Source organism: Chlorocebus sabaeus, chromosome 20 (genome assembly GCF_047675955.1).
Source record: "Chlorocebus sabaeus isolate Y175 chromosome 20, mChlSab1.0.hap1, whole genome shotgun sequence".
Lineage (NCBI taxonomy): Eukaryota > Metazoa > Chordata > Mammalia > Primates > Cercopithecidae > Chlorocebus > Chlorocebus sabaeus.
The window spans coordinates 71763498-72340213 of NC_132923.1; the positions used below are offsets into that span (position 1 = coordinate 71763498).

General features: G+C 41.1%; 3 protein-coding genes, 1 non-coding gene and 3 pseudogenes across 7 annotated transcripts in view; 4 read left to right on the forward strand and 3 right to left on the reverse strand.

The window, feature by feature from the left end:
- The first annotated feature begins 55000 nt into the window (after positions 1–55000).
- On the forward strand, positions 55001–56060 carry LOC119626208 (small ribosomal subunit protein bS21m-like; annotated as a pseudogene).
- Positions 56061–81414: 25354 nt separating this feature from the next.
- JAK1 (Janus kinase 1) lies at positions 81415–318512 on the forward strand. 2 transcript variants are annotated; one of them, XM_038000953.2, is made up of 25 exons: positions 81415–81558; positions 267525–267607; positions 270081–270279; positions 274433–274556; positions 278976–279129; positions 283026–283189; positions 285301–285643; positions 287530–287715; positions 291845–292002; positions 294320–294443; positions 296434–296623; positions 301250–301356; positions 304446–304589; positions 305382–305469; positions 306468–306595; positions 307214–307349; positions 307892–308043; positions 310503–310653; positions 310765–310859; positions 312312–312504; positions 313206–313330; positions 313701–313873; positions 315533–315650; positions 316237–316347; positions 317098–318512. In XM_038000953.2, exons 2-25 carry the CDS (start codon positions 267602–267604, stop codon positions 317191–317193), a joined length of 3465 nt encoding a protein of 1154 aa, XP_037856881.1. In that variant the 5' UTR covers positions 81415–81558; positions 267525–267601; the 3' UTR covers positions 317194–318512. The 2 variants fall into 2 exon arrangements, with proteins under 2 accessions (XP_037856881.1, XP_007976644.1); XM_007978453.3 differs by lacking the exon at positions 81415–81558 and adding an exon at positions 187002–187226.
- On the forward strand, positions 125333–125441 carry LOC119626298 (U6 spliceosomal RNA). The gene has a single exon (XR_005242489.2). It is a non-coding gene; the product is annotated as a U6 spliceosomal RNA (small nuclear RNA).
- On the forward strand, positions 166046–169229 carry LOC103224677 (solute carrier family 2, facilitated glucose transporter member 3 pseudogene; annotated as a pseudogene).
- Positions 317830–406807, reverse strand: RAVER2 (ribonucleoprotein, PTB binding 2). 3 transcript variants are annotated; one of them, XR_494255.3, is made up of 13 exons: positions 406034–406807; positions 383918–383984; positions 374511–374980; positions 370702–370893; positions 360364–360490; positions 347367–347452; positions 345571–345675; positions 345304–345418; positions 342992–343260; positions 337582–337693; positions 335613–335749; positions 326141–326295; positions 320705–320807 (listed from the first exon to the last, which is right to left on the reverse strand). XR_494255.3 is itself a non-coding variant. In XM_007978450.3 (12 exons), the coding sequence occupies exons 1-12, from the start codon at positions 406286–406288 to the stop codon at positions 320661–320663; spliced, it is 2082 nt and encodes a 693-aa protein (XP_007976641.1). In that variant the 5' UTR covers positions 406289–406799; the 3' UTR covers positions 317830–320660. The 3 variants fall into 3 exon arrangements, 2 of the variants coding, with proteins under 2 accessions (XP_007976641.1, XP_007976642.1); XM_007978450.3 differs by lacking the exon at positions 326141–326295 and having other exon boundaries at positions 317830–320807; positions 406034–406799; XM_007978451.3 differs by lacking the exon at positions 326141–326295 and having other exon boundaries at positions 317830–320807; positions 345571–345636; positions 406034–406796.
- Positions 347459–359193, reverse strand: LOC140709232 (small ribosomal subunit protein eS26 pseudogene; annotated as a pseudogene).
- Positions 406808–457971: 51164 nt separating the features above from the next.
- CACHD1 (cache domain containing 1) overlaps positions 457972–576716 on the reverse strand; it is a 225505-nt gene continuing 106760 nt past the window's right edge. Inside the window, exons 3-27 of the mRNA XM_007978455.3 lie at positions 570515–570663; positions 549855–549961; positions 521865–521991; positions 518552–518696; positions 517031–517247; positions 509353–509502; positions 503264–503497; positions 498983–499132; positions 497384–497507; positions 496461–496578; positions 491989–492157; positions 487021–487163; positions 486187–486368; positions 485011–485121; positions 479201–479323; positions 477675–477774; positions 477468–477584; positions 475369–475529; positions 474947–475033; positions 473929–474045; positions 472641–472792; positions 471196–471357; positions 469604–469681; positions 468825–468926; positions 457972–459699 (exon numbers count right to left, since the gene is read on the reverse strand). Of these exons, the coding sequence (XP_007976646.1) occupies positions 459461–459699; positions 468825–468926; positions 469604–469681; positions 471196–471357; positions 472641–472792; positions 473929–474045; positions 474947–475033; positions 475369–475529; positions 477468–477584; positions 477675–477774; positions 479201–479323; positions 485011–485121; positions 486187–486368; positions 487021–487163; positions 491989–492157; positions 496461–496578; positions 497384–497507; positions 498983–499132; positions 503264–503497; positions 509353–509502; positions 517031–517247; positions 518552–518696; positions 521865–521991; positions 549855–549961; positions 570515–570663 (3564 nt within the window). The 3' untranslated portion in view covers positions 457972–459460. The remainder of the gene's footprint in view (positions 459700–468824; positions 468927–469603; positions 469682–471195; positions 471358–472640; positions 472793–473928; positions 474046–474946; positions 475034–475368; positions 475530–477467; positions 477585–477674; positions 477775–479200; positions 479324–485010; positions 485122–486186; positions 486369–487020; positions 487164–491988; positions 492158–496460; positions 496579–497383; positions 497508–498982; positions 499133–503263; positions 503498–509352; positions 509503–517030; positions 517248–518551; positions 518697–521864; positions 521992–549854; positions 549962–570514; positions 570664–576716) is intronic.

Genomic DNA, 576716 nt, shown 5'->3' on the forward strand with positions numbered 1-576716 from the left:
GGCGTAAACCTGGGAGGCGGAGCTTGCAGTGAGCTGAGATCCGGCCACTGCACTCCAGCCCGGGCGACAGAGTGAGACTCCGCCTCAAAAAAAAAAAAAAAAAAAAAAAATTCCAGGAGACAGATCTTACGATCTTCAAATAAGACAATGGCAGGGGAAATGGAAAAGAAGAGATGAACACACGCTTTGCCTAGATACAGCATAAATTGGTTAGATGTAGAGGAATAGAGAGAAGCATGGATGGTGCTCAGGATTCTGGCTTTTAAGGGAAAACGGCCCCTCACACCGAGCTGGAATACGCAGGAAGGAGAGAAATAGGTGAGGGGATGATTTTTTCACATATACTGTATCAGGAGCCTTTGAACTTTTGTATCCTAATACTTCCCAAAATTATTTTGAAACATGTAACCCAGACACATTTTGACATTGACTGTTAAAATTGTACGTCATAAGTGTGAAATGTTTTAAGGGGTGAAATTTCCAGTCATCCTATAAATATCCACATTTTAAAATAAAACTTATATCACTCCTTTTAAAAATATTTATTTATTTGTTTTTATTTGACAGACAGGGTCTCACTCTGTCACCCAGGCTGGAGTTCAGTGACACAGTTTCAGATCACTGAAGACTCAGCCTCCCAGGTTCAAGCCATTCTCCCACCTAGGCCTCCTGGATCACTGAGACTACAGGCACGTGCCACCACACCTGGCTAATTTTCTTTACTTTTTGTAGAAACAAGGTCTCACTCTGTTGTCCAGGCTAGTCTTAACTCCTGAGCTCAAGCAATCCTCCTGCCTTGACCTCCCAAAGTATTGGGATTACAGGTCTAAACCACTGCGCCCGGCCACATCACTCCTTTAATGTGTGTAATGAAATCTAAATACCATATCAAATACCAAATCTAAATACCATATCAAATTGATAGCCATTAGCATCCTCTTGAAAATTACAAAGCCAGGCATGGTGGCTTATGCCTGGAATCCCAGCACTTTGGTAGACCAAGGCAGGAGGATTGCTTGAGGCCAGGCGTTTGAGACCAACCAGGGCAACATAACAAGGCTCTATCTCTACAAAAATCAATTAAAAAAATTAGCCAAGCATAGTGGCATGTGCCTGTAGTTCCAGCTACCTGGGAGGCCAAGGTGGGAGGATGGCTTGATCCCAGGAGTTCAATGCTGCAGTGACCTATGATTGTACCACGGCCACTGCTCTTCAGCCTAGTAGACAGAGTGAGACTGTCTCTAAAAAGAAAAACAGGAAATTACATGAACAAGCTCTTTTATGACAGCCAAATTTTTACATGAATTCTTTTTCACCTTGAACCAAAATTTCCACTCCACTTTCCCTCCATTTTACTGTGATATAACATAGATTTATTCTTAGAAGACTTTTCTTGATCACCCTAATATACTCAGCAAGAAAAATATGCATATAGATGGAAATTAATTTTGCTAATCTCCTGTGATCATAAGCTCTTCTTTTTTAGAACCCAAGTCTTCAGAATTAAGTTATCATTATAATTATTAGTAGTACACTAATGAGCAAAATGACCAATGCATTACTAATTTTGATCAAAATCATTAAATAAAAATTAATACTTTATAATAAATGCCTCTAAGATAAATTATAATTTTAAGAAATTAGTTCATATGCATATTACATGTGAATATAATTGCTCAGCTGAGATAGTATTCAACATTAATTCCACTCTATGTTCCATTTTCATAGATAAAAGTATTGAGAAATCTCATTTATGTAAGGCAGCGGATATGAATAGAAGATTTTTTACAGTAACGTCATTAAACTCTTTTAAGTCCTTCCAAATTGTATTCCAAAAATCGCAGAGTGATCTATCATTAAAATGCATTGTTTAGGCCGGCTGCAGTGGTTCACACCTGTAATCCCAGCACTTTGGGAGGCCGAGGTGGGCGTATCACCTGAGGCTGGGAGTTCGAGATCAGCCTGACCAACATGGAGAAACCCCTCTTCACTAAAAATACAAAATTAGCCAGGCATGGTGGAGCATGCCTGTAATCCCAGCTATTCGGGAGACTGAGGCAGGAGAATTGCTTGAACCAGGGAGGCAGAGGTTGTGGGCAGCTGAGATCGTGCCATTGCACTCCAGCCTGGGCAACAAGAGTCAAACTCCATCTCTAAATAAATAAATAAATAAACAAATGCATTGTTTAGTGATCTATTGGCTAAAACTTGATTCTTCCCAAAATTCTGTGGCAAGCAAAGAATTAGAAAGCACCTGACTTAGAAAAGGGTTCACTGTCCAGTCATAAGAGTCATTCACTTTCTCAGTTTCTGAAACATTTGCCAAAAAGACTCTCTCCAGAATTATCAAATGATTATTAAATTACACCTGTTTTTTTCTACCTAGAAACATTTTGACTAACCTGATATATTCAGAAAGGTTTAGGAAATGAAAATATTAATTTCTCTTTTTTTTTTTTTTTTTTTGGAGACCAAGTTTCACTCATGTTGCCCAGGCTGGAGTGCAGTGGCGCAATCTTGGCTCACTGCAACCTCTACCTCCCAGATACAAGCGATTCTTCTGCCTCAGCCCTCCTGAGTAGCTGGGATTATAGGCATGCGCCACCATGCCTGGCTAATTTTTTATATTTTTAATAGAGACAGGGTTTCTCCACGTTGGTCAGGCTGGTCTCGAACTCCCGACCTCAGATGATCCGCCTGCCTCGGCCTCCCAAAGTTCTGGGATTACAGGCATGAGCCACCGCGCCCGGCCAAAAATATTAATTTCAAAATACCTTGGGTAATAAAAATTTTGACAAAGCGTTTCTCTCTCATCATGTGATTTAAATATATTTTATTCAAAATCTCAGTGCTATATTTTTAGCTCATTTGATTTATGAAAAATGTCTACCTATTAACTAACTAGCAAAGTCAGCCTTCACTGTCAAACCAAGGGGCCAAGTAAAACTTTTTGGTCAGTAAAGATATGACTACATTTTTCTATTCAAATAAACAGATTAAGACACACCTCCGCCAAGCACAGTGACTCACACCTGTAATCCTAGTACTTTGGGAGGCTGAGGCAGGCAGATCATGTGAGATCAGGGTTCGAGACCAACCTGGTCAACATGGTGAAGTCCTGTTGCTACGAAAAATACAAAAATTAGCTGGAAATCGCTTGAACCCAGCAGGTGGAGGTTGCAGTAAGCTGAAATTGCACCACAGCACTCCAGCCTGAGTGACAGAGCGAGACTCTGTGTCAAAAAAAAAAAAAAGACACATCCCCATGACAACCATTTCACTTCTGAATTCAGAGAGAAAGAGAGAGAGAGAGAGGAGAGAGAGAGAGCCCCGCTAAGAATTTGCTCCTAAATAAAATTGTTACTCTCTTCAATATTTTTTACCTATCTTTCCCACTCCCCACACCCTTTTTGTTTTGTTTTGTTTTGCTTTGTTTTTGGCTATCAAAAAGCCCATCAGAAGAAGTGATAGATTCTTCGACAATCATCAGGGGATAGAAAGGCTGAGTTTGTTAAACAAAACTTGTCATCCTATCCCTAGCCCACTCTACAGTGTAACTGAATTTAGAACATTCCAACAGGGGCCAAAATAGGCCATTCCAGAGGCCATACTTCTTCCTTCCCAGGGCATGTGTTAAATCAGAAAAAAAAAAATGCCAACCCTGCTTTGAATGCATGTTGCCTGCATTCAAAGAGCTTTCACCTCTTCTAGTATCTTCAATAATCTCTTTGGAGCCCTGGAAGTTTTTGTTTGTTTGAGATGGAGTTTCACCGTTGCTGCCCAGGCTGGAGTGCAACGGCGCGATCTCAGCTCACCGCGACCTCTGCCTCCCGGGTTCAAGCGGTTCTCCTGCCTCAGCCTCCTGAGTAGCTGGGATTACAGGTATGTGCCACCATGCCTGGCTAATTTTGTATTTTTAGTAGAGACGAGGTTTCTCCATGTTGGAAAGGCCGGTCTCAAACTCCCAACCTCAGGTGATCTGCCCTCCTCAGCCTCCCAAAGTGCTGGGATTACAGGTGTGAGCCACTGCGCCCAGCCTGGAAGTTTTTACACCTAATGCAAGGTATCATAACAAGATAGGGACAAGCATGCCTTTTTATTGTACCAAATGGAGTATGAATGATTAGGAAAGGTGAGCAGAAAAGGACAACTGGCATAACACCTCAACACTCAGCATTTTCTCAGATTAATTCTTTCTAGCAGAATTACATATGGAAATGGAAATCCAGACACTGACTCCCTTCAAAACATCTGTGCCATCACATCTCTTGGGAAGTCCCTCTATCTGTCTTTGAAAACTGTTTGATATATCATTTGATCCTCACAACAGCTCTTTGAGTTTGGTACTTACAATGACGTTAATGTGACTCCTATTTAAGAGATGAAGAAACTAAGGTGCAGAGACATCAGTCCAATTATCCAAGGTCACTTGCACCCAGCTGAATCAGTATCTTGGCCTCTGTCAGCAGAGTCCTCCATTTCTGCTCTACCTAAGCAGAGCAACATAGAGCTCCCAGCACCACTGGCCTTTCTACCTGGTCTTTGCTTTAAGTTTTGAGGCTATGCCACGCTCCAGACACTTTCCTAAGTGATGAGGTTATCAGGTCAAATACAACAGTCTCTGCCTCTTTACAGTTAGTGCGGAGTTCCACACAGGAGACAAGAAACCTCAGCGTAATCCTAGACAGTGACAAGATGAGAAACCAGCAGGAGGAATCCTGAGAAGGAAGTTATTAACTTAGCTCCTTCTCTCTGCCTCCTTGTAGAGTGCTGGTCTAAATGACACTCCGGTTTCTACAATTTCTCATTTAGACTCAGTTAGTGTGTTTTATCCTTGGCTCAAGCTAATTTTTTTCCCCATTTTATTAGGAAACATTTCTGCCAGGCATGATAGTTGATACCTACAATTCCAATGCTTTGGGAGGCAGATGTGGGAGGATTACTTGAGGGCAGGATTTCAAGACCAGCAAGACCCCATTTCTACAAAAAAATTTTAAAAGTTAGCCAAGAGTGGTGGCAGGCTCCCGTTTCTACAGAAAATGTTTAGAAATTAGCCAAGAGTGGTGGCAGGCTCCCGTAGTCCCAGCTACTTGGGAGGCTGAGGTAGTAGGAGGGCTTGAGCCCGGGTACCATTGCACTCCAGCCTGGGCTACAGAGTGAGACCCTGTTTCAAAAATGAAAAGAAAAAGAAAAAATTTAAAAATATATCTCAGTTGAAAAGTATTTATATACTCAACTGTATACACATTAGCTAGATTTTACCATTAATATTTGACTATACTTACCAGATTTCTTTTTTGAGACGGGATCTTGCTCTGTTGCCCAGACTGGAGGGCAGTAGCATGATCATTGTTTACTGCAGCCTCATCCTCCCAGGTTCAAGCAGATCCTCCCACCTCAGCCTCCCAAGAAGCTGGGACCACAGGCATGCACGGCTATACCTGGCTAATATTTTTTGGTAGAGATGGGGGTGTCTTCATGTTGCCCAGGCTGGTCTCAAACTGCTTGTCTCAGGTGAGCCTCCTGCCTTGTCCTCCCAAAATGCTGGGATTAAAGACAAGAGCAAACAAATCCTTGGCAGTTTACATTCCCACCCCTAAGCTCCATAAAATAGGAAAATACCACATACCATCATCTGAGGTCTTTTCAAGGAGTAGGGCTTCTGATCCACAGAAAACTATAAAGAAAATTTCTCGGCCAGGCATGGTGGCTCTCACCTGTAATCACAGCACTTTGGGAGGCTAAGTCAGGCAGATCGCTTGAGCCCAGGCGTTTGAGACCATCCTGGGCAAATGGTGAAACCCCATCTCTACAAAAAAGAAATACAAAAATTAGCCAAATGTGGTGGCACACGCCTGTTATCTCAGCTATACAGGAGGCTAAGACAGGAGAATCACTTGAGACCTGAGGCCAAGGTTGCAGTGAGCTGAGATCGTACCACTGCACTCAGCCTGGGTGACACAACAAAACCCTGTCTCAAAAAAAATTTTTTTTTCTCAAATCCATGGGTTCAGGTGGTTCATTTAGTTCAGTGGTACCAAACCTGGAAGTACATCAGAATAACCCAGAGAGCTTTTAAAATATACCAGTACCACAGCCCTATCCCAGACCAACTGAGACAGAATCTCTGGGGGAAGAGGTAGGATTTTACCAATTAGCCAACAAGTAATTACTAAGTGTTAGCCAGGCACCATTTTAGGCATCCGGGTGAGTAAGGATCCCTGCCTTCATGGAGCTTCACCCTCTTGCCTCACCACAGTGTTCCCTCCCACCCAGAGTGTCTCAGACCCTCCTGCCTAGCTCTTTCCTTTTCAGACCTCCAGATATTTGTTCAGGCCCAGGATCCTCTTCTTCCTCTTCTCTGGTGATATGGTTTGGTTGTGTTCCTACCCAAATCTCATCCTTCTTTTTTTTTTTTTGAGACGGAGTTTTGCTCTTTTGCCCAGGATGGACTGAAGTGGCATGTTCTCGGCTCTCCGCAACCTCCACCCGCCGGGATCAAGCAATTCTGCCTCAGCCTCCTGAGTAGCTGGGATTACAGGCATCTGCCATCATACCCGGCTAATTTTTGTATTTTTAGTAGAGATGAGATTTCACAATGTTGGCCAGGCTGGTCTTGAACTCCTGACCTCAGGTGATCCACCCGCCTTGGCCTCCCAAAGTGCTAGGATTACAGGCGTGAGTCACCATGCCCAGCCCCAGATCTCATCTTGATTGGAGTTCCCATAATCCCCAAGTGTCACAGAAGGGACCCATGGGAGGTAATTTAATCATGGGGGTAGTTACTCCCATGTTGCTGTTGTTGTGATAGTGAATGTGTTCTCACAAGACCTGATGGTGAGATCTTTAGAAGGGGCTTTCCCCCGACTTCCCTCTGCACTTCTTTTTTTTTTTTTTTGCTTTTTTTTTTTTTTTTGAGACGGAGTCTCGCTCTGTCGCCCAGGCTGGGGTGCAGTGGCCAGATCTCAGCTCACTGCAAGCTCCACCTCCCGGGTTCACGCCATTCTCCTGCCTCAGCCTCCGAGTAGCTGGGACTACAGGCGCCCGCCACCTCACCCGGCTAGTTTTTTGTATTTTTTAGTAGAGACGGGGTTTCACCGTGCACCATGTTAGCCAGGATGGTCTCGATCTCCTGACCTCGTGATCCACCCGTGTCGGCCTCCCCAAGTGCTGGGATTACAGGCTTGAGCCACCACGCCCGGCCTCGCTCTGCACTTCTACTTGCTGCCGCCATGTGAAGAAGGAGGTGTTTGCTTCTCCTTCTGCCTGATTGTAAGTTTCCTGAGGCCTCCCTTGCCATGCTGAACTGTGAGTCAATTAAATCTCTTTCCTTTATAAATTACCCAGTCTCTGGTATGTGTTTATTAGCAGCATAAGAACGGACTAAAGAGGGCCTGCTCATCCCTCATGGTCCAGCTTACAGGCCACTCCTCTGAGGTCCCACCTGGCTTACAGCTAAGTTAATCCTTCCTTCTCAGGATTCCTCCTGCTGGTTTCTCATCTTGTCACTGTCTAGGATTACGCTGAGGTTTCTTGTCTCCTGTGTGGAACTCCGCACTAACTGTAAAGAGGCAGAGACTGTTGTATTTGACCTGATAACCTCATCACTTACGAAAGTGTCTGGAGCATGGCATAGCCTCAAAACTTAAAGCAAAGACCAGTTTATATTATATTGAATGTAAGGCAATCACCACCTGCATGCATTACATGTTTCCTGGGTCTAATTCTGAATTCTTCCAGATGACTTGTGACAATCTGACAGATGCTGTTTTACCCAAAAGGAAAGAAACTAGACTTTTCAGTGTACAGATCTGAGGTCATGAAGAGCTCTGGGGGCTTATAAATTGTGTTTTGGGATTTTTCTAAGTCCTCCATTGAAAACTTTTTTTTAAAAAACTCCTTCTCCCACCAGTAGAATGTTGCAATGGGAAATGTCCTCGAGAATAACTGTCGGCCGGGCGCGGTGGCTCACACATGTAATCCCAGCACTTTGGGAGGCCAAGACAGGTGGATGACCTGAGATCAGGAGTTCAAGAACAGCCTGGCCAGTGTGGTAAAACCCCGTCTCTACTAAAAGTACAAAAAAATTAGCCAGGTGTGGTGGCGGGCACCTGTAATCCCAGCTATTCAGGAGGCTGAGTCACAAGAATTGTCTGAACCCAAGCGGCAGAGGTTGCAGTGAGCCAAGATCATGCCACTGCACACCAACCTGGGCAATGGAGCGAGACTCCATCTCAATTTGAAAAAAAAGAGAGAGAAGAACTGTCATGAAATAGCCGGCTCAGCATGGCAGAAATAGTGCAGGCCATGAAGTCCGATGGGACAGAGGACAAAGTGTCACCTCCACCCTTCCTATTTATTTGACTTAGGAGGCAGTTTACTTTACCTCTCTGAACTTCAGTTTCTTTACAGGTAAGATGCAGACAAATATTCTCACCTCCTTCTCCCCACATCAGATGGAAGCTTCATGAAGAATAACGTGAATAGCTCACATGTACCGGGTGCATACCATGTGCCAGGCACGGTGCTGACTCCTTAACAACTCAACACACAAACTCTTCAAGGTGCTATTATTATCCCTGTCATACAGACCACAAAATTGAGACATGTTAAGTGAGCTGTCAATGATTATCCAGCTAGTAAAGAGGGGATTCCAGCCAGGCAATCTGGTTCCTTGTGCTCACTCTTTTTTTTTTTTTTTTTTTTTTTTTGAGATGGAGTCTTGCTCTGTCACCCAGGCTGGAGTACAGTGGCACTATCTTGGCTCACTGCAACCTCTGCCTCCCGGGTGCAAGCAATTCTCTGCCTTAGCCTCCCAAGCAGCTGGGATTACAGGTGACCACCACCATGCCTGGCTAATTTTTGTATTTTTAGTAGAGATGGGGTTTCACCATCTTGGCCAGGCTGGTCTTGAACTCCTGACCTCGTGATCCACCCACCTCAGCCTCCCAAAGTGCTGGGATTACAGACGTGAGCCACCTTGCCCAGCCCCATGTGCCCACTCTTATCCATCTTCCAGGGACCCTGCTTGCTTCATTCACCTTGAATCCCTCGCTCCTAGAATAGTGACTGACACATGGGTGCTAAAAATTACTGTTGGGTGGATGAATCAATACCTTCTTACTGTATTGTAAGGAGGGAGGAAGAAATATTTATTATCTACCATATTTCAGCCTCTTTTATGTGTATTATTTGGCTTAATCCTCCCCACTATTAAATCCATTTTAATAATAGCACAGAGGCTGCAACTGAAGAGGCAGAGTAACTTGCCCTAGGACACACAGCTAGGAAACAGGCTCTAAGCCTCCAAACTCCAAACCCTGTGTTCTTTCCCCTATGACTGTGGTCTTCATGTGTTTTTATTCACATACCCCTAAAATAATGTTGTATAATATACACCTCCTTGCACCTTTTTATGTTGATATCTCGAATTTAAATCATTATTTTAAGTAATTACAAAGGCTGTAGTTTCCAGAGTATTATAAATGTTGACCTTTTAAAACGATTGCATCAATTTTTTTTTTTTTTTTTTAAGCTTTAAATTCCTTGCTCTTTTTAGAGACAGGGTCTTGCTGCCCAGGACAAAGTGCAGTGGCTACTCACAGGTGTGACTCCACTACTAACCAGCATGAGAATTTTGACCTGCTCTGCTCTGTTTCCAACCTGGGCCAGTTTACCCCTCCTCAGTCAACTTGGCGGTCCTCTGCTCCCAATAAAATTATTTAATATTTTATTCCTGGTATCACTACCACAATTTACAGGGCAATATGCCTGATGCAATAAAAAGGGGCAAAAAATCTGCAATAGATAAAATACCTCAGCAATGTACATCTAATTGACACTAGACTGAATTTTTTTTTTTTTTTTTTTTAAACAGAGTCTCGTTCTGTCCCCCGGGCTGAAGTGCAGTGGCATGATCTCAGCTCACCGCAACCTCTGCCTCCCGGGTTCAAGCAATTCTCCTGCCTCAGCCTCCTGAGTAGCTGGGACTACAGGCATGCGCCACCACACCCTGCTAATTTTTGTGTTTTTAGTAGCAACAGGGTTTTAGTAGCAACAGGGTTTCACCATGTTGTCCAGGCTGGTCTTGAACTCCCGACCTCAAGTGATCTCCCTGCCTTGGCCTCCCAAAGTGCCCAGCTGGGAGCGTGAACCACTGCGCCCAGCTGTATTATTAACTGTACTCTTTGCAAACTGTGGCTATAACAGTCTTGAACAAGAAGGGTTTCCTGTTTAAGCTGCAGAAACTTTTCTAGCTATGGATGATCATTGTTCCTTTGTGGCAGATTTTTATAATTCTTCTATTACATTTAGGACAACTATCTCAAAATAATCTGCAGCTTTTCTGACAATTCCTCTTTTCTCTCCTGCTGAGAACCTTCTACTACCACATCTATCACTTATACCATCAGATCCATAGCCACACACTAGGGACTGCCCAAGCTTCTCCCACGGAAACAGTCCCCACTTCATGGTTCTATAATTTGATTGCTATTGTCCACTATAATTTCCAAAATTATTATAATTCCCACTGCCACTACTGTTAACAAGATTTTGTTAACTGTATTTAATTATATTTAATTTTTGAACATTTTAAATAAATGTTGTGCCAAAATTTTCTCCCTTGTTGTAACTATCATATCTTCCAACACTACAACCATATCCTCTACCTTGGTTTCTTTTTTTTTTTTTTCCTTTTTGATGGAGGCTCTCTCCATCACTCAGTCTCCAGGCTGGAGTGCAACAGTGTGATTTTGGCTCACTGCTACCTCCGCCTCCAGAGATCTAGCAATTCTGCCTCAGCCTACCCAGTAGCTGGGATTACAGGTGCCCACCACCATACCCAGCTAATTTTTGTATTTTTAGTAGAGATGGGGTTTCACCATGTTGGCCAGGCTGGTCTTGAACTCCTGACCTCAGATGATCCTCCTGCCTCGGCCTCCCAAAGTGCTGGGATTACAGGCATAAGCCACTGCACCTGGCCTCTGCCTTGGTTTCTATATCCCGGTTCACCATATCCTCTAATTCTATAACCAGCACCATATCTGCCACCGTTGTTACCACCATCTTCAAATCTATTATATCTACCATCATGTCCTTCATGATTACCTGTGCTGCCACCACCTCCACTACCATGGCCTCTTCTTTCACTGAATTTTCCACTGCAAGCAGAGTTCCCTCCACCACCTCCAGAGTTTCCTCCATGACCCATGGAAGTTGTCAGATCCACTGTGAAGTTCTCTTTGTGAGCCAGCAGGCTCTACCACTTGTTTTAAAACAGCCTTTTTCACTTCACAATTATGTCCAGTAAGAGTTTGTTATTTCTAGCTGGACGTGGTGACTCATGCCTGTAATCCCAGCAGTTTGAGAGATCGAGATAGGTGGATCAATTGAGGTCAGGAGTTCGAGACCAACCTGGCTAACATGGTGCGACCCCATCTCTACAAAAAATACAAAAACATTAGCCAGGCATGGTGGCATGCACCTGTAGTCCCAGCTACTTGAGAGGCTGAGATGGGAGGATTGCTTGAGCTCCAAAAGGTCAAGGCTGCAGTAAGCCATGATTGCACCAGTGCACCACTGTAGCCTGGGTGAGAGAGCAAGACCCTGTTAAAAAAAAAAAAAAAGAAGAAGAAGAAAAAGAAAAGAAAGAGAGAAAGAAACAAAAAGAAAGAAAGAAGAAAGAAAGAAAGAGAGAGAGAGAGAGGCAGGGAGGGAGGGAGAGAAAGGAAAGAAAGAGAAGAAAAAAATAGTTTATTGTTTCTTTATTTTATTTTATTTATGTATTTATTTTGAGACTGAATCTTGCTCTGTCATCCAGGCTGGAGTGCAGTGGTGCCATCTAGGCTCACTGCAACCTCTCCCTCCTGGGTTCAAGCGATTTTCCTGCCTCAGGCTCCTGAGTAGCTGGGATTACAGGCACACACCACCACACCCAGCTAATTTTTGTATTATCACTAGAGACGGGGTTTCAGGATGTTGGCCAGGCTGGTCTTGAAGTCTTGTGCTCAAGCGATCCTCACACCTCGGCCTCCCAAAGTGTTGGGATTACAGGCCTCAGTCACAGCGCCCAGCCGAGTTAAGAATTTCTGAGCACGGCCGGGCGCGGTGGCTCACGCCTGTAATCCCAGCACTTTGGGAGGCCGAGGCAGGCGGATCACGAGGTCAGGAGATCGAGACCATCCTGGCTACCACGGTAAAACCCCGTTTCTACTAAAAATACAAAAAATCATCCAGGTGTGGTGGCGGGTGCCTGTAGTCCCAGCTACTCAGGAGGCTGAGCCAGGAGAATGGCGTGAACCTGGGAGGCAGAGCTTGCAGTGAGCCGAGATCGTACCACTGTACTCCAGCCTGGGTGACAGAGCGAGACTCTGTCTAAAAAAAAAAAAGAATTTCTGAGCAATAGTTTTACCAACTGTACTAATATTCTGAACAATAGTTTTACCAACCATATCATAATAATCAAAATTACAAAATCAAATCCTCTCTTCTATTCTTCCTGTCTTCTATAACTTTTATAATTTCAGTCTTCCCATATTTTCAAAATAGTTTTTCAAATTATATTCTTAATACCACCATCCAAAATTTTTTTCTTTTTTTCTTTTTCTTTGAGACAGGGTCTCCCTCTGTTGCCCAGGCTGGGGTGCAGTGACACGATCTCTGCTCACTGCAACCTCCCCCTCCTAGGCTCAAGTGATCCTCCCACTTCCGCCTCCTGAGAAGCTGGGACTATAGGTGCACACCATCATGCCCAGCTAATTTTTGTATTTTTTGTAGAGACGGGATCTTACTCTGTTGCCCAGGCTGGTCTCCAACTACTGAACTCAAGTGATTCCCCTGCCTTGGCCTCCCAAAGTGCTAGGATTATAGGTGTGAGCCACCATGCACAGCCCCCCAAATTTTTTCACTATGAGATGAGCACCAGGCTTTAAGGAATCTCCTCTAGAAACAATTCTCTTTGGATCTATCTACTACACACCCATCAACTTTGTGTGGTGATCACGTGTTGCCGCATCTTCAACACAAGAGTAAGTCAGAAAATCAAAGTCCCTGGAACATTTTGTTTGGGAGAGCTCATCACCTTGCAATGTATGAGTATGCCCTATTTCTCCAAATGTTCGCTTAAACTATCATCTGCAGTTTTATTTTATTTTATTTTTTTGGAGATAGGGTCTCACTCTGTAGTCTAGGCTGGAGTGCAGTGGCTCATTCATGGTCACTGTAACCTTGAACTCCTGGGGTCAAGTGATCCTCCTACCTCAGCTGCCCTAGTAGCTGGAACTATAGGCATACACTACCATGCCCTGCTAATTTATAAACAATTTTTGTAGGGACAGGGCCTCACCGTGTTGCCCAGGCTGGTCTCAAACTCCTGGGCTCAAACAATCATCCCATCTTGGCCTCCCAAAGTAGTGGGATTATAGGCATGAGCCACTGCACCTGGCCCCACCTGCAGTTTGAAACCTCAAGCTACCAATAAACACTTTTCTCAACTGCTTTGATTCCTTTGGGTCCTGGTCCTCTGGCAGTAGCTGGTGTCAGGCTGGGCGTAACCAGGTAGTGGTTTTTACCTCCATTTTGAGACCATAGTCACCTCTTCCAACTTAGGTTCAATAAGAGACAGAAAGAAAGGGCCGCATCACTTTTCAAGATATATTCAAAGAAGTTTAAAACTTAAAGTGAACTGGGCATAGTTGCTCACACCTGTAATCCCAGCGTTTTGGGAAGCTGGGATGGGAGGATTTAGCTGGGCATGGTTGTGATGGTTAATACTGAGTGTCAACTTGATTGGATTGAAGGATGCAAAGTATTAATGCTGGGTGTATCTGTGAGGGTGTTGCCAAAGGAGATTAACATCTGAGTCAGTGGACTGGGGAAGGCAGACCCACCCTTAATCTGGATGTGTACCATCTAATCAGCTGCCATCGAATATAAAGCAGGCAGAAAGACATGAAAAGGCTAGACTGGCCTAGCCTCCCACCTACATCTTTCTCCCATTCTGGATGCTGCCTGCCCTCAAATATCGAACTCCAAGTTCTTCAGTTTTGGAACTTGGACTGACTCTCCTTGCTCCTTAGCCTGCAGATGGCCTACTGTGGGACCTTGTGATCGTGTCAGTTAATACTTAGTAATCTTCTGTGTGTGTGTGTGTGTGTGTGTGTGTGTATATGTAAATATATATATTCCTTTATATATATTTCTATATATATTCATATATATATATATATATATATCTCATATTAATTCTGTCCTTCTAGAGAACCTTGACTAATACAATGGTAGTGCATGTATTCCTAGCCACTCAGGAGGCTGAGGCAGGAGGATTGCTTGAGCCCAGGAGGTCGAGGCTGCAATGAGCTATGGTTGTGCCACTGCATTTCAGCCTGGGTGACAAAGTGTGACCCTGCCTCAGAAACAAACAAAAAAAGATACAAAACCAGAAAACAAAAAGTAAGTTTATATGCATATCATTCATTTAAAAAAAAAAAATACATGAACAGGTCTATAGTCCCCGAACATTTTCTTTTAATTTTTTGAGACATAGTCTCACTCTAGCGCCCAGGCTGCAGTGCAGTGGTGCAGTCTCGGCTCACTGCAACCTCCACCTTCTGGGTTCAAGAGATTCTCATGCCTCAGTCTTCTGGGATGACAGGTGTGCACCACCATGCCCAGTTGATTTTTATATTTTTAGAAGAGATGAGGTTTCACCATGTTGGCCAGGCTGGTCTCGAACTCCTGGCCTTAGATGATTTGCCTGCCTTACCCTCCCAAAGTACTGGGATTACAGGCATGAACCACGTGCCCCACCTGAACATTTTATATCATTCCCTTTTTTTCTTGGACTCATATTTCTCTATCACTTCTCCTTCAAAATTGTATTCTACCATGATTTATTTTATCCATGAGGTCATTCTTACATAACAGCTCTTTTAAATATATATATACGTATATATGTGTGTGTGTGTGTATATGTTAATAACTTGTTTTCACATATTAAAACAAATTTTGGGGCTGGACTTGGTGTCTCATGCCTGTAATCCCAGCACTTTGGGAGGCTGAGACCAGGATCACTTGAGCTCAGGAGTTTGAGACCAGCCTGGGCAAAGTGACAAAACCTCACTCTACAAGAAAATTTAAAAAATTAGCCAGGTGCAGTGGCACACTTCTATGGTTTCATCTACTCAGGGGGCTGAAGCGGAAGGATTGCTTGAGCCCTGGAGTTTGAGGTTACTGTGAGCTATGATTGTACCACTGCACTCCAGCCTGGGAGACAGAGCAAGACCCTGTCTCAAAAAAAAAAGCAAATTTTGTAGAAAATGCATCTTTCAATGAGCTGGTTTTTATTGTTGTTGTTTTCAACATATTCATGAATCTATGAGTTAATGTTAACTATTACTAGAATAGATTATAGTTCAATTCTATTCCTATGTTTTGTTTCTATGGATATTAACAGTCAAGAAAACTGTTCATATAAATAAGAAGATAGGAATAAAAGGAGTTTTATTATAGCAACATCACTCAGTTTTCTGAACTCCTGAGTTGTGTGTCAAGAATCACATAGTTGGTTTAAAATATGGGGTCCGTTCCAAGATGGTCAAATAGGAACAGCTCTGGTCTGCAGCTCCCAGCGTGATTGATGCAGAAGACAGGTGATTTCTGCATTTCCAACTGAGGTACCAGGTTCATTTCACTGGGACTGGTTGGACAGTGAGTGTAGCCCAATGAAGGGTGAGCCAAAGCAGGGCAGGGCATCACCTCAGCTGGGAAGCGCAAGGGGCCCAGGGATTTTCTAGCCAAGGGAAGCCGTGACAGACTGTAACAGGAAAATTGGGATACTGCCACCTAAATACTGTGCTTTTCCAATGGTCTTAGCAAACATCACACCAGAACATTATAACCTGCGCCTGGCTCAGCGGGTCCCACGCCCACGAAGCCTTGCTCACTGCTAGTGCAGTAGTCCAAGATCGAACTGCTAGGCAGCAGCTGGGCTCAGGGAGGGATGTCCAGCATTACTGAGGCTTGAGTAGGTAAACAAAGCAGCCTGGAAGCTCGAACTGGGTGGAGCCCACTGCAGCTCAATGAGGCCCACCTGCCTCTATAGACTCCACCTCTGGGGGCATGGCATAGCTGAACAAAAGGCAGCAAAAACTTCTGCAGACTTAAACATCCCTGTCTGACAGCTCTGAAGAGAGCAGTGGTTCTCCCAGCATGGTGTTTGAGCTCAGAGAATGGACAGACTGCCTAAAGTGGGTCCCTGGCCCCCATGTAGCCTAACTGGGAGACATCTCCCAGTAGGGGCTGACTGACACCTCATACAACCGGGTGCCACTCCGAGACGAAGTTTCCAGAGGAAGGGTCAGGCAGCAATATTTGCTGTTCTGCAATATTTGCTGCTCTGCAGCCTTTGCTGGTGATACCCCGGCAAACAGGATCTGTAATGGACCTCCAGCAAACCCCAACAGACCTGCAGCTGAGGGACCTGACTGTTAGGAGGAAAACTAACAAACAAAAAGGAATAGCATCAACCTCAACAAAAAGGACATCCACACCAAAACCCCATCTGTAGGTCACCATCATCAAAGACCTAAGGTAGATAAAACCACAAAGATGGGGAGAAACCAGAGCAGAAAAGCTGAAAATTCTAAAAATCAGAGCACCTCTTCTCCTCCAAAGGATCGCAGCTCCTCACCAGCAATGGAACAAAGCTGGACAGAGAATGACTTTGACGAGTTGGCAGAACTAGGCTTCAGAAGGTCATTAATAACAAACTTCTCTGAGCTAAAGGAGGATGTTCGAACCCATTGCAAGTAAGCTAAAAACCTTGAAAAAAGATTAGACAAATGACTAACCAGAATAAACAGCATAAAGAAGACGTTAAATGACCTGATGGAGCTGAAAACCAAAGCACGAGAACTATGTGATGCATGCACAAGCTTCAGTAGCCAATTCGATCAAGTGGAAGAAAGGGTGTCAGTGACTGAAGATCAAATGAATGAAATGAAGCGAGAAGAGAAATTTAGAGGAAAAAGAGTAAAAAGAAACAAACAAAGCCTCCAAGAAATATGGGACTATGTGTAAAGACCAAATCTACATTTGATTGGTGTACCTGAAAGTGATGGGGAGAATGGAACCAAGCTGGAAAACACTCTGCAGGACATTATCCAGGAAAACTTCCCCAACCTAGCAAGGCAGACCAGCATTCAAATTCAGGAAATACAGAGAACAGCACAAAGATACTCCTTGAGAAGAGCAACTCCAAGACACGTAATTTTCAGATTCACCACAGTTGAAATGAAGGAAAAAATGTTAAGGGCAGCCAGAGAGAAAGGTCGGGTTACCCACAAAGGGAAGCCCATCAGACTAACCGTGGGTCTCTCGGCAGAAACTCTACAAGATAGAAGAGAGTGGGGGCCAATATTCAACATTCTTAAAGAAAATAATTTTCAGTCCAGAATTTCAAATCCAGCCAAACTAAGCTTCATAAGTGAAGGAGAAATAAAATCTTTTACAGACAAGCAAATGCTGAAAGATTTTGTCACCACCAGGCCTCCCTTACAAGAGCTCCTGAAGAAAGCACTAAACATGGAAAGGAACAACTGGTACCAGCCACTGCAAAAACATGCCAAATTGTAAAGACCATTGATGCTAGGAAGAAACTTCATCAACTAACAGGCAAAATAACTAGCTAACATCAAAATGACAGGATCAAATTCACACGTACCAATATTAACCTTAAATGTAAATGGGCTAAATGCCCAATTAAAAGACACAGACTGGCAAATTGGATAAAGAGTCAAAACCCATCAGTGTGCTGTATTCAGGAGACCCATCTCATGTGCAGAGACACACATAGGCTCAAAATAAAGGGATGGAGGAAGATCTACCAAGCAAATGGAAAGCAAAAAAAGCAGGGAGTGCAATTCTAGTCTCTGATAAAACAGACTTTAAACCAACAAAGATCAAAAGAGACAAAGAAGGCCATTACACAATGGTTAAGGGATCAATTCAACAAGAAGATCTAACTATCCTAAATATATATGCACCCAATACAGGAGCAACCAGATTCATAATTATTAGACAGATCAATGATAATCAATGTCAATATTAGACAGATCAATGATACAGAAGGTTAACAAGGACATCCAGAATTCAGCTCTGCACCAAGTAGACCTAATAGACATCTACAGAACTCTCCATACCAAATCAACAGAATATATATTCTTCTCAGCACTACATCACACTTATTCCAAAACTGACCACATAGGAAGTAAAGCACTCCTCAGCAAATGTAAAAGAACAGAAATCACAACAAACTGTCTCTCAGACCATAGTGCAATCAAATCAGAACTCAGGATTAAGAAACTCACTCAAAACTGGACAACTACATGGAAACCAAACAACCTGTTCCTGAATGACAACTGGATAAATAACAAAATGGAGACAGAAACAAAGATGTTCTTTGAAACCAATGAGAACAAAGACACAACATACCAGAATCTCTGGGACACATTTAAAGCAGTGTGTAGAGGGAAATTTATAGCACTAAACGCCCACAAGAGAAAGCAGGAAAGATCTAAAATCAACACCCTAACATTACAATTAAAATAACTAGAGAAGCAAGAGCAAACAAATTCAAAAGCTAGCAGAAGACAAGAAATAACTAAGATCAAAAATGAAGGAGATAGAGACACAAAAATACCTTCAAAAAAATCAATGAATCCAGGAGCTGGTTTTTTGAAAAGATCAACAAAATTGGTAGACCCCTAGTAAGACTAATAAAGAAGAAAAGAGAGAATAATCAAATAGATGCAATAAAAAAATGATTAAGGGGATATCACCACCGATCCCACAGAAATACAAACTACCATCAGAGAATACTGTAAACACCTCTACACAAATAAACTAGAAAATCTAGAAGAAACGGATAAATTCCTGGACACATATACCCTCCCAAGACTAAACTAGGAAGAAGTTGAATTGCTGAATGGACCAATAACAGGCTCTGAAATGGAGGTAATAATTAATAGCCTACTAACCAAAAAAAGTCCAGGACCAGAGAGATTCACAGACAAATTCTACCAAAGGTACAAAGAGGAGCTGGTACCATTCCTTCTGAAACTATTCCAATCAATAGGAAAAAGAGGGAATCCTCCCTAACTCATTTTATGAGGCCAGTATCATCCTGATACCAAAGCCTGGCAGAGACACCACCAAAAAAGACAATTTTAGACCAATATCCCTGATGAACATTGATGCAAAAATCCTCAATAAAATACTGGCAAACTGAATCCAACAGCACATCAAAAAGCTTATCCACCAAAATCAAGTTGGCTTCATCCCTGGGATGCAAAGCTGGTTCAACATATGCAAATCAATAAATGTAATCCATCACATAAACAGAACCAAAGACAAAAACCACATAATTATCTCAATAGATGCAGAAAAGTCCTTAGACAAAATTCAACAGTCCTTCATATTAAAAACTCTCAATAAACTAGGTATTGATGGAATGTATCTCAAAATAATAAGAGCTATTTATGACAAACCCACAGCCGATATCATACTGAATGGACAAAAGCTGGAAGCATTCCCTTTGAAAACTGGCACAAGACAGGGATGCCCTTTCTCACCACTCCTATTCAACATAGTGTTGGAAGTTATGACCAGGGCAATCTGGCAAGAGAAAGAAATAAAGGGTGTTCAATTAGGAAAAGAGGAAGTCAAATTGTCCCTGTTTGCAGATGACATGGTTGTATTTTTAGAAAACCCCATTGTCTCAGCTCAAAATCTCCTTAAGCTGATAAGCAACTTCAGCAAAATCTCAGGATACAAAATCAATGTGCAAAAATCACAAGCATTCCTATATACCAATAACAGACAAACAAAGAGCCAAATGATGAGTGAACGCCCATTCACAATTGCTACAAAGAGAATAAAATACCTAGGAATCCAACTTATAAGGAATGCAAAGGACCTCTTCAAGGAGAACTACAAACCACTGCTCAATGAAATAAAAGAGGATACAAACAAATGGAAGAACATTCTATGTTCATGGGTAGGAAGAATCAATATCGTGAAAATGGCCATACTGCCCAAGGTAATTTATAGATTCAACGCCATCCCCATCAAGCTACCAACGACTTTCTTCACAGAATTGGAAAAAAAAACTACTTTAAAGTTCATATGGAACCAAAAAAGAGCCCACACAGCCAAGACAATCCTAAGCAAAAAGAACAAAGCTGGAGACATCACACTACCTGACTTCAAACTATACTATAAGGCTACAGTAACTAAAACAGCATGGTACTAGTACCAAAACAGAGATATAGACCAGTGGAACAGAGCAGAAGCCTCAGAAATAACACCACACATCTAAAACCATCTGATCTTTGACAAACCTGACAAAAACAATAAACAGGGAAAGGATTCCCTATTTAATAAATGGTGCTGGGAAAACTGGCTAGCCATATGTAGAAAGCTGAATCTGGATCCCTTCCTCATGCCTTATACAAAAATTAATTCCAGATGGATTAAAGTCTTAAATGTTAGACCAAAAACCATAAAAACCCTAGAAGAAAACCTAGGCAATACCATTCAGGACATACGCATGGGCAAGGACTTCACGACTAAAACACCAAAAGCAATGGCAACAAAAGCCAAAATTGACAAATGGGATCTAATTAAACAAAAGACTTTCCGCACAGCAAAATAAACTACCATCAGAACGGACAGGCAACATACAGAATGGGAGAAAATTTTTGCAATCTACCCATCTGACAAAGGGCTAATATCCAGAATCTACAAAGAATTTAAACAAATTTACAAGAAAAAATCAAACAACCCCATCAAAAAGTGGGCAAAGGATAAGGACAGATACTTCTCAAAAGAAGACATATGCAGCCAACAGACACCTGAAAAAAATGCTCATCATCACTGGCCATCAGATAAATGCAAATCAAAACCACAATGAGATACCATCTCACACCAGTTAGAATGGCGATCATTAAAAAGGAAACAACAGATGCTGGAGAGGATGTGGAGAAATGGGAACACTTTTACACTGTTGGTGGGAGTGTAAACTAGTTCAACCACTGTGGAAGACAGTGTGGCGATTCCTAAAGGATCTAGAACTAGAATTATGATTTGGCCCAATGATCCCATTACTGCGTATATCCCCAAAGGATTATAAATCATGCCACTATAAAGACACATGCACACATGTTTATTGTGGCACTATTCACAATAGCAAAGACTTGGAACCAACCCAAATGTCCATCACTGATAAACTGGATTAAGAAAATATGACACATATACACCATAGAATACTATGTAGCCATAAAAACGATGAGTTCATGTCCTTTGTAGGGACATAGATGAAGCTGGAAACCATCATTCTGAGCAAACTATCGCAAGCACAGAAAACCAAACACTACATGTTCTCACTCATAGGTGGGAATTGAACAATGAGAACACTCGGACACAGGGTGGGGAACATCACACATGGGGGCCTGTCATGGAGTGGGGGATTGGAGGAGGGATAGCATTAGGAGAAATATCTAATGTAAATATCAAGTTAATGGGTACAGCAAACCAACATGTATACATACGTAGCAAACCTGAACGTTGTGCACATATACCCTGGAACTTAAAGTATAATAAATAAATAAATAAAAGAATCACAGAGTTGGCCGCGCACAGTGGCTCAAGCCTGTAATCCCAGCACTTTGGGAGGCCGAGGTGGGGCGGATCACGAGGTCAAGAGATTGAGACCATCCTGGCCAACATGGTGAAACCCCATCTCTACTAAAAATACAAAAATTAGCTGGGCGTGGTGGCGGGCGCCTGTAATCCCAGCCACTCAGGAGGCTGAGGCAAGAGAATTGCTTGAACCCGGGAGGCGGAGGTTGCAGTGAGCTGAGATCGTGCCACTGCACTCCAGCCTGGGCGACAGAGTGAGGCTCGTCTACAAAAAAAAAAAAAAAGAATCACATAGTTATATGTCATCGAAAAATCATTTTCGATGATCTATCTACTGTCAACCTTAATTAGGATCTCCTTCGGTTTTGCTGAAAACAAAATATTAGAAACCATCTGACTTACAAAAAGGGATTGATACCCAGTTATTAGGGTTACTCAGTTCTCAACACCATCATCAATATTTCTAATTGCCTCTTTGTTTGGATATTTTTACCCCAGAGCAATGCACCAAAGTAAGCTTAAGACGGATGGAGTGCACATCTCTCTTTGTTTTAAGTAGTAGGTGAGTAGGAAGGTAGGAACAAAGGACTTGCGTCTCCCTCAGTCCACTTTCTCAGGCAGATCAATTTAGGACCAGCACATATGGAAGCTCAGGATCTGAAAACTGATTTCTTTAAACCTATTTGTCTTAGTCCATTAGGGCTGCTATAACAAAATACCATAGACTGGGCAGCTTATAAATAACAGAAATGTATTTCTCATAGTTCTGAAGTCTTGGAAGTCCAAGGTCACAGCTTGGCAGAATTGGTGTCTGTGAATGCCAGTTTCCTGGTTCATAGATAGCACCTTCTAAGTGTGTCTTCCTGTGGTGGAAGATGTAAACAAGCTTCCTCAGGCATCTTTTATAAGGGCACTAATCCTACTCAAAAGGGCTCTGCCCTCATAACCTAATCGCTTCCCAAAAGCCCCATCTCTTAATACCATCATCTAGGAAGTTAAGATTTCAATATATATACTTGAAGGGGGCATGAACATTCAGACCATAGTATTATCCATACCTGTATCCCTCTTGGAAGTCTTCCTGACTCAGAGGAGGGTGTACACATATCCCAGTTTGAAGGCCATTGTCTCTTTATATCTTATCTGGAGTTGTCAGGATTAGAAATAATAGGTGTTGGCCAGGCACGGTGGCTCACACCTGTAATCCCAGCACTCGGGCAGATCATGAGGTCAAGAGTTCGAGACCAGCCTGGCCAACATGGTGAAACCCTGTCTCTACTAAAAATACAAAAATTAGCCAGGCATGGTGGCAGATGCCTGTAATCCCAGCTACTCAGGAGACTGAGGCAGGAGTCGCTTGAACCCAGGAGGCAGAGGTTGCAGTGAGCCAAGATCGCACCATTACACTCCAGCCTGGGCAACAGAGCAAGACTCCGTCCACACCACCTCCCAAAAAAAGAAAAAAAGATAAATAATAGATGTTTAGTGCATAAAGCATATACATTATAACGTCTAGTTATCATGACTTTTAATTTTCTACTAACCTAGTTACTTAGAGTAGTAAGGAATCGGGAGCTGGGACTACAGCCATCCAGCAGGGATGACCAAGCCTTGTGGAATGACATAAATGGACATTCAGATAGAAGAAACTGGGTCTGGTCATCAAAACAGCGTCCCCAAGGACTGAAAATAAAGGACCGAGACAAGATAGGATCAGGCAAAATATCTCAGGACTGAGGCAGACATTCTACCAACCAGGTAAGAAGATAATAAAGAACAGAACTCAAAAGTGGTGGTAACCATCTATGGAGAGGTCTACCAAAAGGCACAGGGAAATACATAACTTCCGAATCAGAAGACTGCAGTTTGAGCTTCACCTGTGCAACCTACTTGTTGACTGCATGAATTGTTTAATTGTCTCCTCAGCCCAGTTTTTTTTTTTTTCGCTTTGTTTGTTTGTTTGTTTGTTTTGAGACGGAGTCCTCCTCTGTTGCCCAGGCTGGAGTACAGTGGTGCGATCTCGGATCACTGCAAACTCCGCCTCCCAGGTTCAAGTGATTCTTCTGCCTCAGGCTCCTGAGTAGCTGGGATTACATGTGCCCGCCACCATGCCCTGCTAATTTTTGTATTTTTTTTTTTTTTTTTTGAGACGGAGTCTCGCTCTGTCTCCCAGGCTGGAGTACAGTGGCCGGATCTCAGCTCACTGCAAGCTCCGCCTCCCGGGTTTATGCCATTCTCCTGCCTCAGCCTCCCGAGTAGCTGGGACTACAGGCGCCCGCCACCTCGCCCGGCTAATTTTTTGTATTTTTAGTAGAGACGAGGTTTCACCGTGTTCGCCAGGATGGTCTCGATCTCCTGACCTCGTGATCCACCCGTCTCGGCCTCCCAAAGTGCTGGGATTACAGGCTTGAGCCACCGCGCCCGGCCTAATTTTTGTATTTTTAGTGGAGACGAGGTTTCACCATGCTGGCCAGGTTGGTCTCAAACTCCTGGCCTCAGGTGATCCTCCCGCCTTGGCATCCCAAAGTGCTGGGATTACAGGAGTGAGCCACTGTGCCCGGCCAGCCCAGTTTTCTTGAAGGTCAAATGGTAGTCTTGCATGGTTGTAGTTTGGATTAAATATGATGGTGACATAGTGCCTGGCATGTAATGAGTACTCAGTAAGCGGTAGCCACTTAAATAGGAAACTACTGAACTACCCACGTCTCCCACACTTACCTACATCACAGTCCCTCTTATGCCATTCTTTCTCTTCTTGCTGGAAGAGAAGTCCCTGGTGGAGGACAAGAATGGGTCCACCACGCTTTGAATCCTCGCCTCTCAATTATGTCCTCTTATGTTTCTTCCACTTTTTCCTCTCTACTGCTTTCCCATTCTGATATACATGCCAGCTTGGTTCTCTCACATCTTGAGCTCTCTTGTCTTCTCTAACTCTTTCTCCTTCCATTCCAAAAAGAATTTTGTTGCCGGGCGCGGTGGCTCAAGCCTGTAATCCCAGCACTTTGGGAGGCCGAGACGGGCGGATCACGAGGTCAGGAGATCGAGACCATCCTGGCTAACACGGTGAAACCCCGTCTCTACTAAAAATACAAAAAACTAGCCGGGCGAGGTGGCGGGCGCCTGTAGTCCCAGCTACTCGGGAGGCTGAGGCAGGAGAATGGCGTGAACCCGGGAGGCGGAGCTTGCAGTGAGCTGAGATCCGGCCACTGCACTCCAGCCCGGGCTACAGAGCAAGACTCCGTCTCAAAAAAAAAAAAAAAAAAAAAAAAGAATTTTGTTCACTCTGTGTCTCCTCTCCCTTGTCGTTCATGCCTTGGCCTGGTGCATACGACTTCTGTCCTAACCATTCCATTGAAATTATTGTTACCAAGATGACCATTCCATCACTATTCTTTTAACCATATTTATTGAAGGCCTACTCTGTGTCAGGCTCTGGGAATACAGTCATAAGCAAAACAAATCCCTGCTCTTATGTGCTTTCCATTCTAGTAGGGGTTACAAACAATTATCTAATAAATAATAATTATAATGTCAAGTAGAGATAGGTACCATGATAAAAAGTTCATCTGGATAAGGGGCTGGCAAGTAAATAATGTTATTTTATATAAAATAGTCAAAGAAGGCCTCTTTGCAAAGGTGACATTTAGGCAGAGATCTCACCAAAGTTATGGTGTAAGACATGCAAATATCTAGAGAGTTGGGGTGAAGAGGAGTTTATAAAGGGAGAACAGAAAGCACAAGGATCTTGAGGCAAAGAGTCACATGAGAAGGGAGAATGGCCTTCTGTTTCTTGTTTCTTAAATCTAATAACAAGACCTTTGTCAATATAAACCTTGTTAGACTCTGCAACATTTACCAACTCTTGACTTCTCTCCCTCCACCTTGAAAGTCCTTTCTCTATTGGCTTCTGCCATACCATTCTCTAGTTTTCCTGCTTTTTCTCTGTCCATCCCATCTCACTTTTATCCTTGAGCTCCTCATCCTCAACCTAATTCTTTTTTTTTTTTTTTTTTTTTTTTTTGAGACAGTCTCACACTGTCGCCAAGGCTGGAGTCGCAGTTCGGCTCACTGCAACCTCCGCCTCCTGGGTTCAAGTGATTCTCCTGTCTCAGCCTCTGAAGTAGCTGGGATTATAGGCGTGTACCACCATGCCCAGCTAAGTTTTTGTATTTATTTTAATAGAGATGGGGTTTCACTATGTTGACAAGGCTAGTCTTGAACTCCTGACCTCATGATCTGCCTGCCTCAGCCTCCCAAAGTGCTGGGATTACAGGCGTGAGCCACTCTGCTAAGACTTTTTTTTTTTTTTTTTTTTTTGTGAGATGGAGTTTCGCTCTTGTTGCCCAGGCTGGAGTGTAATGGTGCAATCTCGGCTCACTGCAACCTCTGCCTCCCGGATTCATGCGATTCTCCTGCCTCAACCTCCCAAGTAGCTGGGATTACAGGTGGCTACCACCACACCTGGCTAATTTTTGTATTTTTAGTAGAGACAGGGTTTCACCATGTTGGCTAGGCTGGTCTCCAACTCCTGACCTCAGATGATTCTCCCGCTTTGGCCTTCCAAAGCACTGAGATTACAGGTGTGAGCCACCGCACCCGGACTTTTTTTTTTTTTTGAGACAACGTCTTGCTCTGTCACTCAGGCTGGAGGGCAGTGCTGTAATCATGGCTCATTGCAGCCTTGCGCTCTTGGGCTTGAACAATCCTCCCACCTCAGCCTCCTGAGTAGCTCTGACTACAGGTATGTGCCACCATGTCCAGCTAATTTTGTTTATTTTTTATAAAGATTGGGTCTCATTATGTTGCCCAGGCTGGAGTACAGTGGCCCAATCACAGCTCACTGCAATCTCAACCTCCTGGGCTCAAGCAATTTTCCCACCTCAGCCTCCCAGGTAGCTAGGACCCTAGGCATGCACCACCATACCCAGCTAATTTTTGTATATATTGTAGAGACAGTGTTTCACCATGTTTCCTAGGCTGGTCTTGAACTCCTGAGTTCAAGCAATCCACCTGCCTTAGCCTCCCAAAGTGCTGGGATTACAGGCATGTGCCACCATGCCCGGGCTTCTGATCTGCTTTTCTATCACTCTGTCTTCTCTTACTGAGTGATCTCAGCAGTGGTTTTGGCTTCAACTACCAATCACATGTTGATGAAGCCAAAGTTTACATTTCTAACCCACAGTTCTCTTCTGAACTCCACACTCACATATTTAATCATTTTGCACACCTCTACTTGGATATATCCTGGAAACTTCAAACTCAATATGTCTGAAGATAAGTTCATCATCTTTCCTCCTAAATCAACTTCTTGTATAATAGTCCATATTTAAATTGGTGGGACCACCTAGCTGACTAAGCCAGAAACCTAAATGTCCGTAAGATTCTTCCCACTTTCTTTTCCTCCATGTTGGAAGAGTCACAGGACCAGTTTATTTTATCTAGTATCTCAGTCTCTGTCCATTGCCACTGCCTCATGCAGATCCTTTCCTACCATTTCTTGCTATTTCTTGCCAGCTTGCCAGCTTCCCAACTGGTTTTCCAGCTTCCAGTTCTTACCCCTGACCTTACCTTCTGCACTAACCCTAGAATGACTTTTATGAAATGTATTTCTGATCGTGTCACTAATTTATTTATTTATTTATTTATTTATTTATTTATTTATTTATTTATCTTTCCTTCCTTCTTTCCTTCCTTCTTTCCTTTTTTCTTTCTTTCTTTCTTTCTTTCTTTCTTTCTTTCTCTCTCTCTCTCTTTCTCTCTCTCTTTTTCTCTCTCCCTTCCTTCCTTCTTTCCTTCTTTCTTTCTTTCTTTTTCTTTTTCCAGATGGGGTCTCACTATGTTGCCCAGGCTAGTCTCAAACTCCTGGCCTCAAGCAATCCTCCTGCCTCAGTCTCCCAGAGTGTTGGGATTACAGGCGTGAGCTGCCACAACTGGCCATCACTTTATACTTAAAATTATCTCTATTTCTGGCCAGGTGCAGTGGCTCATGCCTGTAATCCCAGCACTTTGGGAGGCTGAGGCAGGTGAATTGTTTGAGCCCAGGAGTTCAAGACCAGCCTGGGCATCATGGTGAAAAACTGTCTCTACTAAAAAATTAGGTGGACATGGTGGCACATGCTTGTAATACCAGTTACTCAGGAGGTTGAGGCATGAGAATCACTTGAACCAGGGAGGCGGAGGTTGGGGTGAGCCAAGATCGTGCCACTGCACTCCAACCTGGGAGACAGAGCAAGACTCCATCTCAAAAAAAAAAAAAAACAAAAAAAAAACAACTCAATTTCTATTAGGATAAAATGCAAACTTCTTAGCAAGGAACAGGTGGTCTTTTAAGATCTGGCCACTGCTGACTTCTCCAGCCTCACATTTCACTACTCCACACAGGCACCCTATTTCTGCTACTCCAAATACATCTAAAAATTTTTTAACTTTATTTTTAATTTTTTGTAGAGATGGGGTCTTGCTAATGTTGCCCAGGCTAGTCTCAAACTCTTGGGGTCAAGTGATCCTCCAGCCTTGACCTCCTAAGGTGCTGGGATTACAGGCCTCCAAATTAATTTCAATGAAAACTTTAATATGTCATGTCCTTACTGATGTCCGTGCCTCTGTTTGTGCTGTACCTTCTGAACATTCAGGGCTGGCAAAATTTTCTTCAATCTTAAAGTCACAACTTAATCTTTCTATCCCTGTCTCAGTACCCATACACCTAGGCTGTGTCTATGTTAGGGGCATCTCCTCTGTGGTCTGTTGCCTTAGGAGCAGTACATGCTCCTGTCATTTCCTTATAAATGTAAGTCTAGTTATTTTTCTTCCTCTCTCTCTCTCTCTCTCTCTCTCTATATATATATATATATATATATATATTTTTTTTTTTTTTTTTTCCTGAGACGGAGTCTCACTCTGTTACCCAGGCTGGAGTGCAATGGTGCAGTATCGACTTACTGCAACCTCCGCCTCCCAGGTTCGAGCGATTCTTCTGTCTCAGCCTCTCAAGTATCTGGGACTACAGTCATGTGTCACACCCGGCTAATTTTTGTATTTTTAGTAGAGAGGGGATTTCACTATGTTGGCCAGGATGGTCTTGAACTCATGACCTCGTGATCCGCCCTCCTCGGCCTCCCAAAGTGCTGGGATTACAGGCATGAGCCACTGTACCCAGCCTATTTATAAATTGTTTGAAGCCAGGGTCTGCTTCTTTCCTCCTTGTCCCAGGGCCTAGCTTAGTATATAGCTCATAGGAAGCACTCAATAAATGTTTTTTTGAAGGATGGAAGGAAATAAAGAAATAATCCAACACAACTGTGTTAAGGAGGTATGTAGAATCCAGGAAAAAGACAAGAGCAGACATAATGGGGAAACAGTCTGGATGACATCTGACCCCTTCCAACCTTCAGCTTCGATGAGTTCCTGGGGCAGGAAAACTCAAAATGAATAATGAAGGTGGACGTTTATTGTGATCTCATCTCTCATTTATCTGACTTCTTCTCTTCTCTGGTCTGCAAAGAAAGATATATTCATACCCTAAATGTGAGATAAGCTGATGATTTTGCAGATGCCATCATTTAATTATTTGCCTATTAAAGCCCAGCAATGTGCAACCCATCCTTTTTGCCTCCTCTTTCTTATTTTCTAGCTTTTCATGAAGGAAAAAATACAGCAACAAAAAACTTACTGGAGGAATATGTGGTTGTTTAATGTGGACTTCTCTTGTATCCTCTAACAATCAAGCAAACTGGTAATTCTTATTCTTTGCTGAATTACAAAGGATATATTATCCCTGCCCATTCTACTGCAGGAGAATAATGGTGTGTGGAAGGAAGAGAAAGGGACATTATAGAAAGGGACATTATTTTTCCAGGCCTCCTTCCCAAAAAAGAGGAAAAAGCTGTCGCCAAAGGCCTATGTGTTTTGCTAAGGCACTGAATCTTTCCCTCTGGTAAAATCTAAAATCCTCAGGTGAACCCAGAAGTTCTAGTTTTGGAAATCTCATCTACTAAACTAAAAGTATGAATAAATAACATAGATACATGAATATTTTATGCAATATTATTTCAAGCGGCAAAAGACAACATCAGAAACCACTTGAATATTTATTATAGAGGAATATAAAAATAAAATATGGGGGGACGGGCGCGGTGGCTCAAGCCTGTAATCCCAGCACTTTGGGAGGCCGAAACGGGTGGATCACGAGGTCAGGAGATCGAGACCATCCTGGCTAACACAGTGAAACCCTGTCTCTACTAAAAAAATACAAAAAAATAGCCGGGCGAGGTGGCGGGCACCTGTAGTCCCAGCTACTCGGGAGGCTGAGGCAGGAGAATGGCGTGAACCCGGGAGGCGGAGTTTGCAGTGAGCTGAGATCCGGCCACTGTACTCCAGCCTGGGCCACAGAGCGAGACTCCATCTCAAAAACATAAAATAAAATAAAAAATAAATAAAATAAAATATGGGATATCCAAACTATAGATATTATGAAATTGTTAAAAATAATAAGACCCAGCCGGGCTCGGTGGCTCAAGCCTGTAATCCCAGCACTTTGGGAGGCCGAGACGGGCGGATCACGAGGTCAGGAGATCGAGACCATCCTGGCTAACACGGTGAAACCCCGTCTCTACTAAAAAATACAAAAAAACTAGCCGGGCGAGGTGGCGGGCGCCTGTAGTCCCAGCTACTTGGGAGGCTGAGGCAGAAGAATGGCATAAACCCGGGAGGCGGAGCTTGCAGTGAGCTGAGATCCGGCCACTGCACTCCAGCCTGGGCGACAGAGCCAGACTCTGTCTCAAAAAAAAAAAATAAATAAAAAATAAAAAAATAATAATAATAAGACCCAGTGAGGTGGCTTACACCTGTAATCTCAGTGCTTTGGGAGGTTGATGGGGGAGGATTGCTTGAGGCCTGGAGCTCAAGACCAGCCTGGGGAACGTAGCAAGACCCTGTCTCTATAGATAATTTAAAAATGAAGTAAAAATTAGCCGGGTGTGATGGTACACACCAGTAGTCCTAACCAATCAGGAGCCTGAGGCAGGAGGATCCCTTGAGCCCAGGAGTTGGAGGGTGCAGTGAGTTAAGATTGCACTACTGCATTCTAGCCAGGGCAACAGAACAATGACCCTTTCTCTAACAAAAGAAATAATAATAATAATAACAAGTTAGATCTATGTGTATTAACCTGGAGGAATTTGAATGAAATATAGATGAAAAAAGCAAATTATTTTTAGAGGTTTATATAGTCCCATTTTTAAAAGATTACGTCAAAAATCTCTAGACATGTGAATGTATATATATAGATGTATGTGTGTGTGTATATATATACACACACAGACATACATAGGTATGAAAAGATACATATCAAAAGTTCACATTGGTTGTGGGGAGAAGGGAATTCAGCAGAAAGGGATATTGTTGACTGTTTTACACAATAGTATTGTTTGACTTGTTCCCTCAAGCTGGCATTGCTTTTGCACTTTGAAAGGAAACCCAAATTTTAAAAAAATCCCCCCAACACACACTTTTTGAAGATAAAAGCCCTCAACCAGTGCTTTAAGTCTAAAAATCATTCTAACAAGCAGGATTCCTTTGACTCCTCCTAAAGGATCCCCTGCTTAGCTTGCTATAATAGTACATCTGGAGAAAAATGGGCGTGGGGGGCGGGGGGTGGGAAAGGAAGCGAAAACTCTCTGGCTGGGCTGCAAAAATCTTTCTGACACTGACTAGCCTGCTGAGTGATAGCAGTGAGGCCATGGAAGCCCACGCTCTGGAATGGCCCATTGGACCTCTGTGTTCTCAGGAAGGAGAAAAGTAGAAAAAGGCAGCCTGATTGCCTCTTGGCTCTTAGCCAAAGTTGCTGCACATGGTGGGAGTGGAATTTTTCCATGGCAGAGGAAGAGGAAAAATCAGATCACATTTCCCACTGCCAGGGCCTATTTATTCAGAATGATCTAGGGGCCCTTGCTCTACATAACAGAAGTGTGTTTTACTGGGTCGTGCCTTAATTTTCACCATTAGAAATCTCTGTCTTTTCTTTTATTTTCTTTTTTTTTTGAGACAGAGTCCTCGCTTTGTTGCCCAGGCTGGAGTATAGTGGTGTGATCTCAGCTCACTGCAACCTTTACTTGCTGGGCTCAAGCAATCCTTCCCACCTCAGCCTCTTGTGTAGCTGGGACTACAGGTGTGTGCCACCACATTTGGCGAATTTTTTTTTTTTCTTTTTGAGATGGAGTCTCGCTCTGTCACCCAGTCTGGAGTGCAGTGGCACGATCTTGGCTCACTGCAACCTCCGCCTCCCGGGTTCAAGTGATTCTCCCGCCTCAGCCTCCTGAGTAGCTGGGATTACAGGCACCCGCCACCATGCCCAGCTAATTTTTGTATTTTTAGTAGAGACGGGGTTTCACCATGTTGGTCAGGCTGGTCTCAAACTCCTGACCTCGTGATCCACCCACCTCGGCCTCCTAAAGTGTTGAGATTACAGGCGTGAGCCACTCCACCTGGCCTCACTTGGCAAATGTTTAAAACTTTTTGTAGAGACAAGGTCTCACTTTGTTGCCCTGGCTGGTCTTGAACTCCTGGGCTCAAGAGATCCTTTTGTCTTAATCTACCGAAGTGCTGAAATTACAGGTGTTAGTCACCACACGTGGCCCTTTTTTTTTGTCTTTTTCCTTCTTTTTTGCCTTCATATTTGGATGTGTTTCTCCCTAAAATACAAACACCCTAGAGAAGTGCCATGCATGGCCATTATTAGATTAACTGCAAAAGGAAGTCAGGGCAAAACAAACGTGAACAACTATTGGTTCGGCAAGGAAAATCACATTTTCCAGAAGAACCAGACATTTCTCTCTTTTACCTTACAAAAACAATGACATCAGCAACTTTTGGGAAGACTTGAGAGCCCACAAGAGGAATCGTCTCTTCTTTACCCCTTCTTCTGCCCTCCCCCAACCAGGGTACTTAGATAGTAGTCATGGATATTCAGAAAGCATTTTTGTAAAAATTTCACTTGGGAGTGAAGAGGTTAAGTACAGAACTACCCAATCATGTACTTGGAAGAGACTTAATGGCCATCTGCTCCCACCTCTACCTAAATACTAATAATACTTGACCCCATTTTCTGAAGGCTGACTATGGGCTTTGCCATTGTGTACCAAAGTCACACAGATAATATTTATAGTGTCGAGTCAATTAATCCACAGATTCCATGATTTTTGCCTCAGGTACACTGCCTTTCTTTATGACGTCACTGAAAAGTTACCAGTCTCTGCTTGGACACTTCCAGTAATGGGGAGCTTACTATTTTTAGAGGCAATCTTTTCGTTACTTATGAGGAAATTCTTTTTTGACGCTGGCTGTGCAGAAAACAGCCAGCATAACCATTTGTCGTGTTTAGACTTTTACGTGCCAAAGATATCTCATCCCTCGGTCACCACTGTTGTCTGTTCTTAGTTCTTTCAACTGTTCCTTCCTCTGTTTTCACCATCCTGGTCCTACTTCTCAATACCGTCTTTAGTTTGTCCAGTAACATCCAAACTTAATTGTCACATCCAGGACTGAAAACAACAATTACACAAATGTAAACTCCACAATGGCAGAGAATGTATCTGTCTTCTTTATCTAGTTCTTAGCAGTTGCCCTGGCATAAAGTAGGCACTCAATATATTTGCTGAATGAATGAATAACTCTTCTAGATGTGGAAGCTTCAGTACAGAATAGAGCAGGACTCTCCCCTCCTCATTCTGGATGTTTTCTGGGTTGATGAAGGTATCTAGCTCACTGCTTGCCTAACTGGCAGCCCACCCTCACCCTGGCCAACACTGACAACTTACCCAGCTTATTATCACTCAAATTGCTAAGACTTTGTAAAAACTACCAGCACATAGCCAGGCAGGACTTTCCCTTCCTATTTTATGGTGGTGGTGGTGGTTGTTGTTGTTATTTTAACTTTGGGCCATACTTTATAGCGAGTGTGCTCTAGTGGAAAGAGCATACTCTTTGGCCATTGATATGGTTTGGATGTTTGTCCCCTGAGGTGGGGCCCAGTAGGAGGTGATTGGATCTTGGGGACAGATTCCTCATGAATGATTTAACACCACCCCCTTGGTAATGAGTGAGTTCTCACTCAGTTAATTCACATGATATCTGGTTGTTTAAGAGTCTGAGACCTCCCCCACCCCCTTGTTCCTGCTCTCACCATGTGACACACCTGCTCTTCCTTCACCTTCTGCCATGATTGGAAGCTTCCTGAGGTCCTCACCAGGAGCAGATGCTGGAGCCATGCTTGTACAGCCTGCAGAACCATAAGTCAATTACACCTCTTTTCTTTATAAATTACCCAGCCTCAGGTATGACTTTAGACCACTGAAAGGATGAACCAGCACAGAAAACTGGGACTGAGAAGTGGGGCATTGCTTTAAAGATAACCAAAGATGTGGAAGCAGCTTTGGAACTGGGTAAGGGGCAGAGGTTGGAAGAGTTTGGAGAGTTCAGAAGAAAACAGGAAGACGAAAGAAAGTTTGGAACTCCTTAGAGACTGGTTAATGGTTAAATGGTTGTGTAGCCCTGCTCAGCCTCAGGACACTGCTCCCCACATCCTAGCTGCTCCAGCTACAGCCAAGGCTCAATGGGCCCCAGGTATAGCTTGGGCCATGACTCTGGAGGGCACAAGCCATAAGACTTGGTGGCTTCCATGTGGTGTTAAGTTTGCAGGTGCACAGAATGCAAGAATGAAGGAGGCTTGGTAGCCTCTACCTAGATGTCAGAAGATGTATGGAAAATCTGGGTGCCCAGGCAGAAGTCTGCTGCAGTGGTGGAGTCCCCACAGAAATACTGTACTAGAGTAATGCCAAGGGGAAATGTGGAGTTGGAGCCCTCACACAGTTCTCACTGGGGCACTGCTTAGTGGAGCTATGGGAAGGGGGCCACTGCCCTCTAGACCCCTAAATGGTAGAACCACTGACAGCTTGCATCCTGAGCCTGGAAAAGCCACAAGCACTCAACTCCAACCCGTGAGAGCAGACAGGTAAGCCACGGAGGTGGGGCTGCCCAGAGCCTTGGGAGCCCACCTTTCACACCAGTGCGCCCAGGATGTGGGACATAGAATCAAGGCTTGGGTTGGAGCTTTAAGATTTAATGCCTGCCCTGCTGGATTTCAGATTTGCATGGGGTCTATTTCTCCTTTCTTTTGGCCAGTTTCTCTTTTTTGGAACAAGAATGTTACCTAACACCTAAACCACCATTGTATCTTGGAAGTAAATTATTTTTTATCTTATAGGCTCATTGGTGGAAGGAACTTATTTCCAAATGAGACATGGGACTTGGGACTTTTGAGTTAGTGTAGGAATGAGTTAAGACTCTGGGGGACTATTGCAAAGGCATGATTATATTTTGAAATGTGAGAAGGACATGAGATTCGGGGGCCAAGGGCAGAATTATATGGTTTGGATGTTTGTCCCCTCCAAATCTCATGTTGAAATATGATTCTCAGTGTTGGGGGTAGGGCCTGGTGGGAGGTGACTGGATCATAGGGGCAGATTCCTTAGCCCCATCTCCTGGGTGATAAGTGAGTTCTTGGTCAGTTAGTTCACATGAGATCTGGTTGTTTAAAGTCTGGGACCTTCCCCCACCATCACCTTCTTGCTTCTCCTCTCACCATGTGACATGCCTGCTCCCCCTTCACCTTTCACCACGATTGGAAGCATTCTGAGCCCTTCATCAGGAGTAGATGCTGGATCCATGCTTGCATAGCCTGCAGACCCTGAGCCAATTAAGCCTCTTTTCTTTTCTTTATTTTCTTTTTCTTTTTTTTGTTTCCTTCTGATTCAGTCCTCATAAACTGCTTTTCTTTATAAATTAGTCAACCTCAGGTATTTCTTTATAGCAACACAAAAGTGGCCTAACATAGCCACATATATACCTGGGTGAGAATCTTGGTTTTGCGTTCAATGGCTGCATAACCTTGGATCAATCATTTAGCCTCTCTGAGCCTCCATTTTCAGCATCTATAAAATGGGGTACTGGGCCGGGCACGGTGGCTCATGCCTGTAATCCCAGCACTTTGGGAGGCCCAGGCGGGCAGATCACAAGGTCAGGAGATTGAGACCGTCCTGGCTAACACTGTGAAACCCCATCTCTACTAAAAATACAAAAAATTAGCCCAGAGTGGCGGCATGTACCTGTAGTCTCAGCTACTCAGAAGGTGAGGCAGGAGAGTCATTTGAACCCGGGAATTGGAGGTTGCAGTGGGCTCAGACTGCATTACTGCACTCCAGCCTGGGCGACAGAGCAAGACTCCTTCTAAAAAAGAAAAAGGGCTGTCGGGGCGGGGGTGGGGGAGTACTATACAAAATATCTCACAGGGATATTTTGAGGATTAAAAGAGATAATGAATGTAAGGTACCTAACACATAAGAAGTGCTGAACAAATTGTTAATTTACCTAAATAAAAAGTTACTATTATCCTAAGTTCTTAGATGACATGTACAGCTTAAGCACTGAAGGACACTGTAGACAGTCTGACAAGCAGAGAGAAAGAAGAATGTATGAAACTCCCTGGTGCGTATATGAAGAAAACAAAATCTACAAGAACTGAAACAACTGGAAAAATAGAAGATCAAGGCTACTTTGCAAAAGACCACTCAGTCAGACATCTCCCTGGCATAGTGCCAAGCTCAGAACAAGCAATTGTTCTGCAGTTATGAAACATTCATGGCACAGAGCCATCGGGTAACCCAGGTACCATCCTATTCCTCGAGGCCAGGCTTCGCTGGCATCAGAAGTCAGGAAAGAATCAAGAGTTGAATCCATTCAATTATTCAATAAACAGCTGGGCTCAGTGGCTCATGCCTGTAATCCCACCTCTTTGGGAGGCCAAGACAGGTGGATTGCTTGAGTCCAGGAGTTCAAGACCAGCTTGGGCAACATGGCAAAACCCTGTCTCTACAAAAATTACAAAAAATTAGCCTAGCATATTGGCACGTTCTTGTAGTCCCAGCTACTCAGGGGGCTGAGGTGAGAAGATTACATGAGCCCAGGAGGTTGAGGCTATAGTGAGCTGTGATCGCACCACTGTATTCCAGCCTGGATGATAGAGTGAGATGCTGTCTCAAAACAAAACAAAAACAAAAACAAACAAACAAACAAAAACCACCCAAACTTCAATAAGCATATGGAGCACCTAGTATATTCCAGGTACTGTGCTTAGCTGCTGCCCATACAGAAAAGAAAAAGACACACAGTCGCTGCCCTCAAGCAGCTCACAGTCTAGTAGGGAAGAAAAGAATACACCTATTCACAAGGCAGTGGTATAAGTACACAAATGGTATGTGCGGAGTATAGCGAAGGCACAAAGGACTGGAGAATATATCAAAGAAATGATGCTCTTGTTTCTAAAATCTTACATTTTAACTTAAAAAGCAAGACTTGAGACTCTGGAGATGGGAATCCTCATCCCTTCCTGCTTCTTTCTGGTTTTACACAAATATTTTAACCTATTTGAGCATTGGTGTCCCCACTGAGCTATGTGTTTCTTAAGGTTTGGGCAGTGACTTCAGCTCTCTGTGCCTGAGATGCCTTCTCTGTATAATGAGGGTAGTAATAAAACCTACCTCACAGGATTAAGTGGCATCATGTTTGTAAAAGTACTCAGAATAATGCATGAATAATAATAATAACAATCCGCCTGTTAAATAAGATAAATGTAACTATCCTATTGTTTCTGTCACCAGGCTCCCATCATAAAGCCTGTGATTTGTTTATCCATATAGGGGATTCTTCCAGTATCCTGCTTTCTTTATTGTTCTCTGCCATAGGGAAATGCATGTACATGGATCATACTCTAAACCGTGTCATTTTCACCTTTTCTTTTTAGAGACAGTCTGTCACCCAGGCTGGAGTGCAGTAGCACAATCATAGCTTGCTTCGGCCTAGAAGCCACCTTCCAGTCTCAGCCTTCTGAGTAGCTGGGACTATAGACATGTGCCACCATACACAGCTGACATTTTGACTTTTAACAGAAGGCAATTTATTTTTATGTTTACTTAGGGAGTACCCCCCAATTCCTAGTTTGTACAAAGCTATTTGTAAAATATAAACTTGTAAATATGTCTTCAGTTTTTCTGATAAAGGAAATAAATGAGTCATAAAGTAGTGGGTTGGAATAACATGGCTAATTAGAAATTAAGTGAACTGATTTCATTCCTAAAACAAACATATTTTATTCAGATGTTTCTTAGTTAAAGTAGCAGTCCTTGGATATTAAACAGGTAGTCTCTATTTAACATTAAATAAATGGGTGGAGGTAGGGAAAGCCTTTGCATTGAGTAGCGTAAGAAAGAATCTGTGAGGCTGGGCACAGTGACTCATCCTGCAGTCTCAGTTCGGGAGGCTGAGGTGGGAGGATCCCTTGAGCCCAGGAGTTGGAGACCAGCCTGGGCAACATAACAATACCCCATCTCTACAAAAAAAATTTAAAATTAGCCAGGCATGGTGGTACGCGCCTGTAGTCCCAGCTACTCAGGATGCTTAGGCAGGAGCATTGCTTGAGCCCAGGAGGTCAAGGCTGCAGTGAGCCATGATTGCACCACTGCACCCCAGCTTCAGCAACAGAATGAGACCCTGTCTCTAAATAAATAAATAAGACTGTATGTTTCAAGAAGGTTATAATTATATTATGGCAGGAGAGAAAATCTCTTAAAATGTAAATAAGGCTTTGTCTTCATTTCTAGATTTTCCCATCCTTGTGTTTACCCAGTGAATAAAATATTCCTCTGCACTCTCTTCCTGTCTTCAATAGCCCTTCCATTTACCATCATGGAATTCTTCTCCGGGGTTTCACCATGGAGTCCTCTAGCCATCTTGACAGTGACAGCCCCTCTATCTTCAGCCTGAGTTTCGCTGGAGTATGGGAGTCTGGGATTGGGCTGCTCCCTGAATCTGTCAGGAGCCCTAGTCCCTTGCCATAGCCACCCTCAGATTCCAGCCTTCCAAAATCCTGATCTACCGACCCAGGCTCTGCAACTCTACGAGGGCTCCAAGTTTCCATTTATATTTGAATTGCCCACTGGACTAAAAGCTCCTCTCTGAATCTCCATCTACTTATTTGAGTCCTGACACCCTACTTAGTTCTTTTGTTCCTTTTTTTTTTTTTTTTTTTTTTGTAAGAAACGGGGTCTCGCTCTGCCTCCCAGGCTGGAGTGCAGTAGCATGAGCACTGCTTACTCTAACTTTGAACTCCCAGGCTTAAGCAATTCTCCCACCTTAGCCTCTGGAGTAGCTGAGACCACAGGCATACACCATCATGCTTGATTAATTTAAAAACAATTTTTTTTTTTTTGAGATAGGTTTCCTTCTGTTGCCAAGGCTGATCTTGAACTCCTGGCCTAAGGAAATCCTCTCTTCTCACCTCCCAAAGTGCTGGGATTATAGTCCCATTGAGCCCAGCTCCCACTTAGCTCTTGCTGGAATCCACCTCTTCCTAGTTGTGTGACTTGCAGCAACTAACCTAATCTTTCTGAATCTCCATTTTCTACTTCTTAGGCTGTTGCAAGGACAAATGAAGTGCCAAAGACAGACAGACATTGGTGTAGATACAGATAAGGATACGGATAGAGGTATGCAGATGTTCAAGAAACATTAGTTTTTCATCCCTATATTTACAAATCTCAGTTTCTGGTGCTATGTCCATTACTTCAGGCCTCCTTCACTTGCCATGAAGGCCTGAGTCTGCCGTTCCTTCACAGGTATTCTCCTATGTGTCCACCATTCCCATGCCATTCTTTCTCTTTTTCATTCGTAGCCTGTACCGCTGAGGTCCCTGAAAGCACTATGGCTGAGCCAGCACAGCTCACAACAGACCCATCTGCTTGGATCATCTTTCTTTCTCCCGTTCTTCATCCCTATCTCCACAGCACCCATACTTCCCAACCATCCTTGATACTCAAAGTTTGGTCTGAGGGCCAGCAGCAGTATCACCTGGGTGCATTAGAAATGCAGTATGTGATGCCCCACTCCAGACCTGGAATTCTGCACTTCGACAGGGTTAACATTCCTCCTTCAGGAATCTTTCCCTGATGTCCCTGTAGTAAGTTAGGGGCTACTATGCCATGCTCCATCCCACAGGAATCAGCCTGCCGTAGAACCAAAGAAACTCATTCCTGGCCTTGGGACCCACATGTGCAAAAGACTACAGGCTAAAAATATCCTAGAGCATGTGGTATATGGATTAATCTATCCCCTCCACTGCAATGATTTTTTTTTTTTTTTTTTTAGACAGAGTCTTACTCTGTCACTCAGGCTGGAGTGCAGTGGCGTGACCTCAGCTCACTGCAACCTCTACCTCCCCGGTTCAAGTGATTCTCCTGCCTCAGCCTCCTGAGTAGCTGGGATTACAGGCATGCACCAGCTGTGTGTGGCTAATTTTTGTATTTTTAGTAGCGATGGAGTTTTACCATGTTGACCAGGCTAGTCTCGAACTCTTGACCTAAGGTGATCCGCCTGCCTCAGCCTCCCAAAGTGCTGGGGCTACCAGTGTGAGGCACCACACCGAGCCTCCACTGCCATGATTTACGTACATATCTGTCTCCCTTACTCATCCATGAGTTCCTTAAAAGCAGGAACTGAGTCCTGTTGATCTTTGTATTTCCAATACCTGGCATAGTGTCAGGCATAGAGTAGGTGTCCAACAAGTACACAGATAGGACAGCAACAAGAAGATAGGCTGGGAGAGGGATTTCTTCTGGGCTTAGTTCATTGTCCATCAAACTGGTATCTTGAGCTTTCTTCTAGAGCAGTAGGATAAGACCACTAAGAAAAAAAAAGGTTTTTCAATTAAAGGAAGAAATTACAAATGATGGGTAGGTTTCTGGGTGCTCTGTAAGCTATACTTTTTAAAAATCCCTCAGAAATATATTTCACCGGTAACAGGAAAAAAGATGAGGAGGAAGAAGTTCAGAGGTGGCTGAATAGTGAAGAGTGAGCATATGTTTTTGGTTTTACTGCCGCTCCAGTTTCAACTCCAAAGGCATGCATTTATTTCCCTGGAGACGCATGTGACTTAGTTACAGCCCTTGTGCTACATTTCTTTTGTCTATAGCACAAGGGTGAATGCCTCTTATGTTCATTTCTGAGAAAGGAGCCCAAGTTCAGCTGGTTTGTCCTTGTTACATTAGCTAAAGTTGAGAGAGCCTTAACTCCCACCTCCTTTACAAAAATTCTGTAGAGATTATGAAATTTAGAATCAAACAGAGATTAAAAGTCCTCTAGTCTGCCAGTCTCCAACTTGCACCCCTTGGCTCTACTAGCATTATTGCAAAAAGTCCACAAATCTATGTAGGCATTTAGCATTGGGTTCAGGCTGAATAAAGGTTATGTCTTGCACAAATAGGTTCTATTTTTCAAGTCATAAGTGGCTTAGAACACTGACTCTAGAGCCATAAAGCCTGAGTTGAATCTCAGCTCCACCAGTACTAGTTGTGTGCCTTGAAGCAAGGCACTTTCTGTGCCTGTTTTCTCATCGGTAAAACAGGGATAACTATACTTATTTCACAGAATTACATGAGCTAACACTCGTATACTTTTTATCATAGCATCTGGACTATAATAAGCACTATATAAATGCTACCTAAACAAAACAAATAAAAAAATAAGCTAGGCATGGTGGTGCATACTTGTAGTCCTAGCTACTTGGGAGGCTGAGGTAGGAGAATCACTTGAGTCCAGGAATTTGAGGCCAGCCTGGGTGAGACCCCATCTCTAAAATAAATAAATAGACTTCAACTAGATCATCTAAGAGAGACTACTGAGATTCAACAGAGAAGTGATGAGAAGCATGGAAAGCAAGTAAGCAGATGGAAGCAAGACAGTCTGATTGGCTGGGATCAGCTGGGAGTCAGGAAAAGCCCCTTAATATGGGAAAAGGGTAAGAAAGAGCCCCAGGGCTCCACATTCCCACCACAGCCTTTTATAGTCTTAACTATAGGAGAACCCCACAACCCACATGGGCCTTGAGACTAACATAGGGAGCTGCCTAAACTCTGCACAGAGGCCGGGCGTGGTGGCTCACGTCTGTAATCCTAGCAGTTTGGCAGGTCGAGGTGGGTGGATCACCTGAGGCCAGGAGTTCAAGACCAGCCTGGCCAACATGGTAAAACCCCATCTCTACTAAAAATACAAAAATTAGCCAGGCACGGTGGTGGATGCCTGTAATCCCAGCTACTTGGAAGGCTGAGACGGAGAATTGCTTGAACCCAGGAGGCAGAGGTTGTAGTGAGCTGAGATTATGCCACTGCCTTCCACCCTGGGCAAAAGAGCAAAACTTAGTCTCAAAAAAAAAAAAAAGGCACAGAAGCATTGCTCCAGAGAGGGAACACACACAAAGTCCCACAGGCATCCATGTCCTAAGCAGCTGCAGCTTGGTGCTATTCTGAGAACCAAGCTCCCAGAGGTCTGCATCCTGCCCTGGGGTCTGGGCTGCTGCTGCCATCACTGGGCTAAGGTGGGAGAGGGGAGGCTGGGCAGTCCCATGCACCCCAAGGAAAATTCCCACTGCTGCTGCGGCAGAATACTGTGGGACCAAGGCGTGAGCAAATTACACTGCCCGCAGTTACCTGCCTTGGCCGCTCCAGCAGAGATGGGCTCCACCTTCAATGGTGGCAGGCCCACAGTGTAGTCACCACTGCCCACATCTGAGCCACGCTGCCCGTTCCTATTGCAGCCAGCACCTGAATGCACTACCAAGGGGGCCTGAGGACATGTCTATCAGCCTGGTCTCCTTCCACCAGTACTCAAGTATGTTACCCAGAGGTTGGGTCAACCCAACCTGCCAATACCACTACAGCTATCACCCAACTGCATGCATCACCAGAGGGCCAGGGGACTAGCCTGCGCTACCTGTCACAGCCACTACCAACACCACCATGGACCTCCTGGACTCCAGTGGGTTTGTTCCACCACTGCTACTGCCATGGCCCACAGCATACCAGCTGCCAAGGGGCCTGAGAATTTGCACATATGCCCAACACACTGCTTGGCCCACCACTACTGCCACTGGGGCTCAAACACTGGCCCACTTGGCACCCTAGTTCCAGCAAAACCTAACCACAGACTCTACCGATAACCACACCTAGAGCCACCAAAAAAGCATGGATGCCACTGATGCCATTTATAGCTGAAGAAACAGAGCCAGGCTGGGTGCGGTGGCTCACACCTGTAATCCCAGCACTTTGGGAGGCCAAGGTAGGTGGATCACCTGAGGTCAGGAGTTTGAGACCAGTCCGACCCATATGGTGAAACCTCGTCTCTACTAAAAATACAAAAATTAGCTGGGCATGGTGGTATGCGCCTGTAGTCCCAGCTCCTCAGGAGGCTGAGACAGCAGAATTGCTTGAACCCCTGGGAGGCAGAGGTTACAGTGAGACAAGATTGCACCACGGTACTCCAGCCTGGGTGACAGAGTGAGATTCCATCTCAAAAAAAAGAAATCACATAGCCCACATGCTATTGCATGCACCCCAAATCAAGACCAACCAACAACATACTATCTAACCAAAAACATATACACATCTTTAGGGAAAAGTCTTTCCCTACAAAGCAATTTCAAAAAATTAGAAGTGACAATTATACTAGATATGCAGATGTCAATGCAAGGACACAGGAAACATGAAAAAGCAAGGAAATATGACATCACTAAAGGAAAACAATAATTCTCCAATAAAAAAGAAATTCACAAAATACTGATTTTAAAGAATCTTAGTGAGTTACAAGAGAATTCTGAAAAAGAATACAGAGAAATCAGAAAAACAACTCAAGATATGAATGAGAAATTTACCAGAGGTATTTTTATAAAGAACCAAACACGTTTGGCGTGGTGGCTCACGCCTGTAATCCTGGCACTTTGGGAGGCTGAGGCGGGTGGATCACAAAGTCAGGAGATCAACACCATACTGGCTAACATGGTGAAACCCCATCTCTACTAAATAAACAAAAAATTAGCCGGGTGTGGTGGCGGGCACCTGTAGTCCCAGCTACTCAGGAGTCTGAGGCAGGAGAATGGCATGAACCCGGGAGGCAGTGCTTGCAGTGAGCAGAGATTGCACCACTGCACTCGAACCTGGGCGACAGAGGGAGACTCAGTTTCAAAAAAGAAACAAAAACAAAAAAACAAACAGAAAGCTTAGAACTGAAGAATTCATTTATTTAAGGAAATACAAAATACACTTGAAAGCTTCAACAATAGCTCATACCTGTAATCTTAGCAATTTGGGAGGTCAAGACAGGTGGATTGCCAGAGCTCAGGAGTTTGAGACCAGCCTGGTCAAAAATGGCAAAACTCTGTGTCTACTAAAGATGCAAACAATTAGCTGGGCATGGTGGCATGCACCTGTAATCCCAGCTAGGCAGGAAGCTGAGGCACAAGAATCGCTTGAACCCAGGAGGCGAAGGTTGCAGTTAGTGCAGATCATGCCACTGCAGCCTGGGTGACAGAATAAAACTGTGTGTCTCAAAAAAAAAAAAAAAAAAAAAAAGGGAAAGAAAAGAAAGCTTCAACAATAGACTAGATCGCCAGGTGTGGTGGCTCACGCCTGTTATCGTGAGGCCCAGGCAGGTGGATCACGAGGTCAAGAGATTGAGACCATCCTGTCCAACATGGTGAAACTCCATCTGTACTAAAAATACAAACATTAGCTGGGCGTGGTGGTGTGTACCTGTAATCCCAGCTACTCGGGAGGCTTAGGTAGGAGAATCACTTGAACCCAGGAGGTGGAGATTGCAGTGAGCCAAGATCGTGCCATTGCATTCCAGCCTGGGCAACAAGAGTGAAACTCCGTCTCAAAAAAAAAAAAAAAAAAAAAAGACTAGATCAAACAGAAGACAGAATTTTAGAACTTCGGGACAAGTCTTTTGAAACAATTTAGGCTGGGCGTGGTGGCTCACGCCTGTAATCCCAGCACTTTGGGAGGCCGAGGCGGGCGGATCACGAGGTCAGGAAATCGAGACCATCCTGGCTAACATGGTGAAACCCCATCGCTACTAAAAATACAAAAAAAAATTAGAAATACAAAAATTTAGCCAGGCATGGTGGCAGGCGCCTATAGTCCCAGCAACTCGGGAGGCTGAGGCAGGAGAATGGTGTGAACCTGGGAGGCGGAGCTTGCAGTGAGCTGAGATGTGCCACTGCACTCGAGCCTGGGCAACAGAGCGAGACTCCGCCTCAAAAAAAAAAAAAAAGGAAAAGAAAAAAAAGAAATAATTCAGTAAGATAAGAATAAGGAAAAAAAGAATGAGGCCAGCCACAGTGCTCAGGTCAGTAAACCCAACACTTTGGAAGGCCAAAGTAGAAAGATTGCTTGAGTTCAGGAGTTTGAGATCAGCCTGAGCAACATAGTAAGACCTCATCTTTACTACTAATAATTTTTTTAAAGTAGGCTGGCATGGCCAGGCATAGTGGCTCACTCCTGTAATCCCAGCACTTTGGGAGGCCAAGGTGGGCGTATCAGCTGAGGTTGGGAGTTTGAGACCAGCCTGACCAACATGGAGAAACCCCATCTCTTAAAAAAATACAAAATTTGCTGGGCACAGTGGCGCATGCCTGTAATCCCAGCTACTCAGGAGGCTGAGGCAGGAGAATTGCTTGAACCCGAGAGGTGGAGGTTGTGGTGAGCCAAGATTGCGCCATTGCACTCCAGCCTGGGCAACAAGAGCAAAACTCCATCTCAAAAACAAAAATAGGCTAGCATGATGACACACACCTGTAGTCCTACCTACTCAGGAGGCTGAAGTGGGAGGACTGCTTGAGCCTGGGATGTCAAGGCTGCAGTGAAGTATAATTGTGCCACTGCCCTGTAGCCTGGACAAGAGAAGAACAAGACCCTATCTTGGAAAAAAAAAGAAAAGAAAAGAAAAGAAAAAAGAATAAGCAAAGTATTCACGATATTTGAGACAACATAAAGCATCTGAATATTCTAATTATTGGTGTCCCTGAGGGCTAAGACAGAGTAAAAGAATTAGAAAACCTATTTAACTAAATAATAAATGAAAACTTCCCAAGTTTAGCAGGAAATTTAGACATCCAGGTACAAGAGGCTCAACAATCCCCAGGAAGATATAATGCAAAGATGTATTCTCCATGGCACATTATAGTCCAGACTGTCTACAATAAAAGACAAAGAGCAAATATTAAAAATGGCAAGAAAAAGGCATCTAGTCACCTACAAGGGAAGCTACATCAGACTAACAGTGGATTGCTTTCCTTTTTTTTTTTTTTTTTTTTTGAGACAGGGTGTCACTCTGTCACCCAGGCTGTAGTGCAGTGGCATGATCACTGCTTACTGCAGCCTTGGCCTGCCAGTCTCAAGCAATCCTCCCAAGTATCTAGAACTACAGGCATGTAGTTCTAGTTACTACATGTAATCCCACCAAAGTGCTGGGATTATGGGAGTGAGCCACCACACCTGGACATGCCAGCTTATTTTAAAAAAATTATTAGTAGTAAAGATGAGGTCTTACTATGTTGCTCAGGCTGGTCTCAAACTCCTGAACTCTGGCTTTTCACACCTGGCTAATTTCTTAATTTTTAGTAGAGATAGGTCTCAGTATGTTGCCCTGGCTGCTTAACAATAGGTTTCAGAGCAGAAACCTCATAGGCCAGAAGAGAATGAGGTGATATATTCAAAGTGCTGAAAGTAAAAAAAAATAACGCCTGTCAGCCGAGGATACTATATCCAGAAAAATTATTTTTCATTAATGAAGGAGAAATAAAGTCTTTCTCAGACAAAGAAATGCTGAGGGTTTTGGTTGGTTGTTTGAGACAGGGTCTCACTCTATTGCCCAGGTTGGAGTACAGTGGCATGATTATAGCTCACTGTAGCCTCAACCTCCCAGGCTCAAGTGATCCTTCTGCCTCAGCCTCTCAAGTAGCTGGGACCACAGATACACACCAACAAGTTCGGTTAACTTTTAAATGTTTTGTAGAGATGGGGTTTGGCTTTGTTGCCCAGGCTAGTCTCAAACTCCTGGGCTCAAGGGATCCTCCCACCTTGGCCTCTGAAAGTGTTGAGATTACAGGCATGAGCCACTGCACCTGGCCTAAGGATATTCTTTATTGATACACTGGCCCCATAAGAAATGCTCAAGGGAGTCCCAAACCTGAAAGTAAAAGGATGACATTTACCATCATGAAAACATACAAAAGTATAAAACTCACTGGTAAAGCAATCACACAAAGGAGGAAGAGAAAAAGCTCAAATGGTATCCGTACAGATATCCACCAAAGCACACAAGAAACAGTAAGAGAGAAAGAAAGGAACAAAGAATATATAAAATAGCCAGAAAACAATTAACAATATGACAAGAACAAAGCCTCATATATCAATAATAGCCTTAAACATAAATAGGTGAAATTCTCCACTTAAAAGATACAGAATAGCTAAATGGATTAAAATAATAATAGTAATAATACAGGATTTAACAATATGCTGCTTACAAGAAACTCACTTTGTAATCCCAGCACTTTGGAGGCCACGGTGGGTGGATCACCTGAGGTAAAGAGTTCAAGACTAGCCTGGCCAACTTGGCAAAACCCCGTATCCACTAAAAATACAAAAATTAGCCCAGCATGGTAGCATGCTCCTGTAATCCCATCTACTCAGGAGGCCAAGGCATGAGAATCACTTGAACCCAGGAGGCAGAGGTTGCAGTGAGCCAAGATCGCACCACTGCACTCCAACCTAAGTGACAGAGCAAGACTATATATTTAAAAAAAAAAAAAAAAAAAAAGAGACTCACTTTGTCAGTAAAGACACATACAGACTGAAAATAATGGGATGGAAAAATATATTCCATGCAAATGAAAACCAAAAGTAAGCAGGAGTAGCTACACTTACATGAGACAAAACAGACTTTAGGCCAGACACAGTGGCTCACACTTTTAACTCCAGCACTTTGGGAGGCCAAAGTGAGAGAATCACTTGAGCCCAGGAGTTCAAGACCAACCTAGACAACACAGTAAGACCTTGTCTCTACAAAAAAGTCAAAAATTACCCAGTCATGGTGGTGCACATCTGTAGTCCCAGCTATTTGGGAGACTTAGGTGGGAGGACTGTTTGAGCCCTAGAGATGGAGATTGTGCCAGAGTACTTTAGCCTGGGTGACAGGGTGAGACCCTGTCTCAAAAAACAAAAGAACAAAACAAAACAGACTAAGTCAAAAGTACTTAAAAAAAAAAAAAAAGAGACAAAGAAAGTCATTATATAATGATTAAGGGATCAATCCAGGAAGAGGAAATAACAATTCTAAATATATATGCTCCCAACTCTGGAGCACCAGAAAGCAAATAATACTAGATCTAAAAAGAGAGAGATAGACTGCAATACAATAATAGACAGGAACTTGAAGACCTCACTCTCAGCATTAGACAGATCATCTAGACAGAAAAGAAAGAAAGAAACATTGGATGTAAACTGGACTTTAGACCAAATGGACCTAACAGAAATTTACAGAACATTCTAGCAACTGCATAATATACATTATTAGTTTAGTTTAGTTTAGTTTTTTGAGAGAGTCTCACTTTGTCACCCAGCCTGGAGTGCAGTGACATGATCTTGGCCAACTGCAACCTCCAGCTCCTGGGTTCAAGCAATTCTCATGCTTCAGTCTCCCAAGTAGCTGGAATTACAGGTGCACACCATCACGCCCAGTTAATTTTTGTATTTTTTGTAGAGATGGGGCTTCACTATGTTGGCCATGCTGGTCTCGAACTCTTGACTTCAAGTGATCCACCTGCCCTGGCCTCCCAAAGTGCTGGATTAGAGGTATGAGCCACCATGCCTGGCCAGAATATACATTCTTTTCCTCAGTACATGGAAGATTCTCCAGGATAGACCATATGTTAGGCCACAAAACAAGTCTCAACCAATTTTCTTTTTCTTTTTTTTGAGATGGAGTCTCGCACTGTTGCCCGGGCTGGAGTGCAGTAGTGAATCTGGCTCACTGCAACCTCCATCTCCCGGGTTCAAGTGATTCTCCTGCCTCAGCCTCCCAAGTAGCTGGGACCACAGGTACGTGCTACCACACCCGGCTAATTTTTGTATTTTTAATAGAAATGGGGTTTCACTATGTTGGCCAGGCCGATCTCAAACTCCTCACCTCAGGTGATCTGCCTGCCTCAGCCTCCCAAATTGCTGGGATTACAGGCGTGAGCCACCACGCCTGGCCTCTCAACCAAATTTCTAAAAATCAAAATAATATCAAGCATCCTCTCAGACCACAATGGAATAAAATAAGAAATCAATACCAAGAGGAACTGTGAAAACTGTACAAAAACGTGGAGATTAAGCAATAAGCTCCTGAATGATGAATGGGTCGATGAAGAAATCAGGAAGGAAATAAAAAATTTCTTAAAATAAGTGAAAATGGAGTTACAACATACCAAAACCTGCAGGATACAGCAAAAGCAAAAGCTGCACTAAGAGGGGGCTTTTTTTTTCTTTTCTTTCTTTGTGTGTTTTTTTTTTTTTTTTTTTTTTTTTTTTTTGAGATAGAATCTTGCTCTGTCACCCAGGCTGAAGTACAGTGGCGAGATCTTGGCTCACTGCAACCTCTGCCTCCCCAGTTCAAGTGATTCTCCTTCCTCAGCCTCCCAAATAGTTGAGACTACAGGCACACACTATCATGCCTGGCAAATTTTTGTATTTTTAATAGAAATGGGGCTTCACCATGTTGGTCAGGCTGGTCTTGAACTCCTGGCCTCAAGTGATCCTCCTGTCTCGGTCTCCCAAAGTGCTGGGATTACAGGCATGAGCCACCACATCTGGCCAAAAAACAAAAATTACAAATTAACAATCTAACAAGGTACTTCAAGGAATTAGAAAAGCAAATACAAACCAAACCAAACATTATCAGAAGAAAATAAATAAGGTAGTCATGGTGGCATGTACCTGTAGTCCTAGCTACTCAGGAGGTTGAGGCAGAATGATCGTTTGATCCCAGGAGGTTGCAGTGACCATTGATCACTCCACTGCATTCCAGCCTGGGTGACAGAGTGAGACCCTGTCTCAAAAAAAAAAAAAAAGATAAACAAAACAAGAAGTTGGTTATTCAAAAAGATAAACAAAATTGATAAATCACTAGCTAGACTAACAGAGAAGAGAAGTCCTGAAAAACAAAATCAGAAATGAAAAAGGAGTTATTGCAACTGATGCCACGGAAATACAAAAGCTCTTCGGAGATTATTATGAACAAATAGACACTGACAAACTGGAAAACCTAGAGGAAATGGATAAATTCCTGGAAACATACAACCTACCAAGATTTAATCAGGAAGAAATAAAAACCTAGAAGAGACTGATGAGTAGAGAGATTGAATCTGTAATAAAAAGTCTCCCAACAAAGAACAGCCCAGGACCAGATGGATTCACAGGTGAATTCTACTGAATGTACAAAGAAGAGCTAATAACGATCTTCCTGAAACTATTCCAAAAAAATTAAGAATACTTTCTAAGTCATTCTTCAAGACCAGTATCGCCCTGATAACAAAACCAGGCAAGGACATCACAAAAGAAAACTGCAGACCAATATTCCTGATGATCATAGATATAAAAGTCTCCAAAAAAATACTAGGAAACCAAGTCCAACAACACATTACAAAGATAATACAGGAGGCCAAGGCAGGATTGCTTGGGCAACCAAGCAAGTCCCTGTCTCCACAAAAAATACAAAAATTAGGCAGGCATGGTGGTGTGAACCATCTGTAGTCTTAGCTACTCAGGAAGCCGAGGTAGGAGGATTACTTGAGCCCAGAAGGTCCTGGCTGCAGTGTACCAAGATCACACTACTGCTCCTCAGCCTGGGCAATGGAGCAAGACCCCGTGTTTTTTTAAAAAAAATCCATTAATTAATTTTTTAAATAGATAGTATAAAACAATTAGGTGAGATTTATACCAGGGATGCAATAACGGTTCAACACACACAAATCAATAAACATGGTACATCACATCAACTGGATGAAAGACAAAAAAACATATGATCATCTCAATAGATACAGAAAAAGCATTTGCTAAAATTCAACATCCCTTCATGATAAAAACTCTCAACAAACTAGGCATAGAAGGAACATATCTCCAAATAATGAAGGTCATATATGACAAAGCCACAGCTAACATTATACTGAGTGGGGAAAAATTGAAAGCCTTTCCTCTAAGAACCAAAACAAGACAAGGATGCCCACTTTTACCACTCTCATTCAATATAGTACTAGAAGTCCCAGCTAGAGCCATTAGGCAAGAGAAAGAAACAAAAGGTGTCCAGATTGGAAAAGAGGAATTCAAATGGTCCCTCTTTGCTGATGATATTATTTTATTTGTAGGAAAACCTAAAGACCCCACCAAAAACTCTTAGTTCTGATAAATAAATTCAGTAAAGTTGCAGGATGCAAAATTAATGTATACAAATTATGACCATTTCTATATACCAATAATGATCTAGCCAAAAAAGAAATCAAGAAGGCAATCCCATGTATAGTATAATAGCTATCAAAAAATTAAAATATCTAGGAATAAATTTAAACAAGGAGGTGAAAGATCTGTAAGGAAAACTGTAAAACACTGATGAAAGAAAGTAAAAAGGACACAAATAAATGGAAAACCATCCCATGCTTATGGATTGGAAGAGTTAATCTTGTTATAATATTCATATTGTCCAAAGCAATCTAAAGATTCAAATTAATCCCTAGAAAAATACCAACATTATTCTTTACAGAAGTAGAAAAAAAAATCCTAAAAATCACATGAAACCCAAAAAGAGCCCAAATAACCAAAGCAATCCTGTGCAAAAAGAACATGACTTAAAGTCACATTTTCTGATTTCAAAATATATTACAAGGCTCTAGTAACCAAAACAGCATGGTATGACTAAATATAGACACATAGACCAATGGGACAGAATACAGAATCCCAAAATAAAGCCACATACTTACAACCAACTGATCTTCAGCAGAGCTGACACAAACTTACAGTGGGGAAAGGATACCTGCTTCAATAAGTGGTGCTGAGATAATTGGATAGCCACATGCAAAAAAAAAAAAAAAAAAAAAACTGGACCCTTATCCTTCACCACCTAGAAAAAAAATCAAGTCAAAAATGGATTAAAAGGTTAAATTTTTAAGACTCAAAACTATAACAACACAAGAAAGAAAACCCAGGGAAAACTCTATTGTACTTTGGTCTGGGCAAAGAATTTATGACTAAGACTTCAAAAGCACAGGCAACAAAAACAAAAATACACAAATGGGACTTAATTAAATAAAAAGGCTTCTGCACAGCAAAATAAATAATCAACAGAGTGAAGAGACATCTTGTTGAATGGAAAAAAATATTTGCAAATTATTTATCTGACAGGAGAGTAACATCCAGAATAAACAAGGAATTCAAACAACAGGAAACAGCAACAACGACAATGAATAATTCTATTAAAAAGTGAGTAAAGGACATGAATAGACATTTCTCAAAAGAAGACATACTAATGGCCAACAGGTATATGAAAAAAATGTGAAACCTCACTAATTGATATGATTTGGCTCTGTGTCCTCACCCAAATCTCACCTTGAATTGTAAATTCCATTGTCCCCATGTGTCAAGGGCGGGATCAAGTGGAGTTAATTGGATCATAGGGGGCCGTTTCCCTCATGCTGTTCTCGTGATAATGAATGAGTCTTATGAGATCTGGTGGTTTTATAAGCAGCTGGTATTTCCCCTGCTTGCCCTCACTCTGTCCTTCTGCCCTGTGAAGAAGGTATCTACTTCTCCTTTGCCTTCTGCCATAATTATAAGTTTCTTGAGGCCTCCCCAGCAATGCAGAACTGTGAGTCAATTAAACCTCTTTCCTTTATAAATTACCCAGTCTTGGGTATTTCTTCGTAGCCATGTGAGAACGCACTAATACATTAATCATCAGAAAAATGAAAATCAAAACCATAATGAGATACCATCTTATCCCAGCCAGAATAACTGTTGTGAAAAGACAAAAATAACAGATGCTGGTGAGGATGCTGGTGCAGAGCAAAGAGAACTTATACACTGTTGATGGCAATATAAATTAGTATAACCACTATGGAAAACAGTACGAATATTTCTAGAAAAACTAGAAATAGAATTAGCATTTGACCTGGCAATTTCATTACTTTACTAAAAGAAAAGAAATAAAGGTATCAAAGGGATATCTGCACTCATACGTTTATTGCAGCACTTTTTTTTTTTTTTCTTTTTTTTGAGACAGAGTCTGGCTCTCTTGCCCAGGCTGGAGTGCAGTGGTGTGATCTCATGCAGTACTATTTACAATAGTAAAAATGTGCAATCAACTTGTGTCTATCAGTGGATAAATGGATACAGAGAATATGATATATATACACACAATTGAATACTATTTGGTCATTAAAAAAGGATGAAATCATGCCATTTGCAGCAACATGGATGGAACTGGAGGTTTCTTAAATGAAATAAGCCAGGCACAAAAAGACAAATATCACATATTCTCACTTATATGTGGAAGCTAAAAAATTTGATCACTGGGTGGTAGAGAGTAGAAAGACAGATAACAGAGACTGGGAAGTGTGAGTGGGGGCAGTGGGAGAGAATGAAAAGTGGATTAAAGGGTACAAACATAAGTTGGAGAGAAGGAATAAATCCTATGTTTAATAGCAGAATAGGGTGACTACAATTAACACAAATGTATTGTACTCAGGTGATGGATACTCTAAATACCTCCGACTGGATCACCACGCATTATATATATGTAACAAAATTTCACATGTACTTCATAAATTTGTACAAATAAAGTTTTTAATTAAAATAATAAAGTTCATAATAAATGTGGTTGTAGTATTTATTAAAACTCTAACGAATAATTATTTGTCCAAATATTTAGCATTGTATGTTTCCCCGTCGCCCGTAAGGACATAGGAGAGCCATGTCTGCCTTGTCCTCCGTGATTTCTGTGGTGCTAACAGAGTAGCTGGCACGTAGTGTTTGGTAGACACTACTATGTGGAGTAGGCTCTTCACATTTTTCCTCACCACATGCTCTTGCTCAGGAACCTACTATGGCTCCTTATTGCTTACTCTACTAAATTCAGTTTCTCTGTCTAACTATTAAGGCCTCAGTAACCTGGCCACATTTGGCCTCTCTAGTTCCCACATTCTCGACAGGGGTAATATCACGCCCAAGAGGGCAAATGTAGTTCTCAGGGGTTGGAAAAATATCTTACTTTTTAATAGATATAGCAGACAAACAAATCTATCTATACCACACAACAGAGATACAATGTATCTGTGGTATTAACATTTCATTAGAGGAAGTGATTAGGAAAAATGTCTAAAAAGGTTCCTGGACAGGCAGCAATAATGAAAAAGTTTAAGAAAGACGGATACTGCCTTATTTCCCTCAAGAGAAAAGCACTCACTGCACAAGGGGTCGACGAAATGATTTTGTCTTTGGTCCTCAGTTTTCCAGAAGTAAAATGAAGGGGAGTTACTTGTGGCCTCTAAGGCTCTTTTCTGTTCTGACAGTTGATCATCCAAGACTCAGGGGCCCCCCAAGAACACAGGTATGACTGTGCTCCTTTCTTTCTTTTTTTTTTTTTTTTGAGACGGAGTCTCGCTCTGTCGCCTGGGCTGGAGTGCAGTGGCCGGATCTCAGCTCACTGCAAACTCCGCCTCCCGGGTTCACGCCATTCTCCTGCCTCAGCCTCCCGGAGTAGCTGGGACTACAGGCGCCCGCCACCTCGCCCGGCTAGTTTTTTTGTACTTTTTAGTAGAGACGGGGTTTCACCGTGTTAGCCAGGATGGTCTTGATCTCCTGACCTGGTGATCTGCCCGTCTCGGCCTCCCAAAGTGCTGGGATTACAGGCTTGAGCCACCGAGCCCGGCCTGTGCTCCTTTCATTTGTGAATTTCATTCTCCCCACTGACCATTATTTCCTCTTGTCCATTTCCCTTCCACACATTCCCAGAACTTCTATTTTTTCCTCCTTTTTTCGGGGCCCCACCTTCTTCACATGAAGTCTCCTCTAATAACACTCCCATCTGCAATCCACAGAGATGGGGTTAGCCTATGTGAGCTAGGATTCAAGTGATGGGGGATTCCTCAAGGTCCTAAGAGATGGGGTTTCTAGCCAGTACCTAGCACAGTGCTTGGCATGAAATAGATGCTTAATAAGTATTTGCTGGGTGTAGAAAGTATGAATGAATAAATAAATTATTTTTCTGAATCTCCCCCCAGTTTTTCTCTCCAACCCCTTCCACAATGTTGAAAGCAGCATACAACTCAGGGAGGGGTCATCCTGGTTTGGGTTTCCCCAGAAGCAAACCATGAGACAAGCAACGGAGTGCAAGTTGTTTATTTGGGAAGTGATCCCAGGAAATGCTGGTAGAACAGTGGAGAAGTAAGGTAGGGAAGGAACAGATACCAGTAAAAATTGTGTTACCAAGCAAGTCATCACTAGAGGCAACCAGAGCTTAATTCTGCTGGAGAACTCCAGGAACCAGTGTAGTTACCCCCACAAAAGAGGAAAGAGGAGAAGCCTTCGGGTCAGCTAGGTACTGAACACACCAGGTCCTGCAGAGCAGAGAGTTAAATCCAAGGTCATGGCAAAACATCTGAAGTTCATTGCCAGGACTGTGACGGTATGGGAAAGGAACATGGAAGGTGCATACAGGACCCTAAGCAGAATCCTCACTATGGATAGGCTGATTGAGGGCACTAAGCCTCGGCAGTACTATGAGAAGCCATGCTGCCAGCGACAGGGGAAAGCTACAAAAGGTGCTGATGGATCTACGCATGGAAATGGCTCACAAGATCAACTTTTGATGCACAAGAATTGGGCAGACCCGTGCAGGGTTGCTGAGACCTGTGGATGCAACACCCAGTATGAAACCCTCATCCAGTTTTGTCTCTCTCTTCTTTCTACAATCCCATTTCCTATTACCGTTCTCCACAAAAAACTCAATCACATGTTTGCGAGAAGGCCTCCACATATAGAAACAATCCCATTGGTCAGCAGTGGACTGTCTTTTATTAAATGGAAGAAGAAACAGAGTCTGAAAGTAGTCTAGGAGTAGAATGGTGTTTGCCAGGGGCTGAGAAGGAGGCAATGAGGAGTTATTGTTTCACGGTACAGAGTTTCAGTTTGGGAAGATGAAAATGTTCAGGAGATGGATGATGGATGGTGGTGGTGGTTACACAAAAAGGTGAATGTACTTAATGCCACTGAACTGTACGTTTAAATGGTTAAGATGGTAGATTTTACATTTTACTACAAAAAATTATTCGAAAGTCTAAACAAACAAAAAGGAAGGAGCCAGGGTACTTATCTACCAAATCCCATTTGGCAATGATTGAGATCCACTGTCAGGGAGAGCTAGCCCCATGGTGCTTCCAGCCTGCAGCAGGCGAAGGCATAGTGATCACTGGCAACCAGAGAACACCCCTGGGCAAAGAGACCCAGGTGCTGGCAATTAGTATTCAGGCTGGCAACCATGGAAGCAGTTAAGGTCAAGGAATATGGGGGGCCCACCTGCAGCCCCTGCTACAGGGATAAAGGTGAGGAGTGAAGTATTGGTGTAAACGTAATTTCAGTTTTTGCCATTAAAGTAATTGCCAAAACTGCAATTACTTTTGCACCAACCTAGTAGAACTGCCTGAAACCGTTCCCTTTTCCTCTTCCCCAGCTCCTAAGTACAGCCCATTCCAAACAGATAAAAGTATTGTCTTGCATTTGTGAAACACCTGCACTTTAAAAACCTTTCTCTCACCTTTATAACCCTGACGTGATACCCCTGCAATGAGCACCAATGGCCATCCCTGAATGTTCAGGGCTCCCCAGAGTTATGAAATGTCCTTCCTGAGAGACAGGGAGGGCAGAAATGGTCTTGCTATTGTCTCTATTTGGCAAATGAAGACAATGGGGTACAGAGACAAGTAATGCCCTTTTATTAGAAACAGAATAGGGCCGGGCATAGTGGATCATGCTTGTAATCTCAACAGTTTGAGAAGCTGAGGTGGGAGGATCACTTGAGGCCAGGAGTTCAAGACCAGCCTTGGCAACATAGTGAGACCCTGTCTTTACAAAAAATTTAAAAACCTTAGCCAGAGGTACTGGTGCATACCTGTAGTCCCAGCTGCTTGGGAGGCTGAGGTGGGAGGATCACTTGAGCCCAGGAGTTCAAGGCTAGAGAGAGCTAGGATCATGCCACTGTACTCCAGCCTGGATGACAGAGCAAAACCCTGTCTCTAAAAATAAAATAAATACATAGAAACAGAATGAATTAGAAGATAAGCGCTTCCACAGAGGCCAGAACTCTTTTCACGGCTCCAGGAGGTGTTATGTCCTGGATAGATGTTGTGGTCTTGTCATGGGTCTCTAAAATTTAGCTCCTTCCTGTCTGGTAGAACCCCCTAAACTGAGACACTCCCGTCCCTAGGCGGCCCCTTGTGTGGTTCTGTGAGCACAGAGTTAGGGCAAAACACAGCTGATCTCACCAAGAGTCCTCTGACACTCCATCCCATTCTGAATTGGGAAGGAAAATCCCTGAGCTTTTGATTCAGCCTTGCCACTCACTTCCTGTAAGGCTATGCCCAAGGCATTTGACCTCCTGACCCTCATTTGCCTTATCTATGAAATGGTCAAACCCATAAGATAAGGTAGAGACTCTTTTGTCAGACTGTAAAGTGCTATAAAAAATGTAAGCTATTATCATTACTGGGGTTAAAAATGTCTCCTTTCGCTGAACTCCTAATGTACTTGTGTAAAAACCACACAATAGCAATAACATTTTCTCCCACCACTGTATTTCAAATGACTTGCCCTTCCTGCAGGTGCCATGTTTTTTCGTGTCTCCATGTCTAGGCAGGAGCTTTTCTCTCCGACTCTGCTTGGGTTTTCTCCAAGCTCATCTTTCAGGACTCTACTCGAGTGACACTTCCTGGAATTCTTTCCTGGTTACCTCCCTCTGCAGTCTAAGCAGAATGTCCCACCTCTGTGTACCCATGATTTCCTGGGCTCCCCTCTGTTCTTGTTGCTTTCCTTGTTTCCCCCATCAAAACCATAAACCCCTGCTAAGCAGGGGACCCTGCTTTGCTTTTCTTTCTTTATTTATTTTCTTTCTTTCTTCTTCTTCTTCTTATTTTTTTTGAGATAGGGTCTCCCTTTGTTGCCCAGCCTGGAGTGCAGTGGCGGAATCTCTGCTCACCACCACCTCTGCCTCCTGGGTTCAAGCAAGTCTCCTGCCTCGGTCTCCAGAATAGCTGGGATTACAGGCACTCACCACCATGCCCACCTAATTTTTGTATTTTTGGTAGAGATGGGTTTTCATCCTGTTGCCCAGGTTGGTCTTGAACTCCTGGGCTCAAGTGATCCTCCTGCCTCAGCCTCCCACAGGGCTGAGATTATAGGCGTAAGCCACTGCGCCCAGCAGCAAGGGGACTGTTAGGCCTCTGAGCCCAAGCTAATCCATCATATCCCCTGTGACCTGCACGTATACATCCAGATGGCCTGAAGCAACTAAACATCCACAAAATAAGTGAAAATAGCCTTAACTGATGACATTCCACCATTGTGATTTGTTTCTGCCCCACTCTAACTGATGTACTTTATAATCTTCCCCACCCTTAAGAAGATTCTTTGTAATTCTCCCCACCCTTGAGAATGTACTTGTGAGATCCACCCCCTGCCTGCAAAACATTGCTCCTAACTCCACCGCTTATCCCAAAACCTGTAAGAACTAACGATAATCCACCATCCTTTGCCGACTCTCTTTTCAGACTCAGCCTGCCTGCACCCAGGTGAAATAAATAGCCATGTTGCTCACACAAAGCCTGTTTGGTGGTCTCTTCACACGGACACATGAGACAGGGGCCTTGCTTTTTTTTTTTGAGATGGAGTTTTGCTCTTGTTGCCCAGGCTGGAGTGTAGTGGTACGATCTTGGCTCACTGCAACCTCTGCCTCCTGGGTTCAAACAATTCACCTGCCTCAGCCTCCCGAGTAGCTGGGATTACAGGCACCTGCCACCATGCCCAGCTAATTTTTTGTATTTTTAGTAGAGATGGGGTTTCACCATGTTGGCCAGGCTTGTCTCAAACTCTTGACCTCAGGGAATCCACTCACTTCGGCCTCCCAAATTGCTGGGATTACAGGCATGAGCCACTGTGCCCAGTGGGATCTTGCTTTTATGTCCCCATACACAACTCTGTGTTAACATATAGACAGTGCTTGATAAGTGCTTGTTGAGTGGATGAATGAATAAAGAACAGATAAGAGTTGTATGTTTCCTCAACCCAGGTATAAGCTACTTGAGGACAATGAAAGGACACTAGACTTGAAATTAGGGGACCTGGATTATTCTTCTCTGCTTCATGTTAGTATTGGAGGAGAGCCTTTTAGCAGCAGCATCAGAAGATGCCCCATGTTAGACCCAGATTAACTGGGTCTAACATGATTTAGGGCATTTATTTTCACCATTCCTAGAGCACTTGTCCCAGAGTTTGAGTCAAATTCCAGACTACAGAGTTCTACAATTTCAACTTGAGAAAATGTCATTTGCTCCTGAAAAATTGCTGACTTATTGTTGGCCTCCCTTTACCTGTTACATTCTCTGCCAGTGAGAAACTATATTTCCCTGCTGGATGAGTGCTTCTTTTGCAGCCACTTAGTAATCACTGGAAAACCTATTGTTTTTACTATTGTGGCTTGATTAGACATTAGCGTTTATTCAGCCTAAAATGTTCCAGGTACTGCACATGAATTACAGCATTTTGGAATTAGAAGGAGCCTTAGAAATTGTGGGTTTAGAGCTTGACACATGAGTTTGAATGCTGGCTTCCCGGACAAACCTTAGTTTTTTCATCTGTCAAATGAGGATAGTAATATTTCACAGTTTTTCTGAGTATTAAATAGTATAAACACCCTCTAATTAGGAACATCTTCAGTATACAGTGCCTTGGATATAAGAAAACTGAAGAATTGTTTTTCTTCCTCTCTTCATTTTACCAATCAGCAGCTTAAGGCCCAGAGAAGTAAAACGATCTAAACAATATCAAATTGCTAGTCTGGAAAACACCCAGAGTTTGAACCTGGTATCTTAATGTCAAGCCCCAAACTATTTCTTTTTCCCATGTGGTAAATTTATAAAATCTCTTAACTATCTACCTAAGAAGTAATTTTTCCTAGGCTACCAGTAGATATCTCAGTTGGCAGGCCAAGTAAAGAACAGAAAATTAATTTTTTAAATCTTTTCATTTTTATTTTTATTTTTTGGTCAGGGCCTTGCTCTGCTATTCAGGCTGGAGTGCAGCGGCAACTTCTTAGCTCACTGCAGCCTCCAACTCCTGGCTTCAAGCAATTCTCCTGCTTTGGCCTCCCATAGTACTGAGGTTACAGGCCTGGCCAAGAACAGCAAATATCTGAAAAAGAAACACACAGCTCTCTGTAAGAGACTGGTGTCCAACACTTAGGGATCTCCTGCACAAGCAAAGTCAGCTTCCCTCAAATGCTTTGTCACCAAGGCTAGCCTATGCCATGACGAAAGTTTAAATTCAGGTCAATGGGTAATATTGTGCAAAATGCCTTTCCTTCCCCAGGGTAAACCCCACTTTGCACCCCTGCCCTCAGCATACCCTCTGAATGTTTCAGGGCCTTTCGTCAAGGGATTGGTGACTCTACTGATGGCAGCAGCCTCCTTGTCAGATTTCCTACCCTCAGTCTCAGTATTAGTTTGTTTTCACGCTGCTGATAAAGACATACCCGAGACTGGGAAATTTATGAAAGAAAGACGTTTAATTGGACTTACAGTTCCATGTGGCTGGAGAAGCCTCACAATCATAGTGGAAGGCAAGGAGGAGCAAGTCATGTCCTACATGGATGGCAGCAGGCAAAGAGGGAAAGAGCTTGTGCAGGGGAACTCCTATTTTTAAAACCACCAGATCTCATGAGACTTATTCATTATCACAAGAACAACACAGGAAAGACTTGCCCTCATGATTCAATTACCTCCCACCAGATCCCTCCCACAACACATGGAAATTCAAGATGAGATTTGGGTGGGGACACAGCTAAACCATATCACCACCTTTCCAACTCATTCTCCTAGTTCACATCAGAATTCTCTTTCTAGAACACAGATCTGGTCCTGTCACTCCTTTGCTCAAAAACTATCTCAATGGTTCCTGATTTCTATAAGATGAGGTACAGACTTTTTAACACAGGGAAACCATGAGTACATTTTAAAATGCATGTACATATGCATTTTACTGGCAGGATCATATATCTATTAGTTTGCAAGGGCTGCCATAACAAAGTACCACCAACTAGTTGGCTTAAACTAAATTTATATTCTCACAGTTCTGGAGGCTAGAAGTCCAACATCAAAGTGTCAGCAGGATTGGTTTCTTTTGAAGAGATTTCATCTTGGCTTACAGATGGCCATCTTCTCCCTGTGTCCTCACATGATCCTTGCTCTGTGCACACACTCCACTGGTGTCTCTCTGTGTGTACAAATTTCCTCTTATAAAGTCAGTTTGGATTAGAGCTGACCCTAATGCTCTCATTTAACTTAATCACCTTTTTAAAGACCCTATCTCCAAATACAGTCACATTCTGCAGTACCAGGGATTAGGGCTTCAACATATGAATTTTGGGGGGGATGCAATATGTGTGCATTAAATACATTTTAAAACTATGAGCCTAGAGTTTATCAAAGAGTTATTAAAAATTAAATTAGTTGGTTAATTGTTATATTTCAGATGTAAATTCTCTTAGAAGGAAAGTCTAATAATTTGGTGTTACTAAATGCTTAACGGGCTTGAGATGGACACCGAGAACTGCTATAGTGGAACTCTCAGAATTAGTGATGCTGCTGGGTCTCAAACATCACTTCAGGGGCCTTCTCAACCAGACTGTGGCCTGACTGGAAGCAGAGATTCCATCTCATTAAATGTTATGGCCGGGCATGGTGGCTCATGTCTGTAATCACAGCACTTTGGGAGGCTAAGGTGGGCAGATCACTTGAGGTCAGGAGTTAGAGACCAGCCCAGCTAACATAGTGAAACTCCATCTCTACTAAAAATACAAAAATTAATTGCCATGCACTATAATCCCAGCTACTCAGGAGGCTGAGGTAGGAGAATCACTTGAACCTGGGAGGTAGAGGTTACAGTGAGCCAAGATCGCACCACTGCACTCCAGTCTCGGTGACAGAGCGAGACTCCATCTCAAAAACAAACAAACAAAACCAACAACAACAACAACAAAATACCCGTAGCCTAATACCTGAAAGGCATTCACCTGATATAGTGAAATCCATCACCCCAAAACCCTGCCCCTTCCATACCTGTTTTTTGGTTTCACTGAGCCTAATTCTCATCCCCAAGCCGCCTATCTCTCATTGTCTTGTGTCTTAGCTTCCTGTCATCCTTGAATGCCCTTTTCCCTTGAATGCCAACTTATTCATCATGTTCTGACTTATATGTTACAGTGTTTACTCCCTCGTCCCTCACAGTATCATACACATCTTGCTATTTAGCAAATAGCATGATGTATTTTATTTTTTAATTTTTAGAAAATTTTTGAGACAGGGTCTCACTCTGTCACCCAGGCTGGAGTGCAGTGGCACAATCACAGACCACTACAGCCTTGACCTCCTGGGCTCAAGCCATCCTCCCAACTTGTCCTCGCAAGTACCCGGGACCATAGTTATGGGTCACCACATCTGGCTAATTTTTAAAACTTTTTTGTAGAGATGGGGTCTTACTATGTTGCCCAGGCTGGTCTTGAACTCCTGTAATCAAATGATCCTCTCGCCTTTGCCTCCCGAAGTACTGGGATTACAGATGGGAGCCACCACATCCAAAGCATGATATATTTTAATCTTTTTAAATTAATTTTTAAAATAGAGACAGGGTTTCACCATGTTGCCCAGACTGGTCTCGGACTCCTGAACGCGAGTGATCGACCCGTCTTGGCCTCCTAAAGTGCTAGGATTACAGGCATGCACCACCACACCTGGCCACAGCATGATGTATTTTAAAGGTCAGTTTTCCTGTCTCTCTCACTAGACTTTAAACTTCTTGAGGGCAAGAAAAAATATTCTATTACACAATAAGGACTTAGTATTAACTAAAGGAGTCTGTCTGCAATTCTGCATGGTGGCTTGGGTGGTGGTCATACACACGGATGGGTACAGGGAATGGATTTGCCTTACCCCCAGGTTTTCCCACACCCAAGAACATCTACTTGCTCTGCCTGCCTCCAGGCCAAAAAGACAACAGAGGTCATTTCAACATGAGGCCCCAGGATGCTCAGATCTACCCTCAAAGAGTACCCAATCAAAAAAGAACTCTGGAAGGTGATTACTCTGTATCCCCCATCCACTCTTCTTCCTCTCAGCACTCTGCCATCTGACCCTAGCACTGCCAGCTTCTCAGTCCAGGCAGGCTGCAAGAATGGCCTGTCTTTGGAAAATGTATATGACATTAGATCACTGGAGGGAGGAGGGGGTATATTTTGTTATGAATGTGACTGGAAAACAAAATTGAGAATAATTGTTTCTGGGATGTGATATTATGAGTGACTTATTTTATTCTGCAGAATAAGTTGTACTGTCTACATTTTCTGCAAAGAGAATGTTTGACTTGTATAATTGAAAACAAAGGCCAGGGCATGGGGGCTTACGCCTGTAATCCTAGCACTTTGGGAGGCCGAGGTGGGCAGATCACTTGAGGTCAGGTTCAAGGCCAGCCTGATCAACATGTTGAAACCCTGTCTCTACCAAAAAATGCAAACATTACCTGGGCGTGCTGGCGTGCACCTGTAGTCCCAGCTGCTTGTGAGGCTGAGGCACAAGAAGTGCTTGAACACTGGAGGCAGAGATTGCAGTGAGCCAAGTTTGCACCACTGCACTCCAGCCTGGGCAACAGAGTGAGATGCCGTCCCCCCGCCCGAAAAAAAAAGAAAAGAAAGCCAGGCATGGTGGATCATGCCTGTAATCTCAGCATTTTGGGAGGTTGAGGCAAGTAGATCACCTGAGTGCAGGAATTCAAGACCAGCCTGTGCAACATGGCAACATTCTATCTCTATAAAATATACAAACATTAGCTGGGTGTGACGGTGTGTGCCTGTAGTCCTAGCTACTTGGGAAGCTGAGGTGTGAGGATCACCCAGGGAGCCATAATTGCCCCACTGCACTCCAGTCTGGGTGACAGAGACCCTGTCTCACAGAAAAGAAAGAAAGAAAGAAAAGAAATGTGGGGCCTTGATACTATGAGATTACTGAAACAACCAGGAAAAACCTGAGCAGCTGGCTGGGGAAGACTCGGGAGGGGAGTCAGTTGGTGCCATCCATCCCCTGGCTGTGGTTTAGCACTTCCTATTAGTGACTGTCCTCTCTACTTTAAATATTCATGAAAATGATTCTGGGAACTGTGGCTGGCTGGATTTTCCTTCTTTCTCCTTCCTTTCTTTCTTTCTTTCTTTCTTTCTTTCTTTCTTTCTTTCTTTCTTTCTTTCTTTCTTTCTTTCTTTTTCTTTCTCTTTCTTTCTTCTTTCATTCTTTTCTTTCTTTCTTTTCTTCCTCTCTCTCTCTTCTCTCGACCTTTCTCTTTTTCCTTCTCTCTTTCTCTCTTTCTCTCTTTCTTTCTTTCTTTCTCTTTCTTGTCTTGCTCTGTTGCCCAGGCTGGAGTGCAGTGGCACGATCTTGGCTCAAGGCAAGCTCCGCCTCCCGGGTTCATGCCATTCTCCAGCCTCAGCCTCCCAAGTAGCTGGGACTACAGGCGCCCACCACCACACACGGCTAATTTTTTGGTATTTTTAGTAAAGACGGGGTTTCACCGTGTTAGCCAGGATGGTCTCGAACTCCTGACCTCATGATCTGCCCACCTGGGCCTCCCAAAGTGCTGGGATTACAGGTGTGAGCCACCACACCCCTCCCTCCCTCCTTCCCTCCCTTCCTTCCATCCTTCCTTTTAGATGAGGTCTCGTTCTGTCACCCAGGCTGGAGTGCAGTGGTGCAATCATGGCTCACCACAGCCATGACCACCCAGGTTAAAACAATCCACCCACCTCAGCTTCCCAAGTAGCTGGGCCACAGGTGTGTATCACCACGTCTGGCTAATTTTAAAAATTATCTGTAGAGGTCTTGCTGTGTTACACAGACTGGTCTTGAACTCCTGGGCTCAAGCAATCCTTCTACCTCGGCCTCCCAAAGTGCTGGGATTACAGGCGTGAGCCACCACATCTGGCCCTGGCTGGGTTTCAACAGTAGCAATTCACCGAATCTTCCAGTTGGCTGATTCTCTTATTGTCAACCAAGTTTCCAGACCCTGGGGACTCAGTGAAATACAGCTCTCTGTCTTTGTCCACCCAAGACTTTCTGTTCATGCTTCCTCAGAGAAGAGGTGGGCAGACGTTTTTGGAAGTGGCAATCAGAGTCAATCACCTCATATCTGAATTTGTGTTATGAGGGAGGTTCATTATCTCAGGGCTTGTGGTAACCACAAAGGTGCATCACTCAGATCTTCCTTTAAGAAAGAAGTTGCTGCTCAGCTGCAAGCAGTGCAGTTAGCCAATAGCCTCCATTTGTTAGCATCTGCAGGATCTGTCTCAGCTATTGAGCTGAGGTCATGCTCTTCTTGGCCATCCCCCAGTCAATAACTAAGCATGGTAGGGATACTAGGGTCTGGCTATTTTTGCCTAATGTGGGGCTTTTCTAATGAGTTATCTTTGTTCCAGAACTTTCCAGAGGGTCAACCAAGACATTCTCAGATCCACATCGTGGTCTGAGGCTTTTCCTACACAATCCTGCTTCTTCCCCACTCTTATCTTTTATAGGCATAATTATCCCCAACAAACCTCTTGCAATCCTAACTCCAGCTCAGTGAATCCTACTGACAGAATTTTGCACCTGTGTGTCTGTGTGTGTGTGTGTGTGTGTTTGGTAAGAGATTCATGAATATGATTAACACCTAAGCCATCCACGCAGCACTGAAGGACCTACTAATTTAGCTAACATGTACAAAAACCTACTCTTACAGGAACTTTGTTCCTATTCTCAAAAAAGCCAAGTCTAATGAGGGAGACAGAGAAGAAAATAGATCAGCCAAATATATTGTGGTATCTTAGTGTATACATGCATGCTTCTAATTCTTTAAGTAAATGGAAACTTCTATGGGTTCTCAATGTTCTCATCCTACTGTTTTCTTTAGCAGGTTGAACATTCCTCCTGCAATCTTGTTTATTATTTGGCTTTGCAAAGTATTTTGCTACTCACATAACAAAGTTACACTCAAATGCGCATCCAGTTGGGAAATTCTAACAAATTCTAAATCGGAGATTTGAAATAATAAGTCCTTGAATAACAGAGTTGATTATATTGTCTTCAGTATTTCAGTTTCTGGTGCTTTTGTTATTTTTGGCCCTGAAATGACTGATGATCAGCAGGCCTGATAATGACAGTGATGACTTAAGTCCAGAAATAATAAGGCATAAGCCATAGTTACATTAAAGCCAATAATAATAATAAGCCTCATACCTTAAATCCTTAGTTCACTAATTGTACCTGTAACCTAAGAAACCACAGCAAGCAACTGTTGAGAGGAAATCTAAGAACAAAACAGAGGAGCCAATATTCTGTAGATCACAGTTGGATTTTCTCTGTTGTAAGAAACTCTAAAAGGATTTGTTGCCGCCTTTCAAGAGTTCACAGCAAGGTAGAAGTTGAGGCACATGTTAATTTTTTGAATCACTTATGAAAGGCCATGAATGGTATCTTTGACATAGAAGTACCCAAATCTACCAGGCTTTCAGCATCTTTTCTTTTAATATATATTTTGTAATGGACCATCAATGACAATGAAAAAGGAAGGAAACATTTATTGAGCACCTACCATGTGCCAGGTACTATGTTCTGTACTTTATATTTATCATTTAATCTTTTGTAATTATTATCTGCATTTTGAGGAAAAAAAGAAATAAAATTGATAGGTAATGCGCCCCAATTCTTTTTAACAGTGCACAGGATAGAAAATAAAATCCAAGTGGTTCCGACTTGCAACATTTTGTATTACCCACACACACAGATACTTTTAGAAAATTTGACATGTAGTACTTTGAAAAAACTACACCAAAAAATCAAGTCTTACTTCTTAGTTGCTATGAGGCATTAACTTCTGAATTGTTTTTTGGAAATCCTACCTTTCAGATTTGGGATGTCTTTTCCTAACACACAGGGAGTGTTGTGATTTGGCAAGCAGCAACTGCTTTCACCACAGTGAGTCCTAGATTCCATATCACAATTGATCACTGAGGGGCAGACTATTTTCTCATAGAAACAGCTCTGTCATTGGTGGTTGCATTCCTGAGCTACATTCTCAGCACCAAATAAATCAAAGGAAGAAGCAGTGATAAAATCAAACATATACCTTCATAATAACTTTGAATAATCAAACTGTGCCTCATAGCCTATAAAATGAACACAATTTTTCAAGGGCTGATCCCCAGAGTACTCTTATAAACACTACATATAGCATATACAACATACAAGTCTAGAGTCTCATAAAATGAACCCAAAATTAACATTCTGGCCGTTATATATTTGTATACATATATGTGTATATATATAAATTAAACAGTGAGCCAAGATCATGCCACTGTACTCCAGCCTGGGGGACAGAGCGAGACTCCGTTTCAAAAAAATAAAAATATAAATAAATAAATAAATAAATAAATAAATAAAACATTTAAATAAGAATTTTGCTTGCATTTTAGAATTTTAGAAGAATTTTAAAAGATGACTTAGCTGGGTGTGGTGGCTCACGCCTGTAGTCCCAGCACTTTGGGAGGCCATGATCTGTGGGTAGATCACGAGGTCAGGAGTTTGAGACCAGCCTGGTCAACATAGTGAAACCCCATCCTACTAAAAATACAAAAATTAGCTGGGCATGGTGGTGAGTACCTGTAATCCCAGCTGCTCAGGAGGCTGATGCAGAAGAATCACTTGAGCCCGGGAGGCGGAGGTTGCAGCGAGCCAAGATTGCGCCATTGCACTCCAGCCTGGGTGATAGAGTAAGACTCTGTCTCAAAAAAATAAAAATAAATAAATAAATAAATAAATAATGACTTAAATTAACCATAATACTCTAAACTGGCTACTAAGTTATCAAGTAGGTTGATCAGCGAAGTGCTATAAATGTAATGTGTCCAAATATCCTCAAGCTTTTGGAAATAATTTGACAGGAGGATTGCAGTGGAGGGGAGATAAAAATGTGTACAAATTGAATGTCAGTAATTATCATTGCAACAAATACTGATTGAGTGTCGTGCATGGTGTTACTCTATCTGCATTATTTCATTTAATTCTCACAAAAACCTTATGAATAAGGCACTGTTTTTACAATTATTTTAAGATGAAGAAACTGATAAGAGTTAAATAACTTGTCTAAGGATGCACGCTATTGACTGTAGAGTCTTTTCTTTCTTCCCCAAATAATAATGACTCACTTTCTTTCTTTTTTTTTAGAGATGAAGTCTCCCTATGTTGCCCAGGCTGGTCTTGAACTCCTGAGCTCAAGTGATCCTCCCACCTCGACCTCCCAAAGTGCTGAGATTACAGCCATGAGCCACAATGCCCAACATGACTCACTTTCTTGCGCACTTCTCTGTGGTAGGTACTACTGTGGCTTCATTACATATGTTTGGTCATCTAATCCTTACAACAGTCTTGTGAGGAGAGTACTATTATTATCCTCATTTTACAGTTGAAGAAAGGAAGCATAGGTAAGTTCATGTGTAATTAGCAGAGCAATCATTCCTAAAGAGTACTAATTGCTGATCAAAGGCAACCAGAGAGAAGGTCTCCAATGCCATGCCACAGTGGTCTGTCTCTGCTATAAGAATTTTGTTCAAAATTTACTTGGCTAAAGACTATGATTTACTGCCCAAATATGAGAAAGCATGAATTTTGTTGCAATAACTAATATGTTGAATGGCAGAATCAGGATCCAAAAATATCCCAGTGGTCAAGAGGTAACTATGAGAAAACTGTCTGAGATTTGAGCAAAGACAAAATTACTACAGACAGAAACTTACCTAAAACTTATCTAAAAGAGTATAGCCATCTGTAGGATGGTTGGTCAATGACTGAAGCAAAGATACACACAAGTCACAGGGGCAAAGGGGAAAATAATCCTAAGTGCATGAATGCATGGTTCTTGTGACATGTTTATCTTTGTACTAGAGATGGATGTAGCACACTTCCATACTAGAAGATCAACACTACTGTTGGTGGAACATTCCAATCTTTAGGAGAAATTTAAGGATACACAGCTCTATCCTTAGAAGAGAAGCATTCGGATATTTTTGGGCTATGGTCTTGGGTGCTAGATGGAGTGAGAGGGTTAATTGAGAGGCAGTGAGCAAAGAGTTTAAAAGCTATTGTGATTCTCAAGCAACATTATCTTGTATGTAAGAAATTGCAAAGAATCTACAAAAACGTATCAAAACTAGTAAGTCTGTTTAATGAGCATCAAAAGAATAAGATACTTAGGAATAAATTAGACAAGAGAAAGGCAAACTTGTACAAAACACTGCTAAGATAAATTTAAAAGGACTTACACAAAATGGGAGAGATATGATATCCATGAGTTGGAAGATTCAATATTGTTAAGATGACAATTTCCCAATATTGATGTGTAAATTCAGTGTAGGCTGAATGTGGTGGCTCAAGCCTGTAATCCCAACACTTTGGGAGGCCAAGGCTGGAGGTTGCTTGAGGCCAACCTGGGCAACATAGCGAGATACTGTCTCTACCAAAAAAAAAAAAAAAAAAAAAAAAATTAGCTGGGTATAGTGGCATGTGCCTGTAGTTCTAGCTACTGCAGAGGCTGAGGTGGGAGGATCCCATGAGCCCAGGAGTTTGAGGTAGCAGTGAGATATTATATGATCATGCCACTGCACTTCAGCCTGGGTGACAGAGCAAGACTCTGTCTCTCAAAAAAATATATATATAAATAAATAAAATAAATTCAATGTAGTATCTGTCAAAATCCTCATAGGCTATTTTTGTTGTTGTTGAGACAGAGTCTTGCTCTATGCAGTTGTGCAATCATGGCTCACTGCAGCCTCAACTTCCTGGACTCAAGCAATCCTCCCGCCTCAGCCCCTCAACTACCTGAGACTACAGTTGTGCACCACCCTGACTGGCTAATTAAAAAACATTTTTTTAACATAAGGGGTCTCACTATATTGTCCAGGCTGGTCTCAAACTCCTGAGCTCAAGCAATCCTCCCACCTCAGCTCCTCAACTACCTGAGACTACTGGTGTGCACCACCCTGACTGGCTAATTAAAAAACATTTTTTAAACATAAGGGGTCTCACTATATTGTCCAGGCTGGTCTCAAACTCCTGGGCTCAAGCAATCCTCCCACCTCAGCCCCTCAACTACCCGAGACTACAGGTGTGTACCAACATGACAGGCTAATTTAAAAAAAAAAAATTTTTTTTTGAGAAGGGGTCTCACTATATTGCCCAGGCTGGTCTCAAACTACCAGGCTCAAGCAATCCTCCCACTTCAGCGCACCCAAGTAGCTGAGACTACAGGTGTGCACCACCATGCCTGGCTAATTACAAAAAAAAAATTATTTTTAGAGAAGGGGTCTCACTATATTGCCCAGACTGGTCTTGAACTACTGGGCTCAAGCAATCCTCCTGCCTTGGCCTCTCAAAGAGCTGAGATTACAGGCATGAGCCACCACGTCCAGCCCTTTTTTCCTTAAATTGACAAGTTATTCCTAAAATTTATATGGAACTGGCTACCTGAGGATTGATCGCCATCATGAATGACACAGTAACTAACTGAACCAGGAACTTTATGACCAGTCAACTTCTTGAATGAACAAATGGTCATTGATGTCCTTCACCCCGGAAAGTTATCAGTATCCAAACACAGAAATTTGGGGAAAACTATCCAAAATGCACAAGACCACACTGGTCAGTTACTTGGCTGAGGCATGGGAATTGCTTGAACCTGGGAGGTGGAGGTTGCAGGGAGCCAAGATCACACCACCGCACTCCAGCCTGGGCGACAGAGTGAGACTCTGTCTCAAAATAAAAAAGACGCTGAACATCATAAGTCATCAGAAAAATGCAAATTAAAACCAAAATGAGATACCACTACACACTTACTAGAATGGCTAAAAGTGAACAAGTGTTGACCAGCATATGGAGAAACTCATATATTGCTGGTGGGAATATATTTGGATTCAGAACTCATTTTGGTGGTGGCAAGACAACTGGCTTTTTTTTTTTTTTTTTTTTTTGAGACGGAGTCTTGCTCTGTAGCCCGGGCTGGAGTGCAGTGGCCGGATCTCAGCTCACTGCAAGCTCCGCCTCCCGGGTTCACGCCATTCTCCTGCCTCAGCCTCCGGAGTAGCTGGGACTACAGGCGCCCACCACCTCGCCCGGCTAGTTTTTTGTATTTTTAGTAGAGACGGGGTTTCACCGTGTTAGCCAGGATGGTCTCGATCTCCTGACCTCGTGATCCGCCCGTCTCGGCCTCCCTAAGTGCTGGGATTACAGGCTTGAGCCACCGCGCCCGGCCGGACAACTGGCTTTGACATGATTTATGATTCCTTGGGTTATGCAAAGAAAAATGAAGCCAAACATAGACTTGCAAGATGTGGCTTAGATGAGAAGAAAAGACCTCAAAAAGAACACAAGAACAGAACAAAGAAACTCACCATTGCAAAGGCCAATGGTGGTGTTGGCAAAAGCCAAAGGAATAAAGATGCTTCAATGACATTATCTGCAGCCACTGTGTGGACTTTTCATAAGAAGATTAATAAGCTAATAACTTTCATGTGGTAAAAAAGTATATGAAAGTACAAAGAATCCAGAATAGTGAAACAATTTTGATAAAGAAAAAGTTGAAGGATTTACCTGATTCTAAATCTTACTACAATGCTAGCATAATCAAGAAAGCGTTATAAAGACAGAACAATAGATACTTAGATAAATGGAAGAATAGAAGGTCCAGTAGCAGACCTTCACACTTCTTTGTTGTTGTTGTTATTTTTCAGACAGAGTCTCACTCTCACCCAGGCTGGAGTGCAATGGCACAATCTTGGCTCACTGCAACCTCTGCCTCCCGGGTTCAAGCAATATTCCTGCCTCAGCCTCCTGAGTAGCTGGGATTGCAGATGCGTGCCACCACACCTGGCTAATTTTCATATTTTTTTAAGTAGAGATGGGGCTTCACCCTGTTGGCCATGCTGGTCTTGAACTCTGGACCTCTGGTGATCTGCCCTCCTTGCCCTCCCGAAGTGCTGGGATTACAGGCCTGAGCCATTGTGCGGCCCACACTTTGGTTCAATTGATTTTCAAGAAACGTGCCAAGTAATTCAGTGGGGAAAGAATAGTCTTTTCAACAGAAGGTGCTGGAACGGCTGAATAATCACATGCAAAAAGATGAAATTTGACCTTAACTTCACATTATATACAACAACTTGAATAAAACAGAGCAAAATCTTTGCAACCTTCCATTAGGCAGATTTCTCGCACATGACAGAAAAAAATTTTTTATAAAGTTAAAACTTTATAAAAATTAAAACTTCTGCTCTTCAAAAGACACCACTGAGAAATGAAAATATTTGCAAAACATACATCTGATGAAGGCCTTGCATTCATAATATATTAAAAAGTCTAAAATTCGGCAAGAAGAAAATAAACAACCCAGTAAGAAATTAGCAAAATAGACCATGCACAGTTGCTGATGCCTGTAATTCCAGCACTTTGGGAGGCCAAGGCTAGAGGACTGCTTGAGCCCAGGAATTCAAGACCAGCCTGGGTGACATAGTGGAACAAAATAATACAAACAAATACAAAAATTAGTTGAGTAGGGTGCCATGGGCCTGTAATCTCAGCTACTTGGGGGAATGAGGCGGGAGGATCACTTGTGCCCAGGAGGTTGAGGCTGCACTGAGCCGTGATTGTGCCACAGCACTCCAGCCTGGGTGACAAAGTGAGATCCTGTCTCAAAAAAAAAAAAAAAAAAAAGAAAATGCACAAAATATTTAAGAAAATGATTACTTAGCTATTACATATCTTCTCTCCAAAGAAGATATATAAATAGTAAATAAGCACATGAAAAGATGCTGAACATCGTAAGTTATCTGAAAAATGCAAATTAAAAGCAAAGTGAGATACCACTACACACCTACTAGAATGGCTAAAACAAAAAGATTGACTAAGTGTTGGCCAGGATATGGAGAAACTCATATATTGCTGGTGGGAATGTAAAATGGTGCAGCCACTTAAACTTATTTAACTTAGCAATTCAACTCTGAAGTATCTACCCAGCAGAAATAAAAAGTCTATGTCCACAGAAAAATGTGTATACAAATATTCATGGCAGTATATTCATAATTAGCCCTCAACCTGGAAACAATGTCCATCAACTGATGACTCAATAAACAAAATGTTGTGTATCTATAGTGTAAAATATTATTCACAATAAAAACATGATAAGAAATTGAAGGACTCAGACACAAAGGACTATATATTGTGTGAATCTGTTTATATGAAAATTTTAGAAAAGGCAAAACTGTAGAGACAGAAAGATCAGTGGTTTCCTAGGGCTGCTGGTGGGAGCAGAGACGGGCTGCAAACAGGCAGGTGAGAACTTTTTGTGGTGATGAAAGTATTCTACACTGGATGCGGTGGCTCAGTCCTGTAATCCCAGCACTTTAGGAGGCAGAGGCAGGTGGATTGCTTGAGCCCATGAGTTCAAGACTAGCTTGGTCAACATGACAAAACCCCATTACTACAAAAAAATACAAAAATTAGCCAGGCGTGGTAATGCATACCTGTAGTGCCAGCTACTTGGGAGGCTAAGGCAAGAGGATCACCTGAGCCCAGGAGGTGGAGGTTGAAGTGAGCAGAGATTGTACCACTGCACTCCAGCCTGGGAGACAAAGTGAGACCCTGTCTTAAAAAAAAAAAAAACAAATTCAAAACAAAACGGAAAGCAATTATGTCTTTATGGCACCTCCTTCCTCTTTGGCTGGCCTCTGAAACATCTGGTGCCTCAGTAACTCTGGGGTAAATTTCTCCTTGAGCTCTGGCCTACCCAGAGCTTTGGAAGGCCTTGTGGGAGACCTGGAGTGGATTGATTAGCAAGTAGCCCTAACCCTGGGGGAGCATCTTCTCTCTTGGTGGAGGTTAGAAAGAGAAAACTGACGAACAGGAGCACATGTAGAAGACCATGCGCAGGATGGCGAAGGCCTTATAATCATGTTCTAATCATTCTTCATTCTTCCGTTAAATACTTGTTGTCTTCACTCTGCCAAATAAGTCAAATAAGTGCTGTGGCTGTAAAACAATGAACATTACTGACAAGATGCTTGCTCTTATGGAGCTTATATTCTAATAATATAAAGCATAGCACAGATATGCGGGGTGGATAAATAAAAGAAAGTAATAAGAAAACAACTTAAGTCCTCTGCAGTTAAAAGGGTGAGATCACAGAATGACTGAACCACAAGAGGGAGCCAGTCATGCAAAGACCAGAGGGAGGCACATCTGAGGCACCATTTCTGTCTTAACTGCCATAGCCATAGCCATATGAAGCCCTCTGTTCCATCTTTAACCAGCTTAAATGTCAGAGTCGATCTGTATAACCACTCCCTGAACTCCCTGACCACCTTAATTCTGTCATGCTGGTGGGCGAAATTGCAACTCCAGTTAAATCCAACTTTCCACCCATACTGTTTCTGTACCCATGAGCTGGTCATAGATGGAAAACAGACAGACAGATAGACAAACACACCCACCCACCCACACACCATGCTGTTTGGTCTTACTTTAAACGTGTCACTAGGAACTTAAGTAGGCTCTTGCTATTTCCCAGCAAATGTCCTGTATTTCTCTGATCCTTTCACTCTCCTACTCTATTCATGGACATTTTCATCTCTGTTCTTCTCTTCTCCCCCATCCTCACTCTCAGCTGCTGACTGTGCTTCTTTCCTCACTGACAAAACTGAAGAATCAGAAGAGAACTTCCATTCACTCTTACCATGCCCACTTATCGATGCAGGGGTAAGGCTCTAGGCCCTGCCTTTCTCCCTGTCAATAAGGAAGCATTCTTGGTGCAGCCATGCAAAAGCCTCCACTTGTGCATCAGATCTCACCCCTCTCGCAGAATCAAGAACACTAGACCAGCAAATCCTCCCTGTCTACCCTACCATCAATTTTTCCTCTACTGGATCAGTATACAACCATGCTGTTGTGTCAACCATTTCAAAAACAAAAATCTCCTCTTGACTGCACTTCCCTTATTGGTTACCATCTTATTTCTCTGTAATCCTTGTAGCCAGTTGTCTATACTAGCTGTTTCTAATTCCTCTTCTCCTATTATTCTCTCTTAAATTCTCTCCAATCCAGCTTTTGTGCACCACTGAGCTGAAACTGATCTTTCCATGATCAACAAAACCAACAAAACTCTATCAGAAGGAAAAAAAGGAATGAGGCAGCTGTAAGTTAGGGAAGACATGTTAGGAGAAGGAGATGGGCAGAAGAGGACTGGATTGAGTACCTGTATCAAAGGAAGAATTCCTTACATGTTGTGTAGTCTTTCCATTCCATTTGGACCATACTTATATATACATATATGTATATACGTTTCCTTATTTTCTTTGGAATCTAGTGTTTCCCAGACTCTCAAAGCAGCCGATTAGAGTGAAATCTGAATATTAGACTAATCGGCTCACCATTTAGGGAACGGAGAGTAAAACAAAATCATAGCAGTGAGTAAGCTTTTATTTTATATTTTCTTATCTCTGAAATTGACGTGAAACCTCAGAAACCTAAAAGTCTCTTTAACCTAACCAGGAATGATTTAAACAGTCTAAGAAAGAGTTGCCTCCAAACAATATCCCTCTAAGATAAATGTAGTTGTGGTAATTTTGCAGCTATCCCTTTTTAAAAATGGCCCAGCCAGGAATTATATATATTAATCTCAGGTAGCTTTGAAAGTCTGGCTGCAGTACTGCACTTTCTGATCTTAGCAGTGGGAACAACTGTGACTTACCTCAGTGAGGTAGCCTCACTCCTTTAGTGGGCAGGGTGATTCCTATGGCCCTAGCACCAAATGAGGTAAACATTTAACAATTGCATTTAACAATTGTCCCAATCAGTTGGTTAATATAGGGAATCTCATTAGATAGTACATATCAGTGTCTGGGAAAATGCAGGTAACAATCCATTAGTGAGTTACAAAATTAATCTGATGGGTTGACCAATTTTTAAAAAAATGAAATAAAATAGAAAATAGAGTGCATTACACATACTTAGGATAAGACAGTTCGTGAGACTTTGGTTTCAGTTGTGAAAAGGTATGTCCTGGTTCATAAAATTACAATTTTTTTTTTTTTTTTTTTGAGACAGAGTCTCACTCAGCCGCCCAGGCTGAAGTGCAGTGGTGTGATGTCGGCTCACTGCAACCACTGTCTCCCGGGTTCAAGCAATTCTCCCGTCTCCATCCATAATGCAATAACCAGTGCGGCAGAATGTACTAATCAAAATTCAAGAACATTTGGACATTTTCCACATCATTTTCAGCATCATATATCACTAGGCATGAGCAGAAACAAGAGGAATCTGGGGCACTTTACAGTGGGGCTTTCACGTGCAATACCAGTAAGAGCTCGAACTTTCTCTGTAAGTTAAACCACCATAATGGAGATGTTACACTTTACAAACTACTTCACAAACTTGATTTCATTTGAGTTTCTTGTCCATCCTTTGTAGCAAGCAAGACAAAAAAGTAGCAGCATCTGTGGCAGGTTTCAATGATCCATCCTGTTTAGATCAGAAGCCTGCCCAGCAGCTGGGAGAAAGGCTCTTACCCACAGTCCCAGAGAGAGCGCTGGCAAGGGTGAAAAACTATATGTGGACTCCAGCCAAGTAAACTGGGGTTCAGGGCAGAACTCCAGTTCCAGGAGGGAGAATGGAAAGGGTGAACAGGAACTGGGGCAGAAGCCCAGATAGTAAACAAAGCACACAGGTGGCGAGGCCCGTCCTCAGGCACATTGGATTCCAAGCTCACACCCGCAGAGTTCCAGAACTCCATGCCTGGCTTTGAAGAAGTAGCAAAGAATATCATGTGGATAAGGGACATGGTGTAGAGGTTATCAGGCACTGCAAAGGCAAGAAGAGACTAGTAGGAATTGGAAAGTTAATCAATCAGCCTGGCATGAGTAGCGTTGCCAGATAAAATATAGGATGCCTACTGAAATTTGGATTTCAGATAAACAATGGAAATGTTTTAGTATAAGTATGTGTCATGCAATATTTGGGACATGTTTATGACAAAAATGTATTGTTTATCTGAAATTTATATTTAACTATGGATCTCACATTTTTATTTACTAAATCTGGCAACTCTTCCTGTGGGTGTGATGGAGGATGAGGCTGGAAGGCTTGGCAGAGCAAGATCACAAAGGGTCTTGTGTGCCATGCTTGGCAGATAATGGGGAGCCAGGAAAGTTTTTATAAGCAGGGGAACAGTATAACACGGTTTGTGTTTTAGAATCATTGTAATAGCCTGTGGGAAACAAAACAGAGTTCAGAAGGACAGGAACTGAGAGACCAGAAAGCTATTTCAATAGTTCAGATTTGAGGGAAATTGAAAATAACTTAACCCACTTCACAGTTCTGCCTAAAGCTAGCACGGCTCCCAGGTTCACTTGGGCTCTGGAGACCGAACTATTCTTTCAAGAGCTACTCTTCATTTTTGTTTTTGTTTTGTTTGAGACAGAGTCTTGCTCTGTCACCAGGCTGGACTGCAGTGGCGTGATCTCGGCTCACTGCAATCTCCACCTTCCGGGTTCAAGTGATTCTCCTGCCTCTCCTGCCTCAGCCTCCCGAGTAGCTGAAACTACAGGTGCATGCCACCATGCCCAGCTAATTTTTTTTTTTTTTTTTTTTTAGTAGAGACGGTGTCTCAATCTCCTGACCTTGTGATCTACCTGTCTCAGCCTCCCAAAGTGCTGGGATTATAGGCGTGAGCCACCACACCCAGCCTACTCTTTGTTTTAAGGAACAACAACAACAAAAAGCTCTGGTGGAGCATAGAATATATTTTTATACATATAATATAGTGTCTTGCCCAAATCCAGTGTCAATCACATACTTCTTGAGGAAGCTAGAAAGATATGTGTATATATCAATCTCTCAATAGACTAAGCTCAATATCTCTTTCCATATTGCATCCCCTGTAGGTTATCAATAAACATTTGATTCTTAGATTATGAGTTCCACAAGGGCAAAGTCTATATCTTCATCATCTTTGTTTCTTTAGCACCTGACCCAGGGCTGGGAATAAGTTTCTCAGAAAATAGTTCTTGATTAAAGTGGTCTAAGTAATTAACAACCAGAAGTGCTTCCTATTAACTACATTTCTCCAACATTACTTCAAAGGTACAACCTGGCATATTTTTCACATGAATGCAAAAGAAGCCTGCTTCTTATAATGGACCAGAAAATTGTTTTTTAAAGCTGAGGAATTATACTGACTAGATGGAGTTTTAAAGATAATATTCTTCATTTATGTGAAAATGTGAGTTTTTTTCTTGAATTTTCCTGCTTCCACAAGCTTTATCATTGTGTGGATATTAGTAAATCTTAAAAAAAAAAACCAATCTTAATTAAACACATACCAAGTAGATCATCATAAACTGGTACAAAGTGGTCTTCTCCTTCAGTTACCATTATCAGTCTAGTTTCTTGTATCTGTGTCTCTTTCAAAGCTGACGTGTGGATTCTTTGAGGGCAGGAACTATTCTGATTTATCTTCACAGTCACAGAACTTTCATTAATAGTAGGTTTATTGAATTCCAAGGTCAGGCAGCCAAAAGGGAAAGAATAATTCTGGGAAGTGCATGGGGTAAATAAAATGTAATTTAAAAATTATTATAATGACCCTTTATTGAAGATTATGTTCCAAGTATCATGCTAGGTGCTTTACATATGTCTTAATACATTCTAATTATACCTCAATTCTAAAAACTCTTCTCTGAGCTAGCTGTTATAATGCTCATGTTATGGGTAAAGAAACTAAGAATCGCAACTGATAAGTAACTTGCCCAGACTGACACAGTTAACAAATTGGCAGAGCTGAGATTAGTACCAGACTCCAAAGTCTATGCTCTCAACATGACTCCAGGAATTGTCATTTTCAAGTATATATTGGAGACAGGAAGATTGGTGAGGTGTTTATAAGAACTTTCTTTAATCAGTCACTACATGGTACCTCAGAAGACTAAAGTTTGATATTTTAAAAATGTGTGAGTGCACATGTGTGTAAGACAAGAGGTATGGAGGTATTTCTTAAAACTATATTTTGAGCCATGTTCTTTTTTTCTGTTCAGTTTTGTATTTAAAAGAACAAATGACTTTACGTATATAATTAGACTTCATCTTCACCTTGACTGCAAACTGATGATACACTTAAATTATTATCACACTATTATCCACCAGGAACATATGAGTTGTACATGTTACAATCATTCATACCAACTTCATTTACCCCATCCAGAGGAATACATGCAGATCATGTTCAGATATGCAATGCAACCTTAATAGTCTAGATGTATCATAACTTATCTGTGACAATCCAGATCCTCCTCTGAGCTGTAAATGTAATTGTATATGGCAGTTATTCTGTGTTTTGTTTTGTTGTTTGGTAAATGTGTACTTTTTGCCTGATGCTAACATCTTTTCAACAGCCCTCTTTTGCCTGCTCAACCGCCAACCTCCCAGTTCACTGATACCAGGAAGAATCAGAGTCTTGTCTGCCCATGATGATTTGCCTCCAGTCTGCACGGTTAAATCACAGCTTAAACTTTACCAAACTTTTGGAGTCTAAAAGCAAAAGCAACTCACAAAGTGCAAGGGTTGGCATAACTAATTTATTCATATGAATTAGAAAGAATTTAAAGAAGAGGAATCAAATATGGTAAAACGAGGGGCGGGGGGCGGGGGAAGCAGTTGATTTTAAAAATTGAGAAAAGCAAAACATATTTTGCCTGGCTTTGTGACTAAAGAAGCCTGCCAAAAATGGTCTGTAAAGGTGTAAGAATCAAAAAATATCTCCAGTGTTCTACCTTCACCAGAAACATGCAAGGAATTTCCTAGGATGGAATTATGGAAAAGATCCTCTTCAGGCCTTCATTTGTTCATTCATTGCTAGTCATGGTGCTAAATATGGGAGATATAAAATGAATATGGCATGGCCCTCTGGAGCTTAGCTTCAGAGGGAGACACAGCAACTGTGCTGTACGCTGATCTGTGAAAGGCACCAGGAAATAAATGTAAAAACCACACAGTGGGTGCACAAAGTGGGGAGTGGTCAACTCTGTGAGTCTAATAAAAATAATTCACAACAATCACATAGCGATGTTCTGTGAGTTCCATCCCCACCCTATCCTCTATTGCCAACCCCTAAGAGAAACGACAGGTGAGCAAGGCACAATCCAGGCTGGGCTCTAATTAAATGTGTGCCCTAGAGCAACTCCTAGCACTACTCAGAGCCTCTGTTTCTCTGCCTGTAAAAGCCAGGAACCCTGCTCAACTATAAAGTCCATTTCTGCTCCGAATTATGAAATCGAGGCAAAAAAAAAAAAAAAAAAAAAAAAAACCACACATACACACAACAAAAACAAAAAACAAAAAACCCAAAACCAGAAGGGAAATTCACGAGAAACAAAAGTGAAAGTTACAGAAGGGAACCCAGTAGTAAACACGAGTACAAAATTCTATATCTCACCGGAAAACGTGGCAGAGTTCCCAAATATTTTTTTTTCAGCAACCGTGAACTTCGGAAAGAATGAAATGTGTATCACGCCCTCTGAATGTGAATAAGATCAGTGTAACACGAATCCACCTTGCTCTATGCAACTGTCTTCTGAAACATTCCTCTCTGACTCTGAACAACCACTTATTTAAATAAGCGGTACTTAAATAAATCAATCCGTACTGAATGGTCCATCCCCACAAAACCAGTCCTCATTGAAGACCACACCTGGGTGTGTCCCACACTGGGAAAAGGGGGAAAACGGGGGTAGAGAAAGAGGGGAAGAATTGGAACCTACATTAGATTGTGCCTGGTGTTGCCACGCGGTTGTCATAAACGACAGCATCGAAGCAAACTGTTTTAAAACTTAGGAAATACGGCGGCCTTTAAACTCTATTATGTCCCTGCTCATGGCAATTGTGAGACTTCTCTGAACGTAGCCCACAACGGTACAGCCGCCCGAGAGGGAGAGCGAGCTCTGGGGCGGATGGGCGAGTGAAGGCAGCCAGAGGAGGGGAGCAGACTGACAGCTCCCCCAGCTTCTGCGGCGCGTGCGGGGCCGGGACAGGCGACCGCCACAGCCAGAGGGTGCGAGCTGGACCCACCGGGGTCACTGGTCTCCAGGGTGGGAGGATGGATGCTGCCTGTCCCCTGCCGGAGCCTCCCTTCGGGCAGCAGAGGAGGGAGGGTGCGCGCACGTACACACACTCTCACACACACACGCACGCACACACATCCTTCCCCTAGAGTTGTGTCTCGTCTCCCTTTTGTTTTTCTCCCTTCCCGGTCATGAGACCCGGAAGTTTTTTTTTTTTTTTTTTTAATCCAGTCTCTCTCCCTTTTCCAACCCCCCCGCCATCTATCACATGGCAGAGATAGAATAAAAACAGAAAAATGGCGACGGTCACGTTGTGGCGAGCCTTGCTGCGTCATTAGATAATCCTCATGCAAATAGCGGGAAGAACAAAGGAAGGGGGGCCCGGGACCCCCGGGGGCGCAGGTGGGTGTGGGGGCGGCGGCCGGGCGCGGGGGCGGCGGCGGGGCGCGCTGGGCCAAGCGCCCGCGGGAGGCGGGAGGCGTGAGGCGGGCGGCGGGCGGCGGGCGGCGGGCGGCGGGCGGCGTGGGGCGTGCGGCCGCGCGGGGCTCGGGGTGCGGAGTGTGGACGTCCGAGTGCGCGCCCGTGCGCCGCCGTGGAGCGCTGGCCGCTGAGCTCCCGGCCCCGTCTCACGGCGCGTCGGAGCCGGCCTGGGGGCGCGGGAAGCAGTGGGGCGCACAGAGCGGCTCCGGCGAGGCTGGCCGCGGCGCACACGCACACGCAACCTTGGGGCTCGGCCCGCTCGGCATCCGCACTGGGGTCTGGGGGCGGGCCAGGCGGCGCCGGGGGCCGAGGACGCGCCACTGCCGGGCGTCTAGCGCCTGCCTTCAGCCTCCTCCGGGGACCGCACGCAGTTCGTCACCTCGGGGTAGGCGGCGGGGCGCGGGGGCGGCGGCGCGGCCCGGGCCTCAGCACTCCCGGACCGACTCCGAGGGTGTTGCCGGGCTGGGTTTGTTGTTAGCGCGCGCGTGTTCTTCCCGAGGGGTAGCGAGGCGGCCTCGCCCATGGGCATTTCCGCGGTTTTGCGCGGCCCTCGTTGGGGTGTCAGTGGCGACGCGGGGAGCCCCGGGCGCCCGGCTCGGCCCCCCGGAGGGGAGCGGCGCGGAGGGGCGGGGTGTGTGTGTAAATGTTGCGCACTCGCTTTTCCCCCGCCCCCGCCCGCGTCCAGGGTGCTGGCGTGGGTCCTTCGCCGTCCGGCGGCGACTGTAAATAGAGCTTGGATGTTGTTTACATGAAGGATCCGGCGGGAGGAGTCTAAGAGGAGGCGGCGGCGGTGGAGGAGGAGGAGGAGGGAGGGAGGAGAGAGGAAGACCGGAGTCCCCGCGGCGGCGGCGGTCCGGAGAGAGGGCGAGCCCCGCGCGGCCCCGGGGACCGGGCGCTACCACGAGGCCGGGACGCTGGAGTCTGGGGTAGGAGGGAGAACGGGCACGGGGCGGGAAGAGGGGTCCGTCAGTGGTATTTTTAGCTTGCACCCTGCCACGCAGATTCTCCCTGGCCGGAGGGGAGGAGGGTGGAGGGAGGGCGGGGAAGCCTCGGTTTCTCTGCACGTTCGGGAACGCCTTCTACCCCTTCATTCTCCCATTCCCAGTCTTTTCCCGCTTCTCTCCGGGCTCACCTGTTTATTTCCGTCAGCTAGAGCTCGCGGTTTTTTATATAGGCATGAGAGTCTGTTTCTTTTATTAGAAACATTATTGGGGAGAGGGGTGCCTTGCTGTAATTTGTGCTGGTCCAGGTCGGTTTTCAGGAAGGGGGAGGGGACTTGGCGGAGACGCCGGCTCCTGGCCGCAGCTGACCCCAGGGCTTCTCCCTGCCTTCCTGTGCGAGGAATTCTTTCCCTCACTCTGCTATCCGCACTCCAGCTGCCACCTTCCTGGAGAAAGACCACACCTGTGCTTATCCCCGCTTTGGAGGAGAGGTGAGCTAAGAAACCAGGGAATTCTCTGCTCTCCAGGGTTCTTAGTTATTCCCCTCCCCAATCCCAGCATTGGCCAAAAATTGTTGCTTTCACCTGCTGATTTCATTTGGCATGTCTGTCCCCAGCCTCCCTTTCCCCCGGCAAGTTGTGGTCGGCAGATGTTTTGGGATTTTCTCTTCCCTCTGGACGTGTCCCCCACCAACCAGCAAATAGCTCCTGGGCCTAGGTTGAGGGAGAGAGAGAAGTGACCCCCTTCGGCCAGTGCGTTGTTTTTTATTCCCCTCTGGGTCTTCTAATAGAATCTGCTCTCATCCCATAGCCCCCTTTAGTTTCCCCCTAAGCTTAACCCAGAGCCAGGCCTAAGCAGCCTGTCTCTGGCTTGCTTTCCCCAGGCCCCACCCTGGCCCCTTTTGCTTTTCCAGCGCCAAAAAAACGCCTCCCAAGCAGAAGACACACCCAGCCCAAGTCTAACCATTCCAAAAGGGAGGAGAACACAGAGGAAGAGCAGGGACCCAAGGGTCTCCTTCTGTCCTCAATATTCCAACAGCGTCTCCCTCTGAAAGCCTCCTAGCTTTATAATCCCTTTATTCTTCTTACCAGTTGACCCTCCCCTCCTCTTTCCCCTTGTCCTATTACAGGTATTTGGGGAGACGGGTGGAGAAAGAGGTTGTCACCCTCTTTTCTTTACAGTGAGGCATTTTTCTTTTTCTTAGTCTTTTCGTTTATTAGATGTTTAGCATGTAAAATATGTGAATCTGTTTGCAGGCTTATTTGAACTTGTTTTCTTGCTGGTAAGGAATCGCTGATATTCTAAAGGGAAGGAGGGGGGAAAAGATCAAAAGTAACGCGCTCAGTTTTCCCCGTTTGAGCATCCGCAGAGTTGCCAGAGAAGACCCTCCTGTAAAAACCAACAGTCTCCCTTCCATGACATCACCACCTAAGCCCTTCCAACTTTAGCTTCAGAACAGGAAGAAGGCTCAAAATAGAACTACCTTAGGAATCCAGCTCCTTGAAAAGATCAACTTTTAAATCAGCTGCAGAACGAACACAGTGAACTTTGACATGGGGAGTGAGAAGGAATAGAAGACTGTGTAGTGTTCATAATTGGTTCCTTGAGGGGAGGGTTGAGGGATACTTTCCATGTATTTCAGAAAAACTTTCCTCTAGAGTTGGGTACCTAGACCACTGAATGATAAATAGGATAGCTCAAGATTCATTTATTATTCCTAAGTTTTGATGTGTGAACAATAACAAGCACTTTTCAGAATATGAAAGAGGGGCTCCTCTGCAGAATCTGCTCTAGATAGAGAATGTTGTTTCAGGAAGCGAGGAGGGCACTTCAGGAAGACAGAGAACCTAAAGGATGCAGTGACAGCTGTTGTGAGTATGTAAGTTGAGAGGCTCATAAACAATAATTGTATAGACAATAATTGTAACTTTTGTGGATGACTGATACCTTGGACAAAGAAGTAAGGATGTCAGGATTTCCAGCTTTACCTTGGAAATTAACTCCTTATCTTTGAATCACAGTGTCTCCATTCAGTCCCTGAATTGAGATATGCCTTCCTCTCTGAGCTAAAATAGTTACTCAGTCTTTTGGAAGGGCTGCCTAATAAATGATAATCACTGAAGTGTTGACAACTTAAGGATTGGAAGTGGAGCAGAAAATACTTGGTATAATTTGAGCACTTGGTGGGTGCTGTAAGATGACTTGCTGGTTGATGGGGTAACATCTTTTACTCTGGTTCAGGTTTTTAAAAGAATCCAGGTGACAGAGACAGGATACCTGCCCTAATATGGTAGCCACTAGCCACGTGGCTATTAACCACCTGAAATATGGCTAGGGTGAGGAAGAGCTCAATTTTAAATTTTACTTAATTTTAAAAATTGATAACTTGATTTAGTTATTGGAAAGCCTATTTATGTTTGGAAACATACTTGAGCTTACGCATCTACTTTTGAAACTAAGTGTTTTGAAATTCAAAGAAAAATTAAGTATTTTGATGAAGGTTTAGAATTGGGATATGTAAGTGGAAAGTACTCTTCAGATTTCAAAGACAGTGCAGAAAAAGACAGTAGAATAGCTCATTAATTTTATGTTGATTCCATGTTTAGATGATAATGTTTTAGATATATTGGGTTAAATGAATATGCTATTAATTCCACCTGTTTATTAATGTGGCTACTAGAGAATTAAAAATTACATGTGTAGCTTTTATTATACTTCATTGGACAGCTCAGGCCTGCATCACTCCTTTTCGTCTGTGGATTAATTTCTTTTTTTTCTTTTCTTTTCTTTTTTTTTTTTTTGAGGTAGAGTCTCTCTCCCTCTTTCAGTCTGTGCGGTGACACGATACCAGCTCACTGCAACCTCCACCTCCTAGGTTCAAGCGATTCTCCTGTCTCAGCCTCCAGAGTAGCTGGGACTACAGGTGTGCGCCACCATGCCTGGCAGATTTTTTGTATTTTTAGTAGAGATGGGGTTTCCCCACTTTGGCCAGACTGGTCTTGAACCCCTGAGCTCTGGCGATTCGCCCGCCTTGGCCTCCCAAAGTGCTGGGATTACAGGCATGAGCCACTGTGCCTAGCCCCATGGATTAATTTCAAAAGTGGTGACTGTATGAAATACTGTGATTTCATGTTTGTGTTTCTACTTTCCACTGCTGTGTTCCATGTGATGATTGGGGACCCCAAGTATTACATTATTACTATTACAATAGATCAGTGTAAAAGTCCCGGGTTCTAGAACGGCTAGTAGGGGTGTGATGGGAAAATTTGGATACCCACATACCTGGCTATTGCTGCTTTTGTAAAAAGACTGGGCATAGCAAAAGGTACAGTGTGTGGCAAAGTAACAATTGTGACACCTGGTGGCATTTTAGTGATTCTACTCATCTGTCACTCACTCCCATTTATTTTTTCTTTGCTTCATCTACTTTCTGCCCCCATCCCCACCAAATCACGGTTCCACTGGTGACTGGGCCCACAAGGTTGCTGACTCCTTTCCTCCAAAAAAAGTACAGTGCTAACATGAATAGAGGTAGTGCTGTCTTTGGATTTTGTCTAATGAGATTCAGAAATCGCACTGGAAGGAACTTAGGGGCTATTCAGTGCTATCCCTTTATTTTATAGATGACAAACTGCCAAACACCTCACCTAAGACCTTGTAGACAGACTGGAATTAAACATACTCTTGTTGATAACTGTTTAGAGGCTCCCTGAGAAATGGAGAAGTTCATCAATTAATCAGTATTTGTTGAGCTAGCATTTTGTGGAAATGACCACTAAGTGTTGTGAAGGGATGTGAGTAAAACAGTTTCTGACTTTAGAAAGAGTCCTCTTCACTTGAGGAAATAAGATATAAACAGCACCACATTAAATTGCAGTATACAACACAACAGTTAATGAGTGCAGTGCCACTGTGGCATGTGTTACTGGTAGAAATGCGTTCATTTTGTAGATGTGGGAATAGAAGCTTCGAGAAAGATGGAACCTGCAGGGACGTGGAGGGTAATTGTGTTCCTGGAGCAGCCCAAGGCTGTACAGTTGGAGGTCATTGCAAGTCTTTGGTATTGGCCCCTTTGGCTGTCCATTAAGGGAATTTGAAAATCCGAGACCCAGCATTTTCAAATGGTGGTGCTGCAGTAATAAGGAAATCATAGATTAATTGGAGACCATCAGGATTTTTAGAGATGTTTAGCCAGGGGTGGATCATTTTGAAGTTATCTAGCATATAAAACTGACTTGTGAGCAAACCATAAAATCTAAAATCTGAGGGGTGAGAGTGGTGAAATGTGATGTAGAGCAAAATCGGAAAGTAAATTAACTGTGGAGTATACAGTTGGACTAAAAATATTTGTGCTGGGTACATGTTTGAAGGGGAGAGGCCCATTTAATATAATAAGAGGGGCCAGTCATGTATTTATAAATTTTTAGTCTCTTGGAGCCTTTTTGGACTAAACTCTTGGTTAACATGAGGAAGAAAGCTCATTCTTCTCTGTGTTGCTGTGTCCATAGGGTTTTTTCTTTTTCGTCCACATGGACCTGCTAAAGTCATGTAGCACGAGATTAATTAGGGGCCAGTGCTCAAAGTCAGTAAAATGATGACACTCCTCTAATCACTCTCAGTTAATGCTCTTCTCTGAGAATTGGGGCTAACTTTGCATAGGGCAGTGGTCCTTGACTTTTTCTTGCCTTTCTGCCTATTTCTTTTTCCATCAAAGAGAAGAAAATTAACCTGCCACCTCCATGAATCTTTGGCACAAATTAGTTTTTAAAAACCCAGTATAGCAAAATTTTGCAATAAAATGCAAGTATACATTCTGTGTACTTGTGACAAAGCAGTAATTGACATTTGAGCAACTTTTGCTGACATATTTATAACATTTCAGTGTGGTCAAATTTGGCCATTTTATATCGTATCACTGAATTAGATGATGATTTTCAAATTGGAAAACAAATCGCACTTGTTAAAAGACCAGTGGATTTAAATATACTAAACTATAGTTTAAAAGTATTTTCAAATATTTTGCGTGGCCAACAACTTATGTTACCTTCAATTATTTAATATATAATCAGATACTTAAAGGTTTAAAACAGAATTTTCATTTTAGTTTATAAATAAGAGGGATGTAGTGTGTTTTTTGTGCTTATATTTTGTATTCCACGTTGATTGATTGCTTAAGAAAAGATCTTTGTCACCTAGGCTGGAGTGCTGTGGTGCAATCGTGGCAGCCTCAGCCTTTCATGTTCAAGCAATCCTCCGACCTCAGCCTCCGAAATAGCTGGGACTACAGGCCTGTGCCACCATACCCTGCTAATACTATTTTTTGTAGAGACAGGCTTCCACTATGTTGCCCAGGTTGGTCTTGAACTCCTAGACTCAAGCAATCCTCCCGCCTCAGCCTCCTAAGGGGCTGAGATTACAGGTGTGAGCCACCATGCCTGGCCTTGTAGTCCATATTATTTTAAAAGTTCTTTGGTATGCCAGTTTTTTATAAGTACCTGATTTTGTGATAATATTTGGTATATGTGTGATGAAGAAATTGTTCCTAGTTGTATCATTTTTAACATAGAAGAACTAGTTTAAAATCAGTTTGGGTCCTGGAAGAAAGCATTTTACTTCACTGTTTTCTGTCTTCCTCTCTCAGTATGCAGTTATTTTTTCTTACTGTAGCCGGAGTACCTGTAGTCACTTGTTTATAAGTTTAGACAGTTCAGTTCTTAGAAGAAACATGTTGAAAAAGAAATACTTCTGATGAATTTAAATTTTCAGAAACACACATTTATAAACATAATTTTCAAGAAAAAGCAAGACACATTTTTGAAGCATTTATTTTAAAAATACCATTTTGAAAACCCATATTTTTCTCCCTTGAAACTGCTTTAGAATCTGAGAGAATATTAATTTAAGTAACTATTCACAGAATAATGACAATTTGCTGCTTGTTATTATGGATGCTTGGCTTCTTTTTTTTTCTCATTTAGGTAGAAAGGAATCAAATGACAAAAAAGTAAGGAGAAAAAGGAAGTATCTTTTACTTATTGTACCAAAAATGTTTAGTTGTTGCATGGGTTTTGGTGACGGCTAATAGAGTGGATTTCAACTTTGCAGTACATTCGCTTCATATTTATATTTCATATTTAGACATTGAATCACACTAATTTTGGTGTGATTAATCACACTTATTTTGGTGAAGAACAGTCTAATAACTACTGAATATGTCAGGATTATTTATTTGTCTCCATAACTTACCCAACCTTCAGTATTTCAGGGTAAGTATTCATTTTTCCAAAGCTGACAGAATTTGTGGTCAAGAAATATTAGTTGGTAATCTTCTTAACCTTTTTAGTGGAATAGCTATCTAAAATTTTACTCTAAAGTCATCACAGTATCTTTGTTCACGCAGCAGATGTTTATAATTTGGGTAAAAATGTGCAACTATTTCCAAGAACCTTAGGTTATGGGATCCAACTGTGATTTTTTTTTTTTTTTTTTTTTAAATCTTCGTTGCCCTCTCGTGTTTCAACTCTGTATTACAGTTGGCTAAGACCTAGATGTTGACCTCCTTAATTTTTAGATATTTTTGCATTTTAGACAGTATTGCTTTAATTTGTGTGTAGGTGGATTGTTTCATTGGATATTACTTTTCTGAAGATAAGGTGATTTTCATAGTACATAAAGTTAATAGTTGAGTTAGATTCAGTGTACTCTTATTTTCTGACTTCCACTGATCTTTATAAAGAATTGATTCATCTATCTGACTTATTTGAAGTACAGTGCGAATATCTAATATGCATATAATGAGTCTTTGAAATTGAGCAAATGCCTAATGAAAACATAATTATTTTTCAAATATCTGTCAAGTTCCACTCATACTGAAATAACTTGAAACCTTATGACATGGAAAAAACCCAAGTGAATCATGGTTTTAATAAGTTGATATTCTGATGCCTGAATTCCAATTTCAGAATCCTTTGAACTTTTTATTAAAAGTAAGAAGCATCCCTAAAATGACTTCAGAGTACATCTCAAAGGTACAAATAATTTAAAAGCAAGTAATGTGTATATGTTATTACTTTTTAAAAAGGTATTCTGAAGGTTGTATCACCATAGGTATAGAATTGACGTATACTATAGTGAAAAATATCAATGTTACTAATTTGAGTGCATTCTTAGCACTCAGAGCAAGAGGATTGAAAGTCATTTTTTGCTAATGTGCATTTTTCTTCTTAATTATAAAACCCCACAAATTTCTGCTTCATGATCTCAGTTACTGAGAAAACTAAGCAAAAAGTAAATGTTTTTAGAAATCCTTTTGTTTGTGGAAATTGTGTAAACTGAATAGCCAGTTGATGGAGTTGGACAGCTAGGGTAGGGTAGAGAAAACAAAGCACTGGGTTCACTCATTTAGCGTGGATCTGGGCATGGGTTCACCAAAACTTAGCAATATATGATCTCTGGTAAATCACCTAACCTCTCTAAGTTGTAATTTTTTTTCTATCTATAAAATGGGGTAATATTTAATCTATTTCCAGAATCCTTTTTTGATGAATTAATGAATAATTCATTGCTAGCCCCTTTTTGAATGTTTGGCAGATGTGACGTATTATTGTCATGTTTGGTTATGAGCACTTTAAGACAGGAATCATGTCTTATTTATCTTTATTTCCTGAACATCTAGAAGAGGCCTTAGAACATAGTAGTTCCTCAGTATATATATAATCAATGATTGAGGTCAGGGAGGCACAGTCAGTGAATCCATGCATGGAAGAAATAGGGTGTGAAATATGCTGGAGGTTTACTGCATATTTGATGTATTATCAGAGTGAAAACCTAATCATGCAGTTTTCATCCTCATTAATATGTATAAGTCATGTGTTCATCTTTCATTCTAATATAATTCAACTGGGCCTTTTAATATTTCAGCCTCACCACTTGCTGGGCCCTGATCCTTCTTTTTCTTCTGCCTCCTCACGTCTCCAACCAGAAGGGGATCTTTTAGTCCTTCACTTCATGGGGAGCCTTCAGAGAGAGTAATGCAGCCACAAGAAAGGATGCCGTTGACCGACACAGTGACTGACAGGCTGCCCTGGCTCAGTTATCACAGTGCTGATGCTGTCCATTCTAAAGGTACAGTACTGTGATAACTGAAGGATGGCAGCCATCTTGCCTTCCATCAGAAGAGCCTCACCGTGCCCAGGAAGAAAGAAGGCAAACGAGGAATGTGAAACAGGTGGCCGGGACCCAGAAACCCCCTTACCCTGTACCTCTGTCGTACTTCTCCCGGGGCATAGGGAGAGTTGTCCTGCTTCTCTTTGCCTTGTTTTGTAACATGGGGTAGTTGTTGGGGCAGCAGTGTTGTGCTAAGTGAACATATATTAAGATCTTTGGAACCTTTAGGAGGCTGCAAATAGGTAAGTATGAGTTAGTATTTCTGGAATAGTAGTCAGAGAACTTTGTACCATTTTTATAAATGTGAAAGGTAACCTAATTAGAACAGCTTGGCATTTGTTGGTACACTGCTAGATTTCAAAATCAGATTCTACTCACAGAGAGAAAAAAAAAAGCCCAATATGTTGAACAGTATTGAAATTATTACATAAATAAAAGTCCATCATTGTAAACCGGCTTACTGAAGTGAGGAAAGAAAAAAGTGTATGTTTGTCTTGAAGGAGTAGATAGTGACATGTCGTATTTCTTTCAGGATATTTAGGATCTGGCCTAATTCAAAAGAATATTTACTGAATACCTATGTTATTGCTGCTGCTGTCACCTTTACATGAAAATAAAATGTAAGTTATTTTATTTCTATCAAATAAAGACTAGTCTGCAGTGATATCTGGCACAAATGGATTTCAGGAATATGAAACTGTAAACACCAAGCCAGCATCACATGTGCATGAAAGACTAGGAAATTTTTTTGTTGTTGTGGCCCACACTGGAGTGCAGTGGTGTGATCATAGCTCACTGCAGCCTTGATCTCCCAGGCTCAAGCAGTCCTCCCGCCTCAACCTCTCGAGTAGTCCCGAGTCGACTGTAGGCTCAGGCCACCTACCTGCAAATTTTTAGTAGAAACAGGAGTTCACTATGTTGCCAAGGCTGGTCTTGACCTCCTGAGCTTAATTGATTGTCCCACCTCAGCCTCCCAAAGCGATGGGATTACAGACATGAGCCACTACACCCAGCCATGATTAGGAAATTTAACAGAGCACACATCTTCAACCTCCATCTTACTCTAGACAGTACTGCTAGGGGTGAAAGGTGGTTATTGGAGAACCCAGGATTTCTCACATGCCCTCTGCCAATCATCCCTCTTCCCTCTAGACTCCTAAGGACACTGTACACATGTAACAATAGCAAACAAGAAACAAAGTGCATGACTTTGATTATGTGTTAGATCACAGTACTGTGCACGGCTCAGGTAATTTCATGGAATGTATTTTAGGCTCAGAGCCTAATTGGGTATGTTACCTCTTCCTAGGCTCATGTCTGTATCAGGGAGCCTGTGGGTGTCTGACTGGTGTGGGAACCCAAAGCAGTGACCGATATGCTTGAGCAAAGAGAATGGAGATGACCAAGGTCAGGCCCTAATTTGAACCTACCTACCACAGAGAGAAGAGGGGCCAGGGAGGGGAAAACCATATGTGAGTTTTGTTTGTTTGTTTATTTTAAAGACAGAGTCTCAGGCTGGAGTGCAGTGGCTCAAGTCTTGGCTCAGTGCAGCCTCTGCCTCCCGGGGTCAAGCAATCCTTGTGCCTCAGCCTGCCGAGTAGCTGGGATTACAGGTGTGCGCCACCATGCCCAGCTAATTTTGTATTTTTGGTAGAGATGGGGTTTCATCATGTTGGCCAAACTGGTTTCGAACTCCTGTCCTCAAGTGATTCTCCTACCTCAGCCTCCCAAAGTGCTGAGATTACAGGCATGAGCCACTGCACCCAGCCTCGTGTGACTTTTTAACATACTGTGAACCTTACCTACTATCAGCACTGCCAACTCCATGTCTTAGATATGGGCCAGGTGTATTATCAGGTCCTCCACTGGGACACAATGGGAAAGAAACAGAACTGGAAGGGAGTAGCCCTGGTACAGAGAGGTTCTGTCTTGTCCTTCATTGTGCCAGTAGTCAGACATCGATGGTTACTGTGTTGCTTTGCTGGCGATTGCAGTTCCTTTTAGTGTCTCTTCCCTCTTTACCCAAAGAGGAATCATTCTTAGTAGTGATCCCTTGAACCACACTTGGTTGGCCCAGAACTGTTATTTTTCAGATACATTGACCACATTATAGCCCAGTACCTTCACATGTCCTCATAGATCTACAATTTCTCTAAGCTGTGTAAGCTACACTATGTTTTTCATTAATTACAGACAGAGAGGGCTCTCCCCGGTTATTATGCTACCACTCCTGAAATTCCTTGGAGTTTTCTTATAAGGAATTTCTGACAGAAACTCTGGAAGAACTTTTAGGAAGGGAAAGTTATGAGATTGGTGAATCCTCAAGTAATTTGAAATACTCCTAATGTTTAGTGTTTTAGCAGGTGGAAAAAAGTGCTTCAAGAAGTAACGTGTTGTGCAAACATTGGCCTTGGTGAAGGTTTCACCACCTTCCCTGATCTTCCTGATTTCCCCGTTGCTAGTTTTATAAAAATTCATTGGGTTTTATACTTACCCAACCTTGACCTCAAAATCTACAGCCAGGCCTGTGGGGTGTTGTAGAACTGAGTGTTGGGTGTCATTTGCAGTCACCCCTGCGGATAAAGTTGTGTTGAGTCCCCTTTCCTCTAAACAAGAAGGCTGAGGCTCAGTCTGCAGCAGGAGCTCAGAAGCTTGCCTGGACCTGGAGGTCTTTGGCGTCTTCAAGGCATTTCTTAGATGTAAGGTGTTCCAACAGGTTAAGTGAGAAGTGATGCAAGACAGATCCGATGGGGTTTTTCCACTGCCTTGCTTAAAACACAATATGTGTTTGGTTGGTGTATTCATTGCATTTTTCAGTTTAGGTGAAGTATGTGACAATGGGAAGATTGCAGTTAAACCTAGAAATACCATATAATCCAGCAATTCCACTTCTGGATACATACCCAAAAGATGTGAAAGGCGACAGTCTGACAGATGTTGTACACCCATGTTTATAGCAACATGATTCACAATAGCTAAAAGGTAGGAGCAACCCAAGTGTCCATTGATGGATAAGTAGATAAATGAAATGTAGCGTATACCTACATTGGAATATGATTCAGCCTTAAAAGGAAGAAAATTCTGACATATGCTACAACATGGATGAACCTTGAAGATACCATGCTAAGTGAAGTAAGCCAAACACAAAAGGACATACACTGTATGATTCCACTCATATGAGGCCCCTAGAGTCGTTAAATTCATACAGCCAGGAAGCTGATGGTTGCCAGGAGCTGGGGGAGAGGGAGAAATGGAGAGTTAGTGTTTAATGAAGTTGTATTTGGGGAAGATGAAAAAATTCTGGAGATGGATGATGGTAGTTGCACAACAACATGAATGTACTTAATGCCACAATGTACACCTAAAAATGGAAAATTTTATGTGTATTTTACCACAGTAAAAGAGATTCAGGATAATAATCCTCTTCAAGCCAAAAACAGGATTTAGTTGATTTCTCTGCTCTCCTTTAGTTTTCAGTGTGAAGATAACTGCTGTTTCAAGTAAGCAAGTAAAATGTAACTGCCATATCTTTATGCATTTCACGTTCTCTAATCTGAAGTCCTTTACACATGTTTCAGGGTTTCCAACATAGCATAGCTTTAAAATTGTGTAAAATGTAAAGAAAACTAAATATAGTAGCAATGAGTATTAAAAACAATGAGAAAAAGGTGTGGACAAGAAGTTAGCTGATATAGCATCTCTTGTTGGCTTTATGTCTTTTCTGGTGAAACTGGGCAACTCACTGGTCCCCCCCTGTTCCAGCTGCCTCGACTGTGCACCTCTTTGGAGTTATGCTACCACTCCTGAAATTCTTTGGAGTTTTCTTAAACAGAAAAGGAATTTCTGACAAACTCTGCAAGAACTCATAAGAAGGGAAAGGTCTGGGATTGGTGAATCCTCAAGTAATTTGAAATACTCGTAATGTTAAAAATTTAGTGTTTCAAATTACTTGAAGATTCACCAATCTCAGACCTTTGCCTTCTTAGGGAAATCTCATATATAAATAATCATACATATAAGAGACTAAAGCAGCATTTAAATGTGGCATGTTATTTCTTAAAATATAAACATACAATATATGAAATAAAACAATAGCATTAGTATTAAGTATAGTTTTAAAAAGTATCCTAGTCTTAAAAGTCAAGTATTAGCAGCTTCATTAAAGGTGCATTCTACAACTTGCTGTCTGTCACGAATAGTTTTCGTATTTGTTATATGCTTAAATTTGATAATAAGAATACAACCATTGAGGCTGGAAATAGCAATAACCTTCCCTAAGGGATCACATATTTTATTAGCTGTGGGTAAAAAGCATTCATTTGTGGACCATATCTGTTTCATCACAAAGTCCTCACTTAGGGTCATGCTTTGGAAATCAGATTTTAGTTTTAGGAACATTGGACTACACCCACCAGGTCCTGCACAGTATTCTACCTTGATCATCCCACACAGAGCTGGAGCAGACAGCTAGCTCTTGTTCCTGTCTGCCACATTAATTTCAAATATTTTGCTATGCCTAGTACATTTCTAGCTTCTCTGAATAACCAACCAGTTGTAAGTGTGCCACAAACTTGCCTTATCCTGTTTTGGGGGGCCCAGGGGAGACAGGGTCTTCCATAGTCCAGGCTTAGAGTGCAGTGGTGCCATCTTGGCTCACTGCAGCCTCAGCCTCCTGATTAGCTGACACTATGGATGTGCACCACCATGCCCGGCTAATTTTTCAAAATTTTTTTTGTAGAGACAGGTTCTCACTGTATTCCTCAGGCTGATCTTGAACACCTGGGCTCAAGCAGTCCTCCTGCTTTGGCCTCCCGAAGTGCTGGGATTACAGACCTAAGCCACCATGTTGGCTTGTCTATCCCGTTCTTAAGTGAGTATCTTTCTTTCAGATCAGTTGCTTTTTGAGACAAGCCTCTTACGTTTTTACACTCGAGAGAATTTTTTTCCTTTAAAAATTGCTTCCTTAAAATCTGCACACATATTTACAAGTCTATTCATAGTTTGTCTTCACCATTACCAGTCACCATTTTTTGTTTTTGTTTTTTTGAGACGGAGTCTTGGTCTGTCGCCCAGTTGGAGTGCAGTGGCACAATGTTGCCTCATTGCAACCTCCACCTCCTGGGTCAAGTGATTTTCCTGCCTAAACCTCCCGAGTAGCTGGGACTACAGGCATGGACCACCATGCCTGGCTGATTTTTTAAATTGTTTTAGAGATGGGGTTTCGCCATGTTGACCAGGCTGGTCTCGAACTTCTGACGTCAGGTGATCTGCCTGCCTCAGCCTCCCAAAGTGCTGGGATTACACGTGTGAGCCACTGTGCCTGGCCCCTAGTCATCATTTTATTTATTTATTTTTTAGAGTCTTGCTCTGTCACCAGGCTGGAGTGCAATGGCGTGATCTCAGCTCACTACAACCTCTGCCGCCCGGGTTCAGGCAATTCTCCTGCCTCCGGTAGCTGGGATTACAGGAATGCGCCACAACGCTTGGCTAATTTTTTTTTTTTTTTTTTTTTTTTTTTGAGATGGAGACTTGCTCTGTCACCCAGGCTGGAGTGCAGTGGTGAGATCTCAGCTCACTGCAAGCTCTGCCTCCTGGGTTCATGCCATTCGCCTGCCTCAGCCTCCCAAGTAGCTGGGATTGCAGGCACCCGCCACCACACCCGGATAAGTTTTTTATATTTTTAGTAGAGATAGGATTTCATCGTGTTAGCCAGGATGGTCTTGATCTCCTGACCTCGTGATCCACCCACCTTAGCCTCCCAAAGTGCTAGGATTACAGGCGTGAGCCACCGCACCCGGCCTAGTCATCATTTTTAACCACAAGGATACTTCATCAAGCATAAACAAGTTAGGTAAGGGAGGCACCAAAAGTCCATTTTGTATTTTTCTTTCATATTTAAGACATGATAAGTGTAAGGATTCCCACTGGAGGTGATTGCCAAGTACAAGAACATGTGCCTGAGCTGGGCATGGTGGCTCACACCTGTGATTCCAGTACTCTGGGAGACCAAGGTGGTCAACACCAGCCTGAGTAACAAAGTGAGACTGTCTATCAAAAAAAAAAAAAAGTAGCCAAGCATGGTGGCGCATGCTTGTAGCCCCAGCTCTTTGGGAGGCTGAGGCAGGATCGCGTGAGCCCAGGAGTTCAATGTTGCAATGAGCTAGGATGGTGCCACTGCACTCCAGCCTGGGTAACAGCCAGACCTTGTCTCTTAATAAATAAGCAAGCAGGCATGGAATATTCTCAGCTGGGTTCTTTAAGCTGTCTGACAAGGTTTTGGGTTGTAATACATGCGTCTAATTATGTTAGAATTCACATAATTGAAGTGGAGTAAAGTAGGCTGATCATACCTTGCTTTGTACATTTGGACTATTACTGTATTTTATTTTCCATGAGATTATAAGGAGATTGATGATGTTAAAAAGTGAGAATAAATAGAGAACCATTTTGATTTAGTCTGTAGAAAATATATTTTCACTTTTTGGCTGCTATCTTTGTAAATGAAATTCCAGAAAAATTACTTAGACTCCCATTGTTGTTTTTTTCAGTTTGAAAATGAGTGTCTTCGAACCAGGAATATTTTGGGGTCCATTGGGGGGTAGCTGTCTAGGGCACTTTGCTGGGAAGACGTCTGAGACCACATCTGGGCTCTACAGGAAGGAGTGCTGTAACCACCTGTCTAGGTCTACCTGTGATCAACCCGGGTGTGCTGTGGACATCAGACTGAGGACATCAGACACTATATTTGCTGATACCTTAGTACAGCAATATTTGTAGTGTAGGAGCTTAGATCCTCTGGAATGGCAAAAATTCCTGGATTTCTGTGAAAACCGTGTCACTGGGAATATAGACACCTTTTTTTATGGAGAGGGAATTATGAATTGTTAATCTTAAAAGTCTACCATAGTGTAATATATAGTGTATATTGAGACATGAATCTTTCCACTTATCATTCACTAACATCTGTTAAAAAAAAAAAAAAAATGACATACCTATCAGGTCTCAAGCTATTCTAATAGCACTAGTCTAATAGCATAAAATTTGCTAAATTAAATGAATGTTTATCCCCTGCATAATTTACAGGTAGAATTTTAAGTAATTGGATCAAATAGCTAGAAGAGGCCTTCCTTTCTCCTTTTATTTTATTAATTGACAATTATTTGCTTGAGATGAGTCAATATTTGTTGAGCGCCAGTGTACCAAAGCACTCATTTCATCCTCATTGAAATCCTCAAAGAGTAGAAGAGTTCTCTACATTTCATAATTGAAGAACCTGAGGAGGCTCTCAGGCTCCCAGTGGGTCCCTAAGCCACACAGCTAGTCAGTGATGGAGCAGGGATTTGAGTCCAGAAACAATGTAAGAAGTTAATATTATATTGATTAGTAGGTGAGGGTTCGAAACAGACCCAGGATGTGTAAAATTGCTTTAAAATTTGCACTATACAGTGCTTCCCTTGTCCACTTTTGCCTTTTTCTGATGCCTTCTCCACTCTTCAGCTGGAGTTACCTCTGTAAAATGAAGGTTTCATCATGCCATCACTTAAAAACCCTCTGGGTTAAAACCCTCTGGTGGCTCCTCCTCTTCAGCTGCCCCATGAGGCCCTGGGCAGTGTGGTCTCACCTACTCCTCAGCTCCCATCTCTTGTATCCAGTTGACTGGCCTGGCCTTGGTCAGGGAATCAAGTCCTTTCTGTGTCAGGTGCATTTCCTTCTGTCTGGAACACACTTACCATTCAGTTCACCTTATCTCTTATCCTTCAGTTTCTGGCTAAGCACTGATTCCTCAGAGATGTTTTCCTGACATCCTGCCTAGGTCCGATCTCATGGCACTTTGTGCTTTTCTTTCAGAGCACTTGTCACAGTGGAATCACGTGTGTTGCGGGTGCGTATTTTTAATGTCTCGTTAGATGGTGAGTTCTATGAGAACAGGAACCATGGCTTTACCTACTGTTGTGTTTGCGGTGTCTGGCATAAGCCTGGCATGCAGTTCACAGTAGAAAACTAATGTAGTGTGAGATGTGAGTGGAATGTTTCCTGTTTGCTAAGTATGGGTGAGAAGAACCCGCAGCTAAAAACAAGGTGTTCAAGATCCCCACTTTCTGTGGTCAGAGATCTGCATCTCTGTGGCCAGTATTTTCCTGCAGAGCTTTTTCAAAAGGTGTCATTTCAGCAGAACCAATTCTCACATTGCCCCCACCCTTCACCCCAATAAAAAGATGACTGGAGGAGGGGGAGATGACACCTTTTGTGGGAATTTCTCTCAGCAAAGGGGAGCATGCAAATTTGACGTCACGATTTGTCTGAAAATTGGTGAGCCACTATTCCGGAAAGAGCTCCCCAAGCCCAGGGCTTGCAATGCTAAGAGGAGGAGGGAGGAGAGAGACAGGGAGCGACACTACATTTGGTGGGGTGAGGATATGAGGTTCCTTGGACATCATGGCCTCCAGTGAGTATGTGGACCATGGCTTGGGACTTAAGCTTTTTTGCTAGTGCCCCATGAAAGAGTACCCTCTGTAACCCATCTGTGGACCCCAGCAGTGCCTCTCAACAAACATGTACCCTAAAGAGCGAGTTAGAATATGGATGTTATCCCAAAGGAAGGACGCAGGGCCAGTCAGAAAGCTCATGCCCACCAAGGTGGGTGGTTCATCTAGGGACCAACCTCTTTTGAAGTTCATGAAGAAGTGAGTTTTTATGTAGTCTTTTTGTTGTTGTTTGGGTTGCGTTTTTTGTTGTTGTTATTTGTTTGTTTGAGACAGGATCTCACTCTGTCACCGAGGCTGGAGTGCAGGGCCACGATCATGGCTCACTGCAGCCTCAAACTTCTGGGCTCAAAGGATCCTCCTGCCTCAGCCTCCTGAGTATCTGGGACTACAGGTGTGCACTGTCGTGCCTGGCCAAGTTTTAAATTTTTCTGTGGAGACGGGATCTCTCATTGTTGCTCAGGCTGGTCACAAAACACCTGGCTTCAGGAGATATTCCCACCTTAGCCTCCCAAAGTGCTGGGATTACAGGCATGAGCCACCATGCCAGGCCCCCCCTTACTCCTTTTGAAGTCCAGATGGTTACAGCTGCCCCTGGAAGGGGCAGATTGTGGATACAAGCCCCCTAACAGCAGGAAAAGGTTATTTACAGTGAAAGAGGGACTTCCAATTCTAGAAATAGCTCCCCTTGTCTTAGGGGCGGGATAGTGTACAAGGTACTAACACCAATAAATGCCTCAAAGATTTCATTTGCTTTTGAAATTGCAGAAATGGGAGTGAAGTGATTTCTGATTTCTCCCCTGGGAAAGCAGAAAGAAACCCTTCCTCGTACAGCTGCCCCCATGAGAAAAAAGTTCAATAGAAAACATTGAATGCCCATTTCCCAAGACTCTCAGTCAGAGCGGTAAGAAGCAAAGGGACGATGCTACAGAGGTGTCTGGGAAACTCGGGCTGATTAAAGGTAGCCTGTGTATCTCCTCGGCTTGCAGGCTCTGTGAAGGGAAGCACACCTCATAAATCCTTTTGGACTGCTTTTTGGCTAAACCCTCAGATTTATACGAAGAACTATTTTAAGTGAATCAGTGTGTCTTTGTTTGCATCTTCTGGGATTCTGAAGACTGCAGCCAAGGAGCTAGTAAGGCTGAGAGATAGATTGAGCATTTAATCGGTTGAATACTTCCTTATGTTTTCCTTGTATGTTCTCATAACAAGTGACCTTAGTCCAACTCCTAGTAACGCATTATTGTGGAATGTGCCCTCCTGAGAAATAGTGCCTTATTTTTTCATCCTGAGTACACTGAAAATCTCTGAAAATTCAGATGAGTTTGTTTGGACAATGGTAATAATATATGCTAGCGATACCTGCCATATATCTGGTATTTTACATGTTACGACTGAGTGTCACAACAGCCCTGGTCAAATGCGGGGAAAACAAAGGCTTAGAAAAACTAGGTCACTTACCTGATGTTACTCAGGTCAAACCCAGGTTTCTGCATTTCTACATTTTCCACAGATTCTTACCAGCATCCTTGACTAATGCGTCTATGCTGGAACCCCCAAATCATGACATTTTCATTGTTTCCTTTCTTCCACCTGCAAACAACATCAGGATCCACTCTTTTTTGTTTGTTTGTTTGTTTTTCTTTGAACACACACTACCTATTTAATCGTTCAGAAGTGGGATGATGCACTTAACTGTAGGTCCGTGAGCTCAGAAGTCCCTGTGGTGGTAATAGCTAATACTGTTTGAGGACTTTCTATTGAACTGTCCATAACTGATTTTTTTACCTGTATTATCTCAATCCTTTCACAGAAGCCGCATCCCCCTCCCTGTCCCCTTTTCTGCCTTATTTGTTCATAGTATTAATACTTGCACACAGTACATCCACACTAACATACTTCAGCCTACTTACTGTGTTTAACGCTGCGTAACTCCACTATAATGTAAGCTCTGTGCGAGCTGTATGACTTTTTAGTTATAAGGTAAGTCCCTACCAAGTAGGACCAGGTTCAAATGTTTTTGCATTAAGGAACAATGTATATAGGTAAGTATCATCCCCATTTATAGATATGGAAACTGAGGTTCATGGGATTAAATAAGGTGTTTGAAAGTGGAAGTAATTTTTAACTTCAAAATCAGTTTTTAAATATTAACAGTAACAGTAGCTTCCTTTCCCCACTGTATTGTTAGAATAAAACAGAAAAATTTTTTAGAGACAGGGTTTTACCCAGGCTAGAGTTTAGTGGCATAATCATAGGTCACTGTTGACTCCAGCTCCTGGGCTCAGGCTATCCTCTTGCCTCAGCCTCCAAGTAACTAGGACTACAGGTATGTGCCAAGATGCCTAATTTTTATTTTTATTTTTATTTTTTTTCTGTAGAGATGGGTTCTCACTATGTTGCCTAGGCTGGTCTTGAACTCCAGGCCCCAAGTGATCCTCAGCCTCTTAAAGTGCTGGGATTATAGGTATGGGCCATTGTGCCTGACAGAAATGAAAAAGTTAACAACAACAACAAAAAGAGGTTGGGGCTGGATGAGGTGGCTCACTCCTGTAATCCCAGCACTTTGGGAGAAAGGCGAGTGGATCACTTGAGACCGGGAGTTCGAGACCAGCCTGACCAACATGCCGAAACTGCATCTGTACTAAAAAATACAAAAAAACAGAATTTCAGAGCTGTGAGAGACCTGGGAGCTATTTGAGCCAGCCTACCTACCCTCTTCAACCCTATCCCCAGTGCTAGATTCTGGGACTCAGGTCTCCTTCAACCGAATGGCCTATTCCACTGATGGACAGCTACACTGTCACTGAATGACTACATTGTTGGAAAATTCTTTGTATCGAGCTGAATTTTATCTCCAGGTAACTTCCACCATTGGTCTGAGTTCTCCCCTTTAGGAATGACAGAATAAGGGAAAATACAATCTTGGTTTACTTATACTTACGTGTGGGTGTCTCTTGTCCCAGTCCCTCAGACACTCCTTGTGTGGCATCTTTCCAACCATTTTCCATCCTGTTGGCTCTCTTTGGCATGGCCTCCAGCTTGTCTGTGTCTGACTTAAGTGCCTCATCTGGGACTGCAGGTGGGGTATTGGGAATACATCATACCACCCTGTTGCTCATTCACATCCCCCAAGTCCTTTAAAGTAAACTGTTGTTGAACTCTGGTGGGAAGAAAGTGCTGCACAGGTGGAACCAAGGTTTGCTGATGATTATGAAAAATAATAGTGATGTCTGTGGACACTCTGCCCTCTATTTCTCTGTGCACTCCCTCTGCCACACCCAAGACGGTTCTTAAAAGAATGACCACTTACTGAGTTCTGACTGTGTATAAGATACTGTCCTAGACACTTTACATGCACCACCCATTTAACTTTCTAAACAACCATATTCTTAGATATGATTTAGCTCTTGAGAAGACAGATTAGGAGAGATTAACTGATGTGTTTAAGATCACATAGCTTGTAATTGGTGGAGCTTGGATCTGAAGCTATGTTTGTCTGACTCCAAATCCCAAGCTTGATAAGATTTACTTCCAGGAGCTATAAAGAGGATAAGCTTAGCTATTTGAGGCTCTCATTTTCATTCTCTCTCAAAAACTTGCAAGAGAGATATTTTAGAGGAGTGATGACATCTTCTTCCTATCATTTGAAGAAGGGAAAGAGAAAGGAAAGGGCCCATATTATTGTGTTCCTGCTCGTGCCAGCTGTTCTGTATCTGTTGATCTCATTTCGTCCTCATGACAGTTCTCTGAGGAGGGCACTGTCATCATCACCATTGCACAGATGCAGAAACTGTGGCTCACAGAGGATAAAGCTAGGTCACTCACACAACCCCCGACTCCAGAGCCACCGTGATTTCATGCTTCCCACCACACAAATGCCACATCACAGAGAAGGTCTTTGAACTCTAACTGCCACTCTCCCAGAGGGTCTCTAGCTAGGCCCTTACCCACTGTGATAGTCTCTCTTAGAATGTCTGTCACTTCCAATCTTAGTAACTGAGCAAATTACCTAAGCAGAGGAGGAGGAGAAAAAAAGCCTTCACTAAATTAGATAAGCATTCATTCATTCATTAGACTTGCTATATGCTTGGCTTTGGGCCAGAGATCAGCCATGGAAGCAAAGTAAGAAGTCTGCTGAAGTTATTAGAGGTCTGATGTGGCCGTCATGCCTCCTTCCTCCCAAGTTGTATGACCCAATACAAGAACGCATGGTGAGTGCGGCAGGTGCTGCCAAGACCCGATCATTTAGCCATGCTGACCGAGGACCAGGGACCCACCAGTCTTCAGACTGAGTTGACTTACTTTCTAAAACATAGGTACAGAAATTATTTAGGGACCACTAGATTTGGAATCCTACCAAATCTCATTACTAATCTATAATCACACAGTATTTTTTACCTGCATCATTCCATTTGTTCCAACAACCTGGTAATGTAGGCTGGGCAACAGTTCATTGTTATGTTTCACAAACAGAGAATCAAATGGAGAGAAAAGACTTGCCCAGAGCATTGCAGTCTCCAAGGGTGAGAGCAGGACACAGCCTGCTGGAGCTGTGAATCTTGCTGTTGCACTCAGTTGTCCTCTTTCACTTCACTCCTCTCTTGTACTGCCCCCCCCAAACTGCATGTACAGCTCTCCCCTTGCCATTGGCCTATTGGCTACAAACAGCCACCAGCTCAGCAAAAACGACGAGACCAAATTGAAACTACTTTTTCAGGCTCCACTTCTCAAGTCATTTGGTCACCCCGACTTTCCACAACACAGGTGCAATGGTTTGCAGATTGTCATCAATCTTCACCTTCACTTAAAGGCCAAGTTGACTCTCTACAGCACCAAGCTGCCATAAGCATTCTTTTTCTACAGGCAAGTACCTAGGTATTAATCCTAATGTCACACTAACCCATTTGAAAAACTTGCAACTTCATTTACTTTCTCTAAGGTAGACAGTAATCTCAGAAATTGTCCTGAAATCCAAGGATTTCCTGTGTTGGGCTCACTGAAAAGCATCTGACCTAAAAAGCTCGCTCTGCACTTTGCCAAAAAGCAGAAGCAACCATCTCCACACCACCAGCTCAGAGTCCCAGTCTGCTAAGCCTCCAAACCCCGCCCCATCTGTATCTCTAACCGTTGCCAACCACTAGCCTATCCTTGCTTTCTAAAATTATGTCCTTTTAAAAATGTTATATAAATAGGGCTGGGCGCAGTGGTTCACACCTGTAATCCTAGCATTTTGGGAGGCTGAGGCAGGTGGATTACCTGGGGTAGGGAGTTTGAGATCAGCCTGGCCAACACCGTGAAACCTCATCTCTTAAAAAATACAAAAATTCAGCTGGGCGCGGTGACTCACATCTGTAATCTCAGCACTTTTGGAGGCTGAGGCAGGTGGATCACTTGAGGTCAGGAGTTCGAGACCAGCCTGGCCAACATGGTGAAACCCTGTCTTCACTAAAAATACAAAAATCAGCCAGGTGTGGTGGTGGGCCCCTATAATCCCAGCTACTTGAGGCAGGTGGATCACTTGAGGTCAGGAGTTCGAGACCAGCCTGGCCAACATGGTGAAACCCTGTCTTCACTAAAAATACAAAAATCAGCCAGGTGTGGTGGTGGGCCCCTATAATCCCAGCTACTTGGGAGGCTGAGGCAGGAGAATTGTTGACCCTAGGAGGTGGAGGTTGCAGTGAGCTGAGATTGTGCCACTGCACTCCAGCCTGGGCAACAGAGGGAGACTCCATCTAAAAAACAAACAAAAACACAAAAATTAGCCAGGCATAGTGGTGCATGCCTGTAGTCCCAGCTACTCAGGAGGCTGAGGTGGGAGAATCACTTGAGTCCGGGAGACAGAGGTTGCAGTGAACCAAGATTACGCCACTCCACTCCAGCCTGGGCAACAAGCAAGGCTTTGTCTCAAAAACAAACAAAAACAAAAACAATATACAAATATATAAAATCATATTGTATGTAATATTTTGGAATTGGCTTTTTTTCAATGTAGATGACTCCCTGGAGATTCTTCCAAATTGTGGTATAGGTTTTTGTTTTTATTATCTGAAGTCTATGCATTTAAAAAAAGTTTTTCTATTTAGTTTTTTTTTATTAATGAGAATCTGTAACTAAGGTTATTGAAGGTAGGTGCCACTTCCTAGCTAGGAGACCTTGTGGATTGCTTCATATCTCTGAGATTCCATCTCCTTACCTTTAGAATAGGCATAAAAATTAGGACTTTACAGCTACTCGGGAGGCTGAGGCAGGAGAATGGCGTGAACCCAGGAGGTGAAGCTTGCAGTGAGCTGAGATCGTGCTGCTGCACTCCAGCCTGAACAACAGAGCGAGACTCCATCTCAAAAAAAAAAAAAAAAAAAAAAAAAAATTAGGACTTTATATTATATTCCCCTTACTAATGGAGGCTAATTACAAAGATGCAATACCATGTTGTCTTTAGTCACAGAGTAACTCCAAGTCCTCATATTTCTGCAATTGGGATAAACAGCAGGTCTCATGCACTATTTTGAGTGAAAAACATTAGATTCCATCATCTACTTTTTCTGAGACCACCTGTCATTCATATTGTCCTGCAGAAAGGATCTGATTGGGTTGGTTTGTCATTTCCAACATATAGAACCTGTAATGGGCCCACACCAAACCCCTTGAAAGGTGTTTTTCTCTCTGTGGTTCTCTTGCAGAAGCACTAGGAGAATCTTTACGCTTCTCTGTCTGGCCATCAGTCAGAACCAACTGAAGATGGAGGTTGCCTTGGAGGTGATGCCCATGTCATAGAGGTGTTCTGGCTGAGACTGATGAACACCTAGCAGATAGGGAGTAAAAGCAGAAAAGCAGAGAGTTAAACTCATCCTCAGTTTAATTGGCTGTAGACAAAGAACAGAAGTGATTTTATCAAACGTAGTAAAACATGAAAAGTCCCCGTTCAGTCAGTGTTCTCAGAAGAGGACTCTGGATTTGACAGGTACCTAGTGCTTACTGGACCCCCATCAAAGACAGCTATTCCACAAGGTTGTCATAAGGAGCAAAATTCAATGGCCAGGACAACCTTCGGCCAACTCTAGAGCCCTATATAAAACACCAGTTATTTCACCAAGTTACCTGATTTAACATGAATTCAGTCTTCTCTACGCTTTTTGTGTACAAGCCACTTTAAAGGGAAATTTTTGGGGTGTGTTTGTGTACGTGTGTGTGTGTTTTAAATAAGAGTGCCTGGTTTTTCATAACTAGGGAGACTAAGAAAAGGAAAAGTATATACAGTTGTCTTTCAGTGTCTGAGGGAGATTGGTTCAGGATTCCCTCAGGGACCAAAATCTATGGAAGCTGAAGTTCCTGATAATAAATGGCATAGTATTTGCATTTACCCCACGCACATTCTCTCGTATACTTTAAATCATCTCTAGACTGCTTGTAATATCTAATACAATGTAAATGCTATGTAGATAGTTGTTATACTGTACTGCTTAAAAGTTTATGTTATTTTTTATTGTAACGTTTTCTGTTTTGAGGGGTTTTTTGTTTTGTTTTTCTTTTCCACATTTGTTTTGTTTTGAGACAGAGTTTTGCTTTTTTTGCTCAGGCTGGAGTGCAGTGGCGAGGTCTCGGCTCACTGCAACCTCCGCCTCCCAGGTTCAAGTGATTATCCTGCCTCAGCCTTCCAAGTAGTAGCTGGGATTACAGGCATCTGCCAACACACTTGGCTAATTTTTTGTATTTTTAGTAGAGACGGGATTTCACCATGTTGGCCAGACTGGTCTAGAACTCCTGAACTCAGGTGATCCACCCACCTCAGCCTTCCAAAGTGCTGGGATTATAGGCGTGAGCCACCGCACCTGGCCCAGATATTTTTGATCCATGGTTGGTTGAATCTTCAGATGGGAGGACCGACTGTGTTTATATATAGTATATGTATTTGCTTGTGTTTCTGAAAGGAGACAGTAGAGTTCAGTACAGAGCTGGAAATGAGTGCCCCATGGTTCCTGTGAAATGTCTGTGTCCAGGAACATACAGAATCAGATGATCGTGTCTTGTTTGCCATGATAAGGATTACATAGAGGCCATCAGGTAGGAGATGACACAGAGAGCATAAGTTGGAGCACTGGTGGGTCGCTAGGCATATCCAGGGTTCTGGGCTGATAGAGTATCTAAGACAGAAAACATCCAATGCTTACGGGGTACTGGCTCTTTCCTCAGACTCCATGTTTGAGATGCAGAGGAACTAAACTCCATCTTCGTGTATGTAGCAATTTGTCCCCTTTCAGCTTTGAAAATGAAAGTTTGTTTTAGGTCAGATTCAGCCTGGGGAAATGAGAAAATCACCTACTGGGATGAGCTCTTCCCCCTTCAACACTGTAAATAGCTTTTTCCACTTGGCAGGGGTCTCCTCACCACGGTGATAAGGAACTCTTGCTGGCTGCCCCGGCCAGTGCGACAGCCAGGCCTTCAGGAGGTCTGTGTGTCCCTGCACTTTGCGGTCTCTGAGCAGTCCAGCCCTGCCTGCCATCACTTCGGGCACTTGACATTTCAGGAAGTCCTGAGCGCAGATCGTGGGCCCTCTTTTTCCGTGATGATACCCACTACACTGAAATGGTGGATCTGTGATAGCAGTAGGAGCGATGATATACATCTTTGTATGTCCCTGCCCTCCCCAGACCCCAAGTCCTCAGTGCCCCTTCACTTCCTGGGCTTCCGTTACCCCATCCCAACATTTGCCATGTTTTCTTGTGTTTCATGATTTTTCTATCAGCTCCACTGAAATGTAAGGTCCTTCAAAGCAGGACTGTGTTTTTTTCCTTGGTATCTCTTGCTCCTTGCAAAATGCCTAGGACATAATAGGTGCTCTATAAAATGTTTGTTGAATGAATACAGAAAAACCAGAGTGCCACCATGGGTAGGCAAGTGAGACGCGGAAGGCTCTGAAATCAGAGCACAGGAGGAACTGGGCATGTGTGTGCATGTGAGGGCTGAGTAGGGAGATTGTTGTGGACAGAATAATGGTCCGTAGAATAAAGGTCCACATTCTGATCCCTGGAACCTGAGAACATGTTATGCTAAATGCAAGAGGGAATTATGGTTGCAGATGGAATGAAGGTTGCTCATCCCCTGATTGTGAGGTCGAGAGATTACTGTGGATTACCCAGGTGGATTACCCAGGCGGGTCAGGGTAATCACATCACAGGGTTCTTACAAGTGGGAAGCAGGAGAGTCAGAGAAGATGTGATGACTGAAGCACAGGCTGGAGTGAAGTGGCCTCGAGCCACAGAAGGATGGTGACCTCTAGAAGATGGAAAGGTCAAGGAACAGATTCTTTCCAGAGTCTCCAGAAGGAAAGCATCTGTGCCAGCACCTTGATGTTAGCCCTTTGAGACCCATTTCAGAGTTCTTTATTTTATTTATTTATTTTTTTTGAGACAAGGTCTCGCTCTAGTTGCCCAGGCTGGAGTGCAGTGGGGCAATCTTGGCTCATTACAACCTGTACCTCCTAATTTCAAGGGATTCTCCTGCCTCAGCCTCCAGAGTAGCTGGGATTACAGGTGCCCACCACCACACCTGGCTAATTTTTGTAATTTTTACAGAGACAGAGTTTTGCCATATTGGCCAGGCTGGTCTTGAACTCCTGAACTCAGGTGATTCACCTGCTGCAGCCTCCCAAAGTGCTGGGATTACAGATGTAAGCCACTGTGCCTCTTTGCATTTCAGACTTTTGACCTGCAGAACTATAAGATAATAAACTTGTGTTGTTTTTAAGACACTAAGTTTGGTAGTTTCTTACAGCAGCTATTGGAAACTAATACAGAGGCTAAACCTAGGGGAAGGGGGCAAATCCTCAGGAAGGAACCAAATAGAGCACATAACCCTAGAAAAGGCAATGGCTGTGTCGGAGGAACTCAGTCAGCATCCAAAAATACCTTCCCTGCTGAATCACCCTAGATCAAAAGTAATTGACAGTAAGATCACTGCAGGTACGTAGCTCAATGTGTGTTGCCTTTAGCCTCCCCAAATAGTGAATACCTCTAATAATTTGAGAGAAGCCATAGTAGAGCATAGTGTAAAAGAGTCAGTCAAACCTGGGTTTGAGTTTCTTTCTGCCTCCTATTGACTGTACGAGCTTACAAATGATGTAATCTCTCGAAGCCACAGTTTACTTATCTGTAAACTGGAGATAAATCTGTTTCTTAACTATAAAGATTGTGGTGAGGATTAAATGACACAAATAATGTGTTTAACATAATGTCTGCCATATAGTAAACACTGTATAAATATTATCTATTACTAAAAACTTATGTACTAGGAACTTTTATAACAAGAGTGTTTGAGTTATCTCTATACTCCACACTGACTCAATCATATCCAGAGTCTATAGTGAGTTGTGGGAACAAAGTCAGAGAACAACCAGGATGGTCAAAAGGATGTCTAGGTCGGCAATGGTGGCATGCCTAGCCTCCTTGCATTTTCATAGGACTTTTACTGTTCAAAACACTTTCCCATCTATTATCTCAAGCTATCAGATGAGGTTAATATGTATGTATGTGTGTGTGCTGGCTGGGTGTGGCCGCTCACACCGGTAATCCCAGCACTTTGGGAGGCAGAGGTGCGCAGATCCCTTGAGGCCAGGAGTTTGAGACCAGCGTGGCCAACATGGTGAAACCCCGTCTCTACTAAAAATACAAAAATTAGCTGGGCGTGGTGGTGGGCGCCTGTAGTCCCAGCTACTCAGGAGGCCGAGGCATGAGAATTGCTTGAACCTGGGAGGCGGAGGTTGCAGTGAGCCAAGATCACGCCAGTGCACTCCAGCCTGGGTGACAGAGCGAGACCCTGTCTGAAAACAAACACACAAACCAAAAATAAAAATAAAAATAAAAAAAAGATGTCTAAAGGAATGTGGAGTTTTGACATAAAAGTTATTTGAAATATTTTCAGGACTGGCTACATAATTTGTGGGACCCAATGCAAACTGAAAAAGTGGGTCCCCTTGTTCAAAAAGTATTAAGAATTTCAAAATGGAATGGCCGAGCACGGTGGCTCACGCCTGTAATCCCAGCACTTTGGGAGGCCAAGGTGGGCGGATCACCTGAGGTTGGGAGTTCCAGACCAGCCTGACCAACCTGGAGAAACCACTTCTCTACTAAAAACACAAAAATTACCTGGGCGTGGTGGCACATGCCTGTAATCCCAGCTACTTAGGAAGCTGAGGCATGAGAATCGCTTGAACCAGGGAGGCAGCGGTTGCGGTGAGCCGAGATGGCGCCACTGCACTCCAGCCTGGGCAACAAGAGCGAAATTCTGTCTCAAAAAAAAAAAAAAAAAGGATTTCAAAATGGCAACAAAAGAGCATTAAACCAAGCTTGGGACCCTTCTGGACACAGTGCCCTGTTGCACAAGTTGTGCATCCACAGGGCCCCAAACATTCCCATGTAAGAAGGGATAGACTTGACCTCAACAGAGAAAACTAGAGCTAAGGGGAAGAAACTACAAACGTAAGGCAGAACTTTGTAACAAGGCAATCAAAGAGAGGAGCAAGTTGGGCACTTCTGTCACCAAAGTTGTTCAAGCAGAGGGTGGGCAGCCACTTTATAGCTACTTTATTGATTTATTTGTTTTATTTATTATTTTCTTCTTCAGAAACAAGGTCTCGCACTGTTGCCCAGGCTGGAGTACAGTGGTGTCATCACAGCTCGCTGCAGCCTTGACCTCCTGAATAGCTGGGACTACAAGCATGTGCTACCACGCCCTGCTAATTATTAAATTTTTTGTAGAGATGGGGTCTTGCTATGTTAGCCAGGCTGTCTTGAACTCCTGGTCTCAAGTAATCCACCTGTGTCAGCCTCTCAAAGTGTTGGGATTATAGGCATGCAACAACACACCCAGCTTTTCTCAATCCTTATAAGCATGTATTTATTTTTTAAGACTATTGTAATTATTCTAGTTATGCACAGTTTTTATGTTCATGTACTGTAATGATTACATAATAGTCCATTGAATGGACATAGTACAATTTATTGTTCCCTAGTTATTGGGCAACTCCGTTCTTTCCAAAGTTTCATTATTATAAAGAGCAATGCCCTAGATATTTTTGCATACACAGCTCTTCTTTACTCTTGAAATACTTCGTAGAAGAATTAGAACTCATGTGGTTGCAAATTGCAAAGCTCATTGGAGTAGCCTAAGTGAAAGCAGTTATGTGAGTAAGCACATAGGCAGTCACGAAGATACAATGTGCAAGACACATAGAAACCGGAAAGTTGTCAGACAATCCCCCTCAATCTTCTCTGGTCTCTTATTTTCTTTAGACTTTTGCTGCCCATACCTTGCTCCTTGCTCCCTTATAACTTTGACCTGCTTGGGGACTTTATTATTATTGTTATTATTTTTTTTTATTTTAGAGATGGTGTCTTTCTCTGTTGCCCAGGCTGGAGTGCAATTGTGTGATCAGAGCTCACTGTAGCCCCAAATCCCTGGGCTCAAGCGATCCTCCCACCTCAGCCTCCTGAATAGCTGGGAATACAGTTGCACAGGGCTTTGACTTGCCTTGGAACCAGAGACCCCAGGTCTAAATCAAAAGTCCAGAGCCAACCACTATCTGACCAGAATTTTTTTATCTTTTATATCAGATTCTTGAGCAAGAGTGATTAGGGTCCCCTGCCTTTGGGGCCTCTGCCCTCTTCTTTCTAGCAGGCATAAGGAATGGCAGTGGGGGCCAGGCTGTGGGGTCTGCGTAAATTCAAATCGAACACTACCACTTAATAGGGATGTAGCCAGAGTTAGTTACCTAACTTCTCTGTGTTTCTATTTGCTTATTTGTAAAATGAGGATAATACTGAGACCTACTGCATAAGGTTATTAAGAAGATGAAATAAAATCATCCTTGTCAAGGATTATAAGAAGGGCACATAAGGAGTCTTTGATATCTATTAGCTCTCGGGGATTTTTTGTTTTGTTTTCATTTTTCTAAAAATTGTGGCAATATATATACAACATAAAATTTACAATTTTGACCATATTCTTCTCTCTCTCTCTCTCTCTTTTTTTTTTTTTTTTTGAGACAGGGTCTCACTCTGTTGTCCAGGCTGGAGTGCAGTGACTTTATCATAGTTCACTGCAGCCTCAAACGCCTGGGTTCGAGTGACTCTCCCACTTTAGCCTCTCAGTCAGCTAGGACTATAGACATGTACCACTATTCTTGGGTAATTTTTATTTTTAGTTTTTTTGTAGGGATGGAGTTTCACTACGTTGCCTAGGCTGGTCTCAAACTCCTGGACTCAAGCAATCTTCCCACCTTAATCAAGGTACACTACTTTCACGTGTACAATTCAGTGACATTAAATACATACACGTTGTTGTGCGACCATCACACTATCATCCCAATAACTTTTTCATCATGCCAAACTGCCGCTCTTTTCTTTTTTTTGAGACAGAGTCTCTGTCACCCAGGCTGGAGTACAGTGGCACAATCTCGGCTCACTGCAACCTCCACCTTCTGGGTTCAAGCAATTCTTCTGCCTCAGCCTCCTGAGTAGCTGGGACTACAGGCATGCGTAACCACACCTGGCTAATTTTTTGTGTTTTTAGTAGAGACAGGGTTTCACCATGTTGGCTAGGCTGGTCTCGAACTCCTGACCTCGTGATCCACCTGCCTCGGCCTCCCAAAGTGCTGGGATTACAGGCATGAGCCACTGCGCCTGGCCAGCTCTTTTATTTTAGTTATGATTGCTATGATTATTTCAGATGTAGCCTCCCGAGTAGCTGGGATTACAGGCATGCATCAGTATGCTCGGCTAATTGTTTGTATTTTTAGTAGAAACAGGGTTTCACCATGTTAGCCAGGGTGGTCTTGAACTCCTGACCTCAGGTGATCTGCCTGCTTCTGCTTCCCAAAGTGCTGGGATTATAGGCATGAGCCACCGTGCCCAGCCACTAGGATAATTTTTTAAATGAGATAGAGAAAAAAAGATAACATGAGAAACAAAATGGTGAATTTCAGCTGGTGTTTCATGGTTTGTATGGAGAAACATGTTTTGTCTGATTGGCTTGATTACTTTTTTTTAAGCGAAAAACACCTTTGCCATAATTATTCATTTTATAGCGAAACCACAGGAAGAAAGCTTGTGTGAACTCAAGCTACCCCATAGTACCTTTCTAACAACTAGATTAATGTTTGCCATTAGACAATCTTTCCATTAAATTAATGGCTACCTTTTTGGATTAGACACTCACCTTCCATTTGGCACTCAGAGTCATTTCCTTGTCACTTGTTCCATAGGAAAATCACTTAGGATAACTGAAGACCTTAGGGTAATGAGCTTTTATTATGTCTGTCCTGATCCTTCCTTTTGTACAAAATTTATGGATTCTCCTTGCTCTTCCATATCAAGTCATGTATATTCTCTTTGGCTTTCAGCCTGATCCCATACCCTCTGTGCCATCCTGATCTCACCCTATTTATATGACATCCCATTTTCCTGAACCCTTCAGTACCAGTTATGTTAATTTCCTTATAGTTATCAAATATGTTATATTCAGCCAATCCCTATGTCTCGACCCACGTTGTACTTGCCTTTCCTTTTATTCACGTAGAATACCTTTCCCCTTTATCCATCCTAAATATTTTCATCCTTCACTACCAACAAAATCCTACTTATTCTCGAAGCTTTTGATCCATATCAATTTCTTCTTTCTGTGAGTTTGCATAGCTTATAAATTACTACTATTGTTTATTAAGCACATATTGAGTGCCAGCCCATTATCTCTACTCCTTATTCCAATTACACAAGGTAATTATTATCATCTTCATTTAATGAAAAGGGAAACAGAAGTTCAGAAACATTATATAATTTGCCCAACATCACACACCCTAAATTGCTAAGCTGAAGAGTGAGCTACAGGAGTGATGGATTCTAAAGCTCTTACTCTATCTGCCTATACTTTCTCTTACACTACATACTATACAGAAGTGTTCCTTTTTTTTTTTTTGGTACTATGGGAGTCAATGGAAAATGTTTTCTAATTGTTTTGTGTGCATTAGTCTCTCCTAAATTTGTTAATGAAATCAGATACTATATAATTTAAGAGTTGCATTCAGTCACGAGTTCTGGAGATACAGGAGTTGATACCAGGTGTGGTGGCTCATACCTGTAATTCCAGCTCCTTGAGAGGCCAAGGTGGGAGGATTGCTTGAGGTTGGGAGTTTGAAACTATCCTGGGCAACATACAGACTGAGACTCCATTTCTACAAAAAAAAAAAATTTTAAATTTTATTATTTCATTATTACATTGGGCCCACACCTGTCATCCTAGCTCCTGGGAGGCTGAGCTGGGATGATCCCTTGACCCCAGGAGTTAGAGGCTGCAGTGAGCTATGGTTGCAACCACTATACTCCAGTCTAGGTGACAGAGGAAGAGTCTGTCTCTAAAATCCAAAAGCAGGAACATAACCTCTTTTTTCTGTTTCCTCTGCCATCCCCAGGGTGGGGGCCTTTTCCTTGTGTTAACGAGATGGCTGCTGGAAGTCCAGACCTCATATTTCTGTTCCAGGCAACGTGGAAAGGATTAAGGGTAAAGGGTAGGCCTCCCAGCCAAATTTTAAAGACTTTTTCTGGAAGTCTCGCTAATAGCTCATTGGCCACCAAATTTGCAAGGAAGGCTGGGAAATATTTTATAGCCAAGTACACTGACATACCCAACAATAAAGGTTTTTTGTTTCCAAGAAAGAATGGCTGTTAAATAGTGGTCTCAGCCACAGAGACCCATGTCTCAGTCTTTTATATTTTCACAGCACCTAGTAGATGCCTCAGAACACTGGTGGGCAGTCTAACGTAGAGAAATAGACAGAAGCCAAGGTAATTTAAAAAACGGATGCATGAAGACACTGAGAAGATGGCCATATGTAGTTTCTAATTTATAAGTACTTTATAAGAAAATAGACACCCACTGATTTCTCCCTAAACAATCCTACTGTCAATTCAGGCTTCATGTGTGGAAGGATTATAAAATTAATGTCAAGGTTAAGAAAATAAAGCCAGGTCATTTGAAATTGAGTGGATTCATTGTATTTCCTTTAGCCTTTTTTTCTTCTTTTTGCATATATTGTGTTTCCATTTACGAAATTGGCATTAGAAAATGTTCCATTTTGCAAAAGGCTCGCTGTAAACAACCACTTCAGACAGAATGACCAGTACTTAGGCAGTATCTGATGAGCACTTAGAACAAAGAGTAAATTACATTTCCAATAGAAATTAGCGCTGTAAATTCTGGAACTCTCCTGAGTTTCTTATTTTGATTTCCAAAATAATTCAAAGCTTTAAAGAAAAAATCTAGGCCGGGCGTGGTGGCTCACGCCTGTAATCCCAGCACTTTGGGAGGCCGAGGTGGGTGAATCACCTGAGGTCAAGAATTTGAGACCAGCCTGGCCAACATGGCAAAAACCCGTCTCTACTGAAAACACAAAAATTAGCTGATCATGGTGGTGTGCGCCTGTAGTCCCAGTGACTGGGGAAACTGAGGCAGGAGAATTGCTTGAACCCGGGAGGCAGAGGTTGCAGTGAGTTGAGATCGCGCCACTGCACTCAAGCCTGGGTAACAAAGCAAGACCCCATCTCACCAGAAAAAATAAAATAAAAATAAAAATCTGTGCTAATTATTTGAAATGTTTCTCCAGCCCCTAGATTAACATCAAGAGAGGGTCTTCGAGATACAAAGCACATTTCTTTAATTTTTAATTTTGATACAGTCTCATATTCTGTGTGCCCTTAACCCAGAATCATCAATTGTTTTAGCTTATTTGCTTCATCATTCTCTCTCTCTCTTTCTCTAGCATGTGTGTATAATTTTTTTCTGAAAAGTTTTAGAGTAAATTGGAGACAGGAGATGTTAGGAGACCCCTGAACACTTCAGATTATTTGCTGGAAAAAAGGACATTTTCTTATATAACCATAGCAAAATGATTAAAAGAAGAAATTTAACTTTGATACAATACTGTTATCTAATCCAGGGTCCGTGGACAAATTCCATTAATTGCCCTGATAATGTCTTTTTTTTTTTTTTTTTTTTTTTTTTTTTGAGACGGAGTCTCGCTCTGTCTCCCAGGCTGGAGTGCAGTGGTCGGATCTCCGCTCACTGCAAGCTCCGCCTCCCGGGTTTACGCCATTCTCCTGCCTCAGCCTCCCGAGTAGCTGGGACTACAGGCGCCCGCCACCTCGCCCGGCTAGTTTTTTGTATTTTTTAGTAGAGACGGGGTTTCACCGTGTTAGCCACGATGGTCTCGATCTCCTGACCTCGTGATCCGCCCGTCTCAGCCTCCCAAAGTGCTGGGATTACAGGCTTGAGCCACCGCGCCCGGCCGATAATGTCTTTCTGTAGTTGTTTGACTTTCCCAGGTCAAATCTAGCCTTAGACCATGCAATGCATTTGGTTGTCTCATCTCTGTAATCTTTAATCTGGAAGAGTTCTTCAGCTTTTCATTGACTTTCTCTTACTTGAAATTTTTAAAAAAGTATAGGGCAGTTATTTTGTAGAATGTTCTACAAAATAATTTCTAAAATGTTCTGACTTGCCTAATGATTACATTCAGGTTGTATATTTTGAGCAGAAATACCATAGAAGTAGTGTTTTTTTCCTTCTCAGCGCTTTATATGAGAAAGTAGGTGATGGTGGTTTATCTTAGAACATCATGTACTTTGATCTCTGGTTAAGGCAGTATCCACCGTATTTCCCCACTGTAAAGTTACTATTTTAACTTTTTTTTTTTTTTTTTTCTGAGACAAGGTCTCTCACTCTGTTGCCCAGGCTGGAGTGCAGTGACTCGATCTCGGATCACTTCAGTCTCAACCTCCCTGGCTCAACCGATCCTCCCACCTCATCCTATGGAGTAGCTGGGACTACATGTCAAGCTAATTAGCACGCCAAGCTAATTGTTGTATTTTTTGTAGTGATGGGGTGTTGCCATGTTGTCCAGGGTGATCTTAAACTCCTGGGCTTAAGCATTCCACCTACCTCTGCCCCCCAAAGTCCTGGGACCACATGCATGAGCCACTACACTGGCTACTGTTTTTCCTTTTGTAATTAAAAAAGCAATTGGTCATTGAGGCCAGGTGCAGTGGCTCACTCCTGTAATCCCAGCACTTTGGGAGGCAGAGGCGGGCAGATCACCTGAGGTCAGGAGTTCAAGACCAGCCTGGCCAACATGGTGAAACCTTGTCTCTACTAAAAATACAAAAATTAGCTGGGCGTGGTGTGTGCGCCTGTAATCCCAGCTAGTTGGGAGGCTGAGGCAGGAGAATTACTCGAACCTGGGACGTGGAGGTTGCAGTGAGCAGAGATTGCACCACTGCACTCCAGCCTGGGCGACAGGGTGACTCTGTCTCCAAAAAAAAAAAAAAAAAAAAAAAAAATTGTCAGGAGGTTTTGGGAACTATGTCAATATTCTGTTCCTCATCAAACACTCACCCACTAGTTTTAGCATTCACTGATGATTTCAAATTCCATCCTCCCATTTTTATTAACTGGCTTTTTACTGCAAGAATGAGAAACTTTCTCTTCTAAGGGATGATTTCCGATACTACATGTCTGTGAGTTTCTGAGACTTTGTTTCAGCTTTTTTGGGCTGCCATAACGAAGTATTGTAGACTAGGTGACTTAAACAACAGAAATTTATTTCTCACAATTCTGGAGGCTGGGAAATCCAAGATCAAGATGCCAGCTGGTTCACTTCCTTGTGAGAGCTCTCTTACTGGCTTGCAGATGGCTACCTTCTTGCTGTGCCCTCACATGTTGCAGAGAGAGTGCTGGTATCTCTTCCTCTTTTAATAAGGGCACTGATCCCACCATGGGCTCCATCCTCATTACCTCGCTAAACCTAATTACTTCCCCAAAGCCCCACCTCCTAATGCCATCATACTGGGGATTAGGGCTTCAAAATATGGATTTTGGTGTGGGAGAACACATGCAGTCCATAACAGACTTTTTTTGTTTTTTTTTTTTTTAACTTTTTAGCTTTTAAGTTCAGAAGTACATGTCAGGTTTCTTATGTAGGTAAACTTGTGTCGTGGGGTTTGTTGTACAGATTATTTCGTTACCCACTATTAAGCCTAGTACCCACTCGTTATTCTTCCTGATGCTCTTTCTCCACCCTCCAATAGGCCCCAGTGTCTGTTGTTCCCCTCTATGTGTCCATGCGTTCTCACCATTTACTTCACACTTATAAGTGACAACATGTGGTATTTGGTTTTTGGTTCCTGCGTTAGTTTGTTAAGAATAATGGCCTTGAGCTCCATGCATGTTTCTGCAAAGGACATGATCTCATTCTTTTTTATGGCTGCATAGTACTCCATGGTGTATATGTACCACATTTTCTTTTCAAATACCAATGATGGGCATTTAGGTTGATTCCAAGTATTTGCTATAGCAAGTAGTGCTGCAGTGAACATACATGTGAATGTATCTTTATGACAGTATGATTTATATTCCTTTGGGTATATACCCAGTAAGGGGATTGCTGGGTCAAATGGTATTTCTGCATAACAGACTTTTAAAAGGAAAAATAGGCTGGGTGTGTTGGCTCACGCCTGTAATCCCAGCACTTTAGGAGGCTGAGGCAGGCAGATTGCTTGAGCCAGGCACAGTGGCACATGTCTGTAGTCCCAACTACTTGGGAGGCTGAGATGGGAGTATCACCTGAGCCCTGGAGTTTGAGGCTGCAGTGAGCTATGATCATGCCATTGCCCTGTAGCCTGGGTGACAGAGTGAGACCCTGTCTCAGGATAAAAAAAAAAGGAAAACTAAATACCCCCTATTGTAAGTAGATGGTTACTTCATTGGATTGGGTAACTGATATTCAGCCTTGAACTCCTGCATAGTAAAAGTAATTCCTTCCTTTGTCTTTTGTAATGATTCTTTTACTTTGTTCATGTTTTTACTATCAAATTGTGATCTAATTTGGCTCCTCTCTTCTTCTTTTTTTTTTGAGATAGAGTCTTGCTCTGTCTCCCAGGCTGGAGTGCAGTGGTGTGATCTCGGCTCACTGCAAGCTCCACTTCCTGGGTTCACGCCATTCTCCTGCCTCGGCTTCCCGAGTAGCTAGGACTACAGGTGCCCACCACCACGCTTGGCTAATTTTTTTTGTATTTTTAGTAGAGACAGGGTTTCACCATGTTAGCCAGGATGGCCTCCATCTCCTGACCTCATGATCCGCCCGCCTCAGCCTCCCAAAGTGCTGGGATTACAGGCGTAAGCCACCACTCCCGGCCCAGCTCCTCTATTCTTATTTGGCACTGAAGTCTGTTTCTTATTTGTTGCTATCAGATAAATCTGAATTTAAATTCCATACTTCCAGTTGTGTGTGACATTGGCCATGTTATTTGGGCCTCAGCCTCCTTGCCCACAAAATAGGGATGATAACCCTTATCTCAGTGCTATTAGGAGGATTAAAGCAGATAATTTATGTAAAAACATGTAACATGGTATCTGATAAAAAGAATGCAATTAGTAAATAAGTTTTCTGTCTTTAACTTAAAGTTCCAATTCTTAGTGACACAGTTTTATAAGTTTCAGTGACTTCATTGCTCTCTTCAAGGGGTTAGATGATCTTCTTACATATGAGGTTTGCATCCGAATGAGAAAGGATTAGTGGTATCTATCAACTTTTACATGATTCGTGTGGTTATACCAGTCCCTCCCTCCCTCCTTCCTTCCTTCCATTGGCCACATAGTTAATGGCATTTGCTATATGCTAGTCACTATTCTGGGTGCTACAGATAGAACAGCAGACAAAATCTCCTGACTTGACATCCATTATATTCTAATCAAAGGAGACAGATGATGAATATAGAAATAAACTTTTTAAATTAGATAGTGTAAGTGCCATGGAGAAAAATAACACTGGGAAGGAGAATAAGAATTGTGAGGGGACTGCTATTTTAATTAGTCAGGGAAGGACTCACTGATGAGACAGCACATGAGCAGAGACCTCAAGGAGATGAGGCATTGAGTTACTAGGGTAGCTGAGGGAAAAGCATTCCAGGCAAAGGAAATATTTCAGACGAGAAACCTAAGGCATAGATTGACTTACTGAGGTTTCACCCAAAGGAATCATAAAAAGAGCTCAGGCAGTTCTGTGGAACACAACAGCACTCTACTTCCCTTCTGTGAGCTTGATTATAGGTAAGAGCAGAATAAGAGCAAAAAAGGCTGGACGGCTGTTGGGGCTGTGCCAGCTGTGGCAGTGTGCCATGCAGACCTCCCTTCCAGAAAGAACCTGCTGCAAGGAATGCAGAATGCTTGCTGACAACTGCCAGTCTGAATCTGCCCCAGCATCCAGGGTGCAGCACTTTCTCCCAGGCAGTCCTCTACCAATGACTGAGCATGGCAGGGGTACAAGGGCATGACCACTGCCATACAACGTGGGACTTTTTTGAGGGCAATCCTTGTGCCAGACTCCCTATTAGGCTGGCCAGGACATTTCCAGAGCTGCACCACAGTCTGAGACTTTATTCACCCACACAATCATTCTTCCTTACCCTTCTCCTTTTACGAGTCTCAGACCTGCAACATGGTTTTAAGGCTTTCCCTGCCCTCTCCAGCTCCCTTCTCCTTTTGCCTTTCACAGTTATTACACCCCAGTGCTTTCACTTATAAACCCATCCTGGTGTCTGTCTGCTTCCTAGAGGACCCAGATTGACAGGAAGCAGAGCAAAAATACATGTAAGGAGATTTTACTCTGCTGCTTCTGCCGGCATCAGTCAGAGATAGACCAAGGGAATTGGAGGAGGTCAGTTGGCAGTGATGTCAAGGATGATCAAAGTTTCCAGATAATTGGCTGGGTGCGGTGACTCACACCTGTAATCCCAGCACTTTGGGAGGCTGAGGTGGGTGAATCATTTGAGGTCAGGAGTTCAAGACCAGCCTGGCCAACATGGTGAAACCCCATCTCTACTAAAAGAAAAAAAAAATAGCCGGGTGTGGTGGTGTGTGCCTGTAGTCCCATTTACTCAAGAGACTGAGCCAGGAGAATAGCTTGAACCCAGGAGGCAGAGGTTGCAGTGAGTCGAGATCGCACCACCGCACTCCAGCCTAGGCGACAGAGTGAGACTCTGTCTAAAAAAAAAAAAAAGTTTCCAGATAGCCAGCCCTACCCAGGCCATCTCAAGTAGTATACAACCTGAATGAAACCTGCTTATTTAAAAAAAAAAAAAAAAATTTTTTTTTTGAGACAGCCTTACTCTGTTGCCCAGGATAGAGTACAGTGGCGCGATCTCAGCCCATTGCAGCCTCCACCTCCCAGGTTCAAACAATTCTCCTACCTCTCTGGCTCCGGAGGTGTACTCCGCCACGCCTGGCTAATTTTTGTATTTTTTAGTAGAGATGGGGTCTCACCATGTTGGCCAGGTTGGTCTTGAACTCCTGGCCTCAGGTGATCCGCCCACCTCTGCCTCCCAAAGTGCTGGGATTACAGGTGTAAATCACTGCGCCTGGCCAAACCTTCTTATTTAAAATGCAAACAATTTCAAAAGCAACTCCTCTAGAAACTCATAGCAGCCAGATGGCTGCCCCTAAGCTTTCCTTATGTAGAAATTCTGAGGCTACCAATGGAACAGTTCTAAACCCTTCCTTCCTTCTTTCCTGTTCTGGAGGAGGAAGGGATTAGTTAACACACTAGAATCCAGAGGGGCAGTGTGTTTGAGAGGGGAAGTTGGCACTCATTTCCACTCTTGGAAGCCAAACCATGGGATTCTGAGGTCTCCAGGGACATTTTCTAGATCTCCAACTGTGATGATCATCTCTGTCTTACACCCCAGGCTGTGTTCAAAGGACTGCCTGTGTCTGGCTCACCATGTTCCACTGACATTCCAGCCAGAAACCATTCTCAGTGTTGGTAGAACAATGCTCTAATCACATAGCTGAAATTACAGTTTGGGGCTCCGTAAGGTAATGGTTCAAAAGATTTTCTGTGGAAATCTCTGCAGTCCCATCCGGAAAGCAAACACTGGCTGGATAGGAAGCAGCCTTGGGGTGGATCACATGGAAAGCAGGTAGACAAAGTTATGACCCAGGATTTCAGAGTGAATATCCTCTCTGTGCCAGGCACTTTTACAAGTTTATATTTCTAAAACCAACCTATGATGCTGGAATTATACTTTGAGGGAATCGCTACTTTATGGCTTAGAAAAATGTGGTTTGGCTGGGTGTGATGGCTCATCCCTATAATCCCAGCATTATGGGAGGTCGAAGCAGGAGGATCACTTGAGTCCAGGAGTACAAGACTAGCCTGGGCAACATGGCAAAACCCCATCTCTACAAAAAATATAAACATTAAGCAGGCATGGTGGTATGCACCTGTAGTCACAGCTACTCAGGAGGCTGAGCTGGAAGGATTTCTTGAGCCTAGGAGGTTGAGGCTACAGTGAGCTATGATCATGCCAGTGCACTCTAGCCTGGGTGACAGAGTAAGACTGTGTCTCAAAAAAGGAAAGAAAAGAGAAAGAAAGAAAGAAAGAAATGTAATTGGAAGGTTAAGTGATTTTTTCCAAGGTCATAGTGCTAGCAAGTAGCAAGCCTAGGATTCGAGCCAGGTCTTCAGATGCTAAATTTAGTGACTTTTTAATGATTTTACTGCTGGCTAACTATTCTCTTGCCTTTATTCATATTCCTGTGTCAATAATAGTATTTTACTCTGTGGCCTCACCTCTTTGCTTAGTTGCTTAGATAAAAATCATGTTGATTTTTAATGAGGCCGTGGTTGGGAAGCACTGTAGTGGACATTTGCTAGTTTTTGATATCCCCGACATCCCTTTTCCTCCTCTTTTGGTAAATGTATTCTAATTTCTCTCTGGAGAACTCGCTTCTCCCCCACTTGGAATCCATGTGTTTCGGGTGGACTGTAACCCTTACTTTAGGAATGGGGTCTGTGAATCCCCCTAAATCAGTGTACCTATTCCTCTTGGCCACTGCAGTTCGGATTGGTCTGTAATCAGTCAGGTCCTGTAAGTCTTTTTGCCAGTGCTTCTGTGAGCAAGCACTCTTCTCCAGTTGGCCTGAACCTGGAAGAATGTGTGGCTGGAGATGCTGTAGCCATCTTGCTGTTCTAATTGGTGAGGCCTGTCCAAGAATGGGGCTCACACAGTGAAAACAGAGCTAAGAAGGGAGGAGGAAGAAATCTGGTCCTGGTGTCACTTTTTTTTTTTGAGACAGAGTTTTGCTCTTGTTGCCCAGGCTGGAGTGCAATGGCATGATCTTGGCTCACTGCAACCTCCGCCTCCTGGGTTCAAACGATTCTCGTGCCTCAGCCTCCTGAGTAGCTGAGATTACAGGTGCCTGCCACCACGCCCAGCTAATTTTTGTATTTTTAATAGAGACAGGGTTTCACCATGTTGTCCAGGCTGGTCTCAAACTCCTGACCTCATGTGATCTGCCCACCTTAGCCTCCCAAAGTGCTGGGATTACAGGTGTGAACCACCACCCCCAACCTTTTTTTTTTTTTTTTTGCTCTGGACCAGGACATTCTTGAAGCCAGAACTACCTCCAAGAACTTTCAGGTCTGTGATACAACAAATTCCATGAATGCTTAAATTAATAATGTAGGTTGGATTTCTGGTTACTTTCAACTGCAAGAGGCTAACCTGTTACAACAGACTTTCTCAGTTCAATTTCACTCAAGTTAAGAACCAATTAGGACTCAACAATAAAAAGACAAATTACCCAATTTAAAATGAACAAATGATATGAATAGACATTTCCCCAAAGAAGATGTACAAGTAGCCAATAAACTCTTGAAAAGATGTTCAACATCATTAATCATTAGGAAAATGCAAATCAAAACCACAATGAGATATAACTTTACACCCCCTAGGATGGCTGTAATAAAAAATATAAACAACAAGTGTTGGAAGGATATGGAGAAATTAGAACCCTTGTACCTTGCTGGTAGGAATGTAGGTGGTACAGCCACTTTGGAAAACAGTCTGACAGGTCCTCAAACAATTAAACATACAGTTACCAGCTATTCTACTCCCAGGTATATACCCCCCAAAAATGAAAATACATGTCCACAAAACGTTTTGTACAAGAATGCTCATAATACTTGTATTCATAACAGCCGAAAATGGAAAACAACTCAAATGTCCAGCAATAGGAGATTGGATAAACACATTGTGATATATTCATACAAAGGAATACTCCTCAGCAATAAAAGGAACGAGCCACTGATACATGCAAAAAAAAAAAAAAAAAAAAAAAAGGATGAATCTAGAACCATGGTGAGTGAAAGACACCAGACGCAAAATAATAAATGTGGTATGTACATTTATATGCGGTCCCAGAACAGGCAAACTAATCTATGGTGATAGGATCAGAAAGTGGTTCCCTCCACCAGGCGTGGTGACTCTTGCCTGTAATCCCAGCACTTTGGGAGGCTGAGACGGGTGGATCACGAGGTTAGGAGATCGAGACCATCCTGGCTAACACGGTAAAACCCCATCTCTACTAAAAATACAAAAAATTAGCCGGGCGTGGTGGCGGGCGCCTGTAGTCCCAGGGAGACTGAGGCAGGAGAATGGCGTGAACCCGGGAGGCGGAGCTTGCAGTGAGCTGAGATGGCGCCACTGCACTCCAGCCTGGGCAACAGGGTGAGACTCTGTCTCAAAAAAAAAAAAAAAAAAAAAAAAAAAAGAGGTTCCCTTAGTCAGAAGGAAAGGGATTTGACTAGAAAGGGACAAGAGGATGAGACAACTTTCTGAAACTTTAGATGGTAGTAACATGAATGTGTACAATTATCGAAATCCACTGGCCAAGCATGGTGGCTCAGGCTTGTAATCCCAGTGCTTCAGGAGGCCGAGGTGGGAGGATTGCTTGAGGCCAGGAATTCAAGACCAGCCTGGGCAACATAGCTGGTCTTAAAAAAAAAAAAAAAAAAAAAAATAGCCCAGTATGGCTATGTATGCCTGTGTCTCCAGATACTCGGGAGGCTGAGATGGGAGAATCACTTAAGCCCAGGGGCTTGAGGTTGAGGTTGCAGTGAGCCATGATTACCCCACTGTACTTCAGCCTGGGTGACAGAATGAGACTCTGCCTCTAAAATTTTTTTTAAAAGTCATTGAACTGAACCTTAAGATCAGCATATTAAATACTTCACTTAAAAATAATTAATACTTGGAATGATACAGAGAAGATTAGCATGGCCCCTGTGTAAGGATGACAGGAAAAAAAAAATACTGTGTTTTAAATGTTTACTGCTTCCTCACTTTTCATGAGGAAAAAAAGCATCCACTGAATTTATATGATCTAACAGGTGTGAAAAACTCCCTATCAAAAAATATCATTCCCCACCAACTTAAGAATAGACTGAATTTCCCCTGATTAGCTTCTCCTTTGATATACACATTGAAAGCCCTAAATAAAATGCTATATTAATTTCCCCAATGAATATTTTAGCATGACACTAATGTATGAAGTTGGTTCTCCTCCCTCTTAGCAAGGTACTGCAACCCAGTATTGACTATGTTAAAGTCTAAAAATAAATAAGATAATAAAAATGATAAAATGGTGATTACCTTCTTCAAGTTGCTTAGAAGTCTGAAGAGGCACCAACCCTTACAAACGAAATTTTCACTTTGGCTGACTCAGTCTCATTTGTTAATTTTTTCTTTACATCACCCCACCTCCCAGCTTTATGCCTCATCACTTACTACCTACTGATCAGTTTAATGGGCCTCAGAAAGGCTATGGAAATCCTAAAATGCAGAGTCATTTACAGACTTCCCTCACATGAGCCCTCAAATCCCTATGGGTGCACTGGAATATCCATTTTGTTGGTGATTTATGGGTTAGAAAGAGCCCTTAATTGCTTCACTAGCATGGACTTCTCTGTGACCAAGAAAAATAAAAAATAAAATAAATGGCAATGTGGGCTCCTTTAAGAGAAAGGAGAGAGGACATTACACAAGAAAAATGTTATTTTCCAATATCAAGAAAATTCATTAGCAAACACATTATAATGCACTCAAGTAGTCATCACCCTGAATTGTTTTGGAAAAGGCCCTGCTTTGGAAAAACACAGGGCAAAAACATTACTCCTGTAGCTTGGCACAATAAGATGGCAGGATGACAAATGTCTTATTCTCTACAGTGCCTTAATATTTACAGGACATCTGCTACTGTGTATTTCTCCCTCCCTTGAGTCACCTTTATCACAGTCTAACATTGTGTTATTGCTGTTTCCCATTCCACCTGTTATAGTGATAAGATACAGCTCTACTCCTCCAGTGTGTGTGAAGCAAATGAGTCTGAAAGTCAGGAGGCTGAGCTTCTAGTTCCATTGTTGTGCTAACTGTGCACTCTTAGGCAAATATTGCCTAAGATTATCTTGGTTTTAGTGTCCTCTTCTAAAAAAATGGGAAGTATAATAGACATGGTTCCAATGAAATGGAAGCTAAGACTTACCCCGAGCCATTAAGGGTTCCTCATAGAACCAATATATAGAAAAGGGGTGATATATCCTTAATAGCAGTAATTAGATTGCTGCTATCTAGTGGGGATAGACAGGGAGAGCTATGTTTAAAACTCAGGGATTCAATGACCAACTTCTTAGCATTCCTTGGCCCAGTGGTCTGCTCAATGGAAAAGTGCAGCCACCCAATAAAGACAAGATTATCAATGTCTCATATCCTACATGCAACAAAGTTTGCATCTCTCCAAATCTACTTTGGAAAATAGGCAAAAACATCTTTACTATGGGACAAGTAGCCTGGGACAAGGAAAGAGGTAAAACACATCCTGCTGAAGTGCTGATGGAAGGAAAGAGCAGAAGTGGGAGGTGGAAGAAGGTAGCCTTGAATACCAGTGTACGCCTTATCACCAGCTGCAGAAGCAGGGGTTATACCAGCTGTAATGTCAATCCCTTGGTCATTTCTTCTTCTCCCCAAACTTTGTATTTTAAAAGAAAAACACTGGAAGTGGCTACCATTTTAGATTCAGGTGGACATGTGAGCAACTTCTCATCACTCCGAATCTACTCTTTGCCCAGCTCCATTCTGCTGGGTTCCCTGGGTGGTTAACCTAAATGCATTACATCCACAGATTCTCTTGTGTTCTGGCTTCAAGTTGGGTTCAGCAACAAGGAGCACAGACAGAAGATTGGGAGACGGAAGGGAGAAGAGCAAGATCAGGGTATTTATCCCCTTTGTATGAGGTCACTGTTCTGTGAACTGGCTCTGTCTTTCCACTAGAGGTCACAGCTCAAGCTATGTCATGAGCAGCTCTCTCCGCATAGCTCTATCTCCTGGTTCTAATAAAGGCTTTCTTTCCTTGCCCCAGTGGGTGGGAAAGGCACCCCAAGTTACTAGTTCTAGAGTATTTTGTTACCACTTTTGAGTTCCTTAAACCTTGCCCACACCTTTGTAGATGATCCTTTTAAATTAAATTCTTCTCAAATTATCAAATTTGTACAAATAAATTTCTTTTCTAGTGGAACCCTAACTAATATGGACAAGTTTCTTATAGGAACCACAAGCGGTAATTGTAAAATCAGATAAGATTTATTGAAATATGTGTGAAGTTTCTTTGAAGAATATAATGACTTTGTAGAAGTTCAAATGAAACATATGCAATACATATAGAAAAATGCATAAAGCATATATGTGCAGTTTGAATAATTATAAAATGAACAGCTATATAACCAGTACTGTGATCCAGATATAAAATATTGCTGCCTCCCCAAAAGCACAGTGAATCATTTCCAGGTTCAAGCTACTCAGAACAATGAGGCTAAGAAAATTCTTGTACTTGTCTGTAGTACACATTGCAAGAGTTTCTCTAGGACGGTGGTTCACAGTCTTTTGGTGATAATGTGGAGTGGTGATGAGAGTTCTCAAGAGCTGTTGCTGAGAGTATAAATTAGCACAAGCACTTTGAAAGAACGTGGCATTGTCTAGCAAAACTAAAGTTATATGCACCTTCTTTTTTTTTTTTTTGAGATGGAGTTTTGCTCTTTTTGCCCAGGCTGGAGTGCAATGGCACGATCTCAGCTCACTGCAACCTCCGCCTCCTGGGTTCAAGCAATTCTCCTGCTTCAGCCTCCCATGTAGCTGGGATTACAGGCATGCACCACCACGCCTAGCTAATTCTGTATTTTTAGTAGCGATGGGGTTTCACCATGTTGGCCAGGCTGGTCTTGAACTGTTGACCTCAGATGATCCACCCGCCTCAGCCTCCCAAAGTTCTGGGATTATAGGCGTGAGCCACCATGCCCGGCCTTGTTTTTCTTCTTCTTTTTTTTTTTTTTTTTGACAGACTCTCGCCCTGTCACCTAGGCTAGAGTGCGGTGGTACGATCTCGGCTCACTGCAACCTCTGCTTCCCAGGTTCAAGCGATTCTCCTGCCTTAGCCTCCTGAGTAGATGGGATTACAGGCACCATGCTAATTTTTGAATTTTTAGTAGAGATGGGGTTTCATCACATTGGCCAGACTGGTCTTGCACTCCTGGCCTCAAGTGATCCACTCGCCTTGGCCTCCCAAAGTGTTAGGATTACAGGTGTGAGCCATGTGCCTGGCCTCGCATCTTCTGACATAGCAACTTCACTATTTTGCATGATGTTTGCTGTAAATTTTCTGTAGGTACCCTATTTGACTTAAAAATTTCCTTTTATTTCAAGTTTAGTGATTTTTAAAATTAAGAATACATATTGACTTTTTTTACCATTCACTTTTCCTAAATATGTTTGGGGGGTCATATGGGTTCTCTCCTTTATTCTATTAATATGACAAATTACATTGATTCATTTTCAAATATTAAACCAATTTTGTATTCCTAGAATACACTTAACTTGCTTTTCTCTATTATCTTTTTGTATTGCTGGATTCAGTTTGCTAATATATTGTTTCAGATTTTTTTCAACATATATCCATACGTCAAATTAGATTGTAATTTTATTTTGCCATAGTCTTCACATGAATTTTAGTGTCTTATGAGTTTGAGAATTGTTCCTTCTTGTATGTGTTTATGTGATATTAAAATACTTTGTTCGTTAAAAGATTGGTGGAACCCACATGAAAGGCTTCTAGTCCTGGAATTTTCTTCGTGGATTTTCTGTAAACGATTCAATTTATTTAATGATCATGGGATTGTTCAGGTTTTATTGTTATTATTATTATTATTATTATATTATTTTATTTTATTTTTGAGACAGAGTCTCTCTCTGTCGCCCAGGCTGGAGTGCAGTGGTGCAATCTCTGCTCACTGCAAGCTCCGCCCCCCGGGTTCATGCCATTCTCCTGCCTCAGCTTCCCTAGTAGCTGGGACTACAGGCACCCGTCACCACGCCTGGCTAATTTTTTTGTATTTTTAGTAGAGACGAGGTTTCACCGTGTTAGCCAGGATGATCTCAATCTCCATCTCTTGACCTTGTGATCCGCCCGCCTCAGCCTCCCATAGTGCTGGGTTTACAGGCGTGAGCCACCGTGCCCGGCCTGTATTATGTTTTTCAAATGCTCTCTTAGCAGAATCACGCTCGTGTTTTTTACATATGTTTATAAGGTTTGTTGATTTTTCCTCGAGGAAATTAGTCCATATAGTGTACTTTGTCAAATGGACTAACATTAAGTCATTCATTATATCCTCTTATTATCTTCCAGTGTGTACAACATCTGGAGTAATATCCCCTTTTTCACTCCTGATAGCGTGTGTGTGGTTGTGTGTGTGTTCTCTCTCACTCCCTGTGTGTGTGTGTATGTATGTCTCTCATTAGTCTCACCAAAGATTTTAGTCTTCTCAAAGAATCAATCAACTATTGGCTTTATTGTTCCTATTACATAGTTTTTCTATTTTATACATTTTTGTTCTTATTTGTTATCTCTTTCCTACTACTTTATTTCTGTTTATCTTGCAGTTTATTTCTAATATCCTGAGGTGGATGCTTGGTTCATTTACTTTTAGCCTTTTTTCTTTTCTAATATAAAATGTAAGGCTATAAATCAACTCTGTAAACAATTTTTAGCTCTTACTCTACAAGTTTTTGATATGAATTAATTTTTAAATAACTCACACATTTTAAAAAGGCACAGTTCATGGCCGGGCGTGGTGGCTCACACCTGTAATGCCAGCACTTTGGGAGGCCGAGGCAGGCGGATCACCCAAGGTCAGGAGTTCGAGACCAGACTGGCCAACATAGCAAAACCCTGTCTCTACTAAAAGTACAAAAATTAGTCGAGCGTGGTGGCGGGCATCTGTAATCCCAGCTACTCAGGAGGCTGAGGCAGGAGACTCTCTTGAACCTGGGAGGTGGAGGTTGCAGTGAGATCCCACCACTGCAATCCAGCCTAGGCGACAAGAGCAAGACTCTGTCAAAAAACAAAAAGGCACAGTTCACAATTAAAAATTTTTTCCACTATGATTTCTTCTTTGACCCATGAGTTATTTAGAAGCATGGCTTTAATTTTCCAAACATGGAGATGCTCTGTTTACCTTTTTATTATTGATTTGTAGTTAGATCACATTAGGTCAGAAAACATCTTCTGTATTAATCCTGTAAAATCTGTTGAGGCTTGCTTTAATGACTATGTATGAGTCCATTTTTGAAATATTCTGTGTGGACTTCAGAATTTTTTTCTGCAGTTGTTGAATGAAATATATATAATCTCTATTAGATCAATTTTATTAATCATTATTGTTTGAATCCTCTAATGATTTATTTTTATTTTTATTTTTTTTGAGACAGAGTCTCGCTCTGTCGCCCAGGTTGGAGTGCAGTGGCGCAATTTCAGCTCACTGTAACCTCTGCCCCCTGGGTTCAAGCCAGGGGCTTGTGCCTCCTTGTGCTTGTGCCTCAGCCTCCCGAGTAGCTGGGACTACAGGCTGTGCCACTACACCCAGCTAATTTTTATATTTTTAGTAGCGATGGAGTTCCGCCATGTTGGCCAGGCTGGTCTTGAACTCCTGAGCTCAGGTGATTCACCTGCCTTGGAGGCCTCCCAAAGTGCTGGGATTACAGGCATGAGCCATCACTCCCAGCCTATTTAATGATTTTTCTTCTTGTTCTATCAATTATTGAGAGATGTATTTTTTAATTTCCCATATAATTGTAGATTTGTACATTTCTCTGTATGGATCTTCTGATTTTTCTCTCATATAATTTGTGGCTGCACTACTACTTTACATTTCTACAAATTTTCCTATTTGAGCTATTTCATGTCAGTGTAGTTATACAATATTTGTCCTTTTGCATCTAGCTTATTTCACTTAGCATATGTCTTCAAGGTTTATCTATGTTGGGGCATATATTAGAACTTCACTCCCATTTATGTCTGAATAATATTCCATTGTATGTATATACCACATTTTATTCATACATGTGTTTGAAACATGGGTTATTTCCACCTTTTGACTATTGTAAATAATGCTACAATGAACATTGGTATACAAGTACCTGTTTGAATCCCTGCTTTCAATTCTTTGTGATATGTGTATAATACTTAGGAGTGGAATTGCTGGGCCAGATGGTAATGCTATTTTTAGCTTTTTGAGGAATTGCCAAATTGTTTTCAATAATGATTTTTGACTTAAAGTCTATTTTGTGTACTCAACATAAGAATGCCAGCTCTTTTGGAGTTATATTTGCAGGGTAGATCTATTTCCATTTTTATATTTCAACCTATTTGAATATTTATCCATTTTTATCCATTCTGAGAAGCTTTGTCTTTTAACTGAAGTATTTAATCCATTTATATTTTACTTATTTTAGTTAACTGATATTAGTAACTAATATTTTAAATCTATCACTTTACATTTTGCTTTCTCTTTGCTTTACTTTTATATACTTTTTTCTCTTCTTTTTTTTTGTATTATTTTTATTCCTTTTTTTAAACTCTAATAGTTTATAGGCTACATTTTGTCTTTTTTTTTTTTTTAGAGTTTAGCCTAACATGTTTATATGTATATATCACCTATTAAGTAAAAAGTTAGTCACTAATGTTATTCTTGTGCTCAATACCACAAAAACGAAACAGTAACTTCATTTACTCTCTTCTTAATTTGCATGCTTTTATTTTTGTGTATTTATCGTACTTTTTCATCTCATATTACATTGTTAAGGTTGTGTTATGCACAATTTTGCATTGTTTACATTTATTCATGTACTTACCACTCTCTTTACTCTTCATTCTTTCTTGTACCTCAGAGCATCCATCTAGGATCACATTCTTTCTTCCAGAATGACACCCTTCTGAATTCCTTTTAATAGCAAAGTCTCTGTGTTTCTATTTGGTTTTGGAAATGTATATATTTATACTATGCCCTCATTCTTGAAAGATTTTTTTCACTAAGAATAGAATAATAGATTATCAATTATTTTCTTTTAACCCATGGAGTATGTTAATGTATTGTCATTTGGCTTCCATTGCAGCTACTGAGAAGTCAGTGGTCTCTCTGCCATTCCTTTGATAATGATCTCCACACTTGTCCTGTCCTCAAATTTTTTCCTTTGGTGTTCACTTGAATCTGAGTATGAATTTTTCTTTCTTTTTCTCCTTTCTTTCCTTTCCTTTCCCTCCCTCCCATTCTCTCTTTCTTTCTTTTCTTTCTTCCTTCTTTCCTTTTCCTTCTTTTTTCCCTTTCCCTCCCTCTTTTCTTCTTTTTCTTCGTCTCCTTCTGCTCCTGCCCCCTTCCTTCCTGGGATTTGTTTGGTCTTTTGAGTGTGTGAATTAATTTCATTCATAGGTTCTGGAAAAGTTTAGGCCAGTATTCTGCAAATACTGTTTCTGCCATATAATCTCTCTTCTTCTAGTGCTCTAATTAAATATATGTTAGACTTTCTCACTCTATCTTCTATGAATTTTAATTTCTGTTTCATATATTGTATTTCTTTAAATTTCTGTGCTTCATTCTATAAAATTTTATGACCCAACCTTCTTGTTCTCTAATTCTCTTTTCAGTTGTATCTAATATGCTGTTAAGCTGCTGGTTTTGGTTTTGCTTTCAATCTCAGTAATGGTAAATTTTATTTCTAGAAGTTTAATTTTATTGTTCTTAAAATTTTGTTGGTCACTTTTTATAGGTTCCAGTATCTTGAAGATATTTTCAAGCTCATCTTTTATTTCTTTAACAATAGTAGGCATAATTTTATAATCTGTATCTGATAATTCCAGTGTCTGAAGTCTTTTTTTTTGAGACAGAGTCTCACTCTGGCACCCAGGCTGGAGTGCAGTGGCTGTCTGAAGTCTTGTTGACTCTGTTTCTACTCTTTCCTTTCTTCCAGCTCTCATCTGTGGTGCTTATTATGTATGCTTAGTTGTTTTTTACCAGTACTGCTTATTAACTTTGAAAAATCATTTGTTAAATTAAATACATTGAGACCCAGGATGAGGGTAACTTCTTAAAATGGATTTGTATTTGTTCCTTTGACTCCTAGGGACTTCACCAATATGGCGCCAAATTAAATGAAATTTGTGGCTTGAATTGCTTTGGACCACCCTGTGGTTATAACTTCAATAATGCCAGCAAGTGATTACAAATTTTCAAAGATGAAATTTTTATCTCATTGTACTGGTCAGCAGCAGTCCCTTTAGAGTAGAAATTTGGAGAAAATGTAGCCTTTGAATTCCAGTTCTATTGATGGATTTTCTTGTTTCTTTCAGTTTTTTTTTTTTTTTTTGAGACAGTCTCACTCTGTTGCCCAGGTTGGAGTGCAGTGGCATGATCTCGGCTCACTGCAACCTCCGCCTCCCAATTGGAGTGATTCTCCTGCCTCAGCCTTCCGAGTAACTGTGATTACAGGTGCACACCAGCACACCCAGCTAATTTTTTGTATTTTTAGTAGAGATGGAGTTTCACCGTGTTGGGCAGGCTGGTGTCAAACTCCTGACTTCAAGTGATCTGTCCACCTCAGCCTCCCAAAGTGCTGGGATTACAGGCGTGAGCCACCACACCAGCCTTTTTTTTTTTTTTTTTTTTGAGACGGAGTCTCGCTGTGTCGCCCAGGCTGGAGTGCAGTGGCACGATCTCAGCTCACTGCAAGCTCTACCTCCCAGCTTCACTCCATTCTCCTGCTTCAGTCTCTGGAGTAGCTAGGACTACAGGTGCCCGCCACCACACCCAGCTAAATTTTGTTGTATTTTTAGTAGAGACGGGGTTTTCACTGTGTTAACCAGGATGGTCTTGATCTCCTGACCTCGTGATCTGCCTACCTCGGCTTCCCAAAGTGCTGGGATTACAGGTGTGAGCCACTGCCCCCAGACTTTTATTTTTTTTTATTTTTAATTTTTTTTTTGAGACAGGGTCTTACTCCTGTCACTCAGGCTGGAGTGCAGTGGTGTGGCACAAACACGTGCAGCCTTGAACTCCTGAGCCGAAATGATATTCCTGCCTCGGCCTCTCCAGTAGCTGGGACCACAGGTGCAGCCCATCATGCCTAGCTAATTTGGTGAATTTTCTTTTGTACTTTCCTCCTTAGGAGTTAGAGGCTCAAATTGGCTGTATTGGCAAATGTCCTCAGGCAAAAGTGACTTCAGTATTCAGTATACCTTAGATTTTGTGCTGCTGATTCCTTACTGTCTTATGAGTACTTTGATGCTTCTAATTTTATTTCTAATAATTATTTTAATATTTGATACTTGATCTTCAATCTAACATTCTTAGTTGTCAGTTTCTGTAGTCAGGTGACTGAGGTGAGCTGCCCTAGGCTGGCTCCTGGACTGGTGGCCACTGAGGCCTCACAGGTGAGCTCTTTATCGTCTTCTGGTATCTTTACTCAGCAGCTGGGGTATTTCCTAGGATGGTCCTTTTTCTCTACTTGGTCAGGATCTTAGACCTCAGACCTCAGACGACTCAGACCACCATGGTTCTCACCAGCACTATAGGCCTGTTTGAGTCTCGGCCACAGCTTCTGTTCAACAACTTCCTCTCCACTTCTGCTGTGGGGTCACTTCAACCTCCCCATGACAGAGCCGTTATCTCTCAGCTGAGCTGGGTTCTATGTTCTCCACCAGAGATGCAGGAACATCTGAGTGCCTTTCACACCACACAGGAGCTAACAGGTGCCCACACTGGGCCCTCTTTTCCTGACTACTCTATTTTGCTCTCTTTCTGGGCCTACCCAATTGTACTGTTGACTCACCTTAACTAGTGATTTCCTTCTGGAATCCCAAATGGGAAATAGAAGAGAAACCCCTCAGGCCTTAGCCTTCTCCTCAATCAGTCTACCTTCCTTCCCTGGGATTTATTCCTGGAATCAAGAGAACTTTTTATTACCTAGTTTTCCTAACTCCACTTCCCTTCTTCTCCCTGCCATCCACTAGAACAGGAAGAGGTTCAGACATTCCACTTCCTCAACGTCTTATCCTTGCTCCACCCTGGGACAGTAAGCTCAATGGTCTAGTCATCACAGTGAAAAAATGTGTCTCCTTATACTATAAAAGAAACTATGATCTAGTTTACCAGGTGTAACCTTCGATATGTCAGTGGTAGTAAAAGGAATCTGGAAAATATATTTTCTTACCTTTCTTCTAGCTTTCTAAGTAACTATTTCAATGAAAAATCCTATTTTGGATATCAGAAGCTGGTTTTTTTGGTTTTTGTTGGTGGTTGGTTGTTTTTTGAGACAGGGTGTTGCTCTGCCACCCAGGCTGCTACAGCTTCAATCTCCCAGGCTCAAGTGATCCTCCTGCCTCAGCCTCCCAGGTAGCTGGGACTACTGGCATGCACCACCACACCCAGCTTATTTTTTGATTTTTTTGCAGAAATGAGGTCTCACAATGTGGCTCAGGTTGGTCTCAAACTCCTGAGCTCAATCAGTCCTCCTGCCTTGGCCAGCCAAAGTGCTGAGATTATAGGCGTAAGCCACTGTGTCCAGCCAGAAGCTGATTTTTAACTCTCCCTTTTAAAATTTTTGCTTTGACAGTTCTAATCCCACCCTCCACACACTGCCCCCAGGCAAATGAATGCTTTTGGTCTACTAAAGAAAAGATCATATACATGAAAATGAAAAAGATAAAAGCACATTAATATTTTTCATAAATATTCAAGTTGTGGATATAAACATATATATTATTACTATTATTTTAGAGACAGAGTCTGTCTCTGTTCCCCAGGCTTGAGTGCAGTGGTGCAATTGTAGCTTACTACGGCCTCAAAGTGGCTGGATGGCCTTGAAGTAGGAAAATAGCTTCCTCCCACCTCAACCTCCCAAGTAGCTAGGACTACAGGCATGCCACCATGGCTGGCTAGTTTATTTACTAATTTTTTTTAAGAGACAGGGTCTCACTTTATTGCCCAGCTGGTCTCAAACTGCTAACCTCAAGCAATTCCTCTGCTTTGGCCTCCCAGAATGTTCGGATTACAGGTGTGAGCCACCATGCCTGGCCATCTATTTTTTTTTTTAAATAAAGAATATTTGTATTGGTTATCTATTGCAGTGTAACAAATTGCCCCAATGTTTAGTGACTTCGAACAATGAACAGTTATTATTTTACAGTTTCTAAAGGTTACAAAATTGGTAGGAGCTTAACTGGACGATACAGTCCAGAGGAAAGCTGGGCTGCAGTCATCAGAAGGCATGACTGAGGCCGGAGGATCAACTTCCAAGCTCATCCACGTGGCTGTTAGCAGGAGGCCTTAGTTTCTTGCTGGCTGTTGGCTGGAGGCCTCAGTTTCTCACCACGTAGGCCTCTCCCCATGACGTGGCAACTGGTTGCCCTCAGAGCAAGCGCTCTGAGGGCAGGAGGACAATGGAGAAAGGGCGGGAGGGAGAGACAGAGAGAGAGAGAGAGAGAGAGAGAATGTGCATGCGAGAGAGAGCGCAAGCGCAAGAGAGAGCAGGAAGCCACAGTGCCTTGTATGTCCTAGTCTCTGAAGTCACACAATGTCACTTTTGCTTTATTCTATCCATTAGAAGCGAGTCACTAAATCCAGCCCATACCCAAGGAGAAGGCAATTAGATTCTACCTCTGAAAGAGAATGCCAAAAAATTTGTGGACAATTTAAACCACCACAGCATTCAAAATTGCCCACTTCCTGTGTGCCAAAGTATAAAACTAGGATATAGCAGCAACAAACTGGAGATTACTTGCACGATGGCGTCGCAAGTCTAGTGGGTACATGAGCATGAAAATAATCCATTGCAGTGTACTAAGATAGGGGTCCTAGTTTTCTCTCATGTGACATGGGGGACAGTAGGTTTGGGGGCACATGACTCAATATAAAAATGCTTTTGCATAAGTGTAATTTAGCAAAGGGGATCAAGAGCTGAGATGTAAGAGCCAGAATCCCAGCTCTGCCACTTACTGGCAATGTGACCATGGGCCAGTAACTTATCCTTTCTGTACCTCAGTTTCCTCTTCAGTAAGAGGGGAGAATGACAGTATTTATCTGATAGGGTCTTTGTGAGAATTAAATGAGTTAGCATATATAAAAGGCTAAACATGTGTCTGGATCGTAGCAGGTGTTAGTTATCAATTGTAAACTGCCAGCCACTTCAGAAATGGCAGGTATTATTATTCTAATTTTGAAACTAGGTACATGTCCTTTTCCCTCTCTTATTGAAAATGGAATTAACTTTCTTCCTAATTTAATTATTTTTCATTTCCAGTAAGTTTCCCAATGTAATTTAATTTTTAATGATACATTTGTACTTTTTTCTTTTTAAGCATTTAACAAATGTCATAAAATGTAAATGTCACTCTTTACCTCCACCCCCACCCGCTCATCAATTCCACTTCCTTCCCCAGAGGAAACCACTTTAACAGTTTCATGAATGTTCTTTTACATTTACAATTTAAACCACCACAGCTATGTGTTTTTGAAATATTTTAACATAAATGGAATCAAACTATGCATATCATCCTATGCAATTTTTTTCTGTAATTAACAGATCTTTTTATCTTAGTGATTATAGCTTTACATCATTCCTTTTAATGACTGTATTAAATTCTGCAGGATGGCTATAGCATAAATGCTTTAACCATTCTTCTATCGGTGGACATTCAGGTTGTTTCTAACATTTTATTATAAACAACTGTGTAGTGAGCATAAGCATTTAAATATATTTCCTAACCTTCAAAGATTTTGTGAATATGTTTTCAATTAAGACTTGTTACAAGGGGCCAGGTGCAGTGGCTCACGCCTGTAATCCCAGCACTTCTGGAGGCCAAGACGGAAGGTTTGCTTAAGCCCAGGAATTTGAGACCAGACTTGGCAACATAGGAAGACCCCTGTCTCTACAAAAGATTTAAAAATTAGCCAGGCACGTGGTATGCACCTGTAGCCCCAGCTACTTGAGAGGTTGAGCTGGGAGGGTCGCTTAAGCCCAGGGAGGCTGAGGCTGCAATAAGCTGTGATCATGCCACTGTACTCCAGCCAGGGCAACAGAGTGAGACCCTGCCACGAAAAAGGAAGAAGAAGGAGGAGGAGGAGGAGGAAGAGAAGGAGGAGGAAGAAGAAGAAGACAACGACGACGACTACTACTTATTTGAACCTGTACAGCTATAAGGAAATGTCAGCGGGGCATGCTGGCTCATGCCCGTAATTTCAACACTTTGGGAGGCCTTAGTGGGAGCATCACTTGAGGCCAGGATTTTGAGACCAGCCTGAGAAACATAATGAGACCCTGTCTCTTAAAAAAAAAAAAAAAAATGGGCCAGGCGCGGTGGCTCAAGCCTGTAATCCCAGCACTTTGGGAGGCCGAGACGGGCGGATCACGAGGTCAGGAGATCAAGACCATCCTGGCTAACACGGTGAAACCCCGTCTCTACTAAAAAATACAAAAAATTAGCCGGGCGAGGTGGCGGGCGCCTGTAGTCCTAGCTACTCGAGAGGCTGAGGCAGGAGAATGGTGTAAACCTGGGAGTGGAGCTTGCAGTGAGCTGAGATCCGGCCACTGCACTCCAGCCTGGGCAGCAGAGCGAGACTCCGTCTCAAAAAAAAAAGAAAAAAAAATGAACTTCATAGAAAATTTAAACCTTTTAGTTTGACATTCAGGAATTTCTCTAATGTGACCTCAAACTATTTCTCCAATTTAATCTCTTAGTACTTTTGCATAAACTCATATGTATCAAGCTGCAAATTGCCCTACTCAATGTTACTAGGATACACCATACACATATCTGTCTTCAGGCTTTTGCCTGGGCTTTTCTCCTTGGTTTCCTGCTCCCCTGGGCTTTTCTGTCCTACACTTCTGTAGTGGGTGATCATTAGGTGGTCTGTCCATCCCACAGGGGTGGCTTCCTGGATTCTCACCCTAATGACAGTTGGTTGGATCAGGGGTTGTCACCAAACCCAAGCTGTGCTAATCACAATCTAAATTTCCTGGGAACTTAGAAATAATAAATAAGAGGCCGGGCATGGTGGCTCACTCCTGTAATCCCAACACTTTGGGAGGCTGAGGCAGGTGGATCACCTGAGGTCAGGAGTTTGACACCAGCCTGGATAACATGGTGAAACTTGTTTCTACTAAAAATGCAAAAATTAGCCAAGCATGGTGGTGCACACCTGTAGCCCCAGCTACTCAGGAGGCTGAGGCAGGAGAATCACTTGAACCCAGGAGGCAGAGGTTGCAGTGAGCCAAGATCGTGCCATTGCACTTCAGCCTGGATGACAGAGGAAAACTCTGTCTCAAAAAGAAAAAAAAAATCATACCTGTAATCCCAGCACTTTGGGAGGCCGAGGTGGGCAGATCAGGAGTTCGAGACCAGCCTGACCAACATGGAGAAACCCCGTCTCTACTAAAAATACCAAAAATTAGCTGAGCGTGGTGGCATGCACCTGTAGTCCCAGTTACTTGGGAGGCCGAGGCAAGAGAATTGCTTGAACCTAGGAGGCGAAGGTTGTGATGAGCCGTGATTGCACCATTGCACTCCAGCCTGGGTGACAAGAGCAAAACTCCAACTCAAAAAAAAAAAAAAAAAAAAAAAAAAAAAAACAAGAAAGATAGAAATAAGAGTAGGGATCAGCCTCTCTCCAGGTGACCAGACCTGGGTCACCACAGGAGTGATGGTGTGGTTATCTGATCCATGGGATCCAGACACACAGGCAAAGTTGCCTGATAAAGAACAAGAATAAGACAGACCTACAGAGAGAAGATAAGAGACCAAGTCTGGATGTTTCTCCAGTACGGCACCCGGATCTTCTTCCTTTCTGGAACCCACCTACAGGCCTGCCTTGGGTTCTATCAAATACTGGGCTTCCTGAAGTTGTCTTTGTCCTATTTACATTCATAAAAGTGAGTCTGATTGTATCTTCCTTTAAGCGCTTATCCAGTTACTTTTGATCTGTGAAGCTTCCTTGACTACCCAAGCCCCAGGCTGAACTTGTGTGCTTGGCTATTAGGTCCACTCAGTTGGAACTTAAACTACTGATTTCCATCACTTTGTTTCAAAATCATGATTATCTGACATTACTGGGCAAACAGGAACTGTAGATAAGGAAGATAAGGATTAACATTTTTTTCCTTTTAAAAATGTTAATCATCTTAGATGGAACTTTCTAAGGTCAGATGACAAAACTTACTTAGCTTATTAAATTGAGTGCATTACTATTTAATAATTTCTCGATGGGTCAAGGTAAATATTATGAAGATCAAATACTATACATACAAGGCATAATTCAGTGAATCTACAGGTTAAGCTAATATGGCAAGTACCTGCTACTGAAACAACAAAATAAGGCCCCTGTTTGAGAAAGGGAAATATGAAATCAGATATATGAGTTCCCCTGTAAGAATGGAAACTGGGCTGGGTGTGGTGGTTTATTCCTATAATCCCAGTGCTTTGGGAGGCCAAGATGGGAGGATTATTTGGAGCCAGGTGTTCAAGATCAGCCTGGGCAAGACAGCAAGACCCCATCTCTACAAAAAATAAACAAATTAGCCATGCATTGTGGCAAGTACTTGTAGTCCCACCTACTCGGGAGGCTGAGGCAGGAGGATCCCTTAAGCACAGGAGCTCAAGGTTATAGTAAGCTATGAGAGTATCACTGCACTCCAGCCTGGGCAAAAGAGTAAGACCACATCTTTAAAAAATAAAAAAGAAGAAAGAATGGAAGCCATTTTAATTAAAGAAAAGCCATGAAGCGAATCACCTAGACCTGAAGATATTTTCCAATTCAGATACTGTCCTGTAAAATATTTCAGTCTGTGTGGATGGGAAAGCTAAGTTTATGACATAGTGAACTACTCAAAAAACCTTAAGAGATTCATCAATTAGTTTACCAAATACAATTTGAGTTTACCAAACTCAACTCTCCATTATAAAAAACAGATACTTCTCTATTATTTCTTCACACTTATGTGAAGAGGTAAAATCTCTCTTGCTTAGAAAGCCCATATTTATTGTTTACTTCTGTGTTAGTGAGGGCATCACGGTTAGTGAAACATTTAATTGTGAGATGTCCTAAAATGGGTGTGACTGGTGTGTGAGCATGACAGTTGACAAACTGTATTTACTGCTTAACTTACAATAATCTTATTTGGTTTGGTTTGGTTTAGAGCTAAGAGCTAAGACTCTTGTTCCCAACTATAAAACCTCTAGTATAATTTATTTCTGTGTTGTTTTTGTTTGTTTGTTTGTTTGTTTGTTTTGAGACAAGGTCTCACTCTGTTGCCCAGGCTGGAGTGCGGTGGCGCAATCTCAGCTCACTGCAGCCTGGACCACGCATCTCCCCCCGCCCCTCCCCCTGCCAGACTCAAGTGATCCTTCCACCTCAGCTTCCACAGTAGCACCCCCACACCTGGCTAACAGATGGGGTCTCATCATGTTGTCCAGGCTGGTCTCGAACTCCTGAGCTCAAGCATTCTGCCTGCTTGACCTCCCAAATTGTTGGGATTACAGACATGAGCCACCGTGCCTGGCCAATATTTGTTTTATTTCTAATTGAATAGATTTTTTTTTTAAGTCACCATACTCACATAACAACGTATAAGACAAAAATGTACATTTTAAAGAATAAAAATAAAGCAAGCATTCTGTTTAACCTCTTCCAGGTTAAGACGTATTTAGAATATAGTCCATGTTGCAGAAATTCCCTGTGTAGGCCTCCCCAGTTGCTCACCTCTCCCTACACCACTAAGATAATCAATGTTCTGATTTTTAGGATCATTATTCCCTTGATTGTTTTTAGCTTCAGCACCTGTGTGCATCCCTAAACAAAATAGTGTTTAGTTTTATTAATATTTAGTTTTAGTGCACTCCAGCCTGGGCCACTTAATATAAACAGAATCATAGTGTAGTTTTCTTTTTTTTTTTGAGACGGAGTCTCGCTCTCTGTCACCCAGGCTGGAGTGCAGTGGCGCAATCTCGGCTCACTGCAAGCTCCGCCTGCTGGGTTCACAACATTCTCCTGCCTCAGCCTCCTGAGTAGCTGGGACTACAGGCGCCCACCACCACACCCGGCTAATTTTCTGTATTTTAAATAGAGACAGGGTTTCACCGTGTTAGCCAGGATGGTCTCGATCTCCTGACCTCGTGATCTGCCCACCTCGGCCTCCCAAAGTGCTGGGATTACAGGCATGAGCCACCGCACCCAGCCCATAGTGTATGTTTTCTTCTGTGACTTGCTTCTCTCAACATTTTGTTCCTGTCGTCTATATTGATGTGCATAGATGTTAGTTCTTTTTTCTTTTTTTTTTTTTTTTGACAGGATCTCACTCACCCAGGCTGGAGTGTAGTGGCATGATCTCAGCTCACTGCAGCCTCCACCGCCTGGGCTCAATTGATCCTCCCATCTCAGCCTCCCAAGTAGCTGGGACTACAGGCATGTGCCACCACACCTGGATAATTTTTGTATTTTTTGTAGACAGGGGATTTTGGTATGTTGCCCAGGTTGATCTTGAACTCCTGAGCTCAAGTGATCTACCCGCCTCCACCTCTCAAAGTGCTGGGATTACAGCCATCAGCCACTGTGCCTGGTTAGTTCTTTATTTTCACTGCTGTGTAATAGTATGCCCTTTAATGAGTACATGAGACTATATATTGTATTTTTGTTGGACATTTGGATTGCTTCCAGTTTTTTATTATAACAATGCTGCTATGAACATTCAAGTACATGTTTCCTAGTGCAAAAATTCCTCTAGGGTATATAACTGGGGGCAGAATTGCAAAGTCATAGGATATATACATGTTCAATCTTTCTAGGTAATGCCAAACTGTTTTTCAGAGTACTTGTACAAATTTACAAGCTTACTAGCAGTGTATAAAATTCCCATCATTCCACAGCATTTTCCATATTTGAAATTGTCAGGCTTACTTGTATTTATGTGTTGGGTATGCAAAAATATTTCAATGTGGTTCTACTTGGCATTTTCCTTCTTACTCAGAAGGTTAAGCATCTTTTCATATGTTTATGATGATTTGAGTTTCCTCTTTTATAAGGTACCTGTTTTAATATTTTTCCCATTTTCCTACCTTGTGTTAGTCTGTCATTGACTCACAAATTTTTTGTTTTTTTGTTTGTTTGTTTGTTTTGTTTTGTTTGAGACGGAATCTCCCTCTGTCGCCCAGGCTGGAATGCAGTGGCATGATTTCAGCTCACTGCAAACTCCGCCTCCCGGGTTCAAGCAATTCTTCTGCCTCCACCTCCCCAGTAGCTGGGACTGCAGGAGATGTGCGCCACCATGCCTGCTAATTTTTGTATTTTTAGTAGAGACGGGGTTTCACCATATTCGCCAGGCTGGTTTTGAACCTTGTGATCCGCCCGCCTCAGCCTCCCAAAGTGCTGGGATTACAGACGTGAGCCCCGCAACCGGGCAATTATATATCTTTTTCCAATTGATGGTAGGTGTTACATTAAGAGTTTTGATGGCCGGGCGCGGTGGCTCAAGCCTGTAATCCCAGCACTTTGGGAGGCCGAGACGGGCGGATCACGAGGTCAGGAGTTCAAGACCATCCTGGCTAACATGGTGAAACGCCGTCTCTATTAAAAAATACAAAAAGCTAGCCGGGCGAGGTGGCTGGTGCCTGTAGTCCCAGCTACTCAGGAGGCTGAGGCAGGAGAATGGCGTAAACCCGGGAGGCGGAGCTTGCAGTGAGCTGAGATCCGGCCACAGCACTCTAGCTCGGGCGACAGAGCAAGACTCCGTCTCAAAAAAAAAAAAAAAGAGTTTTGATGAATAAATATTCTCAATTTTAATGTACTCCAGTTTACTGATCTTTTATTTTATGGCAGGTGTATTTTGTGTCTTATTTAGGAAAACTTTCCTACCTCAAGGTAACAAATATTTTCTCCCATATTATTTTCTAAGATTTTTACAATTTTGCCAGATTTTTAATTCACCTGGGAATTATTCCTAGGTATGGTATAAAGTAAGGGTCCAATTTCATTTTTGTGACTATGGATACCCAATCATCCCAGCACCATTTACTGAAAGTTTCTTTTATCTTTCTCCTTTATTCTTTAGTGCCTCCATTTATATATGAGTGATTTAAGTCTGGGTTCTCTCTTCAAATTCATTGATTTTTTTTTTATATCCCTGCACCAATACTTATTTATATCTTAATTATTATGACTTTTAAAATTTTAATATCTGGAATGGCAAGTCCCCTAACTTATTCTTCTGCAAGATCATCTTGGCTAATTTTGGCCTTCTGCACTTCCATATACATTTTATAATTAAGTTGTCAAGTTCCATCAAAAAGTCTGCTGGGATTTTAATTGGAATTGCAATCAAATCTATAGGTCAATTGGAGATAACTCACATATTTTTAAAGAATTAATTGATTTTCCCTTTTATTTCTAGTTGACATAGTACATATTTATTGGATACAATGATATTTCAGTACATGTGTACAATGTGCAATGATCAAATCTGGGTAATTAGCATATCCATCACCTTGAACATTTATCATTTCTTTATGTTGTGAACATTCAAAAGTCTCTCTTCTAGTTTTTTGGAAAAAATACATTAAATTATTGTTACCCATATGCACCCTATAGTGCTATAGAACACTAGAACTTATTCCTCTCATCCAGCTGTGAATTTGTATTTGTTATGTAACCTCTCATCATCTTCCCCTCCCACTACCCTTCCCGGCCTCTAATAACCACAGAGAATTCACTTTTTTTTTTTTAAGATGGCATTTTGCTCTTGTTGCCTAGGCTAGAGAGCAATGGCACGATCTTGGCTCACTTCAACCTCCGCCTCCTGGGTTTGCGTGATTCTTCTGCCGCAGCCTCCCCAGTAGCTGGGATTACAGGTGCGTGCCACCATGCCCTGCTAATTTTTGTATTTTTAGTAGAGATGGGGCTTCACTATGTTGGCCAGGCTAGTTTTGAACTCCTGACCTTAGGTGATCCACCTGCCTCAGCCTCCCAAAGTGCTGGGATTATAGGCATGAGCCACTGTGCCTGGCTCAAATTCACATTTTTAACTGTTATTTTCTGGCCAGATACAGCGACTCATGCCTGTAATCCCAGCATTTTGGGAGGCCAAGGCAGGAGAACTGCTTGAGCCCAGGAGTTTGATACCAGCTTGGGCAACATAGGGAGACCCTGTCTCTACAAAAAACGAAAATAAATTTGCCAGCCATGGTGGCTTGTGCCTATACTCCTACCTACTTAGGAGGCTGAGGTGAGAGGATCACTTGAGCCCAGAGATTGAGGCTGCATTGAACTGATCACACCACTGCACTCCAGCCCAGGTGACAGAGCAAGACCTGTCTCAAAAAATAAAAATAAAAATAAATAAATGTTGCCTTCCAATCCATAAACATGGATGATGACATTGATAGATATCATCTTATAGTTAAATTAATGTTGATAACAATTGAAATTGTCCTGAAATATTTTCTCAGCAAAAAAGTTTCAACATCAATTATGTAGTGGTGTTGAATGAAATATGTAGTATGTTAAAAAGCATTATTTGCATTCACATAGGTTGTTATTTTTAAAATCTGACTTGGAACAGATAGTTTTTTGGGTTTTAAAATTTTTTTTTAGACAAGATCTTACTCTGTGGCCCAGGCTGGAGTGCAGTGGTGCAATCATGGCTCACTGCACCCTTGACTTCCCAGGCCTAAGCAATATTCCCACCTCAGTGTCTTGAGTAGCAGGGACTACAGGTGAGTGCCACCATGCCTGAGTAATTTTTTGTAGAGATAAGGTCTCCCTATGTTGCCTAGGCTGGTCTTGAGCTCCTGAGCTCAAGCTCAAGTGATCCTCCCACCTCGGCCTCTCAAAGTACTGGGATTACAGTACTGAGCCAACATGCCTGGCATTGGAAAAGACAGTTTTCGTTTGATAAAATGCTTTTGGTTTGTTTGTTTCTTGAGTTCGGATTCAGTAGCCTGGTTTAATGACAAACTAGAAATCACAGTATGGAAAAAATATAGGAGATGATGCTTTGATATCAGGAATATTGTGGATTATCAAACTAAAATTAACAGATTCTATTTGGCCTCCTAGAATTTCAAAAATTTATGGACATTGGTATACATCCCTACCTTCATGATATCAGAAATGAAGGGTAGTGAAGACAGTAGAGTTAAAGATGAGAATTGTCTCCATTTCAGAACGTATTTAGCTGAAATGAGACATTTCACAATTTGGTCTTCTGGTCTGCTCATCACTGGAAGCCCCAGCTTCTTCCTGGATAAGAACTTGTACTTGGATTATATTATTATAACCACATTGTAATTATGGTGGAAACATCATGGACAACACATAAAAGAATTTTTACTCATGATCCCTACTTATAGTCTTGATTCCCTTTGATCGTCACATCTACTTGTTTTGCAATTTTGGTCCCTAAATCAGACATTTGGTATAGTTGGTCAGCCTAGAAACATCAAAGACAACAAGCTGTCTAGCTATTTGTAAGATTGTCATTGAAGTCCCTTGTGTTTGCACAGATTGCATCTGTCTATTCTGAAAGATGAGCAACAAATCCAATCAAAGCCTGAGTGAAATAACTGACAATCTTAAAGCAACCCTGATGGTCACTCATGAGTCCAGCAGTTTCTATGCAGAGCACCAAACACTTTACTTACAAAAGTAAGGTTAGTGGGAGCTTGATATTTTCCATATCATCTTGGAGAAGCACTGTTTTGCTTATTCTGTTTCCTCCTCCTCCTCTTCCTCCTTTTCTTTATATATTTTGTGTGAATAAGAAAGTACTATTGGTTGGACAGGTTGGCTCATGCCTGTAATCCCAGCACTTTGGGAGGCTGAGGCAGGTGGATCACCTGAGGTCAGGAGTTTGAAACCAGCCTGGCCAACATGGTGAAACCCCATCTCTACTAAAATACAAAAATTAGCCAGGCATAGTGGTGCACATTTGTAATCCCAGCTACTCGGGACGCTGAGGCAGGAGAGTCAGTTGATCCCAGGAGACAGAGGTTGCAGTGAGCTGAGATGGTGCCACTGCACTCCAGCCTGGGCGACAGAGCGAGAATATGTCTCAAAACACAAAACAAAACAAAAAAGTGTTATTTACAGGAATAAGAACTAAAATGCCTTGTTACTATCTTGTTTTGGCATTGCCAAATTTAGCCTATTTGAGTGCATGGATTGCATTTGGGGATTGCTGTTTTCTTTTGTGTTTTGTATGTTTGCTTTAGATGCGTAGACAGAGGGAGTGGAGTAAGGCTTTACAGAGATTACTGCAAAGGTTTGTTTGTTTGTTTTTTCATAAAGAGAGGAAAACGCACCCTTCTCTTAACAAGAATTTCGAGTTAAAACGAGACAGATTCCATTCCTGCCTTCCACATTAATTGGCCAGGTGACTTTAGGCAAATCACTCAACCTCTAGGTTTTCTCTCTGCAGAATGAAAGCGTTGGCCTGTACACACCCATTTAAATCCCTCCTCCAAATATTCATTTGTTCGATATTTTCGCAGTGTCTACTAAGCACAATCATTGTTAATAAACACTATGATTCTTGGAGTGCTCCAGATTGTGTCTCTGCTTTTAAGCATCACTCCCCTTCCTCCTTTAAAACCAGCGCCTGACTTCTTCCCCAAACAGATCGAAACACTTTTACCGTCTGAAAATGTACATGGGAAAAGAAACGCGTTGCGTTGCCATCACCCGGCGCCAACCTAGACCTGGCGGGCCAGCGAGCTCGTGAGATTTTCTTTCTTTCTAAAATAAAGGTCTATCTCTACACTTTGAAGGGCACCCCAGTTACCCGAAGAAATACAACTTAAAGGGCGCCTGGGGTCAGGGCGGGACACCCACCCACGCTTTTCTAGGCTGGGGAAACCTGGGAAACTTTTGGGCTCCCGCCGAGTCACGCGGCAGTTCCACGGTAGGAATTGTGCAATGGGGTTAGTCAGGCGGGCGTCCTAGTGGAGAAGAAGCGGGGGAGGCTGCTACAGTGCCAAGGCTTTTCTGTAAAAAAAAAAAAAAAAAAAATGCTAGGTTGTCTCACGCCGTGCGAGGCGCGACGGCGCGGTCGGACAGCCGAGTTCCGGCTGGCCACAAGCCTGGGCCAAGAAAGCATCGCTTCCCCGCCGGGACCTGGAAGGAGCAGCGCGTGCGTGCGTCCGCCCCAGGGGGCAGAGACAGCTCGCCCGCCACGGCGCTTTCCCGGGACTCTGCGAGCGGCCGGGGTGGGAGCGGGAACTGCGGCAGGCGCAGACTGGCCACATCGATCGCGGTCGGGAAGTCCGGGCTCGCGCTTGCGGGAAGAGCGCCCGGGATTCCAGCAGCGCAGTACCCCCGCCTGCGCCGCCGCCGGCCAGGCTCGCACTTTCGGATGGTGACGCATCCAGCTGGCTCCGCGGGAGCCTGCACTCAAACCTGGAGCCCTCTGGGGCGGCCTCCTACTCAGCGCTGCGTTACTGAGCGCTCCCTGGGTGCAGGCTTGGTGATCCAAGTTTGGTCCCAGTCATCACTTATGTCACTATCCTTGTGAGGTACATACTATTATTAGCATCACTTAGAAGTGAGGAAACAGGCTCCAAAAGTTTGTTACTTGCTTGTAGTCAAACAGAAGGCAGAGCTGCGAATCAAATCCAGGTTTGTCTCGACGTGCCACTAGCTCATACTTCTCTTGGATCAGCCACTAAATGGCTTTGACTCTAGAGAGCAGCGAGCAGGTAACACATGAGATGGGTGCGTGGCCGTCCCGAAGCCCACTGCCCAGGGGCAGAGGGGGCACTTGCTTCTGGCTGGGGCTCACTCATTTGCCCAAATGGGCTGTAAAATATATACATACACACACACATATGTGTATATATACACACATATATACACACAAACATACATATATACGTGTGTGTGTGTATGCATATTGGAAAGCATTCCGCAGACTCTGAGCCTCTATTTTCAATCTTGTATTGGGATCAGGGGCACCTATCATAAGGAGTAGTTGGAAAATGAAATAAGATAGTGTTAACATAGATGCCAGCATCTCGGGGACGCCTGATATATGCCATTTCGCTCTTTTTGCAGCATTCCTGGGGACATCAGGGCACTCACGCTCCTTAACACTGGACAGGAGACCTGCGCAGTCATTCTAGGTCAACACCCTCTCTGACAGACTAGGAATTTAATCCACTCAACGGGAAAATCACTTTCCTGCATCACCATCTAGTTACTGACAGACACCAAGCGAGGGTTCCTGCTACCCTTCAAACACACATACCACACACTCACACACACTTGCTGCCCCTCAAACACACATACCACACACTCACACTCATACACTTGCTGCCCCTCAAGCACACATACCCCCCACACACACACTCACACACTTGCTGCCTCTCAGACACACATACCTCCCCCCCCCACACTTTCTACCTCTCATACACTCACACTTGCTGCCTCTCAAAAACACATAACACGCACACACACTTGCTACCTCTTAGACATACAACACACACACTACCACATACACACACACACACACACATGCACCCCCTCTTTTTCTCCTGGAAGATTCAGACCGGCTCTGAGGCCTGAACGTGACTTCCTCCTAGCCTTGGCAGTGGCGTGGGCGGGGACCTCCGGGACAGCGAACAGAGGAAATCAGTCACTGCACTCGCCCTCAGCCAGCGCACAAGGAGGGGGGACCCAGCCCGGAGTCCCTCCGCCAGCTCTGCAGGAGGCCTCTGCTGGCGGGAACCGGGCCCCTTTTGGTAACAAGGGGAATCACTGCAGCCCAGTGAGAAACGCATGGGTTGGGCTGTGGAATGTCCAAAACTATGAAGATTAAGGAAATAGGCTTTAGGATTCACTTGAAAAGTGAAATTGGCGAATGAAAGTTTTCTAACATTATGAGATCTTGGAAATTATTCACTCCATTTTCGGGGGGTTTTAATAATCACTGCCCAACTAGAGCAGCTGTTTTTCCCCTCCCAAGGCCCCATTTTGTGAATTGAGGCTGAAATAACTGGCCAGGTCTTTCCCTTGGGCACCCTGGAATGTTGGGAATATGAATGGCCTCTTAGTAGAGTTGGAGCTCCAAAGGAAAGGACCCTTTAGAAACAAACTTCCATGACGTCACCGCACTCCAGCCTGGGCCACAGAGTGGGACGCCATCTCAAAAACAAAACAAAACAAAAATCCAACCCCCCCAAAAAACCTCCTGTTTAAAAATCACAAAAATTATTATTATGCATTGCAGAAAAATCAGATTTTTTTCAGAATCAGAAAATAAATGGAAATCCCACCACCCAGAAAACCACTGTTAATCTGATGTACAGCATTATATGTAATCACATCGAGCACAATGCTTTGTCACCTTTTTCATTTGAATCAAATATCATGGAAAAATATTTTCCATACATGTTTTAAAATCACTACTTCGTATTCCATTGTACATGTATTTAACCAAAGCCCGATTGAAGAACTTAAAAATTGTGTCCGGAAGTATTGCTATTTAAACAGGACTGGAGTGTGCAGCTTTGTAGTTATTTTTTTTTCTTTTATTCTTTTTTTTTTTTTTTTTAAGAGATGGGGTCTCTCTCACCCAGGCTGTAGTGTAGTGGCACCATCATGGCTTACTGCAGCCTTGACCTCCCGGACTCAGGTGATCCTCCCACCTCAGCCTCCCAAGTATCTGGGATTACAGGCAGGACTCATCTTGCCCAGCTGTAACTATATCTGAACACATTCTCAATTATTTGCATAGGTAGATTTCCTGGAAGTGGTATTGCTGGGTTCAGGAATAAGGATTGCCCTACAGTGATCTTTTAAGACTTATGATGGCCGAGGCGGGCAGATCACGAGGTCAGGAGATCAAGACCCTCCTGGCCAACATGGTGAAACCCGTCTCTACTGAAAATACAAAAATTAGCTGGGCGTGGTGACACGTGCCTATTATCCCAGCTGCTCGGGAGGCTGAGGCAGGAGAATTGCTTGAACCAGGGAGACAGAGGTTGCAGGGAGCCAAGATCGCGCTATTGCACTCCAGCCTGGTGACAGAGTGAGACTCTATCTTAAAAAAAAAAAAAAAAAAAAAAAAGACTTATGATTCTCTCCCCTTAACCCCCTGTATTTTCCCAGACTTTCTATAATGTTTATTTACCAAAAATTGCTTGAGTGCCCATCACATGCCAGGCATGCCAGAATATAGAGATGGATACATTATAGCACAGACCTGTAAAAAATACACTGTAGTTCAAGGTGCCATAGATACGGTTAGAGAAAGCTTTGGGCAGCCAGGTGCCCACCCAGTTTGGGGAGGGTCCTGAAGGACCAGTAGACTTTATTTTTTTTCTTTTTTAAAGAGAGGGTATTACTCTGTTGCCCAGGCTGGAGTGCAATGGTGTGATCATGGCTCACTGCAGCCTTGACCTCCCTAGCTTAAGTGATCCTCCTGCTTCAGTCTCCCAAGAAGCTGGGACCACAGGCATGTGCCACCACACCCAGTTAATTTTAAAATTTTCTATTGTAGAGATGGAGTCTCCCTGTGTTGCCCAGGCTGGTCTCGAGCTCCTGGGCTCAAGCCTCCCACTTTGGCCTCCCAGTGTGCTGGGATTACAGCCGTGAGCCTTTGCGCCCAACCTGACTTTCTTGAAACTAACAGATTGAGAAGTGAGAGGAAGTTAATGGGGAGTACTGAAGAAGGATAAGAAAGCCAAAGAGAGAGCCAAAGGGAATGTCCTATACAGAAACAAGGTGCCTGGGTATGTGTTCAAATAAATGAACACATGTGAGTTATCTTATGTGCTTGCACTTAGAGTAGAGCTGAGAAGGAGGGCAGTGACATAAGGCAAATAAACAGCCTATCATGTCATAATGAGAAGGTTTGGACTTTGTTCACGTAGCAACAAGAGAAAGTGATTTATGGAACCTTCAAGGTCATGATGAAATTAGATCTTATCACTTAACCCAGTGAAGGACACTGTCTTCTGTGGACCCCAAAAATCATTCCTGAGGAGAGAAAACAAAGGATAGGAAGATTTACAAGGGAAATATCCCAAAAGAGGATTGAAATGAAAACCTCAGAAAAATCAATCAAATGTACTACCATGTTCATCACACTTAAGTGCTGTAGTTATTGTTAAGTATGTATGGTCCTAAACATCTGTATTAGTCCATTTTCATGTGGCTGATAAAGACATACCGGAAACTGGGCAATTTACAAAAGGAAGAGGTTTTATTTGGTCTCAAAGTTCCACATGGCTGGGAAGGCATCACAATCATGGTGGAAGGCAAGGAGGAACAAGTCACATCTTACATGGATGGCAGCAGGCAAAAACAGCTTGTGCAAGGAAACTCCCATTTTTAAAACCATCAGATCTCGTGAGACTTATTCACTATCACTAGAATAGCATGGAAAAGACCCACCCCCCATGGCTCTCTCATGGCTCTGGGCTTCCATCAGCAGGAAACAAGAGGGATCCCTGGGGTAACCTGTGCCTTGGAGAAGAACATTCCTTCTCTATCCCTCACATAAGCATTGTCAAGAATGAAAAGGGAGGCCCAGGACTCTCTATGTTCTGGAGAAGAGACTCCTCCCCACAACAACCCCCCACAGCCCCACACTCCCACACTCATACCACCACTCTCTGCAACCATTATAAACCCATTATGCTGTTGTCCTTGTTTATGTCAGTCACACAAAAAGTCCAAGACTTCTAGGTTATCTCTCATACCCAAAGCTAATCCCCGTGTGGCTCTAAGGACAGTGAAATATCCTATATCGTAATACTCCATATCTCACTTCCAGATTTTTTTTAACCACCTACCATCCTACATATTTTATTAAGTAATTTGTCTCCCCTTCTTAAAATGTAAGCTTCTTTAAAGCAAGGGTGTTTATTTTGTTAGCCACTTTATCCTTAAAGCTTAGAACAATACCTGGCAAATAGAAGGCATTCAAATAATATTTGTCATGTGAGTTAATATTAAACATTCTTATTTTATATTCTATGTCTTGTCATTCTACATTTGAAGGCTGCAGGTACGATTTTTACCGTCTCTTCCGTCTAGTTTTTACCCATTTTGCCGTTTACTTTTATGTTTTGTGGATTTCGTGAGTTTATATTTCTTGGATTTTATCTGTAGAAACTGCTTGAGGCATAGATTGATGTTACATTCATTCAGAGATTATTTGTGTTTACTTTTACTAGTTGCCTGGGGTTAACGACTTACCCAGGACCAAATTAATCTCTCTCCCTTGGTTTTTTGTTTGTTTTTGTTTTTAACTACGTAAGTGGGTGAATTGACCTGCAAACCCATGTGTATGAGAGTATCAACTTTGGATATAAATTATTGAAAGAGGAAATATACATATTTCCTTTACCAAATGCCAAGATACAGATGGGAAAGTTTCCTTGCTCCTTTCTGTGCAGCAGATTTCTTTCCTGCTCATCACTGCACTGGAAGTGCAGCCCTTTTAGGGTTTGCAGCTTTGTTATATTTTCCCATCTTAGGTGAGCTTTAGCTTGAGCTGATGTCTAAAAATCCAGTGTTCTTCAGATTTCTCAAGTGTAGCCTGATTTTTATGTGAAATCAGCAATTTTTAAGTGTTGGCAAACAATTTAAAAAATGTTTTAATGTGCTGAGAAAAAATCACCGTGGGCCATATTTGATCTTTATAAGTTTACAATCTCCGTTCTAAACAGACTAAGCAATTAACCCATCAATCAACCGATGTGTATTGTATTTATATGATGCAGAATGCATTTTGTTAGAATGCATCTGTTCGATACAATAACCACAAATGTGGAAGGAAAAGTCCAATTTTAGATTTGTTTCTTTTTCTCTATAAATGTAATTGTCAGATTATGTGTCTAGATTTTTAATTCAGGAAATATCACTGTTTCTATAATATGGGGAAATATAGGACATAGTTCTTGCTCTCAAAAATTTTACATTCTATGCATTACAGAATGTGCAAAATGGATTGAAGTGTCAAGAGATTTAAAGAAGAGCAACTAGAAAGTCATTGGCTCAGTCTGAGTCTGCTTTAAAGGAGCCTTAACTAGGGTGGGCATGATGGCACTAGAAGGAAAAGGGCAGATATCAAGTATTTAAAAGATGATGTGACAGGAGTTGATAATGCATGTGGGGTAAGAGTAAGGGAGAAATTATATTTCTTGCTTATGTGGTTGGGAAAATTTTAACCAAGCATTATGTTTTGTGACTGTCTAAAGAGTATCTTCAATGATTATTTTGAAGGAAAGAAAAAAAAAAAAAAGCCCAATGTCAGCCAGGCACAGTGGCTCAGGCCTATAATCCCAGCACTTTCAATGGCCAAAATGGGTGGGTGGATTGCTTGAGCCAAGGAGTTCAAGACCAGCCTAGACAATATGGCAAAACCCCATCTCCACAAAAAATATAAAAATTAGCTGGCTGGGGTGGCGCACAGCTGTAGTCCCAGCTACTCAGGAGGCTGAGGTGGGAGGATCACCTGAGAGTAGGGAGGTTAAGGCTGCAGTGAGCCATGATCATGCCACTGCACCCCAGCCCGAGTGACAGAGAGAGACCCCTGTTTCAAAAACAAAACAAAAGGCCAATTTCACTTTTCTTTTGGTTTCTTCATTTCTTGTAAACTAAAGGCAATGTGAATGATTTTGTAATCTGTATAAGGCTCAACTGATCACTTTTTATATAACAAAAAGCTCAAGTATTAGGGGAAATAGTTTGTCTGAGATAGTCATATAAATTATCCTCTTTTAGTATTTTCTCATTATTAAAGGATTACCTTCCTCCTTAAATAAACGAACAAAGGCCGGGCGCGGTGGCTCATGCCTGTAATCCCAGCACTTTGGGAGGCCGAGACGGGCGGATCACGAGGTCAGGAGATCGAGACCATCCTGGCTAACACGGTGAAACCCCGTCTCTACTAAAAACACAAAAAACTAGCCGGGCGAGGTGGCGGGCGCCTGTAGTCCCAGCTACTCGGGAGGCTGAGGCAGGAGAATGGCGTAAACCCGGGAGGCGGAGCTTGTAGTGAGCTGAGATCCGGCCACTGCACTCCAGCCTGGGCGACAGAGCAAGACTCCGTCTCAAACAAAAAAAATAATAAAATAAACGAACAAACAAAAAACGTGCACAGGCATGTCAAGATTTGAAATACCTACAGACTTATTATGTTGGAAAGCCTCACTGAAATAGACTGTTAATATTCTCCTAATTCAATGCTATTAGTTCCATTTAGGGCATTTCACTGGCATCTGATTGTTTGAAGGGGCTATAGGGAAACTGATGACATTAAGCAAGATAGATAGATCACATTCAACTCTCATCTCTCGATGGGCCTAACGGGCATAGTTCCCATTACTGCTAATGGGAGTTTTGAGCATACGCCTTTGTACTAAAAATCTATCAATCTCCTAATCCTGGCAGTAGGTTGCAAATGGGCTTTAACTTTAAGTGTAATTGGTTAATTGGTTGAGTCAATGATCTGATTGTAAATGATTAGCAGCCAACAGGTTTTGTTTTCCTTTATTATGCCTTTTTATAGCACCAGAATTATGGAACATTTATCAACAGCCTCAAATAAAGACAACACTAGGAGAATTTGGTTGCTTACATAGATTCAAGATACAATCCTGATGGATTCTGGGTATTTTTTAATTTTTAAATTTTTTATTTATTTTTATTTTTTGCAGTTTAGGAGTTACCAAATACTTTCACATGTATAGTGTCACATTAACTCTTATTGTAATTCTTCCTGAAAGTGGGTAAGGCTGCCCTATTAGCCTAATTTAGAGACTGATTATGAGAGTTACCTTGAAGTTTCTTGTCCAGTGGCACAAAGCGCACCCATATGAAAACCAAGACTAGAACCTCAGTCTTTTAATGACAAATCCAGTGCTTTATCCTGGGCTCCAAGTCACTTCTTGGCCATTCAATTAAAATGTGTTCTGTTGTGGTTTGAATGTGTGCCCCAAAAAGCATGTGTTGAAAATGTAATCCTGAATGCAGCAGTGTTGGGAAATGGAGCCTAATCAGAGGTGTTTAGGTCAAGAGAGCTCCGCCCTCAAGAATAGATTAATACTGATTGTAAAAGGGCTGAGACTGTGCTTTCCATCTCTTATGCATGCTGTCTTGCCCTTCCACTTTCTGTCATGGTAGGATGCAGCAGAAGAGCCCTCGACACTGATATCCCAGCCTCCAGAACTGTATGAAATAAATCTCTGTTCTTTATAAATTATCCAATCTCAGGTATTTTGTTCATAGCCACATAAAACTAAGATATGTTTCTTCAGGGTGCATTACATGTGTGACTGCATCAGGCTCTGGGGGCTGCAAGAGTGCACACAACATTGCCACTACTCTCAAATGACTTAATGTTTATTTGATGAAAGTTTGTGTACAATATAAAACGGCTACAGGTCAGGTGCAGTGGCTCATGACTACAATCCCAGCACTTTGGAAGGCCAAGGAAGGCAGATTACTTGAGCCCAAGAGTTTGAGACCTGGACAACATGGCCACAACCTGTCTCTACAAAAAATACAAAAATTAGCTGAGTGTAGTAGTGTGTGCCTGTAGTCCCAGCTACTTGGAAGGCTGAGGTGGGAGGATCATCTGAGCCTAGGAGGTTGAGGCTGTAGTAAACTGTGATTATACCACTGCACTCCAGCCTGGACACCAGAGAGAGAGACCTTGTCTCAAAAAAATAAGGTGCTAGGTGCGGTGGCACATGCCTGTAATCCCAGCACTTTGAGAGGCCGAAGTGGGTGGATCACCTGAGGCCAGGAGTTCAAGACCAGCCTGGCCAACATGGCAAAACTCCATCTTTACTAAAAAATACAAAAATTAGCCAGGCGTGATGGTGGGCACCTGTAATCCCAACTACTTGGGATAGTCCCAGCTGGGACTACAGGTGCCCACCACCATGCCCGGCTAATTTTTTGTATTTTTAGTAGAGACGGGGTTTCACCGTGTTAGCCAGGATGGTCTCGATCTCCTGACCTTGTGATCTGCCCGCCTTGGCCCCCCCAAGTGCTGGGATTACAGGCATGAGCCATCGCGCAGGGCCTAAATCTTTTTAAGAGACTCAGTCTTTGTGGCCTGACACCTGGGGAACGGTCAGCTTCACGAAGTTGGGATGCCACACCTTTGTTTCTTGAACCATTTAGGGAGGTGATTCAGGAGAACACTCATCCCCCTACACAAGTCTCTAAAGCTAGCAAATATGGTTTGCCTGTGCTTTCAAGAACTTTTATTCAATGTTCTGTTTGTACATATTGTTGTACTCAGTTTATATTAAAGGTTTCTTTAATATAATGCCCTATTTTGTATAGTTTTTGTCAACATGGTGACTGACATTTGGCAAGTGCACAGTGTGGGCTGCTGCACCTCTCTCCACAGTTGTTACCAAGAATCATGTAGGAGAAAGACTTTGAGAACTGGGAGAGAAGTGAGCAAAATTAGGCTCAAAGGAGGTAGATAGGAAGATGCTGGAAAATTAGGTGGGGATTAACAGACATGAACAGAGTTTTAAAATTGTGGTGAAAAAATATATATAACATAAAATATGCCATTTTAACCAATCTTTTTTTTTTTTTTAATGAGACAGGGTCTTACTCTGTCACCCAGGCTGGAATATAATGGCGTGATCTTGGCTCACTGCAACCTCCACCTCCCAGGTTCAAGCAATTCTCCTGCCTCAGCCCCCTGAGTAGCTGGGATTACAGATGTGTGCCACCATGCCCAGCTAATTTTTGTATTTTTAGTAGAAACAGGGGTTTCACCACGTTGACCAGGCTGGTCTTGAACTCCTGACCTCAAGTGATCCGCTCGCCTCAGCCTCCCAAAGTGCTGGGATTACAGGCATTAGCCACTGTGCCCAGCCCCTTTTAACCACTTTTAAGTGTATATTTTAGTGGCATTAGTTACATTCACAATGTTGTGCAACCAGCAACATTACTTATTTCTAAATATTTCCATGACCTCAAACAAAAACTCTGTACTCATTAAGCAATAATTCTTCATTCCCCTCTCCTTTCAGTCCCTGGTAAACTCTAATCTACTTTTTGTCTCTATGAATTTACCTCTTCTAGATATATATTGTATGTAAGTGGAATTATACAATATTTGACCTTTGGTGTCTGGCTTATTTTACTTAGCATAATGTTCAGGATATATCCACATTGTAGCATATATCAGAACTTCATTCCTATTTATGACTGGGAAATATAATGTCCATATGCCACATTTTGTTCATTCATCTGTTGATAGACTTGGATTGCTTCACCTTTTGGCTGTTGAATAATGCTGTAATGAATATTAGCATTTTGAATCTCTCTTTTCAGTTCTTTTGAGTATGTATCTAAGAATGAAATTCCTGGGTCATATTCTATGTTTAACTTTTTGAACTGTTTTCCGTAGGGACCGCAGCATTTTGTGTTCTCACCAAAAGTGTATGAGGGTTCCAATTTCTCCACATCTTTGCCATCACTTGTTATATGTGTTTGTTTTGAAGCCATCATTGTAGGTGTGAAGTACTTATCTAATTACAGTTTTGAGTTGCATTTTCCTAATGACTAATGATGTCGAGCATTTTTTATGTGCTCATTGGGAGTTGTAATATCTATTCGAAAAATGTCTTTTCAAGTGCTTTGCCTGTCTTTAAATTGAGTTGTCTTTCTGTTGTTTAGTTGTAGGAGTTCCTTACGTATTTTGGATAGTCAATCCTCATCAAATATGCGATTTGTGAATATCTTTTTCATTTTGTGGGTTGCCTTCTCACTTTATTAATAATAGCCTTTGCTGGCCAAAAAATATGGTCTACCAATGCTGTTAAGAACTTTTATTCAGTGTTCTTTTTGCATTATTGTTGTACTCAGTTTATATTAAAGTTTTTAAATAATTTTGATGAAGTCCTATTTATTTATTTATTGTTGTTGTTGCTCATACTTTGGTATCATATCTTGGAATCCATTGCCAAATCCAAGGTCACCAAGATTTACCCCTATGTTTTCTTCTAAGAGTTTTATGGTTTTTGCTTTTATATTTAGATCATTGATCCATTTTGAGTTAAATTTTGTATATGGTGTGAGGTAGGGGCCCAACTTCATTTTTTTCCATGTGGAATCCAGTTGTACTAGCACCATCTTTTGAAGAGACTATACATTCCCCCATTGAATGGATTTGGTACCCTTGTCAAAAATCAATTGGCTATAAATGACAGGGTTTATTTCTGGACATCTAATTATATTCCACTGGTCTCTGTGTCTATTCTTATGCCAGTATCATACTGTTTTGATTTCTGTAGTTTCGTCAATTTTGAAATCAGAAATGTGAGTCCTCCAGCCTTGACTTTTTTTCCAAGATTGTTTTGGCTATTTCAGGTCCCTTGCAATCCCATATGCATTTTTTATTTTTTATTTTTTTGAGACTGAGTCTCACTCTGTTGCCCAGGCTGGAGTGCAGTGGCACAATCTTGGCTTTCTGCAACCTCCGCCTCCTGGGTTCAAGTGATTCTCATGCCTCAGCCTCCTGAGTAGCTTGGACTACAGGTGTGAGCCACCACGTTCAGCTAACTTTTTTATTTTTAGTAGTGATGGGGTTTCACAATGTTGGCCAGGCTGGTCTCGAACTCCTGACCTCTGGTGATCCACCTGCCCTTGGCCTCCCAAACTGCTGGGCTTATAGGTGTAAGCCAACGTGTTGGGCCACAATCACATATGAATTTGAGGATAGGCTTTTTCCATTATGCAAAAAAGCTGTTGGGATTTTATAGGGATTGTGTTGAATCTGTACATTGTTTTGGGTATTGTCATCTTAACAAATACTAAGTCTTCCAGTTTATGAATGTGGGTATCTTTTCATTTATTTATATCTTCATTAATCTCTTTCAGTAATGTTTTTATAGTTTTCAGTGTATAATATTCCACTTCCTTGGATAAATTTATTCCTAAGTATCTTATACTTTTTGATGCTATTGTAATGCAAATATAATTGCTTTATTTCCTTTTCAAATATCCACTGCTGATGTATAGGCAACTGATTTTTGTGTGTTGATCTTGTAACCTGCAACTTTGCTGAATTCATTATTAGCTCAAGTAGGTTTCTTGTAGATTCTTTGGTCATGGAGATACAGTTTTACTTCTTTCTTTGTCATTTGGATGCTCTTTCTTTCTGCTTTTTGTCAACTTGCTCTGGATAGAATTTTCAGTAGGATGTTGAATAGCAGTTTTGAATGCAGGCATCTGCATTCCTGGTGATCAAACTAATTAAATTAAAATAAATGTAATTATTTAGTTTGAGATGATTAGATTTAAATGGCTAGGTTAGGGCCTTAATCCAGTATGATTGGTGTCCGTATAAGAAGAAGAGATATCAGAGTGTGCATGCACAGAAGTATGACCATGTGAAGAGGTAGCAAGAGAGCAACAATCTACAAGCCAAGGAAAGAGGCCACAGAGGAAACCAATCCCGCCAGCATCTTGATCTTGGACTTCCAGCTTCCAGAACTGTGAGAAAATATATTTCTGTTGTTCAAGCCACTCAGTCTGTTAAATTTTGTTATGGTAGCCCTAGCAAACTAATACAAACCTCTCTAGTGGTTTTTTCATTTCAGTTATTCTACTACTTTTCTGTTCCAAAACTTCTATTTGGTTCCTTTTCATAATTTCTATCTTTGTATTGGTATTCTCATTTTGTTTAAACACTATTTTCCTGATTTTCTTTAGTTTTATGTCTTCATTTTCCTTTAGCTCTTTGAACATATTTAAGACCATTGTTTTAAAGTTTTTGTCTAATAGGTTCAATATTTGGGCTTCCTCATGCATGGTTTTTGTCAGCTTCTTTTCTTTTCTTTTTTTTTTTTTTTTTTTTTTTTGAGACAGTCTCATTCTGTCGCCGAGGCTGGAATGCAGTGGTGCAATCTCGGGTCACTGCAACCTCCACCTCCCAGGTTCGAGCAATTCTCCTGCCTCAGCCTTCCAAGTAGCTGGGACTACAGGCGCATGCCACCACTCCCGGCTACTTTTTTGTATTTTAGTAGAGATGGGGTTTTACCGTGTTGCCCAGGCTGGTTTCGAACTCCTGAGCTCAGGAAATCCGCCTGTCTCTGCCTGCCAAAGTGCTGGGATTACAGGCGTGAGGAACCGTGCCTGACCCATATTTTCTTTTATTGAAGTATATGTTCCTGTTTCTTTGTGTACCTTCTTGTGATTTTTTGTTTGTTTGTTTTTGAAAACTGGACTTCTGAATAGTATATTGTAGCAACTCTGAAAATAAGATTCTTCTCCTTCTTTGGGGTTTACTGTTTTATTTTATTTTATTGTGGTTGTTTTTGTTTTCATTGTTGAGGCCTGTAGTAGTCTTGTTCTAGTAACTTATCCTATTTTTGCAGAGACTTCTCTTTGTCATGGTCGCTGTGGTTGCTGAAGTCTCTGTGCCTTAGCTTGTATTCAGTGAGTGGGTTTTTTTTGTCTGTTTATTTGTTTGTTTTTTTTCGAGACATAGTTTTTGCTCTGTTGCCTAGGCTGGAGTGAACTGGCATGATGTCAGCTCATTGCAACCTCCCAGGTTCAAGCAATTCTGCCTCAGCCTTCTGTGTAGCTAAGATTGCAGCCACATGCCACCACGCCCAGCTAATTTTTGTATTTTTAGTAGAGATGGGGTTTCACCATGTTGTCCAGACTGGCCTCGAGCTCCTGACCTCAAGTGATCTCCTTGCCTCAGCCTCCCAAAGTATTGAGATTATAGGCGTGAGCCACCATGCCTGGCCTTCAGTGAGTGTTTTGACAGAATTTTACCTGAATGTCAAGAGCTAAAAAATGAAACAAACAAACAAACAAAAATACTTTTCTCAGTCTTTGCCTATTGGGTCTGTACTGGGGCCCTCCTTCAACACTTAGCCAGGCTTGCACTGAGGTTAGGAATCAACTGTGATGAAAGCTGAAGTTTTTATCACATCTTTTCTGACAAGCATCTTGCCCTGGGTCCATGCATGGCTTTCTAAATTCCCTGCATACACAGGTGCTTCTGCTTGTCCTACCTTCCCAAAGAAACTCTGTCCTCAAATTTTTTGCCTAAGCCTTAGGTGGTTTATCACATCTCTCAACTGTGACCTCTTGCCTCAGGCCTTGTTCTTCTACCTTATGATGATTCAAGCAATGCCTGCTGCTTTTCCAACCTGGGTTAGTTCAGAGTTACACAGAGGTGAGTATTTTGTGCCAGTCCTTCATGTACCCTCAGACAGTTTAAAAACGATCTACACAATAATTTGCAAATAAAGTCTGCTTTGCTCCCTCTCGAACCAGGGACCACACTCACATGCTGGCAGTATGGGCTTCTGTCTTCAGGACCATTGCAAGGTAAGGTGTGGAGTAAGAGCAAATAAAAATGCCACAAAACTTTCCTACCATTTTTGAGTTTATTTTATTTATTTATTTTTCGAGACAGAGTCTCTCTTTGTCACCCAGGCTGGAGTGCAGTGGGATGATTTTGGCTCACTGCAACCTCTGCCTCCTGGTCTCAAGCAATCCTCCTGTCTCAGCCTCCCGAGTAGTTAGGATTACAGGAGTGTGCCACAATGCCTAGCTAATTTTTTCTATTTTTAGTAGAGATGAGGTTTCACCATGTTGGCCAGGCTGGTCTCAAACTCCTGACCTCATGATCCGCCCACCTCAGCCTCCCAAAGTGCTGGTATTACAGGCGTGAGCCACCATGCCCAGTCTTATCTCTATATTATATATATGTTATATATATATTAATTATATATATTATATATACACATATATACATATATAATATATACACGTATATATATAATATACATATATATATATTTATCTTAGTTAGGGATTCACTCTGTCACCCAGGCTTCAGTGCAGTGTCAAGATCATAGTTCACTGCAGCCTTGAATTCCCAGGCTCAAATGATCCTCCCACTTCAGCCTCCCCAGTAGCTGGGACTACAGGCATGCACCACCAGGCCTGGCTAATATTTATTTTTTTATTTTTTGTAGAGACAGGGTCTCACTGTGTTTCCCAGGCTAGTCTGAAACTCCTGGGCTGAAGAGATCCTCTTGTCTTGACCTCCCAAAATGCTGGGATTACAGGCGTGAGCCACTGCAACTGGCCCATTTTTTATTTTTCTTAATTCAGCATCCATTTGGTTGCTGTAAGCCTCTGACTTTTTTCCAGAGTCTGACAAAGTTAATTCTTACAGATTCTGCTCGTTTTTTGAGTTTCTATGGAGGGACAGGAGCTTGGGGCTGCCTACTCTGCCATTTTGCTGACCTAAGTAGGGTTTGAAATCTTAAAATTAGGATATAAGGTAGGTTTTTCCCCCTTTATTTATTTATTTATTTATTATTTTGAGATGGAGTCTGGCTCTGTCGTCCAGGCTGGAGTGCAGTGGTGCGATCTGGGCTCACTGCAAGCTCCACCTCCTGAGTTCACGCCATTCTCCTGCCTCAGCCTCCCGAGTAGGTGGGACTACAGGCGCTCGCCACCATGCCCGGGTAATTTTTTGTATTTTTTAACAAAGACGGGGTTTCACCGTGTTAGCCAGGATGGTCTCGATCTCCTGACCTCGTGATCCGCCCGCCTCGGCCTCCCAAAGTGCTGGGATTACAGGCATGAGCCACCGCACCCGGCCTTCCCCCTTATTTTTAAAAATAAAGTGTTGCAAATAATTAAATGGTTAAATGCATGAACTTTGGAGACAGATGGTCTGAATTTTAATCCTGCCTTTGCCACCAAAAAGTTTGTAGTAAGTGAGTTATTTAATCTCCAAACTTCAATTTCTCATCTGTAAAGTAGGAATATGGGAAGGGCTAATTAGGATCATTTATTGTAAAATCAGTAGTGTGCAGTAAATGTTTGACAAGCAGCTCTCAGAAGGGATGGGACTGAAAACCCTGATTTTTAGTGTTTGCCAGTTTCCATGATGTAAATACTCCTGACATGGCTGAATTTAAGATGCCAGTGTAAAATCTTCTAATGCAGGCAGGCTTGTGAAAACACACACATAATTGACTCTCACGAACCAGGGAAGGCCAACTCTACCATATCACTTTCTTAAAAAGTATGAGGTACACAGGCTGGGCACAGTGGTTCACACCTGTAATCCCAGCACTTTGGGAGGCCGAGGTGGGCAGATCACGAGGTCAGGAGATCGAGACCATGCTGGCTAACACGGTGAAACCCCGTCTCTGTTAAAAAATACAAAAAATTAGCCAGGCGTGGTGGCGGGCGCCTGTAGTCCCAGCTACTCGGGAGGCTGAGGCAGGAGAATGGCATGAACCTGGGAGGCAGAGCTTGCAGTGAGCTGAGATCACGCCACTGCACTCCCGACTGGGAGAGAGAGCAAGACTCCATCTCACACACACACAAAAAAGTATGAGGTACACAATAAGTGATCAATCAATAAATATTATCATCTTCAATTGCTTTGAACAAAATGAATAAAATAAGAATGGTTTCTGAAAAGTCAAGATACAGCATCTCCCTCCATATTGCCCTATGTTATAAAATACTTTATACTCTAGGTACTTGGAAATGTTATTTCCAGATAGTCCATCTTCTGTGAGAACCACGTTTCATATCCTCTTTCTATCTTTAGATCTTGCATCATTGTTTACAGCGAACACAATCACAGAGAGAATAGTCATTGTCCACAAGTCTGCCTGAAACTGACCACACTTGAAAGGACTTGCTCCTAATTGACTAATCTATTAACTTTGCAGGCTGCACAAAAACTTACAGGCATCATCCTGCCTTGGCTTCTGGTTGCCAAAGTGTTCTGCCTGATACCAACTCTGTCAGCAGTCACCAACTAGCCATGCTTTTCCCTTGGAGGCACATGTAGATTGCCTAACTACCCTCACCAGGCAAACAATTCTGCATATGTCATGTCCTCTGCTTTTCTTTTCAGATCCAGCCTTAGTCAAGCTTGTGAAGCAATGACTGTCTTAATTGGTCCCCTGGGTACCCAGACCTAATCCTTTACCAAGTCACTAGTTATCCCGTGTTCCCTATCTGTCTATCCATCCATCCTTCATCCTCATCCAATACTTACAGAATGCCTACAGCTGCAAATACAAGGATGACTGCTTGGTTCCTGCTGTCCATAAACTCACAGCCTGGGATAAGGTAGGGTAGAGTGAATAGATATGCAAGCAAAATAGAATGGAGTGTGATAAGGGGAAGTAGGAAAGTACATGCAAAGTACTCTGGGAAACTAAAGGAGGAATTCTGCCTACCTTGAGGAACTAAGGGAAGTTTTCATGGAGTGCGTGCAGGTAACCTTAGGGTAAGATTGGCTGGGAACCAAATTGTGCTAGACATTGTGCACCTGACTGTGGCATTGGCTTCTTCAGCAACAGGGAGCCTTTCTTTCTTTTTGTTATTTCCCTGCATCTTACAAGGTTAAGGCCTTGGTCCCTGCTAATAATAAAATAATAACCAACTTTATAAAGAGCTTGCAATGTGCCAGATACTGTACTAAGTGCTTTATATTCTTTTTTGGGGGGAGAGGGGTTGGGCAGGGTCTCACTCTGTCACCCAGGCTGGAGGGCAGTGGCCCTCCAGCAATCATGGCTCACTGCAGCCTTGACCTCCTGGGCTCAAGCCTCCCATCTCAGCCTCCCGAGTAGCTGGGACTACAGTCATGCAACACCATGCCTGGCTAATTATTTTTTGTAGAGACAGGGTCTCTCTCTGTTTCCCAGGCTGGTCTTGAATAACACCTGGGCTCAAGTGATCTTCTTGCCTCAGCCCTCCAAAGTGCTGGGATTATAGACATGAGCCACTGCACCCAGCTTATTATTTAACTTAATCTTCACAACAACTTTAGAAGACAGAAAATAGGAGATGCTGTAATGGTAAGAGTTTTAGAGCGTTCCTGAGGACCTGGAGAAAACTTGCTGCCAAGAAGGAAATTTTGAAGGTTTCATTGGTTGAAAAAGGTGTCTCTGGAATCACACTCCTAGATCTTTCTTAAAGACTTGAAAAGAATTCGATTAGGGGCCAGGCACAGTGGCTTACACCTGTAATCCCAGCACTTTGGGAGGCCGAGGTGGGTGAGTCACCTGAAGTCAGGAGTTCAAGACCAGCCTGGCCAACATCGTGAAACCCCATCTCTACTACAAATACAAAAAATTAGCAGGGTGTAGTGGTGCACACCTGTAATGCCAGCTACTTGGGAGGCTGAGGCAGGAGAATTGCTTGAACCCAGGAGACAGAGGTTGCAGTGAGCTGAGATCACACCATTGCACTGCAGCCTGAGCAACAAGAGTGAAACTCTGTCTCGGAAAAAAAAAAAAAAGAATTAGATTAAGGCCATGGGGGACACAGAAGGTCACTCCATCTCTGATCTTCGCCATCACAATTGCTACAATTGGCTCTTTCCAGTTTGGCTATATCACTGGGATCATCAGTGCTCCTGAGACTATCGTAAGGGAATTTGTCAACACTTTGAAGGATAAGGCAAATACCCCTCCCTCTGAGATGTTGCGCTTGTCCCTCTGGTCCTTGTCTTTGGCCATATTCTCCATTGGTGGTATGATTGGCTGCTCTTCCGTTGGACTCTTTGTCAACAGCTTTGACAGGCATAATTCAATGCTTACCATCAATCTGTTGGCTGTCACTGGCGGCTGCCTTATGCGATTGTGTAAAGTAGCTGAGTTGGTTGAAATGCTGATCCTGGCCCACTTGGTTATTGGCCTCTTCTGCAGACTCTGCACAGGTTTTGTGCCCATGTACATTGGAGAGATCTCGCCTACTACCCTGCGAGGTGTCTTTGGCACTCTCAACCAGCTGGGTATTGTTGTTGGAATTCTGGTGACCCAGATCTTTGGTCTGAAATTCATCCTGGCATCTGAAGAGCTATGGCCCATGCTATTAGGCTTTCCCATCTCTCCTGCTATGCTATAAAGTGCAGCCCTTCCATTTTGCCCTGAAAGTACCAGATTCTTGCTCATTAACAGAAAAGAAGAGGAGAATGCTAAGGAGATCCTCCAATGGTTGTGGGGCACCCAGGATGTATCCCAAGACATCCAGGAGATGAAAGATGAGAGTGCAAGGATAGCACAAGAAAAGCAAGTCACTATGCTGTAGCTCTTTAGAGTATCCAGCTACCGACAGCCCATCATCATTTCCATCATGCTCCAGCTCTCTCAGCTGGAATCAGTGCTGTGTTCTATTACTCAACAGGAATCTTCAAGGGTGCAGGTGTTCAACAGCCTATCTGTGTCACCATCGGTGTGGTGTGGTTAATACTATCTTTACTGTAGTTTCCCTATTTTTGGTGGAAAGGGCAGGAAGAAGGACTCTACATATGATAGGCCTTGGAGGGATGGCTTTTTGTTCCATCCTCATGACTGTTTGTTATTAAAGGATGAGTATAATGGGATAAGCTTTGTCTGTATTGGTGCTATCTTGGTCTTTGTGGCCTTCTTTGAAATTGGGCAAGGCCCCATTGCCTGGTTTATTGTGGCTGAACTCTTCAGCCAGGGCCCTGGCCCAGCTGTGACGGCAGTGGCCAGCTGCTGCAACCAGACCTCCAACTTCCTAGTCGGATTGCTCTTCCCTTCTGCTGCTTACTATTTAGGAGCCTACGTTTTTATTATCTTCACCGACTTCCTCATTACCTTCTTGATCTTTACTTTCTTCAAAGTCCCTGATACGTGTTACAGGACTTTTGAGGATATCACACAGGCCTTTGAAGGGAGGGCACACGACGCAAATAGATCTGGAAGAACTGCGTTGTGGAGATGAACAGTATCCAGCCTGCTAAGGAGACCACCACCAATGTCTAAGTCATGCCTCCTTCCACCTCCCTCCCAGCAAGGGAAAGCCACCTCTCCCTGAAAGAGGGAGAGACCTCATCAGGATGAACCCAGGGCTGCTTCTGAATGCTGCGACTTGATTCCTTTCTCCCTCAACAAGGCTGGAGCTTGTTGGATTTTCAATGGCTTTTAAAATATTTCATTTCTTGAACATTCATTTCTGCATAGGAAAGACCAAGTGAACCTACCTTCATTTCAGGAGGGATTGACCACTTGGGATATGACAACTTTGCCAGCTCTTCTCCCTTGGGTTCTAATATTGCCCACTAGGGGATATAGGGGAGGAAAAGTAAGATGCAGTTCTCCCAACCTCAGACTTACCAGGAAGCAGATACACACACATTGTGGAAGGCAGAGAGGGCTTATGTAAGAGCACCTTTCTCACTTTCATACAGCTGTACACAGCAAATCACTTTAGTTTTATTTATTTTTACCTTCTGGTTTAATTACATAAATATTATGCCCAATAATGAAAACATGAGGAAATTGAAGTTAAAATAAAGTGTTTAAAAGAGGTTATAGAGTAGAAGATTTGATGCTGGAGAAGTTAAGGTGCAATAAGAAGAATTTAGGGAGAAATGCAGTTAATTATTGGAGGGTAAATGATGTGGTGCCTGAGGTCTGCATGTTACCTCTTAACAATTTCTGTCCTTCAGACGGAAACTCTTAAATTTAATTTCTCAGAAAAGTCATATGCCTATATGGTAAAGCTACTGATATCTTTTGGAACTTTCTTCTTTAAAATTATAGTTTATACGTAGTATTACTTGAAATCCAGGATTATTAACTAAGATGGGCATTGTAGTTAATTGTGGTTGATGGGTTCTAATTTTGGATGGAGTCCAGGGAAGGGAAAGTTATTTATAGAAAGCCTGTTCCTTCTCACTGGACCAAACAACTCCTTCCCCTTGCAGTAGACTCATTACTTTTTAAGTAACCCCACCACCCATCTGGTGGGAGAGCCATCCCAATGAGAAACCTAAAATAATTGGTTCTTGGTAGAGGTTCATTATTTCTCCATTTTGTTCTTTAGGAGATTTTAGGTGTTGATTTTTGTTTTACTTTAACCCATACCTTTAAAGGAATTCCAAAAAGAATGTTTATAGCTTACTTGGAATTTGTAACCTCAGCTCTGGGACAAGATTTTTTTTCTGAACGATTATTATCTAGCATGTGCTGTTGCTTCAGGGTCACAGCATGTTTGTCTATGTCTGTTACCATGCCACCATGGTCCTGTGCCGAGTGCCCTTAGGGGGATTGAATCTTTCCAATAGGCCATGTGTGAGATAGTAAGAGTCAGTGTGCAGTGTAGCCCATACTTGACAGTATGAATGTATGTGCACTGTCATTTTGCTCTGGATGGAAGTAGGTTATTGTGGACTTATTTCCTCTGTGTTTGTTCCTACAGCCCTCTTTTTCATATGTTGCTCAATGTCCCTTTCCCTTCTTGGTGCTTACACATCTCAGACCCTTTAGCCAAACGCTTGCCAATAACAGTATTTTGGTTCTCAGTTCTCACTGTTTCCTCTGGTTATTGAGACTTTGAATAAAAATGCACATAGCTATGCAGTGGGGTTTAGCTGGAAAAGGTGACCTTCTTCCAACTTCACCTCTACTTCTGGCTCCTCAAACAGTGGGTGCACAGTAAGGCAGGGAAGTTGTTTTCCCATTTCTCACTGACCAGATTGTGAATATTTCCATATGGATTTTCTATTATTAATGTTACTCTGGTTCTTTGTGTTAAGATAAAAATTCTGAATGTACACGTAATAAAAGACAGAAAATATTATCACTTCCATTTTACAGATTAAAAACCTGAGATTTAAAGTAGTAATGTACTACTCACAGCCACACAACTAGGATGAAGCAGAGCTAAAACTCAGCTCTCATTCACTGCCAAGCCTGTGGTCTTAGAGACATAAGCCAGCAGGACTTGGTGTCATTAAGGGACTGGGGAGAATGGTTCCATTCCCCCAAACCCTCCCCCAAAGAACTTCCTTGTATTTTATAATGGTCACACCTTCAACCCTTTTACCTCCTACCTGGGCTGACTGCAATAATCTGAAAGGGCCCTGTTTGAGGGGCAATGATAGTTACTGTGCAGAAGGGCTTCAAAGAATATGGATGGTGGTGCCAATTTACCCAATTTACCTCCTGGACTGTGGCTGCTGCTGCGTGAGTTGGGTTAATGGTTAATCTGCTCTTGTGTGAGTCAGCTAATGCCCCTCCCAAATCATGTAATGCGTTAACCCAATTAAAAGACACCTGCCCAACTAATCTGAATGTCAGACCTGAGTGTCAGCTCCCATTTTACACTCTGTAAAAGGGAGGAGGATTTTAACTTAACACTTGAAATCTTCAAAGAATGCAATTGATCTTCTTTTCAGCCAACAGAAAGACTGCTTCCTTGGTTGTGTGTGTGTGTGTGTGTGTGTGTGTGTGTGTGTGTTATTTAACTTAGTGTTGACTTCAACTCTGTAGAATTGTATATGTACATGTAAGTAACTGGAAGCTCAGAAAGGTGAAGCCACTTGTTCAAGTCCATGGAGTCAATTTTCTTTTTCCAACTCCAGGACACTAACTGGAGTTGTGGGAGTTGGGGCGGTTTGTTTAGTTTGCATCCTAGTGGATAACTGCTCTTCTTAGTGATGATGAGAATTTGAATATCTCTAAAGGGATGTTATTATCCTGGAAGTGTGAGACAGTGAAAAGAACAGGAGCTTTGAAGCTGGGTGTGCCCTGTTAAAACTTCAGCTCCTGCCTATAATAGTGTAAACACTGGCAAATCACCTAATCTCACCTCAAAAGGTGATTGTGAGAATGAAAGCAGATGGCTGGGAGGTAAGGGTACTTAAATACACATTAGTCCTTTCCAGCTCCTCATTGCTGGAATTCGAGTGGATATCTCCAGCCATCTCAAGCAAATTGGTTAAATACTCAGTGCATTCTTAGAGATATTTTAATGTATTTTAATTAAAACACCTGCCACGTGACATTTTTAGGAAAATTTAGGGAAGGTCCTGTGAAACTAGGCAAATCATAAAGTTCCCATAGGTTGAGACTCAACACACCAATCAGTGAGGCCCATTTGACCCAGGGGGCACTGGGCCAGGTGCCATGAGCGTTCCAGGGATGAAGGGAAAAGCCTGCCGTACTGGAACTGCAAAAATTCTGGTCAGGGAGGTAAAGCACAAACAGAAGGAAAGACAAACAGCAATAGAAGGCATTCAAGGACACATTTCCAAGGAGTGATGTAGGCAATAAATACTGTATGAATTCAGGACAGAGAGAGAGATCACTTAGAAAGGCCCAAAAAACCCTTCCTGACTCATTTCCTGTACTTTCCTTCTGTCCCTTCATAGACCTGTGGGTTTGTCTTAGAGTTACCGGGGCACTTATCTCTCTGTAACAAGGTGGAGAAAATATTGCCATTGCTTTACAGCTGGTGCCAGATTTCTTCCTGAAAATAGAAGCATCTAGGCTTGGAAAAGATCAGTTGGAAAATTAGGTGTAATCGAATAAATAGGTTGGAACACGCTTGAGGTAGAAAATTGAGACCAAGGATCCAGCTGTTAGAGGAGGGTCAACTTGCTGTGCATACTGCAGGGAGGTTTTGGAAATTCTGAGCGGCAAAATGGAGATGAGATGAATGGTGATGGAGAACACAAGGGCAAAAGGAGGGAGGGCAGAGGGAAAATGGAGACAGCAGCCATCGGGGCAGCAGAGCTGTGATTACTACCTACCTACATCTTCAGGGATGGCTGCCAAACCCACGGAGCCTTGTGTGAGTGCCTTCATTGTAACATGGTGCAAACAGAGTAGAATGAGGAGGCAGAAGTGGCCCTCCAGAAGTTACCTCGCTCTTGAAAGGGCTTTACACTTCCATAGCTCAGGCAATGTGTTGAGAGTTCAAACCAAGTTTACCCAGATCTTTCAGCAACAAAAGGGCCTCATCTGACTTCTGAGTTTTATTTCCAAGTCTTTTCTCTTTCCTTCTTGATCTTTCCCTCCCCTCAAAAGCTTACTTAGTACAGTGTCTGAGGTATAGCAGATGCTCTATAAGTATCTGTCATGCTGAATCAAATATAAATATTGTATTATACATGGTTTCTGCTGTCGTGGTACCTAACATTGAGGGAAGACAATACACACGCGTTTCAGACACAAAAATAAACCTAATCTTAACAATTCTGGGAAGGATATAAATGCCAGTTAAATAGACCTAACACTTTTCTGCCTGTTTGATTTTTCAGTGTCTTTCACGGTTCAGTTCATATTTCACAAGCCCCATAAAGTCTATCTGGATTTTCGGTGATGTTTCCTGTCTCTGAAATCTTATGACATTTATGTCTGTATCAGCCATTTGACTCTTGATTCTCTTTTTTTCAGATGGATGTCTTGTCTTTTCCTCTACACACTACAGGAAGAGTGACCACCCCTGCCAAGGGCCTAGGATAGTACCCTATACATGTAGCTGATCAGTTGATTGTTACTGATCATGCATCATGCTATCAAAAACTAACATGGTGCTTGGCACATACTTGTACTGAATAAGTATTTGCTGAATTGACTTGAAGCGTTAGATGCCATAGACCTCTGAGAATATATAATTTCTATGTATCACTCTCCTAGCAGAATAAGAGAAAATTAGAACTTGGGAAGAAGTCACATCTAATTCTCTTCTATTTGTATTTCATTTTATTTCTTCTTCTTCTTTTTTTTTTTTTTTTTTTTTTAAAGAAATGAGGTCTCACTCTGTCGCCCATTCTGGGGTGCAGTAGCATGATCATAGCTCACTACAGCCTCAAACTCCTGGGGTCAAGCAATTCTTCTACCTCGGCTTCCAAGTAGTTGGAGCTATAGCTGCACACCATTGTGCATGGCTAATTTTTATTCATTTACTTTTTATAGAGAGGAAGTCTCACTATGTTGCCCAGGCTAGTCTTAAACTCCTCAAGTGATCCTCCTGCCTTGGCCTTCCAAAGTGCTGGGATTAGCGGCAGCGGCCACTGTGCCTGGCTAATTCTTGTTCAGTTACAATTTATTTTCCTATTGCTTTTTGGAATGTAATTTAAACTTTACACTTCAGTTATCCCATTTGTCAAATGCATACATGATTTTGTGGCCAATAACTTGTACGTGGACACAGTAAAGTTAAAAAAATAAAGATGCACAGGATTTTGATGCTGATAGGCATCATAAAATAATGTGATCCAAACTAAGGAGATATCTGAGCAGAGACATTAAAAAGACTGCCCTAAGTTTTTTAAAAATCTATAAAAGAGCTCATCCAGCATACAAGCATCCTGCTTTCTGATCCAGCGGTCTTTCCAGCACCCCAGGCTTGGTTGTCAGAATAGCATTTGCTCATAAGGTGTTTTAATTATTAATACAGTATACTAAATCCCAGGAGTAGAATAAGCCTCATTATCATGGTTAGTAAGTCAGCCCAAAGCAATCTGATATTCCTGTAAAACTGAATGGATTTTAAAGTAAAATATCCTTGGGCTCACTGGCCTCAGAGGGGGACATCATCTCATTTACCTATTTTTCAAAAACCCCATAAACGAGTGTTTGATATGGACATTCATTATGTCTTAAGCTTTATTGATTCTGTTATGTTGCTATTAATTATAGGAACCACAAAAGCCTTCAATTAGATTTAGATTAAAGCTATAATAAATAAGATTAGTAACACTTATTCTGCTCTGTATGTTAAGTGTTTTTATAACAAACTAATGTTTATCTTTCTGGACATTACTATATTGATATCCTGTACAATAATTAAATCAGATTTTTTGAGTTGTTTTAGGCAAAAAGATTTGAGTGGTTTTTTTGTTTGTTTGTTTTATTTTTGAGATGTAGTCTTGCTCTGTTGCCCAGGCTGGAGTGCAGTGGCGCGATCTCAGCTCACTGCAACCTCCGCCTCCTGGGTTCAAGTGATTCTCCTGCCTCAGCCTCCTGAGTAGCTGAGATTACAGGCACATGCCACCACACCCAGCTAATTTTTGTATTTTTAGTAGACACGGGGTTTCACCATGTTGGCCAGGATGGTCTCAATCTCTTGACCTTGTGATCTGTCCACCTCAGCCTACCATGCCCAGCCAAGTATATTTTAATAACTACTGATGTTAACTACCATCGTTAATCCTCATTATAATCCTACAAAGTGGACATTAGCATCATCCTTACTTACTGATGATGATGAAATTAAAGCTTATGGAAATTCAGTATCTTGCTCAAGATCCCACAGTAGGGAAGGCAGGATTAAATGAGATAACACATATGTACTTAGCACAGTGCCGGGCAGATAGTGTGTTCAATAAATGCAAGTAAGAGATTCAGCATGAAGTGAAAATAAGTTAAAAATAAGGGCCGGGTACAGTGGCTCATGCCTGTAATCCCAGCACTTTGGGAGGCCGAGGCATGCAGATCATGAGGTCAGGAGATCAAGACCATCCTGGCTAACACGGTGAAACCCCGTCTCTACTAAAAACACAAAAAATTAGCCAGGCGTGGTGGTGGGTGCCTGTAGTCCCAGCTACTTGGGAGGCTGAGGCAGGAGAATGGTGTGAACCTGGGGGGTGGAGCTTGCAGTGAGTCAAGATCATTCCCCAGAGCGAGACTCCATCTCAAAAAAAAAAAAAAAAAAAAAATGGCTGAGTGCAGTGGCTCATGCCTATACTTTGGGATGCTGAGACAGGAGGACTGCTTGAGCCCAGGGGTTCAAGACCAGCCTGGGCAACATAGCAAGTCCTCATCTCTACAAAAAATAAAACAAAATTTAGCTGGGCATGGTGGCATGCACTTGTAGTCATAGCTACTTGGGAGACTGAGGTGGGAGGATGGCCTGAGCCAGGAGGTCAAGGCTGGAGTGAGCTGTGGTTGTGCCACTACACTCCAACTTGGGTGACAGAGGGAGATCCTGTCTTAAAAAAAAAAAAAAAAAAAAGAAGCCATTGTGAGGATAATATAGAAAGTGCATGTTATAAGTTTCTATACGTCTGTATCCTGTATATGTAATAGATGTATGATTAAATTTTGATTCTGAACTTCTTAACAATCAGATCAAAGGGAGAAATACAATCAGCTATGTAAGTGATAAGGAACATTGCCCAAGAGAAGTATAGCTATTTCTGGAGCTCAGACTTAAGGGCACTCTTTCAAGACACAGGATCTAATACCCCAGCAAGGACCCTAGAGAATGAGGTAAACTTACCGTGGGGTGGCTCTTAGAAGCCTGGAAAAGGTGGTTGCTAAACCTTGGTAAAGTGGAGAAGCCCAAGTTGCCCTGGCAGAAAGTAGAGGAAAGATTAAAAGGCGGAGAGAAGGGGCATGTTAGGATGGAAATATCATGTAAGACCAGAAGACCCACTGAGGATTATGTTCCATGTGAGGCCCAAAGAACACACTATTCACTAAGACCATTCAGAATACACTGTTGGCCAAGCGCGGTGTCTCACGCCTGTAATCTCAGCACTTTGGGAGGCCCAGGTGGGCAGATCATGAGGTCAAGACCATCCTGGCTAACATGGTGAAACCCCATCTCTACTAAAAAATACAAAAAAAAGTAGCTGGGCTTGGTGGCGGGTGCCTGTAGTCCCAGCTACTTGGGAGGCTGAGGCAGGAGAATGACGTGAACCCAGGAGGTGGAGCTTGCAGTGAGCTGAGATCACACCACTGCACTCCAGTCTGGGTGACAGAGCGAGACTCCATCTTGGGGGGGGGAAAAAAAAAAGTAGAATACACTGTTAAGAGAGATATTGGCGTCACTAAGAAGTATAATAGTAGCCTCCTCTGCAGGGCATTGCTCAAAGTAGAAGAGTGATCCCAGAGCTGAGCTCCTTAACAGCCATGGGTATGATGGGGATTCTGGCCAAGGAATAGAGACCAATTGAAAGTGTGTAACTCCCAGAAGCCATGAGGTCACAATTACATAATAACCAAAAAGGTCAGAGGAGCAGCCAAGGTGGCATGATCTGCAGGAATTGCAAAGATGGTTAATAGTGCATAGTGTCCTTTAGGGGCAAATATGTAGCCAAAAAAGATGCTACATAAAATCTCAAAATGTGTGGGTCCATGACTGTGGAGTTCACATGTCAAATATAACACCACCCAGAGCAGCTGACTTCACAGAGTGTGGAAATGGCTTTGGAAAGGCACACCTGTAGTGATAGGAGGCAACCCTCTAATAGGCTGGGATGACATCCTGCAGGATATGCATTGAATCAGAGACCTCTATATGGCACTGTGTCCACAATAAAAAGAATAAATGGATCTAGGAACAAAGGGGTCAAAGTAGGCATGTTCCCACTTACCATCACTCCCAGTGACCCACTGGGAACTATCCTTCCAGTCCCCAAAACTCTGTGTTAATCAAGGGGTAAGGATCCTGGTCCCCAAACTCAGTGTACTCTTGCCAGGGGACATAACAAAGGTCCCATTGAATTACAAATTACTGCTGCCACCAGGGCACTTTGAATTCCTTGTCTCCAGGGACCAGCAGGAGAAAAGAGTCACCATCATGACAGGGGGAATCCATCCTCATCAGCCCGAGGAAGTGGATGGGGTTAGGGAGGAAGATGTGTGGAACCCAGATCTCCTTGGGCATTTCCTGGCACTCCCTTGACTCACTGGAATTAGGATTGGGTGTGTGTCGTGCTCCTGGCCTGAGAAGGGTATGACTACAAAGGGCTCAGATCCATGAGGAATGAAGATTTGGGTCACATCACCACATAACATCTCTCAATCAGCTATCAGGACTTGCCAAGGTGATAGCTAAGGGTGAGGGAAATGGACCGTGCAAAAGCGACAGGATGAGAACCAGGTTGGGCCTAAGAACTGGCCATAGTTTGTCCTATTAACCTATCACTTCTAAGCTTCCCTTCAGGAAGAGCAGTCCATGGACTTGTGGAGAGGCTGCTCCCAAGCACGCATGTAGAGGTGGATCTGTGCAGTCCAGTGTATGAAATGTGGCCACCATGAAAGTGCACTGCTCAGATCTCCTGCTGTGGGAGCATGACTGACTGACAGCCCCAACTGTTGTCTCTGCGCACACACCACTATGTTTGCACAGAGCTGGGCTTTCCATACCAATGACTGAGCATGGCAGGTATATGAAAGCTGGTCAGTTCTTTTGGGGTGCAGTGGTGCATGCCTATAGTTGTAGCTGCACAGGAGGCTAAGGCCGATCACCTGAGGCCAGGAGTTCAAGGCTGTAGTATACTACGATCACTCCTGTGAACAGCCACTCCACTCCAGCCCAGGCAATACAGTGAGATCCCTGATTCTAAAAGAAAAAAAAAAAAAGGCTATACAAAATTAGCTGGGCATGGTGGCACCTGCTTGTATCCCAGCTGCGTGAGGCTGAGGCAGGAGAATAGCCTGAATCTGGGAGGCAGAGGTTGCAGTGGGTGGAGATTGCACCATTGCACTCCAGCCTGGGCAACAAGGATGAAACTGTATCAGAAGAGAGAGAGAGAGAGAGAGAGAGAGAGAGAGAGAGAGAAGGAAGAAGAAGAAGAAGAAAGAAGAAGAAGAAGAAGGAGAAGGAGAAGGAGAAGGAGAAGGAGAAGGAAAGGGAGAGGAAGAGAGGAAGAAAGGAAGAAAGAAAGAAAATGCTGGCTAATTCCTGTGAGCAGTGGCTAGTTTGGCTCAAGGACTCTGGCCTAACCAGGGCCTTTTTGGAACTGTGCTATAGTCTTTGACTCTCTATTCCCATAATCTCCTTTTCCCTCTCTTCTTTCACAGATGTCAGAGCTGCAGCATGGTCTGGAGGCTTTCCATGCTTTCTTTCTTTTTTTTTTCTGCTTTCTCTCCCTTGATCCTTCACAGGCGTTTCCCCCAATACATCTCTTGCCTGGCTAATCCTTGTCTGATGAGTTTCCAGATGGACCTGAATTAAGTATGTTCCCCAGCTACCTGCTAACTAGTTAAAGGCAGATCCATATGCCATACTATGGTAGGGAGAGTTAGTTTATATATACCTTCTTATCTAACCTTCATAATCATTTACCGAGGTAAATGGGCTAGGTAGTATGATTCCAATTTTATTTATAAGGAAACAGGATTAATTTAGGAACTTGCCTGGGATATACACTAGTAAGTGGCAGAGCTGAGCTGAAATTTAAACTTACATTGGTATTACTCCAAAGTTACCTTAACTACTCATCTGTGGGGCAGTTAGACTGAGAGTGAAGTTGACATCTTATGAGAGTTGAAGTATCTGAGGAAGTAAAGTTGATGTTCTACAGAAGTTGGGGGAGGAAGTTCTCCAAATCAGAATCAAGTTTTTTCCTCAAGCAATGACTTTAGGATAATACCAAATATGTGATACCTATGTATTGAATCCATGACAGAGTTACCAAAGTTCTACTTTGGACAATTACCTGAAAATTTTTAGTCTAAAAAGATAATGTGGACATTTACAATTATATATTCATACATGATTCATTTGCTTTTCATCCTTTTTCTTTACTGAATTGTATCTTTAGCAAATATCTGTTGAACTTTTATTATATGTCATGCATGATACCTGTAAGGTAAAATATTATGTATATTCCCTTTCCTTCCGGTTACATTTAATCCGATTTTTTCTTACTGTCTGTCATTCTGAATAAGTATTTTAGACAGCCTACTGTTTGCATGGTACTAAGCAATAGAAAATGGCCTCCTTCCTGTAAGTCTAATCATTTCACCACCTCATTCAATGGGTTAGTGAGCATGTAGAGAAAGATCTGCTCCGTCAGCGTCAAAGTTTAGTTCAGCTGTAAGCTATAAGAGGTTCAACACTTGATTTTCCTTTTCCTTTTCCTTTTTTTTTTGCAAAGTGAGATGAGGGAAGGGATTGTTAAACAAAGGGTGAACATTTACTTAATACTATATTTTCAATAGAAAATGACAGTCTTGATTTAAAAAAATAGCAATTTTGACACTTCAGAACATCCACTGAAATCTTATATGGTTTAAATACTGAATGTGTAAAATATTTAGCTGCATAAAAGAGAATAAAAAAATAGAATGAACATGTATGTCTTCCTCCCCACTCTTTATATGCCTTAAATCTTTGTTTTCTTTCTTCTTTCTTTCCTTCTTTCCTTTCTTCCTTCCTTCCTTTCTTCCTTCCTTCCTTCCTTCTTTGGTCTTTCTTCTTCTTTTCTTTTTTTTTTGTTTTTTTGACAGAATCTTGTTCTGTTGTCCAGGCTGGAGTGCAGTGGCATAATCATGGCTCACTGTGGCCTCTACCTTCTGGGCTCAAGTAATCCTCCTGCCTCAGCCTTCTCAGTAGCTAGGGCTACAGGTGCATGCCACCAAGTCCAGCTGATTTTTAATTTTTTTATAGAGACTAGGGTCTTCCTATATTGCCCAGGCTGGTCTTGAACTCCTGGCCTCAAGCATTCCTCCCACCTTAACCTTCAAAAGTGCTGGAGTTACAGATGTAAGCCACCACACCCAGCCTATGCAAATAATTTTTGAACAATAAATATTAAATGGTTTTTTTTCTTTTGCAGACAGGGTCTCACTCTGTCACCCAGGCTGGAGTGCAGTGGTGGAATCGTAGCTCATGGCAGCTTTAACCTCCCAGGCTCAAGCAATCCTCCCACCTCAGCCTACTGAGTAGCTGGGACTACAGGCACAAGCCACCACACCGGGCTAATTTTTGTATTTTTTGCAGAGATGGAGTTTTGTCATGTTGCTCAGGCTGGTCTCAAACTCCTGAGCTCAAGTGGTCCACCCACCTTGACCTCCCAAAGTGCTGGGATTACAGGCATGAGCCACTGCATCCAGCCTAAACTGAATATTAAAACAACTGCTTTAGAACATAGTCACAGAAATGGGATTGAGTAAAATGGACTATATAATTTTAGATTAATTCATAGATTAATATTGGCAAGTTACTTTCTATGCAGTTTCCACAAATCTACACTGCCCTGAAAAACATACACCACATCAGGGCTAAAACAGTGGACATTACAATTTTTCAAATAGTTTGTACCTTTAATGTTTTAAAAATGTACCTTGTAGCTTTAATTTGAATTTTTACAATTATTAAAGAAGTTAATGATTTTCTATGTGTTTTCTCACTAGTTTCTATTTTTCTTTTAACATATCAATGTGCATGTGGAAGAGTAGATGGGGGAATACTATCTGTTTTTGTTCTTTGCCCACCATCTACTAGGGTCATAGTGTCTTCTGTCAATGTGTAATAATGAGATCTTTAATAAAGATAGCAATATTTTATCTGTCATACTTTTTTCTTTTTCTTTTTCTTTTTCTTTTTTTTTTTTGAGATAAGGTCTTGTTCTGTTGCCTAGGCTGCAGTACAGTGGCATGGTCATGGCTCACTGCAGCCTCAACTTCCCAGCCTCAATCGATCCTCCTGCCTCAGCCTCCTGAGTAGCTGGGACTATAGGTGCTTGCCATCACAATTGGCTGCTTTTTGCAGAGACACAGTTTCATCATATTGCCCAGGTTTCTCTGTCATACTTTTTTTTTTTTTTTGAGATGAAGTTTCACTCTGTTGCCCAGGCTGGAGTGCAGTGGCGTGATCTTGGCTCACTGCAACCTCTGCCTCTCAAGTTCAAGCGATTCTCCTGCCTCAACCTCCTGAGTAGCTGGGATTACAGGCACGTGCCACCATGCCTAGCTAATTTTTGTATTTTTAGTAGAGATGGGTTTCACTACGTTGGCCAGGCTGGTCTCGAACTCTTGACCTCAAGTCAGGCCTTCCAGAGTGCTGAGATTACAGGCATAAGCCACCGTGCTCGGCCTTATCTGTCATACTTTTGATATGCATTTTACGGCATGTTATTTGCCCTAAAAAACTATACATGCAGAATTTTTCCATTTTCTTTTACTCAACCATGTTGAATTGTTGTGGGTTTTTGTTTGTTTGCATTGTGATGTTCTCTGTGATTCCAAAGGTATCCCCTCTCCTTAAGGTTAGACAGGCAAAAACAGCAAATATCTGTTGTGTGCCAACTATGTGCCAGGCACTATTCCGTACTGCAAACACAGAAGTGAAATAAGACAGAAAAAGCTCCTAGTCACGAAAATTGTTGAAAACAAGTAAATTAATAAATAATTAGAATAATGTTAGACAGTGATACAGGTTAAGAAAACAATCAGGAGCAGTGGCTCACGCCTATAATCCCAGCACTTTTTGGGAGACCAAGGTGGGAGGATTGCTTGCATCCAGGAATTTGAGCCCTGGGCAACATACAGAGGCCCTGTCTCTACAAAAAATAAAATTAGCTGGGTGTGTGATGTTAATCTGTGTCTCCAGCTACTTGGGAGTCTTAGGTGGGAGGATCACTTGAGCCTGGGAGGTCAAGACTGCAGTGAGTTGTAACTGTGCCACTGCACTCCAAAACAAGACTCTGACTCAGAAAAAAAAATTATTTGCATGAAAAAGTTCATTCGTTATGAAGACTTGTGTAGAAACATTGAAATATGCTTACAAATTACAATTAAGTTTAAGGAACAGTTTACAAAGTGACATGTATGCCATGACTATATGAAAAATATGCCCCATGGAAAAAGATAATGGGAAGAAAATATATAATATGGTGACTGATTTACATCACGTTTGCAAGATTACAGTCTAGTTTTTCTCTAGATTCCAACTTTGGGAAAAAAATTTCATGACTTGTACAATGGGGTTTTAGTTTAGTTTAGTGTTGTTGGCAGACATCATTGTTTTCATCTAACATATCTTCCCATTGTTATCTAAGCAATAGCTTTTGCAGAGGAATAGACTGACAGGGACATGCTCTTTTGATAAAGATTTATGTGTGAAACTGTGTGTATGATTGACGGTTGGGCGGTTATTATTATTTTAGATAATTTTCTAATAAGAGGCTTCTACACTGCATTTGGTTTAATTAAATTTAGATGTATGTCACGGATTGCATGTTAGAAGGTTTATTTAAATTTAGATGCATGTCATGGATTGCATGTTAGAAGGAAATATTTGTATTCTTTTGTTTTACACTATTGTGTCTCTCCTATATATCATATGTATATCATATATCATGTCACTCTACTATATCATATGTATATATACATATATCATATCATATGTATATATCATATCATATGTATATAGACATATATCATATGTCACTCTACTATATATATGTCACTCTACTGAGTGACTTTTTGTTTTTTTTGAGATAGAGTCTCTCTGTCGCCCAGGCTGGAGTGCAGTGGTGTGCTTTCGGCTCACTGCAACCTCCGCCTCCCAGGTTCAAGTGGTTCTCGTGCCTCAGCCTCTCAAGTAGCTGGGATTACAGGTGCATGCCACGATGCCTGGCTAATTTTTGTATTTTTAGTAGAGACAGTTTTGCCATGTTGGCCAGGCTGGTCTTGAACTCCTGATCTCAGGTGATCCACCTGCCTTGGCCTCCCAAAGTGCTGGGACTGCAGGATTATAGGCATGAACCACTGTACCCAGCCCTTTTTGTTTTGTTTTGTTTTGTTTTGTTTTTTGAGACGGAGTTTTTCTCTTGTTGCCCAGGCTGGAGTGCAGTGGCGCGATCTTGGCTCACTTCAACCTCTGCCTTCCGGGTTCAAGCTGTTTTCCTGCCTCAGCCTCCTGAGAAGCTGGAATTACAGGTGCCCACCACCATGCCCAACTAATTTTTTGTATTTTAAGTAGAGACGTGGTTTCACCATGTTGACTAGGCTGGTTTTGAATGCCTGGCCTCCAGCAATCCACCAGTCTTGGCCTCCCAAAGTGCTAGGATTGCAGGTGTGAGCCACCGCGCCCGGCCTGTTATTTTTTTATTTTTTATTTTTTTTGAGACAGGGTCTTACTCTGTTTCCCAGGCTCGAGTGCAGTGGCACCATCCTAGCTCACTGCAGCCTTGATCTCCTGGGCTCCAGTGATCCTTCCACCTCAACTCCTGAGTAGCTGGGACCACAAGCATGTGCCACCATGCTCAGTTATTTTTCGTATTTTTTTGTAGATATGGGGTTTTGCCATGTTGCCCAGGCTGGTCTCATTTTGAACTCCTGGACCCATTTTTAACTCCTGAACTCCCGAAATGCTGGGATTACAGGTCTGAGCCACCATGCCTGGCTCAGTGACTTTTTAAAACTTTCCTATTCTCAAACATAAAACTGAATTTCTTATCCTGCTTAGTCGGTGGCATCCAGTCGGTGGCATCCTTGGTCAGCTTGTCAACCAATTCAGAAAATTTAGGAGTCATGTGAGATTCCTCTTTCTGCCTCAGTAGCCACAACTAATCAGTCACCAAGCGCTGTCCATTCTACCTCCTCAGGCTTTTTGCATCTTCCTCAGTACCCTTCCCCAGTCCACTGCCTTAGATAGGCTCTCATCCCTTGCAGCTTGCAGTTTTACGATGACATGTAATTAATCTCCTTGCCCTCCAATTCATCTTCCACATTATCCCTAGACTAGTGGTTCTCAGTGGGCTGTGATTTTGCACCCCAGGGGACATTTGGCAATGTCTGAAGACATTTTTGGAAGTCACAGCTGGGAGAGGAGGGTGGGGAGTTGCGGGGGAATGTGATGGGGGAACAAGAGGAGTTGCTACTGGCACCTAGTAGTCAGCGGTCAGAGATGCTGCTAAACATCCTACAATGCACAGGACACCTCCGCTACAACACAGAATTTTCCAGCCCACAATGTCAATAGTGCTGAGGTTGAGAGCACTTGCCCTAGAGTGATTCTTCTAAAACCATAACCTTAAATCTCTCAAAAAAACCACTATTTTTTTTAGGCAAAAGTTTTTGCATGGGGTTCATCTTTTCTCATTCTCCAGTCACACAGCATATACTTTTTTTTTTTTTTTTTTTTTTTTTTTTGAGACGGAGTCTCGCTCTGTCGCCCAGGCTGGAGTGCAGTGGCCGGATCTCAGCTCACTGCAAGCTCCGCCTCCGGGGTTTACGCCATTCTCCTGCCTCAGCCTCCCTAGTAGCTGGGACTACAGGTGCCCGCCACCTCGCCCGGCTAGTTTTTTGTATTTTTTAGTAAAGACGGGGTTTCACCGTGTTAGCCAGGATGGTCTCGATCTCCTGACCTTGTGATCCGCCCGTCTTGGCCTCCCAAAGTGCTGGGATTACAGGCTTGAGCCACTGTGCCCGGCCTACTTATTTTTTTTTTTTTTAAGAGATGGGGGTCTCACTCTGTTGCCCAGGCTCAAGTGCAGTGGTGTGATCCTAGCTCACTGCAGCCTCAAACTCCTGGGCTCAAGCGATCCTCCAGCATCAGCCTCCCAAGTAGCCAGCACTACAGGCATGTGCCACCATGCCCAGCTAGTTTACCTTTTTTTTTTTTTTTTCCTTGAGAGGGAGTCTCTCTCTGTTGCCCAGGCTGGAGTGCAGTGGTGCAATCTCAGCTCACTGCAACCTCTGCTTCCTGGTTTGAAGCAATTCTTGTGCCTCAGCCTCCCAAGTAGCTGAGATTATAGGCTCCCACCACCACACCCAGCTAATTTTTGTATTTTTAGTAGAGACGGGGTTTCGCCATGTTGGCCAGGCTGGTCTCAAACTCCTGACCTCAAGTGATCAGCCCACCTCGGCCTCCCAAAGTACTGGGATTACAGGCGCGAGACACTGCACCTGGCCCTTTTTTTTTTTTTTGAGGCAGGGTCTTGCTATGTTGCCCAGGTTGGTCTCAAACTCCTGGCCTCAAGCAAACCTCTTGCCTCAGCCTCCCAAAGTGCTGAGATTACAGGCATGAGCTGCCACACCCAGCCAGCATATACTATTGCTGCCTGAATATGCCGCCACCTCCTGACTCCTGCCTCGTGTCTGCTACTTGAAGCTTCTTCTGACTTCCTCAGACTTGGCTGGGTGACTGTCTTCTGTGATCGCCGTTACAGGACCGGGAATCACACTTAATGTTACTTGCTTGTCTCTCTGACTGCACATTGAGCATTCAGGGGTCAGGAACCTAGTCTTTTTTTTTTTTTTCTCTCTGAATTCTCATCACCTAGCACAATGTCTGTTACAGACGAACAGATCTAAACTGAACCCCTGATTCCACCCTGTGAACAGCCAGATTTATTTGTGGGCACAATGGGTTCACTGCTGCCTTCCTGACTTTCCTTTTTCTTTACCCTCCTCACCTGAAATGCTGTTCTTTCACGTCTCTGTCTCCCTTCATGTCACTCTCACCTGTTCTTTATGGTCCAGCTCAATAAAAACTACTACCACTTCCTGAGCCCATGCCATGTGGGCTATATTATCATAGTTCACTTTCAGCAAAACCCCTTTAAGGAAGGCATTATCCCTATTTAACAGGTGAAGAAAATGATGCAAACAGCCCTGAGGTGTTGTTCAGAGTGTGGCAGGCAAGACAAGACTTGCACACAAACACCCACAATGCAGGCAACCCAGGTTGCCTCCCTGTCTGTTCTGATCTCCGGTCTTCTCTGGTCCTCTTCTCTGTACTTCTGGAAGGCACTTTGGAGTTCATTTTGTCTACTGCTCAACTGAGAATTGAGTCAACTGAGAACTGTTTAGGGCAACACAGGTGGTTAGTGGTGGAGGCCAAACCTCAAATTCAGTAGTCTAATTCGGATGCTTGACTTTATTCCACACCCAGAATATCTTGCTCAGTTTCAGTTGCAGTAACTCAAGTGGTCAGGAACTGTCCAGCAGGGTTAGTGAAGTCAGCACAGGTGGGGCAGCCTCTGTCCACAGCCCTGAAGCTGCAGAATTCTGACCGTGCACGGGCTCGGAGGATTTTCATCCAGGGATTGTCAGGGGGAAGTCGCTGGAGTGTTTTAAGCATGGGAGTGTATGAAACAGATTTGAATTTTTAAAAGTTCATTGTAGAGAATTAATTGGGGGCTGGAGTGAATGCAGTGATTTAAGAGGTGTTCGTGGTCCCTTCAGGTGAGAGATGGTGGCAGCTCGGACCATGTTGCCGGAACATAGACAAGTGAACTGACTGGAGAGATACCTAAGGAAATAAAATTGTCAGGATTTGTCCGTGGACTGCCTACGAAGTTTGAATTGTGGCTACAATGTGACCTTGATTAACATACTTAAGACTTAATTTGTTCCTCATGGATAAAATGATACTACTACTTTGAAAAGTTATTAGTAAAAAAAATGAAAAGCGCTGTGCATGCATTAGGTATTAGTGAATGTAGTTCTAACTCCTATTACACATACGCTTTTATTTTTTTTTCGTAAAGAGCTTTTAAAATACGGAATGGGTTGGATCTGCAGTAGCTTGTCGAAGCTGGGGGCTGTATTCTTAAGTTCTTTTTAGTCTAGTGCTCCACTAGCTCCCCTCCTACTCAGCTGGGGTAAGAAGCGCAGCGTACACGGAGGAGGGGGATGCATTTCTGCATCGAGCGCACAAAGGTGTGGCGGAGGGGTCTCCAGAGCTGGGAGGGGTCAATCTACAGGCGAATCCCGGCAATTTTACTCCTCGTGCTGGCTGACCTCGCTTCCTAGATGAGTTTCTACATTCTAGAATCTAGAAGACGCGGTGAACAGAGACGAGTGGGGGTGGCTTCGCGAGCGAAGCCGGATGGGGGCGGGGCGGCTAGGCCGGAGGCGCAGATTCTCCGCCGGGACCGCGGCCCCGCCCCGCTTTCCGGGGCTGCCGCTGGTGACGTCGCGAGCGGGCGGGCCCGGCGACCGCGGGGGTGGGGCCGGCCGCGGGGCGGGGCGGGGCGGGACGGGAGGAGGTGCGTCGCTGAGCGCAGGCCGCGGCGGCCGCGGAGTAGCCCGGAGCCGCCGACAGCGCGGGCCTGCGCGCTATCGTGATTGTTCTCGCCGCGACCCCTCCTCAGCCCTGGGCGCGCGCGCGCTGGGGCCCCGCGGGGCTGGCCGCCTAGCGAGCCGGCCGGTCGACCCCAACCAGCGCAGCGACCGGCGCCGCCCGGCCCAGGCGCACACGGAAGTGGTGAGTGTCACCGGGGGAGGTGGAGGAGCCGGGGCGGCCGCGGTCGGCAGGCGAGGGGCGCGCAACCCGGGCTAGCCGGAGGCGCGGCCACCGCTCTCGGTCAGTCCTCACGCTGCGCGGCCCGGGCTGCTCCTGAGCGCTGCTCAGGACCCCGCGACTGGGGCGGGGAAGGCGGGGAAGGCGGGGATTTCCAGCCCCGCGGAGCCGGCGGGCAGCGAGGAGGTCCCCGGGCGGGGGCCCCTGGCCGGGAGGGGAGCGGTTAAGCCAGGCCGCCCCCTCCCCCAGCGCGCACGGCAAGTTTTCACAAACAAGCCCGGAGCGCGCTGTCTGACATCCTGTTTATACCACCCCGAGATACAGGCGCGGGCTGGAGGGCTGACGTCCCTAGCTCCTTGAACCAACTTGACCGCCAGCTCCCGGCCGGGGTCGCGGCGCAGAAAGGTTTTCTTCTTCGGCCCCCGGACGGAGGCTGAGGGTCGTAGCTTTTTTCCTTCCTTGCGGTCTCAGCGAGGGAAAGTTTCTGGGATTTGGAGCTGGGTGTTGAGCGTCCGCGAACTCGGGAAACGCCCCCTCCCCTCTTGGATTCTGTTAGGAATCAGGCCTCAGGTAGCCAGCGAGAAGTGGGAAAGGTGACCCTGGGCGAGAGGACCAGGGAAGGGGAACAGTGGGAGAGAAACACCCGGGGAATTGCGAATCCCACTGGAAAGGGACTGATTAACCGAAACGGACTGGTCTCTGGCTCCCTCACTCCATCTCCATCCGCGCGCGGTCGGCGACCAGGAGCATCAGAGGACTAATAAACACTCCTCCAAAGTCACTCCCCAGGGTCCCTGGGATGTGGGCTCCTTGGATGTGTGTTTACTAAGGAACTTCTAAATAAAAGATGTGATGTTTGCCAGGTGTTTGTGCACACGTTTTTTGGAGGGTTTGCACTCCATGATTTACTGTGTGTTCCTGGGGAAGAGGACCCCGTCCTTCCTGCCACTCTTCTTACTACGTGGCTGTGAGCTGCCTTCTGCCGCTGGTTGAGTACATCACTATACATGTTATTGACACATTTTTCCCCGAGTCACAGGGCTTTTCTCTCAGTGGTAGGAATTTACAGTGGTATAAAATTGTCATTACTTCTTTCAGGGAGTAAAACATGGGTAGTTAAATGATGAGAATAATGCAGACAGATGTAATCAGGGAGTGTTTGGTTTTGGCTTTTTTTTTTTTTTTTTTTTTTAAAGAAAAGATTTGAGTTACGTATGGGTATAGGCACAGTAGATTTTGTTGAAGATGAGCAACTTGTATTGATTGAATCTTTGTTCTTTCCTTTCCAAAACCCCATTATGTGTTGTTTCTTGATTTTGCTTTTGGTGACTGTGATGGTTTCCAAGACCAGGGAATTATTTTCGTTGAAGGATCAATGTATTCTTTTGTACTTTGTGGTGAAGATTAATGGAGACCGCCAGGGTTCCAGACATTTCTGGTACAATATGCTTTGTAATGTGGAGAAAATGTCTCCCCTGTATAGATCCAGATCACACTTAAAGATGTGAGGACATCATACTTGAATGACTTTGGACATTATAAATAAGAATAATCATAACCTCTTCTTAATTCTATATATCATATTAACTAACCACTTTGACCGATTTTAGTTTCTGTTAGTAGGTACAAAACTATATTTTTTTACTGCTGGGATTGCATTGTGATACTCCACCCTGAATACAGCCAGTTTAAATGGTTTCCCCATTCCATACTATGCTAATTATTTACTGCCATCGGGAAATGATTGTAGAGAATGCGAGAATGCATAAATTAGATATAGGTAAAATAATTCAAATATTTCCCCAAATGTAACTACATTTCTGTTGTTGTAATTTAGGATCTTAACTTGAGCTTGGTTAAAGCCTTATACTTCCGACTGAAACAAGCATTGAGAACGTGTAGGTTGATACTCATTTGTGTAGAGAGAACAAGGGAATGCTGAGGTATAACTAACTCCACAGCAAAGACCAAGATCTGCGTTTTCTAATTCTCAGATTCCTCTGGTGTTTTTTCCCCCTCAAACACACATCCCATTTTGTATGTCCTTATGTCCTGATGAGATAATAGCATGCTGTTAGATTTATTGTCCGAGATGTGAATATTCATACCAAGTTTTCTTGTTCATTTTCACATTTAAAAGCATTATTTTAAGTGGATGGGGAATTGGTTTATTAATGGAATCTCGCTGAGTACAAGTAACATTGGATGCTTTGTGATTTATTGTGGCTTAGTGGTATCTGGAACCTTGTCATAGAACAGGAGTGCTGGAAGGAACTTTGCAGATTCTTTTAGACCAGTAATTCTCAACTGGGTATGATTTTGCACCCAAGGAGATATTTGCAGTTTCTGGAGACATTTTTGGTTGTTGCAACTTAGGGGAAGGGAGCGGTGCTACTGGTAGGCATCTAGTGGTTAGAGGCTAGGGATGCTGCTAAACATCCTATAACGCACAAGACAGCCCCCCGTCCCAAACAGAGAATTATCCATCTCAGTAGTGCCCAGGTTGAGAAGTCCTGTTTTGGAATACTGAGTAAGGAGCAAGAAGATCTGGGCTCTTGCGGTGGCAAATTTTTTAACTTCAGGGCACGTATTTTCTTCATTTGCAAAATGGAGATAAAAATATTCTCCCTGGTCATCTCGCAGAGTTTTGGGGGGAGATCAGGTAAATAATGCATGGAAACTGTGACGTGCTATGCAAATCATAACTAATATGAAGAGTATTTTTCATAAGTGAATCATTAGATTTACCGGTAGTTGAGGGAACCAGGGTTAAGGCAATATGTTGAGTAAAAAGCTGCCTGTGGATGGTTTGATATTATCGAATTCTTTGTTATTCATGTTTTGGGGTAAAGGTTTTTTTAGTGTACTTCGTTTTCTTATTGTCAGAACATGTACTTTTTAGCTCTATGATTTCTTTAAACAAAAATTATTTCTCCTATCGTAACAATAAGGAGAACTCACTATAGAAAAATTAGAAAATACAGGAAAGTAGAAAATAGAGGGAACAAGTCATTCATGCTCTACTCCCTTGTCCGTTTAAGCACGCTCACATCGATGCCAATTTCTTTTCCATAAGAGCAGTTAAAATTCAGAGAATTAATGATGAGAAAGGAGAGAGTAGCTGGTGACCAAGGAAGGTGTTCCTTGTTTCTGTGCCCTTCATTTCTTTCTTTTTTAGTAATTATGATGTAAAGGTAAATTACATTATAGTAGGCATCAGGGACATTGGTTCGTTGTTTTTATTATTTTTATTTTTAATTTTTTTTTTTGAGATGGAGTCTCACTGTCACCCAGGCTGGAATGCAGTAGCACAGTCTAGGCTCACTGCAACCTCTGTCTCCCAGGTTCAAGTGATTCTCGTGCCTCAGCCTCCTGAGTAGCTGGAATTACAGGCACGTTCCACCATGCCCGGGTAATTTTTGTGTTGTTTTTTAGTAGAGATGGGGTTTTACCATGTTGACCAGGCTGGTCTCGAACTCCTGACCTCAAGTGGTCCGCCCACCTCGGCTTCCCAAAGTGAAGGGGATTATAGGCGTGAGCCACCGTGCCTGGCCTGGTTCATTGTTTTTGTACTTTCCTTGCTGCCTTCAAGCCACGTTCTCATTCAGCTTGTTTCCTCTCTGCTTCTTACTCTCTCCTGTGCTCAGCTAGGTGTGCCACTGTTGTTTCCTGTCACACAAACCCTCTGGTAACATGGGATTTCAAACAGCTGTCATGTTGAAATGACTAGGTTTCAGGGGCCGGAAACTAATTCCTGTGAGTATTCTTCCCTCTGAGGTGCACCAGCATTCTTGGCAGTTTAAGGCAACAGGAAAGCATAAAACATTAAGCTCATTTCCATGATACCTCCACTTCTGAGGGTTTATGATCTGTGATTCTTCATAGTTGGCAGTGGGCACACATTCTTCCTTGGTGCTCTATGGATAAACTGCCCAGTTCTGAGGCAAGACCTGCTTTAGAAGTGAAAGGATAATTTCTTTTAAGTCTACTCTGGCCAGAAGATAGAGCTGGCGTTTGTTGGGATATTTTTAATCTGTGGTAACTGAATTTACTTAACAGTACTATTCACACTAGCATTTTGTACATTCTTTTATTCATTTAGCAAATACTTGTTGAGCTCTTGCAGTGAATCTCAGAGTGAATAGACAGACAACAAAACAGGTAAAAATCTTTGTCCTCGTAGAATTTACAGTCTAGTGGAAGACCCTGAGGGCATGTTCAGTTTTGTAGTTGCAGATTGTTTACATGTAAAAGAGCAAATCTTTGTGATTGTAGAATGTTTCCTAGAAGCCTTCATGGCACTCCTTTGAAGTCTGAGGACTAGGGAGTAGCTTCCCCTTATTTGTTATCTTTCTTTTTTTAATATTACAGATTAATTCATTCTTTGTATGCACAGACATCTCTTTGGTACCTATTAAGTGCCTGGCAGAAGGATAAGACACAGTTTATATGGAAATAAACTTGGTATACATAGCTGTAACCCAACGTGTTATGTAGTAGCGGTTGGAATTAAGAGCTCCAGGACCCTGAAGAGAGGTAATCCCTGCTTGGAGCCCTTGTCAGATGCTTTTTTGAAGAGGCTTCATTTGAGTTGGGCCTTCAGGAGTGAGTAGGAGTTCCTTTGTTTTAGGGTGGGAAGGAAATCTAGACAGAGATACAGTGTGAGCAAAGACATAAAAGTGGGCATGTACGTGGTGTCAGTGGCAGACTTGGAAGTGGCCACTAGATTAGAGCAAAGACTACTTGGGAGGGAGCGGTAGGAGGTAGGGCAGGACATACAGGTTGGGTCCCGATTGTGAAGACTGTAACTCTTTCCACAAGTTTGTGAGCAGTGTTAGGTTGGGGACTGAGGCCTCTGTTGAACGAATGAGTTGGGAAGATTAGAAGCCATTTGAAATTTCCAAGCTCAAGAATAACATTATTAGCAAATGGAAGACCTGAAGCACTGAGAGTTCTATGAAGGGTCAGCTTCATCTGACCATTGTGCAACTCTCTCCTCCCCATCCCAGAAAACGCCCTTTATTATCTGCCATTTATCAACTATCCAGAAGACTGCTAGGAAACAAGAAAGGCTTCGAGCCAAGCAAGATATCATGAAGTTCATCCATGCTTTCCTTACAGTGGAGTATTTGATTTGCTTTTAATTTATAAAGAATTTTTTGACAGTTTATCTAACTGGTTTTTAAGCCATTAGAAGATTAAATACAACAAACGTAAGAGACAAGAGTTGTTAAGTGGATGAATACAGGAAGACATGTTCTCAGAGGCAAGCAGTGTTAATTTTTATCTTAGAAGTGAATAAGGAGTTTCTACTGGTTTATGACAAGGAGAACCAAAACTCAAAAGTGAAACAATCTGGGGCATTAAATACCATTGTCAACATGCTAGCAATTTGAGGTTGCATTGTTAATCACACCACAGTATGGTGATTGGTACTGGTAACGATCATCAAGCCATGAGGAAGAGGTCAAGTTGTTGAGCATAAATGAAGTGAAAGTTCACATCTCTAGCAGAAAAGGGCAAGTTCAGATATCTCATTTAGGGGTTAGGAGGTATGCAGGGGGGTCTGGGGACAATATAAGAAGCTACTTTCAGAGAATTTCTGTAGACAAATTCAAAGAAGAGGTTTTCTTCAGGGTGAAACACCAGTGAGGAATCTTTGCTTTAACTCAAGGAGAGTTATTTAAGAGTAATCTGCGAGAGAAGGCTGACTGTGAAACCTAAGAGGAGCTCTCTTCTTCTGCGTAGAAGACAGTAATAACTTGAATCCAGCTGTAGGAGACTAAATCACATCAATTTATGGTACCTCTGAGTAGAAAACAGACTGATTGATTGTCTTTTAGCCTTGTTTTGTTTTCTGATTCTGATAGTCTGTTTTTGGAGGCTCTGGATCTACACTGTGTGGTTTGATCCTAGCTGTAAGAGATTGCGAGCAAGTTACGCCTGTTTCCTTATCCGTAGAATGACAATAAAGAGAGTACCTACCTCTGAGGTTGTTTAGAGGGTTGAATGACTATGCTTAAGATTTTGAAATGATGCCAGCATGAGCTAAAAATGTGCTAGCTATTTTTAAATTTTATTTTATTTTGAGACAAGGTCTCGCTCTGTCACCCAGGCTGAAGTGCAGTAGTGCGGTCATAACTCAAGGCGGTGTTGACCTTCTGGGCTCGAGCAGTCCTCCCCACCTCAGCCTTCTGAGTAGCAGGAACCACAGGCAGGTGCCGCAATACTCATCTAATTTTCAAATTTTTTTGTAGAGAGAGGTTTCATTCTGTTACTCAGGCTGGTCTCGAACTCCTGGGCTCAAGCAATCCTCCTGCCTTGGCCTCCCAAAGTTTTGGGATAATAAGCATGAACCACCATGCCTGACTTATTTTATTTTAATGAGTGGTAGATAGGCTGTATATTAAAAAAAAAAAAACCTCAAATTATATTCAGAATGTTTCAACATAGTAGGGAAGATACCACCAGTAGATACAAAACAAAGACTAACAGATATATTCTATGTTAGAAAGACTTCAATTAGCAACGAGTGAATCAAAAAAGAAGGCAGTTTCTCAAATCTAGAAGGGTTTATTACATAGACAGTGCCAAAGGTGCTAGGTAAATTAGGTTTTATTCTATTTTTAAGGAACAATGACTAGCAAAGGTGCTTTTACTTAATTTAAAGTGCCATGCAAGGTATATAATTTGGTAGGAATGTATTTGACTTTCCGGGAAAGTTAATGTGAAGATACTGTGTTGACCTCACTGATTCAGTTTACTTAGCAAGTTGTGGGCTGTTGGCAGAGGCACCATGTATAACTGTTTGTAAAATGGTGTCTTCAGAATTGTGTGGAAATTAAGTATCTTGTAAATCAGATAGTACTCCAGGGAGTTTTGCTGGTGAGGAATTATAAGAGTTTAAAGGGACTCTGAAATATGTATTCAGTTTCTACGGAATGCCCTTTTACAGTTTCTGTTTCCATATACATATTTTGCTTTCCTAAAGCAAGATTTACCCAAAATGTAAAAGTGTACAGAAAGTTGGCCCTTCCTTCTAATCACAGATGTGTATTTTACAGTATTTTAAATGTATTTCCTGCTTGGTGATGTATATGTTGGACTGGTTTCTTGGGTCTGGGCATTATTTATACTCAAGAGCAATTGTTGCCACGTGATTGGAAAAGAGCTCTTGATGTCATTTTCATCCCATATGCTTTGACAGCCAAGGGGTTAGCTGTATCTTCTCTTGTCTTCCCATTCCAGAATGAGAAAGACAGTAAAGCTCCCTAATTGATTTGTATGGAGGGGGAGTGGGTAGGAAAGTCCACTTCAGCTGAAAAGGCTGACCTGTAGGTATTTAAAATATAAATTTAGGTCTGTTATTTTCAGGTACACTTGGTAACTCAGACTGGTCTGAATACAAAGTAGAAATAGATAAGAACCACTTGTAATGAATGCAACTTTGTTTGTTTATAATGGTGTTTTAAGGACTTAAGGGTATTGGAACTGACAACAGTTTATTCAATTAAGCACAATTATATCTGTAGGCTTGCTCGCACAGTTAATTTGATCAAATTATAGTGAGGCTATATAATTTACAACAATTTTTTTCAATTATAATTTAAAATAATGTTTATGTTGTACTAAGAAAAGATAAAACAACTCAAGGAAAAAATATCTACCAAATATGTATCTTCCGAGAGAAAAATCTTGTTATTAAACTAGTTTGGTGCATCACACACAGGGATGTGGACAAATGCAATTTATATTTTAAAGAGGTACAATGGCTTTTTTGCCAGGTGTACCTGCAAACCCATTTTAGCACTAATTCACATAACATAGACTGAAAGGTAATATTCATAATGTCTTAATATTCTGACTGATTTTGTTCAGTTAAAACCATTCTGTGAAACTTTAGGCAAGTCCACGAATCACAGTATATGGGTTATCTTTTTGGGAAAATCATTTGATGTATGGTGGTAACTCTAAGGAACCTCATGTTTTTACTTGTGTAGAATGACTATTCACTTGGGTTGGTTGGAAGCAGGAGGAAGTCAGAGAAAGTCATTGGCCCAAACAAATTGTAAGCCCACCTGATGTGATTTAGGAAGCAGGCGGCCACTTACCATCTACAAGCTAGCTGAAATACAAATGCTGTTAGGTTTTCATGTTTGTTCCTTTGTTCAGCAACTCTCTGTAGATCTCACATGTATGTGAGAACAAGACGGGCTTGGCTTCTGCCCTTAGAAAAGTACCTTGCTAATTGAAAAAACAATTCAGCAATTGTATTACTGTTTGTTACAATGATGCTGAGTACCAGGAGAGATGTCAGAGGTGGGCTGTAAGAAAAGGGGCCTCTGCAGTACACTTTTATACATGGAAATCTGAAGGGTGAAAGAGCTGTGCTAAGAGAATGAGGAGGATTTCCAGTGAGAGGCAACAATATGTGCCAAGGATCTATGGTGGAACCAACACCCTGCAGCTGGTGCAGGGAGAACAAAGGTGGAGGCTGGTGAGGCAAGAAGAAACCTGGTTAAGCAGGGCCTTATGTACTATATTACTTTTGGGCCTTATAATGCATTAGGGGAAGTTGAAGTTTTTAAGCAGGGTAGTAACATGATGAGATTTGTGTCCCATGAAAAAACGGAAGAAGGATCCCACCCACTCACTGCTGCCCCTAGAGCACCTCTCTTTCCTCTTTCCCTTCATTCTGCTGCCAAATAAATGCCTTGAAAACCTTCACTTCCTCCCACCCACTCATTCTTTAACCCTTTGCAAACTGACTGCCACCTCCACACTCATGAGACTGCTTCCTTGAGGTCACCAGTGACCTTCTTGCTGTCACATTTTAACACCTTTTTTCTGCCCTAGTTATCTAAAACAGTTCATGCTGCTGAAAACCTCCTTCCTGGCAGATGTTCCTCAACCCTACTGCTGCCTGGCTTCTGAGACACAGTAAGGACTTCCTTTCTCTGTGTGTCTCTGTTCTCTTTTTGAGTATCTTCTCTTCTCTCACTTCTCCTCCTCCCCCAATGAGGATGTTTCTAAAGGTTCTGTGGATGGTAGATCTTATATGTTGCGAAAATGGTGCAGATGACCCACTTTTGCCTGAGCTCCAGTTGTCCCTTTTTATTTATATTCCTTCCTCTCTGCCCCTTACCTCCCCCAAATACTGGTTGCACAGTTTCAGACACTATTCAAGGCACTGGGGACACTGGAGAACAAGAGAGGAAAGGTCCCTGTCCTTAAGTAGCCAGCAGTCTAAGATGTTAAACACATTGATAACAAGATAATTTCAGGTGGTGGTAAGTGCAGTAGAGAAAGTTAGCAAGGTATGGGTAGTGAATACTTAGATTGAGGGGTTAGGAGAAGGGCTCCTGGTCTGAGAAAGTGACATTTAAACTCAGCCTTGAAGGACAAGTAATGAGTAGGAGCCAAGCAGTTCAATGATCTGTAAGAAAAATGTCCTAGGCAGAGGGGATAGCCAGTGTGGGCCCCTGCAGTGGAATGAGCTTTCCATTTCACACTGGGCTGCCTTGCTGTGTGTCCTTTGACACCTCCCATTTAACTGCTCCAAGATTGATACCATCTTTCTTTCTGAGCCATTGTCATAATAATGGATGATTTCTCTGTTTTGGGTTCATACCATCTCTATCCACTACCCTGAAAACCCTAGGCCAGCAGGGTGTGGGCCTCACAGAAAACTTTTGTGAGGGGAAAGACAGTAAACATTTTCAGCTTTGAGCACAGCACAGTCTGTCACAAGTATTGAATCTGCAACTGTAGCACCAAGGTAGACATGTAAACCAGTGAGTGTGGCTGTGCTCCAATACAGCTTTATGTATGGACACTGACATTTCTGTTTTCACTTGTCACAAAATACTTTTCTTCTTTTTCTCAACCATTTAAAAATGTGTTGGCTTATTGGCTGTACAGAATGGGCAGCAGCAGGCCAGATTTGGCTCGCAGGCCAGAATCTGCTGCCCCCTGCCTTAGACTAACCCTGATCTCTCCCTTTGCTTTTGCCCCATCCCACGTCCTCCCCAGGCCCTCTCAGGGCTCCCTCCCTGGTATTCGTATTCAGCACCTTTGCCACTTACTGTCCCTACTGCTGCAGCCTTCCTTTGGCTTTCTTTTTTTTTTTTTTTTTTTTTTTGAGACGGAGTCTCGCTCTGTCGCCCAGGCTGGAGTGCAGTGGCCGGATCTCAGCTCACTGCAAGCTCCGCCTCCTGGGTTTACGCCATTCTCCTGCCTCAGCCTCCCGAGTAGCTGGGACTACAGACGCCCGCCACCTTGCCCGGCTAGTTTTTTGTATTTTTTAGTAGAGACGGGGTTTCACCGTGTTAGCCAGGATGGTCTCGATCTCCTGACCTTGTGATCCGCCCGTCTCGGCCTCCCAAAGTGCTGGGACTGCAGGCTTGAGCCACTGCGCCTGGCCTCCTTTGGCTTTCTTTACCTGGGTGATCTATCATTGCTCACTCTGTGTCCATGTGCACACATTATTTAGCTCCCACTTATAAGTGAGCGTATGTAGTATTTGTCTTTCTGTGTCTGACTCCTGATCACAAGCCTGTAGAAGCCCCTATTGCCTGTAGAAAACAATCCAAGCTCCACCTTAGTCTGATAGTAAACATTCCTTGTGCTAAAACCTCAATTTAACTTTCTAGCATACTCTCCTGTTTCTCTCCTGCTACACTGTCCCAAAACAGATTGTTCATTATTTTGCTTTCAGGTCCCAAATGTTTCCCATGCTTTTCTGTGTTCTTCTTCTTCGTTTAATGCACTTTTCCCATGCTTCATGCTCTCCATCTGTCAATTCCGTAGCTTTCAAGGCCCCTTCAGATGTCCCTGGTCTCTTCCTCTGCCCCTCCCTACCCTAACAAGCAGTGTGTATACACATAGTCCTCTGGTGGTGTGTAATCCTCTGTTCCAGCACGTCATGTTCCGCTTTGTGTTTCAGTTCTTTTGCAGACACATCTCCGCCATGTAGTCACGAGGCCCTTGAGGGCAGGAACCATCTCTTTCATCGTAATGTTGCCTTTCCCAGTAGGCACACGGCTATTTATTGAATAAACACAAATCCTGTGTACACTTGTTCAAATTGTACAAAATTTGCAGGAGAGTCAAAGTGGGAACATTTTACTGAAGGGAGTTTGGCCAAATTACATCCTTGATTGTTGTATAAAGTGGTACAGTTTTGTAAAGGATCATCAAGTATTTTGGAAGACCTGTTGGCTCTGCCAGTGACTTAGATAAATTCGGGCAAGTTATTGATCTGTCTCCTCAAAGAAAAAAATTGATATGTTTTCTTTTATATAAAGAAAAAAAGAAAAAAATGTGATCTGTAACTCATTGTGTTTCCTTGCTAGAAAGCTCAAAGATAAGTTATTTGCCTGTTTTTAGTTGCTATTCAGTTTTCTTACAATAATCTCTCTGCCTCAGTCTCCTCGTCAGATTACTTATCACATGTGTTAAATCCTTCTTTTAATTGATGGTTGTGTTGTCTAGATCTTTTATATTTATATAGGTAGCCTCAACTCTCCTTTGGAGAGGGGCAATAGAAATATGAATAATAAATAGTTGCCCTTTGGTTTCCCCAACCTGTGGTGACAACAAGATAATAAAACAGATACTTATCCTATGTAAAGCAGGCAAAAAGGCTTTGGGCCAATATGGGAATCATGATGTGGGTTTGGTGGAAAATGAGCAAAGCACCTTGCAAGGATCTGGTAGTCTGAAAGTTAATGCGTGCTTGGGGTAGGTCATGTCCTGCCAGGTCTGTGGGATTTGTGGCACATCATCCCACGTGGAGAGGAGAGTAGGCAAGGGCGTGAGACTATTGATTAGTAAGCTTTTACTGTGTCGGTTGTTGGGTTATGTATTTTGCATATGATATTTAATTTAATCTTTGTAATAGCCAGAGACTTGGATCTTATTGGCATCATTTTCCAGATGAGCAAACAGAGCTAATAAATGGCAGAACTAGAATTCAAATCTGAGGCACTCTGGCATTGTAAACAACAACAAAACATGATTCTACTCTTCAGAGAGACTTTTTTCTCCTGGATTGTCACTTGTCCTTTTCTTTCTCTCTCTCCTGACATTGGTATTTAAAATGAGAACCTAGGAAACTTGCTTCTTCTAACCTGGTGTTTTCGAAGCAGTTTTAGGTCCTTGGAGATGTGCCTTGATGCGTCTGTACAATATAGTATTTGGTATTGTTAGATATAAAGAAGACCTGAGGCCGGGCACGGTGGCTTATGCATATAATCCCAGCACATTGGGAGGACAAGGCAGGCGGATCACTTGAGGTCAGGAGTTCGAGACCAGCCTGGCCAACATGGTGAAACCCCATCTCTACTAAAAATACAAAAAAAAAAAAAAAAAAAAAAAAAAATTAGCCAGGTGTGGCAGCACACACCTATAATCCCAGCTACTCAGGTGGCTGAGGCAGGAGAATTGCTTGATCCTGGGAGGCGGAGGTTGCAGTGAGCTAAGATGGTGCCACCGCACTACAGCCTGGGGGACAGAGCAAGACTGTCTCAAAAAATAAAAAAAGAATTGTTTTTTAGGTTTTGAGGCAGGGCAGTTGGGTTCATTTAGCTGTCCTAAAGAAAGTTTGGTATATTTTTTGTGAAATATTTAGTTTAAATGTTGCATTGCTATTTTTGACATTTTAAGTCAGACGAGATTTACTGTTGCTTTGTATTACCTGACTGTTATATAACATGTCCCGTGTTTACCTGTGTGAGTCTGAGCATACCAGATGTGCTGTTATGAAAAGCGTGCTGGACTTGGAACTAGGAAGAGCTGATGTGAGGCTGTCGTCTGCCACTTACTAGCTCTGTGACTTTGGGCTCATAATTGAGCCTCAATTTTTCTCAAGTGTAAAATGGACTTCATAGCACCTGCCACAAAGGAAGTTCTGTGAAGCTTAAATGAGGTAGAACCTACAAAATAGCTTCAGACAGTGCCTGGGATCCAGCAACATTTAATGAAAGTTACCCACTGCTACCCCAAATACTGAATATTGCCAGAAAATCTGTAAATTGTTACATAATGTTTACATCTTTATAAGTGGTAACTTTATAGGTAAATATTATTCAAGTTATAAACCTCTGATTTAGGAAACCTCCTTATGCAAATGGTTGGCTTCCCACTACAGAAACATCGTAATAAGATAGTGGTTTAGACTCCCAAATCTGCAACCAGTCTGTATGTTTGAATCATGGCTTATGATTAATCATAGCTGAATGATCGTGGGCAAGTTATTCAAGCTCTTTGTGCCTCAGTTTCCTCATCTGTAAAAGGATAATAGGATAATAATGGCCCCTACTTTATGGGATTGTGAAAATTAAATGAGAATGTGTGTGTATGTATGTGTGTGTTTGTCTGTATTTGTACCAATACCCTGTTGGAATTTACCACTATTATTTACTGTTCCTCCTCTCTTTTCCTCCCTGTGTAAACAGCCCATAAGTTATCTGGAAGTTCCCTACTATCTCCCTCTTATCTTCTGCTACTGGAAGACTCCTTTTTCTTCTGTCTTTGGTCCCGTGTTAGTTGCTTGATTTTGATTGAGGCTGTCTTGTTCTAGTGTGCAGTACATTCTCATCGATCCTTTTGCTATACATTTCTTGCCTAGACACTTTGAAAAAGTGTTTTTATTTTGGATGGAAACTGAACATTTTCTAATAATGACTCATAAACCCAGCCAGGTGTTAAGGATACTCTTATATCAAGAAAAATGGAAAGCTATACAGTCTCAAGCAAATGAAAAAACTATATAAAATGCCTAATTGTTTATTGAATGTTTACTCTGTGCTAGAAATTCAGATCAATAAACTGAGCCTTAGAATGGTTGAAAATATTTAAAGGTACCTGGCTTTTAAGTGGAGGAACCTAGATTTGATCAAAGCCAGGCCAACCTGGCCCTTGGTTTCACAATCCCTAAGCTCACTTGCCTTAATAAGGCCTCCAGGCACTGCCTCAAGACTCCATCTGCACCGCTTCTGAACCTGCACTCTGCTTTCCCTCACACTCCTGCTTTTGAGATGGCAAAATCACTTATGGTTCTTTCTGGCTGCAGTAATGTTTCCTACTCTTTTGGCAGGGCAAATGTATAGTGTTTCAGATACTTTATGTGTTAAATTGGCCTTTTGTGTGTTGGCTTGGAACTTAACCACATTTACTGCAGTGTGTCTGGGGAAAATGTGCGCCAAGTTTCAAACAACCAACTGGGAATGAATTCTTTAAAAGGCAGAACTTATTTATAGCTAAGGGCTGCTAGTGTATTTATTTGAGTGTGTTACCTGCATTGGTATGCTTTAAGGGCTTATGTGTCATGCCTGAAGCGACATATTCTGGAATGTATACGTTATTGCGCTTACTTGGTTAACTGTCCTCACTGTTGCTGACCTTTGTACACTGACCCACTGCCATTGTGTTTAGCAAGTAGTGGGAACCCTGAGAAGAGACTTATTTAGTCCTCTTTAAAGATCAATCGTTCTTTATACTTTTCTGTATGCTTGATATATTTCAATTAAAAAAAATCAGTGGAGTAAGGATCAGGCAACATTGAAAGAGGAATTCTGCCACACAGTTACCAGTCTGATGAAAATACTGCTTATGCTAGGTCGAATTGAGACTTTGAAAGATATTTAGGAGCCAGACACTTACGAGTACAAGTATTGCTTTGAATATTGGAAGAAAGCAAAGCAGTCAAACGAATTTCTTCTTGGCTTAGAGTCTTGTTTACTTTTCTCAGGTTAGAATTGATAGCTCTAATGGTTTTAAGAAGTCATGAAGGCCGAGCGCGGTGGCTCAAGCCTGCAGTCCCAGCACTTTGGGAGGCCGAGACGGGTGGATCACCAGGTCAGGAGATCGAGACCATCCTGGCTAACACAGTGAAACCCCGTCTCTACTAAAAAATACAAAAAACTAGCCGGGCGAGGTGGTGGGCACCTGTAGTCCCAGCTACTCAGGAGGCTGAGGCAGGAGAATGGCGTGAACCTGGGAGGCGGAGCTTGCAGTAGCTGAGATCCGGCCACTGCACTCCAGCCTGGGCGACAGAGCGAGACTCCATCTCAAAAAAAAAAAAAGAAGTCATGAAGAAGAGGCCCACCGTGAACCTGAATTTCTGGTTCTGAGTTTATAGGCATTGTCTGGTAAATACTGTTTTAAGGGTTATTAGCACACAATGATCATAAAATCTTGTAATACTTTTAAGAGGTGTAAGAAATTGAAGTCACCTGAGAATACCTCCTTCTGATTTTACTGCAGAGAAATAAAGGAATCAGAGCTTTTAAGTGACTTGCCTAAGACCTGTCTGGGTCACCGCTTTAGGGATTGTTTTTTTATCCATCATCATGCTGGATTTGTTACTGAGCAATAAAATGGTACAGAAGGTAGTCACATAGAGAATTTAGGAAATAAAATACTCATTTGTTCAAATACTTCTCTGGAGGTTGAGATATATCTGTGGGTAGAAGATTTAGAGGTTATTTAAGAGACATTAGGATTGTCTCGGGTCCACCCCTTACCGTGGGGATTCTGAAGCGCAGTGTCTTATGAGAGAAGAGAGATCAGGCTACTTGGTGAGCGAGGTGTTCTAAGTGCTCAGTCCAAGGGCTGGCTGGATGACTAGCACTAAACCTGTGTGGATGTTTGTTCAAACTAATCAGCCTACGATTAGTTTGTTCCTAAGAATAATAAAACTTTGTTCTAGTTTTTAAAAATTGTAATAATAATTCTGCAAGCATTTAATAAGAATGCTTTCTTTAATGTTGACTTTTTTTTTTTTTTGAGACAGAGTCTTGCTCTGTTGCCCAGGTTGGAGTGCGGTGACGCGATCTCGGCTCACTGCAACCTCCCGGGTTCAAGTGATTTCACTGCCTCAGCCTCTAGAGTAGCTGGGACCACAGGTGTGCGCCACCACGCCCAGCTAGTTTTTGTATCTTTAATAAAGACGGAGTTTCACCATGTTGGCCAGGATGGTCTTGATCTCCTGACCTTGTGATCTGCCTGCCTTGGCCTCCCAGAGTGTTGAGATTATAGGTGTGAGCCACCACGCCTGGCCTAATGTTGACATTTTTTACTCCTACACTAAGCTTTTATGTTTTTGCTTATTCTCTTCTAGTCTTTATCAATAATGTATAAATATGTACTGTATTATGTAATTTTCATTGCTGGATACATATACCTGTCTTCTTTTCTTAAACTTTTTTATTCTATTGTAGTAGAGTCTTTGTAATAATCATTTTTTGAATGGCTATGTAGTATTTAGTTGTGTTAATGTATTTTATTTTTCTTAAGTAATCTATGATAGAATATTTAAGCTATTTCTATTTTTACAGAATATTGTAGGGAACCTTTAAAAACACACAAATAACATTTTTCTGCTACTAATTGCTTTATTAGGATGAATGCATAGATTTACTGTGTCAAAGGTTATAACTGATTTTATGACTTTTTGTATGTAATTCTGGAAAATTAAACAGAAACCTAAATCACAAATGGCCTTAAACATTGGCAAGAAGCTGCTAATTTCCTGACTCTTGTACAGGCAACCCACTGACAAGTAACATGTCAAATACTGACCATTATAATTCCTTATCATAGGCAGATACAGTTTTCTTCAAATGACATGAAAATAATTTATTTGCTTTTGATGCTTTTTCTCATTGGGAAATGATATTCTGTAAGTGCAGAACGTGCACTTGAATGTGAAGTTGTAGTGAGGATTTTTATTTTTATTTTTGTATAACTTAGTTATAATAAAGGAAACAAACTTTATGTCACTTCTAGGCTGATGAAATACCCTAGTAAATGCAGTACGTTTTTGCATGACTAATAGGAGTAGGGGCGGGGCTTTGACTTTTACATCAGTCAGGTTACACAGTGACGTATTGCCTTTTGCTTAACTTTTTGTTGGGAAATGTATTCTACTTGGATGACTGGTGTTTTTCTGCTTAGTGGGGATATTTTCTGTGATGCCAGGATAAACAATTCTATAATGCAAATCTGAACACATCACTGCCTTGCTTAAAATCTTTCACTAGCTGCCCTTCGCTGTTAGGATTAAGTCTATCCAAACTCCTTAGCATGGTATAAAGAGCCTCTCATGGTCACAGCCTTCCTTTCCTTCCATTCCCATTCTTGCAGTCAGCACTCCTGCCCTGCTGACCGTTTTTGGTTCTTAAATATGTTGTGGTCTCTCTTACTTGTAGGGCACTAAGTTCTGTAGATTCCTTAGTGAGTATACAGCCTTAGAGACTGCAAGAATTCTGAGCAGTATTTTTAAGAGTTAGATTTCCATCCAAGTACCATTAACATTCTGGGCTGCCACATTCCAAGATTTACTCTGGAGGTGTGAGGTGGAAGCCACGTTAAATGGCTGGAAGATAATCCTGTGGGAGAGATAAGCTTTGTCATTTTGTTTTTACCAGGTGTGTTGCAGTGAGCGTTGAAAAGCCTTCCACGAAAAATAGAGTCTTCTTTTTTCCCTCATTATGATTAAATTACTGGCTGCTAATCTTTCATAATGAAGAGAAAAGCCCAAAAGCAATTTCAGAACATGCATCTCATGCTGATTAGTGGTTATACTGATTTCACAGGGATAGTATTCCTTGTGTTTGAAAGTTATTTTATTGGTCAGATGTGCTTCTGTGAAATCAACAAGGGTAGTTTATCTTTGCAAAAACTTGTAACAAGCTTATAGTTAAACTCCTCGGGGAACACAGTTCACATTTAAGATTTTGCCTCGGGCACCTCTGTTCAGCTTTATGCTGTGTCTTTCAGATTCTAGATAAGAAACTGGTTTGACATTAATATGTGGCATGATAGCTTTTTAGATATCCTTTTTGCTTGCATTAAGTCAGACAAAATCTGCAGAGCCTAGCACCATGCTCTGTATATGAGCTGCTTTCTCCATGTGTCTTGGTTCGTAAGAGAGTCAGTATACCTAGGCAGTCAGTAATCACTCATTGATGAGATTTGGATTTAATAAGTTTAAGCCTGGTCAGTAATTAGTGGGAACCAAACCAAGGCAACCTATAGCACATGGAGCATTGCATCAGAGATCTCAGTTCTTCAAATAAGGCATAGATAAAGGATCTCTATGTATTACCCTCCTGTTCTTGGACTCAATTGTTCGAATGTTTCACCCAAAACCTCAATTTCAGGGTAATATTTAGGCACTCTCTTCTATATTATACCTCAGGTAATTTGGAAACATTTGTATTTCCAAATCTATTTCTGTATAAACTTTCTGTGAATTGTATATCTCTCCCTCTGTATATTACATAGTATAGATTTAAATTGAAAAATTTATTGTTCCCTTCAGAGGTGTAAGAGTATTCTGGCCGAATTGGAAATGTTATGTTAAATTTGAAGACGGGCGGATCACGAGGTCAGGAGATTGAGACCATCCTGGCTAACACAGTGAAACCCCGTCTCTACTAAAAAATACAAAACACCAGCCGGGCGAGGTGGCGGCGCCTGTAGTCCCAGCTACTCGGGATGCTGAGACAGGAGAATGGCGGGAACCCGGGAGGCGGAGCTTGCAGTGAGCTGAGATCCGGCCACTGCACTCCAGCCTGGGCGGCAGAGCAAGACTCCGTCTCAAAAAAAAAAAAAAAAAAAAATTTGAAATTACACTACCTAAATTTTGGACTTGTGTACTACTGTTCTAGTAGAGATGTATGATACTGCGGCTAAAGTTCCAAAACAATCTGTGGTGAGAAAATTCTTGTTCAGGTACCTGTTGTTCAGTGAAACTGCTTTTCTATTGGGTATCTGTATTATTTTTTGGTTAAGTTAAAAAAAAAGGATTTATTGGCCTATGTCTTAAGAGGGTTGGGGGAGGACCCATGGCTCATGGGCTCCAAGGATATAAAGGCACTCTCCTTCTCAGTAGGAATCCTGCCTATTTCTGCTTCCTGTTCGTTGGTCTTATTTTCTGCCACAATGAGGTTTTATCCACATGATTTGAATAGAGAACACATTGGCTGCCCCAAGATGATGTCTGTTTATCAAATCTCCCTGAAAGACTTGTGCTTGTGTCATCCCTTGGTCTGGAAGGTGGACAGTGCAGGCATGGATGGGGGTCAGGTTGGACACTGTGATAGTTTCTAGAGAGATAAAAACAGATGTCAGCTGTAATATCTTGAACTGGCAGTTAAAATTTTTTTTTTTTTTTTGCGTTGTAGAAAATAAACAACATAAAATTTACCGTGTGAGCCATTTGTAAGTTTCCAGTTCAGTACTATTAAGTACATTCACGTTGTTTTATAACTAATCTCCAGAACTCTTTTCATCTTGCAAAACTGAAACTCTGTACCCATTAGATAATAACTACCCATTGTTTTTTCCTGCTAGCTCCTGCCAACTACCATTCTACTTTTTCTATCCATGGATTTGACTACTCTAGCTACTTCTTATCAGTGGAATTGTGCATAATGTCCTTTTATGACTGGCATATTTCACTTAGCATAATGTCCTCAAGGTTTATCCGTGTTTTTGTGTGTGATAGAATTTCCTTCCTTTTAAAGGCTGAATAATATTCCATTGTATGTATATACAACATTTTGTTTATCCATTTATCTGTTGTTGGATGCTTGGGGGGCTTCTACCTTTTGTCTGTTGCAAATGATATTTCTATGAACACCGGTTTCCAAATATCTCTTTGAGACCCTGCTTTCAGTTGTTTTGTGAACTGCCACTTTTTTGGATAACTCTCATTTAAAACTATGTTCATCTTTTTTTTCTTAAAAACTGCCCACAATTAACTCTTTTTGGTGCCCAGTAAGTGGAAAATTTAGAACAGCAAAATGTTTGCTTTATTCAACAAGCACCTTCTCAAAATCTAGAAAACAAAGAACATTAGAGAACACTGTGGAAGTAAGTATGATTATGGGTAGCTGGCTGACATAGAAGATTTTAGTTTTTACTATGACATATAAATATTTACCTTTGCAGGTTTTAGTAGACAAGAGCATGAGGTCTGATCGTAGGCCTGTGACTTTGGGGAAGTTACCTAAAGCCTTGCCAGCCACCATTTACTTATTTGCAGAGAGGGGGTTGGTTATACCTGCTAGGGTTAATTAGACTATTAAATGAGATAACATGTGCAGAACACATAGCCAGTGGTAGGTGGTCAGGAAATGGTTTCCTCTCTCCTGTCTTCTTCCAGGGGAATAGAAGAGGATCACTGTGTGAGGATCCCTGTATTGTTCAGCTCTGATGCTCCTCCCGCTGTGAGTGGTAGATCTCACTCTTAACAAGGCTTTCTTGGCAAGCATTTTTAAACTTTACATTTTCTTATTTTTATTACTATTATTGTTGATATTTTGTTTGGCATGGGTACTGTATTTACATGGTTCAGAAAGCAAACCAGGGCCAGGTGCCATGGCTCATGCCTGTAATCCCAGCACTTTGGAAGGCCAAGGCAGGTGGATCACTTGAGGTCAGGAGTTTGAGACCAGCCTGGCCAACATGGTGAAACCTTATCCATACTAAAAATACAAAAATTAGCTGGGTGTGGTGTCAGGCACCTGTACTCAGGAGTATCCCAGCTACTCAGGAGGCTGAGGCCAGAGGATGACTTGAACCCTGGAGGTGGAGGTTGTAGTGAGCCGAGATCATGCCGCTGCACTCCAGCCTGGGCAACAGAGCAAGACTCTGTCAAAGAAAAAAAAAAAAAAGAAAGAAAGCAAACAAGTAAAACAGGGTACAAATTGAGAAGGCTTGCTCCCATTTTTGTTTGTCCATCAACTTTGTTCCCTGTTTCCTTAAGTGCTCTTTTCATCTCTAGGACCTATTAATGTAAGTATATATTCTTATTCTTGTTTTATTGTACATAAGGTAAATATATACTGTATACTGTTCCACACTTTGCTTTTTTCATTTTTCCCTATATCCTCCTCTCTTTCCTTAGTAGTATATCAAGTATTTTCTCGTGTAAATAGACCATGATTGATTTAACCAGTTCCCACATAAGGGACATTATATTTGCTTCTGCACTTTTGCTGTTGTAAATAGTGCTATTTGTGTAACTTTGTATGTAGAAGGTCAGATAAATTCCCAGAAGTGGAATTGCTGGGTTAAAAGATAATTGCATTAATAATTTTTATTAATATTCTCAATTGCTCCCCGTGGGGTTAGTACCTTTTCCCATGCGTTGAGATTTACATATTTTTGTGCATTGCAGACACGTCTCACTCCTTGCTGTATACCTTCTTTTGAGCTGCCATCTTGTTAACATGGAGAGAACTGACAAGTGCAGGCGATTCCTTAAGGGCCAGTGGACTGTTGGAATGCTTTCCAAGCAGGTGCCAGGGTTTGAGATTGTAGTGTGACATGCGACTAGGGGTTCTGCCCATCCTGATGTGCTCCTGTTCCTATCTCAGGACCTGAGGATGGAATGACTGGGTGTGTTGTGAGCCTGAGGTGCCCAGTGCTTCTGGGGGGAGAATCAGTTGCTCTGTGCATTAAAGCAGTATTGGCTGCTGCCTCCCTTCCTTGGAAGTTTTTGTTTTTTTTTTTAATTTCACAACTTTGTATAAAAGTTATTCCTATTTATTGAAGATTTAGAATCCAGAGAAAAGACAAAAACTACTGGGACTCTCACAACCATTGTTAATGTTTTCATGAATATCGTCTCAATCGGGTGTGTGTATCCCCAACATAAATGGTGATTATATACTGCATAATGTTTCATAAACTTTTTTCCATTTGCTAGTGTATCATGACTATTGTAACATCCTTCAGTAATGATATCCCCACACCCCCAACACACACACATGTTTTTGTGTAGATTTCTATTGGATGGCTTCACCATGGTTCTCTGTTCCTGGATGAACATTTATGTTTGTCTGTCTTATTAGTCAGCAATCCTACGATGAAAATCCTTCTGGCTAAATCTTGTATGTTGTTATTGTTTGCTTAGAGTACATTTCTAGAATTAGCAAACAATAACCTACAGGAATTAGAACTTCTAGGTCAAAAGACATATACACGTTGCTCTCCAAAAGTGACATATTATTTATATTCCTAAATGAGAGTACCATTGTCATCATACTCAATTTGTGGATATAGTAATTTTTAAAAATTTTCCAATTTATTAGTAAAAAGTGATAAATCTATCTTTTACTCTGTAGATATTTAATTACTGGTACATTTAAACTTTTTTTTTTCAAGTTTGAGAACTCATTTTTTTGATGTGGATTGCCTAGTCAAGCCCTTCGCTCATTTTATTATTGGTGTGTTTGTCTTTTGTATTTATTAAAGCTACATGTGTTAAGGATATTAGCTTTCTGCCACAAATTAGCTGGGTGTGGTGGCAGGCACCTGTACTCAGGAGTATCCCAGCTACTCAGGAGGCTGAGGCCAGAGGATGGCTTGAACCCTGGAGGTGGAGGTTGTAGTGAGCCGAGATCACGCCACCGTACAGATATTTTTCAAGTTTACTTATATATTAAGACCTTTTGTTATAGGAGTTTTATATTTTCATGTACTCAAATCTATCACACATTTCTTTATAAAGGCTTTTGCTTCTGGTGTCATGTCTGAGAGATCTTTTGATGCCTCTAATTCTACAAATATTCAACTCTTAGACTTAATATTTGGTACATTTGTCATTTGAAATGATAGGATGTTTATTTTAGTCTATGATGTAAGATGGATTCTAATTTTATTATTTTCTCTGACTATCCAGTTGTCCTACCACAAAAAGTTATTATCTCCCCACCAACTTGAAATCCATGTTTTTACAAATTGCTTTTTTTTTTTTTAAACACATTTGAAAATTTACACTAAAACTATAAAAAGGGCATTAGAGTCACAAGGTCCTAGCCCTAGACTGTCTTCAGGCAGTTGATGCCAGTGAGACATTGAGGAGGTGGTCTAACCTCTTCTTAGACTTGGTTTCTTCTGGGAAATCACACCTGACCACCAATCAGGGTGTTACGGTCATCTAATGAGGTAATAGGTGTCAACTCTGAACCTTTATATGGGAAGTAATGTTTATAATGCTACTAATTAGGAGAGCCCAGATGTTCCTGAGTAACTATAACCGTAGTCAAAACTTGATATAATAAAGATTAGATAATGTCTTTTGGAAGAATTAGGAAAACTGAAAAAAACCTGACTTTTGAGTTATTTCCTATAGCCAAATAGGACATAATTGTAAATAATAAAAATGGGCCTGTTTTAATTATTTATCTTGACATGGATTTTATTTAATTCTGGATCGTTCTTGTATTTGTCGGGAACAACCAAGCTGACACAGAACAACCAAGCTGACACAGTCGCTCCAGGCCGACTGGGCTCCAGTCGGTAGGGCTTTCTCTGGGGATCTGTAGTGTAAACCACACCCTCCTAATCTTCCTTGCTTCTCCTAGAGAACATCCGAAAGTCCCAGGGGATACTGGCCTGACCTCAGACTCTTCCTTTAGTCTTTAGATTTAGACATTTCCACTAAACTTAGAGAGTCAAGTACCTGGATTCATGTTGAAAATCTGATAGTAGTTGATTTTGAGACCTGCATTTAGTCATGACATGCACCGAACTTTGGTTTCTTCATTTTCAAAATGAAGGCCATTTGTGGGAGTTTGAATGTAACATCACAGCTCTGAGGCTCCGTTTCCATCCCCAGTTTCTCTGACAGAGCAGAGGACTCTGAAAGGAGGCCGGTTCTTTTTATTCGAACCATGGGAAATTTGAAATAATTGTTGACTTAATTCGCTTATTTTTTTTGGTCCCTAAAATATTTGATTGGTCGGGATAAATCATCTTTGTTTTATTTTTCGTTTCCGATTATTGTCAGAATAATAACTGGATAAGTCCCAGTGAAAGCCCCAAGTGAAAGAGTTTGTAGTCATGATGCCACATTTTTTATTTAAAAGTGTTTCTCCAGAGTTAAGGAATGAATTTTTTTTTTTTCCCAGATGTGGATGCAAGTTACAATAAATTCTTGGCCCTTTTGAACCATTAGGGATAAATCGTTTTGGGTTAACTTTTCTAGGTGGTGAGAATTTATTCTTATAATGACCACAAAACTTCAACTACTTTATTTTATTTTTGTTATTATTATTTTTTGACATGGAGTCTCACTCTGTTGCCCAGGCTGGAGTGCAATGGGACGATCTTAGCTCACCTCAACCCTCGCCTTGCATGTTCAGGCGATCGTCCTGCCTCAGCCTCCCAGGTAGCTGGAATTACAGATATGCGCCACCATGCCCAGCTAATTGTGTATTTTTAGTAGAGATGGGGTTTTGCCATGTTGCTCAGGTCTTGAACTCCTGACCTCAGGTGGTCCACCCATCTCGACCTCCCAAAATGCTGGCATTACAAGCATGAGTGACTGACTGTGCCTGGCCAAAACTTTAACTACTTTAATGAAAAAAATCTGAAAATATATTTTTTCTGTACTTGAACTGAAGTGACTGAATACAGTTTATTTTCTCTTTATTAATCATGTTACAAGTGTAATTTGTGTTGAGCACCGTGTTTATGGGGCATAGCATAAATTGAAGTAGAAAGACCTGGGTTTAAATTTCACCACCTGCTGACGCTGTTGCTTACGAACAGTAAACCTCTCTTAACCTCATTTTCTTCATTTTTTAAGAAATTGAAGTTGGGCCAGGTGCAGTGGCTTATGCCTGTAACCCCAGCGCTTTGGGAGGCCGAGGTGGGCGGATCACTTGAGCCCCAGAGTTGGAGACCAGCCTGGCCAACATGGTGAAACCCCATCTCTACTAAAAATACAAAAATTAGCCAGGTGTGGTGGCGCACGCCTGTAATCCCAGCTAATCGGGAGGCTGAGGCAGAAAAATGGCTTGAACCTGAGAGGTGGAGGTTGCAGTGAGTGGAGATTGTGCCACTGCAGTCTAGCCTGGGCGACAGAGTGAGACTTTGTCTCAAAAAAAAAAAAAAAAAGAAAGAAATTGAAATTGGTATAAGCTAGATCTTCTGTAAATGATGGCTTTTACAATAGGGATTCCCTGCAGGTCTGCTGAGTTATATGTATTTGCATGCACACGTACGCACATGGTGTATTTGTTCCACACTAACTAGTTTTGGACTTCTTATTGTGCTTTCTGTTGTTTTTCTGTCAACTTCACCATTTTCTCTCCTTGAAGCTGTGTGTAGGGCTTGCTCTCATAGGATTTATAGGTTTTTTGACATCTAGTTACTTGTATTTTATACACAGCTCTAAGTGAGAAGGCCTGGCAACATGTAATGTTCGTGAATATTTGTATGAAATTCAGCAGCATTTACTTTGGGGAACTCATATTTTATGTGTGTTCCAAAACAATGAAACTTAGCACTGTTACAACACAGGAGTATATTTGCATCCTGGTCTTTATTTATGAAGGAATAGTATTGAGCCGCCCAGTTGGGGGACACACAGTCTAAGTAGTTATTCGCTTATTTCGTCTCTGGGTTCCCACTTTTATTGACTTATGTAGCACACGTACACTAGTGGCATAATACCAGCTGGATTTCAGAGTGCAGAATGAAACCATGTGGTTTTCTGTGAGTTTTTTTTAAGCCTTATTTAGGAATTATATCCATGACTAGGATCTTATAAATTATGTATCTCCTATGTGCCCAGGTCCTAGTATATACCTAATTTAATCCTTGAACGACTCTTGTGTTAGATGGTATTATCCCGTTTAAAGATGAAGAAACCAATATTTGGAGAAATTAAATACCTTATTTTATAAATGGGTAAGTCTTTTCTGACTTCAGAGCTCATGCGTTTTACCACTAAGCCATGCTCTCCGCTTACTAGAAACTAGTGACTCCAAAATTCTGCAAACTGTGAAACTGTTGTGAACTTGTGTGAATGTATTGGAGTAGGCACTGAGTAGATGTTTGAACTTCTTCCCTCGTCCTGTGTTATGCATGGTAATCTGCCATTTGCTGTTCCTAGCTGTATGGTCACCCTTAGAGGTATGAGTTGTGCTTTTGTGTATACATTCATGCCTAGATCTGTTGCTCACAGAATCATCTGACATCCCCATTTCATTGAATCTAGGCAGCAGGGTTGATGGCAGCCAGAAAAGTGTGCCTTGGGGGCAAGAATGTCTTTAGGGAAAAATGTTATTGTCTTTCAGATAGTCGCTCTCCAAACACAGTTGCTCCCACAAGTCCTATGAAAAGATTGCTTGAGCCCAGGAGTTCAAGGCAGCAGTGAGCCATGGTCATGCCATTGCACTCCAGCCTGAACAACAAAGTAAGACCCTGTCTCAAGAGAAAAGAAAAGGAAAAATGCTAGATGGATCTTCAGTTTAGTTTAGCTAATTAAGTATTTTAATTATTAACTATTAATTATAATATTAAGAATGCCAGGGGAGGGCAGAGACCTGTGATTCTGTTTTGGGGGGGCACTAGAAAACAGATCCTGAGACACTGTGGTGCTGCCATCTACCGCTACCCACATCATATCCTTATGTAGACATAAAATATTAAGAGAGACTTCATGAGGAGGTGTTTTCTCAGTTTCTTTTGTAATGAACTCTACTTTTAGTTGAGAAACATGAAAGTGTATGGTTTGGTGTTGGAGAACGAGTTTACTTACTAGTTTGATTTACAGTGAATACTGTTCTTGGGATTTATAAATGTTATTAGTGTTGAGAAGTAGAGGAGATAAATAGTTCTGGTGTCAAGGGAAGCGGAGCAATAAAATGAAGCTGAAACATGACCATGAAGCCCGAGCCAGTCAGATCATCTGTGTGCCTTAATAGAAGTCTGATGATCTTGGTTCAGGTCTTCACTTAGTTCATGTAATAACATGGAATCAAGAATTCAGACAAGTATAAATGCTTCTGGATATTGTTTCCTAACTAGGCTTAGTTTATAGGCCAGAAAGGTTCTGCTACTATCCTATTATTACTGGGGGAGTCATTGAAAAGAACCTTTCTGTTGTAGTGGACTGAAGACATAAAATCACACAGTACATCTAAAAGGTTTCATCAAAGTTGTTCTTTACTAAAGAGTATTTTTTTATATCTTAGTATAATTGAACTTTTTAAAAAAATAACTTTTTTTTTTTCAGCCATGAAATCATATTCTTTCTTAGCATTAAAGATTTTGACATTCTCCTTTGGGAGGCCGAGGTGGGGGTATCACGAGGTCAGGAGATCAAGACCATCCTGGCTAACACAGTAAAACCCCATCTCTACAAAAAAATACAAAAAATTAGCCAGGCATTGTGGCTGGGTGCCTGTAGTCCTAGCTACTTGGGAGGCTGAGGCAGAAGAATGGTGTGAACCCAGGAGGCGGAGCTTTCAGTGAGCCGAGATTGCACCACTGTACTCCAGCCTGGGCGACAGAGTGAGACTCCGTCTCAGGGGGAAAAAAAAAAAAAAAAAGATTTTGACATTTTCTGTTCAAGAAACTTTTACAGTGAGAATAATTTAGTGTATCTCAGACAATGTTGGAGTGATCAATGGATGAGCTTCCTTGTTCCAATGTAGAATAACAAATGTTCAGTTGAATTGTAGATGGATCAGTTTGACCCAGCTTTAAGGATATGTCTGAAAAACTGAAATAATGAGGTCAACATTTTCCAGGTTTTTTTTTTTTTCTGTCATTCTGTGATCAACTAAGTCTGCTTTGGTTTTCAGTTACTAATCAATGTTCCACTAAAGCCTATTTAGAAACTTTATTTTGAAATAATTATAGATGGACAGGAAGTTACAAATATAACCCAGAGAGGGTCTGTGTTGTATAATTGAACTTTAACAGTGATACGCTCCTTTCTTTCTAGAAAGGCTTTCAATTTATGGAAAAATTAGCAAAGGTAAAAGATATTCGGCATTGGGCCTCTGAAACTTCTTTTGGAACTAATATTTTGAATGACTCCATACAACTAGAATAATGGCTGAAATTTCTATGTGCTGGTCAGGACTCTGACTGTGGCCTGAGCATGAGATGATTTTCTTGGAAGCCAAAATACTACTAGAAGGAGAAGAATGCTGTGGCGCTCTCTGGGGGTTGGGGCTTCTGCCTCTGGAGCCTTTGAGTTTTCTGTGGGTGTAAGTTTTGCAAATGGTCCTGGTAGCCCTGAAGCTAGAGTTGTCAAAGTAACAGGTGGTGGCTGGGATCCATCTTGGCAGTGGATCAGCTACCCAAATAGCCAAAGTTGCTCAATCTATATGAGGTCCTGTAGACCAAACTGGGGGTGGGGTGGGGAGGATTAGCCCCATACAGACAGTTGGTCCTTTTTTTTTTTTTTTTTTTAAAACAGTCATTTGAAATATTTTCTGTAAAAGACCTAAGCTTTAAACATTTAGGATGATTTAAAATGTGCTGCTTTGTATTCTTTTTCATATATATTTGATTTATTCATATAAAATTGCCATTTTTGTACATAAAAATGGTCAAATGTTGGCAGTTTCATATGGTGCAACCTACTGTTTTCTGCTATCACACTGGAAATTCTCACAAACGTAGGATAGCATGTTTCAAAGAAACGTTGGCTCAGCCTCTTGATTTATGGAAGAAATATAGCACTTATGGTATTCTAAGTAGATTAACTAACTTAATCTTTTTACAAGCAAATGAGATAGGTAGGTCCTAGTGTTTTCCCGCTTTTTAGGATCACAGAGCTAGTGAGTGGTAGAGCTGGGCTCGCACCCTGGCTGCTGGTCACAGGGCTGTGCTGTTTCTCAGCTCTTGTGTTTGACCTCACCTCTCCAGTCATACTGGTGAAAGTCCTGGGTGTCTAGACAGGTGATGGGTGAGTGACATAAGGTACCTGTCTTTGTATTCATGGAAGAAATAACTGGATTTCCCCAAGAATGAATGAATTCTTCCACAATACAAGAGAAATACAGCTAGAGATAGATTGGTCCTCAAGTAAATTGGTTTTATAAGTTGATCATGAATCTTCCTGAAAACTGCTGTGGCCTTAGGAACACTAGAGGGTCCTACTAGTGGACATTCATTCATCTGATGAGCACCTACTATGTTCTAGGCCCTGACTGTGAGAAATACAGATGAGTAAAATACAATCACAGCCACCAGGATAGTCTGGTGGGTGACATTTATAATACAATGTAAGCTAAGGTTGTAATTAATGTGTTTAACAAAGTACTGTGGCGGCACAGAGAAGAGAGTGACTACATTTGGAGTCCACAGGACTTCACCGGAAAGGCGAGGCATCTGACCTGGACTTTGAGAGGATGAACCAGAACTCTGTAGGTCCAGTCTTAGAGGTTTAACAAGGATACTTCTTTCAGGGTGCCCACCAATTCCTACTTTGCATTGGAGGGTGCACTGTGTCAAATTTGTATTCTTATCTTAAATACCAAATTCTCTTAAAGACCATCCATGGGCCTGTGGCGCTGAGGGTAAATGTAGAGGTTTATCAGGCCTAATAATGAAAGTATGGATAGTTATTGCCATGGAGGAGAAGGGTAAATGTTTTGTAGAGTCCATTCCAACCTTGAAATTCTGATTCTCTGATAAACTCCTACCTCTCCTCTGTTGCTTAATCTCTGATCTTGAGCCTGGAAGGAGAGTAGGCAACTCAGTCAATGAGGGAGTGTTATTTAGTAATTGCACATTGGCCTCTTCCTGCTGGATCCCATATTGACACTGGAGTAAGGCTAGAGACTAGGAGACAAGGCCCCATGGGAACTTTGTGAAATGGGGAGGGGCAAGGGTGTGTCCCTAGACCGTCTGTTTCTGGGGCAGCTGTCCTAGGTGTTGAGATACACACAGGTCTTTTCTAAGATGTTCCTACTGGATCCTGTCAGGTTGCACTCTAGCATTCCTGGATTTATTGTGCACCATTTATGGCTCCACAGTCCACTAGATGAAATTGTGAAGACTCAATATGGTGGCTCTCCAGGGACTTTCTCTCTTCTTCTCTCTTAGCATTAGAGATGACCCGTCAGCGTTGCAAGCAATTCTGTGGTAGCACATCAAGTATTCTGTCACAGCCGGAAAGGCTGGATAAACATCAAGGGACTGCCAAGACCAGACTTCTCATTCAGTCTGAGTAGGAGGAAAGAGGACAGGTTGTTGGAGAGTTGGTTTAAAAATGAATTATGGGCTGGGCGTGGTGGCTCACACCTGTAATCTCAGCACTTTGGGAGGCTGAGGCAGGCGGATCATGAGATCAGGAGTTCGAGAGCAGCCTGACCAACATGGTGAAACCCCATCTCTACTAAAAAATACAAAAATTAGCTGGGCGTGGTGGCACGCACCTGTAATCCCAGCCACTCAGGAGGCTGAGGCAGGAGAATTACTTGAACCTGGGAGGCGGAGGTTGCAGTTAGCCGAGATCATGCCATTGCACTCCAGTCTGGGCAACAAGAGCGAAACTCTGTCTCAAAAAAAAAAAAAAAAAAAAGAATTATGATTGGTCTTTCTTGTTTCATCATCTGATGGGTGGAGGAGGGAAAGGGTCAGAAATATTTATTTTAATACCCTCCCAGTATGAATGAGTGATTTTGATCCTAGTTTAGGTTTTGATCTGGTGGATGTGAGATTGGAAGTAGTTTAATTTGTTTGTCAAGGTCATCCCCAAGTATGTCCGATGCATCTGCATTCTTGTTCTAGATTCCATTCTAGCCATGAGTTTGTGAAATGGGGAGGGGCAAGGGTGTGTCCCTGGACCGTCTGTTTCTGGGGCAGCTGTCCTAGGTGTTGAGATACACACAGGTCTTTTCTAAGATATTCCTACTGGATCCTGTCACGTTGCACTCTAGCATTCCTGGATTTATTGTGCACCATGTATGGCACAATAAATGGAATGTTCCCATGGCTAGAATGGAATCAAGGGAGAAGCGTCCTCGTTCCTATTTCAGAGGGAGCAGGGAGAGTAGTGGTGCATATCCCCACAGCTAGAAGTAGATTGGTCCTCAAGTAAATTGGTTTTATAAGTTGATCATGAATCTTCCTGAAAACTGCTGTGGCCTTAGGAACACTAGAGGATCCTACTAGTGGACGTTCATTCATCTGATGAGCACCGACTATGTTCTAGGCACTGACTGTGAGAAATACAGATGAGTAAAATATAATCACAGCCGCCAGGGTAGTCTGGTGGGTGACATTTATAATACAATGTAAGCTAAGGTTGTAATTAACGTGTTTAACAAAGTACGGTGGCGGCACAGAGAAGAGAGTGACTACATTTGGAGTCCACAGGACTTCACCGGAAAGGCGAGGCATCTGACCTGGACTTTGAGAGGATGAACCAGAACTCTGTAGGTCCAGTAATCTACTGTAAGGTTTTCAAAGAACACTGGTGGACAGAGCCTTGGGAACAGTCAAGGTTGAGGGGGCACTCTTGTGGGTCCACAACCCGAGCTTCTCACCCCTCTCATTTCGTAATGGCTGTCAAGCTCTCCCTTCACTGTTGTTTTTCTTTACTGCTTTGTGGATTCATCCTGCTGAGTCACTACAACCTCTGCTCGCAGTCATGCCAGGTCTCCCAGTTAGGAAATGGACCCTGCTCTTCACTGCCTGGTTCCTTTGTGTGGCTGCCTCCAGCCTTCTGTCTCCCCTTCTCAGAGCTATGACAAGAGGTTCTTATAGCCTTAAAAATAAAAAGCAGCTTCATATGTTGTTCCTTTGTGTTATTTATTGCACCATTTGTTGAGCAAGTTTCCCAGGACTGGAGCTGGAGGTCATTTGAGAGATGTCTCCTGGGATCCCACTGAAACTCTCCTCCACTGATCCCAATTGGTGACAGGAACAGGGGCTGCTTGTGGTCCTTTTACCTCTCTCCATGTTTTCCAGCTTCCTAAGATACCCTGTCCCTTCCTGCATTTTGGCCCGCATTTCTCTTTCCTTCTACTTTGTGCTTCTAGTGGTTCTGGGTCACTTTCTGTCAGCTCCCAAATTCCAGAGGTGGACATGGGTTAGGCCATTGGCTCTGCATCTTTTAGTGTGTATTGCTTGAGAATGCTCATATTTATATAGTATATTCTGTAGTGCCTGAGAATTCTAAGGCCACAGCGGTTTTGAATGATTCAAAGTTAGTCACTTCAGTATGAAACAATGTGAATTTAAAGGCAAACCCAGGATTCTTTGAAAGCAAAAACTTTCTTTAGAGCAGCAGCGTGCTTGGTGAGGCAAATAGATTGCATTTTGTGGTGCCAGAAATAGATGATTCCCTTTTTATACCCTACATCTTTGCCATGTAGTCAGAGACATGCAGATCCTTTGAAGTGAATTCTGGCACCACAATTTTGTAGAGACAGTCAATGTAGTACAGCATGAGAAGGGCATCCGATGTGTCCTTTGAATAATTTCCGTTGAGGAGCAGGCATCAGCCCATTGCAGAGATTGCTGAGGGGACGGTGCAGACGAGAGGCAGGTAGTCTTGGGGCATTGTGAAAACAAGTGTGAAAGGCCTTTTGGAATCCTGCTTTTTGGCAGTGTTGTGCAAGTCCCTCCGGAATTTCGTCACTTGCTTGGAAACATGTACAACAGAGGGATACGTCACTTAGGCAGAGACTACTCAAGGGCTGAAAAATGCTGCACTCATGAATAGTTTCACTGAGCTGGAGATTGGTCACATCTGATGTCTGGATGGTGGCCATTGCTGTTAAAAATAGCTTAGAAGTTCAAAACAGAGGGGTGGGAGCCTTGTGTTCTCTTTTCTTCCCTGGAAAGGGAAGTGTTTTTATGAGCTGTGGAACTTTGAGTAAAACTTAACTTCTTTGTACCTTGTTTTGCTCATCTGTAAATGGCGATAACAGTGGTATCCACCTTATGAGATGTTCAGGATTCAATGAATATAAAGCGTTTGGCATGATGCCTGGCACATATAACTAACACTGGTGTAGTGTTTAATTGTATTTATTATTTTTTCTCATTATTACTGTTCTTTCCTATTTGAGATTTCTCAGAGGTTCCGTACTTGTTTTAAAAGTATAATTCTTTCCATGGCTTTACTTCCCATTAGCAGTGGCTTAATTCTTACTGGGAGAAAAAACCTTTGATTCGTGGTAATTTTCTTAATTCCCTTGTCATACCTTTGGGATGGTGGCGTTGGGAGGGCAGTGCAGAGTCAGATGTCAGTGGGGAACAGAGATTGTGGGCAGTCCCAGGCAGAGGCGGGTGCCAGCCGGAACTACCTAGTACCCTCTCGATTATTTGATGGTGAAATGGATGATTATTGCAGTTTATCAATTTAAAAAAAAGAACCATAGCATTAGTGTTAGGAGTAGCTGAGTGAAGGTATGTGGGAATTCTCTGTACTATCTTTGCAGGTCTTGTGTAAACCTAAAATTATTTCAAAATGAAAATTTAAAAAAAGCCCCAGCAACAAAGCATGATGTACATCATGCTGACGTAGTAAATGCTTAATAAATGTTTGTTGGATGCAAGAGTGGGTGAGTGAGTTAGGTTTGAACCCAACCTTGACACTTATTAGCTAGATTACCTTTGGTTAATTACTACTTTTATGAATCTCAGATTTCTTATTTATTTATTTATTTATTTATTTATTTATTTATTTATTTATTTATTTATTGTTTTGAGACAGAGTCTCGCTCTGTCGCCAGGCTGTTGTACAGTGGTACAATCTCGGTTCACTGCAACCTCCGACTCCCTGGTTCAAGTGCTTCTTCTGCCTCCACCTCCCAAGTAGCTGGGATTACAGGCATGCGCCACCACACCCATGTAATTTTTGTATTTTTAGTAAAGATGGGGTTTCACCATGTTGGGCAGGCTGGTCTCAATCTCCTGACTTCGTGATCCCTCCACCTCAGCCCCTCAAAGTTCTGGGATTACAGGCATGAGCCCCCACGCCTGGCCCAGATTTCTTATTTCTAAAGTGCCATAATGTCTACCTCACAGCATTGGTGTGACCATTAAATGAGATGTAAAGAACCTTATTAGAGGATCCAGTTATATGGTAAGTAGTCTAACATATAGCTATTATTGTTGTTAAATATATTGTGGGCACTTTGTTGATTGGCTATCCCCCCACCTCCTTTTTTAGAGACAATATCCATTTAAAAAATACATTTAGGTTTCTTTCAGTTTTTTGCTGTTATGAACAACACTTGGATTAATAGCTGTATAGCTAGAGCTCTGTGTGTGTACATTATGTATTCTTAGGATAAATTTCTGAGAGTCACATGGGTTCCTATTTTTTGGCTCTTTTTATTCGCTTACCAGAGTGCCTCCCAATAGTTTGTAATTTTGTAACAATTTACCATTAAATAACAGAGTTTTGATAGGCAGAGATGGGAGAGTAGGAGAGAGGGAGTAGCCTGTACACAAAAGGAATGCCTCCTTTACCCGAAGGTTGAGGCCTCTGAATGCTGGTCTGAGATCCTAGAGGTGATGTCTCCGGAGCGTGGTAAGCACAACCAGTCAGCCTTGTGCCAAATGCTGGGTGTCCGGCTGCCATGGTTGGGGAGGGCTGAAGTTTTCACCCTATTGCCAGGGGTGGTGGGGACTTGGATGACTGGCACCCAACGTGGACAGCTACCACCTGCCCATGGCAGATGAAACCTTACTTTCGATGGGAATGGCCCTCCTGTCTTATGGGAGTTGTAGACTGTGTGGAGTGCAGTTGAACAGGGATGAGCAGGTAATCCAAGTGTACTTAGAATTTGCTTCCTCTGAATGTTAGAACATGAAGAGGTCTTGAGGGAATCCAGCATGGTGGTTTTGACTCTTTGAATACTGAGGAACCCTATTTCATATCAAGTCCCACATGGACTCTCAGTGTACTAAAGAGTTTGTTTGTTTGTTTGTTTTTTTGTTTGTTTATTTATTATGCTTTAAGTTCTGGGGTACATGTGCAGAACGTGAAGGTTTATTACATAGGTATACACGTGCCGTGGTGGTTTGCTGCACCCATCAACCTGTCATCTACATTAGTTATTTCTCCTAATGCTATCCCTCCCCTATCCCCCCACTCCCTGACAGGCCCCAGTGTGTGATGTTCTCCTCCCTGTGTCCATGTGTTCTCATTTTTCAGCTCCCACTTACGAGTGAGAACATGCAGTGTTTGGTTTTTGGGTCCTGTGTTAGTTTGCTGAGAATGATGGTTTCCAGCTTCATCCATGTGCCTGCAAAAGACTTGAACTCATCCTTTTTTATGGCTGCATAGTATTCCATGGTGTATATGTACCACATTTTCTTTATCCAGTCTATCATTGATGGGCATTTGGGTTGGATCCAAGTATTTGTTATTGTGAACAGTGCTGCAGTAAACATATGTTTGCATGTGTCTTTATAGTAGAATGATTTATAATCATTGGGGCATATACCCAGTAATGGGATTGCTGGGTCAAATGGTATTTCTGGTTCCAGATCCTTGAGGAATTGCCGCACTGTCTTCCACAATGGTTGAACTAATTTACGCTCCCACCAGCAGTGTAAAGCGTTCCTATTTCTCACATCCTCTCTAGCATCTGTTGTTTCCTGACTTTTTAATGATCGCCATTCTGACTTGCGTAAGATGGTATCTCATTGTGGTTTTGATTTGTGTTTCTCTAATGACCAGTGACGATGAGTTTTTTTCCCTATGTTTGTTGGCCACATAAATGTCTTCTTTTGAGAAGTGTCTGTTCGTATCCTTCACCCCGTTTGATGGGGTTGTTTTTTTTCTTGTAAATTTGTTTAAGTTCTTTGTAGATTCTGGATATTAGCCCTTTGTCAGATGGATAGATTGCAAAATTTTTCTCCCATTCTGTAGGTTGCCTGTTCACTCTGATGATAGTTTCTTTGGCTGTGCACAAGCTCTTTAGTTTAATTAGATCCCATTTGTCAAGTTTGGCTTTTGTTGCCATTGCTTTTGGTGTTTTAGTCATGAAGTCTTTACCCATGCCTATGTCCTGATTATGGTTTTAGGTCTTATGTTTAAGTCTTTAATCCATCTTGAGTTAATTTTTGTATAAGGTGTAAGGAAGGGGGCCAGTTTCAGTTTTCTGCATATGGCTAGTCAGTTTTCCCAACGCCATTTATTAAATAGGGAATCCTTTCCCCATTGCTTGTTTTGGTCAGGTTTGTCAAAGATCAGATGGTTGTAGATGTGTGGTGTTATTTCTGAGGCCTTTGTTCTGTTTCACTGGTCTATATCTCTGTTTTGGTACCAGTACCATGCTGTTTTGGTTACTCTAGCCTTGTAGGATAGTTTGAAGTCAGGTAGTGTGATGCCTCCAGCTTTGTTCTTTTTGCAAGAGATTAATTTTTTAAGTTCAGACTTGTAGGTGTCATAACTTAGAAGAATCATGCATTTACTTACCATAAATGGACTTACAAGAAATTAATTTTATAAGTTTAGACTTGTAGGTATCATAACTTACAAGAATCATCCATTTACTTATGGTGAAGTCAAGAGAACAATGAAGCTGCTTTAGTGAGCACTGAATTTTAACTTGGGTTCTGAGTGGCAGTCCGCAGTCAAATGCCAGTTTCATTATCCAGGTTCCATCTGGTTTTAATTTTGTTTGCAGTATAGAAAAGTCTGATTTGCATGGATAAGTAAGTGTAGATAAAAATAGTTTACTAATACCTTGCAATTTCAGGATACTCTTTAATTAAATTGATCCAGAAGCCTGAAAGATGAATAGGGGGAACTTTGGTCTCCAAGGAGAATCACACTGTTTAACAAATACTTTCATTCTTTATTACAATCTGCAAGACAGATGATAATGTGTGCTCACTCTTTTTATTACAATGCAGCCTGTTATGAATTCATTTGTTTTTGTATAACTGACTATTCCCATGTGATAAGAGCATGAGCCAGCAGATGTGCCTGAGATTTACCTGGCATTTAACTGAACATACTGCAGGTGTGCTATAGCAGTATACTTGCTTGAACAATTTTAAGGCACCAGACAAGTACAGGCCTGAATTTTTAAAAAGAGAGTTCCAGTTTCCTTCAGAATCAGTGATATATTTATAAGATACTAATATAAGCTTAGAATTGGCAAGGGCAGCTTTATTCTGAGGTCTACAGAAAGATAATGTGAACACATTTGTCATCATCAGTGGACTAAAATTTCCAATAAAATTTGAATCTGTGGGAGTTTATTATAATCTCTAAAATCGTTAATATATTATCTTAAAAACAACATTGAATAAATTTTTTTGCAGAGTTTTATAGCACTCAGAACCTTTTGGTTGCTCAGAACATAGCTTGAAAATCCAAATCTTTCACATGCTCCTCTAAGCTGTTTTTGTCTGCTGAGCAGTTAGGACTTCTGGAGGGGGCAGGAAGCTGTGCAGTCAAGTGACATCCTTTCTTTAGTTTTGTGTGTCCATGTGTGTACGCACATGAATGCACTCTTGTATATCTACTGGGTGCAATGAGAGTTGGCTTCAGGGAGACAGGGAAATGCATGATTTTGGGGTCCCCAGCCTGAGCCTACTTTTTCTGGTAGTGTTCTTTGTTCTGGAATCTTTCTCATCACCTTTTATTGCATGGAAACTTAATCTATTCAGGTCCCAACTTTCAGTCTTCTCTGCTCTGACAAGGCCAATACGATAGACTAGTCTGAGTTAAAAGGTGGCAGTGAGGGAACCAGCTATCCCTCCCTATTTTTGTATTATCATAAGTATCTCATGGCATTGAACACTTTCACCGCAAGTGGCTGCTTCAGGGGCACTGGCAGGTTGGGAAGGACATTGTGTTCTTAATAGTGCATTTTGTGCCATTTAACTCCCACAGTAGAGAGACCCAGCCTTAAGCAATAAGGCTGACCCTCCGTAGGACTGCTGCCAGTCTATATGTTGTCTTTGTGAAAACTGGAAAACAGTACCTTGTCTGAGTGGGGTAACCCTGCACCAGAGAGTGTGGCCTGGCTAGTAAAAGGCAGGTTGGATTTCAGCCATAACCTTCTTACCTCAGTTGGGCATTCTTGGCAGTGCCCAACCTGCCCAACCATGTGCTATAGTCTCGATTCTACCTGCTATCTTCCAGCCAGTTACAGTGGCTTTTTATTCTTTTGCATTACACAGATGTGTTCATTGTGGCTGCTTAATAGACATTTGAGTTGATCGATACACAGCGTTGACCAAATAGAGAGAATGGCACTTTGCAGGGTGTTGAGTTCCTGCTGTCCCCATAGCAGTGCAACCATCAGCGACCTGTTACCTTAAGGATTCTATAGTTCATTCATTTATTAATTCAGCAGCTCCTTCTTAAGTACCTGTAGTATAAAAGGAGACAGGGTACCAAGCTACAAAGAGCACCATCTTTGGAGTCAAATCTGGGTTTGAAATTTGTCTTTTCTGTTGACTGTCTGTGTAATGTTTGGCAAATTATTAAACTTTCTGAGCCTCATTTATTTGTTCATTTGCCCACTTATTCAACAAATATTTATTGAGCATTGCCTGTGGCTCGATGAAGATAAAAAAAAGGAAGACAGATGCAGTTCTTTCCCTCATCTCTAGTGAGGATGTGGACACAAAACAAATACATGGATCAACACATAACAATTCTAGGCTGTCACAAGTGACCTGAGGAAAAGAAACAAGGATGTGCTAAAATTAATAGGAGCTGGAGGGTAGTGGGAAGGGACACAGGAGAGCGGGCCAGAGAGACAGAGCTCTTTCTTAATAGGGTTGTCAGGGAACACCCGTCAGAGGCGAGCACATAAGCAGACCCAAAGAATGGTGAGGAACTGGCGTGCAGAGAGCAGTCAAGGCTGAAGAGTCAGCTTGGACAAAGGTGGGAAGTAGTTGGTATATTTGAGGACATAAAAATATGGACTTGAGGCATAATGGAAGACAGGGTTGGAGACAGTGATGATAACAGTAGCAAGCACTTGTTTAGTTCCTGCTATGTCCAGACACTGTGCTGAGTGCCTTCACATACATTAACTCTTTTAATGCTGACCAAAATACTACGGAGCACGTTTTACAATCATTGTTTTACGGATGAGGAAATTGAGGCACAGATGGGCTAAATAACTTACCCAGGATTTCCCAGCTGGCATGTGGTAGAGCTGAGATTCAAACACATGTGTTCTGGTTCCAGACTCTGTGCTTATGTCTACTCTGCTGTAGTGCCAGTGAAGGCTGGGTCATGCCAGACCTCAGTTTCTTCATCAGTAAAATGAAACTAATATGTGGAATAAACAAAACGTGTATAGAATGGCAGCCATATCATATCATAAGCATTCATCAGGTGGACTGTATATCTAGTGGTGGTGGTAGTTGTGGTCAGCATTGTAGGAGAATACAGGGGTACATTAGGAGCTAGCCCTCTAGGGAAGGACCGTGTATACTGATAATTGGTAATGTAAGGAGGACAGGGGTAAGGGCCCTGAGGAAAGTGTGTGCATGAACAGTGCTGCTACCTACGGCTCTGAAGTGGGTCAGTTCATTCCACCTGGGCAGTGTGGAGCCACTTGGGGGTTGGGGGAGGGGATCCTGCTGTTGAGTATGGAAAAATGGGCAGGAGTCACATACACTGAGCAGGCAGGAGGAGCATTTCCTCTGCACCATCTGGTGAACAAAGATCTAGTGTGTACTCAGAGCTGGAAAGGAGTCTGGGGACAATAGCACCGGCCACAGGAGAGAGGCAGGAACTGGAGTGAAGATAGGTTAGAGCCAGCACTCACTGGGAGCTTGATGCCATTCCGAAGCTTTGAATCTTTATGCATCAGGGAATGTGTGGTCCTGGGGTCCACAACTCGGTTTAAGGATAAATTTGGGTGTCTTCCCAGCTTTCTGTGATTCTGGCTGAGCAGCAGAGAGGAATTTTGTTTTAGCTTTTATTTGATATGCTATCTGTCATCTAGCTAAAGGGGCCTGCCCACCTCCTGGGGTTCATGCAGAGGAGAGATACCACTCTAGTAGGAAGCTTTATGACCCCACTTCTCCAGGCAGGTGGTTTTATAGGTGGTTGCAAATAACTGGCACAGGCTTGGAGCTAGATAGATCTGGGCTGTATAGTCTGGGCTTTAACAGCATTTGACCTTGGATCTTGTGTTTGGACCTCATTTAGTTCCCTGTAAAGTAGGGATTTATACCATGTCTCATTGTTTTATAAAGGTCAAATAAGTGCATGGCACTATGCGCCTGAAGAGCATGGTAAGTGCTTGAATGATGGTAGTCAGAATTACTAGATTGCATGGTGTGGAAGGCCCAGTTACCCACAGGAAGTCAGTTTAAACTGACTAATTGTCTTCTCCCATATTTTTGAGGTTAGGAAGCCTAATCAGTTGGCAGGACTCATTGGAGCCACATTGAGATGGATATTAAAGCCATTCCCAGACTTTGTGGGACATCAGGCCATGATGTATACACAGTTTTCTTCTTGTTTTATTTTTCCTTAAGGCTTTGTTTTCTTAAAGCAGTTTTAGGTTTAGAGCAATTTTTTTTTTTTTTTTTTTTGAGGCAGAGTTTCCCTCTTGTCACCCAGGCTGGAGTACAATGGTGCAATTTTGGTGCACTGCAACCTCTGTCTCCTAGGTTCAAGCGATTCTCCTGCCTCAGCCTCCCAGGTAGCTGGCATTACAGGTATGCGCCACCATACCCTGCTAATTTTTTGTATTTTTTTTTTTTTATTAGAGATGGGGTTTCACCGTGTTGACCAGGCTGGTCTTGAACTCTTGACCTCAGGTGATCCACCCACCTCAGCCTCCCAAAGTGCTGGGATTACAGGCATGAGCCGTTGTGCCCAGCCTACTGCAAAATTAAGAGGAAGGTACAGATCTCACACATGCGTAACCTCCCTCATAACCAACATTTCCCACCAGAATGGTACATTTGTTGCACTTGGTGAACCTACACTGACATCATTATCACCCAAGTCCATAGTTTAGATTAGGGTCCACTCTTGGAGTTGTACATTCTATGGGTTTGGACAAATGTATGATGACATGTACCCACCATCATTGTGTTGCAGAGAGTATTTTCACTGCCCTAAAAGTCCTTTGTACTTTGCCTGTTCAGCCCCTGCCCACCATGTGTATTTGCTGTCCTGATTTTAGATAATCATTATGGGGTTGGAATAATAGCATCCTATGAAGTGTTTGTGGCTTTAAGTGAATGTCAGCAGTTCTACATTCCTGTCCAGTAGATGCTATCTTTCAATTTGCCGAAAATACTGCTTCTGTTTTTCTGTACTTCAGAACAAACAGAGGAATTTTAGAAGAACTACCACCCACTTCCTCAGACTCACTGATCACCTACTTAGGAGCCACACATAGTTCTAAGGTCGGTGCATGACATACAAAGACAGTAAGACCCTACTTGGCCTCATAGCAGAGCACAGCTGGGGCAGTGGGCCCTTGTTGTTTGTCTCTTTGATGCTGGGCTGGGTACCTTTGACATTTAGGAGGTCATGGCTAGGAATACTAGGAATCCTATAATGTGCACAGCAATAGTCCTGTGGATAGAGTAATTTTTCTGTAGCCTACATGACTTTCAAATGTCTCCCCAGACTTTCTTTGCAGGGAGAAAGCCTGTTCGTAATTTTCTGAACCTAGAACCTGTAATTCCATTTTATGTAAAGGACTTTTTGCATTGTTTTGATATACCCTTAATTTTCTAGGAATGCCACTACTATGTAAATTGGTACAATGTACTATATAAGATACTACACTATTTTATTTGTAACTTTGCCAAAAGCTGTTTACCATTTTTATAAATCACTCACCAATGTTGGTGTGCATGTATTTGTGTCATCAAGAATAATATGCAAGATTCTGACTGCATTTATAGTTATTGCATTCAGGGTTGTTCTGTTGTGTTAGACTACTTCATTATGTCTCCTGATGTACTCGTGACAGAGCAATTACTATCGAAATATATATTCTTACAGATTTCTTTAAATTCTTTATTTATAGTTAGGACATTATATTATTTTGAAATTGTATATAGTTTATATTATTTTTGATTTTCATTTCAGGGTAGTAAAGGGAGAGCATTACGACATATATGTTTTAAAAAGCAGCAAGAGTCGGAATGGGAGGTGTTGGGAACCGTTGGTCTGATGCATTGGAACCGTATCAGTAAGACCTGGCAAAGTGCGGAGAAGTCTGTGGGGGAGAGTTTAAGCTTCATTTTGTTTTAAGTCATGGTATGTGTGGCCTTGATTCTAAACTCTGTCTCTGAATAAAGTTGTTTTTGTCTGGTGGTTTTGAAGTTTTAGAAAATGGGAGTATACAAGTAGATGTGAAGTGGTTACAGTGGTTTAGTCACAGCACCCTGGGCCTGAGAATCTTAGCTGAAGGGACTCTAATTTGTGACATAGTCACCACAGCCAACCAATGGGAATGTCCCCGTGTGATCTGAACCAAAGTGGTTTTGGAGTGTTTAAAAATGTGTGTTTAATAAGCTAAAATTATCTGTTAACTGTTCAAGGGTGATTTTTGTATTTTCAGGCATTCACAATTCTAATTAAATGGCATTGTGTAATCACTTGTGGTCTCAATGTAGTTTATAGTGAGTTAGAATAATGAAGGGGTAGTGAGACTGGAAGTTAGAGACACAGATACCCATTCTGCTTAAGGTATCCTTAAACAGATAGGTGTTAGGACCAGTAAATAGTGATCCCAGAAATACAATAAAATGTTTAATGAAGTGCTAATTATGTTGTGTCAGTCATTGTAGGCTGGAGTTGATGGAGCTAAGTAGTGGAGGAGAAGGTTAGATTGGGATGGGTCTTGAAGGGTAGAAAGTAGAATATTAGTAGAAAGAACCTGCAATTGTTTCCTACCCCGACTTTCCAGGTTATTATCATCTACAGAGTCACATTGGCTTGTATTCCAAATTTACTTTTGTAATAGCTAATAAGTATCTTTTTTATTTAGTACCTAATCTATGATTTCTACTGTGGTTGGTCCTTGACAACAGTTAGATGAGAACGAATTGATACTAGAGATGCAGAAATTTAAGGCTGAGAAGCTCAAGTGCCCAGGATCACACACAGCTCGTAAGTGGCAGAGCCAGGATTTAAACTCAAGTTTGACTGATGTCAAAGCCACTCCTTATGGTCCTTTCATACTTTTGTTCTAGAGATGGTGATCATGATTAGCTTGTTTACTTACCAACCATTTTCTATTCAGATTATAAAGCAGATCTCATTTGGCTGAAGACTTGGAAATTTAAGTGTTTGATATGTAATCTATGATTGAATTTAAATGAGGTATGGTTAGAAAGTTCCAGCCCAGTTAGTAATTTAGCACCTTAAAGCATTTGACAAGCATGGTTAACCAAAAACCTAAATCATACTAAATGTTTGAAGTGGTGAACAGGAGGGAAGATTTTTATATTGTTACTAGTCAGCTTTAAAAAAAATGTGTTTGTAAACTGAGAAGTCTAGGTATGTGACATTTATACTCCTGATGTTTGACTGGCTTTGGAAATTCCCACATTGTGACTTCTTGTAAGCTTGGCTGAATAAACTGACAGGGGATTCCAGCCCTTATTGTATAATTAAAGGTGAGGATACAGAGTGAATCTCCCTACCTCCAAGTATTGTGTAGTTAATTGTAGCTACCAATGAAATTATCAGGTCAATGTGAAAAAAAATCCTTGTTTTTATTTATACAGGGTACAGGGATGGTCTGGTTAGTTGTTCCCAAGTAACTAACTGGGGAGACCATTTAATAGTGTTGTTGTTGTTTTTTTTCTCATAAGAACAATCAAATGAGGAAACTAATAGCACTGTGGGCTGCTTAGGGAATTTTTGTCCCTGAAAGAACTGCTGCAAACCCTGTGTCTCAGGAAGGATGACGGAATGTCTCAATGTCCATCTGTAGGGAGAAGATTGAAGTCCCTATGCTGATCTACTCTGCCTGTGCAACTCTGTGATTTGCGGCCGATTACTTAATCTCTCTTTACTGTTGTTGACTCAAGTCATGCTATAGCTGGTTTTTTATATTCCAAGGATAGAGTTCAAGAATTATCTTCTTGGTTGGAAATGGAAAAAAGGTATATCTGGAGTCAAGTCCAAATGGGTAAGCCATGTCACTCTAGCAACTCATCGTACAAAGGGACTAAGAAGGGAATAGAGAAGCTGCAGTGTTTATAAAAGGTTGATCTATTCCCAGTAGTATAATCATAAAAATTTCTAAAAGGTTTTATTTCAACCACTTATTTTCTTATCCCTAGGTTACACACCAGTTTGGTGAGAAGAGCTCAGTTTTTCGTTTTAAATGAGCTGAGTGCTTGTCGCAGTTCAGCCACTTGCTAGCTGCATAGCCTTATGCAAGTCACTTAATTCTCTGAATCTCTGTTTCTTTATCTGTAAAATGGATGTGGTAACATCTTCCCTACACACTCTAGAAGTTCACTGGAAATCAGTTATTAGATGTGAAAGTGCTTTGTACACTTCAAAGGGCTGCCTAAATGTCTGTACGAGCCTGAAGGATAGTTGTTATGTATCAGTAGTCTAGGCGGCTGTGCAGAAAGGCAGAGGCGAGGGAGTCATATTTTTGACAACTGACTTGGGGTTCTGTGATCCAAAGCCCAGAAATCCTCACTTAGATTTTTTTTCTTAATGCAGCAGTCTTGTGCTGGATTTTGGAGTGTAGTAGAAACGTATGCTACACTTATTAAAGGGGTTTGGCACTCTGTAATGTGGGATTACTGGCATAGAAGATGAAATGATAAAGGAACATCTCATCATATTCAGATGTGTGAGTCATGCACACATATGAGTTACTTTGAAAAATGGAATTATAATAGAAATGGGCATGAGTTCAACTTACATTATTTTCCTTGGCTTTAGCAGTTTTCAGGTTAAAAGTCACTGGATACATTTAACTGTCTTAAGCATAGCATTTATAAAAAGCTTTTAGAACTTAGACTGTACAAAAGCACCTGAATTGGAAACTGTATCTTTTATTTTCTCTACCAGTAGGATATTAGGGACAGTTTTGCGCTGGACCTGTTCTTGTGTACTGCTTTGATACTTAGGCAGTGATTCAGTAAGCAGGAATATATAGACTCCTATAACCCTGTTGGCCTTTAGGGAGCTTCATGCTCATTTATTCTGCCTGCCTGTTTTACAGTGGGGAAAACTGAGGGCCAGAAGGATTCCTTGAATTATCCAAGGCCCAAAGTTAGATTCTGGCAGAGGCAGGGTTAGAACTCATTCAGTCCACACTATGCTGTCATCAGTGTTGGATGAGAAATTTTCCACTGCGAGCATTAATTTTATTTAATTTTAGTTTAGTCTAGTCTAGTCTAGTCTTAGTTTAGTTTAAGACAGAGTCTTGCTCTGTCGCCCAGGCAGGAGTGCAGTGGATCTCAGCTCATTCCAGCCTCTGCTTCCTAGGCTTAAGCAATTCTCGAGTAGTTCTCAGCCTCCCAAATAGCTGGGACTACAGGCACGTGCCTCCACACCCAGTTAATTTTTATGTTTTATGTAGAGATGGGGTCTCGCCATGTTGCCCAGGCTGGTCTTGAACTCTGGGCTCAAGTGATCCACCTGCCTTGGCCTCCCAAAATGCTCGGATTAGAGGCGTGTGCCACCACACCTGTCCCGTTTATTCCATTTAAATTACTGTTCATTTTATGTAAGCCACTTTTCCGTGTTTCTATCAATTTCAGATTTGGACATAATTTTCAAGGATTATCCTTAATGCTACACCTCCTCTTTATGCTTAAAAATTTTGTTTGATTCATTTAACCAGAAATGATCACCGTGATTTTTACCTTTCAATAGGGAGCTACTTTTTCATTAATTACTTGGGTCATATTTGTCACTTGATTCTTAGCACTTTTTTCTTCTGATGTCATTTATTATTTATCGAGAAACACTTGAGTTCTTACTCTGTGCCAGGCCCTGTGCTTAGCCGGTGCTGGAGGTGGGAAGGCACTGAGTGATGGAAGGACCTCATCCAAGAACCTGACTCTGTCCTGAGAGGATCTAGTGTGTCTGTCAGGCCCCACTCCATTTGACTTGGGACTGTTATTGTTTTTATAGTAGCTAATGGAAAGACTCATTAGGAAAAGTCATGCTTTTGTTCATTTCTGTTTTCAACCTAGCTAAGGAGACATACATTACAAGTAAATAATGGCACAAATTGGCACATGACGAAAGTCCAGGGGATTATTGCCTAGGTAGAATTTTAGAAAGTTGCTGCCATTCAGGATGGTCTTTAAAGAAGCACAGTATTTGATTACTGGAGAGGATAAGGTAATTGATTTTTTTTTCAAGTTTCAGTTATTTATTAATCAGTGTAATCTCCAACACAATATATCAACATGATTTCATGTATCTAAAGGATAAATATTTCCTAGTTAAGTGGAAAATTGTGCACATAGCTTCTGGAAGATCTTCATTCTTTTTTTTTTTTTTTTTGAGATGGAGTCTTGCTCTGCCGCCCAGGCTTGGAGGTGCAGTGGCGCTATCTTGGCTCACTGCAAGCTCCGCCTCCCGGGTTCATGCCATTCTCCTGCCTCAGCCTCCCGAGTAGCTGGGACGGCAGGCACCTGCCACCACGCCCGGCTAATTTTTTGTATTTTTTTAGTAGAGACAGGGTTTCACCATGTTAGCCAGGATGGTCTCGATCTCCTGACCTCGTGATCTGCCCGCCTTGACCTCCCAAAGTGCTGGGATTACAGGCGTGAGCCACCGCGCCCAGCCTGGAAGATCTTCATTCTAAGCGGCTTTATAGTGAAACATTTCATTAGAAGTCTGGACTTTCTTCATTTACTACAATCCACATTCACTGAGTAGAACTTGCATTGCTCGTTGGAACCCAGTTTATTCCAGGGCCCTGGGTCATTCTTTCTGGCCCAGCTGACGTCTGGATTGAAATGCCAGATGCAAGACATACAGTGCTTCTCTGGTACTGCTAGCTCCATTAAATACAAAGAGGGAGATCAAACTCAGCTCCTTCTTAGTCTGACCAAGGACCTAGTGGAGCATGTTTTCAGCAAGGGCCTCTAATTTAAAAGGAGAGAATTAGCTTAGCTGCCACGCCCTTGACTAAGCAGTATCTCAGAATAACGTAATTGAAAATTAATGAGTATCTACTTAGGGTCTTGAAATATATTTAATTTTCTGTGGAGGGGGCTTTTTAAATTGAAAAATGTATCAACATAGAGAAGACTATATAAAAAGTATGTGTATAGTTAGAGAAAAATACCTATGTATCCACCATTCAGGTTAAGAAAGAGAACATTACTGGTGTCTTAGAAATCACCTGGTACTCCACTGCACTTCCCTCAGAGGTAACAGTCACCCTCATTTTGGCATCAATCATTTCCTTCCTACCAGTGTATATGTCCCCAAAGCAGGCATAAACCTTGGTATATAAGGAAAGGGCAGTAATGCCAAGATGAAGGCTCCCAGGAGAAGAGCTTCATGGTCTGTGGTTCAATTTATTACCCCGGATCTGAACAGAAACTCTAGGTCAAGTCTGGATCGAGAGTTGAGAGGTTTCAGGGACCCTTTTGGGAAAGTCAGTGGAAAAGATCATGAATGAATTGTGGGAGACAGGGCTTCTCATAGTTGGGGGTGCCTGGAAGACTGCAGTGGGCCCAGCTGTTGGGAGCCTGGGAGGAGTTGAGTCAAGAGGGATGGGCTGCTCCACCCTGGCTTATGTCCAGCTCTCAGGAATAGGCCACATGGAATACTTCTGTGGGGTGAAATAGTCTTCTGCTGATTCAGGCAGCAGGACACTCTCAGGAATAGGCCAAATGGAATTCTTCTGTGGAGTGAAATAGTCTTCTGCTGATTCAGGCAGCAGGACACAGCGCGGGAACAAGAACTTCATCAGTGCATGATTAAGAAGACCGCTCTGTTCTGTGCTCCTGGGAATTCCCTTCACTTCCTCTTTGTTTAATCTTTATTTCCTGTGTTGGAGCCTGTCTCCTGTTATTTTCAGAAGGGTGCATAGCAGTATGTTTTTTGAGATCTTTGATGTCTAACTGTGTCTTGATTCTTCCTTCATAATTTGTTGATAATTTGGCTGGTTATAGACTTCTGGGTTGGAAGTTGTTTCCCTTCAGAATTTTGAAGGCATTGGGTGGCTGTCTCTTTCCTCGGTGCAGCTCTTAAAAAGCTTGAGAATATTCTCAATCCTTGATCTTTTGAATGTAGCCTGTTTTATTCTCTTTTGGAAGCTTATAGACCCTTGTTTCCAATGTTCTGAAGTTTCCCAGGAATGACCCAAACAGGTCTTTTTCTCCATTGTTTTGATGGGCCTTTCCAACCTGGCAACTGGTAGCCTTTGGTTCTGGGAAGTCTTTCTCAAATGGTTTTGCTGATGATTTTCTCCCCTCCACTTTCTCTGTCTTTTCTTTAGGAATTCAGACGTGTGACTGTCTGGATTGGCCCTTTTAATTTTCTTATCTCTTTTCTCCTATTTTCAAACTGTTCTTTTCTAACCTATCTCCTAAACATTTTTTTTTTTTTTTTTTTTTGGAGAAAGGGTTTCACTCTTGTCACCCAGGCTGGATGGAGTTCAGTGGCGGAATCTCGGCTTACTGCAACCTCTGCCTCCTGATTCAAGTGATTCTCCCACCTCAGCCTTCTGAGTAGCTGAGACTACAGGTGCACGCCACCATGCCTGGCTAATTTTTGTATTTTTAGCAGAGACAGGGTTTCACCATGTTGGTCAGGGTGATCTCGAACTCCAGACCTGAAGAGATCCCCTTGCCTCAGCCTTCCAAAGTGCTGGGGTTACAGTCATGAGCCACCGCGCCTGGCCTTTCCTAAACATTATCTTCCAACCTTTCTAGCTTTTGAAAATTAAGGTATTATTTACCTACAGCAAAGCGTGTCAATCCTAAGTGTTTCTTTGGCTTAGTTTTGACAATCATATATGCTTGTGCAGTTACCATCCTAAACAAAATATAGAACATTTCTATCAACCTAGAAAGTTCCGTAGGGCCCTTTCGCAGCTGTGTTTTCATTTCTGTTATTATCTTTTTAATATTCAAGAGCTCTTTTTTTCTCTGAAATGTTACTTTCAAAAAAACACATTTTATTCTTGATTCATAAATAAAAGGTATTCTTTTATCTTTCCGAAGACATTAATTTTTAAAGTTTTCTCTCTGCGTAATGTTTTCTCTGAGTTGCTTTTTTCTGTCTCCATGTCTGCATTAGAGGCTTTCCTCAGACATCTGTTTACCTTGGCTGTTTGTTTATGATTAAACTTGGAGGAAGGCTGAGCATGTGCCCGGGGCTGGTGAACTTTGGACATCACTAAGAGTGAGCCATTAATTGGGGAACTCCTAACCTCTGTGTCTTTAGGTCAGTACTGGTGAGATAGTCACATTCCTTAGAAGACGGTATTCAGTCCCTCACCTGGAGGGCTAGGGACTGGCTGCCAGCATTTCTGGAGCTGCGAGGAAGAGGGTGAAGGCTGTAGCATCCTGGCCCCCAGCACTCAGTATGTGTGCAGATGCCATCTTTCTGCGTGCACGGAGGTTCCCATGCTTTGCCTGGCATCTCTAGTTACAGGACCCTTTGTCCAACTAAACTTGTAGACCTGTGTTTCCTTAAAATAAAATAGTCACTAGCCACATGGTAGCCACTTAAATTTAAATTAACATTTAATAAAATTAAGTCAGTTTCTCAGTTACGCTAACCATCTTTTAAGTGCCTAGCAGCCACATGTGACTGGCTGCTGTGCTGGGCATGGCACAGATACAGAACGTTTTGTGGACCATTTTACTGGACAGTGCTGGTCTACGCTTTTGCTGGGGCGGAGGAGTGACCAAGGGGATTCTTTTTCTCAAATGCCTTTCCCCAGCCCTCTTTCTTCACCCCAGTTCTGCTGCTTCCTTCCAGTTCCTGTGACTTTGGAGACTTCTGTGGTATATGTTGATTTGGTTATCAGCTTTTGCCGTTATCAGCTTGGGATTCAGTATTTGTGGATTATTGATGTCATTTTTTTTTTTTTTTACACATCCAACTACTTTCCAGTTTCCAAAGTTGTAGTTTTCTCCTCTTCTATTCCCCTTACATATTTGTGAATTTGGTTTTAAAAACATGCTGTATTTATCATACTACTTTATATATTTTAAAAATATGTACTACAGGCCAGGCGCGGTGGCTCACGCCTGTAATCCCAGCCCTTTGGGAGGCCGAGGTGGGCGGATCACAAGGTCAGGAGATCGAGACCATCCTGGCTAACACGGTGAAACCCCTTCTCTACTAAAAAAAATACAAAAAAATTAGCCGGGCACGGTGGCGGGCGCCTGTAGTCCCAGCTACTCAGGAGGCTGAGGCAGGAGAATGGCGTGAACCCGGGAGGCGGAGCTTGCAGTGAGCCGAGATCGTGCCACTGCACTCCAGCCAGGGGGACAGAGCAAGATTCCTTCTCCAAAAAAAAAAAAAAAAAAAAAAAAAAAAAAAAAAAATCTACTATATTTTAGTGGAGTTTCAGAAGGGAATGAAATTGGGTATTTGTGTTCAATCTGCCATTTTGGCTGGGAATCCTGCCTCATTTACCTTCACAATCCTGTAAGTTATATATGTGGTTATTCTCATTTTATAGTGAAGAGAGGCAGGTAAAATAATTGACTCAAGGTCACATAGCTAGTAAGTGGGATTTGAAGTAGGGTCAGACTTAAAAAATCAGAGAGGTTTTTTATTGAATAGTGTTGTGCCTTATCTTGTATTGAGGAAAGACCCACCCATCACACATTCCCCACGTTGCAATACTATAGTTATAGTTGTGTTTTAAATACCATGTGTTTGGCCGGGCACAGTGGCTCATGCCTGTAATTCCAGCACTTTGGGAGGCAGAGACGGGCGGATTACTTGAGGTCAGGAGTTCAAGACCAGCCTGGCCAACATGATGAAACGCCGTCTCTACTAAAAGTACAAAAATTAGCCAGGCATGGTGGTACATGCCTGTAATCCCAGCTACTCAGGAGACTGAGGCAGGAGAATCACTTGAACCCTGGAGGCGGAGGTTGCAGTGAGCTGAGATCACGCCACTGCAGTCCAGCCTGAGTGACAGATGAGACTCTGTCAAAAAAACCAAACCAAACCATGTATTTGCCCAGATATTTCCCAGTTTTCCTTACAACCACTTAATAAAAGAGGTCAGCCGTGGATAGTTCTCAGAAAGGTTCTTTTCTCCTCAGCTGTTTATTTCATTGTTTTGGGACTTTACAACCTCTAAACGTTGTGTTAGCTTTCTCTTTAGCAATTCTGAAAGTGTTTAGAGTCAGAAGCATTCCATTGTTTAACTTAAACCTTTTATTTAAAGCATCTGTGGTCATTCTCTCATATTAAAATTGTTCCCATATCTGTCTCTTAATTTAAACCTCACTTTTCATAAGACGGCGAGTAGATTGTGTTTGTTTTTGAATCCCTAGTGCCTGGCCCCTTGTCTGAGGTAGGGGATTCGTAAGTGTTTGGTTCAACATCATCTTTTATTTGGACCATTGCAAGTGCTTCCAAACTGCTGGTCTCTGCCTTCTGTCAGCTGCTCTCAAAATGACCTGACATTGGTCTTTCTCGAAATCAACATTCACTGGCCTCCTCTAACCTGCATTGTAGAGTCCTGGCTACTCAACATGGTCTACAGGGTTGACCACACCTGCCTCTCCCCTCTGCTGTAGCCCCATGTCTGGCCACTCACCCCTCAACGTACCCTCCAGTGCACCAATGTGCACTTCATGAAAGGACCTCTACATGCTCTCAAACTTGTGCCCTTACGCATGCTCTTATTTTTGCCAGGAATGTGCTATCTCTAGTCCCACCTGCTTCTCTTATTTAATATCTATTTTTCTGCAAATCCCAGCCCCAGGACATTCTGTGTGAAACTTCATCTGATCCACCCTTACATGGAGTTAGAGGATTATTTTTGCTCCCACACACTTTGTTTCAATTCCTTCCTTCCTTCCTCCTTTCCTCCCTCATGGAATCTCGCCATATGTATTATTCTGCAGTTTGATTTTTCTCCTTAATACAAAGCTTATCATTTTGTAACTGTTGAATGGTCAGTTCTATTAGTATCTGGTTCATAGGAATTATTACCATTGTATGACCAATTTCTAGCACAGAGGCTGGCACGTTGTAGGCACACAAAAATTATTTATTGCGTGAAATTGAGCCATGGTGTTGAGTGAGTCCATGGCAGTTCACTTGCGATTTGTTGTCTTGGAATTCTGCTGTCAGTAGAGTGATCATATGTTCCACTATATGCCTATTCCTATTTTCCCAGTATAGTTATGAATAGTTCCTGATGTTTTAATACCTCCTAGTTTGCACAGTAAATTGTATATACACCCCAACCTGGGCAATAAGGCGAGACCCTGTCTCTACAAAAAAATACCAAAAAATACAAAAATTAACCAGACGTGATGGGGTGCGCACCTGTAGTCTCGGCTATTCTGGACGTTGAGGTGGGAGGTTTCAGCATTGAGCCTGGGAGGCTGAGATTGCAGTGAGCCAAGATTGTGCCACTGCACTCCAGCTTGGGTGACAGAGTGAGACCTGTCTCAAAAAAAATTATATATATTTTTTATATGTATATGGCCACCCTACCAATCAATCAAACACATCTAAGTGGAAGCTCATTTTACCATATCCAGTGGAACAGCTAGAGAATAAGAAATATTTGGGCTGTGAGGTTGCATTTGAAACATTGAATCCAATTTCTTTCCAACCAGCCAATCAGCAAAGCCCCAAATCATACACTGGAAAAGTTACCTTTGATGCATCTTCAAAGCCTAAATGTTTCATTTTCCAGAAGGACTACTGATTCCTTTTAGAAGTACTTTTACAAGGAGTGGTTTACCTTTCAGAAATGGACCTTGCTTTGTTGCTCTGCTACTTCCCAGTAGTATGACCTTGGCAAAGTTCTCCTGAAGTATAAAATGGGGATGAGAATAGTCCTGCTTTACAGGGTTAATGTGGCAATTGAGATCATTCGTGCAGAGTGATTAGCATTGTTAGTGGCATAGTAAGTGCTTAGCAAATATCAGCTTTTATAATTGGTGTTATGATCATGACCATTACTATCTTTTGACATAGACTAGTTCAGAAGACGTTGGTTATGGTCTTAGAAGGAGTGACTAGGATCTGCCCCACAGCTTTCTGATTGCAATGTATATGGCCTTAACTGCCTGTAAATGCAGGATGCTACTGCATTGTAGAGGATGGATAAAGAAAATCAGTAAGAAGAAATCATATGTGGGTTGCAGAGGAGACAGCAGAATGACATAACTGTGGTTGCAAGTGAGTCAGGGGTTAGCTGTGTCTACTTTGGAAGTCTTGGGTGGGTCAGATTTGGATTGGTATTAGAGCAGATGGGCCTCAGAATCACCTGAGAGTTCAAAAAATTGTCTACTCTGGGTTCCAGCCTCGGAGACCCTGATCGATATAGGGTAAAGATTGGAATTCATATATTTTTTAAAAGCTCCCAGGTAATTTTGATATACAGCTGGGTTTGAGAATTACTTGATGGAGTGACCATTTATTACCTAATAATTCTGTAAAACATTTCCTAATCATTTGCTATTTAATATAAGACAGATGATGACATAGGGGTCGGAAAACAGAGAAAGATTATTGGTAGTGTATAAAATGGAGAGCCTGAATTAATGGAATTTAATTTTATGAGAGTTTTGAATTTAAGCCCATCATGAATCTGTGTTGTTATTGTCTAGGATCCTTGCCTATATTTAGATCATTTGAAATGAAATAACAGAAAATTGTGAAATCAGGAACAAAGTCCTGTTAGAAATGTAAAATACTCAAAATATGAACCTAGCTATGATTGGATTTAAAACTGAAAGGTAGATATTTTCTCCTGACATTTAAAAATGTTTTCAACTTTTATTGCTGTTACCGGAAAAGAGAAGGAACTTAGCTAGGTGCATATCATCGATACTTGACTGGGTCCAGGTCATTACTTAGGTGATTTAATGGAAGGGCACCGGGTTAGGAGTCAGTAGACCTGCGTGGAGTCTCAACTCAGATACTTCTTTTAGCAAAACCTGAGTTCGTTACTTCACTCATCTTTTTGGCATGTATTTTCTTATCTGTAAAATGGAGACAATGTTATCGGCCTCTATCCTGCATGGTATTGTTGGGGGTGTAATGAGGACATGTATGTGTTAGGAATGTAAAGCTGTGATGAACACAGAGATTGACCATATGTCTCTTGCCTAGGGCAGCCCCAGTTTACACCTGTTGTTGGATTTAATTATTGATAGCACACTCTTTAACTCTGAGGTATCCCAGTTTGGTTGATAAATTATATGGTCACTCTGTACTCATAACACCCATCCATTTTTACTATTAATCTTTCGAAGTAGGAAGGTTTTCTGGCCCATTCCTGTGGCCCCAGATCCCTCACCAAATAATCAAGCATTTCTTAGATGCTTTCTGGTAATTTTCTTCGATTTTATGTAAAGTTCACCTCTCCAACTACATTGGTCAGCAGATAATAATTGTTTTTGTTTCCTCACTCCTGAATAATTTTCTTGTTTATCATGGTATTAGCATTTTAAACACTTTAATTGCCCATTTTGGTTGGTGCATCTTAAGAAAGTAAATTCCAAGGGCAGGCAGAGGACAGAGGAACCCCAGCGGGAGATGGCTTTGTGGAAGAACACTAAAAATGAAGAGTACAGTTTGTTGGCTGATGTTCTGACTTGGTTTTTTGGAATCTAAATGCCCTATGTTGATTTTTTTTCTTTTTTTAAATTTGAGACAGAGTCTTGCTTTGTCATCCAGGCTGGAGTGCAGTGGCACCATCCCGAGTCATTGCAACCTCTGCCTCCCAGGTTCAAACTATTCTCCTGCCTCAACCTCCTACTGTAATCTCAGAGCTGGGATTTTAGGCGCTTGCCACCATGCCTGGCTAATTTTTGTATTTTTAGTAGAGACGGGGTTTCGCTGTGTTGGCCAGGCTGGTCACGAACTCCTGACCTCAAGTGATCAGCCCGCCTCAGCCTCCCAAAGTGCTGGGATTCCAGGCGTGAGCCACCGTGCCCGGCCATATGTTGATATTTCGATATTTCTAAGTACAGTGTAACCCTCCAAAGTGATTGAGAAGACCACAGAAGCTCTAGATGAAGTTTCAAATGCTCCCTCTTCCCCCAGAGAAATTTAAGAACTACCATCAGAAAAGCTTTTCATTCCTCGAATAACATTTTCTTTTCCCTTTTTTGACAATGAGCAGCACATTTGATCATATTTCTCCCCTACTTTTTTTTTTCGACCCCTAAGAAACTCAAAGCCAAATTTGTGGCCCATCCTTCATGTCTATGTGGAAAGCAGTAGCCTACAAATAACTTTCCACTAGCCTTGACTTTTTGTCCCATGTTAATCTCCTTAGTCTTGGATTTTAAAAATATGTATTTCTGTTTTATTCAATGTGTTCTTATAAACTGCCTTGGAATCTTGTGGGTTAAGTTAAAGATTAAATAAATAACGAATATAAAGATGGTATCATAGTTTCAACATTATTTTCATGAAATTGTTTGAAATTTAGAAGGCACACACTTTTGTGGTACGGAGACCTTTACTGCCTGAGAATCAATAGAGAATATACTTTGATCTACCATCCCACCGAGGTCACCTCCCACCAGAACGGGGCTAAAGAGAACAAATTAGCACCAATATGTTGCCTATTAAAGCTCTTGGACAAATGATTGATAACACTCAGTGTATGCAGGTGGGAATAAGAGCAGGTTCCTGTTTTATTTTTTTTGAGACCCTGTCTTATTTTTTTGTGTGATGGTCTCACTGTTGCCCAGGCTGGAGTGCAGCGGGGCTGTCACAGCTCATTGCAGCCTTGACCTGCAACGCTCAGGTGATCCTCCCACTTCAGCCTCCCAAGAAGCTGGGACTACAGGCGTGTGCCACCACACCTGGTTAATTTTTTTTTTTTTTTTTTTTTTTGTAGAGACAGGATTTCCCTGTATTGCCCAGGCTGGTCTTGAACTCCTGGCCTCAAGCGATCCTCTTGCCTCATCCTTCCAAAGTGCTGGGATTACAAGTGGGAGCCACTGTGTCTGGCCTAGAAGATCTGTTTTCTTTTCTCTGAATAATTCTTATGACACTGGCTCTCCCTCCGTCTCTCTCTGTTTGTCATTTTTCCCAGCTACCCTTTTTTCCTTGTTTTGTCCTCTTCTTCCCTCCATCCTAAAACCTTTGATCACAAGCTAGTTTCCTTTCTGTGTCATCCTCTCCCCTCTACTAAACGCTACTTCGCCCCCACCTGCTTTCAGCTGTGCTTGCCTCTGAGACCCTCTTTCACCGTGGCTCAGTTGGGGTGCATGTGCCAGCTTCTCTTGTCAGCAGCTCTTGTAAGCAGCAACCACTGCTAACAAGCTTCCCGAAAACTAGGAAAAGAGATACACCATTAAATACCAAGCGATAATTTGGAAACAAAAGAAAACATCACATTTGATTGGAATGCCTTATGTTGCATCCAGATAGTTTGGTAGGGAGGAGAAATTAAAATGTCGCGGATAGCTAGCGTAATGCTAGATAGCAGTAGCAGTAGAATCTCAGTTCTTTTGTCTTTTTAAAATTAGCTCGTTCATTCATTCATTCATTCGCTCACTCAGCAATCACTTATCTGTGTCTGTTATATTGCCCATAGTGTTTTCATGAGTTTGAACTTTTATGATTATAGAGCTTTGTGAGACCTAGGACCTGGCCTGAGAATTTAGTACTTACTTGCTTTCTGGGCTGGAGAAAGACTGCCTCTGATTATACAGTTTCTCCTATGCATAGAGGTTATAGTCATAAATACAGTGTACACTGAATATTTATTTTAACAAGGGGAGTGTGTGTGTGTGTGTGTGTGTGTATGTTTGCCATGGACATACACACAATATATTCTAAAGATTGTGGGCGTATACTTCCACTTTAGCAAGCTTGAAATACAGCAATTTGAACATTGATGAAAATTATTCAAATACTATTTTACTAGTAAAAGGAATAAAAACCTGAAGACTAGGCAAGATAGGAACCTTAACCACCTGCTTCTTCTCTGGGGTTTTTGGGACCTTCTCCCAGAAGCACTAATTTAAGTAAAACATAATTAATGTATGTTTTCTTCAATCTGCGTAGTAAAGCTTTTACTAATTGGAACAAATAAGAAGGACAACTTGCCTGAACATGTTGAAAGCTGCACAGTAGAATATGTGAAAAGGAATGGCACACTTGGAAATGGTAGCTCAGTAGAGAGTCCCATATCATGTTGAGATGAATAAGGATAGAGCTGAATAGATGCATCATTTTGAGAGGGTCACTGCCCTGAGAGTAAGGACTGGAAAAACTAGCCTTATGTATGGCTTAATAGAGGTTTAATGTTTAAGAATTTGATAAGAATTACTTGTGATTAGTGCATTAAAGTTTTAACCTGAGCAGTACTGACTTGACTTCTCTTTGTGTTACCAATACTTCTTAGAGATAAATGGGTATTCCTAAAGTATCTGAAATGTTCTGTCTGTTAAGGAGGTCAGTAGTCTACTTTGTCACTTTTTTTTCTTTACCAGTTTCATTTTTGGACAGATGGTACAATGCTATATACACTTTTGAGCATGTCTCAAGTTCCATAATGGAAAAACATGATTTAAAAGGATTTAGGCTAGTGAGAATAAGAGTAAGAGTCATAATTGTATTTCAATTAATGAATACAGTTTTGGTGTGAGCTGGGTCCACTTTGCTTTTTAGTAGTCCTTATTACTTCGTAGTAAGGAGACATGTGCATTTCAGCAGTATGTATGTTTTATAACTTCTGTGCCTTTCAGGGGGCTCCACCTATAAAATTAGGGAGATCGTGGCATGTCAGGGCTGAAGGTGCATTCATAACACATCTTGTTTTTTTTAAGTTCAGGGGAACATGTGCAGGTTTGTTATATAGGTAAACTTGTGTCATGCATGTTTGTTGTACAAATTATTTCATCACCCAGGTATTAAGTCTAGCACCCATTAGTTATTTTTCCTGATCCTTCTCTCACCCTTCACCCTCCACTAGGCCCCAGTGTGTGATGTTCCCCGCTGTGCGTCCAAACACATCTTATTTGTATGCTCTTATTGAACCTGGGGCTCAGGGAGGTGAAGGGATTTATTATGGCAGAGCCTTTAATGGGTCCAGCACTTTTTCTAAATTCTGCTTTGCTGTAGGTCTGAGAAAAGCCCAGAAGTTTATTGTGCTAGAACAATGTTATTCTTTCTTTCAGAATCATAACCTTCCCGAACCCAGCCTTTTCATTTTCTAATAGCCATTTCCTCCTTTAAGGATGCCAGGAGGAATATATAAGTATATTTAGATATAATGTATGCATACATCTCCACATCTTAGAAACACCCCCACTCCCAACCCCATGTACTGTTATTTTCATTTCAGAACTGGAATTAGGCTGTGGAAGCATCTGAACTGTTTCCCTCCCTATCATCTTTTCTCTTTTTACAAAATACAATTTTACCAAAACAAACCCAATTATATAGGTGTTACTGGAAAGTTTACTTTGGATCCATAAATATTCCTTTTTTTTTTTTTTTGGTGCTTCTCGTCACTGTTTAGAGGAGAAGTCTGCTGGACAAGGAGTTTTGAGTATGTGCATTTAGTAGGTAGATAGTGATAAAAGGAAAAAGAGAAACAAGCACAGGCATGAAATGTAGTAGTATACCCCATTCTGTTTTTCCTTTAAAGCTTTAAGAGGTAGTGTGGAATAGCAGAAACAGTTCTTCCCTAGATTTCTGGAGATATAGGTTCAGGACCTGGCTTTTGCCATTTACTTACTCAATGAGTCATGTCACCTCCCTGTGTCAATATTTATGTATTCACTCACCACTCACTGAGCTTTGTCTATCATACACTGCAGATACAACAGAGAATAAAACTGTCACAGCCCTGCCTTCTTGGTGCTTATGTTAAGACAATGATAGTGACTGAGAATGGGGTAGTAGCAGTGGAGGCGGCGAGAAATTGTGGGATATGGGACATATTTTGAAGCTAAAGCTGATAGAATTGGTGATGGTTTAGATGTGGAATGTGAGAGAAAGATGTGTCAAGACGACTGCTGGGGGGTTTTGCGCCTACAACATGGTGAATACTGGCATTTACTGAGAGAGTGAATGCTGGGCAGGAGGGTGAAGGTGTGTGTTGATGGTATGGGAATTCCAGGTTGCTTTTTATATAGATGATGCCTGTTAACTTCCAGGTAGAGATGCTGAAGAAGTAGTTGGAATTTATTTATTTATTTGAGATGGAGTTTTGCTTCTGTTGCCCAGGCTGGAGAGCAGTGGTGCAGTCTTGGCTCACTGCAGTCCCCGCCTCCCAGGTTCACATGATTCTCCTGCCTCAGCCTCCCAAGTGGCTGGGATTACAGGCTTGCATCACCATGCCCGGCTAATTTTGTATTTTTAGTAAAGGTGGGGTTTCATCATGTTGGTCAGGCTGGTCTTGAACTCCTGACCTAAAGTGATCCACTCACCTTGGCCTCCCAAGGTATTGGATATTTGAGATCAGAGTTCTGAGATAGAAATTTGGACATTGTTAGCATATATGTGGCATTTGAATCATGCAACAGAGTGAGATCACTTCAGTAGATAGCCTGAGTGCTTGGGCCACCGACCTTTGGAGACTGAGAAGTAGGGGAGCTCCCTCTGGCTTCTGAGGATGAGAATGCTAGAACCTGACCTCTTTTCCTCATTTAGGTTGTTTGTAGGGAACGTGTGAGATATGTACACATAAACACACATCAAAAAATGACTTAGTGCTTAATTACATGACTAAATATAGGAGTAAGGGAGGTTACATGGAGAAATCACTTTTTCACTTGATTTTTGTTCTAAAGGTCTGTTTTATGGGATTGGGTGAGGTGTGTGCAAATTTGTTATATGGCAGAGATTCCCACTGTGTAGGTGTGTAAATCTGGGATTCAAGGAAGTGAAGACAGGGAAGGTATTTGGGAAATTTTACAGGGAGCCTACCATACAATGTCTGTTTTCAATACGATTATTTCTGTCTTTATTAGTCCAAAAATATATATAGTAGTGGGATCCATGAGCTATTACCTTTAACAGGATTCTCATACTAAAAAAATTTAACACTGATATTTGACATATGTAGAGCTATGTACATTTATAAAAACATGTATACATACTAAATGTGAATTGGATACAATTGGCATTGCTTTTGTGAACAGGTATCTGCTTGGGTTCCCAGGTTTTGGTAAGCTGTTTGAACTTGTCTCATCTCACTCTGCTCTGCCCCTTCTCTGTCACCATCCTCCCATTGGAGATGAGGCAGGGTTTCCTGAACTGTGGGCTCTGTTCTGGGAAGACCCTGTGGCCAGCTCCCGGAGAAGACTTGCAGAAAGATGTGGGATGAGAACAGGAAGATCAAGTGGGTTGAAGGGGAAAAAAACAAGAAGACCAAGTCAAATAAAGGCAGAGGATCATTTGGGAGGGAGTTGAGGAAAGGAGCCTCCACTGTTCCCTAGGTGACCATATTTTCTCCCCCTTTTTGGATTATTTTCTTTGTGCTTACCTGTTTTATCAGAATTGCAAGGATTTTCCCCAGGTGTTTGGGTTGTTGAGTATTAGGTAAATATAACTTTTTCTGGGCATTACCTTCTAGAATACCTGCTTGAAGGTAAAATTGCAAAAATGACTCATTCTCCCCTGCTTTCATGGACACTGTTTTGGTCTGATCTTATTATATTGAAATCTTAGATTTTATCTCATGCTTGTGTTTATCCACTTTTACGGTTGTGTGTGTGTGTGTGTGTGTGTGTAATGTGGATACATGTGAATGAATGCCTTTTTCTAGAGAATCCGGTATATTAAGTCATCTACCCAGTAAGGAAGGTCTTCTGAGATTGATACTCTCAGAGAAATCTATAGAATTTGAGAAATGAAAGAGAGCATAGGGAACATCGGATGCAGACTTTTCCAAATGTATATTCTGTTAAAAAAGAAGTGCCTTGGTCTGATGATTTTTTAAGAGTTGGAGACTCACTATGTTTATTAACATATGAAAGGATTAAGAGCTCTTGATGTTAAAAATATTATTTAACTCTGTTTAACCAGTGTTTCTCCGATTTTTTCACTATGGACCCTCATTTTCCTTGTCTCTCTTTTTAGAAGGATATGTACATAGAACAGTTACTATCATTGCACAGAAGTACAAGGTTCCAGAAAACATAATTTGGGAATGCTAATTTAATTCTTACTTTTAAATTGAGCTTGATACTTATTTCTGTTGGTTTGTGTTCCCATATGTAGTATGAGCAGGTTGAATGAATTAATCAATTACTAATGTCACTCCTGACTGTGACATTTTCTGGTTCTGATTTGTTAAATCAATATTTAAAAATTATATCTGTTTCTATATTAAAGAATCTTGCCTTTTTTGTTTTTACTAGAACTGTAGTGCCTAATACAGTGCCTGACACATAGTAGTGTCTCAGTAAATGTTACTGAACAAATTTATACCTGTTAGATTCAGAGCACTGAACTAGCTATGTCTTGAGGCTGCAGAGAAGAATGATCTTGTTTTTGCTCTCAAGGAACTTGTAGTCAAGTCATTAACTTTCCTAAGAGCATGGAATGTGCCCTGGAGAGGTCCCAAATTAGAGCTTGATCATGATAATCTATAGGACAAAGATATATTGGACATTATTTCTGACCCTGCATCAGATGTGTGAATTACAGCACAGCTGGGCTATGTTAACATAACTTTCATGACAAGAAGTGTCTTTCAGTAACAGTTACTGCAGCAGCCACATAGTCCTTTTATCCCTGGCAAAGACTTTATGATGCTATCAGCACTAAGAGATAAGAGCTAGTATTATTCCCATTTTTATAGATACAAGAGCTAAGGCTCAGAGATTTAGGGACATGTCTAAGTTGACATACCTCCTGACTGAAAAGCCAGAATTAGGACCCAGGTGTGTGATTCTAAACCTTGTGCACTTATCCACTAGGCTTCCTGTCCTCTCATCAATCCTAGTATCTTTCATTATCTCATTTGTATTAGAAGCTCACCTTGAACAGGCTCAGAGAATTACACATATCCAGGCTTCATTGTGTCCCTGCTCTGCTCCCTCTGTCCCCATGCCACGAGGGCTGCTTTCTTTACAGCTGATGTGCTAGCTAGGGTCAGTTTTGGAGCAGGTAATAAAAAGTTTACAGATTTTGGGCCAGGTGCAGTGGCTCACGCCTGTAATCTCAGCACTTTGGGAGACTGAGGCGGGCGGATCACCTGAGGTCAGGAGTTCGAGACCAGCATGGCCAACATGGTGAAACCCCGTCTCTACTAAAAATACAAAAATTAACCGGGCGTGGTGGCACACACCTGTAATCCCGGCTACTCGGGAGGCTGAGGCAGGAGAGTTGCTTGAACCTGGAAGACGGAGGTTGCAGTGAGCTGAGATTGTACCATTGCACTCCAGCCTGGGTGACAAGAGTGAGACTTAGTCTCAAAAAAAAAAAAAAAAAAAGTTTACAGATTTTCTGCAAAGTTGGATATATTCATGTCCATTCTTACATTACTCTTTCTTACGATAATGGAACAGTTATCTTTTAACCACCAGTCCGGGGGCATGTCCCTCTGTTTTTGTCAGGACTAACTCGGCTGGATGTGATTGAAAATCCACAGTGATAGTGACTTAAGAACAAAAGTTCTTTATCTTGCTATCATATAAAAGTTAGAGGAATACTCATTAGAATGGTATCATTTAAAAAATAAACAACAGCAAACCTGGGAAATAAGTGATGAAGATGTGGGGAAATTGGAACCATTATGCGTTGCTGGTGGTAATGTAAAATGGTGTAATTGCTATGGAGAACAGTCTGGCAATTCCCCCAAAATCAAACATAGAGTTAACATTACACTCATAGTTGTACATCCAAAAGATTGGAACACAGGAGCTCAGCAGATACTTGTACATCACTGGTTCCTAACGGCAATAGTCATTAGGAACTGTTGTTCCATTCACAATAGTCAAAAGGTGGAAATAATCTGAGTGTGTACCAACCAATGAATAAACAAAGTGTGATGTATACATACAATGGTATATTCATCTATAAAAAGGAATGAAGTTCTGGCATATGCTGCAAACACAAATGAACCTTGAAGACACTATGCTAAGTGAAATAAGTCAAACACTAAAGGAAATATTGTATGATTCCACTTAGATGAGGTGTCTAGGGTAGTCAAATTTATAGGAACAGAAAGTACGGCATGGGTAACCATGGGCTCTAGGGGAGGGAGGAATGAAGAGTTATTATTTAATGATACCAACTTCCTGTTTGGGATGATGAAGTAATTCTAGAAATGGATTGATACTGGTTATATGAATGAATAATGAATAATAACATTGTGAATGTACTTAATGCCACTGAATTGTACACTTAAAATGGTTAAAATAGTAAATTTTATGTGATGTATTTTTGGGCACATGCACAAAACATTGGAGGAATGTGGCCCACGCTGATGTGGTGACTGTTCACAGAGTTCAGCTCTTTCAGCTCACATGTTGCCATCTTTTGGGTATGTTCTTTGTCCTCACCAGCCATGTTGGCAGCATCCGTATTCCAGGCTGCAGACAGGAGAAGGAATTAAGAAAATGGGGCAAAGGCCTTACAGTAGCCTCCAGGACAGAAGCTGCTACACAATACTTTTGCTTATATCCTGTTGGCCAAACTTGCTTATGTGGTCGTATCTTGCTGCAAAGGGAGCTGGCAATTGTAGTCACTATTGTGAGCATTCTTGTGCACAGCTAAAAATTACTGTTGAAGGAGGGGAAGGACAATGGCATGCAATCAGCTGTCTCTGCCACCCCTGCGTGTTGGGGTGTGGTGCCCATTCACTCCCCTCTTCTGACTTTTGGTTAGTAGCTTATCCTTTTCCCTGGCCTTACCTTCATCCTTTAAATCCCTTCTTCCCATTATTTAAATGTTCTCAGGTCTCTTCCATCTTAACATGCCATCACACACACACACACACACACACACACACACACACACACACACACACACACACACACAGTCTCTCTCTCTCTCTGTCTCTCTCTCTGTCTCTCTCCAGATCCATGAGTAAAGGCACAGCATCCCCAGTGCTCATGTTATATCCTCAGATCGATGTGCAGGGCATAGTACATAGGAGTTTTTCAACAACTCTTTGTTGAGAGAGCGAATGGATGAGTGAGGGGTTGAAACATTTCCCTCTAGCTTTTATCCTCGGGTTGACAGAGAGATGCTGCTGCTGTCTGTCTTACAACTATGGCAAAAATGACAGGACTGATGATTTTACTCCTTTTAGTGCTGAGGAGGCTGTTTGGTACCATGAAGTAGTTCTAGAAATGGTTGGTGCTGAGAAGAGCACTAAAGGGAGTAAAATACACTTTGGTTCTGGTGTTGTTGCTTACTAGCTACAATGACATTTGGGAAATTAAGTAATCTCTGTGAGCCTCAATTTCCTCATTTAAGGAAGTGAAGACTCCATTGAACTCACAATGATTAAATTAGAAAACTGTGGTAAAGAATACACCCTTGATAATATTATTTTGGCTTCCTATGATGATTTTTAAGATTAAAGAGTATTGTCATCCTTATTTTATTTCTCTAAAATGGTATTTTAAAAAATGTAAATACACTATACAATAGAGTATTATTTGGTCACAAAAAGGAATGAAGCATTGGTGCATGCTACAGCATGGATCCCCTGAGGACATTCTGTAGGTGAAAGAAGCCAGACACACACATTACATGATTCAATTTCTATGAAATGTCTAGACTAGGCTATTAGACCAGTGGTTGCGAGGGGATGTGATAGGGGAGAATGGAGAGTGACGTGGGGTTTCTTTTTGGGGTGATAAAATGTTCTGGAAGTAGATCGTGATGATGGTTGCACACTTCTATGATTACACTAAAACCCACTGAATTATGCACTTAAAAAATAAGTTAAAAAATTTAAATGCCATTATAGGGCAATATAATTATAAGATAATTCTTTTAAAACTGTGTCTAAGTTTTGGTTCACAATTTGTCAGTGATTCTTCTGTAACAGAAACCAACATCTGGTTGGTGTTTTGAGTTTTTTCATCTGCTGGCTGACCTGACTTGACATACTGTATTAGACTTTATTTATCATTCCAGGCCTACGCATCTCTCGGCACACTGGGAAATCTCAGGTCATGGTGTTCCATTAGGAAGAAGAGTAAGCATGTGGGCTTCTTTGTGGGTACCACGGTGGAAGGGAATACAAAATAAGAAGTTAAATAATTCCTCGCAATTCAGTTTGGCATATAAACTACACATTTAATATTATAAAATAGTTCTATAAATGCACCTGCTCTATGGTGTCTGCATGAATTAGGTGAGTACTTCTGGAAGGAGGTGGGGATAGTCAGAGAAGGCATGCTGAAAAAAGAAATGTTTAAGCATTTGCTCCTTACACAGACATTTATTGAATATCTGTCATGCCTTAGGCATTGTTATTTGGTGCTGTATGTACCCAGATAACAGCTGCAGTCCCTGCCCTCAGGGAGCTTAAAGATAACGAAGACAGATGATTCTACAGACAGTTAGGGAGCAGGATGTAAGTGCTACTCCAAAGGTAAGCACAGGACTCTCTGAATGCCTCACTTGGGAAATGGGAGAAGTCAGGGAAACCATGATGGAGGAGACGGTTCCTGAGCTAGGAACTGAAGGATGAGTGGGGACAGCAAAGGCTTGGAGAACAAAGTCGTGCTAGATTACAGGAACTGCAGGAAACTCAGTACGTTTGGAGTTCAGGGCGCAAATGGGGATGAGCCATGAGAGGTTGATTACAAGTAGCCTTGTAAGCCATGTAAGAAATAAAAGAGTTTTAGAGCATGAGATTTTCAGATTTGCAGTCTAGAAATAAGACTGGCTGCATTGTAGAGACTTGGAATAGAAGCAGATGAGAATGAAGGCAGAAACTTTCAGGAGATTGTGACGATAATTTGGGAGATAAGTAGGTAGAGACAACAGAGTTAGAACAGAGACAACAGAGTTAGAATGATTAGGGCTTGCTCCCCAAGTGGATATGGTAGCAGTTCATAGGACTCCAAGATATCTGTCCACTTCACTGTCTCAGTTCATCTCAGTCTGACCCCAGCCTGCCTTCTAAGTCTTGTCTTCTTCTCTTCATGAAATGCTTGTCTTAAGTCTTGTGCTAACTGTCCCCAGAACTGGCTTGGTGATTTGATGTCTGTTACCTTTGATTACAGCTTTCTCTTCTCCTAGAATGGAGCTCATCTGTTCCCTTTACCTTCTTAGATCTCTGACTTACGAATCCTATGGAATAATTCCATGATACAATGATCTCTTTGTCCTCTGAAGTCATAGCATGTAATATCTCTTAGTCATTGACAAATAATTACATTTTGCCTTGTCACATCTCTTAATTGCTTTGAATTGCTAGTCAATCTTGAGCCACTGCAGCAGGTAGAGAGGTGAATTGGCTCTCCTGAATTCCTACTCCCAGCCCTAATTTCCTGTATAACCCAGGGGGAATGACTTTCCTCCCCTCATTAGTGTAGTAACACATATTTGTTGCAGAACACTTAGAAGATCTTTAAAAATGTACAAAATGAAGTAACCCCTAATATCACAAGCATCTTGGAATACTCACAGGTAATTATTCTTGTAATGTCCTCCCCATCCATTTTGTCACCGTTTCTTTAGACACACATGTGTGTGTCTGCATCATAGCCAGGATCATCCTATACATGCTGTTTTTCAATTTGATTTTTTCATTACTATATTGTAAGGTTCTTGTGTCAAAATGTAGGAGAATCTTCAAGTCTAAATTGAACGTGGAGCTAAATTGTCCTCAGGGAAGGTTGTACAGATGAGTATCCCATATCTGAAATGCTTGAGACCAGACATTTTTCAGATTTCAGATTTTTTGGATTTTATAGTATTAGCATTATGCTTACCTATTGAGCATCCCAAATATGAAAATGCAAAATCCTCCAATGAGCATTTCCTTCAGTAAATGTTGGTCAAAAAGTCATATTTTGGAGCATTTCAGACTTCAGATTTTTTGATTTGGATTGCTCAGCCTTACCAAAAACTGAAGAGTGACTGTCTCTGGGAGGAGGGAGGGGAACTTTGGCTTTTCAGTGATATCTTTCTGTAATGTTGAATGTACACATTTATGAGCCTAAATGATTTTTATAGTTGTCACCTATAGTTTATAGGTGACAGTAATTTATACTTCTACCTAATCCAGGCTTACATTTACATTTAAAAAGAAGTATAACACCAACTTTACTGACTAGAGAAACAATTTTAATTTACTGAAATTTCACCTTTTCACCATGATTATAGGTCCTTTTCCCTTTAGTTGTTTCCGTTTCCTTTGCTGTCTAATGACTTGGATTTGAGTCCTAGGTAATAAATACATGTGATCTTTCACAAGTCACTTAGTGTTTCTAAGCTTTAGTTTGCTTATGAGTAAAATAAGAGGAATGATACTTCAAATTTTTGTGAGGATTGAGATCAGGTATTGAAAGTGCTTTGTAAATTGTAAAAAGTATATAATTATGTTTATTGATTTTTTTTTAATTGATTTTTATATTAGTCAATGGTCATGAGCAGTTAAGCCATCTTTGCTTTTTAAAAAATTCATTTGGAGAAAGAATAAAAAGGCAGAGATGACTTCATTAATATTTATTTTGGTGCAATGTGGGATCCATGAGATTTGGGTTTGTGCCACATTTCTGCTTCTAATTATTAGCTATATATACAGCTGAAATGCACTGAACAAGCACAGTTTTGGCCAGGCCCGTAAATGTTCGGGAAACACCTGGCTGGACATACATCAGAGAGCTTGGTGAGCTGATAAAGCATTCATGCAAGCTCCTGGAGACTGTTTAACTGGATGGCAGTAGAAGGAAAGTATTTATGCAAATTTTACTAACTGAAGTTCTCCCACACCCTTGAGACCACATTTCACAGGCTTGTGAGATGAAAATTGGTTGAAATCAGGTTCTAATAATCTCTTTGTCATCTGCAGTCATGCCTGAGAAGGTCTGATACGGTCTTCTGAATCAGTCAAGGGAAGGTAGAATTTCATCCAGTATGACTTTGGTGCAATTGCTGTATTCAGCTCCCTGAAAACATAGGTGCCTTAAGTTTATCAGTTACCCAGAACACTGAATTCTGGATAATAGAGGAACAGGGCTGTGTAAACAACTCTACTGAGTAATAGATGGCCGCCTGGCCTCCAGTTTCTGACTCTGTATTCCCTTTTATCCAAGGACAAGATGTTACAAAAATAATTCAGAGTGACTCCCAAGGGCAGCCCCATGAACTCGCTGGTCCCTCCGACTGTGCTAGCAGAGGAGGATGAATCACCAGCAGCAGAATGTTGACTCCCCCAGTGCTATTAGTGGATGTCCCAGCCAGACGCGACAACCAGGAAGACAAGCTTTGGGAAAGTTTTTTCTGACTCATTAACATCATGATTTACACAAGAAAACCTCTAGCTTCTCATTTTATTTTATTTTTTAAAGAAGTTTCCTTTGTGTGTGTGTGTATAGCAAGGTGGGGCAAAGCTATGGATCCCTCAAATGAATATTCAGATTAGCTCTTACCAGTAGCAGTATTTGAACTGTTTGCTCAGTTAAATTTTATTGTCCTTTCTCAATGTATAGTGCCTATATATCCATCAAAAAGTGGCTGATTCATTAAGAATCTTTAAAAAGAAGGATGTTACTTTTACACAGTTGAATTTCAGGTGTCCTGTGCCCATGCCTTTCCTATCATCTCCTGTGTGTGGGAGGCCCCACCCCACGTAGCACACCTTTACATACTGGGGACTTTCCTCTTTCTGAGGAATTCACATGAATCTGGGGATTTGGGTTCTCCTTAGGTAGTGTCCCCTCAGAGGAAAATCTGGACTCCTTAGGGGGGCATTTGTAACCTGGGCCCAGTTTTCCTCCTTACCTCATCTTTTTCGGTTCTGCACAAACCTGTTTAGTTTTCAGTCAAGTGCCTTACCCTCCGGCTTTCCTCCTCCTTCTTCATTTTTTTTTTTTTTTTTGAGATGGAGTCTTGCTCTGTTGCCCAGGCTGGAGTGCAGTGGCGCAGCTCACTGCAACCTCTGCCTCCCGGTTCAAGCGATTCTCCTGCCTCAGACTTCCAAGTAGCTGGGACTACAGGTGCGCACCATCACACCTGGCTAATTTTTGTATTTTTAGTAGGGACAGGGTTTCACCATGTTGGCCAGGCTGGTCTCAAAGTCCTGACCTCAAGTGATCCACCCTCCTCGGCCTCCCAAAGTGCTGAGATTGCAGGCGTGAGCCATCATGCCCAACCCCACTTTCCTTCTTTTGCTAGTTCTTCAACTTTCCCTTATTTGGAATGTTCCCCTCACTCAGCTCCTGTTTTCATCCTGTTTGTATCCCACCTTCTTCGTAGTGATAGTAGTAGTATTGCAAGCCTGCTGTGAGCCAGTTTTCCTACTGTGTTTATGTGTATATTTTTCCAAGAGTTTAAAATAAGCCTGTAAAATAATTATGATTCTCCTTATTTGCAAATGAGAAAACAGTCAAGAAAGTTAAAAATTATTCAAAACCAGCTACTAAGTGGCAGGGCTGAGGTTTTCCTGAACCTGAACAGTCAACCCTACCATGCTGGTTCTCCCTGCCGTCCTCTGGATCCGATCAAACTCACTACACCAGCCCCACTCTCACACCTTCTCCAGAAGTGCTCTTTTCCCTTGGTTGGGTGTGTCCTGTGTTTGGCAATCAGTCAGGTATTATTACCTTGCTACGTGCTTGGGTTGCTAATTCTTCTTTGGCGATATATCTTTTTTTGTCACTGAACTGTGCTTCGCAGGCTTTACACAATGTGTTTTTGTTAATTTTACTTAATTAATGATGTCCTGGAACAAGTGAGTTATTTCTCCTAGTTATATTTAGCCCAATTAGTCATTTACATCCTACCATAATATTTGCCTCCACTAATTGCTAGGAAGTCTTGCAGTCCTCCAGTCTTCTTTTTCTACACTTTTATTCCCGGGAAGGAAAGACAAAAGAAGCTCCATGGCTGGAGTCTGTAGTGTATCCCATCCCCCGCAAAGAAACCAAAAGAAAAGTTACGTGGAATGAAAGACCAGGCATTGCCACTAAATAGTTTGGTACTTTGAAATGGATGCCAGTTTGGCTAAATTCAAGTGTTGTCTGTTAGACAAGGGCTGTTTGTAAAAGAATTGTGAATGTAGACATGCTCTGAACTGTGCTTCAAGGATGCAAAAAAATGTCTTTGAGACTGCCTTCCTATGTGCAGAGTGGAAAAAGGAGCATTTATCTTGAGAAAGAATAACTGCATCTGATCACCCTTTTCAATTCATTGATAGAGAAATATAATTAAAGACTCCTAACCTATTTCAGGATACCCATCTACCATCTATATCTCCAAGACTTGGATAGCTTCCCCATTGCCGAGTAGTTCCCATTGATAGGCATACACTGAACTCTTCATTCATGATAACCATTGTTTCCATGAAATACATTGAAAAATTTGCACAGTTGCAAGGTACACAGAATGGATTTTGAATTCTTTAGGTTGTACGAAGTATCCCTGGATGTGATCATGAAATTAGACACCTGGGACTGTGGGAATAAGTCATGCATAATAAGAGTGGTTTGGCAGAATTTTAAAAATAGACCTTCCATGCCTTGTGGGTATAGTTTCTGCATATTCTTGATCTTTGTGGTACCATTATATGGCTGTGGGAGGTAATCAGCTGAAGAGCTTTCTGGGAGGAGAAGGTTACTGTGGAATGAAGACTGTGAATATGCATTGTGTGGGTCTCAGTCCGGCTGTTTGTATTGAAACATCATAAGCTACACATTGTGGGAAAAGAGAAGGAATCTTCTGGTAACCAAAGAAGTTTGAGGTGAAATATGTCTCACTGTTTCATATTCAGCTGGGCAATGTCTCACTGTTTTATATTCACTTTCTTATATTTGCTGAAATAAAAACAAATATAGGGTAAATTTGATTAGCAGTAACCTTGTTGGGTCCTTTAAAACAGTGTTTTTCAAACTGTAGTCTGTTAATCTTTACTGGGCCGTGAAATCTGTTTTGTGGGTCTTGTTTAGCATTTAAAAATATATTAAATGTAAGAAAATATAGAATAGAAGGTAGAGGGAATGGCACATAGTAAGGATCAATATCTTTTTGTGAAACTTACATGTCATATACACACATATATACTATAAAATATATTTTTTACTGTGGATCATGGTCAAAAAAGACTGAAAGCTGTTTTAAGCATGGCTGTCAGCATAGGTTCCTAGGATATCAGACAGTGATGTGTAACCCTAACTGGATTCTTGGCTGAATGCTAGGGGAAACTGGGGCAGACTGAGGAGGAGTGAGAGGTGGCACAGTGGCTCCGGAGGCGCCATGGTGACCTGCCAATCCTGCTCTGCCCTGATGCTGCTGCCACCTTGGTGAAGACTAAGTGCATTACTCATTATGCGTATAGGGTTCACTGAGAGCTCTGCCAGCAGTTTAAGATTGGAGTCTTTGTTGGCAGGGCAGTTTCAAAGCTGAACATAAAAGTGGTTACAGTTTTTTGGTTGAGGCGGCCAAGTGTAGGGGGGCCATGTAGAGAAGGATTTTTCTTGAGATCTCCTCTGGTTTTTTTTTTTTTTTTTTTTTTTGAGACGTAGTCTTGCTCTGACGCCTAGGTTGGAGTGCAGTGGCATGATGTCCGCTCTCTGCAACCTCCACCTCCTGGGTTCAAGCGATTCACCTGCCTCAGCCTCCTGAGTAGCTGGGATTACAGGCACACCCACCACCACGCCTGGCTAACTTTTTTATTTTTATTTTTTGGTAGAGACCGGATTTCACCATATTGGCCAAGCTGGTTTCGAACTCCTGACCTCAAGTGATCTACCCACTTTGGTGTCCCGAAGTGCTGGGATTACAGGCGTGAGCCACTGTGCCCGGCCTCATTTTGTTTTCTCTCCTAACTCATATTTTGAGGCAATAGCTGAGTACCTGTGGTGCATAAACTGGAATGGACATTTGCCATCTGGGGGGTTGTCCAGCATCTGAACCTTCACCCTTTGTTTCTAGAGTGGTCTCCCATTGTTGCTACTGAAGGAGGTGCGTACACATAACTGAGGGCAAGCTAGGTTCAACCTCTTCGATGCCTCCTTCTCAGGACTTTGAATTTGGAGGGAGTGGTGCAAACATAGAGGTGGCTTGAGATCATTCATGGAAGCAGCAGAGTTGGGAGTTCAGTCCTGGTGATGGCTGGTGACCGGTGGAGGCTGTGCGAACAGTGGTGTCCTTATCAGGCTGTTCCTCTGTCCGTCTGTCTTTTCCTTAAACTCACCTTACCCTTAGGTAAGCAGAGCTGGTTTCTGTTGATTATACCCAAGAACACTGAGTGGATACAGGAACCGTGTTAGACTGCTGTCTGCCCTAAGTGAACTTAGTATGTGACAGGTGAGAGGAAGTAGGTGAATGCTTGGTAGACACAAATAGTAAGATTTAGCAAGGGGTGGAAGGATTCAGGGTTGTTTCTTGTGTATTCTTTTAATTATGGGTACCTTCAAGCTTTGTCAGATGGCTTATCAGCAAGAGATTCTGTGTCTTTACATTGTGACATTTTGGAAATACATGTTAATAAAAAATGAGCTGTGTTAGGTGCCGCACAAAATGGTTTCATACCTTTGTAAGTTAGGGTTTGTTTTATTTCTGTTTCTTTTTTCAGTTTTAAGCGTTTTAAAAGCCCTGTGTATACTCACAGAAAACTGATTTCCTAGTGAGTGTGAGCATTTTATTTTAGCATTAAGAGATTTAGGAAAATCTTGAATCATCACAACAACCCTGTAAAGTAGATACTTCTGTTATTCCGAGGAAACAAACTCAACAGAGGTTAAGAAACTGGCCTAAGGTCTCAGACCGTGGGTGTTGGAGCTGGGATCTGGACCCAGGTTAGGGTGACTCCAAGAGCAGGCTTTTCACTGCTTCTATAAGGAACTTTGGAGGGCATCTAGTACTTTTTCATTATGCAGGATTTGAGCTCAGAGAGGTTAGGAGACTTGCTCAAGACCAGGCAGGTCCTAGTGGATCTGGGCTGGAACATGGGCCTCTTTCTGATTGATGGGAAGAAGCTTGCACACGGGCTCTGTTCCTGTTGCAGCCGCCCCTCCTTTCCTTGCTGTCTGCCTTTTTCCTGCGTGATTCTTCCTGGTCTGCATACTCTTTCCTGTACAGTTGTCCTTGTGATTTTCCTTCTTCCTGACCTTTTTTTTTTTTTTTTTTTTTTTTTTTTTTTTTTAAAAAGAACACTGTACCTTTCCTCTCTCTTTTTCAGTCTTCACCATTTCTGAAAACTGAGAGCAGATTCCTGTGTCCTTGATCCTCTCTCAGCCCAAAGCATGGCCCTTGTGCCCTCTCTTTTTGACTCCCATGGTTCTTAATGTCTGTCTCTCAGCATGCCCTCATAGCCTCTTCCCTGGGGTTCCTGTGTATATGTTAGTCTTCCCAGCTGTCAGTAGATTGTAAGACTTTTGGCATGCTCAGCTACATATGTGTTACTTCTTTGGATTCCCTTAAGTCCCATACCTTGCCCAGGGCAGAGTGGTAAACGGAAAGGGGAGTGAGGCTAGAGCTGAGAAATGTGTTTGAGACCTATCTCACCTCTCACTGGCCAGTTGACCGTGGGAACGCCTTAGCCAAGTCTTCTCATCTGAAGGGGCTGTGAAACTCGAATGTGGTTATAGATGTGAAAGCCCTTTTTAAGCCATAAAGTGTATATAAATGCAAGGTTTTATTGCGATGGCACAAGTGCTTCAGAAGTATTTTTGGGATAAATGATTAAAAAGCACATATTGTGGCTGGGCGAGGTGGCTCATGCCTATAATCTTAACAATTTGGAAGGCTGCGATGGGAGGATTGCTTGAGCCCAGGAGTGTGAGACCACCTTGGGTACCATAGTGGGAACCCTTTTCCAAAAACAACAACAACAAAAATTGCTGGGTGTGGTGGTGTGTGCCTGTTATCCCAGCTTCTTGGAAGGCTGAGGCAGGGGGTTCACTTGAACCCATGAGGTCAGGGCTGCAGTGAACCATGATCGTGCCACTGTATTCCAGCCTGGGTGACAGAGCGAGACTCCATCCCCCAACCCCCCACAAAAGCACATACTATGAAGACAAGCCATTCTCCCCACCACCCCATGTTTTGAGTGTCCATTTGTGCCACCAAGCCTTTGACCCTGGGGTAAGGATATGGATGGCTTCGCTAAATCTTATATTCATTGCTCTTTAGTCACATTTTGGATGTATTAGTGGTAATCAGTTTAAAAGAAGAAAAAGTTTTTTTTTAAAAAAGGAAAAGTAACAAAGTCTCTTGGTACAATGTGGCTTTTAGGAAGACACTTACTGACTTTAAGCAAAGTACTGTATTTTATCAGAAACTGTCTCTCACTGAATGCAGGCTCGTTGGGAGCAGTGCGAAGCACCGAACCATTGAGCTGGCATTGATTATTTAATCATCCCTAGTTTATTGTAAATGAAGCAGCACTTACGGTTCTGGGGTATTCCTGGAATTGCTGCTATAGTTAGAAGTGAGTTATTCTGTGTGGCAGGAGTGGCATATAGAAAAGCCATAATTCTGACTTCCTGACAGGAAAAATAGCAGATTTTGTATTTATATGATGTCGTCCTTTTGGCTGGAATCCATCAGCTTTACAGTATCTTGTGATGCTTTAATCAGAACTGTTATTCCATGTCTCGGCATGGCAGTGGGGTTCCGGTAGCAATAGATACAAGTCATTTTCCGTGGCTTTATGGGTGTGAAGCCACTGGCAGTTTCCCTGGCTTGTTGTGTAGGTTAGGCTGTTAGAAGGCTCCCTGTCCACATGCTGCTAGGATTTTCCTCTCACACTGTGGCAGTGGTGCCAGGGCAGAGCATTAGTAGTGGGCAGGAACACAGGAAAAGCTGGGGCACTGCAGTGATTTTTAAAATGACAGTTCTTTCAGTCTACGGAAGGGTGTTGGAGTAAGATCAGTCTCCTGGGTGATTGTTAGACTATGAAAAGTACTAAAAAACCAGAGAAGACAGTGGTGTTGGTGATGGGAACAGTTCAGAGCAGTTTTTCCCCGCTGTGGAAAGAGCAGGGTCCTTGGAATCAGGAGTCACGTGTTTGGCTCCTGGCACTCTCGCTGATTAGCCTAAAACCTCTCATGCTTTTTATGAGAATTAAGTGTAAGTGCCTAACTCCAGGCACAAGATATTGAAATGCTTAGTAGCTACTGTTTTTTTTTTTTTTTTCTCCTTGACTGGAACTGTATATTTCATCAAGCTGTAATCAAGTTAACAAATTACGGTCAAAATATGAGTGCTTACTGCATGCTAAACTTTGTTAGGCACTTTATATGCATTAACTGATTTAACTCTTAATGGCCCAGTGAGATAAATGCTGTTTTTATCTCCCCACTTACACCAAGAACATTGAGGGTTAGGAATTAACTAACTTGCCTAAGATTACAACAGCTAGTCCGTGGAGATGCCAGAATTCAAACCCAGTTTGCAGTGACTCCAGCCCGTGCTCTTTACTGCTTTGCTGTGTCATCTGAGCTTTATGAAATGGGGCTTTGATTTGTAACTAGGCTTTTGCTCAGAATCCCTATTTAGACTTTGCTCTTCGAAGCAGATTCATAGCCCACTTTAGTCCTCTGCCATAAGACGATTTTGTATTGCATCAATACCTTTTTGGACACTTATACGTCTGTGGCCTCTTGCAAAAAGGGCATTGTAGGTACTTGATGAAGAGTTTTGGAAAGTTTTCTTTGTTTGTTTTTAAAAAGAGACAGCATCTTGCCATATTGCCCAGGCTGGACTCAAACTCCTGGGCTTAAGCAATCCTCCTGCCTCAACTTCTCATTTAACAGATCTTTTTAATCCTTGCACCAACCCTCTAGGCAGGATGTTTCCTCTTAGGCTAATGGGTAGGGAAACTGGCTCAGATGAAAATGACTTGCTCATGGTCACACTTACTAGTATAGAGTCAGTGGGAACCTACACACCTTGGATTACTGTGCTTTTTTTTCATTGCATAATGTTGCTTACTTTGTACTTCATCTTTCATTTACAGCTGTTGCTGGACATACTTCTTGATCACCTAATTTGTGCTGAGGATAAAGCACTAAAGACCAAAAAAAAAAAAAAAAAAAAAAAAAAAAATGCTGGTCCTCCTGTAGTTTTCATTGTTGTAATAGGTTTCCTCACCAAAGTTAAGACTGGTGCCTGCTGAAATAGTTTATTAAGGCTTAACATTTTTAGTCTTAAAATTTCCTAAGATATTAAGAACCTGATTTCAGGGCATTTTAAAATTCATATTTTTCTTTCGATTTCTCTGAGTTCGTACCTTAATTCATCAACATTTTATTTTCATTTTCTACTTCAGAAATCAAAAGGTTTGATTCCTTTAAGGCAAACACAAAGTAATTCATTGTAGGTGTGATGATTTCTTTAGTGAAAACAATGAGATATCCATAGTATTTTAATTCTTGTCATTGAGTTTCACCGTCAACCAGTCTGTTTTTGACTGTAAAAATCTGGCAGTGGCCCTTGGCCAAAGCGGTCTCATTCTGATGATCATACTTATGCACTTTAAAATAGTCTGTTTTTCTTTGTCCACTATCCAAAATGTATGTTCTTCCCTTGCACAGATACCAGTCTTTAAAAAGATGCCCTTGAAAATTGAAGAGAGTTCCAGTGTTTTCAGACAGATTTTTGGAATTTTGCATCTTGGAAAAACTTGTGACATTTTATCTATTGCAGTGAGGCTTTGTTCCAACCCACAGAATTGTGTTTTGTTTCTTTTATTTTTTCCCTCGTTGAGAAAGTATCAGATATACTTGTCTTTTTCATAAGACTGTGGGGTAAACTAAAGCAATTTGAGTAACCCACAACATTTCCCTGATTTTTTTTTTCATGTAAAGCAGCACCTACAAAATTGAGCTACAAAAGTAATCCTTTGTCATGAAAAGAAAGGTAGTTTCTTTCAAATCCTTGACAATTTTTTTTTTTTTTTTTTTTTTTTTTTTGAGGCGGAGTGTAGCTCTGTCGCCCAGGCTGGAGTGCAGTGGCCGGATCTCAGCTCACTGCAAGCTCCGCCTCCCGGGTTCACGCCATTCTCCGGCCTCAGCCTCCCGAGTAGCTGGGACTACAGGTGCCCGCCACCTCGCCTGGCTAGTTTTTTGTATTTTTTAGTAGAGACGGGGTTTCACTGTGTTAACCAGGATGGTCTCGATCTCTTGACCTCGTGATCCGCCCGTCTCGGCCTCCCAAAGTGCTGGGATTACAGGCTTGAGCCACCGCGCCCGGCCTCAAATCCTTGACAATTTTATAAATAAATTAGGGTGGAAGAATTCACTGCTATCATCAAAAACCTTCAGATTACTCATCCTGGTCCTTCCTGTTCTTAAAGCTTCTTTATAATTTGAGTTGGGAATTGAACCCAGTGAATCATGTTCTTTTTAAAGGGTATTTTGTGATTGCTCCTGGTGAATCTTTCTAGCATTGATGATTTTTCCTTTTGTATATTGCAGCAAGAAACTTGAATTTATTTCTTGGAATTATCCGAAGTGTTTATTAATATAAACTGATCTTGCTCCTTTTCTACCTGCTCTAAAAATAATCAGCTAGATCACATTGTCTGGTTTATTTTAGAAGAAATATTATTTGGATGAAGCCATTACACAAATGCTGTAGCGCAAACAACAACAACAAAAAAAAACCCACTTGTCATCCTGAATGAGGACAGTTGTCATTTCATATAAAGTGGATCAGCAGCCTTAGGTTTAAAGTGCTTAAAACAGTGCCTGCCATGTCTTCTAAGTGCTATGTGGGTGTTTTCTATTTTTATCACCAGAATGACAGTTTCCTGAGAGTAGCGACTTTGTCGTTATTGAATCGGCATTCAAAAGCATCATAGTTAATGCATATTGTCTAGAAATTCTGTTGCTACTCTTGTTTTCTCAAATAGTTTAATCTCTAGGCTAAGCAGCACAAATGTATACCATTTTACTGCCCTGTTCAATAATACTGGAGGTCAGTTTGAAGATTAGGTATAATGTGATTGCAATGTAGTATTACTTATAGAAGAGACAGAATGATTGGAAAACCAAACTCTCCTTGATTACTGGTTTTTGTAGAATTCTAGTTCTAGAAGAATCTTAGTGATTTTAGTTGGATCCTTGAATCTTACATGAGACTAAGAGAAGTTCATGACTCCTAAGTTGAAGTAACACATGGTCTGATGGTGCATATTAAAAAGCTTTGTAAGTTCTGGCCAGGTGCAGTGGCTCACGCCTGCAATCCCAGCACTTTGGGAGGCTGAGGCAGGTGGATCAAGAGATCGAAACCATCTTGGGCCAACGTGGTGAAACCCCATCTCTACTAAAAATACAAAAATTAGCTGGGTGTGGTGGTGCATGCCTGTAGTCCCAGCTAGTTGGGAGTCTGAGGCATGAGAATTGCTTGAACCTGGGAGGCAGAGGTTGCAGTGAGCCGAGATCATTCCACTGCACTCCAGCCTGGTAACAGAGTGAGACTCCGTCTCAAAAAAAAAAAAAGAACCGCAAACAACAACAACAAAACACCTTTGTAAGTTTTAAAAAGGTTTATGTGGTAGCCCTTCTGAGTGGAGCCTTGGCCTGGTGGAACTTACAGGTCTTTTCCTCTCCTCAAAGGCTCTGAGTTGTGACCCTTTCCTGGTTTGAGGCATGCTTTTCAGTACTCCCCTCTGGTCAGTTTTCTCTGATCCTCGGCAGCTGGTAACCGTGTGCTGTGGGGAAACCTGGGGTAGACAGGCTCCAGACATGCAGTTAGCAAGCACTGCCTATGGACTGGCTAGTGCTGTTGGGTACCCAAGTGTAAAAAGGAGTATTGTGAGGTTTTCCTGTTCGAGCAACTGGAGAGATGAGCGTAGCTCCTTTCTGCTACAGGACCTTTCCCCAACACATGCTGATCCTTTTGCCGAGACTGCTATCTCCCTGTTGGCTTCATGCCCCACCTCCCTGGACATCCATTGCATCTTAGCTCAATGTCCCTTCCCTCCTGAGCCCCAGACCAGATCACATTCCCTCTATTTTATGTTCTCTACTTTTTCTTCATAGCATTTTAGCTCTTTGTAATGACCTCTTTCATGTTAGTTTGATTCCATTCTTCCTACTGACTATAAGCTCCACGTCGGCAGGGACCGTATTGCTCTTGTCCTTTGAATTAGCTTAGTTTCTGCAGAGCTGTTTGAAAATACTTGTTGAAAGAGTAAATCTCTTAAGTGTAGCATCTGAAGTCTTGCTTCTGAGCAGAAGCAAGTCATTAGCATGTAGCTAGTTTCTAATTGCTGTTTTGAGGCAGGGCAGGGTGTTTATTCACGTGATTAAAACAATTGATTATGTTAATTTTTAAAAAACGTTCGTGTAATGATTTTAATCTTGTTAAAATTGGCCATACCAAAATAGCCAAATCAAAGTCATCACAATCAAATTCATACTTGTCTCCCCTGCCAGGCTTTCCATCATGACTTTTACTTAGTCTTACCCACTGCAGAAAGCCTTCCCTAGCCAGCCCTTGCCAGTGTTAGTCACCAGAGCTAACAGCATCCTGACACACTCACACTATCGATTTTAGGTTGCTTTTGTGTTTCCATTTGTGCTGTCTCCAACCTATTGTAAGGCCGTGTGGGGATGCTGGCCTGGTGGCCTCAGAGGTAACCCATCTCCCTCTCCCCCTTTGCTGCTGCCCTGTAATGCCTGGGACTGCGCTCTTCCTAAAACTGGATTCTGATAAAATGTGTTGAGCGGCCAGGCAGAAAACTGAGGTGATAATCACTGTTAATTTGAGAACAAATTTTGAAGCACCAAGGTTGGTGGCTTATTATTTGCAAAAATAATTTGATTCTACTGTTAAAGAATTTGTGAGAAGCAACAAGGAAAGCTGTTGAAATAATACAAAGCTCTGTGTGTGTGTAGACAAGGTTGGGGGAGGGTAATTCTAGAAGGAATGAGAAATTAAAGTGTGCGTTTTTGGATGTCCTAAACTATTGTTCACAGAATCAGGAGAGGGGTTGTTGATGGAAAAAGCACACAATCTTCATTTACATTGGACAGGACACTCCATCTCAGGAACCAGAAATCCCTGGCTTCCTTTCTCGATGAGGTGAAGTTAGTATCCTCTTTGACGTTTGCACCCTAAGATGTCTCTCTGTCCTCTTGATGTCCTAGGTCATTTTTTTGTTTTGTTTTTTTCCTTCTTCCTCCCAAATGCTTTTTCTTGCCTGCTTATGGTTTGGGCTGCTTCCTTAATGAAAATGCCCTCTTATTTTCAGATGCAATTACCTCTGCCACTGATTTATTAATTTTTGTCTTTAGCTCTTTTCTGAAGAAGCTTTGGAAAGTAGAGAAGAAAATCCAGTCTGCTTCTTGGGGAACACTGGACAGCTGAATAAATGCAGGTATGTAGATTTGCATATTTTTAAAAAAGGAAAATATCTGGCTTTAAAAAAACTAAACCATGTTCTTGAGGCTGTAGGGCTATTGGTGCTATTGCCTTTAATTTTTTAAAATTGATGTATTTATTCATTCCCAATGTTGAGTATGGTGGTTAAAAAAAAATCCCAACTACAAAAGTATAGGAGGTACAGAGTAAAAGTTAAACTTCCCTTATAATCTCTCCTAGATGTTCACCACTGTTAACAATTTATTGTATGTTCTTCCAGATTTTAATATGCATGTGCATAATCATATTATACATGTTGCGAATATGCATGATCATACTATCCGTATTATGCTTTTTTCACTTTGCAAAATGTCCTGTGCATCTTTCTGTGTTGATTCACATACAGCTTTATGTTATCCTTTTTGACAGCCACATAGTAGTCCTGCCTGTTTTGTTTAGTGAGTCCTCTCCTACTGGACATTGTCAGTTGGATTTTTTCCTATTTCAAAAAATGTCACATCTTTTAAGTATATAATTACATGATTTCCTTAGAGTTAAAGGGTTCAACACTGTCTTTGGATTCTTCCACTGTCACATCTATAAAGAATCTCAAGGACAAAGATTTATCTTACATTATGAAGCAGGCTTTTAGCTACTCTGTTTTCCATCACAGTTTTTCAATGTGGGATGGGGTTAGGGGTTTAGTGCCGGGTTTTCAAGTGGTCTTGCTTGTTGATCTGAATTTCAAGGTAAATTATGAACTTACTCTTTCAGGCTGGTTTCCAGAAGATTCTGGTCTTCAGATTTATTTGGAAATTTAAGAGTTAAAATTGAAAACCTCTCAGTTTGTAGCGTTGAGGCATATCTGGTTAATGTCCCTCTTTTTCAGAATCTCTCCTCACCAGGGGAGCTAATAGACCAAACAAATGAATTTGGTGAAGAGAACTGTGACTGCTGTCTGCCCTGTATGACTTTTTTTGTTTGGGGGAGCCTCCTTGGGTCATTCTGCAAGCACCCACTATGTGTAAGCCTCTGTGTTTCTTATGGATGTAGAGACAGATGACTCAGTTCTTATCTCAAAGAACTCACAGCATGTGCAAGTTAGAGAAAGACAGATAGGCATATGAGTAAGATGCTTAAATTTCCTGTGGTTAGTGCAGTGGGAAAAGTTTAGGAGCAAGAAGCGAGGGCCTTAGGGAACGTGATGGAGGTTCAGAGAAGGCTTCCTGCAGGAGGCAATATCTGAGCTGAATTCTAAAGAAAGTTTAAGTGTGCCATGCAAGGGATAAGGTAGAAAGATATTCCTGTAGAGGAATCAGTGTGAGTGAAGGCAGGAGGGTGAGAAGCAGCATTGGGTAGGGGAGGATACGGTAACAGTGACAGCCTTGTGGGTTTCAAGCATGAAGCAAGAAGCTCAGAGTGATAGAAGATAAGGCAAGGAAGGCTGGCCGGCCAGATGAAGGTGGCGGGGCTCTGTTTCAGAGTCTCAGAATTGCTCTGTAGATTAATGGGAAGCCCTTGGAGGGTCTGATATGTGTTACGGAGACATTAGGGGTTTGAGTGAAGGTTGACTTGGCAGACAGGAAGAAAGTAGTAGGAGTGTGGGGTCAGCGAATTAGTTTGTAGCCCATTGGTATCGGGCAAGAAGAAGAAAGAATGTGTAGGACTTTCCCTTGTTTCTTTCCTCCTTTCTGGCTTTGCCCAAGGCTAAGTTGCTGAGGTTGGTTGTTTGGCCCTAGTTGCCCTCCCTTTGGAGGGTGCTTCTGTGAATTATTTACTTGCAAGCTTCTCACCAGGGTTTTCTAATTGTTCCAAAGCAAGGCTTCCTCCTGCCCTGCTGCTGTGTCAAGGTCCTGCCGGTCCTCCTGGGGTGATAGGAACCGGGCTCCATTCATTAATTGTTATGGCCCTTCCAAGTGACTTACGAACATGAATTGGTCACCATTTTGTGTGCACTGTCTCAGGTGGGGATGTGAAGAGAGATAAGATATGGTTCATGCCCTCACCATGCTTGCTGTTTAGTGGGAGATGGACATGAAATTAAAACGCTGATTCTTGCCATAAGTCTGTTCAAAGCCTGCATGATTCCAGTAGAAATAGCAGCAGAATTGGTAATTAATAATCAGTCCTTTAACATCATTAGTTCCAGACCTGGGCGCAAACGGAGAAAATAAATTCAGGCCATGTCTAAAATTATTCTGATTTTTGAAAATATGGTCTGACCATATTTTCAAAAATACATAATTAATGAATTACAATTCATTAATTAGTATGCATAATTAATTATTTTCCATGGTTTCATCTCTTGTAAGATCTGACATGTTTGGTTTCCACGAAGGGAAGGGGCAGGGGAGAGGTACGTATGTATCCAACACCAAATGTTTCTGCTTTTTTACCTTCGGAACACTCCCTTTTGCCATAAGAACTTTTGCCATAAGAACTTTTAACGCATAGAGTGACCACATAGTCTTGTTTTCCGTCCACAACAGTATCTAAATATAAAAGAGGACTGCAATGCCATGGCTTTCTGTGCTAAAATGAGGAGCTCCAAGAAGACTGAGGTGAACCTGGAGGTCCCTGAGCCAGGGGTGGAAGTGATCTTCTATATGTCGGACAGGGAGCCCCTCCGGCTGGGCAGTGGAGAGTATACAGCAGAGGAACTGTGCATCAGGGCTGCACAGGCATGCCGTGAGTACTGGCAGCTGCCCAGGGCTGGGGGTTTCACCAACACACCGGTTCAGAAGAAGATCTGGGGGTCTCTGCCCATTGGAGCTCTGCTGAGCAGAAAGAGTTGTGGACTCTGGAGTCAGAGGTTCTTCCCTGCCTCCGCCACTGCCACTTGCACGTGACCTTAGGCCAGTGATTCTAATTCTGAGGGTTTCACTTTTCACTTTCTTCATCTGCGGAGTGGCTTCTTTCTGCTTTGTCACTAATGAACTGTAAGATACCAGGGAATGATGGTTGACTTCTGTGGATCCAGGCTTAATTCTCATTTCCCCACATCTGTACAATTGGAATAATATCAGCACTAGATGAGGTGCTACGTAAAGCACCTGGGACTAAGTCCCTGCTCAGCAAGTAGCATCTCTCAGTATCTGAATAATTATTCAAAAGTTCTCCTAAAAAGTTTGACCCCTCCTTCTGCTGCCATGACCTGCCCTCCTGTGCGTGGTGCTGAGTTGAAGTGAGAAGCTGAGTGTTGCTTTGTGGCTTAGTCAAGTTGCCAAGTTGCAAAAAGGACAACGAGGCTCTCAACAACACAAGCTATTTTTTCTCCTTTCAAGTGAGAGTTGTCTTTAAGTTAGCCTGTTGCCCTCAGAAGGTGGGAAACCAAAGTCCTTTTCATCCTTTGAACTTAAGGACATTGGCAGTTTTTGCTTGCCTAATTTTAAGGGACAGGTTAAATCGTAGAAATTAAAAGTTAAATCACAGATCTAATCCACTTGGATTGTGGTGATGGTTGTACAACTCAGTAAATACACTGGAATCTGTTGAATTGTACACTTAAAATGGAAGAATTTTATAATATGTAAATTATATGTCAAAGCTGTTTTAAAAAGGTTCGATCAACTCGTTTAATGATGATGAAGTAGCCAGTTGTGATGCCATACAGCCTGATCCCTGCTTTACTTCTCCCACCTTTAACTCTCGGAACAACTCTGAGGGGATAGCATGGTTATTTTAATAATTGCTTATCTTGTTAGTAGTACAGTTTGTTTAGAAAACCTACGTTCTTTCTGATATTTGTCTTTCTGCCGAAAATGCTTCACACACCAGAGTTTCAGTAAAAGGGGAGAGGCTCATGGTATAGGGAAGAGCATAGTAGGCTCTTACTAACTAAACCTGACACAGGATAAAATGGACTGAGGTACAGATTATTAGTGGGAAAAATCCAGTAATATTGTGAAGTTATTTTGACTAGCCAGCAGCATGTACAAATAACCATCTTTAGACAGCAGCTTTAAATGTATTTGTAATTATCAGAACACCTAGATGTAAATCAGTGGTTTCAAAGTATTTTTTTAAGACTTTGTTTCTTTTGTTTTCTCCCTTTCTCCTTGAGATTTGGTTTATAGTGTTTATTCTCTTCACCAAGCTTCTTGCCATCAGCATAGCAGGTATAAACCTCACTCAGTTTGTAAGCAACGGTCATTTTTGCAGAGTCATTGGGCTACCGTTAATGAGGGACCAAGGAGCTGCTGGGAAAGAGATGAGAGGAGAGAGCCTGTGAGTCTGAGGATAGGCACAGTCGCTGGGCCTCCTATAACTCTGGGCTCAGTATCAGCCAGTTTGGGGTGTTGGTTTCTAGCCTACCTTATAGAAAATGAGTGGTGTCTCTTCTGTAACTGGCTCAACAGAATATTGCAGAAGCTCATTAATTTCAGAAATACATACTGAATGCCACAGGTTCTCGTAGCTCTCACTGTTACTATAGAAAGTGATGTTTGAGGGCAGTATTGTTTTCTTTCCTGTTTTTCACCTCTGTGGGGTAAAGTTTTGTTCTTTTAGTTCTTATTGCTTCACCTCCTCAGTAGCTGTGTCTTAGTTTGATTCTCAGCTCTGCACTTTACTAGATGAGTAACCTTGAATCAGACTAAATCTCAGGAGACCACAGATTGTTCATCTGCAAAATGGTCAAAACAGTATTTACCTCATTAGATATCAGGAGGATTAAAGGGTAATACATTTTTTTTTAAATTTAAAATTTTAATATTTTTTAGAGATGGGGTCTTGCTCTGTCCCCTAGACTGGAGTGCAGTGGTTCCATCATAGCTCACTATAGCTGTGACCTCCTGGGCTCAAAAGGTCCTCTGGTCTTAGCCTTCTAAGCAACTACGACTACAGGCATGTGCCACTATGCCTGACTCATTTTTATTATTTATAGAGACGAGGTCTTGGTATGTTGCCCAGGTTAGTGTTAAACTCTTGACCTCAAGTGATCCTCCTGCTTTAGCCTCCCAAAGTTTTGGGATTACAGGTGTGAGCCACCACCCTCAGCCAAAAAAAGAATTTATTTGTTTGTTTGTTTGTTTGAGACAGAGTCTTTCTCTGTTACCCAGGAGTGCAGTGGCACGATCTTGGCTCACTGCTACCTCCACCTCCCAGGTTCAAGCGATTCTTCTGCCTCAGCCTCCCGAGTGGCTGGGATTACAGGTCCACACCACCACGCCCGGCTACAGGATTTCACCATGTTGGCCAGGCTATTCTCGAACTCCTGACTTCAAGTGATCTGCCCTCCTGGGCCTCCCACAATGCTGAGATTATAGGCGTGAGCCCCTGTGCCCGGCCAAGATAATAAATTTAGAGTCTGTTAGCCTGATGCCTGACACTTAGCCCTCGGTAAATGTTAGTATTATTGTTTTACTACTCAGCACTTTTATTATAAAGAGATATGTCTTTGATCTTTCTGTTTATGGGTAGTAATACTGTTAGAATCAGACCTGTGTTAGAATTACAGACAGTTTCATGAATAAAATAAGTTACACTTCAGATATGTAAGTGTTGGTGCACATTCAAATGTGGATATGTATAAAGACAGGCTGGGTTTCCAGCCCAGTCCACAAAAGCCACTTTAGGAAGGAAAACCTATAGCATATTTGAATTATTTGTCCCAATAATACTGAATCCAAAAGCCATTTGCCCATGTTCCCAAGGAAGACTTCCCTTTAAAGTTTATCTCCATATTCTTGGTTTATAAGAAAGACTAACTTCTGAAGGGTAACTGTTCACATTTCTTGAGAAGCATGGATTGAGGTGTTCAGGAGAGCGCTAGACAGCTGCCAAGGTGTCTGTAGCTTCTTAAATCAGTGTCTGCGTTGGAGAGAGTCCCGGCCTGGGTGGGCTGGGCCAGGGAGGGGCCCTGTCAGTGTCAGTCTCACTGCAGATGTCCGATTTGGGAAACAAATGTCTATTACCTCATATTCTCCCAGGTTTTTTGTCATTTAAGTTTACCTCATCTTAGTTTGAGGCCTGGCTGCTTATGAAAAAATACCAGTAATAGCTGATTATTGGCAGTCATTCTCCCCCCCAACCTGCCTATGTTACAGGTTCATAAAATTTTAATCATGGGCGTAGAGGTGAGTGACTTCATAATCTCCCTGGTCTTTCCCATCATTCTTGTGTTGACGGAGGCAGCTGGTGGAGTGGAGAGGCAGGGGAGCACTGTTGGGCCAGCTTTGTGAAGCCATATATCTTCTTGCTAGTTGGCTACTAAATAAAAAGTATTTGTGATGATCATACAGAGTACTTAAGAAGTATTTTTATTATTAATGGTAATAGATTCTAATCACTGACAAAAATCACTTTGGTTATTATTTATTCTAATATGCATTTTGCATACTACTGCCAGGAATTTGTTTGCATGTTTGATATATAATCACAGTGTGTTAGAATTGTTTAAATGCTTTCTGCAGGAAACAGATGGAAGATTTCCCCAACTCCCAGAGTGTTTCTGATTAGCAAAGTGCACATCAGGCACTTTGAACCTCTGTGAACCTCTCAGATAGGGGGTTTTTTAAAGCTGGATTTGATAAGACTCTGCCACAGATACCTGTAATGAAAAATATCATCAGAGTTTTATTTTTAAATGATCTAAATTTGGTTTGCCAGGAGCTACAGGGCATATTTCTGGGGAGTCATAGTTCTTGATGATTATGATCAAAACAGCCTGACCGAACCTGGTTGGAAATCTGTTTGCCCTGAGAGGATACGAGTGACCCAGATTCTTTGTGAATTCCTTATCTTTGAGAGAGTTCCTTATCTTTGCATACATTGGGTTTAGAAACAGATGGCCAAATGTATCTGCCTTAATTTTCTGATGTGGTTTTTTACTTTTCCTCAGGTATCTCTCCTCTTTGTCACAACCTCTTTGCCCTGTATGATGAGAACACCAAGCTCTGGTATGCTCCAAATCGCACCATCACCGTTGATGACAAGATGTCCCTCCGACTCCACTACCGGATGAGGTATGGGAAGTACTGACCTGGTACCTGCCTGGCTCCCTCTGCACTGAGGGACAGTGGTCAGCCTGGGGCCCTGAGTCACTTACCAAGAAGTATTGTAGTCATTTTTGTAATTTGTAACTTTTGTATTTGCTTGATATGAGAAAGGACTTCTTCAGTATTTGGAATACAATTCAAGATGAGTTTGATCACTTTCCTCTGCCACATTTTAGAAAAGAAATCTTGATAATGCAGAGGATATTTTGAATAGAATTAGTGTCCTGCAGCAGAGATTTTCAAATGGGTAATCATAGTTATGAATTTAATTTAGTGGATTCACAGTTATGAATTCAATTTAATTTAGTGAATTTAAGAAAAAGAAACAGGAGAGAATAGATAATATCAGCATATATACATAAGATATTTTTTAAACTTTTGAGATATGTTTTTTATATATATACACATATGTATGTATGTATTATATATAAAGGTCATGATATAAAATATTTTTCTTACTAAAAGTTGAAACTGAAAAGCTTGAGAAACATTGCCTGAAGTGTTAACTAGAAATTCTAGGTTGGTCTTGCTCCCTGGGAGTGGATGTTTTGACTACTCCTAGAGGATTTTTGGCTGTGGAGCTGTAATTTTTCTTCTGATGGGCACCTGCCTTTTCTCCCATATTTCAGACTTTGTGAAATGTCACAGTATATCCCAAGGTGACACAGTTAGTACTTGAATAGCTGCAGTCTCCTGAGTTTGTAAACAAATTTGCAGTAACTAGAATGGAAAATATGTTAGTTAGATACTTGCTGAGCAGAAGTTAACATGTGTGTTTAGCAGTGGAGATTATAAATAGGTGGATCCTTTTTGAAACACGGGTTAACTTACATAGGTATTAAATCAGTAGATTAGCTCAGATGCTAATAGAATGCAGGGATTTGCTAGAAAAACCCTCTGAAATCTCAGAGGCTCTTCACAGTATCATAGCTGTTATTTTTGGGAGAATTTGGTGGAGTTATCACCATTACAGAATGACTGGGATGTTTTTCTCAGTGGACACTGAACCAGATCTAATTTTTTTTTGATAATTATCCTAGAGCCGACTTTTTCCTGTTTTTTTCTATACTTAACCAAAGTCTCATCTGGAGAGGAAAGCTGTGTGCCGTGAAGATTTCAGGTCCTAGCTGAGCCTTCTGGCTATTGACTTTGCTTTTCCACATGTAATCTTGCTTTTTGTGGCCTGAGGATTGACTGTGTGATCAGCATGAAATGGGTTATTGCAGTTTGAAGTCTGCAGGGGATATGTCACTGGGTTCTAATTCTCTGCCTCTAGGTTTCTGCACTCAGCTCAGAGTCTAGAATGGTAACTTTTAGGACTTAGAAAAGACCTAAGTTACCTAATTCAACTCTCATTTTTTTTTCAGTGGAAAAACTAATATCCAGAAAAGGGAAGAGAGTTAACTCAAAAATTTACATCTAATGAATTGTCTTAGTAGCTTTACAATTCTCTGTGAGGCATTAGTCTTGTTGTCTGAATGCCTGCCTATTAAAGACTGTCTTTACTGTTCCCTCTTTCTGTTAGCTGCCTGGAAGTGCAGAGTTGCTTCACTTTTAGCACCTTGACTCTGTACCTGACATTGTGCTTCAACAGGATATTGCTTTGTTACCACAGGCTCTTTGAACTTGAAAAAAAAAAATACCACTCTAAGCTTAAACATTTGCCTGATGACAAACTACAAAAATTTTGAAACCTCATAATCTCACCACTAAAGGAGGTGTAAATGAAAATAAATGTTGGTGATTATTTCAGTGGAATACCAGCTCTACTTTGGGAAATATTCTTATTCAATTATCATTTTCTGTTTTTAGATATTGCTTTTGACAATTGTTGTTTTATAATGTATCTTAGCGTAAGACAACATTCTGTATTCCTTTTCAAAAAGTATTTTCTTACTTTTTTAAACAATTGAATTTCACTGTCCATCAAAAAATTTTGTAGAAGTGTGAAGAGAATTCTTTGTGTATAATATCTGCATATAAACTTAAAATAGGCAGTTATCTGTACATAATTTTCTCAAAAACTTGCAATGCATATCTCTGATTGATGTCTGTCTTCCTTCTTTGTTCCTCCACATCATTCTGAAAAATAATATAGGCAGGTATCATTCTATATTTATTAATGTCATTAAAATTTTTTTTCCATTGGCATGCTATAGTATCTGGAATTTTTGTGTACCAGGTTTGATGAACACCTTGATAATTAATTTTAAAAAGGTATGTGGAATGTCTGTCTTCAGTGTGTCTTTAAGCTTGGCCTTATGGGTGATAAGGAGGGTACTGATCCTGGTAGTCACAGATTTAAAGTTTTGTTAATATTTTTGACATCTTATTAAGGAGAAAGCTGTTGGCCTTATTTTAGACTCCCTAATCTTCTGTTTACCTTTAGCCTTTGTTCTAGTGGAAAAGCTACACATTATGTTTGGTCTCCTCAGCCTGGTGCTGTCTGAATATCTGACCTAAAGGGTTCCAAGCCAAAGAAAAGATAGTCCCACAGCGCTCTCAGCAGCCTGGAAGAATATCCTTGTTCAGACCAGATTGAAGATTGTGTTCTGCCCAGAGGGAGTTTGTTGGGCCCTCATCTCTACCAGGTCCAAGGACTCTCTCACAGAGACTCAGTAGGGTATGGAAGAAGAAGGCCGTGGCTCAGTCAGCTCAGGGAACATCTGCCTTTTTCCCCTCCTACCACCTCCCCTGGCAGTGGAGGGCGACCTGTCTCTCTCCTTGGGCACCTCGCTGGAGACTCTCATTTGTCCAAGGACAACTTATTCTTTAAGCACAATGCCTACAGCACACACTTGTTAGGGGCCCATAAAATGCCTAATTTCACTTAAAATCAGAAAACACAGGTGAGAAATATAACTTGTAATATTTCTTATGGAGGAAGGGAAAAGTGTTTAGGGCCTATGAAAGTCACAGTGTAGTCCTGCTTATGACACGTGCCCCATTGTGGGTTGCTGGATAGTTGCTGCTGGACCTGACCGATTGCTCCCAGAGACAGGAACTCACGGAGTGTGAGAAACATGCCTGAGAGCCCTCTGCATCCCGGTCCCTAACTCGGGGCCTGGCTTGTTTTAGGCTCTGCAAACATAGCACAGTGACAGATGTTGAAGTGTAGCAGCAGCTTTTCACAGGGAAAGAGGGAGTTGTATTTATTGCTTCTCTATGACATGGTTCTTTTCTCATTAGTTCATGTGCAAGTCAAGGGAAAGAGACCTAGGTACCAGCTGAGTCTATAGCCTGGAGATGGCCTGGGCTGGCTTGGCTCAGTCACTTCCCTTAGTCACTTCCACACATTCCAGAACTCATTGTGTTTTTCTTACAGGTGACAGAGGAAGTTATATATGGAGGGTAGGGTTAGACGCACCAACCCCCTGTGCAATTGATAATCCATATATAACTTTGACTCTCCAAAACATAGCTACTAATAATAGCCCACTGTTGACTGGAAGCCTTACCAATGACATAAACAGTTAACACACAAATAGACTAGTAACCTGTATATATTTTATGTATTCATAATGTACCTTTTTCTGAAATTTTTAAAAATATTTCTATGCCACTTAGTTTTTTTAAACTGTTGCAAATCTCCAAAAAAATTTTCAACATATTTATTGAAAAAAATTCTGTGTATGAGTGGACTTCTGTGGTTCAAACCCATGCTGTTCAACGGTCAACTGTAGTAGCTAAGAGAACAGGCTTTTGTAGTTTTAGGTCACCTGGCCTCTTGGACTCTCAGTTTTCCTCATCTGTAAAATGAATGAAACCTACCTTGTAGAGTTGCTGTGAGGATTAAATAGCATAATATATATATAAAGTGCTTGTTAACTCGTTTCATGATGCTTGTGGTAATGTTTGGGCAGCTCTCTTTTAAACCCTATTCATCATGTAAAACACACCATCAGTTTAATAGCAGCAATCTGGGAAGTAGGAAACACTGCCATGTATGCTGTATATCTTGATTGCGTGATGAAACTAAATTTCAGGAATGTTAAAATGTCAATCAAATTGGTCTTGGATTCGAGGTAGAATGGGCTTAGCAGTGCGACTGATAGTAAGCATGCAGGGAGCTGTGGCCAGCACGGAGTTCCAGTCAGCAGGTGTTTCCCTATTCTGGAAGCATAGTGAGAAATCAGAGGAGCTGTCTTTGTGATCTTCGGGAAGTCACTTTAGCTCCCCGAGTCATAGAAGAGGTGCTGACGGGACACTTCTCACACAGTGCTAGTAAGAAGGAAAGACATGGTGAGGGCTGCAAGGGGCAGGGTTGTCTGCCTGCTTCTCAGAACACTTTAGCCTCCAGCACTGACCACTGTTGGTGAGCCAGGATGCCCTGCCCACATCTGGGTCCCCTTTGCCACAATTGGCATTCATTTTCCTGCCTTCCAGGTTCTATTTCACCAATTGGCATGGAACCAACGACAATGAGCAGTCAGTGTGGCGTCATTCTCCAAAGAAGCAGAAAAATGGCTACGAGAAAAAAAAGGTTCCAGATGCAACCCCTCTCCTTGATGCCAGCTCACTGGAGTATCTGTTTGCTCAGGTAGGAAGTTTGGGCCCAGGAGAAGCTGGAGTTTGTGGGGTGGGAGAGGCATTGTAGAGCTCAGACCCCCTGGTGCAGCTGAACTTGGTGGTGCTAGGGTGCTTTATGGCCTGTTCTGGGTAAGTTCTTGCCACACCTGGAGTTGCCCCAAGTGAGGAGACAAAAGGCAGCATTTCAGCATTCCAAGAGGCTGGTTATCCAGCTTGTGGGCTTTCGGGCTTCCCTTCTTTCTTATTCCTTTCTTGTTCCCCACCTGCTACCATTTTATTTTTCATTCCTATTAATAGCCTTGTGTGCAGAGGTCAGAGGGAAGCTCTACTTGAAAGAAGATGTAATTCAACAGGGCTGAAGAAGGCACTTCTCAGCAGCCGTAGGAATGTTTGGGGAGGAAGGAGATGGCCACTCTGTCACTGGTGGTAGGGTAGAAAGATTACACGCTAGAAAAAAAACAGAAGAGAAGTTAGAATCACCTGAAATTACATTTACTCTGAGATTACTAAGATTTTTGGTAGTATGCTTCCTGATTTTAACACGCAGATTCAGATACTATGTAGATTTTGAAAATATTTTATGGTTTATTTTGTTTTATAAACTGCTTTTTTATTCATCTGTTTTTTTATTGTTTGTCCTTCAAATGTCAATTAAAATATTGATCTTCGTTGTTTTAATGACTTTGTAACAATTCATTTATTCAACAAATATTGACTGGATGTCTATGTACTGTTTGCCTCAGACACTTGTACCTGCTAAGGTGCTAGAGATGTTGGAGTGAACAAGACAGACATGGCCTCTGCATGCATCAGATGTACATCAAGTTAGAAAACAAGCAAATAAAATGATACATAGATAATACATAAGAAATTATGGAAAGTATTGTGAAGGCAGAAGCTTGTGATAGAGAATATGGAGAAGGGGGGTTGAATGGGAAGACCTAATTTAAATCATATGATCAGAGAAGGTCTCTCTAAGGAGGTAACATTTATAATGAATCCTGAAGAATAAAAAGGAATCTGCAATTCTAAGAGAGGGGTGAGGGAGTATTTCTTCCATTTAGGGTGTCTCAGCAGCAGCAGCACTACTGACCTTTTGGGCCGGATGATTCTTTGCTGTGATGGCCTGCCCTGTGCATTGTAGCGTATTTACCAGCACCCCTGCCCTCCACCCAGTAGATGCCAGTAGCACTCTCTCCTTAGCGTGATGACCAAAAGTGTCTTCAATATTGCCGAGTCTCCCATCAGCCTCAGTTGAAAAGATCTGATATAGAGGGAACAGAATGGGGGAAGGAACTGAGGGCCAGTAGAGCTGCGAGGAGAGGCCATGTGGCTGCAGACCAGAGGAGGGTGATGGGGAGCGAGGCTGGAGAGGCAGGTGGGGGCAGATCGCACACACAGAGCCTTGTAGGAGCTGGCAAGGGGTTATGCTTTAATCCTGAGTGTGTTGGGAAGCCATTTGGAAGCTTCATTTTATGTATGTTTCGAGTCAATGATGATTCTTGTTATATGTGGAAAGTAGATTGTGCTGGGTCTAAGAGTACGCTTCAAACATACAAGCTGAGAGTCTGCAGCAATGATCCTGGGAGAGAAAATGCTGGTTTGGCCTAGTGTAGCAACAGTGGCAGTGGAGAAAAATGAGTAGATTTGCCGTTCATCTTGAAGATAGAATTGGTGGGATTTGCTGTTGAGTTGGATGTGGAAGCTGAGAGAATTTGTGGAATCAAAGATGATGACTAGGTTTCTGTTTTGGGTGATGTCAGATGGATAATGGAGTCATTCTCCACACAGAGAAGGTCTTGGGGGAAGAGGGTGGGAAAGGGCAGAAATCAGGAGTCCTTTTTCGGAGATGCCAGTGAAACATACAAGTGGAGATTTCAAGTAGGAAATTGAGTAATGAGGCTGGAGTCCAGAGGAAAAGCTGTTATTTATTTAACTTAGTCACCCGTTCCTGAACATTTTCTTTTTTTCTCATTTTCCCTATTATGCTATTACTTTATAGTCTGTTGTGAAGAACTGCATATGTAGGTGTTCCTGTACATGTTCTTTTTATTCATTCCTTAGAGTATACCATTATGTGTGAGATCACACACGTATCAGTGTATCTGTGTCAGAGTTACGTCCCACTATAGGGCTTTAGTTACTAATTGTGCATTATCTCCATTCCATCTATGCCTTAGAACTGCCATAGAGACAACAGAGAAAGGGGACAGTGCACAGCCCCAGGCAGATACTGTGTGGGAAAAAAAGAAAATGAACTGGCCATTTTCAGATTGGTCTTTTTGGATTCAGCTTCCCAGTTTTGTGTATCCATAGCTGAGATTTATTCTTTACCTTTCCCGAGAACAGAGGTATAAAGGAAGAGTGTGTCATACTTCAAGAATAAGCATGGCATTAGATCTGACCTTTTGGAGGCTCAGGAATAAGTGACTTGAGGTAGCTTTACAGTGAATGTGTACAAAAAACCACAGCCCAAGAAGACAGTTTCAGGTTTTGCTTTGCTCTTCACACATTACTGGCATAGATCATTGTTCCTCAGAAGTTTTTGGAATGTCAGTGACCTTTCCTCACTTGAGAGAAACAAGATATCCCATGGTGAAAAGAAGAGAAACTGGAGCAGTGGGAGCCCTCCGTCCAAAAACCATTAATCTGAAGTTCTTCAGGGAAAGAGAGTGTCTCATGTATGCAGGAACATTTCTCCCAGGCTTTGTGCCTGCCTTGCTGCAAGCTGGAGAAAGGCTGAAGAGTTCATACTTTAGCGTTCTATGTATTTTAAGTCAGTTTTTGAAGACTGAGTGTGGCTGTAGTACGGCATTGAACAGAGGTCCTGGTCAGTTTTAGATTTAATCCCAGCCTACCACTTGCCAAGCCCTGAGCCCCCAGGGTACTCGGTTCTTCTACTCGACTTGGGGTTTTGTAACTACCTGACATTAGGTATTCCTATTCATTTATTCTTTTCTGTATTCTTAGCGTAGAATCTCCAGGAGATCAGGAACGTGGTTTAGTTTATTGCTGTATCCCCAGCACCTAGAATAACATCTAGCCCATAATTAGTTCTCAGTAATTACCAAATGAAGGAGTGACTGAATAGGGGCTGTTTACCATTTTGTGCCTTAGATTCCTCATATGTTGGAGGTGATGATGTTAACATCCACCTCGTAAGATGTTATGAGGACTAAATAAGGGAACCAAGCACTGTCTGGCAGCACTGAGGCTGGGTTTAATCAGTGGGAGCTGGCACTGGAATTATCATTTTCACTCTATACGAAGCTGGGCTGGGCACTGCTGGTTAGCCTCGTTTTATTTTTTGTGTTTAAAGTTCGCATTAGTTCTTAGAATGCTGTGCACCTCTATCAGTGAGGGGGTATGTTTTGGTGATACATTTCACTATGGGAAACTGAAACGGTAGATGTGGGAAAATGTACACATGGTGATGATGCACTGTGGAATGTTCCCCTTTCTTTAGAGCTACACCAGAATGGAGGGGAGAGCCCGGTCAACCCCGTACACCCAGCTCCTAGACAAGGCCATCTCAGCACATTTGTGGAATTAATGCATGATCAGACCTCAGCCCAGTGTCACCTTCCCTTGCTCTGGCGCAGTCCAGGCCTAGTACGCAGTGTTTGTCAGCATCACTTCTATGGTGAAGGGACTTCATATGTCTGTACTGTTCCCCAGCACCTGGCATGGTGCTCAGTCAATGTTTGTTAAATGAATGAGTGTGGGAGGACATCTCCTGAGCCCCTTCACGCCCAACTCTGTTGAAAAGAGCTCTGATGTTAGAGAAACAGTCTGATTCGTCTCGTTGCTGTGCTGCATTTCTAGGCAGCACCTCCCTGTGTGGGGAGCCTTCCTCTCAAGATCAATAACGGGTGGGCTCTCGTGGTTTCTCCTCTTTGCTCCTAGGGACAGTATGATTTGGTGAAATGCCTGGCTCCCATTCGAGACCCCAAGACCGAGCAGGATGGGCATGATATTGAAAACGAGTGTCTGGGGATGGCTGTCCTGGCCATCTCACACTATGCCATGATGAAGAAGATGCAGTTGCCAGAACTGCCCAAGGACATCAGGTAAAGCTTCCCGCTGGCCGAAGTGTTGATTGTGAGGATGGTGGTGTTTCTACATGTTCTTACACATTTCAGCTTAATTACTGCCAGGGTTTGGCTGACCCTTGCTCTCTGTGAAACCCAGATCTTATTTAGAATGTTGACTACATACATGTAGAATAATTATAATTGTGTCTTGATTTTGGATGTTGGCTGCTAATCTCAGAAATTTGTGCTTGGGTGAAATTTCTGGGCTGAGGATGCCAATAAAATTAGTGACCCCCAGGCCTTCTCCATCCCCTCCTTGCCCATGGTGGACACTGCCTTCTATCACTGCATTTTTTCCTTTTGTTTTGGACCCATCTTAAAAATCCTTCTCAATACGGTTCTATAAGCAGCTACTACCATCCCCAGCCTGAACTCAATGCATTGTAGAAGTTCACTACAGAGCTGTTAATTCTAATGTGAGAATTGATCAACTGCTATTAAATTTCTCAAGGAAACTGCATTTACTTAAAAATAACATTTGAGATCAAGTCTCTGTGAAGGAATATTTAAGTTCTGTCCATCTGTGACATCAGTTAGCTTTTTTTTCACCAACGGGTTATTAGGATTGTCATAAATGAAGACAGTCTCATTTTCAAGAAGGGATTTCGTAGCTGCATTGTTTGTGATAGGCAGCGTGCGTCTTCTCATAAGGTTGCTGCTTGTTTGTCCTTGGCTTGACCAGAGAGTCTAGAGCAGATCACAGCCCGCTCCTCAGTGATGCAGGGATTGAGTCGATACATGCTCAACTGCTGCTTTCTCTTTTTTCTGTGGCCTTCACTTTGGGCACTTTGTCTTTATTTTTTCATAAGCTGAATTGAAAAATGACAGTTCTTCTCTAATTCTCTTTATTATATTACATTAATCTAAAAGAAAAATTACAACATTTGTTGAGGATAAATCCCAAACTTCACAGTTTTCCACTGTTCTGAAGCCACTCCATGCAGCAGGGATGACCTGGGGCCAGGTGCTGTCTCAGTCCTGGAAGTAACAAGCAGACCATTCTCCATATTTGTTTGTCCCCCAGTGGACTTGTTCTTTGTTTCATGGGCACTCAACATTCTTCTCAACATTGACTCCTGTTCTAGCAGTATATCAGCTTTCTTAGATTCTGTTTGTTGTAGATGCTCGCCCACTAGCACCTGGATAGGTAACTAATCTTTCAGCTTACCTGTTGATCTTTTAAATAGTATATCTGATTCATAGTCACAGGGCAAACACTAAGTCTTTTGTATTAATTAGCCTTAGTTTGTCTGTGTCTGTCTGTCTGTCTGTCTCTCTCTCTCTCTCTCTGTCTCTTTTTTTTTGGAGGTGGAGTTTTGCTCTTGTTGCCCAGGCTGAAGTGCAATGGCGTGATCTTGGCTCACTGCAACCTCCGCCTCCCAGGTTCAAGTGATTCTCCTGCCTCAGCCTCCTGAGTAGCTGGGATTACAGGCATGTGCCACCATACCCAGCTACTTTTGTATTTTTAGTAGAGACGGGGTTTCTTCATGTTGGTCAGGCTGGTCTCGCACTCCCAACCTCAAGTGATCCGCCCGCCTTAGCCTCCCAAAGTGCTGGGATTACAGGCATGAGCCACCATGCCCAGCCTGTCTTTCTCATTTTTAAAATAAAAAATGTGATTTGTTTAGAAAAGTTATAAATCAGACATGCAAATAGAACATACAAAGCATCTCTCATCACACGAAGAGATAATTTCTCCTAACACCTTGCAGATCGTTTTCTAATCGATGCTCAATCCTAATAACAGTGTGTAGATATGAGTACTAATGTGCACAAGAATGGTGAAGCTAGCAAGCAAAAATGTAGATGCCCTGCCTTGGTGACCCAGAAAATTGGGCAATACCTGTAGCAATTCCCATTTCAGTGAAATCTGTGGAGCATGTGCTTTTCTTTTCTTTCCCGGTTTCTATTCATCTCCATCTCCTTATGGTGGTCATCTTCAGTGCTTACTCCATCTAACGTCCTCTGGGAGTAGATCTCCCTTTCCCATTTGGCAACATGTGGATTCATGGACTTAGATTTGTTTCTCAACTATTTTCTCCTAACCTGTACATGAAAAAGAGATGTACTTTTCTACTCTCTTTTAGCTACAAGCGATATATTCCAGAAACATTGAATAAGTCCATCAGACAGAGGAACCTTCTCACCAGGATGCGGATAAATAATGTTTTCAAGGATTTCCTAAAGGAATTTAACAACAAGACCATTTGTGACAGCAGCGTGTCCACGCATGACCTAAAGGTGAAATACTTGGCTACCTTGGAAACTTTGACAAAACATTATGGCGCTGAAATATTTGAGACTTCCATGTTACTGATTTCATCAGAAAATGAGATGAATTGGTTTCATTCAAATGACAGTGGAAACGTTCTGTACTATGAAGTGATGGTGACTGGGAATCTTGGAATCCAGTGGAGGCATAAACCAAATGTAAGTGGCTGTTGGCAGTCAATCAAAGAGAACATTCCCATGTCACATAGCGTATGCTGTTTATCCTGCTGGAGTCATCTGTCTGCATGTCCGTCACTCTCACAGGCTGAGTTTATTTAGGAGACCATGTATCATTCATCTTTTATTTCATCCCTTAGCACAAGGTCTAAATAAGTATTTATTGAGTTGTGTAGGGAAATGTAACAACATGTATAATATGTAGTAGTATAATAACAGCAGATAGTTCCTGAGTGTTTACCATGTGCCAAGTTCTTTTCTAAGCATTTTACAGGTATTAACTCATTTATTTCTAAAAATAAAAAAACCTTTGAGGGAAGTATTGCTATTATCTCCATTTTACAGATGAATACAAAGAGGCACAGAGAAATTAAATTTGCCCGAGGTTATGACTAAGAAGCATTTGTGCCGAGAGTTGAAGTTAGGCCTCTGGCTCTGTGAAATTGACTAAATGATTTTGCTTTATGGAAGCTTCTTTATGAGATATTTATTGGATGAAGAAATAGAGCAGAGTGGCTTAAGAGCATGGGTTTTAGACCCATGTAGACGTGGTTCGGATCCTAGCTTCATGACTTACATGGCCTTAGGAGAGTTAGTTCACCTTTATCAGCAGCTAGAAATTACTCATCTGTTAAATGGAGGTACTGTCTAACTTATAAGGTTGTGAAGAAACTAAATGACATTTATCACAAAGCCTGGCAATATAATAAATGTTGAATAAATTATAGCTGTTACAATTATTATTACTGTAATTAATAATATTAAAGTAAATGTGGGTGGGTGCAGTGGCTCACACCTGTAACCCCAGCACTTTGGGAAGCTGAGGCAGGCAGATCACTTGAGCCCAGGAGTTCGAGCCCAGCCTGGGCAACGTGGCCTAACCTTATCTTTACAAAATATACAAAAATTAGCAGGATGTGGTGGCACATGCCTGTGGTCCTAGCTACTTGGGGGGCTGAGTTGGAAGGATTGCCTGAGCCTGGGAGGTCAAGGCTACAGTGAGCCATGACCGTGCCACTGCACTCCAGCCTGGGTGACAGCAATACACTGTCTCAAAAAATTAAATAAATAAAATATGAGACTCATTTTCTCCTCCTGTTTTATTCTCATGCTAAAACAATAATGCCTGATACTTACTGAGGGCTTTCTATATAGTAGGTTCTGTATACTATGTTCGTTAGCACTTGTCTAATCTCAGAGAACCCTGTGAAGATGTAAGCTCTCTATTTCATGAATAGGGAAAACGAGGCTCAAAGAGATGAGGTAACTAGTTAAGTAATTGGCAGAGTTAAGTAATTAACCTAGATTTCTGGTCTCCAGGGCTCATGCAACACAAAATATTTTCCCTTGTGCAGATATATATTATTCAGTGTGTAGATTATTTCAAGCATGAGATACATATCTTCTCTTGAAAATCCCGACTCGACTACTGTTCTAAAGTCAAGACGATTGGTGATAGAAGGAGAAAGCTCATGTTCAGCCCAGTGGTAATTGGGAAGAGTATGTTATCTGTCTGTGTCAAAGCATGTATAGTAGTCTGGAAGTGAGGAGACCTGAATGTAGATGCATGTCTAGTGAACAGTGATTTCCCTTTCTGAGTTTCCGTGCACATTATGTATTATATAATTTAGACAGTGTGCTCATTAAGGTGTCTTCCAGATGTGAAAGCCCAGGATTCCCTGATACAACCCAGTTTTTGGTCCTAAGCCTGCGGGTGCCAACTCCCCCAGTCCTTCTGCAAGTCCAGACGAGCTGGCTTTCTCCTCCTTGGGCCTAGGCCCTGCATAGGTTTGCCAGCAGCATTGACCTTTTACCAACAGAAAAAGAAGAAAGCAACTTAACTTTGTCCCTTTTATGTATCTTATCAGGTTGTTTCTGTTGAAAAGGAAAAAAATAAACTGAAGCGGAAAAAACTGGAAAGTAAACACAAGAAGGATGAGGAGAAAAACAAGATCCGGGAAGAGTGGAACAATTTTTCTTACTTCCCTGAAATCACTCACATTGTAATAAAGGAATCTGTGGTCAGCATTAACAAGCAGGACAACAAGAAAATGGTAAGTTTGTCCCAGAAGCTCTTAAGTTTGGATCTGGTGATGAGAGGGAGAATTGCTGAGTTCCGTTCTGTAGCACATGATTTTCAGAGTTCCTGTCCTAAAGAGAAAATAGGATTTTCTTATTGAAGCCAAAAAGTTCCTATTACCAAAGCATTATCAGTGTTTTAAAGTTACACCGATACATTCCAGTGCCTTTCTTTGGTCTCAGAAATGTGAATCCGCCTTAGGATTTGCTTCCCTCCCAAATATACCTCAGCATCAATATTTAATTCACAAAGCTAGTGGATTTGAAGGAAAAGAAAACCAGCGAATGTCAGTGTTTCCTCCCAAGGGCTCTGGCACAGCCTCTCTGCTGAGCTGAAGTGCAAAGCAGGAAGCCCTGCGTTGCCCTCAAGCGAGCCTCAGCCACAGTGGCAGTCAGCGATGTGGTGTCAGGCACACCCCAGTGACTCTCGGACAGAGGAAGGGGTGTTTAATCTCACTTCCTCTTTTTTGGTATCACTTGAGGACATAATCTAAACAAGCAGGAAGTGGGAACTCTGCCAAAATAAACCTGTTTGTGTCAGGGGAAGTCACAGCCAACAGCATGCAGAGAGAGCGGCTGGTGAGACAGCGAGCACTCTTCAGGTGAGTGGAACCAACACCAGGAAAGGCCACGTTCTGCCAAAATGTGGCAGATACCGTGTCACAAGGATAACACTTAGTGCTGAGGAAGAGCCTGGTGATACGGTTTAGGGCAGACAGTCACTCTCTTGTATTCAGAATAACTTGTCTTTCTGGTATAACCTTTTGGAAAACAGTTTGGCAACCTGTTAAAAGCCTTGAAAATATTTATATATCCCTCTGTTCAGGAATCTAGAGAATGAATCTTATCTTCCAGAAACAATGTGAGAGGCAGGTTGTAGTTTATGAATAAGAATGTTCATTCTACTAGTATTTGAAGTGTGAAAATTCTGAAAAGAAATATACAATAATAGGAGAATAGGAAAATAAATCACAATTTGCCTGAGTAGCAGAACATTAGGTAGTCAGATTGCTGAATTTTTTAATGACCTGGAAAAAAAGGTCAGGGAAAAAAGCAGGATATAAAACTTTACCTATAGAATGGGACCAATTTTGTTCAAAATATCAATAGGTATCCTTGTATATACCCATGCTGTTAGAAAAATAACCAAATATTAACAGCTACTTATTTATGGTGGTATTATGAATGGTTTTAACTTTCTTATTCTCCCCTCCTTTTTTTTTAAACAAAAAACATACATTAATTTTGCTAGAAAAATATAGTAAAAACAAAGTGAAGAGAGAAGTGGAAGAACTCAGATGGACGTTAGTAGAAAGGTGCAAAATGGAGGGAGAAAAGAAGTGCTGTTTATGGAGCACATCCTGGATATTAGGCGCCATGTTATATGCTGCATCCTGGATATTAGGCCCCGTGTTATATGCTGCATCCTGGATATTAGGCCCCGTGTTATATGCTGCATCCTGGATATTAGGCCCTGTGTTATATGCTGCATCCTGGATATTAGGGTACCCGTGTTATATGCTGTGCCTCTGTCTTGTCTGTCTTAGTCCTTATGAGAACCTTAGAGGACCGAGCATCAGCTCTACTTGAAATGAGGAATCTGAGACTAATCAAGAGACGTGGGATCTTGCACAGGGTCACTTAGGGAGAAAGTGGCAGGCACTTGCCCAGCTCTGTCTGGTGTCTGCCTGTGCATTTTGCCTGTGTTGCTTTGGTTTCTAAGGCATTATCATCCCCCAGAGACCCTGAAGGGAGTGAGGGAGAGGCCGACATGTCCGTGATCTGGCTCTTCAACATGGTGCATGCTTGGTGCACATTTTATGAGCCTGCCCCATCCTGTTCTGTCCTGACTGACACAGTCAAGTCTAGCACCAACACAAGTTGGTGCACCTATCATGTAAGTCAGAGCTCACCCTGGCCACATGGGCCAGTGACTCTATGCCAAGCTACAGTGCTGTGGAGGGAGCAGGAGGACGGCAGGAAGAAAGTAATACTTGATTCCTCCATTAGTTGGTTTTTCTTTACCACGCTAGCCCTTACTATTGTCAGGCACTTCCTATTCTGAGCACTTCACAAATATCACCTCTTTTAATTTTCATGTCAACCCTATGAGTGGGTATGTTAGGGGAAAACTGAGGCACAAAGAGGTTAAGTAACCTGTCCAAGGTCACACAGCTGTTAGGTTAAAATATTTGAAATTGCCAATATTTGACCATTTTGACCTATAAAAATGATGATTCCATATGCATAACCCTACTAGCAGGTTGTGAGGCTTCGACTGGAACCAGAGCAGCTGGCTCTGGAGCCTGAGCTGAGGGTTGACCACTGCTCCATACCGTCTGTTTAGAATCTCACGCCCTCATTGTCGCCTCCCAGCCATGGGATTTCCAAGCCCTTTAATCAGGCAGTACTTTGAAGAAACCCTGATACCAGCATGTTGTTAAGTCAGACCTTGACGTATCGATCACTTCTCTCTGCATCTCCTTGGCATCCCCATTTCTGTTTAGACTCCTGCTCTCAGGAAACGTAAGTGCAGATGTGGTTTTGCTTATCATGTGGCTGGGTGAGGGGCTGCCCAGGCCAGCCTGCCCCTTGTTCCAGAGCATCTTGAATTTGCTCTTCAGGGATATCCACAGGTGGGTGCCTGGTCACACCCGCAAGGCAGCGTGCTCAGTGTGGTTTCTTTCCTAAGGCACCATTCCTGTGGTGACCCTGCCCCCTCCAGGCCTCCTTGCTCGTAGCCCCAGGCATGCTTCCTTTGCCATCACAGCTGGACTAGGCCCCTGACCTCCCTCCTGCCGAGTGGCTTGTCCCCCCTGCTCCTTTTTCCCTTCACTGTCCTCTCGTGTCTACCACCTGCCTCTCCTTTCTACAGGCTATGAAAGTCATTTTGCTCTTTTTTGAAGCCTCAGGTGCTTTTTAATGTTTTTTGTGAGTCAAAGCTCCAAATCACGGCTTTTGCATACCTTCCCTTGCCGGGAAACGTTCTTGATTGACCTCATAGTTCCTGTCAAATGGGCAGTCTCTTCAGGGATCAGTGATCAAGACAAAAGTACCCCATATCTACAACACAGGTGTCTTTCAGAAGACCTCCCTTGATGGAAAGCCCCCTCCCTCCTTCTCCACAGGTGCCTTTGCCTCTTCCCACTCTGTGTAAGATGCGCTGCTCCCTCCAACTCTCAGAGCTCCCTAGGCTTGATCTAGCAACCTCTTCACTGGGCCTGGGATTATTCCTAGATTAAAATCTAGGAGTTTCACCTTATAGAGCAGGTCTGCTATGAGATGAACCACACTGCCTCTGTTTCTTTTCTCCCAAGCAGGAATAATGCTGATTCAGCCACTTACTGTTTAGTGCCAAGATCAGGGTGCATGCTCTGCCCCTTCCCACCTCTACTTTTATGCCTCTGCCACCTTGATTCAGGCTTCCTCTTCTCCCGTCTGGACCCGGGGGACAGCTTCTCTGCATGTCTCCCTGCCTGCCACAGCCTCCCCCACCACGTCACCCGCCACACACACACACACACACACACACACACGCACGCACGCACACACTAACCTCATCTGATAGTTTGAGATAATAGATGGGAAAATGTGTTGAACAGTGAAAGTCCTATGTAAATGCAAGGGAGACTGGGCGCAGTGGCTCACGGCTGTAATCCCAGCACTTTGGGAGACCAAGGTGGGAGATCACTCGAGGTCAGGAGTTCAAGACCAGTCTGGCCAACATGGTGAAACCCCATATCTACTAAAAATACAAAAGTTAGCCAGGCGTGGTGGCAGGTGCCTGTAATTCCAGCTACTTGGGAGGCTGAGGCAGAAAAATCACTTGGACCCAGGAGGCGGAGGTTGCAGTGAGCCAAGATCTTGCCACTGCACTCCAGCCTGGGTGACAGAGTGAAACCCCATCTTAAAATAAATAAAATAAATAAATAAATAAATAAATAAATAAATGCAAGGGATATATTTAGTACTGATGAAAAGGTTGTCCCTTTGAGGTTCCCACTGGGTTATAAAAATCTTCTCACCATGTACCTCCCTATAGAGTCAGCTGCTTAAGCTGATAGAGACATGATGTAACCATGGGGATTTCTTCTCTCTCAATAGGAACTGAAGCTCTCTTCCCATGAGGAGGCCTTGTCCTTTGTGTCACTGGTAGATGGCTACTTCCGGCTCACCGCAGACGCCCATCATTACCTCTGCACCGACGTGGCCCCCCCGTTGATCGTCCACAACATACAGAATGGCTGTCATGGTCCAATCTGGTTGGTCCTAGAGCCTTTTCAATTGCCTTTGGTGTGCAGAGAGCCCATGTTTTAGTGATGGGGCATGTCATCATTGTTTAGGTCAGGCCAGTTGACCGTGCTGCCTGGTACTTGTTGGCTGTCCTCCTTTCTTCCCTGCTGTCCAAGCTCTGGTCAGGCCTTCCTGTAATCTCCTACCATCCTTTTTGCAGCAGCCCCTCAACGCTACTTCTTTATGTGGATCTCTCCTCATAGTTTAACCCCCTCACCTCTTCATAGCTGATCAAGAAGTACTACACTTTGTGATTTCTTGCTGTGTCAAACAATGCGGGCAATTCAAGAACACAGCTGAGCATGCTGCCATGTGCCTGTAGTTTCAGCTCCTTGAGAGACTAAGGTGGGAGGATCACTTGAGCTCAGGAGTTCCATTCTAGCCTGGGCAACATAGCAAGATCCCATCTCTAAAATATATAAAAGAAGAAAAAGAAAGATCAGATGAAGATCTCAGCATCAGACAGTATAGTAAATGGAATCGTCAGTCAGCTTGTCCCAAGGTGCCAGGTGAACAGTGGGGACCGTGAGGGTGATACAGCCTTAAGGCCAGAAGGGGCTGTGTGGGATGTCTTGTCCCACCTGCATCTCAGAACTGGCAGCCTGTGCTCAAATACCTCTGGTGATGGCCAATGTATGAGGCAGCCCATGGATTCGAGCTCTGACTGAGAGAGATGTACATACCTTTCTGATATGGAGCTGTAGTTAACTTCTCTATAACTTCTGTCTACTCACTTGAATTCTGCCTTTTGAGACAACAGGGATTCTGTTGACTTTCTCTTACATATGACAGCCCTTCAGGCAAAGGAAAACAGCCAGCTGCTGTGTTTCTTCTGAGCCTGTCTCTTCAGACCACAGAATATCTGGGGAAGCATCTCTTCTGCCACCTTCCACATGATGTGCTTCTCATCTTTTTCCCTCTTCCGGCTACCTTGTGGACAGGTAGCTTAGTAGTCACATGGCCCTGGCCTTGAGAGGCTCACAGACTCATAGGGAAACAGACACACAAAGAATGGCAGAGCAAGGGGTTGTGCATTCGAAAAGCATCTTCTGCCAATGTCCCAGCCATGGTTGTGCTTCAGGGCCCAGGCACTCACTCTTCCCTTGGCCCAGAATGCCCTTCCTCCAGAATCTGCACAGCCTCCACTTCCTTCAGATGCTAGTCAGATATCACCTTGTCCGTGAAGTCTTCCTTGACCACCTTATATAAAATCATACCTCTTTCCCTTCTCCATCCATGTTGGCTGCTGCACTCTGCCTTATTTTCCTTCAGTAGCAGTCGTTACCTCCTGAGATACTGTGTTTATTTACATAACATAACATTTGTTCCTGGTCTGACTACCCTCACCTCCTAGAGTATGAGCTTCCCAAAGGCTGGGGCTGCATTGCTCTCTGCTTTCTTAACACACACAGGGTTTGGCACATTGTAGGCCCTCAGTGAGTATTCGTTGAATGAATGGATAGTTCATGTTTGATGGGATGCTGACATTCATTGCCTAAGGAGCCTGCTTAGAGTAGGTGGCATTCATATCTGGTTAAAACAAAGAATCAATGACGGCTTGCCAGGCCTTAATACGGGGAAAGGGTACCAGATGAGAGGTCAGCACATGCAAAGGCATGGCGCAGTTAGAAAGTACGTAATGTCCCTGCCTCTGGAAACACATGAACCATGGCAGCCCTCTCTCACCAGTACTTAGCAAGCAGCACTCACCAGGTGCTAGTAACCTCATGCAGGGATGTATTCAGCCAGTGTTCACTGCCCTCTACATGCCGGGACTCACTGGTCCTGGGGATACAAAGAAGTGTAAGACAGGTCTGTTCCTACTGACATCTGTCCAGTCCTCACTGATATATTCACTCAGTGTGAGCCCATGGGGATACAACAATAAACAACGGCCTCCAGTTCCCACCCCCATGAGGTCTGTGCTCCCGCTGGGCTGGCTGGGGGTGGAGGGGAGGCATGGCAGCTCCTCATCACCAGCCTCCAGAGAGGCTCTTCTGTCTCGAGCTGGAGACGATGTCTGTGGGGAACGTGGGGACAAGCAGGGCTCACTGCCTTGGGCAGGAGGCTGAATCCTCTTCTCAACCTTGGCGACTTCACCAGTCCTGAGGCCACTCGGTATATCCACTGTGCTCATGGATGGCATCAGAGGGGATTTTAGGATCCTGGGCAGATAGTGTGATGGGGCCGTTAACACTTGAGGTAGCTCAGGAGAGTGGGTAGCCCAGGGGTTCACTGTGCTGTTTGGTGTGAGCTCTTTTTTCCTTTGCCTACTTCTCCCTCTAGTACAGAATACGCCATCAATAAATTGCGGCAAGAAGGAAGCGAGGAGGGGATGTACGTGCTGAGGTGGAGCTGCACCGACTTTGACAACATCCTCATGACCGTCACCTGCTTTGAGAAGTCTGAGGTCAGTCAGGACACTGGCTTGGACCAGGCCATACAGCCATGAGGTGTCCAGTGTAGCCTGGTTCAGGAGCTGCTGCAGACAGAACCACCCTTTGCAGGGTGGAATTGAAAAGCCTCGGTCTCTGAGGAGATCCCTGGGAGGTCGGGCAAGGGCCCCTGCTCTCAAAAGGAGACCGCTCCCCAGCAGCCAGACCCCTACATCCTGCCCCTGTAGGGCCCTTTCCTTCTTCCTTCATGGGACCCATGGTGGGGGTCCCCCATGGCTTTGGAAGATGGAACATGACCAGAAAACCAATTCACACCCAACACTTAGAAAGTATAGTGTCGTTATTTAGAGTGGTTTATTTAGACTCAGTGCCAACATCATCTCAGACCCAGAGCTATGCCTGTCTACAGCATTCACTGGTACAAACCAGCACCCAAATGCCACTTCATCCACATGGCCTAACACAGTTTTTTCCAAATGGTAGCTTCAGACACTTTAACAAATTGCCCCCTCATCTTAGAACAATGAATAGAGATGTCTTTTAGTGACTGAAGCATAGCTGAAGCTGGGGATGATGCGAGACACATTCTGAGGGCTAAGATATTCGCCAGAATTACTGACTTCCCCTCACTAGACCACAAATGCCTTTGTTATCATGTAATTTAAAAAAATACAAAGTGGAATATTTTAAAAGACAGTGAGTTTTACAAAATACATCAGTACACTTTAATCAGTACTGATTAGGCTCCACATGCATGGGGAGACCTGGGACATGGAGGGGCCTTTGGCACAGAGGGCAGACGCAGGAAGGACAAGCTCACTGGTGAACCCCTGGGGCTGAACTCAGTCAAGAATGGGAGGAGGAAAGGGCGGAAGGAAGCAGCGCTGCCAAGTGTCCTGGATGAGGCAATGCAGGGACACCACCACCTGCCCAGGCTCTTCCCGAACAGCTGGGCCTCGGGGCTCCATGGCTCAGAGCTTGTCAGGCTCGTTGCCTTTCCAGGATGCTTGCCGTCTATTCATCAGTCATTGGAGGAAGCTTAATGTGTTTACGATGGAGGAGTGCATGAGACAACCCAGCCTCCTCCTGAAGTGGAATTGGCCTGTACAGTACCAAGAGTGTCCATGAGTCCCTAACAATGTCGCATCACCCAGGGAAAACAGCAGTCATAGAAATGATTACTCCCACCACTCACTGTGGCCCACCAGACCCTGTGCCAAGCGCTGTACCTACTTGTGCTTGTTTAAGCCTTGTAATAGCCCTATTAGGTAGGTACAGTTGAAGTACCTACCTAATCCCATTGTACTCATCCCATTGTACAGTTGAAGTAACTGAGATTTTGAATATCATCTCCTAGTTTACACCTTAAGTAAGTCTTTCTGGCCCTCATTTTTTACCACTAAAATAGTTTAGTTTGTACAAAAAGAGTCCATGAAGGAAAACTGCTTATACCTCCTATCTGGCACCACAGTGTCCCAGACCTGAGTCAGACACTGAACACCAGTTCCCAGTGTGGTTCTTCTCAAGTAGAGACATGGCCTGGCAGGGCTCAGTTTGAGGCAATTCCTTGAGAAATTTTGCCATCATAATGATATACCTCATACATAATATTTGCTGGACTTTATAAAGTGCTTACTAAGTTTTTCAAAACACCGCGTTATATAATTGTAGCAGCAATCCTATGAGGTTGGATTTTTCATGAACTTTATCTTACAGGTGAAAAACCAAGTGACGCTTTTGTAGAAATAACTACTGTGTCTGCTATAGTATTAACTCCCTTTTATCAATGCCTTCTCCTGGACCTTGTTTTATTATTTAGTTGTTGGTTGGATTATTTATTGATAATAAACCTTATTTTTGACTAATTTTAGATTTACAGAAATGTTACAGAGATGGTGCAAAATTTCTCCGTACTCTTCATGCAACTTCCCCTAATGTTAATGTCTTATATATCCACGCCTGACCCCATTTTAAACATGTAATTTCTGGTCATTTTCTGAATAGCAGGGGCAGGGTGCCCAGAAGCAGTTCAAGAACTTTCAGATCGAGGTGCAGAAGGGCCGCTACAGCCTGCATGGTTCGGATCGCAGCTTCCCCAGCTTGGGAGACCTCATGAGCCACCTCAAGAAGCAGATCCTGCGCACGGATAACATCAGCTTCATGTTGAAACGCTGCTGCCAGCCCAAGCCCCGAGGTTCGTCTCCCCATGCCAGAGCCAGGCTGTATCCCATCAGTAATGTGCTGAGACTCAGATCGACCAAAACACGCTGGCTGGCTTAAACAAAGTGGACCCTCCCCACAGTTTCTAGGTGTTCTTTATTGAGTTTTATTACACTTCTGTGCCCAACTCACATCCAGTCCCTTGAGTGTGAGCGTCGTCTATAGAAGAGGCATATACCTTTCTCAGCATCTCATTAGGCTGCAGAAAGAGGCATACTCAGCATTAGTAAGCAGAAAATAACTTCTTTCTTCCTGAAGATAAAATGCCTTGAGAGGTCTCCTGTCACTGGTTTATTCATCTGAGAGAGACTCCTGGTACATCTTTTGTGGGCCAAGAACTATATCAGATGCAAACAGTCAGAAATGCATAAGGCCCAGTCCCTGCTCTCTGGGGGTTTCCAGTCTAATGCCAGTGTTACAGGTGAATGAGGCTGCTGCAGTTTGTGATGGGTGTTTTAACCGACATAGATATCATACCCTGGAGTCAAACAGAAAGGGATGATCAAAATCCCTGAGTTCCATAGCACAGGGGGCTGCATAGAGGAGGCAGTCTTGAACTGAGTGTGGGAGGATGACTGGTAGGTTGCCAGTGCGGTCAGGGCATCTCAGCATGTGCAAACAGAGGCACAGGTGGGGGCTACCATGAAGGTGAAGGTGGAAGGGAGGGGCAGGTGAGGCTGAGCTTAGGGTGTGGGGGCCTTGGGTGCTGTGCCATGGAGCTGGGTCTTTATCCTGCAGGCCATGGGGGCGAGGGAGGATCAGGGAGTGAAATGGATCCAAGGGGTGAACCACTCAGCTGTTCCTTGTTAAGCCTCTTGAACAGTGTCACTGATGTTCTGCAGGTGGATTTGTCTCTTAGAATGTGAGGACTGGGAAGACACGTAGAGGTCACACAGTCAACTGTCTTATTTTACAGATGAGAAACTTGAGGCCCAGAAGAGCGAAGTGGGTCTCATCAAAGGTCAGCATCAAAGAGGGGCTTGAGGGCCAGGCCCAACCCGCGTGCCCTAGCTCTTGAGAACTGTTGATTTTGCTGTCCTCACCTCAAGATGCTGCCCTGCACACGTCAGGTTCTTCCCTTAGAAGGAGGAAGGCCTCAGAGAAGGAGCAGCACAGTTGCCACTGAGGCCCCATAAGTGTCAGAGGAAGACCCTCTGAGGAGTCTTTATCTGGGACACATCTTGTTCTTCCAAGCGAACGTGTCTATGAACCCTCACACCACCAGGGGTGGGCAGAGGAAGCAGCACCAGGATAGAAAGGGACCTGGGTTCTTGATGTTTGAATCAGTTTTTGGTCTCAGCAAGGGGCTCGTCACTGAACTTGGTGAAAGAGGAAGGACTTGTGTTCTTGATCAGATAGGGTTTCCTGCCAGGCTCAGAGAATAACTGCAGCCTTTGTTTTCATGCTTGAGGATTTTCCGCAAAGGTAAAAACACATCTGCCACTTGACTGTGAGACCTCAGAGTGAGTTCAAACCTTAAAGCCCAACAGCCCTATTTATTCACAGCAACACACTGGAATGAACCCCAGTTGAGGCTCCTGAAACTCAGTGCTGAATGTGTTTCCTGTTGCCTTTCCCACCTGACCGTGGGCTCTTAAGACAGGACCTGAGTCTCACTCACCTCTCTGTGGGCTTGTGGGGAGGAGAGGAGAGTGCCCAGCACGGAATCAGCGTGAATAATGCCTGTCAGGTGAACCAGGTAGCAGGAGCTGCTGGATGGCGAGTGCCTACTGTGGCCCAGGCAGTTTGTGTGCCTACCTTGTTTATTTCATCTACACAGTAGCTTTTCGTAGATATTACAGACGTGATGAAATTGAGACTTAAGACATGGTAAGTGACTTGCTCAAGGCCATGTAGCTAGTAGTATAGGTAGTAGGAATAATAGTAGCAATAATTAATAAGAACGGCTCCTATCATGTGAGCAGGGCTTACAATTTGCCAGGCATTATTTGGAGATCTTTCATGTTTTAAGTCATTTAGTCCTTACAATAACCCAGAATATGTTGTTATCCCAATTATACATACCCAAGATCACTTAGGTGGAGAATGAGTGGGGATTTGGACTAGCCATCAGCCTAGGACTTTAGAGCAAGGACCAATTCTGACCTTGGGAGAGTAAGAATAAGGCCTGTGTGTGAGACTTCCTTAGATAGGTCCCCCAGAGTGCTGTCTCTTCCTTCTGCCATCTGTAAATTAGAGAAGTGGTGAAATGGTGAAGATTAGACATGAGAATGTTGTGTTGGGTTCTTCAGCTCCTCTGCCCTCCTAACCACGGGGTTTTGATAGCCAGACCCTGATCTGGGTTTCTCACTTGAAAATACAACCAAGAAACTCTTCATGGGATAAATAAAAAGCAAAATGAAAAAGCAGGAGGCCACTCAGAGTGGGCGTGATGGCTCGGCAGGTCCCGCATCTCTGGTCCTGGGTCCTGTGTCCAGCTTCACTGTCCATCTCCAAGTCTGAGGGAGGCCATGTGGAGAGCTCCATAAGGACCCAGGGGGCTCCTGGGCCCGTTTTCCACCAGTCCTTTTAAATCCTCATCTGTGTAGTCAGCTCTGACACTGAGGACTTCTGCAGTCCACTGCCCAGGGCTCCGGAACCCGGATGATACAGGAAGGATGGTAATAGTGACTAAGATGTAATGCCAGTCATAATCACGGTGGCAACCAGTCAGGGAGCATTTTACTCCATATTAGGCGCTGAAGGCAGCCCTTGCCTTGCGTCATCCCATTCATCCACACGGTAACCTATGAGTGACACAGCTGTGGCCCCCATTTTTCTAGTGAGGAAACACCTTCATGGAGGCACTGTGGCTTCCCCCATTCACATTGTTGACCCTGGTGCCATGTTCCCCAAAGTGCCCATGCAAAGAATAGTCCATAAATGGCTTCGGTTCCATTCCCCTCTCTCATTTCCCAAGTGGCTCTGCTGCCTGGCCTTTTGCCTGCAGACACCAGCCATGGGGCCCCTTCTTGATGCCTTTTCTCCTGAGTTGAGTTGAGCCTGAGTTGCCTCTGAATCGGATTTTCCCCAGGTAACAGGGTGGAGTCAGGAAAACGGTATGGAGGGAACAGCCTCTGGAGAAAGGAGTGCCCAGGATATGAGAACAAGGGGAGCCTCTCCCTGAGCCCTGTTTCTGGGACCCACATTTGTTCTCCCGATTAGGGCCAGGTATGTTGTGGGAAGGGTAGAGACTAGAGCCATCTCTGACTTCAGTGTGAATCCTAAGATTATGAACTACGTGGCCTTGGGCCAATTAATCTCTCGGAATCTCTTTTCTCATCTATAAAATGGGGATAAGAATACTGTGTATTCCATAGGATTGTCATAAGACAAAGGAGTTAATGTGTATGTTGCTCATAGAACAGCGGCTGGCACAGAGAAAGCAATCGGAGTATGTGAGCTTAAAAAATTAGAAAGGAAAAGAACGCCCTGTCCTGAGGGATAGCGAGGTTTAGAGATGTGGCCCTGTGCAGGGACCCGGCACTCAGCAACCATTGCCTCCCAGTGGTGTGTGTGGTGGCCTCCGTGGGTTATGCCTGGCTGTTCTTACAGATGTTCTTTTAGGAACTTCCTTCTGTTCCAGTCTAGGAATCAGGACTTCGTTTTCTCCCCTAACTCGTTATTGTCTTCTAGTGTAGGAAAGAGGAAGTGAAGGGAAATGCATGTTCTTTGTCATTTTCCTAACATTCCTGCTTCAGTTAATAAAATTGATGAATAGACACAAGTCTTCAGGGATTCCCGGAATACTTTCCCTGCTAGTCAGGATCTGGAAGGTCCCTTCTTGCCTTACGATAACCTCGTTCCTTGCAGTAGTTTCATGGCGGAAAAGATGATTTCTGTGGATTGTGGATTTCCTGGCCTGGAGGATTTAATAATGTGTTGGGTTTCTGTTTGAATCAGTAGAATCTGGGGGATAGTCTACTTAAACCTGCACATTGAGGGGGCATTTGGTAAGCGCCTCCTCCGTGTCAGGCACCGCTCGTACCAGGAGCTTCAGACAGGGCACTGTTCTGGGTCACCTGCCTTGATCTTCTGGCTCAAAACCAGTGTTTGTTCACCTCCTCCTCTGGTTCCCATCATGCCCTGGGCCTGGGTACTGCTTCTTCCTTCCACAGCTCTCATCTTTAGAAAGACGCCAGCCATTCATTCACACATTTAACAAATAATAATTGAATGCCTGCTATGTACCGGGCTGTGAAGGTGGAGCAGAAAATAAGATGGACACAGTTTCTGACTTCTTTTGGTTTCCAGTCCTACATTTAAAATTTTAATTTCGTTGGGGAAACTGTTTCTGACCTTTCTTACCAGAACAGATCTTGCTGAACCAACCTTGGAGCACCACACACCTGTTCTTTAGAGGAGCTGAACAAATTGTAGCTTTCCATTTAATTGGTGATTTGGGAGTTTTGGCTCTGTCATCACCCTGTGAGCTCCTGGAGGGTAGGAGTCATGTGCCTGTTCAGTAAGCACTTGTTGAATGACTGAAGCAGCAAGTGCCTGCACACGGGTCCCACGGCCCCGGCTCAGTAGACGCTGACTGTCTGGGAACTCAGATCTTGGGTGCTGTGCTCTCAGACTCCTCCAATCTCTTCCACAGAAATCTCCAACCTGCTGGTGGCTACTAAGAAAGCCCAGGAGTGGCAGCCCGTCTACCCCATGAGCCAGCTGAGTTTTGATCGGATCTTCAAGAAGGATCTGGTGCAGGTAAGTCACGGCTGCAGGGTGTGGGCCGGCTGTGGTCCTGCCTCCCTGCAGTGGAGCAGCCTGGGGATCTGGGGCAAGGAAGGCTGTGTTTGGGGAAATCTTAGTAGAAAAAGAACAGGGAGACTTTCCTTTGATGGCAAAAGCCATACAACCAGTGCCTCCATCCTCCTCACCGTTGCTGACGCTCCTCAGAGACGTGTTTTGAGGAAAGTGGTTTGGTCAGGCTTTCTGGGGTTCCCTAGAACTGCAGGAACCTTCTGTGGTGAGGGAATGCTGAGGGGGTGGCAGAGCAGGAGGTGGCTCTCCACAGGGGAGCATGGCCGTCACCCCTCGCTGCCTGCAGCAGGCTGTGTGATGGAGCACCTCCGGAGTTCAGTCCTGCACTTTCTGATGATACTTCCAGAAGGAGCAGAGCTGGGGAGGAGAGAACACAGGGAGGGGACAAGAGGACATGCACAGTCTAGGCCTGAAGGAGAGCTATCTGGAGAAACAGATCCCAGCCTTTGGAGGCCTTTTTGCCCGGAATCTACAGGGGCTGCCCTGGAGCTGTTGCTGGTGGTGTGAGACCCAGGGAAAGCCCACTTTGTATTCTGCCGCCGCACCCCGGCCCTGTTGCATAGAGCCACGCATTGGGGTATCAGGGAGATGGTGTGGCAGCCTTGGAGGGAAGCAAGCACGGTGCCACTCACCACCTGGGGAGATGGCAGCACCTTGGGGGTGTTGGAGGGTGAGGCGGAAGCTGCCTGCTGTGAAGGAGCCCGGGGATAGTGGCACACGGGGGTTTGTTACTTCACCTTTTTCAGTGAGTCCCTGAGATTGTTGGGTAGAGATTGAGGGAGTGGAAATCTACAGCTAAACTGCCTCACTTCCGTCGTGGTACATTTCTTCACCAAAGGCCCATCATTGTTCTCTATTCCTCTTGTGGTGTCAGAGCTATGTCCTGAGATTACAGTCACCAGAGCCACAGTTTCATAGCCTCTTTTCTGTGTAGAACTTACGTAGTCTGTGGGGCCTGCCTCTTTTCCCTCCCCTCAAGCCTCCAAGCAGGTAACCACCATCCTCCATGCCTTCCACATCCACTTAGCCAACAGAGATCAAATATTACACGTGCCATGCACGATTGCTGCCTCAGTAGGCTCCTGTCTGTTTTGAGGGGGTAATCACATTCGCAAGAGTCAAGTTCCAAGGTAGGGAAGTACAGGAGGATGTGGACCTAATTTTGAGAGGACAGAGATGGCTTCCTGGAGGAAGTGGTATCAGAGTCCCAGACCAGGCACAGTGGCTCACACCTGTAGTCCCAGCACTTTGAGAGGCCAAGGTGGGAGGCCTAGGAGTTCAAGACCAGCCTGGGCAACACAATGAGATCCCATCTCTACTAAAAATAAAAATGAGAAAGTTAGCTGTGCGTAGTGGTATGCAGCTATAGTCCCAGCTACTCAGGAGGCTGAGTTGGAAGGAATGCATAAGGCCAGGAGTTTGAGGTTGCAGTGAACCATGATTGTGCTACTGCACTCCAGCCTGGGTGATAGAGCGAGACCCTGTCTAGGGGGTAAGCAGGGTCTCATCCTGGAGGATGAGCTCAAGTAGCTAGGCAAGGTGGAGGGAACAGCATCAGAGGAGGCTGAAGTGGGCCATACGGGCCTTTGTGGGGCCCTGCAGAATCCTGACAGCATATGGTATCATGCCTTGGCCACAGGAAGAGCAATTATTCTGAAAGCATACGGCTTTTACGGGATGTTCTGGGAATACAGCTTCCCATAACCTTGATGGATCACTTCATGACAGATGCAACTTTAATGAATAGCCAAAGACCTTGCCAGGATACAGCAGACAGGGTGGATGCATCGCCATTCGGCTCTGACAGATGACAAATGGTGGCATTTGTGCAAATTAATATACCTGATTAACAATGGTGTGTGTTCCTATGGGGGATAAGACTGATTCCCTTGGTATAAGCTACAGTCCATTTTCCGCATTTCCAGGGGGTCCTCAAATAATAGAATAATGGACCTTCATTTTACAAGTTTCGTGGGGCTAATGTCAACAACTTGACAGTGCCTAAGTTTCGTGAATCCCATTTCGATTTCCAAATACTAAGAATTTTAAAATCAGAATTATTGCAACTTGAACTGGAAGGGTCCTCAGAAATAGATCATGGTGCGGCCAGGGCTTTGCACGGATCATCTCATTCAGTCCTCCTGCCACTCATCCGGGGGTATTGTTCCCTTTCACATGTCAGGAAATCCAGGACACATCGCCCCAGTCTCCACCATCATCTTCACATTGCCATCTCCTCTGTGAGGTTGCCAGGGCAAATGCCGGTGTACTTTGCACCACTAACTTTAAATCCCAGCATGCATGCATACACATGAGCACACACACTGGATAGATGGATGGGAAACACATGGTTCCAGTGTGAGACACTGTGCCTACCTGTGCCAGAGGGCTTCAGATACACATGGGCCCACCAGATGGGTTTCTACCCCCCCGTATGCCTGAGTCTGTACCAGGAGGTTCCGTCCCTGTTTCCTGGTTTGATTCTTATCACAGCCCTATGAGGTCAGTACCATTATTACCTCCATTTGCAGAAAGTGGGCAGAGATTGCCCCCATGTCACATGGCCAGCGGGTGGTAGAGCTGGGATTTGCAAGCCTCTTCACAGGGTAGCACAGCCTGTGAGTAGAGGAGCTGCCTGGGGGCTCCTGTCTTGAGTCTTCTCTGGAGGCCTGGGGTGGGACCCATGTGGCTGGCTGTTGATGGCCCTGTTTGCAGTGTCCTGACAGGTTAGGGGACTGTGTTTTGGCCAGAGGCTGTTCCTGGGGATAGAAAGCAAGGAGCCATTTAGGGAGTAGGAGGACCGTCTCCTGGGGCCCAGCAAATGTCACCACTGTGTTTGGCCAAATAGCTTGTTGTTTTCTCAGGAGACCTGACAAGGACAAGGTGCTGGGGACCATGAGCTGGGGCAGGGAGCCCTCTTGCCTTGGCCCCATCCCACTGATCGTCCATGTTCCCACTGAGGAGCCATTCCCAGACGGTCCATCACTGCAGGGCACAGAGAGGTCACCCCAGCCTTCTGCTTCCTCCCTCAGGGCGAGCACCTTGGGAGAGGCACGAGAACACACATCTACTCTGGGACCCTGATGGATTACAAGGATGACGAAGGAACTTCTGAAGAGAAGAAGATAAAAGTGATCCTCAAAGTCTTAGACCCCAGCCACAGGGATATTTCCCTGGCAAGTGTCTTCCTCTGAATTCCTCCCCTCCCCTCTCCCGTTTCCAGAGCCAGTGGAACACAATGGGTTGAGAAGAACCCTTGCACTTCTTGTGGCCCAGTGGTTTTCAAACTTGCCTTTTACTCAGAATTTTTTTCTCCACATATGATCTTAGTGGACCCTGTGTGTAGAGTGAGGTGGGTTGAGCAGCTCCTCACACTCATCCTGTGACCTCCCTTCCACCCCCAGCCCCCCGGACCTTTCCTAAGGACAGGTCCAGGTGGCCATGCTGTGGAGCCCCAGGACTGGCCAAATGGTTCAAAGTTCCTGATACAGTCCATGGCTCTCAACGCACAGTCTGGAAAATTAAAGCCCAGCGGAGTAAAAGGACTCACCCAGGATCCCACAGACTATTAGAGTGACACAGTCAAATATTGAGCAGAGATCGGCTGTCTTCATTTTCCCTTTGTTCCAGCATAGTGCTAAACATGGGTATTTCCCAGAGCTGAAAGGAAGAGAGAGAGGTGGGCATGAGTATCCAGTGGGAAAATTCTTAGCCAGCTTCTCCCACCAGCCCTGCTCTGCATCCTGTTAGGTTTTCTAAAGAAATCTCACATCCCTGCCAGATTGGCCCAGAGAACAAGGCTTGGCAGTGCCTCTGGACAGTCAAGGCCAGGGGATTGATGTTCAGGGCCTGGGGTGGCGACAGTGGTGAGCTTCCCTGGGTCCACTGGCTTTTCCCTCAACAGAGCCCCTGGGGAGCAGCCCCCTAGAGGCTGGCCTGAGACATTTGTGTATCCTGCTTGCCTACAGGCCTTCTTCGAGGCAGCCAGCATGATGAGACAGGTCTCCCACAAACACATCGTATACCTCTATGGCGTCTGTGTCCGTGACGTGGAGAGTAAGTGTGTTCTCTTTTGAAGGGGTGGGTGGCCTGGCTGGGGAGCCTGGGTGCTGTGGAGACGGTGGGGGCTCTTCCTACCCTCATGTTGCCCAGACTTCTTGCCTTTTTTGTGCGGTTGAGGAGATTGAGGGACGGAGCAGATCGTTTGCTTAAGTTAGTAGTGGAGGTGGAACTAAAACCGATTGCTTTTCATTCACTTGTGTAATGTTTTCTTGTCAACGCTGGCAAGAACCCTACACTGTGCTAGACCTGGGAGGCTGAGGTGAGTGAAATGAGGTCATGGCCCCAAGAGTCAGGCTCCAGGAGCTCTGGGCAGGTGAGCGAGGTGAGCGCACCCCACGGGCAGCAAGACGCTGGCCCCTCGAGTGGACTGCCTGCCTTTCAACCGCAGGCAGGCTTGGCCCTTTCTTGGTTGTCAAGCCACTGAGCTGGTGGGCCCTTGGGCTGCTGCTGCACACTGAGATGGAGGAGTGGCCTTGGCTGCTGAGTTCCTGACATATAAGTTTGGAAGAAGGATTTTTTTTTTTAAACCCCAAGTGACTTCTTCCCTGTGAAATCCGACAGTGTGAGCTGTTCGGTGTACTCACACAGGAGTCCTGTGGAGAGGGAGGTTTTGCCGTGCGAGCGGCCTGACCTCGGCATCGCAGTGCGTTGTAGAACAGCAGCAGTGGCGGCGGCTGTTCCCAGAGCCCTTGTTCTGTGTCAGGCCCTCTGCCAAGGCTTTCCATGCCTTGTGACATTGAGCCGCCATCTGTTATTACAGATGAGGGAATTGAGGCTCAGAGAAGTGTCACTTGCTCAGTGCCACCCATTTAGAAGAAGAGCTTGGGGTTGAACTTGGCCTTTCCAGCTCTGAAGCCCCTGCACCTTTGCACCCCCCAAGGATATCTGTGTACTCTTGAGTAGTGTTCACTAAAGTGGGCTGTTGTAAGGGGATGAAGGAGAGGACTGTCCCATAGACCAGGTTCCAGACATGGCTATTTTTGTGCCTATAGATATCATGGTGGAAGAGTTTGTGGAAGGGGGTCCTCTGGATCTCTTCATGCACCGGAAAAGCGATGTCCTTACTACACCCTGGAAATTCAAAGTTGCCAAACAGCTGGCCAGTGCCCTGAGCTACTTGGTAAGAATGTCCTGATGTCCATAATGGTCCCACCAGAAACCAGAGTGTTGTGGGAGGGGTGGCAGGAAGGAGGTGCTAGCCAAGCAGCTGGAGGGTCCTGTTCTTGGGTTCCATGGGGCCAGGGCTCTGTGGCTGGACAAAGGTGTGCCTGGTGCTTACTGAAGACGGTCATTTGGGGCCGTTCCCAGTGCTCCATGGTTCTGTTTAGTGGGAAATGTTAGCACATCTGAGGACCAACCTGCATACTGCAGATGGCAAGGCTGAAAGCAGTGCAGTAGGTGTTGAGTGAATGAATGAACTGCCAGCCTCTGTAGCAGCTGACATGTGTGGAGTGCTCACCATGGCTCAGCTGTTCAGGCATTTCACAGATTCTCATCAGTGTCATGCTCATGAAGCCCAGTGAGATACGTCCCACTGTTTAGCCACATTCAGTGATGAGGGAGCTGGAGCCGAGGGGCACCAGTGATGTGCCTAAGTCACACAGATGATTGGTGGCAGGGCCAGGCTGTCCGGATCTGGCTGTAGCTGGAGGTAGGAAGAGATGACCTCAGGGACCAGGGTTGGAAATAGAGTACAGGAAGGAGCAGCCTGGTTAAACTTGCCCTTTTTACTCTGCAGGAAGATAAAGACCTGGTCCATGGAAATGTGTGTACTAAAAACCTCCTCCTGGCCCGTGAGGGCATCGACAGCGAGTGTGGTCCGTTCATCAAGCTCAGTGACCCTGGCATCCCCATTACAGTGCTGTCTAGGCAAGGTGTGTCTCCCTTCTCTTCCCTCTGGCCCCATCCTGAGTTGGGACAAGTCAGCAGGGAGAAGGGCTGGGCTGGGGTTGGTCTCCTTTTAGAGAGTCTTTTTTTTTTTTTTTTTTTTTTTTTTTAGTAGAGACGGTTTCACCATATTGGCCAGGATGGTCTTGATCTCCTGCCTTCTCTTAAGCCCTTGAACAAGCCCCCTTTCGTCCCCCTGCCCTGGGTGATGGCCCCTACCCTGGGATGTTTTGCTGATCCTGAGGCCAGGGCTTCAGAAGCCTGGCTCCACATGACCCTTCTGGGGAGCTTGGAGGCAAGGACCCATCTGCTGGCTGTGACCCAGATTGATGTATCAGAAGTGCTGGGTGAGGCTTGGAGGCCTGCACGCCTGCAGAACCCCCATGGGACTCATGTGGCCATGGGCCACATTTGGACACACTGCTTGAAGTAGTTCCTTCATTGGCTCACTGTTGTGGCTGCAGTGACAGTAATTGAATCCCCGGGAGATCCTAGAAACTGCTCTGTCAATGTGTCTGTTGTCTTCCAGAGTGCATTGAACGAATCCCGTGGATTGCTCCCGAGTGTGTTGAGGACTCCAAGAACCTGAGTGTGGCTGCTGACAAGTGGAGCTTTGGAACTACGCTCTGGGAAATCTGCTACAATGGCGAGATCCCCTTGAAAGACAAGACACTGATTGAGGTGAGCAGGTGTTTCCCAGGGTATGAGGCAAGTGAGGGCTTTCAGGCACTCGTGGACTTCCCAGGAGTTATCGGAAGCCTGGCACTGTGGGAAGAGATGGGCATGGGTTTGAATCTCTTCACAGGCCTACTGGGTGTGTGACCTCACAAATGTAACTGAACTTCCGTGAGCCTTAGTTTCATCATCTGTAAAATAGGGATAATCAGTAACTCCTTGTAGGGTTTTTGTGAAGATTAAAGAATGCAGAGAGAGTGATAGGCATACAGTACAAGCTCAGTAGATGTTATAGTATTATTTATCCGAGATTTTAAGTGCCTGTTATTCAGCAAAATTAACACGCAAATATGTATGGAGTTCCTATGTCGTATTAGGCATCAAGCTAGGGAAAAGCTGGGGGTTCACAATAAAATAAGATAGAGGCCTTGCCTTCCCTTGAGGGCTTTAGGGAATGGTAGGGATTTAGGCTAAAATAACAATGGTAAGAATTCCAGAAAGAATACCTGAAAGTGTCACCCTAAGAGCCCTGCAAATTAGGTAGGAGGGTGTCATTACCCTCATTTGACAGATCAGGTAACTGAGACTGAGGTAGCTCCACTCACCTGGGTTCCTCAGCTAGAATGCAAAACAGGTGAGGTGTGGACCTGTCCTCCAGATGTCCCTGTAGAAAAAGTAGAGACTCTGACTCCAAAGGGGTAAAGTAGTAAAAATCACAATGAAAGACCACTGTCCCTTCATCTCAGTGACTGTAATTGGAATGTGCTCCGGATGTTTAGAGGGGGCAACCATCAGTTTCGGCTGTGAGAGCCTGGTTTCAGTGCTGTGCCAGGAGCCTGGGTAGTGTGGTGTGCCTGGCCTTGAGTATCTGGAATGGGGAAAGGAGTACAGTGATCAGGTGGGAAAGGCCATTTGGGCTCAGATGTTTAAAGTCCCTGATTCCAGGCTGCAGAGCCTACATTTTCCTGGGGGTGGCCTGGGACAAGGCAGGATTTGGGTGGAGGAGGGAGGGGCTTGGAGGTTGGCCTTGGGATATTATCCTGGATGCAGTAGCTGGGATGGACAGAGGAGAGACCTGGAGGGAGACAAGGGCCCCGAGGCTCTCAGCAATGAGAGCCCCACATCCGGAAATGGCAGCGGGAGTCCAGAGTGCAGGGTGGGAGATATTGAAGAGGTAGAACCTCTATGACTTGCCAGTTAAAGATGGTGCAGGAGTTGGGAAAGGATCTTAAACCGCGGGGAAACCATCAGATCTACAGATCTGCTATCTGGAATTTTCAGCCTAGGCTTTTGGGAAATTCATTTTTATTTTTAACTTCCTTGAATCCTTGGAAATGAAACAACATACCCTTTGTCATCAGTCAGTATTTATCGAGCACGTGCTGCGTTCCCTGGGCTGAACAGCATACAGGGTGGTGTAAGGAAGGACCCGTGTCTTTAATAAAATAGGGGTCTCTCTCTACCTAAGTCCCCTTGGGTTAGATGGCCTTTCTGCAGGCTGCACTGCCGCAGCGATGTGTGAGTGACACTCAAGGACAAGAGTAGCTCTCAGCTCCTTAATTCTAGTCCTCCCTCCTCCCTGTCCTCTGGGGCCTGCCCACCCCACCCCACCCCAGGGCCCACGGGGACCAGAGAGGAACTTAGTACCCTTGGAGTCCAGCTAGAAAGTAGAAACTGGAATGCAGTGGTTTCACTTCATCTTCCAAAAGTAGCATAAGTTCTTTGTTCTAAAGTTTAAAGTAATAAACAGTTGAAGAAAATATTAAAAATGAAACTGCTAAAAAAAGAAAATAGCAATCACTGCATTCCTGTCATCCCTGACCACTGTTAACACTTTGGCATTTTGTCTTCCAGCCTGTTTGTATCTCTCTTTTTTAAACAAAATTGGGGCCATGCTAGATAGAGTTATATAAAATTCTGAGTTTTTTCATTTAATACTGTGAGTGCTTTCCTGTGAGATAAAATCATAATTTTTAAAAATTTAACGTAAGAGTTGTTTTGTTTAATTTACTTGACTAAATTTATAGTTGGCATTTAAGTTTTCAGATTTCCAGTGTTCTATCTAATTCTGCAGGGAACGTCCTTATACATAAATATGTTTGTTCATATCTGATTTATTTCTGAGTCATTCAGTCATTGAAATTAGTGCATCAGAGGGTTTGAAGAATCTGAAGATTTTTGTACATGTTGCCCAGTTGTATTCCAGAAAGACTGCATGCCTTTACTTGAATGAAGCCTTTTGGGACTGGGCTATAGTGCCCAGTCTCCTTGAATTTGGATTATTCACTATTAGGACTGTGATTTCCCCTTCCAAGAAGAAGGCAACAGTAACAAACATTTATGAAACTTACCTGTGAGTGGAGATGTTGAGAATCGAATGAGGAATTGGCACTTCCATCTGACCTGCGGCTGAGAAGTTTGTAGGTGGTTCCTTTGGTTTCTTCCATGTGCCCCTCTTGTTTCAGAAAGAGAGATTCTATGAAAGCCGGTGCAGGCCAGTGACACCATCATGTAAGGAGCTGGCTGACCTCATGACCCGCTGCATGAACTACGACCCCAATCAGAGGCCCTTCTTCCGAGCCATCATGAGAGACATTAATAAGCTTGAAGAGCAGAGTAAGACCTGCTATGTGCTGCTTTAACGCAGCCTGGGGAGAAACAGGAGCCTGGGTGGCAGTCCCTGGCAATCGCCTGCCTTTCACTCTATTTTCTTTTCTCTTCTCTTAGATCCAGATATTGTTTCAGAAAAAAAGCCAGCAACTGAAGTGGACCCCACGCATTTTGAAAAGCGCTTCCTAAAGAGGATCCGTGACTTGGGAGAGGTAAGTTACACCCGTGCTTCTTGCTCCTGATGGCAGAGCCCTCCGCCATTCACAGCGCCTCTGTCTGCACGTACAGCTTCTCTCCATCCTTTTTCATTCTGGGGCCACGTCCATGAGCGAAAGCACCTTATGGCATTTGGGGGCCACTTTCATCACAAGGGATTGTGTTTTTCTCCATGTGACACCAGGGCACGGACGGAATGCATGTCACCGCCTGCGTGCACACTTGTGTATGCACACGGGACTCTGGGCAGCTCCCTTGAGTGACTTGATTTTTCTCTACAGGACAGAAGAGAATGGAAAGAGGGATAGATGGGGGAGTAGGTATAGATGTGGTGGAATAGGAAAATCTCTGCCTCTGACTTTCCTGGGCATATATATCCTGTAAGCTTCTTTCTTTTTCTCCTGCCCCAAGAGACAGGGTCTCACTCTGTGTCCCAGGCTAGAGTGCAGTAGTATGATCATAGCTCACTGCAGCTCAACTTCCCAGGCTCAAGCAATCTTCCTGCCTCAGCCTCCTGAGTAGCTGGAACTACAGGCACATGCCCCCATGCTGGCTAATATTTTTTTTATTTTTTCTTGTAGAAATAGGGTCTTGCTGTGTTGCCTAGGCTGCTCTGAAACTCCTGGCCTCAAGTAAGGAGGCCTCCCAAAGTGCTGGGATTACAGGCATGAGCCACCATACCCAGCCCTGTAAGGCTCTTTAAAGGAGGGATAGGTTTATTGCACAGAATCCCAAAATAAAATACCAGCTTTTCTTTGGACCTTAAATGGGAGCTTCCAAACAGTTAATTGTGACTAGAGAAGCTACTGAGATTTGTGTCTTTATACAGATGTTCTGTAGTCTGGTTAATGAAACAGACTTGATACATCTCCAGGATCTGCTGTGCCAGCCTCTGTGCCAGGCATTGTCAGAAGCATGGCATCCTTAGTTTCCCCCACCATCCCCGAGGCCAGTTTCTGTATACAGTGAGTACATCAGGAGCCAGCTCAGATTAGGGAACTTGGCCACCCCTGTTGCTGTCAGGTGGCTTGGCTGGAACCTGATCTCACGTCTTCTAAAGACTCCTCATGCACTTGCTCTTTTCAGCCACGCTGTGGGGCCTGTCCTGTAATGTGAGCCCAGAGCTTTCAGAGAACGGCACAGTTGTCCTGCAGGCCCAGAAATAACCTTCATTTCCTGTGGGTTACATGTTCATGGAAGCTGGGACTGATGAGTTGGTTCATCGTCACCTGCTACTTTCCTTGTCTTAGTAACGGAGGGGACAGATTGTGAGGCCAAGAGAGCACGGGGGCTGTAGTGAGCAGGTACAGTCCAGGTGAGAGGCTTCTGCCTGCAAGGCCAGACGACGAGAACCCCTGGCCCTCAGGCTGTGAGCAGCAAGACTTCTCTGTGTTCTGTGGCCTACACTGGGGCTTCCTTGGTAACAGCACATGCATCTTTCCCTCCAGGGCCACTTTGGGAAGGTTGAGCTCTGCAGGTATGACCCCGAAGGGGACAATACAGGGGAGCAGGTGGCTGTCAAATCTCTGAAGCCTGAGAGTGGAGGTAACCACATAGCTGATCTGAAAAAGGAAATCGAGATCTTAAGGAACCTCTATCATGAGAACATTGTGAAGTACAAAGGAATCTGCACAGAAGACGGTATGTTGTGCAAGGCCGGGGTCTGGTTTAAAGATTTGGTGACTGTCTAGGGTCATGAAGACCAGTGCAGAACAGGCAGCCCGTGGCCTTATCTGGGCATCTGAATGCTAGCTGGTGGTTCCCACATTCTCAAGGCTTCCACGTCATATGTACTGTCAAATCCTTCAGCAGCTGCAGGGCTCCTGAGAACGCCACCCAGGCCCCCTCCATCCAGGGCCTGGCTCCAGCACTGTCTCTCCACGTCACTTGCACTTATGCCTTATGAAACTGATTCCTACTCCACCTCCACCCACTTCCCTGTTCTGATCCAATACTAGCCAGGGTATTTCATTTTCTAGTTGTCTAAATCAAAGTGGCAAGTAATATTTACTAATAATTGTATCTCATTTGCAAGCCAGTATCTACTCATGGTAGTGAAATTGACAGTGAGCTGATAATTTTTGAAAATGATCATTTGCCTGTGGTTTACAGAGCACTCTGTTATCTCAGTAAGTGCTTATGCCTGTGAGGTAGGTACACCAGTGTTACCATCTCCATTCACTGCTGAGGATCCTGAGGCATAAGAGGTCAAGTAACATGCCTGTGATGAAGGGGTGAAGCTGACGTCACCTCAGGGCCTCTGTCTCAGATCCTGTGCCCTTGCCTCTCCCACGGTTCCCTCATTTGGCAGCCTCAGACTGATGGGTGTTTTTTCTAAACAGGAGGAAATGGTATTAAGCTCATCATGGAATTTCTGCCTTCGGGAAGCCTTAAGGAGTATCTTCCAAAGAATAAGAACAAAATTAACCTCAAACAGCAGCTAAAATATGCCGTTCAGATTTGTAAGGTAAAAAATAAATAAATAAATAAAGACAGCATGTTACAGATTCAGACATCAGGCGCTCTGTCCTGGGTAATTGGTTTGTAATTTGACTCCAAGTGGGGAAGTTTATGATAATTATACTAAGTTTGTCTTTCTCTGCATTATTTAGATGAAAAGTCAGCCTCTACTAAGAAAGTCAATGGATTTAAATATGGTTGTTTTAATGTATATTTCTTTGAATCAGTTTGGTCTTAATATTCTTGCATAAAAGTCAGAACCAAAAAAATTGTCAGTGATATGTTAATGAAATGACATTTCTGTTTTCTCTGATGAAGTGATAGATAATACAATCTAAAGTGACTTTATGTGCTTGACTTTTACTTCTCTCTCTCAGGGGATGGACTATTTGGGTTCTCGGCAATATGTTCACCGTGACTTGGCAGCAAGAAATGTCCTTGTTGAGAGTGAACACCAAGTGAAAATTGGAGACTTCGGTTTAACCAAAGCAATTGAAACCGATAAGGAGTATTACACCGTCAAGGATGACCGGGACAGCCCTGTGTTTTGGTAACTGAATCAAATCACCAGGTTTTATCAATGCGTCATAGAGTTTACAGTTTTGATAGGCCCTTTCTGGCTATATTAATGTCTCTCATTCCTCTGGCCTGACTCAAGATTAGAGAAGGTTTAGAACATTTGGAATTCATTGATACTTATCTTCAAGAAACACACCTTTCCAGCTGTTTCATTGAAAGCAGCCTATATAAATGCCTGAGCTTCATATAACACCGTCTTCCAAGGAATGAAAGAAATCTAACCACCAGCTCAACATTCCCAGCTTCCCAGGAGAGGGTATTCATCTGATGCAGTTGTTAAAACTGTGAGCAGGTGAAGGGGATCTAGTTCCTTTCTTAAACACATCCATGCAGAGGGAAGCTGTAGGACAGAGTGGGCATTGCAGATTCAGGGAACTCCTGGACAGAACAAGGCAAAACCTGTGGGAGACCTGGCTGTCTCTCATGAATCACCAGAGGCCCTCAGGTTAGAAGGCCACACACTGGCTACAATCACGTCTCAGCCGGGAACACTGTCCGGGGGAGAGATTGCTTCCATCTCTACTACACCCTGCCACATAACCAGTCAGCACTCCCCTAGGTGCATCCCACATGGACACAAACATAGACCTTTCCCACTTATGGAGCCTAAACGTCTTCATTCATTCATTTAAGGAAATGCATCAAGGTCCTGCTTTGTGCCAGTACGGGAGATATGGTGAACAAGTAGGCCGAGTTTAGAGTTTTAACAGGCTAGGCAGCCACTGGCATGGAGCAGGAAACATACAGAAGGGGTCGGGCTTGGTTTTCTGGAAGTCATGAGTATTCAGATGAAACCTGAAAGATTCATGCGGGTTTAGACAGGTGGTTGCAAGACAGCATGCATGACTAGGAAGAATGAGACAAGAGCAGTTGATTTCCCAGGAACTGAAAGCGAGGCTGGATGGTGGAATAGGTTTGCAGGAGGAAGCTTGAGTCATGGAGCTGGGACTTCATCTCAAGAGCAGTGGGATGCTGCTGGAGGGTTTAAGGACGGAGACTTTGTTTTAAAAAGACCACCATTGAATGAAGGGAACAAGATTGGAGCCAGGGAGTCTGATTTGGCTGCTTCAACAGCTCAGGCCAGAGCCAGTGACAGCATGAACTAGGACAGTGTCTGGGATAGTGACAGTAGGATTTGAGAGAAGTGAGTAGGTTCAAGGAGTATTTAAGGAGATTGGGTGCAGTGGAATGCCTTCATTTTTGGCTTGGGCAAGTGGGTATCATTCAGCAAAATAGGTAATGCTGGAAGAGGATTGGGCAGTGACGCCACATTGGGCAGTGAGGCCACTGATATCTCATTTTGAGCCTGCAGGCAGTCAGACCTGGGGCTCCTCATTACATGGCCACCTCCTCCCGTACCGAGAGCATGTTCTCAGTGAAATGAAGAGCACAGACTTGTCGTGTTATTTTAGGGCAGATGCGTGCTACCGAGAGCCTGTAAAGGATGCTGTACTATAGGTCAGATGTGCACCATAGCAGCTTATACATGATACGTGTAAAACATCATCCACACTCAGATGCTCCATTAAATTATAAGAAAAACCAAAGAGGTGATTTTTCAGTTATCCTGTAATGTTGGTTGGAATGTGCCTCCCAGGAAATGAAGTTTTGTGTTCTGCTTCCTTTCAAGGTATGCTCCAGAATGTTTAATGCAGTCTAAATTTTATATCGCCTCTGACGTCTGGTCTTTTGGAGTCACTCTGCATGAGCTGCTGACTTACTGTGATTCAGATTCTAGTCCCATGGCTGTAAGTCCTCCTTTTCTCTTCATTTGAATCCAGTACCCATTTAAAATGTGTCCATCCCTCTGCTTGGTTAACTTTTGTTTTTAAATGGAATCCAATCAATGTGTTATTAATGGAAAGTGTCACTTTCCCACTTAACTTGGTTTGCTACTTGACAGTTATTTGTGGATCTCTCAAGTCTTGCTTTCACAGTGAGCCCAGAGGTCCATAGGATGGCCTTGACTCTCAAGGATCTTATCTGTGTAGAGATGAACGGCAGTTTTATGGGAAAATGAGCAAGTTAAGTGGGGTAGCATTGGGTAGGGACCAGCCTTGTCTGCGCCTCCTTCATTCCTAAATCAGATCATTTTCTTGGGACAGACTCCTTGACCAGCACAAGGAGTGGTTGGTAGAGTCTAAGACATTGGTTAGAGACAGATCATTGAAAGCTAATAAGGATTTTGGATTTTTATTTAAAGTTACTAAGGGGAAAAGCCTTTTTATTGCTACTTAAATTTCCAGTTGATTGTAGAAATTTCACCTTAATCTGTTTGGCATTTATGTAAATACATGCAAAGTTAAACGTTTTGTTTGGTTTTATTTTATATAGTTGTTCCTGAAAATGATAGGCCCAACCCATGGCCAGATGACAGTCACAAGACTTGTGAATACATTAAAAGAAGGAAAACGCCTGCCGTGCCCGCCTAACTGTCCAGATGAGGTATCTATGGGCCACGTCACAGTAGTAGCACTCCATTTCTATTATGTTTTCGCAGCTTGAGTTATCCAGAAATGGGTAGAGGGGAGAGCGAGGAAATGATGCAGTGAAGTCCTATAAAATAGTTTTCTGAAGCTGAATTTCACATAAGATAACTGAGAAATCGCCTTTGGGGCTAGATGATAGTCACCAGTTAGGTTCAGAGCAAGGATTCCCTCCAAAAGCCAGCCCCTGTTTATCCACTTGCTTGCCCCAGAGGGACAGGTTTTGGTGTAGCATTAGTGTGACAAATACATATAATTGCATTTTTTGTGTGTAAGTTAGTTTATCCCACTTATTAGTAGCATTTATAGTATGTATTCAGTTTTCTAAGTGAATTGAGCCCTTTAATACTAAAAACTCTCGAGACTGCGTAAGACACACTGAACAGTATGAGTCAGAGAGTGAGGCAGCCAGTCTGGAAAGTTTAAGTCTGAACTGAGATTCAGCTTCACTCTCTAACTGGTTTACAGGAATGACCTGGATTTTACTGCAGTCAGTCAACCCTTGAGCTTCTCAAATGTTAAAATACTATTTATGAACTAGAGCTGTATCCCATTTTCTGTGTTTTAAACTGTTCAAACACTCGTTTTTCTGGTCTTTAAGGAGAAGTCATTTACATTTCCAAAATTATTTTCTTACTCTTGATGTTTCTATATATTTTTTAAAGTTCCCAAATCTAACATTTTTACTGTTATTTCTTTCTTTTTACAGGTTTATCAACTTATGAGGAAATGCTGGGAATTCCAACCATCCAATCGGACAAGCTTTCAGAACCTTATTGAAGGATTTGAAGCACTTTTAAAATAAGCATGAATAACATTTAAATTCCACAGATTATCAAGTCCTCCTCCCACAACAAATGCCCAAGCCATTTTTTAAAAATTTGTAATGAAAACAGTTTGTGTTCTGTCCAAAAAGTCATTGAACTCATACTTAGTACATATACATGTATAAGGCACACTGTAGTGCTTAATATGAGTAAGGAGTTCCTCTTTAAATTTGGTACCAGTAACTTAGTGACACATAATGGCAACCAAAATATTTGAAAGCACTTAAGCACTCCTCCTTGTGGAAAGAATATGCCACCATTTCCTCTGGCTAGTTCACCATCACAACTGCATACCAAAAGGGGATTTTTGAAAACGAGGAGTTGACCAAAATAATGTCTGAAGATGATTGCTTTTCCCTGCTGCCAGCTGATCTGAAATGTTTTGCTGGCACATTAATCATAAAGATTGATGGACCTAGCCCTCAGATTTCAATATCTATACAGTACTAGACCATGCATTCTTAAAATATTAGATACCAGGTAGTATATATTGTTTCTGTACAAAAATGATTGTATTCTCTCACCAGTAGGACTTAAAACTTTGAGTTGTTTCTCCAGTGGCTTAGCTCTTGTTCCCTTGGGTGACCACTAGCACCCATTTTTGAGAAAACTGGTTCTACATGGGGGGATAGCTGTGGAATAGATGATTTGCTGCATGTTAATTCTCGAGAACTAAGCCTGTGCCAGTGCTTTCCTAAGCAGTATACCTTTAATCAGAACTCATTCCCAGAGCCTGGATGCTATTACACATGCTTTTAAGAAATGTCAATGTATGTCCTTTTATAACTCTACCACTTTGGAGCAAGCTATTCCAGCATTGGTTTTGAATGCTGTATGCAACCAGTCAGAATACCACATACGCTGCACTGTTCTTAGAGTGTTTCCATACTTACCACCGATCTACAAGCGTTGATCCCTGTTTTTACCATCACCCTATGGTACAACACTTGAAAGGAAAGACCCCGCTAGAGGCACTAATGAACTTCAGGATCCACTAGACAGTTTTCAGTTTGCTTGGAGGTAGCTGGGTAATCAAAAACGTTTAGTCACTGATTCAATGTGAACTATTAAGGCCGTTATGACCAAGAGTCTGAAAATCTTAAGCTGTTTAGTATTTGTTTGATATTGTTACTTTTCACCTGTTGAGCCCAAATTCAGGATTGATTCAATGGCAGCAATAAAGTTGCCATTTAAATTTGTTCATAGCCTACAACATCAAGGTCTCTGTGTCAAACCTGTGGCCACTCTATATGCACTTTGTTTACTCTTTATACAAATAAATATACGAAAGACTTTACATGCATATGCCTTTTAATATTAAGATTTCATTTTCAAAGCATTTCAAACAATTTGCTAACATAGAAAAATAACAGTATAGTTTTGGGGGGAGGAGGGGGCGGGTTATGGTCCTTATTACTAACACCACTTGATTTGCACTTCATTATTGTGCCCAGTGATAATGGGACGCAGGCCAGTATGGATGGCATGTCCACTGTGCCGTAGTCCAGACACCTTTGTTTTACTTCCTTCAACCTCTTCCTGCTTTCGCTTTGCAGCTCTGATGCAAAATTCACCATCTTTCCTTCTGTTTGCACTATAGTGGAGGTGTGACTAAGCACTGAAGAGGCTGAATGCAACAGGAAAATAGGAAGGAGAAGTGCAGGGTGTGAAAAACCCATTAGTCATCTGCTATATAACTGGATGATGCCTAATTTTTATCAGTTATTTATAGGTAGTATACTTAGAAATTACCTTAAACTTTGTAGCTGTCATTTTCCAACAGAAGCTACTATATGCAATAAATTAGACCAAGTGAAATTCTTTACAAAGCATACAACATATGTACCAATTCTAGACTTCATAATTAAAACAGGATATCCACATCATAGTTAAACATAACAAGTCCCCAAAGTGACAAGATATTTAATGATCTGATTTCAAAAAGCGCAGGATAGAGATCCCAAATTCCCTGTCAATTAACAATAAACCAACTTAGAAATTTCTAGATGGCAAAAGGTTTCTCATGCATTTAATACCAAGGTCTTCAAGAAATGATGATGTCAAAAGTCATATTCCATAAAGATAAAACTTCTTTCACAAGTAAATTGTGTTAAATAACTGATTTTTCACCCTAATACACTATCAAAGAGTGAAAGAGCAGAGAGTGAGGTATAGCTTATTAGCTCAGAGTGGTTATAAATACTGTGACTCCTTAAGACTCCATCAGCAAGTGCAGTATTGACTGCTTTACTATATTGTGGAAATAGGGCATTTAGTGATCAAAATAGGCCCCAGTCATTAGATCATTACTAGTATATGGTATGAAATGAGCACAGAAACCCATGGTCCTTTCCACCTACAAGTCTGTCTCAAAGGCTAAAGGTCTGTCTTTAGGTGAATTAAAAGGAATAGTTGCTATTAGAATTAGTGCTATTAGATCAGGGATCAGCAAACACTGTGTATAAATGGCCAGATAGTCAAAATTTTAGGCCATATGGTCTTTGCAGGCCATACAGTCTGTTGAAGCTAATCAGTTCTGCCATTGTAGCACAGGAGTGCCACAGACAACATGTAAATGAATGAGCATAGCAACGTCCCAATAAAATTTTATTTATGGACACTGAAATCTCAATTTCATATAAATTTCACGTCATAAACTTTCTTTTTTCCTCCAACCACTTAAAATTGTAAACATTAGTCTTAGCTTGCAGGCAGCACAAAAGCAGGTGGTAGACCAAATGTGGCCCGAGGCTGTGGTGTGCCAACCCCTTTATTGGATCGCCAAAGCTACTTTTCTTAAAATACCTTCTATTTTTCACAGAAGGTATAAATGGTAAACAACATCTTAAAGCATCGGTAGTACTGGATACCTTTGACATCACTGTCACTCTCTCACCGGGTTTAATTTTGCATGGCTGGTGTGGGTGTAATTGAGTGTGCATGTAGAGCATCTTTATAATATTACCATCAGCACATTTGGTACTTGCGCCCTTGTAGTTCTAGGAAAAGTCTTAAAAATGTAAAAATGCAATTACTTCTAGGGAAAGTAAATTGAAATGCACATTGGCTTGTAAGAAACTCATTCTTCTAAGGCTCGGGAAACAACACTGCTTCCCATTTATTGCTTCAAACTTTTATAGATGGTGTCAGAATTATTCCCAGTCCTCAAACAAGGAATAGTGGAACATTGTTAGTTTCTCCAATGGATTGTAAGTTAGCACACTGATTAAGATGCATCTGACTCTAGTGGAAAATGTCCTCAATTGATGTCTTTTCTTATTGCTATTTTTTATTTGGCATTTCTGCCTGCTGCACAACACAGTTCCTTCTGGGAAATTATAAACCCGTATTTTAAGGATATGGCTAGTTTGAATGAAGTTAAGGCAGCGATGAACAGCAGAGATACTGCAGAGAACCTTAGGGGGTTATTAGGAGAGAGCTTAACTCAGTATACTCGCTTCTTTTTTAAGTAAGTTTCCATGTAATATGCTCCTGTGCCCTGAGAATGCTGGTCAACACATTCCACTGAACCACCTTCTGGGGCAGAGATGAGATATGATGAGCCTCGCTTTTCATTTCTTAAAGATGACACCTATGAGAAAATAAAATTGCAGCTAGTTTTAAAATCTAAAGTTGGCTTATTCATGAAATATATTTATAAGAAAAGCATTCTACTTTGAGTTGGTAAATACAGAACAACAGGATAAATACCCAAACTATCAAAAAATACACAACCCCTTAATTTCTGTATCAACATCACCTTTGGAACTTCTGCAGGACACAAACAAACCAGTCTCAGCACCTTCACTCCCAACCCCAACATTCTGGGAAAAGAAAAAAATGAGAGGACTGCGTGCAGTTGCTTCTGCTGATCACAGCTAGTTAAACCCACGGAATCAGAATATCAACACCGAATGTCAATCAAGCTGCATACTGAATTAGATGTTAAGTGTGCCTGGTGACAAGAGGAGTGGTGAGAGAATAAATCAGTAGGTGTAGAAACTGACAAATGATATCAAGGAAAACAACATGATACATTCTAGAGAGCAATGGGAAACTCAAGAGCTTTGGGCTCCACAATAATCGCCTGGTGAGCATATTAAAATGCAGATTTTCAGGCACCATCCCAGAGATTCTAACCTGAAAGTGGGCCAGATGTCCTCACAAGCGGTCACAGTGATAGCACAGTAAATTAGATGGTGTAGCACTGCTCAGCTTAATGCCTCTTAGTTTTAGCTTTTACAAAAATAAGTGCAACAAGCTTATCAAAGCAGAATTATGTGACTTAATATGCAAGAACTTAGAAATGACTGATGAGTAAAGCTTCCAGCAACACACAGGAGCCTTCTCACGTTGCAATTAAAACTGCAATTGTTTTTGAACCAACAACAGTCACAATTTTTAAAAGTGCAGCCAGCCTCAGAGGGAACAGATGATACGTCTCTCTCAACTCCCTGCTAAAGTAGTTCTCAATGGTCCATGTTAGGAAGAGGGATGACCAGACTGCGTCCTCTGGTACTTCATTTCAATGTGGCTTACCGTGGGGACAGGCCGATACAAAGCGTCTTCACACAAGCCAGTGTAAAGGAGTGAAGCTGATGGGCAAAGAATCTGGCTTGAATTTCTGCCTGGACATTTTTTTTCCTAGTAGTAAAGTATATCTGGGGTTTGTGCTGGAGTATGTTGGAAGGGAAGCAGGTGAGAGGGTAGATGAAAGGAGACCGGCCGCCGTAAGTTGATAGTTGTCGAAGCTGAGTTGATGGTGACAAGGGTGCGGCCCACAGAAGGGCTGCTGCACCAAACAGCTTGCTCACCTCTTAGGTGGAGCCTCTGCCCCAAAAACCCTTCTTCCCAGTGTCCAGCCTCTTCATTATTCTCTCCAGCTGCCTTCTTCATTAGGGCCCCTTTGCTGGTAGGTGATCTTTCTGAACATTGAACCCCAGCCACTAACACCGTCAGACCTTACTTCAGGTATAAAGAATTCTTTTTAGCAGCTTTCCTCCTCTTATAAGTCATCAGTCCATTCTATAAATAGATTTTCCAAAGACTGGGGGAGGGAAGCAGACAGTTCACTCTGGGATCTGGGATGCTCCTGCTCTTCTCACCCACCTTCCCCAATTCTTCTCGCCATGTAGTTATCTATTCTTTCGTGTCTTGGCATGCAGCAAAGCAGCAGCCTGGGTTTCTGTCTTTCTATACCATCTTCACTGTCAGAAGCCAGATAGGAAATTTATTTCATTCTTTTACACAAAGGGCTTCCCAATGGTGCTACACCATTCACAGAACCAACTGAGACCTATGAGATCAGCAAAAAACTTCACTGAGCAGCACAGGAAAATATTAGAACAGGAAATGAAAGTGGGTGTCACTCATCTTACAATAAAGACAAAGCCTGCAAACATTACATTGAGTAAAATAAGACATTCAAAAAGAGACAGACATGGTATGATTACACCAATGTGAGATATAAAAGTTAGTCCCGGTTATAAAAACAAAGTCAAATGATGTTCTCTTCAGGAGCTGAGGGAGAGAGCGGGAAAGTACAGTTTACTATCAGATTTTTTGTAAAATGAAAATCTAGAGATCTGTTGCAAAATAATGTAAATATACTGAACATTACTAAACTGTACACTTAAATATTTAATAGTAATTTTATGTTTTTATCACAATTAAAAATTTAAACCTTAAAAAAAAAGAAAATGGGTTTCACTATAGCCCTTGTGATACTGGGAGAAAGGTTTTCCTTCTGATACGCCCTATCAAAGATACCTAACTTCTAGTCTAAGGACTGGTGAGTGGGGAATGATGATTTAACATTTTGAAACAAAGCTCAGTGCTCTGGGAGAAATAAATTCCTACATAAGAACCACCACCACCACAACAAAACACAAAAGAGGGAAAGAATATAAAGTTAGCAAACATTTTTCCTTCTATTTTGTATTTGCAGGATATAGACATCCATTCCTTCATAAGTGATCTATTGCGGGCACTGAGTTTGTGTGCTATGAGGTTTACCTGGATGAATGAAACTTGGACTATGCCCTCCCATAGCTCATATCCTAGAAGGGGAAGGAAGAGGAATGCAAAACATAATTCTAAAAGGGGACTTCCACTTTGACAAAAGAGAAATAGAAGTGAAGTGCTAAAGCTTTTTACAGACAAGGAAAATGGGGGAGGGGGCTTGAAAGGTACAGGCACTGGTTTCATGGATGAGATGGCGTCTGAGTTAGGATTTGGAAGTGAGGTCATATATGGACATGAGGAGACAGGCAGTGACCTTCCAGGAGAAAGGCAGGGCCTGTGCAAAGGCAGATGGCAAAAAAGCCAGGCCTGTGATGGTAGCAGCTGGCAGGCAGAAGAGGGCAGTGGCAGATGAGGTTGAAAAATGAAGCTGGCCTCAGTCATAGAGGGCTGGAATGCCAGGCTAAGGACTATAAACAGGACCATACCCTTGATCTTGGAATATGGCAAGATTAATAAGCAGCTCCGTAAAAAGTATGGCAATGAAGGAGACAGGCATTATTAGGTTTCTCCAGGAGGCTATTGAACTTCTCCCTTCACACGCATGTGAGCAAACACACACAGATTATATGTGATTTAAGACGTGATTTAAAATTTAGCATGAAACTTACAGATGAGACAGAACAAAGTGGTATACTTAGAAAATCTGAAAACAATTTTGATAAGCATTTATGCTTTGAATACTAAACAAAAGGAAGACCTTGAGAGAAACTGTTAATATTCTAGTTTTACAAGTCTAATATTCAGGTGGAAATCAAATACACACAATAGTCATTTTAGGGGACTTCATCTTTAGCAGGGTCTTTTTTAGGGTTGGCTGAAACCACTCTATGAATAGTTTGCACCCAGTGGTTCCATTCTGTACTTTGGAAGTACAATCCAAGTCTAATACTTCCTTATCAGAATGGGCATAACTTCAGCGGAGGCCCCTCACTCTCATGCCCCTGGGCAATCCTACTATATCCCCACCCTACCCTGCCCACTTATCTCCCCTCCCCTAAGTGACTACTTCAAGCCTTCTCTTTTCTCGAAGCTCCAGCAATACACCCTCATCTTCACTCTCAGCTGATGCTTTGCTTTCTATTTCACCAAGAAAACAAAATCGAAAGAGAAATCTTAAGAAGCACAGTGACTGACTCCTGGTCTCTTTACTTACCCTCACTTCCTTGGTGATCTCATCCAATTTCATGCAATTCACAGTTAGAGCAATTTACAGGAATGTGATGGTTCTCCAATATATACCTCTGCCCATAACTCTCTCCTCACCTCCAGACTTGTATAGTGAACACCAATACGGGAACATCTTCACTTAGGGATCTTACATCTAAAACGTACCCATAAAACTTGCTCCACCCACGCAGTCTTGCCCATCTCAATCAGTAACAAATTCATTTTTCTAGGCCAAAACTCTTGGGGCCTTGGCTCCTCTCTTACCCTCATATACCCTATTGACTCCACCTTCCAAAAAATGTCTCCAGCCCAGCCACATATCACTGCCTCTGCTGCTTCCAGGCTTGTCCAAGTCAGTGTTTTTACTTGAATCGTACCACAGCAGCTTCCTAACTGACCCTGCTATGTTCTACATTCATTATTTAACACAGCAGCTAGACATGTTAAACTATAAATACAGTCAATTATCCCTATACTCAAAACATTCCAGTGGCTTTCTATCTTAGAGTAAAAGCTAAAGTCCTTACAAAGGCCTAAAAGGTCACAAACTATCTGTGTGCTCTGCCTCCCCCACCCCACTGTGACTTCATCTCCTATTCTCCACTTTGCTCACTCCTCTTCTGCCCTAAAGGTTGCTTGCTGTTCCTTTAACAGACCAAGCATGTTTCTGCCTCAGAACCCCTGCACTTGCTGTTCCCTGTCCCTGGAATGCACTTTACATAGATACTCATGTGGCACACTCCCTAAAGCTCTGATCTTTGCCCAAGAATCAGTTTTACAATGAACCCTTCCTTGACCACATATTTAAACTCCAAGTCTTCCCAGACACTCTTTAGCCTTCACCTTATTTTCTCTGCAGCGATCACTATTCCTTTTACTAATTTTTTTCCCTAAATGTAAGTTCCATTCTTATAAGAATTTTGATGTTTTGTTCATTGCCATACCCCTAGTGCCTAGAACAGTCCTGTCATATAGTAGACATTCAGTATATACTGGTTGAATGAGTAAATGAATACCTTTCAAAAAATATTTTCTAAGCATGCATTCCCAATTCCTTCAGCAAATAGTCATGGGCTATGGTTTCTGACACTCTGGCATGGCAAAACTGGACACCATAATCTACTAGAGCCTACCAAAGCAAAGATTAATGTGCTTCTCACTTTGGGCAGCTGCCCTCTTGTTAGAATTTCAAATTAGTTGGCTCTTTTAACTGTTGCTCACCAATCTAATCTTTTGCACACATCTACTATGAAACCCATTCTCTATGCAGTTGCTATTTTATCTTAGATTTAAAAAAAATTTTCTTTCTTTTATTAAAGCAAATCTTTTTATTTTCATATACATGTAGACTTTCTTTTATCCCATTCATTTCCAAGTGAATGCAGAAACAGAATGTCACCATATCATTTGCTGACTGCCAGTTTACTACTTACAATGTATCTTAAGCTCAATTTTTAAGCTCATGTCAATAATTGAACTGGTGGCTAGTTTTCATAGCTCTCATAAGAATTGGGGAAAGGGGAATCTTGACTATCCCTTAGAAGATTCCTTTGGGATATGTTAATGTCAACAGTGAATTCCATTAGGCTCATCTGCTATCAGTCCAATTAAAGGCATTTATTATTGTTGTTCTTCTGAAAAGAATATAAGCATTTAGCAGGTAGTCCTTTAAATACAAAATGAAATTTGTTTTCAGAAAATTCTGCCTCTAGGACTCCTCAGTCTCACCCTTACCTTCAGCTCCACTTCACCTTTTCTAAGTCTTGTCTCTTCAGTGGAGTCAGGTATATGGAGAACCAAAATTGGACTGCACTAGTTCTCCTGAGATCTGAATCAAGCCCCTAATGTCCCTTTCTTATAGCTTCAAGTCCAGCTTTTAGATTTCAGACCTACAGAAACATGAATTAATTTTATTATCACTTCTGCATTAAACATTTTTAAAATTTTATTTAAAAATATAACTTTCTCCCATTGTTAAAAATGTTTCAAGATCAATATGCTTCATTCTGTGACATTAATGATATAACTAATAAAAAATGTCTCTGTCTCATATATACATACATAAATGTTTCCAATGTTCATATTCATGTTTGCCTCTCAGCTACTTTTCTTCATATGAATAATGGTTAAGTCCTAACATTGGATTTAACGATTCATCCCCAAAAAGGTATTGCACAGCACTAATTTTTTTTTTTTTTTTGGAGACAGGGTCTCACTCTGCTGCCCAGGCTGGAGTGGAATGGCGGGATCTCGGCTCACTGCAGCCTCTGCCTCCTGGGCTCAAGCGATTCTCCTGCCTCAGCCTCCTGAGTAGCTGGGATTACAAGTGTGCACCACCACACCTGGCTAATTTTTTGTATTTTCTGTAGAGGGAGGGTTTCCCCATGTTGGCCAGGTTGGTCTTGAACTCCTGACCTTAGGTGATCCACCCACCTCGGCCTCCCAAAGTGCCAGAATTATAAGCATGAGCCACCGCGCCCAGCCAAAATACATTTCAATAGCTTGCTTTCCTTAATTCCAGTTTTTAACCAAAATCACTTTTTAAAAGTACTTTCCAACTTATTGTCTAGGGTTAATATATAGATAACCTGTGCTCCCATAATTGTTGTTTAACGTGGGCTTATGTTTTAAAACATATTTTGTGTGATAGGTGTTTGTCACAAGATTCGGATCTATCACGGTCCATACAAAAATCCACACAGCATTCATTACATAATATAACGTACTTCTTGGCAAGTCGGCCTGCATTGTTTGACCACTGGGTGGCAGCATTCGGCTCTGTATGAAATGACCAAGCATTTTCCAGGTCTTTTGTTCATTTTTCTTTCCTCTTCCCTCATCACATCATATATTCTGTGGTTGATTCCCTGGAACAAGGCAGTCAGCCTCCTGGCAGGGGACATCCCTGGAATCAGGGCAACACAAGAACACACTGTGCAAGCAGATAACACTGCTGTGCTGCATGCTGGACAACTGCCACGTATGGCAACTGTCAAATGAAAAATCAAAATCAGGCTGGGCACAGTGGCACAGGTCTGTAATCCTAGCACTTTGGGAGACCAAGGCAGGCAGATCACTTGAGGTTAGGAGTTCAAGACCAGCCTGGTCAACGTGGTGAAACCCCGTCTCTACTAAAAATACAAAAATTAGCTGGGCATGGTGGTGGGCACCTGTAAACCCAGCTACTCAGGAGGCTGAGGCAGGAGAATCACCTGAACCCAGGAGGTGGAGGTTGCAGTGAGCCAAGATTGTGGCATTGCACTCCAGCCTGGGCGACAGAGCAAGACTCTGTCTCAAAAAAAAAAAAAAAAAAAAAAAAATCACAACGTAAGCAGTCATATTAAACAGCTGAAAAAACTCTTACATTTTTCTTTACATCATTGAGACTAATGACTATGTCAAACTGGAAAGATGCTTAAGATATATTTTGACCTATTTTACCTATTTTAATTAAAGGGGAAGGGTGAAATGTTTTGTCTTTGACAAATTATAATTAGATGTTAGATTTAGGTGTTTAATAGACATTTAATAAAGTGGCTTAAAAGCTTCTCTTTTAAGGTAGGTTTCTCTCAACCATTTGACATAGATGGACCTCAGAATCTGAAATTTCAAACTGAATTTGTACATTCATATTGACAGGTTTACATAGCTGACTATAATGCTATTATCACTGCTACAATGTATACTACAAATTTTTAAATAATTTATTTCTGATTTAAGTTTTCTCAATCACAGTTCAAATATTCAAGACATACGGTCTTTGAGAAAATTAATAACTACAGCTCAATGGCAATTCTGACCAACTAACTAGAGAAATGGAAGGGGTGGTGCATTTAAAACTGATTTCTAATTAGACCTAGATCTTGAAAAACTGATCTGATCTGTTTGCTTATAACTAGCTACTTTTAGGATCTCTAAAACACTAAATGAAAATGCTATTCTCTGTTTAGTACAGTTGAAGCTTATTTTTTAAACAGTCCAAAATTTGCTGATTCACAAGGTCCACCAACTTGTGAACAACTATCACCACAATTGAATTCTAGAGTATTTTTATCACTCTCCCCTCCCCCAAAAAATCCTGTTAATCACACTCCCTAACTCCTCCTTCCTCCCGCCCCCAGTAACCACTATCTACTTACATTCTCTATGGATTTGCCTATTCTGGATATTTCATATAAATGGAAATATGTGTACTTTTTGTCAGGCGTATTTCACTTAGCGTAATGTTCACAAGGTTTGCCAATGTCGTAGCATGGATCAGTACTCCATTCCTTTCTATGGATGAGTAATATTCCATCACGTGGATATTACCACATTCTGTTTATTCATTCATCACTAGACGGACATTTGGGTTGTTTTCCTTTTTGGCTATTATGAATGCTGCTGCTGTGCCAATGCATGTACACATTTGTGTATAGACACACATTTTCAATTCTCTTGGATATACCTAGGAGTCAAATCCTGGGGCCATCTGGTAATTCTTTAACATTTGACAGACTGACACACTCTTCCAAAGCAGCTGCACCATTTTATATCCCACCAACCCCTAGCACTGTATGAGGATTCCCATTTCTCCGCATCCTTGCCTACATTGTTATAGTTCATTTTTCTTCATTCTCTTTTCTTTCAGTTTCTCAGACTGATCATTTCAATTGACCTACATTCCAAGTTTGTCGAGTCGTCTTCCTGCTCCAATCTGCTGCTGTGCTATAGTAAATTTTTCATTTGTTACCATACTTTTCAAATATAGAATTTCTATTTGATTTTTAAAAATAATTTCTCTCTTTATTGATATTCTCTATGTGATGAGATGTTGTTCTCATACTTTTGCTTTTTTGTTTGTTTGTTTGTTTTTGAGAAGGAGTCTTACTCTGTCGCCCAGGCTGGAGTGCAGTGGCGAGATCTCAGCTCAGTGCAAGCTCCGCCTCCCAGGTTCACACCATTCTCCTGCCTCAGCCTCCCAAGTAGCTGGGACTACAGGCGCCCGCCACCTCGCCCGGCTAGTTTTTTGTATTTTTAGTAGAGATGGGGTCTCACCATGTTAGCCAGGATGGTCTCGATCTCCTGACCTCGTGATCTGCGCGCCTCGGCCTCCCAAAGTGCTGGGATTACAGGCGTGAGCCACCGCGCCTGGCCTCTCATACTTTTTAAAAGTTCCTGAGACGTGGCTCTCTTTAATTCTTTGACAATATTTTAAATCTTTGTTTAGTAAGTCCAGTGTTTGCACTTCCTTACGGACAGTTTCTATTAATTACTTTTCCCTTTGTGTATGGGTCATACTTTGTCATAAAATCTTTGTGTGTTCCTGTGTCCAGGATGGTATTGCCTAGGTTGTCTTCCAGGGTTTTTATAATTTTGTGTTTTACATTTAAGTCTTTAATCCATCTTGAGCTGATTTTTGTCTATGGTGTAAGGAAGAGGTCTGGCTTTAATCTTCTGCATATGGCTAGCCAGTTATCCCCGCACCTTTTATTGAATAGGCAGTCTTTACCCCATTGCTTTTGTCAACTTTGTCGAAGACCAGATGGTTACAGATGTCCAGCCTTATTTCTGGGCTCTCTATTCTTTTCCATTGGTCTATGTGCCTGTTCCAACAGAGTTTCAACAAGGCGTAAATATATACTTCTACTGCTTCTATTCAACATTTTACTGGCGGTTTTAGTGCAATATCGTTCCTTGGACATAGGAACGGGCAAAGATTTCACGACAAGACACCAGAAGCAATTGCAGTAAGAGCAAAAATTGACAAGTGGGATCTAATTAAATTAAGAGCCTCTGCAAGCAAGAGAAACTATCAACAGAGTAAACAGAGAACCTACAGAATAGGAGAAAATGTTTCCAAACTATACATCTGACAAAGGGCTAATATCCTGCATTTATAAGGAACTTAAATTTACAAGAAAAAAGCAAACAACCCCATTAAAAAGTAGGCAAAGGACATGAACAGACACTTCTCAAAAGAAGACACATATGCGGCCAACAAGTATATGAAAAAAAGTTCAATATCACTGATTAGAGAAATGCAAATCAAAACCACAATGAGATACCATCTCATACCAGTCAGAATTGGCCATTACTAAAATGTCAAAACATAGCAGATGCTGGCGAGGTTGTGGAGAAAAGGGAACACTAATACACTGTTGGTGGGAGTGTAAATTAGTTCAACCATTGTGGCAAGTAGTGTAGCAAAATCTCAAAGAGCTAAAAACAGAATTACCATTGGACCTAGCAATCCCATTACTGCGTATATACCCAGAGGAATATAAATTATTCTATCATAAATACACATGCACACAAATGTTCACTGCAGCACTATCCACAATAGCAAAGACAAAGAATCAACCTAAATGCCCATCAGTGACAGGCTGGATATTTGGTACATCTACACTATGGAAAACTATGCAGCCATAAAAAAGAACGAGATCATGTCTTTTGTGGGAACATGGATAGAGTTGGAAGCTTTTATCCTTAGCAAACTAATGCAGGAACAGAAAACCAAATACCGCGCGTTCTCACTCGTAAGTGGGAGCTAAATGACAAGAACTTATGAACACAAAGAAGGAAACAACAGACTGCTGTCTACATAACGGTGGAGGATGGGAGGAGGGAGAGCAGTAGAAAAGATAACTATTGGATACTGGGCTTAATACCTGGGTGATGAAATAATATGCACAAAAAACTCCTGTGACACGTGTTTAGCTATGTAATAAACCTTCATGTGTACCCCCAAACCTAAAATTAAAAATTTTTAAATATTTTTTTTGTGTGTGAATTCTTTTTTTTTTTTTAATTATTATTATTATACTTTAAGTTCTAGGGTACATGTGCATAATTTTTAAATATTAAAAAAGAAAATTTGTTATAATGCAGTCTGTTTTCATTTGATATAATTATAACTACCATTCAATTTAGGTTTACCACTCGGATATTTGTTTTTATTAGACTTAGTTGTTTTTGTCTTTCATGGCATATTTTGGCTTAATCAAATGTTTTTATAATTTCATTGTAATTAAACTGTTCATGTTTTAGCTATATCTCTTTGTATAATTTTTTAATGGTTGCTGTATGGATTACAATATGCGTTCCACAACTTATCACAGCCTACTTCGAGTTACTTTTGATGTACTTCATGTAAAACATAACCCCAACACCATAATTTCATTTACCTTATTGTCCTTTACACTATTGCTATCAAATATACTATATCTATATATATTATAAACCCTATATGTTAAAATTTTTGCTTTTAAATAAATTAAGAGAAAATATATAATCTTTTTTAGTCACCTGCATGTTTACTGTTGCCTTAACCCAGTGGTTCTCAATGGTGTGTGTGCTGGTGGGGGCAATCTAGGGGTTAGAGGACAAGGATGTTGCCAAATCTCCTACAAGCACAGAATAGCCCTTCCCACTTAAGACAGAATCATCCAGCCCTAAATGTTAATAGTACCAAGATTGAGAAACCTGTCTTAAGATAATGTGCATTGTTTTTATCTGGTTGCTCTCAAGATTATCTCTTTATAACTATAGTTTTCAGCATACTAACTATAATGTGCCTAGGTAAAAATTTCCTTTTATTTATCCTACTATGCAGGAGGACCTCCAAGCCTGTTAGATCTGTAAGTTTTTTGAAGCAAGTCTGGAAAATGTTTGACCATTATTTTTTCAAATAATGTGTGCCCCCATTATCTTTCTCTTCTTCTCCCAGGACTCCATTTACATGCATTTTAGACTGCTTTATATTTTCCCTCAGGTCCCTGAGGATATGTTCCACTGGGCTTTTAAAAATCTCTTTTCTTTGTGTTCTTCAGACTGAGTTGTCTTCATGTTAACCGAACCTTTTTTCCTGGCCTCTCCAATCTTCTATGCCCATCCAGTGTATTTATTTCAGATACTATAGTTTTCAGTTCCAAAGTTGTTATTTTTTAGTTTATATCTCTTGGCAGAGATTCCATATCTGTTCATTATTACTTTATTTTAAGTTCCTAAACATATTTATAATAGCTGTTTTGTGGTTATTGTCTACAAGACCAACATCTGGGTCACCTTGGGGTCAGTTTCTACTTTTTCTCTTAATTGTGAGTCACATTTTCTTGCTTCTTCAACTATCTAGTAATTTTGTTCTACTGGACATATTGATTACTATAATATATTGTAGAGGCTACAGATTCTATTATCTTCCTCTGATGAATGTTGATTTCTGTTCTAGAAGGAGTTAACTTTGCTGAACTCAAACTCCAAACTCTGTCTCCTCTGCGCTGGAGAGGAGTTGAATCTCTTCTCAGTTCTTTCAGCCTTTCAGCTGTTTTCTACCAGGTCCCTTGGAGTTTCCCTCATACAAACACAGTTTAGGGGCCAGCCAACTGTATTCAGGTTAAGTTGACACACAGATTTTGAGGCTCCTTCTTATGCAACCCCCTCTTTTCCACAATTTCCCCCTTCACTTAACAGCCTTGCTAACGGTCCTGAACTCTGTCATCTGACTCCTTAAGCTAGTGAGACTGCAGCTTTCTCCATCTAGGGAGTAGTATCAGGCAAAAAGCGATAGAAACACAAATATCATACAGTGATGTTATCCTGTTTCAAGGAATAATTCTCGCATTTCCGCCTGCTTTTGGTCATTCATTCTCTAGTGCTTTCAAGTAGTAGGTTTTCATTTATATTTAAGTCCAGTTCTAATAATGGTTATCTGTAGGGAAATAGTATGATACAAACAACATCATCAATACTGGAAATGCCAATTAGGTTTTTAAATCTGAGAGTTTTATTGAAGATAAAGATTATTTTGTCCCTCTATGCCTTGACATATTCATCTCTCCTAATTCATAAGCAGAGCAGTCCACACAGTTTCTCTCAGACATTACTTCGAAGCCTGAAGAAACTTCTCAATGGTATAAATAATGTGGCCTTTGGAAGCAAGAAATCACTTACCAACTGTATGAACTTGGAGAGATTATTTACCCCTTCAAGCTTCTCCACTTGTATCATGAAGGCAGTCATTTAAATCTCACAAGGTTGTTAGAAATAGTAATCACTTACGTCACAAAGCATATAGCAAGTGTTAAAAAGAAAACAAACACTTTTGGTTCCTTTCCCTTAGACTTCTTCCTTCATCCCAGCAGTGGAAATAGTGGAAGGAATTCTTAATACACGACCACCTTTTTCTATAATTTACTTTAGTGTTCCATTAGTTAAATTCCATTTACTTTAATGTTCCATTAGTAACATTTAATTAAGTTTATAAGGAAGAAAGAACATGAGAGACAGAACAAATTCCATTTTATGAACAAGCGTGCGCAAAAAGCAGGGACTGTCAAAGGAGACATTGAACAGTGCACGGAGGATTCATTCCCCCACCATATCTCTGGGCAAGCAAGTGTGGAGGCAGGAAGACATACAGCAATGAAAAAGGCATCATTATCCCAGAATTTCTCCATGTGTGAATGAGAAAGTCTTTCTATGTATATAAGTATATAATAAATCATAGTAATCTAACAAGCAAAACTGCTAAGAAAAAGGCAAATTTAAAAAGAAATAAAAGAAAAGGTAAGTTCAAAAAATTTATAAAAAAGGATGAGTTTGTGTCCTTTGTAGGGACATGGATGCAGCTGGAAACCATCATTCTTAGCAAACTATCACAAGAACAGAAAACCAAGCACCGCATGTTCTCACTCATAGGTGGGAACTGAACAATGAGATCACTTGGACTCGGGAAGGGGAACATCACACACAGGGGCCTATCATGGGGAGGGGGGAGGGATTGCATTGGGAGTTATACCTGATGTAAATGACGAATTGATGGGTGCTGACAAGTTGATGGGTGCAGCACACCAACATGACACAAGTATACATATGTAACAAACCTGCACGCTATGTACATGTACCCTAGAACTTAAAGTATAATAAAAAAAAATTTTTTTTAAAGCTTAAATACGTATTTAATGAATTTTTTAAAAATTTATTGTGCTTCTGTTTATAAAAAGTTTGTTTCTTGAAAAGAAACAAATTGGAATTGTACAGGACTATATCTTATAAATTTTCCAATTAATGTCTTTATCTAAGTGATTACTTCAAATGTTATCTAATAAAGGACTGAAGATGAGTCTTATGAATCAATATAAGAGAATGCTTTCAGATTGCAGCAATTTGTGATCACTGTTCTCTAAATACAGATATACTGTCACCTAATTACATCATCTACCCAACCCATATTTTCCCATCTTGTCCCAGGTATATAAGATATGTCATATGTTTCACTAATATCTTGCTGCACCATTTTTACAGAACTTGGGTTATTTCTAGTACTCTATTAAAAAGGCATAATCAGGTGTCAATTGTTCTAAGTGGTTTTCTTTTCTAAGTTTATTAGAGACAGGTCAGGCAAACACAGAGCTGCTCCAAGGAAATCCAAGTGGAGACAAGGCTCCAACAAACAGGACAGAGCTAAGAAGAAGCTGGCTGTTCTAGGACAGTAAGAGTCAGAACTGATAATTATAAGACTCTTATGATTCCATAATCACACAGGGCTAACATGATATATACTCAGCGTACACTGCTAAAAGTAAGCTGAAGAAGGGCCAAAGCAAAACTGACATATTTAAGTAATGACACAGGATATCTTATGAACATAATACTTTTATGTTATTGATTGACTGGTTTAGAAGTTAGCACAGTAGTGTCTGTAAATATGATCATCTTTCTACATCTACAAACAGTGGAGAAGAACAGAGGCATTCCCTTGGGTTTCTCAGGTCTATACTAGTGCAAACCAAAGGTTAGCAGCATTTTTCTATAAAGAACCAGAGAGTAAATATTTAATCTTGCAGGCCACATAGTCTCTGTTGTCATCACTCAACTCTTTTATTATAGCATGTCAGTACCATAGACAATATGTTAATGAATGGACATGGCTGTGTTACAATACAAATTTATTTACAAAACCAGGTGGTGGGCTAGATTTGGTCTATGGGCTGTAATTTGCCAACCACTAGGTAAACAATGAGAGGTAAATATCTAGTGCAAAATGATACTAAATAATGTCTTGAACACATTCCCAAATTTCAAATGATGAGTAAGAAATACATAGATCAGTGCAATTTGATTTTCCTATGTTAATAATATAGGAACCACAATTTCATATTCAGTGAACTCAATATATAGTTGAACCAATTTTTCTGTGTATCATCAGAACCTGGGAATTATTTACCTGTGCATAATCACCAAAAGGTGGAGAATAAGCAATGCACTTTTCCAATGTGTGTTGTGATTCATTTCCCTGAGAGATTGCATCCAGAATGCTGCTTGCAATTCCAGTCTTATGAAGAGTGGTTTTACTTGCAGGGGCTAAAGGCAGAATCAACAAGTTTATTTTATTTAGGTTATTTTATTATACATTTATTTTATTTAGGTTATTTTAAACAAATTATTTTATTATAAATTGTTTTATAAATTATAAATTATAAACATATTTTATTATAAATTATAACAGCATATTATCAAATAGAACAAAATTTTAATTTGCCAACATATAACTAGATATATTTTCCCCTGGAAAAACACAGTATATAATACTGTCTCATTCATTTGAAACAACTTAAAATGGACACCTGTCCCATGGGTAAATAATTTTGGTGGAAAGGTTAAAAAACATATATGTCTGGCCAGGCATGGTGGCTCATGCCTGTAATTCCAGCACTTTGAGAGGCTAAGGTGGGAGGACTTCCTGAGCCCAGGAGTTCGAGACTGGCTTGGGTGACATGGTGAAACCCCATCTCTACAAAAAAATACTAAAAATATAAAAATTTGCCAGGAATGGTGGTGCATGACTGTAATACCAGCTACTTGGGAGGCTGAGACTTAAGAATTGCTTGAACCCAGGAAGTGGAGGTTGCAGGGAGCCGAGATGGTGCCATTGCACTCCAGCCTGGGTGACAGAGCAAGACTCTGTCTCACAGAAAAAAAAACAAAAAAACCCCAAAAAAACCCAAAAAAATTAGCTGGGCATGGTGGCACATGCCTGTAGTCCCAGCTACTCGGGAGGCTGAGGTGGGAGGATCACTTGAGCCCAGGAGGTGGAGGCTGCAGTAAGCCAAGATCACACCACAGCACTCCAGCCTGGGCGACAGAGTGAGACCTTGTCTCAAAAAAACAAAATGTGTGTGTGTGTGTGTGTGTGTGTGAGAGTGTGTGTGCATGTGTGTCTAGTCTGTAAAACAAGGTATAAAAAACGTAAACCGTTCTTATAAATGTAATAATTGTCACCATCAATTTTCAGACCAGATCAATATATAACAGTTATACTAGAAGTGCACTTACATTTTTTTCCAGCTCAAAAAAAATTACAAATTAATGTTTGGGTTCAAGGATATTTCATAAAATACAGAGGATATATATTAAAAATGAAATTCATCTTTCATCTCTTTTTATTTAATCCTATTATTCTTCCCAGAGGTAATAGTTTAGAATTTACTTTTTTGGTTTTACTTCATGCATTTGCACACTCAAGTATATACATGTAAGGATATATAACTTTAAATAAACACAAATGGAATCATTTTATGCATATATTTGCCAAAATATGCTTTAGAGTTCATCTCATATCAGTACACATAAATATCCCTCAATTATAAAAAAAAAGTTGCACAGTATTCAATTATATGATGAACTATTTTAGCATTCCCCTATTGACAAATATTAGGTATTTTCCAGTTTTTCCACTATTTACAACCAATGATGCAGTGAACATCCTTGTGCCTGGAGCATATCACATTTGTGATTTTCTCTTAAAACGACATTTGAATGAATAGCTGATTTATAGTAACTGAAGGCTTGAGGGGTTCCTCCAAAAAGTGAATGAGAATTCCACTTCTACCAATTATTGGTAGCTCATACATTTTGGGAGTATTCCAACACTCAAGATATATAAGATTACTTATAGGTTTAAACTTCTGGTTAAGAAAAATGATTCTCTATGAGTTGTAATGTTTTCCTTAAATAAAATAGCACACATTTTGAGTGTCTTAGTTTTAATTACTATTTTAATTTAAAGAATAATTTAGGCCTATAATTTGGCCAATAGGTATTATTTGCTTCCATTAAGTCAAAAATTAAAGTAAAACTTATTACGTAAAGTATTCAATAAAACTCCACAACAAGAATACTGAGCCCCTACTTACATGATAAGCACACACTGGGCAACACACTTGCCAAATTCAAGTATGGATTTTTACTGAGCCGAATTTCTTTTGGTGGTTCTCCCAAGAGTGAAGTCTGATTCTTAGAGGCAGCCTATTTAACAAAAACAAAGGAGGGGGTACTTAATGAGAAGAACATGAAAATAAAAATGAAAAACACAGAAATACTTATTTTTCAATACATCTAGTGTACTTATGAAATATCTATGGATGTTGACTAAAATTATCACATTTCACCTGCTATTAGTTGTTCAATTAGGTTTTTAAAAAAAACTATTCTAGAGCCATAGAACTTTAGAACTAAAAGAGAATGAAAGGATATCTTGTACAATCTTCTCACTTGAACCAGGAAAGAATTCATCTTCACAAGAAAAACTAAATTCCATATCTCTTTTCCAGAAATACTGTTTATCTATCTATCTATCTTTTCTTCTTCTTCTTTTTTTTTTTTTTTTTTGAGATGGAATCTCACTCTATTGCCCAGGTTGGAGTGCGATGGTGCAATCTCAGCTCATGGAAACCTCCACCTCCCGGGTTCAAGCGATTCTCCTGCTTCTGCTTCCTGAGTAGCTGGGATTACAGAACCGCACCACCACACCTGGCTAATTTTTAAATATTTTTTGTAGAGATGGGGTTTTACCATGTTGGCCAGGCTGGTCTCGAACTCCGGACCTTAGTGATGCCCCCATTTTGGCCTCCCAAAGTGCTGGGATGACAGGCGTGACCCACTGCGCCTGGCCTGTTATCAATATTTTTATTGAGATTTTTATTTTATATTTTATGACCAAATAACAAAAGCAAAGCTTATTTACCTCTGGTACTAAATATAATGTCAAACAAAATAAATGAGTTTAATAAACTCCAACTCCACATTTAGATGATGCTAGAAACACACATTTCTTCAAAATGTGTATCAGTATATTTTTATGTAATTAGTTAGGTGTAAGGATTCTAGTACAGTTGACCCTTGAAACAACATGGGGGTTAGTAGTGCCAACCCCCTACATAGTGGAAAAATCTATGTATAACCCTTGACTACCCAAAAACTTAACTACTAATAGCCTACTGTTAACTAGAAGCCTTACCAATAGCAAACAATTAACATGTATTTTGTATGTTACATATGTTATACACTGTTTTTTTTTACATTAAAGTGGAGAAAAGAAAATATTAAGAAAACCATAAGAGAAAAACATTTACAGTACTGTAGTATTTATCAATACCATAAATTATGTCATTTGTTTACAATATGGATCTGTCTGAAACGGTGGACAACAGCAGCTACAGACCTCAATCTGTGGTATTCATCAAGCAATTCGACTTTTTCTTATAATGTCATGACACTGCTTCTTGAGAGCCCTTCTAGTACTACTAGTGGCATTTTTATGGATCATAGGTGTTATTCAAGGTTTATGGTATTGCACTAATCATGATGAAAAATATGCAAGCATGATGAGACATCACTTTTTACTGCAATAAGCAATTTACTGGAGAGATGAATGGCTCACATGGAGATGATTAGCAACACACAGCATTTTAAGTGGATACTCTCAACACTTGAGCTCATCGCAATAGCAACAGGAAGTAGGCACAAAATTATCACAGTAGTACAGTATATACTACAGTTAATTTTATGCAGTTATGATTTAATACTGCATCTTTATTTTGGTTTACATTTCTTTTGACTGAATTGTGCCATGTACAGTCTGTAAGTATGTATGTCATGTATGCTAAATTTTAACTTTTTAATAATAGGTTTGAGTATATGTTATGGTAGTAAATTACAAACTAGACTAATATCTACATATATTTTATGCATTCATGACACATATAAGTTTTTCTTAATTTTTCAATATTTCTAGGCTATGGGGTTCATTTGTGAGTTTTTTCAAACTTTTCAAATTTCCAAAAAATTTCCCATTATATTTCTTGGAAAATATCCAAGTATAAGTGGACCTGTGCACTTAAAACCTGTGTTTTCTAGGGTCAACTGTATATAGAAAACTCTCAAAAACTCAACAATGACAACAAAAACGAACCTGATTTAAAATGGGCAAAAACTTTAATAGACATTTCTCCAAAGAAAATATACAGATGACTAATAAACACACACAAAAATGCTCAGCATCACTAATCATTAGGGAAATGCAAATCAAAACCACAATGAGATACCACTTCACAACCACTGGGATGGCTACGACTACGAACTGAATGTTTAAGTCTCCCCAGAATTCATATGTTGAAATGCTAAGCCTCAATGTGATGGTCTTAGAAGGTGGGGCCTTTGGGAGGTAATGAGGTCATGAAAGTAGAGCCCTCAAGAGTGGGATTAGCGCTCCTATAAGAAGAGACATGAAAGGGCTTGCTCCAGCTCTCTACCATGTGAAAATGGAACGAAAAGATGGTCATCTGAAAACCAGGAACAGTATCCTCATCAACACTGGATTTGCTGGCACCTTCTCTTAGAACTCCCAGCCTCTCAAACTGTGAGAAATAAATGTTTGTTATTTAAATCACCCAGTCTATGGTATTTTTGTTACAAACAGCTAAAACAGAAAACAAGTGTTGGTGAGCATGTTGGAAAATTAGAATCCCTGTGCACTGCTGGCAGGAATGTAAAATGGTGCAGCTGCTGTGGAAAAACGGATGACAGTTCCAACAAAAATTAAACATGCATTATGGTATGATCTGGCAATTCCATTTCTGGGTATATACCCCAAAGAATCGAAAGCAGGGACTCAGATACCAATGTTCACAGCAGCATTATTCACAATAAAAGGTAGAAACAACCCACATGTCCATGGATGGCTGAATTAAAACATGGTATATATGTACAATGGAATATTATTCAGCCTTAGAAAAGAAGGAAATTTGGATACATGCTACAACATGGATGAACCTAGAAAACATTATGCTAAGTGAACTAAGCTACACACAGAAGGACAAATATTGTGTCACCTAGGTACCTAGAATAGTCAAACTCATAAAGACAAAAGTAGAAACAGTGGTTACCCAGGCTAGTGGGAGGGAAAAAGGGAGAGTTATTATTTAACAGGTGCAGGTTTCAGTATGAGATGACAAAAAAGTTTTGGAGATGGAGAGCAATGATGCTGCACAACACTGTGAATGTACTTAATGCCACAGTACTCTACACTTAAAATGGTAAATTTTATGTTACGTATATTTTAATTTTACCACAATAAACAGAAACTGGATATCATCCCTGTCTCCCTGAATAAAATTCTCAAAGGTTGGGAGTTAGAGTCCAAATCTCTCTCTCTCCTTTTTTTTTTTTTTTTGCACTAGAGGTGATTCTGGAAACAAAAAGGTAGACTCAAGACTTACTGGCCAACACAATATTAAAGATGCAGTTCTAAACATCTAAAGCAAAGTTAAACTAATTATTTCAGCCAAGTCTAAAATCTCACAGTTAGAAAACACTGAGGTTACCTGGTCCAACCCCTACTGAAAGGAAGAGGGATCATTTATATTAACACAACATCCTATACAGATGCTCACCTGGGGTCTGCTGAATTGCTTTTGGTGATATGACCGTCACATCTTTGTGAAATAAACTTTCTCTCTGCTTAAAAGCTCGAATCGTTCTTCCTTATATTAAGCCTAAATCTGCTTTATTGTATGTTGTACTTAATAGGTAGTTCTGCCCACTGGAGGTACACATAATACCATATGACTACTCTTTAAATAGGTTTAACAATGTATATGTTTGGTTGTCTCTTTCCAGGTTCCATATATCCACTTCTCCCGAATTCTTCTTCACAGGACTTATTTTCCAGAACCTGCCCCTATTTTGGCTGTCTTCTTGTAGACAGACTCATTTGCCCATTTTGTGAATCACCTAAAATCCACAGTTCTTCTAAAGACTCTGATGCTTGCAGTGAACTAAAGATTGCAAAGAGATATGAAGTATTCATATACAAGTTTTATTTGTGCAATTTCCCTCAATGACCCAAGCAATGAACACTGCAGATAAATTTTTAAAATTTATTCTATAAAGAACTGACGGCCAGGCGCAATGGCTCACACCTGTAATAGCAGCACTTTGGGAGGCCGAGGTGGGAAGATCACCTGAGCTCAGGAGTTCAAGACCAGTCTGGCCAACATGGTGAAACCCCATCTCTACTAAAAATACAAAAATCTGTCAGGAATGGTGGTGCGTGCATGTATTCCGAGCTACTTGGGAGGCTGGGGCAGGGGAACCGTTGAACCCAGGAGGCGGAGGTTGCAGTGAGCCAAGGTCACGTTGCTGCACTCCAGCCTGGGTGACATAGCAAGACTTCATCTCAAAAAAATAAAATAAAATAAAATAAAATAAAATAAAATAAAATAAAATAAAATAAAATAAAATAAGTAAAAAATAAAAAAAATTTTAAAAAGAGAGAACTGCCTTAGCTTTCTCAATGTACAATTGTAGGGCATTCTAGTCATACTTCTTGCTATGGCTAGGTAACACTAAAATCTCTTACAAATTCAGTATTATTATTTTGACATTTGAATACAAGAAACTACATAGATTTTTTTTCCTTACAAACTGCTTAAGCCTAAGTTTCATACCACTTACAAACCACAGTGTATTTTGGGGTACAAATATAATAAAAACTAGATGTACTTTAGTCTACCTACTTATTACAACATTTATAAATATCAGTGGTATATTAACCAATAAAATGATTGGGTAAACACTTCCAGAATTAAAAGAAAGACCAGATTAGTTTGAACAGACCAGAATTTAATAGCTGGTTTTGATATTTTCCAGATAAAATTTGTTCTGCCTTTAAATATTAAAATACTTTAGCTACTAAATACATATTTAAGATACACAAAAAGTATATTTTAAAGAACAGCATTAACATGTACTTAGCCTTATAAATAACATTACTATGTAAGTGAATAAGTATTGATACTCCTAAGCTTTTTCAAACTACAAAATTCTGAACTTAAATTAGTTTATATCTTATATTTAAAATATCAAGTATTTCTGAAAACCATGTATGTCACAAACTTTTTGGAAATTCCTTATTCTCTTATAAGGAATAAAGAATCCACATATAAATTATTTATAAGAGACATAACTCATTTTACACAAATTAAAATTACTTTACTTACAAACTGGCAAATAATTAAGGTAGTTCCAAATGCCAGTTAGCATAACTTTTCAAAAAATGGATTTTTTGTTTGCTTATTTTTAATAACAGATTTTTTTAAAAAATTGCAAACAGATTTTGCAATGTTTTCTTCAATTTTGAGCAGTAAATGTAAACTATGAGAAAGTCATCATTTCATTGACATGACAATTTAAGATACAATTTAAATGGAATATATATACATACGTAGGTATATACACATCTATGTGCACACAAAGTTTTCTTACCCCTGAACTTATCTCTGTGCCTTTTGGCTGGCTTTGCTGCTGCTTATGGTGTCCCGCCAGCAAGCTTCCAGCAGCAAGGTTTGGAAAGCTCTGAAGATAAGGCTGCGACCCTGAGAAATTTCCTTCTGCCATTCCCACCGTGGCTGGCTGTTTCTCCTGAGTATTACTGTGCCCTGGCCCAGCATGTCCAGCAATGTGCTGATTTGGAAAGAATGGTAACATGCCCATTCCAGCTGTTATCGTTGTTTGAGTTGGAATCAGGCTAGATGCTGTAGCAAACCACAAATGCAAAAAGCTTTTAGTTAGAAAATATTTATTCGCAATAGTCCTTTTGATTTTGTTAAGTTATGAGCAAAATGCAGAGAAACCGATTTGTACCTGTTAGATAACAGCAAAAGGTAAGGTTAGAGGTTGTTAATTAGTGGGCTCCTTTATGAAAAAACAAAAATCTACAATAGTAATAATGCTCTTATTTTCAGCAACTTTCAGGGTAACCTCAAATATATGAAATTTTTAAGTTTTTAAATTCTATATATAATTGTTAATTGGCATTTAAGCTACATTAGTGCTTTTTTTAATGCCCATTCATTGCAGCTTCACTGTTTCCATAACTGAAGGAAATAATTAAGTTTTAAGTTTAAAAAGTTATCTGAAAGTAAAATTTGATGAAGTTTGACTGAATCCAATAATAAATTTGGTTAGCTGGCTTCCATCAGCTCATGAGAGCTATTAATACACACCGCTTCCCAGCTATTGAGTTAAATGTCTTCATAGTGGTAACCTGAAATCAGTCACAGCTGGAGTATTCACAAACAGAAATGCACAAATGCTACAAATCAAGACGTTTTTTCAACCTAGAGAGCTTGTTGTTAAACACTTATCAGTATATCACTGGCTTCTTTCTTTAAATGAGTATTTGTTAACAGATAAGCACTAAATTTAATACATGAAAGTTTTATGTTTTTATTTATAGAAAATAACAAGAAATTCTGGGAGAAATAAAAACGGTTTTTTTGTTTGTTTTTTGAGTCAGGGTCCCACTCCCATCGCCAATCATGGCTCACTGCAGCCTCGACTTCCTGGGCTAAGGTGATTCTCCCACCTCAGCCTCCTGAGTAGCTGGGACCACAGGCGTGTGCAACCATGCCTGGTTAATTTTTTGTATTTTAGTAGAGTCAGGGTTTTGTCATGTTGCCCAGGCTGGCAACATTCCTATTAAAAGTTTTAATAGGAAAATTCTGAACCGTTCCACTTTTTAAAAAATCTATAGGTCAAAATTAAATGGAAAAAGCTAATTTTGACAACTAAGATTTACCATTTTATAAATTTACTAAACAAATTTCTTCAATTATTTTTAGTAATAATCATTTAGAGATGGATACTTTGGTTCCCCTAATGTTTAGAATATAGTTATCTGGACACTATTCAATGTTCTTAAAGCAGCATATACTAAAGTAAATAGTTTATTAGTTAATTCAACACAAATAATAAACATTTACATAAGCTTTTAGACATAGAAAATTTAATTTTTTGGAAAGACAGACCCCGTGATATCACAAAATTTCTTCTCTGGCCTAACTTTTGTCCAGTCAATTTCAACAGTCAGAACTAAGTTATTTGATCACTGGACAAAAGGTTAAGTAAGCTATCCATATTTAATTGACTTTTTAAAAAAAAATTATTGGTGGACCTTCTGTTTTTACTCAGCATGCTCACTTCTAAGCAAATTTCAATTAAGCTTCAAGCTGAAAATGCGCCCTTCAAAATCACATTCAAATAAGAAGTCTTAGTATTAACACCATGCTCCTGTTTTCCTGCCAAAAAAGCTATTTTGTTTGCCATGTTTTTAGAAGCACATAGTACACACATTAGTTTTCTTTGACTACTGATTTAGAGGTTAAATTTTTTTTAATAATACAAATAAATAATCAAACTTTAAATATATAAATACTAGATTTTTAAAAATAAAAGTGAAAGGTTTCTTATCCCAAATGGATCCATATGTGCTGTCAGCCCAGTGGGCAGCATGTCAGTCTCAAAGGGATCTGTGTCTTTGCCTTGCACTGCTGTGAACCTGCATAAAATATTAAAGCATATCCAACAGGGAAAGTCTTATCTTGGCATGGAAGCAAGTCCATCAGTAACTTACCAATATTCAAAATAGAAAAAGCCAAGAGGGTTCTCAAAATTTTAAATGACTAAATAAAACTCAAATTTGACCTCCCTGTAAATAAAAGGAGAACATAAGTAAACTATCTTTAAATCTCAAACCTGACTGTTTACTGACTTCTCAGTAAATACACATCATTTACTTTTATGTGCTTCTCCATGATGATGTCCCAACTCCTTTTTCAATGGAAGCACTGACCCTATCCCTAGTGCAGTCTGAAATACCACAGCTGGGGGCTCTCCAAGTAAGCCGGGTTTCTACAAAAGAAGAAAAAAAGGTAAGACCCATGGCCATAAGATATAACCTAAAAAAAGTTACACATGTGAAAATTCATAAACAACCTGATCTACAACCTGATTCTAGAAAAGAAATGAACTGATTCTAAAAGAAAAAATGATATCTTACTTACATTATTAGTATGAATATTCTCAAACTTCATTAATTGTTGTTGTGCCAGTGGTATATGAGAAAGATTCTGAAGGAATAAATTAGAAGTATTACCCATAACTGAGCTCTGTGAAAATGACAAAACGTTGTTAGTTTAATTTTGAAAAGCTACATGTTGTATAACCCGATTCATTTTAAAGTTCAATTCTCCAGTCGATCTGAGTAAAAGTAATTGCTTCTAAACATAATATTTCACTTTCCAACTTAACAGGCAAAGTTAGTTAATTCTTTTAATAATATACAAGGGGGGCCATGCAGTCATGAAATTAATTCTACATTCTTTCATCCTTCCTTCCCTCCTCTCACCCCTTTTTGGTTTCAATGACAGTGACATTCTATTCATTCATTTATTTATTCATTTAATCATTCAACAAAGATTTATTGAGCACTTTCTATGTGCCAGGCACTGTGCTACTTAGTGAGAAGTACAATAAGATCTGCCCTCATAGATCTTACAGTCCCCTAAGGAAGGGAGCCATTAATTAATAATAATAAAAAAAAAAACCCCACATGATTACACATGGTAATCATATGAAGGAAAAATGCAAGGGGCTATGAGAACAAATAGTGGAGGAATGTTATTTAGCCTGGACGATTCAAGGAAGGTTTCTTGGAGGAACTAATTCTTGTACTGCAATCTGAAGGCTGTAGTTGAAGTCTGGGAGGGAATTAGGTGATGTTGGGGTGGGAAGCATTCGCATTCCAGGAAGAAGGACCAGAAGAAGAAAAGACCAAAGGAGGAGAAAACAAAGTCCTTTGAGGACCAAAACCAGGCTGTTGTAGTGGGACAGTGATGTGTAGTGAGCTGAGAGGCAGGAGGAGCTAGCTCAAATGTATGGGCCTTAAAGGTAAAGCATTTTGGTCTTTCTCTTAAAATACAGGGAATATTATCAATACTCTGAACTTCCCCACTCATATTACTCTTCACTCCTTATTGTAATTAACTGTTTAATGTGTTGTCCCTACTGGTTGAAATTCTATAATAACATAGACTTTAAATGTTACATTCCACACAGTAGCCTCAATGATTAGCACAATGTCTAATACATATATGTCAGATACTCAATAAAATACATTGAGTAAATGAATGAATAAAAACTCTATAATGTATCACCAAGTCCTGTGTTAGATTCTAAGGATGAAAAATAAAAGCTGGATTTAGGACCAGATATTCATTCAATCAACTTATATTAAGCATCTATTATATACTGTTTGATTTGTAATTAGAATTCTATATTCTTAAACAGTACCTGAAATTAATGAGTAATGCTTATCTCTTATATTACGGACATTTAAATCTATAAACACACATTTAAAATATTTATCTAAAAAAAGTAGGAAACATATACTCTATTCTCATATACATGAGTTGTTTTTTATAATATTCATTAAATTTTAGGAATTAAGAGTTACTGTTCATTTATATTTTCTTTCTAGAAATACTTTTTTGCGTTAAGACCACATAAGAAGCCCTGTTTTGAATAAATGATTTATTATCTCGAAAAAATATACCACTTTCCTTCTTAATGCCATACAAATTGGAATCAATAATATTTATTGTGTTATATAACTACTGCTTTGGTTAGCTTAATTGAATCTGATGTACTCGTTAAGTTATAATTTTACATAGCTATACATTAAAGATTTTCTTTAAAAGCAAAATGCTCATTTAATTTCTTGAGAACTTTAAGTGTTAAGAACAAACAAGATATTCACTCCAAATATTTAAAGCTTCAGTACTTAACGTTATTTATGTACCTGATGTGCTTTATTCAAATGTAAAAATGCAGGAGAGATGGATGGATTCATCAGATGTGGCAAGCTGTGAGGTGTCCCAAGAACGGCTTTGAGAAAATAAAAGTAAAAACTTTAATATATATATGGAATTAAAAATTTTAAAAAACCAAGCTTCGAAAAGGGTTAATGAATATTTCTTTAAACTATTAACAAATCCACTGAAAGTTCAATGACATAGTGACTTTGTCACTGGTCAAAAGTGACAGGCACCTTTCCCTGAGATTCAACCCTGGAATTTGTTTTAAAATTCAAAAGCCTTCTGCCATAATCGTAAAACTCCAAACCTAGGCTTAATCTTCTCTAGAATTTAGTGCAACAAAACATATCCACCTTTTAATAAGCACAATACTCATTTGAACCCATGTTATTTATTCAGTGGTTTTTTAGGTATTTCAGGCATTTTGGCAGAGGGTAGGAGTAGGGGACAAGATACAATCCTTGTCCTTGAAAAGCTTATATAAAATCCAATTGAGAAGACAATATATGTACACACAAATATTTACATAAAAAAACAAAAGAAACTGCAAACTTGTACACAGACATAAAAAGAATAAATGGGAACAATACTCATAATCAAGTCTAAGAGTCTAAATACCAGAGTACGCTTCAAAAGGGATGTTTTTAGAACAGAAAACTTACAAAAGGGAGGCAGGGATGTGTCACAGATGTTTGAACCAGAGTGCCTCCATCTTGAATAAAGTCAGGTAAAGTAAGGCTGAGACCTGCTGAGCTGCATTCCCAGTAAGTTAGGCATTCTAAGTTACAAGATGAGACAGGAGGTCGGCACAAGATACAGGTCACAAAGCCCTTGCTAATAAAACCAGGTGCAATAAAGAAGCCGGCTAAAACCTACCAAAACCAAGATGGTGACAAGAGTGACCTCTGGCCGTCCTCATTGCTACACTCCCACCAGCAACATGACAGTTTACAAATGCCATGGCGGCGTGTGAAATTTACCCTATATGGTCTAAAAAGGGGAGGAATCCTCAGTTCTGAGAATTGCCCACCATTTTCCTGGAAAACTCATGAATAATCCATCTCTTGCTTAGCATATAATCAAGATAATCAAGAAATAACCATAAAAATGGGCAACCAGTGGTCCATGCCACTGCTCTATGGAGCAGCCATTCTGTCTGTCTGTTTGTTTGTTTGTTTGTTTGTTTTTGATAGAGAGTCACACTCTATTTCCCAGGCTGGAGTGCAATGGCACGATCTCTGCTCACTGCAACCTCCGGCCTCCTGGGTTCAAGCAATTCTCCTGCCTCAGCCTCCCAAGTAGCTGGGATTACAGGCACTCACCACCATGCTCAGCTAACTTTTTTTTTTTAAAGTACAATTTCCATTTTATTTTTCTCCAGAGAATAGTCTACCTCAGTCTTTAAGGACTCAGCTCCTTACATGGGCTTTGGTGGGGGATGCGGGGCAGCACACGCAGGTCTAAATTGGGGTGGGGGTGTTCGGTCTTTGTGGGCTTCACGAGACCGATTCCTGACTACTTTGCTGTGAATTGCACAACTCACACAGTAATGTAGCTTCACTACAGCTTGGGAAGCACATGGGCATCGAAGACGCTCGCTTCAGAAATGTCCCTGACTGCTGCGGCCTCCACTATGTTTCGAATGACGAATTTCTTAATGGCCTTGTCCTTGGGCAAGCATCAGGCACAGTTAGTGCAGTGAATAGGCTGCACGTGGCCACAGCCCTTTTTGGCATGACCATTGTTCCTTCTTTTCTTTGTCATCTTGGAAGCACGGACCGAAGAGAGCTAATTTTTGTATTTTACCAGAGACGAGGTTTCACCATGTTGGCCAGGCTGGTTTTGAACTCCTGACCTTGAGATCCACCCCAACTTGGCCTCCCAAAGGGCTGGGATTACAGGCGTGAGCCACCGCGCCCAGCCTGGAGAAGCCATTCTTTATTCCTTTTCTTTCTTAATAATCTTGCTCTCACTTTAAAAAAAAAAGGGGGGGAGGATGTTTTTAGAATAGATAATATAGAGACACAAAAAGGACCATGAGATAGAAAATATATATGAAGAAATTTAATCTAACTATTGTAAAATAACTGGAATAATCATAATATACAAAATTAGGCTGGGCACAGTGGCTCACACCTGTAATTCCAGCTCTTTGGAAGGACAAGGTGGGAGGATCATTTGAGGTCAGGAGTTCGAGACCAGCCTGGTCAACATGGTGAAACCCCGTCTCTATCAAAAATACAAAAATTAGCCAGGCATGGTGGCACATGCCTGTAATCCCAGCTACTTGGGAGGCAGAGGCAGGAGAACTGCTTGAGGCTGGGAGGCAGAGGTTGCAGTGAGCTGAGATCACGCCACTACACTCCAGCCTGGCTGATAGAGTGAGACTCCATTTCAAATTAATAATACATAAAATTATATATATATAAAATATACAAACTTAGTGTACTAGTAACATCTTCTTGTAATACATATGTAGTAAAATAAAAAAAAAACTGTACTATGACAGGTGAAATAAATAAATGAATGAAATAAATCCTCATTCTAACCAAATTTTTTAGTATCCATCTAAGTCTACATTGGGACTGCCTCAGAAGACAAGAATGATATAACTTCTTGGTTTTCAGGAGTAGAATGATACCAGTGAGACAACCATAGGAAACTATTTAATTCAACAGTTTCCAATATTCTCTCTAGCAAAGGAGGAAGTGCCCAGAGTATGCAGGATTGGAGGGAATGTTTCATTCTAGCATAATTTCAGGAAAGCTATAATAATGTGAGGATACGTGGAAGAGGACTCATTTAGAATTCTATTATCTACTTCAATGAGAAAAAGGCATTTCTGAGTGGAAAACTGGTACACAGAAAATAACTCCTCTGCAAGTGATAGGGAATTAAGTGTAGAGAATTAGAGAAAATATTACTAGACTTAGACAAATAACTTCCGTATAGCCCCTTCAATAAATTAGGCTGGGAAAATGGAATATTCATATGCAAAAGAATGAAACTAGACCCTTATCTCTCACCATATATAAAAACCAACTCAAAATGTATTAAACACTTAAATGCAAGACTAAAAATTGTACAACTACTGGAAGAAAACATGGGGGAAACACTTGAGGACATTGATCTGGGCAAAGATGTTACGGGTCACACTTCACAAGCACAGGCAACAAAATCAAAAATAGACAAATGGGATTTTATCAAACTAAACAGCTACTACACAATGAGGTAAACAATCAATAAGGTGAACACGTATAACTTGTAGAATGGGAGAAAATATTTGAAAATTATTCATGTGACATAGGACTAATATCTAGAATATACACAGAACTCTAGCAATTCACAGCAAAAATAAAAATAAAAAAAAAAAACACCCCCATTAATCCAATTTAAAAATGGGCAAAGGATCTGAACAGATATTTCTCAGAAGGCATATAAATGACCAACAAGTATATGAAAAAATGTTCAACATCTGTATCATCAGTGAAATGTAAGTCAAAACCACAGTAAGATATCATCTCACCTCAATTAGAATGGCTAATTCTAATTATCAAAACGACAAACAAATAATAAATGCTGGCGAGGATGTGGAAAAAAGGGAACTCTCTTACACTGCAGGAGGGAATGCCAATTAGTACAGCCATTATGGAAAACAGTATGATGGTTTCTCAAAAAAACAAATACAGAACTACCATATGGATCCAGCAATCCACTAACGAATATTTATCCAAAGAAAAGGAAATCATGGCCAGGTGCAGTGGCTCACACCTGTAATCCCAGCACTTTGGGAGGCTGAGGTGAGTTGATCACTGAAGGTCAGGAGTTCGAGACCAGCCTGGCCAACATGGCGAAACCCTCTCTCTATTAAAAAACACAAAAATAGCAGGGTGCAGTGGTGCACGCCCATAATCCTAGCTACTTGAGAGGCTGAGGCATGAAAATCGCTTGAACCCAGGAGGCAGAGGTTGCAGTGAGCTGAGATTATGCCACTGCACTCCAGCCTGAGCAACAGGGTGGGACTCTATCTCAAAAAACAAACAACAACAAACCAAAGAAAAGGAAATCTGTATCTTGAAGAGATATCTGCATCCTGATGTTTATTGCAGCACTATTCACAGTAGCCAAGATATGGACTAAGTGTCCATCAACAGATGAATGGATAAAGAAAATGTGGTACATATACACAACGGAATACTATTCAGCCATAAGAAAAAAGGAAAGCTGGTCATTTGCAGCAACCTGGAGGACATTACATTAAGTGAAACAAGTCAGGCACATAAAGATAAATACTGCATGTTCTCCCTCATATACAGGAGCTAAAAAAGTTGAGTTCATAGAAGTTGAAGGTACAATCATGGTTATTAGAGTCTGGGAACAGAAGGCAAAAGGGGATGACAGGAACAGGTTGGTTAATGAATACAAAATTATAGCTAGATAGGACAATTAAGTTTTCATGTTCTATAGTACTGTAGGGTGACTAAGTTAACAAACATTTATTGTATATTTTCCAACAGCTAGAAGAGAGGACTTTAAATGCTCCAAACACAAGGATATGATGAATGTTTTAGGTGGTTAATATGCTAATTACCTTCATTTGATTATTATAGATTATATACACATATTGGGCTATCAGTCTGTACCCCATAAATATGTATAATTATTACATGTCAATTAAAAATTTTTTAACGACAAAAACTTAAGTGGAGGAGTTAATTTTTTTTTAATTCTGTAGTTGAAGTACAAAAAGCAGAGCTTTTAAGACATCCCTTCTTGTTAAATTAATGACCACCTTGGGAAATACATCTAAATTACAAAGCTCTAGATGTATTATCTATGAAAGATTAATAGAAGTCTCTTCCCTCAAAAAACCATTATGGAAACTACAAATAATAGATATCAAAACATTTTTAAAACTACATTACTTTAAAGTCACACATTATTGGTGAAGTAGCTAGTAGCAACACTGCAAATATCAGAAAAGGATTTTCCAAGATAATAGAAAATACAAACCCACTTGGCAACTTAAAATATATTTTATTAAACATATAAACATCTATGGATAGATAGGTTAATATTAAGTTTTAAAAGCTGGTGGCTACCTTAATATAAAAAAATCCAGAGCAAAGGATATTACCAGGGATAAAGATCACCATTTTGTAATGATAAATGGGCCAATTAATCAAAAGGATGCAACAATCTTAAATGTTTGTACACCAAATAACAAAGCTTCAAAATATATGAAGCAAAATTCACAGAACTGAAAGGAAAAGCAGATAAACCCAAAATTATGATTAAAAATTTCAACAACTTCTCTTCTTTTTCAGATCATCATTGCATTTTACTATAAAACACTGAAATATATTTTTCTTCACAGCTTTTACTGAACACAGTATCTTCCAGTTTATAACAACAGAAACAACAATCAGAATAAAAACAGTCTGAAAATGTCCATAGCATCTTGTCTACCTGCTCTTACCCTTAGCTTATGGCTAGGACTCCCATTATGCCCCATCCTCTCCTCAGTATAATTGATAGAATAAGTTGACAAAAGATCAGTAAGGATATAGGAGACATGAACACTATCAACCATGTTGATCTAACTGACACGTATAGAACACTCCACATCCAGTAAGAGCAGAATACACATTCTTCTCAAGTGTCCATGGAATATTTGCCAATATAGCCTGTATTCTGAACAATGAAACAAGTCTAAATTCTTATTTATAAATTTAACTTGTACAAAGTATCTTCTCTGAATACAAGTGAATTAAATTAGGTATCAATAACAAAAAAAAAACTAAAAAATCTCCAAATTTTGGAACTTAAGTGACACTTACAAATAACCAATGGACCAAATAAATCAAAATGGAAACCAAAAAGTATTTTGAAATGAATGAAAATAATATAACATTCAAAATTTGTGAGATACAGTGTTTAGAAGGGAATGTGTAATACTAAACACATTAAAAGAAAGGTCTCAAGTGAATAATCTAGTTTTACTTTAAAAAACCAGAAAAGGAAGAACAAAATATGCCCAAAGTAAGCAGAGAGAAATAAAGTGGAAATCAATGAAATAAAAAACAGACAACAACCAGAGAAAGTCAATGAAAACAAAAGCCAGCTCCCTGGAACAATCACTAAAACTTATAAACCTTTTGCCAGACTTATCAGGAAGAAAGAGAGAAGACAAAAATATCAGGAATGTGAAAGAGCCATCACTATAGATCCTGCAGAGATTAAAGAACAATAAGGGAATACAATGAACAATGTTATGCCAATAAATTTGATAACTTACACAAAATAGATAATTTCCTTGAAAGATACAAACTAGTAAAGCTCACTTAAGAAGAACAATATCCTGAAATAGCTCTTATATGTTAAAGAAATTAAATGTGTAAAAATCTTCCTTAAAAAATTCAACACAGCTGATTTCACTAGCGAATTCTACCAAACATATGAGCAAGAAATAATAGCACTGAACACAAACTCTTCTGATGACTGAAGAGAGGGAATATTTTCCAAATTGTTCCATGAGGGCAGCATAACAAAACCAGAAAATACATTACAAAGGAAGAAAACTACAGACCAATATACCTCATAAACATAGGTGCAAAAATTTTAAACTAAGTTTTATTAAATCAAATTCAACAATATATGAAAAAGATTATAATATGCTATAACTAAGTGAGGTTTATCCTAAGAATAAAAGGTTGATATTCAAAAATCATCAATGTAATGTATCATGTTAACAGACAGGAAAAGTATATGATCATCTCGATATATGGAGAAAGCATTCAACAAATTCCAGCAATCATCATGCTAAAACTCGGCAATTAGAAATAGATGGCAAATTCCCCAGCTTAATAAAAGAAATCTGTGAAAAAAACTCTAGCTAAGATAATACTTAATAATCAAAGAATGAATGCCTTCTCCATGAGATCAGAAATGAGGCAAGGATGTCTGCTCCCACCAGTTCTATGCACAATTACAGTGGAATTTCTATCTAATGCAAAAAAGCAAGGAAAAAAATAGAAGCCATATATGTTGGAAAGAAAGAAGTAAAATTGTGTTTATTTGTAGATAACATAATCACCTACATAGAAAATCCCAACAAAAGCCTACTAGAAATAATAAGTGAGTTTAGTGAGACTGTAGGATGTAAGATAAATATGTATTTAAACAGTTATACTTCTCTATACTAACAACTAGCAATAGGACATTGAAATTAAGACAGCAGTACCATTTAAAATAACATCAAAAAATATGAAATACCGTGAATAAATCTGACCAAAGATGTATAAGATTCGTATTCTGAAAACAATAAAACATTGCTGGGAGAAATAAAATATTGCCTCAAAATAATTGAAAAGATATACCATACTTATCGATCAGAAGCCTCAGAATTGTTGTGAATTCTGCCTAAATTAGCATACAAATCAACACAATCTTAATCAAAATCCCAGCTGACATTTTTCATAGAAATTGGCACTCTGATTCTAAAATTTATAAGTCAATGCAAAGAACCTGGAATAGCCAAACAACTTTGAAAAAGAAGAATAAAGTTGAAGGACTTATACTAACTGATTTCAGGATTTATTACACATGTATTTTGGTATACAGACAGTACTGATATAAAGACAGTACTTCATAAAGACAGACATTTAGATCAATGAACAGAGTTTAGTTATAGACTCATGCATATATGGTAAACTGATTTTTGGCAAATGTCAAAATATTCAATGAAACATAAGCTTTTTAAACAAATGATACTGGAATAACTGTATAACTATACGTAAACAAAAAACATCTGGACTCTTACCTCATACTATAAACTAAAATTCACTCAAAATAGATCATAGACCTAAATATAGGGATAAAATTATAAAACTTTCTCCAAGAAAACATACAAGAAAATCTTAGAAAACCTGAAATTGGCAAAGATTTCTCAACTATGACACAGGAAGTACAAATTATAAAAGAAAAAATAATAAATTGGATCTTGTCAAAATAAAACATTTTGCTCTTCAAAAGACACTGTTAAAAAATATTTGCAAACCATATATCCAACAGACTACTTGTATGTAATATTAAAAAGCACCCTTACAACTTGATAAGAAGACAAACAACTCAGTTTTAACACGTACGAAATATCTGAAAAGACATATCATCAAAGATATAAAGATGACAAATAAGCACAATAAAAGATGCTCAAAATCATTAGTCAAAAGAAATATTCAAATTAAAACCACAGTAAGAGAGCACTATACACCCACTAGAAAGGCTAAAATTAAAAAGACCAACAGATCAAGTAGTGGCGGGGATACTGAGCAAATTGGAGCCCTAGAAACTGATGGTGAATATGTCAAATGGCTCAACCACATTGGAAAACAGCTAGGCAGTTTCTCACCACTTAAACATATATCTATCATATGACTCAGCCATTCCACAGATAGTTATTTATCAAAGAGAATAAAAGCATAAGAAATAAAAGCATAAAGACTAGTACACAAGTGTCCATAGAGATTTCATTTGTAACGGCCTCGAACTGGAAATAATCCAGATGTCCATCAACAAATCAGTGAATAAGCAAATTATAGAATGAAATACTACTCGGGAATAAAAAGAAAAAATACTACTAATCCATGTAACAACATGAACGAATCTCAAAACAGTAAGCTAAGTGAATGAAGCCAAACAGTACAGACTGTGTGATTCCTTTTATACCAATTTCTACAAAATACAAACTGTAGTGACAGAAAGCAGATCAGTGGTTTCCTGGGGACAGGGTAGTGGATGGATTACAAATGCACAAAAGGAAGCTTTGGAGGGTAATTTATATGTCTATTGTTTGATTGTGGTAAAGATTTCATGAATATATACATAACATCAAAATATATCAATTCGTACACTTCAAATACCTACAGTTTAATGTATATCAACTATACCTCAATTAAAGCTGTTTAAAAATACAGTTTATACTATCAAGTGATTACATAATAAATTAGGAACGTACACACATAAAGAAAAAAGTCTAGAATAATTATATTTATTGTATTTTTGAAGGTAGTTAAAAGGTCTAGATTGAAGAGAAAAGATCAGCTTAGAGTAACATAATCAAAATTGGACCTGGGAGGCAAATTAATCTAATAGCAGTTGGAGCTTCCATTTTAGTGGTAGAAATAGACAATAAACAAGTACATGTATAGTATATGTCAGTTGTTTTTAAAATTATACAATGATAAAGAAGCAGGGAAAGGGTATAAGAATTATAATTCTTTTTTTTTTTTTTTTTTTTTTTTTTTGAGATGGAGTCTCGCTCTGTTGCCCAGGCCAGAATGCAGTGGCACAATCTTGGCTCACTGCAACCTCCGCCTCCAGGGTTCAAGTCATTCTCCTGCCTCAGCCTCCTGAGTAGCTGAGACTACAAGTGCATGCTACCATGCCCAGCTAATTTTTGTACTTTTAGTAGAGATGGGGTTTCGCCACGTTGGCCAGGCTGATCTTGAACTCCTGACCTCAGGTGATCTGCCCACCTCAGTGTCCCAAAGTGCTGGGATTATAGGCGTGAACTACAGCGCCCAGCCAAGAATTACAATTCTTTATCATTAATTTAGTTGGCTCAGAGAAGGCCTCTGTGAGGAGTTCAGGATATAGCAAGGTTACAGTTAAGATACAGTAAAGGACATAGTAAAAGAAAAATAAATGGAATTTATTAACAAGACACTTTTTCTCAACATCAAGAAACTTTCCACACATTTTCCAGCTATGTATGTGCTCAAGTGAGGCAATGATTTAATCCTCTTCCCTTTCCACCCCACACAAGAAAAAGCTATGCTTGATGAAATAACTTCTGCATCAGTGTAATATTCAAACATCTTACTTAAAATCGAGAAAGCGCTAAGCATAAAGAAGCCCACTGCCATATGGCCATACATTAATCTGAGTAGAACAGCAGAGTGGAGAATATTTAGTCTTAGATGAAAAGAAGAGACAAAAATAATACTTGAGAGGAATTAGTAAAGATAGCCCAGAGTCCAAAGAGGCAGATGATACTTTCTAAAAGACCTAAGAATGTGGTATGCCTCTTTAGACACTAATACATAATCTTGGACTGCATTAAGGGAAATATAATGATAATAGGAAGGAAATCCCACTGCATTCTGTGCTAATCAAAACCAATCTACAGAGTATGTTTGTGTCTGTGTACATCATATTTTGGTACAACCCGGAAGACCTAGACTACATCTACAAGAGAACAACTTGTGGGGGATTTAAAGCACATGTCCTGTGACATGTTATAGAAAGTCAAATACAGAACTGTAATCTGCAAAGAGATATAAGATGCATAAAAAGAGAGTTGCAGAAAAAAATACCACCTCTATTTATGTTTACTTTCATCTTAAAAAAGGAAAACATTAGATTTGATCATTTCTAAATATATGGATTGACAATGGTTCATCTGTTTAATTGACATCTTTTACATTTATGGTATATATTGGGGCTCTGCTCGAAATTTATTTTACTGATAAAGTTGCTTTGTAAAAAAAAGAACTGGTCTGGAGAAAAGACAGGAAAAATAAAAAATGACTGAGGTTTCACGGTAGTTGTCTTCAAATATTAGGAGGCTTTTATTATGCAAGAAGGAATACATTTATCCTGTATTTCTTCAGAGGCGGAACCAGAGTAAGTGGCTAAAAATTGCTTATATTAGTAATATAAAAACTTTCCAGTAATTGAAACTGTCAAACCAGGGAATAGGCTGCCTTGGGAAGTAATAAGCTTCTAATCCTTCATGTTGTCAAGACAAAAAAGAGTATCTCTATACCATTAAAATTGTAAAAGAGATATCTAATTGCATAATAGCCTGAGCCAGAAAACTACCAAAGCTGCTTCTTACACACAAATAATTATATGAAGTACTTAATATGAATACTGTTGTATAATAAAGAATTTGACTGGCCTTTGTCCCTGGTTCCTGAGAGGGAGACTCTAAATCCTTGGATTTTCCTGAGTTACAGGAGTGTCTTTGATATGCTACTGAGGTAACTCATTATGGACCCATAGATAGCTTCCGGGTGAGGGCCGGCTGTGCCAAAAGACCAACTCTATAAGGAGAGGTGGAGCTTTGCACCATGGGATATCAGCCTGACCTTCTAACTTCCAGGGAATGGAAGCAAAGTAGAGACTGAGTTCTATCCATGGGGTCCATCAATCACACCAACATAGTGAAACTCCAATAAAAACTCTGGACATCGAGGTTCAGTAGAGATCCCCAGATGGAAAACATATTGATGTGTTGGGAGGGTGACATGGCCTGATTTGATGGGTAGAGGACACAGAAGCTCTGCATTCAAGACCCTCCAAGACTTTTCCCTAAGTGTATCTTCCCTTGCCTCTGTCCTTATGTACTCATAAGCATAGTGCTTTCCTAAGTTCTGTGAGCTATTCTATTGAACTATTGAACCTGAGGGCATTGTGGGAACTCGCAAATTTGTAGTTAGCTGGTCAGAAGTGCACAAGGCCTGGAAAATCCCCTGAACTTGCGTCAAGGTCTAAAGTGGGGGTAGCCATATGGAAGATTGAGCTCTTAACTTGTGGGGTCTGTGCTAACTCCAGGTAGTTAGTGCCAGAATTGAAATGCAGCAGGTGAGCTGGTGTGAGACCAGTTGGGATGGAAATATAATAAATGTATTTAATATATTTGCTCTATACACATTTGCTCTGAACTTAAATGTTGAATACAGTAGATCCCCCTTATCAGTGAGCGATATGTTCCAAGACCCCCAGTGGATGCCTGAAACCATAAATAGTACCAAACCTTATATATGCTATGTTCCAATTTCTTTTTCCTTCTTCAAAATTTCGTGGATAGAAAATTCATTCTTACTGCAGATCTCAGCAATTTCAGCACACATTTTGTTTTCCCTTATTAAGTTGGAAACGTTTTAACCTTTTCACTGAAAGGATCCACTTTGCAGCTTCTCTTTGTCATATCCAAACTGCCAGCATCACTACTCTTGTGCTTTGGGGCCATTATCAAAGAAAATAAGGGTTACTTGAACATAAGCACTACAATACCATGACAGGTGATGTGATAACTAACCAAGATGGCTACTAAGTGATTAATGGGTGGGTAACATATACAGAGTAGGTACACTGGACAGAGGGATAATTCATAGCCAAGGCAGGAGGAGCAGAACAGCAAAACATTTCATCACACTACTCAGGACAGCATGCAATTTAAAACTTATAAGTAGTTTATTTTTGGAATGTTCCACTTAATATTTTCAGACTGCACGTAACTAAACTGTGGAACACAAGAACACAGATAAGGGGAGACCACCGTATAGGCATTCATTTCCTCATAATGCTAAAACAGACACTTTTGTACATAAAAAGTTGTGCATTTCAAAATACACAGAAGGTAAGCTCTTACTACAGAAAGAATACTAAATAGGTAGATATTTAATGTATACTGATATTATAAAGATTTGCATAATACTTAGAAAATAATAATGTTTTCATCATTTGCTACAAAGTGAAACAATTTTACAACAAAAAGGGGAAGAACAAAGAGGAAACAAAAATTTGGCACTTTTCAACAAAATAATTGTGCTAAAAATATTACATAGAAAAGTATTAATTCTTTGTGGATACAGGTTATAACAATGTAGTGTGTTAACTATTACCTTGGTCTACAAATTCATGTCTACTAACAGCTAAACAGAAGGTCTGATATTTAGCAATTATTAATAGTAAAAAAACCTGCATAAGCAGATTGTATATATCAAAAATAGTCAAAATATATCACCTCAGATTATTGATTAAAATTCATTAGCAGGTCCTAGAAAAATTTTTAAATTTTTATACTAATTTAAATATATTTTTCACAAATAAATGTATTTTTTCATATTTCACATGTGAAAAAATTAACTTCATGCTAACATTCTTTAATCAGTATACATACATGGTCCATACCTGGTTTAACAGCTCGTCCACATAACTGGGGCTGTAGAAGAACTTGCAACATTGCAGGGTTGTTTAAACTTTTCATAATTTGTACTGGATTTGGCTCTGGAAGTAAGCCCTTTTGATTACTGTGCATCTGCAATGAATATAGAAATAAGAAACATTAGAACAAGCATAAGTACAAAAGACATAATTTCAAAGGCTTTCTTCTAGAAATTCTCATTCATCTGACAAGATCTATTTTATGATAAACACAATTTGATTTATATTATATATCTATTTTATACTCTCTACTACAGTTCTCAATTACACATACAGCAAAAAATCCTCATAGAACGTCTCAAGTAAATACCAACTGGCTTTAAGAGGACTGACAATTTAGTACAATGAGTCTCATCATATCATACAAATAGAAGGATGACAAGGGAATCTTAAGTTATTAATAACTTGTTAACACAATATGAATACTTTGATACTACAGAAAAGCCTTCTTATAATGTTGATTTAAAGTTTAATTGGCCAGGCAAAGTGGCTCACACCTGTAATCGTGGCACTTTGGGAGGCTGAGGCGGGAGGATCACTTGAGCCCAAGAGATCAAGATCAGCCTGGGTGACACAGTGAAACCCTGTTTCTATATTTTACAAATAAAAACTTCAAATAAAAATAAAATGAAGTTTAATAATATGGGTTGCCTTATAATTCAAAATCTTATTATTATTTTATTTTATTTTATTTTATTTTTTGAGACGAGTCTCACTCTGTTGCCCAGGCTGGAGTGCAGTGGCACCATCTCGGCTCACTGCAAGCTCCACCTCCCGAGTTCACACCATTCTCCTGCCTCAGCCTCCCAAGTAGCTGGGACTACAGGCGCCCGCCACCACGCTTGGCCAATTTTTTGTATTTTTAGTAGAGATGGGGTTTCACTGTGTTAGCCAGGATGGTCTTGATCTCCTGACCTCGTGATCCACCCGCCTCGGCCTCCCAAAGTACTGGGATTACAGGCATTAGCCACCACGCCTGGCCCAAAATCTTCTCTTTTATAAAGGTCTTTACGTGATTAATTTAGTATGAGATTAAAATGAGCTGGCCTTACATACATGCAATTGAGTAGCTTCCTAAAAATATGAAATAATTTTCAGTTTTAAAAACCAGCTTGATGGACGGGGATATTAATATATATAATTACATAAAAGATAAAAACTTTTAGCTATGAGAAAATGGAGAACTGACAAGGACAACTGGAAACTTTTGCCAACCCAGATACTGCGAAATTGAGAGGGAGAAGGTGATGCATTCAAGGAACTGACATAAAGCCTGTGAGAAACCCCTAGGGAGATAGAAGATGTGAAGGTAAACATCAGCAGAGAGCATGAGAGTGCATGGGTCCACACACAGGATAATTCAGGGAAGGGCTTTTGAGTTGTGTTTGCCTTCAGAGAGCGTGGCTTTCTTGGCCAGGATAGCAAGGTGGGAAAACAGCAGCATCACCCCAGTGACAGCCATAGGACCAACGAACAGCAGGATGGCACGCAAGTGCAGAGACAATGGGGACAAGATAACACTAGGCGGGCAGACCAGCTGGTCACTGAAAACCTTCCCACCTCCCCGACCTTCTCAGGTCCTCCCACACCCACTCTGCAGGATAGAAGAGTTATAGTGGAGGAAGGAAGAACTTGGAAAAGAGCAGGGGTGGAAATGGAAAGGAAGAGAGGCTCTCTAAGGTGCAGGGCTGCCTGGCTGGGGTAGCAAAAGGGCTGGGCTCAAGCCTAGATGGTGAAGGCAGAACTTCTCTGCCCTGAGGTCCTTGCCTGCCTTCCCTAAACCCTAGCTAAGACCAGGCTTTAGCTTCCCTCTGTCCATTCCCCTCCCCACAACCTCTAAACAGTGACATACAGAAAGGTGATAGCCCCCACAGGAAATTTATATTCATACATTCAAAAGAAAAATAGCTCGACATTTGGAGAATGCAGTCACTAAAAAATAAAAGCAACAAACCGAACCACCTGTAAGACAGAAAGGAGAATCATGAATAGGAAATAATAAGAATGTCAAATAAATGTAATAGAAATTACAAAAATAAAATGGATTTTTACTCATAACATGAAGGATGGACAAGCAGTTATAAAGAATAACCACTGAGAAATGCTAGATTATGAAAAACGTAAGTATTGAGAAAAAATAATAGCAGCCCTCACTTACTATAGACTTGGCATTGTTCTAAACACTTTACATGAATTAGATCATTTAATCCTCAAAAAGCCAATTCTATAAAGTTGGTATTATCTCCATTCTATAGATAAAGAAACTGAAGGAATTCATGAAGCATTATTATTACCCTGTGCTTTAACAGATAGGTTAAATAGTAGAATACATGTGACAAAAACAAAATAGTAATTTTTTTTTTTTTTTGAGATCTGAGTCTCGCTGTGTTGCCCAGTCTGGAGTGAAATGGCATGATCTCGGCTCACTGCAACCTCTGCCTCCCGGGTTCAAGCAATTCTCCTGCCTCAGCCTCCCAAGTAGTTGGGATTACAGGTGCCCGCCACCACGCCTGGCTTTTTTATTTTTTTTTTGTATTTTTAGTAGAGACTGAGTTTCGCCATGTTGGCCAGGCTGGTCTCGAACTCCTGACCTCAGGTGATCCATCTGCCTTGGCCTCCCAAAGTGCTGGGATTACAGACATGAGCTATCGCACCTGGCCCAAAACAGTGATCTTAAAGATCCGGTTAAAGAAACTGAAAATTCCAACAAACAAGAAAAAGCAAGGTGACGAAGAAAATAGAGGTAGAAGCATCAACACCTGTGATATTAGAAGTCCCTGAAGGAGAAGAAAATAAGATCTTTGAAGAACTAATGGCTGAGAAATTTCCCATTATTAAAGAACAATTGAAGAGCATAGAATGAAAGGGTTCACAGTCTCCCAAACATGATTTCTAAAGAAAAAACACACTTAGTCACATTTCTTTGCGTGACATTTAAGAACATCACAGCCAATAACAACAACAGAAAACCTTCTAAAAGCTTCCATTTAAAAAGAACATATCTCTAAAGGAACAAGAAACAAACCAATATAATCTTCTTTCTCAAAGCATCAACATTAGATTCAAGAAGACAATGAATTAATATTTTCAAAGTATTGTAAGAAAAGAACACTGAGCCTAGATATTTAAATTCATCTAAGTTATTTAATATCACAAAGAAATAAAAATATTCTCAACTATACAAGTTCTCAAGTTTTTATCACAAGAATACTATCTTTCGAAATGTCCTAGGAGGAAGTAATCCAGCGAGAAAAGAAATAAATGCAAGATGTTATTATATAATATGTTGAAATTGAGGTATACAATATCGTAATTTTAATCTTATATACAAAGACACAACCATAAAAGCAACCCAAAAACATTTAAGACTATCCTAATGTAAAAATGTAGACACCAATATGATGATAGGTATGGTGGGAAGGAGGAAGCAGATGGAGGTAAGAATAAGTGGGTAGACAGAAGTTCTGATAAACTTATGCATATTAGAAAGTTAGGAACAATTGGCCGGGCACAGTGGCTCACCCCTGTAATCCCAGCACTTCGGGAGGCTGAGGTAGGCAGATCACTTGAGGTCAGGAGTTCAAGACCAGTCTGGCCAATATGGTGAAACCCTGTCTCTACTAAAAATACAAAAATTAGCTGGACGTGGTGGTGCACGCCTGTAATTCCGCTACTCAGGTGGCTGAGTCACGGGAATCGCTTGAACCTGGCAGGCAGAGGTTGCAGTGAGCCAAGATTGTGCCACGCACTCCAGCCTGAACAACAAAGCAAGACTCTATTTAAAAAAAAAAAAAAGTTAGGGGCAGGGACAATCACCAGCAGGATAAAGATAGAATGTGTAATTCTCAAACGACACTAATGAACTTAAGGAGAAATCACGATTATCTCAATAGTTATAGAGATATTCTGATAAAGTTCAGCACCTATTTATGATATTAAAAAAAACTCAGAAAACTTGGTATTTCCAAAGGATATGTACCAAAAACCTATAGAAAATGTTATCTAGCCAATAGTAGGCTCTGAAATTGAGGCAATAATTAATAGCCTACCAACCAAAAAAAGTCCAGGACCAGATGGATTCACAGCTGAATTCTACCAGAGGTACAAGGAGGAGCTGGTACCATTCCTTCTGAAACTATTCCAATCAATAGAAAAAGAGGGAATCCTCCCTAACTCATTTTATGAGGCCAACATCATCCTGATACCAAAGCCTGGCAGAGACACAACAAAAAAAGAGAATTTTAGACCAATATCCCTGATGAACATCGATGCAAAAATCCTCAATAAAATACTGGCAAACCGGATTCAGCAGCACATCAAAAAGCTTATCCACCATGATCAAGTGGGCTTCATCCCTGGGATGCAAGGCTGGTTCAACATTCGCAAATCAATAAACATAATCCAGCATATAAACAGAACCAAAGACAAGAACCACATCATTATCTCAATAGATGCAGAAAAGGCTTTTGACAAAATTCAACAGCCCTTCATGCTAAAAACGCTCAATAAATTCGGTATTGATGGAACGTACCTCAAAATAATAAGAGCTATTTATGACAAACCCACAGCCAATATCATACTGAATGGGCAAAAACTGGAAAAATTCCCTTTGAAAACTGGCACAAGACAGGGATGCCCTCTCTCACCACTCCTATTCAACATAGTGTTGGAAGTTCTGGCTAGGGCAATCAGGCAAGAGAAAGAAATCCAGGGGATTCAGTTAGGAAAAGAAGAAGTCAAATTGTCCCTGTTTGCAGACGACATGATTTTATATTTAGAAAACCCCATTGTCTCAGCCCAAAATCTCCTTAAGCTGATCAGCAACTTCAGCAAAGTCTCAGGATACAAAATTAATGTGCAAAAATCACAAGCATTCTTATACACCAGTGACAGTCAAACAGAGAGCCAAATCAGGAATGAACTTCCATTCACAATTGCTTCAAAGAGAATAAAATACCTAGGAATCCAACTTACAAGGGATGTAAAGGACCTCTTCAAGGAGAACTACAAACCACTGCTCAGTGAAATCAAAGAGGACACAAACAAATGGAAGAACATACCATGCTCATGGATAGGAAGAATCAATATCGTGAAAATGGCCATACTGCCCAAGGTAATTTATAGATTCAATGCCATCCCCATCAAGCTACCAATGAGCTTCTTCACAGAATTGGAAAAAACTGCTTTAAAGTTCATATGGAACCAAAAAAGAGCCCGCATCTCCAAGACAATCCTAAGTCAAAAGAACAAAGCTGGAGGCATCACGCTACCTGACTTCAAACTATACTACAAGGCTACAGTAACCAAAACAGCATGGTACTGGTACCAAAACAGAGATATAGACCAATGGAACAGAACAGAGTCCTCAGAAATAATACCACATATCTACAGCCATCTGATCTTTGACAAACCTGAGAGAAACAAGAAATGGGGAAAGGATTCCCTATTTAATAAATGGTGCTGGGAAAACTGGCTAGCCATAAGTAGAAAGCTGAAACTGGATCCTTTCCTTACTCCTTATACGAAAATTAATTCAAGATGGATTAGAGACTTAAATGTTAGACCTAATACCATAAAAATCCTAGAGGAAAACCTAGGTAGTACCATTCAGGACATAGGCATGGGCAAAGACTTCATGTCTAAAACACCAAAAGCAACGGCAACAAAAGCCAAAATTGACAAATGGGATCTCATCAAACTAAAGAGCTTCTGCACAGCAAAAGAAACTACCATCAGAGTGAGCAGGCAACCTACAGAATGGGAGAAAATTTTTGCAATCTACTCATCTGACAAAGGGCTAATATCCAGAACCTACAAAGAACTCAAACAAATTTACAAGAAAAAAACAAACAACCCCATCCAAAAGTGGGCAAAGGATATGAACAGACATTTCTCAAAAGAAGACATTCATACAGCCAACAGACACATGAAAAAATGCTCATCATCACTGGCCATCAGAGAAATGCAAATCAAAACCACAATGAGATACCATCTCACACCAGTTAGAATGGCGATCATTCAAAAGTCAGGAAACAACAGGTGCTGGAGAGGATGTGGAGAAATAGGAACACTTTTACACTGTTGGTGGGAGTGTAAACTAGTTCAACCATTATGGAAAACAGTATGGCGATTCCTCAAGGATCTAGAACTAGATGTACCATATGACCCAGCCATCCCATTACTGGGTATATACCCAAAGGATTATAAATTATGCTGCTATAAGGACACATGCACACGTATGTTTATTGCAGCACTATTCACAATAGCAAAGACTTGGAATCAACCCAAATGTCCATCAGTGACAGATTGGATTAAGAAAATGTGGCACATATACACCATGGAATACTATGCAGCCATAAAAAAGGATGAGTTTGTGTCCTTTGTAGGGACATGGATGCAGCTGGAAACCATCATTCTTAGCAAACTATCACAAGAACAGAAAACCAAACACCGCATGTTCTCACTCGTAGGTGGGAACTGAACAATAAGATCACTTGGACTCGGGAAGGGGAACATCACACACCGGGGCCTATCATGGGGAGGGGGGAGGGGGGAGGGATTGCTTTGGGAGTTATACCTGATGTAAATGACGAGTTGATGGGTGCAGCACACCAACATGGCACAAGTATACATATGTAGCAAACCTGCACATTGTGCACATGTACCCTACAACTTGAAGTTTAATAATAATAAATAAATTTAAAAAAAAAAAAAAAAAAAAAAAAGAAAATGTTATCTAGAATACCTTATTTTTAAGACTGAGATTTCTCACTGTCACTACTATCTGACCGTAAAGGGCCTGCATGCCATGCTAAGGAAGGTGAACTTAAGCAGGCATTAAAGAATATTAAGCAAGAGAATGACATAAGCTGATTTGAGGATAAGAAAGATCTCTCCTGTGCACTGTGCAAGATGGGTTAGAAGGGGAAAGACTAATGACATGGGACCACGTAGGGAATTATTCTAATCAGAGAGGTGAGAAAAGATAAGATTCTGAGTGAAGTAATCAAGATGCTGACAAGGTCCCAAGGATTTAAGAGATCTTAGGAGGTGAAATTGAAATGATGTGCTAGTATTTCTGACATTTACATTAGAAAGTGGGTAAGGGAGACCAATCACAATAAACTGAGTTTTTGATTCACATAGTTTTAGTTTGGATGAACTGATGCCATATATAGATATTACAGAACATAGAAAAGCAAGTCCCAGAAAAAAATAGTCTTCTTTGAAATGGTGAAATTGAACTATTTATATAGTATGAAGTGGGAATGTCTAAGAATCCTTTGGATATATTAATTTAGTACTGAGAGCAGTTTGGTCTGAAATTATATGCTTGGAAGTAATCACTAATAGGCATATAAAACAGGAAGAAAATGAGAAGGCCAAATACGGAAATCTACTGATATCAGTTCTTAGAGGGGAAAAATAAGTTAGGGAAAGAACACACAGGCAGATAGGAAAATGAATGGTGTGGCAGAATTCAAGGTAGTAGAGAGTTTTGTTTTGTTTTGTTTTTGAGACAGGGTCTTGCTTTGTCACCCAGGCTGGAGTGCAGTGGTATAATCACAGCTCACTGCAGCCTCAAACTCCTGGGCTCAGGTTATTCTCCCACCTCAGCCTCCCAAGTAGCTGGGACTAACAGGTGCAAACCACTAAGTCTAGCTAACTTTTTGTAGAGACAGGGGCTTCATCATGTTTCCCAGACTAGTCTCGAGCTCCTGGGTTCAAACAATCCTCCCACTTTGGCCTCCCAAAGTGCTTGGATTACTGGCATGAGCCACCGTGCCCAGTCAGTAGAAGGTTTTAAATGTTGCAAAGGGACCAACCAATAAAAGACTGAAATGTAATCACTAGATCTGAATATTTAAAAACCCCCACTAACTTAATGAGAACAGATTCACTTGAATAGTGGAGGCAGAAACTACATTGCATTAGACTTGAGAGGGAAATGGGAAATTAAGAAATGGTGACAACAAGTGAGGCCTAATTCTTCAAGCAACTCTGGTTATAAACCCCAGTATCTTTTGCTGTGCAAAAGCTCTTTAGTTTAATTAGATCCCATTTGTCTGTTTTGGCTTTTGTTGCCATTGCTTTTGGTGTTTTAGTCATGAAGTCTTTGCCCATGCCTACGTCCTGAATGGTATGGCCTAGATTTTCTTCTAGGGCATTAAAAGAAACTACCATCAGAGTGAACAGGCAACCTACAGAACAGGAGAAAAATTTTGCAGTCTACCCATCTGACAAAGGGCTAATACATCCAGAATCTACAAAAAACTTAAACAAATTTACAAGAAAAAAATCAACCCCATCAAAAAGTGGGCAAAGGGTATGAACAGACACTTCTCAAAAGAAGGCATTTATGCAGCCAACAGACACATGAAAAACTGCTCATCATCACTGGTCATCAGAGAAATGCAAATCAAAATCACAGTGAGATATCGTCTCACGTCAGTTAGAGTGATGATCATTAAAAAGTCAGGAAACAACAGATGCTGGAGAGGATGTGGAGAAATAGGAATGCTTTTACATTGTTGGTGGGAGTGTAAATTAGTTCAACCACTGTGGAAGACAGTGTGGCAATTCCTCAAGGATCTAGAACTAGAAATACCATTTGACCCAGCAATTCCATTACTGGGTATATACCCAAAGGATTATAAATCATTCTACTATAAAGACACATGCACACCTATGTTTATTGTGGCACTATTCACAATAGCAAAGACTTGGGGCTAACCCAAATGTCCATCAACGATAGACTGGATTAAGAAAACGTCTGCAGGGAATACTATGCAGCCATAAAAAAGGATGAGTTCATGTCCTTTGCAGGGACACAGATGAAACTGGAAACCATCATTCTCAGCAAACTAACACAAGGACAGAAAACCAAACACCACATGTTCTCACTCATAGGTGGGAATTGAACAATGAGAACACATGGACACAGGGCGGGGAACATCACACCGGGGCTGTCGAGGGGTGGGGGGCTGGGGGAGTGATAGCATTGGGAGAAATGCCCAGTGTAATGATGAGTTGATGGGTGCAGCAAACCAACATGTCACATGTATACCTATGTAATTGGCTGAGTACTCAATAGTCTCCCTTGTTTTGGCATTAGCCAACATCCAAGCATCCTCATATTCACTCTGCAACGAGACCACTTACCACTCCTCAAGCATGTAAATTCAGCTCATACCACTGTGTGAGTAGTTTCTGTTCCACCTAGAGTGACTACTCACTTTCCCTCTTTAGGGTTGCCAGATGTAGCAAGTAAAAATACAGAATGTGCAGTTAAATTTGAAGTTCAGATAAACAATGAATGATTATTTTAGTGTAAGTATCTCAAGCAAAAATCTGTATTTCTCTGGCAATCCTATTCACTTCTTATCAACACAAGTCAATATCTCATCCATTCGTTAATGTCACACTCAAATGTCACCTTCAGCATAAAGTCTTTCCCAATTCCTTCAAAAATGTATTCCTTCCTTCATTCAATTAACAAATATTTACTATGCTAAGTACTAGGGTAGAAACTGTGAAGAAGGAATAGTCTCCATCTCCAAGGATCCTCCAGGCTATAGAAGTAGAGAAGAATGAGTAGACAGTTACTATAAAGAAGTAAGTACAATGTGCCACGTAAGCAAAAAGCAGACATGTACTTTCCTCTGAAAACTTCTTGAAAAAAGAGGCCGCTGGGTGCGGTGGCTCACGCCTGTAATCCCAGCACTTTGGGAGGCTGAGGTGAGCAGATCACCTGGGGTCAGGAGTTCGAGACCAGCCTGGCCAACACCCTGTCTCTACTAAAAATACAAAATTAGCTGGGCCTGGTGGCATGTGCCTGTAGTCCCAGCTACTTGGGAGACTGAGGCAGAAGAATTGCTTGAACCCAGGAGGCAGAGGCTGCAGTGAGCCAAGATCGCGCCACTGCACTCCAGCCTGGGTGAAAGAGTGAAACTCCACCTCAAAACTTAAAAAAGAAAAGAAAAAGAAAAAGGAGGCATGTTACACTCAAAATTTAGAACACAAGAGAAAGTCAATATTTGCTGAATAAATGAAAATCCTTCGAAAATTTCTCAAGATAAATACACTTTACTAAACACAATTTCTTTTTTTGGTAATGACTTCTGGCTTAACTTAACAAAGAAACCATTTAACTAACTTTTTTTAAAAAAGGAAAAGTCTTCAGTGTGATGGAAACGCAATGATAGTGCACTCGACAATCAATTACTTTGGCTAGATTGGATAGATTAAAATAGTATTAGAATTTTCTATACTCTAAAAAAAGAGAAAGAAAGAGAAAAAACTTACCACACGTTGAGCTGCTATCAATGCTGCTAATGTACTTCGCCCTGGCGCTCCGGGGGCACAGAAGGAAACCTGGACTTTGCTGCCCTTGATGGTTATACCATCTGCTGCCTGCTGGACCTCTTCAGCATGCTCCGCAGTGCTATATTCGACCACTGCAAAGCCACCAACGTAATTACCTTCATCCTGTGCAAGCTGATACAATACATTCTATTAAACAGTAATTCTGATCTTTACTTAGAAACATTTATTTACAATATATAATTTTCAAATTCAAGAACAACTGCATTGGAGCATGATACTGGTGGAAATAACGTATTCTTTCTTTATGAAAATGTTTACTAATTGCTGAGATGTACTTCTTCCTGAAGACAGGAAGATAGGAGTCTGTCAAGTTTCTATTCAATTCTTTGATTTCCTTATTTATTTCAACAGTAAAAGCCCAAATGGCAATAGTCTCTACATATTAAGAAACATATAAACTGTTAATTTATAGGAAAATATGAGGACACAATAATTACAGCTTTCCTTAAAAGAAAATCACCAGGTACATGGACAGTGAAACATACTGAACAAATTATTTGACCACACATCAATGGAAAATAAAGTTAGTATTATCAAGAGAAGGTAGGAGGAACATTTCATTTTTATTTCACTATTTTAGGCAGATCCCAGGAATTTAGTCAAGTATACCAAGGCAAACCTTATTTAGGAAAACTGTGTCCCAGGTTTATTAAAAGCAACACACAACTTTTATTCCTGAATGTGCCCTAAATAAACTCCTGCCATGTAGAACTCAATTTATTTCCAGTCACCCACCTGTAAGACCGTAAAGGAAGATACTAAAGTCCTGGATCTGAAAAGACTGGTACAAAGAGCAAAAATAAGAACAAGGTAAGACACTAAAACGTTTCTAGGTTTTGAACACGTCTGAATTATCTTAAATACATTCACGCTATAAAGTGATAAATGACACAAAATTCAGCTTAGTATGTCTTTGAGAAGACACATTTCCAATACTTCTATTTGGGTTTGCCATCTCATAAGCTGATATTACAACTAAATCACTTCTCAGCCCTTCTCAGTTTCTTTTCTCTTGTTTTTGAAGCTTATCTTTCTTCTACTTCCTTGTATATTTAGATCAGATTTCTATCTTTTCCTTCACATTATTTTTTTCCTTTAAAAACTGTCATCAAATATCTTTTCCTACCCAAAGCTTTTGCCAATCACACAGGTAAAGGAAAAACATCTACTTCTTGTAAACATTTCTCTTTCTTTCTTTCTTTCTTTTTTTTTTTTGAGACAGAGTCTGGCTCTGTCGCCCAGGCTGGAGTGCAGTGGCCGGATCTCAGCTCACTGCAAGCTCCGTCTCCCGGGTTCCCGCCATTCTCCTGCCTCAGCCTCCCAAGTAGCTGGGACTACAGGCGCCGCCACCACGCCCAGCTAGTTTTTTTTGTATTTTTTAGTAGAGACGAGGTTTCACCGTGTTAGCCAGGATGGTCTCGATCTCCTGACCTCGTGATCCGCCTGTCTCGGCCTCCCAAAGTGCTGGGATTACAGGCTTGAGCCACCGCGCCCAGCTTGTAAACATTTCTCTAACAACCCTATTCCTTTTATAATCCAAACCAGGTCTTAAAATCAAGTTTGTAAAAGCCATTAATTAATCATTTTGGTCTCTTGACCACAAGGTAAAAGGCTGTGTCTTTAATACAGTCTATGCCAACCTACCATGCAAAAGAGCCTAAAGTTAACAGACCCACTGATAAAGAGCCATCCCAAAGCTGCTTTATTAATCTTTTGAAAACTTTAAAAAGTTTTTTATTATTCTCTTTCATTATAATTATCTTCATGCCGGTATAAATTATGATATTTTAAGTCTTTCAAAAAACAAAATCATTTTAAGTCCACAGCATCAGCAGTTTCAGAGATGGCTATTTCAGTTCAACATGAGAGTCATTCAAACGACACAATGGTCTGACTTGTGATCTAGTTAATTTTCCACTCTTTTGAAGCATTTTAGCAGAAGCTAAATGGTCACTCAAAAAAACAGTAGCAAATACTTTCTATGACATGTAAAGCTATACTAGATAATCTCTAAGGGCTCTTCCAACCCTGGGGTTCACAATTCAAATACAATTAATGATAAATGGCTTTTCTCTTTACATCTGTTTCAAAGGCCTCAAATAAAGGCCACAGGATGACAACATTATAAAACTCTTAGTATTCAAGAAGAACATATCAATAAGCTAATCCTAGAGCTTTTGGAGGCCAAGGCAGGAGGATCACTTGAGCCCAGGAGTTTGAGACCAGCCTGGCAATATAGTGAGACCCAGTCTCTACCAGAAAAAAAAGAAAATTAAAAAATAGTTGGGCATAGTGATGTGGACTTGTAGTCCTAGCTACTTGGGAGGCTGAGATAAGAAGATCGCTTGAACCCAGGAGTGTGGGACTACTGTGGGCCATGATTCCAGCCTGGGCAACAGAGAAAGACCCTGTCTCAAAAAAATTGTTAAAAATATATATTACTGTAAAATTTCACCCATGTGTGGAAGCTTAAAAAGCTGATCTCATAGAAGTATAGTGTAGAATAGTGGATACTAGGGGCTGGGGCGATTTGTGTCGGGGCTTGGGGAGATACTGGTCAAAGGATGCAACGTTTCAGTTGGATAAGAGAAACAGGTTCAAAAGATCTTTTGGACAACATGATGACTACAGTTAATAACAACATATTGTATTCTTGAAAAATGCTACAAGAGTGGATGTTAAGTGTTCTTACCACAAAAATGATAACTATGTGAGGTAATACACATGTTAATTAGGTCGATTTAGCCATTCCACAATGTATATATACTTCAAAACATCATGTTATACATGATAAATACAATTTTAACTGTCAAGTTAAATAATATATACATTTTAATATATTTAATATTAAATATTCAATTATATACATATATAGATAGGTACTCCAACTCCAAAATTTTTACTGCAATACTAGGAAATCAACAAATGTATGATTAAAGAAAAATACAAAGGAGGAGAGGAAACAAGAGAGGTAAGAGGAAAAGGAGCGTGGATGGGAAGGGAGTGCAGTAAAAGGGAAAAGGGAGAAGGAACAAATGGAGAAAAACGAGAGAAACAATTGATCAGTTGCCATCAAAACTGTAAGGAAAAGAGTTATATATAGTATATATATGTATTTATTTATTAGAATGCATTTAATTTTACTATAATAAACTGCTTGAAAAGTCTTGCCAGTGTTATCAGTTTTCAGGATCTTCTCTAGATGTCTAACCTACCGTGACCACATTAAGATAGAACTACACATTCCTTTTAAACTTCATAATACTTTTTTATCCTCCATTATGTCACTCTTCATATAGGATTTGCAATTATTTGCTTACTTGTCCGTCTCTTCTACAAAACTGTCAGGCATTGAGATAGAGTATCTTTCCATTCTCTGCCTTTCCGACACCTGGCGTAGTGTCTGGCACACAGAAGATGGTAAATAGAAGTTGGATAGATGAATGGACTGATGGAAAAATGGAGTGACGAATGGATGGAATGAGGTAAATGAGTAAGCAATGGATTTGCTAAGGCATACTTAACTACAGAACAATATACTTTGGCCCATAAACAGAGGAACTGATTTAAAATTTCGCATGAGATCAAAGTCTTCCCTACAGAATAATGCAGAGTTAAATTATCCATTGTGTTAATCATACAGGCATGATAAATCTGTGAGTGTATGTAGATTAGATACATATGTATATATTTTAAAATATTTCCAATAATCTCTTAAAAATACCTACCTGGCAAAATACAGGTTTATGGACACTGGAAAAAATGTGCAACAGCTCTTCTGAATCCCTGTAGTCACTGGGGAGTTTATCAATACAAAGGCACTTAGAATGAATGAGCTCTGAAGCCAATAGATTAACATCCATCCATTGTGCAAAGAGTGCTGATGCTCCCAACTGTTTACCCAATAGCTCCAATCTAGCCTTTGCAGCAAAGTCCTTTTTCATGTATTCCACAAATCCATAGCCTTTGGAATGGCCAGTAACTTCGCTATAGACCAGAAAACATCTCTCAATATTTCCATAAGCACGAACAAGTTCTTCAAACTCTTCTAATGTAAAAGAAATGGGCAGGTTGGTAATACACAGCAAAGCATCTGTTGGCTGAAGCTGGACTATTAAGTCTTTTCCTCTAAAAGAATATTGATGAAACATCTGAATTGCATTCTGGGCTTGTTCCCCATTCAATAAGGTAACAAAAGCTGGAAGATAACAAAACAAATTAAAGAGTTTTCTAGGCCAGTGTTTTCAAATTGAAAACACAGTAAGAAATACATCTTACTTCTGTGACCTGGTACACATAAACATACATTTTTCTGAAACAAAATTATGAGTTAATACCCCTACTATATGTAATGCATTGTGATATTTTTTATTCTATTTCACTGTGTTTTTTAATGCTGACACCTCCATTAAACTAACTTCATCAATAGTAACCCAAAATAGAAAGTACAGGGATTATATTAGGAGTTTCACTAATCCTAATAATATATTAGGAGTTTCACTCCTAATCTGACAATATTCTGGGGGGTTTTTGGTAATCTTTTCTAATCGCACACATATTTGATCTCCTCCCACCTAAAAACCTGTGATATAAAATTTTATGAAGGCTTTATATAAAACTTCACTGAAATAAAAATGAAATTACAAAATCTTTCTTTCTTCCTAGAAAGGGTTCTAAAAGACCCTATTTGACAGCAAGGACCTGAAAAAATGAAGGTACAGCAAAAACATCAAAATGTATAAAGGAGGCCATTTCTTTCTCCAATTTATGTATTTCCTTAATATCAGATTAGATTGATATAACACACAGACACTTATAATTTGGTACACTTTTGATGAATAATATAAAATGAAAAGATTACAGGATTCTGATCTTAAGACAAGATCTTGAATATTCATAAAACAATAAATATAATCTGTCCTATCTAATGAAGTTGTTACAGCATCAAGCAACAAAAGCATATGACAATTTATATAACTGGAAACATAATACAAATATAACATTCTAGGTCGAAGAAATATTATGTACATTCATATCTGGTAAAATTACATTTTAACCATATCAATGTGTTTACCTTTTGTAATAAAAGAATATAAAAGGTTTTGAGCAATTTTATAGGAAAAGTTTAAAGCCCCCATTAAAAAAATACATAGCAATCCACAAATTACAAATAAATTGCTCTCTACAAGTTCTTCCCCCTCTCCCTCTGAAATATATAGTGAAGTTACTTCCATATGAACATCTAATTTACCCAAATTCAATTAGAACTGCATGACAATATGTTGTATACAGCAAATATGGATATAGCAAGAGACAGAGATGTAATTTAAGTAGCATGGGCAATTCTGCCTGTCATTTCACTCAACTGCCCTACCCTCAATTGGTCTTAGTGCCATGCGGCTCTCAGAGTAACAGTATCTCACCATACTGAGTGTGATGCTAACATTTAAAGAAACACATTTTTTATTTAACACATGCCCCACATGCAAGAAAACTATTGCCAAAGGAACAGCTAACTGTTCCAACATCTCTTTTCCAAAAAATGAGAAAAAAATGGCTTTACTGCCCTTATTGAGAGACTATCTCTTAGTTTCTAACAACCTTTTTTAAAAGGCTTGATTTTGATTCTATGTCTTTTCGCCTTATGCTGACATAAAATACCATTTAATTCTGTTTCCCTAAAACAAATAAACGAGCCAACAACAGTTTGTAAATACTGGTTATGTTCCCATATCAGCCCATAAAATCTCAGGTCATATTTAATTTGAATTCTCAGGGCATTTGAACCTATAAATCATTCCCTTTCTACTTTTTTTTTTTTTTTTTTTTTTTTTTTTTTTGAGACAGAGTCTGACTCTGTTGCCCAGGCTGGAGTGCAGTGGTGCCGATCTCAGCTCACCACAACCTCTGCCTCCCAAGTTCAAGCCATTCTCCTGCCTCAGCCTCCCAAGCATCTGGGACTATAGGGCCTGCCACCATGCCTGGCTAATTTTTGTATTTTTAGTAGAGATGAGGTTGCGCCATGTTGGTCAAGCTGGTCTCGAACTCCTGACCTCAAGTGATCCACCAACCTCAACCTCCCAAAGTGCTGGGATTATAGGCCTGAGCCACTGCACTAGGCCTTTCTTAACTTTCCATCTTGATGTACTCTTTCTTGATTCACCTTATAACTATCCAAGCTCTTTTCTCTATTTCCTTTGCTAGCTCTCTGTCCTCCACTCACACCTGTAAGGTAGTACTCCTTGGGGCGCCTTCCTGGCAGAGTCACATACAGTAACACCTGTGTGGCCACATGTTACTCAATGTGTGGCTGCTGAATATCTTTTTTCTCACTCTACACCCTCTTCCTCTGGGGGCAATCATGCCCATTCCCATGTATTCTGTATCATGTGCCAGATACCAAGTTTGGCACTGGAAATGTTTTGGTGAACAGAACAGGTAAGATCCCTTTCAACACAGAGCTCACAATCTAATAGGGGAAGCCAGATGTTTAAGAGTTACAAATGTGGTGTCACCAAAGGGGCAGTATGAGGGGCTATGAAAGCAATGAGCAAAATAACCTCATCTGAGGACTTGCAAAAGGCCTCCTATACCATTATAACCCCCAAACCCATGTTTCTAACCTTTAGCGCCACATACATCTTCATATTGACTCCCAAACATAACTCACAATTCTCATCCTCTCTCTGCCAAAAAACAAAAACAAAAACAAAACAATTAGGAAAAGACGAAGTCAAATTGTCTCTGTTTGCAGATGACATGATTGTATATTTAGAAAACCCCATCGTCTCAGCCCAGAATCTCCTTAAGCTGATAAGAAACTTCAGCAGTCTCAGAATACAAAATCAATGTGCAAAAATCACAAGCATTCCTAAACACCAATAACAGACTAACAGAGAGCCAAATCATGAGGAAACTCCCATTCACAATTGCTACAAATAGAATAAAATATCTAGGAATCCAACTTACAAGGGATGTGAAGGACCTCTTCAAGGAGAACTACAAACCACTGCTCAAGGAAATAAGAGGGGACACAAAGAAATGGAAAAACATTCCATGCTCATGGATAGGAAGAATCAACATCGTAAAAATGGCCATACTGCCCAAAGTAATTTATAGATTCAATACTATCCCCATCAAACTACCATTGACTTTCTTCACAGAATTGGAAAAAACTACTTTAAATTTCACATGGAACCAAAAAAGAGCCCACACAGCCAAGACAATCCTAAGCAAAAAGAACAAAGCTGGAAACATATGCTACCTGACTTCAAACTACACTACAAGGCTACAGTAGCCAAAACAGCATGGTACTGGTACCAAAACAGATATATAGACCAATGGAACAGAACAGAGGCCTCAGAAATAACACTACACATCTACAACCATTTGATCTTTGACAAACCTGCCAAAACAAGTGATGGGGAAAGCATTCCCGATTCAAGAAAGGGTGTTGGGAAAACTGGCTAGCCATATGCAGAAAGCTGAAACTGGATCCCTTTCTTACACCTTATACAAAAATTAACTCAAGGTGGATTAAAGATTTAAACGTAAGACCTAAAACCATAAAAAGCCTAGAAGAAAACATAGGCAATACCATTCAGGACATAGGTATGGGCAAAGACTTCACGACTAAAACAACAAAAGCAATGGCAACAAAAGCCAAAATGGACAAATAGGATCTAATTAAACTAAAGAGCTTCTGCACAGCAAAAGAAACTATCAGCAGAGTGAACAGGCAACCTACAGAATGGGAGAAAATTTTTGCAATCTATCCACCTGACAAAGGACTAATATCTAGAATCTACAAAGAACTTAAACAAACTTACAAGAAAAAACCCAACCCCATCAAAAAGTGGGCAAAGGATATGAACAGACGCTTCTCAAAAGAAGATATTTATGCAGCCAACAAACATGAAAAAATGCTCATCATCACTGGTCATCAGAGAAATGCAAATCAAAACCACAGTGAGATACCATCTCACGCCAGTTAAAATGGCAATCATTAAAAAGTCAGGAAACAACAAATGCTAGAGAGGATTTGGAGAAATAAGAACACTTTTACACTGTTGGTGGGAGTGTAAATTCATTCAACCATTGTGGAAGACAGTGTGGCTAATTCCTCAAGGATCTAGAACTAGAAATACCATTTGACCCAGCAATCCCATTACTGGGTATATACCCAAAGGATTATAAATCATTCTACTATAAAGACGCATGTGCACGTATGTTTACTGCAGCACTATTTACAATAGCAAGGACTTGGATCCAACCTAAATGTCCATCAATGATAGACTGAATAAAGAAAATGTGGCACATACACACTATGGAATACTATGCAGTCATAAAAAAGGATGAGTTCATGTCCTTTGCAGGGACATGGATGAAGCTGGAAACCATCATTCTCAGCAAACTAACACAAGAACAGAAAAGCAAACACTGCATGTTCTCACTCATAAGTGGGAGGTGAACAATGAGAACACATGGACACAGAGAGGGGCACATCATACAACGGGGCCTGTCAGGGAGTGTGGTGTGGGGAGGGAGAGCATTAGGAGAAATATCTGATGTAGATGACAGGTTGATGGGTGCAGCAAACCACCATGGCACACGTATACCTATGTAACAAACCTGCACGTTCTGCACATGTACCCCAGAACTTAAAGTATAATTTAAAGAAATCCTAATACTTCTCATTTTCCTTTATTCCCTATTTTAGCTGGTCACACAACACTCACAAATCAGAAACCTGGGAATTAACCTAAACTTTGTCTCCCTCATTTCCCATATAAAAGGAATCCTCAAATTCCACTCGTCTAATGGGTCTTGAATCCATTTCCCTTTCTTCATTCCTCTAGCTTTTCCTTTTTTTAATCCTTTCTCCACAGTGACAATAAAGTGATCTCTAAAAAACAGAAGTTTAATTGTGCCTGTTTACCACCTTAAATGCAAAGGTTTGCTATTACTCACAGAAAAAGCCAAGTGCCAGGTTGTTAATCACGCTCTACAATGCCCATTATATCTAACTCCAGCCTCGTTAACTGCCATACTTCCTCCCTTCCACAATAGCTCTTTATTCTCCAAGAACACTGAAATATTTGCAGCTCCCTGTAGAGATCCAGTTATTTCAGGTATCCATATATCACACATTTAATTCCCCTGCCTATAACATCATTCCCCATACCTTAGAATACCTGGAACCTTTTAGCTGATCTTCAAATTCAGTCTATGCATTACTCCATGATGATCTCCAGGAAGCCTTCCCAGGTCCTCTCTTAGAGTTAACCATTCCTTATTTTTTTATACCTTTCTATCTTGAACATTGCTCGGATTATTGCATAGATCACATCACATCATAATCTATTTGCTTAGATGCCTGCTACCCTACTAAACTGTGAGCTCCCTAAATTACTAATGAATGTATTCCACCAACTATCTTAGTACATGACGTATGGTAGAAGTTTTGCGTCAGATGAATGAATAAATAAATGCATATATAAATCAACTAAATTTAAAACTGAAAATCTCTTTTTCCTTTTCTTAGGTATCTGCATTTGCTCAACTCAGGTTTTATGGAAGAATTTAAATAACATAATGAAATAAATTTAAAAGTTCAGGCAGTAAGGAAAGGAGGTCACATTTTCTGTTCTATAGCTTCTTCCATGTTTTTCCGAGACCACAAATTCTCTAAAAAAATAAATAAATAAAAAAATTCACACACTGGTTCTCATGGAAATGGTAGATGTCACTCTACAGAAAAAAGGCTGGAAGGGAATTTGGGATTAATTATATTATTATTTTCCCTGTGAAATTTAAATATCCCACAATTGGTCCCAATTCTTTTAAAAGTCATTGCGTGGTCTACTATTTAGTTTATTATTGGGTCCAATTTGAAGGCAAGCATGTGCCAAAACTTTTTCCCCTAATGTATCCTATTTTACTGTAATATTTTCCTCATATCTACCACAGAAATCTCTGGTTGCAAGGTTATAGTTTAGAACTGTAACCATCTTTTATCAATTGAGTTATTAATTATACATGCTTCCACAAACACCATAAGTCCCAAAATCCAAGGCAAAATCATTTAATACAATTAATGATTTCTGTGTTGTGTGATTTTAACTGGTGATTTAAGGTTTACAGTATATATCTTTAACTTATCACAGTCAACTGTCAAATGGTATCACACCACTTCATGTACTGTATAACAGACTGAAAACAGTGCAATCCCGTTTCCCCTCTCCCAGCCTTTGTATTATTGCCGTTATATATTTTATTTCTACATGTGTTACAAATCTCACGATGTAATATTATTATTTTTGCTTTTAACAGTCAATTATACTTTAAAGATATTTTAATATTAAGAAAAAAGTCTTTACCCACATAATGACCATATCAGGTATTCATTATTTTGTTGGGTAGGTGCAAATTTCCATTTATAATTTTCTTCCTGCTTGTGGAACTTCCTTAAGTATTTCTTACAGTGCAAGTCTAATGGAGATGATTCTTTTAGCTTTTGTATGACTGAAAAACATCTCTATTTCATCACTGTTTCTGAAAGATATTTTCAATAGGTAAAGAATTCTATGCTGACCTGTTGTTGTTTTTTTTCTTTTGGTAAAGAATGAAAAGATGTTACCCTACAGTCTTCTCGCTTGTGTTGTTTCCAAGATCTATGATCATCTTAATCTTTGTCCTACTAAATGTATTAATGATGTATACTTTTTTTCTGGCTACTTTTAAGATACTCTATCACTAACTGTAAGCAATTTGATTACAACATACCCTGTAGTTTTCTTCATGCTTTTGTACTTGAAGTTGGTTGAGCTCTGTGGATTTCCGGGATTAGAATTTTCATCAAAATTTGAAAACTTTTCAGTCACTAATTCTTTAATTTTTTTTTTAACTATTCCTACCCCCAGGGACTCTAATTGTTCTTGAAGCTGTCCCACAGTTCACTGATACTCTGTTCATGTTTTACAGTCTTTTTTCTCTCTGTGTTTCAATTTGGATCATTTATATCATTGTTTTCAAGTTCACTAATTTTTTCTTCCACAACATCTATTCTGCCATTAATCCTATCCAGTGTATTTCATGTCAGATGTTGTAATTTTCATCTCCAGATGTTTGATTTGGATATTTTATATCTTCCATGTCTCTGTTTACCATGTTCAATCTTACTATAACTTCTTATACATATGGAAGACTATTATAAAAACTGGTTTAATGTCCATTTTTATTAATTCATCTGTGTCGATTCTAGACCAGTTTTGATTGATTTTTGTTAGGTTTTCCTGCTTCTTCATCATGTCTGCTACTTTTTTATTGGATGTCTGACATTGTAAATTTTATTTTGTTGGGTGTCAGATGTTTTGGACACATATAAATATTCTCGAGTTTTGTTCCAGGATACGGTTAAGTTATGAGGAAGCACTCTGATCCGTTCTGGTCTTGTTTTTAACTTTCGTTAGGTAGGACAAGAGCATCATTGTCTCGAGTTAATTTTTCCCATTCCTGAGACAAAAACTTTTTGATTATTCCTTCTGATGCCCCATGAATTATGAGGTTTATCATCCTGACTACTGGGAATAGCACTATTCCTGGCTCTGTGTAAGCTGTGAAGGCTGTTACCTCTAATCCCGTTGTCAATATCTAGTAACACTGAAATTGTGCACACCTATGACTCAGAGCTTCAGTTACATAGAAAGAGTTGAAATGTATATTAGTAGTCAACTAAAGGGCTATTCATTGCATCACTGTTTGAAATACTGAGAAAGGTAAAGCTTCCTGAATGCCAATCAGTAACAAATACATTAACTGTAATAAATTCACATGATAATTATACGTAGTAGCTTAAATCAGTGAACCTGAGTTATATATATCAATGTGGAAAGATCTGAAAAACAACATTGAGCTAACTCGAAAAAAAGGCAAGTTTGCTAAATGAAATATATATTAGAATACCATGTATGAAAAAGCTTAAAACAGAGACTACCATTATTTATATATAGGTACATACGGTAAAATTACAGGTTAGTCAAGATACTGTGGTAACAAACTTCCGCGCAACACAATCTCAATGGCATAACAAAACAAAAGGCTTTCATCTGATTCATGCTGCATATCCCATGCTGAAGGTAAGGAAGGAAGGACATTTTGCTCATTATAGTCACTCTGAGACCTAGGTTGAAAAAGGTTCTGTTACCTTCCCCAATTACTTTAGCATAGGGAAGTGTGAGCAGGAAATCACATGCAGGTTCTGAAATCTTTCACCTGGAAGGGATACATGTCATTTCCACTCTCACTTCATTCATCGACAAGCAAATTACAAGTCCACTCTCAACTTCAAAGTGGCACAGGTAAGTACTATCTTACCTTGTGCTCAGAAGAAAAAGAACAAGAATTTGTGAACAGCTTTAATGACTATCACAATATAATTGCATAAATTGGAAAATATGCACCAAATTCATAAGTGCTGGCCCCTAGACAAGGAGGCTGGGAAGGAATGGAATCAGAATAGTAGAAAGTGAATTTCAATTTTTTTTTAATCTCAAGAAATTCAACAGATCTACATGAGGGCTCTAGCTATGTATATACTTTGTAAAGACAAAATATTACCATTTGATAATTTGGGAGTGGATGTGTACATAGTGATTATATTATCCTCCATACTTTATTTTTACTGTCTTAAAAGGATGCTTTTAAACAGCTGCATATTACATGCACAAAAAGGAAATAATCTAGTCTTTTAATCTCACAGATACAAAACTAATACCCAGAAAACCTAAGTGAGTTTCTCAATTTCCCCAGCTAAAGGTCAAGTCATACAATCTATTCACTATGTCAGTAATATACAATTAAAACCAAGGAACTTTGAGCCTATGAAGAACATTCAGTGTAATAGAACATTCATTGTAACAATTCATAAGTCTCTAGTAACACTATATTCATTTATGTAATTAATATTTAGGATACCAATATTACCTTCAGAAAACAGATTGTGTGGGTTACATTTGCATGATTTAAGACTTAAAAATTCCATGATTAGCTTAAATATGAAAAGCGCCAAGCTTTTTTGTTCTATGAGTATATGGAGAATCAAAATGAAATTAGATACTTAAAATAGAAACCCTACCTGTTCGTTTATTTCTGTCCACATAACAATACTTTAAGTCATAGTCTTTCAACAAGTCATGAACTTCCTGAAAGAGAAAAAAACACGAATTCAATAAACACCCAAATGCAGTTACTAGATTATCTAGCTCTATTAGCCTACCACCACTACCACCACCATTACCACCACCATGTCCTATGTAAAAAAAAAAAAATTATTTCATGGATCCCCATTACTTACTTAAATTACAGGTATTCCAGGTTCACCAGACATCCTACACATAGCCCACAATCCTGCTCAAATGGAAGATTCACTCTCTCATGAGTATACCATGCACTGTTCTCCTTCTACTCACACTTATTCCTTGACGTAGCACAAGGTAAACATGTCACTAAATTTCCCTAACTTTGCCTGAAATCACATGCATGTTTATGAAATCTCAGCTCAAATGTTCTTTCATGAAATTGATTCTGATAATTTTCCACAGAATGTGACCTCTCCCTCCTTTATGCTAACAATGGTCATAACTTTATGTATGCCTCTCTGGAGTAAATAAGTATTATATTTATTTCCATTTCTGCATGCTACATATACAGCTTTTAACAAGTAATACACCCATAGATGCTTAGAGTACAAACATGTAGAAAAAATAAATTGTAAAGATATAAAAATATAATAGATTGTAAACCTTAACTCAGAGATCCCTGGATATGAAAAAACCAACTACTAAGGCATAGCAAGCAGTTCCATTTATTTCCCCTTGGCTCCCCAAGATGTTTAAACTGGTTTATGGTTCATTCTGCTTCTATTACTAACATAGCCTAAACTTTTTTTTCTGATAGCACAACCTCTATCCACTTGGGTGCCTAAAAGAGTAGATTTCCTTTATTTCCCTAATCCTGTTAAACTGACAGTACTTAGGAACAGAAACTGGATTTTACATATTTATATATTACCTGCATTGCTTTGCATATGGTAGGCACTCAAACACACATTAGAGTGAATATAATTGTTTTGCTGTTAAATCAATAGGTGGCCCTGAAACATTTTACTCATAACACATAGCAGATGCAGTCACAATATATTCAAAGGAACTGGACCCTCACACAGGTAGACATTCTGACTCCAGATCGGAGTTACAGCCAACCTGTTCTATATTGCAAATGAATATGCTAAACAGACACAGGTGCTACTATGTTAAGCATGTAACCGAAAATGCTCAATTCAATAATAATCTTATTATTGCTATTATTATAGTTATCATTTGTTTAGCTTTTACAAGGTATCAGGCACTTAACTCACTTTTATTAAAAATCAGGAAAAACAGAGTAAAGTTGCCAAGGATGTACAGCTAGTAACTTGCTGAGAGGAGATTCACTCTATCCGTCTGGCTCCAAGGATGACACTCAACCTCTAGGTCATATTGACTTACTTGCTCCAGCATTAACTTTAAAAACAGTACACTATCATTAACAGTTATAAAAGCAATACCACGAGTGCCCTAATAAGTAATCATATAAGTAATGTAGAAATGGATAAATACGAAGACAGTTAGAAGTTGAAAAATATTCTCCCTTTTAACCCAACACAAGAGGAAAAAAAGAGTGATATGCTAGGCAAAGTATAAAAACAAAGCTGAGTGAAAAAAGATAATCCTCTATGATATGAAAGATAAAGTTGATAATTTAGTATTCTTTATTACCAACCAGTATTAGAAATTTTTAAAAATACATACACTTACCAATTTTGTAAAATAGTGCTTGGTGAATCATATGGTACTATGCTCAATTACAAAGATTAGTTCACATATTACTATGGTAATTTTTATCTTGCAAGCTTCAACATTTTCTTGAACTTACAAAAACATCTACTGTACTCTTTATTAAGAAAACATCACTGTCTCAATAGCATAACATATGCTTCTTGCCAATCAACTAATTCAATACTTTATATAGAAGGTGACACGGTTTTTTTTGAAGGGATCCAGTGTGTGCTTTTAGTTGCACAGAATCTTATCTCTCATTTCACTGGTTAACAGCCATCAAATGCTAGATAAAGAAAACATGATACTGCTCTTCACATTATCAAGTATCTGTAAACAAATGGCACTTTATGTTACTCATTCAGCTAAGAGAATTACCTAAAAGAGCTTAAGTATTCAAAAGTGCATTTTGCAACTTAGAAATTTTATGTTGAAAACACCCATATTTCTACTCATAGCTCTTCTATGTATCAGATGTGGGATACAGAGTTTGCCAACTGGGAAACCTTACAAAGCTTCCTACAAAGAAAAACCCAATTATTTTTCTCCATGCCCTGGTTGCTTTGACCCAGGCAAAAGTGGGTCATCCCTCAATTTGTGCCTTGGTAAGTTGGCCAAATTAAAAACTTAAAACCTGAAAGAGAGTCCCAATAACCATTTGCCAAAATAATTCTATGCTCCATCACACATAACTAAAAAGACTAAAATTAGAGCCTCCCTATACTAACCTAGCTTTATAACATTTCCACTAACTTACTGATTTTAAGGAATGAAGTAGCACCTTTGATGAAAACACTTCGTCATCTGACTGCCAATGTCAAGTTAATAAAAATTGGTATTAGAGAGCTTTAGTAACCTATTTCCACACCAGATTCAGTATCACCTGCTGCAGTTAAGTGACAAGTTTTGCACATATGAAATGCTTTCTAGAGAGACGATCAATAGCTTCCACGGCAAAGCAGTCAGTCAACGACCTCATCACCCCACCCTCAACAAAAAAGTTAACCATTGTTCCAGCTGATCTAGACTTCTTCGATGAAGCATGGCCTTAGTTATAAACCTGAATTACATTGTCTTCTAAGCCCTTCACAGACTTAGTTTCAGTTTTTAAAAAAATGTGTTAAGAAATGTTTTCATAGATTAAAGCACACTACTTTTAAATTTCAGTGCTTTGGACTGAAAATGGAAGCACATGTTTTTGTTCATTTTCTAATTTTTATGTAATTTGATAAAATGAAAAGATGAAACACCAAACATCTATTATTAGTAGTAATAAACAAAATAAATACCCAGAAACTCACTACCAAACTTGACTAGAACACTGACAACACCTGCATCCACCTCTGCATTCCTTCACCATCCCATTCCTCCACCTTCCTCCTTACACGCAGGTCTCTATCTGTACATAGGCATGTGGCCCCAAACATTATATTGTTTTGTATTACTCACTTTTGAGCTTTATACAAATGGTATTATGCTATTTTTAATCTTCTGTGCCTTGATTCTTAGACTCAATATTATGTTTCTAAAATTCGCTCATTCCACGTGGCCATCATTCATTTATTCACTGCTGTTTGCTATGCCATTCTGTGACTATAGTATAATTTATGTATCCATTTTACTATGACTGATTATTTGGTTTGTTTCCAGGTTGTTGTTCACTGTTTGTATTTTTTAAAAACTACCGTAACATTCCTGTAAATTTCCCTCATTCCCTGGCATTCATGTGCAAGAGCTCCTCAAGGAGAGAAACTCCTGTGGTGTACGTATGCAAATGATCAACTTTATAAGGAGGTGCCAACTTGTTTGCCAGAATGATGTACCAGTGTACAGTCCCATCAACAGTAGATAAAAGTCCTGCTGATCCACTCCTTTCAATGCTTGGTGTTAACTGACTTGTGTCAATTTAATGGATATAAAATTGTGTCTCATTGTGTTCTTAATTTCCATTACATGATTAATAAATAATGTAGGGCATTGTGATTATTAGTTTTATGTGTCAATTTAGCTACAGTGTCCAGTTATTTAATCAAACACTAATCTAGGTGTTGCTATGAAGGTATTTTGTACATGTGGTTAATATCTATAATCAGTTGACTTGAGCAATGGAGATTACCTTGGGGAGAGGAGGACTTCATCCAATCAGTTGAAGGCCTTATGAGCAACAAGTGAAGTTTCCTGGAGAAGTTCTGCCTCAAGACTACAGCATCAACAGCTGCCTGGGTTTCCAGCCTGCTGGCATCCCCTACAGATTTTGGACTTGCCAGCCCCCACAGCCTTGTGAACCAAATCCTTAAAATAATATATTCTGAATTCTCACCTTTTGTTGTTAACTGTATTGTGAATGTATTCTCCTACAGTGTGATCAGTCATTGTGTTTATTTGTGTGATTTTTGGTGAAGAGAAGTTTTCATTTTAATAATATCAAATTTATCAATCTTTTTCCTTAAAATGTAGGCTTTTTGTGCCATAAGAAGTCTTTTCCTAAACAAGGTCATAAAGGGATCTTATTTTGTGTTTCAATCATTCTAAATTTTTTCCTTTTACATTTCAGCTTTTAGTGAGTTTGGAGTTCATTTTTATGTGCTGTAAGTTTTTTTTTTTTTCCCTTTTCCCATATGAGAAAACAGTTTTATATTTTTCCCATATGGGTAATCAACTGTTATGACACCATAATTGTATTATCCATCCTTTCCTCAATGAGCTGCAAGGCCGTCTCTCTCATATATCAAGTTCCAAGACATACATGGATATTTTTGTCTCTTGCTTCTGGTTCCATTGGACATTTTGTCTATTCTGTGCTAATATTACACTGTCCTAAAAAAAGCTTTATAAATATTGATATCTGACAAAACAAATCCTTTTTTATTGCTGTACAATATTCATTTTGGAATATATGACAATTTAACTCATCTCCTATTGATGGAAATTTGAACTATTTCTAGTTCGGGGCTATCAAGAATGAACTGGGAGTATAATTGCTGAGTAGAATATACTAAGGAGTAGAATTGCTAAATTACATAGTAGAGGTGGGGGTGTGTGTGTGTTTGTGTGTGTGTGTTTTGGAGATGGAGTTTCACTCCTGTCGTCCAGGCTGGAGTGCAATGGCGTGATCTCAGCTCACCGCAACCTCCACCTCCTGGGTTCAAGTGATTCTCCAGCCTCAACCTCCAGAGTAGCTAGGATTACAGGTGCCCATTGCCATGCCCAGCTAATTTTTATATTTTTAGTAGAGACAGGGTTTCTCCATGTTGGCCAGGCTGGTCTTGAACTCCTGACCTCAGGTGATCTGCCTGCCTCAGCCTCCCAAAGTGTTGGGATTACAGGTATCAGCCACCACATCCGGCTGGTATATGTTTATCCTTAAGAGAAACTGCCAGTTTTCCAACAATTTGTAACTAATTTGCACACTTAATGGCAGAATATGAGTGCCAACTGCTCTACTTTCTAGCAAACACCTGGTCTTGCCTGTCTTTTAAAGTTGGCCATTCTGGTGAGAGTGGTGTATTCCAACAATAACCTTAATTTGTATTGCTTTGATTTATAATTATATTACTGACCTTTTAATATGCCATTTGGATATTCCTTTTTTGTTAAATGCCTGTTCTCATCTTTCACCTATTTTTAACTGGGTTACCTTTTTTATTAACTTGTAGAATTTTTTTTTTTTTTTTTTTTTGAGATGGAGTCTCTCTGTTGCCCAGGCTGGAATACAGTGGGTGTGATCTTGGCTCACTGCAAGCTCCACCTCCTGAGTTCATGCCATTCTACTGCCTCAGCCTCCCGAGTAGCTGGGACTACAGGCGCCCGCCACTTCACCCGGCTAATGTTTTGTATATTTAGTAGAGACATGGTTTCACCATGTTAGCCAGGATAGTCTGAATCTCCTGACCTCATGATCTGCCCGCCTCAGCCTCCCAAAGTGCTGGGATTACAGGCATGAGCCACCGCGACCAGCCAACTTGCAGAATTTAATGATAAATTCTGGATATCAGTCTCCTTTGTCAAATATTGGTATTGCAAATATCCTCTTCTAGCCTGTGGTTTGTCTACTGACTTATTAGTAATGTCTTTTTGATGAGAAGACATTAATTTTGCCAAAGTCCCATCTATCATATAATATCTTCTTTTCTGGTTAATGCCTTTTGGGACCTCTTTAAGAAATCTTTACCTACCCAAGGTCATGAAGACATTGATCTATCTTTTCTTCTGCAATGTTTATTGTCTTAACATTTACATTTAGACTATAATCCATCTTAATAGAATATTTCTAAGTGGTATTAGGTAGGGGTCAAGGTTCAATTTTTTTTTATTGGAATATCAAACTGCCCCAGCATCATCTGTTCAAAAGACTATTCTTTCTACTACTGAGTTGCTATATTCTGTGGGTTAATTTCTGGACTCTATTCTGTTCCACTAGTGTACTTGTCTAGTCACTGTACCAATATCACACTAAATAAATTATTTGAGCTTTATAGTAAGCTTTGAAATCTAGTAGTGTAAGCCTTCCAACTTTTTTCTTTTTTCTTCAAAAGTATCTTAGCTATTCTAGGTCACTTGCATTTCTGCACAAATTTTACAATCAGTTTATCAGCTTCCATTAAAAAAAAAAAACTTGGCTGGGCCCGGTGGCTCACGCCTTTAATCCCAGCACTTGGGGAGGCCAACGCAGGCGGATCACGAGGTCAGGAGATCAAGATCATCCTGGCTAACACCATGAAACCCTGTCTCTACTAAAATTACAAAAAATTAGCCGGGTGAGGTGGCTGGTGCCTGTAGTCCCAGCTACTCGAGAAGCTGAGGCAGGAGAATGGCGTAAACCCGGGAGGCAGAGCTTGCAGTGAGCTGCGATGGCGCCACTGCACTCCAGCCTGGGCAACAAAGCAAGACTCCGTCTCAAAAAACAAAACAAACCCCTTGACACTATAGATCAGTTTGGGAACAACTGACATCTAAATGATACTGAGGCTTCCAATCCACAAATGTGGAATGTTCTTCCATTTATTTAGGTCTTCTTAAACTCTTCTCTGAAATATTTATAGTCTTCAGTATAGAGATTTTGCACATTTTTTTTAGCTTTTTTATTGCATTTGACATTTTTGATGTTATTTGAAGTCCATTTGTAAAATGTGACTTTTAATTTAATTTCCTAGCAATTGCTAGTATACAGAAATATCATCTATACTTGTACATTGACCTTACATGTATCAATTTTAGTAAATTCACTTAATTATTATTATTATTTTTAGACAAGGTCTCACTCTGTCGCCCAGGCTGGAGTGTAGTGGCATGATCACCACTCACTGCAGCCTCAATCTCCTAGGCTCAAGTGATCTTCCCACCTCAGCCTCCTGAGTAGCTGGGACTACAGGCATGTGCCACCTACCAGGCCCAGCTAATTTTTTAATTTTTTATTTTTGTAGAGACAGGGTTTTGGTTATGTTGCCCAGGCTGGTCTCAAACTCCTGGGCTCAAGCAATACACCTGCCTCGGTCTCCCCAAGTCCAAGGATTACAGGCGTAAACCACCAAGCCTGGCCCACTTATTTCTAATAGCTTATTTATAGATTCTTTTTTATTTTCTATATATAATCATGTTATCTGCAAATAGACAGTTTTACATCTTGTTTTAGATCTTTAAACTTTATCTAAGTGTATTGTGCTAGCCGGGATTTCCAATACAGACTTGAAAACTAGTGATTCCTGTATTGTTCCTAATCTCAGAAAGAAAGCTATCAATATTTCACCTTTCACCATGGAATATGATTGCCTTTGGCTTTTCTAGATAATCTTTATGTCTGAAGAAATTATTTTCTATTCCTGCTTGCTGTATTATGATGTATGAGTGTTAAATTTTGTAAAGTGCTTTTTCTGCACCCATTGAGATAAGTTAAATCTCATCTTCATGACAGTAAATCTCCAAACTCTTATTTCCACTTCAAACTTCTCTCCCAAGCTCCAAGCCTATATATTCCCTTCCCCCTCTTTTGAAACTGCATTTGGATGTCCCACACTAGATAATGCATTTTGGGGGGCCCAACACAGTCCTAGCATATATGATGTTGGCTGAGTGGATGTGGTATCAATTTTAACTTGGCTAAATTTTTAACTGCTTTCAATGCAGGTTTTTGGCTGGAAAGTTCACTTCAATACCAACTTTTTGCCAGGAGAACATTTTGACTTGGCCTAAAATAAATTAATAAACTTTCAGCTTTTTATTGGCAGTATAAAAACAATCATTTACTGATTATTTACTTTATCCCAGGCACTTTATAGACATTATCTCATTTAATCCTAACAACCTTAAGAATTTTATTTTAAAGCTGGATTTTATCATCCAGATTTTAAAGATGAGAACATAGAGACATAGAGAAACTAAGCGACTTGCACAGACAGTTTGTGACAGAGCTGTAATTCAAACTCAGTTGACAGACTCTACAGCAAACATAACCATACAGTGGTGTATCTTAAGAATTGCCATTACAAAAATAAAATCTATAAAATATTCATTCCCATCACATTCCTAAAGCTCACTGCATCACTGGCCTCCTAATCTTAGAATGGGAATTGGGGCAAGAACAACATTTGGGATGTCTATGCCAATTCCTTGGAGTTAAAAGCAAAAACAATATAATTTTACTTTTTGACAGCTAGAAATCTCATTGCATCACTCTTTTGTTTAAATATATCCCATTAAATAAAATCCAAATTCCCTAACATGGCCTACACAATTTCAATCATCTAGTAATGCTAAATGTGCCAGCCCTATATTTTACCACTAACCCTCTCAAACTCTATGCCTCAGCCACAGTGAACTAATTTTGGCCATGCTTTTCTTTGTCTTTAGGTCTTGGTACATCTTACTACTAATGCCATGGATGTTCTACATCCCTTTCTTCCCCTTGTTTCCCTTAGCTACCATCTCTCTCCCCACAACTCAGGTGACTTCCTCTGTCTTAAACTAAAGGTTCCTGGAACGTACATCACCCAGAGATTCTGGACTCTGAAGTTGATGTGGGGTTGTCTCCCTTGGGAGAAGGGTTTGGAAGGAAAGGCACAGACTGCTCTCTCTTTCTCACGTGAAAGAACATATAGCTGAACACATGGCTGCCCAATAACAACTATATTTCTCAGCCTTCCCAGCAAGTAGCTTCCCAGCATTTGACTTAGGCTGTCACCATGCGACTACAGTCACTGAACCTCTCAAGTCTGGATTAAAGATCTGTGTTTCCATAGCCTATTTTTTTTTCCACATCACAACTTCTACAGCAGCTATCATCCATATTTTAACTGTTTATATACTTATACTTTTCATAAGATTGTAGGCAAGTATCACATATCTGCCTTGTGCATAAACAGATCTCCAACATCCAGCACAATATCTAGCAGAAAGCAGACCTTTGATATTTGTTAAATGTATGACATTTTGTTTCCATAGATTGCCTTTATCAACTCTAATGCAGCATCTTTTTTTCTGAGATTATTTTACAATATTAACATAAACCAATATATGTTTAGAGTGCTCAAAAAACCTGAAAATAGGCCAGGCGCGGTGGCTCACACCTATAATACCAGCACTTTGGGAGGCCAAGGCGGGTGGATCACAAAGTCAGGAGATCGAAACCATCCTAGCTTAAACACGGTGAAACCCCATCTCTACTAAAAATACAAAAAATTAGCTGGGCGTGTTGGCGGGTGCCTGTAGTCCCAGCTACTCGGGAGGCTGAGGCAGGAAAATGAGGTGAACTCAGGAGGCGGAGCTTGCAGTGAGCCGAGATCGCGCCACTGCACTCCAGCCTGGCAATAGAGCGAGACTCTGTCTCAAAAAAATAAAAAAATAAAAAATTTTAAAAACCTGAAAATATACTTACTTTACACTAACCTAATTCATAACTCACTTCTTCAAAAGAAAATACTTACATACCTCAAATTAATTAGCATTACGTATCTAGCTATAAAAGGTTCTCAGCAGTTTTTGCTTGCAGACATCCCAAGAAAGAGGGCTTTAATCTCCAAGAGATAGATTTAGATAGTTATTCACCCCAAAGAATAACCATACATAAATCACAATCTCTTCTCCAATATTTAAATATTTAAATATTTAATTTTAAATATTAAATTAACTATTTAAAATTAATTAAATATTTAATTTTAAAATTTAAATATTTATCAATTAAATTTTAATTGTATTTAATAAATATTTAATTAAATATTAATATTTAATATTTTCATTCAAGTATCACCTGGATATAATAATGTATTAGTTATCTATTACTGTGCAACAAATGACCCCAAATTAAGTTGCTTCAAACAATACCTATTATTCTCTCAAAGTTCTGTAGATCATAAGTCCAGGCAGGCCCCATTGGGTTTTCTGTTTAGGGTTTCCCAGGGCCAAATCAAGGTGTCAGGCAAGCTAGGCTCTTATCTGGAAGCCTTAAGGAAGAATCCATTTCCACTCACTGAGGTAGTTAGCAGAATTTAGTTCTTTGTGGTGGTAGGACTGAACTAACTTTCTTGCTGGCTGTCAGCTGAAGACCCTCTCAGCTCCTAGAAACTGCTTTAACATCCTTGCCCATGCCCACTCCATCTTCAGACCCAACAACAAACAGCTCAGCTACCCTACATACCACCACAGACTGAGTGGCTTAAACAACAGAAATTTATTTCCTCACATTTCTGGAAGCCAGAAGTCCAAGTCAAGGTTCCAGCTGATTCAATTTCTGGCTGGCTTGCAGGCAGCCACATTCTCACTATGTCCTCACATGGCCTTTCCTTGGTGTATGAGTGCAGAGACCAAGTTCTCTGGTGTCTCTTCTTATAAGGACACTAATCCTATCAGATCAGGAACCCATCCTTATGACTTACTTCATTTCATCTTAATTACTTCCTTAGTGGCCCCATCTCCAAATACAGTAACACTGGGGGTTAGGGCTTCAACATATCAATTTGGAGAGAGACACAAACATTCAGTCTAAAATAGGCATCTTCATGAAACGGCTGATTCTATGGCTGGAGCACAGAAACTACAAAATAAGATGCAATGTCCTGTTGTTTCAAAAACAAAGGACATACTCAGTGAATGCTGGGGACACGTCAAAAGGACATAGGACCCTTCCCTTAAGTGTATGCTGGAATTAATGTCTTATTTCCAAAGAACAGTGAACGGGAAAAATAGTATCTTTACAGAGGAGTGACTTAGCAGACATCCCCTTAAGCAAATGATCAAGGTTAACATCACCAGCGGTAAGTCATGTGAATGTCATGTACCCCCTGATATGATGTCATCAGAAGCTACTTCACCTCTGTGGTATTCTTCCCCAAAACCTATAACCCCAATCTTATCTTGAGAAAAACCTCCTACAAACCCAAATTAAGGGACATTCTAAAAGATACCCAAACAAAACCATCAGGGTCATAGGAGATAAGAAAAGACTGAGAAAGTGTCACAGAATGGGGACCAAGGAGATACGATAACTAAGTGCAATGATGCGTCTCAGACTGAATCATGGAACACAGTGAAAAACTAATGAAATCTAAAATAGTCTGTAATTTAGTTAAAATAACATACCAGTGTTGATTTCTAAGTTTTGACTGATGTACATTGGTTATATAAGATGTAACATCAGGGGAAACTGGATAAGGGATATATGGGAACTCTATGTGCTATCTTTGCAACTCTTTCTGCAAATCTAAAATCACTCCAAAATAAAAAGCTTATTCAATAAGAAGACACAGAGGCCAACTTGAAGCTCCCACTGTCCAAATCTAAAACAAAACATCAAAATAAGTAATGGTAATAGGAACGGAGCATAACTATATAGGAAACCATGAGCCTCTATTGTTATAAATAAATGAATAAACTGAATGCTTGAAGGGGGATAGGACACTTAAACAGTCTCAAAGCATTTCCCATCAAAATCCTTATTGATTACAAGTGGAAAACTTTACATGCAGATGCCTGGCAGACACCACTTTAATCAAAGGGAATCAAAGTGATCAAAGTGAACTTTATCAGACAAATGTAAAACATGCACCACCTTGTGATGTTCCTGCTAAAGACATACAACTTGACTCTAATCATGAAGAAACATCATACAGACCAAAACTGAAAGACATTCTATAAAAACTAAGTGCAATATGTGATCTGAACTGAATCCTTTCGCTGTAAGGGACATTGATGGGACAACTGCCAAAACTTAAATGCATCTGAGGATTGGGAGGCAGTAGGGTGACTTTGAGGGTAGCACTGTAGTTATGTTGGAAGTTGTCCTAGTTTGTAGGAAATACACAATAAAGTATTCAGGGTGGTTGGGCATTGGGTCAGCACTCTCAATAGTTCTGGGGGAAAACATTCTTTACGCTATACTTAAAACATTTCTGGAAGTTTGAGATTATTTCAAAATGTAAAACTTCCCAGATTCACATGTTCTTGTTTATTGCCATCACTTTCTAGTCTAGTTCTGGCTACAAAAAACAAAACAAAATAAAAACTACGAAGCATAAAGTCAGAGAAATAGAGACTACTTGGAATCGAAAGCAAGTAGTTAAACTGGTAGGGTAACAGAACATCCAAAGTCCAGGAAATAAAGGCAAGCCAGGAACTAAGAGCAGATAATCACTGCAGTGGGTTGAGGAAAGATAAAAACCAATTGTCCAAGGGTAGAGCAGATAGGGTGGGGTACGGTAGAGGCATGAGAGAGTAGCAGGAAGAGAGACAATGAAAGCATGTACAAATACAGATTCAAACAAATTTCAATGAATCTAATGCTATTTTTGGCATTCACATGGAAATAAAAATGTAACAGTAAGCCTCAAACACACAAAGAAAATGCCTTAACATAGGTAAGTATGAAATAAGTTTACAAACCTAAAGATAACAGTAGCAAACAAACAAAAAATTAAGCCCCAAATACCTAGAAGACAAGTTTAGGGGCTCACAATGAGTTGCATCCCTAAAATCTAACAAAAGAGAAACTTATATTCTTGCTAAGAAATAAAGAAATACTTCTTGTGAAAACATTAAACAGAATGGATAATATTCTTGATTTGTTTTAAAGAGAAACATTCTTTGTATCAATGTTTGACTCTTAATAAATGTTAAGGAGGAAATACTACATTGTAACTTCTTGAAAACCTCTTTAAAAATTTACTTTGTTGAGCATCCACCCTGGGCAAGGCACAGAACCTAAAACGTCAGTTGTGGGCTGCTGAGTGACCAGAGAGAAATAAGCTTTTGCATCAAATATGAAGTAGCATGGTTGATTTGTTTAAAAAGAAAATTATTGAGCCTGATTTATATTATTGCCCAGAGAGAGGATCACTACTCAAACCCCCATGCCTAAATGTGGCCTAAAGAAGTTTCTGATGAAAACTCTCCTGAAGCAACAGCTTTGGATCTGCCCAAATGGTCCGTACTCAGGTAAAGTCCCAAAGACATGACTAAAATTTTGTTGGCCTGCAACAGCACTTTTCAGCCTAGGGTCTACAATCCCCTAATGAGATCAGGGATAAGTTAGAAGAGATACCCCTTTCCATACCCCCTTGAAATAATATGCAAATTTTGCGTGCTTATGAATATTAGCACTTTCTTGGAGAGAGGGTTTATAGCTTTCAACAGACTCTTAAGCTATAAGCAGTTGACTGATTGAATAATTATAAGTGAATGGAGAGAGTTCCCTGCCAAAAAAGCTAACAGTGTTACACTGCAAAATTTATTTAACAAATCAATCCTGAGAGTGTGCTGTGGGTCACAAGTATCAACGGAAGTAGAGCATTTTAGAACAAGGTGGGGAGTAGTCCGCTTCTTTTACATTTCTCTTGAAACAGTATGTCAGTTTCTAGGCGAAACATTGAGGATACAAAGGTAAAGACTACATGATCCTTGCCCTTTGAAACACTAACAATATAGCTGCATACAGAGGAATTATAATACAATGGGAGATAAGGATATGAGCTTTGGAATCAAACAGAATTAGTTCTCCAGTCTACCACCAATTAGTTGAATGATCTTGGGCAAATTGTTTGACATTAACTTTGCATCTTTGTTTATCAATAAAATGGGAATAAGAAATTCCAATCTTACAGTCTTAAAATGAGGATTAAATATAATATTAAAACAACTCTAAGTATGGTGCCTGGCCATGGTAGGCACCCGAAAAAACAAAGGTTATTATTATTATAGACATCCAGAGGAAAGAGAAATTTGTTCTGGCTGGGGATTATAGGGAGATCTCAACTAGACTACCACACTCAATTTTGGGTACCATATTTTAAAAGACACAATGACAAAGTGGTAATGATGTGTATTCAGAGAAAAATAAACAAAATGGTGAAGAAACTCGGAATCATGTCCTAAAAACTAGTCATCTGAAGGAATTTAAGTTATCAGTTAAAAAGGAGAATACTGTAAATTCTCTATGTTGCCAGAGGGTAGACATTGGATCAAGACTTCAAGTGAATAAATTTTATATAAATAAGACCTATAAATTAAATATAAATTAAATATAAAATTAAATATAAATAAGACCTTTATAACAAAGAAAGTTGTCTGAAGATGGGGTAGGATAACTTATTTGTGGGGATTTGTTTGAAACAAAAAATATTTTTTTAAAAAAAGCCAGACACGGTGGCTTACACCTATAATCCCAACAGTTTGGGAGGCCAAGCAGGGCAGATTGGTTGAGCCTAGGAGTTTGAGACCAGCCTGAGCAACATGGCAAAATTCCCTCTCTAGAAAAAAATACAAAATACTAGCCAGCATGGTAACATGCATCTGTGGTCCCAGACACTCAGGAGACTGAGGTGGAAGGATTGCTTAAGGGAGGAAGGTCGAGGCTGCAGTGGCATGATTGTGCCACTGCACTCCAGCCTGTTAATTTGGGATACTATTGGTTGGTAGTAACAAAAGACCCAACTTGAAATAAGTGAGACAATAAAAGCGATTTAGTGGCTTGCATATATATGAAGTCCAGAGGTAGGTTAAGTTTCAGATATAGTTCGATCAGGGCTCCACCTCAGCTTCTCTACATTTTCTCCACCAGGTCAGTCCTCCTTTGTGTGTCTGCTCCCTTAATGTCTGTCAGCTGCAGCCAGAGTCATATGTCTCTGCATTCATATTCAGTGGAGAAAGAGATTCACTTACTTTAACAACCAAACACAAGTCCTAAGTTTCTCTGCTAAGCCAGGCTGAAATAATCACTATGACCAAGGGACTATCATGGACTGATGGGCTTCAGTCCAGGTTATTGCCCATCTTTTAACCAGTTCCTCTAGGAAAAGGGAAGAACTGTGTTCTTTCATTTATGTCACCCCTACAGATGGGGATAGAGATTAAACCCACCCAAATCATACAGTTGCTAAAAAAGAGGTAGGTCTTCAAGGGGAAATCTGGGTGCGACTAGGATAGGCAAGAGGAAGAAAAGCAACTGAGTAGGCAACAGAATCAAGGCCCCAGCAAGTAACAGAAGACATGCTCGGAAACTAATTGGGGAGAAATTTTAAAAGAGACTATCTACAAAGATTTGAAGAAATCTTAGGCTAGCAACATTCTTGTACTCCTCCTGGGCCCAAGGAGACAAGAAGAATGGTTATGATAACCAGGAGAGCTGGGCTGTATGGAGGGAACCACTGGATAGAAACCAACCCTTAAAGAGGAGGCAGCCAACCCACAGTCACCTGTGAATAAATGCTGCGTCAATAAATGCTCCACTCTTGCTTTCCTCAATCCTCTGATCCCCCACTAGTGGCTCTGGCCAAGTGCAACCACAAAAGAGAGGATAAGAGAGCCTTGTTGGTGCAATCCACAGTACAGGTTAGCCTCCCTGGATTGGATAAGGAGGGGGTGAGAAAGGTGGAGAATAGATCTGGAATAGCAAATGGAAGCTATTCAGCACAACAACCAAGGGCTATCCTGCACATAATCATCAGCCAAAATATACAGTACTGCATAGGCAAATGTTCTAGTGATCTGATCTTCCGACTTCTCACTTATTACCCCTCTCAGTTCATACCATCCTCTTAGAGTCAGGCAATTATGTAATTAGGCAAACAAAATACAAACAGCCGAGATACATGATAAGCAATTTTAGGATTTAAAAATTTATGAATAATTTTATTTACATTTTAATATTCCTTGGTTTGCCTGTTTTAGCTGAGCAAGAAAAGCTAAGCATAAAGCTTTTTAAAAAACTAAATTAAATTCAAAATAAAAAATAAATTAAAAAATAAACATTTAAAAAAAATCAAGGCTGGGCTTGGTAGTACAGGATCTGAGGCCAGGAGCTTGAGGCCACAGTGCAGTGCGCTATGATTGTGCCTGTGAATATGTGAATAGACACTGCACTCCAGCCTGGGCAACATAGCAACACCCCGTATCTAAAAACAAAAAACAAAATCTTTTTGTTCACAAGGAAAGAAGAATAAGTGCAAACAGAAGAATCAAGAGACAAAACTCAGGTAGTCAGTAATAGGAACCCGTTTTGCAGCAACAGCCTTTGATCAGAGTTGACTTCATTTAAAGCTGGAGCTTCGTTAGATGTTGTCGTACTACTTAGTGTAATCTTACACTTCATAAACAATCATAACTTAAATACAGGCTAACATGCTAACCTGAAAACTAAATACTCTCTACCATATTCTATGTGAAAATATGTCACAAGTTCAAAAAAGAATTTCTAAGCATAACCCAGTCATTAACTGGGAAATGAGCTATAGATGACATGAGATTTCTTTGGAATGGCTGTTAACACAGCATTTTGATGCTAACCACAAAGTATTCCTCCTCTTCTTGAATGTGTTTTCATAGCAGAGAACAGCATTTCTGAAACACTTTTCAAGAATTTCTTCCAAAACTAGAAACTCAAGGAGGCAGTGCTGTCCCAGAAATCTAGAAGTACATTTCCCTAACAGCTTTCAGTGTTCTTGTTACATTGAGAATAGGATAACAAAACACATGAAAAAGAAGTAGAACCCATAATTCAATTATGTTTAATTACATTAGAAAAGAAAATATAATAGATAATTTTTGCATAGTATACACTAAGAAAAATAACTTTTGGAGGTAAGCAATGGCATTTTTATTTTAAAGAAAGAATAATTTCAAAACGAAAACACCCCAATATTGTCAGGAAAAAAGTAGAGAATAATAGCCCTATTTTTAAAAGAGGTAATAATTACCGAATATATTGTTAGAGAAAACAAAGTACATTTTTAAATCCCATAGTTAAAGGACATAAAATATGTAAGATAATTCTATTGTTCTCATACTGATGTAAAAAACAAACAGAAATACTTAGTTTTTAAAAATAAGATTATGACCAGCCTGGGCAACGTAGAGAGACTGTGTCTCTACAAAAAATTAAAAAGCATTAGCTGGACACAGTGGTGCATGCCTATGGTCCCAACTTCTCAGATGGCTGAGATGGGAGGATCACTTGAGCCCAGGAGTTAAGGCGGCAGTGAGCTAGGATCGCACCACTGCACTCCATCCTCGGAGACAGAGCGATCTTTCTCTGTCTCGTTAAAAAAAAAAAAAAAAAGAAAGAAAACAAAAGAAAAAGAAAGAGCAGAAAAAAAATTAATTACGAAAAAAGATTAACTAGAGTTTCTTACATTTGGTGGTGATTCTAAAAAGTGCTTATTTGGTAATATTATGATTTCAAATGGATCTCTGTGAATTCACCATCAAGTTTCTCAAATTAACTATCATATAAGTTTATAATATCCAAAGTGAGACAATAGAATGTTTTGCTTCTTCTATTACTGATCCTGAATGTTGGCCCTATGCACTTCACATTGTCTTCTAATTACACAACAGAATCTCTTCCGGATTTTAGGGTAAACAATATGACAAAAACAAAACACATGTACACACATAAGACGTGTAAGAAAAAAAACCTAAGTGAACACAAACATTCTAAGAAGCAAATGCCCCTGTTTTCTCCATTTTGAAATCCCAATGACAACGATATTGAAACAGAACCAGGTTAACCATAATACAATTTACAGAAATACAATAACACATATATTAGAAAAAATATTAAAACATTACCTTAACTAATCAAAATTCTAAATTCAGTTGCAAAAGACCAGACACACACATATACAATGGCTATGAATAGGAACCAGTGTTTGCAACATCACTATTGACTATAAATGATTCATTAAAAATAATTATATTATTCAGTATAAATTACTCACTATAAATACATTCAAAAACACTAACAAAGACATAAGTATAAATATTCAAATCACAGTGGCATGAGGTACTTGGGGATCTAGGTAGTTTGATAAAGGTGGAATAGAATCCAATGCAGGAGTGGCTGGGCGTGGTGGCTCACGCCTGTAATCCCAGCACTTTGGGAGGCCGAGGCAGGCAGATCACCTGAGATCAGGCATTCGAGATCAGCCTGGCCAACATGGTGAAACCCGGTCTCTACTAAAAGTACAAAAATTAGCCACGCGTGGTGCACACACCTGTAATCCCAGCTACTCGGGAGGCTAAGGCAGAAGAATTGCTTGAACCCGGGAGGCGGAGGTTGCAGTGAGCCGAGATCATACCACTGCACTGCAGCCTGGGTGACAGAGCGAGAATCTATCTCAAAAAACAAACAAACAAACAAAAAATATAATGCAAGACTAATCAGAAACGAACAGAATCCAATGTGGGACTAATCAGAAATGAGACTGATAGCTGGGTGCAGTGGCTCACACCTGTGGTCCCAGCACTTTGGGAGGCAAACACAGGAAGATCACTTGAGTCCAGCAGGTCAAGACCAGCCTAGACAACATAGAGAGACCATGTCTCCACAAAAAATTTTTAAAAAATTAGCCAGGCATGGTGGCATATGCCTGTAGTCCAGCTACTTGAGAGGCTGAGATGGGAGAATCGCTTCAGCCTGGAAGGTCAAGGCTGCAGTGAGCAGTGATCATTCCACTGCACTCCAGTCCAGGTGGCAGACAAGTCCCTGTCTCAAAAAAAATAAATAAAAACTAAAAAGGAATGAGACTGGAAATGTAGGCAGGGGCCAAGTCACAAAAAGCCTAAAAATCTTAAACTGCTGTCCTATCATTTCATGCTTTTCAAACTGAGATCTGAGTACTCCACGGTAATACAGAAATATGGAAAATCAAAGGTTAAATATAGTACATTTTCCGTGTCACGTTTACGAAAAAAATTCTGTTAAATGCTGTTTTTATGTTAAATCCAATGTTACTAATAGCACATACAATTAATATAAAATTTTCAGACAGAACACAAATCTTCAAAGCAATTTCAGTCTTGCAACAGTCTAATTCAGATTCACTGTTCTTTACTGTTAAGGACAATTTAAGGAGAAGTTTTTTTATGAGCAGGAGAGTGACATGATCAGATTTGTGCTTTGGGAGTATCCCTCAAGGGAAGCAGTATGCAGAAGGAGCTAAAATGTAAGAAACAGGACAGTAACGAAGGTAGGTGACAAACTGAAAAGTTGTAACAGTGAACAAGAGATGAAAAGGACTTGAACTAGAGCTGAAGCTGTGAAAACAAAGAGGGCCAAGAAGATTCCAGAAAGCTTAGGCGGACCAGACAGGGCTTGACTGAATGCACAGTAATTATTCAGTGAGAAAGCTTTTGAGAACTTAATATAAAGGTGTTCAGTTTTTTTGGAGCCAGTACTTCTATAAGGTATTTGATAAACATACCTCTAAAAGCTTCCAGTTAAAAATAATACTTTCAGTGTGCCTTTTAATTATAGGAACTATAAAGTTGTGGGATGCTATTATAAATCTGCTATATAAAAAATAAAACAAAATTTGAGATTTATGAAAACTACATTTAATAAAGAAAATACCCATATATTTCAAAGGGTAAGAAAAAATTATTGGGTTTCTACTAGTAAGTTATTAATCAGTATTTTCTAGAAACATAAATACAGTTTGAGAACTAGAGTTATGAATGTCTTTGATCCTTAAAGTGATATTCTAAAATAAAGAAATGAGGCCAGGCGCAGTGGCTTACACCTGTAATCTCAGCACTTTGGGAGGCCGAGGCAGGCGGATCACCTGAGGTCAAGAGTTCAAGACTAGCCTGGCCAACATGGCGAAACCACATCTCTACTAAAAAACATAAAAATTAGCCAGGCGTGGTGGCAGGCTTACGTAATCCCAGCTACTCGGGAGGCTGAGGCAGGGAGAATCACTTGAACCTGGGACGCAGAGGTTGCAGTGAGCTGAGGTCGCACCACTGCACTCCAGCCTGGGTGACAGAGCGAGACTACGTCTCAGAAAAAAGAAAAAAAGAAAGAAATGAATGAATAAACACAGACTCTTCTGGAAAAGAATAAGAACTTAGTATTTCAAAAATATCTGATTACTTAATGATTGAACAAAAACCCTATTAGCCATTTCATAAGGGTAAATACGTAGTTTTAGCACAGGTGATTTTATGTAGGCCTTACTGGCAAAAAGACACAAAATAAAATAAAGTTAAACTTTCATTAGTAAGTTGACAGTAAAACACAGTCATAAGAAAAAGCAGACATTATAATTAAGGGAAATTGTTAAAACACAAAATACCAAAAAAAATCATGCAGAACATATTCATGAAAATATTAGTTTAAGAAAAAGATGAAATCTCAAAAATACAAATCCCAGTGTAATGATCAGAAAGCCTCTATCACTAATTAAAACTGTTCCTTTTATCCCTTTGATATATTTTTCACGTCTATTGCGAAGGGAAATGAGAAAGATACCAACAGCAAAGCAAGAATAGACAGAACGTCTTGAATTTGGGGTCTAAATATTTTTAGAATTAATGCAAGGAATTGTGATAACAAAAACAGCTGACATTCTACAAAGACACTGAGATATTTCTCTATTTCTCTTCTCCTAGACTGTCTATACAAAGAGCTGCTATTTTTTAAATTTGTTTTTTTAAAAAATGCCATCTGCTTCTTCCAAGCCTCCTCCTTCCTGAGCTCCCTTGCAGCCCTCTATTTGTATAGGCAGGGGAGGCTGCTTCCAAGAAATCAGTCCACTGCAGGTGTCCTTAACAGGTAGTATCACAAAACATTACCTGACAGATGGGAAGTGGACCATGGCGGAATGGAAAGAGTTGAAAGACAGATGAGATAAACAATATTGACAGACATTGCATTTTGAAACAAAATACCCCCTCATGCCTACGGGTTATAAGGTTATATGTTCATATTTATTGTGAAGGGCGAAGTAAGGTCTCATTACATAGTAATGGGGCATTGGTCTCATTATTTTATAAGTCACATGGAAGAACTGCCATGCAATTGTCAATAGCCAGCCCTCTTGCAATTTCATGCATCCGGTTACAGGAGGAACTACACAAGTTAGCCCAAATCCGCAACTACCAGGATAGCCCACCACACACAGTGCAATACGTAAATTCAGGTTATATGTGAAACATGTGTGAACATCCAGACAGCAAAGAAATCCTGAAGAATCAAAGAAATGATTTCATGTTTTTGGTAAAATAAAAATATATATGCATAGGAAAACAGAAAAGGACAACATCCCAGGATAACAATGGTTATCTTTAGGTATCAGAAATATGGGTAATTTCTGTGTTTCCCCTTTGTGCTTCTCTGTCTTTCCTAGCTTTCCTATAATGCGCATGCAGCTTTTGAAATCAGGAAAAAAAAAAAAAAAAAAAAAGTTAAATAGATGCAGAGTTTCTAATCTTAAAAGCAACAGTTAATCTGGATTAAAGACACAGAGTAGCTATCTTTAAATCTCATCCAAGTTACTGAGGAACAAATCCTCCAGTACTGTACTTGGCATAGCAGGAGGCGGCTTCAAGGCTCCAAGGAGCGCAGCAATAACTCTATTCTGGGGCCTTAGCAAACTGAGGAGACAGAGTTGTTTCACAGAAACTTGGTCAAGTGCTGCTGCAACAGCAGCGAAACTCACTCCCAGCTCTCTCGTGCCCCTGCCCCCCTATGGCACTTCCGAGCCCCGGGGACTCTACGCGGGAGCCCCCGCTCCTGTCAAAGTGGTCCCGAAGCTTCCGCCCCCACTACCCACCCCCAGTAAAATGTGTGCTCCACAACTCACCTCCACTCTCCTTCTCCTCCTACTCCTCTACGGGCCGTAGGAGAAGGAAAGAGCGGGCCGAACTTGGAGGCAGCAGCCCCTGATTCCCGTGACCTTGGAGAAGCCGCTTCGCCTCTCAGAGCCTCAGTTTCCCAATCTGCCCCCCTCCCTGGCAGGGCGTCTGCAGGCTAGAAACCCCAAGAGTTCCGTCAAACCGAGGGAGCCGACTACTCCCCAGGACCGCTCTGAGGCGCCCCCGATCCCAGCCTGGACACGGAGCGCCGCCCCGCCGCCCCCCGGGACGCGTCGCCCCCAGCACCGTCCCCGTACCTGGCAGTTACTGTCCTGGGGCAGGTTTTTCACCAGGATTTTCCTGCGGTTGCTCAGCTCCCGCCGCATCCGCTGCAGCCGCGCGGCGACCTCCTCAGCGGGCAGCGCGGCGGGCGCCGGGTCCGGGGCGCCCTCGTGCGCTTCGGCTAAGGGGCCCTGCCCGCGCAGTCCCGGCCCCGGCCCTGGCCCTGGCCCCGCCGCGCTGCCCAGGCCCGCGCCCCCCTCGCCGCCGCCGTCTCCCGCCGCCGCCGCCATCTTCCCGGGCGCCCCGCGGCTTTGGACTCCTAGGAGGCTCCAGGGGAAGCGGAGAGAGAAAGCGGGAGGAGGCCCGGGCTAGGGCGAGGCGGGCAGAGGCCGCAGAGTGGGCCCAACCACGGGGAAGAGGGGCGGCGGGAGGAGGGAGGAGGGAGTAGAGAGAGGCGGCGCCGCAGCCAGCAGCCGGCTGGCGGAGAGAGGAAACCTGAAGCGCCGAGGAGGAGCCCGAGAACCACCTCGCGGGAACCTCCCCCGCCGGCCCCCGGCCCCAGCGTACAGGCGCGCCCCCGCGCGCCTCTCGCGGGTCCGCCGGCGGGGCCGGGCGCCGCCACCCGGACACCTGTGCGGGCGCGGACTGGCGGGCGGGCTCCCCCTCTCCGTGAGGCCTTCGTGAACGCCCAGGGTCGAGCTCTGGGGGTTGCGGCCCCTTTGCGGTGGCCTCGCCGGGCGACTCAGCCCCAGGCGCCTGTCCCCGGGTGGCCCCCTACGTGACGCCTCAGCTCTCCCCCGGCTCCCCTCGAAACTCCCGCGCTGGGGCGGCCCGGGGATTGCGGGGACTGCGGGCGCGAACTCGGGCTTCCCACACCCGGGGTGGGGCTGGAGGGGTGGCAGGAGGGCGCCTCCCGCAGCCCGGCTGGCTCCCGACGGAAAACACTTCTGCTGCGTTCAAGATGAGCATATTTGGCAAAGTTTGAGTTTACAGTGAGATTTTCTGGGGAGTAAAAAGAGGGACATTGTAGGAGAAATTTTATGTGTTTGGTTAAACCTGATCGTAATGTATTTTGCTAGCAGTGTATGAGAAAGCCTGTGCCCTTCACCTGTCCCTCTGTCCCTGTCATGCAGTTCCTAAAATGTAAAACCTGGGTAGTTGCGTCTGCAACATAGAAAGTGATGCTGAAACAAAAACTAGAATGGAAAAGGAGCTGTGGCAGAGGGGCTGGAGAATACGCTGCTTGGAACATTATTTTAGTTGAAACTTGGAGGGAGAGTTAACAGTGTAGAACTATACTCAGTCAAACGGATGTCATCAGATCAAACAATCCAGCAGCTTTTGGCACTAGCCCAAATGACCATCAGCGAAGGCGACCATGCATCTTAATTGTGTAGCATACAAGTACATTAGCAAAAAAAAAAAAAAAAAAAAAAAAAATTAACACTAATTAAAAAAATAAAAACAAGATGTTTTAAAGTTTTTTTTTTTAATACTACACATTCAGTCCTTACCATGTGCTCCCCTCAACCACGCATTTCTAAATGCTTTACATATACGTATTTATTTACTCTTCATGATCATACAGTTACGTAGGTTTTGTTTTTCTCACTTTACACGTGAGGAAATGGGATCTGTTCTGATTAATTCCAAAGCCCAATGTTCTAAATAGCATAAAATAATTCACCTGTAATCCGTCCACCCAAAAATAATGGCTGCTAATACTTGTATCATTAAAATGATATTCTGCAGTACACCCTTTTATACCACCACTATTCCTGATAACCAAAGAGTAGAAACAACCCAAATGTCCATTTATTGATGAACAGAGAAGCAAAATGTGGGATATATATATATGCAATGAAATGTTTTTAGCCATAAAAAGGAATTAAGGACCCCTACAAGGTGGACGAACCTCCAAAGCATTAAATGAAAGAAGCCAGAGACAAAAGGTCATATATTGTATGATACCATGCGTATAAAATATCAGAATGGGTAGATTCATAGAGTGGAACACAGATTGGTGTTTACCAAGGGTTGGAAGAAAAGGTAATGGGCGCAAACATCCTTATGGAATGATGAAAATCTAGTTTTGAAACTCGACAGAGGTGGCAGTAGCCCAATAATGTGAACGTACTAAATAGTTACTGAACTATTCACTGTTAAAATATTAATTTCATTATGTAACTATTACTACATAAAAATGTTTTTGAAAGATATTCTGTAGTTTACAGCTCTGTTTTCTGGTTTTTATAGTATGTCTCCTAAATCCCTTTATATGCCAATATATTTGAATACCATGGTTTTTATGACTGAATATTATTCTATTGAATTAGAAAATTCACTTATTTCCTAGTATTAGACATGTTTATCTTTCATAAACAGCACTCAGTTTAACCCTCTATGCATATTTGAAGATCATTACTTTTCCATAGAATGAAGAACTAGAAGCAAAATTTCTGCATCAAAGAGTAAACATATTTAAAGATTTTTAGTATGTATTTCCAAACTACCTCAGTTTTACCTATCACAAGCATTGTATGAAAGCACTTATTTCTCTGCTTGCATCCATGATATTCTAATATCAAAGGAATGTATCATTTTGCTTTTAAATTGTCTTCCTTTGATTTTAAAAGGTATACATTTTAAACTCCAATAAAGCCCTACTTTGTAGAGCTGACAGACTTTGAAAAGTACATTCTTTAAAGAAGCATGAATAGCGTTAGCATAGGCTGTAACCTTGTGTCATTCATTATGTTTCACAACATATATATTCCAAATGAATACCACCTCCTTGACATTTATTAAATGTCCCTTATGTGCTAGATAATACATATATAAAGGCACTAAGAAGACAGAAATAGTAAAATAATGCTTCTGTACAATAGGGGCTAAGTCTCACTGAGAAAAAATTATGCAATGATTATAATTAAATATAATAAACATGCAAATGGATAGTGGTCTGAATCTAACTTTAGTGATTGCTTTTGCTCCAAACATTTTCCAAAGTGCTTTTTTTTTTTTCCTCAGACGGAGTCTTGCTCTGTCGCCCAGGCTGGAGTGCAGTGGCGTGGTCTTGACTCACTGCAATCTCCGCCTCCTGGATTCAAGCAATTCTCCTGCCTTAGGCTCCTGAGTAGCTGGAGCTACAGGCATGTACCACCACGCCCAGCTAATTTTTTGTATTTTTTGTAGAGTCGAGGTTTCACCATGTTAGCCAGGATGGTCTCGATCTCCTGACCTCATGATCTGCCCGCCTCAGCCTCCGCAAGTGCTGGGATTACAGGCATGAGCCACCGCGTTCAGCCCCAAAGTACTTTTTTTGGAATTGACTTTATAATCTGTGACAAATTATTCTGCATAGTTTCTGTGGTAGCAAATAGTCACCTCTTAGAGATGGGTTTAATTTTTGGAAATTATTAAATGTTATTTGAGGTTAAGTCTGGTGAATGAATCCGGTGTTGATTATGTTTTGGGGGTTATGATAATATGATTGCAGCTTCGGCCCCAATGGGGCCATGATTACAATGTTATCAAGTTATTAAACCAATTTCATTAAGTGACTACTTGGAATTGATCCCACTCCTTGTGCAATATTGCTATGTCGTGTAGGGTAGTGGCTTTCAAACTTTTTTGACCCAATCTAGTGGGAAATATATGCCACAGTGGGAAATATATTTTATGTCACAATTCAGTAAACACACACACAATCGAAATGAAGATTTCACAAAACATCACGCCCCTACATCATGTAGCACATTCTAGTATTTCCTATTCTATTCTATTCTATTCCATTTTTAAATTGCTTGAATTACACAGTTGATTTTGCATATCACTAATGAGTCCTTACATTTTGATAAACACTGCCCTAGATTTCAAATCAAGTATGTTTTACATTTGCTCAACTGTTTTCAAGGAATTAGGGGAAATGGCAGAATCTACTGGTTAAAAATAATTTAAAACTGAATTAATTGTTATTGTCACAGAAAAGAAATGGATGGAAACTGCAAAGACTTTGGAATGCCACTGTAATTCCAAAGAGTTCCTCACATTCCAGGCTTAGACTGACTCTTTAAATAGCTGCTTCCATGGCATACTAAAGGAACACTCTAATCTGAACTTGAAGTGGAGTACAATTATCAAGCGGCAATATATTTACCGATACCCGCAGGTAATGATCATGATCTACATAATGACCGTGTTCTTAAAATATGAGCCCTATGCTAGCTTTAGCCTTTATTTTTTAAAATATTGGTGGTAATTTTTGTGTATTTTTAAAGTTCTGCAATTGGGGAAAACGCTAGAAATGTTTACTAAGTCTCGGTTTAATAATAATAGTAATAACAACAGCTTCTTGTATCCAAACTCTTATGCTTATATGTTATGACAATATGATGAAAATAAGTTCAGTATGTGAAAAGACCTTGTAAACTATAAACAGTACACATTATTCATTTAGCAGTATTTGTTGAATGTCTATAATGTACCAGACACTGTACAACACCACACCAGATTTGATTGATTTTTATTCAGGAATGGACTTTTCCCTGAGGAAAGTAATTGCAATTCTGTAATTGTAAATTCCGTGTCATAAATGCTGTGAATAAAGTACTCTTTGTAGCACAGAGAGGCGTTCAATTTTGACTTAGAGGAAGCCATTATGAGGAGCTAGGTCTTAAGGACAAGTAGGAGTTTTCTAGATGAAATGGGGCAAGTACTGAAACAGGAAACAGAAAGAGGCCCAAAGGCCTCAAAGGGACTGGTAGATCTGTGGAAGAATAAGTTTGGCATTTATGAAGACTATAGTTCTTTTGGGAGAGCAGCAGGAAATAAACGAGAAAGGTAGAAGATGTCATTCCAGTTTAAAGAAGTTGATTCCATTTTAAGTCAATACTTCAGTATGGCATAAAAGGCGGTCAAATAGAGAACAAGAACATTAGAGGCTTTGTGGCAGGGAAGTGGCATGATCAGATTTAGCATTTTAAAATGTAATTCTGACAATCAAGACAATGAATTTATTGGTTCTTATGTTAGGGAGACCAGTTAGAAATCTTTTGAAACACAGTAGAAACATTTAAGGGCTTATACTGGCATAGAATAATAATAATAACAGCAATTAAGTATATAGAGCTTTACGTAGGTTAGCTAAGCTTTTATTCATTCGCTTTTTCTTTGTATTATTTCATTTAAAACCTGTGATGTAATTTCATAACCAACCTGTGATGTTGCTAGTATGTACCTATTGACCAATGAGGAATCAAAGGCAGAGAAGGTCAGGAGCCTTGTTCAAAGTCACACAGCAGGCAGGGGCCCCAGGGTTCCAATGCAAATCCATCTGCTTTTGGAGCCCAGGTGTGTAACCTTGTGTAACTGTAGCCAGAGAAGGAGCTGGATCTGTGAGACTTTTCTGAGAAAAACACATAGAGCAAAGAAGCATCAGAATATAGTGACAAGAGAGCAGGATCTAGAGTCAAACTACCTGAATTCAATTTTGTGTAACTGGAACAACAATTAGGTTGGTGCACAAGTAATTGTGGTTTTTGCCATTACTTTAAATTGCAAAAACCACAATTACTTGTGCACCAACCTAATATTTAAAGCATGAAAGACTGTTTTAAATATGCTGAGTTTTAGACTCTTTCTCTCTAAAACAGAGATGATAAGAAAACCTATAAGGCTATCATTAAAAGGTGTTATGAAGATTAGATGAGATACTATCTATTATCTATCTATCTATGTATCTATCTATGTATCTATCTATGTATCTATCTATGTATCTATCTATCTATCTATCTATCTATCTATCTATCTATCTATTTTGAGACACAGTCTCACTTTGTCACCCAGGCTGGAGTGCAGTAGCGCTGTCACAGCTCATTGCATCCTTGACCTCCTGGGCTCAAGTTATCCTCCCGCTTCAGCTCCCTAAGTAGCTGGGATTACAAGCATGTGCTGATTTTTTTTCGAGTTAGGGTTTCGCCATGTTACCCAGACTGGCCTCAAACTCCTGAGCTCAAGCCATCTGCCTACCTCAGTCTCCCAAAGTGCTAGGATTACAGGTGTGAGCCACTGCTCCCAGCCAAGATGAGGTACTATCTATAAAGGGATAGCAGAGTGCTTAGCAAAAGGGCTAGACAAAAGACGGTCATGTTGAAATATTAATAATTATAATAAATAAGTATTTTTAAAAATCTTAGGCCAGGCCCAGTGGCTCATGCCTGTTAATCCCAGCACTTTGGAACGCCGAGGTGGGAGGATCGTTTGAGGCCAGGTGTTTGAGACCAGCCTAAGCAACAAAGGGAGACTCTATCTGTACAAAAATTTAAAAAAGTAAAACTCTTGGTGACCTATCGGATGTCAGCAAATAAAATGCTATATTATGCTTTCTCATATAAGAGATTGCATGGGTGTGGATGCTGCAGCTGAAATAGGTAGCAATTTAGGAAGTCATGTTACCAAACTTGATTTAGACATCTGAGCTGCAAATATTGCAGGACATATAGATTAAAAAGACCCAAAAGATTAGCATGGTGGCCCATATGTATAGTCCCAGCTACTCAGGTGGTTGAGGCAGGAGGATTGCTGGAACCTGGGAGGTTGAGGCTGCAGTGAGCCATGACCACACCACTGTGCTCCAGCCTAGGTGATAGTGTGAGACCCTGTCTCAAAAAAAAAAAAAAAAAAAAAAAAAAGCCAGACCTAGAAGACAGTTTAGAAACTGTAGGAGAGCATGGTAGTTAAAAAATGAGGCTGGATGAGATCATCCAAGCTAAGTCTGTAGATTGATAGAGAAGTCCAAGAAATAGGACTATAGGGACCAACTTAAGAAAGGAAAGGAAGTAGAAAGTATTTGGCACTGTTGTTAAGATTCTGCTTGTACTGTTTATGTGCTCAGCCCACAAAATGAGAGCCAGGTAAAAATGAAAAAGATGTCAGGCAAAACTAGTTGGATACATTAGGTATTGTTCCCTATATTCCTGTCACCTCGTACCTTATTGGTGTTCATCTCCTAATCCTTGGTCCCAGCTTCCCATGATAGCTTCTGGCACATCACCTCCTTGGTTTCTGTGTCTTCACAGTATTGACCTTGTATGTCTTTGACCTCCTTCTTGGATCACAAGCAGAACCAACTTACCATTCATTGCTTTCTGCTACTTACCTTGCAATCCATGTCATACCCACTATTTTAAAAACCCCAAATTAAGGGGAAAAAAGGAAATGAACAAAGAAAGAGTGGCTTCAGAGAAGCCAAGGAAGCAAAAGGTTTCAAGGAGAATGTTAATACATTCGTGCAGCAGAGAGGACAAATAGAATGAGGACTATAAAGGAGATACAATCGTGCACCTCTTCACCAGGGAGATATGGTCTGAGAAATGCATCATCAGGCAGTTTCACTGCTGTGCAAACATCACAGAATATACATACACAAACCTAAATGGTGCAGCCTACTCCACACCTAGGATATATGGCATAGCTTATTGCTCCTAGGCTACAAACTTGTACAGCATGTTACCCTACTGAATACTGTAAGCTATTATAACACAATGGTAAGTATTTGTGTATCTAAATATATCTAAACATGGAAAAAATACAGCAAATATATAAAGGATAAGAAAATGGCATACCTGTGTATGGCACTTGTCATGAATAGAGCTTGCAAGACCGGAAGCTCTGGGTGAGTGAGTGATGGGAGGTGAGTGAATGTGAAGACCTAGGACATGACTGTACACTGTAGGCTTTATAACTACTGTATACTTACTTAGGCTACACTAAATTTATTTTTTTAATTTTCTTTCTTTGATAATAAACTTAGCTTACTCTAACTATTTTACTTTATAAACTTTAAAAATTTTGAAACCTTTTTACTCTTTTGTAGCACACTTAGCTTAAAACAAACACATTGTACAGCTGCACAAAAAATATTTCTTTATATCCTTTTTCTGTAAGCTTTTTTCTATTTAAAATGTATTTCTTTATTCTACTTTTTAAGTGGTTTTTAAAACACAAACACACACAACAGCCTAGGCCTCCTCAGGAGCAGGATTATCAATATTGCTGTCTTCCGCCTCCACTTCTTGTCCCATTGGAAGATTTTCAGGGCAATAACAGGCGTGGAGCTGTCATCTCCTATGACAGCAATGCCTTCTTCTGGAATACCTCCTGAAGGACCTGCCTGGGGCCCTTCTTGAGGAGTATGTTTATTTACACCAGCATCACCACAAACACATGCGTAATACGTTGTATTATGACTGTAGGACGGCTGGGACATCACTAGGTGGTAGGAATTTTTTAGCTCCATTACAATCTTATGGGACCACCATCCTATGTGTGGTTCATTGTTGACTGAAACGTCATTAAGTGGCGCATGACGATCACCGGATTTGGCCGTTAGGAAGGTCCTGGTGCCTTTGAATGAGAGAAACTTCCATAAACAGGCGTGTTTATTGAAGGAGAGAGAATAGGGGAGAGTGACATATTTTTTAAAAAGTTCAATAAACTTTAAACCTTCTAATTTTCTCCAGAAGCAGAAGGAATCATCCTCCGATAGTGGGAAGATTTTAGCAGGAAATTAAAATTTGTTGTCTTCCTAGGTGATTTACATATATTTAATTCTCACAAGCACTGTTTGGGGTACGTATTATTATCCCTACATTATAAATAAGTCTCCTGACATAATGAAGTTAGGAAAACTGCCTAAAGCCATACAGCCAATAAGAGGCAAATTTAGAACTCAAACCCAGGTCTGTCCCCACATTCTCCGCTTTTCTTACCGCATTCAGATTTAGAGCCACCAAGGGGAATGTGAAAGTGTAGACATGATGATAGTAGTAGTAGTATAAATATTATTACTTATACACAAGTATATAGTAATAGTAACAATGATGAGGAAGATGAATCAATAGTGGTGCTGATGAAAACAGAGGAATGAAATTTCTGCTATTCAAAATTTAACTGCAGTCATGGCCTCATATCTAACTTTATGCAGTAAAACACAGTGCCTGTAAGTACTTACAACTAAATGATGTTACTTAATACAAATGACTTTTCTTAGTTTAAATTTAGCCACAGAGTGTCACTCATAGACTTTTTGTTTGTCATAATCCAAACATACCTTAAAAATATTTTAAGCCTTACTCTAATACAAATTTGTATTTATTTTTATTTGTATAGTTTTGGAAGATATAAAAATTATAAATATGCAAACCACAGACATTTCCCTTGGACCTTGAATTGTATGAAATGACACAAGAAGAATTGTACTCTTGGACATTAAAGCTTAGATTCTTTTGACACTTCCTTTCTGAATTGTGGAAGTCTAAGAGAGTAGTATACTTTCTATCAGAAAGGTAATTTATAAAACTGACAGAATGGTAGAAAATTTATAAAAATTTATAAAACTGGCAGAAAAAACCATGGAGCAGGCAGCATGAATGTTTGAAAGGTAATAAAGTATAACCCAGTTATCCAGCAGGGAAATAAGTCTTTTTAAATTATAAAAATTTTGTATAGGATGGAGGGACTTACCATTTAAGTATGTGACATTAAAAATGAAACTCTTTTAAAATAACATATATTAAGGTATACATATTTACCTCCTAAAATAGATGACATTCAACTTGAATTGCCCTTTTGTGATGATTCCAGTAATAGAGAGTGATTACCCTCTGGGTATATTGAGGATTATAGGATGATTTCTTCTTATATTTAATGGCTCCATAGAGCTATACCTTCTTTATTCTTGTGTCTGCTTTTTATAGTTTTTTTTTTTTTTTGTCACCTTCCTTATCAATGCACATTTCTCGTGGCTGTCCATGTACTCACACGAACTCATTCATGCTTGTGACATTAAACCAGTCCATACACCCGTACACTAAACCCATCCACTACAGCCATGCACATGTAAATAAAGGTAGAATTTGCACATGCTTTTGCTTATTATCTACAATGGGAGCCTCTTTGCAGGCTCCCATTCCATTTTCCACCTGGCTTCCTGGCCTTGGTTTGATTTCTTACTGCTCCTGCCACTTAGACTTGATTGTGTCGGTGTACCTTTCAGATCTCCCTTCTAGAGAACACGCTGTCTGAGTGTAGTTGGCCAGCAGCCTCCAGCTAGTGGCTATACCTATAGATCTGCAGCATTCGTACTCAGGCCTCTCTCCCCTCTCCCCAATGCTGCTCCCAGGCAATGCCTGAGTACAGTGGAGTACTATTGCTGGGCCATTTCTGCCTGACAGAAGCTTCTTCTAATGGACGGCCTTTGCGAGAAGCCTTCCCAATCACCCGGTCAAGACTTTTCAGAGCTGCACTGCAGCCTGGAGTTCTTCCTACCCCATTTTTTCTCCGTCCCTCTTTTCTTTCACAAGTGTCACACCTGCTTTGTGGTTTGAAATCTCTCCCCACCTACTCCTGCTCCTCTCCCCTTTATCTTTCACAGATGTTTTCACCAAAATTGTTTTCACATATTATTTTGGCTTGGTGTCTGCTACTCAGAGGCTGTCAACTGACACACTTGGCAAAAAAAGGCCTGAGAAAGCAGGCAGTAAAATTAGAGTTGGGGACTGCTCACTCATGTCTGGCTGGCAAGGAGGATCTGATCCCAAGTGGAATGTGAGAAATGAATACTGCTTGGGAATGCATCCTGGTGGAGGGGAACAGATTTGCTAATGTAAATATTTAGGCACTTGGGAGATATAGGGAGAATGATGTCTACAAGAATGGTGCTATCGGCCGATTATCTCAAAGTTCTATGGATTCCTGCAGAGGGATGAGAAACTGAGACATAATGAAACAGTAAAAGGCAAAGTATGAGAGACAGAGAGGTTGTTTAACTTGGAGTGCTTTCTTGGGTCAAGGAGTTTAACATCATTGCAAGGAAAACCCCATCTCTATCCCCAAGATGGGGCAAACTCACTGTATAGTAGCTCCCCAGAAGCCTAGAGGCAGTGATGGCCTATTTTGAGTGAACTGGAAATACTGGAGTTGCCATGGCAAATGGTAGAGGAAGAAAAATATAAAGTTTGCTGGAAGTGAATTCAAAATGCAAGACCAGAAAGCCACAGCATTCCACATTATGTTCCGCAGCACGGCTCAGATAACACATTATTCTCCAAGGCCATCAGGAATGCACTGGTGAGAGGGGCACCAACATCAGTAAGAAGTTTAGTGGTGGCTCTCCTTGTGGGTCAGAGCTGAAGCTGTCACAGAGTTGGGTTCATTAATAGCAATAGAGACGATAGTACCCGAAGAAGGCAGAGGTCAGGAAACAATGCTTAACTGCCAGAAGTCAGAGGGCTGCCATGATTATAACTGCCAGCAATATTGGAATAGCTATCAAGGGGCATGACACACAAGAAGTTGTGGAAATGACTTACAGAATCTGGTGTCTCCAGGGGAAAAATAGAAAGGTAGCCAAAGAGATTGCCGTTTAACATCTATCATCAGAAATAGGCAAGAACAGAGAAGGCAGCAGGACAAAGGTAGTTGTGCCAATAAAAATTCGTAATTCACCATTCCGTTCCTGCATCATGAGACGATTTTCAGACCCAGAAGGCAGTGATTGAGAGGTGGCTGTTTCTAAAGAAGCACTGTGCAATACCGTAAGTATAAACTGTAGCGATTTCCCCAGTCCCACCACAAAGGGACCTGCACCCATTTACTTATGTGACTATGCACTAGAGAAAGAATAATAAACACACATAGAGGGCTTTGGACACACTGTTTGAGCTGATATTGATGCCTGAAGACTTAAGGGTCCCCTGTTACATTTAGGGTTTATCATGTAGATCCTTAGCTAGTGGGGTAAGAACCATCATACCATGGAAGGCCAAGAGGAAGCCTCTGAAACAACCACTTTCCTGAGCCAAGATAGTGAATCAAAAATAACGTTGCATCTCAGAAATGATGACAGACACTAACACCACTGTGATGGATAACTTTATGTGTCAACTTGGCTGGGCCACAGTGCACAGATATTTGGTCAAATATTATTCCAGATGTCTTTGTGAGATTTATATTTAACTCAGTGGACATTAAGTAAAACACATTGCCATCCAAAATGTGAGTGGGCTTCATCCAATCAGTTGAAGGTCCTAACGGAACAAAAAACTGACCTTTTCAGAGCAAGAGCAAATTCTGACAATAGACTTTGTTCAGACTTCATCTGCAACATTTTCTCTTCCTAGCTTGCCAGCAGACTGCCTTCAGACTTGAACTGGGACTCTTTCCTGGATCTCTAGCCTGCCAGCCTCCCTCATCAGATTTTGGATTCATCAAGCTTCCACAATCATATGGGCCAATTTGTTAAAAATCTCTCTTTCTCTCTCCACAGACAGACACACACACACACACACACACACACACACACACACACACACACACACACCCTTTATTGGTTTTGTTGCTCTGGAGAGCCCTGACGAATCCAACCACCATTAAAGATTTAAAGGATGCGTGGGGGAGTGGTCCTGATCATACCTCCATTGACTTCATTGAAATCTCCAATCTGACATCTATAGAAACCACATGGATTCTGGAGAATGACTATAGATTTCCACATGCTCAACCAAGTAGTAGCGCCAATCATAGTTGCTGTGTGAGACATGATGTTGATGTAAATCTGTCAGGCCTCAGCTTTAGAGTATGCTGCCATTGATTTGGTGATTGTATTCTTATCTATTCCAATCAGAAAAGAGGATCCAAAACAGTTCACATTGGCATGAACTGGACAAGGTTAATTTACACTTTTGTCCTCTGGGTTACATTCACGCTGCCCTCTGTCATCATCTGGTTTAGAATCTGTAGCATCACATTGATCCAATACATCAGTGATATAATGCTGATCTGGCAGGACTAGCAAGAGGTGCCTTATATGCTGGAGGCCTTGAGAAGGTACATGAGATCCAGAAGGCAGGAGATAAGACCTCTATAAAACCCAGGACCTGCCACTTCAGTAAAGTTTTTAAGAATTCAGTGACCAGGTCCAGGCACAGGACTTCTCCTCCAAAGTAAAAGACAATTTGCTGCATCTTGTATCTCCTACTAAGAATAAGGAAAGGCAACACCTGTTGGACTTCTCGGAATTCTGGAGGCAACCCCGTCCATACTTAATATTGGGACTAATACAGTTTCAGCCGCTGAACTGGGTGAAATGGAACACAGCCAGCTTTGGGTAGAAATTGGAGCCAAACGGAGCTCTGAATGCTCAGGCTGCAGTTCAAGCAGCCTTACCACTGGAAGATGAGACATGAGAAAGTCTGCCACAGAAGCTTGTGGATAGACATAAGGAGTGGACATAAAATGAGAAGATTATTTTGTATTACATGTTAATGCCCCTAGAAAGCATCCACTTTGGAAAAGGCACTGAAAAACCAAATAGTCAAAATGACTTGGCCAGTTGACATTAGCTAGCCATCAGCAATGGTCACTCCAGATTTGGAACAATGGGCACATTAATGGAATGGCTGTAGTAGCAAATATGGGCCCTATCAATGAATCCCTCCTTACTTAGGCCAGTCTAACTACTTCTGCCTCAGGATATGCAGTCTATCAGCAACAGAAACCAACACTGAGACCTGATATCACACTATTCCTCAAGAAGACCAATAGCTATTTGGTACTACTGAGTTCTTCTGTCCTAGAAGGGCCAGTGGTTCATGCTCAGAGTGATATACACTATATCTGGGTTTGCCTTTTCTGCCTGAAGAGCTGCAGTCAGTATTATTATCCAATGGTGTATAGAATACATGATTCACAGGCACAGAATTCCACACAACATGCCATTTGACCAGGGAAACTGCTTTAAAGTGAAGAAGGTGCAAGAGTGAGCCCTTAACCATGGAATCCACTGATCCTTCACCATCCCAAAGTAGCCAGCCAGATCAAGTGTTGGAAGAGTTCGCTGAAGCACAGCTGAAGAACCAACTCAGGCAATAATCTGAAGGATAGTGCTATGGTTTGTATGTGGTTTGTCTCCATCAAAACCCATGTTGAAATTGGATCCCTAATGTGGCAGTGTTGGGAGGTGGGGCCTTGTAGAAGGTGTTTGGGTTATAGGGGCAGATAGCTTATGAATAGATTAATACCCTCCCTTGAGGGTGAGTGAGTTCTTGCTCTTGAGGGAATGGATTAGTTCCTGAGAGTGGGTTGTTAAAGGATTCTGGCTTCCTCAGTTTCTGTCTCCTGCTTCCTGTCTTACCATGTGATCTCTTTGAACATGCCCACTCCCCTTCCATTTTCTGCCATGAGTTGCAGCAGTCTGAGACCCTCACCAGACGCAGCTGCCTCATCTTCAACCTCCCAGCACCAGAACCATGAGTCAAACAAACCTCTTTTCTTTGAAAATTACCCAGCCTTGAGTATTCTGTTATAGCAACACAAAACAGACTAAGACAGGTGGGGTGACATTATTCAGGGTGCAGTGCAGTATTTGCATTAAACCAGAGACCTCCATCTGGTACTGAGTCTCCAAATGAAAGAATACATGAGTGTCGGAACCCGAGAATAGAAGCAGTTGTGACCTACTTATCATCACTCTCAATGACCTACTGGAGAACTTTTTGCTTCCTGTCCCCACAACTCTGAGCTCAGAGGGGTTGAGGTTCTCCTCCCCAAAGAAGCATACTCTTGCCAGAGGGATGGAACAGGTCCCACTTAACCATAACGATGGCTGCTCCCAGAGCATTTTGTACTCCTGTGTCCAGAAACAAGCAGGAAAGAAGAGAAGTAACAATCTTAGCTAGGGTAATAGACTCAGGAAAGCAGGAGGAAGTAGGGCTGCATTTCCACATTGCAATCTGCCTGGGCACCTCTTGGTGCTTCATTGCACAATTATAATAATGGATAGACACATGAATGGACATATTAACCTGACAAGGTGTGATGACCAAGGAATCAGATCCTTCAGGCATGGGAGTTTGGGTCATACCACCAGGTAAGCCACCAGGAAAGGCAGAGATGATTGAGAGTGAGAGGGATTTAGAAAGGACAGTGGAGGAGGGAGACGATGAATACCAGTTACGGTTCTGAGATCAGCTGCAGCTTCTAGGAGTGTTGTCTGTGTTGCCAGCCTCCCTCTTGGAAGTTTCCCCTCAGGAAGAGAGGCTCAAAGGAACCACAGAGGACTGCTCTATAAACATGTGTGGGAACACGTATCTGTGTGACACAAGGTTAAGCCATAGCAGCCATGTGGTGTGCCACTCAGATGTCCCTTCCAAAGAACCTGCTGTGAAGAACACAGCTGGCTGACGACATCTAACTGCTGCATGTTCTGATCTGGCACAGCATTCATGCTAAAGCCATGCTGTCCCCAGGGTGCTCCTGGCTAATGACAGAGCACAGTGAGGACACTAGCCCTGGGTCATTGCTCCCCAGTGCATGACTGCTGTAATGAGCATTCCATGCTAGGGCACACTTGCCATTGGCCTGGCTGCACTGCCGTCTAGGGCTCTTTCTACAAGATCCTCCTTTCTTCTCCCCTTGTACAAGACTCAGACTTGTATTTTGTGACACCCCCCTGCTCTTGCTCCCTCTCCCCTTTATTCTTCACAGGCATTTTCCCCAATAAATCTCCTACCCATCTCATTCTTTCTTGGTGTCTTGCTTCTTGGAGGACTTGAACTGAGACAAATTGTCTTTTGATATTTAGAATCCGCTACAAACTTTGATATATGTATTAGTTCTTTTGTGCTACTATAACACAATGCCAGAGCCTGGGTAATTTATAAAAGACAGAAATTTATTGCTCACAGTTCTGGAGGCTGAGAAGCCCAAGATCACGGTGCTGACAAATTCAGTGTCTGGTGAGGGCTGCTCTCTGCTTCTAAGATGGCACCTTCTTGCTGTGTCCTCATATGGCAGAAGGTGGAAGAGCAACAAAGGGCTAGCTAGTTCCCTCAAGCCGTTTTACGAGGGTACTAATCCCTTTTATGAGGGCACAGCCCTCATAACCACCTCCTGATGGCTCACCACTTAATACCATTGCATTAGGTCTTAGATTCCAACGTTTGAATTTGGTGGGAACATAAACATTCAAAACATAGCAACATGTGTTCATTCTTGTTTTATTCTTCTGCCGTCTTAGATAAATCCACTTCAGTTTTACCCCTTCAGTTTCGCCCCTTGAGTGCTCCACCCCTGGCATATTTCCAGGCTGTTTTTGTGAATCTACACTGGAATCTGGCATTCAGGCATACTTTTAAAGACCATATCCAATCAGGTCAGGTCTGACAACAGTCTTCTAGTTGATTAGTAACAGATTACAGTCCTTGGACAATTATTGCTTTTGAAACTGAGCTAACAGGTGCCTCATGTCATCAATGCGTGAATTATCTGGTCTCATTTAGCAGACAGTTTTTAAAAACATATTAAACTTCTTTTCACAGATTCTACATTCACACGTCCCCTCTGAGCCAACTGAGGTGTGGGTTTTCAAGTTAATTTTCCCCACACCTTTCCAAATATATTACTGGATCTAAATTCCTAGGATTCTCTAGTTAAAGCATGAATTTATTGTAGAATCATTAACATTTGAGCTGCCCACTCAAAAGGAGTGTTCCTACAATTGCCTCTATTTTCAGCTAATTTTATATTTCTCCATTTTGCTGTATCCCAGTTCTCTTGCCAGCTCTTCCATTTCTTTTTTGGTTGTAATATTCCATTACTGCTTCTGCTTTTGCACTCAATTGTCCATTTACGGGCAGCATTTTGCTTTTATTCACCCAGTAAGAGAAACTCAACCTTTGAAGTTGTAGTGTTCCAGAATAGTTTTCACATGAGTACAGATCTTTTTCTTAATATACTTTTCAGCTGGCGAATTTTTTTCTAACACAGAAAAAGATTCCAAGATAGGGTATAACAAAGAAAACCTCAGTAAACTAGGTTAGTGCTAATTCCATATATACAGTTGAAAGTTTCCCAGGTGCCCATGATTATAGAACCTATCTTTGATGCAACTGCACATCGATGCAACTATATTTTACCTAAAAAATGTTCATTCACAAACCTCACCCAGGTTTCCACTGAATTGATTCTAACATAGGATATGCATATCTATAACTGCCTCAAAATAACCATCTTAGAGAATCTTATGCCTGAAGGAGTTTCAGTTCCACTGTATTCTCCTGTTTTCAGGCAGAAGTGTACATACACAAACAAGGTGGAATAAAAGGTTCCTCAGAAAAACTAGTCAATAAGCTCACCCTAGAGTTTAACAATGAGTACAGACAGAAATTTCTTCTTTGATTATAAAAATGTTTCTGTTGTAGCTCAAATCCATTTTTATTATGTCTGATATAAAAATTTAAACTTCTTTTTTTTTTTTTTTTTTTTTTTTTGAAACTGATTGTCACTCTGTTGCCCAGGCTGGAGTGCAGTGGTGGAATCTTGGCTTACTGCAACCTCCACCTCCTGGGTTCAAGTGATTCTCCTGTTTCAACCTCCCAAGTAGCTAGGATTACAGGCACATGCCACCACACCCATCTAATTTTTGTACTTTTTTAGTAGAGACGGGGTTTCGCCATGTTGGCCGGGTTGGTCTTGAACTCCTGACCTCAAGTAATCTGCCTGCCTTGGCCTCCCAAAGTGCTGGGATTGCAGGTGTGAGCCACTGTGCCCAACTAAAATTCTTATTATGTGTATTTTTACACAATGGACAAACATATTCCCCAAGTTGTAACTATTTATTTCATATAATATACAATTTTGTGTAAATTACCATTTTTCTATTTGTATCAAAATACAACTCATTCATTCATTTATTCAATACATATTTATTAACCTCAAGCCATCCTTTTAATGATTTTATACAAAATTTATACAAAAACTATACAGCTTCTATCTTTTGAAAATTACAATGAACTCATAGCTTCTTTAACAAACTGAATATTGCTTGCGCCTAGGAGTTTAAGACCAGTCTGGGCAACATAGCAAGATCCTGTCTCTATCAAAAACAAAAACAGACTGAATATCTTCCAATTATTGTGATCATTTTTAATGCCAAATTTGTTACCTTTTGCCCAGTGACTATTCTCTCTAGGCTGTACTCTCTTATTTTTAACACTTAATTAGGCATTTCCAGAAACATCTTTAGTGTTTGTCAGCAATGAGATGTATCAGGCTCTTCTTGCTTTGTCCTCTCCTAAGATCTGGTACTATATACCTTACAAGGAGCCCTAGTCCTTTAGTGAATAATTTTTTTAAGAGAAGAACTATGGGACTAGGAATTCAGATTGTATTTTTCCTCATGACTATTGGAAGTAATTTGAACTGAGATCTATAGAGTAAGTCAAAGTTAGGCAGGCGAAGTATAGGAGCAAGGGTGTTTTAGGCAGAGACGAGATGTAATAGGGCAGGAACATAAATAAGCAGTAAAATAATGTATACTAACTAATATAGAAGCAGATGTAAAGGGACTAGGGAAGCACAACAAAGCAACATCATACCTAGTCTGGAAACTGAGGAGTGTTGGTCAGGAAATCTCCCTAAACAAAGTGACTATTGGCTTAGGATAGTAGCCATTTCTGATGCCCACCAATACCCAGTTCTCTTTCCCTTCCTGAGCATATGGAAAGCTACACTTCCTGGCTCCTTCGTAATTAATCTAGGCCATGTAGCTAGCTAACAAAATGTTAGCAGAAGTGATGTGTGTCACTTCCTGGCTGAGGCAGTGAAAGACCCTCTGTGGTTCTCTAATCCCTCACTCTTCCCATGACAAAGTGGCCAGCAACATTCCAGTTAACAGACCTCTGTCCTGTAGGCCCTTAAATGACTAGAGGAAGGAGAGCACTTCCACATCAGCCTTGGTATGAGTAGGAAATAATGTTTTATGTGCTGAGCTGCTGAAATTTGTAGATTGTTGATTGTCACAGCAAACCTAGTCTATTATGACTAATGCAACCTCATATCTTCCTTACACCTTGGGTAAGCTTGACCCCTCTTGGGTTGGCATGGTAGGAGGGCAGCCAGGCATCAAGATATCAATTTGCAACTGAAGCTAATGACAAAAGCCACCAGGAAAGTAAGATTTTTTCTGTCTCTTAATCCAAGGTTCCTTCCAGGAAGTGATGTTGCCAGGCAAAACAGACTTAAAAATATCTGATCTGGGTAAGGTGTGGTGGCTTGTGCCTGTAATGTCAACACTTTAGGAGGTGGGAGGATCACTTGAGGCCGGGAGTTCAAGACCAGCCTGGGCAACATAGCAAGGCCTTGTCTCTGCAAAAATAAAAAATTAGCCAGGTTTGGTGGCACACACCTTTAGTTTCAACCACTCAGGAGGCTGATGAGGGAGAATCACTTGAGCCCAAGAGTTTGAGGCTGCAGTGAGTTGTGATTGCATCACTAGACTCCAGCCTGGGTGACAGAATGAGACCCTATCTTTAAGCAAAATGAAACAACAAACAAACAAACAAAAAGCCCAAAAAACCCTCCATCTAGTATGTTTACACTAGTTATGATAAAATCTGTGGGAGCTATAACAGGCCTTCAATCCCCAGAAAATTCTGGAGATCATTCCATCCTTTATGATAGTTGACTTCACTCGCATGTGGCTCTTCTCTCTGTGCCATCATTCCCATGCAGGGAAGGAGATGTGAGCCTGTAACCAAGGCAGCTGGGAATGTTGCTGGCACAATGGAGTCTTCGGAGGACCCCTGGCTCTATGTTGTCAAATTCCCAAATATTTAGTTTATCTCAATTACCTGGTTGTAAAATGTAAACACTTTATATCTATTTGTCTTGTCTATGTCTTTATTAGTCAAAACACATTCTTCTAAATCCACTAACTTAATACTAGTATTTCTGTTAATGTAACACAGACACACATATCATACACAGAAAAGTTCCAAGTATACTTAACTACATAATTACAGATTTTAAAATCCTTCGTTGACCCCTGTTATGGGTCATTTTGTTCATTTAATAGTTGCCTTCTGCTCATTTTGCTGAACACAGGGTCTGAAAATAAATAAATAAATAAAAATAAATAAATAAAAATGAGGACCAGGACTCTGTTTTGTGCTCTGTACCTGCCCCCAAAGCTTAACACAGGTCCTGACACACAGTAGGTATGAAATACATATTTGTTGAATGAATGGCTCGTTTTATAAGGATCACTGGTAGTTGCAATGAAAAGTATACATTGGAATTCAGTGAGACTAGAAGCAGAGTCCAGATGGAGGGCACTGCAGTTCTTCAAATGAGAGATGAAGATGACTTAGGCCAATGTAGTCACAGGGGGGATGTGGAGAAATGAACAGATTTGAGACATTCTTAGAAGGGAGGGTAGTTAGGACTTGGTGATTGAATATTAGGAGCCATGCAGGGGCAAAAAAGTCAACATTTCCACCTTGGGTAATGAAAAGAGAAAGGAAACCCCAAGGGGGAACGGGTTTAGGTGACCACAGGTAGAGGATAATGAGTCCAGTTGGCATGAATTCCTATGAGCTATCCAAGTATGAGTGCCCTGTAGGCAATTACGTATATCAGCTCTGTAACTCAGGCAGGACAGTGGCCTGTGCCTGAAAAACAGGTTTGAGGAAAGACATAGCCACAGAAATTTGCAGTCATGTAAATGTATGAAAGCAGCCTGTGAGATGAGAGTCTAAGATAAAACCCTGAGGATTACCTACATTTAAGGTTCTGTTTTTCTCAAAGGAATTAGAGCTTGTCTATTGAATTTGTTGCATTTGGTAGGGTATACTTAGAAAATAGCTTTCTTTTTCTACCATCATTGCATTAAAACCATTACACCTGGGGAAAATATCGTGAGCAAAATCCATTAATTTTTGTTAATGTATTGGTATGCAAATAATCCCATTTTCATATACTAAAACATTCAGACCAATCTAAGTTAACACTTTTATCTCACATCCAGTCCAAACTTTCTTCCTTCTTCCAGCTTGAGCCTGATCCAGGCTCCCAATCATGGAATGGAAAGGGTTATGTTCTGTTCTTTCACTTTTTTGGTCCATATTTTCCCCCATTCCTCTCTTGCCCTTGGTTCCCTCCAGGTTAAGATAGGAAGGTGTGATAAGAGAAAACATGGAAAAAACATTTCTTTTGCAGTTGGCTGTCAGATGCCCTCAGCCATGACCAATGATAAAATGACCTTCCTCTTGTGGGGGACCTTGTGAGCTCTCTCAGGATGCTTGTTACTCATCTTTCCCCAAAACTTTTGGGGACTTCTACTCTTCCTTGACTCAAAAAATTCATTATCTAACTGGCTTCTTACTATTCCTCACAATCTCCACCTTTTATTTTTCTTGCTGGAGTCACTAGCTCCTACATGGTCCACTTCTTGGATAGGATCCTTGCAAGATAATGCTGGCTTCCTTTATTAGTCAGGATGGGCTATGTTATGTCACTCGCTCCTAAATTTCAGTAGATACTCACTCTCATTCATGCTACCTGCACTTTTCAGGTTAGCAGCAAGGTTCTGCTTATTGTAGTTGTTCAGGGACCCAGGATGACAGAGAATGCCTCTTGACTCATGCTTCTGTGATAACCATAGCAGGTGGAAAAAACCACAGTGAATCCTACACTGAGTCTTCAAGCTCCTACCCTGAAGCGATACCTCTCTTTCTGCCCACATTTCATGAGCCAAAACTGGTCACATATACAAGGCTAAACTCAAAGAGGGTAAGAAAGTACAATCCACAAGCCCAGATAGAGAGAAGTATTAGAATATTTTTAAACAGTTCTGATGACTATCATATCTCCGCATAGTCCAGGTGACCTCAAGGGAAAATTCCAAACCCTGGGAACATAGGCTGCTCCCATCATCTCTCCCCATCTTCCTGCTCACTCCACTGACAGAGCCTTTTCAGCCAGCTTCTGTCTTTATCACACAGACTCCTAAACCCTTTGAAGGCCATGCCAGGCTCTCCAAAATTTTATGTTTGGCTCTAATAAGAGCCTGAAGGTGGGCTAAAGAGTTTTTGCATTTCAGCACTCATCTAACTAAAAGTAAGAGGCCAGTGTTTATTTGTGGAAAACACCAAGCCTAAACTTGTCTGAGTCTTCACTTTCTGCCTCTCTCATTTGGCTTCAAGTGGAGTAGCACACCCCTTACCTCCTCTATTTGGTCAGAAATAAGTCATAGCACTCCATACTTGGCCAGCAGCTGTCTTTCAAGAAATCTTCCAGTGAATCCCTAAGTGAGCAAAGGGTCACAGGACAAGATCTGTCCTCTCTTAGAAAGTTATGCTTCTCTTTTGAATATGGGGGTACATGTCATTTGTTTTCAGCTTAAATTTGAGACATCGGGGTGAGTCTCATTTAGCATTTTATTATATCTCCAAATGGACTAAGGATGAACTACCAGAGGTAGGAAGAAAATCAGGAGGACATAGATTCTTGGGAGCCAAGGAGAGAGTTTCTAAAAGAAAGAAGGATTCCAACAGTTTGAAATCTGTTGAGAGGCCAAGAAAAATAAGAACAGAAAAGTGTCCACTGGATCCCAGGGAAAATGTGATGGCCTTGCCAAGGACGGTTTTAGTAGAATGGTAGGGAATGAGTTACGTAACTGTGGGCTGAGGAATGAGAGGGAGGTGAGGGGGTCTGAATAGCCATCGTTGCAAGCACACATCAAGCAGTGTGGCTGTGACGGGAAGGGAGAGATAAGGTGGGGCTCAAGGGGAACATGGGAGTGGGAGGAAGGTTTTTTGGTTTTTTTTTTACAATGAAAGACTTAATCATGTTTAAGTACTAACAAAAAAGGAGCTAGTTGAGAATGAGAGTTTAAATGGATAATGAAATGGTTTTCAGTCAGCAAGTTTTCCATCTCCAAAAAAAAACTAACTCACATAACTGATGTTACAATTCACTGCAGAGCTGCTGGTAGGCTGTGGGATGCTAGTATCGATGTACAGGGGTGGGAAGGGGGATGAGAAGAGGAAGAACGGGAATACTGTCTCAGTGTGAAGAATAATGGTGCTTGGACAGCTGTGGTTTTTCATTCAACAGAGTAGATATGTTCAAAGGGTTCTACAATTTTATAAGCATTTTTGCATTCTCAAGTGAATACTACTCTCATCTTGGTGGCGAACAAGAGGCTTAACTTGCTCTCCTGGTGCTATTTATACAGCTAATTAAACTGAATTTTATGTATTTCATTGCTTATAATAGGAAAAACCATAAAGGTACCAGTTAGTATTTACAAGGAACTAATCTGCTAAGTGCTTTTTGTCTCCCAACTCCCACTCAAGTACTTTCCTGCAGCAACAACCATCACTCCCCTCTGGATAAGTAAACCTTTTGATTTCTACACATTTTAAATTATTTAATTTTGGGCGATTTAAAAAAACCAACTTCCTGTGGTATGTGTAAAAAAGAAGTGTTTCCGCACCTCCATTTCAAACTTGTTTCCCAGTTTAGTTACATGGATGGCTAAATTTGATCTGGAAATGTTCTTAGACATAATTTCAAAGTATGTCATTATTTCTGTCTCTTTCCCTGACATGCCTCCTCACTGAGCATCTCCCCACCACAACCATTTAGTACTGTGTCTAGAAACAGTAAAAATTCATTCAGTATCAGATGAAAGAACAAACAAAAAGATGGATGAAAGAATGTATGAAAGATAAGGAATATTGGATTCACGAAAAGTAATGTAGAATGTCTGTCTCCATTCCAACCTCCCTGTACAGTGCCTTACTGAGCAATCAAGTCTGGAAAGCTCAAGGCTCTGTGTTTCAGACTTCCTTACATCTCATTTTCCATATGTAGCCTCACTTCTACCACGGAGATATATTACACAAAAACTGGAAGATGAAAATGGCTCTTGTAAAATGGAGAGCATATGTCTGCCAATTTTCCCCAGAGGCCATTTATTTTTCCGTAGCAGTGGTAGCCAAGGTTCGAGTATCTGGTCCTTACCCCTGCGGGTATTTGGAGGTTGATAATGTGCCTTGGAACCCTAAGAAAGAGAGTGTTTCAGAAACAACGAGGTTGAGGCTGTGTGGTGGTAGAATCAGTTGTCGTGGCCGTAGCTTCCCAGTCTTAGCAGAGGCAGCGGCACCCTTGATGGGTCAGTTCTGCAGTGTTGTTCTCAGAGTTGTTTGTGGAAGTTCAACTTAGATGTCCCTCCTCCAGTCCTTCCGATGCTTAGGTAAGCAAAGAAGTCATTAGTGCTGTTTATCAAATATATTTCTGGTTTTCTGTTTACTAGGTACATGATAGGATTGCTCCATCTGCCCCTTTGGAATTGATTTTGGCTATCTGACTTGCTTGAGTCAATGAAATAAGAACAAAAGTGTGCTTTCTGGATGCGAGCTTCAAGAAACAATGCACAATTCATCACCTCTCTCTTTCTACCATGGGTAACAGCAATTTACCAGAAAGTGGTTGCTCCTTTAACTTGGAATAAGGATTCTACAAAATGGAATCCCCATTCAACCCACAATGTTCACATAGTTTATGTGAGAAATAAACCTTTATTTCTTTTATAGAATGAGATTTGGAGGCTGTTGGTTGCCGCAGTACAGCCCAGGCAACCCTGTTAATCCAGTAAGTCATTCCTTCTTAAACTATCTGGAGTGAATTTTGTTGTCTGCAATTGAGCCCTGAGTGATTATTTTCAGGAATGTGATACTGACATAGAGTTTAAAAATGAAACATGGTTAAATTTATAGGATCATACCCATCTTTTGCTTTTTAAATTTTCCCCATCATGCATGGAGCCTGGCAGCAGGGCTACTATATTGCACACCTCCAGGGGACACTGTTCACATCGCAATGGTGCCCTGAGAATGCTACACTGTGAATGGCATTCCTGAATTTTGGCAATGCCACGGTCCAACCAAGTAGAGAGCTAGAGGCATCGCATGAAAATTATCTTATTTGGTTTGTCTCATAACAAGGAAGTTAGAAAATAAACAGAACCAGTAACTGTAACATAAAGTTTTACTAAATTATTAACTAAGTTAATATAGTTATAATGAAAATAAGACTCTAAGATGGAGGGCTGATTATTTGGAACCACAAAGATTTTTATTAAAATGATCACTCCAAAAAAAAAAAAAAAAAAAAAAAAAACCCAATCCAATTCTAATGTTTTCTTCTGAGAGTTTAAACCTCAAATCCATTTTGTAACAGAAGACAGATAGTTTACTTGTTGAGATTAGGTCCAGCAGAAAAGTGGCAGAAGAGTCCTAAACAACAGTGACTTACACAAACAAGACTTACATAAGACAAATTTATTTCTTTGTTACACAAAGTTCAGTAAAAGCCTAGAATAGGGTAGCTGCTGCTGCTTCTTTTTTTTTTTTTTTTTGAGATGGAGTCTTGCTCTGTCACCCAGGCTGGAGTGCAGTGGCCGGATCTCAGCTCACTGCAAGCTCCGCCTCCCGGGTTCACGCCATTCTCCTGCCTCAGCCTCCCGAGTAGCTGGGACTACAGGCGCCCACCACCTCGCCCGGCTAGTTTTTTGTATTTTTTTTAGTAGAGACGGGGTATCACCGTGTTAGCCAGGATGGTCTCGATCTCATGACCTCGTGATCCGCCCGTCTCGGCCTCCCAAAGTGCTGGGATTACAGGCTTGAGCCACCGCGCCCGGACTTTTTTTTTTTTTTTTGAGACAGGGTCTCAATCTGCCACCCAGCCTAGCGTGATCAAGGCTCACTATAGCCTTGACTTTACCAGGCTCAAGTGATCCTCCCACTACAGCCTCCTGAGTAGCTGGCACCACAGGTACACACCACCATGCCCTGCTAATTTTCTTTTTTGTTGTTGTTTTCTTTTCTTTTTCTTTTCTTTCTTTTCCTTTCCTCTCCTCTCCTCTCCTCTCCTCTCCTCTCCTCTCCTCTCCTCTCCTCTCCTTTCCTTTCCTTTCCTTTTTCTCTTTTCTTTCCTTTTCTAGAGATGGGGTTTTGCCATGTTGCCCAGGCTGGTCTCCAACCCCTGGGCTCAAGAGATCTACCCACTTTGGCCTCCCAAAGTGCTGGGATTACAGATATGAGCCACCATGCCCAGGCAGGGCAACTTCTTAAAGTTGATGGGTGCTGACGAGTTGATGGGTGCAGCACAGCAATATGGCACAAATATACATATGTAACAAACCTGCACGTTATGCACATGTACCCTAGAACTTAAAGTATAATAATAATAATAATTTTAAAAAAAAGTTGTCAGGAACCCAGGCTCTACCATCCTCAACATGTGTGTTATTTGTTATAGTCCAAAAGAGCTGCTTAAGTCAAGCCACTACACCTACATTCCAGGAAACAAGAAAGAATAAGAGGGTAGAATAGCGTGTTTCTTCTTTAGGGATTCACACTATACTTCTGATGACATCTTATTGGCCAGAACTTAGTCACATGATCATACTCTTAGTTGTGAGGCTGGGAAATGACATCTTTACTTTGGATAGCCGTGTGTCTAACTAAGAATTGAGGTTTATCTTACTAAGTAAGAAAGAAAGAATAAATGGAGTGGGGGGAAATTTAGCAATCTGTATAAAAAACGGTTAGTGTAGTGGGTTGAATAGTGTCTCCTCAAAATTTATGTCCACCCAAACCTCAGATTGTGACGTTATTTGGAAATAGGGTATTTGCAGATGTAATTGGTTCAAGATCTTGAGATGAAATCATCCCTAATTTCAAATGGCCCTAAATCCAAAAATTGATGTCCTTGTAAGAAGAGGAGAGGATACAAAGAGACACAGAGAAGAAGGTCATGTGAAGATAGAGGCAGAAATTGGAGTTATGCTGTGATATGGTTTGGCTGTGTCCCCACCCAAATCTCATCTTGAATTGAAGCTCCAACAACTCCCACATGTTGTGGGAGGGACCCGGTGGGAGGTAATCATTTTATGGATGGGGGGTCTTTCCTGTGCTGTTCTGGTGAATAAGTCTCACAAGATCTGATGGTTTTATAAAGGGGAATTTCTCTGCACAAGTTCTCTCTCTTTGCTGGCTGCCAGGTAAGACATCCCTTTGCTCTTCCTTCATCTTCTGCCACAATTGTGAGGCCTCCCCAGCTATGTGGAACTGAGTCAATTAAAACTCTTTCCTTTATAAATTACACAGTCTGGGGTATATCTTTTTCAGCAGGATGAAAATGGACTAATGCATGTTGCCACAAGCCAAAGACCACCAGGAGCTACTAGAAGCTAGAAAAGGCAGTAAGCCACCAGGAACTACCAGAAGTTAGAAAAGGCAGTGATTATTTGCTAGAGCTTTCAGAAGGAGCATGGCTTAGACAACACCTCCATTTCAGACTTCTGGCCAGCAAAACTGTGAGAGAATATCTTTCTGTGATTTCAAGTCACCAAGTTTGTGGCCATTTGTCACAATGTTACTGTTGATGATAATTTCTTCTTTTTATTTTTCTGATGTAAGTTCTCAGCTCTGTCACCCAGATTGGAGTGCAATGGCATGATCAGAGACAGGAGTGCAATGGGATGACCATAGCTCACTACAGCCTCAACCTCGCAGGCTCAAGCAATCTTCCCACCTCAGTCTTCCAAGTAGCTGAGACCATAAGCATGTGCCAGCACACTCAGCTAATTTTTAAAAAAAGTTTTGTAGAGAAAAGGTCTTGCTATGTTGCCAGGGCTGTTCTTCTATTCTGCTCGTAGAACCATGATTTTCAGCTCCACACAGAAGAATATAAAGACATAATGTAGACAGTTTACATATATTTAGCACATTATTTGTAGCAAGAATCTAACACACATTTTGTCACTTAATCCTTACAATGATCTTATGTGGTTGGTATTATACCCATTTAACAGATGAAGAAACAGGATGAAAGAGGTTAAGTATTATATGCAGTCAAGGGCAACAGTCAATGCCTATACCCAGCACTGACTCTCAAGGTCAAACTCTCTCCCATGGGGTGATTTTGGCAGGAAATAACTGACTCACTCACCTACCTAACAGATCGCTTTGTGCAAAGGGGATGAAGATTTCTATGGACTATGTGTTCACTTCGAGGCATGACTTTCCCATGTCAAAGCAATGCACTTCAAACAAACAACAAATGTTTATGTGCTGGGCATTGAGGGGGATATAATGATATGTAAGACAATCTATCTCAAATTGCTTACGATCTTAGCAATGGGACTAAGAATCTATGATAGGGGTTGATGGGTGCAGCACACCAACATGGCACAAGTATACATATGTAGCAAACCTGCACATTGTGCACATGTACCCTACAACTTGAAGTTTAATAATAATAAATAAATTAAAAAAAAAAAGAATCTATGATAGGACTATATGAATGTCTTTGAACTCTGGCTCTTATACATGGTTACATATCAAAATCAGCTTGGTATACTTTTAGAAATCCAGATTCCTAGGCCCCACTGTAGCCAATTGAATCAGAATATTTGAGAATGTTCCCCAGTACTCTGCATTTTAAAAAAGCTCTTTAGGTAATTCTTACCTAGCTAATTCAGCCCCATTTTAAATACTTTCCTTGTATAAATACCTTCAATATTAGTGATAATTGAAAACACTAGTTATGTATGGTACTAATGTTATAATTTTTCTTAATAGTAATTATATACTACTTATACCTGAAGAGCTCAGATAGAAGAGTACTATTTCGACAATTCCTATGAGCACTTATAGTGTCCTTCTGCAGAAGGAATAGCACTTCTTATTCCTCTGATAAATATGACAATAGTATGGGCATGGTGGCTCGCACCTATAGTCCCAGCACCTTGGGAGGCTGAGGTAGGTGGATCATCTGAGGCCAGAAGTTCGAGACGAGCCTGACCAAAATGGTGAAACTCCATCTCTAATAAATACACACACACACACACACACACACACACACACACACACACACATATTAGCCAGGTATGGTGGTGTGCACCTGTAATCTCAGCTACTCGGGAGGCTGAGTCAGGAGAATCGCTTGAACCTAGGAGGCAGAGGTTGCAGTGAGCTGAGACTGTGCCACTATACTCCAGCCTGGGCAACAGAGCGAGACTCTGTCTCACAAAAAAAATTAAAAAAAAAAAGACAATAGATTGCAAAGAGGCTATGTAATCCTACTTGCAGGCTGGGTGTGGTGGCTCATGCCAATAATCCCAGCACTTTGGGAGGCCAAGGCAGGAGGATTGCTTGAGCCCCAGAGTTTGAGACTAGCGTGGGCAATGTAGTGAGACCCCCATTTCTACAAAAAAATAAAAAATTAGCTGGGTGTGCTGGCACATGTCTGAATCTCAGTTACTTGGGAGGCTGAGGCAAGAGGATTGCTTGAGCCATGGAGGTTAAGCCTGCAGTGAGCCATGATCATGCCACTGCACCATCTCATGTCTTTTTTTTTTTTTTTTTTTTTTTTTGAGATGGAATCTTGCTCTGTTGCCCAGGCTGGAGTGTAGTGGCACAATCTCAGCTCACTGCAACCTTTGCCTGAGCAAGACCTCATCTCAGAAAAAATAAATACGAAAAAGTGTACTTGCATGCTCTCAAAACAATCAAGCAATAACTAGCTGTGTGATACCCGGATATTTCACATGGGCCAAGTATTGAGGTAATGGGTTTTTCACTTTGAACCTGCTCTTGTTGAATTCAGAATTGAAGAAGTCACAAAGAAAGGTAGATATGTCAACTGCCGTCTCAGTTAGATTCACCACAACCAAAGAAGTTTGAATCACAAAGTTATAATTAGACCTGAGGTTCTTGCTGATTATAGTGATATCTATTCACAACTAATCCATTGCATGTTAGCTATCACTTGAAGCAACTGTAACTTCCTCACCCCCAGGAACTTAGGTTATTTTTCTCTAAAATCCTTTCCTTTTTGCAGTGAATGAAATGCTCTAAGAATACACTCTATTTAATAGGCATGACAGCTGCCAAACAGACCTTCTGGCAAACTTATTTAAATTTTTAATCATCATGGAAGATGAACACAGAAGGAAAGAACTATATAAAATCTCCCACTAGTGTAGCAATAAAAATATCCAAACAGCACTGGAAAGACCAATTTAACCTATTTCCATTTTTTAGAAATAAGTTCTGCTGAGCACATTATATCACTTATTTCTCATAGCCAAAAAAATACTTCCAAGATATATATATTCAATTAGTTACCCTATAATACATATTCAATTTAGTATTATTATTAATATCAGGATTGAGTTTCCCTTAAAGCAAGGATTTTATTTGGGAAAGTAATTTATTGAAGGAGATACATGAATATTCTCCAGGTGAAAGCTGGGGAAACAGTTTTTATCTTTCCTACCAATGAGAAAAAGCAAAGAAGTGTTAAAATATTGAAACAAATCTTTACTAACTTGATCTTTTAAAATTCCATGAATAGAAAATATTCTCAACAATCATTCGAGTCATCAGGGATGATGCCAAGAGGAGGCCATTGGCACCTTCAGCAAATACTGGTCATGATATCTAGCATCTAGAGTCACATTGAGGCTTTACTCCCTGAATGCCTGTGCTTCTAAGGGATATAGAGAGTAGAGAGGAAGAACACGGACTGCTTCCAGACTGTCTGGGTTGACATACTGACTCTGCCTCTCCGAGGCTGTATGACAACGGACATAAACCTTAACTTTTCTGTGTCTCAGCTTCCTCCCCTATAATGAGGCAAATGACAGCACTCATCTCAGAGGGTTATTGCAAGAATTAAATGATATACGTACATGTGATGCCCTTAAAACAGTGTCCGGCACAGAGTGAGCACTCAATTAACTTTAGCTGTTATCATCTCTTTCCTAGCTTCCGGAAGAACCAGGATCAATACTGAATTGATGGACTGCTAAGAGGCCCATAGAAAATGCACCCTATGGTCACGCCTGTAATCCCAGCACTTTGGGAGGCCGAGGCGGGCAGATCACCTGAGGTCAGGAGTTCGAGACCACCCTAACCAATATGGTGAAACCCTGTCTCTACCAAAAATATGGAAGTTAGCCGGGTGTGGTGGCAGACACCTGCAGTCCCAGCTACTCGGGAGGCTGAGGCAGGAGAATCGCTTGAATCCGCGAGGCAGAGGTTGCAGTGAACCGAGATTATGCCACTGCACACCAGCCTGGGTGACAGAATGAGACTCTGTCTCAAAAAAAAAAAAAAAAAAAAAATGCACCCTATGGTAACGGGGTAATTCAACAGCAATCTTTACTATAAGCTGGTACCGTTCTAGGTACCTGGAACACAGCAGTGAACAAAAATAAAAACACAAATCTCTGCCATGATGGAGCTTACATTCTAGCATGGGCAAGTGGAAAATAAATAATAAACACAAGTAAGTACGTTATAGAGTATGTTTGAAGATGATAAGTGATTGGCTTTAAAAAGAGCAAGATATACAGAGAATTACGAGGTCAGGTAGAGGGGACAGGTTGCACCAAAGTGACATTTGAGCAATGACATGAAAGAAACAAGAGGAGTTGATCTTGCAGGGTAGAGGAAAAGTGTTCTGCAGAGGTACCAGCTCTCTTCTCCATTTGCAGTCACTCTCAACCCATCTCATGACTTTAAATATCGATATGATGACAACTGCTAGATTTATATTATCAACATGAACCTCTCATCTATATTTAATTGTCTCTTCATAACAGTCAGTTTCATCTTTGTTGATGGCAACTTCTGCCTTCCACTTGTTTAACCAAAACCTTGTCATTATTCTTGACTCTTTCACATTTTGCATCCAGTGTGTCACGAAATTCTGTTGACTCGACCTTCAAAATTATCTAAACTCGGCTCACTTCTTGCCCTCTTCACTGCTGCCTTTCCAGTTTGAGAGCTCATCACTTCTTGCCTGGATTAGTTCAGTAGTTGTCCTGAAGGTCTGCTTTCTTCCACCCTTGTACTCTATTTTATATTCTCAACACAGGAGCCAAAATTATCCTTTAAAAATCTCACTAAGATTGGGTCATTTCTCTGCTCAAAACCCTCCAATGGGTCTCCATTTCACTCAGAGTGAAAGCCAAAGTGCTTAAAATGAACCCAAAGACCCAGCACAAACTTCCCTTCCCCCAAAACCAGCCTTACCTCTCCAAACTTGTCACTTTTCTAGTCCAGTCAGCCCTCTCCACCTTCTTCACCTTGTTTGAGCCATAGTGTTCTAGCTCAGCCACACACCATCCCATCTTAGGGCCATTCAGTAGCTACATCTTCTGCCTGGAAGGCTCTTCCCTCAGATACCCACATGGCCTTCATCTCCTTCAAGTCTTTGATCAAATGCCGCCTTCTACATGAAGCCCACCCTGATCACTTTGTTCCTGCAAATCTTTTTCCCTAGCCCTCATTGTGTTTTTGTGTTTATATATTTTATGGGTTTTTGTTCCACCTATCTTCTGTCTTCCCCCACTAGAATATAAGCTCCACAAGGACTGGGATCTTTGTTTTGTTCACTATTGCATCCAAGTACCTAGTTCAGGCCCTGGCACATAGCATGCTCAATAAATATATGTTGAATGAATGAATGCCACTCTTTCTTATGCACGACATTTCCATAAGAACCTTTTTGCAGTTTTGTATTAAAAACTTTGTTAGTAGTATATTTACTAACATTTCTCTCATCAGTGTTTATCCTGATAACATTTTTTTCCGTTTTGATTATTCTGTGATAACATATGAGTTAGGTACTGCTTTAAAATGTATTCATGGTTTTGTTTTTATTCAGCTATGGTGAGGCCAACAGATGAGGAGATGACTGCTGTTGCAAAGATAGTTTGTTATTCACAGTTCCCAAGAGGAGGGAGCATGCCACACTATGCTGGGCCACGTGGGAAAGTGTGAGGGTGGTCAGGATGCAGGAGTGAGGGGAAAACATGGGCACCGGCCTTTATTGTGTTTTTTGAAGGGAAATAGGCAAGGCAGGGCACGTAGATTTAGGATTGGCCAGTTCGAATATTTTGGCAGGCTCTGGGCTGCAGAGAGTCGTCCTTAGTTGTGTTATACCTGGCCCTGATGTAATTCAGAACAGAGGGATAGGTGAACTCAGGATTGGTTGGGTTGCATATCAAAGGCATGTTCACAGGTAGGTTGTTGGCAGTCTCTGAGGATTAGTTAACTTTGGGAGGGGCAGTACTTCACCAAGTCCCTTAAGCTTGAGTTACTGTTTAAAGCTGTTTAAAACTGTAACTCAGGAAACTCTGTTTCATTCAGGTCTTCTGATATGCTCTCCCCTGGCTTGGAACAGTTTTCCTTTCCTTTTTCGTATGATCGTATTCATCCTTCTGATCCTAATCTGAAGGACATTTATCAGGGAGGTCATATGAGGGCAGAAGTTGCCCTTTTTGTTCATCGTTATATTTCCAGTACTCAGCACTGCACTGGGCATGGGCAAAGGCTTAATGAATGTCTTCATGATTCTAAAAAGAAATTTAACACAAATGTCAACTTGCAGCTTGTAAAGACTGTGAATGAAAATTACAAGTCTATTTCCCAAAGAGTTAAAACTGTGCACTTAAAATATTTGGATAGCTGTGATTCACACTGTTTCTGTTTTCTTGCTATTGGTCCTATCAACTTCTCCCTTCAGAGAAGTTGATTGTATAAGCCATAGGTGTGATAGAAGAGTTTTAAATTGGCCATAAAAACCATCAGTTAACAGCCTGACATTGCAATTTGAAGGTAGTCCGTTATGCAATGTCCAGAGCCTTTTAAAACTCTTAATTAAATTTAGTAGGTTAGACAACTTCTTAAAGACTTCACACTGTTACAACATTCAGGCATGCTGTTAATGCAAGTGGTTTCTCAACTTTAAAACATATGTTCCCATTTCCAAAGTAAGATTTTGGAGTTGTTAGAAACTTGAGAAATTTGACCTGGTTTCATCATTTTAAAAACACTGAAAACGTTTACAAGTCACCCTATTTATGTACCATTCACATTTTATCCCATTGACTCAATTAATGTGCTCTGCACTTTCTCTAACTCACCATAATGCTTAACATAGAGAATGGTCTGGCAGCAAGGTGCACATTATGGCTGTTCTTGAAGGCCTGAGCAAAGGAATAGTAAATTATAGAAAGTACCATTTGATTACCTTTCTACATCAATTTGCATTTTTTTTTTTTAATGAGAAACTTTCGGGGTTTTCCAAATGAAGGCTTTTTGCTCCTAAGCAATTAGGGAGAGGTTTTCAGCTACACCTAACCACCTAACCTTTAATTACAAGTGAATTTGAGCATCAACAATATTACGTGGAGTTGAACCAAAGATAACATTTCCCAGGCCACCTACATTGAGTGCTTTTCCTATAAGAGGGAGCAGAGAGGGACTCAGATATGTCCTTTTCATTAACTCTGATGCACTCTTACCAATTATTAAATAGGAATGTAGGGCGAGGGGAGTAAAGGCACAGCAATACATCGTTCATTCTTCCAGACTGTTAGTCAGCAAGCTTGTAACGGGCATCAGCCACATGCTTGAAACTGGGCTAGGTGATGGAAACCTGAGTTGAGAAATGCAGTCCTTGTCCTCATGGGTTAGTGTTATTTGAAGCTCTCTTAGTGAGTGTGGCTTCTCTCCTTATGCTCCCAAAGATATTGTATTAATAGGTTTCTTGGTTTGGAGGGGAAAAAAGCTAAATTGATTCAGAGTAAGTGAGAAAAGGAAAAATCTTATAAGGCATGTGGATATCTCAAGGAATCGTGGAACGTAAGGGAGGTGCTTCAAGGCCTCAGGAAGGATAAAAAGTGGAATCACATCTGTCATGAAAATCTGGCAGTTCCTTGCTGCTCTTTCTCCTCTGTGTTTCTCTCTATACATTGGCAACATTCTTTTTTTTTTTTTTTTAAATTCCTGAAAACTAGTTTTCTCTACTACTTAGTTCATAAGGGAAAAAAAAAAAAAAGGTCGCCGTCTCAAGTTTATATCTCTTCCGTTCAAAGGAACACTTGGTTTGGTAATCATTTTAATCTCCAAATTTTCAGGATATGTAATCTGATTGGCTTAGCTTTGGTCAGATGTCCACCTATGGACCAATTTGCTGTAGCCAAGGGTGTAGCGTCATTTTGTACACTCACAGATCCTGGAGTTACCTTCATGAGGTTGTGGATTTAGGGTGGGAGTTTGGGGAAACTTTCCAGAAAAATTGTCTGTCTGGCTAACTCACTATGTGTCCAAAATAACACTGTAAAATAATTTTTTTTTTTTTGCTAAAGAAATAACAATCATTGTTACAAGTTTGGAAAACAAAGACATATAGAGAAAAATGTAAATATCTGTAGCATTCACAACATTCAAAAAGTCACTGTTACCATTTACATTTTACTTTTTTACCTATGCAAATTGATCTGTCTATATATTTTTAAATCTGGTTTTAAACATACAATTTTTTATTTCTTTCAAAACTTATATTTTGTACATTTCCCCCATGTAATTATATATTCTTTAAAAACAATTTTAAGTGATTGCAAGGTATTCAATTGTATAATAGTTTCTTTAGTCAATTCTTCATGATTTTCTCATGTCTGAATTTTTACTATTGAAAATGATGAGATAATTTGATAGTGTATTAGTCCATTCCCACACTGCTACCCTGAGACTGGGTAATTTCTAAAGAAAAGAGGTTTAATTGGCTCACAGGAAGCATAGCTGGGGAGGCCTCAGGAAACTTTCAACCATGGCAGAAGGCGAAGGGGAAGTAGGTACAGCTTACGTGGCTGGAGCAGGAGGAAGCAAGCAAACGGGGAGGTACTACACACCTTCAAACAACCAGATCTTGTGAGAACTCACGATTATGAAAACAGTAAGGAGAAATCTTCCCCATGATCCAATCACTTCCCACCAGGCCCCTCCTCCAACATTGGAGATTACAATTTGACATGAGATTTGGAGGCAGTGGGGCACAAATCCAAATCACACCAGACAGTAAATACCCTTGTAAATAAATCTTGATGTACTTCTATAGGTATTACTTTTAGTCAATAAAAGGGGACAAAAACATAAGATATTAGGGGTATCTGTAGCTTCAGGGCACTATAGTAGAGCTTAATTGAACAACTGTTCTTACTACCATTTATAAGCAACATTCCTAATATAGAAAAGAGGAGTATAGAATTTTAGAGCAGTAATCACCATCTACCCAACCATTTCCTCTTTTTCATTTTCTGTTTGCAACCTGTCACTGGTAGACCATTACTCATTTTTTCTGCCCCTCCTACCTTTTCCCTGAACCCCTCCAATATACCCCTACTTGTACATTTTCATCACATCTGCATGGGGCACCATCTTTCTGGTAACATGTATGACACTGTGTTATAATTATTTATGTGAGCTTGCCAGTTCCTGGAGGGCAAGGACTGTGTATCCTTGTTCTTTATATATTCAATATCTAGCACTGTGCTTGGTACACAGTGCAGTATATGATCAATACATCAGTGGGTCAACAAATGAATGAACGAATAAGTAAGTAACTTGATTGGTCAATTATTTAACTTCCCACTGAAGACAAACATTTTTTTCTGTAGGCTTTTCTTGAATACCTCCAAAGTTCTAGCCTGTGGAGAAAACAATGGAGTTTATTCATGATATAGTCATTTAGTTATCCAAATAAACACTGATTGCCTATTCCATCTATTGTGTATTTCATGACAGGCACTTTGATAGTTGCTGGGGATTCATACTTTTCAGTGATTCTCACACAGCACACCTCGATTGCTGGGGGTCCAGGGACCTTAATATTGACTCAATCCTGTATTAGTCAGGATCGTCCAGAGAAACAGAACCAATAGAATATCTTGATATATTATAAGGAATTGGCTCATATGACAAGTCCCAAAATCTGCAGGGTGATTTGACAAGCTGGAGACCCAGAAGAGCCCATGGTTTAGTTTCAGTCCAAGTTCAAAGACCTGAGAACTAAGAGAGCAGATGGTAGAGCACCAGTCCAGAGGCCAGAAAGCTCAAGACCCAGAAAGAGCCTATGTTTCAGTTTGAGTCCAAAGGCAGGAAAAATCTCAGTATCACAGTTTGAGGCTGTTGGGCAGGAATAATTTTCTGTTACTCAGGAGAGGACCAGGGTTTTTGTTCTATTCAGTCTTTCAACAAATTGACTGAGGCCCACTCACTTCATAGAGGGCTGTCTGCTTTACTCAGCCTCCCCATTTCAATGTTAATCTCATCCAAAGCACCCTGACAGAAATACCCAGAATAATGTTTGACTAAATATCGGGTATCCTGTGGCCCCGTCAAGTTGACACATAAAATTACTGACTATGCCTTCCAAACATGTTTTCTCTCCCACACAATGTTTAATATTATTCATATTCAGATGTAAATGTTTCCTTTTTCTTTAAAAAATTGACACCATCGATGGCAATAATAAACTAAAATTAGCTGTCTTTGTTTAGATGGAGGAATTTATGACCCTCTGCAGGATTTTAGACATTAATTCACTTATTCAAACTACTCCCTTGTGCTTAAGAATCGAGAAGCCTGCATTTGAGTTCCAGTCCCTGCCATCATCTAGCTTTGTGGCCTTGAGTAAAACCTTTAAGAGTGTCAATTTCCTCATTTGTATGAATGCAGTGATTGGAGATAATCTTCAAGTTCCTTCTAGCTCTAACATTCAGTCATGAAATTATCATTTCACAAGTCAGAGGAATTAAAAAGACCCCACATATTGGGATGATGAAAAAGTTTTGGAAATAGTGATGGTGGTCGCACAACATTTTGGATGTACTTAATGCCACTGAATTGCACACTTAAAAATGGTTAAAATAGGAAATTTTATGTTGTATATATTTTATGGTAAGAAAAACATTTTAAAAAGTACCTACATAGGCCGAGTGCAGTGACTTACACCTGTAATCCCACCACTTTGGGAGGCTTAGGTGAGTGGATCACTTGAGGCCAGGAATTCGAGACCAACCTGGCCAGCATGGCAAAATCCCATCTCTACTAAAAATACAAAAAATTAGCTGGGCATGGTGGCGTGAACCTGTAATCTTAGCTACTTGGGAGGCTGAGGCAGGAGAATTATTTGAATCTGGGAGGTGAAGGTTTTAGTTAGCTAAGATGGTGCCACTGCACTCCAGCCTGGGCAACAGAGAACAACTCTGTCTCAAAGAAAAAAAAAAAAAAGTACCCATATAGATGCAACCATTGTCCTCCAACATTGAGGATCAGCTAATTAATCCATTAATGAACGAGGCTTATGCGACAGTGAGAAATGGAGAAAATAGCCCACAGTGCAGCTCATGTGGATGGCTCTGGTTCAGAGGTACTCTGGCCCCAATGGCCTGCCTCATACCCTTCTTGTCTGGATGCTATTGCACTGTCTGCCCCAGCCTCCCCGATGGGAGGGACTGCTTGAGTATCCAGGCTGTCCATGCCATCCATCTCTAACCCCAAAAAGGAAACTAGCAATTTCTAACTATCCGATCAATCTGCATCAAGTTGTGAAAGTATTCTATTTTCTCTCTTTGCCTTTTCTTCCAGCTGAGAAAGGTTAGAGTCCTTAAAAACTGAAGTTAACAGCCGGGCGCGGTGGCTCACGCCTGTAATCCCAGCACTTTGGGAGGCCGAGGCGGGCGGATCACGAGGTCAGGAGATCGAGACCATCCTGGCTAACACGGTGAAACCCCGTCTCTACTAAAAATGCAAAAAATTAGCCGGGCGAGGTGGCGGGCGCCTGTAGTCCCGGCTACCCGGGAGGCTGAGGCAGGAGAATGGCGTGAACCCGGGAGGCGGAGCTTGCAGTGAGCCGAGATCGCGCCACTGCACTCCAGCCTGGGCGACTGAGCCAGACTCCGTCTCAAAAAAAAAAAAAAAAGAAAAGAAAAAACTGAAGTTAACTAAGAAGTGTTTGCAAAAAGCAAAACTAGTCTGAATTGAATTTTGCTTCATATTACTACTGCTGTGACTGTTGGTCTAAGTAACATTTATTGATTGCTTTTTAATGCCAGGTAGTGTTGTTAATTTATGGATCCATTTAACCCTCATAACATCCTTCATATATTTTATATTTTAAACCTTATGATGAACTTGGCTGGAAGTTCTTATCCTTTGTCAGGAATTCTAGTCATCAGCCTAGGAGCAAAGGTATCTACCCTGTCCCTCTCCTCAGCACTAGCATAGACACTGTCTGCTGAAATTTCACATTTGCATCCCAGTTCCTACAAGATGTGAAAAGAGGACTCAATGAAAAGGCCATTGCCCTTTGGAAGCCAATAGAGAACTGCAGCTCTAAGGCTGCCTCTTTTTCTCTTACATGTGCATGCCCATTTGCTTTGTTTCTTTGCTCTTTCCAACTTTTCCATAATTAAAAGGCTGAACGGTATCCCTTTCCTATTAATCTATTCTGCTTCCCATCTCTGTAAACTGATTCCTGACATATGCTGATCAGTTAGCACAGTCAGTGACTCACAATTCCTCTCCTGTATCCCCTTGGTGGGGCCAGCCATTCAGCACTCACAATTCATTCTTCATAAATAAAACCCCTGCCAACTGTTCACGTTTAACAAATTTAACATATTCCTCTCCTCAAACCATGTTTCTGTGTGTGGCCATAGCTGCCTGGCCATCCTCATTTAGAGTCTTGGGTAACTAGTAATCAACAATAGGATGGCAGAGATGGGAATTCCAGGATGACCATGTTTGGTGAAGAACTGATAGTCTAATTTTGGGTAAAATGGATTTTTAAAACATTGTATCAAGATAGACACAACACTAGATACTCGATTTTGTTAATTTTGTTTTTTTGAAGTTCAAGGTAACATCCATCAAAATGCACCAATCACAACTATACAATTTTAACAAATGGATTCACTCAGATAACCTACATCTTTTCATGACTTCAGTGCCCCTCACCAGTCAGCCTTAGACCCTCAGAAGAAACCGCAGCTTGGATCTTTTTTTCATTATAGATTAATTTTACCTGTTCTAGAACTTGATATCAAAGGATCTATCCCAAATGTGCTCTTTTGTGTTCTTTTGCTTAGTATAACATCTATGAGATTCAGCCGTGATGTTATGTATATCATGTTCATCCCTTCTTCTTCTTCTTTTTTTTTTTTGAGATGGAGTCTCACTCTGTCGTGCCCAGGCTGGTGTGCAGTGGCACCATCTCGGTTCACTGCAACCTCCACCTCCTGGGTTCAAGTGATTCTTCTGCTTCAGTCTCCTGAGTAGATGGGATTACAGGTGTGCGCCACCATGCCCGGCTAATTTTTTGTACTTTTAGTAGAAACAGGGTTTCACCGTGTTGGCCAGGCTGGTCTCGCACTCCTGACCTCAGGTGATCCACCCGCCTCAGTCCCCCAAAGTGCCAGGATAATAGGCGTGAGCCACCGTGCCCCGCCCATGTTCACCTCTTCTTATTGCTGAGTAGTATCTTATTGTTATGCATTTAATTTTGAATTTCAAATTCTTTTAATAATACAAACGATGTATGTTTACATTTTATCTTGCAAAAATGTGAAACATGACAGATCAGAAGTCTAATATCTTTTGCCCAGTGCTGCCCCTTCTTATCCCTACCTGGAAGCAATTACTGGGGTCTGTTGGTGCAGAGCCTAATAATATTCTTCTTTATATGTATTCACAAACATGTATCTGTTCTTTTAGAAAACATGTAATTTTATTGTGTTTGTTTTAAGACAGCAGGCATCACTATATATATATATATATTTGCAATTTGCTTTTTTTTTTTTTTTTTTTTGAGACAGGATCTTGCTCTGTTGCCCAGGATAGTGGTGCGATCTTAGCTCACTGCAGCCTCCACTTCCTAGGTTCAAGTAATTCTTGTGCCTCAACCTCTGGAGTAGCTGGGATTACAGGTACGTGCTTTTTGTATTTTTTGTAGAAACGAGGTTTTGCCATGTTGACCAGGCTGGTCTTAAACTCCTGGCCTCAAGCAGTCCACCCGCCTCGGCTTCCTAAAATGCTGGTAATTACAGGTGTGAGTCACCGTGCCCGACCGCTTTTTTTACCCAACAGTATATCATAGATATAACCATGTCTGTGCATAGAAATTTACCTTATTTTTTTTAATGGTGCATAGTATTTCATAATATAGGTATTCTACATTTTGAGTCATTACTGAGATGGTTTGTAGTTTTTTCCACTTCAACAAATGCTGCAGTAAACCTATTTGCCAAATTTCCTGGTGCACATGTGTTTTTATTTTGTTTTGTTTGGTTTTAGACAGGGTGTGGCTCTGTTGCCCAGTCCGGAGTGCAGTGGTGCGATTTTGGCTCACTGAAATCTCTGCCTCCTGGGCTCAAGCAATCCTCCCACCTCAGCCTCCTGAGTAGTTGGGACTACAGGCGCATGCTACCACACCTGGCTAACTTTTAATGTTTTTTCGGTAGAGACAAGACTCCACTATGTTGCCCAGGCTGGTCTCCAACTCCTGGCTCAAGCTATCTGCCTGCCTTGGTCTCCCAAAGTGCTGGGATACAGGAATGAGTCACTGCGCCTGGCCCCATGTGTTTTTGTAGTATAGGTGTGGAGAAGTGGAATTTCTGAGTCAGAGAGTTACATACATTTAAATTTCAGTAGATTTGCCAAAGCACCTACACAAATGTATGCACTCCCACTAATGCTTAGAGTGTTAGACAACTTTGAAGTTTTGGCTTCTCTATGGTTGAAAAATCTTACCCCATTTTAATTTGTATTTCACTAATTCTGAAAAGGTTGAATTTTTTTTTCTTATAAATACTAGCTATTTGTCTTTTCTCTGAAGAGGAACTCTCAGTTCAGTGTTTTTATTGGGTCATTTCTCTTTTGCTTGCTAGGTTTCTAGAAGTTCGCTTTAATATACGTTAGTATTCTAAGTGCCAAGCCTTTCTTCTATTTTTTTTTCTTTTGTAATTAAAACGACCCCATTTTGCGGGGGAGAGGCTATTTTTGTGGTACAAAACTTTTAAATTATCCCAACCTTTGGGTTATGAGTTCTGCTTTTTCAGGCTCTAAGGTCTTCTTCACTTTAAGGTCATAAGCATAGGGTTTTATTTCCTTCTGATATTTTTATAGTTGTAGGTTGATTTTGATGTGCTTGTGGGACCTTTGGATAAATGAAGCAACTCCAATCTCTTCCAGTCTTTTAGCAAGTAAACATATTCCTACCACTTCAGGTATCTTGAATTTACAGTTGTGTTTTCCACCCTATTTCCAGTTTGGCAGTGAGGGGGCTTTCAGATGGGGGCTAAATAAACAATATAGAAATATCCTATTTTAGGGTCTTATGTTCCTCTTTAAAATCCACCGTAACGATAGCCAAGATTTGGAAGCAACTTAAATGTCCATCAACAGATGAATAGGTAAAGAAAATGTGGTACATATACACAGTGGAGTACTATTCAGCCACAAAAAAAGAATGAGATCCTGTCATTTGCAATAACAGGGATGGAACAGGAGGTCATTATGGTAAAGGAAATAAGCCAGGCACAGAAAGACAAACATCACATGTTCTCACTTATCTGTGGGAGCTAAAATTTAAAACAATTGAACTCATGGAGATAGAGAATAGAAGGATGGTTACCAGATGCTGGGAAGGGTAGTTGGGGTGGGGTGGGGAGAAAGGGGACACAGTTATTGGGTACAAAAAAATAGAATAAGTAAGATCTAGTATTTGTTGGCACCATTGGGTGATTACAGTAAAAAATAATTTAATTGTACATTTAAAAATAACTAAAAGAGCATAGTTGGATTGCTTGAAATGCAAAGGATAAATGATTGATGTATGGATACCCTATTTACCTTGATGTGATTATTATGCATTGCATGCTTGAATCAAAACATCTCATGAAACCCATAAATATATATGTCATGTACCCACAAAAATTAAAAATTAAATAAAATACACTTTAAATTCTGTTCAGACAAAAAAATGTATTCACTCAGTAAACATGTTTTATGTGCCTGCTTGAGATGGGCATCAGGATGTAGCATGAAGACTGATTTCCCCCCGACCAGGCAGTGCTTACAGGCCGGCGAGAAGGCAGAAATAAAACAAATAGCAGTAAGTGTGATGAGAGCCAAGAAGGAGACATCTAGCATAGAGTGCTGACACATATCCAGATGTCCACTGAGGTCATGCTGTCCTTGGAGACTTAAAATTAGCTTGGACCTTTCATCCCATGTCTTACAGGAAGTCCAATAACCTTCTCAAGATTCCTGTGAATTCCTCAGGGCTTTGCTATCCTTGGCTCTGAGCTTTTGCCCCACTCAATTCTGTTTCACTTGTCTCCCATCCCTGCAGCTGTTCTCTTTTCTCTGCTCTGCCCTGGCCCATTGGAACTTGGTTCATTCTCCTTGATTTCCCTTCAAGTCACTCATTCGATGTGTGAGTTTATGAAACTCCAGTGAAACTTTGAGGAGCTTTACACTCAACACTCCTTCTACTGTCTTCCACTGGTGCCTGTCATGATGCTCACTGGTGACCTTTCTCTGTGAGTACCAGAGCCTTTGTGCTTGGGTCCTGTTTCTGCCTCAAGACTTTCCACATATCTCCCAGCTTCTTGATTCAGAAGCTCAATTTATCCCAGTTTATTATGCAGACCCATGTCACATAATAAAGAGGCTCCTCCAGCCGAGTGTAGTGGCTCACACCTGTAATTCCAGCACTTTGGGAGGCCGAGGCAGGCAGATCATTTGAAGTCAGGAGTTCGAGACCAGCCTGGCCAACATGGTGAAACCCCGTCTCTACTAAAAGTACAAAAATTACCTGAGCGTGGTGGCGCTCACCTGTAATGCCAGCTACTCGGGAAGCTGAGGCAGGAGAATCACTTGAACCCAGGAGGTGGAGGTTGCAGTGAGCTGAGATCACGCCATTGCGCTCCAGCCTGGGCCATAAAGCACAACTCCGTCTCGAAAAAAAAAAAGAAAAGAAAAGAAAAGAAAAGAAAAAAAGAGGCTTCTCCTTTAATAACAAAGAAAAAACTGGCAGGTGAGTCAGAGTTTCAGCCTTTCTTTGTTTCCCTCTGTAGGTAGAAGGGGCCAGTATACAGATAGATTTTCCCTTTGATAAGAATTATGCTACCCTCTCTTGTTAGCAGGTAGGAGCACATCCGAACTTAGTTTTGCGTTTCAGTGACTTCTTTTGCGTGCTAGTGCATCGTGGGTAGTCACTGAGAAAGTAGCATGGAAGCGGAGATCTGAGGAGGAGTGGTTGTTATCCAGGTGAGGGATGGGGCTGGGAGAGGTCAGCTTGGAGAAGAAGTGGTCCAGGCAGAGTGAGCAGTGCATGCAAAGACTCTGAGGTAGAGTAGAGCAAGGTTTACTCAAGAAATTAAGAGAAGGCTGGGCATGGTGGCTCACACCTTTAATCCCAGTACTTTGGGAGGCTGAGGTAGGAGGACTGCTTGAGTCCAGGAGTTCAAGATCAGCCTGGGCAACATAGCAAGACCCTGTCTCTACAAAAAATTTAAAAATTGGCCAGACTTGATGGCATGTGTCTGCAGTCCCAGCTTTTAAGGAGGTTGAGATGGGAGGATCGCTTGAACTCAGGAGGTTGAAGCTGCTAGTGAGCCACGACTGTGCCACTGCACTCCAGCCTGGGTGACACACTGAGACCCTAACTCTTAAAAAAAAAAAAAAAGATGAATTAGAAGACACAAAACTCCTCCAGAAACTGTCCGTGGTGGGTGTTCTCTTGTCAGTAAGAAATGCTGGTCACTTGCTGTGTTGAAACTGAAAAGGGAAGAGGAGTTCAGTTTGGTCTCAGATTATTGGCTAAAGGCAATGAAGGAATGAGTTGTCTGTTGTTGTTTTCCAGAGCTGGTTTCTGCTTGCTCCTTAGGAAAGAATTCTGGTCAAAGCTTAGTAAGGAAGGGGCATCCTGAGGCGCATTGGACCTCTGGTCCCATCATGACTGGGAAATCAGTTTTTAATGTTTCTCTGGGGTTCCCTTGGCCAACAGGGTATCTGTTCAGTCAGTCCAGGGGCTTAGGATTTCAGTTTTTATTTCTCAAACTGTAGGTGGTACAACATTTTGAATGCACAAAATGCCACTGAATTGTACAGTTTAAAGTGGTTCGTTTTATAATATGTGACATGCATACTTATCAGTCATAGGAATGGGCGCTTCAATAACAAAAAGATTACTCTGCCCACCGCATAGAGAATGAATTGGAGGAAATAAGAATGGAGAGAGGAAGGCCAGGTATGGTGGTTCACGCCTGTAATCCCAGCACTATGGGAGGCCGAGGCAGGTGGATCACCTGAGGTCAGGAGTTCAAGACCAGACTGGCCAACATGGCAAAACCCCATCTCTACTAAAAATACAAAAACTAGCCAGGTGCGATGGTGCACAGCTGTAATTCCAGCTATCTGGGGGGTGGCTGAGGCATAAGAATCACTGGAACACAGAAGGCAGAGGTTGCGGTGAGCCGAGATTGCACCACTACACTCCTGCCTGGGAAACACAGCAAGACTATCTTAAAAAAAGAAAGAAAGAAAAAGAGTGGAGAGAACAATGGGGAGGTTGCTGCAGTGTCCGGGTGCACAGTGACAGCAGCTCAGAGTAGGGAAGGGACAATGGGATCTCTGGTACTGGAACTGCTGGGGAGATACTCATGTAGAGAACCACACAGACAACTGCAAAAGGGAACAGGATTCTAGGAAACAGACAGCGGGGCGGAGGTAGGGGTGCAGACCTGGGAGGAGGAGCGCATTTACTGCTCCCAGGGGAAGTCACAACCTAGGATGAACTCAGCAGGGGCAGTACGTGCAGCAATGTGGCCACAGGAGGAGGCCGTTTGTGAGGTCTTGAGTGAACACTATGATTTTGAAATGTGAGCCCAGAAAGACAGAGAAACATGAATAGTAATGTGAGGAGAAAGCAAAGCTAAGGAAGTTTTGTATTTTTAGGTTAGAGGATAATTGAATGTGCATTAGGTTCAAAGAGTAGGAACCACCGGTGGGAAAGTGGAGCTGAGGCTATGCATTTTTGATGCAACTACATCAAACGTGTGGCACTGCAAACAGGCTGGCACTGCAAAGGAGCAGGAACATTCCTTCCTCTGAGAGAGAACAGAGAGCAGGATGATGTCTGAGAGCAACTTTTATGTGGTAGGGATAAAAGTTATGGGACTTATACCCAAATGCGAGGGTAGAACCCAAGGGCAGCATTGCAGAAACTGTGGCAGGACAGAGTAAAGGGGCAAAGGATGTGGACATGTTTGGGAAGGTTTTTTATTTATTTGTTTGTTTGTTTTGAGATGGAGTCCTGCTCTTGTTGCTCAGGCTGGAGTGCAATGGCACAATCTCAGCTCACTGCAACCTCTGCCTCCCAGGTTCAAGTGATTCTCCTGCCTCGGCCTCCTGAGTAGCTGGCATTACAGGCAAGTGCCACCATCCTCAGCTAATTTTTGCACTTTATTAGTAGAGACGGGGTCTTGCCATGTTGGCCAGGCTGGTCTTGAACTCCTGACCTCAGGTGATCCACCTGCCTTGGCCTCCCAAGCTGCTGGGATTACAGGTGTGAGCCGCTGTGCCTGGCCATGGGAAGGGATTTTAGAGGGAAGTGGAAGTGAGTAAACTGGGTCTGGTTAAAGGATTGCCAAGGATCCCTGAAAGTCAAGAACACACCTTTGGAGGGGAGCCAAGCATCTCATTATGTAATTTTTTTTTTTCCCCAAAAGTACTAGGCCTAAGAACTAAGACAGTAATCCTGGTGGGTATAGTGTTGCATAAAATACTTTAATCAAGCCGCACTGAAATAGAATGGGAATGGCATGAAAGAAATACAAGTAGTAGTATAAGAAATAGGATTTGAAAATCTTTTGTATATAAGTTCTCTTTTCAAAAGGAATGTTATTTAAAACTATTTTGAATAGATAATTCTATATTTAAATTAGCCATTAGGAATTATTTTTGCATTTAGGAGTACATCTATATCATATAAATTATTGTAATAAAATATAGGTCGCTTTTAAAAGGCCCACCTACTGAAACTGTATGTTTTAGGAAGTTGTTGAGGGTTTTCATACCAGAGATAACATTAAAAAAACTCAAACCTGCAACATCATGTAAATTGTTAGTACAATATACTAAAAATCTTTTGTACCAATTGATTAAGCATATGATTTAGAGAAATCATTCGGCTTCATTTACTGCTTTAAATATTACATGTATTATTATAACTTGCAACTAATTATGACTGTAGTTGGCACTCTAGAAATTTAGTTGTGTAAGTCCAGGGTGTGGTGCCATGAGCACTACAAAGAGGAATAAGAAACAGTCCCTGCCCTGAGAAAGCTGATGTCTAGTTGGGGCTATAAGAGTTCATATGAAAAGGAGGGATGAGCGTCCTGGCTCATGCCTGTAATCTCAGCACTTTGGTCAGGAGTTTGAGAACAGCTTGGCCAATATGGTGAAGCCCTGTCTCTACTGAAAACACAAAAATTAGCTGAGTGTGGTGGCGTGTGCCTGTAGTCCCAGCTACTTGGGAGGCTGAGGCATGAGAATCCCTTGAACACAGGAGATGGAGGTTGCAGTGAGCTGAGATCATGCCCCTGGACTCCAGCGTGGTGACAGAGCAAGACTCGGTCTCAAAACAAAAACAAAAACAAAAACAAAAACAAAAACAAAAAACAAACCAGTCCATATGAAAAGGCAACTAACATCCAAGCAAGATTAACTAGAATCTCATAACTGGTGGAGAAGTAACAGCTTTGGAAGATTCAAAGGGTCAGAGCTCACTTTAAAAATCAGACATAGGGGTGGGTAAGTGGGGTAGTTAAGAAACCTGGCCATGGACTAAGGTATATTTGAATTGAAACTTGCTGGGTGAAAAGAGTGGTTATTTTTCTTGAGAGCTGAAAAGAACACACAAGAAGATCAAAACACATAAAGACACACATAGCACATCGAGAAAGTCAGGTTTCTGGTCAGTAGACCAGCTGGCTGGAGCACAGCAGAGATGTGCAAGGGGTAGCAAGATGAGGTTTTGAATTTAAGGAGGGTATGAACTGTGGTGCATGCCATTAGGAGAATTAGGTAGAGAAAAAGGCTAGACTGACAGCTCTTCTACGGTACTGACTAATCAGAGCTAAAGTACATTGAATGAATTAGCACACAGAAAGACCTTACCACAGTGCCTATTACAAAGCAAGTGTTCCATGAGCGACATCAGCATTACTGTTACTGGGCTGAGGTGTGCAGAATGATCTTGACACCTCTAGCCACTTTATGCCAAACACATCAAACATTGACTCTTCATTCCTTATCCTCCTCACCAAACTGTTTCTGCTCATCTCCTCCAGCACAGCAAGTGATGGAATCGTTCAAGCCATGAACCCTTTTCTCACCACTCTCTATATCCGGCCCACAACCAGCCAGGCCCTATCCTTTCTGCTTCCAAAATATATTTTTTACCATTCCACTTTCCTTTGTCTTCACTGTCATCATCCTGCATTTACTTAGACTTCTGCAATGGTTTCCTGTTCACATTTCCATTTTTGCTACCCTACAATATATTTTCAATTCAGAATGGTCTTTAATATAGAAACAGGGCATCATGGCGGTATGCACCTGTAGTCCCAGCTACTCAGGATTGCTTGAGCCCAAGAATTTGAGGCTCTAGTGTGCTATGATAGTACCTGTGAATAGTCACTGCATTCCAGCTTGGGCAACATAGTGAGACTATATATATATACTTCATTTTCCTGCCTGTTCATTCTCACTGCATCTCGCTTTCCCTTTGTTGACCAATGCACTAGACTTGATGCTTTCATAGCTTAGGCCTACTGAGGTTCTATTCCCTCTGTCTGAAATACCTGCCTGCCCACTGTACCCTTGTCTATCTAGCTCTTTCTTATTCTTCAGGTGGCAGCTTCAGCATCACCCTCTCAGAGGCTTCCCACGAGCATCAAATCTAAAGCAGGTTCTGTTCCCCCCAACTCCCATTGTGGGCTAATTCACCCATTGCTCTTCCAATGCCTTCACAGCAAATGGCCCTATGCGAAGGTGTACTTATATTTTTGTATTTGCTGGTTTTATGTCTATACTGGATGCTTTCAAGTAGAGGTATTAAAAAGTCAATTCAACTGATCTTAAACAATAGGACATTTTATTATCTCCCATAAGCGGAAATCCGGAGGTAGGATGGGATTCAGAGCTGGCTGAGTCAGCAGTTTAAGATGTCCTATTCTTTCATTCTCTGTACTCCACTGTCCATGGCATCAGTGTCACCCTGAAGCTGCTGACACTGGTGAAAGAAAGATGGCAGCCAGCTAGGATAGATGTTACCTGCTGGCTTCTTCACATTTACTGGGAGACAGAGTCTTTCCTTGCAACCCAAGTCCTTTCAGTCAGATTGAACCAAATTAGGTCACATGTTCCCCCTACCATCAGGAAAAATGCTTTATGCTATTTGCAGTGAGTCTTAGTTTCTGATCAAATAAGTAGGATGGATTTATTATTCTTGTCATAGGACTAAGAAATCCAACTCTATGACTGAAGTCAATGGAATTGTGGGATAAACAATCCTGGGAGTGCAATACTGGGGAGTCAACCCTGTTATCCACTTACATCTCCACATTCAGTATGGAAAAGGCTCATGCCTGTTTCATTCATTCCTATGTACTCAACTTCAGGCCCTCTTGCTTTTAATTCAGTGCTCACCACCCCAAGCAATGACAAGAAAGTATGTGTGGCTTAAAAAGAGATGGAGGGCAACAAACAGTATTGAAAAAAGGCGCTGAAGTCAAAACTTTGGAGAACCCCTTTATTTAGGGCACACATTCTCAATGCAGGAGATACTGCCTCTAAAGAAGTGAAAACGAATTATTGCAGAAGGAAAAGAAACGGAGATTACAATGATTTGTGTCTCTCCAAAATGCAACCCAATCCAAAGAAAACCTTATCCTCTAGTATTTAATTTCCCTTGTTAGGGAGAATTTAAATTAAATTAAAATTTCTTCCTCAAGGGGAGGGAGCAATAATTAATAAAAATGAGAAACATTGAATTATGGGACAAGAGAAGGAAGAGGCCATAATGAGCAATTTAGGGCTGATGAGAGAGAATGGAGGAAATCTAGAAAAATCTCAATCTCAATGTGTGTACTTAACTATTAAAAAATATCTAGTTATAATGCCTAGTAATAGATATAGAAGCTTAAAATTCTTTTTAACTAAAACATTAGGAAAAATTCCTGAATATGGCATTCTATCTCAGTCAGGAAAATCATTACTCCTCCTCTTCTGAAACAGACCAAAAAGGACATAGATGAGGCCTGGCTGGTATGGGTTTTTTGTTTGTTTTGTTTTGTTTTCAGAAAGGGTCTCACTTTGTTGCCCAGACTAGAGTGCAGTGGCGTGATCTCAGCTCACTATAGCCTAGACCTCCTAGACTCAAGCAATCCTCCCTCCAGAGTAGCTGGGACTACAGGCATTTGTCACCATGCTTGGTTAATTTTTGCATTTTTAGCAGAGACCGGGTTTCATCATACTGGCCAGGCCGGTCTCAAAATCCTGACCATGTGATCCACCCACTTCAGCCTTCCAAAATGCTGGGATTACAGGTGAGAGACATGGCACCTGGACCCGGCTGGCATGTTTTAAGAATATAATTATTCTGCCAGATACACATTTTAAAAAATGTAATCATTAGGGCAGTCCATCACCATGGGATAAAGAACTTGTGGTATTTCAGGACTTCTTTCCACATACCAGTCACTCTGATAGGCAAAACAAGTTCATATTGCCTAAGTTTTTCAAATATACTATCAATGAGGTTTAGATGAGTATTCAATCAACTGGAGGAAAAAACATACCCTACAGTATAGTTTACAAAATTTCTAAAATAAACCTATCTGAAAAGCAGATGAACTGTATATGCCATGAGGACTAGCATGAGCCTGAGCCGTGTTTTCCTTGGGCTACAATAGGACATTTTTTTCCTAGTTATATAAAGTGACCTGGAATCTCCTTAGTTTTGATACTTATCAACATTGATAAGCAATGTTGGTTACTGGCAGCAGGAGGCTTTGGTGAATGAAAAGATATTGGTAGGACCTCCTTCAGGATCTCAGGGAAGACTCATGTTTAACAAACACTGTTAACTGGCACCATGATAAAAAATCTCTGGAAACACATTTTGCCATTTAAACAATGACAACGAATGTTTAAATGACATTATATGTAACCCTTGGATTAGATAAAAGATAATTATAGAAGATCAAAACTTCAACCTGTATGTCATATTTCACAGGATCTTTAAAACTCGGCAATGTTTTGGTTTAGGTATAAACATTCAATTACTTTCCTCTCAAGTTTGGAACAGGAAAAACTCTTATCACAAATGATATAAAATGCGCTGGGCACGGTGGCTCATCCTAGCACTTTGGGATGCCGAGGTGGATGATCATTTGAGGTCAGGAGTTCGAGACCAGCATGGCCAACATGGCGAAACCCAGTCTGTATTAAAAATACAAAAATTAGCCGAGCCTGGTGGCAAGTACCTATAATCCCAGCTACTCAGGAGGCTGAGGCAGGAGAATCACTTGAACCCAGGAGGCAGAGGTTGCAGAGAGCTGAGAGATCACGCCGCTACACTCCAGCCTGGGTGACACAGCAAGATCCCATCTCAAAAATGAAAACAAACAAAAAAACCCAAAAGATACAAAATATATTTTGTTATTGTGTTTGTATAGATGGTACCTATTTCATTTTTAAGCTCTAAGTTTTGTGATTCTTTTCTTGAAACCACCAAGTTTCCACTCCACTTCTCCCTCCTCAATCAATTTCTTAACACAGAGTTTCTCAACTTTAGGAAACGAACTAGTATCCTATGAGGAAGTTTAATTTCTGGGAAGGTAGGAAACTAACTCAATCCTTCTAGCAGTTAGAGAAGAACCATTTATTATTAGTGACATGGATACAGACGCTCAGGAAGGGAGAGCTATGTTCTACACATTTTTATCCCATTATATTGTTAAGTTGTTTGCATATTTGATCTAGATGGTCAAGAAGCCCTAGAAGTTGACTGTAGCATTGAAAAGAGGTCTATTTTCAGTTTGGCAACTGACCTGCTAGGTTACAAAGTGAATGTAACTTGCCTAGAGGCACAAGGAGTGGTACATTAACAATCACTGTAGCCACTAAAATGGTCTGTTGCATACAGTTTATTTCACTAGACTGCAATTTTATACACAGTATGAAGGGGTTTCCTGATAGCACATATATAGTTTACTTTCTGTACTGCTGAAGAACCAATTGTTTTTTACACTGTATCATAACACCCTATCATTAAAACATCATTCAGTGAATTTTTTCCAACTACATATAAACGGAGATTTACCACACACATTCTTTACCACGGTGCAAGAATGTCTTTATAACATATTTGAATCACAAAATGTGAGTCTAAAATACATCACTGTAATTAAAACACTACTTTAAAGTTACAATGCCCCATGTTATAGTAGCCAGATTTGATTAGTCCCTGTATAAATCACAAAGCAGTTTGGTGGATAATGTCTTGGATAACTGGCAGCAGCTTTTAACTGTAATATTAAAAAAAAATCTTTAATTAAGAACCAGACATTCACAATTTAGAAAACTTCTTCCCTTATATGTCAGTATTCTCAGTCGAAATGGGACATTTAAAAATTTGTAGTCTCTAAAACAAGGAAAATAAATCCAACCCTCCCTTAGCTGAAAGGGTGCGGTTCTAACATTAGGTTTCGTAGAAACCTAAGACTAGCATTGTGCGAGGAGTGGAAACAAGTCATAAGAAACGTAACATTTCTTTTAAAACCTCTTAGATTCCTCTGCCCTTCCCCATCTCTGTCAAACACAGAGAAAGAATACTGCATTACAAATAAAGATGTGTTTCCATGAAATGATGTAAACAAGTCAGAGGGAAAGATTTCTTCATTTTCCTATTTTGTGGAGTGGGGCAGTGGGATATCAGTTAAATAAGAAATAGAGCTCCTTAATCAAAGAATCACTTCATTACACACAAAATAGCTCGGGGCAACTGCTGAAAACTTCTCCTGTGTTTCCTTTCCTTTTCCCCAAAGTTTGAGAATATTTGAAAGTTCAATAAATAGTAGAAAAATAATCCTTTACTTAGAAATTTTGAGATGCATCGTTTAGAGCATAACATGAGTTCCATACAGCAACTGTGGTATCCAGGTACCGCTAAGAAACAAAGTGAAATCTTCAACGCACACATTTGTATCTGCATGTGCCACATTCCAGTCTCTGGGTGAGCAGATTTTTCTCTCTTCCAGTTAAGGAGAGCTGAATGCTTCTGGCTCTTCGGAACATTCCTCTGGCTCAGCTTCACTTGCAGGTTCCGTCTCTGTGTTTGGAGGCTCGCCTTCTGTTCCCTTCCATTAGTGTTATGGCAGGTTCGTTCATCAGGCTTATTTCCCCTCCATTTCAGAACCAGCCTCACGTCTTCACAAATGTGACTGTGTTGTTGTTTCTCTTGTTTTTAACCATGTCATCAGGCAGGAAATGACTCAAACAACTCTGCACAAAGTACGAACACGAGGGAGTCTCTTGCTGTGGGTTTTAAGCTGGTTCTTTTTCTTTCCAGAACATTCTGTAGCTCCCAGATCTTGTCTTGGCGTGGAGGTGAGGAGATCGTTAGCATTCTGCATCAACAGTGTGTACTGTCACGGCCGCCTGTAAGTGGTGGCTATGATGAAGTGTAGGGTGGTGTGACCGGTAGTGGTGGAACTTGTGACTTAGTAGGGCAGCAGTCTGAGGGGGGGTATCCAGGTCTAGGTCCTCATCATGGTTTCCCACATCGACCCCGGCTGACAAGGGGTCATTGTTGCATGGAGGATTTTCACTGTCCTCCTGCGGGCTCATGGTGCTGTAACCTAGAAAAAGAACGAAACAAACACACAGCTGAGAGCTTCAAGACGCAGAGAGAAGATTCACTTAAATTTCTAGGGCACTGGGAGGTATTCCTGCCTTTGCAATACATAGGTGCAAATACTGGCTGACTGTCAGCAGATGCTAAAGTAATTTATCTTTAAAGAGATTTAGTGATAACTCTTTTTTCCCTTAAAACAATGACACAATACATACATAACCACTTTAGACAGCTGAGAAAGTATGGAGAGAAAAAAAAAAACAAAACCAGAACCCTCATCCCAAATCCCCAAACTGGCAACACAAAAATGAAAATCACCCTACATCCCATCATCCATGGCTAGCCACCACTGGGGACCTACCTTTCTACACTTGTACCTAAGATAAAGATGATCTTTTTTATTAAAGAAATCCAAAAAATGGGCAGCCTCAAGAAGAAGATCTGAACAGGACTCAGATCCATTGGGGCTGGTGGGGAAATCTGGTCTTCAAAATGCCTGAGTGTGATGCCACAATAGAACAAAAAGAACCCCCACCATCACCTGCATACTTGCTCGGTAGCAGGCACTTGTGTCAGGCAATTCTTGCACACCATTAACGATATATTTTAATATCCATTTTACAATTCAGGAAAATGATGTTCAGAGACGTTAAGGAACTTGCCCAAAGTTCTGGTGCCTAATGAAACACTAACTCCACGTATACCCACGGCAACTAGCTGTGGAATCAACTATTCTCTGTGTTAACTGCCCCACCTCCCCCATTTAAATTTAATTTCTTTTGGTATTCTAAGTAATACATGTTTCAAAGGCAAATGTCCTTGCTGATCAAAGGATTCCATTCTCAGATTCCTGGCATGTTTTTAAATATTGCAAAAATCTCCTTTAAACATTTTGAGAAGTGACAGCTCATTAATATTTCCACTGCATCTACAGTTAGCATCAATCAGCACTTACCCGTGGGTAGTGCTAGTCACATTCACGGCTGCAAAACTGACGTTCTTGCATGCAGCCAAGCAGGAGTCATTTGTGGCTGAAACTGTATGCTCTGTGCAAAAATTCTGTCCTCAGTGAAACGTTACTCAAATGATAGAATTATATAGCTGTCAGTCCAACTTAGCAAATATTTACCGTGTACCTACAGTATACAAGTCACTGTGCTGGGCACTGGAAGACATACAAAGATGAAAGCCTGGTCCTGGCACAGGGAGCTCAAAAGCTCGTGTTTGAGAAATGAAACAAATAGAAGCATTGGTCATTCAATTATTCATTTATTGAAGACCATTATGGGGCTGGAGCGGGAGATGAGGAAACACGAATACGAGACGTCACCTTTCCTTAATGACTTCACAGTTGAGTTTGAGACAGATGCTCACAAAGCAAAGCTTCCTCTTACACAGATAATGGTAAGTGCTATAACTGAGGTATAATTAAAATCCAGAAGAGGGAATATCTAATTCTGGCTAGGGGAATAAGGAATCTTCAGAGAATGTATATTTTAGTCGGACTGAAGTGGATGAGTAGGAGTTTGATAAGCGGATATGAAGAAAGGAACAGGATGACCACAGCCATAGAGGTGTGGATATAAAGGCCATCCCTGTTCCACGTGGCTTGGATGAGTGCTAGCAGGTAGCTGGAGAGTAGGGCAGGTGGGAGGCAGAAAGTTGAGTCAGATCATAAAGCCCATGCCGAAGAGTAGCAAATGGAGAGACCGCACAAGATTCTGAGCAGGCCAAAAAATGGCATGATCATTTGTGTTTAGAGGATGGTGGTTTGGGAGATGAAGGGAAAGGAAAGACAGTGAGCAGTTAGGAGGTTATTTCAACAGCCCACGTGAGGGATAGAGAATTAAAACTAGGGCAGTGGGATTGGACAGATTTAAAAGCTATCTCAGTGGTGGAGGCAAGAGAAATTGGAAGTCATCAGATGTGGGGGACTGTGGGGGTGAGGAGTAGTGAAAGGTGGCTACAACTTCAACTTATAATGATAAGAAAGGACAACTCACAGATTGAGTCTCAGGAAAGAAGACAAATTTTGTTTATGCACAGCTTGATTTTGAGAGTCTGCGGGTCACATATGTGGAGATGTCTAGCCAGAATCTCAGAAGTGTCATCTGCAAATTCAGGGCAGAAGAGGAAGTGTTCACTGACATATGTGTCCACCATGACTGAGTGTCTTCTTGGTGCCAGGTGGCAGGCTAGAGGCTGGACAGGAAAGGGCTAAGGTGAGGCCTCAGCTCCTGAGAGGCCCATGGGCAAGAAGGGGAAACACCCATGTGCTAAAACAGAGGCACACAAAAGGAACTCCAAAGCCAATGAACTTGGCTTAGATCTTTGAGGAGATGACAATTGGATAGCCCTGATGGGAGAAACGGGACTCAGTAGGTAAAGACAGGGGTGTAAAGGTACTTCCAGCAGGGCCCAAGTACATGCAATGGTACAACAGCTGGAAGGGCTCTGGTGGCTTCTGGGAATGGTGAAAGCTTGGGGCTGGGGGTGGGGGCAGTGGGAGATGGCACTGGACAGACAGGCTAAGACCAGGTCAAGAAGGCTGGCTGAAGCTATGAGCTATGATCTAGAATTGGACAGTGGGAGTGGTCAGGGGGCAAGGGGAGGCTGGACAGAAGGAAGGTGGGATCAGAGGCTCAGAGGACAGGGTGCTGGAGCATGGGCCTCGAGGAGATGGCAAAGACCTGAAGTAGGGCAGTTGCAGTGTGTGGACTGTTCAAGTGTACAGTAGGCCGGATTTGGTGAACTGAATGGACTTGCCTGGTGAAGATGCCAGGGAGCTGACATCCTTGGAAAAGGTCGAGGTTTCTAGGTTCAGAGGCTGAGCAAATAGTGATGCCTTTACCCAGGATTAAGAGACCAGGAGCCAGAATAGGTTTCTCAGCTTCAGCAGTGCTAAGTCTGGAGTGTCAGATCGGATGCTGGGCTGCAAAACCTAAGTCACAAACTGCTGTGCATGTTGAAACCACCTTATGCTATATATGTAAAGAATTAAAGTAGAAAACAAGATTTTAGCGAAATCCCAGTGATTATTCCAACACATCCTGGACAGCTTCCCGTCCCTGCTCATTTACAAGCACCCACACACTAACTGATAATTCATGTTAGCATTCGAGGTGTTAGATTCATGGTGGCCCTTCTGCTTGGCTCACCCTCCCACCTTCCCTCATCTTGCTATTGTGCCTCATGCTTCAGTTGGAAAGTCTTCTCTGGGAAGCTTTCCCAACCTATTTTCCCCACCCACCTCCAGTCCTGCCAGCACACATGGGGGCTGGTGCCCCTTCTGTGATTTTACATGCATTCTGTGCACATCTCTTAGATTTTGCCATATTATAATAAAAGTATAAGGCTATCTATCTATTAGCAAATTCTTTCTTAAATAGTGAGTTCCTATTTATCTTTGTACCCCTAGTATTTAACAGTAACTCACACAAAGCAGGAACTTAAAAACAACTGCTGCCCCACCCCCCACCAACGTATACTATACTCCCAAAGCAATGGCATCAATGAATTTTGTAGTTACCTATGGCTTTGCCTGGTACGACATTCACTAGTCTCATCTAATAATGAAGACGTTCTAGGATACAGTGGGCTCTATCCAGGGGTTATAACAGAATCCAGTGACACTCTGAACCTGGCTGGTCACAGGTCCTGGATTCATATCCAGGACGGTAGTGATGGTGCAGCTGTCTCCAAGGCAACTCAGGAGGGCACCCATCTCTTCATCTCAGGATGGCACCCCCATCTCTTCTGCTACTGCTTTCTGATAGGAACTTCAACAGAGGTGCTTTCAGAGTAAAACTCTCATACTACGGCCATTCCAGTTAATTTCCTTACTATGATACCATTGCTCAACCCCTCTGTAACTTCCTCTTATTTCAATAATTAATGGAAATCTGAAGGGGTCAGGGGAGAAGGGAATAGCAAGTTGTGGAGAAGCAGGAGAAAGACAAACACATTTTCTTATTCAGCAAGTTAATTGTTTGCTCAGTGCCAGGCAGTTCTGTTGAGCACTGGGAAGGGTGATGAATTAAGACAGACATAGTCCCTGACTCATGGAGGAAGAGGCACTATTTGAAACACAAAGGATATTTGCAAATGCTTCCAAGGAAAAATTTCTTTACTGTCCAAAGGCTTATGTAGCAAAGTGTCTGCAAATACAATCTCAAGTGAGAAATGGGCTTTAGAAAGGAGGTCAGGCAACTATAAAAAAGAGCTGAGATTAGGTTTTTGTTCTTTGACAGTCTGCTTATATATTTATCTGATAGTTCCTAAGAAACTTCCTTTGATTATAAGGGGTGTGACGTCCCTCTGGGGACGCACTCACCATCTCGTGGCCACAGAGTGTAACTGCAGGATAATATCTGTGCACCTCTAGAAAATGGTCTTATGTTCATCTACAAAGTTTTTTGACCAGGTTTTTAAGGTTCAGAATTTGCTTTTTAAGCACTTTGGAATTTGCCACGAACTAGGGGGAATCTTCCTCTACAAAGAAAAAAACGTTGCCTAATATACACTTACATAAAGTTTCCGATGAGATAGTAACCAAAATACAAATTCACAAGGAACAAATAACATATAGGTGTTTTTTGACTTAAAAATAAGGCAATAGATGATTGGACAGAACATGATATTTTTAAGAGAAATGGGCAAAGCAGATAGATAGTTGAAAACATACACAGGTAGTAATTGTTTCTAACCTCCACTTGTGAGGGTAACACTGCTGAAAATCAGTCATTCTAAGTGGTCTTAGACTATGGACCAAAATGATTCTACTTTCAAAGAACATTCTCAATTGGAGTAGTTTTTCTTAACATACAACGATTAAAATTAGATTCTTTTGAAGAACGAAATTCTGTTGGCAACGTAAAATATTTCTAAATAAAAATACACCCTAAAGTTTCTAAGTTTAGTTTGGTAACATTCAATTTTAATTCAATTCTAGGATCACAACTCTGAACCATACCATGAGAGCCTAGGCTGTTGTGCAGTCATGTATTTACAGACTTAATTGAGTTTCCTTTGTGTAACACACTCAAGGATTCATGTGGAAATACTCTGATCAGGGAGCACAGAATCATGGTGCCACAATCCTACCAGTTCAAGGGCCAGTCAGTGCCAATTCCTCCATGGGGTCTCCCCTAATTTACTCGCAGATAAAAGTGAACTCTTGCCCCTTTCCTTCTTTGTCCTACTCTTTTAAGGAAGCTGTCATATTCCATCTTTTATCAAGCATATGAATACAAGCATTCATTTATAGCTTCCTCCTAGACTGTAAATTCCTTCAGGGCAGGGTGGGCACAGAGGTAGGGAGGTCAACCCTGAGCACTGTGCCTATCATATGTCATTTCATTTCATCCTAATTGCAACTCCACCTAGCAGGTTTTTTGCTTGTTTGTTTTTTCTTTTTTTTGTTTTTTTGTTTTTTGAGACAGCTCTGTCTTAAAGAGCTCAAATAGCTCTCGGCTAGAGTGCAGTGGTGCAAACATGGCTCACTGCAACCTCGACCTCCTGGGCTCAAGTGATCTTCCTACCTCAGTCTCCTGAGTAGCTGGGACTACAGGCATGTACCACCATGCGTGGCTAATTTTTTTACTTTATAGAGACAGGGTCTCACCATATTGCCCAGACTGCAGTAAGAATTTTTAATCCTACTTTTAAGTATTAGGAAACTCAGGTCTAAGGTAGCTCACTAAGGTCTCAATAGCTTGTGGAAAAAAAAGGGGGAGAAGTAGGCTTCAAAGTGAACTGGCTTTACCCTATCTCCTAAGCTCTTCCTCTACACCAAGCTGCCTTGAGGAAGTACCAACTCCCATCTGTAGCCCCCTCCACAGTGTACTAGGGTATAGCCATGCCTTGTGTAATGACAGAGATACATCCTGAGAAATGTGTCCTTAGGCAATTTCATCATTGCACAAATGTCACAGAGTGTACTTTCACAAACCTAGATGGTATAGCCTACTACACACCTCAGCTATATGGCATAGCCTATTCTTCTAGGCTACAAACCTGTGCCACATGTTACTGCACTGAATACTGTAGGCAACTACAACACAATTGTACACAATACTGTAGGTAATACTATAGGTATTTACATATCTAAACATAGAAGAGGTACCAGAAGAATACAGTATAAAAGATTTTTTAAAATGGTACACCTGCGGCCGGGTGCAGTGGCTCATGCCTGTAATCCCAGCACTTTGGGAGGGTGAGGTGGGCAGATCACCTGAGGTCGAGAGTTCAAGACCAGCCTGACCAACATGTAAAAACCCAGTCTCTTCCCAAAACACAAAATTAGCTGGGCATGGTGGCGCGTGCCTGTAATCCCAGTTACTCGGGAGGCTGAAGCAGGAGAATCGCTTGAACCTGGGAGATAAAGGTTGTGGTGAGCCCAGATTGCGCCATTGCACTCCAGCCTGGGCAACAAGAGCAAAACTCCATCTCAAAAAAACAAAAAACAAAAAAGGTACACCTGTATAGAACACTTACCATAAATGGAGCTTGCAGGATTGGTAGTTGCTCTGTGTGAGCCAGTGAGTGAGTAGAGTGAATGTGAAGGCCCAGGACATCAGTGTGTACTACTGTAGACTTTATAAACACCATATACACTTAGGCTACTCTAAATTTATTAAACATTTTTTTCTGTCTTCAATAATAAACCTTTGCTTACTATAACTTTTTTGCTTTAAAAGCTTTTAAACTTTTTAAACTTTTTGACCATTTTGTAATAACAGGTTAAAATACTGACACATTGTACAGCTGTGCAAAAATATTTCCTTTCGTTATATCCTTATTCTATAAGCTTTTTTTCTAGTTTAAAAATTTTTACGTTTCACTTTTTAAACTTTTTGGTTAAAAACTAAGACATAGCATCTCCAAAAAAAAGAAGAAAAAGCAAAGAAAATCCACGAATATAATTAAATGTCAGATAAAATACCAAAAAAAAAAAAAAAAATTTTACCACAAACGAGATCCTCAATATGTAAGGAATGATAGTTTTGAAGTACAGTGAGCCAAGATCGCGCCTTTGTGCTCCAGCTTGGGCAACAAGAGTGAGACTCCGTCTCAAAAAATAAAGCACACACACCAAAAAACTAAGACACAAACACACACATTAGCCCAGGCCCACACAGGGTCAGGATCATCAAGATGTCACTAGGCAACAGGAATTTTTCAGCTCCAGTATAATCTTATGGGACCCCTGTAGTATATGCGAAGTGTTGTTATGCAGTGCATAACTGTGCATAGCAGATGCCAATACATCCACCAAATAGGAGAGTAGAGCATACACAGATGAGCAAGTGTGCTGACAAAACAATTAGATTTCCTTGTTTAATGGGTGTATATAGCTTCACCTCTAAGCATCACAGAGACATTAACTCAATGCCACTATTTTTAGTGACCCACGTACTGGTTCAAGGGATGCCAACACGCATTTAAATTCTATTGATTTTATGATGCATTTGGAATATGGGAAGTGTCAATGCCTTCCCCTTCTTTTGGTGTTACATTCTGTCTGCATGAGAAACTATTTTTCATTCCTTGGGGATAACAGGGATCCAATTATGGTGAAAAATGAAAGGAACCAAGCCCTTAGCTGGATGCCTTAGTGTTCAGATACGGACACTGCACCCTTCCTTTTATCTAAGCTGTTGCTTCATATGCCATTTCACTAAGACAATGGGAGAGGCTAATGGAACATCATAAACATCACTCAGAATCCTAATTTGGTATTGATGCAATTCCTATTGAGGAACACAGAGAAAAAGGATTCTGTATTTCAGAGAGAGAAAAGGATTCAGTATTTCTGCTGAATAAGAAATTATTTCTCTTGAACTTTAGTAGCCTCAAACCTGTTTTATTATTCAAACAAGAAGGCACAGAACTGCCTGGCAGCAGGAATTTATGCAGGTTCAAAGGTTTGTAGACAAAAAAGCAAAAAAGTCAAAGAAACTGAAAAATTTAAGTTCTGCTGTGGTTCTCCATAGAAACCCGAAGTTTCTATTTAGTTGGCGGGAATAATGTCATTCAAAGCCCAAATTAACAGTCTCCAATTTATAAAACAGAGCTTTAGCTGCTCTTCTTTGCCCTGGCTGTAGTGGAAAAGGTGATGTTGGTTGCTTTGAGGAATATCTATTTCTGCATTTTTTAGTATAGATATAGGGAACACCCTGTTGGAGGACTTTTTTTTTTTTTTTTCCAGGATAGGTATGGAAAAAGCTAAGTCAAAAAGGCTTAAGTACATTATTTATGTATTAAAAAAAGAGACTTGATTCTGGGAGGAAAATACAGATTTCTGGAAAATTAAACAGCTATCTTAAAAAAATAAAAAGATTTTACAATGGCAGGAAAAGCACTACCCATGCCTGTTGTATTTTTGTGGAACCGTGGCAGTGATGCTTACAGACTGGGATACATCTGCTGTTCTTTGCAACAATGAGCAATGTGGACTCAGAGAAGGAGAGAAGCCATGTGGGATGGCCAAGTCTTTGGCAGAGCATGTGGATTTTGTCAGTTACCTAGCACTCGGCACCTCTTCACAATTTGGCCTTGACCCTTCCAGAGCATCTTATAGGCACTTATACAACTCCATGACTTTGTACACACTGGTCCTTTGGCCGCTAATATTCTTTGCCCCTACCTTTTCTTTAATCACCCCCTCAAGGCTCAGTGCAAATGTTGCTTCTTGCTTCTTTGGTGAAGGCTTCTCTGAGCTCCCCAGACCATGCCAGAGGTCAGGGCAAGAGAATGCTGGAGGACAGCACAGATTCTTGTCATGCCCCAAGGGGACATGGCTAAAAAAGCCCTTAAAGATCCTGCTGTTTGCCAGCCAACACTGGAGAGCGGGACCTAAGAGGATGCAGATTTTATGGAAAAGCAAGTGGGATGGCAAGCAGGCTCCATTTAGACAATATGAATCCTTCTGTATGGAGAAAAACTTGAAAGCAATCTGTGTGCCCAGAGGAGTGCCGAGACATAAGCAAAACTGTCCTTGGGCTCTTATAAGGGTGGCATGCTGGGGTGTGTCTTTTTGGAAAACCATGTCAAAATAGGGTGTGAGCATCATCCCACAGGAGTACACGAGGTTCCTCGGGTCTTCAAATGCAGGAAGCTAGACCTTACCATGATCACTTTCTGTTCCTGATCGACCCCAGTAGCGGCGCCTTCTTTCTGGACTGTGTGCATGTCGTTCGATGACCGCAGCTATAAACCGAGTGTTGCTGACTGTGGGAAGTCAAGGACAGTTAATGTCACTCTTATGCCAGTATCTCTGTAGTTTCAAGCACATTTGCTCTGAGAGGGCTCATTTACATGCTGGGAGAATTCTCTTTGGAAAGCCAGAATAAATCATTTTTTAAACAATTCTGGGGATTGGGGTGTTGATTTTAGAACTGGTGCAGTGAGAGGTATTTAATGACATATCTCCAATGTGCATCAGGAAGCTGTGGTCTAGTAGGTAAAGGCCAGGCTGTCTTAACACTAATGGAAATCTCTTTTGATAAACAAAATGCTCTTTTTTCCTCCCTGAGTTGTACGTACTAGTTAAGGGATTAAAAAAAAAAATGCATCCCTGAAACTTCCTTTTCTAAAATACTATGGTTGGGAAATAAAGAGCAAGAGAAATAAAGGAAAGGGTTAGCTGTTTTAGGCCAACACACTTAATGCAAAAAAAAAAAAAAAAAAAAAATAACATCATAAAATCTTTTGAGATTCTTTAAAACAAAACAAAGACCTACACATACTCCTAACAAAAAAGGACAGAAAAAAACAACTAAAAAAACCCAGTCACCGTGTCAAAGCTTCTTAAATTTTAATACAAGCCAAAAGGATATAAGAAAGAATATTTATTCTGGATTAGCCTCCTGCTGACACATTCTGCAGCAAGGCAGCTGAATACTCACTGATGCCTCTGTCTTCGTGGCTGTCATCGTCCCTTTCATCTCTGTCATTCTCCAGGTTGGACATACGCACTGACATTTCTACCCATCATTAAAAAGAGAGAAACATGACTATTTAATCAAACAAAATCACTCGCTTTAATACCCTGCTGAGCGCTTGTTTGATGGCTGGGTGACAGCATTCCATCAAGAATGAATCCCATCTTAGAAGGGAATGAACTGATGCCCCACTTTTTTTTTTTTTAAAGGAGGAGGGAGCAGGAATCCAAACAAGAAGAACAAGTAATCAAGAGACATCTGAAATAGATTTCTGAGAAAGGAGGAGAAAAGAAGTTGACTGAGGCCAACAAATCTTTAATCCTCGACTAAAGTACTGAAACAGAAGGAAAGGGATTGAAAACATGACTGACTGTGTTGGTAAAATGGTGCAACAAAAGCCTCCAAAAGGCCAGGCAAAAGCTAATACTGGACGACGGTCATCCTCAGTCTAGCTGAATCTCACCAAGGGAAGCACATAGTGATTATCCCTGTTACTAAATCAGGCAACATTACTCCATGATTCCCCTTCAGGCTTGTGGCCATAGTGAAACGTTTTAACAACAACCTGCCATTACAGCTGTTAGAGTGAGCTAAGCGGCCAGGAAGATGAGTTAACTTCATCTCCAAAAAGGTCAGGTCAACACTTCCCTGGGGACTGGGGTTTTAGGAAGGATGGAGATGGCCTTAAATAGTTTTGTTCCCTGCAAACAGAGTATAGATACTGCACTTAAACAGAGTATAGATACTGCACATGGTATTGAGGCCATGATTATAGGTGAATCATTTTGTACCTGGCTTCAATGACTTTTTTTTTTTTTTTTCCTCAGATTGAATCTCACTCTTTCACCCAGAATGGAATGCAGTAGCGTGATCTTGGCTCACTGTAGCTTCCATCTCCTGGGTTCAAGCGATTCTCTTGCCTCAGCCTCCCAAGTAGCTCAGACTATGGGCGTGTGCCACCATGCCCAGCTAATTTTTGTATTTTTAGTAGAGGCGGGGTTTCACCATGTTGGCCAGGCTGGTCTTGAACTCCTGAACTCAAATGATCCACCCACCTCGGCCTCCCAAAGTGTTGGGATTACAGGCGTGAGCCACCGCACTCGGCCGACTTATCCTGTTTTAAGAGATGTGATTATTCAAATATGTGTTTATTCACACTACATAATGGCAGCTGCAATAGAACAGATTATGCTCTTGCCACTAGTGATCTGGGGTATCTTTGATTTGCCTGTCTTTTTGGAATGGCAAGGGCAGCACATCTAACAAACAAAATTTCCCACTCAGCATCCCAGCTCCCCTGGCTGGCTTATTGCAGAAGCAGGCCACTGGGGGCTAATGCTGGTAAGGAGAGGATCCAAGGATTTTTCTGGGGATCAAAATAGAGCTTGTAGGGTTTAGGCACTGAAGAAGAAAGCAGGCTTTGGGGACTTCCAAAATGACTCCACAGAAGCTGAAAATATAGCACTGTGCTGACAATTCCTTAAAGGCTGACACAACCAGCCACTGTCCTTCTAGCCTGGCTGCTGCTTCCCCTGTGGGGTTCATTTTGAGCTCACCTTGGGCAGCAAGAGGAGACATATGCTGATGGCTCCGGCGATGAATCTGGTGGCGGTAGGCGTACACCGCCAGGACCAAGACCATGATGCATCCCATGATCCCTCCAGCCACAGGACCCACGGGGGCGCTTTTAATCATGTTTAATGTGATCACCTCATCACCTTCAGTGAAAGAGCAAGAAGATGTTCCTCATTAAGATTTCCCAAGTGGGGAAGAAAGTAAGGACGATGAGATGGGAAGGAATAGAGTGGGAAGGGGGCTGGGGGAAGATAAACAGATGCTTAGTTAGGCTTTGAGTTCCTCAAACACGAGGCATGGGAACATGGGAGCAGAGGCTTCGTTTAATTCCTGGTTCTCCAGTGTTGGTTCCTAGGCAGAGAAGCAGCACAAATGGCAAGGACTGCTGGGAAGAGTGAGCAGACCAGAAGAATTGCTTACACAGGCAGCACCCAACACCAACAGAGTCCTAGCTCCCTGGGGTATGAGTTACTCTTGGAAAAGAGGAAAAGTCACCTAGTACAGAGTAACCACTAAAACAAAAGGCACCAGGTCCAATAAATATGTGCTAACCAGACCAAGTTTCGAAGCTTATGAGTTTCCTTTAAAAGGCCATTTGTGCTTTCCAGCTAGGGAACTGCAGGTGAGCATATAAAGTGATGTCTCAGAGCCAAGTCACTTTCACGTATGCACCCTCACCTAGTTCAGTAGTAACATACAAGCTCAAAATCCTTCCTCACATATGAGCTTTTCTTCTATACAGGCTGATGTAAGTGATGTTAAAAATCAAGGTATTAACTAAGGATTTAAATATTTGACTCTACTGCCATCTAAGAATTAGGTGCTAATTCTGGAAAGACTGAAAATAATCTCAGGTGAGCGATATAATCTTGGCAGTATTTCTGAGGTCTTGGAGACTGATCCTGGGAGCTCTCCACCCCATGGTGTCCCTGTGCTTCATCCTAAGTTGTCCCAGCTACACTGAGTAGCTCTGGCTTCTGTTGATTCTGTTGACTCCAAGGCCCCAAATACTGATTTGTAGCTATAAGACTTCACCTTGCAAAAGTTGTGAGTGAAGGTTTCAGCAGGTATTAGACATACAGTGGTCACCCCGTACACGGCCCTGTGCTTCTGCCAGCTGGCATGCATAGCCAAATAGACTCCAGAGTTCGGCCATGCAGAAACCAGGCCTGACAGTTCTCAGAACAAGCTTTATGGGAAGGAATTCCAGGCTTGCAAAATTTGGCAGGACAGATGGCCACTCACTCTCTCTGCACAGAATATTTAGCCAGTTCTCAAGGTAATTATCTGCCTTGGTTTTGTAACTAAAGACTACCAGCAAAGGAATCAGGGAAGCTGGGGAGAGGATTATTTTAAGATGTCCTAGTATATAGGCAAGAAATTGTATATTCAAGAATCAAATTGTTGGGGTATCCAACAAACATACCTATTGCTCCCATGTCATCAACGTAGGGACTTTTGGCTCCCACAATCCCCCCGAAGCATTCTTTCTGGGGAGCACAGTAGGATTTGTCCAGGTGAGTCTTTCCATCACTGTCCACCATGCACCATTCACAATCCAGCACCCCAAAACAGTCCCTGCCAGAAAGACAATACTTAGTCTTCTATAAGGCAGAGGACAGCACTTAAGCGTTGGCATCAGACAATTCTCAGGATCTCCATTACTTACTAGTGCTGTGAATTTCTTAAGCTTTAGTTTCCTTCCCTTATAAAATGAGAATAGCAAGAGACTGCCAGGGGAATAACTGTTTTATGCCTGTTAACAGCTTGGAAAGGAGAGAAATAAAACTGCTGTCTGTGAATTAAACAATGACATCCACACATCATAGGGCTATTCAAAATCATCTTACAAGACCAAATAGAAATGACCCCAATGTTTGTCAGACTCTGGCCTAACATCCCCCAAGTGTGGGGTCATTTAAAAAAATAAAAAGAAAGTCCAATAAGTTTGGAAATACTTGGCCAGTTACCACAGGTTTCCTCACTGCCAATCTCTCAGAGCCTTTAGTGTATTACATGCATTGTGACTGTCTCAAGAGAATATATGCAGTGTCAGCGTTTCCTAAACCTAATTGACTTGGGGCTACTGTATAACATCCCAAATTAATCAGTTTGATGCCACAATTCCTTTGCTAAAATACACACCCAAATTAGAGTAAGCTATTCATCGAAACACTGTTTAATAAAATGGCAATCTACAGCTACAATAAGCTAATAACCAACTTCCCTTCACTTAGTCTATCACAGACACTATTTCCATAATGTCTGGTCCCAAACTCCTAATCCCACCTGAGGAGTTGGGGGAGAGTGGGGAACATCTAGTTTTTAGTTCCCAAAACTATCGTGAAGCAGATGTGTTTCCTAAGAAAGGAAAATAAATGATCTCCAAAATACCACACCTAGAGCCTTGACCACCGGGCTCTGCTTCTGGACCTCACCGGTTCCTCCTCCCTTGCCCTGCTGCTTCATGCCATGGCCCTCCACACTTCTTTTATTTCAAGAAAAACTCCCACTCACAGATGAGGCTACTAACATATGGTACCCATGCTAAATAGGGATAATAAGTGGGAACGAGACAACATTTAACCTGGTGGACAAAGGCTTATGGAAATCAGTTTCAGATCTGAAAAACTGATATACCTTTTTAAAACAGGAAGAGTGGGAATAATAAATATTAGCTGGAAAACCTCTATTCTTTACTAGATTCTGCTTACCCGCTTTCCAGCCTCTGACTGCACCTGCTGTTGACACACTGGTGAAGAGCATCTTGCAGGCCAGGGTCAATAGCTGTGTATGTCACCGGCTCCTGGTGGACCTCACAGCTTGGGTTTCTGTGCAGGAGGTAAGTCTGGAGGTTAAGACCACCACCGCCCACATTCCAAACTCATGCTCCTGGTCCTTAAAGCAGTCAGACAGATTTGGGCTTGAATCTTGGCTTTGCCACTTAGTGTAACCTTGGATCAATTACTTAACAACACTGAGCTTCAATTTATTTACCTTCATGTACAATAGAAATAATACAAATAGCCTAGGCAACATGATGAGACCTTGTCTCTACAAAAAGTACTACTACAACAAAACTTAGACAGGCCTGGGAATCACATGCCTGTAGTCCCAGCTATGAGAGAGGTAGAAAGGTGGGAGGTTTGCTTGAGCTTTGGAGGTAGAGGTTGCAATGAGCCATGATTGCGCCACTGCACTCCATCCTAAGCAACAGAGTGAGACCATGTCTCAACACACAAATATACACACACAATACAAACACACATGACACTCTTAATTTCTAGAGAAGGGGTTTATCACAATTTATTTTCCTGGTGTTAAAATCTGTCACTGATATAAATAAATAATGCTGTTATTATGTGTGAACACATCATACGTATGTGAAAAACACTTGCATATTTATCACAGGGTTAATTAAAACACTAAGTAACTTAATATACATGAAGTACTCAACACATGGTAGACACTTAGTAAATGCTTGAAACATTCTCACATTTTTTTTGTATGTAGCACATACACTCAATACTTTTACAGCAGTTAAATTTAAATCTCAAAACAGACATCATTTTATGGCACTACTGAGCTTGAATTCTGGCTCACTGAACAGTTCCATCATTAGAATGAATCATCTTTATATGCCCTAACTCAAAACAAATCTATAAGAGACTCACAGTATTATATATGTATTATTATTATTATTATTATTATTATTATTATTATTAATTTTACCGGTTCTCTGCATTGGTGAGGTTGCCAGTGCACTCATTGACCTCTAGAGGGCACTCACAAGGACATTCACATTCGTTTTGTTCCATTCTGAAGAGCAAAAAGAAAGTTACTATGCAGAAGGACAGTGGCAAACTGTATGTTGTACATGTACTGGGGAAGCAAAATAATGAAGCTCTGAGCTACTTTAAAAGGATAGTAAAAAGGAATTTACAGCCAAACGTTAAATACATAAATGGTCTTAATCCATTGTTCTTTGGACAAGGATGCTGCAAACAGCACAGCTCTAAGTGCCTTTGTAATTGTGACTTTTCTTCAGGACACACACCAGCACTTTCTGTTTATTTTGCACTTCAAAATTTCTGACATCAGTTGAAATATTAAACAGCATAGTGAACACAGAATATGACCCACTGCATTTTTACCGGTGACAGTTGAGACAGAGCCGGTCCACCATGCTGCAGGCACAGAAGGCAAGAGAGTCGCAGGTTTCATTGACAATGCCAACAAACGCATTGGTTCCTGGGATCCTTGCTAGTCTGTATTTGGAACAGTGGCTGCCATGCACAAGGTTCGTCAAATCCCCCTACAGAACAATCAAGGTATCAGAAATGACAGACAGCAATGCAAAGACTCAGCCCTACCTTGGTGAAAACAACTCTTCAACTACCCATGGAAAATAGCTTAAAATAAAATATTTCTGATTACAAAAGTCACTGTTAAAAAATATATAGTCACTGTGAAAAATTTAGAAAATAAAATTATTCATAATCAGAGATAACTCCCATTGAACGGCTGTGTATATACTATGTGTTCTTTTATCTGTGCTTACACATATAAATTTTATAGCTGTTATTAAAATCTGTTTTTTCTTAACATATAATAGTATACCAGGAAAATGAATACTTCAAGAAGCAATAGTTTGAAGCAATACTTCAAAAAGACAATTTTCAGGGAAGGAATAGTTAAAATTTATTCACATGCAAACCTAATTAACCACAAATCATGCATTTCCCTTTTTTTGGGTGATGAACTTTTTCCTTTTAGAATAATAAAATTATTTAAAAATCAAACCTCTCTAAGAGGCAAATTTCTGCTTCTGGAATATTTAAATAATCCAACTAAATCAAGTATCCCTTTTCTTCACTCCATAAAAAGAAAATGTGATAGCAAGTTTCTTGAACTGTCAATTTTGTTTACCATATTACAAAATCAAAGATTCCAAAGTGGTATTGTAGAGTTGCGTGTAATCACTTTTCTGCATATGTGTCAGATACACTAGGCAAATTATTTCACCTCAAGCTTGTTTCCATGCCATGCATCCTGTACAGATGCTTGGTGAGGATGAGCTTAGTTCTGAGAATCATAGCATTGAATGGGTTTTTAGAGGTCTACATGAATTTCTCATTGTCTGGAGAAATTCCTACCTCTAGAATATAAGCAGTATCACAATCTTGGAGTCCTGACAGCCCCAGTACTCAGGAATGTTCTAATTCCATTTGGGAATAACTTCAGCCATTAAATTATTCAAATGTGCCTTCTGAGAAGTATCTACCTGAGTATCCTGGCATTGTGTGCTGAAGACTCCAGAAACCATTGCATAAATGATAGAAGATACGCAAAATAAGTCAGACTTTCCTATGACAACCTTACTTGGCAGTCTCATTTATCAATGTCTCCTTTAAAGAGAGTGCTTCTCAAAATGGTATGGGGTCTGAACAGGATAATAATGACTTCCCTTGCTTTGAACACACTGTTCTATTAACATATTCATTTTTTAAACTACTCTTTTCCACCAGATAATTGCTTTCTGCAATAGAGTTTTTGAGACTCAGTTTAGGATTTTTAATTTAACCCAGTACATTTTAAAAATTAATTACACACTTTATGACTGACATAAACGCCTATTCTAAATAAAAAACCTACTTCCTATAAGTAGCTTTTTGAATGTTCTATCATTCCCCATTTAGCTTTCTCCCAAGTAGGATTATTTATAAATTAATGAGAATGTCCTTAAGATCTTTAACCATAACCAGGTAAATTTGCAGCAACTCAAATTATACAGAATACTCTAAGCTAAAAAAAGACACTATTTTCAGATGATTTACATGAGAGTTCCCATCTCATAGGGCAAATGATCAAGAACTGACCTAACTTGGCCTTGGGAATTTAAGGAGACCGAGTGATCCCTAGAAGACAGGAAGAGAGAAACACATGGTGCCACATATATTTATACAAGAGTGTGGGAACCAACTTTGGCAGATATTTCAAAGGGCTTAGATTGGGTAAGTCTTTAAACAAACAAAACCAAAACAAAATACCAACTGTGAGACCTTGAAACATTCACTTTTCTACTCTGAGCTTTATGTCTCCCAATCGCCAAACTAGGAATGGGAACTAAGGTCCTGTCTCCTCCTGTCATTCTGTAATTCTAAGGCAATGAAACAGACATTAGCCATGATTCCAGTTCATGTTCCATAATGGGATGGAAAAATGAGAGTGTTAAGGAATCAGATCAACTTACCGCAAGGCTGGTGTTGAATTTATAAAACCTCTGGACCGTTCTGTCACTGAAGCTGTTGCACAGGTTTTTCTTTACAAAGTTGGGGTGGTTGAGGATATCATTTGCTACCAGGGGCTCCTACCAAGGCCAAAGAGAACAGAAGACATACACCATGTAGTGAGCTGCAGGCGGTTGGAGAACTGAGCTGCTCGGCTTTGTGACAAATACCTTGTGGGTGATGTGCTGCTGCTCCACAGGTGCATGTCCTTTGGGATCGATGAGAGTTGGGTGCGCCACCAGATAACCCCTGTCCTCCATTATGAAGCACCTGTACCAAAACAAGTCATGCCCCTCATTCATGTCAGCTGTCCTTTTTTAAACGTATCCAGAGAGCATTTATCTTGCTAGCCCTGAAACAAACTGCATTTATCCCAGGTTCTCAATAAATACTCATTGGAAAAATGAAGGGAAGCTGGCAGGCAGGTAGATGGGTACCTGATTTTTGAAGTTGTGGGTCACTTACATACATAGTTTATACAGAATGTGCCCACACAGCCCAAGTAAGATGGACTCAGACCTTTTGCAAAGATACATGAATGGGAAGTTTGTTCTTTATTCCAGGGAAGCAGATCCTAAAGGAAGTAGACTTGAGTACTTCTACCTACAGATTTGAAGTAAAGCATATAATTTCTTCTTCCAATAATAAATACACATAAAATAACAACATGCAGGGGATGTATAAAAATATACAGTAGTCCTTCTCCCTTATCTGTGGAAGATATGTTCCAAGACCCCAATGGATGCCTGAAAGTGCTGATAGTACTGAACCTTATATATACATGGTTTTTTTCCCTATATATATTTACCTATGATAGTTTAATTTATAAATTAGGCCCAGTAAGGGATTAACAACATTAGCTAATAATAAAATAGAGCAATTATAACAGTAATAAAAGTTATATGAATGTGGTCTGTCTCTATAAAAATATTTTATTTTATTATGCTGTGGTTCTGAACCCTCACAAAGCGAGACCAAAGATAAGAGGGGGACTACTATATTTGATCTACATTTGATAGAAACAATAAATGAAGCTAGAACTGCTTTAATCAAGACTATATTTTGCTTTATTTTACTTTACATTAGTGATATCAGTTTGCCAGGAATTCTGCATTTCCCCATAAGGGCCAATGACACGAAGCGTGAACCATGAGATGGAACTAAGAAAGCTATTTTTAAAAGCAGCCTGCATTAAATCAAGGGAATGCCCTTGCTTTGATCAGACATGTTCTTTTGAAATCCAGGAGGCAGAGACTTTTGGTTCCATGGTCTCTTTCTGGGGAAATGTAAAAGGAACAGTCTAAGCAGCTGAAAATGTCACAAAGACTTTGGTTTAATGACAAAGTTAACATCAAAAGTTCTACCCAAGAGTCCCCTCTGGTCTTTCTAGTACCAAAGATATGGGAAGCCTCTAATTACTGACTTTCAGGGAAACAAGAGCTTTTGGTGCATTCCATGCTACAGTTACTTTTCTTGTTGTGTGCTGAATCTGCCTGTTTAAATAATAAACAGTATGCATCTCAGAAAAACGAAAGAAGAGAAAAAGAACAAAAACTTTCTTAACAGAACACCCAGGCCATGAATTCAATTTCTAGTCCTGACCATAGCTATGCTGTTCCCATTCAACTAGAGATACCTGACATCTATTTTTAAATTTCTGCAGCTAGAAAGGAAATTGCATCCCTAAAGCGCTTACCTTATTTTGTTGCCACCATCTTGGTTACAGACTGGTAACAGGTCCATCAGAACTTTGTAGAAGTATCTGAGTGTGAAGTCAATGCCCATCACAGCCACAGTATGCCCAGAAGACAGCTGTGTACTTTATATGAAAAAGATCAATGAGAACAATAGGCATGGCTTATTTAAAGATAAAAGTTATGTTCAGTCCCAGGGACATTGTTTGGTATTAGAAATATCTTCCCATTGTTCCTACTTTTCCCACCTACAAAAATGATCAACTAAGTGACTGATTTAACACAACATGGAAATTTTATGAGAGAAAAACATTTGAGACTTAATGTAAGACTGTCTAAATAAGAGTGGCCCAAAACCTGAGCAGCTGTGAAATATGATGCTCAGAGAGCGGCTCGACTGACAAAAATATGGGCGCAGAGGCATCAGGAGGGAGGTTGGATGCATGACGACTACGGCTACTTCCAACAAACCTCTAGATAAAAAAAATTCCCCTTAGCAACACCCTTATTATTTACTTCATTTTTTAGGTAAGAAAACTGAGGTCTCACAAAGGTTAACTGACTGGTGTAAGTTAGGAAAACTTAGGAGTAACAATGGCTAGTCTAGTTTTCTTTCCCCAACATTAAGGTTGACTCTACTCAGAGCTCAGCTCATATCCTAGAACAAGACTGTCCTGCTCCATAGGCCAGTGCTTTCTCCATTCCACCCTGCTACTCTCAACAGCCAAGGAAGAGAAAATTGGGCAGTAAAACACAGCGCTAACTTGTTTGGCTCTGGAATCAGCAGATCTGAAGTCAAATCTTGGCCCTGTTGCTTTCTATATATGTGGCTTATGGAATGCTGTTTCACCTTTCTAAGCTTCAGTTTTCTCATCTGAAAATGGTACCTATTTATAAGGCTGTCATTGGGATTAAATGAGATGGTGTATTTACAGTGAACACCTAAAAAAAAGAAGCTAAGCTAAAGAAAACTAAACCGTGAAGTTGAACCCTCAGGCAAGGGTTAACAATAAACTTATTACTCTTTCAGAGAAAATATACTTCAAGAAATTGCTGGGTGTGTCAGAAGTGTGGACTTCTCACTTGGAACCTTAGCTCTTTTTAATCTATGCTCATGGCTAACTGGGAGGGCATGTGCTACCTGACTAACAAACTCCCCACATTCTTATGGCTGAGAATCTGCAGTTTACCCAACATAGGACTTTCTAAGAGCCTATCATTTAGCATCACCCACCTGCCTCATTTCTTTATAAAGAAAATATCCAAAGAAAAATCACAAAAATCATAATTATTTCTCATAGCAATCTTACAAGGCATTATAATTTCCAGAGAACTGAAGCTTGGGGAAATTAGGTATTTGGCCAAGGTCACACAGTGAATAACTAGTAGAAGCAGAAATGTATTTATTATTTTTGTAAGAGATGGGATCTTGCTATATTGCCCAGGCTAGATTCAAGCTCCTGGGCGCTCAAATGATCCTCCTGCCCCAGTCTCAAGTAGCTGGGACTACAGAAACACAACAATGGGCCGGTGGAAGCAGGGATTTAAACTTAGTGTCTTCAACTCCAAAGCACATACCATGAAGTTAAACTGCCTTCTTAGATCTGCAGAGCATTCAAGAGTTTCCAAGCAACTTTACACTATTTAACTATCCATGAAAAAGCCATAAAGGAATCATAGTTCCCATTTTATAAATACAAGATTAAGCTTACAATGGCAAAAACACATAAGATAGGTCAGATCACCTTTTATTTATGGTATAGAGACCAGTGCCCACAACTGGCTCTTTCTACAACACTACAGCTACCTCGGTGAAAAACAGCACTTAGGTGTTTTGGTATAAGGTAATTTTATTTCTAAACTTCTCTTGTATAACTGCCATCTGCTTCAAAATGATAAACATGCTAAGGCAACAGCATGTATCTTGCCTACGTAAGTCTAGGATTCATATTTTCACCTGCATTTCAGATGGGTACACTGTTACCATAGCAACTCATAAAGAAAGATACTGGAAAAAAGAAATCACACCAAATCTACATTTCTAAGTACAACAGACCAGACTGTTTGCAATCCTTCCATGAGATTTTCACAGCCAAAGACACATCTAACCCGTCCTTTACTCAATGATTGTACTTCATCTCTAGCAGCACCACCCTTCTCCAAAGAATGCAAATCCAGATTCTCAGGGCACTAAAAATCTATGTGAAAGAATCAAAAGAAAGCTTACTATGAGTAACTGATAAGTGAGTGTTGAATTAGAAAATGCCTCTAATTCTCAGCCAAACCACTGAAAATTGAGTGCATGGGACCGCTTCATGACAAGCTGAATATTAGCTTAGGCTTTCTCTTCTGACCTGCTAAAATGTCAGAAGTTTAAAGCAAAAATAGCATGATAAAAATAACTGTCATTTATTTGGGACTCGACCTTTTAAGTACAGTAGTAAGCATTTGACATGTATCATCTCTAATTCTCATCCTATCAGCTCAATGCAGGTATTACGGTCTCTGTTTTATATATGAGGTCAAAGAGGTCACAAAACATTATTATAAAAGTGCTTAGGCCGGGCGCGGTGGCTCAAGCCTGTAATCCCAGCACTTTGGGAGGCTGAGACGGGCGGATCACGAGGTCAGGAGATCAAGACCATCCTGGCTAACATGGTGAAACCCCGTCTCTACTAAAAAGTACAAAAAACTAGCCGGGCGAGGTGGTGGGCGCCTGTAGTCCCAGCTACTCCGGAGGCTGAGGCAGGAGAATGGCTTAAACCCGGGAGGCAGAGCTTGCAGTGAGCTGAGATCCGGCCACTGCACTCCAGCCTGGGCGACAGAGCCAGACTCCGTCTCAAAAAAAAAAAAAGGTGCTTAACATTTATTAAGCCCTTACCAGATACCAGGCACTGTTCTAGGAGATTGACATATATTATTTAATTTAATCTTTAAAAATAATCATTTGAGGTAGGCTCTAATATTCTCACTTTCTTAAGTGGTGAAACAAAGGTGAAAAGAAATTTGTTTATAGTCATGCAAACAGTAAACGGAAAATCTACTTTTTGGGAGTAGAACCATATGTTAGGAGGGATGAAGTTCTCAAGCTGGCACCCAAGGCCAACATCATTAGTAATCATTTGGAAAAAACCTTTGCAAAGCCTATCTATCCATGCATCCATCAAAGTCACAGTTGCTCTGCTTGAGCACCATAAGAGGTAGTTGACTTGCATTTTAAACTCTGTTGATTGAAAAATACACAGCTCTAAATAGTAAAATCACACTCTGCTAAGCAAAATATTCAAACAACCAGGTGCATGGGATTTCATATTGCGCAGGGCAAGAGCAGACACTTATTCTGGGGAACATACACACTCACCAAGTGACTCAGGAGGCAGAATCCAGGATTTCAACTGTCGTTTCTTGCTCTTATTATATTCTAGTTAAACTTGTGTAGGTTCAACCCATGATGTAAAAGTAACCAAATGAGGGATTTGAACCTGGGTTTTTCTGTCGCCCAGGTTGGAGTGCAGTGGCACATTCTTGGCACACTGCAACCTCCGCCTCCTGGGTTCAAGTGAGTCTCGTGCCTCAGCCTCCAGAGTAGCTGGGATTATAAGCATGTGTCACTGCATGTGGCTGAACCTGGGTTTTTCTTTTTTCTTTTTATTTTTTGAGATGGAGTCTCACTCTGTCACCCAGGCTTGAGTGCAGTGGCACGATCTCGGCTCCCTGTAACCTTCACCTCCTGGGTTCAAGCGATTCTCCTGCCTCAGTTTCCAAACTAGCTAGGATTACAGGCATGCACCTCCATGCCCAGCTAATTTTTGTATTTTTAGTAAAGATGGGGTTTCACCATGTTGGTCAGTCTGGTCTTGAACTCCTGACCTCATGATCCACCCACCTCGGCCTCCCAGTGTGCTGGGATTACAGGCGTGAGCCACCGCACCTGGCCTGAACCTGGGTTTTTCTAACTTGAAACTCCATCATATTTCCAAGTTGTGATTCACTTGGACTAACACGATAAATATTTGTAAACAAATCAAATCAAAATTCTTCCACCCATTTGAATCCCAACAAAAGCATGTAAACATGCATACACAAGCATAAACATCTGCCCCTGCCCTTGCCCTCCTGAACAAAAATAATACGTCTAGATAGAAAAGCAAATGGCTCTTGATAATAAGCTGCCAGGTGAGGGGAGCCAGCTGGGTCAACCAAAGACTAAGACACACCTGGGTTTTGATTCCCTGTAGTACAACAACATCTTTAAGAGCCCAGTTCTGGCTCATTTCATTGTAATCAAAGACCAAGGTGACTGCGGTCCCCTCAAAAGAAACAGCCTTTGTTTACTTTTTCTGAACCCATTAGAATATATGGGAGGGATGACAAATCACTGTATTTAGACATCAGTAGGCGTGTGCTTCACAAATGGTCTGTTAATGAAAACACCGAGGGATGTGTTCTAAGTAAGTGTTTACTTGTTTGCATATGAAATCTTATATGATGGGAGAAGCTGACAAGAGTCAGACAGATACCATACCCTACAAAGGAGTCAACATTTGGCTGGCTGCAGGGCCCCATTTTCCACAGAGACACAGGCCAAGATACTGAAATTCCATACCTACGGCCTCCCAGTTCTTGCTCCCAATGAACTTCCGTTAGAGGAATTTTACTGAATGTCAATCATTTGACATAATGAGCACCAGTGAAAAGCATGAACTTAAGCAAGAAAATCTGCCTCCTATAAATGTTAAGGCATCATTACAGGTACCAGTCAAAATATGGTCTTTCTTAGTTGCTAGGAAAAAATAGCTATTTGTATAATGAAGGGATTAAAACAATGTGTGTGACTTGCCTCCCCACCAAACATTTACTGACATCTGGAGCTTAAATACTGAAACCTTAAAAGCAGGAAACATAAAGCACTCTAAATAGATTTACAGTGATATTGATATAACATTCTGGGAAAATCAATTTTCAAAAAGCCTTTTAATTTTTCAAGAGATAGTTTCAAGGATAATTTTTTTTTAAAGAAGAAAACCAAATAAACAACTTATTTAAAATTCTAAAGAATTAGACTTGAATACAAGAGGCAATAAGTTTGATGTCTTGGTACTTTTTCTTTCTCTTTATTTTTTTTTGAGACAGGACCTCACACTGTCACCCAGGCTAGAGTGCAGCCTCGAACTCTGGGGGCTCAAGCAAGCCTCTGGCCTCAGCCTCCTGAGTTACTAGGAATACAAGTATGCCCCATCATGCCTGATTAATTATTTTATTTTTTGTAGAGCCAGGGTCTCGCTATGTTGCTCAGGCTGGTCTGGAACTCCTGGTCTCAAGTGATCCACCCACCTCAGCCTCTCAAGGTGCTGGGATTACAAGTGTGAGCAAATGAACCCAGCCTGTTTTTCTTCATTAACAATCCTCCTTTTCTTGGGAAACACTCTCTGGCAATCATAATTGTCAGGCCTCTATTGATATTTCTTTCACCATTTTAAAGTGGATATCTCTTCAAACTGCTCTTTAGACTCCAGCATCTTTTCTTCTTCATAAACATCATCATGGCTGCCAAGAGCAGGGCTAATAGTCTTTCACTGACTCATTTTACATGACAACCTTGTGAAGTAGGTATCATTCCCATTTTACAGACGTCAGGAGACAGCTATGGAATTGACGGTGACAGAGAGAGAAGATGTTCAAATCCCAGCTTGCCACACTTTAAAGGTCATGGTTCTGCCTCTAAGCCTTGATGTCAGCACTCTTCTATTCAGAGTTCCAAAATATCCTTGATAGATTTAAGAAATGACTATAAGGTTAATTAAAATATTACCTGGACGAATGAATTGTGTGACTGATTGTCACGACATAACCAGCTCCTCCAACATCTAAGTAAGGACCAGTCAAAGAAATCAACCCTGGATTAGCTACCGCATGGAGATACCTAATGGAGACAAAAGAAAGTCATGTTATTTTAAAGTATGTACCTCTATTCTGTAAATTTCAAAGAAAAGTGAGCTTATAAGTCTAAAAATATTTATAATGAATTTTGTTTGGGTTACACTGAAATACAAAAGGATTCTCATCTTTTGTATCTGCTGTAGTATCAACACAAAAAGTAAAGAGAATCTGAAATTCCTTCTTACTTTAAAAAGAGACACTGAACCCAGTATATATCTGGGCATTTACTAAGATCTGTAGTATAGTTTTTGTTTGTTTGTTTGTTTGTTTTACAGGGTCTCATTCTGTCGCCCAGGCTGGAGTGCAGTGGTGTGATCTTGGCTCACTGAAGCCTCAAACTCCTAGGCATAAGAAATCCTCCCACCTCAGCCTTCTGAGTAGTTGGGACTACAGGTATGTACCACCACATCCAATTAATTTTTGTATTTTTTTTGGTAGAGATGAGGTTTTGCTATGCTACCAGGCTGGTTTTGAACTCCTAGGCTCAAGCAATCCACCTGCCTTGGCCTCCCAAAGTGCTAAGCTTAACAGGTAGAGACGTTTTAGAGACTAGGTAGACTTTCTGTTCTTATGTCCCATTGACTCCCCTGCTATGCTGTAGCACATTGTTAGCTTTTGCTTTTGAAAATTAAAGTCAAAATAAAGCCTAGAAGTAAAAGAATGTTTTTGAATTTGTGTGTTCATTTTTCACAGGTCATACCTAAGCTGTAACTTGACTCCATAATCATGTGTAGTAAAATGAAGTCTATCCACTAGGGACACATTTTGCATAAGGTAGGAATCAAACAAACCACTAGGAATTAAAATGGCCAAGCATAAAGAATTTCAGGCTCAAAATTTCAATGAAGAGATAAAAACACTGTAGATAGAAAAAGCCCACAAAGCTGTTGTTAATGCTGCACTGAAAACACTATTCAGAAACATTTTTCACCACCACGAAAGTATCTTCTCTAGTTTAATGGCCTGAAGTTGCTTTATTGTATGTACTTACCATGTCTCTCCAGGATTTGGGGGAGAACCTTTGATAATGGAAGCCCCTAAAACTCACCATTGTCTCCTGGTGGGATCAAATGCTTTGTCCATGAGGGAACCAGGATAAATTCTGAGGACGCCATTGGGCGTTGCTATGTAACGGCGGACAATGTAAGTGTTCAGGCTACTCATTTCCATTTGTGTCATCCATTCATCTGTGACGTGGCTGGTAGCCATTACTTCATTTCTGACAGAGAACTGGGAAACAAAGGAAGACATAGCAGGGATCCTTTAAAACTCACATGAAAAGAGAGTGGGCTGCTGGCAGGGCTTCCCGAAGCTCTGCTGCAGAGAAGCCAAGCCCAATTACTTTTTAAAAATCTTTCCACAGCAGATGGATGCAGCCAAACTTGGTGAAAACAAAAGCTTGCAGAAATACAGTCAGTGGATGCATGATCACTCAATTGTTCACCCTAGCTAGGCTTTCTGAGTTTAAGAAGAAAAATTCTACAGCGAGTCATTAGTAGACACACATATACACACTAACCCTAAAGCTTTGTTCCTTAAACTTTATATTTATCTCATGAGACAGCAGGGGCACTTTACTTCTTCCCTTGGGTAAAACAGGGCTGGGAAAGTTTCACTAGTCTCTAAATCACATCCCTGTAACATCACTGGAAACCCCCAGTGCTTCTAAGGCCTGTAACAGATTCTCCACGTGGCCTACGGGGCTTCTTAATCCATCAGAAGGGTCACTGCTGGCCAGCCTCCCCTGGGCCACACCCTGCAGCTCTCCAGCTGAGAGGCACAGATGCAGAGCTGGGCTTCCTACTTCAAAGGTTCACTGCCAGCACCCCCTGCTGGGCCGGTGGAGGGGGACACCAGAAATGGAGCTCCCACCAGCACTTACTTTAAGGCCTGGGTTAGCAATGAGGCGGGTGTTGTCGCTGAGATAGGCGGTGTAGTGCTCTACCATGCGCTTTGTCTCTGGCTGGCTGAGGTGCTCATAGGGGGAGGAAAAGCTGCCAGCAGACAGCATGACGGTGGGACTTTCTGAAAGAGAAGCAAACAAAGCAGGCCTGAGAATGCAGAGACTCTATCTCATGCTGAACAAAAGCATCGCTCGGGCTCTGCCAATCCGTCAGCTATGGTGGCTTTATATATATATATTTTTCAGACAGAGTCTCGCTCTGTCGCCCAGGCTAGAGTGCAGTGGCTCGATCTCAGCTCACTGCAAGCTCCGCCTCCTGGGCTCCCACCATTCTCCTGCCTCAGCCTCCCGAGTAGCCGGGACTACAGGTGCCCACCACCACGCCCGGCTAATTTTTGTATTTTTAGTAGAGACAGGGTTTCACCACGTTAGCCAGGATGGTCTCGATCTCCTGACCTCGTGATCCACCCGCCTCGGCCTCCCAAAGTGCTGGGATTACAGGCATAAGCCACTGCTCCCGGTGGCGGCTTAGTATCTTCCACCAGGAAACAAAGAGCCCTGTGCTGAGAAGAGCTAAAAAGGAAAAGGGCCACATTCTCTCCCTTCAGGGAGCTTACGGTCCTAAAAATGAACAGGTAAAGACATGCACCAATAGACACAAGTGCTGGGAGTAGAAATTCTTCAAACTACCTGAGATCCACATGTAATATCTATGAGGAATGAGGGGACAGCTTACGACACACATGAAGCCAGTCTGGATTAAAGCCATTTCCTACCTGTGTGTGTTTCTCTCATTTGCAAAGTGGGGAAGATAATAGCAGCAATCTTATAGAAATATGGTGAGAATTCAATGAGTTAATATTTGTAAAGCAAATGAGTATTAGCTATTATTCAAATTAGTAGTATTTAAGAAAGATGGAACAGTGAAATCAATGCAAAAATCAAATAAAAATTACACAGATGGTGGCAGCAAACTTGACATAAAAGCTTCTAGAAATATAGTAGCTAATGTATACATGTTTCATTATTGGTCTGATCTAACAGGAAAATCCTAGTTCTCTAAGATAAAGATTATCACAATGAATCGCAGTGCAAAACAAAAACACTAAATCTCTGTCTTTGAGATGTTCTACCATTCAACCTTACAGTATTTTTAAAAGCTTTAGAAAGCATGATCATGTGTCCTATCTCATTTAAACACACAGGGCATCTTCTACTCCTTTTGTTAGTTCTCACACATCATGTCTTGTCTCCTGGTAGCCTGGTGATCTCTGATTGTGCTGGACATTGTACTTAAAAACTAATCTGCAGAAATAGCTTGAGGCCTAAGAAGATGGGGGATCTTTCTACAGAGAGGACTGCTGTTTTATCCTGTCTGGTGCCACACTGCAAGATGTAGCAGGTGGGGTGTTGGAAACAGTTCCCAATTAGGAGCCAGGATACTGACCTAAGCACTGTGTGACTTCAACCAATCCTATTTTAAAGGCTAATGCTTGAAGTTCCCCAAACCACTCAGATGATAGGAACCCCAAGTCAAGGCCTGATTTAACTTCAGGCCTTCCGCTAAAGATGTAGTCTTTTAGAATCTCTGCTAAAAGCATATATGTATGTGGGACTGGGGGTAAAAAATTTATTAGAGTCTCTACCTTTTGTGGACCCTGGATTTGATTTTTGCTTCTCTTCCTTGCCTGCAGTAGCTACTTAAAGCACTGTTTAATTTCACAGCTGTTTCTTCTGGATTGGTAGATATGTGCATCGCAAAAGTGGCTTTGAGTGTTGGCTCTCTCCTCCGGGTTATTATTTTCTCTGAGATTTTTGCCCAGTAATTCCTCTCTATCATGTTAGCTCTGATGCTTTACAAGATTGTAATCCAGGATTATGTTTCAATCCAGGAATTTTATTAAATAGTTGTCCTCAGTAGGCTGGGTTAGAACTACCTAGTCTGCCATTCCCAGAAAACATTAAATAATGTTATGTCTCATTTAATTCTGATGGTATCTTCACTGGCTACCCTGGGAGATTATTATTATATTAATTAACCAAAGCAAAGACAACCGAAGGCTCGAAAAGTGCCAAGCAGCATGCTGTGGATTCATGTATATATTCTTTTCTGTAAAAGAATATATGCATGTCCCTCCATGCAAGGACATGCCAAAAAGAGACAGGGTAGTTCCTGAACTCAAAGAAGTTAGGGTCCAATTGGAATGACAAAGGATAAGGAAAATAGAGAAAAATAACAATGTAAGAATAACACAATAATATAAGAAGTGTCAAAGGCATACATTCACTTCAGAGACAGAAGAGTCGCCATGGGGCTAGAGTAAAGAGAAGGAGAGGTGGCTTGGGGAGTGGGTCTCTTTTGTAGTGACAGAGACTGGCATTTTAGAAAAGGCTAGTGCAGTAAGATGAGGTGAGCACAAAGAGAAAGAATCAAGATACAGAACCCAAAGCTTTGTGTCTAGGAGGTAGACATGCTTATTTATACACACATATACATATTTAATTGCCTTAGATTATTTACTCTTTAAAAATTTTTCATTGTCTCTTTGTGTACCAAGAAAGATGATGTCCTTTCATCAGCTCACTTGAACACAGGGGACATATATTTAAGACCTGGCCTCTAAACCCCCACATCAATGAAATCAAATGGAAACTTTGCCACTGCTTCCCATATTTCCCATTCCCTTTTTATTGTATTTTAATTACTTTGGTTCATTTTCATTGCCAACTGATCCTAACTAAGATGCCCTTGATTACCTCTCCACCTTGTCCTGGGGCCTTACCATCCAGGTGAGGAAGGGTGGCAAGATATCCCAGTGAAAGTCAGACACTGGCCTATGGTCTGCTTGTTAATCGTATATAAATAATTAAGTTCATAAACTACATTATCTGAATAATCTCTATGAGACAGTGCTTGCTGTCCAACTGAAATACAATGCAATCCACAGATGTAATTTAAAATTTTCCAGTAGCCACATTAAGAAAAGCAAAAAGTGGCTGGGCACCGTGGTGCCTGTAATCCCAGCACTTTGGGAGGCCAAGGCAGGAGGATCACCTGAGGTCAGGAGTCAAGACCAGCCTGGCCAACATGGTGAAACCCCATCTTTACTAAAAATACAAAAATTAGCTGGGCGTGGTGGCACGCATCTGTAATCCCAGCTAATCAGGCGGCTGAGGCAGGAGAATCACCTGAACTCAGGAGACGGAGGTGGCAGTGAGCCAAGATCGCACCACTGTACTCCAGCCTGGGTGACAAGAGCAAAACTTCCTGTCAAAGTAAAAATAATAAAAAAAAAAAAAGCAAAAAGTAGTTTTAAATTAATTTTAATAATGTGCTTACAGAATTCAGTATATCCACAATAGCATTATGGTTTTAACATGTCATCAATATAAAAATTAAGTATGAACTTCACACTTACCATACACCTCAATTTGGACGAGCCATATTTAAAGTGCCCAATAGCTACATGTGGCTAGTGGCTGCCATATTGGAAACTGTAGTTTTGAGAGATTATGCAAAGGAAATAAAAAATCTAGGCTTGAGCTTCTTTTTCATCAAGAAAACTACTGTACTTTACTGTCTTAAATTTCAAAACAGTGACCTAATTTTCACCAGCAGTAGCCTGCTCACACAGAACTTAAAAGAAGTATGTACACATTGGCGTTTCAGTAAAGCATTTCTTAAAAATACGAAAATTTTAAACATACTTTTTTGTATAAAAACGAACAAAACCCCAAAGACCAAATCAAAATGAAGAAATATAAAATCCTGCCTTCTTGGATCAATATCACTGGCTCTATCCAAATTGTCAGCACTGCTGGGAGGTATCCCAGAAGAGACCACTTAGTCCAGCCTGCTCTTCTGATCTCATGTTCAGGCAGAACTCTCGAGGATGGAATTTAAGGGAGGAACACAAACACGAGTGCTATCACTTGAAATCTAGAGACTGCAGACTTCTAGCCTTGATTTTATTCCCATCGGTTCCCCTTCTTCTCAGTTGGCCAGTTATGTCATGATTCTTAGTTATTAACTGTTTTGAACCCTAAGTCTTTTCAACAGTGAAAAAGAGAATACCTGTTTTACTGTACTGTGAGTATACTGTGGTTTGGTGACAACATAGATCACGAATGCCTAGTATGTGCCTGGCACATGGCAGAGCAGAGGTGCATGGGTCAAATTTCAGCTTTGCTATATTTTATGTTATCTGGGGGAAAATTATCTTTGGTAAACCCAAATCAATCACTCGTCAACTCAGATGAAAAATAAAAAACATCTGGTATGTAATAAATGTAAATTCCTTTTTGCTTCCTTTGAATTATCTTCGTATTCCTAAGCCCTTTTGAAGATAGGGATCTATGGTAGATTACTGCTGATATGCTACATAGATTCCTTGGGATGCCTTTTATTGTTATTCTACCCCACCTCACCTCAATATCCCCACACTTACATGTTTACCTTTAATGGGCTGTATCTGTGCCTCCCTCTATGGACTTTGGGCTACACTGAAAACTCTGTGCCTAGCACTAGAAGAAAGCTGAAAGTGACTAAGAAATATGAAAGCTGAGTTCTCTTCATAGAGTCTGGGCAAACTCTATTGGTGTAATTTATACTCCAGAGCCCCCCTAGAAGACCAGGCTGAAGTTAAAACTTCACTCAACATCAAACTTTTCTTTTCTCCCTTCCTTGTCCTGTTTTCCTCACTTCCTCACTGGTTTCTCAAAGCCCATCCTGTATAAATCACCAGCACACAAAACCTTGTCTCAGCGTCTGCTAGACGACCTGATTCGAGGCCAGGCTTCAAATCGTCTTCACATTTGTATCCCCAAACCAGCTGACTCTGCAGGCATTCAGTATCTTTTTTTGGGGTGTGGGGTGGATGGTATTCAAAAGGATATTTACAGTGAGCTGCTAAGAGTAAGAACGTGAAGGAAGTGTAAGGGCTTTACCTAGGGTTGCCAGCTGTTTGAAGTGGAGGCAAGCACTGGGCTGGCCCAGGAGATCCAGCCGGTGGTACAGCAGCTTGCTGCTGGGAACAGTGTTGAGGTTCTTCAGTTGTTTCACAGGTATTTCTGGTTGTATCACCACAATACACAGAATAAAGGAAGTGTCTTGTACCTGTAAAAATCAATAAAGAATTTCTAACCTAGAAAATGAGGGTTCCATGGGGACAGAGACTTTGCATACATTATTTTCTGCTGCCTTTATCTTCTATCCTCACATGGAAGGTGTTCATTAAATATATGATGAATGAATGAAGATATGAGGACAGGGTGATAGAAGGTATCTAATTTTATATTTTCTGTTTTCTCTTCTTGTTGAGGAGACTTGAAGTATGTAACAGAAAATCATGGGGCTAACAAAAGGATAAGAAAAGAGTCCCTTTGAAATGTGACCCTAGCCATTTTTTGCTAATGTGGGTTAATAAGCACAAGCTAGAACAGGACATAATAATACAACACTTATTTCGATTTGGATTTGAAATGCACTTAAAAATATGTAATTGGTTTTGCAATAAGTGTTCTGAGAATTGACTATTTTTCAAGCCAGTAGTGAATTCTCACTTTAAAAGAAAGGATTGAGGAGCAGCCAATACAGAATCAAGTTCATTCATTCTATTCCAACTAACGCTTTCTCTTGTCCTGGTTGGAAATGACCAACATCACTACTTAAACTCATGAAAAATACAAATCCTATGGCACCCCTGCAGAGTCGGCCTGATTTGTCATTGCAGACCATCGTAGGCAAGTGTGCCATAGCTTAAAAAGTAGTCTAATTTATTAAGCTCATATGCAGAAACAGTAGTATTTCCAGATTCACTTTGTGCCTAGAAATGGATGCCTCAACAAAATTTAGTGGGGACAATTCCACCACAGAATCAAAAGCCAATCTACCTAGTTCTAGCCACTTGATAAAGACTTAAAAGTAAAAGAAAGCCAAATGTCTCGATTATTATCCTATTACATTAGAAGAAAGATAGAACCTATTTAAAGGTGGTTTATAAATAAATGAAGAGGCTGATGACTAGCAAAATCAGAACTAAAGAACGGTGCCTTATAAAGCAGCTCATGTGATTTACTTAGTGAAGTAAAAGTAAAAGATAAAGGAGAAAATTTTAACTAGGTAGGTTAGAGTTAAGTGAAATTTAGGATTTGTGAGGATGGTGGCAGACTCTTAAACACAGAAGCAATTTGTATCTTCCTGGAATTGCTTTCAAGTACTGCTGGCAAAGATATTCACTTAGATTAACAAATTTAATCCTCTTCCTCCATTCCCCAAATTACAAATTGACAAGGTGCTCTGAAGTGGCATTTAGTATTTTCTCTCTTTTCAATCTCACAGTCATCCTTTAAGTTTGTCTTCCTATGTTGTGTGTTCCAAGGAACCAAAAGACAAAATCCTACCAGAATGATTAGAATATAATTTTATAATTGGGTCTATTCTCTAAGAGAAAAATAAAGTTACCACAAGTTTCTAAAAGTAGTACTTCATAAACAGCTCTTAGGAAAGTGGATTTCAATATAGGTCTTTCTGTCATGTTCTTAGCTGAAAAAAAAAGTCTCTACATTAAAAGGAACTCTGTTTCTAGAAGAGCTCTCTATGGGTTGGGAGTGGGTTTTTTTTACTGATTGTAACATGGGATCCATGTTTTGAAGTGAAGCAGGCCTGTGTAACATGGGAACATGTCAATACCTTCTAATAGTCAGTACTTCTATCAGAGCAAACAGCCTCCTAAAATGCTAAAAAATGCACTTGGGTTACTCAGTGACAGAGTAATCTCTTAATGCTGCTAACACAATCTCTCAAGTTATATTTAAATTAATTCAGCAAAATAATCCCTCAATATCTGCTATATCTATGAGTGTTAAGCAGTTTAGCCAATTGTCCTCAGGATAAGCTAACTCTGTTTGGATTATATTAGAAGAAACCATTTTATTTTTTAGGACAAGATGAGTTATCTACCCTCCTCCCCAACAAAGTAACTAAAGAGATCTTAAAAATATTTGCCCTTATTACTGGGTAACCAGCCTAGCATTTTTTTTTTCAAGTCTCCAATCTCATTATTTATTATCTCCTTAAGTTTTCACTTATAGTGATCTGCTCAACAATTTTAGAACTTGGAGAAAGCTAACACTGCTACCTGAAGTGACTGCATGATTACCACCTCGAATCTGCCTAAGGAGAATAACCAGAATTTACTAGGATCACTGAAAAAAACACAGTAACATTGAGGCTCTTTACTGTACACAGATGCCTACATTTCCTGCTTTTCCTTTTAATGCCAACAACCATGAAGATATTTTTCCAGGATGTAGCTGAGTTGCTTTCAATCAGAATATGCTGGAGGTAAATAATCTCTAATTTCAAACACAAAAGTCTGTTTTCTAATTTGGTGACTGGCTCACCCTTTCTGATACTAAAATTAAATAATTTGTCTTTAAAAATGATATAAATATAAGGGCAGATGGTGCTATCATTCTAAAGAAAAATCTGAAAATGAATCAGTTAAGAGAATTTCAAAATAGGCTTTGACCTTCCTCCAATGTGTATTACCAAACAACAAACTACCAGTAGAATTAGGCTGGTAAACGTTAAGTTTCTCAAATAGTTTCATTTATTAATTTGTTTGCTTCATTTGCATTTTAGTAATTGCTACTGCAATAGTGATACTTTAAGAACCAAACAAGAAGGTTGGAAGAGACTCCTGCCTAAATGCATTCTGGGTACTCCCAATTCCTATCTTTCCTGATCCAACTGATAAAGGCACAGACACTGTGTCGAGTTGCTCTTTGACTGTCTGCATCCACCACTAGGCTCGATGCTCTATGAAGGCGGACAGAGTGTCAATCTTCTTTATCCTTCTTAGTATACAGAAAATGTTCAATAAGTAGTTTGTAAAGGGATGATTAAATGGATCTATTTAGAGTCAACAGGTTAAACATCAGATTTGTCCATCCAAGAAAAATCTCATGCATGACTGCATTTTATGTTCAGTGATTAAAATTTGATGATAAAAATAAAAGTCCACTCCCCTTTTGGTCAGTTATCATATTTAGGGTCCTTCAACAGCACTGCTATGCTAATTGGGAAGGAAGAGGAGAGAAAAGAAACACAGGTAATGTGAACAGTGTGTGTTAGATCTGCTTTCTCTGTGATTCCTTGAAGCCTGGTGTCTGAATGAATCTGGTAAGAGAAAGCAGAAATGGGTGCCACAAGTTATGGCCAAACTATTGATCTGCTTGCGTTGAACATGAATAATCCAATTTCTAATCTAAGATTTTCTTTTCCTTAGAGAATGTCAGAGGGTACTTATGCTTTCACGTCTCCTTTTAAACTCCCAACCTCCACAATTTGAGTTGAACTGAAAAAATCCAACTGGATCTAATCGAAATGTGCATTAATAGGGGAGTGTTTAGAGAAATTTGGGTCATCTACACAAAGCAATACTATATAGCCATTAAAGCCGTGTGTGAGCATATATACACACACACATATATATGCCTGCCATTAAAGCCGTGTGTGAGCGTATATACACACACACATATATATGCCTGCCATTAAAGCCATGTGTGAGCGTATATACACACACACATATATATGCCTGCCATTAAAGCCGTGTGTGAGCATATATACACACACACACATATGCGCCTGCCATTAAAGCCGTGTGTGAGCGTATATACACACACACATATATATGCCTGCCATTAAAGCCGTGTGTGAGCGTATATACACACACACACACATATGCCTGCCATTAAAGCCGTGTGTGAGTGTATATACACACACACACATATATATGTCTGCCATTAAAGCCGTGTGTGAGCGTATATACACACACACTCATATATATGCCTGTCATTAAAGCTGTGTGTGAGTGTATATACACACACATACATATATATGCCTGTCTGTATATACACATTTTCTGGAAATTGATCTAAGTGGCTACTTATGGGGAATGGAAAGTCAAAGGAAGGAAGGAAGTGGATAGTTTTGGCGCTGTCATGGCTCACTGCAGCTTCAACCTCTCAGGCTTAAGCAATCCTCCTACCTCAACCTCCTGAGTAGCTGGGAATACAGCATGTGTCATCACGTCTGGCTAATTTTTACATTTTTTTATAGAGATGGGATTTTGTTATGTTGTCCAGGCTGGGCATAGTTTACTTTCTGCTTTCTATCCTTTTATATGGTGTGATGAATTCATCATGAACAATTATGAGTTTTATAAACAAAAAGGGAAAAATAACTATACAACATCTGTGGAATGTCTTCTTTCTCAATCACTTTAAAACCTGGTTAGTCACATTCTGAGACACAATATCAGACCCAAGTGCCACCCCCTGCCCGAGAATTCCCATATGAACAAGAGCACTGCACCCTGTAGCTCTTCAAGCAAAAACAACTTCCTCTCACTCACCATCTTCCAGGCATAGCTAACATTGTAGGCTTCCTTTCCAGTTTCTCTCAGCTTGTTTATGTGCCAAGACAGGGATGAGTTCACAGGGACTGCGATAATCTGGCTGCCCAGAGGGAGGCTGTGTTGGCAAACAGAATTAAATATTTCAGGCAAAAGATAAAATTAAGCACTTAATTAAAGGCAAGGAAGAAGCTGTGAGCCAATGGCCACCTCCTGATTTTGAATACCAATGAAACTCATCAGTTTTGAAAGAGATAATGTGAGATTTTCAATTTCGTAAAAGCATTATGTCAGCTCTGCATTAAAAACATTCCTTACTCTCCATCCTTGCTCCCCAACTCTAATTCTTTCCAGAGACTAACTTGTCTCAAATCGCTCAGTCGTTAATTTTCAACCAATGAGCACAAAGACTCATTCCTCTACAGGTTACCATCTGCCAAAATAATGTATCACAGTTGGAAAAAATCCAATCTGTTTTTTATTTTAAGAAAAAACAATGTATAAGATTGTGCTGTCAACTTGGAATGGACGCTACTTTGCCAGGCTATTTTTTGGCAAATGCAACAAAGCTGGTCCTCAACTTAGCCTTTTATTTTGCCAACATTTTTCAATTTGGTATCGTTGGAACTTTTTTTTGAAAATGAGATGAAATATATCTGATTTTACAATGAAAGTCAATGTGAACACAGAATTTGATTTACAAGACATTATCCTCAAATGATAGTTCCAAGAGACCTTATCTGTGATAAAAAGTGAGCAAAATCTTGGGTGCTATTCTTATGGAAACATTACTGAGAATACTTTTGATAACATTAAAATAATTTACACACTTGTTTTACACTTTATAGTAAATACTCGTATGTGGCTTTGATGGGTCCCATTCTCAGGGAAAAAGAATCCTATGACCCTCACCTTTTCCTTACCTGAGGATATTTTGCCGAACTAATTCAAATTTTGGAATATTTTCATAATGTATGATGTCAGTATGAAGTGGGGGCTCTGATAATAAATATGGCCTGGTAAGAGATGGGTGCATAAGTGTATATCCTGCAATAAGAAAACAAAGTGCATGTTAATAAGAAACATGTTGTAGGAAGTTCTGAATCACTGTTTTGAAATATGGGGTACTCTGGGCTGGCTGCCCAATATTCAGCTTCTCATTGTGCAACTCACCAGTCCAATAAAAACTGAACCTGTTTTATATGTGCTTATATAAAACTCATGCAGCGTGGAAAGATGTCTTAAATTATCAAACATCCGTCTAATCAAGAGTATTTTGGAGGTATTGGTTGTTTTGTTGTTTTATAAAACATTCTAATCTACCACATAAATCTTAAGTAAATCTAAGATAAAAATTTGGTAAAAAAAAAAAAAAAAAAAAAAGATCCAAAGGATGACATTCTTTTTTTGTTTCTTTAACTTCTTTTAACTTTTTAACTTCAGGGGTATATGTACATGTTTATTATATAGGTAAGCCTGTGTCGTGGGGGTTTGTTGTACAGATTATTTTGTGACCCAGGTACTAAGCATAGTACCCAATAGTTATTTTTTGTGCTCCTCTCCCTTGTCCCTCTTTCCACCCTTAGGGAGCCTCAGTGTCTGTTGTCCTCCTCTTTGTGTCCATGTGTTCTCATCATTTAGCTCCCACTTATAAGTGAGAACATGCAGTACTTGGTTTTCTGTTCCTGAGTTAGTTTGCTAAGGATAATGGCCCCCAGCTCCATCTATGATCCTGCAAAGGACATGATCTCATTCTTTTTTAAATGGCTGCATAGTATTCCCTATGTACCACATTTTCTTTATCCAGTCTACCACTGAGGGGCATTTAGGGTGATTCCATGTCTTAGCTATTGTGAATAGCACTGCAATGAACATACAGGTGTCTTTATGATAGAACGATTTACATTTCTTTGGGGGTGTGTGTGTGTATATATATATATATCCAGTAATGGGATTGCTGGGTCGAATGGTAATTCTGTTTTCATCTCTTTGAGGAATTATCACACTGCTTTCCACAATGGCTGACCTAATTTACATTCCCACCAAGAGTGTTCAAGTGTCCCCTTTTCTCAGCAACCTCGCCAGCATCTGCTATTTTTTGACTTTTTAATAATAGGCATTCTGACAGGTGTAGGATGGTATCTCACTGTGGTTTGGATTTGCATTTCTCCAATGATCAGGGATACTGAGATTGTTTTCATAGGCTTGTTGGCTGCATTATTTCTTCTTTTGAAAAGTATCTGTTCATGTCAAAGGATGATATTCAATGTGTCATTCAATCCTCCAGTCTAACTTCCTGATTTACAAATAACTGTTCCCTACCCCTCAAAGAACACAGAAACACATGTGTAATTTGGAGATCCACTCTGCCATCTTTATGGTGTTCTACTACAAATGAGCAATCTTAGTCACAATGCTCTTCTTTACACTATAATTTTTCTATTTTGTTTGTAGAATATCTATACCTTATCTTCTTTAGGTTTCTAAATAAGTATTCTTAGGATGAACATTTAGCAGATTACCTTTGTCGTCTATGAGAAAAGTATAGGAAGCCAAAGAGTCTTGGTAATATGTCACGTCTTCAAGAATATAAGCCAGATTCACGTCCACACCTACAATTCCCAGAAGTAGGTTTCCAAAATAACAGGGTTTACTCACAGTCATTATCAAACCTATGGGTTAAAAACAAAATAAATCTAAAGAATAGCAGAGAAGGAATTGGACAAAGACTGGCACTGTGCTCTGGTGAATCATGAAGGCTTCTACCAGCTGTCTCAATTTTGTTTGGAAGAAAAGTTTCCCATGTGGTCCAGTAATCAAGCACTGCCTTTGCAGACAGCGTAATAAATGAGTTAGAGTGGGAGGGAAAGAGCGATCTTTGGCAGCTCAGTTAGCGCAGTTAATTCAAATGGAAGCAATTTCTATGTTTTCCACTACTTTTTCACCTAAAAAGATAAGATATTCCAGATCAGTGCAAAACATCAGCAGCACTAAATACAGTTTTTCTATTTCGTGAAGTAGGTAGATTCAGCTGAATTTGAAAGATCAATGGACAATGAATCTAAAAACTGTACTTATAGTCCAGCTGTACCCCTTTTGTATTGTATAGGTGACATTGGATATAACTTCTCCGAGTCTTGGTTCACACATCTGCTTATTTTTTTTAATTTTAATATTTCGAGATGAGATCTCACTCTGTCACCCAGGTTGGAATGCAGTGGTGCGATCATAGCTCATGGTGGCCTCAACTGCCTGGGCTCAAGTGATCATCCCTCCTCAGCCTCCCAAGTAGCTGGGATTATGGGGATGAGCCACTGTGCCTGGCTCACACACCTGTTTAAAGGATACAGCATTAACTGCTTTACTGATTTCTAGGAAATGTTAGATCAAAAGAGACTACAGATAAACGAATGCTTAAAAGGTATTATTACTATACCCCATTAATGCATCCTCTAAAGAAAGGTGAAAACAAGGGGAAAAAAACTTAGAAAGGTACAGTATCTGAACATACAGAACTTCAAGTAGCTGAAGGAGGAATTAAGTTTCCAAAGGAATGTATTTCCAGTCATTCAGGCCAGGAGTTCCTACATTTTTATGTAAGGGGTCAGACAGGAAATACTTCAGGCTTTGTGGGCTACACAGTCTCTAGTGCATAATTTTTCCTTCTTTTTTTTTTTTTAAAATAACCTTTTCAAAATATAAAGGCCGTATTTAGGTAATAGGCCATGAAAAACAACAACAACAACAATAATAGGATAACTAGGGAAAGGGCAAAGCACACAGGAGGAAAATGCAGAAACAGAGTGTGCTGATGGTGGGTCAATGCATGGCCCTGAGATCGAGACACCTGGTTTCTCCTCGTGGCTTCCCTGCTGAGTTTGGTAAGTTGTGCTACGTCTTGGAATGAGTCTGTCCATATATCAGATGGGGTGCGGGGGTGAGATAAAATGATCTTTACGATCCCCAACAATTATACAACCCTATGGCTCTAAAGAAAACTCTAAACAAAAAGATGGATTGTTTATCTTTATCTTGATTTTGTGCTTTCCTGTGCTTGATGTCATGTTGATGTCTATCAGCCTATCAGAAAGCCATTCTTCTAGAAACATCCAGCAAAGGGATTAAACACTCCTGAAGGCTTCTACAAAGAATGAGCTTCTACACAGAGAATTGCATATGATGCCCACTTGAGGTATTATCGAGTTGCTATGGTTGCATAGGCCAACTAAATGCATCATTTGGTAAGAATAAGTGGACACATCACTGAAAAAGCTTCTGAAGTCATGCAATGGGTCTCTATTTTGGTTTCAAAAGCATTTTTTTAAGCAGTTCATATTTAGAATGCTATCTGTTTTAAAACGTTTTAAAATAACAGGCATTTAAGAAGGTTTTAGAAATGCATTTTGGAGAAGGTTTTTCCCAGGTCTCCCAGGATAAATAGGTTGTAAGTGGCAGGAGCAGGCTGAGAGGACCAGCATGGAGACAGAGGTCACAATCTGCCCGCCACAGTCCCCTGAGCTTTAGTCTAGGATTAAAGCCATTTTCATAGATCAGTAAAGTACAACAGAAATACTCAGTGACTGAGATGCCTGTTCGCTTCAAATTTCTATTCTCCTCTGGACAGGTTGAGAACAAAGTCTTAAAAAAGAAACACAATCTTACTTTTCAATTATCAACTGGGACAGAAGACTCTTGATCCCATTATGGCAAATAAAGTATGCTAAGCTCCTGTTATACTGACAAAATCCTCAATCACTCTCTCTGCTTTAACCTAAAGCACATAGATTTACTATTTAAAAAGAAATATGTTCAGTAACTGATATTTTAATCTGTGTAGGTTTTGAACTACAGTCACATAAACATGGGTTTCCCTAGAATCAAGCCTCATGTCATGGAGTTCGAGGATGTGTCACTCAATAATTCTAGGGACTGAAAAGACAGACACACTCCAGCAGAGGAATTCAATAGGTCTGTGAACCAATCACTGAAATCCACGGCACAGGATTCATAACACAGGCCCCAGGAGTAAAATTTGGATGGTATCAGGCAACAGGTGGCCCAATTTCTACATGTGATTTGGTTTAAAGCATTCAGGGTAAATCCAGCTCTCTGGATTTAGGAGGGAGTCCCACCCTACCTGATACCACTATTGATAATAGAATTTGGCTATATAAACTTCTGAGTTTGTGAAAAACTGGATTTCTACATCTTTTGTCCCTTTCACACAGTCTTAACAGGAATTACTGATTTGCCTTTCTCTTCTCAGACTTACAAGCTTACTGAGGGTAGGAGGTGAGCCTCACTCATCACTGCCTGGCACAATGCTTGCTGGCACTCAGTAATGCAGGCTACATGCATAAAAGGGAACTTGGATTTAAGACTTCATGTTTTCACTAAAAAGGGAAATAACCTTATCTAAAAGTGAGAGTTTCTATTCTATACACATTTGTAGGCCCTGACAGTAATAGGAGTGATTTAAAAAAGTGAGGCTGGGCATGGTGGCCCACACCTGCACTTTAGGAGGCAAAGGTGGGAGGATTGCTTGAGGCCAGGGGGTCGAGGCTGCAGTGAACTATGATCACGCCACTGCACTCCAGCCTGGGTGAGAGGGAGGGGCCCTGTCTCTTTAAAAATAAAAATTGAGATATAACGGCAGTTGGCTTATTTCTTCTTTATAGAAAGAGAATGTCTACCTAGTTTCTAGAAAACACCTTCTCTATAGGCTTGTTACTTTTTACACGAGTTAAAAAAAAATTCATATTTGTGAGAGTTCCTAGCTAACAGAACATATAGTATCTCAAATGGCAACGGTGCCTGTCTGGCTAATACTTAGCTACTTCTTCAATTTTCTTCTCTGTCAAGGAAGGAGAGAGGGGAGGATATAGAGAAAAGCGTGGAGGAGGGAAAGAACGTGGAGAAGTAAAAGAAAAAGATCACGCGTTTACTGAAAATATACTGTTAGGCATTGTTCTAGATGTTTTATTATTATTGCATTTAATCTTCGCAACTGCCTTGAGAGAAATGTTGTATTTTCTGTTATATTTTCCAGATTCTATTTTATAGGTCAGGAAATTGAATCCTGTAAAGGTTCAGTACTTTACTCAACATCCTGTTATGGGTAACTTAGGCATCAGGATGATGGCGACGCTGATGTTAGTAATAATAACAATGACAACAACAAAGGTAAAATACATTTAATAAATGAAATAAAAACAGTAATTATAATTGAATGGTATGCCGGTCATGTGTTATCATATATTTTATAATATCTAGGTAATCCTAGATTAACTAGATAATGACAGGTCATATATGTTATCTAGTTAATCCTAATCTGAAAGATTTACTATCCCATTTTACAGGTGACCAAATGGAGAATTAACACCATTAAATAACTTACCAAGGACAACACCTCAAGTGGAAGAGTGGAATTTGAAAGCCCATCTGAGGCCAGGCCCGTGTTTGTGCCACGATACCACGTTGCCTTGTCTCAGGCTGAATCCTCGGCACTTCTGAGTTTCATTTCCCATGTGCCATGATACAAAGCTACCCTTTAGTCCTAATTCACAAAACTTTTGGATATTTGAGAATCCTCACATAGCCTCCCCAGAGGAAACATCCATTATGTGTACTCTGGCCAGGGTAATAAGGAAGAACCTGGGCTGGGGATTTCTGCTGTACAATACAGAGCTATAGGACAGGTGGCAGGGGTGCTAAGAAATCCTATGATCCTGAGAAAGAGGCACCCATTTCTATACACCCAATTCTTTTCCCCTTCCTTTAACAGGAAGTTTATCCAAACTCACCATCTCCCATCTCATCAGAGAAGGGGAGGCTGAAGACGGCTTCATCAATCATCCGGTTGGGAAGGTTTGTGTAGAACCTGCCCACTGTGGTCTCCAGGTTGCTCAACTGGTTCAGCACCATCATGCTGCCCTTAATCACAGGCAAGGCCGTCCGGTCTGGTACACCGTACTTCCCTGAATTCTGTTCAGCTAGATCCCTCAGAAAAGCCAGTTCTTTCAAACCAGTCACCCCATCTAAAATGGAAAGCCGAGAGAAGACCACGGAAAGCAAAATGGTTTATATTCATTCAACCTCTTGCCATTTAGATCGAATACAGGCATGGATGAGGTCTTGTAATACCAAAGGGGTTTTTGCAGAGACCGCGTGGACTCTGGACACAAATACCAGTTCCTGCTGAGGAAACAAAGCCTGAGGCATGGTCTTCCCTGAAATAGTCAAGAGGGGAAAGGGACTCTTCACACAGCAATGATGAAAAACATATGCGTAAATAAAGGAGTCCCATTCAGTAAGAATGTGTTCTCCCCATAAGTTAATTATAAAATGAAAATTCATTTCTGCATTTAATATTTAAAAAGAAAAGTAATAATTAACACATCTGTATTTAATTTAACGTAGTAGATGAAACCATAAGAGTTTTAAAGGATAGAGGTTTATCCTTTCATTCCTTACTTCTTCACCTATAAAACCACTTGCCAAAGTCTCATGCAACTAAATGAAAGAATTATGGACTACATTTATTGATGCTTCCAAACCCTGTTTCTTTAAGCTCATTTTAATTATAAACATATTCATACTTGATATTGTTAAGATAATACTGAATTTGATTTATTTAATAAAAATTTTTTACATTTAGAGGGTTTTGAAAACTTTGTACAAAATTTAGGCATACTGGGAATGTATTGTTCTACAACATCTGTAATTTATAGCACAAAAATAAATGTAATACTTTTTTTTTTTTTTAGTTTGCTTTTGTTGGAACATAGTCAAAAGGATTAGAAACTGATTGCATATGGGCACTGTTGTAAACGAATTCAAAATGATTTCAGTCACTACTGAGGTTCTACCACTTCATTGTAAAAAGGTTTTGTCTCATGTTCCTGAAGATTTCAATATCAAACCATGAACTATTCAGTCATTAAAAAGAATCTGAAGCTTTCATGGTTCATCTACCACATACGTCTTTAGCATTTCTACAAAGAGAGTGTACATACTTCTAGCACTGGAAGTCCACTTCTAAAATCATGGCAGAACAAAATAAACATTAATTTCTTTCCCCCACCCCCTACCTTTTTTTTGAGACAGAGTTTCACTCTGTCACCCAGGCTGGAATGCAGTGGCACAATCTTGGCTCACTGTAACCTCCACCTCCTAGGTTCAAGCAATTCTCATACCTCAGCCTCCCAAGTAGCTGGGATTACAGGTATACACCACTATGCCTGGCTATTTTTTTTTTTTTTTTTTTTTTTGTATTTTTGGTAAAGATGGTGTTTCACCACGTTGACTAGGCTGGCTTCGAACTTCTGGCCTCAAGTGATCTGCCCCCCTTATCTCCCAAACTGCTGGGATTACAGGCGTCAGCCACCATGCCTGGCCTATCATTTCTTTCTTAAAACACATTATATTTAAATAAACTTGACTTTTGCTCCACGCATGCAATACTAAAAGAAAGGAAAAAATATCTGGGCCGAATTAAGTCAGAATCAGATTATTGTTCCCTTTGCATGGCACAGAGCTGGGATGGAGGGTGAGGAGTACACTCCAGAGTAAAAGTTAACACCAAAGACACGACTGATACCTGACCTTATATCCTTGAGAAGCTCACAGAAGTAAAACAATAAAAGAAGAAAACTCGAGCAATAAATAAATTTCCCTTCTTTGTCATGTACTGCTTGAGTCTCTCAAAACGTAAAAGAAAAGTGACAAACAAGAATATCTACTAGGCAAAGAAGAGTAGCATGGGATGGAAGGTTATGGAGGATTGAGTATGAGGTGTTACTCCATCATGAGATTTCATGCAGCGGTGGCAGTGGGTCAGTAGGGTGGCTGCTTGGTAAGTATGCTGGGATGCCTATTATCAACATGGTCATGCTAGAAACTACATTTCCCAGGATCCTCTTTTCTAGTATGCTACCAGCTTAAAGGTGCAAAAAGTGAGGGCTGTATTGCGAGATTTGGGGGACAAAGTAAGAAGTGGTGAGAGACAGACACTGAGGGGCCAGAATGCTCCAGTTTGTCCTACTTTTCTCTGTGTTCAGCTCCCTTTCCCAGCTGCTGACCTGCTCACGATAGCAACCCCAGGCATGTTCCAGATGCTTCACTGAGCATGCACGGGGGCCGGCAGCCACAAAAAGCCAATATCTTTCCATGGACTTCTATACCAGGTCTCCTAAGTGGTCTTCCATGTTCCTAGCTTCCAGACTTATTAGACTTCCCAGCAGGCCCCAACTTGGTTACTAAACTTTCTGAGATGTCAACTCCCCACCTTGGGTCTTTCATTTTTTTTTTCTCCCACAATTTCTCCCAGTTTCTCCCACAATTGTGTGCATTCTAATTCTGACAATAAACTCTTTTTTAAATTTAATTTTTATGGGTACATAGCAGGTGTATATATTTATGGTATACATGCGATGTTTTGATACAGGTGTTCAACGTGTAATAATCACAGCAGAGTAATTGAGGTATGAATCACCCCAATCATTTATCATTTCTTTGTACTATTAGGAACATAAAACTTATACTGTATTAGTTATTTTAAAATACATAACAAATTACTATTGACTATGGTCACCCTGTTATATTATCAAATACTATATCTTATTCATTCTATCTAACTATATTTTTGTTAGATAGAATGTAAACATCACCAATCAATACCCATTAACCATTCCCAATCCCCCCAACTTCTCTGGTACCCTTCCCAGTCTCTCATCACCAGTAGTTCAAGTGTTTTATTTATTTTATTTTTATTTTATTTTTTGAGACAGAGTCTCACTCTACTGCCCAGGCTGGAGTGCAGTGGTGCCATCTTGGCTCACTGCAACCTTTGACTCCCAGGTTCAAGCGACTCTTGTGCCTCAGCCTCCTGAGTAGCTGAGAATACAGGCATGGGTCACCACACTTGGCTAATTTCTGTATTTTAGTAGAGATGGGGATTCACCATGTTGGCCAGTCTGGTCTCGAACTCCTGACCTCAGGTGATCGGCCTGCCTCGGCATCTCAAAGTGTTGGGATTACAGGTGTGAGCCACTGAGCCTGGCCCAAGTATTTTAATTTTTAGCTGACAACAAATTCTTTATTCCAAGGTTCTCTTAGTCAATCTGTTTCCCTATTTGTAAGTAAGATAAGTGTGTCTACTCTAGTGAACCACACGTAGAAACAGCATTCTGAGAAGGAAAGAGAAAACTGGCAGTGAGGATGTATGTCTGGTTAGATTAAAGGAAGAAAGATAAGAGAAAAGGATGCTGAGATGGAAGTAACTAGAGATTCTAAAGTATGGAATTACTGGAACACAGAAAGTGTGTAAGAGACTCTGGTTGAAGAATTTAGGACCAGTGAAGAGAATGGGTTGCAGCAAGGAAGTAAGGAAGCATCTGCCTGGGCAGACCTTCAAATCTAATGGAAGAGAAGCAATCCCTTCCTTTTGGGCCTCCTGACTCCTCTACTGTTGAATTTCATTCATCTTCTGTGTGTACCTATCTTCCTCACTGGGTCATAAGCATCTTGGAGACAGGAACTTTGCATAATACAGCTCTGAAACCTCAGTACCCTATATCGTACATGGTAGGTGGTCAGTAAATTTTATTTTCCTCCCTTCCTCCTTTTCTCCCTCCCTTCCTACCTCTCATGAATGAAAGAAGCCAACACAAAGGAGAAAAGAGCAACAGGCGATCAGAGATGACACTGACGGGCACGTGCCCAGGCATCCTCACTCACCTCAGCTGCGTTCAGTCCTGTGCTAAGCGCTCAGAATGCAAAGAAAACTAAGACATAGTTCATGCCTGAGAAGTTCACATTCTTGTGGAAAGTGGAGGGGGAGAGAGAGAGGACAGTATGTGAGCACCTTACTACAGTATAATGGGAGTCATGCTTATCAGAATTAGGCACAAGGTGCCAGGGGACAAAGAGGACTGCACAGAGATCTGGGCCTGGATGGCAGAGCTCCACCTCTGAGCTATGCTGTCTGAGAGAGGAAACCATATAAGCTTTCATAAACTCTTTTCACTGGCTTTGAGGACCCATTTTTTTTTTTTTTTTTTTTTTTTTTTTTTTTTTTTTTCTGAGACGAGTCTTGCTCTGTCGCCCAGGCTGGAATGCAGTGGTGGGATCTCAGCTCACTGCAAGCTCCACCTCCCGGGTTCACGCCATTCTCCTGCCTCAGCCTCCTGAGTAGCTGGGACTACAGGCGCCCACCACCATGCCCGGCTAATTTTTTTGTATTTTTAGCAGAGACAGGGTTTCACCGCGTTAGCCAGGATGGTCTTGATCTCCTGACCTCATGATCCGCCCACCTCAGCCTTCCAAAGTGCTGGGATTACAGGCGTGAGCCACAGAGCCCGGCCTTTGAGGACTCATTCTTTACCAGGTACTACGTTAAGAACTTTCAACACAATCATATATTGCTTATTTATTATTACAACAACCCTATGCAGTAGATTTTACTATTTTTCATTTCACAGATAAAACTGCAGTCTAAAGAGATTAAGTAATTTGCCATAAGCCACACGACTAGCAAATGCAGACAGCAGCTAAGGACCACTAGACAACAGAGCCTGTGTTCTCTCAAGTGTGGTCTAGAAAACATTTGGAAGAGAATCACCTTGGCCAAAATGAAGATTCCTGAACCCCTCCTAAGAGGATATGAATAAGAATCTGAGAGCAATGCCTGGAAATCTGCATTTTAAAGCCATTCCCCAAGGAATCCTTAGCACATCAGAATATGAGGCCCACTGTCCCTAAATCACATGGTTCTGCATGGAAATTTTGCAGGTGACAAGAGAAACAAAAGATAGTCGGTGGGAAAGGCTGCTCAAGACCTGGCTTTTTTTTTTTTTTCTTTTTTTTAGACAGAGTCTTTCTCTGTTACCAGGCTAGAGTGCAGCGGTGCAATCTCAGCTCACTGCAACCTCTGCTTCCTGGGTTCAGGTGATTCTCCTGCCTCAACCACGCCCAGCTAATTTTTATATTTTTAGTAGAGACAGGGTTTCACCACGTGGGCCAGGTCTTGATCTCTTGACTTCGTGATTTGCCCACCTCAGCCTCCCAAAGTGTTGGGATTCCAGGCATAAGCCACATGCCCAGCCAAGACATGGCCTCTTAAACACAAGAGAAGATGGCCACTTTGAATACTGAGGGCAATGGGCCTGAGGATGTTATGGAAGAAAAGCAATGTGTTAATAGGTGGAGAGATACAATATGGCTAGAAAACAGTGCTGTACTCAGACTAGTGGACAGATTGAACAGCAGAAGGGGAAAAATGGAGTAGTAGCTTGAATTTGCCAATTTCTAAACCCTTTTACATTCTGTCATTCAACAGCAGCACAATCCATTTTAATGAGTGTTTACTGTACATTAAGGCTAATCCTCACAACAACACTGCAAAGTAGATAATGCTTATCTCCATTTTTCAGCTAAGGAAGCTGAGGTGGAGAAAGTGGCAGAAGAGGCTTCAGGTGGTGATTCTGTAGGAAAATGTGATATTCACAGATCGGTAGCACAGAAGAATCTAGGTCAGTGCTTTGGCTTCCTGCGGCTTAAACCAATGAGATAAGTTAAAATCTTAGACAATCCTAGAATATGAAGAACTGAAAAGAAAAGGTGGGGCGGGGAGATGCTGTATAAAATCCTCTGCAAGACCATGCAAGTGGAGAAGAGGTTTAGAAACAAGCAGTTAGCTGGAGAGACAGATGAACAGAAAGGAACCTCCTAACACGCCCTAAATACCAACATCAGGTAGAGAAAGAGCTGCCTGGTTGCCTTTTCCCATAGCCTTCATCCAAGCACACTGTTATGATTCTTCTTCTTCTTTTTAAAGCAGCATACACTTAGAGGGATCTTTGATCTGAAAGGAAAATCTTGAAATACTACCTACCGTTCATGAGGGCATAGGTGAGAATCATTACGGAGTTGTTTAGAAAGCTATTTTCTTCATTGATGACTCGGAGAGTTGCTTTTTTATCTTCTTCCGAAGAGTCCTTTGATGTAATGCCAGCTGACAGGTAAATGATGACCATGTCTGTATCTAAGCAAAAACACATAAATTGAATGCTCTATTTGGATTCTGGCTAAAGGCAGCTCCTGTTCATGTCCTTGGACTTCCCCACCTCAAGGACCTGCCTAGCCCATGGTTCCTACTTCCTCCCATTTGATGCTGTGGCTTTCATCCCCCCGCTTCTGCCTTTCTTCCACCCCACCCTTTCTGGACAATGAGGCGACATTTATGCAGCATCAGGTAAGGATGTTCCACATATATTTACCAGATAAAAGGAGGTGATTTCATTTAGGCACCCATGGTTATAGTAATTTAAGCCAATCCAAATGGAAATCTCTCCTGCCTTCCGAAACAGATGATGCAGAACGGGACTTATCCTTTCCTCTGTGATGCAGGAACACCACCATGAATGCTTGTTTCTTGAGGACCAGGCTTTAAAATGATGATTCTTTCAGGGCTCTTCAGGCACATAATGTTATTCGCTCCTGTACTAAATATCTCTAGGTAATTTTCATTGAAAAATCTCATCAGTAGAGCAGTGAAACATGGACTGAGAAGCCAGTTGACTGTGTTCAAAGCCCAGCTCTGCTACTTACAAGCTGCATCTGGATAATTGAGGCAAATTTCTCAACCTTTCTACACCTAATTTTCTTTGTCTATAAAATGGGAGTAATGACAGGACTGACTTAATAGTGTTGCTGTGAAGAATAATTGGTTATTTTAAGTAAAGACTATCAGCAAAAAGGTGATGACAAAAAGAAGGTAAAAGAGAAAAAAAAAGAAACTACAACATACACACAAAATGAAAACAAAAACCATGCCATTGGATTGAAGTAGCAGCCCTGAGTTAGAATTGAAATTATTTTCCAAACAGGGCTGAGAGGTAGAATAACTGAGAGTTAGGTTGGTCCAGTAGAACTTCTGTCAAGTGGATTGACTGAAAAAAACAAAGGTGATAAATTTCCTACAATTAGAGATAAATAAGCAGAGGCTAAATGACCACAATAAAAAGAGGGAAGTCAGAGAGCTGGACTTTTATATCCTCTTTCCAATCTGCAATTCTTTGATTTAACATATATGTATATGTGTTAAATATATATGTTAAATATGTGTGTGTGTGTGTATGTGTGTATATATATCTGTATTAAGACTGAGTCTTGTTTTGTCACCCAGGCTGGAGTGCAGTGGCATGATCTCAGCTTACTGCAACCTCCCCCTCCAGGGTTCAAGCGATGCTCATGCCTCAGACTACTGAGCAGTTGGGACTACAGGCACGTGCCACTATGCCCAGCTAATTTTTTGTATTTTTAGTAGAGATGGGGTTTCACCACGTTGGCCAGGCTGGTCTTGAACTCCTGACCTCAAGTGACCTGCCCGCCTCTGCCTCCCAAAGTGCTTGGATTACAGGCGTGAGCCACCACGCATGGCCTCAATATATATTTTTAGGACATTCTACATATTTTTTACTGAGAAATAAAAATCTATGTAATATGTTATATACTTATTTCTTCAGGTTCTGGTTATTGTTTTTTAGTTGAGGTTGCTCTAAAGTGACTGTGGCAGGCAACCTCAAACTTGGTCCCTTAGTGATTCCATGTCCTCCACATTCATTCACCTCCTGGGGTAGTTGCCTTCCTTGAGTGTGGCTGGATTTAGTGAGTCACTTATAATGACTAGAATGCAGCAGAGGTGAAGGAACATCAAGACCAAGACTAGGTTACAAAAAGACTGTGCCTTCTGCAAGGGGGGAGCTTTCTCACTCTGAAGAAAGCCAGCTGGCAGGTTGTAAACAGTCCTATGGAGAGGCATGGAACAGAGGCCCTTTGAACTGAAAATCCTGCCAGCACAAGTGTGAGTGAGCTTGGAAGCAGCTATTTCCCCAGTAGAACTTTGAGATGACAGTAGCTTTGGTCAATAGGTTGACTGCAATCTCAAGAAACTTGTAGGGCTACAGGCACCCAGCTATGCCATGCCCAGATTCCTGATATACAGAAGCTATGAGACAATAAAGATGTATTAAGCTACAGAATGTTGGAATAATTTGTTACACAGGAATAGTTAATGAATACAGTTACCCTTTAAAAAATTATCCTAATGGTGAAGACACAAAGCTTGAATTTCCTTCAGTTTACACATTCCCATTTTAGACTTAAGTATTCTTTATTATGCAGAATTGAACAGTTAACTTATAATGTATGAATGTCATAGATAACTGAACTTGACTCTAAGAAATAAGTGCATTCAAAGTTCCTCTTATTTACTCCTAATACTTAATACCAATTTTGATACTTGAACATTCTCTAGTGAACATTAACTGCACATTTAAATTTCACTATTTAGTTATCAGAGATTAGGAAGTAAATGCTGATGCAAAAAGAAAATCTACACATTTCAGGAAGATTCTTGTCTTAAATTAGATGTCAACAAACCAGATGTCAATATTTTTTCAAAGTTGTATGTACAGTTCAGTAAATTATTTTATAAGGACCTTAAACAGTTCATTTAAACTTCAGACTGAAAAACACAAAAACAAAAATTGCTTGAGTCCCTACTTGGGGGAAACATATAGATATAGATATAGATATAGATATAGATATAGATATAGATATAGATATAGCATGAGGAGGATCTATGGTATGACACAAACCATCTGCTCATCGCAAAAGTACATGTGATAAATTCCTGGACACATTTAGGCTGACCTAAAAGAGAACCCTAGTGTCTATTTTCTCACTTAGCCTTATGATTCTGCATAAAATCCACTGTCATTTAGAGCTGTTTCTAGGGCAAAGGTCCATGTTTGGAAAGCCAGAAGGCTTGTAGCCCTTGAGGTCCTTTGGTAGCCAAGCACATTTTCTTTCCATTCCAACAATAAGACATACACTCTGTAAGTATCCCTGCTGGCTCTGCCCAACCCCTGACTCCATTCCCACCTTATCCTCAAGAACAATTGAGTTATTTTTCCATTCTTATCAGATCTGTCAAATTTGGTTTGATTTGTATTTTTAATGCATTGGGATATTCCCTTTTTAGTCACCCAGTTAGAGCAATTTTAGAGGAGAGTAATTATAGGGACTTGGGGTAGAGTAGAGATGCAGCATGTAACTGGAAGAAAATGTAATAGCTCTCCATTTGGTGAGTCTCTCTATAAGCCACCAGGCATGTCTTGGGGTCAACATCAAAAGGGGAAGAGCAACTCAAATTTGGGCTTTGTCCATACCATTAGGTCTCCACTCTTAACCATCTTTAATTGAGGTTCATTATGATCCTCAACTAATCAGCTCCGAAACAAATTCAGAACAAACAACTCCAAGATGTTAATGCTGTCAGTTAAAGATCTACCATGAGACTGAAGAAAGGGTCAGAACTGGACAAAAGTTTTAGACTTTCTGGTTGGTACAAGGCAAATTAGTGTCAACCAACAATGATTTATGACATGTAGTTTATTTTTATATGGCTACCAATGTGGGCATACTAAAGTGTACTTTCATGTACAGACTAACACTTGCAATGATTGTCAAGAGTAGATCTTATTTATTTGAATAACCTCACAGGTGGCAACCAAAACAGGACCAGATATACAGTAGACATTAAATAATTGTCTGTAGAGTGAAGAGAAATAGTGATGTATAGAGTTTACAATAGAATAAACTTCTAGGAAGTGTATACAGACCCCTCGCTATACTGTTGCCTAGGCCATGGCCATCTTTGGGCCTGAGGTCAACTTAGGACATCTAGGGTATCTAATCTAGTTTAGCTGGAGCTAGAAGTCTTATAGGAAACTGAGTATCATAATAATCACAGCAAATATACATTGGATATTTATGATGGAATCCTGGATATTATCATCCCTCCATTTACAGATTAGGAATCCAGGTCTGGAGAAAATAAAACAATATAGACAAATTCACAAGGTTAGAAAAATTTCAGAGCAGAACACTGGTTGAAATCCATGACCTGCATAACTCCTGGGCTATACAGCCTGAGAGTACCCCGGGACCGCTCTTTAACAAACTGGACAACGCTCATTCCTGAAGTCTTTTCTTCATACAAACTAATCTAGATTATTTTTTCTCTAAACTGTCAGTAAAAGCTATAAACTAGAGGCCAGTGAGCCTCAGATACATCTTACTACTTGGCCTAAAAAGGGCTCCTTTGAGCATTTAGAAAACTGTGCCTTCAAAATTTGTCCAAGTCTCTAATGGTCAATCTTCTTGCCATGTTTTTGTTTGCCAAAATTAAGAAAAACAAACACAGAAAAATCCAGAGGAGAAATGCCTCCCATCAAACTAGCCTCCTGCTCACATGCAGTGCAGGAATGTCTGTGAGAAGAGATTTAATGAGGTCTTTATTCACAGCTTTAAAGCTAGAACAAATGTCAACATTTGAAAATCAAGGGATTTCACATGAAAATCCAGATTTCTGGCATCTCTTGAAACAGAAGATCTGGCAGCACTGGGCAGACATTCCTGCTCAATGGACTGAACAGAGGAGCAGCTGCCCTCTGGATGGTGCATGCTCCGTGTGACCATGTTCTCCAACTCATCCTCGTTACCTTCCCCCAGCTCACATGTGCTGTCTGGCCACTGTGGGCATCTGAGTTTGCAACTGCTAGTCTAACATTTCTCTCCATTATTTGAAAAGCGTAATAATCAAAACTAGACTTTAAAGATGGTTTGATGACAGAATTTAGTAGAAAGAGCACGTCTAGTGAGGAACGCTGATGGATGGGTGGCGTTGACCAACAGGCCAATCTGCCTTGAGTACTTGAGTTCAGCCTTGAGTTCAGCCTTGAGTTCAGTAAGTTGCCCTTACTGAACCAAGGGCAACTTTACACTCAGTCACCCCATAATATTGGCTTGTGGATAGCTGATGCTTGCCAAAGCTGGTAGGCCAAATTCTAAGATGATCTAAATGAGCAACATCCTGTATACTAAATGTGTACATAACCTGTAACTTGCTTCTAAGAAGAAGAATATGGCAAGTAATGAGCCATTACTCCTGTGATTGTGCTACGTATCCTTGCAAAGATGGATGGATGTTTGCCGAGGTCCCTGATAAACTCACTTTGAGTTAATCACAAGTGAGAGTAATCTGATTAAATCAAGAGGGATAGTGGGGCTGATCTACTCAGACGAGCTTGTTACAGGAGGGTCCAAGCCTTCTCTGAAGCCAGGGATTTGAAGAGATGCTCTTCCATTGGCCTTGAAGAAGTAAATGAATGAGTCTCATAGTTGCAAGGAAATGAATTCTGCCAGCAAACATGGGAGCTCATGTTTGTTGAACCTTAGCATGAATGAACCTTAGCATGAACCTTAGGACTCTGAATGAACAGTAGTACTGCTAATACTTTGATGGTAACCTCGCGAGACCCTAAACAGAGGACTCAGCTAAGCTGTACCCGGACTCCTGACCCACAAAAACTGTGAGATAACAAATGTATATTGTGTTAAACTGCTAAGTTTGTGGCAATTTGTTATGCGGAAACATAAAACTAACACACCATGTACCATCATTAGTTATAATTACAGTAGCTTCCTTCTTTTGAGGATCCATTATGTGCTAGGCACTATGCTTTGCATTAATCAGTGCTTAGCTTAAACACAGACACAATGAAGCGCCTGGAAATGTATTCTTTAAATTTATCTCAATAGGATACATTAATGTTTTCAAACAAAGAAAAAAAACTGTAAACAGATTTTTTTTTTTTTTTTTTTTTGAGATGAAGTCTTGCTTCGTCACCAGGCTGGAGTGCAGTGGCGCGATCTCGGCTCACTGCAACCTCTGCCTCCCGGGTTCAAGAAATTCTCCTGCCTCAGCTTCCCAAGTATCTGGGATTACAGGTGCGTGGCACCACGTCCAGCTAATTTTTGTAGTTTTAGTACAGACGGGGTTTTACTATGTTGGTCAGGCTGGTCTCGATCTCGTGACCTCGTGATCCGCCTGCCTTGGCCTCCCAAAGTGCTGGGATTACAGGCATAAGCCACCGCACCTGGCCTATAAACAGATTTTTTTTTAAAATAAAAGGAAAAATGAAATAGATTCCTTTAAGTAGTTCCAAAGCATGAGCTCCATTTCAAATATCTTTTCCCTTACTTTAGCATGCATCCTAATTCCAGATTTTCTTTAATATATAAAAATTAAATTAGAGGCCAGGCTTGGTGGCTCACGCTTCTAATTCCAGCACTTTGGGAAGCTGAGGTGGGGGGATCACAAAGTCAGGAGTTCAAGATCGGCCTGACCAACATGGCGAAACCCCGTCTCTACTTAAAATACAAAAATTAGCCAGGCATGGTGGCGCATGCCTGTAATCCTAGCTACTGAGGACGCTGAGGCCGGAGAACCGCTTGAACCCGGGAGGTGGAGGTTGCAGTGAGCCGGGATTGCTCCATTGCACTCCAGCCTGGGTGACAGAGTGAGATTCCGTCTCAAAAAAAAAAAAAAAAAAAAAAAAAAAATTGAATTAGAGTGCTTTTGTACATCTGAAAGACTGTGCTCATCTAAATGACAGTTGGTTAGAAGAAGGAAGGATCAAGGCAAGAATTCCTGCTGCCCACTTCACGTCCACGTGTGCACAAGCAGACATTCACTCTAAGTCAAAGAGGAAGCAAAGCTGACAATCAGCATTAGAAAGGATGTGGAGATTCCCTTAGGACATAAGTGCAGACATGATCTAAATAAAGGGGCAGGAAGAGAAGGCTCAGAGAGTCAAGAAATTGTACAGACCGACCATCTTTGATTGGGAAAGATGAGAAAAATCCAGTTAACATCCTAGTATTTGATGATGATGAAGACAACACATGACAATTTTATCCCAAATGAACTTTTATTTTTCTTTTGAGACAGAGTCTTGCTCTGTCGCCCAGGCTAGAGTGCAGTGGCATGATCTCAGCTCACTGCAACCTCTGCCTCCTGCATTCAAGTGATTCTCCTGCCTCAGCCTCCCGAGCAGCTGGGACTATAGGCAATCGCCACCACGCCCGCCTAATTGTTTTGTACTTTTAGTAGAGATGGGATTTCACCATATTGGCCAGGCTGGTCTCGAACTCCTGACCTTGTGATCTGCCTGCCTTGACCTCCCAAAGTGCTGGGATTATAGGCATGAGCCACCGCACCTCACCCCCAATCAATTGTTTTTTTAAATCCCTCTATGCTGGGCGCAGTGGCTCATGCTTGTAATTCCAGCACTTCGGGAGGCAAAGGCAGCTGTATTGCTTGAGCTCAAGAGTTTGAGATCAGACAGGTCTCAGTCAGTGAAACCCTTTCTTTACCAAAAATACAAAAATTAACTGGGTGTGGTGGCGTACGCCTGTGGTCCCAGCTACTTGGGAGGCTGAGGTATAAAGATTGCTGGAGCCCAGGAAGTCAAAGCTGGAGTGAACCATGATCACGCCACTGCATTCCAGCTTGGACAGAGCAAGACCCTGTCTCAAGGTAAATAAATAAATAAATAAATAATAAAATCTCTCTAAACATCATTGTGTGATCAATTTACAATATATTCCTATTGCCATCTTTATCTATTATGCTTGTAAGTCCTCTGAGAGAACACACTCACTTGCTTGGAACTTTGTGTTATTGTTTGTGCTTCGAATCAGCTGAAATGCCTTTTGGAATCCCACTGCGTGCTGGGTAGGACTGTCTGAAGACTTCACGTTGCTAACAAAGGTAGACATTTTCCTTTTTGTCTCACTGGTAGCTGGAGACAAGAAGGTCTTATAGCACTGGTCTAGTGAGCAGGTCCGGACGGTATCTGCCACAGTTAACACAGAAATCTGCAGGAAAGAAAACAAAACAAAACAAAACAAAACAAAACAAAACAAAACCTGTTATCCTACCATCTAAAGATTTATTTGTTTGTGTAACAGAAGAGCCCAAGGAACGAGAAGGCCTACAGAACAGATTCTGAGAGTTTCAAAACAAATCCCTGAAGCCATCAATCTATCAAATTTGAAAAGGATCCATAAGGACTGGTAAAGTAGGGAAACCCCTAGAGTTTGGTTTTTGTTCCAAGATGAAGTAGTAGTACTGTGTTCATATATAACATTAAACACACACACAAACTATTTTATGCAGAGAAAAGTCATAGCAAGAATGAACTATCCTGGTTTTCAACCTGGAGGTGAGGGTGAGGGTAAGAGAGTACGGTGTGTGTGTTTTAAGCCACTAAGTTAGTGAGCAAAACCTCTGGAGTTGGCAAAGTCAAAATGATGAAGCAGAAAATGTCCACACGCAATAGCTTATCATTAGCTGTACCCCCACCTCTCTCCAAGGTGTCCCAGAGATTAGTCAGCCACTAGTAGCTTTCCCTTCTCCCTGACTTCCCAACAATCTTGTGATAAAGTACAGCCATCTACCAGCATCTAAATCCCCTACCCCTCTCCTCCTCAGCGTAACCTCCAGTGTGAAAGTCATGGCTAATTAGAAACCTTACCATGAGCCATAAAGAAGTATAAGACTAAGGTTGGTGGTAGTTACAAAAGAGATTTTTGGATTGGCGGCTGCTTCCTCAAATATTAGAATAATACTCTTTTCCTAAAGTCCTTTTAAAGATGGATTTAAAAAAATATACAGATGGTCCCTGACATACAACGGTTTGACTTTATGATGGTGCGAAAGCGATAGGCAGGCAGTGAAGCTGTACTTTCAATTTTGGATCTTTTCCCAGGCTCCTGACACTCTCTCATGGTGCTGGACAATGGCAGGGAGCCACAGCTCCCAGTAAGCCATGCAATCACAAAGGAGAACCGTTGATACAGTATTCTGCAGTGTACTACTGTATTCAATAAACTACATGAGATAGCCAATACTTTATTATGTTATAAAATAGGCTTTGTGTTAGATGATTTTCCATAACGGAGGGCTAACCTAAGTGTTCTAACAATGTTTAAGGTAGGCCAGCCCAAGCTATGATGTAGCTCAGGTGTATTAAATGCAATTTCAACTTATGATAGATTTATCAGGATGTAACCCCATTGTAAGTCAAGGAGGATCTGTTATATCACAAAACAATAAAGTACTTTAAAAAAGGCATTCAAGGAGAACCTCATGCCATTGGGGTCACAGGGGTCACGGTCACCTTGTCATGTTCATCGATGGCACTGAGGATGACCTGAGCAGCGTCCTTGGCAATCTGAAGCTGAGTGTCTGTGACTGAAGCCCCGTGGTCCAGAATCACGACTATGTGCTTTGACTGAGGCCGGACTGTAGAGACGTAGATGGGTCTGCAGGGAGAAGAAGCTCTCTGGGGTCAGTCTTGGTTTAGGTAAAGGGCCTCAACACAGCTGTGAACATTACAGTGCACGGGCATGTTGGTCTCTGTGTTCTCCCAGAGATGGCACAAGGATGGAGAGATCCACATGGAAGGAGAAACCATACTGGTGCATTGAAAATAATACCTAAGGCAATAATACCTAAGACAACAAGACAACAAGGTGTGTCTGTGGAACAGGTATGGGTAATTTATGCCTTTAAAGATCAAAGCAGACAAGAGACACTTTTCAGCAGCAAACTCTTTTGGAGGCTGGCTTCTTCAGCATCACTAACATCCTGCTTTTCTCTCTCTCTCTCTTTTTTTTTTTCTCAGAGAAAAGCAGGATGTTAGTGCTCTTTAACTCAATGCATTCTGCACAGCTCAAAACTTCTAGTAGTTAAAATCCTCATATAAAATATGCACAACCTCTGCTTGGTATTGCCTGGTGTACCTGTTTTGCTAAAGGGTGTGGATGTGGTGGCCCCTTGGGCTGAGAGATCAGTCAAGGAGAAAAAGGTCCCCTCACCATGGCTGGATTATCCTCTGCAGACTTGCAGAGTGGGGCTTGGCTAGAAGTGAGGCAGGCTATAACCCATGAGCATGCTGAGCAGCTTTGAATGGCAGGTTTGGTTCTTCTCTTCTCATACAAAGGCTCCTGCTAAGAGGCCCCTTTCCTTTCTGGACTGAAACAATTCACATAGGTCAGCCACCAAAAGGCCCCTTATCTGAGCATTTAAAACTGTGCCATCAAAATTTGTCCAAGTCTGTGATAGCCACTCTTCTTGCCAGGTTTTTGTTTGCCAACATTGAAAAAAAGGGGGTTGGGGGCAGCCACAAAGGAGAAATGCCTCCCATCAAAGCAGCCTTCTGCTAATGTGCAGTGCAGGAAGGTTTGTGAGAAGAGGTTTAATGAGGTCTCTATTCACAGTTTTAAAGCTGGAACAAATTAGAAGGAGTTTAAGAAAGCAAATCAGCCTCAAGAGAATTCTCTCCTTTACTGACACCCCTAAAACACTAGATTTTCCTGTGAAATGTTAGGTGCCAGCTGAATCACAAAAGCCTGGGCACAAATTAAGAAATGTAGGCAAAGTACCAAAAAAACTGAAAATCTGGCCAAATTTACACTAGTTGTTCTCAAGCCCAAAGTCCTGCAGTAATTACTAAAGTACCACTATATTTTCACTAGTCGATACGATTGAGCCACTAGGGAAATGGAATAAAAAGAATCCAGGAGAGGTAGCTACAGAAATGAAACAGAGAACAGAAAAGAAGGAAAATCTGATCATCTCAACACTGACAAGTAGGTCAAATATTTAACTTTTTAGATTCTCCAAGCTAGGTGGGTGGATTTTCTTTAAAATGACACACTTCCTTTGTTCAAATTCAATTCACATAAATGAAACTTGGGATATGTGTTGGCATCGTCACATTAAGTTGTTAAAAGCTGCTTTAGTGGGATATATAAATAGTGATGTTAAATGCACAAACTGGGGGGAAGTCCTCATAGAATGACTGGTATCCACCAGTTCCTTTCTTGTGTTGCTATGTCCTGAAATCCATTCCATACTTGCAATGAATGTAGAAAACTTGGAAAGGCATCATAGGAAAGCAGTTAGGACAAGAGATGCGAATCACAGTCTATGAGGAGAGAAATGTGGATTATTTAGCCAAGGGAAAAGAGGTTCAAGGGCTAACTAGTGCAGATTTAGGGTGGAGATACATGAAAACTTTCCAAATTGCCTTGTGTTGGTGAATGCTGATTTTGACAAAGTTTCGCTTTCCTTTTTAAACTTTCCTTCACGGGTGCTTCGTTAAAATCAGCAAGCCACCTAGCCTATCTCTTCTTAGAAGCAAATGAGAATTAGATGGTTCATGGTGGCCTTTGTTCTCGCGAGAAGCCATGGTCATGGCTTCTGGTCCAGTCTCCAAGACACTCAAGTCTTCACCAGAATGTATGGGGAGGGAAAGGAAGAAACTAAACACACAATAAAAATATCTTAGGATGGCTGGGCACAGTGGGTCATGCCTGTAATCCCAGCACTTTGGGAGGCTGAGGTGGGCAGATCACCTGAGGTCAGGAGTTCGAGACCAGCCTGGCCAACTTGGCGAGACCTCATCTCTACTAAAAATACAAAAATTGGTCAGGCTTGGTGGTGGGTGCCTGTAATCCCAGCTACTTGGGAGGCTGAGGCAGGAGAATTGCTTGAACCCAGGAGGCAGAGGTTGCAGTGAGCCAAGATCGTGCCATTGCATTCCAGCCTGGGCAACAAGAGCAAAACTCCTTCTCAGGAAAAAAAAAAAAAAAAAAAAAAAAAAATCTTAGGAAAAGCACAGATGAAGTATTTTCCTTGGGGAAAAATTCTGGATACAATTTAAAGTGAAGATGAAGGGAAGCTAAAGTAATTGTGTAGACTCCAGAAAATGGTGTGAAAAGTAGGTGCCCTGCACTACAGCTCCAGATGTTCTGGCATCAAACATTTGACATGGCAAACAGGAAACTGCCAGGATTAAATAGGAAAGTGTACTTGCTTCGGGGGGTTCTATAATTAATGAGTCTTGTCATACAAATTATCTCACCATTATTGCCCTTCTGGCTACATGGTAGAATCTCAAGTCATGTCTGTGAGTGAGAAAAGCAAGATGTTAGTGATTTTTAATCCAATGCTTTCTGCTCACCTCAAAACTTCTAGTAGTTAAAATCTGCATGTAAATTTCATGCAGTATGGCCAAGCATGTGATCACAGAAAGGGAAGCTGAGTATAACAAATTCTACTCTGAGATATGTTATAAAGTTATGTTCAAGGGCTGCCCTATAGACAAGGTACCATCATTCACATTTCAACAAAGAATTCTGAAACTCAAAACACTCTAGGTGCTTCACACAATTTGACTTCATGAGTAAGTACTTTTTTTTATTTGGCATGTTACATAGCTATAGAAAAGCTCTGGATTTTGTAATTTGCCCTTGCCTGGAATTTCACATCCACACATACTAAATGGTGAATTCATTTCAGAACAAGTACAAATTTCTGAATCCACAGCTTAGAGGCACAGCCATGAGTAGAAACGAGAAGTCTTATCTTTCATGTAGATCACTCTTAAACAATAATTAAAAACTTCAGAATGCAAGTCAACATACCTACTGCGGTGTTCGTAGCTGCCCTTACACCGGAACTTGTGTGCTGGGAAAACAGTGAAAATTCCTTCTTCTGAACTGAAATACTGCCACTTAATTCCAGGGTTGGATTTCAGGTTGTCTGCAAGAACTAGAGGGGTGAGGAAAATGAAGTATAACCACCAAATCCACAGGTGCATGCAGGCACCGCTTCTCAGGCATCTGTTTTGCATAAACCACTTGTAGTATGAAGAAATCCCACTAGATACAAGGTTGTAAATTTTCTATGAAACATGTTTTCTGCCCCTTAAAAAATACCCTAAGAACAGAAAATACAATGTTTCAGCTAAGTGAAGCTATTACTCTTAATATTGTACCATGACATTATATGTCTTGGATTCTTTTTCCAGTACAAATGATTCACTTGCATTAATCTCTCCCTGCACTGAGCTGGCCCCTGTTGGGTCAGCACACACTAGTTGGCTTGGGGTGCAGTCTGTAACTGTAGAAAACAGTGATGTTAATAGGCTTCATCGCGAGAGGGACTAGACCTGTGACCTTAACCTTGCCTTTGCTTTACAATGAAGGAAACAGCATACATGGTACTTAAAAAGGCCATCATTGTCTGGTTAAGCTGTTACTTACGGAATGATTCCTCTGTGCCAGGTGCTGGAATACAGGCTTCCTTATGCTATCTCATGTCATCCATAAAGCAACCCCAAGATGTGGGTGGTATTGTTATCACTGCTTTAGAGTCGAGAAAATATGCTGAAGTGATTTGTCAAAGACCTCCTCAGTAAATGGCCAAGCTGGGGTTCAAACCTGGCTGTCCTGACTCCTGTGTTCCTTACATCATGCTGTACTGCCCCCCTTTATCTATACAGCATTCCTACCGCTGACCTGCATCTGCCATTCCCTCAGCCCACCTTGTTGTATGCAATCCTGTCCCACAACCTCCATGAAGTCTTTCTTACCCTTTCCCGCAATCAGAATTTCCTCTCTTTTCTGAGCTCTTAGGATGTTTTGCTCTGCTCCATTCTGACTCAGCTACTTATTACACACTTACTACGTGCTGGTCACTGCTTTACATTTGGCAAGATATACAAAGATGAGCACAAAATAAGCCCTATTGTAATAACTGATAAACAAGCAGAGTTACACAGATGGAAATGGAACAAAAACAAATTCAGTTGCGGGAAGATTCCAAGCAAACGTAAAAAGGAAGGAATGCATGAGGTGTATTTGACCAGAAAATACATTAAGCTTTAAACACCCATGTGATCAAATAAGGATCTGTTTGTATGACTGTAAGGGCTGAGGCTGAGATACGACTCTAACAATGATGAGGGATCTTTACTTCTGCCGTAGACAAAGAGCTTTCACACAGGATATTTAAGTTTCGCAAAATACTACATGATATGTGGTCTTATCTTCAGATTGCAATGAAGAAACTGAAGCTCAAAGAAATTAAATGGCCCTTTATAACACTGCCATGTTTTATTTTCTTCATAGCATTTATCACCATCTGAAATATCATTTAATACCAGTTCATTCTTCTCTTCTCCTTCCCCACCACCAGTTAAATTTTAAGATGCAAGCAATGAAGAACTTGGCCTTGTCCCCCCTATAGCCTAGAACAATGCATGCACAGTGAGTGTAAATAGTTCCTACACAAATGAATATCCACGGCTAGTAGGTGGTAAGATCATGCTTTAACATAGCTCTTCTGACTCTGTGTTTCTCACTAAATCCTTCGGCCTCAAATAAAAGTGGGTGTGCTAATTATGGCATTATGTTTTTATACCATATGTAGCATCAGGAATTACATTATGAAATGGGAGCTGCAAAGTTTCGCAGGATATTGTGGGGGTGATGGTTCCCTGTGAACTCAGGTGCAACAGTCATGTGCCTGCCTCCTCTCCTCTAGAGCATCATGAACTCCAAGAAGGTAAGATGATGATCTACTCTGTCTCCTTGGCACTCAGGACAGTGGCTGTGCTGTTCTGCAGGTTTGTTATATTAGCAGGACTGAATTCCTATTCTATTTTTTATTTAAAAATTCTTTTGAGACAGGGTCTCACTCTGTCGCCCAGATGGGAATGTAGTGATGCAATCACAGCTTACTGTAGCCTTGTTCTCCTGGGCTCAAGTGATCCTCCTGCCTCAGTCTCTTGCATAGCTAAGACTATAGGTGGGCACCATCACACTCAGCTAATTTTTTTTATTTTTGTAGAGACAGGGTGTCACCATGTTGCCCAGGCTGGCCTCAAATTCGTGGCCTCAAGTGATCCTTCTGCCTTAGCCTCTTAAAGTACTAGGATTACAGGCATGAGCCACCGTGCCCAGCCTCAAGATTTTATCTGAGACAGACAGGCCTTGCTTTCAGTCTCTGCTGTCTCTAGTTCACTGTATTTATATCCACTATTATTCTGATGTCTGCTTGGCTTTGATCAACTTTTCATGATTTGTTCTTGGCCTACCATGGGCAGGGAACAGCTTTTAGGAATAGAGGTAAGGAGAAAAAAAATATTAAATCCTTACCTACAAAAGAAAGACGAATTCAGGGAGATTGGAAATACACACTAAACTTTTAATTAATTATCACAGTATCTGATTAAGAGCTTGGGTGAGGTACAGAGAAGGGCTATGGAAATCCAAAGATAGGAAAGATCTACCTGTGGTCATTGAGATGGTGTTGGGAACAAGTCCTGAGTGAGTACCTATGACCGTCTAGGCATTATGCTAGGTGCCTTCTACAAAGTATGGTGGACTTTTGCCATTTGGGCATGTACTTTGAAAACATACCCACCTCCCAAGATGACCAACGTGCAAGAGGAGGGGAGTGAGAGCTTTGCAGCAGGGTCACCACAGAGAGTGCTCAATTAGCAAGACAGGAAGCCAGAGGCCAAGTTCCTCTCAATGACTTGTTAAAGGACAGTGTACATAAGTGCACAGCATGTGCTGTTGCCATCTACATATGATGTAGAGTGCGGAGTGACAATATATTCAACTCCTTTCCCTTTTTCCATCCGAGTGAGGATCACCACTTTTAATGTTTTATTTACTTTGCAGGGGTCTTTCTGCCATTAGCAACATGTTATCTGAGGACTACCTTTTTGAGCCATGGCAAATATTTTGATTGTGTTCCAAAAATTAACACATGTGACAGTCATTAAACTTTGTGGTTGGTGTTAAAATGCCAGTTCCATCTTTATTTCTAGCATGTACATACTCAGGTATGACTTTAGTGCTGGCTCCACCTATCACTGGAACAATTTCAAAGCATGAGGCAAAGATAAAGACATTGGTCAATAAACCTCATTTTAGACTAATCGTTAACAATAACCTACAAAGAAGAAAATGCTGGAACAACATGTGACTATTCCATAAAAGTGCCCCATGGTGATGCCTGTGTCAACCTGCCCACTCCCAGAAACATATGCCCAGAGCCAAACAGGGTCACACCTATGTGGGGTCTGATGAAACATAATGGAGACTCGACTCTAGCAAACATCTACCTGGCATCTGCATGTGCCAGCTTTGTGCTAATGCTCCCACATATAGCATTTAATTCTCACCTCAACAAACCAGTCTTTTAACATGCACTAAAGTTTCATGAATTTAAATCAGAATGGAGTGAACTCCATAGACATTTAGGAACACTTTTTTAAAATTAATTTTTTTTTTTTTTTGAGACGAAGTCTCGCTCTGTCGCCCAGGCAGGAGTGCAGTGGCGCGATCTTGGCTCACTGCAAACTCTGTCTCTGGGGTTCATGCCATTCTCCTGCCTCAGCCTCCAGAGTAGCTGGGACTACAGGCGCCTACCACCATGACCAACTAATTTTTTTGTATTTTTAGTAGAGACTGGGTTTCACCGTGTTAGCCAGGATGGTCTCAATCTCCTGACCTTGGGATCACCCGCCTCAGCCTCCCAAAGTGCTGGGATTACAGGTGTGAGCCACTGGGCCCAGCCTTTTAATTTTTTATTTTTATAGATTTAGGGGGTACAAATGCAGTTTTGTTACATGGACATATTGTATAGTGATGAAGTGTATAGATTTAGGGGGTACAAATGCAGTTTTGTTACATGGACATATTGTGTAGTGATGAAGCTTTTAGGGTAACCATCACATGAATAGTGTACATTGTACCCATTAGGTAATTTCTTTTCCTTTTTCTTTTTCTTTTTTTTTTCCCTGAGACTGAGTCTCGCTCTATCACCCAGGCTGGAGTGCAGTTGTGCGATCTCGGCTTACTGCAACCTCCGCCTCCTGAGTTCAAGTGATTCTCCTGCTTCAGCCTCCCAAGTAGCTGGGATTACAGTCATCTGCCACCATGCCCAGCTAGTTTTTGTATTTTTAGTAAAGACAGGGTTTCACCATGTTGGACAGGCGGGTCTTGAACTCCCGACCTCAAGTGATCCACCTGCCTTGGCCTCCCAAAGTGCTGGGATTACAGGCGTGAACCACCGCGCCTGTCCCCATTAGGTAATTTCTCATCACTCACCCCACCTCCCACCCTCTCACCTTTCCAAGTCACCTTTCCAAGTGTCTATCATTCCACTCCCTCTGTCCAAATGCACACATTATTTAGCTCCCACTTATAAGTGACAACATTCAGCATTCGACTTTCTGCAGGAACACTTTAGAATTTCCACTCATCCCCTATCCCTCACTGCTTTAAATGACCAGATCTCTGTATAGAAACTTCCCTTCAGTCTGGTACAGTGATTGGCCAACTTCTGTAATGGGCTGGATAGTAAATACTTCTGGCTTTGCAGACCATAAGGTCTTTGTCATAACGACCCAAATCTGTCTTTGAGAGGGCAGACACAGACATTTATTTGTAAATGAATGAATGGGCTGTGTGCCAATACAGGTTTATTTACAAAAATCACTGGCAAGCTGGATTTGGTCAGCGGTCCTCCAACAAAGCTATGCAAAATGTACTACACATAGGACTTAAAGCATTTTCAAAGCCTTAGACTTTTAGCTATTACACCCCTTGCCCTCCCCAGATCCCTCACGCATACCAAGGGGCTGTAATACATTTTGTCCTCACAAAAGTCCTAGGAATAAAAATTAATTATCTCCAAGTGACAGTTGAGGAAACAGGCTCAGAGAGCTTGTTTTTGACATGCCTGAGGTTTCACAGTGGGCAAGAAGGGGCCATGAGAGTCAAGGCAGTCTGTGACCACAATGCCTGTCTTCTCGCCTCTCCGCCAGGAAACTTGCCCTTTGTGAGACATCTGGCTGACATGAGTGTGTGTAAACATGGAAGAGGCTTTTTCTCCACCTAGTCTCCTGGGGTCTGAAGCTTTAACCTTGATCTCACATTAGCACTGTTCTCCAGACAGCCCTGCCAACCCCTTAATAAAAAGGCAAACATTGCCTTTGGAAGCAAAGGAAAGCTCAATGACCTCATTTAAAAGTAACATCTGTAACAATAAACAGGCTACAGTGAAACTATTAAAAGGGGAGCCAATGGGAGCAAGAATGTTTTAAAAATAAATCAAAACTCATATAGTGCATGATACATTTAGTCTCACCACAAAAGATCATTCTGGTTCATTATAATCATTCCAACACTATAGCACAGTTTCAGGCAAGGTTTCTCCAATTCTCCTGCTGAGGACTCCTTTGGCATCTGATTAAATTACATCCATTATTTGGTACTAGCAGAAGATGATGGATATGATGGTAATGAGGTCCCCGGGGCCCAGAAGTAATCTATCAGTGTGCTGTGCTTCCCAGGCGGCCCCTCTCTGACCTAGATGTGGAGGTGAATGAGAGCCTTATTATCCACACAAGCAACCCAGAGGGGGCTTTCCCCATTCCTATGAGTCAGTTAGGTGTCTAGCCACTGGATAACTTGGGCTGGTGTCCAACCACAGGGTCCTTCACACTCACTCTTTCCTCAAAAATGTTGGAAGTGGTCCAGGAAAAAAGCTGGGCAGACGCCCAACCCATCGAGCAGTGATGCACAGCATTAGGATTTAAGTGATGAATGGGCAGGGTCTGTATCTGTCTAAATTGCTCTACACACCTACACCTACCTCAGACAGACACATGTGCAGGCGGCAATAAATGGTGTTTTTCCGCAGTGAAGTGTACCCCCAAGCTAGAAGTTACTGCACCCTTTTAAATCCTCCTCTGGTGTTTTACCTCTTCCTACCTTCTACTCTGCATTATTGTTGTTATAGGTACATTCCACCTCCTCCATCCCTAGATTCTAAGATCCTTGAGGGCAAGATCTATACCTGACTCATCTCTGCATCCTAAAGCAGAGATTTCTAGTTCTTTTCACATTGAGGTACACATTCTCTGAGAGATGTAGGATTGGTATCTGTAGCACACAGGCTGGGATGATCCGTATGTTTGTGTGTTTAGTTCTAAAATCTTATTTTCTTCTAATGCCAACTGTTTTTTTTTTTTTTTTTTTTTTTTGAGATGGAGCCTTGCTCTGTTGCCCAGGCTGGAGTGCAGTATCACAACCTCGGCTCACTGCAACCTCTGCCTGCCAGGTTCAAGTGATTCTCCTGCCTCAGACTTCAGAGTAGCTGGGATTACAGGCACCCGTCACCATGCCCAGCTCATTTTTGTATTATTAGTGCAGACGGGGTTTCGCCATGTTGGCCAGGCTGGTCTCAAACTCCTGACCTCAGGTGATCTGCCTACCTTGGCCTCCGAAAGTGTTGGGATTACAGGCGTGAGCCCCCAAACCCAACCTACTGCCAAATTTAATTTAAAAAATTAAATATTGTGACTATATCAATATAGAAGCAATGACAATTTTAAATATGTCTTAAAACCTAGACACTCCCTTCTCCGAACACCACTGCCTTGATTAAGAAAGTTTGCCAATGCAACCAGCATAGAAGTAGATAAATGGAGAGATAAAAAGTCTGCTGTGTGATTTCATGGGTCTATACATGTCCAAATCTACTAACTGTACATGTTAAACACATGAGGTTTATTGGATGTCAATTATACTTCAATAAAACTGTTTTAATAAAACAGTGAAAATGTATTGAGCATCATACAAAACAGTTTCACATTTGGTGTAATACTTTTCATAATTACCCTATGGGTTTGTTATTTTATTCCCATCTTATAGATGCAGAACTAACACGCTCAAGGTGGCAAGAGCACAGCATGATTTGATTCATTTAGGTGTGCTTGCTTTAACATTACATATAGTACTTCCGTGTGTTAAGAAATACATGCTAGATGAATTAGCAATCAACAGATAAAAAACTTACTGAGTATTCTTGAGAGGCAGAATAAATATATAAACATGCAGGGGCTTCTCAATCAAAATAACAGATTTATTAGTTTGTATGTACAAGGTAAATAAATACAATTAAGGAGAGGCGTAACAAAATGAAATGATTTCATAATTGGAATAAAACCTAAGGTGAAACTGACCATTTAATCTTATAAGGAAAAACAAACTGCTGACTGCTAAAGCTGGCAAATACTAGCTGGGTAGTTCAGGCTGGTTTACCTGGAAAATCACAGAGACACAAGCCACTGCTTAATAGGCAGAGCTGATAGTGCATGTATGACTCTGAGCAAGCTTAAACACTAAATAGCATATGTTAGATAAGAGACAGGATTTTTATATAACCGAGAAATGGTATAGTTGTGATCTCTTAATTATTTTGAGGTGTTCAACAGGTTAGAGACATGAGCCTTAGGTGGCTTTTATTTTTCACTGTCAACTTGAGCGAGTATAAGAAAGCCATTTGGAAATGGCCTGGTGTTATTTTGCATCTTCTACTTAATTCAGGTTAGTACTTATCAACTAGAAAAAAAGACCCTGGTAAATCAGAATGGACTGGGAATGAAAAGACACAGGTTCAAGTCCCATCTCTTAAGACTGGCAAGGTGTCTGACCTTAAATTTACTCTCTATATAGCATCCAAAGGCTTCTTTCTAAAATGTAAATCAAATCCCCTGTTGCTTTGCTTAAAACCTTTCAAAGGTTCCCTACTGTACTACACTTAGCATTAAATTCAAACTCTACAAGGCCCTGCATGACCTGGCTCCTTCCTATTCTCCAACCTCACCTCTTCCCCCTTCAACTCAGTACACTGTACATCAAGAGCCAATTCTTTCAGTTCCACAAATGTGCCCTTGGTACAAGGTGCTCCTTAGACATGGGAAAATTCTTTCTTCACTTTTCAGATAGCTCTTTTTTAAGCTTTCAGGTTTTGCCTGAAATTCCACCTTCTCAGAGATCCTCCCCTGACCACTCTTGATTCTTATCCTCTCTTATAGTACTTGGTATTTTCCTTCATAGCAAAAACTGGTAATGTCCTGTGTAATCTTTACGTAGCTATGTGTTTAGTATCTCTTACATAGGGAACCTTAAGTTCCATGGGGAAGGAAGTATACAGATTTACAACTAGAGAGGAAGAACAAACTTCCAGCTGGCTTTGATCAAGTTTATACAAAAAAAGGGAAAAGGGGAGCATCCTCACTCCTACTGACTTAGAATATATAAATCAGCACTATGAGACTATTATCAGTGGCCCAAGACTATATATATATATAGTCTTGGAACCACTTGGAATATCCAAGTGGTACCAGGAAAAGGTTATTTAGATGAACATATGGAGAAAATTTAATGTCAGTCTTTTAAAAACAGAGCCATCACAGGTAGCTCACTGTGACCACTGATAAGCAAGGGCAAGAGGAAGTGTTTTCTCATTTCAAGTATTCTCATTACAAGCTTTTCAAGTATTTACTATTTCAAGTATTAATTATCAGAGCAACCATGAAATCTCTTCCTCTGAAGCCCTTACAAGCAGGAATGATGCCTAATAATTTAAGATTATTTGGATAGAGCCCAGTAGACTATCAGTGGGCCAGTGGAAGGTGAATTTGGTCCTAAAAATTTTGCCTTTCAATTTTGCTGCAGACTGTGTAGTGGGAATCTTTCTATTTGGCTGTCAGTTTGGGACATTCCTCCTCCAACCAACTCTAAGGCACAGGATCTGAATAGTTTCTGTTCCATAAATGCTTTGGTAGCCTGGAGAAGACAGAATCTTTGTAAAGCATACAAATAAAACATTTAAGATGTCAAAAGAAACCTATTATAAAGAATAGTTTCCAAAATACTACAAATGTAAGTGTATGATAATATATGTGCTTCCTATTAATGCATTAAGAAAAAGAAAGAAAGGTTATGGTAGGTCTCATACCTTCCATGATTTGGAAATTATGATGAGCATACATGATATTTCACGACATATTCAACAACTGTTATGTGAGATGAAAACTGCCATGATTTCTTTGATGACAAAAATCCCTGGTATGAAATGTACACTGTGGATTGTTACCTTAATTTATGATTGAATTAGAGATCAATTAAAATAAAGATCTAATTTATTTAACATCCAAATGGATGAATCTCTTAATTCTATCTGTGAACTCCTTAGGAGGGTATGAGGTCTGTCTCTAAGGGACAGAATTAGAAATCACCTTACAAAGGAGGTTTCACTGTAAGGACAGTCTCTGTGGTGATCACTATTAAGTCACATTTCTAAGCAGCTACATGTAGGTGGGGAAGGAAGATCTAGATAGTCATTATTTCCAAAGTCAATATGGTCTCTATTTTATATTAACAAAAATTTATATTAACAAAAGTTCACAGCAGCTCAAAAAAGTTCAAACTACTTTAAAAAATTAAAATATTGAAGGTCTATGATGCCTGGATGAAAAAACTGATAAGATATGGTGCTGCCAGCCCACTTCTCCTTCTTTAAACCTTTACCAACGAAAAATTCCTAGGGTGCCAAGCAGATGATAACAAGTAAAGAGGGGGATGAAATTTAGATAAAAATAACAGTAAGAGACCAGGTAGCATTCTAGATATTTTGTTTTTATATTTTTGAAATCTTGTAACAATTCATTTTATAAAGTCAATATAATTACTGTCATTTTACAAAGCAGAAAACTGAAGCTGAGACAGGTGAAGAAACGTACCTATGTCCACACAGTTATTATAACTAGAGGAGGCAAATTCTGACCAAAGGATCTAGTAAGTCACCTTGCTTTTTCCCCCTCCTTCTTGCCTTATCAAATACTTATTGAGTCCTGGCTATGTGTAAGCCACAGTGCCGGGATCATGCCCTCTGCTTTTGGGTCTAGAACACTTTCGACTAAACCAAGGGAAGATTCTTGGCATGCAGCAGTGAGAACACAGATGAGGGTACCTGACACAGAGGTGCTCTTAGATCCGACCTCCAGTGCCTACCACCATTCCAAGATGCTCTTGCCCAGAGCATCCCAATATTTAAGGCTCTCGAATACAGGTTCTATTTGATCTCTACACTATAAAATACTGACAAAGTAATATTATAAAATGGAAGGAAACAGGTCTTCTGACAAGCTCTATTTCCTCTATCACCCTCTGTGTAAGGAATTCAACAAACTGACTGTTTCTTAGAGTTACTATGCTAATTCTAAGCAAACCCCCACAATTCTGTAATAACCATTGGCTTATTTTTCTTTAGCCACAGCACACAAACTGTTGTCAGATATGCAGCTGAAAAAATATGCCTTCCCCGTTTCAGGCATTCTCACTTCCCATTTGTTGAGTCTCAAGACCCTCCAGCATATAGTATACTAAACTCTCCATGAATAATTCTAACAGATGGGCCCCAGATTCTCTGACCCCCAGACGTTTTCCTTCCAATTTCACTATCTACATCTAACTGGTTCTTATGTCATCAGCCTCTGCAGTCAAAACAAAACCAACCATGTCCTCCAAACTCCTTGCCTGCCCTCTTTAATGCTTAAGCTACCTCATCTATGGGAAAAAGATGGATTTTTGTTGGGTTGTGACTTCTGTTTTTCTCAACAATATTGTCCACCAGAGGTAGGGACACATAGAACATGCTCGTAATGGAAAGCTTATTGCCTCCCACCTTAAGGATATCTGGGCTTCCTGATGCCCAGCCCAACACCACTCAGAAAAACACATCAAGCTGTCTACCTCCCGCGCTTGCCAAATAGAAAATACAAGAGCTATCCTAAATACACAGAGACACAGACAAACGAAAACACACGTACTTCCTCAACAGAACAGAACTGACTTAGCACCTCTCAGTAATGTTCTGTACAACAGCAAACACTCTGGAGGAGAAGAAAATAAATTAATATTCTGAGGATTCCAAACAAAATTTCTGGCATCATACCTGATCCCACCTTCCCAATTTCCACCTCTCACTTACTTCTTTTTTTTTTTTTTTTTTTTTTTTTTGAGACGGAGTCTCGCTCTGTAGCCCAGGCTGGAGTGCGGTGGCCGGATCTCAGCTCACTGCAAGCTCCGCCTCCCGGGCTTACGCCATTCTCCAGCCTCAGCCTCCCAAGTAGCTGGGACTACAGGCGCCCGCCACCTTGCCCGGCTAGGTTTTTTTTGTATTTTTTAGTAGAGACGGGGATTCACCGTATTATCCAGGATGGTCTCGATCTCTTGACCTCGTGATCCGCCCGTCTCGGCCTCCCAAAGTGCTGGGATTACAGGCTTGAGCCACCGAGCCCGGCCTCACTTACTTCTTGAGTATCGTTTTGCCATATACTATTCTGCTATTCTGGAGGGGCCATATATTTCAGCGACCACTGGATACCCTTTATGCTGCTCCAGGGGTGGTAAGCATATTGAGCAGTTGACCATGTACCGGGTAAGGCTTTTATCTACATTACCTCAGTTAATTATTACAACAACTCTATGAGAGATTTTAAGAAGGGGAGGCAAAAGAGCTTTATGGAAAATGGAAGGAAGTGTAAGTTAGCCTGGAAGGAGGAGTACCTGGGACTAGACTATTAAGGTCATCTAAGAGTGAAAGGAAGGCAGTGGAAAGGGGCCATGACATAAACAAAATGGCTAGATGCAGGTTGAGTGGGATGGCAAGAACTAGAGAATCAATGTAGCCCACTCTTCTTAGTTGCGTAGCTGAGATAAGGGGAAAGATTACTAATAACTTAGGATATAGGACTGTTTTTCATCATTATTGCTATTTTTTTTGAGGTAAGTTTTATTATTCATCATTATTGCTATACATATATATATTTTTTTAATCTATGAGGTAGGTTTTACTTATTATCCAGGAAACCAAGGCATAGACAGGTTACTTTTTTTTTTTGAGACAGAGTTTCACTCTTGTTGCCCAAGCTGGAGCGCAATGGCACGATCTCGGCTCACTGCAACCTCCGCCTCCTGCGTTCAAGTGATTCTCCTTCCTCAGCCTCCAGAATAGCTGGGGTTACAGGAGCGTGCCACTACGCCTGGCTAATTTTTTGTATTTTTAGTAGAAATGGGGTTTCACCATGTCAGCCAGGCTGGTCTTGAACTCCTGATCTCAGGAGATCCGCCTACCTCGGTCTCCCAAAGTATTGGGATTACAGACGTGAGCCACTGCACCTGGCCATTATTACCATTTGTAAAGCTAAGGATATTCTGGTTCAGAAAGGTGGGGAGTGACTTAAACCCTAAGCCCTCAATGGGACCTAGGCCATGTTGCTCAGTGACCTGCCACCACACTGATCATGCCAGTTAAGGCTCATTGCAAAAGTTAAACTAATGACAGTTGACCAAGCCTGTTCCTGGGGGCAACTCAATGATCCTTTCCTATCTCCTTGTTACTATTTTAGTTTAAGACTAAGGTTAAGGAGCAGGCATCCTCAAATCCCTGATTCTGTTCTGAGCTCATAGCTTTTTGTGTCCATTCTAGGTTGATTATATACTGCAAAAATAACCAGTCCATTCTGTCCTTGATTCAGCCTGGTCATGGGCTCAGGGAACCTAGAATAAACTTCTGGGATAATCCAAAACCAGTGGGGTTCCACCACTCTCCCTTCTTCCTACCTAGTAGCCCATTCCCAGAGGACCCAAAGGTCCAGGTGATCTTCAAGTATTTATAAAAGAAATAACAGAAAATTAACAAAAATGTAGTTCTCAAGCCTAGGTGATCATCACAATTTTTAGAACCCACAGATTACCAAGCCAACATTCTGATTCACTATGTCTGCATGGTGGCTGAAGAATAGTTTTGTTGGTTTGTATTTTGTCTTTTTTTTTTTTTTTTGCAAAGCACCCCAGGTGACTCTGATGTTCAGTTTGGTTTGGGGCAACTAACCCAAGACATTAATCTCCATTTTCCTATCTGTTTGCTTCACTTCTTTCTCTGTCTTTGGCATGTAAACATTTTTAAGTTTCTCTAACTTAAAAAAAAAAAAAAAAGCGATAACGATGAAAAACATTCCTATACCTAAATTATCAGTAACCTTTCCCCTTGTCTCAGCTATGCAACTAAGAAGAGTAGTCTACACCGATTCTCTAGTTCTTGCCATCCCACTCAACCTACATTTAGTCATTTTGTTTATGCCATGGCCCCTTTCCACTGCCTTCCTTTCACTCTTTGATGAACTTAATAGTCTGGTCACAGGTACTCCTTCTTCCAGGCTAACTACACTTCCTTCCATTTTCCATAAAGCTCTTTTGTCTCCCCTGCTTAAAATCTCTCAGTTGGTTGCCTTCAGGGTAAAAAACAGATAAAACACAACCAAACAAACCCAAACAAAACACCTCAGACTAATATAAACGACCCATTAAAATTTGACTTAGCACTACTCTTATTTTCTGATACTCAACTCCCTCCTAAACAATGATCCATTCTGCATGCACATTTTATAGATTCCAAAATGCATGCTTGCCACAAGCGCATCACCTGGATAATTCTTACCACGTTTAAAAGACCCAGCTCAGAGCTCACAACCTGGGTCAAGTGCCCAGGGTTCACCTTCATCATCACAGCACTTAGCATTTTATCGTAATTGAACTTGTCTGTTGATTTTTCTCCTCCTCTCCCCTCTCACCAATACACTTCATTATCTTGGTATCTGGCATCGTAACCACCACATGCTTGTCACTTGAGAGAAGCTCTTTATGAGGGAGAGTCAGGAAGGAGTCAGAACTTATTCTGGGTCTCAAGATTAGGTAACTAGTAAAATGAAGCTGCTGTTAACTGACATATGGGACATGGGCCAAGGAGGAAGTTTGGGTGGGTAGAGAGACTATTTATAGGTATGGTTTTAGATACAAAGAGTTTCAAGTGTCAGTAGGCAGAATACAGTGATGGAAATACATCTCTTCATCTTAAGCAGTCTATCTCAGGGAGGCCATTGACTAGGAGTCAGGACACATAACGTTAAGCCATGTCAATACCAACAATTGCTCATTGACTTTAGGTAGATCAAAACTTCTCACCTGTAAAATGCAGCTTATAATGGCCCTTGGTGTCTGGTAAGAATAAAATGAAAGTATAAAATTGTTTATGAGGTACTAAGCAGCAATGCACTGATTGTTTTGTATATATTGTGTGTCTGGGCTTATCATAGATGGTTTCACGTGACTCCAGAATACCATTATTCATTTGTATAGTCTGCGTCACTCCATATCATGGGACATTTATGTGTGTTGATTTGCTACTTAGCTAAGGAAACCACTGCCAACTAACAGCAAATCACAATCACAATCCTTTCTTCATTGAAGTCCTTCAAGAGTCTTGGTTATTCCATTACATAGAAGAGAAAACAAAAGCACAACAAAAACCCTAGTGGCTTTCGTTCTTTCTTTCAGTAAGAATTTACCGTGTACCTGCTATGGGCAAGGCACTGGACTGGGCACTTGGCATACAATAAATAAATAAAAACAAGCACAAGGTCAAGTTGGTGTCTAACTTAAAAAAATCAAAAATCTGTGGTAAGAATGTGCCATAGAGTAAAGTCATAAAGGGTCATAACTGAGCCAATACAACCCTGGAAGGCTACCCCAGCTTCCAAGCAGTCCTGGGTTTGGCAGAGGCCTTTGCTGACACTGTGTGGAAGCCCTGCTCTCTCCCACTCTCAATTCTCCTTTCCTCCCTTTCCCCATAGGCTGCCAAGGTCCATCTCAGAGTCTGCTTCCTCAGAAAGCCAACCTGCTACAACAAACAAGAAATTCTTATCTAGAAGGGTGAGGGAAGGTGACAAGGAAGTTGGGTCCTTAGGAATAAGCAATGTTTTACATGTCAGAGGTGGCTGGCAGTGTGCTGCAGGATGAAACAATAATGTGATCAAAAGTAGGGAGCAGTGATGGAGGTGGCTGATGCTGAAGAAATGAAAGGGATTTTCTGAGGTTAGAGCCCGGAGGACTCAAGGAAAAGGAGCAGAAGATGGGGGTGCAGGGTCTCCAACGTGAACTTAGATGTAAAGGGAGCCATCAGAGGCTTTTGAGAAATGCAGTTACAGAGGAGATTTTTCAGAATACTCAGTGTGTGTTTAGGATGTGTGGAAAAAGAGGGAAGAGAAGCAGGGAAACCTTCTGGTGGTGGTGGTGGTGGGATTCTACATTAATTATTATTCTAGGAAAGCAATGAGGATCCAAATTAACCACAGTAGCAGGGGAAAAAGAAAGGGGATTCAAGAATGACTTTTAGACTACAGAATCTGAGCCAAATTTCCCTTTCAATGAATAGAGGACAATGAGACCTGTGTTACAAGTCAATGTACCAATCAAGAGCCACTCATAGGCAGATGCCCAGCTGGTGTCTAGACCAAACAAGAGCAACACACAGGCAGATGCACAGCCAGGTATCTAGGCCTAACAAGAAGAGCAATGCACAAGCAGGTGCCCAGCGGGGTGTCTAGACCAAATGAGAGCAACCTATAGGCAAATGTCCAGCCAGGTGTCTAGACCAAACAAGAGCAACCTATAGGCGGGTGTCCAGCCAGGTGTCTAGACCACAAAAAGAAAAGCGACACACAGGCAGATGTCCAGCCGATGTCTAGACGAAATAAGAAGAACAATACATAGGCAGATGTCCACTCAGCTGTCTAGACTGAATAAGAAGAGTATCACATAGGCAGATGTCCAGCCAGATGTCTAGACCAAACAAGAGCAACCCACAGGCAGGTGTCCAGCCAAGTGTCTAGACAAATGAGAGCAACACACAGGGAGATGCCCAGCCAGGTGTCTAGACCAAGCAAGAAAAGCAATCCACAGACAGATGCCCAGCTGGTGTCTAAACAAGAGCAACATACAGGCAGATGCCCAGCCAGGTGTCTAGATTAAACAAGCACAATGCACAAGGAGATGCCCAGCCAGGGGTCTAGTACTTAGTAAACACTTGACAAATACTCACTTATTTATGTATACCCTTACTTGGACAATGACTCGTGTTAGGTCAAAATGGATAAAACCTAGAGAAGTACTAAGTGGAAAATGGTGAGGAAAAATTCCCAGAATGAAGGTAACACTGAATATGACAGGGAACTCAGACTGGGGAGCAAATTCAGAGGAAAGTTTGTTTTGTGTACCTACAGGAAAATCACAGAGAGATGTGTGTCCTGAAGGTGGTTATTCAATAAATAAACTCAGAAATAGACCAGGTCTTGAGCTAGAGATTGTGAATTCACCAGCACATGGCAGGAGCTAGGAAGCTGGCTAAACTTAGAATATTCAGGAAGATAATGATTAGTGAGGTGAGGAGGATGGTAAGAGAGGATATACGGGGACATCTACTCTGAGCAACAGAATAAAGAAAAATGAGCCCCAGAAGAAAAATAAGGATTAAACAGAGACATAAGAGGATAAATAGCAGAACATAATTTTATAGAAACAAAAGGATAAGAGAGTTTCAAAAAAGAGGTTTACATGTCAACTACTATAAAATAGTCAAGTAAAATTGTAGAGGAGTCACTTGAAATCCTTCCAGGGAGCAATGATATCCTGCCTTTTAAATACGTACCATACCTTGGAGATACTGCAGCTCAGTTCTAGACCCCTGGAATAAAGTGAGTAAGGCAATAAAGTAAGTCACACAAAGTTTTTGGTTTCCCAGTGCATATAAAAGTTATTTTTACACTACACTATAGTCTATTAAGTGTGCAAAAGCATGATGTCTTAAAAACATTGTCACACCTTAATTTAAAAATATTTTATTGCTAAAAAATGCTAATGATCATTTGAGCCTTGAGCAAATTATAGTCTTTTTGCTGGTGGATGGTCTTGCCTTGATGTTGGTGGCTGCCGACTGATCAGGATGGTAGTAGCTGAAGGTTGGGGTGGCTGTGGGAATTTCTTAAAATAAGACAATAAAGTTTGCTACACAAATTGACTTCCTTTCACAAAAGATTTCTCTATAGCATGTGATACTATATGACAGCATTTTACCTACGGTAGAACTCCTTTAAAAAACTGGAGCCGGCTGGGTGCGGTGGCTCACGTCTGTAATCCCAGCACTTTGGGAGGCCGAGGCGGGTGGATCACGAGGTCAGGAGTTCGAGACCATCCTGGCTGACATGGTGAAACCCCGTCTCTACTAAAATCACAAAAAATTAGCCGGGCGTGGTGGCGTGCGCCTGTAGTCCCAGCTACTTGGGAAACTGAGGCAGGAGAATGGCGTGAACCCGGGAGGCGGAGCGGAGCTTGCAGTGAGCCGAGATTGTGCCACTGCACTGCAGCCTGGGTGACAGAGCGAGACTCCGTCTCAAAAAAAAAAAAAAAAACTGGAGCCAATCCTCTCAAACCCTGCTGCTGTTTCATCAGCTAAATTCATGTAATATTCTAAGTCCTTTGTTGTCATTTCAACAATGTTCACAGCATCTTCACTAGGAGTACATTCCATCTCAAGAAACTATTTTCATTGCTCATCCATAACAAGCAACTCCTCATCTGTCTAAGTTTTATCATGAGATTATACCAATTGAGGCACATCTTCAGACTCTACTTCTAATTCTAGTTTTCCTGGTATTTCTACCACATTAGCAGTGACTTCCTCCACCGAAATCTTGCCCCTGAAAGTCATCCATGAATGTTAGAATCAACTTCTTCCAAACTCCTATTAGTGTTGATATTTTGACCTCCTTCCATGAATCCCAAATGTTCTTAATAGCATCTAGAATGGTGAATCATTTCCAGAAGGTTTTAATTTACTTTGCCCTTCCATCAGAGGAATCACTATCTATGAAAGCTATAACCTTATGAAATGTATTTCTCAAACAATTAGACTTGAAAGTAAAAATCACTCCTTGATCCATGAGCTGCAGAGTGGACATTGTACTAGCAGTCATAAAAACAACATTAATCTCTTGGTACATCTCCATCAGAGCTCTTGGGTGACTGGGTGCACCGTCAATGGGTAGTAATATTTAGAAGGGAGTCTTTTTTTTTTTTTTGAGGAGTGGGGCTCCATAGTGGGCTTAAAATATTCAGTAAAACATACTGTAAACAGACACTTCCAGGTTTTTTGAAAAGAGGGAGAGAATTAATTCTAAGCAGAAAGCCAAACAAATGCATGTGACTCATTTTCCCTGAAAACATATCAGTATTGTTCTATATACTACTACCTAGACTTGTGCTTCAATTATGTAGGTATTTTCCTTACATACACATTATAAAATTTAGCAACAAGGGCCAGACGCGGTGGCTCACGCCTGTAATCCCAGCACTTTGGGAGGCGGAGGTGGGCGGATTACAAGGTCAGGAGATTGAGACCACGGTAAAAACCCATCTCTACTAAAAATACAAAAAATTAGTTGGGTGCAGTGGCGGGCGCCTATAGTCCCAGCTACTCGGGAGGCTGAGGCAGGAGAATGGCGTGAATCCGGGAGGCCAAGCTTGCAGTGAGCTGAGATCACGCCACTGCACTCCAGCCTGGGGGACAGAGCGAGACTCCGTCTCCAAAAAAAAAAAAAAAAATTTTAGCAACAAGGAGGATAAGTAACCACCAACATTAATTCAATTCAATAAACATTATATAAGCACCTATACAGTGAAGATCAAACAAGATGTAACCATGAGGATATAAAGATAGATAAATGCTTCTGTGATCTCATAGTATGATAGAAAAGGCAAATGCACACAAAAATGGTATTGATATATGGACTCCTATTAAAAAACTTCTATTATAGAGATACTTTGTATTAAGATAATATAATAACTTTCATTTGAATTATGCTCTTATGGTTCATGATATGGTTTGGCTCTGTGTCCCCACCCAAACCTCATCTTGAATTGTAATCCTCACATGTTAGGGAGAAACCTGGTGTGAGGTAATTGGATCATGGGGGCAGTTTCCTCCATGCTATTCTTATGATAGTGAATTCTCACTAAATCTGATGTATTAAAAGTGTTTGGCAGTTCCCCCACCCCAACCCCCTCCTGTTGCCATGCAAGACATGCCTTGCTTGCCCTTTGCCTTCCAACATGATTACAAGTTTCCCAAGGCCTCCACAGCCACGAGGAAATGTGAATCAATTAAGCCTCTTTTCTTCACAAATTCCTCAGTCTCAGGTAGTATCCTTATAGCAGCATGAGAATGGACTAATACAGGAAATTGGCAATGAGGTAGTGAGGCACTGCTATAAAGATACCTGAGAATGTGGAATTAACTTTGGGACTGGGTAACCAGCAGAGGTTGGAAGGGTTTGGAGGGCTCTGAAGAAAATAGGAAGATGAGAGAAAGTCTGGAATGTCCTAGAGATTTGTTAAATGGCTTGGACCAAAATGCTGATAGTGATATGGACAATGAGGTCCATTCTGAGGTGGTCTCACATGTGGATGAAGAACTTATTGGGAACTGGAGCAAAGGCCACTCTTGCTATGCTTTAGCAAAGAGACTGGCAGTATTTTGCTTCTGCCCTAGCAATCTGTGGAACTTTCAACTTGAGAGAGATGATTTAGGGTATCTGGCAAGGAAGAAATTTCTAAGCAACAATGCATTCAAGAGTTGACCTTGCTGTTTCTAAAACTGTATGCATATATGCATGAACAAAGATTATCTAAAACTGGAATTTGTATTTAAAAGGGAAGCAGAGCATACATATTTGGAAAATGTGCAGCATGACCATGTGGTAGAAAAGAAAAACCCATTTCCTGGGGAGAAATTCAAGCCAGATGCAGAAATTTGCCTAAGTAACAAGGAGCTGAATATTAATAGCCAAGATAATGTCTCCAGGGCATGTCACAGGCCTTCAGAGCAGCCCCTCCCATCACAGGCCCAGAGGCCTAGGAGGAATAAATGGTTTCTTGGGCCAGGCCCGGGGCTCTGCTGGTTTGTGCTACCTCAGGATGTGGTGCCCTGTGTCCCAGCCACTCCAGCTTCAGCCATGGCTAAAAGGGGCCAAGGTGCAGCTCGGGCCATGGCTTCAGAGGATGCAAGCCCCAAGCCTTGGCAGGTTCCATGTGGTGTTGGGCCTGTGGGTGTGCAAGTAACAAGAGCTGAGGTCTGGGGGCCTCTGCCTAGATTTCACAGGATGTATGGAAACACCTGGATGTCCAGGCAGAAGTTTGCTGTAGGGGTGGGGCACTCATGGAGAACCTCTGCTAGGGCAGTGTGGAAGAGAAATGTGGGGTTGGAGCCCCCACACAGAGCCCCCACTGGGGCACTGCCTAGTGGAGTTTTGAGAAGAGGCCACCATCCTCCAGACTCCAGAATGGTAGATCCACTGACAGCTTGCACCATGCACCTGGAAAAGCTGCAAACACTCAAGGCTAGCCCATTATAGGAGCCAGGAGGCGGGCTTACCCTGCAAAGCCACAGGGGCAGAGCTGCCCCAGGCCATGGGAGCCCATCTCTTGCATCAGCATACCCTGGATGTGGGACAACAAGTCAAAGGAGATCATTTTGGAACGTTAAAGTTTAAAGACTGCCCTGTTGGATTTTGGACTTGCACGGGGCTTGTAGCCCCTTTGTTTTGGCCAATTTCTCCCATTTGTAATAGGTCTATTTGCCCAATGCCTGTACCCCCATTGTATCTAGGAAGTAACTAACTTGCTTTTGATTTTACAGGCTCATAGACAGAAGCGACTTGCCTTGTCTCAGATGAGACTGTGGACTTGGACTTTTGAGTTAATCCTGGAATGAGTTAATACTTTGGGGACTCTTAGAAGGGCATGATTATATTTTGAATTATGAGGACATTAGGTTTGAGAGGGGCTGAGGCAGAATGATATGGTTTGGCTGTGTCCCCACCTAAATTTCATCTAGTAGTTCCCATAATCCCCATGTGTCATGGGAGGGATCCAGCAGGAGGTAACTGAATCATGGGGATGGTTATCTTCATGCTGTTCTTGTGATAGTGAGTGAGTTCTCAGGAGATCTGATCATTTTATAAGGGGTTTTTCCTCCCTGCTTCACTCTGCACTTCTCCTTGCTGCTGCCATGTGAAGAAGGACTTGTTTGCTTCCCCTTTCATCATGATTGTAAGTTTCCTGAGGCCTCCCCAGCCATGCTGAACTCTGAGTCAATTAAACCTCTTTCCTTTATAAATTACCTAGTCTCGGGTATGTCTTTATTATTAGCAGCATGAGAGTGGACTAATATAGTATGTCTAAATGTGGGAGCTTAAATAAACAAATTAAGATTTGTTTTATTGATTTTACTGCATAAAATCTTATTTTATAAAAATAAAAAATGTTCAGGATACATTTGCTAAGTAATAAAAGGCTATATCCATTTTGGTATGTAGTATGAGTGTGAGTGTGTATATATATTTGTATTTATATACATATGTTGTGTATATATGTATATATGCCAGTATATGACTAACAAAATCTTCTGAAGTCAGTGTAATAGGGTTGTTGTGAGAAACTATGAGAACAACGAAACTTTGACATAGCTTGCAGTATACGAATAGAGTCTGAAGAGGGAATCAGGTACAGAAAGGGACCTTGTTTGTTTAGTTCCTTAATTCTGTATGTGCATATACATAGTATACACCTATACATACGAACATAAACTGAATCATACAAGCTCAAGAATCTAGATTTCTGAATGACTAAACAGCTTTTAAATGTTATATAAATAATTACATATTTTATGACACTAATGCAATCATGAAGCTGAAGCAACTGGGCATAAGAAGGAATGAGAAATGTCTAGCTTGGTTGATTTTTCTTCTTTATTTTAGGTAGAACATGGCTTTTTCATTGCATTGTTACCAGGAGAATTTTTCTAATGCATATTTAAGGGGTAATTTTCATGGTATTTTAAAGAGAAAACTTACAGTACGTAGTACATAGCTACTCATTATGAGTCGTAGAAGGAAATGATGAAACCAGAACAAACGACAGCCTTTAAGGCCCACCTGTACATCCTATCCTATAGCATTTACCTCTGTAACATGACTTATAAATGCCCCTTACACCCCGTGAATCCTGTTTCTCAATGAAGACTGCAATGTTACCAAGATCGAAGTTTGCAACTTCAAATGCTCTTTAAAATCAAACGCAATAAAGAAAGTCCAGACGCTTTTTCTTTCAGTGAGAAAGACTAACTCCTACTTCACTCTCACCTCAATTGCATAACTCAAGAGAGCAAGAGACAACTTCTCTTGGACTCTTCAAATAAACTCTCTTTAGGGATCAGGCCATGCACAAGAAAATAGCTCAGCGGGAATTTAAAAGAAAAAAAAGAGAGAGAGTGAGAAAGTGGGGATAAAAGCAGGAAAGAACCTGAGCAAAACATTACCAGAACCATAATATAACACATGCACTGTCAAACTTTAGTTATTTGAATAGACTCAGGGACAAGGAGTCAATTTAGAAAGTAGGGATCTGGCAGGGGTGGTTTTAAGAAAAAGAATACACATGTGTGTTGGATGAATGGACACATGACCTAGTTTTGGATAAATGAAGCTAAGAATGGTTTATAATTTACGTGAGTCTGCTTCCAGCTAGTCTGAGAGGCAATCTGAAACTGTGTTATCAATTAGGGGCCCATTGATGAATTATATACAGTCTGAAAGAGCCTAAGGCTGGACATCTTACAGATGTAAATATCAGACATGTGATAACCTATGAAGTACATTAATTCTGCTCTGAAAAGGGGCATGAGCTGTACAGGAGGAAAAGGGGGAACTCTGAGGTCACCTTTCACCATATCCCACTCCTCTCATATTACAAATAACTGCTCAAGTATGTGGACTTTGGGATGTAGCCACTGCCTAGTAGAATGCTGCAAAACTTCAAATGCAAGCAAGTCAGTTCTTAAATACCTGAATATTGCCAAAATCTGCTTGTAAATCTAGCTGTGTCAACTGTGCTGAGAACAACTCTTGTTATGTAGTAGGTTATACTTGAGACATGCTCATAGAAATATAAAAATTCAGGATCTCGTCTTTATATTCTACTTACTTCTGCCCTCTCCACGCTCTTCCTCCCCACGCTCTGAGTTTTCAAACTATCTGAACTCTCTTCCTTAACAAATAAACACTGAACTACATTAGCATTTTGTTGGGATTATTTGTGCACTGAGTTTCAGTCTAAATTCCAGTAATAGGAGGTAATCTTAGTACCACTAATAGGTCTTTAATGCTTATTCCCTGGTCCTCACTTTCAGCTGATGATCTTGTTCTCTAATTCTCCGGAAAAAAAAAAAAAAAGAATCACTAAGAAGGGAGTGTCACTAAGTTCACACCCATCATCACATAAGCATCTCCACCCATGTACTCTTCCTTTCCTCTTCTTGCTATGAATGAACTCTCTGTGCTTCTAGGTCCTTTACTGGTGATACAGCATCTCTTACCTAATCAAGGAAAAAGCTCTAGCAATCTTCTCCCCTTGCTCTTGTGTCAATCTCTACTGAATTATTCCCTTTGGCACATAAACTGAGTATAATTTCTCTCAATTAAAAAACATCTTCTTGATCTCATCTGGCCTTCCAACTTTCCTTTAAGCAAATCTCAGAAGTTCAAGTCCTTATTTTCTCTGACTCCTCTCCTCCGTTCTCCAGAGCTTGAACCCTCTAGGATCAGCCTATGATACTATTCTACCAAACAACCCTTGACAAGCTCACCCATAGCCTCTACATTGCTAAATCATATGGTTGGTTTTCTAGACCCTCAGCATACAGAGATTAGGTGACAAAGTTGATCTCTCCCTCTTTCTTGCAACACTTTCTTCACTTGGCTTCAGGGAGACAGCCCTCTTAGTCTTCTTTCTACCCACCTGACTGCCCTTCCCAGCTCCCTTTCCAGCTTCCTCTTCATCTCAGTGTCACCTCAGCAGTAAAGCACCCCAAGACTCAGTCCCTGGAGCCCTTCTCTTTTCTACCCACGGTCACTTGCTATGTGATCTAAATGAACCTCATGATTTTAGTACTATCAATACACGATGAATCTCTAGCCTTGGTTATTCCCTAGGCTGCAGACTTACATACCCAACTGCTTATGAGGCCCTTTACTTAGATATCCAACAAGCATCTCAAACGTAACTTTTAATAACCTGCCTCTCACACAAACCTGCTCTTTTCCCAGCATTCCCCATCACAGTAAATGACAACTCTGTCCTTCTCCTTATAAGGCCAAGGATCTTAGAAGTCCTTCTGGACCTCTCACTCTCATATATCCAGTCCCCCATCCTGCCCACCATCCAATGGACCAGCAAATCCTACCGATTCTATCTTCAAAACATATTCAGAATTCAACTGCTTCTCACCACCTCCACTGTCACTGCACTATTAATGCTATCATCGTCTGCCCCCTTGGATTTTGGAGTAACTTTCTAAGTTGCCTTCCCCTACTTCTACCTTTGCCTTGTCCGGTCTAGTCTCGGCTCAGTAAACCTTTTAACCTAAGTCAAATCACGTCACTTCTCTGTGTGACTCCCCCACCACATGATGGCTTTCTATCTCATTCAGAGCAAAAGCTAAAGTCCTTATAACTGCCAGGAAAATAAGGCTCTTGGTGACCTGGCCCCCGACTGCCTCTCTGGCCTAATTACTCCCAGCTCTTTCACACCACCACAGTTACGGTGGCCATCCTGCAGTTTCCAAGCACACCAAACAGTCACCCAATTCAAGGTATTTGTCCCAGATATGCTGCCCCCAGATAAACTCAGTCTACAATCCCACTTACTCAGATCTCACCCACAAACCCTTAGATGAAAGAGTAAGTCGTCTGCTCCTTCCCCTGACAGCCAACCGTATTCCCTATGTCTCATCTCTGCTTTACTTTTCCTTGATAGCATTCATCATCTTCTAACATATCACTTGTTTCTATGTCTCCTGGGTCATGGCCTCCAGATTATAAGCTGTGTGTGTGTGTGTGTGTGTGTGTGTGTGTGTGTGTGTGTGTGTGTTTTACAGCTCCTGACCTAGAACAAAAAGGAGTGCTTACTATGCAGAAGGCATTTAATAAATATTTGTCAAATGACTTGTAGCTGTACTTACTCCTTCCACTTAATAGGTGGGAGGCCATTCTTCCAGGTTATGGCCATATACTAGAGAGGTCATTCACCAGATTCCCCTGTGTAAACTCCCCCCATGGCCTTCTAACTCATTCAGAGCAAAAGCTAAAGTCCATAACCTAGAATAAAGGCTGTGTATTCACTAAGAAAAAGTAACACTACTTCTAACAATGAAGCCAGATCTCAACAATGTGCTCATTATCAGAAACAATACAATAAATAGTAAAATAAGGCAATGAGGATGAGGCCCTGGTTGCCACAGCCTCCAGATCCTCCAAGATCTGACTCACTGAGGTGGGTGGTCCTGGCAGCGGACCATCATTCTGGACCCCAAGTGAGCACACCTCACCCTCAGTCTGCCCAAGCCTGCCCTTTCCTATTGTCCCAGTCACACAACCAGGAGGTTAATGGAGCTTCTAGAATCTCAACACCAGACTTAGGATCTATCATTGGAAATATGTTAAGGAAGGTGCTGTCTACTAGAAAGGAGTGAAAATGCATTTGAAAGTAGTCCATAATTCCTTCCTGTTTTATTTTTTTCCCTCATTATAAAAACAACAAATGTTTAATTTAATATTAAGAAAATTAATAAGGAAGTAAAAAATCTCAGTTTCATCATTAAAAAATAACTATTAACATTTAAGTGTGATCCATCTAGATCTTATATAAATACACACATTTATGTGTGATCCATCTAGATCTTATATAAATACACACTAATTTTTAAAAGTTAATTATTGTATAAATGCACACTAATTCTTAAATCTCGGCCAGGTGCGCTGGCTCATGCCTGTAATCCCAGCACTTTGGGAGGCCAAGGTGGATGCATCACCTGAATTAGGAGTTCGAGACCAGCCTGGCCAGCATGGTGAAACCCTATCTCTACTAAAAATACAAAAATTAGCTGATTGGTGGTGGGTGTAATCCCAGCTACTTGGGAGGCTGAGGCAGGAGAATCGCTTGAACCCAGAAGGCAGAGGTTGCAGTGAGCCAAGATTGCACCACTGCACTCCAGCCTGGGCAACAGAGCAAGATTCTGCCTTAAAAAAAAAAAAAAGCTGGGTGAGGTGGCTCATGCCTGTAATCCCAGTACTTTGGAAGGCCGAGGTGGGTGGACCACAAGGTTAGGAGTTCGAGACCAGCCTGTCCAACACGGTGAAACCCCATCTCTACAAAAATACAAAAACTAGCTAGGTGTGGTGGTGGGCACCTGTAATCCCAGCTACTTGGGAAGCTGAGGCAGGAGAATTGCTTGAACCTGGGAGGCAGGGGTTGCAGTGAGCCGTGATCACGCCACTGCACTCCAGCCTGGGTGACACAGCAAGACTCCATCTCAAAGAAAACGAACAAACAAACAAACAAACAAAAAAAAACCCACGAGTTACCACGACTTGTAAAAAACTTAACTACATACAATGTTGGATTACAGTATGTATTTTTGGAACACTTACATCTGATCGTATTCAAAGATTGCTATTTCAAGTCTTTAGACCCAGGAACATCTCTCGTGTACCTAGCAATGTTTTAGGGAAAAAACTGGATTTGGGAACCTGGAGACTCAAGTTCCAGCTCTGCACCCTGTGCAAGTTGTGGAATCCTCCCCGTTAATTTATCTCCCCATTCCATGCCCTTGTCTATCCTCTTTTGTTATTTTTGTAATGAAAACCATTCTCATTTAGCTTACCTTCTAGTAGTAAACCTCACTTGCTGCAGAGGGTTCCAGATGATCTGACCAATGAAAAAAGATATGCCTAGCAGATTTAGGTTGGATCATTTATCTAGCAGCTGTAGTTTTATTATGCCTAAGAAACATGCAACTTACAGCTTGTTCTTTTCAGACCTAATAGATTACATGATTTGTGTATACAATTCCCAAAGACTACCATTTCTGCCCCAAAGTGAGACCTACTGGAGCCCTAAAAGTAAATATTCTGGTCCTCTGCCTTTCTCTTTGGCTTTATGTGTCTACAAGAGACCTGGAATTTGGGAAGTGTGGTTCTCCATGTTTAAGGATGCTTTGTCTTTCCAGCAATAAGGAAAGTCTTAGGAGGTTCCTGTGCTTTAGATTTTTTTCTTGGTAAAATCTGAGGATTGGAGATGGTATTATTTCTCAAGTTTCTTTCAGCTCTTAAACAGTGAAGCCTCTAGGTTCTGAGATGTATCAATCAACAAGAGTACATAAGACAAAAAGAGAAATAAGGAGTGGAATTCTAGGGCAAAAAAGTGGAGATATCAGGTCACTTTGGAGCTATCAGTAGTTATATACAAATACGAGCACCCAGTAGTTATTAACACTGCCTTCAGCTGAGTTCCAATGAGAACAGGAAGAAAGTTCAACCTTGGTATACAGTATTATGGCCCTAAGTTTATTAGTAGAAAAGTTCATACAACATTCTTCCAGAAAAATCCTAAAACAGATTAAAAATTATAACTAGGGAAAGGAAAGAACATCCAATACCTCCTATTGCAAAGATAACCGGGTCTCTAAAATAACCTTTAAAATAACAGATGTAAAATTCACGAAAAATGAGTTAACAGATTGAAGAGCATAAAAAGGTAGTTGGCATGTACCATATATATATAGCTATCTAGTAGAAGCTTAAGATGTAAGCTTGATTTTTTTCCCCTCTCCTTCTCTTGAGGGTTAACTTTCCAGCAAGAAATATCCAATCTTAAGTATATAATACTTCTCTTCAAAAATTTGAAGCAACATATTTATTCAACTTGAATGTGGTAGAATACAGTTCATCTTTGTAAAACCAATGGATTACTGACCTGAATTTAAGTCTCGTCCTGGATTGAAGGCCCGGCTATTAACAGTAGTAGAAAGTCGATCACAACTAATTGTTCTAGACACATTGGTATTAAAGCTCCCATCGAACCTGAAACAATAGGAGAGAATGAGCAATACTTATTCAGTCCAGAAAAACCAACCAATAAAAATAATGATTTACATTGTGTACAAGATAGATCAGCCCATAAACAATACAACTGTGATTTAGAATTAAATATTCAAAAAAATAATTTCAGAATTGTCGGGGGTCGGCGGGGGGGACACCTGCATCCAGAAGGTTTTAGAAATCAAATTCAATTCCAAGATAAAAACAAACAACCATTCTTCAAATCAACTTTTCTCCAATAAACTTAAGTTAGTACTATTGATAAAATCATACAGAAAATAGATGACAAAATTCAAAACAGAGCTACAAAAAAAAAAAAAAAAAAAAATCAGATGGGTGCTCTGACGTTACATGTAAAACAGAATTCTTTAAATTATCCTATTGGAAAACTAATGACCAAGTACAAAAATAGACAGTAGTGAAGGATAAAGAATGGGTGTGGAGTAGGAATGGTCTAGATGTGAAACCCTGCTCTGTCACTATTAGAAAGATTATTCATTTTTTCTGGGTCTCAGTTTCCTTATCTGAAAAAGATTAAAAAACTTATTTTCCAGAGCCATAAAAAAATTAAACATAATGTATGGAAGTTCCTCTCATAGTATATGACACATAGCTTGTACCTGCTAGACTGTCATGCAAATAAGGCAAAAGTCTTTTCATTTCCAGTGGTAGTGTAATGCTAGTACTAGAGCTAGAACAATACTATTATTCTAGCTAGTAGCTGATCAATAAATATTAGTGGAATCAATGATCCATTGCTATAGCAGACAACAATCTGAAAGAATATAATAGGAAAACATACCAGCTTATTTACATATAGTCATTAAGAGTATTTTTAAGTGAATTTCATCCAGGAGTAACAAAAGTGAAGGATCTTGAACTTCTAAGTAAACTATTTAGGATTTCAGATCCTGAGAGGACTCAAAGTTTGTAAGAGATCCCCAAATAAATGCAACTTGAAATGAGGTTTTTAAAAATTTGTGTTAAAATGTAAACTTCAGGAACCACTAATGCAACTCCATGAACCCAAATAGAGAAGCTCTAAAGCCAGGAGAAACATTCCTAAAAAGCAATATCCATTTGACCACTGGCATGAACTTTAAAATCTGTTGATCACATCTCCTAACACATAAGAACTATTACATGGAACTGACTGCACAAGCAAGGGGACTAGGTTTTCACATGGTATGTTGGTTCCAACAACATAAGCTAAAAACAGTCTTGCTTTATTTCATATCATCTCAAAGAAGGAGATAGCTGGATTTTAAGAGACTGTTAGTCCAGGCTCTAACCTAGTGCAGTGTTACACCGACAATGTCAACTGTGCCTTAAAGGACACAGTTGCTTCATCAACGTGGCTGCCCTTCCTTGGACCTACTCCAGTTTGTCTAGACGAGAAGACTGCTGCCTCAGAAGCCACAGATGGAGGGAAAAGAAGAGATTAATACAGCAGCAGCTGCTGTGTCCATGCTGGCAAGGCACTATCACTACAACCTCACTTCTCTCTAAGCTATAGCCAGCCACACTAAGTCTATTCCCTCCCAGACATTTTTATAAAGGGAGAGATAATAGTTTAGGCTTTGTGGGCCATAAAGACTGTTGCAACTCCTCTGCCATTGTAGTGTGAAAGCAGCTACTGAAAATAAATAAAAGATTGAGTATGGCTGTGTTCCAATAAAACTTAACTTTCAAAAACAGGTGGTATTCCAGACCTGTTTCACCACTGCTGGCCTAGACCAGGGCAGTCCAAGAGAAGTCTCTGGGATGATGAACATGTATTATTTTTGCACTGTCTGACATGTTAGACACATATGGCTACTGAGCATTTGAAATGCGGCTAGCATAACAGAGACACTACATTTTCTACTTTATTTCATCTTAATTTGTAAATAGTCACTGAAGAATGGCTACCATATTGGAAAATGGAAGGCTGGAAGGTTCTCCTGATTACTTGTCTAGTAATCCTTCAGGTCTCTGTTCATGTATCCCTTCTTCAGAAAGGCCTATCCTGATTGTGATGACTTCCCAAGTCTATGTTAAATGCCTCCATATTCTGTCAAGGCATGTGCCATAATTTTAAATTTACAGTTCTATTCATGATTTTTATAGATCAGGTTCCATAAATAGACAAGAGTGCCGTGAAGGTAGGCACCATGTCTTGCTGATTTTGTTCACCACTGCATACATTGCTTAGCATTGTTCTGGTCATAAGTAGGTGCTCATATTAATTGGTCTTTTATGACCATCCACGCCATCCAGGGTGCCTAGTCCTGTTCTGGGCTCCCCTAAAGACTCCAAGAAATCTTAGCAAGTGAGGACCATGACTCAGTTGAATGGTTACAATACTGAAAGTCTAGCTACTTCAGAACCAGCTGGGATGCATGTTGGAATGCAGATTCCTGGGATCCACTGTTAGAGAGTCTGATTTAGTGAGTCTGGGGTGAGGCCAAGGAATCTGACTTTCACAGGCTCTGGAGGAATGAGAAGTGCCTTCCAATCCTGCTATGCAGATTCTTTTAGAAATAAAGCAAAGGAATGGCCTTCTGCATGAGCACAGGTACTTTCCTGTATGTCTCAAAGAGACCGAAGACACAGGATCTTCCGAATGGATTTAGATCAAGAGAACAGAGTAGTTCTGAGGTATGTATGCAGCTCACATCTGGACTTCGCTGTCCAAGTTATGAACCCTTTCTCCTACCCATTTCACAGTTGAGAAAAATGACACCAAAGACTGCAGAGCAAGTCAGGGACCTAAGAGAGACTTGAATCCATCACTCAACTTCTTTCCAGAGACAAACCACATACGATTCTGCATAAGTGATACATAAAGAAGAACTTGCAACTGAAGAGGGTTACTGACAAATCTTCCCAGGAAATGTGTAAACCTGGAGAGAGCTTTTGCCTATCTGGATTAAGTCTCCACAGACAGCACCTCGCTTTCAGCATCACCCCTTGAGAGAGCTGAAGTCCAATGCTGAAGATACACAGATTTTTCTGGACCTTTGTGAAATGCAAGCTGGCTCGTGGGACCAGGGACATCAGGGAACTATTATTATAGGTTGTTTTACTTCCTTTGCTGAAAAGATCATCTTCAAAAGCATTAGAGAAAACATTTTTATAACAATAAAAATGACAGTGACTCATTAACAAAAGTAGGTGCTTGATAAACATTTCTCCATCATAAAACAGTTTCATGACATGGTACTTGTCAACAATAATCTACCCGACCTTCTCTTCCCACCATCTCCTATCCTACACTTCTAACCAAACTGGCCCTTCCCTATGCGCTCTTCTGTTCGACCCCAACTGTGACGCTCTCCAGTGTCCACTCCACTCATTCTTCAAAGCCCAGCTCAACTCTTCTTCTTTCAAATTTCTCCCTAGTACTGGCCCATGATGAGTCCTTCCTCCTCCAAGCTGACTAGTGCCATTCTGCTTCTTAACTGTACGCTTGTGTCTTCTTCCTATTTTTCTTGTTTCATAATCAAACAACATAATATCACAGTCCTATCCATTAGATACAGATGTTTTTTTTTTTTTTTTTTTAAAGATTCTGCTTATACCAACAGAACACTAATCAATTGTCTTAGTCCATTTGGACTGTAAACTAGGTGATTCATGAACAACAGAAATTCATTTCTCACAGGTCTGGAGGCTGGGAAGTCCATGATTAAGGTACTGGCAGATTTAGTGTCTGGTGAAGGGCCACTTTCTGGTTCATAGACGTGGCCTTTTCACTGTGTCCTCAGTGACAGGGGCAAGGCAGTTCTCTGGGACCTCTTTTGCAAAGGCACTAATGCCATTCATGGGGGCTCTGCCTTCATGATCTAATCATTTCCTCCTAATAGGATCATGTTGGTGATTAGTTTCCAACATATAAATTTGGGAGGGAGAAGGCAAATATTCAGACCACTGCATCAATAATATTTATAAATAAGATTCATTCTTTGGGAGGCCGAAGTGGGTGGATCACAAGGTCAGGAGATCGAGACCATCCTGGCTAACATGGTTAAACCCCGTCTCTACTAAAAATACAAAAAATTAGCCAGGCGTGGTGGCGGGCGCCTGTATTCCCAGCTATTCAGGAGGCTGAGGCAGGAGAATGGCGTGAACCCAGGAGGCAGAGCTTACAGTGAGCCGAGATCACGCCAATGCACTCCAGTCTGGGCAACAGAGCGAGACTCCGTCTCAAAAAAATAAATAAATAAAAATAAGCTTTATTATAAATAATGAACAAATTATATTATTCATTTTGCCTTCCCCCTACACCAAATAAATGTGTGTTACATGGGGGTGAAATGCCAAAAAGTTTTATCATGGAACCCCTATTTGACTAAACCCTACCTATGTAGCTCTTGAATTCTCAATTCTCTCTAAAACCTTTTATGCGCTTGAGAAATTTTAGCTTCCCCCAATGGGACTGTAGGTTACTGGAGGATTTATATTTCTCTCTCATGTCTAGCACAGTTGCTGGAAGGTGGGGCATTCCATAAATTCTTACTGGTTGACTGAGTAACGAGAAAGGGCAGAGTTAAGTCACCAGAAAGCTCTGGGCATTTTATTTCATAATATTCCTTGAACATCTACTATATTTCCTAAGAGTCTCAACTGCCGTGAGTTCTCTCACATGTGTTGAATTTCAGCCGTGCAGCATTCACTCGCCAGTCAAGTTAGCATGAAAAGCCTAGAAATCAACCTCACTCTGCTGTTTTTCTCACTACCACTGATGTGCCAGTCAGATGAAGAAGGAAGTGTCAATAGGGGCTTAAGATATACAGGGCTGGGGACCGGCTAGGTTAGCAGGAATAACTACTGGAAGCACAAGTGAAGAGTGCTTATCTTTCTACCCTTCACTAACACTCTAACGCCTACTACTTTTTCTGGACTCCAGACTTCACACACAGGGGTAAAACATGCTCAGCCATCCTTGTTACTTTAGCTACCTCTGGTCCCCAGAGGAAGAGTCACCTTGCCGAAGACAGGAATGCATTTTATGCCCATATGCCTTTAAGAAAAGTGACTTATAAAAAGAAACATGCTATTTGCCCTGATTTGGAGAATGTTGGAAATATAAAGCTCATACTTAAGACACTTTATAAAAACATGTCACTTATTCTTAGCGGTTACCTAAAAGATTTTTCATTAAGAAGTGCATTAGCTGCCAGTCACATTTATACAATTTCGGGTTTATGGAAAGGCCAAGAAGCGGTAAAATCATAGATTTTCATACAAAATGAATAGGCAAATCAACTCAAGAGGTTTGGTTTGCTTCATTCCTCATGCCTGTGCTTTCAAAAAGTTAGTAATGACCATAGAAATTACTGATAAAAATCTCCTTTACACCCCGACTCTAAAAAAGGAGATAATGGATTGTAACTGCATTCTATACTCATTTTCATAAGATAAAACCAGTGCCTGAAATTCAGTTTCAAGAGAAATAACTCCATCTCTCCAACCCCTGTAAGTTAAAAAAAAAAAAAAAAAAAAAAAACTTCCTTCTGGATTTACTTTCATGAACAACTGATCGAAACTGCATCCCGAGGGAGAAAACAGAACTGTGACTCCCACTTTGATCTCTTCCCCATGGAGAAATTCACTCCCTGCCTGGCTTGCAAGATGTTCATTTGATTGACGTTTGCTCTGATGTGCAAACTGCTTTGAACTTCAGACATTTAATTCCCATCAGGCTGCAGTCATTTTTATTCTCCTTCAACAGGATTTACAAGCAGGAGATCAGCAAATGTAGAAGATAAAATAAATTTGCAGAAGCTTTGAATCTTACATCAAAACAGTGTTCAAGTGAGTTCCAATTGGATTTCATTCAGCCTCGATTCACAGTGTAAATCAACTTTTCAGTGGAGTCCCAGTTTAGAAAGAAAGAGATATAAAAGACCCCACCTCCCCCACCCCCCCATCCCCCCACCAGTTGGGGTTTACTTCCTTTCTTGGTCTTTGTTTAAATTTCCTAGGGAAGGTAATTTGCCAGGCAAATCACTCAGAAACCCGGGTTTTTCTCAATATTTCCAGAGAAGTCTGCCTCATTTATCACATAGCACATAAAAATCACACCCACAGTGTCGGTTCCAAGGGCAGTGATGAAATGTGGAATTGTTCATGGATGAGTTTTTAAGGTAATGATTAAAAAGCAAATCCCTGTGGAAACTGATCATCAAGTCCACACACAAAGCCAATGTAATGATAGCTAATAGGGTAGGGAATATTCTTTACTCGTTTGCTTGTTTTTAATCACTGCTAAAATGCTGAGATAAGTGCAAAAGGTTAAAAAATAATCATTTCTTCTGAAAGCAAAACTTGGTATCAGATCAGAAGTGGGTATGGAAGAAATGCTGAGAGGCTTCCAAGGGGAGTTCACAACACAAGCGGGCCTTTGCTGCGAGTGCCACTGAACTACCAAGCTTTGTTTTTAGAACAGCACACGTTTTTCTGCAAAACAAAGGCAGTGAAAACCCTTCACTAGTAGCTGCAGGAGCTGCTAAAGGAAGGTTCTGGACACTGAGAAATCCCGAGGCCTACTAGGCCCCGGGGCCCTAGTAACAGCCTCACAGGGTCTGGTTTACTGTGATATGACACGGAGACATATCTCTTCACCTCCATTCAACCAGGTTCCCGCTCATTCTTTCTGGGAAGCATCTGCTCTCCAAATATTTGAGCAACACCAGTTGAAAAGAATTAAACAAGAACCTCCTTATCGTCCACTTAACCACCCATGAGAATAAAGTTAAACAAAGAAAGAGCTAAGATAAAAATCAAACATCTGCACTGGCAAATATTTAAACTCTGTTTGAATGGTAGAGGAAAGGGGCAAGAGCAGGATCACTTCAAAAAGGAACTATCACATTTATAAAGTAAATAATACTCAAACCCCCCCTCGACTGAGTTTACTTATTCAAACACCTAAATAAATGGGCCAACCAAAAAGCTGTCAAATAACATGTAATCACATTCCGAGAAATAGTTTTTCCTTCCATCACTGCAGAGATTGGGGTGATAAGTCACATTCTTTTTTCCTTATCAGTAATAAGGATTAAACCTTCAGGGTTCAGCAACTCAGCCAGATTGGAAACAAGGGCTGGTTTCAAATGCCCTTGGAAGGTAAGATTTTCAGAGCAATAAAGTGTCTCCCTCTCTATTAAGTCTAAGTATCACACAGACCAACCATATTTCTTTTTCGCCATTTCCCTACCACAACAGACTATGGAGATAAGGCCCTGCTGTGACCTTGTGTCTCACTTCCATATTCAAAAGATGGTATTATCATTCAATTCACTTTCTCATAAAAGCTTGGAAAATTGCACAGGTGACATCTAGGGTGGACTGGAAGTGGGCGCACAACCACATTAAACATTTATCCTTATCTTCCTCATCACTAGGTTGGATGGGGGGCACAAGAAGAAAGATGGGTATCTGGAAAAATCAAAGAGAGAACAGGCCGGGGAGAGCAGCTTGGTGGGGTCTGCAGGCTGCCTTTGTGCCATTCCATAGCACCCCTGTCTATCCTGCCACTTGACCTCTAATAGGGACTTGACACTCTTGACAGTTATTTATTTATACACCCTTCTCCCCTGCTTGGTAGACACAAAGGGAGAGGTCTTTTCTTATGTTTCTTTATACCCAGGGCCTAGCTCAGAGTCTCCTTGTGAGGAGCAAAAGTTTCATCAATGTCTGCCGGATAAATACACATAGAAAGCCTAAGAGGCTGAGATTTCCCAGGACTAGAGACCAGAGACTGTAAATTGGGTGTGTTCTCTCCCCTCATACCCACTGAGTATTTAGTACACAGCAGACAACTGTGAGTGGTATGACACAGACACAAAAGAGAGGCACTAACAACTAAGAGTTAGCAGATGACCTTGGAGATTAACTGGTTCCATCTACCAGCACACATGCACCGACGAGGGAAGAGTCCTGTCCACACATCTCCCTGTTCTGTTAAAGAAACAGAAGAATATAAGATGCAGAATACTTATGGCTGATTCTACAAAAGGAATACTATCCCAATATTAACAAGTTAATAAAGCTAGAGTGTAAAGACAGGTATCTACATCATCACACCAGATAAGTCCCCAGAAAAAGATTATAGATAGATTTTTAAATCTGGGCCTTCTTTGAAATTGCTTTGGTATTTTTCACAATAAAAATGCACAAAATGGTTTCTGCTTTGCAGCTAAGACAGGTTCTATTTCTTAAAGCTGGTATAGTCTGCTAGGCAGTTTTCTACAGAGATCAGATTTTAAAAAGAAAGAAAAATCACAAAACCATCTCTATTTAAAATCCATAAAAGGCAGCTGGTGAAATTCAATAGCGTAAGCAGTGAGGCAGGTTTCCCATTCTTCTTCCAATGAAGGTCACACAGAAAAATGCAGGAAGCTAGATTCTCAGCAGATCCAAACGCAGGCGCTTTCTGCTATAAGGGTACTCATGAAGACTCCTAAACATAAAGACATCTATCTTACACACACACACAAGCACACACACGGAAATGATACAAATTGCTGCAGGTCAGCCAATTTAGAAAGTTTGGAGAGTCATCTAGTAACCTCAAGTAGAATTCTAAGAAGGAATACATAGTTTAGCATTTCACTTGGCAGATGACCCACTCTAATTTTACTACTGGTCAGAGTACCATTAAAAGAAAACAGCATTTGGAATCAGGAAACCTAAATTCCAAACCCGGCTCTCCACTAAGTCCTGCCATAACCTTTCTTTCTTTCTTTCTTTTTTTTTTTTTTTGAGACGAAGTTTTGCTCATGTTGCCCAGGCTGGAGTGCAATGGCATGACCTCAGCTCACCGCAACGTCCGCCTCCCAGGTTCAAGCGGATTCTCTTACCTCAGCCTCCCAAGTACCTGGGATCACAGGTCCCCACCATCATGCCCAGCTAATTTTTGTGTTTTTTGTAGAGATGGGGTTTCACCATGTTGGACAGGCTGGTCTCGAACTCCTAACCTCAGATGATCCACACACCTAGGCCTCCCAAAGTGCTGGGATTACCCTGCCATAAACTTTCTAAACCTATTTCCTAATCTGTGAAAGTGGGGATGAGGGAGGTGGGCAGAGACAGTTTCTACCCCACCAGGTTGTTCAGAGGAACATATGAAGAATGTAATGTAAGTAACGTAATGTTTAAAGAAGAACAGGCCTAAAAAAGTATTTCACTGAAGTATAAACATATGTAACTAAGTTTTCATAAATACAAAGCTTTCTGTAATATCTTTGTTAAATGTTGAGCTTAACTCCAGTCCTCTGGTACCAATATCCAGAAAGACTATCTGTAACATTTAGTTGGCCTGTAGGTAATAATAATTTTTAAAGGCATTGGAAATGGAAGCGTGAGATAAGGCAGTGAAAATGACTTGAAAGACTAAGACTTGCCATACAACACTTCATGGGCATAAACACAAAACACATCTTCATAGAGAAATAGTACGACTTGCAATAAATTTAAACTCAGTTGTTCAGGACCAAGCTCATCACATTATTTGACCTTGGGACACAGAGATAACAAAGGAACAAAAGTTATAAGCACCTAAGTCACAATATCTTATTTCTCATAAAAACAGTAATAATAAGAAATAAGATGTATATAAGGTTAAACATTTTATATCATATTTTCCATGTGCACTACCTTAAAATTGGGTTAGAAAAAAATAGGAACTGCCAACTTATGGGTCAGCTGTTATGCCTTGAAACATTCTGCACAAACCTATACATTAACACAACATTAACAGTAGACACCTCAAATTTCCCTTTTACCTGAACTGCCATGCACATGACATAGTTATGGGGGTAAAAATATTTGTGGCATAAAAATAAAGAAGTTGTGGGATGAAAATAAAATGCTGCTGCAGGTTAATCTCAGTTGCTTAGCAAACACTTCCCAAGAATGATCTACGTGCAACTCCAAATCAGCATGTTTATAATGGATCCATCATTTTCCTCCTAAAAGTCTTCTTTTGCTCCTAGTTTCACCCTTCAGTTAATAGATTCCCATCTCCTAAAATGCTCCATTTAAAATTTGGAGCTGTCATTTCTATTCTTCCTCCTTACCAAAATTCTCCAAGAAAACCTAGTTGCCATATTCCACATATTGTACATCCCTATTTTGACACTCTATATAATGTACCAGCCCCTGGACATCTTTGCTTTTGTACATTTGTCCCTTAAGGTGTCATTACTTTGTCTGTGATTATCTAACTGGCCCAACTTGACAAGCAACTTGCCTTTCTACCATCATTTATTCTTCATTTGCCAACTAATTAATTTGCCCAAGACCTGACCACAGCTGTTCCTTGCTTTAAAACTACTGCTTACTGAGAGAAATTTGTGTAGCTGACCTAGTGTTTCAAGCCCACCATGGTGTTTCTTTAATCCGTTGTGCCAGCTGGGTCTTCCACCTCCCCATCCTCAATTGCTGTATGGACACTTGCTGTTTTCTGGTCTGAAGCATTCTTCCCCAAGATCTGTCTGTGGAAGTTCTACTCTTCAAGGCCTTGACTACCACTTTTTCACCAAGCTTGAGCATTCGGAGGCCTTTGTTCATAATCTCTTCCTCCTCTAAAAGTCTTTGGATTTCTTTCATGACATTTGCCACAGACTGCCTTAGCTTACTCTACATGTGTCCTATGAGCTCTTGAAGGTACATACTGTGTTATTCATCCTTATCCATCAGACAGTATCTAGTACAATATCTTATACATTGACTGCCTTGAAGATGGTATAGACAAGTTGAGTTGAAAATGATACCCATGTATGTAGGTATTTGGGAATGTATATTCCCAAATATACAAAATGCATATAACAAAAGTATTAAGCATAACTGATAACTGAGATAACCAAATCAATATCAAACATGTTTCACATCAGAGCTTGTAATAACACTGTTCAGATTAAAACAATGACTGTTATCAATAGGCAAAAAAGTATTTAATAATATTGTTCAGTTTCTGCCCAGAAAGGAAGTAGCTTGTTAATTCTGACAGCATCATAGTGACTGAGACTCAAACACTAAAGACAAAGTCAGTTATGCTACTACAAACTAACTCCTTTGGCAAATATTTATCGAGGGCCTATTTAAGCAAAGTATTGAATACAGTTGTATATGACAGAGTCCCTGAACTAAAGTAATTAAGAAAGATGAGAGAGTACATAAAGAACAAATATGCCTTAGCACCTGGTACCATCACTCTCAGTTACCCAAAATCAACTTTGGCCACCTATGATTCCTCCCTCTTCCAAAACTCAAGAAGTAGGAGCCAACATCCAAGTCCAGGCCTCCTCTTGCTCTTTGCTTACATAAATGAAATCAGATAGGTTCCAGTTGTTACATGATTAAGAAGTGAAATTCCCTTAAAGTTCAGGTCTCACCATTGTACTCCCTTTCTCAAGAATCATAAATTAATTCCCTCATTCAAGCAACCAATATTTATTGCGTGTCTACTATGTGTCAGACCGTAGATATAGAAGCAAGAGAAAGATAGACATTGTTCTTTACTTCACTTATGGAGCCTAAACCCTACTGAACAGAGTTTAAATTCTCTAGTCTAGCATTTGAGGATCCTTATGATCTAAAATTGATCCAACTTCTTAGCTGCCTCTTCCATCATTTGCTCCATATACAAGTTCCTCTTCAGTGCTCCTGGTCATTTCTAGGCATGGCATCTCTTCATATTGAGCTTCCTCTCCTGGAAAGCTCTTCCTCCATATCTCCATATATTCAAATCCTTTTCCTGCTTAAATACCCAGCTGAAATATTTCTTCCATAAACCATTCCACAAGCCTTTATTTTTTCAAATGAATGGATGAATGAGTGATTTAAACTCTGTGAGTCTTGCTGCATATCATCTTTCATCCCCCCATAAGGTCACTCTCAAAAAGATAAAAACAAACTCTCTCATGGAAGCCAGAATTTATTAATTTGAGCAGTAAGAAAAGTTGCCTATAATGATAAATGGCTCCAGTTTAAAAACAAACAAATGAACAAGCAACCTTCTAAGGAGTTTGAGGAAAATTAAATCAGTCTTCAAAGTTGGAAGAGTCTCTGAAATATAGTTCAAATTGCTCATTTTACAGTTGAGGAAACTGAGGACCAAAGACTTTAAGTGAACGTCCCAAGATTACACGGCAAAGCGGCAGAGTCGAGGCCCATCCACTCTTTGTACTACATGACTCGGGTATAATTTACATCACAACTGAACTTACTGCTTATGATACTTCTTTTGCACCAGAGTAGTTGCAAATAAAATAAAAAGACTTGCCTCTTCTTAGCAATGAGAGAAGCTCATGCTTGAGTTCATTTTAAAAACAAATAATTAAAAAACAAAACAAAACAGAAAAATCCCTTGACTTGAAGCTAAGTCCCTTAAGAATAGAAATTGTATCTTTTAAATCTACTACAAATTCCTAAAGAGCTAAGTACAGGAACCTGAACATTATGGGTCAGCATGTTAATCATCAAAATTAAAAACAACTCTCTGAGTAAGTTACCTCTGGCTCATATGATGTCAATAATACTTAAAGAACTTGAGATCCTATTATAAAAATGTATACAACATGTAAATCATGCCACAAAATACACAACCAATTTACAGGGAAAAAAAGAATCACTCAAATGCTGAGATTCCTTTCCAGGCAGCTCAGTAACTTTTTAAAGAGAAGCAGTGCAGGAGAATATGGTAGAAAGTTCTGTAAGTGAGAGTTTAGCCTTCTCCAGTCTAAATGTGAAGGTTAACAAAACCTTAATTTTAATGATAGGTTTAGCAGTATAATTTTCTACCCTTTCTAAAGACAAAAGGGGTAAAAGGGCAGGAGGGATAATTTGGCTGGGCTATGTTACCTGGATAGGGTTGGCCAAACACTATTTTAGATATTTCTGTGAAGAAAATGTTTTAGATGAGATTAACATTTAAATAATAGGTTATGAGTAAAGTTGATTATTCTCCGTAACATCAGTGGGCCTCATCAATTGAAGGACTTAGTAGAACAACGACAGACGTTCCGTAAGCAAGAAGAAATTTCCCTAGCAGACTGCCTTTGAACTCCAACTGCAACTCTTCTTTGAGTCTCCAGCTTGCCAGCCTACCATGTATTTTGGACTTGTACCTCCACAATCCTAATTCCTAACAATAAATATTCATCTCTCTGTATGTACACACACATACACCCCCTATTGGTTCTACTTCTTTGGAGAACCCTATCAAACACAGGGTTATAATGGTGCTATTCATGAAAATTATTATGATCAGGAGCCTGTGTTCTTGCATCAGAACCTATGTTAGTTGCTTTGTCTGCAGCACAATACCCTCAAGAGGCTGAATAAGATGGGATTCCTGAAATCATGTAATTCAAGTGGGTGCCAGCTGGAAATGCACTAAATTTGTGTTCTTAGAAGATGAGATGAGTCGTATCTGCCTTCTACAGTGACTGTATCAATCTCAGTGGATGCCTCAACTCAAAGAGCTCCCTGTAAAATAGCAGGAATCCAATTTGACAATGGTTCCAAGAGTTTCTTCATTTTTGGAATCAGTGAAGCTTTTTCAGTCTCCCCTGAGAGAATTATCTACTCAGCTGAAATCTTCCAGCTCCAGGTGACTGACTTCAGAGAACCTTGGAAACAAGTTGCTTACTTACTCTAGCTCCATCAGAGCATCGATTTGCTCATCAAGCCAGACATAGATGCCTTAATGTCAGTTCTTACCATGATTAGTCAATTAACATGCATTAACTAAACAAGGATAACAGCACTGAACCCCACTTGGAGATACAAAAAAGAATAAAAATCTAAATTCATCTTTCCAGTATTTCCTCCCTAGCTTATCCTCCCCTTTGCCCCCTTCTTTTTAAATAAAGACACCAAAAATGAAAAAAAAAAAAAATAAGAATACCAACAGGTAGTAAAATCTATAGAAGAAATTGGGGAAATAAATAGATACATCAATTAAGCGATGTGGAAAATAAAATTATTGATCTGGGCCCGGTGTGGTGGCTCATGCCTGTAATCCCAACACTTTGGAAGGCTGAGGCAGGTGGATCACTTGAGTCCAGGAGTTTGAGACCATCCTGGCCAACACAGTGAAACCTCATCTCTACAAAAATACAAAAATTAGCTAGGTGTGGCATTTTCTTAGTAAGACAAGATAGGATGTCACTACATGAAAGACTGGGGAATTTCTGACTGACAGCTGTGAATCCAAGTAGACAGAGCATGCATTTGACACCTTTTATTAAGTGCCATAGGTGTTTGGACTCCGTATTCTTGGTACTTAACTGTCTCTACTGATGAAGAAAGCAGTGATCACAGCTACTCAGCAGGCTGAGGCATGAGATCGTGTCACTGCACTCCAGACTGGACAACAGAGTGAGACTCTGTCTTAAGAAGAAAAAAAAAAGTATTGATTTGTTTATATAAAAATCAAGGATCAGTAGGGCCTTCTGAATAAACAATAGCTTTAGAAGCACACATCAGAATCTCATCTCTGTGGCAAGCTGGGTTTCAGGGATAGCTATTCTTAGTGTTATGCCTAAAGGAGTTATATTCTTTAAAACTTGAGAGAATGAGAATGGACATTTTTAAGTTGGCATAGCAGGGAATGCACATGGATAAGACATTTTTCTTAAGTCAAATCTATTAACATTGTATGGTCTTTTCAGGTCAGGAATTGCAAATTCACATGCTAAGGTGGGCCAAACAGGTGATATAAATCAGGGAAATAGATTGGGCGTAACATATCAGATCAGGAACTCATCCCCTGTCTTGAAAGGGGAGCTACTCTTCATGAAAGCAGACTGTTACCAAGCAGCAGTGTGGATCCAGTATTGCCAAATCTTCTGATTTTTCACGAGAAGACAGATACTTTGGATTTTTAAATTGCTAATCTTTCAAAGTTTAAATGCTGGCAACAGATTTTAAAATTTACAAATTTAAAAACCTTTAAAACACCTGAGGGCTGAAAAAATATACCTGCAGGTCAGTTATAGTCCATGGGTGTAATTATGCACTTGTTCACTCCTTGTAGGAGAGCCCAGGATCTCCTGCATCCCTAGCACCTCACTAAAGGAACACAAAGGGAGCTGCAAATTAAATTATATAAATAAATGAGCCCACTCTCAAAACTATGTTTTTTTAAGTGATACCATTGAAAATGAGTTTGTTTTTGATTAAACTTAGCCTATTTTTTTCCATATTGAAGCATGTGAATTCTTTAGATCATTCCTTCAACAACAAACATTGACAGAGTACCTAATCACTATGCAGCACCTTGTGCAGAATAATTAACTTTTAAGGCTCCTGTGCAAGAATTTTAAGAGTTGACTAGTCTGAGAAGGAAAGTATCAAACCCATCTGAAAAATTAATTTTCTGCCACTTTGCAGGTTCTCTCTGTTGTCATCATACTATAGCCTTCAGGGTGTATTCTTCAGAATGCCCTATAATAGAGCTCTTTAAAGCTCCTCTTTCTTCAGAACTAGGCATTTTATTTTTAAAAAATATGTACTATTAAGCACTAGTGAAGAAAACCAAATATGGATTATAAATCATTAAAAATGAAAAGTTAGGCCTGAAACAAAAAGTAAAAATTAACCATTAGTTAAAATTACTTATAAAAACATTGTCTAGTTCTAACTAATCTTTAACATATTTGGAGAAGAAGCAAGGTCAATAGGCCACAGGCACTTAAAATGTTAATAACAAACAGCCATCATACTACTGGGTCAGTGCCGAGTTAAAGAAAAAAAAAGTTCATCAGGCCCAGATGACTTAAGAATGAAGAAGATTCAGAACTAAGACTGGGGGTCTCTTATCTGAGGTCCAATTGCTTATATTTATTATAAAGGCAGTATTAATACATACACACATGGCAAGACACAGTCCATAGGCATAAATCGTTTCAAAGAGTTTGCCTCATAGAACTATAATATCTTACCGTTTGGAAGGACTTTAGCAATAACCTTGAGCCCATTTTTCATGAACTTTAGTCACTACTACATCTCTATCACTTTCAAACATTTGGTCACATTCACTTAATGTTTTCATTTAAAATAGTTCAATTTTATTCAGCTACATTTCTTTTAAAAGAAACTTTGTTATTGCCATTAGAGAGAAAAACAACTGGTAATACAGTGAATATTGAAATAAATACATAATCAAATTTTAAAAATGTCTAAGTACAACCTAAAAACATCTCCCCTATAACAACCATGTGAGTTGGGTACTCTCATTATCCTCATCTCCCTGATGAGGAAACTGAGGCTCAGAATAAGTGACTTCCAAAGGTCCACATACGAGTTCATGAGATTCAAAATCAAATCTCCCTACTATTAAAAAAAGTTTTTAATCACACGCTTAAACTGCTTCAAAAGACTAGGAGATCTTCCTTTCCTCACCTAACTCCAACATGAAGTTGCTGAGATTCAAAATGGAGACATTTTTGGAAGGACTGGAATATACGAAAGTGTCATCAGGGTGCAGTTGCTCAAGCATGGCTCAAGCCTGTAATTCCAGTACTTTGGGAGGCCAAGGTGGGTGGATCTCCTAAGGTCAGAAGCTTGAGACCAGCCTGGCCAACATGGTGAAACCCTATCTCTACTAAAAATACAAAAAGTAGCTGGGCGTGGTGACGCGCCCCTGTAGTCCCAGCTTCTTTGCAGACTGAGGCACGAGAAGCGTTTGAGCCTGGAAGGTGGAGGTTGAAGTGAGCCGAGATGGCGCCATCATACTCCATCCTGGGTGACAGAGTGAGACTCTATCTCCAAAAAGAGAAAAGGAAGGCGTGAACTGAAAATGTGTTCAGCAGGCACCCCAGCCATTACAATATGTAGATAAGCACTTTCTGAGGGACTGGAACAAAGGTGGCTAGCTGAGAATTTGTACCCTTGTTCACTCCAACAACATACTACGAACTCTTTCCATTTTTAAGTCTTCATTAAAAAACTGAGGTGTTCCTCTAATTTTACAAAGTGCTTGTGTTCAGCCAACGTCTAGAAAAGTATCAGCTCAGGGTTCACTCCCAAAATTCCTTCACACATTTCACTGGAAAGTGGGATCCATTCAAAGCCAAGTAGACACAGTATAATAGAAGGGAGTCCTTACAGGCCGCTTCCTGTTGCAAAAGATCTCTGTTGTCAGGTATCTAAAATTTGTTGAAGGAGGTTCCTTGTATTGCTTATCTGTACATTCTCTGATTGCTCAGCTTTACCTTCAGAACTGCCTTGGTTTTCCAAGATCCACCCCAAGCAGTACTTGGCTCTGTCAACTACTCCTGGTCAGGAGACAATACTGCATCTTCAGCATTCAGTGCAGAGGCCCCACCTCTGAAGGAGGCATATTCTCTCCTACTAATCTGTTTACTCGGTATGTATTTTTCTGGGGGTACAGTTAAAGTCTCATGGATGTTCAACTTAACTAAATGAGAAGTTCCCAAAGGGCAGAAACTACATTTTATGTTTCATTGTATTAACAAAAAGGTTGACCACTGGATTTTACCAAACTAGATGGCCTCTGTCCCAGACCTGAACCCTTATCTCAACATATGCAAAATGGAAATCACTGTCTTCACTCCCAAACTTAATGCACACATGTGTGTTCTTGGCTTTTTGGCTAATATCAAGTGTAATGTATGCATGTCTGACCATTCTCACAGGTCAGCTTGAACAGCATGGCTGCATCTTACCATTTCATATATATGGATGTGATACAATTTTCCTAACTAATCCTCTATTGCTAGAAATTTAGAGTATTTATAATTTTCTCTATTCTAAATGGTACTACAATATTTTTCTTTACATGTTTATATTATATATATTTTTGTGATGTTCCTCCTAATGGCCAAATCAAGTAAGAGGCATATTTCTAAAGTTCATAAAATCATTTCCGATACAACCTATCTGGTATAGTTCTCTGCTTTGAGGAACCACAATACCTCTCTGCTATGTCACATTTTGCCCTATTAATTACGCTCAATTTTTGCCACTCCATCACCCGGTAACTTATAAATTTCGAGAGAGTAGGTACCCTCTTACTCCGTCCTATATCAATTTAGATCAATTCAGATGCCAACAAATAGCATAAAAATTAAACACAAGGGCCAGGTAGAAGGGGTAAAAAAAGATGAGGTGTAATTCCTGCCCAGAACAGAAACGGAGGCTGACTCACAACAAGGTCTGATACATTAAGTTTTACACTATATAGAGATGTATGGAAATTACTATAGGAATAAATATGAGAGAGCAATAAATTCTTCCAGGGACAAAAGGAAATAAGGAGAGGAAAGAAAGAGGTAATTGGAAACTATGAAGAAAAGGCAATTGTTGAGTTGCTCCTTGAAACATTCATAGAAACTCACCAGGTGGCAAGTGATTGGGTAGATTCACCAGTAGCAGCCAGCCGATTCAAGTTTCGGGTTTTTCCCCCTCTAGAGCACTAGTTCTACTTAGGAATTTACGAAGATCCCCAATCTGCTAAGCCAGGGTTTTTTAACCTTGGCACTACTGACATTTTGGGCAAGGTAATTCTTTGTCTTGGGGAGCTGTCCTGAATATTATAGGATGTGTAGCAGTATCCCTGGACTCTACTCACGAGATGCCAGGAGCAAGTATTTCCTCCAGCCTTTAAGTTGTGACAACTGAAAATGCGTCCAGACATTGCCACATGTCTTTCCCTAGGAGAAAAACACATAAATCTAGCTCTAAGAACTTCTCCTTTCCTTACTATCTGTTCTCCCTGCCCTGAAAATGGTTTCTTCTTTGGGCCCAAAACACAACTGGATTCTCATTTTATTTTTAGTTAGTGATAAGTTTGTCAAAACATTAAGTTACAGGTGCCCCAATATAAAAGATAATCTTTGATTATATCTGATATAGTTTGGCTGTGTCCCCACCTAAATCTCATCTTGAATTGTAGCTCCCATAATCCCCACATATCATGGGAGGGACCCAGTGGTAGGTGATTGAATCAGCAGGGTAAGTTTTCCTCTGCTGTTCTCGTGACAGTGAGTAAGTTTCACAAGATCTGATGGTTTTATAAAGGGCAGTTCTCCTGCACACGCTCTTTCCTGTCACCATGTAAGACATGTCTTTGCTCCTCCTTCCCTTCCACCATGATTGTGAGGCCTCCCTAGCCATGTGGAACTGTGAGTCCACTAAACTTCTTTTCCTTTATAAATTACCCAGTCTCAAGTATGTCTTTATTAGCAGTGTGAGAAGGAACTAATACCTAACAAACAAAAATTGAAAGGTTCACTCTGATATGAAGGTATACAAATATTTAATATTACAGCGAATGCTTGTTTAGAACATTACAGTTTACAAAATATTTTCATGTTTGATTTCACTGAAATGTTCACAACATCCTGGAGTCTTAGTTATTGTTCTCTTTCCAGAAATAAAGACAGGGTTGCTCAAAGACACCAAATATCGAAAGACCATGTGGGTATTGAGTGTTAGGGGTAGAATTCCTATCCAGACAGTCTCATTCCAAATTATATATGCTTTCCATTTAGCTTAGAGAACAACTAGCATGAGTTTCTTCAGGCCACAGACAGGGTAAGCCAGACAAAGGCGCATCTTAACATCATAAAAATGGATAAATAAAATGACTTGAGGATGCCCTGCTACCTACAAAGCCCAGCAAGAAATCATAATAAGTAAAAACTTGCTTATGGAAACAAAGCATCATTTAACCACCAAAAAAGTTATATCCATCCTTTGCCTAGCCACAAGAACACTTGTCATGCAAAGAGAGGAATAATAAATACTAATTAACATGTACACTCATATTTTTTAAATGTATTAATGTCTTTTATTTATTCTAAGTAGCACTAGAAAATTGCTATAAGATTATTTTCCACACTGGTAGAAAACTGAGCATAAAAATAAACATTAAGTAACTTGATAAAGGACACACAGCTAATTAAAGACCAAGTCAAACTTAAAACTAAGCTCTTTGCACCTCCAGATAAGTGTTCTTTCCACTACAATTTCCAGCATCCCATAGCCCTATACCCCTTCAGATATGAATATCACTAGACCAATAAATAAAAAATCCTCAACCATGCAGATACAAATCTGTTTCAGTATGATCTGAAACCACATGTCCCATAGGAGTTTTAAAGATAGTATCTACTAAAGTAAGGAGTGGGACTTTTTGGTTACTCTTTTAAAGACAAAAGGCACTCCTTTAAATTAAGCAAGTGACATGGCTTAATAGTTGACCCATGACAAAGCATTTCTAATTTTCTAGATTTAGTTTCTGTACTCAAATAAATAGTTGATATTCCTCAACTTGAATTTCATCAGGAGAAAAAGGTGAGTAGGGAGGGTCCAGGAATTTCCTGGCTATACAACACTGAATCACATTTCTTTAAAAATCACTTGTCTATCTAAAGATAAAGGGCTTATCTCAAATAGTAGGAAATAAGCTACACAATTTGCAATAAATAAACACAGGTATTTTGAATATGAAATGAAACATGTAAGCAATTCAATTTCTGGTTTATACAACAACAAAAAGTTTTAAAGTCTTACTCCATCATGGAAGGTGGGATAGTACAGCAGTCTTGAATTGCAGTTAGGGGAGAGGTTAGGTGAGCCGTATAGGATGCTTCTACAACTTGCTTGTTCCGATTGACCACATCCAAGTAACGGTTGAACTTCTCTCGGATTTTTTTGGCTAGCTGTGGGACGACAGTGAGCAAAATAAATCGAAAGTCCATGACAATAACTCATTGTATTTGTTTCCTAATAAACTAATAATTTGTGTCACAATCTGCATATATTAAAATTCAAGTAAAACAAACAACACACACCCAAGTCCTATTCTACTGTGTGGGTTGAGATAAAAATTGCACAATGCCCAGAAGTCATAGAAGGATACTCAGACAACAGTAAAATTATTTCTTGTAACAGATGATGGCAGCGTTAAATAGAACAATACCTATCCATAAAATACCTTGCTGGAAAAAGGAAAACAAAGACTGTTGACATTATTGTCAGCATGACAGTGGGCATTGCGTGTTACAGAGCAACGACAATGACTGGGAGAATGAAGAGAAGAGACATTATCTGCTACTTGTGGTTCCGGGTTCACAGTTTTTCAAGGGGGGTAATATCAGAAGGAAAGGAAACAACATTCAGTATCCTCTGCTACACAGTCCCAGGGGATACCACTCTCAGTCTTCCATGTGAATGGCAATTCCCTGGAGTTGTACAATTCATAGAAATGAAATATACACTTAGAAATACACTTGTGTTTGGTCTGCTACACCTTTAAGATGAACAAATGCCTTCCTTAACTGCTGTGAACAGAACACTTCATCATGATTTACTTTCATGCAGGAATAATAAAAGCAAATTGGTGAGCATACTGCTTTTTCCTCCATTGTTCCTATCAAATACCACAGCTTCATCACAGATCTCCAAGGAAAACTGTGTTGTTTTTTCTTCCCCTTAAACAAAATGTTACCCAAATGAAATGACTGATAGAATTATAGCTAATTGGTTTTGTAGTGCTATTCATTATCATCACACTGGAGGAAAACTAATCATCTCCTTTGGGTCATGCATCTCACACAATCCAATAGCTTCCAGGCTGAGAACATGGAGTCAAATCAAAATATCTTCATTTGTTATTTTCAAGCCAATTTTAAATCTTGATTTTGTTCCAGGGATATTCTATAGCTTTCAGGGTCTCAATTAAATAACTGAGGTTCTCAGCCTTGCTAGAAATTACATAAGCTATAAAGTTTAGAAAAACTTCCAGACATAACAAAGGGATATGAGTATAGTGTTTAATTGGATAATGGGTTGTCCAAATTCATTTTATCATTTTCAAAGGAGGAGTTGTGGGTCTTGAAAATTTATACGATGACTCACAATACTCCCTGACCTAGACTCCTTCCTGACCTAGACTACTGAAATAAAGTAGGTTTTCCTCATTGAGGTCATTGCATTAAAACATATAAACCCAGTTTAATTTAGACAACTGGTGGCTTTGCCATCCTCAGGGGACATTTGGAGAAAATTTTGATCGTCACAACTTGGTGGAGAATGCTGCAAAGTAGATAGAGGCCAGGGATTCTCCTAAGCATCCTACAATGCACAGGACAGCATCCTCAAACCAAGAATTACCTGGTTCAAATGTCACTAATAGCCCAGATGAGAAACCTCGAAACCTCAATTGATTGATTTTTTAACAGGTGCTGGAAAATAATTTTTTAAGCAAAAAATTCACATTTTATTAAGGATATTAATATAACCCTTTCAGAGGCCCTCTAAAAATCTTTAGAAGTATCCTCTGATTGCAGTCAAATAATTATTAACCAGATGTTTTATTTAAGGGCTATTCTTGGGTATGACTCTCACCAATTTATTTTTTCTTTTCCAACTTTTATTTTAGGTTCGGGGGTACATGAGCACATTTGTTACATGGATAAATTGTGCATTACTAGGGTTTGGTGTATAAATGATTTTGTTACCCAGAAAAACTTTGATTTAGAGAAAAATCAGTAAATTATCCCAATCTGTAATTCAGTTAATAGGTTTCAAACTGTTTTTCTATTTGAATTCTCCACCCATCCAAAATGATAACTTATCAGGGAAAAAAAAAAACCTATACATTTCAACAATTGCATTTTTTTCATTCTTTGTTTTTCCTTCCCCAAAGTAATATTAAACAGGCCATCACATGTGGCCCAAATATGGAAAGAGGACTATTCACTCATTATCAAATGCGTTAACATGGTTTTTAAACAGCAGCTTGCAACTAATCTAACAATCCTCTTTTCCCAGATTTTCACATTCAATGGGCAGTAGAGGATGTTAGAGCAACAGGCCCAGCTTGAAAAACTTATATTCTCATAATGCCCTGCATAAGCCCTCTCAATACACACATTAAATTTAATGCTATTTTTGTTTTGTTTTTTTTTTTAAACATCTGGCTATCTCATGAGACTACAAGCACTGTTAGGACACACAGTCTCGTGAGATAGTCAGATGTTAAAAGATAACATACGACATATGTTTTTGTTCACCACTGTATCTTCAAGCTCTAGAACACCGCCTGGCATTGTAGACATAGAAAAAATGTTTAATGAAGTGATAAAGATTTTTAAAATTCACTCCTGAGAGTTATCAACTTTATCTTCTGTTCTAATAATAAACTATGTTAAAGCATACTTATTTTTAAAATATACAACAATATGTATTTCTGGAAGCCCCATCAAGAAGCAAGTTCTACCTTTTCTTTGTAGGTCATGACTTCTGATAAAGTAAACATCATTAATTTCCCACCTAGGAGTATTAAGAGTGTATAGTCCTTTATTGCCCTTGGGAATAAATGTATTGTAACACAATGAACATAAGATGTAATTCAAAGAACTAAATTTTGAAATTTCTTCACAAATTCACTTTAAAATAAAAACAAAATTTATAATCATATGTTCTTCTCTCTCACACACATACTCTTAATATTTAACTTCACTTGAGAAATACCCAAGGGTTTCTTCTACACATTTGGAAGTTTCTAACTTTAAAAAGTGAGATCCAGCTAAACTCAGATATTCCAATCTGGTCCACTGCCTGTTTCTACATAGGCCATGAGCTAAGAATGATTCTTATACTTTTAAATTTTTTTAAAGGAGAATTTTTAAATATTTAATAGTTATACGAAATTCTAATTTTACTGTAATATTTATTGGAACATGATCATTTGTTTACGTATTGTTTATGGCTGCTTTCATTTTACAATGACAGGTTAAGTAGCTGCAAGAGTTTGCATGGCCTGCTTTGCTATAGGTAGAAGTCAGGAGCCCGAATTTATCCCCAGATGGAACCATAATCCCAGTGTGGTGCCATTCTTCCTAGCGTGGTGGTTTTACAGAAATTTCCTACAAATTCTTTAACGGGTCTACCTCTTTGGCAGGTGGGGTCTACATTTCCCCCTGTCTCCACTGCTTAAATCTGGGTAGGCTTATGATAGGTTCTACTAGTGGAGTACAGAGAAAGTGATACTAAGCGACTCCTAAAGCTAGGTCATAAAAGGACATGCCTGTCTCTTGGAATGCTTACTCTTGGTAGCTGTCAGCTACGAAGCTGTAAGAAGTCCAAGACACATGGGGAGGCCACAGTCAGTGCTTAGTTGGCAGCTCCCCAGTTTAGCATGTCTACCAAGTCATCCCAGAGCAAGTTTGTGGCATGAACCAGGAAACTTCCAGATAATTTCAGCCCCCAGATTAGCCCCTTGAAGAAGTCATGGACATCATGAAGCAGAGATAAGCCATCCTTGCTGTGCCTGGCCAAAATCCTGACCCACAGAATTTGTAAGCGTGTTTGTTTATGCCACTAAGTTTTGGGTGGCTTGTTATCCAACAACAGAAAACTGGAAAATGCAGGATCAGCTGAATTCCATCCTAGGATATGCATATTAAAGCAAGTGAAGCTCCTAAATGTAGACACTGCATCTAAATCATCAAAATTATCAAGATTGTACCCTGTGAGTTGTAAACCTGCTGCAGAGATTTCAGAGTTCTTCACAAAATTTTAATAGCTATCAGGACCTTACAGTATGGGTATTCTCATTTTATATCAATGAGTTAAGTGATAAGCCCGAAGCCACAAAATAAATGAAAGAGCCATTCACTTATACAAATTCAAAATCTGTGTGCTCACACACTAGCTGTGGTGCCTCAGACAAACCAAACCTAAAGGAAGCTGCAATGGTGGCTTGAAATATTAAAATAGCACAAATCACACAGGCTGAGAATTCCTGTTAACATAATCAAATAAGGCAAAGAGCAAAGTGTTAAAAGATCCTCAACTCTGGGCTGGCTGCGGAATTGAATGTTCCTCGGGATTGCAGGGGGACTGGTTGATGGGAGAGGGGCCCTGGCAGAGGTGTGTTTTATTAGGGGATCAGGGTAGAGTGTCTGCCTTTGCCTTCCTGGTTAGGGTGGGCCTTCAGCTGCATTCTTCATCAGTAGAGACAGTTAAGTACCAAGAATACGGAGTCCAAACACCTATGGCACTTAATAAAAGGTGTCAAATGCATGCTCTGTCTACTTGGATTCACAGCTGTCAGTCAGAAATTCCCCAGTCTTTCATGTAGTGACATTCTATCTTGCCTTACTAAGAAAAATGCCAGTATCTGCTGAGTGCCAACTATGTACAAGTCACAATTTTAGGCCTCTCACATGCATATACCAACTTAATCCTTTGAAGGATCCTATTAGGTACACACTTCCATTTTCCAGAAGTAGATACTAAGGGGTAAGTAATTTGCTCAAGGTTACAAAGCTAGTAAGTGGTAGGGCTGGGATTCAAACCCATATTCTGACTTTAGATCCCAAGGCTTCAAACTTCATGCAACATTGCTTCTCTTTGTAATATGGAGATCAACCCTCTTCCCACATTTCTTTTCAAATCAATTTTAACAAATGTTGTGAAATGCTTGGCAGGATACCATAAGCTATGCACAGTCTCATTACTTTATAATAAGAATTAGATTTTTAAAAATTAATATGATTTCTAATAATATTTTTCAAAATTCCTGTGAAAATCAAGTACTTTGAAGTAGTTTAGAATTGTTAAATTTCACCATGAATATAAAAAAAGGGCCAGGCACAGTGGCTCACACCTGTAATCCCAACACTTTGGGAGGCTGAGGCTGGTGGATCGCTTGAGCCCAGGAGTTTGAGACCAGCCTGGGCAACATAGTGGGACACTGTCTCTTCAAAAAAATGGAAAAAATTAGCCAAGCATATTGGTATGCATCTGTAGTCCCAGCTACCCAGAGGCTGAGGTGGGAGGATCACCTAAGCCCGGGAGGTTGCGGCTACAGTGAGCCGTGACTGTGCCACTGCACTCCACCCTGTGATACCCTGTCCCTACCTCCCAAGAAAGAGGTGGGGATATGATCAAATTTGTTATAAAGAATTCTAAAAAAAAAAAAAAAAAGAAGAAAGAAAGAAAAGAAAAAATAACCCACCAAAACGATGCCTACCTAATATTACCTGGGTACTGTGGAATAAATTACATTAAACTATTTTAAATTGTTCAAATTACTCAAGGGGGTTTTGTTGGTTTGTTAGTAACCTGGCAAAGAGAACAGAGTGCTTGTATTGTTCCTTTGCTTCAGAATTCAGTATTTTCCTAAAGAATTTCACCTTAATGGACTGATCTACCATTTTAGGACAGTGAGAGAACATTGTGACTCCCAGTTTACAAGTGAAGAAACTGAGGCATATGGAGCGTAAAAGTCTCTTGACTACCAGGGGTGCTCTTGCCTCCCTCCACCTCACTGCCTGAGAGGAGCTCCCTGTGTCCTTCTGACAAGGAATGTGATGGTGACACACTATGGAAACCTCATCTTGTGTTCCACTACCGCGTTTGTTTTTTTTTTTCTCTCTCCCTCTAAAAGGAATCTCTTTTAGCATGCCAACCAAGCCCATGCTCCTCAGCAAGCATAACAGAACCTCAGAGTAAAGATAGCCCACAGAGAGGTTAATCCTGAATGTATCCAATAAACTGAAGAGGACCGACTGGCCAATGCAGAACCTTCCAAGAGGCCAGACAGATTCTGGGTCTGTATCCTGCCATGATCCCTGCAGACAGAAGAAAACAAAGACATTCTCAACAGAAAGCTACAGGTGGACCCACAACCCTCCTCAGTGTAATTAAAAACATTTTTCTTTCCACAGCTCAGCTTTCATCTTTTATCCTTCTTTATCCTTTC

Excerpts from the sequence above, each read along its gene's own strand:
- RAVER2 (XM_007978450.3), bottom strand. The coding sequence starts at position 406,288 with ATGGCGGCGGCGGCGGGAGACGGCGGCGGCGAGGGGGGCGCGGGCCTG. Across the intron at positions 360,491-370,701 it reads TGATAGCAGCTCAACGTGTG|ATGCACAGTAATCAAAAGGG; the intron begins GTAAGTTTTTTC and ends TATTCATTGCAG. Across the intron at positions 320,808-335,612 it reads CTTTTGGTGATTATGCACAG|GTGTCATCTTTAAGAAATGA; the intron begins GTAAATAATTCC and ends ATTTTCTCATAG.
- JAK1 (XM_038000953.2), top strand. Across the intron at positions 294,444-296,433 it reads CCTGCTTTGAGAAGTCTGAG|CAGGGGCAGGGTGCCCAGAA; the intron begins GTCAGTCAGGAC and ends TTTTCTGAATAG. Across the intron at positions 301,357-304,445 it reads TCAAGAAGGATCTGGTGCAG|GGCGAGCACCTTGGGAGAGG; the intron begins GTAAGTCACGGC and ends TTCCTCCCTCAG.